Source organism: Geotrypetes seraphini, chromosome 1, assembly GCF_902459505.1.
Source record: "Geotrypetes seraphini chromosome 1, aGeoSer1.1, whole genome shotgun sequence".
Classification (NCBI taxonomy): Eukaryota; Metazoa; Chordata; class Amphibia; order Gymnophiona; family Dermophiidae; genus Geotrypetes; species Geotrypetes seraphini.
In genome coordinates this window covers 507,766,136-508,259,904 of record NC_047084.1, presented here as the reverse complement: position 1 = coordinate 508,259,904, position 493,769 = coordinate 507,766,136, and the positions used below count along the sequence as shown (strand labels likewise).

The following is a 493,769-nucleotide window of genomic DNA, read 5'->3' as shown; positions in this document are numbered from 1 at the left end:
GTCCAACCTTTTGGCTTCCCTGGGCCACATTGACAAAAAAAAATGTTTCTGGGGCCACGCAAACGCTGCAGCAAGACAGAGGAGGGAGCCGGCAAGACGGTAAACACCCGGGGGCAGCAGAGGAAAACACTGCATTGCTCTCGACTGGGGCCGCACAAAATACTTCACAGGGCCGCAAGTTGGACACCCCTGGTATACAGACAGCGATGTTACAAAAAAAGACTTTCAAATTACATTAGCATGTCAAGATTAGTCAAAATTTATCTGGAAGCATTTCAAAGATACAAGATAGGAAAGGAATTAGAGAAATTGATCAAAGAGATAGGTTTTAATTGACTTCCTGAAAGTTTGATAGGAAGGTGCATTTGAAGTAAAGTTGGTTAAACATTTATTCCATTTGCCTGCTTGGAATGATAATGATCTATCAAGGAATCTCTTGTAGATACAGCCCTTCAAAGACAGAAAAGCAAACAGGTAGGCACTATGGGCTAGATTCACTAACCCTCCGATCTGTGTCTGATCCGTGTGAGATTGGAGGCAGGCCGACCAATTCCCCAACCATCTACATGCAAATGGGGGTGATCGGAGGCATGCCCCCCAACCGACTGCACCTCTTGTCACTGCTGTCAGAGCTTCTGCCGGCTTTTTACATTTTTTTAAAATTGGGCAATCACTATTTGAAAATCAGCCAGAGAATTGGCCAACAGTGATTGAGTCGCTATCTTTAGTGAATCTAGCCCTTAATGCAGTGGCTAAACTGGTTTTCCGACAGTTTAGCCTGCATGAATTTTAGTGGCAGATTATCAAAACGGATTATCTGTCTTTAGTGAGTTTTCTAGCAGTCTTCGACACGGCCATGCAAATGGGCTCTTCAACAATGAAATGAGCACTCCGATGAATTCTTAAAATTCGCCAAGCTGTTTTCTAAGAGCAGCGTCAGGTTTTGGTGACAAAAATTAGCTACTGGTTCAGAGGTGCCGGTACAGTGACAGCACTGTTAAAAGTGCATCTTTTGGTGTGTGTTTACTGTGCATTATAGCCCCCTTTGGCAGCGGGACAGATGCTATCTCTCCTGCTGCCAACCGACACCCCCCCCTCCCCCCGACATGCTGGACAAGGGAATGGAAGAGAAGATATGAAATGGGGATTTTAAAAGGCAAGGGGGAAACAACCAACACCCCCCAAAAGTGGGAGAGATGCTCAGTCTCTCTAGCCTAACCGACACCCCCACCCCCACCCACACAAACACACACACACACAGAGCGGGTGAGATATCCAATCTCTTCCGCCCAACTGACATCCCACCCCTCCAGTGGAAGAGAAGCCCAATCTCTCCCGCCCAACCGACACTCCCCACAGCAGGTAAGATGCCCAATCATAGGAGTCCTTGCTTTCAGTACCAAAACTAAGAACAAAACTGTACAGTAAGCTGTAGCTATATAGTGAGATTTAGTCAGCACAGTTACATGGAAATACCTTTATGTTCAAACAATTTTTATTGATAACAACCGGTAATCACAATACAACAAACATCAAAACAGTAAACACAGGCTACAAACTAAGTGCCACATATATTCCAAAAGTCCAGAATCTGTAGTCATCAAATGTAGTAGAACAGTGCCAATACAAACAAACTGACTTCTTCACACTGCCCCCAAACAAGCTGTCCAAGGCCTGGGCCTTTAGGCCATGATTCTGCAAAGTGCGCCCCGATTTTAGGCAGCTGTAGGCGTCCTACAGCTGTTTAATCAGCCAATCGTGATGCACGTTTTTTTAAAAAATGCTCCCCAGGCAGGCTGCCTATATTGAAGGCGCCTCCGGGAGCCAAGGGAGGCCCGCAAGACCGCCTAAACTCGCCTAAGGGACTTAGGTGAACCTAGGCGGCCCTACGCATCTCCCTAGTAGAGGAAGAGATGCTTACAATGTAGGCCAGCAAAATGCTGGCCTACATTGTAAGTAGATGCGGCCACTATACTTATCGCGGCAAGGGTTGTCCCTGCTGCGATAAGTATAGCGGTCACGGCCGCCTGTCCAATCGCCGGCAGGAGGCTGCCTAACCCTTCCTGCTGGAACGCCACCCCCCCCCCCCCCCGATACTCCCAATTGCTGGTAGGAGGATGCCCAACCCCTCCTGCTGGAACGCCGCCCCCGACACTTCAAATCGCCAGCAGGAGGGTGCCTATCCCCTCCTGCCAGAGGACGCCCCCCCTCCGGACCCCGTCATGCTAATGCCCCCCCCCCGTGCTAACACCCCCCCCGATGATCCCCCCAACCTCCCACCAACTAACCTCTGTTGGGTGGCCGGATGGGTCTTGCTGCCGTCCAGCCCACCTCATCAAAATGAGGCGGGCCCGACCCTTCTCACTAAGCCTAAAGCCTGATTGGCCCAGGCGCCTAGAGCCTGGGCCAATCAAGCCTTAGGCTTAGTGGGGATGGGCCGGGATGAGGCGGGCCTGCCAGCAGGACGGCAGCAAGACCCGGATGGCCAGCCAACAATTAGAGGTTAGTTGGGGGGGAGGTTAGGGGGTCATCATGGGGCGTTAGCGCAGGGGGGGCGTTAGCATGGGGGGTCCGGAGGGGGGGGGGCGTCCTCCGGCAGGAGGGGTTGGACACCCTCCTGCCAGCGATCAGACAGGCGGCCGCAGCCGCTATACTTATTGTGGCAGGGAGATCTCTTGCTGCAATAAGTGTAGCGGCCGCATCTACTCTAACCCATTTCTGTAACCAGCATCTGTAACATGGAAGCCGGTTACAGAATCGGGGTTAGTGTAGGCCCAATTCTGTATAGCACGCCCCTCCCGGGCATCCTATACAGAATTCGGGCCTTAAAGTCCTTGGATCCGGTGAGGATATTGTATGTAGGTGAAGATAGAGATGTTTAGATACCTATGCAATGTAAATGTGCATGAGTCAAGTCTCTTTAATTTGAAAGGAAATTGTGCAATGACAGGGCATAGTATGAAGTTAAGAGGTGATAGGCTCTGGAGTAATCTAAGGAAATACTTTTTTACAGAAAGGGTGGTAGATACATGGAACAGTCTCTCAGAAGAGGTGGTGGAGACAGAGACTGTGTTTGAATTCAAAAGGCCTGGGATAGGCACGTGGGATCTCTCGGAGAGAGAAAGAGATAATGGTTACTACGGATGGGCAGACTAGATGGACCATTTGGCCTTTATCTGCCATCATGTTTCTAAGTCTGTATGTATTATCAACCCAACACACAGACAACCAAAGAACAATACAAATTATTATCAGATCCTTAACTCGTACCCACCCCTATTGGGAGGTTAACAACTCTTAGTAACCCTCCCCCCTCTACGTACTGTGACAGAATAAGAAACAACACTCCCAAAATGATAAACCCAACCCCTCCTTACTTACCCTCCCCTACCCCCCCTGAGCTGTGGTAAGTCATGGAAAAACCTGCTCTCAGCAAACAGTTCAATATATAACAGTCCAAGTCATTTAAAATCAAACTCCGAGCCCCTTGAGGTAAGGATTGTAAGTAAGCCTCCCCCGCCTCAGAAGTCATCAGTAAGTGAAATTGATTTCATTAATGCCAGAAACCAGGCGGAGAATCCTTCAGCCGATACTGCATGATACCGGAAAGCGATAAAGACCTTCCTCTTCAACTAAAATCACAACTGCGATCTACCCCTTAAACTCCCCAGTCCTACTTCCCTCCCCCCTCCATCCTGAACCTTTACTTAAATTACTGTATAGTCCTCTCTTAACCTGTACTTAAATTGCTCTATAGTCCATTCTTAACCTGTACCTAAATTGCTGTATAATCCCCATACTTGAACTACTATATAATCTTTGTACTGTCCAAATATACACCACTGTGAATGTTTGCTTTTAGGCCGTTCTGAGCTACTGGGAGAACGGTATATAAATCGAAATAAATAAATAAATTTATGTCTCACCGTACAAGCCTTATGAAATAATGAGCATCTCCCCACATTATATACCTGGAAATACCTTTAAAACAAGTAAGAGGGAGGTCATGTGATTCTGTTCTAAGGTGCAGATGTGTTTGCTTTGAGCTCCCAGACCTCTTTCTCTTGGCCTTTCTCTTTACATAGTCTACTCTCATTAACTCTGACATTTGGTAAACCTTGAACTTTTTACTTACCTGTACGACTGCGAGGATTCCCCGCAAAGATAAAGCGAGGACTACCAAGAAAAAGATGGCCAATTTGGAGGGCCCATAGGAATCTTCGGTAAGTTCCTTGTGAGGGTGCGCAATAGTAACATCCAAAGAAAGCATCAGAGGAATATGATATTTTATTGCATAAACACCAGATAAAACAGAAACAGATTATATATATATATTGAAAACAACACCATGTCTGCCATGTCCGCCCTCACAATCGGGAACCTGGTCGATCGATGGGTCGGTACAGTACATGGGACTCCCTTTGGCTGCAGCTGGATTCAAAGAACAAAGTTGCCTTTTATATAATTTTTCTCGCCACATCTCACACACTGCTGTTTCTGCAGTAAACCAACAGGTGTGTTTCTTATCTCCCAGCTTTCATGGCTGGAATGTTAACCGCTGCTCGAACCCTCCCTTATCACAGTACCATGAGAACCCTTCCTCTGCAAGACATGAAACAGCACAGGATGCAAGTTGAAACAACTTGCTCTCATGAAAACAAGTTAAAAGTTGGCACAGAAAAATAAGAATTGAAGCAGACATGGAGATTCACATACAAGTGGCCAAAGTGGCCACATGTGCCATGCCCTGGGCAGCCATAGGCATAACAGAGGCTTCTGAGAAAATTAAAGTGTCATAGGATAGGTGGAAAAGTTCAGTTGCGGATTAGGAATTGGTTATCGGACAGAAAACAGAGGGTAGGGTTAAATGGTCATTTTTCTCAATGGAGAAGAGTAAACCGTGGAGTGTCACAGGGGTCTATACTGGGACCAGTGCTATTTAACTTATTTATAAATGATCTGGAAATTGGAACGACAAGTGAGGTGATTAAATTTGCAGATGACAATAAACTGTTCAAAGTTGTAAAAACGCATGTGGATTGTGAAAAATTGCAGTCGGACCTTAGGAAATTGGAAGATTGGGCATCCAAATGGCAGATGAAATTTAATGTGGACAAATGCAAAGTGATGCACATTGGGAAGAATAACCTGAATCACAGTTAGTGGATGCTAAGGTCCAACTTGGGGGTTAGCGCCCAAGAAAAGGATCTGGGTATCATCATAGACAATACGATGAAACTTTCTGCCCAATGTGTGGCGGCAGCCAAAAAAGCAAACAGGATGTTAGGAATTATTAAAAAAGGGATGGTTAACAAGACTAAGAATGTCATAATGCCCCTGTATCGCTCATCTGGAGTATTGCATTCAATTCTGGTCTCCTTATAACATAATATATAACATAACTTTATTCTTCTATACCGCCATAGTCGAATGACTTCTAGGCGGTTCACACTGAAGAAAGCTGGACAATCAGTGAATTACAAAATGCAAATAGTGAAACTACAACATATTACTCATAAAATAGACAGGATGAAAATATAAATTTAGTGTGACTTCTGTTTAGGAGATAAATCTGTCGAACAATACAGTTTTAATTTCTTTCCGAAAGGCACCATAAGTCTGCCTAGTTCCACTGATGTAGTTACCTAGCCAAGACTGCTATTTGCTTGCTTGAAACATGAAAGACCTATCCAAACTATGAAAGGTAGATCAGCAACTAAAGCTTGCAGCTCACTAACTCTTCGAGCAGATGTGAAAGCAATGAGAAAAACCACTTTCCAAGTGAGATATTGCAGATGAGCCAAAGCCATTGGTTCAAAAGAAGGCTTCATCAATTGAGCAAGAACAACATTGAGATCCCAAACCACAAGAAAAAGATATAGTGGTCGCTAGAAGAGCGACAAAAATGATAAAGGGGATGGAACTCCTCTCGTATGAGGAAAGACTAAAACGGTTAGCGCTCTTCAGCTTGGAAAAGAGACGGCTGAGGGGAGATATGATTGAAGTCTACAAATTCTTGAGTGGAGTAGAATGAGTATAAGTGGATTGATTTTTCACTCCGTCAAAAATTACAGACCAGAAGACACTCGATGAAGTTACAGGGAAATACTTTTAAAACCAATAGGAGGAAATTTTTTTCACTCAGAGAATAGTTAAGCTCTGGAACACATTGCCAGAAGTTATGGTAATATGAGTGGATAGCGTAGCTGGTTTTAAGAAAGGTTTGGATAAGTTCCTGGAGGAAAAGTCCATAGTCTGTTATTAAGAAAGACATGGGGGAAGCCACTGCTTGTCCTGGATCGGTAGCATGGAATATTGCTACTCCTTGGGTTTTGGGGTTTTGGCCAGGTACTAGTGACCTGGACTGGCCACCGTGAGAACAGGCTATTGGTCTGACCCAGTAAGGCTATTCTTATGTTACACTGTCCGTACAGGGGCTCCGTGGATGACATCATCCCACATGTGAGAATATCTGCTTGCTGTCCCAGGATAATACCCGTTAAGATAAGTAACTGTACTTTTTCGGCATCCAGTGGGTAAATACGATCAGTTGTTAAACCAGTCAAACTGATTTAGAGATAGACTTTTGTGCATCTAGAACTCAGTGTATAGCCTTCAATGGAGGCTGCCCCAACTTTGTTGATTGGGCTGAGAACTTTTCAGTAGTGACTCATTAGGCACTGCAACAAAAAAAAAAGCATCGATCGGTCAATATTTTGAATTCATAGTTCCAGTTTGACTCGATCACTCTTCACGCGGCTACAACCTGAAAATCTGGTTTTTTAACAGTTCTGTAAACATGCAACAAACCAGCATAGAACTCTGTGACTCACGCGCCGCTTTAGCCCTTTAAATGGATCACGTGACTTCCAAGTAAAAAACAGACGTTATCACGGGCGCGGGAACTGACCTTCATCCACTTAGATGGGGTGAGAAAGCGTCAGCCTCGCCCCAAAGACGCGCATATTCACACCCCGCATTGCACGAAGCAACAACGATTTGTTTACCCAATAAACAGTACTTATAAGCCTGTCCTTATCCCTCTACTATTCAATCTATGCTCCCTTCCAAACACTATTTTGACATCGGCACGTGACTCTGCGTTTGAGCACCCCGCGCGCCAGCTCTTCGAATTCCGTCAGAGCAGAGAATCCAGATCGTCCAATAAGAACTAGGAAGCAACCGGCATAGCTCCGCCTCCGCCTCTACACGCGCTTGCCGCGATTTGAGTTTTTAATGCATGCGCACACCCTCCTTTCATTAGATTGGTTGAGACTTTTGTCAATCTTATTAGGCTTAAGCTCTTGACAGTCGGGGCTGCGCTGATTCGTTCTCCCCGGGCGCGAAATGTAACGCGGGAAAAAGGGGAACGCTTTTTTTTTTCTGTTTCTCTCGCTGTTGTATATTAGGGGATACAGGTACGAGAAGCCGGTGAAATTTGAGTGGATTGTTTGTAGTTGCTATTGTAGCTGCTTAGGATAATAAATAGTTTTTGTGTGGCTTGGGAATCCCCTATACACAGTAGGGATTTTGGGCGATCCCTCTGTGCAGCTGTTGCTTTTTCTCGCACCGGTAACCTAACGAAAAAAATCGGTTGAGTGGGCCCTAGTACTACGTGCATTCATACGGCATCAGGAACAGTTCCCATCAGTCGTGCCCGTGGATTTTTGATTTGGGTTTTTATCTTTTTCTGAGAGAGAAAATAAAAATGATGGCCCAAAACCATCCATCGACATTCCAGCAGCAGCCACAAGTGATTTTTTGCCACGATTCTCCAAAGCGGGTTCTGGTCTCCGTCATCAAGTCTACTACACCGATCAAGCCTCGGCGGACGGATCCGCCTCTAGCACCCACCAGCCCAGGCTTCAGCGACTTCATGGTGTATCCTTGGCGCTGGGGGGAAAACGCACATAACGTGACCCTAAGCCCCGGCCCCGTGCGAGCTGGAGACACCCCTTCTGCAGCTTTCTCGCCATCAGCTGGCGGCGGTGCTGCCTCGGCTACTGCCACAGCCCCCTCTCAGTCCTGTGCGGCTGGAGGCTCGGGGAGCACGGCTCCGGAACCTGGCCTACACACAGATTCTGCTGAGAGCCCGGATACCACTGCCTATAAGGTGAGGAGATTAGTGATCGTATGAATATTATATTGTTTATGTGTGCTGTGTACTCGATTGTTCGTGTATTTCGTAAAGGCTATGAAAGCGCGCAGCGATCTTCGTGGTAATTTTAAAGTGCTTTTAATTAATTTCTGTCTTATCGCTGGAGGGAGGATGGCAAGTGGGTTTTTTTTAATGTGTGTGGGTGTTTTTTTTTTTTTAAATAAGTTTAATTCTAGTCTCCCCTCCCCCTTACGATGCTTCTCCGTCTTCATTTGCTCCCCCTCCTCCCGTTACTTAAGTTTTCCCGCAATGAATGGTTTTTAAAATGAAATCACTTCCGGCCGTCAGCTGTTCTCTTGGGTGGTGGCTGCGCGCGCGTCCTGGAAGTCAGGCGTTGCTAAGCGGAGTGGTGAGGAAGGAGGGGCCTGGCGCGCTCGTGTGGTGGCAAAACGGGAGAGGGGTGGAAAGACTAAGAGTGCTTGCTTAGTAGCTAGCTAGGTGCCTTCTTTGGCAGACTTGTTTTTTTAAGTTCGACAACGTTGCAAACGTTGAGGAAAGGATTTTGCGTTAATCTAAGGAATAGGTAAACATAGCTTGAGCGATTGAGGGAAGTTGGTGTCTTAATTTGAATACTCCTTACGGGTGTATGATAGCACCTTGTACACTTCATGTAACATACTTGTATCTGGATTCTGAAGGCTGCTAAATTGTGTCCTACCATCGACTACAAGACTGATTCCTTTTTTTTTTTTTTTTTGTTCCTCTGTAAAAATTAGTAAATACTCTAAATTAGCGCGATTGGAACACTTTAGCGGCCTTCTGGTATTAACTCGCGGCCCTCGTGCCTCATAGATGCAGGGGAGGGCCTTGAAGGTTGGGTCCTGGCAGGTCAAAGGGCCAAGGCAATCTTTCCGGCTCCTTTCTATTGATATTGCACAGGAAAAAAGTTAGCATATGTTCAATCGGGGGGGGGGGGGGGGAAGCAGTCCTGGTTTTTGAAATTATGAGGATGGATTCACTGGAAAAGGAGTTGCTTCAAAGGCTGGTTGGATACCATCAAGAATGACACAGGAATGAACATCAAACAATTTGAAAGAAGCCATGTAAAACAGGGAAGCTTAGCAAGGACAGGCCTACAGAACATCCAAGGATCAGACACTGGATAGTAATAATTAAGGATTACCATACCACACTATTTTCAATTGGTATTGTAGGCTCTGTAATGCGTTGTCAGCCTGGAATGCCTTAAAATCACTTTTCTTGAATTGGTAGCCATCCTGCAGTTGTATCAGTGGTCTTCATGTGATAGATACCTAGTCAGTTAAGATCATAAGAATTGCCGCTGCTGGGTCAGACCAGTGGTCCATCATGCCCAGCAAACTGCTCACGCGGTGGCCCTCTAGTCAAAGACCAGCCCCCTGACTGAGACTATCTCTATCAGTTGTATATTTGTTTCAGAAACTCAAGAAAGGGCTAGATCAGTGTATTGCAAATTGTGTGCCGCGGTACACTGGGAAGGAGGAGAGGCACCAGCTGATTACCTACAAGACATGCCTCTCATGGCGAGAGGCACGTCCTGTAGACAATCAGCGGGAGCCAGCGCCTCTCTTCTCTGGTCCTCTTCTATGCTGGCATCCTCCACTGACGTCTCGGGGCCTGTCTAGAAGGCCTTCGCACATGCATGGATGTTGACATGATGTCGCACATGCACATAACGCCATCATGGTGACATCTGCTTACTTCTGGGTGCCTCGAGCCGCGGCCACTGCCTTTAGTGTGCCATGGCTCAAGAAAGTTTGTGGGACACTGATGTGCTAGATGCACTAAAGCAGGAGTGTCAAAAGTCCCTCCTCAAGGGCCGCAATCTAGTCGGGATTTCAGGATTTCCCCAATGAATATGCATGAGATCTATTAGCATACAATGAAAGCAGCGCATGCAAATAGATCGCACTATGCCGGTTTGACTGGTTTAGCAACGATCATATTTGCCAACCTGATGCCCAAAATGTCTCACTGCGTGGTCTGATGTTTTCTAATTTCTGGCATGCAAATGAGGTCATTAATATTAAAACCAGGCATCAGGTGTCTTAAACTTGCAGCTTTACTCGCTCGAAAACTAACACCATCTCAATGCTGGCGTTAGCGTATAGTGCGCGCAGTAATTCTGCGTGCGCTAAAACCACTATCGCAGCTTAGTAAAAGGAGCCCTAAATGTGTACTATTTTTATTAGTTTATTATTATTATTTCCAATGCTCAATATGACTTCCTTTTTTAAGGTTTGACACTTGTGCCAGAATATTTTTACTAAATTTAAGTAGCCAATTCTAGAAGGGAATAATTAGATATTTGTCCTCTTTCAAATGGTAAGAGGTTTAAAAAAAAGGAAATGTGTTAATGAAGTCATTAGGTTCAATCTAGCCATTTATTTCTACATGAATTTAAACAACAACAAAAAAAGATAAATATAGCTCATCCAGTCATACAAGAAATGGCTCTACAGAACCTCTAATAATGTTTTGATCACTAGGTTCCTTCCTGAGGTCTCACTGAGGATATGAAATAGATGCTATCCCCACTTCAGATCTCTTCCACATAATTTATGGAGAGGTGTTACTGAGCCTTGAAGGAGACCTGTGTGATTGATCTTTATCTGCAACTTTTTTATTTTGCTGTAGTGCAAAGTGAAAGCTAGGGCAAAACAGTTTAGGTAAAGATGCAGGTAATAATTAGCAATATATTAAAAATATTTTATTTTTATTTTCTTATAATGTCATTTGAAAGCTGCTTGATGTTAATACAACTATAATTCTTTATTGTGTGTGTGAGTGGGAGGGGGGAGGGACAACACCTAAATCAACAGTAAAGCTAGAATAGGGTCACTAAATCCAGGGGCTTACCTAATATATGACAGCCAGTGCTGATCATTTTTTAACAACCACCTCCTCTATATAAAAAAAGATATTTTTAGTAATAATCCATGAGTCACACAACAAGGATGCACCTAGGAAAAGGCAGCATCTTAAACACTGCAGTGAGCAAAAGAACACCAACACATGCATTGTAAAACTAAACAAGCCAGATCCTGCACAGTCAATTGATCCTGCACAGTCAATGCTAACAGAAAACCATGTCTTTTTTCATACACACAGACAGATACACCCTCGCCCAATATGGAATAATCACAAACTAAAAACAGAAATATGTATACAAAAGTTAAACTGAACCAAGAAACCAGACTCTGCATACAATGCAATACCACAGAAACAGTGACATGTCATCTAATACTGTGCAAAATATAAAGACAGTAGATGTAAATTTGAAAAAAACTGCTTCATAACAATCACCACTTTAAAAATTAACAAATGGAAATAAAACGAGAAATAAGAAAATACCATTTTATTGGACTAATCCATTTTTCAATTAGCTTTCAGAGGCCAAATCTTTCTTCAAGACAGTACAGCAGGGGTGCCCATACTTTTTTGGCTTGCGAGCTACTTTTTTAAAATGACCAAGTCAAAATGATCTACCAATAATAAAATTTTAAGAAACACAAAGCACATTGTACGCAGAGAAAATGTTAATTATTATTTGTATTCGGGGTTTTTTTTTTTCAGAGGTCAAGGCAGATGACTTTAAAATATGCAATGTCACCTCAGTAGCAACTATACAAAAATAGACAAATATACCCTCTCCCTTTTACTAAACCGCGATAGCGGTTTTTAGTGCAGGGAGCTGTGCTGAATGCCCCGCGCTGCTCTTGACGCTCATAGGCTCCCTGTGCTAAAAACTACTATCACGGTTTAGTAAAAGGGGGCCATAGTGCAAAATATAGACAGCAGATATAAATTCTCAAAATGGGCACATTTTGATCACTAAATTGAAAATAAAATCATTTTTCCTACCTTTTTGTCTGGTGATTTCATGAGTCTCTGGTTGCACTTCCTTCTTCTGACTGTAAATCCAATATTTATTTCTTTCTATCTCTCCCCTTTTTGTCTTTCTTTCTTTCTCTCTCCCCCTGCCCCCCCCCCCCAAGCCATCACACTGATTTCTCCACTTCCCTGATTCTTTCCCTTCCCCCTAAGCCACCACACCGATTTCTCCCTGCTGCTTCCCTGAGCCAGGTCAAGCACGTACAAGCGCTGGACTCACAAGACTTCACCTCTAACATCAATTCTTTTTTTTTTTTTAATTCTTTATTAATTTTCAAGCTTTGACAGTGTATTACAATTAATATAACTTTAATAGATTGCATAAAATACACCATATTACACACATTATTAAAGAAAACATCCATTTCCCCCCCTCCTCTCAATTATTAATATTGGCTGGCCCAGAACTTCCTCTCTGACGTCAGAGGTGAAGTTGTGTGAGTCCGGCGCTTATACGCGCCTGGCCTGGCTCAGGGAGGCAGGAAGAAAAATATTGCAAAGGCAACGCGATCGACTCGCATTGCCTTTGCGATCTACTGGTTGATCGTGATCGACCATTTGGGCACCTCTGCTGTTATGGTATCCTGTCCTGACCTGAGGAAAGGGGTTTAGTCCCAAAAAAATTGCCTTATTTTCATTTCCTATTTATAAACTTTAATCAATACAGTTACAATACTACTTGATTCTACGTAAAGCAACCCAAAAATTTTTTTTCTGCTTTAATCATCTTTTCTTTGCTCTCTTCTTTCTATTCAGCGTTTGTCCTCGCTGCCTTCCATGTAACATCTGTCCTCTCTTTGCCCCTTCCACTCAGTCTCTCTCTCTCTCTCTGTCTCTCTCTCTCATGATTCATTTCAGCTTAACCCCCTCCCCTATGCTCTGGCATCTCTCTCTTCTCCTTTCCTTCCTTCCCACTCCACCCCATTGTCTGGCATCTCTATCTCCTTTCCATATGCGCTGACATCTCTCCCCCCACTCTATGGTCTGGTAGCTCCTTTCCCTCCCTCCCATGGTCTTGGCATCTCGCCTCTCCTCTCCCTTCCCTGGTCTTCCTTCTCCCTCCCCAATTGGGTGCAGCAGCAGCACTTCTCTTCCCCTCCCCAATTGGGTGCAGCAGCATTTCTCTTTCCCCTCCCCTCCCCCATTGGGTGCAGTAGCAGCATTTCTCTTCCCATCCCTCCCAGCTCACACACCCGTCGACAGAGTCGCTAGGCAAGTTGTAAGCTTCCCTCCATCGCTGTCTTATCTTCCATAGGTCAGCGACGGAGGGAAGCTTACAACTTGCTGCTCTTCCTTGCTTCAGGCCTTCCTTGTTGCTGGGTCCTGCCTTCGCGGAAACAGAAATTAGGCAGGACCCGGCAGCGAGGAAGGCCCGAAGCAAATAAGAGTTTTAACTTCCCTCCATCGCTGACTGAGTATGTGGCGGCAAGACATAGTGAGAATCCAAAATGGAGGCCGTTCCTGCTGAAACTGGAACTGCCGCTGAGGAGCCCACTGGCACTGGTCGTCACCATAGGAAACTCAACCTCATGATCTGAACTCGCCTCCCACGCAGAACCAAAGGCTCACTTTGGCTCCCCATAGTCAGCTCTGAGCTCCCAGCAGCTCCAGCCCTTGAAGCCTACACATGCAGTACCATAGTAGCTTACCTGCGCACTGCTAACGGGACTGCAGAAAACAGGCACCAGAAGTTAGGAAACCCCCATCAGCTAAACAGGCAAGCCCAAAGAAGTACAGCAAACCAAAAACTGCCTTAGCCCATAGCGAACTCATGCTTCGGGGCTCTTAAGTATGCGTGCTGGCTTCCCTTCTCTTCTCCCCTGGGACGTAACTTCAGTTGCAGAGGGAAGAGAAGGGAAGCCGGCATGCACACTTTTTAGAGCCCCGAAGCATGAATTCGCTACGGGCGATCTCCAAGCAAGTGAGAGGAGGGTTTCTTTTTTTTTTTTTTTTTTTTTAATGTTAAGAAACAGCGGCAGCAGCAGGATTCGTGTTAGATGACAGCCGGGCGGTCATCTAAATTAGCTGGGTGGAGCACCTGGCTAAAAGGCCCTAGGGAGAACACTGAAAAGCAGTGTGCACATACTTAATGTGAAAAAGTGCAAGTAAATAGTGCAGTTTTTAATTCCTTCCTGAACTGTAATACGGTAGGAGCTTGCCTTAGATCCAGGGGTAGCTCATTGCAACAGATAGGGCCCTGTACTGAAAACATCGTACTACGATAGCCAGATAGTTGCACATTAGAGAATGACATGGGGACCATTTACCGTGGGTCACCGCAGTAAATCCGCAGGAATGGAGACATTTGCAACTGGTTTACCGCAGGAATGGAGACAAGATCTTTCACCGCCCCGCAGGAATGGAGACAAGACCTTTTACCACCCTATGGGAGTGGTGAAAAGTCTTACTCCTGTGGTAAAAAAAATTGCACCTGTATCAGACTCGGCATCTTCTCCTTAGCTCCTCTTGTGCCTATTTTACCTTCAGGAGCCAGCCATGCCACGATGAAGACAGAAGGAACCTAAGACCAAAGCCTGAGACCAATGTGATTTGAAGAATAAAGTTACCAGACAACAAAAAGAAAAAAAAAATTATTTTATATTTTGTGATTAGAATATTTCAGAATTGAAATACGTATCCTGCTAGAGCTGGTATTAGACATAACTAGGGACCACAAAGTCCAGGCTGTGCTTCTTTAGCTTCCAGCTGGCTTAGGGCTCTCTCTCTGACTAGGGGGCAGTTGCCCTAGTTGCACTCCCCTAACATTCTTGCCATGTGTGACTAAAGTATTCTGTTAACTTGATTTTTCTATGTAGCATTCTGTAGTAATTTGTTTTCACAATAGTGAAGGGGATATTTGTGAAAGGGAGGGGAGATGGGTTTTGTTGAACCTTGATCTGTTTTATTTGTGTTTATAAAATGACAATTGTCAAGAGGAAAAGCTTCCACCCACACACACGCGACAGGCAAGCTTTGCCGGCATCAGTTTCTTTCCTAAAGTACCATGAAGGTAAGGGGGAGGGAGGGAGATAGATTTGGCGGGAGGGAAGGAAGGAAGGGGCCTCACGTGATCAGTGACTGCGTGCCTTCCCTCCCTTAAGTTTCTTTACGTCGCAAAGGTAAGGGGGAGGGAGGGAGATTCTTGGGCCGCTGAAGGGTGGTGAGGTGGCAAGAGGGAAGGGTGGATGCTGCGGGGACGGGGCAGTGAAGGGGATGATGGTCCGGTGACAGGGACAGATTTTTTTCCCTATGTCGTTCTCTATTGCAAATCTCTTAATGAGGGCACATCCAAACAAATCGTGTCCAATGATTGTAAATTCTGTGTTGGCCGATAAAAATACAACAAAGAACGCATTACAACAAAATCATTATCATATAGAGCCTTAAAAATTAAAAGAAGACAAACGCAGCTTACTCAGAGCCTCAGACAAAGATCACATAGGGATCAAAAACTAAATATCAGCATAAAGGTAAAAATTTTAAGCCCAGGTCCCTTAACTGCTTACATAGGGGTAGTAAGTAGATGTTAAAAAGCATTGCTGATAAAGCTAACCCCTGTGGAATCTCACACCTGAGGGACGACCAACTAGATATCTCCTGCCCAGACTCCGTGCAGAGCAATCTGTTATCCAGAAAGTAGCGGAACCAATCAAGCACCACTCCTCAAATGCCCAAAGCGTGTAACCTTGCTACAAAAATTTGATGGCTGACAGTATCAAATGCTGCCGATACGTCCAACAATATCATGAAGTATGAAGTCCCATGATCCAGTCCTTAAATATACTGTGTCGACTACAGATGAAAACAGTAATTCAGTTGAATATTTAGTCTAAAACCGAATTGAGCTTTATCTAGAACAGGGGTGGGCATCGAGAGCCGCATTCCAGTCGGGTTTTCAGACTTTCCCCAATGACTATGCACGAGATCTATTTGCATGCACTGTCTCCCATTGTATGCAAACAGATCTCATGCATATTCATTGGAGAATTCTTAAAAACCCAACTGGATTGTGGCCCTTGTTGCCCACCCCTGATCTAGAATCTCATAATGATCCAGAAAGTCCTACAACTTCTTTAGCACCACCTTTTCCAAAATTTTAGCCATGAAATTTAATGAGAAGATTGGATGATAATGTTCCAACTCCATGCCATCCTATTCGATGGATGCTGAATTTAACCAGTTCTTTGTACCATTTAAAGTGGATTCCCTGTTGCCATAGGTTTCCAGTAAAGGCGGCATGGTACTAAAGGTCCAGGTCCGCAGGCTGGATTTGGTTCATAAGATCTGAAGTCGTGACCTTGGGTTTAAAAGCAGTAGCAGTAGCGTCTCTTATCATCCAGACTGCCCACTCCAAGTCGTGCCGTGATCCGGAGGCCATTCTAGGAGGGATTACCAGTTTCTAATGTCTGGAGTGGATTATGTAGCTGATGCTTTGTATGATCTTTTCAGAGTCATGAGCAAAATATCTGCTTATTCCATTTCCTCCTCCAAGATGCTATGGATCAGACAGTGGGCAGGGGATTTCTCTTCCAAGACTACCTTGAGTAAATTACCATTTAAGAGACATTCCCCTCTTTCCAGAGCACAGGAAGTTTTTGTGATTTCATGTGTTAGAGCAGGGGTGTCATGGTCCCTCCTCGAGAGTCGCAATCCAGTCGGGTTTTCAGGATTTCCCCAATGAATATGCATGAGATCTATTTGCATGCACTGCTTTCATTGTATGCTAATAGATGTCATGCATATTAATTGGGGAAAATCCTGAAAACCTGACTAGATTGTGGCCCTTGAGGAGGACTTTGACACCCCTTTGCTAGAGTATCACTTAATTCGCAACTTTAGAGTCCAGGCTCTGGCAGATATGTGATATACTTCATGGTGCCCAAGAGAGGCTCAGAAGGCTGTAGTCCGATTGTAGACTTCAAGGCAGTGAATGTGGCCCTCAAGATGACGTGTGCAGGAACTGAAAGAGCCCATCAAAGCTAAATGCGTAAATTACTGTACATGGTTGCTGACTATGATTGCTGATGGACATTTGGACGCATCGCTTAATGACGGACAAAGCTTGGTTTCATTTATCAGGTCATGTAAATTCCCAGAATATGAGGTATTGGTCTGCTGAAAATCCCCTCTTGGCTCACGAAACACCACTTCATGACCAGAAAATTGGTGTTTGGTGCATGGTATCAGGAACACTAATAGTGAGCCCAAATTTTCTTCAAATCAACTTTGAATACTGCAGTTTACCTGGACATCTTTGAACAATTTTATGACCAACTAACACCAGAAGAAAAAAAGTACTGCTTTTTCCAGCAAGATGGGGGCCACATGCCACACCTCATGCGACTCATTGGTATGAGTTCATGAACTGTTTATAGAAGAGCGAACCATGAGCAAGGGATTATAGCCACCATGTTCCCCGGACTTTTCCACATGCAATTTTTATCTGTGGGGCAATTTTAAAGCAGAAAGTGTTTGCCAACAATCCACATACCCTAGATCAGTGGTCTCAAACTCAAATCCTTTGAAGGGCCACAGAGTCTCAGAAAAAATAGTTAGTCTTATTAAAGAAATGGCAGTTTTGAATGAGGTAAAACTCCTTTATAGTTTATAAATCTTTCCTTTTGGCTAAGTCTTAATAATATTGTAATTTATAGCTAATGAGACACATGATCAATGAACTGTTTTATTTTACTTTTGTGATTATGATAAACATACTGAGGGCTTCAAAACAGTACCTGGTGGGCCGCATGTGACCCCAGGCCGCAAGTTTTGAGGTCACTGCACTAGATGAACTCAAGGAAACATCACGAACACTATCCGCAGCATCACTGTTGAAGAGGTGGAAGCAGCATCAGCCAACATGATCCGACATGCCCAAAGGTGCATAGACATGAACGGGGGCCACTTTCACCATCTGTTGTAACTTGTGAGTAAGTGAATAAAAACAATCCACTTGCTTGTTCCATCTTGTCATAGTATCGCTGGAAGCGGGCTACTTTTCTATGGCTCACCCTATATGTTGAAATTATATATATATATATCATAAGTGGTCCTAAGGATTGACGTCTGTATAACTATGATATGCCCACCCCAAGTTTCATTTGCTCAAAGTAAATATTAGAACAATATATAACAGAATCTATACAGAAGTAACATATGAGATAAGATACACAATGGTATTTATTATTATAACGGTAAAAATTGTTTAGAGATTGATAAGAATTTTTGTGTTTATCATCTAATTACCCCATTCTTTACTATTCAATGTTTTACATTGGGGAGATGTTTTAAGGCTTTATTCTGTAATACCATAGAAAACAGTTTCATGCAAGTAATTATGCTTCTATGTCAGTAGACAGGGTTACAATTTTTTTTGTCTATCCTGGGAGCTATGGAATTGTAGAATATCTGGAGCTTTGTTTCATGGTCTTAAGTGTGTGCTGCAGAGCTAGACAGCTGTTGCTGTAGTGGCAACCCTTTTGGCTAAAGGAGCTGAATGTCTCAGAAGATGGCCAGAGAGGGAATGTACGATCTAATAGAGAATTATAGCAAAAAAACTTGGATGTGGTGAAAACCACTAATAATAAACAAAACACTTTCACCAAGATGGAATAAATAATGGTATGACAGTAATAGAACACAAGCAGAGACCAGTCTTGATGGAGGAAAAAGCCTCAGACAGGGGCCTGCCCACCTCTACAATGGTGGAATAGCGGTGTTCAAGCGGTGACCGCTCGAACACCGCTATTCCACCATTGTGGAGGTGGGCGGACCCCTGTCTGAGGCTTTTTCCTCCGTCAAGACTGGTCTCTGCTTGTGTTCTATTACTGTCATACCATTATTTATTCCATTTTGGTGAAAGTGTTTCGATCTAATGGAGAATGCCATATTTTGTGGAGGAGTGTGTGCAAGGAAAGGAAAAATAAAGGATAAAGATTAGAAAATCAGGTAAAGCAGACTTCTGTTGCTGGATGGAAGCAATTAAGAACAAAAGAAAACTACAAAAAGAAAACTGCCAGAGGAAATTGCATAAGAGACAAACTAGAAGGCAATTAGCATCTATCAATTTATAGTGTCACATGATCATCAAAGTATCCTAAATGTTGCAGTTCAGGTATCTGTTTGTTTTCAATGTAAATTAATGCACACATAACTAAAGGTAACTGTTAACATTTATAACTTTTATCCTACTTAATATTTGTGTTATGAAGGCCAATGGACAAAGTTCAATTCACAGCTCAGTTGCTCTTGTATTTCCTAGCCAATATTTTAGTGTGAAATGTCTGAGGTTTTTTTGGAATTGTGGATGCGAATTTTGTAATTCACCCAAAACAGGATTGTGCAGAATAAAATTTGGATAAATAAAATATACTTCAGTGATGCTGGAACAATCGATTGCTTAGAACTAAAAATATAGTTCTGATTTAATCTCATTTTGTGAGGATTTTTATTTTTTCTATGCTTGCAGGATGGAATCAGGCGTGGCCGTCCACGAGCAGAAACTGTGCGAGATTTAATAAATGAGGGTGAGCACTCATCTAGCAGAATCCGGTGTAACGTTTGTAACAGGGTATTTCCACGTGAAAAATCACTACAGGCTCACAAAAGAACTCACACTGGTAAGTACTAGAGAATTTATGCAGGATATTCATAATTCATGCTAAGTAAAATTGCTTTGTTAGAGCACATCATCATCTTTAATGGGGGGAGTATGGGGGGCTCTGGTTTCAGGGTGGTCTAGTGAGTGATTAACATTTGAGTCCCTACAGAATATTTGCTCCCAGACTTCTCCCTTCTTACTTCAGTGCATGTGCATTATCCAAGGGGAGAGGTTCTCCCTGAGGGATGAAGGGATTTCCCTTCAAGGCCTTGGCATGGAGGTCCTGCAAAATAGCTTAGATGTTGGTGCTTCAACTTGCTGAAGATATGTTCAAACCAAACACTTTAAGAGTGCTCTATTTTAAAGTTGTATAGCAAAAATAAACAAACACTGAGCATACTCCATACTCCTGGAGTTTGCAGAATCAGTGGTAGATGCCTTTTAAGATGTTCCCTTGTGGCTGAGAAATCCAGCTCCTGGCCCTCTAGAACTCACCAGCTTTTTTTTTTTAAAAGTTCAAAAGTTTTTATTGTGGTTTTAAAGCACAATACAGAAAGTAAATATCAAATTATAAATTACATGGTGTTCATGTAAGACAATCCAACACTGGTACAAGTGATAATCTCCTTGATTCTTCTTGAATTTGATGCCTCCAAGACTACCATGCCTTATTAAAACACATCAGTAGACCAAAGGCCTACAAACATTTCAGAAAGCTGTTGTGGCTTCTTCCTACTGGTCTGAGTAGAGCTTAGGTACATCCTACTTATCTGGATTGGTCTGGCATGAATAATAAAGGGAAATTTTAGACGTACCTATTCTTTTCCTGCAAGACTAGTCCATATCCCATCCACAGAAGCCAAGGTAGTTGAGGGTTCTTGGTCTGACATGTTCAGAATACTGTACTGTCTTTTCTTAACATACTCACTAGTGTCTCCCCATTTTATTTTCATATATCTTCCTGTGTCCAGCTTCTCTACTCTTAACTCCCTTACACCAATATGTCTTTTGTTCTCTTTCCTCCCTCCCTCCCTTTGCTGTGTTCAGTATTTGACTTCTTTCATCCCCCTGGTTCAGCATCTTCTCTTTTCTTTCCCTTCTCTCTCCTCCTCCCTGCAGGTCCAACATCTCTCCATCTCCAGTCACCCCTCAACATGAGTCCAGCATCTCTCTCCCTTCCCTCCAGCTCCCCCTCCCAACATCAGTCTAGTATCCTCAGGTTCAGTCCCTCCCAGCCCCACCAATATAGGTTCAGCACCTCTTTCCATTCTTTCTAGCTCCTGTCTCCCTTCCACTCAGCCCCCCAGACCAGTCCATAGCAGCAGAATCCCTCCCCCTCCCCATGCAAGTCCGCATATAAATATTCATCCTCAACTTCCCTCTCGGCCTGCCCCTGTTTTACCTTTAGCCTCAGCTGCCACAGAGAACAACCTTCAAAGGCCAGGATCGAGGCCTTCACTTCCAGACTTGTGGGGGGGGGGGGGCTGCTGGACTCGCAGAGATGCCAATCTGGGTGCAATTTTTTATTTTTTAACCAGGGGAGCAAGACACTTTACTGCTCCCAAGAGGCAGTAAAAGGCCTTGTTCCCATTCTGGCAGTAGACAGGCCAATTTTTTTCCTGCTCCTGTGGTCCTCTGTAGTGTTCATGCACCTTGTCAATCTCTAAGCATCACTGTGTATTTGGGGTTTTTTCTTCTTTCATGACATTACTCCTAAGTTGACTCCTCCCCCCTTAACTCAATTTGGGAATTTACCTGCTTATTTACAAGCTATGTGAAAAAGTAAAACTAGAACATAATTTACAGTGGAAGGATTATTGTATTGTATCTAGAAAATGATTACACAGTGTTCTAATGTAACATTAGAAAATTATTCTTGTTGTCCCAGACTGCAGTTTGCAATTAAAACATGACTTTTTCCTTAATTTTATAGTTCAGCTATCTTTTATAATTGTTCTTTATTAATGTATGATGATACTTACTGTTTTCCACGGTTACATTTTTTTTTACCTATTTAGAAATACTAGTGATGGGCAAGAAACAAATTTGTGCAGTGTCAAATTTAATTGTTTGTGGAATAAAAATAATACAACTTTATAGTTGCAATGATATTTACATTTCTAAGCATGGTTTCTAAGTTTTATATTCTCTTTTGCTCTTATGCTTTACCAGGTGAGAGACCTTATCTATGTGACTACCCAGACTGTGGGAAGGCATTTGTACAAAGTGGGCAACTAAAAACCCATCAGCGGCTCCATACAGGAGAGAAGCCCTTTGTGTGCTCAGAAAACGGTATGTTTCAGGTGAAAATATCAACACAATATTTAAATGAAGCAGGTAAACACAATGTGAAGAAAAAAAAAATCAAGGGAATATTACCACAGAAAGTTGATTAAAGCAGTGGATGCAAATTAGGTTCTCTAGTCTTAAAGATGTTACCCTTTTTAAATAATTCAGAGCTTCTATGCTAAGAGAAATAAGTCCTAGAGAGGAGCACCAGATGAAAGGCTGGTGTAGGGAAGGAATATCTGAAAAGTTGCAAGAATGGTCAGAAGTCTTCAAGTGGTATCAAATAACAGTGAGAGAATTTCATCCTCTTTCACTATACCACTTGATCTACTCAATCATTCTTCGCCTTCCCTTCAAAGGATGCACCCATAAGAGATTCATCAACAGACTCTACCCTACCAAACAGCTTCCAAAGATCCCAAATGGAGTCAACTGGTCAGAACATCAGCTTCTTCTATGCACTTCAGAAAGCTCCTAAAAACGCTCCTCTTCCCCAAAAAGGATGGCTCCCCTTAAATTTTCCATGAAAAGATTTCCGACCCACTGACTCTATTCCACGTTATTGCTCTAACGTTCCTACTTATTTATTTATCTCCTTCCTTATAAAATCATGCTTAACCTCCTTCTATGCAATCTATACAATTTTCAGTCCTCTTTCCATTGCTGTAGTTTGCTGATTCTCAGTCATTTTTCCTGTAAACTGCCTCAAATTGAAAGGCTTTCATGGTATATAAATAAAGATTTGTTATGTTATACCATTAAGCCAAGTAAAGAAGAGGAGGAAAATCATTGAGAGAGAACTGAAGATAGAGGAGTTGGTGTATGTATTTGCTGGGCTCCAGGACAAGGAAAGTTAAGTTGAAATTTACACCTAACGTGTGTGATGCTCTCTGGAAAAGTCTAGTATGCATCTCCCAAGCAGCTGCACCACTATACTCGACCAATATTGGATGCAGTACTCCAGATGCAGGCGCACCATCGCCTGATACAATGGCAGGATTACTTCTTTCGTTCTGATTGTAATACCTTTCTTGATAATACCCAGCATTCTATTCGCCTTCTTAGAGGCCGCTGCTGTGTGATTTTTCTTTACACTTTATTGAAAATCTTAATAAATATATTCAAACATATCCTAAAGCAAAAAAAGGAAATAAATAGAAATTTTTTTTTCTACCTTTTGTTGTCTGGTTTCTGCTTTCCTCATCTCATTCAATTCCTTCCATTCTCTGTCTGTCTTCTCTCAGCGTCTTTCATTTGCTCTGATACAGTGCCTCTCCCTTCCCCCCCATAGTCTGGCATCTGTCTTCTCCCCACTCTGTCTTCCCCATTTCCCTTCCAGCGCCTTCTCCCCACCACCATCCTTCAGCACCCTCTTGCGCAGCCCGAGAATCCCCCTCCCCCCTTACCTTGCTGCATGTTAGTAAAGTAAGTTGCTTAAGCAACCGGAAGTTGCATCAGAGGAGAAGCTTCCACCCATACACACGTGACTGCAGGCAGGCTCGGCTGGCTTGAGCAACTTAATTTACTAACGCGCCGTGAAGGTAAGGAGGGAGATTGATTCGGGAGGGAGGGGGGCCATGCGCGTTCCCTCCCTTAACTGCCGGGACAAGGCCATTCACCACTCCCCCCCCTCACCGTTTCGGCGGTTACCCGCGGCTAGCCGTGGGTAACAGCCACCGTGTCATTCTCTAATTTGTACTCTGCGTAAAAATTTTGTTAATGTTTATTCAATCATTTGCTATACTACTCCAGTCTGGCATTCAGAGCAATTTACAATTATAACAGTAAGAACCTAATTAACTGGAAAAAAAAATTTAAACAAAACAGATATACTGTATATACTCGACTATGTTGATCCAAGTATAAGACGAGGTACCATTTTTCCTCACAAAAAGGAGGAAAAAAGGTTGACTTGAATATAAGACGGGTGGGGGTTAATATTCATGTGCTCTGCCATGATCTGTGCCCTGCCCCCCTCACTCCCTATCCTGCCAGGATCTGCACTCAGCCCCCCTCCTTCCCTGTCAGGATCTGCACTCAGATCCCACCCCTCTTTCCCAATGTCCTGCAGGCCTCCACCGGGCCTGCCTTATGACCTGGTAGGCTGAAACTGGAGGGATCCCTCCTGTCTCTTGTCCCAGCCAACCCTGCCAATTCTTTTTTTTACCTCCTTCCCCTGTGAGAACGCGGGCAGGCATTCAGTGAGCAGCTCAGAGCTAGACAGGAGCGAAGAAAGCTCGCTCGTACCCGGTACACCACTGGGCTGGTACACCACTGGGCTGCGAGAACTCGATGTGACCATTCAGGAGAGGGGCTCAGTGCAGGGCAGAAGTGCAGAAAGCTCGCCCTGCCCGGTACACCACTGGACCACCAGTGATTCAAAAAGGTACATGGGGGGATGGGAGGTAGGTAAAAAATATTGGCAGAGTCAGCCGGGACAATAGACGGCCAGGATCATTCCTATCTCGGCCCACCTCACCAGGCCATATAGCAGGCCTGGTGGAGGCCTGCATCAAGTCTGGGAGGGGGACCGGTGGGTGGTGATCCAAATATAAACAGACGCCCCCATTTTTTGGCCCAGAAATCTCTGTTTAAATTCGAGTATATACGGTAAATAGACAAAATCTTTTTCTCTGATCATAAAAGGATGCTAATAACCCTCATGGTTTGGAAAAGAATTTGGATCTGTTCTGAGATTATATGGGTAGTGCACTCCTTAATGATGGTGCCAGATTATTTTTTTTAAAAAGTGAAATGAAGAGTAGACTCAAACCTAACAATCATGCTATTAATTTTATATATTTTTATCTATGCAATAACACATAAAAATATTTTTTTGTTCATTTAGCCATTTGGATTGTATTTCCTATTTGCCTTGAACAAATTACCGTGATATAAAATTGTTTTATTGTGCTTTTGTTTTCTATATATCAGGTTAAAGGCCTCTTCCTACACTTGAAGGTTTTGCATGCTGCTTTCTTATTTGAATAAAATATCTGGTATGTCGGAGAGCATTTAATCAAAACAAAAAGAGGCAGTGTTTTTTCAAAACAAAAAGAGGTTAAGGGATAGACAAAGTTGTTGAATGAATGCCTGTGTAATTTACTTGCTTACCAATCACTTTCTATTGGTTCACAGGATGTCTGAGCCGGTTTACACATGCAAATCGCCATTGTCCTAAACACCCGTATGCACGATTGAAGAGAGAAGAGCCAACTGGCCTGAGCAAAAACCAGGATGCTGATGATAAGGCTGTTGCTGAGTGGCTGGCAAAGTGAGTTGACTCCAACTTTCTTAAGAGATCAGACTCTTACAGGTGACCCTTGAGGGGAAGAATGCTGGCCTAGTGCCTAACACTCAGTAAGCCTGGTTCTAAGAGAGAGGTTCTAGAGGATCTGCATTAAAGATAGTTTTCACAGCAACCTGTGAATTGCATATATAATTTGCATATATTTGCTTGAGCTGTTGATAAAAAGGCTTATTTTGATTGGTTTAGGACCTTTTTGAGACTTTGAGGAGTAGCAAGTGGGAGAGAGGCCTGGAAAAACTGTTAAGTCAGGCCAAGCACGCTATACTTCACGGAGGCATGAATCCTGTCACCCTAACCCAGGGGTGTCCAATGTCGGTCCTCGAGGGCCGCAGTCCAGTCGGATTTTTGGGATTTCCCCAATGAATATACATGAGGTCTATTTGCATGCACTGCTTTCATTGTATGCTAATAGATCTCATGCATATTCATTGGGGAAATCCTGAAAACCCGACTGGATTGCGGCCCTCGAGGACCGACATTGGACACCCCTGCCCTAACCTAAAAGAGCTCTTTGAGGAGAAGAAAGGCTCTAGTGTTAATTTAATTTTCTCCTACCCACCCCAAGGCAGAACTTTTTGATTTATAGGCTCTCCAGCCAACCAGAAACAGGGCATTACTTTGGTAGGATTTTTCTGCTCTTTTTTTTTTCTTCCAGGTGTAAGTACTTCTGCACCACAGTATGGCTGGGAAACATTGTATCACCAAAGCTTCTGCTCAGGTTACAACTTCTGTCTCTGTGCAGACAGAAAATGTTATCCAAGGCAGAGGGAGTAGTTCCAGGTACAAGCTGTCTTCAGCTTGAATCCCTCATGAAAGAAGTAAAAACTGAGAAGAGGAGGTGGAAAGACTGAGAAACTTATCTGTGAAAATGAGAGGTACATCGATGAAATGCTTCATGAGGCGTCAGATTTCCAACAGTGGGGAAGAAGAGGGCTGAGCAGGGATGGTGTATATCTATCAAAGAATGAAAGACGTGTCTTTGCCAGCAGGCTGGCTAATCTACTCAAGAGGGCTTTTAAACTAGAAGTGAAGGGGCAGGATGATCAAGGCTCCTGGGTTAGTATAAGCCCTCAGGTAAGTAAATCACTAAATACCTCTACATGGATGGGAAAAGGGGGCAATGTCTGGAAAGCAGTATATACTAATGCTCGAAGTATGGGAAACAAGATTCTAGATGTAGAAGCTGTGATGGAAGAAGAAGAGTTGGATATAGTGGCGATCACAGAGACACATGGTTCACGGAGAAGCATGACTGGGATGTAGTTATACCTGGTTATAATCTGTTCAGGAAAGAACAGGGTAGGAAGAAAAGGAGGGGGAGTATCATTATATGTTAAAGATCATATTAAAGCCATACAATTGCAGGGTCTGCAGGACAAGGAAAAAGCACTGTGGATCAATTTGGAAAGAGGAAATGGTGAATCTATTTACATTGATGTGATATACAGGCCTCCTTCACAGACGGAAGAAGTAGATAGAGATTTAATAATAGACATTCAGAATATATCTAAAAAAGGGGAAGTCTTACTAATAGGTGATTTTAACATGCCAAATGTTGATTGGGGTATCCCTATTGCGGGGACTTCCAGAAGTAGGGAGATCCTTGATTCTCTATAAGGAGAACTGTTCTAGCAGTTGATAATGGAACCCATGCGGGATGGGGTCATACTGGACTTACTGCTTGCAAATGGGGAAAGTGTTTCTGATGTTACAGTGGGTGATCATCTGGCATCCAGTGATCATTGCATGGTACGGTTTAATATTAAAATGGGTATAGAGAGGGCTCATTCAAAAGCAAAGGTTCTATACTTTTAAAAAACTAACTTTGGATGGGGGTTTACGTCAAGGAATTTATTGTCTGGATTGGAACGTCTGGAAGGAGTGGAAATGTGAGCAAAACTGAAAGGAGCGATTGTAAGGACAACAAACCCTTACAAGTAAGTAAATAAAGAGGAAAAGAAGGCTGCTTTGGTTCTCCATAGTAGTAGCTGAGAAGGTAAGGAATAAGAGGTTAGCTTTCATAAATGACAAAAGATCGCAGAAAGAGGAAGACAGGCAAAAATATCTGAAAAAGTTAAGAGAGGCTGGTCATGTAGTCAGGAAAGCAAAGATGCAAATGGAAGAAAAAATAGCTGACATAGTAAAACGGGGAGACAAGACATTTTTTAGATATATTAGTGATAGGAAGAAGTGCAAAAGTGGCGTTGTGAGACTCAAAGGTGAAGGAGAGTAATATGTAGAAGCTGATAAAGAAAATTGCTTATCAATTATTTCTGTTCTGTGTTCATGGCTGAAGTGCGCCGGAAGTAGGACCGCAGAAGACAAACGTGAATAGGGATGGGAGGAGTAATAGACCCTGATTGATTTTCAGAGGATTGTTTTTGTGACGAGTTAGCTAAAATAATGGTAGACAAAGTGATGGGGCTGGATGGTGTACATCCGAGGGTGTTGAAGGAACTTAGGGAAGTTCTGGTAGCTCTGCTGACTGACCTTTTCAATGAGTTTCTCTAGAGTCAGGAGTGGTACTGGAGGACTGGAGAAGGGCGGATGTGGTCTCTCCACAAAAGTAGAAGTAAGGAAGAAGTAGGGAATTACAGGCCGATAAGTCTGACTTCCTTTGGTAAGCAAATTAATGGAAACGCGTTTAAAACAGAGAATGGTGAAGTTTCTGTAATCCTGTGGATTACAGGCCCCAAGGCAACATGGATTCACTGGAGCAGTGGTTCCCAACCCTGTCCTGAAGGACTACCAGGCCAATCATGTTTTTAGGATAGCCCTAATGAATATGCATGGAGGAGATTTGCATGCCTGTCACTTCCATTATATGCATAAAGGATGAACAGTCCTATTGGCGAGGATATAATAGACTCCATGTTCTCATATACTTCTGGTGACTTAGGAGAACATGGCCACTCCTGTTGTGATGATCATATCTTTCAGCGGCAGCCTTTAAAGAGCAACCAAGCAGAAGTTGAGAGGAGGTAGTGCTTCACTTAACACAATGCGGAAGCTTTGATATTGTCTGTCGAGAGCAGAGTAAAAAAGCTCTTGGAACCCATGTCATCCCTGAAAGATGGCTCAACACCAAGGCCCAGAGAAGTTTCTGAGTCAAGCTGGCTGCACTGATGTCTTTCCAGTGCTTTGGAGGAGGAGGAAGTGTCACTGATGCACTGGTAATTCTCTGTGTCTTGAAAAGATAGGAAGCCTGATCATACAGTCATAGCAGAGACTCAGATTTCACCAATTGATTTATGAGTCTGAGTGTTCCTGGGATTTTTATGAGGAACCAAAGAACTTGGAGGAGAGGTCCTCTGTTCTCTCTTTGGATCCTTTCCTGCCGCATGAAAAATATAAATCTCAACCAGGAGAATTCTTTGATTTTTTTTTTTTTTTTTAATGGGAGATGGCTTAGGCTGCCCCATTTCTGTTAAAGAGGAGCAGCTCCGGGCAGAATCACTGGATTTTCTCCAGTTCTACCCCCCACCCCAGGAAGATGTGACTGCCTGATCACAGAATCCTGAATGATGTACAGATGAAAATATTTATAGAGTCTAGAAAGCTTTGGGTTTCAAGAAGTGGCAGCTTCACTATTGCCTAGTGGTCAAATCTGTTCTCAAGAGACAAGGGTTTCAAGACTCATTCCTTGATGCCTCTTAGGGAGACTCAGTAATGGCAGCTCCCCTCGTGCTTACAGCCACCTGCCCAACACCCTTCCTCCCTATCGCCCACAAGTCCGGCAGTCCCCCACCCTCACACCAGGCCCCCCTCTGCCAAAGCCAACAGGAGGGCTTCCTTCTGATGTCAGAACCGACTTCAGAGGGAAGCCTTTCTGGTCAGCCAGGGATCCCAGGCAGTTACCTCGACTGTCGGACACAATCTTCCTTCCAGCTTGGCTGTTCCTTATCTTCAGCGCTAGCCGCACTTGTTTGCTGGGACAGCGCTTGCAGCGGCTCTTGCACACTGCTGACCCGGTTCTGGGTCAGCCATGTGCAGCGCGCAAGAACCACTGTGCGCTATCCTATCAAACAAGTACAACTAGCACTGAAGATAAGGAGCAGCCAAGCTGAAAGGAAGACAGTGTCGGTTGAGGTAACTGCCTGGGATCCCTGGCTGACCAGAAAGGCTTCCCTCTGATGTTGGTTCTGACATTAGAAGGAAGCACTCCTGTTGGCTTTGGCAGAGGGGGGCCTGGTGCGAGGGTGGGGGACTACCGGACTCGTTGGTGATAGGGAGGGAGGGTGTTGGGTGGGCGGCTGAAAGCGCGAGGGGAGCTGCCACTGATCTGAAAGGGAAGGAAGGGAGGCAACTCAGCAGATCCTTTACTGTGGGGACAAGGCCATTCACTGCAGCAACCAGTTAATAATTTCACCCATCCTTACCTTCAGTTGATGCCACTTTTCTCAGGAGTAAATTATTTGAGTTTTTTGCGGGGTACCGCATGGCTAAGCTCAGGTTACCCATGTTTCCTCTTCAATATTAAAGTAAGAGGGTACAGGAGTTCAGTAACATGAGCTTATTACTTTGATTTTCCTTTCACCTTTGTAGATACTTGGGTTTCATATGGCATTTATATTAGGGACCAAATCTATTATAGCTCCTTTCTCCGTGCCTTATTTTACTTGGGTAACTCATGGTGGGGAAGAAGAGGATAGGTGCTGTAAAAACACTAGAGCAAGCATGGTCCTTTTTCAAGGACACAGTCACCGAGTCACAAGGGATCCAAGAGGAAAAAGAACAAGGAACCGGCGTGACTCACTGTAGCGGTGAAAGAAGCGATCAGAGACAAGAAGATTTCTTTTAAAGTATGGAAAAGGTCAAAAACGGACAAAAACTGGAAAAAGCACAAGCAATATCAACGCAGGTGCAATAAGGCAGTAAGAGTGGCCAAAAATTGCCAAGGAGGCGAAAAACTTCAAGCCATTCTTTCCATATATTAAGGGGAAACAACCCTCGAAAGAAGCGGTGGGGCCGTTGGATGACCATGGCATAAAGGGAGTGCTAAAGGAGGACAAAGCCATAGCCGACAAACTGAATACGTTTTTTGCAAATGAGTGTAGAGACTGGTGGAAAACTGGAACGCTCTTCCGGAGGCTGTCGTAGGGGAAAACACCCTCCAGGGATTCAAGACAAAATTAGACGAGTTCCTGCGAAACTGGAACCTATGCAGGTAGGGCTGATCTCGGTTAGGGCACTGGTCTTTGACCCAGGGGCCACCGCAGGAGCGGACTGCTGGGCACGATAGACCATTGGTTTTATGTTCTTATATATATTTTGATTCCCCAGTTTCTAACGAGCCATTACCAGGGGTCAGTAGTGTTAAAAGTTCAACTACTTTCCTTCTACACATACACTTCATAGGCTCAGGACCCCTTTTTTTGTTGTGTTCTGTCCTTGCTAACCTCTTCAGGAGACTTAAAAAAAACCCAAACAAACCACACTCAAAACCACATATCCAACTTTTATTTTTTACAGGGATATTACATAAGTCCATTCTCACTTTCCTTGTTAAATCTTTGAGGAGTTTCATCTTTCATGCTTCCCCTTCCTGTTTTTTGGAGTGTGTTTTTTACTGATTTTCTTGTTTTAAATTTATTTATTTGCTCAATTATTTAGCCCGTCCTCTCAAAGGAGCCCAGAATGGGCTACTAAGTACATCCACAATATAATCGAGACAGGACAGAGATGACATAATTTACAATACAGACATAATTTACAATACAGACATAATTTACAATACAGACATAATTTACAATACAATAATTTACAATACAGACATAATTTACAATAAAACAAATACATTATGCAGCATCTGGTGAGAGTTAGGTAACGTAGGTACGTTGACTCTGATGGCATTTCTGGGTGCATGTCCTTAAGACGGATTTGTGAAGAGGAAGGTTATCACAGCCTTCCTGAAGCTCCAAAGTCCATCTAGTGTTCTAACAGATGGGGGGATGGTGTGCCATAGTCTGGGTAGGAGCGTTTGCGGGCTGTTTCAGTTTGAGGGAGCGGCCAGGAGGTATGGTCAGTTGTTTTTCTCCTTGGGTCCTCGCTACTTTTCAGCCTTCGTGAGATCTTACAGAATAATAATACAAATATTATTATTGTCTGTCGAGAGCAGAGTAAAAGAGCTCTTGGAAACCCATGCCATGCCTGAAAGATGGCTCAATACCAAGGCCCAGATAAGTTTCTGAGCCAAACTGGCTGCACTGATGTCTTTCCAGGAGGAGGAGGAAGTGTCGCTGATGCACTGGTAATTCTCGGTGTCTTAAAAAGCTAGGAAACCTGATCATACAGTCATAGCAGACTCAGATTTCACCAAATATTATCAGGAGATTGTTTTTCGTCAGAGTAAGCCACTATGTCATTCTGATTTTATGCTCCATAGCATCGGCTTCTCTGATTCTTTTCTAGAAAATCCTGCTTTTATTTGATTAGAAAATTCCTTTCCCTTTTTATTCATATCTACTCAAGGATAGTACTGATTTCAACTGTTCATTGGGTTGGCTTCTCCGTATAGATGCATTAGCTGGTAGCCTCTCTTATTTGGTTCTTGAATCTTTTAGCTTATTCATCACATATATTAGATCAGGGGTGTCCACACTTTTTTGGCTTGCGAGCAAAAATGACCAAGTCAAAATGATCTACCAACAATAAAATTTTTAAAAACACACTGTACGCAGAGAAAATATTAATTATTTATATTCAGGGGTTTTTTTTTCCCAAAGAGGTCAAGGCAGATGACTTTAAAATATGCAATGTCACCTCAGTAACAACTATACAAAAACAGACAAATATACCCCTCCCATTTTACTAAACCGCAATAGCAGTTTTTAGTGCAGGAAGCTGCACTGAATGCCCCACGCTGCTCTCGATGCTCATAGGCTCCCTGCGCTAAAATCTGTTTCTGCGGTTTAGTAGAAGGGGGCCATAGTGCAAAATATAGACAGCCGATATAAATTATCAAAATGGACAAATTTTGATCACTAAATTTAAAATAAAATCATTTTTCCTACCTTTGGTTGCAGTTTCTTCTTCTGACTGTGCATCCGATATTTATTCCCTCCTTTCTGCCTCCTGCATGCTTTGTCTCCTCCAGACCTCATTCCATTCCGCAACCAACCTCTCTGTCTTTCCATGAGTCCAACTTTTTCTTCCTCTCTCCCTGCCTGCCCCCTGCCACCCTAAACACTCCATTCCCTCCCCCTTTTCCTTCCTCTCTCTTCCCCCTCCCCTTTATTTCTGTCTCCCTGCCCCCTTTATTTACTTCTCTCTGCTGTCTTTCTTTCTGTCTCCATGCCCCCATTTCTTTCTTTCTTTCTTTGTCTCCCTGTTCTGCCTCCCTGTCTTTCTGTCTCCCCTTTCTCCCCAAGCCACCACCTGGGCTGTCGTCTGGAAACAGGCCCCCAAGCCACCGCCGACATCTGGGAACAGGCTCCCAAACTGCTGCCGCCGTGTTCTCCCTGTTTCCCGATGCCGCAACAGGCCAGCAGCCTTCCCCCCCAATGTCAATTTTGATGTTGGAGAGGAAGTTCCAGGCCCGGAACTTCCTCTCCGACGTCAGAATTGACATCAGGGGGGAGGGAGGCTGGCTTGCCCGGCGCTTCTGAAGTCGCTGCTGGCCTGTTGTGGCGCCAGAGAACAAGGAGAACGCAAAGGCAACGCGAGTCATAATCGACATTAACTTGGGACATTGGGAGGGAATAGAAAGGGAGAATTGTTGGGCATGAGTGTGTGAGTGAGAGGGAACGAGATGGAAAGGAAGAAAGGAAAATTGGGCACAGAGAGAGAGGCAGAGATACATGGGGAAGAGAAGAATGAGAGGGAGAAATGTTGGATATGGTGGTAGAGAGGGACAGATTGAAGGGGATGCAAAGGGTGGAATATTGGACATAGTGATGGAGGGAGAGATATGGCATGGTACTGGAGAGGGGTGATTGAAGGAGAAATGGGCATGGGGCTGGTGGGCAGTGGTGAAAAATGTTGCACATGATCTGGGGGATGAAAGTGGGTGAAATTTTGAACTCGAGGGAGAGAGAGAGAGATGTTGGTTTGGGAAGGGAATGAGGTCCGGAGAAGAGAAAGCATGCAAGAGGCAGAAATAAATAAATATTGGATGCACTGTCAGTCAATGCAACCAGAGACTCATGAAATCACCAGCCAACAAAGGTAGGAAAAATTATTTTATTTTCAATTTAGTGATCAAAATGTGTCTTTTTTGAGAATTTATATCTGCTGTCTATATTTTGCATTCTGTTTTTCTAGAGTTGTTACTGAGATGACATTGCATTTTTTAAGGTCATCTTCCTTGTCGTCTTTGAAAAAAACAAATCTAAATGATTAATTTTCTGTACATACAGTGTACTTTGTTTCTTTTTTATTTTTAATTTTGTGGTTACCATTGTTTTAATAAGATTATATTGTGTGTATATTACATTACATTACATTACATATTTCTATTCTGCCATTACCTTTCGGTTCAAAGCGGATTACAAAGAGAGTTATGGAAGAAGGGTTACAACGTTAGATCAGAGAAGGTTTCCAAGAGAGGGAAAAGTAGGATCTGGGGTTAGGGAGGGGATGGTAAGAGGGGGGGGTTAAGCTTTATCATGGTATTAAGCTTTATTAAGGGATTTCTTGAAGAGTATAGTTTTTATTTCCTTTCTGAACATCTTGTAGTCTGGGGTTGTTGTCAATAGGTTGGAGACTTGGTTGTCTATCTTCGCTGCCTGAGTGGCCAGTAGTCCGTTGTATAGTTTTTTCCGTTTTACTTCTTTGATTGGGGGGTAAGTAAATGGGGTGTGTGTTTTTCTATGCCTGGTAGAAGTGGTTTGGATGAGGCGGTCGTTTAGGTAGGTTGGGCTGTCTCCATTTATAGTTTTAAATAGTATACAGTAGAATTTAAATTATATTCTTTCCTGGATTGGAAGCCAATGAGAATTGATGAATGCCTCAGTAATGTGATCATGTTTTTTCAATGAATAGATGAAAAATGGATGGAAGAAATTGCATTATAATTAGTACTATTATTATGGGGGTGGTGGGGTCAGGGGCAGAGCTTGGGTGGGGTTACTCAGTTGATATTTGTTAGACTTAGGGGATACTTGGCTCGAAGAAGTTGAGAGACATCGGTGTAGAACAGTGGTCTCAAACTCAAACCCTTTGCAGGGCCACATTTTGGATTTGTTGGTACTTGGAGTGCCTCAGAAAAAAAGAGTTAATGACTTATTAAAGAAATGACAATTTTGCATGAGGTAGAACTCTTTATAATTTATAAATCTTTCTTTTTGGCTAAGTCTTAATAATAATATTGTAATTTATAGCTAAAGAGACGTATGATCAATAAACTGTTTCATTTTACTTTTGTGATTATGATAAATATACCGAGGGCCTCAAAATAGTACCTGGTGGGCCGCATGTACCTCGAACCCTTTCGCCTTCCCCCCACTCAAAGGCACACAACGCAAGAAAATGTTTGACAACCTTCTAGCAACACAAGCAGCAAAAATCAACCATTCCATCTCCAATCTTATGACAATATCAGACAACTTCAAAACATTCAGAAAAGAAATCAAAACCCTGCTTTTCAAAAAATTCATCCAAATATCTTAACCCCTCCTTTTTTACCTCCAGAAGATTCACCTACCTTCAGATAACCTTCCCCCAAATTACCCACCTTAACACCTTCCAATTAAACAAATACCATAAATAGATTGTAACCTACCCTCTCTAACTGAATTCCATATGTATTTTTCATACAGTTCTTCACTGTCAGTTTAATTTCCATCCTATAAATTCACATAGAATTTTTCTTTTTTCAACCATCCTTATTTTCTCTTCTTTATTAATTTCCAGGTACTTTAGTTAGATTGTGAGCCTTCGGGACAGTAAGGGAATTTTTTAAGTACCTTCTTACTTCTCATTTATAATCTTAATGTATATTTTCTTCAAACCGCTTAGAACCTAACGGATGTAGCGGTATATAAGAAATAAATTACATTACATTACATTACATGTGGCCCCCGGGCTGCGAGTTTGAGACCACTGGTGAAGAACAATGTTGCTAGACACTAAGGAAGGAGAAATTGTCTTACCTGATGATTTTCTTTTTGTAATCAACTGCAACTGGGCCTTGGAAGACTTTGGCTCAGGACACTGGGTGTGTTTTGTGCTTTCTTTTTCAGTGTAGTAATTTAAAGAAATTAAAAAATGAAGAATCTATCCACACATATTGCAATCAGCAGCAAGATGGTTCCTGTGATACCCACAGTGAATACACATGAAAGAAATTAGCATATAATGGAGGCTGTGTATATAAATCAAGTTTATGCATATTCATTGTGGATTTCCTGAAAATCTGACTGGCAAGGGGGGTACTCCAGGACTGAATTATAACACTGGTCAATTCATCCAAATCATCAGTTCCACCTTGCTTTTGTTCTGGCTTTGCTGGTTGGTTGTCAGCTGGGTACTCTAAATTAGAGAATGATACAGGGACAAATTGTTCCCCGTCCCCACAGGGACTCAATTTCCCCATCCCGTCTCCATGAGTTTTTAACGCTGTCCCTGCCCCATTCCTGTAAGCTCTGTCTTAAACACACAAGCCTCGAACACTTATAAGTTTAGTGTTTGAAGCTTGTGCAGATGAGGGCAGAGCTTGCAGGAATGGGACAGGGACAGCGTCAAAACTCACAGGGACGAGATGGGGAAATTGAGTCCCTGCAGGGATGGGGAAAAATTTGTCCCCGTGTCATTCTCTACTCTAAACACTAGGCTACTCTTCCACAAAGCTGCTGTAATTTGCATAAGTGTACTAGGTGCTGTTCTATAAGATAGGCAATGATGTGAAGTGGGAAAGTCTTGGGCCCCCTTTTACAAATATTTTAGTGCAAGCAGGTACAGTAAATGGCCTGAAACCCATAGGGATTTAAAGGGCTTCGGGGGTTTTGTCACATGGCACTCACTAGCACGCTTTGTAAAAGGGGTTTTAGTAAATGACTTTTTGTAATGGAACTACAGCTGATCACGGCGATCTCTAATACACACCCAAATTTCACTGTGGATGATGTGGGGTGGAAAAAAAATAAGAGGTGTCAGTTGCTGGCTCCAAAGTTTAGGGGCCTGGCTTCTAGATTCTGTGAAAATTTGTTGAGGCCTTGTCTTTACTTGTTTTGTGTTTTTCTTCTTCATTGTGCACAGGTACTGGGAGAGCAGAGAGCAGCGAATGCCAGCCTTGAAGGCTAAACTTATTCCGAAGACTGATCAGGAGCAGCAAGATCCCATGGAATATCTGCAGTCTGATGAGGAGGAAGAAGAGGAAAAAAATGGGGCCCGCCGCCGCCTGCAGGAACAACGGGAACGACTTCATGGGGCACTGGCACTCATTGAGTTGGCAAATCTAGCTGGTGCACAGTTGCGCCAGTAGCCAAAAAACTGAACCTGACAATGTAAAAAAATATACTGCCTTGTGGTACTTAACCAAATCGCTCCCTGAGGCAATAAGCTAAGCACCTTATTTGCTTATTCTAGGCTGCTATTCTGTAGAATTTTATGAAGAATGTTGTTGCCTTACGATGTGAGGCAAGAGAGAATTGCACTTTTTTTGTATGGTAAGGTATTTTATAAATATTGGACTGAGCAATACAGGGTAAACAAAAAAAATATATGCTGAAGAAAGCTAGGGTTTACAAGCTTGATGCATTCAGTGAAAGGAGTCTTCATGAGGAGGCACTTTCTGAACTCAAATTTCTTAAAGCATAATCAAAACCAAATTGGGATAGAAGCCAAGTGTAGAAATACTGAGAGCCTGCATGTTGACTTTTTGTCTTTAGAAAAACATGCTTAAATAACTGAATATTAGCAGCAATGAAAGACCACAAATGACAGCCACCTTTATCTGTAAAGACAACAAATTGCTTTTAGAAATAAAAAAGAAGCCAATTGCTTCTTACCGTGATGACTGAACATTGTCTTGGCATGAACCTTGGCAGTCTAGCAGCATCTTAGTAGCACTTGCCCTTCCTGACAAAGTCGGAAAGAAGTTGTTGGGGGTTTTTTTTTTGCACATCAGGAAATTAAAAAAAAAAAAAAAAAAAAAAAGATTTATTGAAAACTGAGGCATTTAAGCTTGGAAAGTCTAGATATGTTAATTTGTTCCAGTGTTCTGCGCCCTGTAATGTGATTGGCACTTGCTTTTTGTTTTATAAAAGGGTTATTTAAAGGATGGTGTTGATAGTAAACTATTTTAGTTCTTTCATGGCAAACACTAAATTTTAATAGTGCTTTTTATTTTTAGGATTACTAGCAAATACAAGCTTTATACCTTTAGTTTTTTTGAGTGCATAAAGCCACCTTATTGCTTTGTAGGACTAAATGCCGAATTTTGTGTTCTCTAAACATAGTATAGCTAACTGTGGCAGCCTTGCTCCTTTAAAATAAGTCAGCTTTCCAAAATTTGTTACAGGTAGGAGACTGCACACAGAATGCACTCAAGCATTGACATTCTTGAGTATGGAATGATTAGGGGCTTGGCACAAGTGAAAATGGTAAAAGAGCTTTTGCAGCCTATCTTCTGATCTTATATATATATAACTATTTATTGTGTGTCAGACTAAAATGTTCTTAATTTTTCCCTTGGGTTGAATATAACCCAAGGTGCAACAATGCTTTTATTTAACTTTCTAACAAAACAGTGCTTTAACTGTAAACGTGCATCTGGCTCTTTCCAATTACATTTTTGTGAATTGGTCCTTTTTTATGATTTTGTGGAAAGGAGAATTGGAGCATTCAGTTCTATTAACTTTTTGGTATGTTGGCATATTTGCAGGGTTTTTTTTTTGTTTTTTTTATTGTAGGCAGTTTGAGAATTGTTGCCTAGGTATTGAATTCTGTTGAAAATGTCAGAATAAGTTTTGCGTTGGATAGCCATTTCTTCCTTGATTTATGTGGACTAGAAGGAAAAGATGAAACATGAACTGTGTGCAATAGACATCTCAAAAACACGATTTGAAACTATTTGTAGACACAATTCGGAAGCCCAATGTGCTTGAGCAGAAAAGTCTACAGGTTTTGGGGTAGTTAATTGAACAAATTGTCTACTCTACATGGCTGGTATAAAGCAAGTTTTGGTTTGACATGTTTTTTTTCAAGCACTTATTTTTCTTTTGTATGAAGTATTTGTGAATTTGAAGGCTCTGGTTCCTGAATTTATAGCAATAGCTTTCTATAAATTTTGGGTTACTGAAGCAAGACTTTCAATCTAAAGCTTTGAAACCTTTGCTCTTTTTTATTTTGTTCCACAGGTAATAGGGTTTGGTTTGTTTCTGACTGAATTTTAATTTAAAACTTTTTGGCAAAAATAATTTTATGATGCATCAACTTTTTTTTTTTTTTTTTTTGCAAATATTTTAATGGAAACTTGTGCATAGTAATCTGAATGCCAAACTATTGGAATATGATCCTTAATCCATTCAGTACTTTCACGGCCTCTTTTACAAAGCCATGTTAGCGGCTTTGCTGCGCTAATGGCCCCAAAGCCCATAGAGATTTAAAGGGCTTTGGGGCTTTTGCCGCGCGGCAGCTGCTAGCGCAGCTTTGTAAAAGAGGCAGTGAGTGCCTAGGTAGCAGAACAACTTTTGTATGGGATCCCATATTTGGCAAAGAGATCAGATTCTAATGTCCTGAATAATTTGACAATTTTAGACTGCTTTTTGTTTTGTTAGAAAGAGGTTGTGTTTATTTGGCCAGTTGTAATTTGGCATGAGCTCCCATCATTAGAGTACAAGAAATGCTGCCATTCTAAACATGCAGCACTTTGAATAAAATCTAATTTTTAATCTTGAAGCTTGTGTGCATATTTCTAACTAATTCTTGTAGCCATAATAAGGTGGGCCTATTGTTTTTGCTGTAGTTTTTGTGTTCCTATGGTGTGGCACACTGCTGGAAGTAAGACACATTATCTGCAGCAGACTAGAGTGCCATAGTCCATTCTTCAATTTAGGTACTGTACTAACTATTCAGCACAGTTTTCAGATGCATATACAGCTTTGAATCTGAAAAGCCTAAACAAAAAAAGAAAATGTAGTGGTTTGTATTTGTCTTTCAAGTTTTTCCTCTATCTAGCCACTTCTGTCAATAAAACAGCGCACAGTCTACAAAACTAAAGCACTTGTGTGATTGACTACTTTTTAGTTTGTTTTAACTGCTGGTGCTTATATGTACATCTTGTGTGTGTGAGTTTACCAAAATCTTCCAGTTTTAATAAAGCTACAATGAAAAACCAAAAGCTGGACCTCTTAAGCTCAAATTTGCTTTGTGGGATGTCTTCTATAAGCCTAATATGAACATCTATACCTATGGCAAACTGTGCTGCCTTGTATTGGAAGGACATGATCTTTCTCCCTTTGGAAGATCTCATTGCATTGTTACTCATCCTGGATCATATTTCACATGAAACACTGTCTCTGATTTTTTTGTTCCTGAATAATGCAAGCATTAGCATTGACCCCCATTAACATTCATAGTGAGTGATTTTAATCTTCACTTGGAAGATAAGGATAATCAGGAGGCTCAGTATTTTCTTCATTTTCTAGATCTGGATTTGAAACTACTAAACATCAGTAGTCATATGCCACATGTTAGATGGCATTATAGTTCCAAGCATTTTACAAGAGAATTTTTTTTTTTTTAAACCTAGACTGCTTATCCTTTTATATGGTCAGATTATTTAATGCAAGAATTTGTTTTCAGGTCTAGACTCACTCCTTGCTTTACATCTGAATTGTTAGTATTAGTCTCTACAGTTGGAAAGTACTACTACTATTTCCATAGCGCTACCAGACGCACACAGCGCTGCACAGAGTTACAGAATATGGAAACAGTCCCTGCTCGAAAGAGCTTACAATTTAAACAGGCAAGACAGACAAACGGGATGTCATGGATACAGTTAAGGGGAATGGTTAATCAGCAGGCTGGGTTCGAGGGCAGAAGAGTAGGGTTAAGGATTGAAAGCTATATCAAAAAAGTGGGTTTTCAATCTGCTTTTAAACAAGAGAATGGGCTTCATGAATAAACTTGGGTAATTCCAGGCATAAGGGGCAGCTAGATGAAGGGAATGAAGTCTGAAATTGGCAGTGGAGGAGAAGGGTAACGCTAAGAGTGACTTATCTGAGGAACAGAGTTCTCTAGGAGGTGTATAAGGAGAGAGAAGCGAGGAGGGATATTGAGGGCCAGCAGAATGAACACACTTGTAGGTCAGCAATAAGATCTTGAACTGTATGCAATGGCAGATAGGGAGCCAGTGAAGTGACTTATGGAGAGAGGTGACATGAGCATAGTGAGGTTGGTAGAAGATGAGTTGTGCAATAGAGTTTGCACATATTGCAAGGGGAAGAGGCGACACTGCGGGATATCAGTTAGGAGTAGATTTCAGTAATTTAAGCGTGAGGTTATGAAAGCTTGGATAAGGGTCTGAGTAGTGTGCTCAGAGAGGAAGGGATGAATTTTGGTGATATTGAAGAGATAGAAAACATAGAAACATAGAAGATGATGGCAGATAAGGGCCATAACCCATCAGGTCTGCCCACGCTACTGACCCACCTCCAAGTCTACTATCCTAGGGATCCCACTCCTTGTGACAGGTTCCCTTGGCTTAACCCTCTAAGGGATCCAACATGGGCTTCCCATTTGCTCTTAAATTCGTGCACGCTGTTTGCTTCGATCACCTGCACCGGGAGCTCGTTCCAAGGATCAACCATTCTCTCTGTGAAGAAATATTTCCTGGTGTCGCCATGAAATTTCCCGCCCCTGAGTTTGAGCGGATGCCCTCTTGTGGCTGAGGGTCCTTTGAGAAAGAGAATCTCTTCTTCCATCTTGATACGGCCGGTAATATACTTAAACGTCTCGATCATGTCTCCTCTCTCCCTACGTTCCTCGAGTAAGTACAGCCGCAAATTTTTCAGCCTTTCCTCGTATGATAGATCCTTAAGCCCCGAGACCATCCTGGTGGCCATCCGTTGCACCGACTCTGCTCTCAGCACATCTTTTCGGTAGTGTGGCCTCCAGAATTGCACACAGTATTCCAAATGAGGTCTCACCATGGTTCTGTATAATGGCATTATGACTTCAGGTTTCTGGCTGACGAAACTCCTGCGGATGCAACCTAACAACTGTCTTGCCTTAGATGAAGCCTTCTCCACATGATCAGCAGTTTTCATGTCTGCGCTGATGATCACTCCCAAGTCTCGTTCTGTTGAAGTTCTAGCTAAGGTCTCATCATTCAAGGTGTAAGTTCTGCACGGATTTATGCTGCCGAGGTGCATGATCTTGCATTTCTTAGCATTGAAGCCCAGCTGCCAGGTCGAGGACCAAAGCTCCAACAAATGTAGGTCCTGTGTCATACTATCGGGTGAATTGCTGTCTCTCACTATATTGCATAGTTTGGCATCGTCAGCGAATAACGTTATCTTGCATTGAAGCCCCTGAGTTAGGTCCCCTATGAATATGTTGAAAAGGAGCGGGCCCAAGACTGAGCTCTGCGGTACTCCACTGGTCACCTCCGATGTTTTAGAGAGGGTACCGTTAACTACCACCCTCTGAAGTCTGCCCCTCAGCCAGTCATTGACCCATGTAGTTAGTGTTTCTCCCAGCCCCATTGATTTCATCTTGCTCAACAGCCTGCGATGCAGGACACTATCGAAAGCTTTGCTGAAGTCTAGGTATACGACATCCACGGATTCTCCCAAGTCTAGCTGTTTTGTTACCCAGTCAAAGAAGCTGATGAGATTGGATTGGCAGGACCTACCCTTGGTGAATCCCTGTTAACTGGGATCCCATAGATTCTCCTCATCCAAGATTGCGTCTAATTTACGTTTGATTAGTGTTTCCATGAGTTTGCATACTATTGATGTGAGACTTATCGGTCTGTAGTTTGCAGCCTCTGCCCTGCAACCCTTTTTCTGCAGTGGAACGACGTTAGCTGTTTTCCAGTCTATGGGGACTCTCCCCGAACTTAGGGAGAGATTGAAGAGTCCTGATAGCAGTTCTGCCAGGACATCACGCAGCTCACTGGGCACCCTGGGGTATAGATTGTCCGGTCCCATGGCTTTGTTCACCTTGAGTCTTGCCAGTTCGTAGTAGACGTTGCCAGGTGTGAACTTGAAATTCTGAAACGGGTCTTCCATGCTGAGCCTTGCCTGCAACTGCGGACCGTGCCCCGGTGCCTCGCAGATGAAGACCGAGCAGAAGTATTCATTCAGTAGTTCTGCTTTATTGGAATCTGATTCTGCGCAGTTCCCATCTGGTTTTCTAAGGCGTACTATCCCGTCTGTGTTCTTTTTTCTATCACTAATATACCTGAAGAAGGATTTGTCCCCTTTCTTCATGTTCTTTGCCAGAGTCTCTTCCATTCAAAGTTTGGCCTCCCTGACTGCCGTTTTGACCGCTGCAGACTTCGCCCTATGTTCTAGTTTAGCTTCCCTAGTCTCCGTTCGTTTGTAGGAAATAAATGCTTTTTTCTTCTCCTTGACGAGGTGCGAGATTTCTGCGGAGTACCATTGGGGTTTGTTGTTTCTCCGCCGTTTGTGTACTGATTTAATGTAGAGGCTTTTCGCTTCATGTAAGGTAGATTTCAGGGATGACCACATAGCTTCCACATCATCGGTCGTAGCTTGATTCTGCAGTGTCCAGTGGACGAAATCTCCCATGCGTTCGAAGTCAGTGCCTCGGAAGTTGAGTACTTTTGTTTTTGTGTTTGATCTAGGGAAACCTTTCCTGAGGTAGAACCACACTATGTTGTGGTCGCTGGAGGCTATTATTATTATTATTATTATTCTTTATTCTTATATACCGCCATACCCAGTGAGTTCTAGGCGGTTTACATTAATTAGCAAATGATCTGCATTGACAAGCAGATTTACAACAAAATTAGAAGCAGATTTACAGCAACAAGCAGATTTACAATAAATTACAACGATTTACAGTAGTCAGCAGTGAAATTACAGCGATTTACAACTGTCCGCAATGAGGGGAAGATTTACATCAGTGTAACAGAAATTGCAGGTTTGGTCGAACTAGATAAGGGAAGTAGAGAGTGTGGAAGGGAGGGTCTGGTGAAGGAGGAAGGGGGCAGGGGTGGGGTAAGTGTTATGTGGGGTGAACGGAATATTAAGGGTTGTGTTTGCTGAATAGGTAAGTTTTTAGTAGTTTTCTGAAGGCAAGGTAAGTGGGGGCCTCAAGTATCATCTGGGCTAGCCATGGGTTCGACTTGGCTGCTTGGAAGGCGAAAGTTCTATCGAGGAATCTTTTGAGAGGACAGTGTTTTGGCGGAGGGAAGGTGAACAGTTGAATTCTGCGTGATGTCCTGTTATTGCGATAAAGGTTAAAGTGGGTATTTATGTAACTTGGAGAAGAGCCGTTAATCGATTTGTAACGAAGCATGCAAATTTAAAAAGAACTCTAGATTCAAATGGTAGCCAGTGTAGTTGGTGATAGAAAGGGGTGACATGTTCCCATTTTTTTAGGCCAAAGATGAGGCGCACTGCGGTATTTTGGATTATTTTTAGTCTCTTGGTAGTTTTCTTTGTGGCATTGAGGAAGATGATATTGCAGTAGTCGAGAATGCTGAAGATGGAGGATTGTACAAGTAGGCGGAATGCAGTGTCATTGAAGTATTTTTTTATGGTGCGAAGTTTCCAAAGTACTGAGAAGCTTTTCCTAACGATGAGGTCAGTATGGTTATTTAGGGATAGGTTTTTGTCCAGAGTGACTCCCAGAATTTTAGTGGTCGGATCGAGGGGGAAGGTCACTCCTTTTAGTTGAATTGTGGTTTCCTTGATTTTATCAAGCGTATCTCCTACCGAGATCTTCGAGACGCTATCCCCGTTGGTGAGTACCAGGTCCAGGATCGCCTGGGCCCTAGTGGGTTCCAATACCATTTGTTTGAGTCGTGCTCCCTTTATGGATGTTAACAGTTTCCTGCTGCCGCTGGTTGTTGCTGAGTATGAGTTCCAATCTGCGTCAGGCATGTTGAAGTCCCCTAGCAGAACAGCGTCTCCCCCTAGAGTGATATTCTCTATGTCTTCAATTAATTGGAGTCTTTGTCTTCCAGTTGTCTTGGAGGTCTATATACTACACCAAGATACAGGCATTTTTCTCTGCCTCTGGCCAGGTTCACCCAGAGGGATTCCTCAGTGTACTTGACATCTGTTAGTTTTGATATCTTCTTTAATGTATAGTGCCACCCCTCCCCCTAACTTTCCCTCTCTGTTCTGACGAAATAAGTTGTATCGCGGTATAGCCATATCCCACCCATGAGAGTCTGCGAACCAAGTTTCGGATATTGCCACCACGTCAAGGTCGGCATTCATTATTTCGGTCTCTAATTCTAGAATCTTATTGCCTAAACTGTGTGCATTAACATACATAGCCCTCCATACCCCGTGATTGCTAAGTCCCTGTGGGGAGTTTCCCACCTGGGGTAGTGTGACTCCTAGAGAATTGTTTGCAATGGGGGCACTTACTTTGGACTTAGAATCGGAGTTTCGACTCAACTCGTCAGGATCGTTCCTTACTGCACTTGTATCTGAGTGGGTACCCTCCCCCGACTTACCTAGTTTAAAGCCCTACGAAGCAGGCGGGCTAGTCGGTGTCCAAAGACGTGCTTACCCCTGCTGGTCAGATGGAGTCCGTCTGGTCCCTGAAGTCCTTGCAACGCCTCTCCATGGTTCAGGAATCCGAAGTTCATTTCCTGGCACCATCCTTGAAGCCACTCGTTAGTCCTCAGTATACGCTCATCCCTGGCACTTCCTTTGCCTCTAACTGGGAGGATCGAGGAGAAGACCACCTGCGCTCCTGTCTGCTTCAGCTAAGATGGGTCTTAGCAGCTTGTTGAATATGCATAGAAAATGAGAGGTCAGAATCGAAGACCACGCCAAGGTTAAGAAGCAGAGGAGACTGGAAAAATGACAGTATTATTTACCGAGATGGAGAAAGGAGGAGGAGCAGAGGATTTAGGAGGAAAGAGGAGCAGCTCAGTTTTGGACATATTTAGTTTCAGATGACGGCAGGACATCCAGGCAGCAATGTCAGCCAAACAAGCAGAAACTTTTTCTTGGACTTTAGGTGAAGTTTCAGGTAGATCTGGGAGTCATCAATATATAGGTGATACTTGAAGCCATGGGAGAAGATCAGGGCACCGAGGGAAGAGGTGTAGAGAGAGAAGATGTCCTAAGACAGAACCCTGGGGTACACCAACCACTAGCGGGGTAGCAGCAGAAGAGGGCCCACCAACACATACACTAAAGGTGCATTGAGAAAGGTAGGAGGCAAACCAGGAGAGGACAGATTCATGTAATCCAAACGAGGACAGAATATCAAGGCGTAAGCTTTGATTTATAGTGTCAAAGGCAGCAGACAGGTCAAGAAGAACTTGACTTGGGACACATGATCTACAAGATAGAATGGAATGGAAAAACGGAGCAGAATATATAAAAATCTGACTAGAACAGAGAAAAGGAAATAATATTCTCAAAGTTTTAGAGAATGTAAATGCATCTCACAACCGTTTTGGTTGTCATTCTCTTACAAAGATGGACTGCTGCTTAAGCCGCACTTCTTACATGAAGTTGAATAAAAGAGATTAATAATGGATCTCAAGCGCTCACTGTTACACCGCCACTAGATCAAGTCCCGACGTGCAACATACATGTGAGCTATCATCGGTCCTTTACACTCTTTATTCTTATCAAATTCTTTTTTTTTATTTTTTATCTCATCTTTTAATCTCTATTTTTACTAAAATTATCATAATAATCACCTCACATTATTATTATTATGATAGTACTTAACTTAAACGAAGTTTTACTGCCCAATCATATCTCCATGTCTCAAGAGATATGATTGGGCAGTAAAACTGTTTAAGTTAAGTGCTATCATAATAATAATAATAATAATAATAATGTGAGGTGATTATTATAATTTTAGTAAAAATAGAGATTAAAAGAAGATGAGATAAAAAGATAAAGAAAAAAAGAATTTGATAAGAATAAAAGAGTGTAAAGGACTGATGATAGCTCACATGTATGTTGCACGCCGGGACTTGTTCTAGTAACAGGGTAACAGTGAGCGCTTGAGATCCATTATTAATCTCTTTTATTCAACTTCATGTAAGAAGTGCGGCTTAAGCAGCAGTCCATCTGTATTTTTGGAGATAAAGTGTGGAGCTCCTTTTTTTTTCTGTCCAAAGTTTGCACACTTTTGGATTCTATTTCATGGGATCAGATTGTTAATGATCACAAGCATTTGAGCATTATCCTACAGATCATTTGTGTTTTGTCATTTGATGAAATTGATTCCTGTTCTATAAATCAATATTTAAATTTGGGAGGGGATCGTGTATTGAGGATCCAAGTCAAACTTTCCTGCTCAAATTTATCCTAAAGGAGGTGCTATTTTATCCTTAGACAAGCAGGCAGCATATTCTCACATGTGGGTGATGTCATCTACGGCACCCACTACAGACAGTGGAAAGTTTAGTATCACTTTAAGCCAGGGGTGCCCACACTTTTTTGGCTTGCAAGCTACTTTTAAAATGACCAAGTCAAAATGATCTACCAACAATAAAATAAAAAAAAAAGCGCACTGTACGCAGAGAAAATATTAATTATCATTTATATTCAGGATTTTTTTCAAAGAGGTCAAGGCAGATGACTTTAAAATATGCAATGTCACCTCAGTAAAAACTATACAAAAATAAACAAATAAACCCCTTCCATTTTACTAAACTGCAATAGCAGTTTTTAGCGCAGGGAGCTGCGCTAAATGCCCCGCACTACTCGACGCTCATAGGCTCCCTGCGTTAAAATTCGCTACTGCGGTTTAGTAAAAGGGGGTCATAGTGCAAAATATAGACAGCCGATATAAATGATCAAAATGGACACATTTTGATCACTAAATTTAAAACAAAATAATTTTTCCTATCTTCGGTGATTTCATGAGTCTGTGGTTGCACTTTCTTCTTCTAACTGTGCATGCAATATTTATTCCCTCCTTTCTGCCTCCTGCATGCTTCATCGCCTCCAGACCTCATTCCATTCCCCAACCAACATATCTGTCCTTCCATGAGTCCAACTTTTTCTTCCTCTCTCCCTGCCCCCTCCCCTTTCTTTCTTTATCCCCCCTTTCATTCTTTCTGTCTCCCTACCCCGCTTTCATTCTGTGTCCCTGTCTTTCTGTGTCCCTGTTTTTGTCTCCCCTTTATTTCTCGCCAAGCCACTACCGGGGCTGTCATCTGGAAACAGGCCCCCAAGCCACCACCGATGTCTGGGAACTGCCGTTGCCGCTGAGTTCTCCCTGTTTCCTGATGCTCTCCCCCCCCCTCCCCGGACGTCAATTTTGACATTGGAGAGGAAGTTCCAGCCCAGCCAGGCAGCGATTGGCTAGGCTGGAACTTCCTGTCCGGTGTCAGAATTGATGTTGAGAGGGAGGGAGGCTGGCTTGCCCGGCGCTTCTGAAGTCGCAGCTGGCCTGTTGTGGCGTCGGAGAACAGGGAGAATGCAAAAGCAATGCAAGTTGCGATCGACTCCCGTTGTCTTTGCGATTGATCTTTTGGGCACCCCTGCTTTAAGCTTTAGAAAGCTTTTAGACTGCCCGTACTGTGCATGCTTGAGTGCCTTCCCATCCGACAACAGCACGCAATGTTGTCAGTTTTTCGTTTTCTGTGGAGTGAAGATGTATCTCATTTTTGTTCCTTTGAGTTTGCCTTCTCACTTTTTTCTTTTCAAATGTTTTCAAGTATACTTCTCTGTTCTGTCTTTTCTAAAAAGAGAGAGAGAAAAGGATGAGACATTTTGAATCCCTTCACCTCTTCAGTGTTCAGAGGCCTTCAGACAATTTTCCATCCTTTGCTCCTGCCATCAGAGTCGATGGATTTTCAGCGTTCTTTCTACTCCACCTCGGTCTTATCCGTTCTAGCTGGACTTGGCTCCAGGGTTTTTTTATACACAATATCGGAAAGAGCTTGGAAGAAGAAAAACCAATACTAATAAATACAAATGTTTTCTAGCCTTTTTTCTGTAGTCAGAATTTCCAGCAACTTGGGATTTTTTTTAGTACTGACTTCTATCAGTGCCAGTGGACAGTGGAATGCGCTTCCGAGAGAGGTGGTGGAGAGGAAAATGGTGACTGAGTTAAAAGAAGCGTGGGATGAACACAGAGGATATAGAATCGGAAAATAATATTAAACATTGAACTAAGGCCAGTACTGGGCAGACTTGCATGGTCTGTGTCTGTATATGGCCATTTGGGGGAGGATGGGCTGGAGAGGGCTTCAATGGCTGGGAGGGTTTAGATGGGATGGAGTAGGTTTTAACGGAGATTTCGGCAGTTGGAACCCAAGCACAGTACCGGGTAGAGCTTTGGATTCTTGCCCAGAAAAAATTTAAATTGAATCAGGTTCGGCAGACTGGATGGACCATTTGGGTATTTATCTGCCATCATCTACTATGTTACTATGTTACATTGATCACTGCGTCACTGGCATATTGTCATCGAGTCTATTTGATGCATGCCTTTTCTTTATGGCATTGCAGTAGACACTTGGATTAGTGTCTGGGCCAATCTAGCATTGAGTCTTCTTGATGCTTGACCCCTGTTGACGATACAGGATGTCTTACTGAAGCGCATTGCCTATTGAGGCAACTACATTTCGACATCTGCTGTATCTTCAATACCAGCTGATTCTATATACAGTACCAGTGCCTCCTCTGCATACATCGATGAACATTGAGACTCAAGGGAGAAATTTCCAGCAATGGCTATTTATATAAGCCTGCAGTGAATGCATTGATGGTACTGGCTCTTGTTCCAAAGATACCAGTGCAAAATGTCATGGAATGCCTCCATGTATGGTATTGAAAGAGACTTGGTGCTCTTGACTGCACTCGATACTGCTGCTTACATCTATCCCTTGGTACCTGCTCAATCTAAGTAGAGTGCTTAGCAGCTGCAGGTTACCAATCTCAGTTCTACATTGGCATACTGCTATCAGTGTTCTTTCAGTACACTACTTTCCATCGCGTTTGAATCTTATCCATCTAAGTTGACTCCAAACCAGCTGCTTACTCTTACAAGAGGAGATATCCTGCAACATCCTCTTCTTCCATATTGCAGGCTCTACTTGTACCTTCTGATCTACATCGATGTTCTGACGTCCTGCATCGCTTCAATCTTTGCCAGAGAGAGAAAGCAGCATCTTCATCGAAGCGGTATCGAAGGCAACATGGAGCATTATCTCATTGTTTTATCGTTATCCTCTTCGCCTTTCCTTCAATATATCAAGTACTTCAGGAAAGTGCTCTACTGATGCCCTTTGTTTCAGATTTGGAAGTGGACCCTCAACTCCAAAGTATTAAGCCATGTTTTTCCCTATAGGGAACTCCTGAGATTGATTTTTTTTTTTTTTTTTTTGCCTTTCCCGACAATCACAAATTGCCTAGATACTGTTCCATACAGTATTCTCCTTTTCTTCTGGATTGGACAGACAAATTCTTTTAAAGACTCTTTTTGACCTTTGCCATTGCACAGCATATCTGTACATCTCGACCCTCATTTGAGCTTTCTGATTTCCTGCTCGGGATCCTTGTTGCCTTGATCTACCACTTGGACTCGGGTTTCTGTTATCATGGCTATCTGCTGTCATACTCGCACAAAGAGGGTGCTCGAGGACCTGTTTATATTGCAGGCAACATCGCTGCTAACCTTGACTCCCTCGGTACTGGACCTGCTTAAACATAGCATTTTGAGGCCACATGGTACCAAATCCAGATCTCCATTGAGGTGTCAATCCACATTGCATCAATCTACTGCACTTTTGATGTTACTTCAGGGACCCACCATGGGTATAGAGCCTGTAAGGTGGTATTTACCTGGAATAAACGTGGAACCTGTTTCTCTCTCTACTATTGATCATAATTTCTCTCTCTACTATTGATCATAATACTTCTGTCTTGGTCAACCATATAATCATCATTAGTAGTCTGGATTAGGTCTCTCCTAACCATCACAACAATTCAACTACTTACATGCAAGGACTAGTAGAGGGATCTAATCAGGGTGTAGAGCTTGTTGAGTTAGATTAGATTCCTCCTGTAATTTTTCTTATAATAATAATAAAACAAAAGAAAACGGGAGGAAAAAGAGTAGCCACCCTTGGGCTCCAGCATTCTCAAGAGGATGGCCTTATTTATGGTCATTCTATTTTTCCATTTTCTCCAGTGAAACTGGAAATTTGGGAATACTATAAGAACTGCCCACTGCTTTGTTTCCCTCAGCAGGATCAACCAGGTTTTTCAATGAATAACGCCTCCCACTGTACCATCAATGACTATATAGTACTTGGCAGGATGTTCATTCTATTTCATGGCAATATCTTCCCTACAAGTCTTTCCTAATGTTTATGGGCAAATCTCCACATTAACCTGTACTTCATCTCCTTTTTTATTCTAAAGGAATCTGGAGGCTAAGGAGTGGCTGTAGGGGAGGAGGAGGCCACTGCATCCTTTTTAGGATGCTTTTATTCTATTCTTGATTTTTTGCATCTGTTGCTCCAGTCTAAACCAAATAATCTTTGGACCGAAGGCTTCATGCATAATGTCTGAACTTGGAAAGTTGTAAGTTCAAATTTTAGTGCAGGCTACCTGACTTACAATAGATGCCTAACACTGAATGATACTGCTATAATTCTGAACCTGTTCCTACTCTACATTCTACACAGGTTCACTTTCATATCTTTGAGATTTATTGTAATTTCTAGGTGGTGAAAATAGACATGGTCCAGGCACAATGATTGCATGCAAGTTTAATAGCATTTCAGAGTACGGTAATGACTTGGCATATCATTCCAATGCTGAAGCCAAACTTTACCTCAGTCAGAGCCCTTTTTGGCTATATCGCTCTCTATCCAGAGCATTACTGGTTTCCTGTTATACTTCTCGGCAGTATGCAGGGAACACTTCTAGCTCATTATTCACATCTTTTGATCTCTAGCTCAACTCCAGCTCAACTTCCTTACTGGTAGTATATCTGTTTCAGTTGACATAGTACTTTAATTCTTTTATGGCATTGCCATCCTTGCTTTCTTTTTTTCTGTATGCCTCATGAGAAGAAACAGAACTCTTCCTGTTTTTTCCTTTTTGTCTACTAGGACAATCCTTTGATGGGAACTCTACTTTCGTTTGCTTGCAAAATTCCCTTCCCTTTTTACAATTGTCTAACCAGAGACACAACTGGTTTCAACTGCGTTTTTTGGTCTGCTAGTCCATATATGTGTACACTTGTGTTGACAACTGCAGGATAGAGTTTTCTGGAAGCAGCTATCATTTCTTGTACAGCATAATATATGTGCTTTTGCCATTAGTCCTTTCATACCTTGTTCTTGAATCATATTGGCATCTCCATCACCTATGCTTAGATTCTCCTGCCAATGGGAGGTCGGTTGTTACTATTATTATTATTGTCGACCTCCATGCATTTAGATTTCCTCTAAATTCTCCCTTTTACCTCTAGTAGAGCATGGGGTTCCTCTGCTCACTTTTTCTTTATGTTCCTTCCCTTGCCTCTGTGCTCTCATATTAGACATTAACCCCCCTGCTGGAGAGGGTGCAGAGGCGAGCTACGAAGCTAGTAGAAGGTATGGAAAATTTGAGCTACAAAGAACGCCTCAGAAAACTGGGCTTATTCACCCTTGAAAAGAGAAGACTGCGAGGGGATATGATAGAAACTTATAAAATAATAAAAGGATTCGACAAAATAGAGCGAGAAGCATCGTTATTCACGTTGTCAAATGTGAATCAGACAAGAGGTCATGGACTGAAGTTGAGAGGCGACAGGCTCAAGACAAATACCAGGAAGTTCTGTTTCATGCAGCGAGTGGTGGACACTTGGAATGCTCTCCCGAAGGAGGTTGTGATGGAGACCACCATTCTGGGTTTCAAGGGCAAGTTGTGGATGCACACCTTCTTGCAAATCAAATTGATGGATACAGGTAAACAGGTCTTCATCGGGGAACACCTGGCTTGGCCTCTGCGTGTGCGGGTCACCGGACTGGATGGACCAAAAGGTCTGATTTGGTGAAGGTGTTTCTTATGTTCTTATGTTCCCTCTTTTACGAAACTGCGATAGCAGTTTCTAGCATGGAGAGCCACGCTGCTCCCGACGCTCATAGGAACTCTGTGAGCGTCAGGAGCAGTGCGGCTCTCCATGCTAGAAACTGCTATCGCAGTTTCATAAAAGGAGGCATAAGTCTAGATTTTTGCAAAGCAATTCATGTTTTCTGTGTCCTTGGAAACCAACTCTCCTTCCAACCCTTTTAGTTCAGCTAGGGAGTCCCACGTGTGAGAATATGCTGCCTGCTTGTCTAAAGATAAAGCACAATTACTTACCATAACAGGTGTTATCCCAGGACAAGCAGGCAGCATATTCTCACATGTGAGTGACATCATCCACGGAGGCCCGGTACGTACAGCTGCTAAAGTGCTCTTGCACTTTAAGAACTTAAGAAAGTTTGTGACTGACCGCACCGCGCATGCGCGAGTGCCTTCCTGCCCAATGTAGGTGCAGACTCCTCAGTTCTCTGTTTTCGGCAGAGCTACGAAGTCATGTGTGAAGTGGTCTCCATTTTATTTTGCCTTCCCGCTCGCAAATATAACTGATTTTTCTTTTTCTCTTAATAAAACAGTAAAAAAATTTACTTTTTGTTATTTTTTGCCGTTGCTATTTTTGATGGCGAGGCCTTTGCCTCTGCCTCAGCCCTCACTTTTTGAGTTGGCTGAGGCGGTTTTCCCTCCCATGTCCCGCCCATTAACTGGCTTTAAAAAGTGTGGCAGGTGCCAGCGCACTATTTCCTTAACTGATCACATAAATGGTATATCCAGGGCTTTGGCCCAGAATATCGTGTCTTGTACACACTGTTCAACGCTTCAAAAGTGTTCTATAAAAAGTTGCCTTTACAGCAAAGACTTCTGGTACCATGGATACATCACAGGTACTTTTGACACTGTCCAAATCAACGACGTCGAAAGCATCTTCATTGAGGTACCTGCGTCCATGTCGGTGTTGCAGGCTGTAGTTCCATCAGGTAAGCCAGCTAAGAAATCACTAGCTTCCCAGACGGTGCCTCAGGCCACTACGGTATCGAGTCTACCATGTTTCTTTGAAAATAAGCCCTAGTCACTGGCAGCAGCGCTTCCCCCGCCGCCCCTTCCATATCTACCTCCCATCCAAACCCTGACAGCGAAACCGAAATACTTGGTAACAAATGGGAGCATCGCGGCCTGCCCTTCTCACGCCTTGCTGTTCGGTACCACATTGCTGATATCATCAGTGATGCGGCAGCGGAACGCTCGGATGTGAGAAGGGCAGGCCACGATGCTACCGATGCTGCTGTTTGTTTCCAGGTATTTTGGCTCGTGGTTCGGATGGGAGGGATAGAAACTGCAAGGGTTCTGCTGCACAAGGGGGAGGGATTGAAAGATGCTACACAGGTAGGGGAGAGAAAGGAAATAGGAAGAATTGGGGTGGAGGCGAGGAAGGGAGAGGTGATCATTGTGCATGGAAAAAAAAAATCCATAACAGCACAGTTTTGGATTGGTTCAGTTTGTTCGATGTCATCCATACTTTTATCTCATCAAGGCATATTCTCGGCTTTTTGAGTTGTGAGATCTATGCTGAGCCCAGTGTGATGTGGAGCTAGATATCTGCAAACGAATGAATGTGCATTCCGTGCCTTGAGTCAATTTCAATGACTGGTTTGATGTAGAGGTTGAAGAGCCATAGAGATATGGGTACTCCATATTTTAGTGATTTTGGTGTTGAGAGGTGAGAGTGGGTGAGCACACTCTGTTGCCTGTTTTTCAGAAAGGATTGGAAGCAGGACAGTGCCGTATTGCTGAACCCAATCTCTGTTAGTCTAGGTAAATTATTGATAGACGGTATATCAAATGAAAAATAAACTTGGAAATGAAAAATATTTGGTTGTTGGCTATAATCAAATGTATTGAATCTCTCACATAGGAGGTTATATTTTTCACAGTTGGCTGAAGAAAATAATCCAAGAACTGGGAAGGAGATTCAAATAGGGATCCACAGCTAGCTCCAATTGGCCGACCAGGGGGGTTCTGTAAAGATTTGTGGATTTTAGGAATAAAATAGATATAAGTATGGGGTATTGATTGTACCACTGATATTACCCCTTGCTGTTTTTCTTCAAATAAACACTCTAAAACCCTCTGTTGATATTGAATTGTAGGATCTTATTTAACTTTTGATAATACCGAATATCTGATCATTGTCTCTCTGCCTCTATCTCATAATTCCTTCTGTCTTGAATAACCACTGCTCCTCCTTTGTTGGCCCTAGTAATGACTATAGGGTCATCTGATCTCAGAAGACTACCATATTTTTCGAACCATAAGATTCACCCACCTGTAGAGGAGGAAAAAGCAACAACAAAAAAAATTTGGTTCAGAATTTTTTTTTTTCTTGGCTTTTCCTCCTCTACACGTAGGTGTGTCTGGTGGAATGAAGATGCATTAGGGACATGGGGGGGGGGGGTAGATGCAGGGGGCTGTGTATGAGATGCTTTAGAGACGTGGGTGATGCAGAAGCATGCATCAGGGCACAGTTTGAGCACTGGAAGTACAGGAGTTTGTGGCTCGAGCTGAGTATCTCAAGAGTGAAGGGCTTTCTGCAGCCTTTATTACTTGCTGCTGGCATCCCTCTATAAAGAAGGTCCCTGTGTTTCAGGGCCTCAGGCCTCCCCCCCCCATGCTACGAGCATCATGACACTCCCCCCCCCCCTCACTGGGCCCAGTGGAGCAGCCCATCCCCTTTGCTGCTGCGGAGCCTAGAGTCCCGGCTGTGCTTCGGGGAAGGGGAGGCCGCGGCGTCCTTGGCACTCACCATTGTAGTAGGAATAGACCTTTTTCTTCCTTCTGCCCTGCCTGTACACCATGTTGCTGGTGAAGGAGTGACGAGGCGGAGAGAGTGAACGCACAGGGAGAGGGGGTAGGGCCTGGCTCTAGGAGCAAACTTAACTCACGGCATGGGGCAGAGCTCCGGACCAGAGACTAATGATGGAGCAGGAAGAGCAGGGAGCGCGCACAAAGAAACAAGTGTTGGGGTGGGATACTAGATGGGAGAGGCAGGGCTGTGTAGATCTTGGCTGAGGAAGGGGCGGGGCTACAAAGTGCTGCCATAGAGAATGGTGCGGGACCAGGCAGGCGGCGCGCTCTACATCAAGAAAGAGCAGTCATTAGCGAGGGAGGGGCAAGGAGTTTGGAAAGCTCCTGCCAAGACCATGCTGGACCACGGGCATTTACAAAAAGGTACCGGGGAGTGGGGGCGAGTGTTAAAAAAAATGTATTTGGTCCATAAGATGCACCCCCCTTTTCCACCCACTTTTTAGGGTGGAAAGTGTGTCTTATTGCCTGAAAAATACGGTAAATATCAAACATTGTTTAGTTAAGTTATTTTGAAAATTACTCGCTGATTCTATCCCCTTGAATTCTCTCAAAACTAATTTTTGAAAAGTATCAATCGCTGCATCAACTGCTCCCAAAGGGATCTAAGTATATTTTTACCTATGAGTATGTATGTGTGTGTATGTGTATATATATATATATATATCTCCATAATAATAATAATAAGCTAAGCGCGTATGCGCTTTTCAAAAATCGTGATTCCTGGTGGCGTGAGGTTTGCTTTTGTGTCAGCCTCACGGTGCCTGCGCTAGCTGGAGGCGCGTGACTGTGCAGAAGACGCTGGTGACTCCTCCCTCCCGCTGCTGCTCCTCTTCAAAGCGGCCTGCTGAGGTTCGCCAGCCACTGTAGCGAATTTCGCAGGCCGCTCTCCACCTTCCCGACATGGGCTTGAAGAAGGAGTCGGGATTGCCGCTGCCACCACACACACACGTCTTTCTACAGCCCCGCCCACCGCCATGAAGCAGGAGAACCTGCTTGACGATCTGGGCCGAGAGGTGAATGAAGCAGCCCCAGCTCCAGTTCAAGGAATGGAGGGAGGGTAAGAATGGGAGGGGGGTGAAAACGGAAGGGGTCCATGGGGCAGGTAGGCATTGCACAACAGGGGACCAGGGGGAGAGGGAAAGAGGGCTGCTTTGGGGGGAGGGGGGCATACAGCAATCATCAGGGGGGAACAGAAGGGGGCCACAGAGCACGCAGGGGAGGGAGGCAGACAGCAATCATCAGGGGGAAACAGAGGGGGGCCACGGAGCATGCAGACATGGCAAAACAGGCACGGGACAGGCAGGCATTGCACAACAGGAGACCAGGGGGAGGGGGAGAGGGAGAGGGGGCTGCTTTGGGGGGAGGGGGCAGACAGCAATCATCAGGGGGGAACAGAGGGGGGCCACGGAGCACGCAGGCATAGCAAAACAGGCACGTGATAGGCAGGCATTGCACAACAGGGGACCAAGGGTAGAGGGAAAGGGGGCTGCTTTGGGGGGGGCAGACAGCAATCATCAGGGGGGAACAGAAGGGGGCCATGGAGCATGCAGGCATGGCATAACAGGCACAGGGCAGGCAGCCATTGCACAACAGGGGACCAGGGGGAGAGGGAAAGGGGGCTGCTGTGGGAGGAGGGGTGTGCTGGGGGTAGACATCAATCATCGGGGGGGAACAGAAGAGGGCCACAGAGCACGCAGGCATGGTACAACAGGGGGAAAGGGAAAGGGATGTGCTGGGGGGCAGAAAACAATCATGCTTTGCTCTGGGAGGGGGGGAGACAGAAGGGGGCCACAGAGAGACAGGCAGGCATGGTGCAATAGAGAAATACAGGTAGGCAGGGGGGGGGCCAGGGAGAGACACAGACAGAATGAATGACAGACAGACAGCATCCAAGGAGAGAGAGACAAAGAAAAAAACCCAGACAGACATCTGCTCTAGCGCCCGTTAATATAACAGGCTTAAAGACTAGTATATATATATATATATATATATATATATATGCTAGTCCTGTTAGACCTCAGCGTATCCTTCGACATGCTAGATCATACCATCCTAATCTCTAGACTAATAGAGATCGGGATCAACAATAGGGCACTGTCCTGGTTCCAATACTTTCTGACAAACAGGTGTGCTATGCTGGAACTATTACATTGATATTTTGTTTAGTATGGGCAGGACAAGAAAGTTTTTTTCAAGATTTTATGAAATATTTAAAACATTGTGATCCAAAATAGGCAATTTCAATCCACTTTAGCTGTGGAAGTCATTACATTTTTAGATTTACAAATTATATATCAAGCTAAAATTTTTACTACAATTTTTAGAAAATCTACTATTTGCAATCCTATTTTACATGATCATAGTTACCATTCTAGAAATTTAAGGGAGAGCATACCAGTCAGATAAATTTTTTAGACTGAAATGGTTATGCTTGTTGGAAGAGGAATATAGGTTTCAGTCTCATACTTTACAACTGTGTTTTCTTCCGTGTAGATACCCTCATAGAGTTCTTAGGTGAGATTATAATAGGTCTAAATATACGGATTCGCATTGATTACTGCAATCAGAAAAGGATGAAGTTAAGTCATTGGTCAATGTTAAGGAGTGAAGAGTACAACCTCACTGATACTGTAATTACACCAATGTACAGCAGGGGGTGCTAGCTCACAGTGTGGCAGAGTAAGCCACTTTAGTGTAGGTGGGACCATTCTGATGAGTCAGGGAGGTAGCAGACATATTTTCTTTTATAAAGTTAATCTTCTGTAAATATTACTCACATAATTCTTGGATCTGACTTTGAGGACTTGAGTAAGATTAATGCAATTAAGTTAAAGATTATTCTTTTTTCTTTGTTCTTCATATCTAAGCTTAAAATGCAATTCTTCTTCTTATTTGTTTTAAGCATATTATCTGTACAAGTTATATTCTTGGAACTTATTTTTGAAGTCAATAAATAAATAATTTACAAAAAGAAAGGAGGCAGGGAGGGGTTCATTTGTGCTAGAGTGGAGTAGTTCAGGGAGCCCTGAGACATGAGGTAAAAGGTCTCCAGAAGGAGAGATCTTCTCTAGTTGTGGGGTGAGGAGAAGCAGGGTGGCCCTCAAGTGATTGTGAGAAAGATTGAAACTTTGATGTTTAGGTGTGAATGGCTGAAGACACGCTTGTATATGAAGCTGGATAATCTTTAGCACTAAGCCAGGAGTAGTCATAATCTGACTGCATTTCTTGAAGTCCCCGGTGATGATAGCACAATGGAACATCAGCTTGAGCATCCAGACTAATCCTAGAACTAGGAAGTATTTTTATTTAAATTGCTATACTGATTGTAATACTGTACCTGTCAAACTGGATTTTTTTGTTAATGCTTTTATTGAAGAAATCAAACACAACAAAATGCAATACAGCTGATGCAAGCAAACATAGGAAGCAGCATTGAAAAGCAATATAGGGGTAATACCTCCCATTAAAACAATCTAACCAATCCCCACCCACTCACTTTGTTGCTCACCCCATGACATAAAACATTAGGAGTAATCTTTGGTTCAGTGTTTAAAAGAACACCAGATCCTATGGAACCTCCCCCATCTATGCTGTTTCAAGGCAGTAAGATGGTAAAGGGAGTACCAATCAAATAATTTATGGACCACCAGCTTCCATTTGGGCGTGACTAGCAAATTTAGGTCAGCACTACTACCGTATTTCCCCGAAAATAAGACCTACCTCGAAAATAAGCCCTAGTCCCGGGATTCGCCGGCAACTCTTCAACCCGGTCCTCCACTGGCATTGCACCCCCCCCCACCACCACTACGCAGCCGAACCCCTGCTGACCCTCCATCTTTCCTGCTGACCGCGAGCTAGCCCTACCTTCAATCAAAGCAGCGTCGGGCCGGCAGCACTCTAAACAGGCTGTTTGGCCTTGTCTGCTGTAACCCTTTCTGGGCTCCTGGGGAGGACAGGCTAGAAAATGAAACTACTAAATAAGAAATCCTGTTGAGGAGACTAATCTGTTATCTTGATAAATAAACATTTTAACCTTAAGTTATGAAAAACATATATAATACTTCTTCATAGTAAAATAATCATAAGGGGATGGAGAGATTTGACAGAGCCAGTTAAGAGTGGAAAGAGATTTGACAGTTATTAAGAGTGGAGAGATTAGTGACTCAACAGAGGATTTAAATGTCATCAGCATAACAAAAAGGAGTGCAACCTTGTTCTTGGATAAGTGGGGAGGGGAGAAAAAAAATAATTGAAAAGAGTGGGAGACAGGATAGACCCCTGTGAAACCCCTGATTGAACAGGGTAAATGGGAGAGAGAGAGAGAGAGAGAGATCTTGAAAAAGCTGAAAGGTACGACCTGTGAGATATGGTGTTGCACTGGGTCACAGACTAGCACGAATATCCAGGAAATGAAGAGCAGAGAGAACCAATGAATAATCCACTATATCAAAAGCAGAAGAGAGGTCAAGGGAAAGAATAACCAAGTAGTGTTGGTCAAGAGCTGAACAAATGGTCAGCAGCAAAGGATGCAAGGCATGGGTGCTCTCGAGTCTCAAGGTAATTTTCTAGCTGAATGAGGTCTATTTTCTCAAGAATCTTTGAAAAGAAGGGAAGATTGGAGATACAGGAATATAGTGCCTTGTAGAAGTCTTCATGCCTTTGTACATTTTTCTCATTCTGTTCTCTAAAAATGCAATGTAAAATGCATTAAAGTAGGAGTTTGTTTCACTGACCAATACTACATATTTTACACCATGAAAGTGTAGTGGCGGCTAAAGCTCTGCCTGTTGAGCAGCACAGGAACCTTTAATGCCTCTATCAGAATAAAGGAGTTCAGAGCTTTTTCTCAACAGGGGTTATGTTCTTCAGGTGAGATGTTACATCCCTTGGAGGAACAGTCTGGGCTGTATGGGTATAGTTTGGGGGGACAAGAGGGGCATTGCTCCCCCCCCTAAACAAGCTGCCTATCCAGCATCCCACCTCCCTCCCCACAACATCTAGTGTGTGTCTCTCTCTCTGTCTTTCCACTGCCTGCAGTACTGTGCTCCTATCTTTTGAGTCACCGGCAGCAACAGTGAGGTCAACACACTGCCTTTAGCAACCCTGGATACTTTTACTCTACTACAACTTTCTGTCCTGCATAGGTGAGACTCCACAGAGGGAAAACTTCTGAGGTCACCAAAAACAGTGTGTTTAACTCATTAAAGTTGCTGGTGGCCCAAAAGATTGAAAGAGAGAAGTGTTGCAGGCAGTGGGAAGGCAGAAAGATACCAGGAAGAAGTGCCATACCTACAAATTGAGGGAAAGGAGAAAGTGCCATCACATCATGAGGAAGGAGGAAAGGAGAAATGTGCCAACAATGGTGAGGGGAAAGAAAAGAGAGAGAGAAGCCAGGCCAACAATGGTGAGGGGAAGGAAAAGAGAGAGAAGCCAGGCCAACAATGGTGAGGGGAAGGGAAAGAGAGAGAGAGAAGCCAGGTCAACAATGGTGAGGGGAAGGAAAAGAGAGAGAGAGAGAGAAGCCAGGCCAACAATGGTGAGGGGAAGGAAAAGAAAGAAAAGCCAGACCACAGGGGAGGAAAAAAGGGAATGAAAGGAGAGAGAGGTCAGACTGAGTCAGGTAAGGGAAGGAGAGAGATGCCAGACCATGTGTGTGATAGAGAAAGGGAAGAGATCTCAGATGAGGGAACAGAATCAAGGGAGAAAAATTCTGGACCCACAGGGAAAGGGGGAGAAAGAGGGAGATGCTGGAATGGGTGGATAATTGAATGGAGGCAGGAAACGAGTAATCACATGGATGGTTGAGGAAGAGAGTAGGAGAGGGTCTGGATCTGGGAAGGAAAGGGTCAGGATTTGATATGCAGCCTTTCCGTACTGCAACCAAAGTGAGAGTGAGAGAGAGAGGTTCAATACCATGAGGAGGGGAAGCAGAGATGCTGTCCTCAGGATAGAGGTGCAGGAGAAAGGGAAGAAAGGAGGAGAAATGGCTAGGGGGAGGAATAGGGACAGAGGAGAGGTGCAGGACAGGATAGATAGGAACATGGAATAATAATGGACATGGAAAGAGAAGAAATGTCAAATGGACGAGAGATCCTGGAAAGAGCAGATGGATGGGACATGGAGGAGAAAGTGAATAAAGTAGATGAATGGGACTGGAAGGGGGAAGAAGAGCAGAAGATGTATGGGATGGAGGAAGAAGGGGAACAGAGGAGTATAGATTTTCATGCCTTTTGCTGAGTTGATATCTTACTATAGATGTTAGTTCTAGTAATAGGGATTTGGTGCTGTGCCTTGGCCTGAAGCTATGTTATGATCTGTGGAATCCATCTATTTGGTCTATGAATTTCATAAATTGCATACTAAACACAGAATTCTAGTAATCTGTCAGGTTATGGAATCCCTGCTACTGGTCTGAAATTTTCTACTTTGGTTAGGTTGAAGTTTTGCGGCTTTGGGAATGGGTGTTAACGCTATAGCTGATGCAATGCCACTTTATCTCTGCAATGAAAATTCCATAAATAAATTTAAAACAAATCTCAAAACATTTCTTTTTAAAGATGCCTACCCATAACTGAAAAAAAAAGCTTTTACGAAGCGTCATCCCTGTCTCCCTCTCGTTACTCCCCATCCCTCTACCCCTCCTTTTTATTTTTATTTATCATTGCAATTAAAACTTCCCTATCCCCTAATACCTTTCGTCTCTAATAAGTCTTAATTTGTCATAGTTGTAGTTTTACCCTTTTTTTATTTTATCTCACCTAAATCAAAAATTTTATTAGATTTTTCTAATTTTTAATATTGTAAACCATCCAGATACATGTGATGGTCGGTACTTCAAGCAATAAATAAACTTGAAACTGAGATTGTTTTGGAATAGAGTGTTTTCTAAGAGTGTGTTTACTAGGTTTGTCAACCATAGTAGAAAGTTAAGGGAGGGACATGCTAGCAAGCTAGCTGGGTATATATCTAAGTAACAATGCTTTATTTATTTATTCATTCAATTTTATATACCATTCTCCCAGGGGAGCAGGAGAAAATCAATGCCGACATGCATGTTTCATGCAACGGTACTGCTTCAGGGCGCGGCAATACTATAATCAAAATCAGAAACAGAGCAATGTTATAGTTTTAATCTATGACCCATTAAAATAGTTTACAGATCATAGATATATAGTAAACTTACTAATTCCAGTTGAAGAAGATTTTAAGCATGGTGGGCATCAACACTGATCCAGCGAACAAGTCTCAAGAGATGCTCTGTCCATCCCACATCATAAAGACAGGGAACGATTGTGATAGGTAGACCAGACTCTCCCCAAAAAACAGCAAGAGAATTAGACAATTCAATTTATTTAGCAGCAGTCCTCTCACTGAGTGTCACACTTAGAGCGTCGTCCATACTGTCCCCGATCAGCCCTTCCCACCTAAGTTCCTGTGAATCTCCCAGAAAAGTGGTACATAATTCATTGAAACGAGATCGGAGATATGATGCCCCAGATGAACCCCCAGGTATCGTATCAAACCACATACCCACCGAAAGGGGAAGGCCCGGCGCAGGTCACATTCACAGTCCCACAAGAGAGTAAGTCTGAGAAACTCCAATTTATGCATGTTAGCTCGAAATCCAGAGACCATTCCGTACTCTGAAAGATCACGCACTACTGTAGGCAATGAAGTACCCGTATTAGTAAGAGTAAAAAATAAATCATCTGCAAATAAGCTCAATTGATAATCTTGTCCTCCACTCACATTCCCGTTACACCCATGTTTTCTTGAATTCATTGAGCCAAAGGCTCAATTACCAAAGCAAATAGTACTGATGATAGGGGCATCCTTCCGGATCTTCTGCATAAATGAAAGGGTGCAAAATAATGACCATTGACTTTCACACACCCCAAATCTACCTCATTAAGCAAGGTCCCACTCCCATTCTCTCCAAAACCTTAAACATGAATGACCATGAGACCCGGTCAAAAGCCTTCTCTGCATCAAACCAGAGAAAAAGCACCTCCTCCCCTGACCGTAGAATCCACTGTCTCAGGTTGATCATCCATCGAATATTATCTCCCACTTGGCCCGTAACAAACTCTGACTGATCCAGATGGATCAGTCTAGGTACTTAAGACATAAAGCGATCTACCAGCACCCAGGCAAAAATTTTGTGTCGACCACCAATAAAGAGATCGGCAGGTATGAAGCACAGGATTTGGGGGTCTTTTCCCTCTTTTGGTAACAGCGTTTTGCCTGCCAATCTCATAAAGTAGGGGGAGATGACTCAGTGAGTTAAAAAATGCAACATAATGGGTAAAAGAAGCTCCTTGTATTGCTTATAAAAATTTAACTGAGAAACCATCTAATCCCGGTGAGTGTCCTGCATGCATCCATCTCAGGGCAGAATGAGCTTCTATAAAGGTCAGAGGTTTATCCATCCTTTCAGCATTAGTTACATCTATTCTCCCCAATGTCAGTGAAGTCAGATAGTTATCTATGGCATCTGGAGACACCTCCCACTCCACAGAATATAGATTCTTACAAAAGTTAATGAAGAAATCCTGAATTTCTCGATTGGTGCTTACCACTGTACCCAGCGGCTGCTTTATGGAAAATGTGGTTCTCTGGGATCTCTGTATCTTTAGTCTATGGGCCAGTAATCTATAGTCTTATTGTTATATTCAAAGAACCTCTGACATAATAGCTGTAGGTGAAATTGAATGCACTGGAGTTCTAGATCGCATAATTCCCGGTGGGCTGAGCACAATTTCTGGAGCAACTGGGCCTCCTAAGGCTTATGCTTATGCATAACTTCCAACCTATCACCTGAATCAGCTGCGAGGCAGCCTCCTGCCGCTGATGTTTCCTATAAAAGGCCATAGCAATAAGGTGACCTCAAAGGGTAGCTTTCACACCCTCCCATACAGCCTCAGGAGAGGCTTCTCCCCCCCCCCCCCGCATTATAATAACTACTAGTTTTTTAGCCCATTATATTAACGGGTGCTAGCAGCCCTTCTCCCTTACTTTTATCTCCCCCCTGTCCAGCAGCACCCCTTCCTTTCCAATCCCGATACAACGCCACTTATTATCTACTTCCCTCCTCCAGGCCGAGGAACTAACCGTACCCTCTCCTTCCTTCTTTCCCTCCTACCCTGAACTTTCTGATTTCCTGGACTTTTCCCCTTTGCCTTCTCCCCAGTGTTAATTCAAATTCCCACCCCTCTCTGTTTTTGTCATGGCCCTTCCTCTCGCCTTAACTTCCCCCATTACATTTCTCCAGCCCTCTAAGAATCCCCTACACCCTCGCCTTTCATCTCCTGCTGTCTGGCCGAATCTGGCAGAATTATTTGTAAGTTTAAAGTTGTCACGGCGGCTCCTCTCAAGATCCCTGCCTGCGTTGGACTTCCGACGCAAGTGGGAATCATGAGAGGAGCCGCCGCCGCATCTTTGAAATTAAAAAATACACTATGGCAAGGCACTAAGTGAGCAGGGAGCATGCCAGTCTGAACAATACCTTGAGGTCCGCGAGTGTGCTTACACGAAAACAGAACCCTAAGTGTGCATGCGCACTACTACCTGCCAGGGACCTACTAATCACGGAAAACGGAACACGCAAGTAGGAGTGCGCATGCGTGCTTAGGGTTTTATTATTATAGATAATAACTTTATTTTTATATACCGCAATACCACAAACAGTTCAGAGCAGTTTACAGAGGAAGAGACTGTATACAGACAGTGATATTGCAAAAAACTTTCAAAATTACATTGGCATGGAAAGATGAATCAAATTTTTCCTGAAAGTGTTTTAGAGGTGCTTCAAGACAGAAGTGGAGTCAGAGAAATTTATCAAGGAGATAAGTTTTGATTGTCCTCCTAAAGTTTAAGAAAGTGCGTTTGAGATAAAATTGGTTAGACATTTATTCCATTTGCCTGCTTGGAATGATAATGTTCTATAGAGGAATCTCTTGTAGATACAGCCCTTCAAGGATGGAAAAGCGAACAAGTAGGAAATATAATCTTCTATCAGGGTCCCAGTTTTGTTACTCAACTCTCTGTCCTCCAACAGACTATCATTCAACCACCAGAACATTTGTCCAGGATCTCTCAAGGGTTCCATAAACTGCAACCACAAAGGAGTGATAGCTTCTATTTTGGCTTGGGAAAACCATTGTAAGAGATCTCTGTCTACTCAGAGACAGTCTATTCGAGAATATGTTTTATGGGTAGAGGAGTAGTAAGTAAAGTCCTGAGATCCCGGATGCATCCATCGCCACCCAACCTCTAGGTGTAGGGTCTAACAAAACTTTATAATTTATCAAAAATTGTTATATCAGAATCTCTCTTCATTTCAATTGAGCATAATGAACCAGCAGCTCTAAATAAGTTTCAAAATAAATCAAATGTATAGCTTATAGATGTCAAGCACTTATCTTAGTGACCCAACGGAGGTCCCATCCGTTTCGCTCTAACGGGCTTCTTCGGGGGTAACAATAGAGCTTGGATAGTGCCAGTATGCAATGATTTGTCAAATTGCTCACATGTTCTGCCCTTCTGGAGTATAAGGCTCTGGTGCACTTCTGTTTCCTGGCAGAGAAGGTCTTCTCTTCTCTCTCCCTGTTGGGTTCCTCCTGTGTGGCCCAACAGGGAGAGAGAAGAGAACCAGACCTTCTCTGCCAGGAAACAGAAGTGCACCAGAGCCTTATACTCCAGAAGGGCAGAACATGTGAGCAATTTGACAAATCATTGCATACCGGCACTATCCAAGCTCTATTGTTACCCCCGAAGAAGCCCGTTAGAGCGAAACAGATGGGACCTCCGTCGGGTCACTAAGATAAGTGCTTGACATCTATAAGCTATACATTTGATTTATTTTAAACTTATTTAGAGCTGCTGGTTCATTATGCTCAATTGAAATGAAGAGAGATTCTGATATAACAATTTTTGATAAATTATAAAGTTTTGGCAAATTAAAAATTTAAAAAAAAAAAAAAAAATATATTAGATAAAGAATTAAAATCACATAAAAACACTATACAGGGGTTTTTGACCGGTGATGAAAACCAACCCCAATTGGCTATGGTCTGTTTGATCATATTCCAGGGGTTTTTTGAGGTCTTTTCTCCTCTGTTTTAGAATTTACATTATATGTAATAATTGAGTGATCCACCTTTTTCATTGATCTTTGTATCATTTTCTGGACACTTGAGTACGTTTCCATCCTATATTTCAGGGTCTAACAAAAATCATATAAAGGTTTTCTGTCCCTTTTGCCATATCCTGCCGCTCCCCATGTTATCCAAGTGAAGGGTCGGGGTCAGATTAAAATCCCCCCCCCCATGAGGGATCCCTCTTTCACTGAGAGGAGTTTAGGCAATAAGGCATGAAAGAATTCAACCTGTTGTTCATTAGGAGCATAAGCACATGCCAAAGTATACTTAACTCCACTTAGCATAAATATTATACTACCATAAATTCACCATTGATTTAAATATAAAATCATTTCATTAATTTTATTAAATAATCTTAAATATACCTCATATAACATCACCATACATATAGAGCCCACCCAGTTCATTAACTATAACATTAACTATAACATTAACTATAAAATCCCCCTAAAAAAAATTTCATGAAATGTTCACCCATCACTTGGGTATAGCAGCAATCAGATAGCACCAACATCCGCCCGGGGCTAAAAATTTGAATTGTAGGGTTGCCTGAGCCCGTACTGAAGTCCCTTTAACATTAGTATTATTATTATTATTGCTCAGACACTGGGGTAATTCCAAAGGGAGTTTAAAGCTCTCACCAATTGTTTTTGGTATAGTTTTTCCTTTTTGGTGGACATTTTGGTTTTTTGAAGCCCTTGTTAAGAGATTACATTGTGTGCTATTTTGTTAGTTGTTACAGGAATGCTGATAGTGCTGTGATGGTTCCTCTTCATATTGGTTTTACTCTCTCATGACCTTTATGGTGTGCTCAGTGTTGAGTCGATCACAATAAAAAAAGACTGAACACCATTGGCCACCTTTGTTGTTGTTTTTTTGTGCTCAGTCTCTTTTTATTGTGATTGACTCGACACTGAACACACCATAACTTTCTATATGAGATAATCAATTGGTTGTATATATTTTTAGCACATATTACTTTAAAATTTCTTTTTTTTAATTGAAACTTATTAGTCTGCAATAGGCATTGTAAAAGTTGTATCTATTTTTTGAACATTAGAACCTATCAGTTGCTCCAAGTTTTACTCTAAGGGCCAGATTCTGTAAACAGCACCTAGAAAATTGGTGCTGGTTGGTGTTAATTATTCTTAGGTACTATTTACAGAATCATGCCTAACAAAAAAAACTTAGGTGCCTGTATTGTAGGCTAGTTAAACCCTGACCTACATTACCAGCACCTAACTGAGGAATAAATTAGGACACCCCACATATCTTCCCACGTAAAGAGACTCAAATCACACACAGGTGCATCACATCAGGTGCACATGATTAGAAAATCATTACTCCGCCTTTTGAAGGAGATTTGCCCTACTTAAACCTCAGACATTTAAGGCTCCTTTTATTAAGGTGCGCTAGCATTTTTAGCGTGCGCTAAAGATTAGCGCGTGCAAACCACACTCTAAATGAAAAATACTAATGCAAGCTCTATAGAGGTGTTAGCGTTTAGCGCGCATGGCATTGTAGCGCACGCTAAACATACGCTTTAAAACCGTTAGTGCACCTTAGTAAAAGGAGCCCTTAGTTTGGTGTGCTCATGACTGCTGAGGTGAGAGTGGACACCATGGTGAGATCAAAAGAGCTGTCTGAGGCCTTCAGAAAGAAGATTGTAGCAGCTTATAAGTCTGGTAAGGGATTACAAAGATCTCAAAAGAATTTGACATTAGTGATGTCATCAGCGATGCAGCAGAGGGAAGGCCCCAGCGGGCAGGCCAGGAGCAGCCTGTTTACTACTGCTACTTTAGGTTGGAGGCGAGCTGCCAGCAGGGGCGAGTGAATCATCATTGAATCTCGCCGCAGTATTGGCAGCAATTCCCACACGTTGCCTGCCGCTGATGGGAAAACAGATCCATTTAATTGAATCAGGCAGTATTAATGTGTACCCCCAACAAGCGGCTCACATACCCCTAAGGGTACATGTACTACGTGTTGAGAAACACAGGTATATAACATCCAATGCAGAAAGTGAAATAAAGGTGCTTAAGACTAGGATCAATTTACACAGATATATGAAAGATTGCAATGCCATACAGGATGTAAACTCTATTGGACAACAGTTTGGAAAAATAGAACACTACATCAATGATTTTATGGTAAGAATACTAAAAGGAAATTTTAAGACAGTCCAGGAATGTAAAACCTTTGAAATTAAAATGATAAAATATTTTGACAGTGTGGCGCAGTGGTTAAAGCTACAGCCTCAGCACCCTGAGGTTGTGGGTTCAAACCCACGCTGCTCCTTGTAACCCTGGGCAAGTCACTTAATTCCCCCCATTGCCCCAGGTACGTTAGAGAGATTGTGAGCTCGCCGGGCCAGAGAGGGAAAACTGCTTGTGTACCTGAATAAATGCATGTAAACTGTTCTAAGCTCCCCTGGGAGAACGGTGTAGAAAATTGAACAAATATAATATATTAAGACAGGACATAACAAAGACCTTGGTTTTCTTTTGCATTACAAACCATGGATTTAAACTGCTTTGTCACCTTCATATCTCTGTCTCCCACTTACCCATCCAGCCCTTGCTCACCCCTCCCTCTTGGTGTTTGACTGTCATTGGAATGCTTTTATATTTCCCATATATATACTGATTTTGTCAACATTTGCTTATTTCTGATCTGAAGATGGGTTACTTTCGAAAGCTAATCAAAAATATATTAAGTTACATAGAAACATGATGTCAGATAAAGGCCAACTGGCCCATCCACAGTAACCATTATCTCTTCCTCTCTCTAAGAGATCCCATGTGCCTATCCCACACTTTCTTGAATTGTTGAAAAGTTAGATACTTATACTCTGCATCAGTCACAAAACCAGAAGATTTTCTTTTATTCAATAATTGCAGTAATTCGGAAAAGATAACCTCAGACAGATCCTCCTCCAATTGGGTGTATACTGTTTTTTCCATGGACAAGCAGGATGAGTCAGCCACACATTGGTGACGTCATTGGACGAACCCAAAACATGGATTTGCTCTCCAAGAGCTCAGAGGGAGGCATTGGAGTCTCCCCCTGGGCGTGAGCTAGCCCCCCTACATATCCCCTTGCAGGAACCCCTTGCCTCAGATTACTTTATCCGCCCAGCCCAATGGTCGGATACAAACTGCTCTCCAAGAAAAACTTTAAAGAAAAGAAAGCTTAAAGAAAGAAACTCAAAATGGCAGAACCCTCAAAACCGGGTTTTAAAAAATGCCTACACTGCAGCAAGAAGATGTCTTCCACAGATGCCCCGAGGTCTGCATTCGATGCCTAGGAGAGGCACACCTCATAGCCGCCTGCCTGTTGTGCTTCCACATGTCCCCAAGAGCCAGGAAGCACCGCCTACATGCCCTTAAGGATTTTATGGCTGAAGAGCAGCCCAAAAGAAAAAACTAGAAAGGGGCGGCAAAATCAGTGACCCCGCTTTCCATCGGGCCGCCTACCCCACTGATAGTGGAGGTCAGAGCCTGCCCTGCAACTGAGAAGCTCCCGCATGCGGATCCAGCCCACCTGGAAGGTAGTGCAGCTTTCCCAACGCACCAACGCCTTCTCCACCTACCAGCCTCTCCCTCTGTGCAGCTCCAGCATGAGGCCGCACTGTCCACAACACACAGCGGCGGGACATCAGCGCCATTGCTGGCATCAGCCCCAACACCTCCAAGCCATGCTGGAAACACCCCGAGAATGGCGCTACAGTGAGCCAGGATGTGGCTCAGGAACAGACCATGCTTGCCAGCACACGGGAACGGATGTGGATGAGGCCGCAACTCTTAGCTAGGAAAACCTCTGAGGCAAGGGGTTCCTGCAAAGGGATATGTAGGGGGGCTAGCTCGCACCCAAGGGGAGGCTCCAAACATTTCCCTTTGAGCTCTGGGAGAGCAAATTCGTGTTTTGGGCTCGTCAGATGATGTCACCAATGTGTGGCTGACTGATCCTGCTGTCCATGGACAACCCACATTATAGGTAAGTAACTTTACTGCATCCCCCAATTGGAGATAGGCTTCCTGAAAATATTTTTCTTTATCTAAAACCTCAATCCCCCCTCCTTTCACTGCCCTTTGTATCATAATTGAAGTATCTTCTTTTAACCCAAGTAACATTTGGCTTTCACGATGACTAGTTTCTAACTCTGCCAATTCTTTATAGATCTTGGCTTTGAAGCCCGCTAAAAGAGGGTTTATTGCTTCTGGAGGTACCCACGTGCTCTTGTTTAGAGATATGAACTGAGTGATGATGTGGGATGTGACCCGAGTTGGCAATGAAGATTCCTTGGGAGAAGCTCAGCGTGATCAGCTGAGTTTTTTTTATGTGTGCACATAGAGGGGTTGCTTTTTCACTTTGAGAACATATATGCTGATGAATAGTGGAGTTTTTTTAAATTCCAATGATGTGAATAAACAGCTTGACTTACTTTGGTATAGTGTTGTTGTATACTTTAAGGCTTTTTTTCTCCACATTTTTTGTTATAGTACATAGTTCTCTGGTGAACAAACCCTCCTGATTGACATAATTTAAACAGTATATATTATTGGATTATTTTTCCTGTTTATCCTCTTATTAGTGTGTATGGTTCACAGATTATTCCATTCCAACTTTAAGGAAGGGGGAAATAATGACTCTGGGGAAGATGAGGCTCTTTTTGAAGAAGAGATGGCTGAGGGCAGATATGATATAGTTCTCCAAAATCTTGAGTGGAGAGGAATGAGTAAATGTGAATACATTGTTTACTTTCTAAAAATGTACAAAGACTGGGGGATGGGGGGGATACCATAAAGTTACCAAGTAATGCATCTAAAAGAAATACGAGAAAATAATTTTTTACTCAGTGCATAGTTAATCTCTGGAATTCATTGCTGGAGAAGGTGGGAAAAGCAGTCAATGTAGCTTGGTTAAAAAAAAAAAAGGCTTGGACAAATTTCTGGAAGATAACTTCATAAACTGTTATAAAGTAGACCTGGGGAAAGCCACTGCTTATCCCTGGACGTATATAGCATGGGACCCTGCAATTGCTTGGGATTCGGCCAGGTACTTACGAACCAGATTGGCCATTGTTGGAAACAGGATGCTGGGCAAGATGAAGCTTTGGTCTAATCCAGTCTGGCAAGTCTTATGTTCTTAACATGAAAAAGCTGGAGCTGTTCTGCTGAGAAGAATGGACAAAAACTGTATCAACTAGTTGTAAAAGTGGGTAGTCACATACTCTAAACCACAGGTGTCAAAGTCGGTCCTCGAGGGCCGGAATCCAGTCGGGTTTTCAGGATTTCCCCAATGAATATGCATGAGATCTATGTGCATGCACTGCTTTCAATGCATATTCATTGGGGAAATCCTGAAAACCCGACTGGATTACGGCCCTCGAGGAGGGACTTTGACACCCCTGCTCTAAACAATGGATAGCTGTAATTGCTGCAAAAGGGGCTTCTGCCAAGTCAAGAAGTGTGAAGACTTTTCAACAAGGCAAGAAGTGTGAAGTGAAGAAGTGTGAAGACTTTTCAAATACATCTATAATTATTCTTTCACACTGAAAGGAAAGCGGTGTGGTAGCTGTGTTAGTTAACTTTTAAAGGTAATAAATAAATAAATAAATAAATAAATAAGTAAATAAATAAAACAAAATAAAAACCTTATATTCACTGTATCTGCCATATATTACATAGACCAACATAGTGAAAAATCAATTAAACTCAGTATTATTTACTCCAATTGGAATAACCCCAATATCAAACTGAACAGATCCATTATATATTGGCCTGATTGGATCAAAAACAGTATTTAAATGTAGCTGATGTTATAAAGGATGGTCATACACTTTCCTTCTCTGAACTTTGTAGAATATATGATCTACTATTCTCGGCCTGTTACAAATGGACACAATTAAGGCATGTTCTTTGACATGTTTATTGTATGGACAAACTGGATACAGAACTTCCAACTATAACATTAAATACACATATCAACTTCGTACATCATGAAACTTCAAATTGGTACAAAGTACTAGGTATGATTCCTATTAATGGCATCAATATAAATGGTCCTTAGAAATTAAGGCTCCATACCAGATGAACAAAGTGTGGAATAACTTGTAAGTTTCATGGCTCCACATCATTCTCTTCTTGGTTGGGTTGAGAATTTGTCAGCAGCCCCTCGGATTCAAATTTATTACAAGACCAATTACAAGATGTAAGATTTTAATTGTTTTTATGCTATTGAAGACTGTTTTGTATTGTGAGGGAAATTCTATGAACAGCGCCTATACTTATATGGCAGTAGGTGCCCTAAAGGCACCTAAATTAATTGGGAAACAATGAAACAGCAAGCAATGGTAAATTTAAAGTGCCTACCTGCACCAGAATTGCACCTCCGGAGGTGCCTAGCAATGTCTAACGCAGTGGTCTCAAACTCGCGGCCCCCCAGGTACTATTTTGAGGCCCTCGGTATGTTTATTGAAATTACAAAAGTAAAATAAAAGTTTCTTGATCATATGTCTCTTTAGCTATAAATGACAATATTATTATTAAGACTTAGCCAAAAGGAAAGATTTATAAACTGTAAAGAGTTTTACCTCATGCAAAATTATTTCTTTAATAAGACATTAACTAAATATTTTTGCGGCCCTCCATGTACCTACAAATTCAAAATGTGGCCCTGCAAAGGGTTTGAGTTTGAGACCACTGGTCTAACGCCACTTTAAGTGTGGGTAACTTTGGAAGTGGCATTAGGCACTGGAAAGTGCCTAAGTAGGTGTGAGTCATGGCAAAGACAGGTGCCAGAAATGTAGGCTTTGAAAACCCTGGCCTACATTTCTGGCATCTATCTTTCCCAGAGGTGCGATTCTCTAAAACAGTGTTGATTAACACACGAGCAGTGGCCTCTTTTTAGGTGGTTGCTGATATCATTGCCATTTAGAGAATCCGGCCCTTAATGCCTATTTAATGACTTATGTATGTTTCTTGGTACCTGCTTAGTTTTTAGACAGGCTAAGTTTTAAATAAATAAATACAGTTCTCGTATTTTCTGATATTTGTCAACAGTTGCTCATTTCTGATCTGAAGAAGAAAGCATTGCCATTGAAAGGTATCATCTTATTTTCTTTTCTGTTTTTTTTAAATTTCCATTTATTACCTTGAAAGCGTGGAGGGGCATAATAAAAAAAAAAAAATGTCTAAGTCCCCTTTTGACCTAAGGCCCTAAACGTTGAAAGTAGAAGCAGGGAAAATGTCCATTATCAAAAAAAACATCCAAAAGGAGGTTTTTTTTTATAATGGCCTGCCTCTACGTTCAGCTGTTTAAACACCCAGACTACCACTACGTCTAAACTTACACCATATAATCAACCTAAAAAAAAGCCTAAGTCCCAAACGCCCAAAGCAAGGGCTTTTAGGCGATGGAGGGGCCAGTCCTTTACCTAAAAGCTGGATTCTGTAACCGGTGTCTGTCAAAAAGAACACCAGTTGCAGAATCCCCCCCACCCCAGCAACAATTGGGCCAGGAGGGAGCCCAAACCCTCCTGGCCCAGCAAAGGCCGACATCCCCACCCCGACAGCGATCGGGCCAGGAGTGAACCCAAGTCCTCCTGGCCTGGCGAAGGCCGACACCACCACCCTGACAGCGATCGGGCCAGGAGGGAACCCAAGTCCTCCTGGCCTGGCGAAGGCCGACACCCCCACCCTGACAACAATCCAGGCAGGAAGGAGCCCAAGCCCTCCTGCCCATGCAACCCTTCCACTACGCCGAATCAATCCGGGCAGGAGGGAGCTCAAGCCCTCCTGCCCAGGCAACCCCCACCCCGCCAAAATGATCCAGGCAGGAGGGAGCCCAAACCCTCCTGCCCAGATGACCCCCAGCACAACAAAATGATCCAGGCAGGAGGGAGCCCAACCACTCCTGCCCAGGCGACCCCCCACCCCGCCCAACAACCATCCGGAATTGGCCCAGTAGCCTTAGGCCTCTCCTGTGGGCGGGGCCTTAGGAACATGGGCTGGGTTGGGTCCATGTGCCTAAGGCTACTGAGCCGATTCTGGTTGGCCCAGGCGCTTCAGGCCCCACCTGTAGGCGGTGTTTGAGGCACCTGGGCCAATCAGGCCCTAAGGCCTGCCATTTGATGGATGGCGGGCCTGCCAGATGGATGGGCATGGGACCCGGCCGGCCGGCCGGCCAACTTTTTTACAGGGATGAGGGGGGAGTGTCAGAGGGGGTGTGGTGTCGCGGGGTCTGCGGGGGTCTTGTGGGTGGGGGGGGTGATCGGCAGGCTGATCAGGGGTTCGGGGGCGGATGTGGGGGGGCTGCATTGGGGCAGGAGGGCCTGGGATCCCTCCTGCCTGTATCATAGTGGGGGTGGGGGGTGGGGATCACCTGGGCAGGAGGGGTTGGGCTCTCTCCTGCCCGGATTGTTGTCGGGCAGGGTGGAGGTTGCCTGGGCAGGAGGGCTTGGTCTCCCCCCTGCCCGGACTGTTTTGGTGGGGTGAGGTGAGGGTCGCCTGGGCAGGAGGGCTTGGGCTCCCTCCTGCCCAGATTGTTGTCGGGGTGGGGGTGTCGGCCTTCGCTGGGCCAGGAGGGATTGGGCTCCCTCCTGGCTCGATTGCTGTCAGGGGTGGTAAGCAGGTTGCCGGGGCTGCTGAGCTCATCACGGCAGCTGTCATCAGCTCAGCGGCCCCTTTTTCGGAACTTATACCTGTTTTGACTTGGTCTAAGTCAAAACGTATAAGTGCTGACCAGGCAACCTGCCTAAAGTTTTGGTTATACCTGCTGTACGCCTATGTCTAGGTCGGCCCATTCCCCTCCTTTAAAAACGCCTCTTTTTGTTCTATGCGTTTAGAGGCAGGGGACAGGCCCAGTAGCGTACCTAGCATATGTGACACCCGGGGCCCATCATTTTTTGGCACCCCCCCATCTGAATGAAAAACATGATTTTTAGTAACAAGCCACACGTTGCACATGAGTACCTAGGAAAAGGCAGCACCTTACATACTGCAGTGAGCAGTACAACATCAATACACCCATTGTAAAACTAAACAAGCCAGATTAGTACAGATCAATCCTACACCGTCAATCCTAACAGAAAACCATGTCTTTCGAACACACAGAACACAGAAAACACCTTCGCCTAGTATGGAATATGTCATCACAAACTAACCCCTCCCCCTTTTACAAAACTGTAGTGTGGAGTTTAGCCACGGTGGTAACAGCTCTGACGCTCATAAAATTCTGAGCATCAGAGCTGCTACCACCACAGCTGGCGCTAAAAACGCTCCACAGTTTTGTAAAAGAGGGGATAAAACAGAAATACATAGACAAAGGTTAAATTGAACCAGCAAGAAGCTGGACTCTGCATACAATGCAACACCACAGAAACAGTGACACATGTCTTCTAAAGCAATAAATAAATAGAAATTTTTGTTATAATTTTGTCTTCTCTGGTTTCTGTTTTCCTCATCTTCTTGTTACTCTCTTCCTTCCATCCACTGTCTGCCATCTCTCTGCCCCTATATGGCATCTTCTCTCCTTCTATGCCCCTTCCAGAAACTGTATTCCTCCAACTTCCATCTCTCTTTTCACCCCCATTGATCTGGCATCTCTCTTCTCTCCGTCCCTCTCCCACACCTCTCTTCTGCAATCCCTTTCTTCCCTCATTTTCCTTTTCAGTTTATTTTCTGCATCCATCTAGATTATGTTCTTACTACCCTCTCATCAATTTCCTTTTTTTACTGTCTACCTACAGCTCGCCACCTTTTTCCCTCACCCCCTCCAGTATTTCCCGTATCTCAATCCTTTTCCCCCATCATCTGCCCTCTTCTCTCTCCCCACTTCTATCATATGCCCCTTCTCCCTCCCCCTTCTCTCCACTTCCATCATCTGCCCCTTCTCCCCACTTCCATCATCTGCCCTCTTCTCTCTCCCCTTTCTCCCACTTCCATCATCTGCCCCCTTCTCTCAATCTCTCCATCCACCACAGGCCCATCTTTCTCCCTTCCTCACCTTTCTGATTTTGGCAACAAGATCTTCAACCCCCCCACCCCCCCGCGATGACACTTAAGATCGGCAACGGGCCTCCTTCTACCCCTGTCATCAACAGAACTTCAGATTGGCAACGCGGTGCTCAGTCAAAAGTGGAAACAGGAAGCTGAATCAGAAGGAAGCTTTTGACGCGAGCACTAGAGAATGACACGGGGAAAAAAATCTGTCCCCCGTCACTGCACCGTCCCCATCACCGCCCTGTCACCACCATTCCCTTCACTGCCCTGTCACCGCCATCCCATTCACCGCCCCGTCACCATCCCCACAGTATCCATCCATGCAATATTTAGCTTATTCCTTCCTTATAAATCAAAGTTCTGGCTGCTGAACTGGAGAAAGAGATATTCAGCTGGCAGGGCTTTGTTTAGAAATTTTTATCAACACAACTAATATACTACTTTATCCTGAAGCAAAAAAAAAAAAAAAAGAAATATAATTTTTTCTACCTTTGTCTGGTTTCTGCTTTCCTCAACTTCTCATTCAATTCCTTCCATCCACTGTCTCTCTTCTCTCTGCGTCTTCCATTTGCTCTGTTACTGTGCCTCTCCCTTTCTCCCCACTTCCAAATTGGTCTGGCACCCATCTTCTTCCCTCCGCTTCCCCCATAGTCTGGCATCTCTGTCTTCTCCCCTGCCAGCGTCTTCTCCCCACTCTCTCTTCCCCATTTCCCTTCAGTGATTTCTCCCTACTCTCTTTTCCCCATTTCCCTTCAGCATCTTTTCCCCACTCTCTCTTCCCCATGTCTTTTCAGTGTCCTTCTCCCCACTCTATCTTCCCCATGTACTTTCAGCGTCCTTCTCCCCCCTCTGTCTTCCCCATGTGCTTTCAGCATCCTTCTCCCCACTCTGTCTTCCCCATGTGCTTTCAGCATCCTTCTCCCCCCCTCTGTCTTCCCCATGTGCTTTCAGCGTCCTTCTCCTCCCTCTGTCTTCCCCGTGTGCTTTCAGTGTCGTTCTCCCCCTCTGTCTTCCCCATGTCCTTTCAGCATCCTTCTCCCCCCTCTGTCTTCCCCATGTGCTTTCAGCGTCCTTTTCCCCCTTTGTCTTCCCCATGTACTTTCAGCGTCCTTCTCCCCCCTCTGTCTTCCCCATGCGCTTTCAGCATCCTTCTCCCCCCTCTGTCTTCCCCATGTGCTTTCAGTGTCCTTCTCCCCCTCTGTCTTCCCCATGTCCTTTCAGCATCCTCCCCCCTCTGTCTTCCCCATGTGCTTTCAGCATCCTTCTCCCCCTTCTGTCTTCCCCATGTGCTTTCAGTGTCCTTCTCCCCCTGTCTTCCCCATGTTCTTTCCGCGTCCTTCTCCCCCCTCTGTCTTCCCCATGTGCTTTCAGCGTCCTTCTCCCCCTCTGTCTTCCCCATGTGCTTTCAACGTCCTTCTCCCCCCTCTGTCTTCCCCATGTGCTTTCAGCGTCCTTCTCCCCCTCTGTCTTCCCCATGTGCTTTCAGCGTCCTTCTCCCCCCCTGTCTTCCCCATGTGCTTTCAGCGTCTTTCTCCCCCCTCTGTTTTACCCATTTTCCTTAAGCGTCTTTTCCTCTCCACTCCACCTTTCCTCCCTTTCTCCCTCCTTGCCCCTTACCTTCGTGGCGCTTCCCCCCCCTCCTCCCCCCGACAACAGGCCCGGTCCGACAAACCTCCCTGCTCTGTGGCCGGCGATGTCTAAACTGCCTTCTTAAAGCAGCCGGAGCGTTGTAGTTGCATATGGCTGCCATAAAGGTCATCTCTGATGCAACTTCCGGTTGCGTCAGAGATGACCTTTATGGCAGCCACATGCAGCTTCAACGCTCCAGCTGCTGTAAAAAGGTAATTTAGACTCGCAGCCACAAAGGTAAGGGGCAGGGAGGGAGAAAAGGAGCTGTTTCAAGGCCATTCACAGCTGAATTTTCCGGACCTGAATTTTCCACCCCCCCTAAGGCTGCACCCAGGGCAGACTTCCCCCCCCTTGGTACACCACTGGAAAGGCCTAAGCTGGTTTTAGATACATCTAAAACCAGCTTTGGTTATGGATATTTGGACGATCAGGCTGTTTGATCGTCCAAGTACCCATTTAGGCCACTTTTTAGACTTTTTTTTTTAAAATTATGAGCCCCAAAGTCTGTTGTCAGTGAAACAAACTCCTGTTTTAACAACTTTATTGTTTTGAATATGAAAAAAAGTCCATTGGTTATATATTAGTGAGCTCTGGGGAGTGGGGGTGGGGAAAGATCATGTTATTCATTTGGAATTGTGATCTGTTAAATTGTATTTTATTATTTATGTATTGTTTCTCATCTTGTGTTTTGGGAAAAGGCCAGCCTTTAAATGCTATAAAGAAGCGAAGGCACCATAACTCCCCCAAACTGGTCTTGAACTTCCAGGTGGAAAGTGAGAGTACAAATCACTTTCCTTCAATTCCTTCCACTTTAAACACCCTTTTTTTTTTTTTTGCTCAGCCGCCTTAACAGCCTCAAGCTCTCCGTGCCTCTTTTAAGGGTTGGAAGTTTTTCAGCTCTTTTTCTCTCATCTTTTATTTGTCAGTGTTGAAGACTGTGACACAGATTCAGTCTGTAGAACTCCTCCCACAGCTCGGCTTTCCTTTTGCAGTAGAGAGAGAAAAAGACAGCGCCATGAAAACAAACCGGAGGACGAAACATACTCAAAAAGTGAAATAAAATTAGGCGATGGCTTTTGGTCAGTTGCTATATATTTTTAATTTTAACATTCTTGGTGTAATAAGTGACGCCACACACCTGGTTATTATTTTCCTGTGTTTGCATATGGTAATTTGCAGGTGCTGTTTTGTGTATTTTACACTGCATACTAATATTTGCTTCTCCTCTGCCGCACCTACCTGCCTTTCTTCATGAAGACCACAATAGAAATGTGAGCTGCTTCTATGTTATTGACTGTTGTATGAGAAAAAAGTTCTATAATGTCAATGTCTGACAAACTGTGGATCTCGGGTTTTGTTAAGACTGATTGTTGTGAGGCATTAAGTTGAGTATAGGAACAGTTCACTTCCTGACAGGGAGGAGCACCCTGCCAATAGCTACTCCTGGCACTCCATACTAGGGGGCAGGCTGGCAGGAGGAGAGAACTCTTTCGCCCCACCCCCCCACAGTTTGAGTGCTGGAGGCTGTAGAAGAGCCATGCTGAGAGAAGCAGCAGGATGCCAGGAGCTGGTAGTATTAATCACTCTGATCGGGACATGTTTATTGAGGAGAACCAGGATGTCCAAAAGCCAGTGCATTCCAAGTGTGCCCGGCTGCTGTCCGCTTTCTTCTATGGTATCAGCTCATTCCTCCTCGTTCTGCTTAATAAGAATGTGCTTAGCGTATACAGGTAAGAAGGAACTTCCTGCTCTGTTATTCCCCTTTGGCTAGTGATGGATTTTGTTTTTTGCCTCCTGATCGTGGGGGGTAGAAATATGCAGTCTGTGCTGCTGACAAACAGTCCATGGACATTGACCAGCTTGTCAGGTCGGGCACCTGCGAGCAGAGCTTACATAAATAATTTTTTCTGGAACAGTCTTAAAGTCTGAGCGCAGGCTGGGGCCAGACTTACTCCGGTAGGCTAAAGGACCAAATCCTGGGGTTCAGTCGCCAAACTCAGTCCTTCATTTAATCACTTATCAATGAATCCAGCTGAGACCAAGGTGCAATTGATAACTAGAACTTGTACAGCGCTGCGTGCGTCTGGTAGAGCTATAGAAATAATTAATAATAGTAATAGTAGTAGAACTTTTACTTGAACTTTACTTTAAACTTTTACTTGAACTTTACTTTAAACTTTACTTTAAACTTTACTTTAAATACTTTAAGCAGTGTCAGTGCTTAAAGTATTTAAAGTTTCTTCTAGTATGAATGCTGAAGCTGGTTTTACAAGCTGTTTATGATAAAGTCACTTCAGAAACACTTCTAATATGTTCCCCAATCTCTTCATACAACTCCTAAATACACGCAGTGAGTTACTCCAGAGTCCCACCCTCTCTCCTCAGTCAGGGACCACTGTATCTTTCCCGCCAAGACGAAACACTCCACACAGGCTCTGCAAGAAACAGGGTCTTTTCACTCATGGTTTCCCTTTAGAGATGTGTCTCCACACACTTCTTTCTGTCTTCTCCTGGTGTGACCACTTGGAAAAGTAAAGTCGCTTATATTCCTTTTCAGTGAAACTCACCAGATTTCACTTTCTCTCCCCTCTTTTGTCTGCTCTTCTGGCAAACCCTCTCAGACTTTCCCTCCACAAAGTAGTACCTCAGTACTAGGGCTCTGGCAGGAGCTCAGGATAACCAAAAGCCTTAGTCTTACTCCTTACTCGCCTTATATACTGTTCCCCCCTCCCACTCAGGCAAAGGGACCTCCAATTCCTCCCACAATGTTCTGCTACCCTCAAACACACACTTAAGGGCTGATTCTGTAAGTGGCACTTGCCACGGCAGGTGCCTACAAAACAGATGCTTACTGGGTGTCAATCACGGACAAGCACTGCATTAAAAAAATATATATATAAAAAATTATGTTTTTCTTTTTCTTCTTATCCTTGTATCATGATTATTTGGCATTCCTTTTCTTTTTTTAAATTGATGTACCCGGCACTGATGTTTGACTCGAAGAGCGGTATATAAATACAAATAAACAAGCATAAACAATTGTGGCTTCCAAGGACGCTAGGTGCTGGAAATGTAGCCAGGGTTTTACATGCTTACATTTCCAGTGCCTAGGGTCCTTGCAGAATCGCAGCCAGCGGTGCCTAGTGATGCTGAAGTCTGGCACCACCCTTATACAAGCCCGCTTCTGGGCTTTGGCATCACTGGACGCCATGGACCCAGGTGCTAGTCCTGGAGGCTGCCTAGTGGCACCTAATTTTTTTTAATTTATTTTTTTAATCAGAACTTATTGACTGTCCCTTCAATTAAAAAACTCTATTATTCCAGAAACACAATCTTCTCCGTCACTGCCCCTGCCCTCGGGAATGCCATCCCATCCCATCTTCGCTTTGAAAACTCTCCTGATAAATTCAAAACTAAACTCAAAACCTTCTTGTTTCAAGACGCATAACAAAGCATTCATAGGCAAACTTCTAATTCCATATGATCCCCCCCGAACCCTAAGATCCACTTCACAACATACTCTTGGGGCTTCTTTTACGAAGCCGCGTTAGCGGCTTTATCGCACGCACCTTTTTAGCGCATGCTAACCCCCACGCTAGCCGAAAAACTACTGCCTGCTCAAGAGGATGCAGTAGCGGCTAGCGTGGCCGGCAAATTAGCATGTGCTATTACGCACATTAAAGCGCTAAAACGGCTTCGTAAAAGGAGCCCTTAATGTTCCGTCACTAAAAATAATCGGCATCCATCGGGCTTCTATCTTTTCAGTCACTGCTCCTTCAATCTGGAGCTCTCTTCCTTTATACATCAGAGTAGAACAAAACTTGGATAAATTCAAGAGTAGTTTAAAATGCTTTCTTTTTAAAGTGTCTATTGTTTAGCAGATCTGAGAGAGATATTCTGCGAATCAGTTTCTTATGTACTTTAAGAACAAGTTTGTTTTCATTTGTCTCCTAAATTCCCTATATGTATTGGCAAGCGTAAGTAGTTGTTTCAGATCGTTGCCCCATAATGCTGCTTGATAAGAGAGAAGGTATTGGTGAGAATTTTAAATTTGAATTTCTTATGAGAACCGCTTCTAAGAAGCGACACCCCTTCCCTTGTTGTTTTTTCCCTTCCCCACGTACCTCCCATTATTTTATTTTTTTTTATTTCATGATGTAATTATTAATCTTCCTCACCCAAGTTCTTCTCGTACCTGTTTATGTCAATGTCAATGTCTTTGTCTTAACCTTACCTTACCCCTCTTTTATTTTTAAATTGTATATTATTGTTTATAGCATTGTAAACCAACCATATACATGTCGATGCTCAGTATATCAAATTATAAATAAACTTGGTTTGTTTGATTTTTGCCTAGCTGCACTGTTAATCTGTATTGCTGTTTCTTTTGTGCTGTTTTCGGCTTGGCTGCTGTCTGTTTCTCTTGTGCTTTGTTCAGCCAATAAAAATATATTAAAAATAAATAAATAGACTTGGATACTTGTCAAGCCACTTAAAACCAATTAAAACAGGTGCTGGTAGGTACGATCTAGGTGTGTCCTGGTGCCTTCACTTTCAGTAACTTCTTTCAAATTTCGGCCTTAGTGACTCCTCAAAGAATCCAGTGCCTCCTGCTCTGAAGCAGAGGAATTGTGGGAGGGGGGGAGGAGAATCACACTAAACTTAGTCTAGGTCTTTGATCAGCAGACCATGTTAAAGTTAAAAGGCAAAATGCTCATAGAATAAAAATTAAAAGAAAAAAGACAAGCTAAAACCCCCAGCCTCCAAAGAATTCTATAACAGGGAACTGAATAAAAGAAGCACGCTGTATATTCAAACAAGGGATGGGCTAGTCACACTCAAAAAGGCTAATTCCAGTTTAACAAACAAGTAGCAGGGCTTGCCTATCCACGCCTTCTTCAGCTGCAAATTTTCCTTAACTTAGTCACCCTTATAGCTCTGAAACTCCTGTTTCTTCCACCTTCCCTTATACAGACAGTTCCCAGGTTAAGAACAAGTTATGCTTTTAAAGCTGCTCTTAAGTCGGATTTGTGTGTAACTCAGAACTTGTAGATTTTAAGATTCTTGCTTCTTACTTCTGCTCCCAGCTGACAAAACAGCCAACTGTCCCTACCAGTGTTCCCTCTACGGTACACTGTTCTTAACGTGGCCGTGCATCATTCCTGAATCAGCTACAGGAGAAATACTGAAGGGAATAGACATAGTAGATAAGGACAGGTTGTTCACCCTCTCCAAGGTAAGGAGAACGAGAAGGCATTCTCTAAAATTGAAAGGGGATAGATTCCATACGGACGTCAGGAAGTTCTTCACCCAGAGAGTGGTAGAAAACTGGAACGCTCTGCCAGAGTCTGTCATAGGGGGAAAACACCCTCTAGGGATTCAAGATAAAGTTAGACAAGTTCCTGCAGGTACACAGGTAGGGCTAGTCTCAGTTAGGGTGCTGGTCTTTGACCAGAGGGCTGCCGCGTGAACGGACTGCTGGGCACGATGGACCACTGGTCTGACCCAGCAATGGCAATTCTTATGTTCTTATGTAAGAATCTATGCCACTGGAAATACTGCTCAGTGAAATCAAATGAAGCCACAACCATGGCTTAAATCAGGCATCTGTGACTCGGGAATTACCTGTACTCTGTGTTGCCTATTAATATGTATTAATGTATATTGTGTTGGCACTTTCATTAGCAAACTACAACAGAATGTGTTTTGTTATTTGAATATGTTGCCTATTGTCTTTGGGTATTTTTTTTTTTCTTTTCAAAAAGGTGGTAAATAAATCAATAATCACTGTACATACATACATGGATGGATTAAAGTGACACATTCCCACATTCTGGTTTCCCAGAAGCCTAGCTGTTCCATCCTCACCAATCACCTGATATTTGTGCCAGGAAATTTTGAATTAAAGAAAGGACAGGAAGTCCTCTGATTAAAGAAAGGGGTTGTTGATAAGATTGCCCCTAGAAGCTGCCACCTTACTAGGCTCAATTCTGCCCTGGCATTAAGGACTTACTGAAGTGAATTTGGAACTCATATTGTGTAACCCTAAAAAAAAGGCTGCAAATAATTAACTGTATATCTTCTTTTAATGGCATCCTCATTTCTGCTGCCTAAAGCAAAAATAAAATATGGTTGACTTTGGATTTCCAAAGATGGAAAAGGGGTCCCTTTTCTCACATAAGCATTACCACAGAATTGCAAGGGCTTGTGAGTGCCACCCTTTTGCTAGCCAATCCCAGGCATTTGCATTCTTATCAAAAGATTTTGACTCCATGCCATCAGGAAATTATATCAGATGTAACATATCTCCTACTGCTGGCCCAGGGAGCATGGAAAACATGGTAAGGAAAAAGATTGGGACTGGAACTGTGTTGTATCACTCAGCCCCTGTCATAAATAGCATGGGGAATGAAAGGGAGGGGAAACTGCACTGGAAAGGGGGAAGGGAGCAGATAAAAAGAGTATTTAATTGGGCGGGGAGTTACTGTTTTAAAAAAAAAACAGGTAATGCACCTACTTATTAAAAGATCTGGAAATGAGAAACCTTTTTCAACTAAAATTTCCAGTGTTTAAAATAACCATAACCATCTCCAGGAGGAAGATGGGGCAAGAAGGGTGTTTGGCAGTAGGAAATACGAAAGATAGTGTGATCATAAAGAAAGAAGAAGACATAGGGCTAGATTCACTAAGCCAGGGGTCCCCAAAATCCCTCCTTGAGGGCAGAATTCAGTCGGGTTTTCAGGATTTCCCCAATAAATATGCATTGAAAGCAGTGCATGCACATAGATCTCATGCATATTCATTGGGGAAATCCTGAAAACCCGACTGGATTTGGCCCTCTAGGAGGGACTTTGGGGACCCCTGCACTAAGCAAACCGATTGTGTACTGATCGGTTTGCGACCCAGTTTCCCTCTGACCTGATTCACTAACCTGTGCCCCGATCATCCTCCGATCCGCACATGCAAATGAGGGGGAATGGCATTCAAATGATGGCAGGCAGCGATTCACAAACAAAAACCCTGCAACACTGACTGGGCTGACCGATCACAAACAAGCAACTGCTGAGGAACAGTCGCTCAGGTCCTTTCTGACTGCCCTACCCTGCAATTTTGCTCACAGCGATTTTCTCTGTGCAACGCTGCTCCCAGCGATTTTCACTGTGCAACGCTGCTCCCAGCGATTTTCTCTGTGCAATTTTGCTCCCAGCGATTTTTTCTGTGCAACGCTGCACCCTGCGATTTTCTCCGTGCAATTTTACTCCCAGCGATTTTCTCTGTACAAATTTGCTCCCAGCGATTTTCTCTGTGCAACGCTGCTCCCAGCGATTTTCTCTGTGCAATGCTGATCCCAGCGATTTTCTCTATGCAACGCTGCTCCCAGCGATTTTCTCTGTGCAATTTTGCTCCCAGCGATTTTCTCTGTGCAATTTTGCTCCCAGCGATTTTCTCTGTGCAATGCTGCTCCCAGCGTTTTCTCTGTGCAATGCTGCTCCCAGCGGTTTTCTCTGTGCAATTTTGCTCCCAGCGATTTTCTCTGTGCAACGCTGCTCCCAGCGATTTTCTCTGTGCAACGCTGCTCCCAGCGATTTTCTCTGTGCAATTTTGCTCCCAGCGATTTTCTCTGTGCAACGATGCTCCCAGCGATTTTCTCTGTGCAATTTTGCTCCCAGCGATTTTCTCTGTGCAATGCTGCTCCCAGCGATTTTCTCTGTGCAACGCTGCTCCTAGCGATTTTCTCTGTGTAATTTTGCTCCCAGCGATTTTCTCTGTACAATTTTGCTCCCAGCGATTTTCTCTGTGCAACGCTGCTCCCAGCGATTTTCTCTGTGTAACGCTGCTCCCAGCGATTTTCTCTGTGTAACGCTGCTCCCAGCGATTTTCTCTGTGCAATTTTGCTCCCAGCGATTTTCTCTGTGCAACGCTGCTCCCAGCGATTTTCTCTGTGCAATTTTGCACCCAGCGATTTTCTCTGTATAATTTTGCTCCCAGCGATTTTCTCTGTGCAACGCTGCTCCCAGCGAATTTCTCTGTACAACGCTGCTCCTAGCGATTTTCTCTGTGTAATTTTGCTCCCAGCGATTTTCTCTGTACAATTTTGCTCCCAGCGATTTTCTCTGTGCAACGCTGCTCCCAGCGATTTTCTCTGTGTAACGCTGCTCCCAGCGATTTTCTCTGTGTAACGCTGCTCCCAGCGATTTTCTCTGTGCAATTTTGCTCCCAGCGATTTTCTCTGTGCAACGCTGCTCCCACCGATTTTCTCTGTGCAATTTTGCACCCAGCGATTTTCTCTGTATAATTTTGCTCCCAGCGATTTTCTCTGTGCAACGCTGCTCCCAGCGAATTTCTCTGTACAACGCGGCTCCCAGCGATTTTCTCTGTGCAACGCTGCTCCCAGCGATTTTCTCTGTGCAATTTTGCTCCCAGCGATTTTCTCTGTACAACGCTGCTCCCAGCGATTTTCTCTGTGCAACGCTGCTCCCAGCGATTTTCTCTGTACAACGCTGCTCCCAGCGATTTTCTCTGTGCATCGCTGCTCCCAGCGATTTTCTCTGTGCAATTTTGCTCCCAGCGATTTTCTCTGTGCAATTTTGCTCCCAGCGATTTTCTCTGTGCAACGCTGCTCCGAGCGATTTTCTCTATGCAACGCTGCTCCCAGCGATTTTCTCTGTGCAACGCTGCTCACAGCAATTTTCTCTGTACAACGCTGCTCCCAGCGATTTTCTCTGTACAACGCTGCTCCCAGCGATTTTCTCTGTACAACGCTGCTCCCAGCGATTTTCTCTGTACAACGCTGCTCCCAGCGATTTTCTCTGTACAACGCTGCTCCAGCGATTTTCTCTGTGCAACGCTGCTCCCAGCGGTTTTCTCTGTGCAACGCTGCTCACAGCGATTTTCTCTGTACAACGCTGCTCCCAGCGATTTTCTCTGTGCAATGCTGCTCCCAGCGATTTTCTCTGTATAATTTTGCTCCCAGCGATTTTCTCTGTGCAACGCTGCTCCCAGCGATTTTCTCTGTGCAACGCTGCTCACAGCGATTTTCTCTGTGCAACGCTGCTCACAGCGATTTTCTCTGTGCAACGCTGCTCCCAGCGATTTTCTCTGTACAACGCTGCTCCCAGCGATTTTCTCTGTGCAACGCTGCTCCCAGCGATTTTCTCTGTGCAATTTTGCTCCCAGCGATTTTCTCTGTGCAATTTTGCTCCCAGCGATTTTCTCTGTGCAACGCTGCTCCCAGCGATTTTCTCTATGCAATTTTGCTGCCAGCGATTTTCTCTGTACAATTTTGCTGCCAGCGATTTTCTCTGTGTAACGCTGCTCCCAGCGATTTTCTCTGTGCAACGCTACTCCCAGCGATTTTCTCTGTGTAACGCTGCTCCCAGCGATTTTCTCTGTGCAATTTTGCTCCCAGCGATTTTCTCTGTGCAATTTTGCTCCCAGCGATTTTCTCTGTGCAACGCTGCTCCCAGCGATTTTCTCTGTGCAACGCTACTCCCAGCGATTTTCTCTGTGTAACGCTGCTCCCAGCAATTTTCTCTGTGCAATTTTGCTCCCAGCGATTTTCTCTGTGCAATTTTGCTCCCAGCGATTTTCTCTGTGTAACGCTGCTCCCAGCGATTTTCTCTGTGCAATTTTGCTCCCAGCGATTTTCTCTGTGTAACGCTGCTCCCAGCGATTTTCTCTGTGCAACGCTGCTCCCAGCGATTTTCTCTGTGCAATTTTGCTCCCAGCGATTTTCTCTGTGCAATTTTGCTCCCAGCGATTTTCTCTGTGCAATTTTGCTCCCAGCGATTTTCTCTGTACAATTTTGCTCCCAGCGGTTTTCTCTGTGCAACGCTGCTCCCAGCGATTTTCTCTGTGCAATTTTGCTCCCAGCGATTTTCTCTGTGCAATGCTGCTCCCAGCGATTTTCTCTGTGCAACGCTGCTCCCAGCGATTTTCTCTGTGCAATTTTGCTCCCAGCGATTTTCTCTGTATAATTTTGCTCCCAGCGATTTTCTCTGTGCAACGCTGCTCCCAGCGATTTTCTCTGTGCAACGCTGCTCCCAGCGATTTTCTCTGTACAACGCTGCTCCCAGCGATTTTCTCTGTGCAACGCTGCTCACAGCGATTTTCTCTGTGCAACGCTGCTCCCAGCGATTTTCTCTGTACAACGCTGCTCCCAGCGATTTTCTCTGTGCAACGCTACTCCCAGCGATTTTCTCTGTGCAATTTTGCTCCCAGCGATTTTCTCTGTGCAATTTTGCTCCCAGCGATTTTCTCTGTGCAATTTTGCTCCCAGCGATTTTCTCTGTGCAACGCTGCTCCCAGCGATTTTCTCTATGCAATTTTGCTGCCAGCGATTTTCTCTGTACAATTTTGCTGCCAGCGATTTTCTCTGTGTAACGCTGCTCCCAGCAATTTTCTCTGTGCAATTTTGCTCCCAGCGATTTTCTCTGTGCAATTTTGCTCCCAGCGATTTTCTCTGTGTAACGCTGCTCCCAGCGATTTTCTCTGTGCAATTTTGCTCCCAGCGATTTTCTCTGTGTAACGCTGCTCCCAGCGATTTTCTCTGTGCAATTTTGCTCCCAGCGATTTTCTCTGTGTAACGCTGCTCCCAGCGATTTTCTCTGTGCAACGCTGCTCCCAGCGATTTTCTCTGTGCAATTTTGCTCCCAGCGATTTTCTCTGTGCAATTTTGCTCCCAGCGATTTTCTCTGTGCAATTTTGCTCCCAGCGATTTTCTCTGTATAATTTTGCTCCCAGCGGTTTTCTCTGTGCAACGCTGCTCCCAGCGATTTTCTCTGTGCAATTTTGCTCCCAGCGATTTTCTCTGTGCAATGCTGCTCCCAGCGATTTTCTCTGTGCAACGCTGCTCCCAGCGATTTTCTCTGTACAATTTTGCTCCCAGCGATTTTCTCTGAGCAATGCTGCTCCCAGCGATTTTCTCTGTGCAACGCTGCTCCCAGCGATTTTCTCTGTGCAATTTTGCTCCCAGCGATTTTCTCTGTGCAATTTTGCTCCCAGCGATTTTCTCTGAGCAATTTTGCTCCCAGCGATTTTCTCTGTGCAATTTTGCTCCCAGCGATTTTCTATGTACAATTTTGCTCCCAGTGATTTTCTCTGTGCAACGCTGCTCCCAGCGATTTTCTCTGTGCAACGCTGCTCCCAGCGATTTTCTCTGTGCAACGCTGCTCCCAGGGATTTTCTCTGAGCAACGCTGCTCCCAGCGATTTTCTCTGTGCAACGCTGCTCCCAGCGATTTTCTCTGTGCAATTTTGCTCCCAGCGATTTTCTTTGTGCAATTTTGCTCCCAGCGATTTTCTCTGTACAATTTTGCTCCCAGCGATTTTCTCTGTGCAACGCTGCTCCCAGCGATTTTCTCTGTACAACGCTGCTCCCAGCGATTTTCTCTGTGCAACGCTGCTCCCAGCGATTTTCTCTGTGCAATTTTGCTCCCAGCGATTTTCTCTGTGCAACGCTGCTCCCAGCGATTATCTCTGTGCAATTCTGCTCCCAGCGATTTTTTCTGTGCAATTTTGCTCCCAGCGATTTTCCCTGAGCAACGCTGCTCCCAGCGATTTTCTCTGTGCAACGCTGCTCCCAGCGATTTTCTCTGTGCAATGCTGCTCCCAGCGATTATCTCTGTGCAATTTTGGTCCCAGCAATTTTCTCTGTGCAACGCTGCTCCCAGCGATTTTCTCTGTGCAACGCTGCTCCCAGCGATTTTCTCTGTGCAACGCTGCTCACAGCGATTTTCTCTGTGCAACGCTGCTCACAGCGATTTTCTCTGTACAACGCTGCTCCCAGCGATTTTCTCTGTGCAACGCTGCTCCCAGCGATTTTCTCTGTGCAATTTTGCTCCCAGCGATTTTCTCTGTGCAACGCTGCTCCCAGCGATTTTCTCTGTGCAATTTTGCTCCCAGCGATTTTCTCTGTGCAATTTTGCTCCCAGCGATTTTCTCTGTACAATTTTGCTCCCAGCGATTTTCTCTGTACAATTTTGCTCCCAGCGATTTTCTCTGTGCAACGCTGCTCCCAGCGATTTTCTCTGTGCAATTTTGCTCCCATCGATTTTCTCTGTGCAATTTTGCTCCCAGCGATTTTCTCTGTACAATTTTGCTCCCAGCGATTTTCTCTGTGCAACGCTGCTCCCAGCGATTTTTTCTGTGCAATTTTGCTCCTAGCGATTTTCTCTGTGCAATTTTGCTCCCAGCGATTTTCTCTGTGCAATTTTGCTCCCAGCGATTTTCTCTGTACAATTTTGCTCCCAGCGATTTTCTCTGTGCAACGCTGCTCCCAGCGATTTTCTCTGTGCAACGCTGCTCCCAGCGATTTTCTCTGTGCAATTTTGCTCCCAGCGATTTTCTCTGTGCAATTTTGCTCCCAGCGATTTTCTCTGTGCAACGCTGCTCCCAGCGATTTTCTCTGTACAATTTTGCTCCCAGCGATTTTCTCTGTGCAACGCTGCTCCCAGCGATTTTCTCTGTGCAATTTTGCTCCCAGCGATTTTCTCTGTGCAATTTTGCTCCCAGCGATTTTCTCATTGCAATTTTGCTCCCAGCGATTTTCTCTGTACAATTTTGCTCCCAGCGATTTTCTCTGTGCAACGCTGCTCCCAGCGATTTTCTCTGTGCAATTTTGCTCCCATCGATTTTCTCTGTGCAATTTTGCTCCCAGCGATTTTCTCTGTGCAATTTTGCTCCCAGTGATTTTCTCTGTACAATTTTGCTCCCAGCGATTTTCTCTGTGCAATTTTGCTCCCTGCGATTTTCTCTGTGCAACGCTGCTCCCAGCGATTTTCTCTGTGCAATTTTGCTCCCAGCAATTTTCTCTGTGCAATTTTGCTCCCTGCGATTTTCTCTGTGCAACGCTGCTCCAAGCGATTTTCTCTGTACAATGCTGCTCCCAGCGATTTTCTCTGTGGATCACTGCTCCCAGCGATTTTCTCTGTGCAACGCTGCTCCCAGCGATTTTCTCTGTGGAATGCTGCTCCCAGCGATTTTCTCTGTACAACGCTGCTCCCAACGATTTTTTTTGTGCAATTTTGCTCCCAGCGATTTTCTCTGTACAATTTTGCTCCCAGCGATTTTCTCTGTGCAACTCTGCTCTCAGCGATTTTCTCTGAGCAATTTTGCTCCCAGCGATTTTCTATGTACAATTTTGCTCCCAGTGATTTTCTCTGTGCAACGCTGCTCCCAGCGATTTTCTCTGTGCAACGCTGCTCCCAGCGATTTTCTCTGTACAATTTTGCTCCCAGCGATTTTCTCTGTGCAATGCTGCTCCCAGCGATTTTCTCTGTGCAACGCTGCTCCCAGCGATTTTCTCTGTGCAATTTTGCTCCCAGCGATTTTCTCTGTGCAACTCTGCTGCCAGCGATTTTCTCTGAGCAATTTTGCTCCCAGCGATTTTCTCTGTGCAATTTTGCTCCCAGCGATTTTCTATGTACAATTTTGCTCCCAGTGATTTTCTCTGTGCAACGCTGCTCCCAGCGATTTTCTCTGTGCAACGCTGCTCCCAGCGATTTTCTCTGTGCAACGCTACTCCCAGCGATTTTCTCTGTGTAACGCTGCTCCCAGCAATTTTCTCTGTGCAATTTTGCTCCCAGCGATTTTCTCTGTGCAATTTTGCTCCCAGCGATTTTCTCTGTGTAACGCTGCTCCCAGCGATTTTCTCTGTGCAATTTTGCTCCCAGCGATTTTCTCTGTGTAACGCTGCTCCCAGCGATTTTCTCTGTGCAACGCTGCTCCCAGCGATTTTCTCTGTGCAATTTTGCTCCCAGCGATTTTCTCTGTGCAATTTTGCTCCCAGCGATTTTCTCTGTGCAATTTTGCTCCCAGCGATTTTCTCTGTATAATTTTGCTCCCAGCGGTTTTCTCTGTGCAACGCTGCTCCCAGCGATTTTCTCTGTGCAATTTTGCTCCCAGCGATTTTCTCTGTGCAATGCTGCTCCCAGCGATTTTCTCTGTGCAACGCTGCTCCCAGCGATTTTCTCTGTACAATTTTGCTCCCAGCGATTTTCTCTGTGCAATGCTGCTCCCAGCGATTTTCTCTGTGCAACGCTGCTCCCAGCGATTTTCTCTGTGCAATTTTGCTCCCAGCGATTTTCTCTGTGCAACTCTGCTGCCAGCGATTTTCTCTGAGCAATTTTGCTCCCAGCGATTTTCTCTGTGCAATTTTGCTCCCAGCGATTTTCTATGTACAATTTTGCTCCCAGTGATTTTCTCTGTGCAACGCTGCTCCCAGCGATTTTCTCTGTGCAACGCTGCTCCCAGCGATTTTCTCTGTGCAACGCTGCTCCCAGGGATTTTCTCTGAGCAACGCTGCTCCCAGCGATTTTCTCTGTGCAACGCTGCTCCCAGCGATTTTCTCTGTGCAATTTTGCTCCCAGCGATTTTCTTTGTGCAATTTTGCTCCCAGCGATTTTCTCTGTACAATTTTGCTCCCAGCGATTTTCTCTGTGCAACGCTGCTCCCAGCGATTTTCTCTGTACAACGCTGCTCCCAGCGATTTTCTCTGTGCAACGCTGCTCCCAGCGATTTTCTCTGTGCAATTTTGCTCCCAGCGATTTTCTCTGTGCAACGCTGCTCCCAGCGATTATCTCTGTGCAATTCTGCTCCCAGCGATTTTTTCTGTGCAATTTTGCTCCCAGCGATTTTCCCTGAGCAACGCTGCTCCCAGCGATTTTCTATGTGCAACGCTGCTCCCAGCGATTTTCTCTGTGCAATGCTGCTCCCAGCGATTATCTCTGTGCAATTTTGGTCCCAGCAATTTTCTCTGTGCAACGCTGCTCCCAGCGATTTTCTCTGTGCAACGCTGCTCCCAGCGATTTTCTCTGTGCAACGCTGCTCACAGCGATTTTCTCTGTGCAACGCTGCTCACAGCGATTTTCTCTGTACAACGCTGCTCCCAGCGATTTTCTCTGTGCAACGCTGCTCCCAGCGATTTTCTCTGTGCAATTTTGCTCCCAGCGATTTTCTCTGTGCAACGCTGCTCCCAGCGATTTTCTCTGTGCAATTTTGCTCCCAGCGATTTTCTCTGTGCAATTTTGCTCCCAGCGATTTTCTCTGTACAATTTTGCTCCCAGCGATTTTCTCTGTACAATTTTGCTCCCAGCGATTTTCTCTGTGCAACGCTGCTCCCAGCGATTTTCTCTGTGCAATTTTGCTCCCATCGATTTTCTCTGTGCAATTTTGCTCCCAGCGATTTTCTCTGTACAATTTTGCTCCCAGCGATTTTCTCTGTGCAACGCTGCTCCCAGCGATTTTTTCTGTGCAATTTTGCTCCTAGCGATTTTCTCTGTGCAATTTTGCTCCCAGCGATTTTCTCTGTGCAATTTTGCTCCCAGCGATTTTCTCTGTACAATTTTGCTCCCAGCGATTTTCTCTGTGCAACGCTGCTCCCAGCGATTTTCTCTGTGCAACGCTGCTCCCAGCGATTTTCTCTGTGCAATTTTGCTCCCAGCGATTTTCTCTGTGCAATTTTGCTCCCAGCGATTTTCTCTGTGCAACGCTGCTCCCAGCGATTTTCTCTGTGCAATTTTGCTCCCAGCGATTTTCTCTGTGCAACGCTGCTCCCAGCGATTTTCTCTGTGCAATTTTGCTCCCAGCGATTTTCTCTGTGCAATTTTGCTCCCAGCGATTTTCTCATTGCAATTTTGCTCCCAGCGATTTTCTCTGTACAATTTTGCTCCCAGCGATTTTCTCTGTGCAACGCTGCTCCCAGCGATTTTCTCTGTGCAATTTTGCTCCCATCGATTTTCTCTGTGCAATTTTGCTCCCAGCGATTTTCTCTGTGCAATTTTGCTCCCAGTGATTTTCTCTGTACAATTTTGCTCCCAGCGATTTTCTCTGTGCAATTTTGCTCCCTGCGATTTTCTCTGTGCAACGCTGCTCCCAGCGATTTTCTCTGTGCAATTTTGCTCCCAGCAATTTTCTCTGTGCAATTTTGCTCCCTGCGATTTTCTCTGTGCAACGCTGCTCCAAGCGATTTTCTCTGTACAATGCTGCTCCCAGCGATTTTCTCTGTGGATCACTGCTCCCAGCGATTTTCTCTGTGCAACGCTGCTCCCAGCGATTTTCTCTGTGGAATGCTGCTCCCAGCGATTTTCTCTGTACAACGCTGCTCCCAACGATTTTTTTTGTGCAATTTTGCTCCCAGCGATTTTCTCTGTACAATTTTGCTCCCAGCGATTTTCTCTGTGCAACTCTGCTCTCAGCGATTTTCTCTGAGCAATTTTGCTCCCAGCGATTTTCTATGTACAATTTTGCTCCCAGTGATTTTCTCTGTGCAACGCTGCTCCCAGCGATTTTCTCTGTGCAACGCTGCTCCCAGCGATTTTCTCTGTGCAATTTTGCTCCCAGCGATTTTCTCTGAGCAATGCTGCTCCCAGCGATTTTCTCTGTGCAACGCTGCTCCCAGCGATTTTCTCTGTGCAATTTTGCTCCCAGCGATTTTCTCTGTGCAACTCTGCTGCCAGCGATTTTCTCTGAGCAATTTTGCTCCCAGCGATTTTCTCTGTGCAATTTTGCTCCCAGCGATTTTCTCTGTACAATTTTGCTCCCAGTGATTTTCTCTGTGCAACGCTGCTCCCAGCGATTTTCTCTGTGCAACGCTGCTCCCAGCGATTTTCTCTGTGCAACGCTGCTCCCAGGGATTTTCTCTGAGCAACGCTGCTCCCAGCGATTTTCTCTGTGCAACGCTGCTCCCAGCGATTTTCTCTGTGCAATTTTGCTCCCAGCGATTTTCTTTGTGCAATTTTGCTCCCAGCGATTTTCTGTGTACAATTTTGCTCCCAGCGATTTTCTCTGTGCAACGCTGCTCCCAGCGATTTTCTCTGTACAACGCTGCTCCCAGCGATTTTCTCTGTGCAACGCTGCTCCCAGCGATTTTCTCTGTGCAATTTTGCTCCCAGCGATTTTCTCTGTGCAACGCTGCTCCCAGCGATTATCTCTGTGCAATTCTGCTCCCAGCGATTTTTTCTGTGCAATTTTGCTCCCAGCGATTTTCCCTGAGCAACGCTGCTCCCAGCGATTTTCTATGTGCAACGCTGCTCCCAGCGATTTTCTCTGTGCAATGCTGCTCCCAGCGATTATCTCTGTGCAATTTTGGTCCCAGCAATTTTCTCTGTGCAACGCTGCTCCCAGCGATTTTCTCTGTACAATGCTGCTCCCAGCGATTTTCTCTGTGGATCACTGCTCCCAGCGATTTTCTCTGTGCAACGCTGCTCCCGGCGATTTTCTCTGTGGAATGCTGCTCCCGGCGATTTTCTCTGTGGAATGCTGCTCCCAGCGATTTTCTCTGTACAACGCTGCTCCCAACGATTTTCTTTGTGCAATTTTGCTCCCAGCGATTTTCTCTGTACAATTTTGCTCCCAGCGATTTTCTCTGTGCAACTCTGCTCCCAGCGATTTTCTCTGAGCAATTTTGCTCCCAGCGATTTTCTCTGTGCAATTTTGCTCCCAGCGATTTTCTCTGTGCAACGCTGCTCCCAGCGATTTTCTCTGTGCAATTTTGCTCCCAGCGATTTTCTCTGTATAATTTTGCTCCCAGCGATTTTCTCTGTGCAACGCTGCTCCCAGCGATTTTCTCTGTGCAACGCTGCTCCCAGCGATTTTCTCTGAGCAACGCTGCTCCCAGCGATTTTCTCTGTGCAACGCTGCTCCCAGCGATTTTCTCTGTGCAATTTTGCTCCCAGCGATTTTCTCTGTACAACGCTGCTCCCAGCGATTTTCTCTGTGCAATTTTGCTCCCAGCGATTTTCTCTGTGCAATTTTGCTCCCAGCGATTTTCTCTGTGCAACGCTGCTCCCAGCGATTTTCTCTATGCAATTTTGCTGCCAGCGATTTTCTCTGTACAATTTTGCTGCCAGCGATTTTCTCTGTGTAACGCTGCTCCCAGCGATTTTCTCTGTGCAACGCTACTCCCAGCGATTTTCTCTGTGTAACGCTGCTCCCAGCGATTTTCTCTGTGCAATTTTGCTCCCAGCGATTTTCTCTGTGCAATTTTGCTCCCAGCGATTTTCTCTGTGCAACGCTGCTCCCAGCGATTTTCTCTGTATAATTTTGCTCCCAGCGATTTTCTCTGTGCAACGCTGCTCCCAGCGATTTTCTCTGTGCAACGCTGCTCCCAGCGATTTTCTCTGTGCAACGCTGCTCCCAGCGATTTTCTCTGTGCAACGCTGCTCCCAGCGATTTTCTCTGTGCAACGCTGCTCCCAGCGATTTTCTCTGTGCAACGCTGCTCCCAGCGATTTTCTCTGTGCAACGCTGCTTCCAGCGATTTTCTCTGTGCAACGCTGCTCCCAGCGATTTTCTCTGTGCAATTTTGCTCCCAGCGATTTTCTCTGTGCAATTTTGCTCCCAGCGATTTTCTCTGTGCAACGCTGCTCCCAGCGATTTTCTCTGTGCAATTTTGCTCCCAGCGATTTTCTCTGTGCAACGCTGCTCCCAGCGATTTTCTCTGTGCAATTTTGCTCCCAGCGATTTTCTCTGTATAATTTTGCTCCCAGCGATTTTCTCTGTGCAACGCTGCTCCCAGCGATTTTCTCTGTGCAACGCTGCTCCCAGCGATTTTCTCTGTACAACGCTGCTCCCAGCGATTTTCTCTGTGCAACGCTGCTCCCAGCGATTTTCTCTGTGCAACGCTGCTTCCAGCGATTTTCTCTGTACAACGCTGCTCCCAGCGATTTTCTCTGTGCAACGCTGCTCCCAGCGATTTTCTCTGTGCAACGCTGCTCCCAGCGATTTTCTCTGTGCAATTTTGCTCCCAGCGATTTTCTCTGTGCAATTTTGCTCCCAGCGATTTTCTCTGTGCAATTTTGCTCCCAGCGATTTTCTCTGTGCAACGCTGCTCCCAGCGATTTTCTCTGTGCAATTTTGCTCCCAGCGATTTTCTCTGTGCAATTTTGCTCCCAGCGATTTTCTCTGTACAATTTTGCTCCCAGCGATTTTCTCTGTACAATTTTGCTCCCAGCTATTTTCTCTGTGCAACGCTGCTCCCAGCGATTTTCTCTGTGCAATTTTGCTCCCAGCGATTTTCTCTGTGCAATTTTGCTCCCAGCGATTTTCTCTGTACAACGCTGCTCCCAGCGATTTTCTCTGTACAATTTTGCTCCCAGCGATTTTCTCTGTGCAACGCTGCTCCCAGCGATTTTCTCTGTGCAATTTTGCTCCCAGCGATTTTCTCTGTGCAATTTTGCTCCCAGCGATTTTCTCTGTACAATTTTGCTCCCAGCGATTTTCTCTGTGCAACGCTGCTCCCAGCGATTTTCTCTGTGCAATTTTGCTCCCAGCGATTTTCTCTGTGCAATTTTGCTCCCAGCGATTTTCTCTGTACAATTTTGCTCCCAGCGATTTTCTCTGTACAACGCTGCTCCCAGCGATTTTCTCTGTACAATTTTGCTCCCAGCGATTTTCTCTGTGCAACGCTGCTCCCAGCGATTTTCTCTGTGCAATTTTGCTCCCAGCGATTTTCTCTGTGCAATTTTGCTCCCAGCGATTTTCTCTGTGCAACGCTGCTCCCAGCGATTTTCTCTGTGCAACGCTGCTCCCAGCGATTTTCTCTATGCAACGCTGCTCCCAGCGATTTTCTCTGTGCAATTTTGCTCCCAGCGATTTTCTCTGTGCAATTTTGCTCCCAGCGATTTTCTCATTGCAATTTTGCTCCCAGCGATTTTCTCTGTGCAATTTTGCTCCCAGCGATTTTCTCTGTGCAACGCTGCTCCCAGCGATTTTCTCTGTGCAATTTTGCTCCCAGCGATTTTCTCTGTACAATTTTGCTCCCAGCGATTTTCTCTGTGCAACGCTGCTCCCAGCGATTTTCTCTGTGCAATTTTGCTCCCATCGATTTTCTCTGTGCAATTTTGCTCCCATCGATTTTCTCTGTGCAATTTTGCTCCCAGTGATTTTCTCTGTGCAACGCTGCTCCCAGCGATTTTCTCTGTGCAATTTTGCTCCCAGCGATTTTCTCTGTGCAATTTTGCTCCCTGCGATTTTCTCTGTGCAACGCTGCTCCCAGCGATTTTCTATGTACAACGCTGCTCCCAGCGATTTTCTCTGTGGAATGCTGCTCCCAGCGATTTTCTCTGTACAACGCTGCTCCCAACGATTTTCTTTGTGCAATTTTGCTCCCAGCGATTTTCTCTGTACAATTTTGCTCCCAGCGATTTTCTCTGTGCAACTCTGCTCCCAGCGATTTTCTCTGAGCAATTTTGCTCCCAGCGATTTTCTATGTACAATTTTGCTCCCAGTGATTTTCTCTGTGCAACGCTGCTCCCAGCGATTTTCTCTGTGCAACGCTGCTCCCAGCGATTTTCTCTGTACAATTTTGCTCCCAGCGATTTTCTCTGAGCAATGCTGCTCCCAGCGATTTTCTCTGTGCAACGCTGCTCCCAGCGATTTTCTCTGTGCAATTTTGCTCCCAGCGATTTTCTCTGTGCAACTCTGCTCCCAGCGATTTTCTCTGTGCAATTTTGCTCCCAGCGATTTTCTCTGTGCAATTTTGCTCCCAGCGATTTTCTATGTACAATTTTGCTCCCAGCGATTTTCTATGTACAATTTTGCTCCCAGCGATTTTCTCTGTGCAACGCTGCTCCCAGCGATTTTCTCTGTGCAACGCTGCTCCCAGCGATTTTCTCTGTGCAACGCTGCTCCCAGCGATTTTCTCTGTGCAACGCTGCTCCCAGCGATTTTCTCTGTGCAACGCTGCTCCCAGCGATTTTCTCTGAGCAACGCTGCTCCCAGCGATTTTCTCTGTGCAATTTTGCTCCCAGCGATTTTCTCTGTGCAATTTTGCTCCCAGCGATTTTCTCTGTGCAATTTTGCTCCCAGCGATTTTCTGTGTACAATTTTGCTCCCAGCGATTTTCTCTGTGCAACGCTGCTCCCAGCGATTTTCTCTGTACAACGCTGCTCCCAGCGATTTTCTCTGTACAACGCTGCTCCCAGCGATTTTCTCTGTGCAACGCTGCTCCCAGCGATTTTCTCTGTGCAATTTTGCTCCCAGCGATTTTCTCTGTGCAACGCTGCTCCCAGCGATTATCTCTGTGCAATTCTGCTCCCAGCGATTTTCTCTGTGCAATTTTGCTCCCAGCGATTTTCCCTGAGCAACGCTGCTCCCAGCGATTTTCTATGTGCAACGCTGCTCCCAGCGATTTTCTCTGTGCAATGCTGCTCCCAGCGATTATCTCTGTGCAATTTTGGTCCCAGCAATTTTCTCTGTGCAACGCTGCTCCCAGCGATTTTCTCTGTACAATGCTGCTCCCAGCGATTTTCTCTGTGGATCACTGCTCCCAGCGATTTTCTCTGTGCAACGCTGCTCCCGGCGATTTTCTCTGTGGAATGCTGCTCCCAGCGATTTTCTCTGTACAACGCTGCTCCCAACGATTTTCTTTGTGCAATTTTGCTCCGAGCGATTTTCTCTGTACAATTTTGCTCCCAGCGATTTTCTCTGTGCAACTCTGCTCCCAGCGATTTTCTCTGAGCAATTTTGCTCCCAGCGATTTTCTCTGTGCAATTTTGCTCCCAGCGATTTTCTATGTACAATTTTGCTCCCAGCGATTTTCTCTGTGCAATGCTGCTCCCAGCGATTTTCTCTGTGCAACGCTGCTCCCAGCGTTTTTCTCTGTGAAATTTTGCTCCCAGCGATTTTCTCTGTACAACGCTGCTCCCAGCGATTTTCTCTGTGCAATGCTGCTCCCAGCGATTTTCTCTGTGCAAGGCTGCTCCCAGCGATTTTCTCTGTGCAAGGCTGCTCCCAGCGATTTTCTCTGTGCAACGCTGCTACCAACGATTTTCTTTGTGCAATTTTGCTCCCAGCAATTTTCTCTGTGCAACGCTGCTCCCAGCGATTTTCTATGTACAACGCTGCTCCCAGCGATTTTCTCTATGGAACGCTGCTCCCAGCGATTTTCTCTGTGCAATGCTGCTCCCAGCGATTTTCTCTGTGCAACGCTGCTCCCAACGATTTTCTCTGTGCAATTTTGCTCCCAGCGATTTTCTCAGTGCAATTTTGCTCCCAGCGATTTTCTCAGTGCAATTTTGCTCCCAGCGATTTTCTCAGTGCAATTTTGCTCCCATCGATTTTCTCTGTGCAACGCTGCTCCCAGCGATTTTCTCTGTGCAACGCTGCTCCCAGCGATTTTCTCTGTGCAACGCTGCTCCCAGCGATTTTCTCTATGCAATTTTGCTCCCAGCGATTTTCTCTGTACAATTTTGCTCCCAGCGATTTTCTCTGTGCAACGCTGTTCCCAGCGATTTTCTCTGTGCAAGTTTGCTCCCAGCGATTTTCTCTGTGCAATTTTACTCCCAGCGATTTTCTCTGTACAATTTTGCTCTCAGCGATTTTCTCTGTGCAATTTTACTCCCAGCGATTTTCTCTGTACAATTTTGCTCTCAGCGATTTTCTCTGTGCAATTTTGCTCCCAGCGATTTTCTATGTGCAATTTTGCTCCCAGCGATTTTCTATGTGCAATTTTGCTCCCAGCGATTTTCTCTGTACAATTTTGCTCCCAGCGATTTTCTCTGTGCAACGCTGCTCCCAGCAATTTTCTCTGTGCAACGCTGCTCCCAGCAATTTTCTCTGTGCAACGCTGCTCCCAGCAATTTTCTCTGTGCAACGCTGCTCCCAGCGATTTTCTCTGTACAATTTTGCTCCCAGCGATTTTCTTTGTGGAACGCTGCTCCCAGCGATTTTCTCTGTACAACGCTGCTCCCAGCGATTTTCTCTGTACAACGCTGCTCCCAGCGATTTTCTCTGTGCAACGCTGCTCCTAGCGATTTTCTCTGTGCAACGCTGTTCCCAGCGATTTTCTCTGTGCAATTTTGCTCCCAGCGATTTTCTCTGTGCAATTTTACTCCCAGCGATTTTCTCTGTACAATTTTGCTCTCAGCGATTTTCTCTGTACAATTTTACTCCCAGCGATTTTCTCTGTACAATTTTGCTCTCAGCGATTTTCTCTGTACAATTTTGCTCCCAGCGATTTTCTCTGTGCAACGCTGCTCCTAGCGATTTTCTCTGTGCAACGCTGCTCCCAGCGATTTTCTCTGTGCAGTTTTGCTCCCAGCGATTTTCTCTGTGCAATTTTACTCCCAGCGATTTTCTCTGTACAATTTTACTCCCAGCAATTTTCTCTGTGCAACGCTGCTCCCAGCAATTTTCTCTGTGCAACGCTGCTCCCAGCGATTTTCTCTGTACAACGCTGCTCCCAGCGATTTTCTCTGTGCAACGCTGCTCCCAGCGATTTTCTCTGTGCAATTTTGCTCCCAGCGATTTTCTCTGTACAACGCTACTCCCAGCGATTTTCTCTGTACAACGCTGCTCCCAGCGATTTTCTCTTTGCAACGCTGCTCCCAGCGATTTTCTCTGTGCAATTTTGCTCCCAGCGATTTTCTCTGTGCAACGCTGCTCCCAGCGATTTTCTCTGTGCAATTTTGCTTCCAGCGATTTTCTCTGTGCAATTTTGCTCCCAGCGATTTTCTCTGTGCAACGCTGCTCCCAGCGATTATCTCTGTGGAATGCTGCTCCCAACGATTTTCTCTGTGCAATTTTGCTCCAAGTGATTTTCTCTGTGCCCCGATCTCCTGCCTGCCCCGATCTGCCTGCCCTGAACTCCTGCTTGCCCCAAACTCCTGCCCTCGCCCCGAAACTCTCTTACCGCCACGATTCTCCCACCCTTCCCCACAGTGCGAGCCTGTGGTTTTAAGCCACGGGCTTAAAGCTGGTTAAAACCACGGGCTTGGGAATGAAATAAAAAGCAAAAAAAAAGAAATTTCCTGCTCTGCCGAGCACAGAGGGCCAGCGCATGTGCAAACCATCTACAGATGGTTTGCACATGCTCAAGGATCGCTGTTCAGTGATCCAATTCATTCTGTTGGGGGTGTGATTCTAATTGCCCTCATTTGCTTGAGGGTGATTAGAGAATCAGCTCCCCCCCAAGGCACGGACTGGATCAGATCGCTCATGGATCTGCTCCATGCCCTTAATGAATCTAGGCCAGACATGGGCAACTCCAGTCCTCGAGGGCTGGATGCCAATCGGGTTTTCAGGATTTCCGCAATGAATATGCATGAGATCTATTTGCATGCACTGCTTTCAGTGCATATTCAGTAGGGAAATCCTGAAAACCTGATTGGATTCCAGCCCTCAAGGACCGGAGTTGCCTATAGTAGCCCATAGTGAAAAAAGTGGAAGAGTAGATGTAGGTAGTGATCATGGATTGAGAGAGGTGCTGTGAAGGTAGAGGAAGAGTGCTTGGAGAGAAGCAAAGAAAAGTGGATTCAAAGGGGGAAGATGTCTGATGTGAGTGGGTGTGAACATGAAGAATGGAGAGAGGGAGAGGTGGGATTTGATTTAATTGCTTCACATTATAACCAGTCAGGCTCCATGCCTGCCTTGGTCCCAGTGGTTTTAAGTGTAGTCCTGTTTCTAGGAAGGCAGGCATTCTCCCTAACAGTCACCGGGGGAGCCCAAGAAAGCCACAGGCTAGAGCAGGGATGCCCACACTTTTTTGGCTTGCAAGCTACTTTTAAAATAACCAAGTCAAAATGATCTACCAACAATAAAATTTTAAAAAATACAAAGCACACTGTATGCAAAGAAAATGTTAAATATCATTTGTATTTGGATTTTTTTTCAGAGGTCAAGGCAGATGACTTTAAAATATGCAATGTCACCTCAGTAACAACTATACAAAAATAGACAAATATACGCCCTCCCCGTTTACTAAACCGTGATAGCATTTTTTAGTGCAGGGAGCTGCGCTGAATGCCCTCGCGGCTCCCGATGCTCATAGGCTCCCTGCACTAAAAACCGCTATCGTGGTTTAGTAAAAGGGGGCCTTAGTGCAAAATATAGACAGCAGATATAAATTTTGAAAATGGACACATTTTGATCACTAAATTGAAAATAAAATCATTTTTCCTACCTTTTTGTCTGATGATTTCATGAGTCTCTGGTTGCACTTCCTTCTGTAAATCCAATATTTCTTTCTTTCTGACCCCTCTCCTTTTTTTACTGTCTCTCTTTTTCTCTTTCCCCCCTGCCTCCCTGTCTTTCTTTCTGTCTCCCCCTGCCCCCTCTTTATTTCTGCCTTTCTTTCTCACTCTCTCTGCCTGTCTTTCTTTCTCTCTCCTCCTGCCCCCAAGCCATCACACTGATTTCTCCACTTCCCCGATTCTTTCCCTAACCCACCCTCCCAAGCCACCACGCTGATTTCTTCCTGCTTTCCCGAGCCAGGCCTGGCGCATACAAACGCCGGGCCCATACGACTTCACCTCCGACATCAATTGTAATGTTGGAGAGGAAGTTCCAGACGTCGGAGGTGGAGACTTGTGGGTCCGGCGCTTGTACGCAACTGGCCTGGCTCGGGAAGGCAGGAAGAAAAAGATCGCAAAGGCAATGTGATCAATTCACGTTGCCTTTGCGATCTACTTGTCGATCGCGATAGACCATTTGGGTACCCCTGGGCTAGAGCATGCAGGTTAGGGCGTGGCTCCATTACTGAAAAGCCTGCAGAGTGGACTAGGTTGTTGGAGAGGATAGGGAAGAGGAACAAGCTTGTCCTCAAGGAACAGCGTCCCAGACTAAGCCAGGGTAATTTGCCTGACCCTATGGAAGTAGAGGAGGCAGGTTCCTCTACTGAAGTTTCAACTCCAGCTCAGGAGGAGCAAATGGAGATCCAAGAAATGCTGATTACACCAAAGCTGTTTCAGAAGCCAGAGCTGATGGATATAGGTTTGGCTATCAGGCACTCCTGAATGCACTGCTGGGAATACTTTTTTTTTTTTTAAGACTGTGTTTCTTATTGCTGCAAATGTGCTGTTTCCCATTGAGAGAATATTTTGGAGCTTTTGCACTTGCTGCCTGAACTGGGTTAAGGACACTGCATTGAAAACCCTAGCTGTTTTTTTTCTGTTTGGACTTTGTGTGTGGGTTGGGCTAGTTGGTGCCTGGAAGAGAAACTGTGGTGTGTTTTTTTTTCCTTCTGGTTTTTTTGTGCACTTGGATGCTTCAGCCCATAGGAAGCTGAAGTTTGCTGTCATCCTGGGAGGGAATTTTTAAAGTGATTGGTGAAGCTTTGAAAGCAAATTTGTGGCAAACTTCCTGTCCCCAGCTGTACTTCCTGTACACAGCTGAAGGAATCTGGACTTACCTGTAACCTGCATTAGGCAGGCTAGGGAAGGAACTTTGGAAAAGACACTGTGTATAAGAAAAAGTAAAGGGATTTTTTTTTTAGGGGGGGAGGGGTTTGTAAGAAAATCCTAAAAGCTGTTCAGGAGTTTTCCCTGGTGTTTATTTTTGATGAACCTGAATTTATTGAAGAGCTCAGGCCCATTCTGACCATTAAAACCTTTGTAAGAGTTTTCTGGAAAACCAGGGTTTTGTGTTTTACTTTATTTTAGTCCCTAAAGGGTCAACTCCATTTTGAGTCACATGCCCATATCGTTTTGCTTTGGCCGCTAGGGGCACTGTTGAAACCTGTTTGGAAGCTCTGGTGGTGGCTACAATATACAGTAATTAAGTATTAAAGTGGTTTACAATAAAATAAGAAATACAATGAAATTGTTAAAGAAAAAAAAAAGAGCATGGCATGTTCAGGTAAGAAGGGGAAAGAATCTGAAGGAGAGGTAAAAATAGGGAGAAGTGTCTGGAGGGAGGGAGGGAGAGATCGTGTGAAGGATCTAGTGAGGTCTGGGAAGAGGTTTAAAAGCAATGTAAAGAGACAGGAGACTGGAAGATGTGATAGAATGTGGAAATGGTACTGGAAAGAAGGGTCATAGGAAACCAGGTAAAGAGAAAGAAGCTGGCCTGTAGGAGGGGTGAGGGAGGGGCAAGCACCAAGGAATGGAAGTGGGAGACTAGGGAATGGGTGAAAAAGGGAAAATAGAAGGTTGGAAAAGGCCAGAGAGATAGTGGTGTAGCTAGGTTATGTGACACACAGGGCTGATCATTTTTTCCCCCAATTCTTTATTCATTTTTAAACAACCAATACAAAGTGCAACCAATTATAAAGTACCCTACCCAATATAAAAAAATATTTTTAGTAGGTTTATTTATTTTTATAGCCCATCCTCCTGGAGAGCTCAAAAAGGATTACATTACATTACATTACATTACATTAGGGATTTCTATTCCGCCATTACCTTGCGGTTCAAGGCGGATTACAAAAGGTTAATTTAAAAAAGACAGAATTACAATGATTAGCTAGAGAGGTAAGTTGTAGATCTTAAGAGCATTTAGAGGTCGTGTTGTTATTGCTGTTTCAGGAATTTCTTGAAAAGTGTGGTTTTTATTTCTTTTCTGAATGTCCTGTAGTCTGGGGTGGTCATCAGAAGGTTGGAGATCTGGTTGTCCAGTCTTGCGGCTTGAGTGGCTAGGAGGCCGTCGTGTAGTTTTGTTCTTTTTACTTCTTTGATTGGGGGGGGTATGAATGGGGAGTGCGTTTTTCTGTGTCTGGTACTGGGTGCTTGGATGAGGCGATTGTTCAGGTATGATGGGCTGTCTCCGTGTAGGGTTTTAAATAATATGCAGTAGAATTTGAAATGGATTCTTTCTTGGATTGGGAGCCAGTGTGAGTTGATGAAGGCTTCAGTGATGTGGTCATGTTTTTTCAATGAGTAGATGAGTCTCAAAGCTGTATTTTGGATTGTTTGGAGTTGTCTTATCGTAGTTGCAGGACATGGAAGGAAGAGTATGTTACAGTAGTCCAATATACCTAGTATTAGGGATTGTACTATAAGTTGGAATTGTGTTCTTTCAAAGAATTTTCGGACTTGTCTCAGGTTTCTCATGATTGCGAATGATTTTTGAATTGTTTTATTTATTTGCGGTTGCATTGTGCAGCATCTGTCTATGGTCATGCCTAGTAGTTTTATGGTGGTTTGGATGGGATATTTGGTTGCGTTTATGTCTAGGTTGGTTGTGGTTTGGATCTTGTCATTTTCTAGGAGGATGAATTTGGTTTTGTCTTGGTTGAGTTTAAGTTTGTGATTTTTCATCCAGGTTGTGACTGCTTCAAGTGTTTGGTGAAGTTTGTCTGTCATGGTAGGTTTAGAATGATCATATGGGACGAGGATGGTGATGTCATCCGCATAACTATAGGAGGTTATGCCTAGATTATCCAGATGCGTTCCTAGAGAAGCAGTGTAGAGATTGAAGAGGGTAGGGGATAGTGGAGATCCTTGTGGTACGCCGCAGGGGTTTGACCAGGATTCTGACTTTTCTTTGTTTGATTTTACACTGTAGGTTCTGAGTTTTAGGAATCCTTCAAACCAGGAGTATACTTTATCTGAGATGCCTATTGCATCTAAGATCTGTAGAAGGATGTTGTGGTCTACTAGGTCGAATGCCGCCGATAGGTCCAGTTGTATGAGTAGCATTTTTTTCCCTGTACTAAGTTGTTGTCTGACGGTATCCATAAGGGAGCCTAGTAGTGTCTCTGTGCTGAAGTTTGTTCTGAAGCCTGATTGCATGGGGTGGAGTAGGTTATGGTCCTCTATGTAATTGGTGAGGAGTTTGGCTACTAGGCCTTCTATAATTTTGACATATAGCGGAATTGAGGCTATAGGTCTAAAGTTAGATGGGAGGTTTTGTGGTGCTTTTGGGTCTTTTTGGATTGGGGTGATGACAATTTCGCTGAGGTCAGCAGGGAATGTGCCTTCTGTGAGCGTGAATTGGATCCATTGTAGAGTTATGGTGCGGAATTTTACACTAGAGGTGGTAAGGAGATATGAGGGGCAATGGTTGAGGTCACAGGAGGCATGGCTGTATTTTTTGTAGAATTTGTTGAATTCTGACCATTGTATGTTAGGGAATTGAGTCCAAATTCTGTCTGCTGCGATTGCCTCTTTTCCTGTAGGGTGGATTGTGATTGGATTTTGATGGGATGGGTTAAGGATGAGTGTGGCTCTGGTGTTGGTGATTTTGTTCTTGAAGTGTTCTGCTAAGAGGGTGGGTGATGGTGGAGGTGTGTTCGTGGAGGTTGTGTATGGTTTGGTGTCTGTTAATTCTTTCAGGATTTGGAATATTTTTTTGGAATCTTGGGTTTCCGTGCCTATGAGGTTAGTATAGTAGCTTTTCCTCTTATCTTTTAGTAGATTAGAGTTTAACATTCACATTGCAACAATATAAATTTACAAAGGATTACAACTTCTCCAACTCCATGCCCCTACTGTGGTGTAAACCCAAAAAAACCCAAAAAAGATTTCCTCTTTCTGTTAGGTCCTAGCTCACATTTGCTATCTAACACCAGCTCTGGCAGGATACACATTTCAAATCTGACATATTGTAATTACAAAATAGAAAATAAAATTGTTTATTCTACCTTTTAGTTCACTTTATTATTCTAATCATGTTAGTCCCAGGCTCTAGTTTCTGTTTGTCTTCTGTTAACTCGCTCGCCAGAGTCTCCTGCCCATGTGAAGTTTTCTTCTTTCTCCTTGCTCATCATCCATATTCCTGTGTAGCAGTTCTCCATCCCTCCTATGCAGCACCTCCATACACCCCCACTGTGAGGTTTGACATTCCTTTGGGCCTCCAGCAGTGGTGGCAGTGGCTGACCATTAGAAGCAGCACCAGTTTGTGGCCTGCTCCGCTAGGGTTTCTGTCTGCTATGTCACTAGTGACATCCTAAACAGAAGTCATACTAAATTTATATTTTCATCCTGTCTATTTCTTGAGTAATATGTTGTACTTTCACTATCCCAATTTTGTAATTCGCTGATTGTCCAGTTCTCTTCAGTGTGAACCGCCTAGAAGTCATTCGACTATGGCGGTATAGAAGAATAAAGTTATGTTATGTTATGTCATCAGTTACACGGCAGAGGGAAGGCCCCGGTGGCCAGGCTACAAGATGCCTGTTCAGAGTTCTGCCTCCAACGGCCAGCACTGCCACCACTGCTATTGCTTTAGAAGGCAGGCCTGGAAGCGAGTTCTCTTTGTTGACAGCCTTAACTTGCTGCTCTGCCAACATCGGGCCTTCCTCGTTCCTCTCTGCCGGTCCTGCCTAAAGGCAGGACACAATAAAGAGGAAAACCCAACATCGGCAGAGCAGCAAAGTTCCCAGAATATGACACTGACCCTGGGAGCACCCTTTCATAGACGGACCGCCCCTCCCCCCCTTTGGTATGCCACTGCAGAGAGACTGGGGACAATGGGAGGGCTGGAAGGGGTGAGATTAGGAGATTGAGAGATAAAATCTAACTATGAATGGTGAAAATCAGTGGTGTACCTAGCATATGTGACACCCAGGACCCATTATTTTTAACACCCCCTCTTCTATATGAAAACATGATTTTTTTTATACTAATCCACACACTGCACAAGAGTGTACCTAGAAAAAGGCAGCATCTTACATACTGCATTGATTAGTAGAATATCAATACATCCATTGTAAAACTAAACAAGCCAGACTAGTACAGATCGATCCTGCACAGTATGGAATATGTAATCACAAACTAAAAATAGAAATATGTAGACAAAAAATTAAACTGAATCACAAAAAAGCCAGACTTTGCATATAATGCAACACCACAGAAACAAAAACAGTGATGCATATCCCCTAATACTGTTCAAAATATAAATATAGCTGATGTAAATGTGAAAAAACTGAGAAATAGCAATAATCACTTTACAAATTAAATAAAAATAAAACAAAAATTGGAAAATAACATACCATAATATTGGACTAACACATTTTTCAATTAGCTTTCCTCAGGTCAGTAAAGTATATTGCTGTCACGGTATCCTGTTCTGACCTGAGGAAGGGGGTTTTGGTCTCTGAATTACTCAAAAATGTATTAAAATTAGTCCAATAAAAGGATCATCTTATTTCCATTTTCTATTTATAAACGTTTATCAACATAGCTACAATACTACATTATCCTATAGCAAAAAAATAAAAGAAATAGAAATCCTTTTTCTACCTTTGTCATCTCTGGTTTCTGTTTTCCTCATCTTCTCGTTACTCTCTTCCTTCCGTCCTCTGTCTGCCCTCTTTCTGTTCCTTCCATATGGCATCTTCTCTCCTTCTATACCTAACATGACCATTTATGTTTTTCATCAAAAGGGCTGTGGCAATAGTATTCTTAGAACCTTCCAAATTCACATATAGCAAACAACAATTGCAGAAGGTCACAAAAACTTTTCATATAGACTTCTTCAGCTACACATTAGCTCTTATCTCATGGACCTCAGTAGTGCCATTCCATGCTATTATACTTTAAGCATGCAAGACCCCTGATCGTCATTGGTCCCATGTAATTTTAGTCATTTTTAAAGTAACTTTAGTTTAAGTTTATATTATATTTAGAAAACATATAACTTATCTTTTAGCTACGCGGGTGGGGGTACGCACTCCGACGTAGACTACGTTTCGCCCTTTCGGGCTGTATCAAGGAATCCCCCTGCAGAAAATTAGAAATAGTAATAATAATAGTATATATAGTTGTAGTATCATTCTACTATAATATATTGCACTTTAATAATTTTAACATGATTCTAAAGTACCTCAAATATTCCAGCTCATGCTCCCCGCGTCAAGTTTAAAGACAGGAAACATGGCCGCGGCGTTCACACCTTTAAATCTCCTAACTATTCCCAAACGTGATGACGTCAAACTTAACGTGAAAACGCCCCCCTGTTCTTATTTAGCATCATATTAAGGTCGTCCATTCTATTTCGGCATTCAAGCCGGTAGGAATCACTGAATTTAAAGAAAAAATCCATTTTTGTTCTCTATAGTTTAATTTGCTCTTAAAGTCGCCACCCTCCCACCCCACATGAACCTGATCTATAACCCTCCATCTTAGATCCGTAATCCTATGGTTGTTATCCCTCCAATGTTGTACTAGAGGCGCCTCCAAATTGCCAGTATTTATGCGAGACTTGTGCTCGGTCAAGCGCACACTAATCTTCCGACTAGTCCTTCCAATGTACAAAAGTTGACATGGACATTGGATCATATAAACGACCATAGAGCTCTGGCAAGAGGTGTTAGAGAACGCATGATATATTTTATTCGTCCCTGGATGTCTCCAGGATGAGCCAGTAATAGCGTATTCACACCATTGGCAGTCATTACATATTGAATGCTCAAAAGTAGAAGATTCGTCTCGTGTTTTAATTTCAAACTTATGCTGAGATAAAATCTCTCCTAAAGTTCTCCCTCTCCTATAGGAGGCAATAGGGTAGTTTTGAAACTGAGAATCAAGTTTAAGTATTGACCAGTGACGTTTCACAATCTCAAAAAACGAAATACTCAAGGTAGTAAAAGGAAGTACCATAATAATGCGGTCTTCCTGAGTTTCAATCTGTTGATCATTTTTATCCATAAGTAAAAGGGCCCGTTGAGCAAATTTAGCTCTTAAATAAGCTTTACGGATAGCTTTTTTGGGATAACCCCTTTTAGAGAAACGTTCACTTAATATCTTAGACTGCTTCTCAAACTCCTCCTGATATGAACAGAGCTTTCGAATTCGCAGAAATTGACTGGTAGGAATATTAAATTTTAGGAAATATGGATGAAAACTAGTAAAGTGGAGAAAATGATTTTTGTCCACTTCTTTCCTATATAAAGTAGTGTATAATTGATGGTTTATATCTCTCTTTATTAGTATATCCAAAAATGGAATAGTATCACAATGATGGGTCATAGTAAAAGATAAATGGGGGTTAAGGGAGTTAAGCCAACCCAAAAATACTTGCAACTCGGATTCGGACCCGTCCCAAAAAATCAGAATATCGTCAAGATATCTTTTCCACAGAAGGACATGTTTAAAGTTTTGAGCAGGATACACTTGTTGTTGTTCAAATTTTTCCACATAGAGGCTTGCCACAGAGGGTGCCAGAGTCGCTCCCATCGCGACACCCTGTATTTGATTGTAGAATTCTCCTTTATACCAGAAAAAATTCTGGTTAATCACCAAGCGAGCAAGTTTCATTAGCCAGTCTTTATTGAAACGGCCCAAGTCTTTCCTTGTAAGAACCTCCTGTATAACTTCCAAAGCGGCATCCTGGGGGATACAAGTATAGAGGGAAGAAACATCTAGGGTCACAAAAAACGTGACCTTCCTAGTATCCCTCATTTCTTCCAGGATCCGTAATAGATGGGCTGAATCCCTTATATATGAAGCGATGTTCAAAACTTCAGGTCTCAGAAAATAATCAATAAATTTTGACAGGGGCTCCAACACCGAAAATTTAGTAGAAACAATTGGGCGGCCTGGAGGGGACTGGAGCCTTTTGTGAACTTTAGGGAGCATATAAATTTTAGGAGTTACCGGGTAAGTCTCAGTGAGAAAAATCGATTCCTTCTGGGTAATATATTTATTCTGAAGACCTTCTTTAACAAGTTGTTCAATAGCAAATTTCAAAGCTTCCGTCGGATCCCCAGATAGCTTCTGATAGGCTTTATCATCTGCTAGTTGCCGGCAGACCTCAGAATGATAGGATTCTCTATCCTGTATAGTAATTGCTCCACCCTTGTCAGCTCTCATAATCATAATATTGGTGTTATCTTGAAGCTCTCTCAACGCTATCCCCAAATTCTTGGTAAGATTATATTTCTTTTTTTGAGAATAATACTGTCGTTCCAAAATTTCAAGATCCTGCAGTACAAGATCTCTAAACGTAAGTAAAAAAGGTTTAGGAGCTTCACTCGGACACCATTTAGATGGTTTCTTCAAAATCGACATATCAATATTGCAAGGATACTACAACTATATATACTATTATTATTACTATTTCTAATTTTCTGCAGGGGGATTCCTTGATACAGCCCGAAAGGGCGAAACGTAGTCTACGTCGGAGTGCGTACCCCCACCCGCGTAGCTAAAAGATAAGTTATATGTTTTCTAAATATAATATAAACTTAAACTAAAGTTACTTTAAAAATGACTAAAATTACATGGGACCAATGACGATCAGGGGTCTTGCATGCTTAAAGTATAATAGCATGGAATGGCACTACTGAGGTCCATGAGATAAGAGCTAATGTGTAGCTGAAGAAGTCTATATGAAAAGTTTTTGTGACCTTCTGCAATTGTTGTTTGCTATATGTTTTCATCAAAAGGGGACATCTATTAATTGTCAGTCCCGCCCCCAACCCTGTCCTAGCCCCGCCCCAATCACACCCCCAATTTCTTCCATTCATTTTTCATGTACACATAATATCTTCATATTAATTCATAATGGTAACCTTAAAAGAAAAAAAAATACAAAGCACACTATACGCAGAGAAAATGTTAATTATCATTTATATTTGGGGGGGTTTCAAAGATGTCAAGGTAAATGACTTTAAAATATGGAATGTCACTTCAGTAACTATAGAAAAATAAACAAATATAGTGCAAAATATAGACACGTTTTGATCACTAAATTGAAAATAAAATCATTTTTCCTAGCTTTACTGTCTGGTGATTTCATGAGTCTCTGGTTCTGTTTCCTTCTGACTGTGTATCCTTTCTTTCATTTCTTTCTTTCTGCACTCAGGCCCAACAATTGTCCCTTTCTATTCCCTTCTTCCTTCCTATGTTCTTAGTGCCCCCAGTGCCTCCTTCCCATGTCCATAGTGCCTCCCAGTGCCTCTGTCCTGTGTCCTTAGTGCCCCCAGTGCCTCCTTCCCATGTCCATAGTGCCCCCAGTGCCTGTCCTGTGTCCTTAGTGTCCCCAGTGCATCCTTCCCATGTCCCTAGTGCCCCCAGTGCCTCCTTCCTATGTCCCTAGTGCCCCCAGTGCCTCCTTCCCATGTTCATAGTGCCTCTGTCCTGTGTACCTAGTTCCTCCTTCCTTTGTCTTCCCTTGCCTTTGTCCCTCCCCCGAAGCCAGCCTGCCTGCCTCCTTCCTCCCCCACGCGGATTCAAACTCCCTGCCCGCCTGTCTATGTACCGCCACTGCCTGCCAGTCTGCCTCCCTGCCGCGCCAATTCAAACCCTGGGCCGCAGCCGCTGCTTCTTCCCGATGTCAATTTTGACGTCGGAGAGGAAGTTTGGGCCAGCCAGGCAGCGATTGGCTGGCCCGGAATTTCTTCTCCAACGTCTAAATTGACGTCAGGAAGAAGCAGCGGCGGCGGCCCAGGGTTTGATTCAGCGCGGCAGGGAGAGAAAGTGATCGCCCGTCCTGGTGTCCCCGCGCACAGTTTTGGGACGCTGTCCCTGAAAACGGGACATTCGGTGTCCCGAAATGGTGAGTCGGGACAATGGGACGTTCGATCCTGAAACGGGACTGTCCCATTGAAAACAGGACATATGGTCACCTTATCTATACCTCTTCCAGAAACTATCTGCCTCCCCCTTCCAGCTCTTCTCCACCTCCATTGGTCTGGCATCCATCTTCTTCCCTTCCCTTGTAACATTTCCGCTCCCCGAGACGGTCATGTCAGAGTGAAACCCCAGCCTAAATCCTGTGCCCGAGACCAGAGACTGACCGAGAATGATCAGGCAGGGGATACTGAAAGCAGAGCTGCCTATCCTGAGCCATCTGAACCTGATCAGGAGTCAGAATACAAGTTAGCTCCATGGCCCAGTAAAAACCCCAGCTACATTAAGAGGTTTAATCAGGCTCCCAGAGGTATTCTGCCCAGCAACCTGGGGGGGAGCCCAAGAGCACGAAAGCTAGGCACACAAACACCTAGTACAGGGTGTGGCCCAAAGACTCTTAAGCAGCTCTCCAAGGCAGTAAGACAGGCTGCACACGAGGACCTGGCAGAGAAGGTTCTCCGGGCCAGGCAAAGGCCAGACCTCGCTCAGGAACCCATGGAGTGTGAGGATTCCTTTGCTCAGGAGCCAGCAGCGCAGCTGAGTATGCCAGAAAATATGGACATGGATGAATGGACAATGCCTGAAGCTGACATCGAGGAAGCCATGGATGTGAGCTTGGTAGCTTCTCACTAAGTACTGCAGGTACGGAGGTGTATAATAATATAGTGGTGAAGATTGAGAGAAAACTATTTTTGTTTGGTGTGTAAAGCCAAGCTCAGAGCAGTGCTGCACCAGCTTGATTACGTTGCTGCACTCCAGCTGGGCAAAAGCCCAGAGAAACGGAAGAAAGTTTTCTGGCTTGTGAAGCAGTTTCCCTGTTAGCTATCTAAGTTCCAAGGACTTACAGAATTGGGGTAGGAGCCCCGAAGATCTGAGGGTTGGGATTCAGAGGGAGCTTGTTAAAGCTAATTAATAAAAGGGGAACCAGCAATTCTGTGGCCCAACAGTGGGAAGGACTGGAAACTGATTATTGCTGGAACAACAAGAGCCTGCAGTAAGGCTTTATTTTTTTTTCTTTTCATGATTGAAGGTTGCTTTACAAGGTGAAATGTGAGTGCCTGGTGAAGAAACCGGATTTTTGGGATTGAAAGTCCAGGACTCAAGAGTATTCTTGAGGAGTTATTTTTGGGACTAGTGTTGTGTGCTCTTACTGAGACTGTGGTTCAGGGCAGGGTGAAGCCCTAGAACAGGGGTGCCCAACGCGTCGATCGCGATCGACCAGTAGCTCAGGAAGGCAACGCGAGTCGATCGCGGAGCCCTGATAGACTCGTGTTGCCGTCCTGATCTACGGGCCGATCAGCCTTCCTCTACAGTGTTCTCCCTAGGGCCTTTTAGCTGGGCGGTCCGCCCAGCTGTCATCTGCCGCTGCTGAACATTAACCCCCCCCAAAAAAAACCGGCTTGGAGATTTCAGCCCGTAGCGAACTTATGCTCCGGGCTCTAACGTGTGCGTGCCGGCTTCTCTTCTCTTCCCTCCGAAACTGGAAGTTATGTCCGGGGGGGGGGGGGGGGGGGGAGAAGGGAAGCCAGCACGCACATGTTGAGAGCCCTGAAGCAAGCGTTCACTACGGGCTAATGCGGGAGACAGGTTAGTGAAGCATTTGTTCTTCTTCCTGCTGGGTCCTGCCTACTTTCTGTTTCCGCGAAGGCAGGACCCGGCAGCATTTCCCCCAATAGGTTGATCACGATCTTGGGCTGATAAGCCTTCCTCTTCCCGACGGCAGAATTGACGTCGGGGAGAGGAATGCTGGTTGGCCGAAGCAGGGAGAGCTTGGGGCCTGTTATTGGTGGCGTTTGGGTCCTGGTCCCCGATGGTAATGGCAGTGGCAGTGGCTTGGGGGAGGGCAGGGAGAAAGAAAGAAAAAGGGCAGGCAGGGAGACAGAAGGAAAGAAGAGAAACAGAAAAAAATGAAAGGGAGGCAGAGAGAAAGAAAGGGCAGGGAAGAGGAAGGAAAAGTTGGGGGAAGGAATGAGGTCTGGAGGAGAGGAAGCATACAGGCTAAAAGAAGGGAAGAAAGATTGTATGCACAGTCAGAAGAAGAAAGTGCAACCAGAGACTCATGAAATCACCAGACAAGGTAGGGAAAATGATTTTATTTTAAATTTAGTGATCAAAATGTGTCTGAATTTATATCTGCTGTCTATATTTTACACTAAGGTCCCCTTTTACTAAACCGCAATAGAGGTTTTTAGCGCAGGGAGCCTATGAGTGTCGAGAGCAGCGCTGGGCATTCAGCGCAGCACCCTGCGCTAAAAACTGCGATCGTGGTTTAGTAAAAAGGGAGGAGGGTATATTTGTCTATTTTTGTATGGTTGTTACTGAGGTTATAGTGCATAGAGTCATCTTCTTTGACCTCTTTGAAAAACCCTGGAATAGGAATGATGATTAACATTTTCTATGCGTACAGTGTGCTTTGTGGTTTTTTTTTAATTTTATTGTTGGTAGATCATTTTGACTTGGTCATTTAAAAAGTAGCTCGCAAGCCCAAAAAGTGTGGGCACCCCTGCCCTAGAACCTTGACTGTGAACTTACCTAGCCTAAACACTGCTGTTCTTTCATTGAACTGTTTGAAAGATAAAAATCTGTTGTTTTTTTTTTTGAGAAAAAGGAAGCTTATGGGCTAGTACTTCCTTATATGATTTTTGGTTTTATAATCATTGGGTTTTGGAGACAAATTAAACTTTGGACATTGTTTTGATTTGACTTGGCTCGCTGTGCTTTATTGTTGCGAAGCCCAAAATATTGGGACACCAGTGAGGTCTTCCACATTGGGAGCCACGCCAGGGTAGTGCTGCCACCTGTCGGTGGTCTTTCGTAAGCTTCTAGAGACCCCGGCAGGTGACACCCTCTAAATGTGTCAAAAACAAAGCCTGTGGGCCGAATCCGGCCCGCCTGTTATATGCGGTCCGCAATTCAGGGCCGGCATTTTGGGGGAGTAAACAGGGCTTCACGATGTCGCCTTGCTTTTTCTTTTGGGCCTTCACCTGATGGCAACAATAGCACTCGTGGGCCGCGGTGATCATTAGCTTGTGTGCGTCGGCAACACAACAAAAACTACCCCAGCGACGCACCCCATTGCCGGCCAGTAATTTACACCGCCGGTGTGATTGTCAACTTGCACGTGCCGGCAGCATAGCAGACATGAATTTTCATTTCTGGTGTGCTATTGGCATGCGCAAGTTGACACCACACCAGCGGTGTAAATTACTGGCCGGTACTGTTAAATTACTGCTGAAGAGAGGAGGAAGCCAGACCATAAGAGAAAATTGAGGCAGTGAGGGGGGGGGGGGCACTGATTATAACCGTAGGCTTGCTCTCTTGATTTCCACCTCCCCTCCTAACTTCCTTCTATAGCTCCACCTCCCTACTGGTCTGGCCCAGCAGTACAATGTATGCAAGGGTGGGGGAGCATGAGTACCTCTCCTGCCTCCAGTAATATTCTACACAGCCGCAGTGGTGAGGGAGGGAGACGACAAAGGTAGGAGGAATGATTTTATTTTCAATTTAGTGTTTGAATTGTGACAATTTTGAGAGTTTTAATCTGCTATCTTTTGCACTGCTCAGGAAGAAATACGTTTGCTTATTTTTCTCTGGGGTTGTACTGCATGCAGAGTCTTGAATCTTAGGGTTTCATTTTTATATATTAGTACTTTTAGTTTTTGGCCCTGTATTTGCATAGGGGTTATCTGTGTTCTGGTAGGAATGAATGTTGAGAAGCATACAGTGTGTTTTGTGTAGTTTAATTTTGTGGTTAACCATTACCATTATGTGTTAATAAGATTATATTGTGTGTGTGTATATATGAAAAATGAATGGAAAAAATTGTGTTATAATTAGTTCTATTATGGGGGTGGGGTCTGGGGCGGAGATTAGGCGGAGTCTGGCCCGCGACTTTGCCTGTGTTTTGGATTTCAGCCCCTTAGTGCGACACCCCTGCTCTAAGGTTACCAGATTTCCTCTTTATAAAAAGAGGACATGTGGTCCTGCCATGCCCTGGCCCCACCCCATTCTACCCCCACAGCCACACACCCCACATGAACCTCGTGTCTCCTTCCCCAAGCTCTGAGCCGCATCTAGATGTTGACATGATGACATCAAGCTCATGCACGCATGCGTGTGATGTTTATCACATTAACATCTGCGCATGCACAGAGGCTCTCCAGATGCAGCCCCGAGCATGGGGCCTTCCAAAACCCAGACAAACTACCGACAAATATCTTCCTACTTGGGGTCATGACACCAATAACACTTCACGATATTCATTCCTATCAGACCACCTGGCCTTGGTCAAATATTCAGAACACAGATAAGTCCTATGCAAACACATGACCACAGCCTAAAAATCCTAATGTACACAAATGAAACGCTAAGATGCCAGACTCTGCATGCAGTACAACCCCACAGCAGAGAAATAGAAAGACATAAATTCTTCTTGAACAGTGTAAAATATAGACAGCAGATGTAAGTTATGAAAACTGGCACATTTCAATCACTTTTCCTACCTTTGTTGTATGGTGATTTTTTTTCTACTCATCTTTTCCTTCTCTGATTGTACTTCCTTCTGTCTGTGCTCTTTTTTTTTTATTTTTATATATCATTTTTATTAAAGAGTCAACAAGAGAAACAGGTGCTCTTATCTCTGTTTCCAGGGCCTTGTCTATTTGCTGTCTTTTTCTCTCCTTCAGTTTCTGCTCTACATCCATCTTTAGTCAACAATATTCAGGGAAAAAGGTATAAAAAAAAATACCTCAGTTATGAAAATGAAAAAAGTCTTGTGTGATCGAAGAAACACTATCCTGGATATGCAATAATAATGATTTGACAATGCTATACATATGTAAAGATCAGTTCAGAGATATGGAGGGGCTTTTACTGAAGGCAAAAAACCCCTTATACCACCTCACCACCCAATCATTGCTGTATCTTCCACACTTTGAAGCATAAATAGTGCCAATTTATGCCAAATTAATATCGAATCAGTATAAACAAATAAATTAAAAAAAAATCAAAATTGCTTAACTTAAAGCTTGGTTTCTTGGTTTCAATGTGTACACTTTTCGTGCTCCTGCTTCAGGAAACCAAACAGCTTAGAATCCAGCCGCACTCATCAGAATGTACTGGGTGGCAATAGGTACTTTAAATCTTAAATGTTTTTTGCATTTTGCTCAGTACAGGAGGAAATATATTTTGGTTTCTATTTTTCCAGTGCTGCACTGCTTATAGAGTCCATATCAATTTTGGTTTGCCTAATTGTTTCTAAGTTGTGGTCCCAGCTCTGTATTATCAGAGGGTCTTGCCATGCTTCGTGCGTGTGATTGAAGGATTCTGCTGGCATGTAGTTCTTGTATAGATATCTTTAGCAATCACTGGCAGTTGGTGGCTCAGTTGTATGGGGATGTTAAAGTGGGCAGGGCTGGGGCCTGAGTCCTTATTTTTTTGACACCACGCATAAAGAAAGATCAACAAAATAGTTGCAGATAATATAGATCACAATATCTAAATTAAATAAAAGGCATCAAATGTCAAAGAATAAAACCCCCTTTTATGAAGCCACATTAGTCTTTTTTTTATCGCCGGCCACAGCGGTATTAGCTCTGATGCTCATAGGAATTCTATGAGTGTCAGAGCTAATACTGCAGAGCCTGGCGATAAAAAGCCTAACGCGGCTATATAAAAGGAACCCAAAGTGACATAGAAAACTCAACAGTGCAAACTAGAGAGTTGTGTGGGGACAGAAATCAAACCCGTCCCCACCCATCCCCATTTGAATCAAACCCATCCCCGTCCCTCCCTAGGAGTCAAACCCATCCCCGTCCCTCCTATGAGTCAAACCCATCCTCGCTGGAATCAAATCCGTTCCCGTCCTTATAAACTTCAGAAATAGTTATTTCATTTAATTATGCTACTGAATTAAAGGCTCTGGTAGAGATCCATTTACAAATAAGCAAAGACACTTTATTAATCTGGAAATATTAATTGGGAAGAATACATACTTTGTAAATGGGTTTCTACCAGATCCTCTAATGCAGGGGTAAGGAACTCCGGTCCTCGAGAGCCGTATTCCAGTTGGGTTTTCAGGATTTCCCCAATGCATGTGCATTGAAAGCAGTGCATGCAAATAGATCTCATGCATATTCATTGACATGCAGCTTCTGATTGGTAAGGCCTGACTTTAGTGCAGGAAGAGGCGGTCAGAGCATACAGTGAGTGATTTCCTTCACTCGCCGGCGCTCCGACAGCTCTCTCCTGCCTCTCCCGCTGCCCTCTCCAGTCTTCCCCACGAGAATGACCGTGCTTAGCATTCCTTCATTCCCAAATCACCAAGAAAGGTATCCGTTTCTCCGCTTCCACCCTTCTGACTAGCTCTCAACAATTTGGAGCAGCCGTGATTCAATATAACCCGTGGACGTTCTTCCATTGGAGAACTCAGTATTGCTGGTTTTTGGAAAAGCAGTTAAACCGTATTTGCAGTTTTTCAGGATTCGCGGGGGGTTCCTGGTACGGAACCCCCACAAATATCGGGGGAGTACTGTATATCTTAACAACACTAACTCCCAAGACACAAAGGGTAACAGCTTTAGCATGAAAAGGCAGCACTGTAAATATTACATCATACTCTAAAACACTAATACACACCTTGTGAAATAATACAAAACAAACATGACTGCAACATGATCTCTACGTACATAGGCACAAAGTTATTCAAAGTTGTTAAATTGCAAGAGGACATTGTGAGACTGGAAGACTGGGCATCAAAATGGCAGATGACCTTTAATGTGAGGAAGTGCAAAGTGATGCAATGTGGGAAAGAGGAACCTGAACCGTAGCTAAATGTTGCTGGGTTCTATGTTAGGTGTCACTGCCTAAGAAAAGGATTAAGGTGTCATTATTGAGGATAAGTTGTAACGCTCAGCTCATTGTGCAGTGGCCAAGTCAAAAAAGATATGCAGGGGTAACTCTTTCAAATCAAAATTATTATCGAGTGACTAAAGAGGTCAATAGAACAAAAACAAAGTCACCACTGATTCATCAAATTGATGAATCAGTGGTGACTTTGTTTTTGTTCCATTGTGCAGTGGCAGCTAAGAAAGCAAATAGAAGGTTAGGAATTATCAGGAAAGGAATGAAAAACTAAGATGAAAATGTTTCAATGCCCTTGTATCGTTCTATGGTATGGCCACAATTTGAATACCATGTGCAGTTCTGGTTGCCATATCTCAAAAAAGATATAGCAGAATTAGAAAAGGTTCAGAGAAGGGCAATGAAAATGATATAAGGTCTGGGATGACTTCCCTATGAAGAAATGCTAAAGCGGCTAGGGATCTTCAGCTTGGAGAAGAGAAGGCTCAGGGAGGATATGATAGAGGTCTATAAAATACTGAGTGGAGTGGAAAGGGTAGATGTGAATTGCTTGTTTACTCTTTCCAAAAATACTAGGACTAAAGGGCATGCAATGAAGCTACTAAGTAGTAGATTTAAAACAAACTGAAGAAAATATTTTTTCACACAATTTGTAATTAAGTTCTAGAACATGTTGTCAAAGAATGTGGTGAAATCAGTTAGCTTCGCAGGGTTTAAAAAAAAAGGCTTAGATAGTTTCCTAAACGAGAAGTCCATAGGCCATTATTGAGATGGCTTGGGGAAATCCACTGCTTATTCCTATGATAAGCAACATAAAATCTGTTTTACTACTTGGGATCTAGGTTGGCCACTATTGGAAACAGGATACTGGGCTTGATGGACCTTCAATCTGTCCCAGTATGGCAATTCTTATGTTCTTATGTTTATGTTAATACCACACCTTAGTCCAGTGATTCCCAAACTGGGTTCAAGTAGGCTTCCTCAAGAAATTAGATTGTAGAATCTGTATATTGTCACCTGCCGGGGTCTTGGTAAAGTTAAGAAGACCTCCGGTAGAGGGTAGCACACTCCTGACGTGGCTCCCAAAGGGGGAGACCTCACTGGTGTCTCACTATCTTGGGCTTTGCTAAAAATAAAGCACCGTGAGTCAAGTTGAACAAAAAAAATATGTGTAAAGTTTAATGAGTCACTTAACACACAAAACTATAAATCATCTCAGATATTATCATAGTCCAAGTTCCCTTTCTTCCCAACCAAGGGCAAAAAGAAAGAAAACAGAAAACAAAAAGACTTTTACCTTTCACCCAGTCCAGTGAAAGCACAGCAAGCTTTCTATCAGGTATAATGCCAGTCCAGGTTTTAGGGCTTGCTCTACCTGATCACACAGTCTCTGAAAAACACTGCACAATTAGTCTCTTAAGCACTTATCCAGCCTTGAGCTGGAGTCCTGGGCTTACTAACCAACACAGTCCAGTTTCTTCACCAGGTATTTACAGTCTTGAATATAAAGTAAACTTTAAGCAAAAACAAAAGACAAAAACTGAAGCCTTACTGCAGGCTCCTAAATTTCCAGCCCTCATTAGCTCACAGTCCTTTGGGCTTCTCCTGAGCTCCTGCACAGCTGCAATGTAGCAATCCAATCAAGCTGGTGCAGCACTGCTCTAAGCTTGTTTTTACAGCACAAACAATCAAAACAGTTCTGCCAAAAACTCCTCTCCACTATTACTCCTGTACAGCCTTGTACCTGTAGTGTTCAGAGGAAAGTTGCCAAGCCCACATCCATGGCTTCTTCCATAACGGTCTCCAGCATACACCCTTCATCCAGGTCCATGCTTTCTGGTGTATCCAGCTGCTCTGCTGGTTCCTGAGGCATTGGAGCCTCACACTCCATTGGCTCTGGAGTGAGGTCTGGCCTTCTCCTGGCCCGGAGAACTCTCTCTCCACTATTCTCTTGGGCAGCCTCCTTTAATGCTCTGGAGAGCTGCTTAACAGGCTTAGGGCCACGCCCTACACTGGGTGTTTGTGTGCCTAGCTTGGGTGTTCTTGGGCTCCCCCTCAGGCTACAGGGTAGAATATCACTGAGAGCTTGATTAAATCCCTTAGTGTGACTGGAAGCTTTTCTGGGCCGGGCAGTTAACCTATACTCTGGGCACTGCTTTAGGTTAGAAGGCTCAGGATAGGCAGCTAGGCTTTCAGGATCTTCTTCCTGATCCTTCTCAGTGAGAGTCTGGTCTCGAGTAAGAGACTGAGACCGGGTTTTCACTCTGACATGACCGTCTCGGGGAGCGGAAATGTCACAATATGTTTACATAAATTGAGGGTTCCTTAGTGTATACAAAAATAATTTTGTCATAGCAAAATGTTTGGGAATCACTGCCTTAAGTCACACAGATAAGCTCTCAACAAATATGAAACAAGGGACCACACATGAGTAATAGAAGTATAAATTTAAAGTTTTTTGTGTGATCTTCAAGGCCTTCAAGGATGATGGCTGCTCCGTGGTTAAATTTTTGTTTCAAATACGTCAACCAGCTAGGTCTTTACATTCTGAGAACATTCTATGCCTGGGGGTGCCATCTGTAAAAAAAATGTTCTCATTAGTCGATGATAGCAGTGCAGGGAGGGATATTATGAAATGCTCTTCCAGTTTATGTGCGAAATGTTAATGATCTGGTTCAGTTTAGAAAGCAGGTGAAAAAATTTTATTCCAGAGATATTTTGGCTAATAGTCTTTTTTCATGTATCATGAGAACAGTCAAATAGTATGACCATTGAGATATTTTTAATCTGTGGAAGTTTGTGTCATCCAGAGAAGGTTATTGATGTTAGACAGTTGTATGATATGATTTGTGTATTTGAATAGACATCAAGTATGTTTTATAGTGTAACACTCAGCATAGTAGGATGTAACGAGTAATACATTTTTAAATAAATATAAAAGGCATGAAACTGAACTGGAAATCCCATGAATCCGTGCTCTACACACAATAATAGAGAAAGAGGAACTGAAATGTAAAATATCAGAAATGTGCATTTTCAAAAGTTGACATATTTCGATTAAAAAAAATACTTTTTTCTACCTTTGTTGTCTGACTGTTTTATTTTTCTATTCGTCTTGGTCTCGGAGTCTTTTTTCTGCTTGTCTGGAGTTTTTTTCTTTGACTTTTCTTCTTTCTCCAGTCCACCATCCATTTTCCTTCTGTATCCTTGTTCCTGGGAGAGGGAGGGGGGAAGGGTAACAGACGCTGAAGGAAAGTGAGGAGGGGAGAGAGAGGGAAGTAGACGCTAAAGGGAAGTATGTACAATATAGTTTACCCAAGGGGGACGCTATCGAATCATTCACTGAAAAAGTGTGCTCTGATTCAAAAAAGGTTAAGAACCTATGTTTTAGAAGATGAAAGATGTCAGAACTCAGCTCTGTTTCCTGCTGTGGTGGAATCTAGGATCAAATTTAAGATCCCGATGTTGGCACATAGAGCATTATTTCAGCTACAGCCTTCATGTCTTTCTAACTTGGTGTTATTTTATGCCCCAAGGTGTTTATTACGATCTTTGAATGACAATAGGGTAGTCGTTCCTCATATCTCGAAGGCACATCATACGTTAACTAGAGATTGTGCGTTCTTTTATTTAGTTCCGAGGTATGGAATAACTTGCCCATAGACTTGAGAAAAGAAGAATCATATATAAATTTTAAAAGACATTTAAAAGCACATATTTTTTCAATTGGCTTTCTCAAATTGAAGAATTGAGTCTGGGACTGTAATCTGTATTTATGTAATAATTAATTTTTGTTATGGAAATCTTTAGTTGTATGTATTAGTTATGGTTTATTGAGATCTGATTGTTTTACTGTTTTACTATTAGAATTTTTATTATTGAGATGTTGATTGTTATAGTATTTTATGAAAAAAAAAATAACTTTTGCTTTTATTCTTTCCTTTCCTATTTTTAAAAGGAGCTCTTTTCTTAATGAATGTGAACCATACATTGTAACCTGCTTGGATCCTTTTTAGGCTGTTATGCAGTATATAAAGTTTTTAATAAACAAAAGGAACATTAGCCATCTTGTTGACAAACTCTACATAGGATGTGTCATCATACAGAAGCTCATTCCTGGGTGGTAGAGATGGCTCAGATGGAATTCCCATAGACTTCTCCTTAGACTCTTATTTAGAGAACTGGGTGAATGCCAAGGGGATCTAAGAGGTCCTCTGCATTGGATGGAAGTGAGTTAGGTAAGGATGGAGGAAGGAACCACAAAGGGCTTCTTTTACTAAGGTGCGCTAGCGTTTTTAGCACGCGATGAAGATTAGCACGTGCTAACCCCGTGCTACATGAAAAATACTAACGCAAGCTCTATGGAGGCGTTAGCGTGTAGCGCGCGCTAAAACTGCTAGTGCACCTTCGTATAAGTAGCCCAAAGTCTTATGCTCTGAATCCAAAGAAGATAAGAGTGAGGGAATGAGACAATGGGATCTCTGTGCAGCAGGACTGGCCCAAGGACATCTGAAGGAAGTAAAAGAATCTAATCTAATCTTCCATTTGTGAGTTGCACAAACCTATACAAGAGAAGAGGTGGCAAGATTGAGAAGCATCCGTGAGAATGAGATGTACATCGATGAAACAGTTCTTGAGGTGTCAAAGATTTACAGTAGTGGGAAAGAAGAGGCTGTGCTGAGGGAAGACAGCTGGACTCAGATTACAGAACACTTCAAGATTGGTACTGTGATTACCCTCGCCCTTGAACTGAAGAACTGGTATGCTGTTCTGGAAGTGGAGGAGATGAGAGCAACCCAAGGAGAGGAAGGACCAGAGCTTGAAATCCCCAAAAGTAATGGATTCATAACCACTAGGAGGCGTAAGGTAGTGGTAGTTGGCAATTTCCTTCTGAAGGGTACAGAATCATCGATCTGTAGATCAGACATGATGTCACGAGAGATATGTTGTCTGCCTGGAGCCAAAATACAAGATGTTACGTAGAGTTTGCTGAGACTCATCAAGCTTGATGACTTCTATTTGATGCTGCTCATCCACATTGGCAGTAACGATACTGCCAGGTACCCCTGCACTACGTGGATGGTGTCGTCGAGAGCGTTTTGGCTTCCTAGACCATGGAATGATCTTCCAAGGGCTGCTGAGCAGGGATGGTGTGCATCTATCAAAGAAGGGAAGAAGTGTCTTTGCTAGCAGGCAGGCTAATCTACTAAAGAGGGCTTTAAACTAGAAGTGATGGGGCAGGGTGATCAAAGCTCCCGGGTGAGTATAAGCCCTCAGGTAAGTAAATCACTTAATACCTCTACACGGATGGGAAAAGGGGGCAATGTCTGGAAAGCAGTATATACTAATGCTTGAAGTATGGGAAACAAGATTCTGGATCTAGAAGGTGTGATGGAAGAAGAGGAGTTGCATATAGTGGCGATCACAGAGACATGGTTCACAGACAACCATGACTGGGATGTAGTTATACCGGGCTATAATCTGTTCAGAAAAGATAAGGTAGGAAGAAAATGAGGAGGAGTAGCGTAATATGTTACAGAACATATTAAGTGCCTGGAGCGGGACCGCAGAAGACAAACGTGAATAGGGATGGAGGAGTAATAGACCCTGATCTATTTTCAGAGAATTGTGTTCGTGAGAAGCTAGCTAAAATAAAGGTAGACAAAGCAATGGGGCTAGATGGTGTACATCCTAGGGTGCTGAAGGAACTTAGGGAAGTTCTGGTAGCTTCGCTGACTGACCTTTTCTATGAGTCTCTAGAGTCAGGAATGGTACCGGAGGACTGGCAAAGGGCGGATGTGGTCCTTCTCCACAAAAGTGGAAGTAAGGAAGAAGTAGGGAATTACGGGCCAATAAGTCTGACTTCTGTGGTAAGCAAATTAATCAAAACACTTTTAAAACAGAGAATGGTGAAGTTTCTGGAATCCTGTGGATTACAGGACTGGAGGCAACATGGGTTCACTAGAGGTAGGTCTTGTCAGACAAATCTGATCAATTTCTTTGATTGGGTGACCAGAAAATTGGATAGAGGATGTGTGCTAGATGTGGTGTATTTAGATTTTAGCAAAGCCTTTGACAGTGTTCCACACAGACGTCTAATAAATAAACTGAGTGCCCTCGGGATGGGTCCCAAAGTGACGGGCTGGGTCAAGAACTGGTTGAGTGGAAGGCGACAGAGGGTAGTGATCAATGGAGATCGCTCTGAGGAAAGGGATGTTACCAGTGGTGTTCCTCAAGGTTCTGTTCTTGGGCCTGTTCTTTTTAACATTTTTATAAACGATATAGCTGAAGGGTTGTCGGGTAAGATTTGCCTCTTTGCAGATGATACAAAAATCTGTAATAGAGTAGACACGCCGGATGGCGTGAATAACATGAAGAAAGACCTGGTGAAGCTTGAAGAATGGTCTGAAATTTGGCAGCTGAAATGCAAGGTTATGCATTTGGGCTGCAAAACCCCCTAGGGAACGGTACAGATTAAGGAGTGAAGAGCTTATGTGCACAACAAAAGAGCGGGACTTGGGTGCGATTGTATGTAATGATCTTAAGGTGCTTACAAAATTGGCTAAAGCACAAGACAAAAAATCCAAACTGGATATAATGGAGAAATATTTTCAGGACCTCAAGCGCTCACAGCTAAAAGCCTGATATATTTTACAAGCTAATAACCATAGGGTGAGCTATCATCGGTCCTATAAATTCTCCTATTTTCTCAATTTTTTTCAAAACATTCTTTTTTCATTTTTGTTGTTTTAAATATTTTAAATATTTTTGATATTATAAGATATTATAAGATTTGTATAATATCAAAAATATTTAAAATAACAAAAATGAAAAAAGAATGTTTTGAAAAAAATTGAGAAAATAGGAGAATTTATAGGACCGATGATAGCTCACCCTATGGTTATTAGCTTGTAAAATATATCGGGCTTTTAGCTGTGAGCGCTTGAGATCCTGAAAATATTTCTCCATTATATCCAGTTTGGATTTTTTTGTCTTGTGCTTTAGCCAATTTTGTAAGGATTTAGTGTGTTTCACAAGTTTTCTGAGGTTTACCATTATCTTAAGGTGGCCAAACAGGTTGAAAAGGTGATGGGAAAGCTAGAAGGATGCTAGGTTGCATAGGGAGAGGTATGGCTAGTAGAAAAAGGAGGTATTGATTCCCTTGTAACTTTGGTGAGACCTCATTTAGAATATTGTGTACAATTCTGGAAGCCGCATCTTCAAAAATATATAAAAAGGATGGAGTTGGTCCAGAGGAAGGCTACTAAAATGGCTACTAAAATGGTCTTCATTCATAAGGCATATGGGAACAGATTTAAAGTTCTCAATCTGTATACTTTGGAGGAAAGACAGGAGAGGGGAGATATGATAAGAGACGTTTAAATACCTATGTAATGTAAATGCGCATGAGTCAAGTCTCTTTAATTTGAAAGGAAACTGCAATGAGATGGCATAGGATAAAGTTAAGAGGTGATAGGCTCCGGAGTAATCTAAGGAAATACTTTTTTACAGAAAGAGTGGTAGATATATGGAACAGTCTCCCAGAAGAGGTGGTGGAGACAGAGACTGTGTCTGAATTCAAAAGGGCCTGGGATAGGCACAGTGGATCTCTCGGAGAGAGAAAGAGATAATGGTTACTGTGGATGGGCAGACTCGATGGGCCATTTGGCTTTTATCTGCCATCATGTTTCTATGATGCCATAAGAATATAAGGAATAGCCGAACTGGGTCAGACTAATGGTCCATCTAGCCCAGTATCCTATTTCCACAGTGGCCAATCTAAGTCACAAGTACCTGATAGAAATCCAAATAGTAGCAAAATTATATGCTAACAATCCCAGGGCAAACAGTAGCTTCCCCATGTCTATCTCAATAGCAGACTATGGACTTTTCCTCCAGGAAATTGTCCAAACTTTTTTTTTAAAACCCATCTATAGTAACCATTGTTGCCACATCCTCTGGCAATGAGTCCCAGAATATAACTATTTGAGTGAAAAAAAAAATTTCCTCTTATTTCCCTGTAACTTCATTGAGTGTCCCCTAATCTTTGTAATTTTTGATGGAGTAAAAAATTGATTCACTTTCCAAAAAAACTGGCTGGAAACAGAGTGGGGATAAATGGACAATACTCAGACTGGAAGAACGTCATCAGTGGAGTGCTGCACGGCTCGGTGCTTGGACCCGTGCTCTTCAACATCTTTATAAATGATGTGGACATAGGTATGATGAGCGAGGTAATTAAATTTGTGGATGATACAAAGTTATTCAGAGTAGTGAAGACGCAGGGGGACTGAGAAGATCTGCAACGTGACATAATCAGGCTCGAGGAATGGGCATCGACATGGCAGATGAGGTTCAACGTGGACAAGTGTAAAGTGATGCATGTCGGTAACAAAAATCTCATGCATGAATACAGGATGTCCGGGGCGGTACTTGGAGAGACCTCCCAGGAAAGGGACTTGGGAGTTCTGATTGACAAATCAATGAAGCCGTCCACACAATGTGCAGCTGTGGCGAAAAGGGCGAACAGGATGCTAGGAATGATAAAGAACGGGATCACAAACAGATCGGAGAAGGTTATCATACCGCTGTACTGGGCCATGGTGCGCCCTCACCAGCACTGGTCGCCGTACATGAAGAAGGACACAAGATTAGAGAAACTGGGCCTCATCTCTCTCGAACAGAGGAGATTGAAAGGGGACATGATCGAAACATTCAAGGTACTGAAGGGGATAGACTTAGTAGATAAGGACAGGTTGTTCACCCTTTCCAAGGTACGGAGAAAGAGAGGACACTCTCTAAAGTTGAAAGGGAGTTCTTCTTCAGAAAGTGGTAGAAAACTGGAACGCTCTTCCAGAGTCTGTCATAGGGGAAAACATCCTCCAGGGAATTCAAGACAAAGTTAGACAAGTTCCTGCTGAACAAGGATGTATGCTGATAGGGCTAGTCTCAGTTAGGGCACTGGTCTTTAACCTAGGGGCCACCGTGCGAGTGGACTGCTGGGCATGATGGACCACTGGTCTAACCCAGCAGCGGCAATTCTTATGTTATCGATTCTACACTACTCAGGATTTTGAAGACTTCAGTCATATCTCCCCTCAGCCATCTTTTTTCCAAGTTTTAGTCTTTTCTCATATGAGAGGAGTTCCATCCATTTATTATTGTGGTTTCTCTTCTTTGAACCTTTTCTAATTCCACTATGTCTTTTTTGAGATACAGCGACCAGAACTGAACACAATTTACAAAGTGAGGTCACACCATGGAACGATACAGAGGCATTAGTCTTATTTACCATCCCTTTTTTAATAATTCCTAGCATCTTGTTTGCTTTTTTGGCTGCTGCCACACACATTGGGCAGAAGGTTTCAGCGTATTGTGTAAGATGACACTAGATCTTTTTCTCGGGTGCTGACCCTTAAGGTGGACCTTAGCACATTCTTCCCAAGGTGAATCTTCAGTTGTGTGATCTTGATGGGCATCATGAGGCCATAACCCACCCTCCTCATGTCCAGTACCCTCCCTTTCCCTGACCTTCCTGTGACCAGCATTTTCGTTCTTTTATCCTTATGGCCAACATTTTCCCTTCTCTTCTTTCCCTTCCTATCCCAATTGTCTAGCATCTCTCCTCTTCCCTATTTCCCTGCCACAGGTGTCCAGCTGCTCCCCTTTCGTACCTCTACCCTGATGTCCAGAATCTTCCTCCTTCCATTTCTTCTATTGGGTGTACCTCCACTTCTTGTTGCTGCCATTGCTGATGCTATTGCTTTCTCTCTTCCACCATGCTAAAAAGTCAGGGCAGCAGACATTCATGTGCTCAAGATCCACCATTTCCTACCCTATGATATAACTTCCTGTCTTGGGGAGAGAGAAGGAGTGAGATAAGCAGAACTGGCAGCTGCACACACATGGCATCCCATGCATTATTTAATTTTCTTTGCAGCCTCGGGAGACAGCAGCAGAGAAGGGAATATAACCTTTCCTATTTGTTCTTCATAGAAACATAGAAAATGACGGCAGAAAAGGGCCACGGCCCATCTAGTCTGCCCACTCTAATGACCCACCCCCTAACTACCTCCATGAAGAGATCCCACAAGCCAATCCCATCTTTTCTTAAAATCTGGCATGCTGCTGGCCTCAATTACCTGTTGTGGAAGATTATTCCAGTGATCAACCACCCTTTCAGTGAAGAAATATTTTCTGATGTTGCCATGAAATTTCCCACCCCTGATTTTCAACAGATGCCCTCTTGCAGACATGGGTTCTTTAAGACAAAAGAGATCTTCTTCCACCTCGATCCGGCCCGTGACATATTTGAATGTCTCGATCATGTGTCCCCTCTCTCTGCATTCCTCGAGTGAGTACAGCTGCAGCTTACCCAGCCGTTCCTCATATGGGAGATCCTTGAGTCCTGAGACCATCCTGGTGGCCATTCGCTGAACTGACTCAACTCTCCGCACATCTTTTTGATAATGCGGCCTCCAGAATTGTACACAGTATTCCAGATGGGGTCTCACCATGGATCTGTACAAAGGCATTATGACCTCGGGCTTACGGTTGACGAAACTTCTACGGATACAGCCCATGATTTGTCTAGCTTTGGATGAAGCTTTCTCCACTTGATTGGCAGTCTTCATGTCTTCGCTAATGATCACCCTTAAGTCACGTTCTGCTACAGTCCTTGCTAGGATCTCACCATTTAGGGTGTAAGGCCTGCATGGATTTTTGCCGCCAAGGTGCATGACCTTATATTTTTTGGCATTGAAACTTAGTTGCCAAATCTTTGACCAATGCTCCAGCAGGAGTAGGTCCTGCATCATACTGTCAGGCATTGAGCTTTTGTTGGGCATTGTGCTTTCATCTGGTGTGCTTTTGCCTACTATGTTGCATAGTTTGGCGTCATCGGCGAACAATGTAATTTTACCTTGAAACCCCTCGGCCAAGTCTCTTACGAAGATGTTAAATAGGATAGGGCCCAAGACTGAGCCCTGCGGCACTCCGCTGATCACCTCCGTCATATCGGAGAGAGTACCGTTTACTACTACCCTCTGAAGTCTACCTCTAAGCCTGTCCCTAACCCATGCGGTTAATGTTTCACCCAATCCCATCGACCCCATTTTGCTCAATAACCTGCGGTGTGGGATGCTATCAAACGCTTTGCTGAAGTCCAAGTACATGACGTCCAGGGACTCCCCTATATCCAGCCTTCTTGTTACCCAGTCAAAGAAGCTGATCAGATTTGATTGGCAGGACCTTCCCTTCATAAAACCATGTTGATGGGGATCTCGTAGATTCTCCTCATTCAGGATCGTATCCAATTGGCATTTGATTAGTGTTTCCATAAGTTTACTCACTATTGATGCGAGACTCACCGGTCTATAATTCGCAGCCTCCGTCCTGCATCCCTTTTTGTGAAGTGGAATGACATCAGCCGTCTTCCAATCTAACGGGACTCTTCCTGTACTTAGGGAAAGATTGAACAGCGCGGATAACGGTTCCGCTAGGACGTCACTCAACTCCCTGAGCACCCTGGGGTGTAGTTTGTCCAGTCCCATAGCTTTGTTCACCTTGAGTCTTGATAGTTCATCGTAGACACTGCTGGGTCTAAACTCGAAATTTCAAAACAGGTCTACCAAGCTTTCCCTTGTCGGCAGCTGAGGGCCGGATCCTGGCGCCTCGCAAGTGAAGACCAAGCAGAAATATTCATTTAAAAGTTTGGCTTTATTGGAGTCCGATTCTACATAGTTCCCGTCGGGTTTCCTAAGGTGTACTATACCGTCTGTGTTTCTTTTTCTGTCACTAATGTACCTGAAGAAGGATTTATCGCCCTTCTTGATGCTTTTCACAAGGTTCTCCTTCATTCAGAGTTTGGCCGTTTTGACTGCTTTTGACTTGGCCAGATAGTCTTCCTTGGATTCTTGCTTCCCTGTTTGTTTGTAGAAGATGAATGCTCTTTTCTTCTTTTTTATGAGGTCTGAGATCTTCGCAGAGAACCACTATGGTCTATTGTTTCTTCGCTGATTACTTACTGATTTGACGTAGCGGTTAGTTGCTTCGTGTATGGTTGATTTCAGAGTTGACCACATTACCTCTACATTATCTGTTTCGGCTTGGTTTTGCAGCGCCCGATAGACAAAATCTCCCATGCTTTCGAAGTTTGTGCCCTTAAAGTTGAGGACCTTGGTTGATATGCTTGACTTAGTGAAGCCTTTCCTGAGGTTGAACCATATCATGTTGTAGTCACTGGAGGCCAACTTATCGCCTACCGAGACCTCTGTGACACTTTCTCACTTCCTGCTGTGGACTTGGGCAGGCAGTGGCCCAATGGAGGCATCAGTGAGTTAGTGAAGGGGTGATTATGGGGTGAAGGGATGAGACTAATGTGAGGAATGCATATCACACTGCAACTTATTCAACCTTATTTCTGTTTCTCTCCTCTCCCCTTCTTTCCTACTTTTCTCATGTGCTCTGTGGAATGCCCGCTCTATCTCCAACAAAATCACATATATCCATGACTCTTTATGTCTTGTTCTTTCCACTTGCTTGCACTAACTGAAACCTGGCTCTGTTCTAAAGACTCTGTTTCAGTCACTGCTCTATGTCGCTTCTCCCATACGTCTCGCCAAGTAGGTCATGGAGGAGGGGATGGGCTGCTACTCTCACCCTCCTGTAGATTTCAACCTCTTCACCTACCTCAGTCTCACTGGTTCTCCTCCTTCAAAGCCCATCCTGCCTGTCTATTCACTCCCTTTCATCTCCAAATAATGGTTATTTATTTATCGACCTGACAAATTCCTATCTTCCTTTCTCACTAATCTTGAATCCTGGCTCTCCATCTTTCTGTAACCTTCAATTCCTTCCCTTATCCTTGGCAATTTCAACACACGAGGACAAAGGCGCGCCGACAACCAAGCGCGGACAACTGAGCGCAGGACTTCATCGCGCCGAAGAAAAACCTTATTTTAAAGGGCTACGACGGGGGGTGTGGGGGGAACTCCCCACTCTACTTAATAGGGATCGCACTGCCTCACGCTGCCATGTTGGGGGGGTGGGGGGTGTAACCCCCCACATTATACTGAAAATGACTTTTTCCCTAAAAAACAGGGAAAAAGTTAATTTTCCAGTATAATGAGGGAGGGTTACAACCCCCCAAACCCCCCACAATGCCAGCGCGATCTCTATTAAGTAAAGTGGGGGGGGGTTCCCCTCCAACACCCCCCATCGTAGCCCTTTAAAATAAGGTTTTTCTTCGGCGCGATGAAGTCCTGCGCTCAGTTGTCCGCGCTTAGTTGTTGGCGCGCCTTTGTCCTCGCGCGCTTTAGACTATGAACCATGTTGGACATCTCTGACACCTGCACCTCAAAATTTCTTGCTCTATTATCCTCATTAAATTTTCAGCTGTGCTTCACTACCCCCATGCATGATAATGGCCACTGCCTTGATCATGTTCTCTTCTCTAACTCCTCAATTTCCAACTTCTCCATTTCAGTTCTTCTGCTCTCTGACCATCATCTGATAACCTTCATAACTCAACACCTTTCCCCCCAGACACGACTGATCCTCACCAATACATTCAGGAATCTTCAGGCTATTGACCTGTGCACTTTTTCCACCATGGTCTCCCCCCTCTTCTCATACACTATGCTATGTAAATCTGTCAATGAAGCAGTCTCTTATAATATTAACCTTGTGTCCTCAAACAAATCATCTCTGCGTCTCCTTCCTTCTGTCCCCCCTGTCAACCCTCTGACCCCTGCCGTTTTTTCTTCTCTCTCTGAAATCACAGAGGAGGAAACTGCACATTTTATCTCCTCCTCCAAACTCACTACCTGTTCTTCTGATCCCATCTCCACCTGATCACCATTTCACCTACTGTCATCCCCGTTATCTGCCATATCCTCAACCTATCACTCTCTACCATTACTGTTCCCAATGTCTTCAAACATGCTGTAGTTAAGTCATTCCTCAATAAACCATCACTGGACCCTACCTGTCCCTCCAATTTTCACCTTGTCTTCTTACTCTCCTTCTTATCCAAGCTACTTGAATGAGCGGTTCACCTCTGATGTCATGACTTTCTTTCATCTTGAGCTATTCTGTACCTGCTCCAATCAGGCTTTCGCCCTCCTCCATTCTATGGAAACTGTTAGTCTCCAATGACCTGTTCCTGGCCAAATCCAGAGGCCTATACTCTGTCCTCATTTTCCTTGATCTATCTGTGGCATTTGACACTGTAGATCACTGCATACTCATCAATACGCTGACCTTACTTGGATTTCAGGGCTTTGTTATCTCATGATTTTCTTTTTATCTTTCTTGTTGCACTTTTAGCATATGCTCTGGAGGATCCTCCTCCATTGTCATTCTGCTATCAGTTGGCGTACCTCAGGGCTCTGTCCTAGGACCTTTTCTTTTCTCCATCTACACTTATTCCTTTGCTGCTGTAATCTTCTCCTACAGCTTTCAGTACCATCTCTATGCTTGACGACTTGCAAATTTACCTCTCTGCACCCAAAATTTCTAAAGGAATCCAGGCCCGAATCTCATCCTACCTGGCTGACATTATTACCTGGATGCTTCCATTTAAAATTAAACATGGCCAACATTGAACTTCTTATCTTTCCTCCTAAACTTGCCTCTCTTCTTTCCCCGTTCTGTATTTCAGTGAATAACACTCTCATCCTCCTTGTCCTGTTAGGGGTCATCTTTGACTCATCTCCTTCCTTCTCCTCATATATCCAATAGATCACCAAAACTTTTCGCTTTTTTCTATATAATGTCACTAAAATTCAGACTTTCCTTTCTGAGCATGCTCTCATCACCTCTCATCTAGATTATTGAAACTTGCTACTTGCAGGTTTTCCACTAATCTATTTCACTCCCCTTCAATCTGTCCAGCATTCTGTTGCCCGCCTCATATTCCACCAGTGTCATTATGCTCATACCCCTCTCCTCAAGTCACTTCATTGGCTCCCTGTCTGCTTCCACATACAGTTCAAACTCCTCTTTCTAACCTACAAGTGCATTCTCGCTGCAGCTCCTCAATATCTTTCCCTATACTCTGCCCTGGGAGCTCCATTTGTTGGGCGAGTATCTTTTGTCTGTGCCCTTCTCCTCTACTGCCAACTTTGTCCCTTCTGTCTTGCTGCGCTGTTTGCCTGGAACAACCTGCCCGACTCCATATGTCAGGCTCTGTCTCTGGCGGTATTCAAACCCAGGCTGAAAGCCCACTTTTTCAAAGCTGCATTTAAGTCATAACCCTACCAACTTGTAAACCACCGTATTTGTTTGTCATTCCCTCTATAGTCCTCTACCCTCTCTACCTCTTCATCCCTTTCTATTTCCTTACATGAGCAGCATATATTGATTCACCATTTTTGTCCAGTATAGATTATAAGCTCTTTCGAACAGGGACCGTCACTTGCATGTTTAATGTACAGTGCTGCATGTACCTGGTATTTATTTTATTTTATTTATTCAGTTTTCTATACCGTTCTCCCAGGGGAGCTCAGAACGGTTTACATGAATTTATTCAGGTACTCAAGCATTTTTCCCTATCTGTCCTGGCAGACTCACAATCTATCTAATGTACCTGGGGCAATGGGGGGATTAAGTGACTGGTAGTGCTATAGGAATAATAAATAGTAGCAGTATTAGTAGGAGAGAGTCAGAGGGGCAACACACCCCAAGGATTTAAATTTGAATCACCACACCCCATATTGCCATGCTGTAGCCCTACCCCAGCCCCACCCTGCTCCGCTTTAGCCTTCCAAACATCTGAGTCAGTGATCACCTAAGGGGTGAACTGCTGTCTTTGGTGAAGTGGTCACATCAAATGCAGCACCCAGGCTAATAATGGGCCCCAGCAGTAGGCTCAGGTAGCCTTTCCTACTCCCCAAAGTCCTTGGTAGAAGGAAGTCACAGGTTCCTTGCCTGCAAGGCCCTTTTATAACTCCCTCCAATTTGGAGAGGAGGCTCGTCCCGTTCAGTGATTGATATGCAAGTCCAGCCTTCCTTACCTTATATTGTAAACTGGGCTCAACTTAGGAGCAGGGACTCAAGAACATTCCTCTATAAAACCACAGAAAGGGCAATTCTATAAATTTGTGCCTATGTTAGGCACCGAATACCTGCATATTGTATAGAACACTAGCTCTATTTGGCACTTAACCATGCGTGTGCTAGCCGTGATTCTACAAAATGCATATGCATTCACTTTAGAGTGTATATGAAATGGGGGAGGGGGAAGGAGCATTTACATGGACACAGCATGGGCAAGCAATGAGTGGCTCTACTGGATACACACATCTTAAAGAATACAGTAAGTTATGCATGAATATGGTGCCATATAGCCTGAAACAGTCGCTGATAGGGTGTAAGTGGTCGCCAAACATGCTTGCATGTAAGCGCCCTTATAGAATACCAAATAGCACCATGATTTTTGGCACTACTTTGATGGCACCCCAATGGATACCTTCTACTGAATTGCCCCTAGAGACGTCTACACATGCATATGTGCTACTTCCTCTCCACCCCCAAGAACTCCTATAAATGCAAAGCATAAGAGGATAAGCTGTGTAGCTGTCGTGCATACTTTTGGGAATGCATATTTACAGATCATTTTATATGTACCTATTTATGCATATAAAATGGAATTTTACTTTTTTTTTTTAAGTTCAATATTTTTATTGATAAAAAGGTGAATAAAATACATATTCTTTATAACAGATTCATGTCCAGAAATGAGTGAACATATCGTATAAAGCTTTCATGACATACAGAACAAGACAAATTAAAACAAGACAGATGACAGCCCCCTACTTGTCAGCATGAGGATAATATGCTTAAAGCAAATCATAGTAATATCAGCAGTACCAGTGCTAATGAATAAACAGTCCCTAATTTAAAAACATTACTGAGATGTACACAACGTTGTCAATGGAGAACATGTTTTGTCATAGGAACCAACATGACCATGTTTCTCAGCATAGGTTCGTTCATATTTAGTTACATACAGATATTATTCCACCAAGAATTGTAAGAAAGATTGTGACTATTCTTCCAATTAACTAATATAGTTTTGAGTGTTAGTAGTAGTAGACATCTGAGCAGTTTACCAGTCTCAGCACTAACTTTCAATGATAATCCGTATTGGCCAAATACAACAATAGCTAAAGAAATGTCTTCCTCGATTCCAGTAATTGAACTGATGGTGGTCCATAATTTATTCCAATAATCCCGTACCGGAGGACAGAGGAAGATCATATGGTCGAGTGTGTCAACAGCTGATTTACAGGAACAGCAGCAGTTAGAGGTCGCATTGGGTAATTTGGCCAATTTGTAAGGGGTCCAAAATGCTCTGCGCAGCAGAAAAAAGGCTGATTGAGAAATAGCAGTCGAATGCAAAAAAATGGGTTGATTCAAACCATATGTTTTCCAGTCATCCATATTGGCATATTTTCCAGTGTTCTTTATTCATAAGTCCTTCAAAGCTTCCACCACTTCAAATTTCACTTGGATGATTGACCTGTACCAGGCAGCTGCTTTTCCTTTACGTCTGAGTGCAATTTGATCATTCAATTCTATTATTGAAAGCTTCTTTTCCTGTAGTGAGGAGACATCAATAAGGGAGTTGATGGAGTGACACAATTGTAGCCATTTAAACTGTTGTAAGCATGGCAAATCATATGTTTCTTGACGTTGTTGAAAGGGGATCCACCCTTTATTGTGATAAAGTTGATGTAATGACCATATCTGGGCTCTTCGCCAAATGGGTCAGTGTAGTTGTTTCCCTTGAATAAGTATCTTGGGATTATTCCATAGACACATTTGAGTTGTCTCATTCCACCGTACTTCAGACATCATATCCAGTTCCTTGATTGCTGTTGTAGTAGAGTGGATTGGCTCCCTGTCTTTGTGTAGAGTTGAATTCCCCAGAACAGCAGACCGTGGGTCAGTGTTACCCATATTGAAATGCTTGCAGAGTAACCAAGGTGGTATCTCTACCATCGACTGATCATTAAGCCACAATGGTCCAAGATGCATAATGATAGCAGTATGGTAGTCATAGAAGCTAGGGAACTTAATGCCTCCAGTTGAGAATTCACCCTTTAGCTTTTTCAGACTAATACGTGGGGTGGAGTTGTTCCAGAGGAATTTAGTTAGTAGTGAATCAATTTTTTAATACAATGCTGGTGATAGATAAACAGACAACATGCTGAGTATATGATTCACAACTGGAGCTACCATCATCTTAATCGTACTTAGTCTACCCTACCACATTAATCGCAGAGGGGACCATTTAGTAGTGAGTGTGCGAATCGGTTCTATGATATACGCCATGTTGTATTCCACAGTAGCAGCAATTGTACTGAAATAGACTCCTAAATACTTAATTTTGTCTCCTGCTCACTGTAGACCAAGCTCTGAAATAGTACAATATGTTTCAGGGCAGTTCAGTGCTAATATTTTGGTCTTGGCCAAGTTGAGTTTGTACCCTGACATATCAGAGTTTGCTGAGATTGTGTTTAATATTGGTTCAATGGATTCAGGGGTCACATATAGACATCATCCGCATACACGGAGATTCTTATCTCAATTCCATCACAATTAACTCCAGTGATGTATTGATGAGATCTGATCGCAACAAGCAGGGGTTCCAGAATCCAGAGCAATATTGAACAGTATAGGTGATAGTGGGCACCCCTGTCTTGTGCCTCTGGATGGTTGAAACAGGTTGGAATATATCCCATTGATAAATATTCCAGACAGATTTACTAGGGCATCAGGCAGCCAAGTGGTATAACTTCATATCTGACTATATGAATAAAAAACCAAAAACAAGCTTGAGAGATATTTGGAGCACTGAGATTAAGCAGCAGATTTCTGCTATTCAATGGCCACGGATATGGACTTGGAGGATGAGATGCACAGCGTCAGCATCTATGAGACAGACTTGGTTTTTTTCTGTTTTATATAGAATTTTCTGGACCCCTGTTCATTTGCAAAAGTTGGATAGTTCTAAGTCTAATAGATGCTCACACTGTCATCTAGATATAGGGACACTGGATCATCTACTGTTCTATTGTCCCTTGATACTTAAATTTTGGAGGTCCATATGGGGTCATATTATTATGATATTGGAAGTTCCATTGTCATTGTCGTATGTTGTAGTGTTGTTTAGAACATTATTAATGCCCAAGAGTCCAATCAATGCAAATAAGAATAGATTACTTCTCATCATGACAGGAGTTACTATGCATTAATTACGAAAAACTGGAAAAATTGGGATAACATAAATTATAGTTTTTGGTGGGAATCCTTATGCCAAGTTTATAAGTTTGAACATCTGAATTCATTACAATTGGGACACTGTAATACATTCAAAGAGATTTGGGGTTCATTAACAAAATTTTATAAGAATTGATCATTAATATTTCCCTTTGATTTCTGAATGAGTGTTATACACATCCAGGAAGGGTGAGAGGGAGGGTGCGGGAGGGGATGTTATGTACTTATTATATCAATTGATTGTAATGAGTGCTGTTTATTAGTACTAATTGTTTGTTAACCTGTTGCACTTTATGTTGGCTTTTAAAAATGTATAAAGATTTATATATATAAAAAAAGCAGTGGCGTACCAAGAGGGGGGGGGGGGGGCCCAGGTGCACGGCTTGGGGAGGGTGAATAGCTGGCCAGGTCCGGGTCCTCCTGCCCTTCCTTTCCCCTGGCTGCGCTGCTACAATCCTACCTCTCCCCGCCAAGAAGTCTTTACGATGTCAATTCTGACGTCGGAGAGGACGTTCCGAGCCAGCCAGGCAGTGATTGGAAAGAGGTGGCAAGCTTTAGGTAGACAGTAAAAAAGGACATTGATGAGAGGGTAATAAGAATATAATCTAGACAAATGCAGAAAATAAATTGAAAAGGAAAATGAGGGAAAAAAGGGAAAGAAATTGCAGAGGAGAGGTGTGGGAGAGGGAAGGAGAGGAGAGAGATGCCAGACCAATGGGGGTGAAAGGAGAAATGGAAGGGGGATGCATACAGTTTCTGGAAGGGGCATAGAAGGAGAGAAGATGCCATATAGGGGAAGAGAGATGGCAGACAGTGGATCGAAGGAAGACAGTTACAAGAAGATGAGGAAAGCAGAAACCACAGAAGACAAAGGTAGAAAAAAATTTTCTATTTAGTTATTGCTTTAGGAGACATGTGTCACTGTTTCTGTGGTGTTGCATTGTATGCAGAGTCCAGCTTCTTGCTGGTTCAATTTAACCTTTGTCTATGTATTTCTATTTTATCCCTCCCTTAACAAAACTGTGGAGCGTTTTTTAGCGCCAGCCGTGGTGGTAGCAGCTCTGATGCTCGGAATTCTATGAGCGTCAGAGCTGTTACCACCGTGGCTAAACTCCACACTACAGTTTTGTAAAAGGGGGAGGGGTTAGTTTATGATGACATATTCCATACTAGGCGAAGGTGTTTTCTGTGTTCTGTGTGTTCAAAAGACATGGTTTTTTGTTAGGATTGACTGCAGGATTGATCTGTACTAGTCTGGCTTGTTTAGTTTTACAATGGGTGTATTGATATTGTACTGCTCACTGCATATGTAAGATGCTGCCTTTTCCTAGGTACTCATGTGTGACATGTGGCTTGTTACTAAAAATCATGTTTTTCGTACAGATGGGGGTGTGTGTGTGTCAAAAAATGATGGGCCCCGGGTGTCACATATGCTAGGTACACCACTGAAAAAAAGCTAAATATCCTTGTGCTGGGTAATGTATAGAGCTCTTTGATCATGGATAGAAAGTCCTGCTGAAATCCAAACCACTGCATTACGTGAAATAGAAAAAAACATTCTAGACGGTTGAAGGACTTTGCCACATCTAAGGCCATGGCCATAATAGGAATGTCGGAATGGCTTGCATAGTCAATCATGTTTGCGAAAATCCGTGTGTTGGCACATGCCAGCCTACCAGTCATAAATCCGTTTTGCTCCAGAAGGATAACTCGTGGAAGGATGTGTTGCAATCTTTCAGCTAGAACTTTAGCAAATATCTTTGCGTCAGTGTTAATGAGCAAAAGTGGTCTGTAATTCTGTATTTTGAGCGGATCCTTGTTAGGTTTTGGGAGCACTATAATGGGAGCCAGAGACATCACCCGATTCAATAAGATATGTGAAGAATGAAATAGTTGAAGTATGAGTACTACTTGAAAGGCTTGATAGAAGTCTGAGGTTAGGCCGTCCGGGCCAGGGGCTTTCGCTTTAGCCATAGAATCTAAATCACATGTAGACATGCTTTTATTCAGGAGCATATTATCCTCCTCTGTTACACATGTATGTGGTAGACCATCCAGAAATTGATGGGGATCAATAGTGGTATCTATATCTGTGGCATACAGCTGTTTGTAGAATTTCTGAAATTGGTCAAAGATATCCATATAGTTCAGTGGTCTCAAACTCAAATCCTTTGCGGGGCCACATTTTGGATTTATAGGTACTTGGAGGGCCGCAGAAAAAATAGTTAATGACTTATTAAAGAAATGCCAATTTTGCATGAGGTTAAACTCTTTATAGTTTATAAAACTTTCCTTTAACAGTTAAAAGGAAAGATATATAAACTATAAAGAGTTTTACCTCATGCAAAATTGGCATTTCTTTGATAAGACATTAACTATTTTTTCTGCGGTCCTCCAAGTACTCTATTTTTTCTGCAGCACTCACATTTAAAGTTTAATATCTTTTCTTTCTCAAAACTGGCACATTTCAATCACTAAATTGAAAATAAAATCATTTTCCTACCTTTGTTTGGTAATTTCATCAGTCTCTGGTTGCACTTTATTCTTCTGACTGTGCATCCAATATTTCTTCCCTTCTTTCAGCCTCCTGTATGCTTCCTCTCCTTCAGACCTCATTCCCTCCCCCAACTTTTTCTTTCTTTCTCTGTCTGTCTTTCTCTGATTCCATGTCCCATTTTTTGCTTTGTTTCTGGCTCCCTGTCCCCCCCTTCTTTCTTTCTTCCTTCCTGCCCTCCCCCATGCCACCGCTGCCGGGGAATAGGCTGCTGCCACTGCCGCCATCGGGAACAGGCCGAGATCTCCCTGCTTCTCTTCTCCACGGTGCCGACCAACTCTCGCCGCCCGACATCAATTCTAACGTCGGAAAGGACGTTCCGGGCTGCCAGGCAGCGATTGGCTAGCCAGAACGTCCTCTCGACGTCAGAATTGACGTCGGGCAGTGAGAGTTGGTCGGCCCCACAGAGAAGAGAAGCAGGGAGATCAAATAACACGGTGCCGGCCTGTTCCCCGATGGCAGCGGTGAGAAGGGAAGCAGGTTGGGCACCACTGCTCTAGACGAGCCGCGAGCCGCACTCTAGGGAGAACAGTGGAGGGTGGCCAGCTGTGCACCCCCTTGGGGCGTGCACCCGGGGCGGACCTCCCCCCCCCCCTTGGTACACCACTGGAGCAGCAGCGTGTCTGGTCGGCTCGTTCCGTTCAAAGCCGCGGATGGCGGCTCCTTGCGAGATCCGCGCCTGCGTCTGAAGCCTCTCTGATGTTGTGACGTCAGAGAGACTTCCGATGCAGGAGTGGATAGCGTGAGGAGCCGCCAACCCACAGCTTTGAACGGAACGAGCCAGCCAGACACGCTGCTACTCCAAAAGGAAGGGAAAGGGGAAGAGAAATGCTATTGATCGCGTCCAGACCGCGGGCTGCAAATAAAACCTGGAGAGCCACATACAGCCCGTGGGCCACGTGTTTGAGACCACTGATCTAGTTAGTTAAGACATTTGGATAGCAAAGACACTGGTTTTGTCTCTTTTGCCTTTCAAATAGCATGCTAGTCCATGTATGCAACTATTGGCCTCTGCGTAATAGTTAGATGATTGGCTGAATATCTGATGAGCAGCAGCATTGCTAAACTTGATGTTGTATCTATACTTCAAGGTTTGTAGTTGCTGTAGTATTTGCATATTCGAGGTGCAACTACTGTGTGCTATTTTCAAATATTTAATTTCTTATACTAGGGATCGCAGCTCTGCAGTACATTTTTTTTCCTGAAAGCAACATGAGATAATACCTCTTATGTAGGCTTTAAATGCGTCCCATACAATTCGCCAATTAGTGTCACCAGGTTTATTCATCTCAAAATATTCACGGATAGCAGTATCACTATGGGATTTAAAGTCCTTATCTTGAAGTAAGGAATTGTCGAAACGCCACTGTGTACGTGGGGAGGGTTTGCCTATGTTGTTAGTAAGACAGGGACGTGATCCAACACACAGATTTCTTTGATTACAGCTGATTGAACGTGCTGCACCAGTGGATGACTGATTAAGAAGTAGTCGATCCTAGAGTATGAGTTGTGCAGTGGGGAGTAGAAGGTGTAATCCATGTTATCTGTGTGAGTTATTCTCCATGGGTCAATCAGTTTGAATTGGGAAATAATATACTGCAATTTAAACCATATCTTAGTTTTTTTTTGTTTACACAGTTGGACTTCCTATCCTTAAGAGGATCCTGAACCAGGTTATAGTCGCCTCCTATAATACAAGGAACATCTTTATATACAGTACATTCAGTTGGTCAACTATTTTGTTATAAAAATTTGTGTCATTAATATTTGGGCCATATATATTCATGACCATCATTTTACTTTCTGCAATATCCAACACTACTAACATCTAGTGCCCCTGCACATCAGCAATCTGTGTTAAGATGGTAGTATCTGATCTTTTTCTTATAATCATCATAACACCATTTATCCTGTCCACAGCGGGTGAGGAAATGATAGGAAATGCCCAAGATAAAGCCATTTTGCTAGATTCATGGGCATTAAGATGAGTCTCTTGCAGTAGTATGACATAATAATAAATAATCATTTATTTCTTATATACCGCTATACCGTGAAGTTCGAAGTGGTTTACAATAAAGATACATTTGACAGTACATGGGATAGAAACGGTTTACAATAAAGATACGTTTAGTCAGTACATGGGATGCAAGTGGTTTACATTAAAGATTCATTTTGTCAGTACATGGGATACAAGTGGGTTACAGTAAAGATATATTTTGTCAGTACATGGGATGCAAGTGGGTTACAATACAAGTGGTTTACTATCAAGGTGCATTTTGTCAGTATATGGGATACAGGTGGGTTACCATAAAGATACATTTAGTCAGTATATGAAATTCAGTAATATAGTTCAAAATTGTCTTTCTTTTAACAATATTATTGAGACCCTTAACATTTAATGTTAGACAAGTTAGAGACATGTCAACTTATGTGAAATAAATAGGTAATCATTAACTGGTATGGAGTCATGAAAGGCAAGCTAGTACAAACATGCAATTGGGCTGTCATCTGAAATCATCTACACATTAACTCACTAAAGTAAATGGTTAGGGAGACCGCAGGTGGTGTAACACCAAAACATCACAGCATGAAGTAAAACAGTATTATCCCAGGACAAGCAGGCATGATATTCTCACATGTGGGTGATGTCATCTACGGAGCCCCGATGCGGACAGCTTTTCAAGCAAACTTGATTGAAGATTCAAGTTTGCTGTGCTGCACCACGCATGTGTGCCTCCTGCTCCACTAGAGGGCGCATCCCCTCCTCGTGGTCTCCAGTTCGTTTTTTTCCACGGAGCCTAGAAGTCGTGTATTTTTAGGCTCTGCCCCAAGTGCCTTCTAGCACCGCGATTTTCTTGCTTTTCTTATTTGAAGTCGCTGTGCGCGTGTTATTTTTCTTTTTCCTGCTTCATCGCGAAGTCGCGCTTTAATTTGAGATGAAGAGACTGAAGATTGGGATGCAAAAGTGAACCTCGACTCTGAGATAGCAGAGAAGGAAACACCGGCAGAAGCAGCGGCTCCCTGACATCATATACTTCAGCGAGATAACAATAGCATCCTAATGTGAAACCACAGTTTCAAATATTGTCACTGAGCTAAATAATTAAAGCAAATCTCATCAGGAGACAAGTTAAGGCACAGCAAAATCAGCGATACTTATCAGGTGCTGACAATCCAGGAAGGTGATAGCTTTTCCAAGTAATCAGCAGGCTCCATGGGATTAGTAAAATCTGTGGTACAGTTATTATAGGTAACTCATTTTCGCAGGATATAGCATTCCAAATTTAGCACCCAAGGACTTCAGTTTTGGTTGATACTCCAGAAGTTGCTTTTGGCTCTTCACTATCTGTTTACTTAAGTCTGGCACAAACAGCAATGTGTGTCCTTCGAACTTAATAGGAGTGTTGAGACGGGCCTTCTGCATTATGTCAATTACTTGATTGTAGCGTAGTAATTTAACCACTACAGTGCACGGGTATTTGTTCTTATTTGTAAGTTGCGCTGGCACCCTCTGTGCTCTTTCAATTTCAAAGGGATGAGCAAATTATAGAAACATAGAATATGACGGCAGAAAAGGGCTGTAGCCCATCAAGTCTGCCCATGCTAATAACCCACCCCCAGACCTCACCCGGCTAGAGATCCCACATACATATCCCATTTCTTTTTGAAATCGAGCACGCTGCTGGCGTTAATCACCTGCAATGGAAGTTCATTCCAATGATCGACTACCCTTTCAGTGAAGAAATACTTCCTGGCGTCGCCATGAAATTGCCCACCTTTGATTTTCAGCGGATGACCTCTTGTGGTTGAAGGTCCTTTAAGAAAGAAGATATCGTCTTCGACCTCGATGCAGCCCGTGATATATTTAAAAGTCTCAATCATGTCCCCCCTTTCTCTACGTTCCTCGAGCGAGTATAGTTGCAGTTTATTCAGTCTTTCCTCATATGGGAGGTTCTTGAGTCCTGAGCCATCATGGTGGTCATTCGCTGAACCGACTCGATTCTCCGCATATCTTTTTGATAATGTGGTCTCCAGAATTGAACACAATATTCAAGATGAGGTCTCACCATGGATCTGTACAGGGGCATTATGACTTCGGGCCTCCGGCTGACGAAATCTCTATGGATGCATCCCACCATTTGTCTAGCCTTAGATGCAGCTTTCTCCACCTGCTTGGCAGTTTTCATGTTTTCACTAATGATTACTCCCAAATCACGTTCTGCCCTAGTCCTAGCTAAGGTCTCACCATTCAGAGTGTAAGTTCTGCACGGGTTTTTGCTGCCAAGGTTCATGACCTTACATTTTTTGGCATTAAAGCCTAGCTGCCAAGTCGAGGACCAATGTTCCAATAAGAGCAGGTCCTGTTCCATACTGTCGGGCAAGGTGCTGTTATCTACTATGTTGCATAGTTTGGCGTCGTCGGCGAATAGTGTTATTTTACCTTGAAGCCCTTGAGTCAGGTCTCTTATGTATATGTTGAAAAGGATCGGTCCCAAGACCGATCCCTGTGGCACTCCACTGGTCACCTCCGATGTATTGGAGGGGGTACCGTTAACCACTACCCTCTGGATTCTACCGCTTAACCAGTCATTGACCCATGTCGTCAATATCACTCCCAATCCCATCAAAGTCATCTTGGTCAACAATCTGCGGTGCGGGACGCTATCAAAAGCTTTGCTGAAGTCCAAGTACACGACGTCTAGAGACTTCCCCATATCCAGTTTCCTTGTAACCCAGTCAAAGAAGCTGATCAGATTGGATTGACAGGACCTTCCCTTTGTGAACCCATGCTGCTGGGGATCCTGTAGATTCTCCTCGGTCAGGATCGTATCTAATTCGTGTTTAATAAGTCTTTCCATGAGTTTGCTCACTATTGAGGTGAGACTGACTGGTCTGTAATTCGCAGCCTCCATTCTGCAACCTTTTTTGTGCAATGGAATGACGTTAGCTGTCAAGTAGTTTTGGCAGTTTGGATTCCAAGAATCTAAGCATATCACAGCCTTCATGTTTTTCAGGCAGACCAAGAATCCTGAAATTGTTCTGGCGCCCTCGAATGTTGGCATCCTCAAGGTCAATTTCCAGGCATTCAATTCTTTTAACTTGCCGTTGAAGGCTGTAGATATTCTCAGCATTAACTGAAATTTTCATTTCGGCAGTCTCTACTCGTAGGTTCAGATCAGTTAACTCTGCTCTGAACATGGTGAGCTCTGTCTTTATGTCTTCAATATCTTTTTTCATGTCAGTCATCATGGACCACATGGTGCGCATTTCTTCTAAGATGGTGCAGGCCGTGTCGTCATCGATCTCTGGAGCAGTTTTCACAGGTGAAACTGGTTTGGTATTGTGCCATTTTCCCAATCTGTTGGTAGCCATGAAATACTACTATCACACAGCTGTGATTTGAAAGCATCTCGCCGCAGTAGGAATGATCTACAGCCTCGCAGTGGTTGAATCTTCAGCCTCAGCACCCTGGGGTTGTGGGTTCAAGCCCCGTGCTGCTCCTTGTGACCCTGGGCAAGTAACTCAGTCCTCCATAGCCCCAGGTACGTTAGCTAGATTGTGAGCCCACTGGGACAGATAGGGAAAATGCTTGAATACCCGATTGTAAAACCGCTTAGATAAACCTTGATAGGCGGTATATAAAACACCTAATAAACTTGAGGCTTTAATGTGATTCACGCCAGAGCTCTGGTTTTAGACTATCATACCGTGTGGTGCTCTCTAGTGCCCCTCCCCCCACCATTTTACATTTTTAAAAGTTTACAAACTTTTCCCTTTAATGTCCATCTTTGTGCATCACTGAGCAAAAATCAGGGAATACAAAGAATCCTAAATCCAACAGCTCAGAATCCCTCAAAGCTTCCCAAAAGGGTTTCCCAAAAGAGACTGTCCTTTTATCTTACCCTTAAGTGAGCTGTATTGTGAAATTTGTTAATTTAATTTAGGCAATTCTATTCTGCCTATCCAACAGTTCAAAGCAGATTATAATCATAACTACCGTATATAAAAACTACTCTAATAGATGAACTGTTTGGCCCTGATTCTGCAAAGTGCGTCCCGATTGTAGGCAGCTGTAGGCGTCCTACAGCTGTCTAATCAGCCAATCGGGAGGCATGTTTTCTAAAAAAATGCTCTCTAGGCAGGCTGCTTATATTGAAGGCGCCTCCAGGAGCCTAGGGAGGCCCACAAGCCCGTCTAAGCTCGCCTAAGGCTAGGCGGTAGCCTTAGGCGAACCTAGGCGGCCCTGCGCATCTCCCTAGCAGAGTGGGAGATGCTTACTATGTAGGCTAGCAAAATGCTGGCCTACATGGTAAGTAGACACAGCCGCTATACTTTATCGCGGCAAGGGATCTCCCTGTAGCGATTAGTATAGTGGCTGCAGCTACAGCCGCCAATCTCCCCCCCCCCGACATTCATGGCAGGAGGGTGCCCAACCCCTCCTGCTGAAAGAATTCACCCCCACAAAGATCACCGGCAGGAGGGTACCCAACTCCTCCTGCCAGACCCCCCCAATGATTCCCCCAAACAATATGCCCTAACCGCCCTCCCTGGGCCCCCACAAAGACCTCCCTGAAGATCGCCGGCAGGAGGGTGCCCAACCCCTCCTTCCGGACCCTCCCAACGAACCCCCCACCCCGGAACCCCCCTCAAGCTTGCCGCTAAGTTGGCCGGATGGGTCTTCGCACCATACGGCCAGCAGGCCTGCCTCTGTCCAAATGAGGATCCTAGGGCCTGATTGGCCCAAGCGCCTAAGGCCCCTCCCCGGCGTCCTATACAGCAGTGTTTTTCAACTGCTGTTCCGCGGCACACTAGTGTGCCGCGAGATGTTGCCTGGTGTGCCGTACGGTGCAGACACTGATTAGGCCTCAGGCCGGGTCCCGCACGCGTTCCCATGAGACTCCCCCGGTCCCCGCTGCTGTTCAGTTTCGATCTTCTGCTCTGACGCAACCGGAAACAGGAAGTTGCAGCAGAGCAGAAGATTGAACACTGAGCAGCCGCGTGTGCGCGGCTCTTTGGGAAAGCGTGCATGTCGCCGAAAAACAAAACCTACAAACTAAGGTGAGGCGAAGGGAGAGAGCTGGCTAAACAGTAGGATCGATTGGGCAGGCGAGTGGTGGCTGCGGGGACCGTGCGATCGCTCGTGTTCCCGGCTCAAAAATGTTATCTCAGTTTCTAACAAACTGTCAACAACCAGGGTATGTCCTAGCCTGCATGTTGTAGAAGTCAGGAAGACAAAAGAGCAGTTACTGGTCAAACTTGATAATGACACAGACTCCTTTGTAAATCCAATAATAATAATAATAACAGTTTATATACCACAATACCGTTAAGTTCTATGCGGTTTACAAAAGATTATTGGAGTACAAGTTGAGTTGACGTACAAGTTGAATTAACTTAAGGGATGTGGGGAACAGTGGGAAGAAAGGGCAAGGGAGGGGAAAGAGGGAAGTGGGTTAACTGTCTAGGTATTTCAGGAATAGGTGGGTTTTGAGGCGTTTCCTGAATACCTCATAAGTGGTGGGCAATAGGAGTTGTTCTAGGTCTTTACCCCATAGAGCAGCCTGATGTGAGAGAAGATGCTCATGGTGTTTTTTTAGTTTGCATCCTCTAACCGGGGGAGAAACGATGTGCGAGTGGGAACTTCTCTTGTATTTGTTGGCTGAGAAGGAGAATAGGTCAGTGATGTATTTAGGGGTTAAACCGTAGAAAACTTTAAAACAGAGGCAGGCGAACTTAAACTTTACACGAGCTTCCATCGGCAACCAGTGTAGCTGTTTGAAGTATGGCGTCATGTGATCGAACTTCTTTAGACTGAAGATTAGTCTGACCGCAGTGTTTTGCATTAGTTGTAATCGTCGCATATTATTTTGGGGGATTGCTAAGTAGACGATGTTACAGTAGTCGAGTTGACTTAATACGAGGGATTGTACCAAGATTCTGAAGGCAGAGTTATCAAAGTATGCTTTAATAGATTTAAGTTTCCAGAGGGTGAAAAAACTCTTTTTGATTAGGGGGTCCACCTGATCTTTCATGGTGAGGCATTGGTCCAGAGTTACACCCAGTATTGTAATGGTGGGCTGTATGGGGTAGTTATGTTTGTTGATGTCTAGTAATAATAATAATTTTATTTTTATATACCAATTTATATATAATTTTATTTTTATATACCAAAGGGTCAAAGCGATTCACAACAGGGAAGTTAATAATAATAATAATAATAATAATAACTTTATTCTTATATACCGCCAGTAATCTTGCGACTTCTAGGCGGTTTACAATAAAAGAAACTGTAAATACAATCAAGAGAAGTTTTACATACAGCGAATTAGAGAGTATAGCAGTGTATATCTCGTACAACGACTAAAAGAGTATAGCAGTGTACATCTGATAACATTAGGATTGTTAACGTTAGTTTGTGTGTTGCAAGGCCAGGAAGTGCCAAGTTGTTTACACAGAAGTAGAAATATTCCGTAAGTTCATAGAGTATTCATATTTGGTGATTAAGGGGTTGGGGTTAACAGTTTGCAAGTTCAGGTAACTGAAGTTTAGAGTAACAGAATATTTAAAGAAGATTCCAGTTATGAATAGGGAGAGTAATATTTGTAAAGTTGGTTATCTTAATGCTAGATCAGTTAAAAATAAGGTAGATATTATTAATGATTTAATATCTGAGGAAAGTTATGGGATTTTGTGTGTGACTGAATCTTGGTTGTTGAAGACTGATGTGGTTGTGGTAATATAATGTTGTCCCCCAGGATATGAGTGGAATTGTTCATGTCGTGATAGGAAAAGGGGAGGTGGGGTAGTAGTATTCTTCAAAAAAGAATTTGAACTTAAAGAAGTGGGGTGCACGGTGTATGAGTTGGAAGAATGTTTGGTGTTAAGAAATGTATGGATGGTTTTGTGTGTAATATATTTGCCACCTAGTATTGCTTGCTCTGAAGGATTTCCTAACATTGAATTTTTATCAAGCTGTAAAAAAATACTTTCATTCACCACTATAAAGTATCTTTATTTGAATCCATTTACAGTGTTATTGCTATAATTAAATACCCGTGCAACGCCGGGGCATCAGCTAGTATGCCATATAAATAATTCAGATGAAATTCAGAAATAGGTTCAACCAGCCCGATTTCGGATACTCCGATGGTTCCTCACTGTTTGGATAAGGGCCATGGGTTTACCGATCTGACTTGATTTATTATCGAACAAATCCCTGATGAGTTCAGAGGTGATAAGTTTGCCTGCATTCAACTTCGGGAACAGTTTTGGATTTTTGAACTTGATACTGTTTACCCGCATGGCCTGAATGAATCTATGGAATGGAATACCATAGTGTAATTTGGGCTCTCATTTGATTGGCTGTTGCTCATGACTCATGCTCCCTGCTCAGCTTTTAAGCTCTGTTTGCTTGCTGCTCTGTTGGCTCCTCCCTCTCTCCAGGCTGGTTTGTTTGCTTTATTGCAGCTCATGGCTGAATAAGTGCTGTCCGTCCAATGTTACAGGTTCCTGAGGAAGGGATCCTGAGTCCCCGAAACCGGGCTGGTTGAACCTATTCCTGAATTTCATCTGACTTGGCAGTTTACAGTGTCTCCTTGCGTTTGTTTTTCATCTACGGACCATGCCTACAAGCTAAATTTTCCTTTTTGATTCTGGGAGTCAGCTGGAGGGACCTTCAAAGTATTTTTTTCTGTTTTAGCACTGTGAATATGTGATTTATTATTATCACTGTTGAATTTCACCCTATTTTTTGATTTGGTTGGTGGGTGCACACAGGAGGGACTTGATGATGGTGTGCAGGTGGAGGTTATTAGACCTTCACATTAGCATGTGAGTGCTGGAGATGGTTTTCTCTTTTCGCTGGTCCTTCACACTGAGACTCCCTCCTTTTTTCAATTATATTATTTATATGGCATATGATTGGGAGTCCAGTGCTTGAGACAGAAGTTAGTTACTTTGAAGGTCCATCAGACCTTTTTTTTGCTGCTGTTTGTGGTTTCTATTTAGTATCGTGTGCAGCTTTTTGCTTAGTGGAGTTAGTTTAGCTACAAGTCTTCAGCAGTATGTGTAAGATTATAATATTTTGGATACACCAAAGTATGAATGAGATGCCAGCACAGTATGAAGACTTTAGCATGTATGAAGGCTTTAGCATGTCTAATGCCGAGCTACATTTAAATTTTGACAGGGCAGGTCAAACCAGTGTTATATAAGTAAATTTATCTGCAGCCGTGACCTGTGACTATATCTAAGCCAAGCAGTTTAGATGCATACGTTGAGTTCAACAGCACAACCTTTTGTGGAAATGGGGGAAGATTACATGTACACTAAATATGCCCCCCTTTCTTTCTGTCTCTGTCCCCCTGTGTGTCTCTGTCTCTTCCCTGGCCCCCTGTCTTACTGTCTCTCTCCCTGGCTGTCTGTCAGTCTTTCTTTGTTTCTGTATCTTCTCCCTTCGCGAGTGTGGGGCAGTTGTAGGCACGCAAGCGCACTCCTTCCGGCCACGGACATATGGAACACGCAGGTAGGAGTGCGCATGCGCCGCTTAGGGTTTTATTATGTAGTCATTAAGCCCGGTTACATTAACGGGTGCTAGAATATATGTCTGTCTGTCTCCCTCTCGCTGACTCTCTCTCTCTCCCTAGCCCCCTTTCTCTGTCTGTCTTTCTGTCCCTCTCCCTGCCCCTGTGTCTTTCTTTATTTCTGTCTCCCTCCCTCCTGCTGTTTGTCTGTCATTTTTCCACATTTCCCTGTGCAACAGCATTTCCATCCCACTTCCCTCCTATACCCCCCCCATTCCTGTGCAGAAGCAGCAGCGGTATTTCCTTTCCCCTCCAAGTCCCTGTATAGCAGTAGCAGCATTTTTCCCCACCCCCTTTTCCCTTCTCTTACCGCCATCTGCTCTTCTCTTACCTGCTCCATTCGGCCCCTCCCCCTTCTTTTACTGCCGTTGTTCTGCTGATCTGGCCTGCTCCTGACCCTCCCACCGCCGACAAACCTCCGGGCTCCAGCCGCTTAGGCAGCACTTTAAACATGCTGCTTCGCGGCCTTCTACTGCCAATTTCCTCTCCCGCGTCTGTCTCCGATGATGTCATCAGAGACGCGGCAGAGGAAATCAGCAGTAGAAGGGCGCGAAGCAGCGTGTTTATAGTGCTGCCTACGCCGTTGGAGCCGGGAGGTTTGTGGAGGGTCAACGGGCGGAGCGGGGCTGCTCTCCACCACTCGGTTGCTGCCACTGCCCCACAGGGCCGCGAGTGTGTTGTAGTCGCGCATGCGCACTTCTTCAGGCCACGGACATATGGAACACGCAAGTGGAAGTGCGCATGCGCGGCTTAGGGTTTTTATAATAGAGATGATGGCAGATAAAGACCCACATAATTCACCTAGTCTGCCCAATAAGGTGGCTAGAGCCACACCTGCCACTCCATGCAGGTTACACTTCATCATAATAAAATACAGTGTGGAACCTTGGTTTACGAGCATAATTCATTCCAGAAGCATGCTCATAAACCAAAATACTTGTATATCAAAGCGAGTTTCCCCATAGGAAATCATGGAAACTCGCTTTGATACGTTCCCACCCCCCGAGGTCAGCGGCGCTGCTCCCCCCATTCATAAAGACCCCCATCTGCGCGAACTGGCATCCCCCCCCGCGCAAATCGGCACCCCCTCCCCAAACAACTTAAACTTACCCCACCGTCTGGCACCGGCACGCAGCCCACAGGACGTGTCGGTGCCGCTAGAAGATCTTCCTGCTTCTGCCGGCCTTGAGCATGCATCTGCGCATGCTCAAGGACTTCTAATTCTCCCTCTTGCCGAGAATCTCAGAGATCTTGGCGGATTCCAGCTTCTAAGATATGCAATAATTCAGTAACAAATAAGACAACCTGAAAACAACATCATAAAAATTACACAGACTAAATAAATGAATGAATGCTGAATGTGTTAGGAAATATACTTAACTTGCTAGTGGTGAGTGTATTTATTCTGAGAGATGGTGAGCTGGGGTAAAATCCAGTATGCAAGTGATTTTATATGAAAATACAGCAGTTTAGATACAGTAAATAAATTTTTGATTTATTTGCCTAGGACTGAGAGGCTTATCTGGGCTTGGACAGTTTAAAATTGGCCTCGTTAATGTCTGTGTGGTACAATCTAAGTAGAGCAATTTGTGTGCTATAATAATAGATCATTAGACATTAGGAGATCATTTATGAGGTGTTCTCTCATTTTAGCTGTCAGGAATGTGCATAAATGTTGGCACTCTAATTATCTACATGCATAAATCATGTCTTATACCAACCAGTGTAAAAGTGTGCATCTTGTTTGCATGCTCTGGATTCAGTATAGAAACATAGAAAAATGAAGGGAAAGACCATTTGGCTTATCTAGTCTGCCTAAACATGCCATCTACTATCTCCTCCTTTCCCTTAGAGATCCAACATATTTGTTGTCTCAAGCTTTCTTGAATTCAGATAAACTTTTTGTCTCCACCACCTCCACTGTAAAGCCCTTTCACACATTCACTATCCTTTCTGTGAAAAAGCACTGTATTTTCTGAGGTTACTTCTACATCTATTCCCTTTCACCGTCATCCTATGGCCCCCTCATTCCAGAATTTCCTTTCAATTGAAAGAAACTTGCCTCATGTGCATTTTTGCCATTTGGTTATTTAAACGTCTCTATCATATCTCCCTTCTCCCGTCTTTCCTCCAAAGTATACATATTGAGATCTTTAAGTCTATCCCCATACGCCATATGATGAAGACCACCAATTATTTTAGTAGCCTTCCTATGGACTGACTCCATTCTGTTTGTGGGCTAGATTCACAAAGCAAACCAATCGTGTACCGATCGGTTTGCGAGCCCATTGCGACCCGATTTCCCTCCGACCCGATTTACTAACCTGTGTAGCGATCCCATCCCGATCCGTGTATGCAAATGAGGGGAATTGGCATGCAAAGCAGGAAGGACGTGATTCACTACCCTTTTTTCCTGACACACTGACTGGCTGGCCAATCAAGAACAAGTGACTGGTGAGGACCAGTCGCTTGTGTAAACACTGCTCTGCCCAGACTCTTCTCTCTCTGGCTCCCTGCTATCTCTGCCTCCCCCGACTCTCCTATTGTCTGCCTGCCTGCCCCACCTCTCTCTAGCTCCCCCAATTCTCCTGTTCTCTGCCTTCCCCGACTCTCTCTGCCTCCCCAGACTCCCCTGCTCTATGCCACCCTTCCCCGCAGTACGAGCCCGTGGTTTTAAAGTGGGGCTGCACTGAAGGGAAGGGCGGCAGAGAGCAGGAGAGTCCAAAATTGCCCACCCCCCTGCCCGGCCCAACCCGACACCCCCGTATGTAAAAGTTGGGAGCAGGAGGGGTGCTCAGTCCCTCCTGCTCCTTAGGCCTCCCTCCTGCGATTGGCAAGGTGCTGTCTCCAGAATTGCACACAATATTCTAAACAAGGTTTTATCAGAGTCTTATATAGGTGCCTCAGTACCTCTTTTTCCTAATGGCCATTCCTCTCCCCATGCACCCAAGCATTTTTCTCGCTTTTGCTGTCACCTTTTCAATCTGTATGACCACCTTAAGATCATCACATACTATCACAACCAAGTCCCATTCAGTTCTTCACCCCCTAAACTGAGCCCTTCCCTCCGGGTTTTGCAGCCCAAATTTATGGTCTTGCATTTCTTAGCATTAAATAATAGCTGCCAAACTCCAGACTATTCTTCAAGTTTTGCGAGGTCCTTTCTCATGTTATTCACACCATCAGGGGTTTCTACCCAATTGCAGATTTTGGTATCATCCACAAAGAGGCAAATATTTCCAGACAGCCCTTCAGCATTATCACTTATAAAAATGTTAAAGAGAACAGGCCCAAGAACTGAACCTAGTGGTACACCACAGGTAACATCCCTTTCCCCAGAGCGATCTCTATTGGCCAATCCCTCTGTCATCTTCCACTCAACCGATTCCTTACCCAATCTGTAGTTTTAGGGTCCATACTGAGTGCAATAAGCTCATTTATTAGATACCTGTGTATACTGCAGCCAAAGATGTGCACTAGAGAATGACACGGTGACAAAATTCATCACCGTTCCCGTCCCCGCGGATAACTGTGGGAAATCATCTTCATGTTATTCTTTAAGGAGAGAGAGAATAATTGGGCACAACCACTGACCCGCAAGCTTTGCTTTGAAGAATGCTGGTGTAGAAGGACCGAGGTTGAAATAGACACTAGAAAATGACATGGGATTATTTCCCGCGGTTATCCGCGGGGACGGGAACGGTGATGAATTTTGTCACCGTGTCATTCTCTAATGTGCACACATATCTGTGCAGATTACCGATTTGCACCCACAACCTAATTGTTTAACAAGCCAGTGCTGATAATTGCCAATTAACAAGGAATTATTGGCTCTAATTGGTACTAATTAGAGTTTAGTCGCACAACTTTCTAAGTGTATTCTATAAAGTGGTGCGCGTAAATTGTAGTGTGTGGCTCTCAAAAGGGAGCAGGTCCAGGGGAGGAGCATGGGCAGGTTGTGAGCATTCTCAAAAGTTAGTATGTATAACTGAGATGTAGTGAAAATCCGGTTCACGGAAGTTTCGCCCCCCACATTTCGCCCCCAGCAATTCGCCCCTCACATTTCGCCCCCCACATTTCGCCCCCACACATTTCGCCCCCGCACATTTCGCCCCCGCACATTTCGCCCCTGCCTTTGAGGGGAAAAAGAAATCCGTCTCGGAGCGCAAATCCTTACCTCACGGGCCCTCAGTCCAGCTGCTGGTGTGCGCGAGCGAAGCCAAGGGGGGGAGGGAGTCGAAGTCTGGCCCCGCACCCGGGCTTTCCCTTTTTTTCGTCCGCGATCCGCTAGGACATGAAGGGGGATCGGGGCTTGGGCCAGAGCGAGACAGCGTCCCGTGAGCGTACAAAATTTAAAATATAAGTAAAAATGGGGTAGTAAAAAGACAGACTGCATGGTATTAAAGACAAAACACGCTAAAAGGGGAAAATGGTTGGGACACATTGCATAAAAAGAAAGGGGCATGGGGAAAAGAAGAGGGAGAAAGGGAATGTCTGATATGTGGCCATTGCCTGAGTCTCATGAGCAATTAAACCTAGGTATAGATCTTTAAAGAGAAAGGTTTTGAGGCTAGATTTGGAGTTGTTGCAGTTAGTTTCCTGCCTTGCTACAATCCCTCATGCCATGCTTGCCACACAATGTTTAACGTTCCACGTCCTCCGTGCTATGTGTGTCATGCACGCCTGCCTTACCACTGTGCCAAGCCGCGTCATACTATGCTTCCCTTCCCATCCGATCGTACCATTCGCTCCCCCCACGGAACGGAAGAGAGGTGAGCGGAGAGCAAATAAGAGGCGCCCTTGAAGATGGGGGTCGCTCCCCCCACGGAACGGAAGAGAGGTGAGCGGAGAGCAAATAAGAGGCACCCTTGAAGATGGGGGTCGCTCCCCCCACGGAACGGAAGAGAGGTGAGCGGAGAGCAAATAAGAGGCGCCCTTGAAGATGGGGGTGATAATCCAACGCTCAGGGGCGAAATGTGCGGGGGCGAAATGTGTGGGGGCGAAACATCCGGGGGGCGAAATGTGCGGGGGCGAAATGTGTGGGGGCGAAACATCCGGGGGGCGAAATGTGCGGGGGCGAAATGTGAGGGGCGAATTGCTGGGGGCGAAATGTGGGGGGCGAACCTTCCGGATCCCTGAAAATCCAATATCAGACAGAATAACACATTCACATAGACCAGGGTTGTCCAATGTCGGTCCTTGAGGGCCGCAATCCAGTCGGGTTTTTAGGATTTCCCCAATGAATATGCATGAGATCTATTAGCATATATAGAGATCTCATGCATATTTATTGGGGAAATCCTGAAAACCCGACTGGATTGCGGCCCTCGAGGAACCGACATTGGACACCCCTGACATAGACAAAGCAGTATTTCTAAAAGTTAGGCACACTATTATAGAAAATGCCCGATCCACCCATCATGTAGGCACAAACATTTAGGCCTTGTTTTCATTGTCATAAATGCCCTTGCCAGTAGTAGCACAGATGGGCACTACCTGTGAATGTATAAACTGCACTTACCGCTGGAGGCGTTTTATAGAATCGTGCTAAGAACTGACCTTTTCGGCACTGATTGTTTGGGCAATATATATATATAATTTAGCCAGTGGTGTGCACTTTTAATGCAACTGTGCACATGGGTGGAGTTTGGGTGAAGCATACTATAAATTAAGCAGATTCTTGTTATCATTTGAACTTAAGAACATAAGAATAGCCATACTGGGTCAGACCAATAGTCCATCTAGCCCAGTATCCTGTTTTCACAGTGGCCAATCCAAGATACAAGTATCTGACAGAAACCCAAATAGTTGTAACATGTAAGCAATACAGTACTCCCCCCGAAGTGACCGCAAATTTAGAAAAACCGCGAATATCGGATGCGGTGCTGAAGGCTCACCTAAAACCACGATAAAACTCTCAGCTGTCTGTCAGGGAATAAATAACAGGAGGAAAGCTGTGGCCAGTGACCTAAATCTCGCGTTCTTGGCATGCCCCCCTCCTCCTCTCTGGCCCCGGCCCTGCCCTCTCACCTCGCACGGGGCTCAGCTATCATTCAGCCGCGCAGTTCTCCTTTGCAAGCACTGAGATCCTCGTCAAGATATGTTGGTGGTGGAGGGGAGATGTGAACTTTCCAGCTATTGGTTGCTCCGTGAGGTAAATTATGCAGGGGGAAGGAAAACTGCGAATGAAGTTATCCTGCCGTTGTATCGGGGGATGGTGCGCCCGCATCTGGAGTACTGCGTCCAATATTGGTCGCCGTACCTAAAGAAGGATATGGCGAAACTCGAGAGGGTTCAGAAGAGAGCGACACGTTTGATAAAAGGTATGGAAAACCTTTCATACACTGAAAGATTAGATAGACTGGGGCTATTTTCGCTGGAGAAGCGGAGACTTAGAGGGGATATGATAGCGACTTACAAGATACACGAAGGGCATAGAGAAAGTGGAGAGGGACAGATTCTTCAAACTTTCGACAACCACAAGAACGAGAGGCAGTGGCGTACCAAGGGGGGGCGGGAGCGGGCGGTCCGCCTCGGGTGCACACTCCAAGGGGGTGCACAGCCGGCTGGTTCCGGAAGCTCCCGCGCTGCTGAAAATGGCACCTCAGCGCGGCTGCTGTATTTATTCCAGAGCAGATTCAGCGGCTGTGCTGAAGTGCAGGAAGGTCCCGTGATGATTACTTTTGCTGCCACTGCTTCGTAAGAGGTAAGTGACATCAGAGGGGGCTGGACCGGCAGCTGCAGTCATCACGGGACCTTGCCTCTGCTGGCCCAGCCCCCCTCAGATGTCACTTACCTCTTCTGAAGCAGCGGCAGCAAAAGTAATCATCGCGGGACCTTGCTGATTTCGATGGAGAGAGAAAGAAGCATAGCAGGGTGGTGGAAGGAGAAAAAGGGGGACAGGGTGGTATGGAAGCATAGTGAAGGGTGAGAAAGGGGGTCAGGGTGGTATGGAAGCATGGAGGAGGGTGAGAAGGGGTCAGGGTGGTATGGAAGCATGGAGGAGGGTGAGAAGGGGTCAGGGTGGTATTGAAGCATGGTGAAGGGTGAGAAAGGGGGTCAGGGTGGTATGGAAGTGTGATGAAGGGTGAGAAAGGGGGGTCAGGGTGGTATGGAAGCGTGGTGAAGGGTGAGAAAGATGGCAGATGCTGATGGAAGTGGGGGAAGGGAGAGGAGAGAGTGAAATGCCAGACCATGGGGGTATGGGAGAGAAGGAAGGGGGAGGCATAAAGTTTCTGGAAAGTGAATAGAAGAGAAGATGCCATATAGAAGGGGCAGAGAGAGGGTAGACCGTGGATGAAAGGAAGAGAGTGACAAGAAGATGAGGAAAGCAGAAACCAGAGAAGATAAGGTAGAAAAAAAATTATATTTTATTTTATTTTTGCTTTAGGGGAGATGCATTGCTGTTTCTGTGGTGTTGCATTGTATGCAGAGTCCAACTTATTGGTGCTTCAGTTTAACCTTTATCTACGTATTTTTATTCTATCTCCCCATTTACAAAACTATAGAGCATTTTTTAGTTTTGGCATCTGAGCTGTTACCACCATGGCTAAAAACCACACTACAGTTTTGTAAAAGGGGAAGGGGTTAGTTTGTGATTACATACTAGGCAAAGGTGTTTTCTATGTTCTGTGTGTTCAAAAAGACATGGTTTTCTGTTAGGATTGTCTGTGCAGGATTGATCTGTACTAATCTGGCTTATTTAGTTTTACAATGGGTTTATTGACGTACTGCTCACTGCAGTATGTAAGATGCTGCCTTTTCCTTGGTACACTCTTTTGTGATGTGTGGATTGTTACTAAAAATCATGTTTTTCATACAGGTGGGGGGTGTCAAAAAATGATGGGCACCGGGTGCCACATATGCTAGGTACGCCACTGACTAGAGGGCATTCAGAAAAATGAAAAGGGGACAGATTTAGAACCCAACGGGTGGTGGACACATGGAATGCGCTTCCAGAGGGCGTGATAGAACAGTGTATTGGAGTTCAAGAAGGGATTGGACAATTTTCTGAAGGAAAAGAGGATAGAAGGGTATAGATAGAGGGTTACTATACAGGTCCTGGACCTGATGGGCCACCGTGTGAGTGGACTGCTGGGCATGATGGACCTCTGGTCTGACCTAGCAGAGGCACGGCTTATGTTCTTATGGGTATACTGTATAACAATACCAGATTTAGGGAGCACTTTATCAACATGGGTTACCATTAAAGAGGCATTATTTTACTGCTAACCCAAGTTATTAGTGTGACAAAATGTCTCTGCTGGCAGAGCAGTGCTTTGGGGTTTTCCAGGTCACTAAGGGGCTGATTCTATAAACAGTACCAAAATAGGCCAGCTCCTAAAAAATACGTGCAGGCCATGTATCAATTACACTTAGACGCCGTTTGCAGAATTGTGGCTAGCAGTGCCAATGTAAAAACGTAGGCGCCTGAAATGTAGGCAAGGGATTTAAAGGTCTACATTTTAGGTGCCTAGGTTTTTTTTGGAGAATCACGTTTAGCGGTGCCTAACTTATACTCTGCCCATAGAATTGCCCACTTAGACATTAGAAACCGCTAAGTACATTGGGATAGATTAATTTTTTTTTTTTTAACAATTACTGAGCTTATTAAGGGTGCTTTGACAATTAAGTTAGGTGCCCTTTATTAAATCAACCCTAAGTGTAGAGAATATGGCTAGAAGAGATAGTGGAAGGAGTAGGAGGTCCTCATTCCCTAGTGGGAGGAGTAAAGTTATAAAAAGAGAGAAGCTCAAGGCTTTTGGTTGTCCTGTTTCCCTGCCAAAGCCTGAACATGAAGGGGGGGGAGGGGGAGGGCTCCCTAATGGTCCTAGGGGAGATGGACAGAGAATGAAGATATTGAAAGGACATAGTTCAGGCTTTGGTTATCCCATGCTCCCGTCAAAGCCGTAGCACCGAGAGAGGCTTCTTTATGTGTCCTGGAGGAGTGGACAGAGAGTGAACTTGATTTGATTACCCAGATTGAGTAAAAGAAAGAGGATAAAACCATTGTGGGTCAGACTGTTATGAAATGCCTTTGTACCTGCTGACTGTTTAAGCATTTAAAAAGTTGTAAAGAATTCTGCAGTTAATTCAACAGCAAGTTAAAGAGTTCCAGTTTGTTCAGTTATACCATGGCTGTTTCTTCAGCGTGAGAGCAAAGCCTGGCCTTAGCATGGCGACTGAGCCCTGGGATCACATCCCCTCTGGCCTACTGGAGTTATCTAGCCCAGACCTACGTAGAGTTACCAGATTTTCCATCGGGAAAATCCGGACCCATGGCCACGCCCCCAGGACTGCCCAGTTCTGCCTCGGTCACGCCCTGTTTGCCCCCCAGCCTTGCCCCCCAGCCGGCATCCATACATGCGCGGTGTCATAGGCACCTTCAGAGTGATGGGCTCTGAGCCACCTGTGACAGGATTTGGCTCCTGTGGGCCACTGTGAGCCGCACAGGGATTTTTGGGAGACCAGAGAGATAACACTGCCCAGTCAGAGACTTTTCAAAAAGTTTATTCATAAAAAACAAAACCCAAAATGGTCAGCTTGGTTACCACAAAAGCAGTTTGTGCAACAAGAAAAAACAAGCAAAACAAGATTCAAACAGTGTCAGAATGCTCCACAACATATGAGTGCCTCAGCAGGCACAGAAACCTCCCCCCCTTTAAACAGTCTTTCAGGATTGTTAGTACTTGTGCTGTCCTATACAACTTCACTTTCCAGCACTTGAGCTTCACTGGTCTCACTTCTTTACCAGCGGGGGTGAGCTTATCTCAGTCCTGGCTTCCAGTTTTCCTGGGCTAATCAGTACTGAGCAAACAAAAAGGTGATTAGAAAGCTTCTGCTTCTGGGCTGGTCCTCACAGCAAGCAGAGAAAAAATCCCAAACAAATAGTCTTTTTTTTTAAAAAAAATCTTTATTCATTTTAAGCCACACATAAGTGCAACTTATTATACAATCATATTACACTATAAAAGCACTTAAAATCAATCAAATTGTAATCTATGACAAAAAAATATCACCCCCCCCCCCCCATATTCATATTCAAAAATTGCACTCAAATTAAAGAATTTTAAAAAAATAAAAATTCCACCACCCCCACCACCCACCCTGGACGTGTATGACCAAAGGGCAAAATCAACAATCACTCTTTGCAAAATTTTGTCAATGGCTCTCAAATTTTCAGAAATTTTTTGTAAACCGTGCCGAGCTTGTGGAGATGGCGCGGTATACAAACCTAAGGTTTAGTTTAGTTTAATGTTCCTGTTGTATAGCCATACTAAGTTCCATTTTAAAAATGTGACAGAGAGACTCCCACCAAAATGTATAGTTCAATCTATCCCAATTTTTCAGTTCCTTAAAATAAGCTGTATGAACACCCCTGTCATAATAAAGAGAAGTTTATTATTATGAGATGATATTTGGCTTTTAGCTCTCAGCATAGTGCCAAATAGCACAGTGTCATATGTTAGTGCCACTGGATTTTCCATTACTTTGTTTATCTGATCCCAAATGGATCTTCAAAATTGAAGTATCAATGGACAATAATATAATAAATGATTCAATGTCCCAGGTTCAAGATGGCAGTGCCAGCATCTATTAGACTTGGAACTATCTAATTTCTGCAATCTAACCGGAGTCCAACACGCTCTATGTAACAAGAAAAATCACGTTTGTCTCATAGATACAGACACTGAACATCTCATCCTCCAAGTCCAAATTCATGGCCATTGGGACACAGTAATTTGATGCTTTATCTTTATCTCAATGCTCCAAATGTCATGAAGACCAGTTTTTGGTTTCTTATTCAAAGATCCAGATGTTAATTTATATCACTGTGCGACCCAGGAAATCCGCCTGGAAGCATGGGAACGGCAAACTATACTGATTTTTAAGATTTTTCCAGTCAGGGAACCCCCTCCTGAATGGCCTGCTTCAACTGCAACCACCTATAACTTTTGAGTTTTAGCAATACCAAATTTTTGTTGCAGTCGTGAAAACTCAAGCAGCTTTCCGTCTGATATTACATCGTCTAAAGTACGTATGCACACCTTCATCCAGTACTTCCAGATGACCTTAAACCTGCCAATTTGAATCTTGGGGTTCAACCAAGCATCCATTAAATTCTATTGTCCTTATACAGCCTAGGCATTTTGATACTCAAAATGTGACACAATCTCACTGGAGACAAGAGTTGCCATTCCAATCATAACCAGTCTGGAAGATTTTCCATGAGCTTGGGGAGGATCCAATACATACCCTGATGCATTATATAGGCTTGATGGCACCTATAAAAATTTGGAAAATTTGCCCCACCCTCCACAATTTGTTTTTGTAAGGATACTAAAGCAATTCTTGCTGCTTATCCCAGGCCCCCCTGCTCATGGCACCCCCCCTGCAAACGTCACCCCAAACCCCAGATCACCCCCCCCGAATCCAGTGACCCCTGACACCCCCCACCTCTGACACAACCCCTCATCCCCAACACCCCTCCTGAACTTACAGTAAGTTGGATGGACAGACGGGTCCCAAGCCCGTCCATTCGGCAGGTCCGCCATCCTCCAAATGGCGGGCCTAGGGCCTGATTGGGCCAGGTGCCTAAGGCCCCACCCATAGAAGGGGTCTTAGGTGCTTGGGTCAACCGGAATTGGCCCAGTTGCCTTAGGCCCCTCCAGCATCCCACTATTCGGAACTTATACCTGTTTTGACTTGGTCTAAATCAAAACGTATAAGTTCCGACTGGGCAACTTGTTAAATTTTTGGTTATACTTGCGGTACGACTAAGTCTAGGTTGGCCCACCTCCCGTCTTTTCCCCTCCTCTAAAAACGCCTCTTTTCGCTCTAGGCGTTTAGAGGCAGGGTAAAGGCCTAAACTGGATTTAGATACATCTAAAACCAGCTTTGATTATCGGTACTTGGACGATCTGGCTTTCTAGTTCCTTCTCAGTTCTTTTATCTTGAGCTTTTTTATATGCAGGGCCGGATTAAAGGGTAGGCCCAGTAGGCATGGGCCTAGGGCCCGAAATGGTCAGGGGGGCCCGCCAGGTCCAGAATCACCCTCCCTATTCTCCGGGTCGGCATTAGGGGATGGCAAGGGGGCCCCGTGATCCAGGCAGCTCACTTAGCTGCCATCAGCCCTGCCTTTGGCTGCACCGGTAATGCTAAATTGGATAATGGAAGGGGAGGGGAAGTTGGAAGGAGAGGATAAATATGCCAGGGCATGGGGGGAGAGACGGGAAACAAATGCCAGAGGGAAAGGAGGGAGAGGAGGTGCCAGAGCATGGAGGGAGAGAGATGCCAGGGCATGGGGGAGAGAAGGGAAGGCGATAGAGACGCCAGACCATAGGGTGGAGTGGGAAGGAAGGAAGGAAAGGAGAAGAGAGAGATTCCAGAGCATAGAGAGACAGAAAAATGAATAGGGGGGTGAAGCTGAAATGAATCATGTACAAAGGAGACAGTTTATGGAAGGAGCATAGAAAGAGGGAAGATATCATATGGAAGTGGCAGAAAGAGAGAGAGGGCAGCCATTGGATGGAAGGGGCTGATGCTGCATGGATAACGTGACCATTTATTTTTTTTCATCAAAAGGGGACATCTATTAAATGTCAGTCCCGCCCCCAATTTCTTCCATTCATTTTTCATGTAAGAACATAAGAATTGCCGCTGCTGGGTCAGACCAGTGGTCCATCCTGCCCAGTAGTCTGCTCACGCGGTGGCCCTCAGATCAAAGACCAGTGCTCTAAATGAGTCCAGCCTCACCTGCATACATTCTAGTTTAGCAGGAACATATCCAACTTTGTTTTGAAACCCTGAAGTGGGTTTTCCCCTATAACAGATTCCGGAAGAGCGTTTCAGTTTTTCATCACTCTCTAGGTGAAGAAGAATTTCCTTATGTTTGTACGGAATCTATCCCCTTTTAACTTTAGAGAATGCCCTCTCGTTCTCCCTACTTTGGAAAGGGTGAACAGTCTGTCTTTATCTACCAAGTCTATTCCCTTCAGTATTTTGAACGTTTCGATCAAGTCCCATCTCAGTCTCCTCTTTTCAAGGGAGAAGAGGCCCAGTTTCTTCAATCTCTCGCTGTATGGCAACTCCTCCAGCCCCTTAACCATTTTAGTCGCTCTTCTTTGAACCCTTTCGAGTAGTACCATGTCCTTCTTCATGTACGGCGACCAGTGCTGGACGCAGTATTCCAGGTGAGGGCGGACCATGGCCTGGTACAGCGGCATGATAACCCTCTCCGATCTGTTCATGATCCCCCTTTTTAATCATTCCTAGCATTCTGTTCGCCCTTTTCGCCGCCGCCACGCATAGACAGTTTCATTGACTTGTCAATCAGAACTCCCAAGTCTCTTTCCTGGGTGGTCTCTCCGGACAGCCCCGGATATCCTGTATTTGTGCATGAGATTTTTGTTACCGATATGCATCACTTTACACTTATCCACGTTGAACCTCATTTGCCATGTCGCAGCCCATTTCTCAAGCATGTTTGTCACGTTGCAGATCTTCGCAATCCTTCTGCGTCTTCACTACTCTGAATAGCTTAGTATCGTCTGCAAATTTAATCACCTTGCTCGGCGTACCAATTTCCAGATTGTTTATAAAGATGTTGAAGAGCACCGATCCAAGCCCTGCGGCACCCCACTGGTGACGCTCTTCCAGTCCAAGTATTGTCCATTTATCCACACTCTGTTTCCTAAGCTCCAGCCAGTTTTTGATCCACGTGAGTATTTCACCCTCGATTCCATGACTCGCAATCTTCTGAAGTAGTCGTTCATGTGGAACCTTGTCGAACGCTTTCTGAAAATCCAGATAAACAATGTCGACTGGATCGCCCTTGTCTATCCGCCTGTTTACCCCCTCGAAGAAGTGCAGCAAGTTCGTCAGACAAGATCTGCCTTTGCTGAAGCCGTGCTGGCTGGTCCTCATCAGACCGTGTCCGTCAAGATGATCAATGATGCAGTCTTTTATCAGCGTCAGTTGAATTCTCAAAACTGACACATATTGATCACTAAATTGAAAATAAAATCATTTTTCCTACCTTTGCTGTCTGGTGATTTCATGAGTTTCTGGTTGCGTTTCCTTCTGACTGTGTATCCTTTCTTCCATTTCTTTCTTTCAGCACTCAGGCCCAACAATTGTCCCTTTCTATTCCCTCCTTCCTTCCTTCCTATGTCCTTAGTGCCCCTTCCCATGTCTTTAGTACCCCCAGTGCCTCCTTCTTATGTCCTTAGTGCCCCCAGTTCTTCCTTCCTATGTCCTTAGTGCCCCTTCCTATGTCCTTAGTGCCCCTTTCCTATGTCCTTAGTGCCCCCAGTGCCTCCTTCCTATGTTTTTAGTGCCTCTTCCTATGTCCTTAGTGCCCGCAGTGCCTCCTTCCTATGTCCTTTGTGCCCCCAGTGCCTCCTTCCTATGTCCCCCTCACTGCCTTCCAGCCTTTGTCCCACCCCCTCCCACGAAACCAGCCTCCCTCCTTCCCTCCCTCCAGCACCAATTCAACACCCCCTGGTCCTCTGCCGCTGCTTGCCGCCCAGAAGCCTTCAGTGGAGCCCTCACAACCCCCCCCATTCCCCCTCCTCTTCTATCTAGTATTATCAGACATCCGGATTTAGCCAGACAAATCATCTTTTTAAAGGAATATCCGGACGTCTGTCTAGAATGTGAGAGTTTGTCCGGGTTTTTCTCTTCCTTGTTCTCCGCCTACCTCGATTTCTTGGTTGCTACTTGTAGTTTTGGGAGGCATTAACTATTCAACCAGTGCAGCTCTGGCTCTCGTGCTGTGAAAATCAAGCCTCATTATGGAGCTTCATTTGCTGCACTCATAGCAATCCAAGCCTCATTTTGAGGCTCCAATAGCTCCTCTCAGGATCCACCAAACCTCACTCTGGCCCTCACTGAAGGGAGGTAAGGAGAGAGGCTGGCAAGCAGTAGTGGCTACAGACCTGGGGGAGGGGGTTGAATTGGGCGCTGGAGGAAGGGAAGGAAGGAGGATGGTATTTGTTTTTCTATTTTACTTGAATTGTACATCGCTTAGATATTCAATAAGCGATTTATCAAGCACTAATAAAACTTGAAAATTGAAACTTTGGCGTGGCAGGGAGGGGAAGCAATCGCCTGTCCCGATGTCCCCGCGCACAGCTTTGGGATGCTGTCCCTGAAAACGGGACATTTCGACGTCCTGAAACTGTGTGTGGGGACAACGGGACAGGGGATCTAAAATCGGGATGGTCCCATTCAAAACGGGACATATGGTCACCTTATGCATGGAAGACAGAGAGAGGACAGATGCTGGCTAGAAAGAAGAGAGCAGATGATGAAAGCAGAAAAGATGATGAAAGCAGAAAAAACAAAAGGTAGAATATTTTTTGTTGCTTTATAATAAAATAGTATTGTAGTTGTATTGATAAAACTTTTATAAACAGAAAACAAGGTAATCTTTTTATTGGACTAATTTTAATACAGTTTTTACTAACTTTTAGAGACTAAAACCCCCTTTCTCAGGTTAGGACACTATAATGTAACAGCAGTATAATATATTGACCTGAAGAAGGAGGCTATGGCCTCTGAAAGTTAATTGAAAAATGGCATATTCTTATTTTCAATTTTTGTTTTACAGTATTTCTATTTGTTAATTTGTAAAGTGGTGATTATCAGTTTCTTCAAATATACATTTGCTATATTTATATTTTGCAGAGTATTAGGGGGCTATGTGTCATTGTTTCTGTGGTGTTTCACTGTATGCAGTTTGGCTTCTTGGCGGTTCAGTTTAACCTTTATCTACATATTTCTATTTTTAGTTTGGGATTACTTTTTCCATAGTGAGTGAGGGTGTATCTGTGTTCTGTGTATATGAAAGGCATGGTTTTCTGTTAGCATTGACTAGCCTTGATTGGCAAAATGCATCGGGCATGGTTTTTGGGAGCACCTTGAATAAACCTGATTTGAATATCCTTATTTTCTGCCAATTTTCTTTTGTTTCATGTTGGTTTCTTTGGTGGACTGCTTGCCTTGTTGTGTCGTTACAAGTTAACACACATGGAGTGGAACATACTAGAGGAGTTACAGATTTGGTTGTTTATACATACTGTGACAGGGCCAGGAGTAAGCCTAGTGCTAGCAACCCGGCTCCCACCCCAGGCGCAAGTATTAGCGCTCTTTGGAGGACCACTCTGGAATAAGAACAGTAGAGAAAAATGAAAAAAACAAAACAATTTTCCACCAATAATTGCTAGTAAGTTTTATTATCCAGTTCAATTGCACTGGTTCTAAGGCAGCCACACTGGCTGATGAGGCTTGGAAAAGATTTATTATAAACAAGTTCTCTTTTATAGCAAGTCCGTGCTTCAATCAGGAAAGAAAAAACCCCCCAAACATTTCACTTTAAACCGGGATTTCTCTTTCTCATAGTTCTGCTGCCAGGCTTTGCACAGTTCTGAACAGCCTTTTAGTTTCAAGAACTCAAATACAAGAGTTTAGCGCCACTCTTTTTAGGCTTAGCACAATTATTGTATTGCGCCTTTGGTTTATTCAGGAAGTTCTCCCAACCTGACCACCTGAATTATAAATACCCTCTTTATTTCTGGGCAGGGGCAGGGGCTGGGAACCATCCACCCTTGTTTTAATGGTCTAAGACAGGGATCTCAAAGTCCCTCTTTGAGGGCCACAATCCAGTCGGGTTTTCAAGATTTCCCCAATGAATATGCATTGAAAGCAGTGCATGCACATAGATCGCATGTATATTAATTGGGGAAATCCTGAAAACCTGACTGGATTGCGGCCCTCAAGGAGGGACTTTGAGACCCCTGGTCTAAGATTACCCTCCCAAAAGTTTCCACTATTAGGGATGTGCAATGTCAGGTCACTGAATCCACTCCGGGCTTTATTTCTCTTTCTAAGGTTAGTTAGCATTGCCCATCCCCCCACTCACTATGCTTTGCTTGCATATAGGGATTCTGGTTTAATTTAGGCAATCCTCACATTCACAAATCAAACTTTCATTCATTATACAGTCCCCCATAAGGACAGAAATTTTTCTTTAAGTACTTTAGACCTTTGTTATAGAACAAACTTTCATTCCCTTCCCCCACACAGTACCTTACTCACTCATGCTGCATTCAGAGTAGTCCACAGCTTCAGGGCTGCAATCCATTTCATTTCCCTCAGAGATATCTCACTCTCTGAAGCTGGATACCGGCTATCCTCCGAAGCAGCATTTGGCAAGCCCTGCTCATGGAGCTTTGCCCTTACAATTAGCCTTTGCCCTTACAATTAGCCTCTGCTTGGAAAGCAAAGTTTTGTTAGTATGGAAGTGCTGTGGGACAGGCAGTGGCGTACCTAGCATATGTGACACCCGGGGTCCATTATTTTTTGACCCTCCCCCCCATCTGTACGAAAAACATGATTTTTAGTAACAAGCCATATGTCACACATGAGTACCTAGGAAAATGCAGCATCTTACATACTGCGGTGAGCTGAGCAGTACAACATCAATAAACCCATTGTAAAACTAAACAAGCCAGACTAGTACAGATCAATCCTGCAGTAAAGCCTAACAAAAAACCATGTCTTTCGAACACACAGAACACAGAAAACACCTTCGCCTAGTATGGAATATGTAATCACAAACTAACCCCTCCCTCTTTTACAAAACTGTAGTGTGGATTTTAGCCATAGTGGTAACAGCTCTGACGCTCATAGAATTCTGAGCATCAGAGCACTACCACCACGGCTGGTGCCAAAAAACGCTCCACAGTTTTGTAAAAGGGGGGATAAAATAGAAATACATAGACAAAGGTTAAATTGAACCAGTAAGAAGCTGGACTCTGCATACAGTGCACCACAGAAACAGTGACACATGTCTCCTAAAGCAATAAATAAATAGAAAATTTTTTTCTACCTTTTGTCTTCTGTTGTTTCTGCTTTCCTCATCTTCTTGTAACTCTCTTGCTTCCATCCACTGTCTGCCATCTCTCTTCCCCTATATGGCATCTTCTCTCCTTCTATGCCTCCCCCTTCCATTTCACCTTTCACCCGCATTGGTCTGGCATCTCTCTCCTCGCCTTCCCTCTCCCACACCTTTCATCTGCAATCCCTTTCCCTTTTTCCCCTCATTTTCCTTTTCAGTTTATTTTCTGCATCTGTCTAGATTACGTTCTTACTACCCTCTCATCAATGTCCTTTTTTACTGTCTACCTAAAGCTTGCTACCTCTTTCCGTCACCCCTCCAGTATTTCCCTAACTCAATCCTTTTCTCCCCATCATGTGCCCTCCTTTTATTTATCCCCTCCTTCCATCATGTACCCTCTTTCTCCAACCCTTCCATCTAGTACCTTCTCCTCTCTCTGTCCACTTCCATCCAGCATCTGCTCCCCTCTTTCTCTTCTCCCATTTCCTTCCTGCATTTGCTCCCTTATCTCTCCCATCTGCACTTCCATCCAGCATAGGCTCCCTACTACCATCCAATGTCTGCCCTTTCTCTTGCTATCCACCCCTCTTCAATCAGCATCTGCCCCCTTTCTTTCCCTCCAATATCCTTTCCCCTTATGTCTCTCTCCTTTCTCTGTACATAAAATTCTATCAGCACCACCCTTCCATACCACCCTGCCCCCTTTCTTTCCCTCCACAACTCTTCCATTCCAGCAATCCTGCTCCTTTCTCTCCCTTCATGCAGCAAGGTCCCACGATGACTGTAGCTGCCGGCTGCCAGTCCACCCCACTCCGACGTACTTGCTCTGGAGCGGACTCAACAACTGCTTGCTGGAAGGCCCCTTGATGACTCGTCTGTTGGCTCTGCTCCGGCAGATGCAGGGAGTTGTGGCAAAGTCTCGCAATGACTGCGTCTGCCGGGTCCACCCCCTCCGATTTAACTTACTTCTTCCGGAGCAGAGCCGGCAGACGAGTCATCGCGGGATCTTCCTGCACTCAGCGCGGCTGCCGACTCTGCTGCAGAGAAAGTAAGTCAGAGGTAACGTGACCATTTATTTTTTTCATCAATAGGGGACATCTATTAATTGACTATGTATCCTTTCTTTCATTTCTTTCTTTTCTTTCTTTCTGCATTCAGGCCCAACAATTGTCCCTTTCTATTCCCTCCCTCCTTCCTTCCTGTGTCCATGGTGCCCCCAGTGCCTCCTTCCCGTGTCCATAGTGCCCCCAGTGCCACCTTCCTATGTCCTTGGTGCCCCCAGTGCCTCCTTTCTGTGTCCATGGTGCCCCCAGTGCCTCCGTCTCGTGTCCATGGTGCCCCCAGTGCCTCCGTCTCGTGTCCATGGTGCCCCCAGTGCCTCTATCCCATGTCCATGGTGCCCCCAGTGCCTCCTTCCCGTGTCCATAGTGCCCCCAGTGCCTCCTTCCCGTGTCCATAGTGCCCCCAGTGCCACCTTCCTATGTCCTTGGTGCCCCCAGTGCCTCCTTCCTGTGTCCATAGTGCCCCCAGTGCCTCCGTCTCGTGTCCATAGTGCCCCCAGTGCCTCTATCCCATGTCCATAGTGCCCCCAGTGCCTCCTTCCCGTGTCCTTAGTGCCCCCAGTGCCTCCTTCCCATGTCCTTAGTGCCCCCAGTGCCTCCTTCCCGTGTCCTTAGTGCCCCCAGCGCCTCCTTATGTCCCCCCTCTGCCTTCCAGATTTTGTTCACCCCCAAAGCCAGCCTGCCTGTCTGCCTACCTATCTCCCTCCCTCCCTGCTGCGCTAAAGCCAACCAGTTTGCCTGCCTACATCCTGCCCTCCCTGCCGCTGGGGGAAAGGAAGGGCAGGAGGACCCAGACCTGGCCGGCCGTGCACCCCCCCGAAGCCGTGCACCTGTGGCGGACTGCCTCCCCACCCCTCCCTTGGTACGCCACTGGGGACAGGAAGTTTCTTAGCAGAAGGCAGTAAGACAGAGCTCCTAGCCTTCAGTTCCCTGTTCTGTGAGGAACGTCCTTCCCTCCAGGTTCCTGATTGCTTGTGTGTGTTCTCAGTTGGCTTTGATTTATTCTGCTGTGTAACTTTCACTCCTGCTCTAGCCACTTCTGCCTGTCAGCTCCACCCCTTTCCTCAACTCTTCCTGGGTCAGATTCCCTAACCAGAGGTTTAGCTAGAGAATTAACAGATGATTTTTTAAATGAATTATAGTGACTTGGAACAGGTAGTCTGTTCTTCTCTGCCATCTCTTCTCTGCTCTGCCCTGCCTGTCTGATCTTAGCACTGGAAACAGGATTAATGGGCAGCTTCCATGGCTTAAGAATAGGTACATTTTCTTTAGTGGCAGGGTTTAAAGCAGGTTTTAGACCAGTGACAGTGGCTTCCCTGTCATAATACATATGGGTTACAGTTGGTTGACGTAGAGTGAGGCAGTTGAGAGGCATTGTAAACTTGGTTATTAATATAAACATATTTCAGATAGTATTACTGCTTTACAATATATTTGAACACTTTAATATATGTATGGAAATGGTTCATAGTTAAAGTCCTGGGTAAGTAGGTGGGAAGGGAAGGAAGAGGGATTTGTTCAGAGATGTTTGGGGGTTGAATAGAAGAAAAACTGTGCACTAGTATGCGAATCTTTATTTGTTTTGAATTAAAAAAAAAGAAAAGGAATACAAGTATAAATAAATAAGTAAATTAAAAAAAGATAAATGGGGGTGGGTGGGGCAGGGCCAGGGGACCCCAGTGTACTTGTGTGCCAAGGGGCCCTCGAATAATTAATCCTACCTTGTTTATATGTGCTTTGGGGGAGCTTTTTTCACGAGTTATCTTCACTGGTTCTAGTTGAGATGTTTATTTATTTATGGCTGTTACTCTTACTTAAGGACTGATTCTGATTCTTCAGTTAATTGCATTTCGCCCTTTGGCTGGTAAGATCTGATAACAGAATTGGATCACTTCTCAAACCCACTTTATTTTTCACTCACATTGGGTGTTACAGGACATCTTGCAATGCACAGAGTTCATAGTTTCTTTTATTCATAATCGTGTGCTGCTTTCAGTTCCAACCTTTTCCAACTCACCACCTAAGTATCTCACACTCACAATATTCATGTGATAACAATGTCTACAAGTGTTTTAATTTCTGGTCATATTACTTTTCATGTCTTCTTTTACTTATATTGTCTATTTTAAATTATGTATGGTAAATCCCATTCCCTTTATGCTCAATTCCCATTTTACTAATTTAGCACAGAAACTGCACTGACCTTTTCTTCATATAAAATTTCTCCATTTACTTCATCATCCTCTGGTCATCTTCTGCCTTAAGTACTGCAATTTTACGTCAGACTTCATACATCTCAATTTCACTATCTTCTATTGAAAATACCATAGTGAAGCTACGTACTTCATAGAAAGAAAAAGTGTGTTCCATAAGCTCCCTTTCATCTTCTTAGATCTTCCGGTCATAATCTTATGTGAAGTTTGATTTCACAAGAAAGTCTTGTTTTCATATGATGGTTCCAGCCCTTTGGAACCACCTCCCCTTAAGATGGCATTAAAAACTTATTTTCACACAGGCTTTTTCCCTCTTAACATCCACCAATTATGCTGATCCACAAATGTTGCTTGCCCTTTTTTTAGTGGCAACTTTTTTTTTCTTCTTTTTTTTCCTTTCTTCTTTTATGTAACATGATTAGTCTGCTAATGTTGTAATTTGTATCTTTTACTCTGTGGATGTTTTATTGTACTCCGCATAAAATTGCAGGATATGCGGAATATAAATATTTAAAATAAATACTGGTTGTTGTGTCATTACTCTTTACCTTCACAGTTGTGTCTCCCTCACATCCACCCTACCAATTTCTCTTCAATTATAATATTGTTTTCTGTGGAATACTGATATATTTTAAGTCTATTAGAGAAGCTATTTACTTCTATAAGGTATTTTTGAAGTGCACATTGTAAACTAGGCCTCTTTTTATATTCATCTCTATATTCTTTCTCCCTATTATCTTATTTTGTTTTACTGTAAACTGCTTAGATATTTTACTCAATAGGCAGTATTTTATTTATTTAAAACTTTTTTTATACTGTTTAAAGAAAGATCTAAATGGTTTACATAAGTAAAAGCATACATAGATTAAAACATAAACTAAAATCTTCAAATCTTCAGAACTGAATAATTTCTTCTCTTCAAGTATCAGCTAATAGATCACAGAAATGCAGTAATAAACAACTATGTTTTTAACTGTTTCTTAAATTGAAGCCAATTCACACATAGGCCCCTCCAGAGCATTCCACATCTTACCACCAGCAATATAAAAGTCATTGCTCTAGTGTCTGCATAATTTCCCTGCACTATCAGGTTCAATAACCTTTGGGTTTCAGATTGTAAAGATCTATTTGGCTTATAGAGCACCACAACTTGCTGAAAGTACCATGGTGTTTGATGATAAACAGTTTGATGGACCACAGAAATGACCTTATGTTGTACCCAAAATAAAACTGGTAACCAATGTAATTTCTTCAAAACTGGCATAAGATGTGCGATCCAGTACTAGCCTAGCAGCAGCAGCAGCATTTTGTACCAATTGCAATGCTCTCCCTCTTGTTTTAGAAATTCTGAGATAAAGGGCATTACAATAGTCTAACCTCGACAAAACCATCCCCTGCACAGTATATCAAATAAAGTTGAAATGATACTCCTAATAAAGTCCTTTGATGAAATATGGCCATGTTGGGCTTTTAAAATTTATCAAGTGTGGTGTTTGATATTGTTATTTTTCTGTCTTTTATACTAATACATTTTATTTATTGTGTATCATATATGCATATCCTACTGCATTACGACTGTTTGATATCAGACGTTTTATCAGCCCTAGGGCTGGTGTGTGTGATCGTGCCTTAAGTGGAAAAAAAATCAAGGCAAACTTTCAGCTATTTATGCTAGTATTCTATAAAGAAAAGTTGGCACTTCCTTTTCTTTCTAAAACAGGTTTGAAATAGGCACACCTTTGTTGTCTTAAGCTAGGTGCCCTGTTATGCCCTGCTAAGTATGTTACAGAAACTGGTTGACAGAACATAATGCAATGATTTTAACTCAAATTTACTCTCCAGAGTTTCGGGGTAGTTGAGGTGAAAAATGTTTTCATTATTTAAATTTCTTATGTTCCTAAACACTACCTGTAATCTTGATTTACTGTTACTCACTCGTTTTTAGAATCTGACACACTGTCTAAAATGCATCTATTATGTCATTGTCTTCCCACTGTTGCATTAATAAAACAGTTCTGTGTTTATTAGTGTTTGGAGATTTTAATTAGAGAATGACACGGGGAAAAAATCTGTCCCCGTCACCGCCCCGTCCCCGGCCCACCATCCTCTGCACCGCCCCGTCACCGCCATTCCATTCACCGCCCCGTCACCGTCACTGCCATCCCTTTCACCGCCCCGTCACCGCCACTGCCATCCCATTCACCGCCCCGTCACCGTCCCCGCAGCATCCATATAAGCCTTAGTACTCTAATATTTAGCGTATTCCATTCTTATAAATCAAAGTTCCTGCTGCTGAACTAGAGAAAGAGATGTTCAGCTGGCAGGGCTTTGTTTATAAATTTTTATTAACACAACTAATATACCACCATAATGTTTCCGACAGAGGACAAGTATGCAATAAATGCATTTTGCTGTTTCAATGCCAGTGCTCAGCAGAACAACAGACAGCAATATGGACATTCACCTTATGTAGTACTTTTTTAATATATAAAAATAGGCAAAATTAGTTGCTGTTTTATCATTATATTTTCTTGCCATTATAGTATTCTTCATTGATCATTTTTCTTTTTAAATTCAAAACAAATTCAACCTATCTTGTGTCCCAGCATGAATTCATGTTTCACTCAATTGGCTGTTTCAAGGGAATTAACCCGCCAACTTCCATTTGCAAAAATACCCAATGTTGTTCCTTCTATGAGCAATATTTAAATTATGAGGAACAACATTGGGTATTTTTGCTGAATTGTGTGACACCATTTGGGCTGAACATGAAGATTGAAAATGCCTGGTTAGCCCTGGACAGATGATTTGAACAGCCAGGAGCCTGTCCTGGCCATTTAAATCATTTTGAATATCTAGTCCAATGATAACAGAATTAGGGTGATTATAGAAACATAGAACTTTGTTGATCACTAAAAACAGTGGAGACTAAGGGTCTATCAAGCTCAGCATCCTGTCTTTGACAATGGCCAGTCTTGGTCTTTGGAACTGCCCATTGTGTCAGAAGCAATAGGGATTAAGTGACTTGCCCAGGGTCACAAGGAGTGTAGTGTAGCTCTAACCACTGGATTTAGAAGTTGGCTTCTTTTGGGATCTTTAACTCATCATCGCTAGGACTCGAATCTGAGTCCGTGGCACCTAACATAGAATGGAATTAGTATGGCAAAGTAATGAAGAATGGTCCAGCAGCCCCCACCCTCCCTCCACCTCACCTTATATTCGTTCCGAGTTTGCCGGCTTCCTTTTTCCCTAGCCGCACGCGTTCAAAAAGCCGTGCATTTAGCCAGCTCCCTCCCTCCACCTCACCTTAAATTTCGAGTTTTCCGGCTTCCTTTTTTCCGAGCCGCACGTGTTCAAAAATCCGTGCACGCGCGGCTGCGCGAGTCAATCAAACTTCTCCTCTCCTGCAACTTCCTGTTTCCGGTTGCGTCAGAGGAGAAGATTGATTGACTCGCGCAGCCGCGCGTGCATGGATTTTTGAACACGTGCGGCTCGGAAAAAAGGAAGCCGGAATACTCAAAATTTAAGGTGAGGTGGAGGGAGGGAGCTGGCTAAATGCTACGGGCGGGCGGGCGGTGGCTGCGGGGACCGCGCGATCCTTGATACCTCACTGCGGAGACAAGACCATTCACCGCCCCGCGGGCGGTGAATGGCCTTGTCCCCGTCGCCGCAGCGACTGCTAGTTTTCTTCCCCGTTTTCGGCGGGTGACCCGCGGCTAAAATGCGGTGGCCGCGGGTAAACCGCCACCGTGTCATTCTCTAATTTTAATCTTGACTATTCAGCACATTGGGAGGAAGTTTTTGAGAACCTTACCTTATTTGTTTTATATGGATTTTATGTTTTAAATTATGTATGTTTATATTGTGAGCCGCCTTGAGAAAGGCAGGCTCTAAAAAAACAAACCAACAAAAAAACAAAACACAAAACCAATGGGTTTGACTCATGACTAGCAAACTCAAGACAAAGGACATGCTCTTGCTTGGTTTTAATTTTGTTTCTAAAGGTTCATGGTCAGATCACTTCCGTATTTTTCGCTCCATAAGACGCACCCTAGATTTAGAGGAGAAAACCAAGAAGAAAAAAACATTTAAAAAAAAAAATCTTTATTGATTTTCCAAACTTCAATAGTGCAATACATAAATATATCACATATACAAACCCCCCCAAAAAACATTCTGAACCAACTTGTATACTAATATACCCGGCACCTTTACATTCCATCGCAGCCACCCCCCCACCACATCAATCATCACTTTATTATTATTATTATTATGTTATTGTGAGGAGTCATTAAAGTTTGATTAGCAGAGGCACTACTACCTGCAGCGATGAGCTGTGGGAGGATTGCAACTGATTTCTCCTTTCTTTCCAGCTGGGGATCGAAGTTGTGTCTGCTGGTGTAGTGCTGCCATGTTGGTTTCACTTTCAGATGCCTGTTTGCTGCATTGTGGAAATTGTTATCGTGAAGACTGCTGGACTAGAGAGCTATGCTGGGCCCTGATTTGGGTCATTCTCATGCCGGTCCCTCCTGATGCCTGCTGAGTATGTAAGGAAATAGGACAGCCTCACCCTGAACCATTAGAGTCATCCTTCCCCTACCCAATCCCAACAGCGTAACTCCTTCCTAAAGCAGCACAAAGTCAAGCTGTATAAAAAAGGTACATTAGTTAAGGTACATTAGTTCCCTTTAAGAAGAAAAATGAGAAGGAAATATATGTTCAAGCTGTTTCCTAACATTAGCTGACCTCCATGAATCAATGGGAAAATGAATGGATGCTACCTCAAAAAAAGCACACCATCATCCAGCATCTTGCACAGGCCCTGCAGCCAAACACTTCCACTGTGTGACAGCCCTATTAGCAGAAGGAAAGTCAGGCCAGGTGTATACAAATTCCAGAGGCTGCAGTCAGCAGCAGTAACCTCTGGAGCCAGTAAAAGCAACAACATTACCCTTTAATTTAAAAGTTAGAAACTTCAAAGCACGTTAAAAAACTGTGTAATTTCACAGCCATCTAGCTACCACTTCCTCAAGAATGCAGTGTTTCTGGTTCACAGCCATAACTCCTCCCAAGTCCATATGGTGCCATGGTACCATCACACAGCTGGTGGTTATACCAAAATGTGCTAGAAAGGTCCTTGTTTGGCCTGTGAAGTTCAGTTCTCCAGTCCCCTTTGCTGCTCATCTCAATTTGCAGAAACCAGGGAGGGAGTGGAAAGGAGGCCAGAAGCACACAAGCGTGTCAATGCCCTGGCCCGCGACACCTCCCAAACTCACTGACCACTGCATGTCAGGGCCAGCCAGCCCGCAACACCTCCCGAATTCGCCAACCACCAGCATATCAGCGCGCCAGTTCTCATGGGACTGACAACAGCCATTCAGGAAATGGCGTGCACCCATGCAGCAGCGTGCCAGTGCACCGCCGGCCCCAACACACCAGTAATCAGCAGGCACACCCAACTCAGGCAGTGCTACGGGCCCAGGCACCAGCTCCACTGGCCCCGACATACTCAGCAGGCAGCCATCCAATTTAAAGGTACCGCTGGGGGAGGGGGGGGGGGGAATTGGGTTGGGTGTATATTTGCCACTTTTTGGGGGGAAAAAAGTGTGTCTTATGGAGCGAAAAATACAGTAATTTTTTGATGAAAGAGATCGCTACTGTAACCCTGCACAGTCTAAAGATGTTCTCTATAGTATTACAATACTTTTCTCGGCAGGCAGGGGGGTACCCCTTCAGGGAGGTAACACAGATTTGCAGGATCATTCTCGCTGGATACTGTACTTAAGTCTAGATTGTGACTAGAATACCAGGCGTGGCAGTGGTATATTAATCCACCCTTCCTACTATTCATTAGAAGTTAATAATATAGTTCAGGCCAGATTTGGCATTCTGAGCTAAAAATGTACTAAATAGCCTTTAAACAAAAGGGAGAGGTTTATGACAATAATTGCAGAGAACAAAAAAATGACGCAGACATTTGTAGTCCTTATTTATTTAAAAATCTTTTTATTGCAATCAAGGAAAATTACAACATCCTACAACATCCAACATAGACAATAAATTCTGTAACAAGAACCCATCCCCATTCCATTTCCAAACCCTCCACCCATACAGGACCACTCTGCCCCTTGGCTTCACTCCCCCCTTCCACTCACCCATCCCACAAAGATATAATAGGCAACCCAAGTAAACATTCCAGAAAACACAAAGCATCAATTCATAAATTATTTAGAATCTTACTACGACCTCTCGGATTCAGAACATTTAGATAAGGAGTTCATACTTGAAGAAAAGTTTTACATCACTTCTGGGAACCTGCCACCGCTCTCATCTTCCACTGCAACAGGGTATGCAGTTTATTCCTCCAATAACATATGGAAGAAGGTTGATCAGACAGCCAATGGTTCATAATACATTTCTTCCCTACTACATAACACTTGATCAAAAACAATCGTTCCCGGGTTGGATGCATATTTAACAAAGTAAAATGACAGAATAACATACCAGGCGCCGAGATAGAGATGGCGGTATTCAGAGTTGTACCCCAAATGACAGCCACCTCCCACCAGAAACCCTGGATGGTTGAGCACGCCCATAGACCATGCACATAGGAGTTCACTGTTTCATGACATTTTATACAAAGCTGTTTAGCTATGCACTCCATATGATAAGCCTGGCTTTGGGTAACATAAGCCCTCAACATTGTACATTCTTGCAGTTCTGCACTTCCCACTACCCCCGGTACACCCTTAAGTGCCCTCATTCGTATAGCTAGTGTTAATTTCCAATTGAGATCCTGCTCCCATTGCTGAATTACCTCAGTGAAATTCCCAGGAGGCTGAAATGAATGCAAGCCCTTATGAAAATAGAAAACCGATATTCCAGTCTCTGCAGATGCCTCCAAAAATTCCTCAAAATGGACCCCAAAGTCCCAGGAGAGAGAATCCACTGGGAGGGACCCCACATAATGCTGAATTTGTTGATAAGCATAGTGCACTCCCAATACTGGAATCCCTCTAGCCAGCAAATCCTCATAAGAGAGTAAGGTGCCCCCCTCTTGCAAAATATGGCAAAATTGAAAAATACCCCTATTCCGCCACTGTAGGAATGCCCCACAAAGGAAACACACATACACGCAATCTTACCCAAAAGTGCTGGGCATAGTAACCTAGAATTAAATGCATTAAGATGGAGAAGAAATGCCCAGGGCAAACCCTAAAAAGCCCAAATATATGCATAATAGGTACAGTTAACACATGTGATGGTGATACAAACAATGGATACACACAAGACAGATTTTGTCTTTTTAGAGTGAGGTGCAAGGGCCAAGTTCTCAAATTAAATTTGACTCGTAAAGAGAACTTGTGATGTGTCAGCAAATAATCAAAATTTAAATCACTGCCACCTGTGGGACAGGCCTATTACCTGCGACAGGTGTTACATTACATAAAAATATGGGATAAACAAATAGTTCTTTTCTGAGAACAATGCATGAGACAATAATAAAGAAAATACAACAGATAACAAAATATCAGAATAAAATATCATAACATAATGGGCCTATTAGATTCTGAAGATCTGCAGTGCTACTATAAATAGCTTGCATGGTGTGGGTGTATATATTTTGCAGAAAGGTATTAAACCATAGGATAGGTTTGTTAAATTAAAAAAAGGAAAAAGCACAACAGTTGCACACTTAATAGGAAAATTATCAGTTTTTTTCCAAGGTGAGAATGGCTGGGTTACTCAAGCTTTTAAGGTGTCCCCAAGTTACAGGATCAGTCTTAGAATAACGATTTCTTTTCCGAGAATGGAAGCTTTTAATGTGTGCCCAAGTCACAGGATCAGTCTTAGAATAAGCTTTCTTTTCCGGTCGTCTGGCTGTGGTATGGGACTTTGTTGTGGTTTCTGTAAGATGGAATCGAATTCAGGAATGGGGTTCTGCAGGAATTGATGCCACGACATTATCCTCTGTGGTTCTTGCACTGGTGTCTGCAGCTGCTTGCTTTTCTTCTGTAGGGGCAGCTCGATTTTCTTCCGTAGTTTCTGTTCATGCAGGCCAGACGTTTCTGCTTGGCACCAAAACCGAACCTGTAGGATGCCAGACAAGATTAGGAGACAGTACTCTGAAAGATAGTTCAAATGGTTAATAGTGAACAAAATAGTGAACAAAGACATTTGAACCTGTCTCAAATTAGGAACAGCATATTTCACTGGTTTCTGTTTTAATAAAGAAGATGTCAATATACAGTTTGCTGTGCTAAAAATGGCTTGTCCTGTAGAATCTTAAGGTAAACCGTGAATCAGCTGGATATCCCACTGTAGGCAAAACTCAGAAAAAGCATTGGAAGAATATGCAGAGCCATTGTCTGCTTTTTAAAGTTTGTGGCTTTCCCATAACTGCAATGCATTGTAACATATGATTAAGTACTTGATTCGTTGTTTCTCCTGTTTGTGATGTTACCCAAAGATAACCAGAATAGGTGTCAATAGGTGCAGATATTTCCATTTCCAGAAAGGGGGATGTTGCGTGACATCTATTTGCCACACTTAATTTACTGTAAGTCTCCTGGTTTTTTACCATACTCAGCAGCAGAATGCAGCTGTGATCATATGGGGGCAGGATTGAACTATTGTAACTTGATTTAAAGGAATTTTAACATTTTCACCAGGGCTTTGGCATTTTTGTGAAAGAATGCACGCCTATCTATGGTAAAGGTAAAGTGTGCAGCATCTGCAATATTATCTCCTGTAGAAATGACTCCAGGAAGATTTTGATGGCTATGAATGTGAAACACATTAAGAGAGTGTTTACGTGGTGACAATAACGAACGTAATTCAAGAAACAGGGATAGTAATTTGTCATAAATTGACGGTGTGACATAGGCACCAGGAAGCTGATAAACTAAAGTACGAACATACAGACTGCCTGTAAGCAGGTTCAATGGACAGTGGGAAAAGGTTTGCAGCGGATACATCTGAGCGGATTGTTGTGGGGGAGTAAACAAGACCCGAGAAGCATTTTCTTGGGTCCAGAGCACGACTCCGCATGTCTTGCTGCCGTCTGTATAGACATTGAGCGCGTCAATTATAGGTGTTAAGCTTAGTGCAGAATGAAATTCCAAAACACTTTCTGCCACTAGAATTAAGCGTTTGTCTTAAGGATAATGAGGACAAATATGACCAATGTAATTTATTAATGCAATTTGCAATTCCTTATTATATTTAAAAAGAAATTCCCATTGCTCTTATGAAAGGGGAACGGTGATAGATATCAAATCAAATCCCATAATGTTTAATGCTCTATTCGTGCCTTACAAATCAGTGAACTATACATGGATTGAGGAGAACTGATATTCTTAGGGGGTGTCTGTGGTAAATATATCCATTCCACTATATGTAAACGATTATCTGGTATTAGCTGGCCTAAAACCGCACTAGGTTGGTGTTTCTGTGGAAGGATTAATAAAGAAAGTGCTTTAGAATCTTGAATCCTATTAACCCATCGCGTTAATAATAGCTGGTTAATAATCACTATCACCTTTTGAATGTCTGGTGTTATATAAATCAAATCTAAAAATTGTTTGCCTTAATTAAGTTTTAAAGTAATAATAATAATAGGAGCTGCAAATGATTGCAGTAATTTGTGACCCAAATAAAAATAAAGATACTGCTTTTGAATTTTATTTCAGGTGCAATGCACAATCCGTAATGTTTTAAATGTGTGGTCAATTTAGAACTCCATTCAGTTTTAATTGTCGGAGCTACTTATTAAGATATTTGCTTTATCATCTGGAGGTAGAGGAATGGTAAAAAAAACAATGTGTAAGGTCTATTACCAAAACCTCCCATCAACAGCAGACACACCTTACCCAGCGGTAACCTGGTGACCATGGCCACGGTATCCATCTCGATACCCAGGAAAGTAAGCACCATAGTGGGTCCCTCCGATTTATCCACCACCAAAGGAATCCCAAATTCGGAGGCCACACTTTCAAATGTGGCCTTTAACCTGGAACACACCGCGGACTCTGCCGCTCCAACGAAGAGAAAGTCGTCCAGATAGTGTACTACAGAATCCTCCTGCGCTTTTTGCACTGTGACCCAGTGCAAGAACATACTAAACATTTCGAAGTACGCGCAGGAAAAGGAGCAGCCCATCGGCAAACAACGATCGTAATAGAACGCACCCTCAAACCGAAAACACAGCAGCAGGTAAGAGGAGGGATGTACTGGCAAAAGCCGGAAGGCGGACTCATGTCCACTTTAGCCAGCAGTGCACTGCGCCCAGCCTGCAAAATAAGTCGAAGCGCACAGTCAAAGGAGGAATAGCGAATTACACAAAGATCACGAGGGATGCCTTCTTCACTTAGAGTGGTAGAAAACTGGAACGCTCTTCCGGAGTCTGTTATAGAGGAAAACACCCTCCAGGGATTCAAGACAAAGTTAGACAAGTTCCTGCTAAACTGGAACACATGCAGGTGAAGCTGGCCTCATTTAGAGCACTGGTCTTTGACCTGGGGACCGCCGCGTGAGCGGACTGCTGGGCACAGTGGGCCACTGGTCTGACCCAGCAGCGGAAATTCTTATATTATGATATTGATAGTCTTTCCATTTGGGAAGCAGATATTCCTGAAAGTGGGCATTTCTATATAAATAGCAGGGAAATCTCCAACCCCTCCACCCTTCCACGGAATCCCCCCCAACACCAATGTAGCTGCACCCAAGCATGGTCTGAAATCTCAATAGGTCCCATTTCCACCCCTCTGATCTCCGGGAGCAGAGGATGAAAGATCAAAAGGAGGTCAATAAGGGAAAGAGTGGTATGTGCCCGAGAGAGGTGAAAATAGTCCCATTCCAGTGGGTGCAGCACTTTCCATACATCCAAAGGTTTAAATTAGTAGAATGCAGAGCATAGCCCATTATGGTCTTAGATGTATCTCTACCCACCCCCGAGGAGCGGTCCAGCTGAGGGTCGAATACCTCATTAAAGTCCCCACCCACAAGCATGGGCACATCCCCAAAAGTCAAGAGTTGATTGCGGACTTGCCTAAAAATTTGGGCCCCAGTATTGTTGGGCATGTACACATTACAAAGAAGCAAAGGCTTACCATTAATAGTGACAAAAGCCATAACATAGCATCCCGGTGGGTCTCCAACTACACCCCTTTCCGGATCAAGATAACTACTCCCCCCTTTTTATGAACAGCAGGGTCCTCAAAATGGGAGCCCAAGGTCCACAAAATTAGGTTTTGCATGCAATATATCTGTTTTGATGTGCCCTGTTTATATGGTGCCTTATTAAATGTATTTTGAGCTTAATCAAGCAAAAATAAAAACCCAGAGAGCTGTTTAGCATATCGCATTAAGGACGGTCCGTCCATAGAACTCAAGTCTATCTGAAGCCCAAACTATGCTGAAAAGTAGACTTCCTTACAATGCCTATAGGACCTAATTTTTAATAGTGTAAACCAGGGGTGCCCAATACGTCGATCGCGATCGACAGGTCGCTCACTCAGGCGACCCCAGTCGATCGCAGAGCGGGTTCCCTTTCCTTCTCTTTTTTTCCCCTCCTGACTAGCCCACTCCTGAATTCTGCTGCTGCCGCCATTACTCAACATAAAAAAAAAAACCGGCTTGAAGAACTTATGCTCTGGGGGCTAACGTGTGCTTGTACCGGCTTCCCTTCTCTTCCCTCTGAAACCGGAAGTTATGTCCGGGGGGGGGGGGGAGAGAGAGAAGGGAAGCCGACACGCACATGTTAGAGCCCCGTTCGCGGGCTAAAGCGGGAGACAGGTCAGTTAAGCTTGCAATTTGCTCTTCTTGCTGCCAGGTCCTGCCTACTTTCTGTTTCCTCAAAGGCAGGACCCGGCAGCATTTTTTCCAATAGTTCGATCTTGGGCCATCAGCCTTCCTCTCCCCGACGTCAATTCTGCTGTCGGAGAGGAAGTTCTGGCCAACGGACAGCAGAATTAACGTCGGGGAGAGGAATGCTGGTGGGCCCGAAGCAGGGAGAGCTTGGCTGGCGGCCTGTTATCCGATGGCAGTGGCAGTGGCTTGGGGGAGGGCAGGGAGGGAGAAAGAGGGCAGGCAGGGAGACAGAAATAAAGAAAAGAAACAGAAAAAAAGAAAGGGGCCATGAAGAGAGAAAGAAAGAGAGGGCAGGGAGAGAGGAAGAAAATGTTGTGGGGGGGGGAATGAGGTCAGGAGGAGAGGAAGCATACAGGCTAAAAGAAGGGAAGAAAGATTGGATGCACAGTCAGAAGAAGAAAGTGCAACCAGAGACTCATGAAATCACCAGACAAGGTAGGAAAAATGATTTTATTTTAAATTTAGTGATCAAAATGTATCTGAATTTATATCTGCTGTCTATGTTTTACACTGTGGTCCCCTTTTACTAAACCGCAATAGAGGTTTTTAGCGCAGGGAGTCTATGAGCGTCGAGAGCAGCACTGGACATTCAGCGCAGCTCCCTGCGCTAAAAACTGCTATCGTGGTTTAGTAAAAAGGGAGGGGGGTATTTGTCTGTTTTTGTATGGTTGTTAGTGAGGTGACAGTGCATAGAGTCATCTGCTTTGACCTCTTTGAAAAACCCTGGAATAGGAATGATGATTAACATTTTCTATGCGTACAGTGTGCTTTGTGTTTTTTTTAAATTTTATTGTTGGTATATCATTTTGACTTGGTCATTTTAAAAGTAGCTCGCAAGCCCAAAAAGTGTGGGCACCCCTGGTGTAAACCGTCCAGATACATGTGATGGTCGATATGGCAAGCCATAAATGAAACTTGCTATGAAACCTACTAGCTCACTGTGCAGCACACTGGTTAAACCTACAGCCTTCTACCGTAATGTTGCTGGTTCAAATCCCAGTCACTCTCTCTGATGGAAGAGAAATAAATAAAAGCATTAAACAGATTCAACTCCCAGTATCACAATTATAATGAAAAACACCATAAAACTGCCATTTTAATAACATCATAATAATAAAATATTATAACACTAGCCTTTAAGCCCGTTACATTAACGGGTGCTAGAATATATGTCTGTCTGTCTTTCTTTCTTTCTGTCTCTCTCCCTGCCCCTTTCTTTCTGTTTCTCTCCCTCCCTCCCGCTGTCTGTCTTTCTTTCTGTCTCTCTCTCTCCCTGGCCCCCTTTGTCTGTCTTTCTGTCTCTCTCCCTGCCCCTGTGTCTTTCTTCCTTTCTTTCTGACTCCCTCCTGCTGTCTGTCTTTGTTTCTTTCTCCATCCCTTCCACTGTCTGTCTTTCTTTCTATCTGTCTGTCTCCCTGCCCCCTATGTAGCAGCAGCATTTCTCTCCCCTCACTTCCCTGTGCAGCAGCCACAGCAGCATTCCCTCCCCCTCTATTTCCCTGTGCAGCAGCAGCATTTCCCTCCCCCCACTTCCCTATGCAGCAGCATTCCTTCCCCCTCCATTTCCCTGTGTAGCAGCATTTCCCTTCCCCACCCCACTTCCTTGTACAGCAGCAGTATTTCCCTCCCCCTCCACTTCTCTGTGCAGCAGCAGCAGCAGCAGTATTTCCCTCCCCCTCCACATCCCTGTGCAGCAGCAGCAGCATTCCCCTCCCCCGGTCCCTTCCCTTCCCAGCAGCTGGTTGTTTATGGCTGGCTCCCATAGTCCCTTGCCGGAGTTATTTTTAAGTTTAAAGCTGCCACGGCGGCTCCTCTCATGATCCCTGCCTGCGTTGGAAGCCTTCTCCGATGCAGGTGCGGCTCGTGAGAGGAGCTGCTGCTGCAGCTTTGAACTTAAAAATAATTTTGGCCAGGGAGTGTAAGGGAGCCAGCCAGACCGTGGGCCGCAGAACATTACTTGGGGACCGCGAGTGTGGGACTGTTGTCTAGTTAGACGGAGTGAGGTCTGGAGGGGGGAGTCACGTCCGTGCGTCTCTGATTAAAGTGCCTCTCATGCGCAGAAGAAACCACCGCCGAGTCCTTCTACTGCGCATACAGGGCAACGGACTCACGGATCACGGAACACGCAGGTAGGAGTGTGGAATGCGCTCCTGAGAGAGGTGGTGGAGAGTGTAGCGTGGCCGGCCCTCAAGACTAGCGGTAACCGGCCCATGCTTACAAAATTCCTTCAGCGTGCTTCCCCAAGAGGGAGGAAGACCCTGTTGTGGATATACTAATGCTGTGTTCAAAAACAATATGGCTTCACACAGGTAGGTTTCAAAAGAAAGAACTCAAATTTATTGTTCATCCGAACAGGTCCAAACAACAATGCATGAAAAGTAACAGACTCAAAAGGTCATGGCAATAATAGTGAAAACAAAATAATATTGCATTTACCAGCCTGGTCTGGTTAATTCTCCCAGAGTTTTACTAATGTCCCAGGTAAGTTCTACTGGCAAGTAGTGAGAACAGTCCAAAGTATAATAGTCTCTGGCAGCCTTTAACTCTCAAACAACGAAAAAACTCTGAGCATTCAAAATGTAGCTGTGCTTCTCCCTTCCCTTCAAGCATACAGGAGCGGAAGGATATGAGCTTTAACAATCCAGCTCCTTGGTACAGCAAAGCACAAATGAAAAATATAACCTCCAAACATACTATCCGGTAGTCATGCAAACTGACTCCCAATCTTCTGGGTTTTCACAGTTCTCCCAGCAATGCTTTGCTCATGTGGCTTAATTGTCCTTAAGCCAAGTTCCTGCAGCAAGCCACCCAGCACGCAAAAAAGTCCATAACAAAACCCAACTCTGAAAAACACATACCCAGCCAGTTCAGCTTACTTCCATGGCTTCCGGACATTCCAGCTCTGGAAGGGAACTGCAATCCATGTCCTCTGGTACCTGGGTCTCCTGTGCTTGCTGGTCTTCTGCTGGGTCAACTATTTCCACGTCTGTGGGCTCGAGAGAAGGTGGTGGTTCCTTCCACCTGGGAACTTCCTTTCCTCCTTTCCTCCTCCTGGACAGCCAGCTCTCCAAGTGTTCTAAGGCTGCTGTGCCCCGCCCAGTCCTACTCAGGGGCCGGACTTCCTTCAGCTGAGGCTGCTTCCTGCCCTGTTTAGCCAGCCTCTTACAAAATAGAGGATTTAAAGGGGCCCTGCCAGTTTTCACCAGGCTATGTTCTAAAACAGGTCTGAACACAGCCTGTGCTTCCTGTTCCTGCCTAACAGGGACAAAGTGATTAGCCTGGACCAGTTTTACAGGATGTTTTTTAAGGGTCTTTACTGGCATAGGGCCGGCATTGGAATCGGGCTTGTGACAAGAGTAAAACTGTGACTGAGTTCAAAGAAGCGTGGGATGAACACAGAGGATCTAGAATCAGAAAATAATATTAAATATTGAACTAAGGCCAGTACTGGGCAGACTTGCATGGTCTGTGTCTGTGTATGGCCGTTTGGTGGGAGATGGGCTGGGGAGGGCTTCAGTGGCTGGGAGGGTGTAGTTGGGCTGGAGTAGGTTTTAACAGAGATTTCGGCAGTTGGAACCCAAGCACAGTACCAGGTAGAGCTTTGGATTCTTGCCCAGAAATGGCTAAGAACAAAATTTAAAAAATTTAAATTGAATCAGGTTGGGCAGACTGGATGGACCATTCCGGTCTTTATCTGCTGTCATCTATTATGTTACTATGTTATGTTACTATGTTACATGCACGCTTAGGGTATTATTATTAGTGATTAAGGACATTATTTGGACATCTGACTCTCACCTAAAACCCGATTCTCTAAAGGACGTCTATCTTGGACGCCCAAACTGCACCTAACTTTAGGTGCATTTTGCAGAATTGGTGGATCCTCCTCTGCTGCTGTTCCGCTAGCAGCTGGCGTACCCCAGGGTTCTGTCTTAGGACCTCTTCTTTTTTCTCTCTACACCTCTTTCTTTGGTGCCCTGATCTCCTCCCATGGCTTGTGGTATGACCTATATGCTGATGACTTTCAGATCTACCACTCTATACCCGAAATTTCACCTAAAGTCCAAGAAAAAGTCTTAGCCTGTTTGGCAAACAATGCTGCCTAGATGTCTTCCACCACCTGAAACTAAACATATTCAAGACTGAGCTGCTCCTCTTTCCTCCTAAACCTACTGCTCCTCTCCCTCCATTCTCCATCTGTGTAAATAATACTAATTATCGTTCTAGTCTCTTCGACTCTGACCTCTCATTTTCTATGCGTACCCAACAGACTGCTAAAGCCTGTCACTTCTATCTCTACTTCATCAAAATTCACCCCTTCCTTTCTGAGCACACTACCTGGACCCTTAGCAACACTCTTGTAACCTCACGCATACTGCAACTTACTTCTAACAGGGAAGGGGTAAAACGCGGACTTCACGGACCTGATGGACCTCGCGGATCTAAAACCGCACGTCCTTAAAAATCTGAGGTCCGTCTCCGTGCCACTTGTAGCTTCTGTCTCTGACAGACCTCTATGAGATTTTAGCGCTGACGGATCCATCTCAGCATAGGGAGGGAAAAGTATTAGGATCCGTCAGCGCTAAAATCTCATAGAGGTCTGTCAGAGACTGAGGCCCGCGTTTTACCCCTTCTCCAAGAAAGGCAAAGCAGAGGGGAAAGGCCTCATTCTTACCGACATTCCTGCACCTTTGGCGATCCTGAGCTGTGCCTGATGGCTGGCCTCTTTCTCACCTGATATTTCCTGCACTTTGGCGATCCAGAGCTGTGCCTAGCGACCGACCCATGGTGAGTGGAGCTGATGGTAGAGAGTTGGAGGGGGAGTGTTGCCGAGGTCAACAGAGGGTGACTGAGTCGTCGAGTGGAGGCGGTTGTCGAGGCGGATGCGCCAAGTCTGAGGTGATCAGCATGGACTCTGGCTCCCTGCAGTGATACAGCTTCGGATTTCCTACTGGCAGTGCGACATCAGCAGGATGGGAGGTCCGGAGAATAGCTTTTCATCATGCCTGGAGTCTCGCCGCGCCTGAATGGCTGCTGAAGGAGACGGAGGCTGCCCAGGCGCTAGCCAACATGACAGCCTGGGCGATTGCTGCGGCGGACAAAGGGCGGGAAAGCGCCGAGCAGGAGACGCGGAGGAAGCCTGAACCAGACTCCACCGCTGAGGCCTGGAGGCAGAAGCCTCGCCTTACCGCGGCCGAGGAAGAGCCGGATTCGACACAGGCCGGGGCTGGGGGGCGACAACGGCAGCAAGGTCTGGGAAGTGAGGAAGCGGAGCGGGATGAGTGCTCTATCGTGTCGGTTCAGCCCCTGCCCGGGCCTCGGCGGTACCTGGATGCTCTAGAGGCCGTGCAGCAGGATCTGGAGGCGGTGAATGAGCGAGCTAACCTGGCTTTTCTGGGCTTGCGAAGAAAGTTTGGGCAAATCCAGCGGCCCCATCTGGAGTGCCGCAACCGCATCATCCAAAACATCCCCGGATTTTGGGTCACTGCTGTATCCTCCTCATTTTCACGCATGCTCCCCCATTCCAGCAGGGGAGAGCCGACAGAGGAGGGCTGCAGTCCGGCCATCGGACCAACGGTTGGCTCGGGGGCCCGTTCAAGCTGGACTTCAGTTTTGACTGTTTTGATTTTATTTTCACTTCTTTTTAGTTTATGATATATTTTTTAATCTCACTTATTGTTTTACCACTTATTTTGTTTTATTTTATCATTCAAATTTCATTTAAATTTCCCCCAAAATTCTATTGCTTCAACGGTTCTCCCTCTGCATCTATTCTTATCTCCCCTCTTTTTAACCTTTCAAATTCCTTTAGATCATTGTAATCTTATTAGTATGTTTATTTTCTTATTTTTCTCCTCTATCTCTATTTTCTTTCTTTATTACTCTTCTAATTGTCATTTTTCCTGGTACTTTAGTTAGATTGTGAGCCTTCGGGACAGTAAGGGAATTTCTAAGTACCTATCTTACTTATAATTTTAATGCACCAATATATTCATTGTAACCCGTTCTGGGCTCTTTTGGGAGGACGGGCTAAAAAAATCGAATAAATAAATAAATACATCGAGCAATTCAGAGGAAGGAAAGCAGCCGAGGCTCTGCCTCATGCCTACAATCCTCAGACTGAACCCCGGCAGCACCCAGCAACGTTTGGAGACTTCTTTTCCATAACGCATGTCCCAAACCTATGTTCCCGCTCTCTTTGTCTTTCCAAAAACCTATACATAAGAAGGCTTCTGCTCTGCCACTCCAGCTCTGACAGACCTCTATGAGATTTTAGCGCTGTCAGATCCTAATACTTTCCCCTCCCTATGCTGAGACGGATCTGTCAGCGCTAAAATTTCATAGAGGTCTGTCAGAGACAGAAGCTACAAGTGGCACGGACACGGACCTCAGATTTTTAAGGACATGCGGTTTTAGATCCGCGAGGTCCGTGTTTTACCCCTTCCCCTTCTAACAGGTCTCTCGCTGAACTGCCTCTCTCCCCTTCATTTGGTGCAAACCTCAGCCCCATGACTTATCTACTGCCAACCTCACTACACTCGCCTTACCCCTCTCCTCAGATCACTTCACTGGCTCCCTAACCACCTCTGCATACAGTTCAAACTCCTATTACTAACCTACAAGTGTGTTCATGCTGCAGTCCCTCAGTATCTCTTTATGCCCCTCCCTGAGAACTCTATTCCTCAGATAAGCTGCTTTTATCTTTACCCCTCTCTTCCACTGCTAATTCCAGACTTTGATCCTTTCATCTAGCTGCCCCATATGCCTGCAATAAACTACCTGAGTTCGTCTGTCACACCCCTTCCCTCATAGGAGAAAACCTCCATTACACCTTATTCAACAAGAGAAAGTAATTAAAATTAGTCATTCATGAAGAAGATTAATATCTACAACCACAGAGATCTTTAGGTCAACAAAGCAGGATGAGCAAACAATTAGGGTTGATTAAAGACAAACAAAGGTGGCAACTGCAGTCTCCAGAAAAGTTTAAATTACCAACCACAGCCTCACAAAGGGCTAGATTCACTAAGCAAACCGATCAGTTTGTGACCCGATTTTCCTCTGACCCAGTTCACTAACCTCTGTCCCGATCATCCTCCAATCCTCGCATGCAAATGAGGGGAACGGCATTCAAATGGAGGCAGGCAGAGATTCACTAAAAAAAATGAGGGACACTGGGCTGACCGATCAAAAATAAGCGACTGCTGAGAACCAGTTGCTCAGGTCCTTTCCAACTGCCCTGCCTTCTGTCGCCCTGCATCTCTGCCCCAATCTCCTGCTCTCTGCCCCGACTCTCCTGCCCTTCCCCGCAGTGCAAGCCCATGGTTTTAACCCGTGGGTTAAAACCACGGGCTTACACATTGGGGGAGGTGGGAGAGTCGGAGCAGGCAGTTGATGAGGGCAACTCAGGGCAAGCAGGCGATCAGGGCAGCGTCGGGGCAGGCAGGCAGATTGGGGAAGCAGGGGATCAGGGCTGACAGGGCTGAGAGCAGGGCGGCAGAAGGCAGTCGGAAAGGGCTTCAGTGACTGGTCCTCAGCAGTCGCTTTTTGGGTTGATCGACCAGCACAGTCGAATCGGCAAATTTGTTTAGTGAATTACGTCCCTGCCTACTTTGCATGCAGTTCCCCTCATTTGCATGCGCGGATTGGAATCTGATCGCAAAACAGGTTAGTGAATACTGCAGGAGGGAAATCGGGTCGCAAAGGACTCGCAAACCGATCAGAACACGATTGGTTTGCTTAGTGAATCTAGCCCAAAGATCACAACATTGATTCGCTCACACAGCAGAAAGCCCTTGACACTACCTCCTAGGAATGTCATCAGCATCCAGCCAGACATGTGGAGCTACTGCAGTGATCTATAGAACAATCCGTGATGATAAGAAGTGATAATTAGCTGGCACGTATGGCTGACCGTTGGCTATGAAGTAGAAGGAAACACCACCTTTTCAGTAAGCCTGAAATAAGCTTTTCGTAGAATGGGATGTTACTGCAAGCCTTGACCATGCAGGGTTCCGTCTCATGGGGACACACTGACTCCAGAGGGCTCCACTGGTATAACTTCATAGCAACTTATAGCTTGCAGCCTCTGGGCTAGATTCACTAAGCAAACCGATTGTGTACCGATAGGTTTGCGACCCCTTTGCGACCCAATTTCCCTCAGATCCGATTCACTAACCTGTGTACCGATCATCCTCAGATCCGATCCCAATCCATGCATGCAAATGAGGGGAAATGGCATGCAAAGCAGGAAGGATGCGATTCATTAAACTCTCTGCCCTGCTCCACTGCACAGAACAAGCTTATCATGCCCTGCTCTTGTGGCCCTGACTCTCCTGCTCTCTGCTGCCCTTCCCCACAGTGCGAGCTCCTGGTTTTAACCCACGGGTTAAAAGTAGGGCTATACTGTGAGGAAAGTGGTAGAGAGCAGGAGAGCCGGGGCGGGTTTGAACCAGGGGCTCGCTGAAGTCAGGGCGGCAATTGCTAGAGAGTCAAACTGCTCTTTTTGCTGGAATTTGTTCATGGGCAGACCTGCATGGTTGGGGGCGCCAGGCCGAACGGCGGGAAACACAACCTGGGGAAGAGAACAGTAGCGTCGAAGCAAAAAAAAAAAGTTAAAAAAGAAAAGTTGCTATGGGGAAATGCATGCGCAGAGCATCTGCAGGCAAAGTAGATGGTCTGCGCATGCATCAGGATTGCTACACAGCGATCCATATCGTCAGATGGGGGTATGCCTCCGATCATCCCCATTTGAATATTCTTCCTTCTTGAATCAATCGAATTATTCCTTCCTGAATCTTTCCTTTTTTTCATCTCCCTCCACAGATCCACCTTTTCTTAACTACCCTTTCATCCGGCATCTCTCCCTCCTTCACCACCACCCCAGGGCCCACAATCTCTCCCTTTCTTTTCCCAATTACCCTCCTATCCAGTATCTCTATCCCTCCTCCACACCATCCCTTGTGTCCAATTTCTCTCCCTTTCTGTTCCTTCCCTCCCTATATCCCATGGTCCATCATCTGAATCAATCGGCCCTGCTCGGATTGGACACAGATTGGTCATGATCGGGCAGGTTAGTGAATTGGGCCCTTTGTGCAGCTCTGACACTCCGTATATGTACATTGTGTCCTCCTCTTCAAACGTCACAGGCACCAGTGGGGCAAAGAAATGTTGAGCGAAGTGATGAATTCTACCTCCTGAAATCTTCCAAAGAATCTTGGTTTTGGGGTAATTTAAAATGAAGCTCAGCCTGATTCAACATTTCCAGATTCATGTTGCTGCCGAGGGAGGGAGAAGTTGCTCTTGTAAGACCAATCCTCAGGGGCATAAATATGTTTTAGGGTACTAAAGGAGGGCCATGTCTAAATTCAGAGGCAAATCTAGGACTAGATTCACAAAGCAAACCGATCGCGTACCGATTGGTTTGTGACCCCTTTGCGACCAGATTTCCCTCCTGCACTATTCACTAACCTCTCCTGAGATCCGCTTCGAATCTCTGCATGCAAATGAGGAGAAACGTATGCAAAGTAGACAAGGACCCGATTCACCAACCAAATTTTTTAAACCGACTGGGCTGGCCGATCAACTGAAGAAGCGACTGCTGAGGTCTAGTCGCTCAAGCCTTTTCCGACTGCCCTGCCTTCTGCCGCCTTGCTCTGTGCCCTGTCATCCCCGATCTCCTGCTGCCCCAAATGCCTCCTACAGCCCCGACTCTCCCGCTGCCCCGGATCGCCTGCCTGCCCTGATTCAATTGCTGCTGAGAAATTGCCCTGCAGTTGAAGTAGGCCGCTATCTGAGCCTACACCGAGATAGAGACCTCACACTCTATATATTGGTATCAAGCAATACGTATATTTATTAACAAATTATTAACAGTTTACAAGAATAAGTTATTCAGCATATAGAATAACAGAATATGATCTTCAGGCCTGAGGATCCTCTGATGTCTGTTCTGTTTTACTTCCTCTTAAAGGCCTGATTTTATACATTTCTTGGTGGTCTAAGTTACATGATAAATCTTTATTGGTTCTTTTCTTACACGTCATTACAGTTGTAAATTCATTTATTGGTTTTTATACATTTGTGTCACGCTATACGTCTGTTCAGTTTACCGTAAGGCCTATCCTTTTCCTGCAAGTGTCCCTTTAATCTACCATATCAGCAACTTCTGAGCCTCATCCCTCTGCCCTGTTATCACATGACACGTCTTACTAAATGCAATTCTCGAGAATTCTATTCTTGACCGTGAGATGTGTTCATCATAACAGGTGTGAGGCTCTGTTGCCATGCAAAAGAGTTAAGTATTTCTGGTTTGTTCCTCTTCATAAGTTTCGCTTAGGCCAGCAGGTTATTTCCCAACCAGTACGTGACAGCTGGCAAGTGTAGTCAGAAATGTCTTTTTAGTTTATTAATATATTGAGTTATTAGAGCAGGAGAGGAGAAAGGGGATTTTTCTCATTTGAGGTCTGGTTTCTTCACCTTTAATGTTCTCCAAAGGACTTACTGCGCTTCACCTGTATCATACAAGGACTTAATGAGTGTATTTTTCCTTCATACCAGAGCTCACTGTATTTTCTCTCTTCCTCTCGCAGTTCTCCTTCATTTCCCCGATCGCCTGCCTGCCTGCCTCGACCTGTTGCCCTGATCTCCTGCCTGCCCCGATCGCCTGCCTGACCCGACTCTCCCACCCTTCCCCACAGTGCAAGTCCGTGGTTTTAACCCACAGGTTTAAGTGGGTTAAAACCACGGGCTCCAGTTAAAAAAATAAAAACAAAAGAAAAATCTCTGCCGGGCCTGGAGGTCCAGTGCATGAGTAGACATCTAATAATAATAATAATAACTTTATTTTTCTATACCGCCATAATCTTGTGACTTCTAGGCGGTTCACAATGAAGAAAAGCTGTACAAACAGCGAATTACAGAGTATAGGTAGATAAGAGAACAATGAACGGTCAGTGAAATTACAAGGTGAGTTACAAGGTCAGTGAATTACAAGGTTCACAATGAAGTAAAGCTATACAATCAGCGAATTACAGAGTAAAAATAGATAAGAGAACATTGAGCGGTCAGTGAATTACAAGGTGCAAAATGGTTAGAAGAAAAATATACATAGGTTGTTGAAAAGAATTAACTTATTTTCATATTACATTAAAAATGATCGGGCACCAGCGAGAAGCTGGGTACGATTGTGAGGAGGATATAATGGCAGACAGAGAATAAAGGGTTCCTATTATGAGGAATGAAGGAATTCGGGTGAGGTGTGGTAGCTTTGATTGTGGGGGGGAAAAGTCTGGCTAGGGTATGAATTTCTTAAACAAGGTGGTTTTTAATTCTTTCCGAAAGACACTGTAGGTCTGTCTAGCGACATCAATGAAGTAGCCTAGCCAAGTTTGCTGTCTACCAGCTTGGAACTTGAATGTTCTGTCTAGGAAGGTTCGATATCTGCAGCCTGTGATTTTCAAGTATGTAAAGAGGTTGCAGTTTCTGGTAGACCTAGTGGAGGAGTAGAGTTCAGATGGTCTGCGCATGAGCTGGGATCGCTATAGAGCAATCCGGGCAGGCAGATGGGGGCATTCCTCCGATCGCCACCATCTGCATATTGGAGTTTGCAGAATACATCAGACCTGTCGGGATTGGACACGGATCAGTCCCGATTGGGCAGGTTCGTGAATTTAGCCCCTAGTCTTTGGAAACTTTTTAACCAATATATCAGTATCACTGAGAACATAGCCCAACTGAGATACTGATTTAACCATTCTCTGTTTGACTAAGTGATACTTGTCTGGCATCTCATTGGTTTTCCCCTGACGTTGGGTAACACAGAGTTCAGTATCCTGGCTCTGCTGGTACATCCTGCAGTGTGACACGATTCAAAGCAAGGTTAGTAACTGCTGTTAAAATGAAATGTAGCCGGAAATATAGACTTTGTGCCAGTATCAGAGAAAAAATAATATAATAGTAATATAATATAATATAATATTGTAAATTCAAATAGTGAGAGTTTTATGTTCAAATACCACTAATTTTAATCGTGCAGTCACTCAAGGCCGTTAATTATTAATGGATTAAAAAATAGAGTATGATCGCGAGCTGCAGGCTTCATGAAGATGATTTTGAATTATGCAGCTCTAGAAATTTTTCAATTACAGACGCTTTAATTTTAGCTTTCTACATGATTTGAATGACTTGCTGGTGTCTTAGGATATTTACTATTATTGGGCGAGGGTATTTTGGGTTAGCCAGTCTTGCAGGTGCGATGGGCCCGTTACACCTCAAATAGTTTGTCAAAGGTGATGTCCAGCACTCTGGGGATAAGGCTGCCAGGAGATGAGTACACATCACAGGATCAACCCAAGAGAAGAGCCGTGGTCAAAGAGTCACAGCTTGCTGACCCCTGGTCTAGAATTTCACAACAAGCTTATGCACAAGCAAAATAGCCACCTAGATAAATTATTTTTGGTGGTCATCAAGCCCTGCAAGCATGCATGATTCATATCTCTCAGGAGCAATACCTCATTAAACCATCCAAAAGAGATAGGTATAATATCCTTGATGACTTGCAGAGCTCTCAACCACAAAAGCCAAACCTTTACATGCTCCAGAAAAGAGTGGAGCAATGTGCCTAAATTAATTTTACATTTATCACAAATATAAGATTCCCAAAGTAAAATTTACTACTGAGTTTCCTGCAAGGCAGAGTCTGTAGTAAATCTAAAAATAATATCTAACAAATCCTGAAAAGTAGATGCCCATAGCTCACTTTGCATATCTCATCCCCAAGTCTGTGACAGTGAGTGTAAAAGTGGTATATTTTCTATGTATTTGCATTAGGTGTTAGGAGATAAAGAGTTTGTTAAGCTTTGGGAGAATTTGCAAAAATATTTCTTCTAATTGTGTGTATGAAAGGTGTACCCTTCCAAGGGCAAATAATGTTGCACTTGCAGATAACACTGGTCAACAACAAAAAAAAAGTTTTTCTTTGCTACTGAGAACTTAAGAAGTGTTCTTAGTTAATTTAATGATGCTGATGTCAGATCTGTAATTGAAATTCAGCTAGCACGTCAAGTTTCTGAGATACACGTTACTGATTTTTAGACAGTTTGCCATATCGGCACAATATTGCAGGTATGAACTGTTTCCCACCAAACTTGTGTTACTCTGAAAACAAACACGGAGACATGTTGCAGCATATATTTATGCCTTGCTTAACTCACACAAAAGTGATGTCAGCATGTTCAGAAATGCTTTTACGCTTGTATTGTATATTTGGCTCTCTTTGTAAGAACCAACAATAGTCTCCCATCATACTGGGATTGAACTTTCCATGATATCTGCTTTTCATCACCTTGATATCTTGATGAAATATTTCCTCATGCTCATTGCTGACATCACCAAGATTGGGTGGGAAGAAGTCGAGGTGAAAATGTAAGAAGTGCATTTTAAGTGACATTCTGGCATCCATTATCTGATATGCTGTCAGCATATTCTTCACAAGCTCAGCATAATTCTCTGATCTGTGATTACTAAGAAAATTCTGAACAATCAGCATGAATGCTTCCCATGCTGCTGATTCAGCTGGGTTCAGCTTCTGTTTGAATGTATCATCAAGGATCAGTTCATGGATTTCGGGTCTTTACAGCTAAAATAATGCTTGTATGCACTTTGAAGTCTGCTGGACAGATTCTTTTACTGATCTTGTGCAGTAAATTGTCCGCAGATATAACAGAAATTATCAGGATGGTTAACACAACCTCGTCTGTTCATAATAATTATAATATCTTAGACAAAAACAAACAAAATATATAAAAATTCACAGGTAGAAAAAGCAGCACAATCACTTTTTAGTATAAACTTTCCCAAATTACTGGTATATGTGATCGATGAGCTGTCCTAAAATACAATATTGTGGTTCAAAAACAGTAAAATATTGATGAAAATGATATAAACACAAACTGATGCATAACTTAAAAACAGGATGTGATAGATGAAAACTGTTTTCAGATTTAGAATCAGTATGTGGCCCTTGTTAAGATACAGGTGACAGAAATGGTGCAATTAGCAAATCAAGTAATGTTTTGTAACAATCCTCCCCCAGGCTCTCCAGGCTAAGCGATTTAAGGCTAGATTCATGAACCTGCCTGATCGGGCCAGAATCCGGGCAGGTCCAATGAATTCTCCAAAGCCCAATATGCAGATGGGGGTGAACAGAGGAACGCCCTCATCTGCCTGCCTGGATCGCTCTAAAGCAGGGGTCTCAAAGTCCTTCCTTGAGGGCCGCAATCCAGTTGGGTTTTCAAGATTTCCCCAATGAATATGCATGAGATCTATGTTCATGCACTGCTTTCAATGCATATTCATTGGGGAAATCGTGAAAACCCAACTGGATTGCGGCCCTCAAGGAGGGACTTTGAGATCCCTGCTCTAAAGCAATCCCAGCGCATGTGCAGACCATCTGTAGATGCACTGGACCTCTGGGCCCAGCACAGATTTGTTTTTTTCTTTTTTTTAATGGAGCCCATAAAACTAAAACTAAAGTTTGGGGATTTGATCATAAAAGTAATTCATTAAACAATATTTGTTCCATCCTCTATTCAGGGTTAAAAATGCTTTAGATTAAAAGAGGGGATCTCCGCTTTCTTTCCCTCCCCTCCCTGCTGAAAAAGAAGCACATGTTAATAACAGCCGGCATGATTTTATGGTGCTGCGGATTCTGTGCTCCCGAACAGATGTTGCACCATCAAGGTCTCCTGGAGTGCCAAGGTCTTTCTGCTTGGGTGCCCCCCTCCCTCCCGGCTCTGCCCATGAACAGTGGGGAATGCGACCTGAGCTACCCCCGGGCCGGTTTGGCAGTCAACAACAACATCCTGAGCGCACTGAGGTGGGCTTGGAGCGCGTGGGCAGGGGGTGTCCCTCCCAACCAGATTTTTTTCTTTTTTTAACAAAGCCCATGGTTTTAACCTGCTTAAGCCTGCGGGGAAGGGTAGGAAAGTCGGGGCAGGCAGGAGATCAGGGCAGGTAGGAGAAGAGCATCGGGGGGAGGGGGTGGGGGGGAGAACAGGCAGGAGAAAAGCATTGGGGCGGAAGGCAGGAGAGATTCCTGAGGCCGTGCAGAGAGCAGGGCTTCAGAGAGTCGGAAAGATGTTTTCGACTGGTCCCCAGCAGTTGCTTCTTGGGATGATCGGCCAGCCCAGTCTGGAAAATTTGGTTGGTGCATCGCGTCCCTGTCTACTTTACATGCGTTTCTCCTCATTTGCATGCACGGATTCGAAGCGGAGCGCAGGAGAGATAAGTGAATCAGACCGGAGGGAAATTTGTTTGTAAAGGGGTCGCAAACCGATCAGTTTGCTTTGTGAATCTAGCCCTTAGGTAGCTTAAGTCTGTTTAATTTTGTGCTTCTTTCCTGAGAAGGGAGCATTGAGTTGCTGGAACTAGTCCACTTTCTGCCTGGGAAGGATCAAAGCCAGGAAAAAAACAGTCTCAAATCTCAGCATTTGAATATCCTTTATCATAAGATTTTGTTCAAATGTGACAAAGGCCTGGATGATGTCCCACTGCTTGCCATGTTTCGGTAGCGTGGAACATTGCTACTCCTTGGGTTTTGGCCAGGTACTAGTGACCTGTATTGGCCATCGTGAGAATGGGCTACTGGGCTTGATGGACCATTGGTCTGACCCAATAAAGCTATTCTTATGTTCTTATTAACATAAATAGCCCCCCCAGGCACTTTAATTTGGGTAATGAAAGCCTTGGCATCTTGTTGTATAACTAAGTTCATTAAGAGTTTCCCCATCTTGTTACGCCATCTATGAAGTTATCATTTATATATAAAGCTTAATATCATTTACCGCTCTCTGTTGTAATAGGTCATGCAATCTCTCTCACAACTAGATACAAAGAGGCATATTTATATAAACGGCACCCCGATTGTAGGCAGCGGTAGCTGTCCTACTGCTGTCTAACCAGCCAGTTGAGATGCAGAGGTGTTGGCTGATGGAAAAGCTAAGTACACAGACAATTTTTAGAGAACTTTATTTATGAAGTGAAATATAAAGATAGAAAAATATAAAGATATACACAGCACTAAAATAGAAAAAATATAAAGGTACAGCAAATGATGAAGTGCCACGTAATTCTTCCCGCAAGCAAGAATTAACATAGAGGTGGAGTGGTGGGGCTGAGGCTTCCTTTATAGGATAAGGGAAATTTGTGATACATACAAGTCCTATAGTTGGGATTGCTACATTTCAAATAGACATGGCCACTAAACTGATCATGGCAAGGAAATCTCCCTGTTGTGATAAGCTGAGCCTCTGTGGCAGGGAACCCCTGAACCCCACTGCAAATTGGCCAGCAGGAGGGATGCCCACTCCCTCCCCCTGCCACCTGAACACCCCCCCACACTGTCTGCAGCAGGAAGGATGCCCACTCCCTCCTGCTAGAACCTCTGAAACAACCCCCAGCAGGAGGGATGCCCAAACCCTCTTACTGGCACCTCCGAAACAATTCTCAGTAGGAGGAATGCCCACTCCCTCCTGCCGGCAACCCCCAACATCCCCAGCAGGAGGGATGCCCACCTGAAAATATGACCCCCCGAAAATGTGACTCACCCAATCCCCCCATCCCTCTGAAACGCATCCAGCCCCCCCCCCCCCCCCGTACCTTTATCAGCAAGGCCAGCCAGAGGGATGCCTCATACATCTGGATGGCAAGCCCGCTTCTTCAGAATGGTGGACATTCCCCTTTCCGGAGCATCCTGGGATGAACTGGGGAGGAGCCTAAGGCCCTGATTGGCCCAAGTGCCTAAGGCCCCATCCATAGGAGGGGTTTAGGCACCTGGACCAACCAGAGTCATAGGCCTCCTTCCCAGTGCATTGTGAGATGCACTGGGAGTGGCCTAAGACTCCGATTGACCAGATTCCTAAGGCACTCCCACTGGTTCAGCTGTTTGGAGCTTCCCCTGGCGGTTCAGCTAATGAGCCAGCAGGAGAAGCCTCAAACAGCTAAACACAGGAGAAGCCCCGAAGCCAGTAGTTTTGAGAAGTCCTACTGATCGGAGATTCCCCTGCCACAATCAGCTCAGCTGGCAGTGAGAACAGCAGTGGTGGGCTTGTAGGCGTTTCAAATTTTGACTGGAGAGATGAGGGGAGGAGCTGTGCCTAGTGACTGGTTATCTGTACCGGGCCATGGGACGCCCTCACCTGGAATACTGGTCGCCGTACATGAAGAAGGACAGGGTACTACTCAAAAGGGTCCAGCGAAGAACAACTAAAATGGTTAAGGGGCTGGAGGAGTTGCCGTACAGCGAGAGATTAGAGAAACTGGGCCTCTTATCCTTTGAAAAGAGGAGACTGAGAGGGAACATGGTCGAAACATTCAAGATACTGAAGGGAATAGACTTAGTGGATAAAGACAGGTTGTTCACCCTCTCCAAGGTAGGGAGAATGAGAGGGCACTCTCTAAAGTTAAAAGGGAATAGATTCCGTACAAACGTAAGGAAGTTCTTCTTCACCCAGAGAGTGGTGGAAAACTGGAATGCTCTTCTGGAGGCTGTTATAGGGGAAAACACCCTCCAGGGATTCAAGACAAAATTAGACAAGTTCCTGTTTGGTAAAAGAGCCTCTTAACTAAATTACCCACCTTCCCACAGAAACACCCAAGCCACTGAAAAATAATTTAGAAGGCAGCACAATCACTGCATAAAGGTACAGTTAAAGAAGATAACTAGAGTGAACCCCCCTCCCCCCTCACAAACAGCACCTTCACAAATAGCAATTTCAGCCAAAGGCATAAAAACCCACATACTTCTCAGAAAGAATGCTTCATGTCATTTTAAATGTACCACTATTTTATTTTATTACCTGCATAGTGTAATATTGTGTCAGATTAGAGGGTAAGAACATTGCTAAATAAAAGGCTCCTTTTGTTAAACGGCGGTACAGTTTTCTACCACAGACTGGCAAGATAAATGCTTCAAAATTCATATGGCTGCATTTATAGTTCCAGTATATCAGGTTTAATTATGGAATAAGAATAATCTTCCAGGAAGGAGTTTAAGGAAATAGTTTTTTCTTTAAATTGTTGTGAAAGACTTTGGCTTCTGTTTAGTAAGTCGCATTAGCTGTTTAATGTAGGATTTTGTATATATTGACAAAGTGGCACTGTGTACGAAAAGTTAAGTAAAGTTAGGTTTGCAAAGTTTGTAAAGTTATACAAATAATTGTATTGTCATCGCCTGGAAATGTCCAGCCATCTTCTAATGTAATCCGCTTAGAACCGCAAGGCACAAGCGGAATAGAAATCACTAATGTAATGTAATGTAATGTAATGTTATTTACACTTCTTACAGGATTAAAAAGCTAATCTAGAAATCACCATTTTGGGAATTGTAATGGATCAGGACTGTTTCTTGGATTTAACATGGAAATTGTTATCCTACCTTAACTCAGGGCTGCCCAAGTCCGGCCCTCGAGATCTACTGGCAGGCCAGGTTTTCAGGATATCCACAATGAATATGCATGAGAGAAATTTGCAAGCACTGCCTTCTTGGTATGCAAATTTCTCTCATGCATGTTCATTGTGGATATCCTGAAAACCTGGCCTGCCAGTAGATCTCGAGGACCGGACTTGGGCAGCCCTGCCTTAACTCATAATAAGGCACATAAAGCAATAGTTAGCCATACATCCAGAGGTCTAGCCCAGTGGTTCCCAACCCTGTCTTGGAGGATCACCAGGCCAATCGGGTTTTCAGGCTAGCCCTAATGAATATGCATGGAGCAGATTTGCATGCCTGTCACTTCCATTATATGCAGATCTCTCTCATGCATATTCATTAGGGCTAGCCTGAAAACCCGATTGGCCTGGTGGTCCTCCAGGACAGGGTTGGGAACCACTGGTCTAGCCAACTGCATTTCTCTGTGATAATTACATGGCTGTCCATCCCAAAGTGCTGGGAATGCCTACAAGCATAATGTCAGAATGGGGGGGGGGGGATCCATGGGTTCCATGGCACCTCCAAAAATCAAAGCCAGGCACATGAATATCACCCCACTCACCCAAGCTCATCCCTCACTGCTGCTGCTTTTTCAGACTAACAGCAGCAGCAAAACAAAGATGAAGCCATTGTTGGGTCACTCTGTTCATTTTCGTGGCTGCCGGATCTGCCTCTTTCCAGTTCTGGGGTACAGACAGCAGCTGTGAGGATGGATGGAGGGGGGTCTCGTAATGGCTTCAACTTTGTTTTACCGCCACCACTGTTGCTGTAGTGAGTCTGGAGGTGGTCGGGGGTAGCTGGATACAGGAGGGGAAAGGAGGAATAGCCTGGATACAAGGAAAGGGGGGCAGATACACTGGACGGAACGGACACACACTGAATGTAGAAGAGGTTAAGGAGGGAGAGAAGTGCTGAAGACTTTGAGGGAAGGAAAGAAGAGCAATGATAAGTACCTTAATGGGGAGGGGGTGTTCAGAGGTGGGGAAGGATGCTGGATGCTGTGGTGAGGTGGATGGTAAATCAGGAAAAGAGAAATGCTGGAACTGGGGGTGGAGCGTGAGCTTCGTGCTGTTCCTCTACATGGTGTCACCTCTTATCAGCCCCAAAGCCCTGAAGCTGGCCAAGGCACATGTCATGGTGAGTCAGGGGCTGTCATCCTATTTAGCAGTCAGCTGAAATGGCCTGCGTGAGGCTGTGAAATGTCATAATGTTGGAAAAGGGCTGCCGCGGCTGCATGACAGTGTAAGGAATAGCAACTAACCAAAATGTAAGGATTTGGAGGGATAATGTTGAAGCAAGTATATTGTGGTGGCCTTACAATCCACCAGGCCACGGGTTCAATACCCTCATAGAAGATTCTCATTAGGAAGTGAAATCAAATGACAATGACAGCCAGAAGTGATTGCATAAAGAATTTATTATGTGCAGAAATAGGCTTAATTTTACAGAAAGGCAATCTTACATGGTTATACATCCAGCATATATTGGGTTACAAATGTACAGGAAGAAATAGACATAAGCTTTACAAATACAAAGTGGATTCAGAGATTGCTTGGGTGTGTGTGTATGTGAGAAAGAGAGGGCAGTTTATCTGCATTAATGTGTTTGGATAGGTGAGAAGCTGTATTAGAAGACAGGGAAACTAAGCCAGGGTCCGAGAGTTCCAGAGAGAGAAAGAAGAGGGGGGTGGAGGCCAGGCTTCAGATTCCAGAGAACAAGTGATCCAGAGAGTGAGTGAGAGAGAATTCATCTCATATTTATAAGTTTGAGACCTGTTCTAAAAATAGAATCTATTGAAGTTAAGTTCCCCTATCTTTTTGTAAACTGTTTGAAATAATGTTGAATAAGGTGAGTGGGGTGTGAGAGACTGGAGAAGAAGAGGGAGAAACTGTCCCTTACAGACTGGAGTTAAATGTAATTTCCAGTATCACTATGACAATGGTTTCTGATTAACCCTAACTATCTGTGCTAGAACATGCAGCTGGGGCTACTGTCTATCTTAAGCTGTTCATCTTAAGAACCAGACACTAACACATCTTAGCTGTCTTTAGCACATCTTATTACCTCTTAGCTGTACCAAAGTCCTTTGTCACCTTTAAGCACTGATGTAATTTAGGCATTCTGGGGCAATCTGAGGCTGTCTGCCCTAAGGTCAAATATGAATGATATGATCTCCCATAGGCCTTTGCTGACATTGGTAAGGCCACCAGAAAATGCTGACAGCTAAGGCTAGGCTGACAGACAGCAGCCAGCTTCGAGAGAAAGTGAGGCAAGAAGAAGTTGCGAAGGACTCGCGTCACAGCTCCGGTCAGGGATGGAGCAACAAGCTGTGCAGAAAAGAAAGATATGCTCGCTCTCTTCCTTTTGCTTTTGGCACACTAAGAGTTGCATTGGTTGCACCCAAAGCATAAAGGAGGGTTTTGTTGGCTGGGAAAGTTTTGAAGGCAGCCAAGGTGCGCCTTCCTGGAGGAAAAGAAAGATTTTGGGAAGGGGGCGGGAGTGACGGAAAAGATGCCAACGTTTTTGTCCTCTCTTGTTTCTCGGCCGCTGCAGGACGCAGGCTTAGGTCGTTCCCTTCTTAGACTTAAAAGCGTCGGGGGTGGGGAGAGAGAGAGCTTTGTGGTAACTTGTGCACCTGGCTCGTGCTGCAGCAGCTGCTCAGGGGTTTTGCACGAGACCTGCTCCTCATCTTGGAGCACCTCCTGCAACCCTGGCGGCTTGGGTCACGTCTCCTTTCTTGTGGTTTTGCAGTTCGTGCTCTGACCGTCAACTTTGCCAGGCGCCGAGATGTTCATTGCAATTAGGGAAAAAAATGCATGGGTTTAATACTTGGTAATTATAGCTTCAAACTTGGCCGAACTAGCACTCTGTAGTTTTGGTAAATTGCTATAAATAATTGACGACAAAGTTTTGGGCATTAAAGTTTGGCCGTAAAAGGAATATAAGGCAACTAAAGTAGCTTAAGTTTTAGACATTTGGGGGTAAAGGGGTGTGTTTGCAGTTCATAGAAATAAAGGTTAAAATAACTGTATAACGTGAACTTTTTTATTGGACTTATTCCATTTTTCGACTAGGTTTTAGGAGCTAAAACTCCCTTTCTCAGGACATTTTCAATTTAATATAAAACTAAAATCAAAACAAACTAACCTCTCAAATAATTCTCCATCCTTGTACTCCCCCTTCTCACATTTATTCAGGAAATACTAATGCTACTCTTTGGGTCTCTGCCAGGTACTTGTGACCTAGATTGGCCACTGTTGGAAATAGGATACTGTGCTAGATGGACCATTGGCCTAACCCAGTGTGGCTGTTCTTATGATTATAGAACTTAACTTTAATAAAGCAGAGGTTTCCCAGCGTCCATTTTGCAAAACACCACTTTCTCCTGGGGCTGGCGCTGGCCAGACCCCGCGTAGTACATCCTGATTTGCTGGCTCCTTTGCATCTGCCTATGAATACCGTCTACCGTCATTGTTGTCATTTGGAATTTTTAAAGCACTGCTTATTTTTCCGTTTTGTATGGGGTTGATATTCGGAAGCCTTTATGTGGATTGTGGATAAGGCTGGCAACTGTACAGTACACTTTGGGTGTTTTAGTTGAAAAACGATCAAAGTCATATGTTTCAAAAAGGGGCAAGTTAAATGCTCATGATGACTATCTTGCTGTTAAAAAATGTGCTTGGTTGTTCCTGGAAAATGCATTCTGTCTTATGCCCAAGTATGAAGCTTGACCTATTCTAGACAGATTTGCTTTCTTTTAACAGTGTTCTTCAACCTTTTTACACCTATGGACCGGCGGAAATAAAAGAATTATTTTGTGGACTGGCAAACTACTAGGACTGAAATTTAAAAACCCTGTTTCCACCCCCATCTCTGCGAACTTGGTCCCCACAAACCATCTGATCCCATCAGCACAAGCCTCAGTTATGATTTTATATTGAATGTATTTTATTAAAGTATAAAAAGAAACAATATTCTGTACAATTGTCATTTTATACAGAGCAAGGATCAACAAAACCCCTGTCTCCCTTCTCTTCACATATATCCCCTCTACTATCAAGAAAACTGAATAAGCCAAATTATTACAGAATGTTACACAGAAATATCATGCTAACAGAATACCGCAGTAACACATGGCAGGAATAGCGTTAAGGGAGTGCAACTAGGGAGTGCCCCCTGGTCAGAGAGAGCCCTAGTGTAACCCCTCCCTCTTTGACTTCCAATTCTCACTCTCTTAACCTTTAGTCTTAGGTTACCTAACAAGATAAAGTAAGAATTATAACAAAAAGAGAGAAAAGTTAACATAAAATATAAAATTACCCTAAATAAAAAATACAAGGAATAAGAGTTTTTGTTGGTTTATTGTTACAACTCTAACAAAATGTATATATCTAAATAACTTTAGAATAAGATTCCTAATAAGTTTTCCTCAAAGAATTTAGTCCTTTCAAATAATTTTATCCTCACAGAGTTCAGATGTAAATTTTTCACAGGATTCCGTTGGGTACCAGCGTTTCTTCTTTCCTCTATGGAGATTCAACTCTAATCAACAGCGTACCTACTTCCTAACTAAAAAAATCAAAGGAAGCAAATCCCTATCACCCTGAAAATTATATTTGTTTCTTTACTTTTTTACTAACTACCCATAGAAAAGAATGGATAATTGAAATTCCCTAAACTTTTTTCACCCACGATGTATCTTAAACTATTCTCAAGCAACCCCAAACCAATCTGTCTTCCAGACTGATCACTACCCAACTGCTTTCACTCTGGCAGTTTTAGAATCCTGACCAGCACTGCTCACTTCTATAAGAGATCATCAGACCTCAGACATCAGCATTTCAGAATTCTTAATGTCAGTCAAGCAAATACAGCCTTAATTTTGCTGGCTAACAACAAAAAAAATTTTCACTTTAAAATATTAGAAAAAAAAAACTTCTGTCAGGTCTTCTGCGCTGGGTAAACTACAGTGGTGCCTCGCATAACGGACGCCTCACACAGCGAACGTTGCGCATAACGAACTTTTTGTCTTGCTCCCTATAACGAACTTCGTTTCACACAACGAAGTCGCCCGAGGGGCCCGGGGGGGGGGGGGCGGAACTACTCTCGCCGCTTCCTAATGTGAGCCGGGAACAGCAGCACCCTCCTGTCTGAATGCAGTGTTCCATCATCTCCCTCCACCTTACCTTAGATGCCGAGTTTTCCGGCTTTCTTTTTCGGCCAGCCACACACTTTCAAAGAGCAGCACATGCGCGCATGCTCTGTTGTTCAATCTTCTCCTCTGACGCAACCGGAAACCGGAAGTTGCAGGAGAGGAGAACATTGATCAACTTCAGCAGCTGCGCGTGCACAGCTTTTTGAAAGCGTGCGGCTGGGTGAAAAAGAAAGCTGGCAAATTCTGCATATAAGGTGAGGTGGAGGGAGGGAAATGTAGGGCTGCAGAACGAATTATTTTGTTTTACATGTATTCTTATGGGAAAACAGGGCTGCAGAACGAATTATTTTGTTTTACATGTATTCTTATGGGAAAACGCGTTCACACAACGAACGTTTCACATAACAAACTTGCTCCTGGAACGGATTAAGTTCGTTGTGTGAGGCACCACTGTATAACATATTTCAAATTTATTATATAACCCATGGTTACACTAAGTCAGCTGGAAGCTAAAGAAGCACTGCCTGGGCTTTGCAGTCCCCAGTTATGTCTAACACCAGCTCTAGCAGGATACATATTTTCAAATCTGATATATTCTAATCACAAAATAGAAATAAAATTATTTTTTTCTACCTTTTGTTGTCTCTGGTTTCTGCTTTCATCTTCTTTTCACTCTCTTCCTTCTAGCATCTGCCCTCTCTGTATATTCAATCCAGCATCTGCTCCTTCCATCCACTGTCTGCCCTCTTCCCCTTCCATATGGTATCTGTCATCTTTCTATGCCCTTCTCCCCTTCCATCCAGCCTGTGCCCCCTCTTTCCTTGTTACTACTATGGCAACAAAATCTCCAGATCCAACAACCAAAGTAATACACTATTCAACATTTGGCGTTCCATATCCTCTAAACATGATTCCGCCACACTCCCCTCCTCTCCATCTGCTAATGATCTAGCAAAATTCTTCAATTGGAAAGTGACTACCTTACGATGCTCCTTCCCCCCAACACCCGCTTACAACTCTCTGTTGCTCACTACCTCCAACCCTAATCTAACTGAGGCCAACCACATCCCAGCCGATAGATCCTGGACTGCCTTCGAGCTCGTTTCCGACTCCCAGGTCTCCAAACTCTGCCTCAAGTTAAAATCCTGCAACTGTACCTTGGATCCTTTCCCCTCCTACTTATATGAGAATATTCCAGCACAAGCCATCTCATCTCTCACCAAACTTATAAATTCTGCCCTGTTCTCAGGCCTATTTTCTACAGAAATGGGACACATTGCCTTATCCCCTCTATTGAAAAAATCCGATCTAAACCCCGCCACTCCTTCCAACTATCGCCCAATAGCTAACATTCCTCTCCTGACCAAAATGCTGGAGTCCATCATAGCCACCCAACTTTCGTCCTATCTTGAGAGATTCTCCATTCGCCTACCCTACCAACATGGATTCAGACCCAACTTCAGCACTGAATCCCTTTTAGCCTCTTTAATTTCAAAGGTCCAACAACTTCACTCCTGCAACAAGTTCGCTGTGCTTCTTCAATTTGACCTTTCTGCAGCTTTCGACATTGTCCATCATGACATACTAATCCTCCAACTTTCTGAAATTGGCATAAACTCCACAGTCTTAGATTGGTTCTCAAAATTCTTACGTTCCCGCTCCTACTTCGTTAACATGAATGGAACCTCATCCTCCCCTTGGAAACCGATCTGCGGAGTCCCCCAGGGCTCACCCCTATCCCCGATTCTTTTCAATATTTATATGTCCTCCCTGAAACTCCTCCAACTATCCACCTCAGAGACACTTTACACCTACGCCGACGACATCCTTGTCCTTCTTGAGACCGACTCTAACCTCACCAACCTCGCTGATAACATCTCATCTTGTATAACAAATCTCCAATCCTGGGCTCGCACCGTTCAAATGAAACTAAATGAGACCAAAACAAAACTACTTTGGCTCGGCCCAAAACTAGATCAGTTACCCACCCTCATCCCTCTATCCTCTGGCACCAATCTGCAGCTTGAGCACTCTAGCAAAGTTCTGGGAATCATCATTGACTCCTCATTGTCCTTCAACGACCACATCAACTCCCTAGTAAAAAAATACTTTTTCAATCTTCACATGCTAAGAAAAGTCAGATCCTGCTTTTACCAACAACATTTCGCTGTCCTTGTTCAATCCATTATTCTATCCAGACTAGATTACTGCAACTCCATCTACTTAAGCCTAACAATGAAAAGTCTTCTCAGACTTCAGCGGATTCAGAACACCGCAGCTAAACTAATTTTCGCAAAAAGCAAATTCGACCATGTCTCCCCGCTTCTGTTTAAGCTTCATTGGCTCCCAGTCATCCTCAGGGTTCACTACAAATGCGCCTGTCTAGCCTTCAAATCTCTCCACGGCATCCTTCCTCCCCTCTTTCCACTATCTTGGCTCTCCTCGAGTCCTGACTCCTCCAGATCCTCTCAAAATTTCAAACTATCCTTCCCCTCTTTAAAAGGCATATCCCAAACAGGAAAACTTGGAACATCCCTCCTCTTCAGGATCACCGAGCTGTGGAACAGCTTTACTGCCCATCTTCGTAGTTCGTCCTCCCTCCAACACTTCAGAAAACATATGAAAACTTGGCTTTTCTCCAAAATGTAACTCCCTCCCTCTCCATTATTCTAAGTCCCCCATTTCCTTTCTGTTTACCAATTCTCTTCCTCTTTCCATTGTAGTTCCCTTCTTGTTTTAATTCCTGTAAACCATGTCGAGCTCCACTCCTGTGGAGATGACGCGGTATATAAACTTAAGGTTTAGTTTAGTTTACATGATTCATTCCAACTTCACTGCTCTCTTCATTTTTATCTCTCCAACACCAGATCTAGCATCTTTGTCCCTCTCTGCTTATTTCTCTGCTGACCCCCTTCCCATCATCAATCTCTCTACTTTCTCATTCCTGTCTCTCCCCTTCCCCTCCTCTAATCTCCCTGCCAGCTGTTTCCTTCCTTTTTTCCTTCTCCCTTCCCTCCTCCTCCTGTCTAGCAGTAACTCTCTTCCCTTCTCTTTCCCTCCTCCCCTCCCAGCAGTATCTCTCCTTCTCCCTCTCTCTAGGTCCAGTAGCAGCTGTCCCTTTTTTTCCTTTGTCCAGCAGCTTCCCAGACTCCTTTGCCTCCTCTCCTCCCAGCAGCATCTCTCCTTCTCCCTCTCTCCAGGTCCAGTAGCAGCTGTCCCTTTTTTTTCTCTTGCCCAGCAGCTTCCCAGCCTCCAACAGTGGCTTTCTCCCCTCCCAGCAGCTCTCCGTACTTGCCAGCGCAGCAATTCACTAAGGCAGCCTTGGGTCCTTTGATGGGTTGCACCGCCTCTGAGGAAAGAGGAAGTTGCATCATCAGAGGCAGCTGCGACTCAGCAAAAGCCCCAAGGCTGCCTTCCTGAATAGTTGCGTTGGTAAGTACCGATAGCTGATGGGAGGAGAAAAAGCCATTGTTGGAGGCTCCCCATGATCTTGCCAGCCCTGCAGCTTGTCGATCTTGCCGGCCCTGCGTGGACTGGCAGGAAATTGCAGCTGTCGATCTCGCTGGCCCTGCGTGGACCGGCAGGAATTTTCTGCGCACTGGCCCTGGTCCACGGACCGGCGGTTGAAGAACACATCCCTCTGTCAGGTTCTCCCTTGTTACCTTATCCGTGGTTGCAAGTCAGCAGGTAGTCCGTTATATGCAGGGGCCCCTAATATATAAAAAAAGAAAGAAAGTGGAAATAAAGAAAAATAAGAAAATGGGTAAATGGGGGCAGGGCAGGGGGGCGGGGTGGGGAGGGGCATGGGGCCTAGGGGACTTGTGTGCCTAGGGGCCCTCGACAAATTAATCCTGCCCTGCCCATATCTGCAGAAGAGCAACTTCTTGAAAAAAGGCAGCCTGACTGAGGGTGTCTTATGGACCAGCGCTATACAGGTCAATATATAATTTGACAAATTAATCTTTAATATGCTGGGCATGGGTAAGCAAAGCACTACCGTCATTCCGAAGTTTGCTGATTCAGTAAACCTTCCTACTAGGCCTCACCATTTTGGCCAGGAGCTTCCCAGCTTTATTCCCCCAACAATGTACTTTATACTTGTATACCTGGATGTGGGAGAGGGCTCTAGTGGATAGGATATCATCAATCTTCCTGCAGAGCTCTAAATATTTATTTTGATTGCCTTCCTGAGAGCCAGAGTGAAAAGCCTGCTGACATGCCCTCAGCTGAGAAGTCATTGAGAGCAGTTCTGCCTATTGTTTCCTTTGCTTACTGATGGTGTAGGCAATGATTTTGCCTCTCAAAAAGGCCTTGGCTGCCTCTCAATAAACCAGGTTGGCCACGAATTTGGTCTTGGAGGATGAGATGTACAGTGTCGGCATCTATGAGACAAACTTGGTTTTTTCTGTTACATAGAGCATTATGGACCCCTGTTCGGCTACAAAAATTGGATAACTCTTTGTCTAATAGATGTTGGCACTGTCATCTCGAAGCAGGGACTTTAGATCATTTATTATTCTATTGTCTATTTATTATGAATTTCTGGAAATCAATTTGGGACCAAATTAATTGTTTATTAGATAACCCAGTGGCATTATCATATGATACTGTGCTTTTTGGTATGGCAATGAGAGCAAAAAGTCAGATTTCTATGAACAATAATAAATTATTACTCATAATGACTGGTGTTGCCATTCAACAAATTACGTACAATTGGAAGGATTGGAGTAGATTAAATTATAATTTTTGGTGGAATTCTTTATGTCATGTTTATAAAATGGAGAGATTTATTGCAATACAGCGGGGATGTTTCAGGAAATTTCAAGATGTGTGGGAGCCTTTAACAAAGTATTGTACTGATTAGATGACATTGTTTCCCTTAAATTTACAAGTTCAGTAGTGAGGAGGGAGAGGGGGGGTTATTTTACTATTACATAGTCTATAAGATATTTGATTATATGGTAGGTGGGGGTGGGAAGGGGGGGGGGTGATAAGAGTTTATGTTTTGTACCAATGATAATTATTAAGTGATGTATTTATTGTTAATTTGTTTGAATATATTTCACACTTATTGTAAGTTTGAAAATGAATAAAGAATTATATATAAATAAAATAAACCCTGGACAAGGGCATCTCTCTCACTGTGGGAGGGGGGGGGAGGGAGGGAGTATTGGTTGCCAGTGGGAGAGATTGTGGGTTTTTTTTTCTTTTTGCATTTTTTCTGTGTATGTGCCTATGGCTATCACCAGCGATGGGCACATGCAAATTTAGGGAGTCTTCGTTATTCTCCGCCAACCTCATTTACATGAGTGTTTTTTGGAGAATGACTCACTTTTTTTAATTCACTACCAGAATGGCTACAATAGCAGCCCCTCATTTTTAATGCGTTTTTTAAGAATCTAGGCCTAAAGTGTGCTGCTGTATTTTGAACCACTGAAGTCTCTTCTGATTGATTGCTGTAAGTCCCAAATACAGAGTTATAATAATCAGTCCTGCTTATAACAAATGCATGCACCAACTTGATCAAGTTGGGTCAAATCAGAAAAGACAAGCTGTCATGGGGGTTACCTTTTTTCTGAACTGAAATAGGAGGAATAGATGGGAAAAGCCATGAAAATCAATTAAAATCCTATTTTTGTCCAATGGGAATCAAAGCACTTTAAGTAATATATATTGTGAACTGAAATAAAACCACAAAAAGCCAAAACAAAACTGCAGAAAAATGTACAAGGTGCAGGAATTTATTCAATAAAAGTCATAAAAACATATATACACAACATAAATAGAATACCGGTAATTGTATTTAAAAAACATGTCCTTGTCCTCATATATGACGTGAAGTGATGCAGTTCTGAACCAGGGCTAGGTCAGCACATAGGCAAGGTCAGCACACGGATCTAAGGCCCTGTGTAAGGATCTGAGGCCTTGTGAAAGAAGTATGAATCCTTTCTCATTCCCTCTCCTCTCCTCTCCTCTCCTGCCATGTAGTCATTCTAAGCAAGGAAAAATGTTAGCACCTTGTGACAGAATGCTGAGGCATTCCCCCCTCCCCTCTCTTGTCACAAGATCCTTGTCACATATTAACCTGACCCAAGTCTACCCTTATCTTATTCCTTATCTTGTTTAACTATTCCTTATATGGGCAACAATCAGACTTTGCCTATGTGCAAAAGCAGGCTCTGAGTTTAAGGCTAATCACGAGGTGCTTAAGGAGCATGCATTATAACCTTTAGACTGTCACATGCTATAGTAAGATTATAGACATATTAAAAGTGTACACAAGGGAATCACTTTATTGTAACTGTTATGATGTATTCAGATGTCACGTGAGATAGTAGCTTTGCGAATCACATTAGATATGTAAACAATGAGTTACCTTGTTATAGTTCATCCTTTGGAAACTGAAAACCATAAAAAAATACTTCGACCCGCTATCCTTCAGAATATTGGTACAAGCACTGATTTTATCCACCCTGGACTACTGTAACATTGTCTACTTGGGAATATCTAAAAAAAATGTGAGAAAACAGAGAATAGTTCAAAATACAGCCATCTGTCTAATATTCGGACTAAAGAAGAGCAATCATGTTAGTCCAATCTACAAACTCCTTCATTGGTTACCAATTGAAGCACGAATTCTATTCAAATTCTCCTGCCTCTGCTATAAACTAATCTGGGGACTGGCCCCCAGCTACCTACTACCTCACTTCGAATTTCACTCCTCTATTAGGCCTACCAGAAACCGTAACCTCTTTACCTACCCAAATATCATAGGCTGTAGATTTCGCTCCTTCTTTGATAGAACATTCAAATTCCAAGCAGGTAGACTGTAAACTTGGACAGGCTACTTCACTGATGCCGCCAGAGAATCATATTGTATCTTTAGGAAAGAACTAAAAACCACCTTGTTTAAGAAATTTATAACCTAACCAGACTTCTCCCCTAATATCGGAGCCTCCTCCCATCCCAAGGAGTCCGTCTACCCTCTTCTGCCAAAATTTCTATCTTTAATTGTTACCAGTTTTTCCCACTGGTGCCCGTCCTTCATTCAAATGTACTTCTCATCAACATCTTATGTTATCTTTTTCACCTTCGCAGTCTTGCACCTTTGTAACTCAAAGCGCAATCTCCTTTCTCTTCTCCTACTTATGCTCTGAATATCGTCGACTGTATAATGCTACTCATTGTGAAACCGTGTAATACACAGACCCTGTAACTCTCCTGTTACTATCACTAGATGTTCAATGCTATACTCTGTAATTCGCTGTCTGTACAGTTTCTCTTCATTGTAAACCGCCTAGAAGTCGCAAGATTGTTGGCGGTATATAAGAATAAAGTTATTATTATTATTATTATTATTAGTTCACACTGTAAATGCATGATGAAATTGTAACCTTGCAAAGCAGGAGCTAAGTAATTAAGGGAATTAAGATACTCAATAAAAGGGTGAGAGACCATCCATTAGGGTCGCCTCAACCCGACATGGTCCGTGTTTCGAAAAACACTTCTTCCTCAGGGGTCCAAATGAAACAGGCGTGAAACTCTCCTGTCTAAGACGTTGCACTGTGAAACACTTTTATTGAATAAATTCCTGTACCTTGTACATTTTTCTGCAGTTTTGTTTTGGTTTTGTGCTTTGCATCCCTACTACAGTCTTTGTTGATTTCTTTTTGCCTTGCCTCTCTGAAATAAAACCACAATGTTTTTGTCTTATCTTCCACAGAACTCAGCAGATTTTTATTAAATTTAGTGTATTGTGTCCTGAATGAAGTTGATGTAAAATGTTGTAAATATTTCCCACTACACCACAACACTCCCTTGTGAAAATGAGTTGAGAACTGAATAAAAACATCAAAAATTCTTATGGCCTATCTTGCAGAAAAATGTAGAGTCAAGCTAATCATGGCTTTAGGCTCTTCCCTCTGTATCCCAGATAGGCCCTCCATTTTGGAGTGGTGGGCCTGAGAGCAGTAGGGACTGGGCATCCCTCCTGCTGTCATCTAGTTTTTAGGTAAGGAGAGGTTTTGGGAATGTGGGGGAGGGAGCAGGGGGGTCATCCGGTGGCAGGAGGGAGTGGACATCTAGTCTGCCTATTTACTTTTTTTAGGAAGGGGAGTGGGGAAGGGGAGAGGTTGGTTTTGGGGGGGGTCCTTGTTGAGGGGGGGGTCATCAGAGAGGGAGGAGTTATTCACAGTGGCAGTTAGATAACATCCTGACTTTTTCTAGTGCATGGCAAACTAGAATATAATGATTGTGGCATAGTACCTAATAATAAAATGCATTCTCATTTTTCAAAATCTTTCCCATTCTGTAGGTCGGGGGTGCCCACACTTTTTTGGCTTGCGAGCTACTTTTAAAATGACCAAGTCAAAATGATCTAACAACAATAAAAATTAAAAAAAACATAAAGCACACTGTACACACAGAAAATGTTAATTATCATTTATATTCGGGTTTTTTCAAAGAGGTCGAGACAGATGACTTTAAAATATGCAATGTCACCTCAGTAACAACTATAGAAAAATAGACAAATATAGTGCAAAATATAGACAGCAGATATAAATTCTCAAAACTGACATATTTTGATCACTAAATTGAAAATAAAATCATTTTTCCTATCTTTGTTGTCTGGTGGTTTCATGAGTCTCTGGTTGCACTTCCTTCTGACTGTGCATGACATATTTCTTCCTTTCTTTCTGCCTCTTGCATGCTTCCTCTCCTCCATACCTCATTCCATTCCCCAACCAACATCTCTCTCTTTCCCTCCATGAGTCCAACTTTTTCTTCCTCTCTTCCTGCCTCCTCTCCTTTCTTTCTTTCTCTCTCTCCCTGCCCCTTTCTTTCTTTTCCCCCCTGTCCCCTTTCTTTCTCTCCCTGCCCCCTTTCTTTCTTTCTCTCCCTGCCCCCTATCTTTCTTTCTTTCTGTCTCTCTCCCCCCTAGCCACTGCCACCGATTTCTCCAAGCCACTGCCGCCAATTTCTCCCTGCTTCCCTGACGCAGTAACAGGCCAGGTGCGTGCAGCGACTGCACAAGCCTTCCTTATGACGTCAATTCTGACATCAGAGAGGAAGTTCCAGGCCAGCCAATCACTGCCTGGCTGGACTGGCACTTCCTTTCTGATATCAGAATTAACGTTGGGGGGGGGGAGGCTTATACAGTCGCTGCATGCACCTGGCCTGTTGCTGCTTCGGCGTTGAGGAAACAGAGAGAAATCTCGGGCTCCACAATCAACTCGTGTTGCCTTCGTGATCTACTAGTAGATCACGATCGACCTTTTGGGCACTCCTTCTGTAGGTGTTAATTTTTCCCCCAGGTCAGCCTTCCATATATAGACATGCTTGATTTATTATTGTTTTTAGCTGTAGGTAGAACCTTTCTGCAAATGGTACAAACTGGTACAAACTTCCTGGAGTTACCAGCTATCACTCATATAGGAATCCTTTTATAAAGCCGTGGTATTGACTAGTGAGTCCCACAAAGCAAATGCGATGCAGATTTGTAAAAGGAGTCTATAGGAAAGAAAGCTTGGCTCCCTCTGGTGGCCAAAACTGCTCATTCTTGATGTCATTCACTTTTTCATACTTTTTCATATATGTTTTGTCTGTTTTGTTCAATAATGCATTAATTCATAAAGACATACAGAATTTGAGACTTTGATTTTTTTTTTTTTTTTTTTAGTAAGAAATAAATATATTTAAGCAAGCAATAATGTATTTGATTCATGAAAATAGTATAGTTTAAGCTAATATGTAGATAATTTTCAGCTCATAGACATGTGTAATTTAAGAATTGGTAGCAAAAGATCTGGATTGTTGTAATATGATGTAATGGGATGAAAACCTGATGTAACCTTTTAATGTAATTTAAGTTCATATATGACTTACACATAAAATTACCGAAATATATGTAGGCTACTGCCAGAGCCCTCTATGCACCATCCTTAAAATTAAATAAAAGAAGTTTATTATGGATCTCAAGCGCTCTAGATCCATAATGCACAAAATACTTTGAAGGAATGATTAACGTTACACATAAAATAATACAGTAGGAAATACTATCTACTGCTACACTAGATGAGACTAACCTCCTGTTTTACTAAGGTGCGCTAACCGATTAGCGCTAACCACTAATGCGTCCCTAGACTAACATGCACGCATTAACGTTTAGCATACACTAAATCGATTAGTGCGCGCTAGTCAGTTAGCGTACCTTAGTAAAACAGGGCCTATGTTATTGTATTATACATAGCCCGAATGTCTGCATAGAATTTGAGGATTGTTTCACATACATCATGCATAGCTTATGACTTTTCCCTCTATCTTTTTTTTAAATTTTAGATTTCCGTCTACAATGGTACTTGGAATTGGACAGGTATGCTCTCTGTTTAAAATGCTTACTGCTTTGAATGCCTAGGGAATCCTGAAAAAAGTGGTGTGGGATACTGTGAGCAACCATCTTAGTTGGCTTTGTCCTGTGCAGCACTCTTCCCCCTGGAAAGGAAACATTTCAATACATATCACAATCTCCATCTCACTTACTTCAGAAGCTTCTTAAGAATATAAGAATATACAGTAATATCCATACTGCGTCCAACCAATGATCCATCTAACCAGTGGCATAGTAAGGGTGGGCAGTCTGTCCCAGATGCCTTCTTGGTGTCCCCTGCTCTTTCCCACTATCGCACACGCCCCTTCTCTTCCCCCATACCTCTAACATTCCCGGCGTGAGCAGCAACCCCAATCTGCTGCTCACACCAGCGTGGGCTCTCCCTTTGATGTCACTTCCTGGTCCCGCACCTAGGAAGTGATGTCAGTGGAAGAGCTGGTGTGGTTGCTGCTCACACCGGGAACATTAAAGAGATATAGGGGAAGGGAAGAGGCGCACACGGGGCGGGGGGGGGGGGGAGGCTGGGAAGGAGCAGATGGGGTGGGGGGAAGAAGCAGAGAAGAGGGCAGGGAAGAGGCGCCTCTCACCCTCGATATGCCACTGCATTTAGCTCTGTATCCTGCTTCCAACAGTGACCAATCCAGGTCACAAGTACTTGGCAGAATTCCAAAAAGTAGCAAGATTCCAGCCTACCAATTTCAGGGATAAATACAGTAGACTCTGTGAACTGGAACTCAATTAACCAGAAAAAAAAAATCCAAGAAATACTGTAATCCTATATAATAAAAGGTTAGTGGCGCATGCACTTTTAAAAAAGCATGATTACTGCGGCCGTGGTGTGTGATCCGTGGCCGTGTTCCATTTTAGAACCCGGCCAATGATAACTCTGGCCACTCCCCTCCTCCCGCCCTCACCAACCCGAAGGAAGCTCAGCAGACCTCCCGCCCTCACCTCACCAAGCTGGACCATACCTCCCACCCTCGCTCACCGCTGCTGTCGCTGCCACTGCCGCTGATCCTCCTCTTTGGGGCAGCCTGCGATCGTGGCCGGCTTTGGCGGGCCTCGCGGGCCGCTTTCCGGCCACGGTGGCACGTTCCCTCTGACGCACGGGATCGCGTCGGGGGAGCGTGCTTCCGGGTTGGGGAGCGGCCTGCGAAGTTTGCTGGGGCTGGCCACCACGATCGCGGCCTGCTTTGAAGAGGAGCAGGCCAGGTAAGCAGGGGGATTAATTCAGGGGGCCAGAGGGAGAGGGAAAGGGCCATGGAGAGATAGGGAGAGGGAAAAGGGGCTGCTTTGGGGAGGAGATGTGCTAGGGACAGACAATTTTGCTCTGGGAGCAGACAGAAGGGGCCATGGAAAGACAGGGAGAGGGAAAGGGGGCTGCTTTGGGGGAGGGGTGTGCTGGGGGGAGACAGAAGGGGCCATGGAGAGATAGGGAGAGGGAAAGGGGGCTGCTTTGGGTGGGAGGTGTGTGTTGGGGGCAGACAGCTTTGCTCGGGGGGGTTGGGGGGGTGGAGACAGAAGGACACAGACAGCAACCAAGGAGAGAGAGATAAAGAAACACAGACAGACAGACACTCTATTCTAGCACCCGTTAATGTAACGGGCTTAAAGACTAGTACTTTAAATAAAAATAAAATAAATTTCTGTCAGAAATTTAAGTGTAAACTTGGCACACCACACCTAAGTGTGGCCATGCTTTGCCTACCACATGTCCGGTAGTTTGTCTGGAACAGTTTATGGTATGGCATAGCATGGGGTATAGTGTTAGTTAGGCCAATTTTTAATACTCTTAAGCAATCAGAATCTACATTTATCCAGCTTCTTTCAATCCCTATGGGTACCGGTTAACTGAGAGTCTACTGTAGTGGCTTTCCCAATGTCTATCTTAATAGCAGATTATGAACTTTTTAAAACCTAGATATACATCCTCTGGCAATGAGTTCAAATATTCATTGAGTGAAAAAATATTTTCCTCTGTTTATTGTAAAAGTATTGTCATGCAAGTTCAGAGTGTCCCATTGTCTTGGTACTATTTGAGAGTAAACAATCAATTCATGTTTGTCCATTGTACTCCACTCATATCCCTTCTCAGCCATTTCTTTTCCAAGCTGAAGCGCCCTAACCTCTTATGAAAGGAATCCCATCCCCTTAATCATTGTGATTGCCCTGCTTTGAACCTTTTCTAATTCCGCTATACCTTTTTTGAGATATGGTGACCAGAAATGCATACAATACTCAAGGTGAGGCCATACCACGGAGTGATAGAGAGGCATTACAAATATAATATTCTTTGTCTTATTTTCTATCCCTTTCCTGATAATTAGTATTCTGTTTGCTTTTTTGGCCACTGCCACCTACCGAGTAGTAGATTTCAATGTACTGTTCACAATAAAGAACAAACAAAACAAAAAACTGCAGACCTTGTACACAATGCAGGCAGGCTTTATTATGACAAGTAAATCTTTGATTAAAAACCTTTTACCAGGTAAGGGACCCAACACGGTCCGTGTTTCGGACTAACCTTCGTCAGGGGTCCTAATAAGTACAAATACAATATTTAAAACAAACATATTTAAAAATACAATATATTAAAAAAAAAATTTTTTTTAAAAAGTATCAATATATTAATTACAATAATGGTCCAATTTATTCCATTAAAAAGAATTTAAAAAAATTTTTTTATAAAAAATAAATTTTTAAAAGATAGATTCTTTTAAAGAAAGATTTTTTAAGAAAATAGGAAAGAAAAGAAGGAAGGAAAAATATTTTATAAAATAAATAGATGATATAATAGATAATTTTGTTTTTGATTAAACTATATATATCTGATGAGAAACTCTTAAAATATACAAAGGGAGTAAAAAAAGAAGAAAAGAAAGAAGAACCAAGAAAATAAAAATATATATTAAATAATGTAAATATATAATACATACCAATTTTGATAAAGGGGAAAATTATCAAAAGAAAAAAGCCTTGGGTAAATAGCTATCAAGAGACATAGAAAAAGGCATATCAACATAACAATAGAAAAAATCATAAACATATATCTTAGTCAACCATTAGGTAGTTACTACCTAATGGTTGTATTGTCTCTAATTGCTTCCAACTGTTGTTAATTGCCTTTCTTTTATATTCAATAGCATATGATCAGTAACTACCTAATGGTTGTATTGTCTCTAATTGCTTTCAACTGTTGTTAATTGCCTTATTTTGAATTATCATTGTTGTTTCATTGCTGTATATCATAGTGATTTATGACATTTATTTGCCTACTGTTATACTTCATTCCATATCATATTATTTATCTCATTTAATTTTAAATTTTGACTAAGATATATGTTTATGATTTTTTCTATTGTTATGTTGATATGCCTTTTTCTATGTCTCTTGATAGCTATTTACCCAAGGCTTTTACTTGTCTCTTGATAGCTATTTACCCAAGGTAGTTACTACCTAATGGTTGTATTGTCTCTAATTGCTTCCAACTGTTGTTAATTGCCTTTCTTTTATATTCAATAGCATATGATCAGTAACTACCTAATGGTTGTATTGTCTCTAATTGCTTTCAACTGTTTTTAATTGCCTTATTTTGAATTATCATTGTTTCATTGCTGTATATCATAGTGATTTATGACATTTATTTGCCTACTGTTATACTTCATTCCATATCATATTATTTATCTCATTTAATTTTAAATTTTGACTAAGATATGTTTATGATTTTTTCTATTGTTATGTTGATATGCCTTTTTCTATGTCTCTTGATAGCTATTTACCCAAGGCTTTTACTTGTCTCTTGATAGCTATTTACCTAAGGTAGTTACTACCTAATGGTTGTATTGTCTCTAATTGCTTCCAACTGTTGTTAATTGCCTTTCTTTTATATTCAATAGCATATGATCAGTAACTACCTAATGGTTGTATTGTCTCTAATTGCTTTCAACTGTTGTTAATTGCCTTATTTTGAATTATCATTGTTGTTTCATTGCTGTATATCATAGTGATTTATGACATTTATTTGCCTACTGTTATACTTCATTCCATATCATATTATTTATCTCATTTAATTTTAAATTTTGACTAAGATATGTTTATGATTTTTTCTATTGTTATGTTGATATGCCTTTTTCTATGTCTCTTGATAGCTATTTACCCAAGGTTTTTTCTTTTGATAATTTTCCCCTTTATCAAAATTGGTATGTATTATATATTTACATTATTTAATATATATTTTTATTTTCTTGGTTCTTCTTTCTTTTCTTCTTTTTTTACTCCCTTTGTATATTTTAAGAGTTTCTCATCAGATATATATAGTTTAATCAAAAACAAAATTATCTATTATATCATCTATTTATTTTATAAAATATTTTTCCTTCCTTCTTTTCTTTCCTATTTTCTTAAAAAATCTTTCTTTAAAAGAATCTATCTTTTAAAAATTTTTTTAAAATTCTTTTTAATGGAATAAATTGGACCATTATTGTAATTAATATATTGATACTTTTAAAAAAATTTTTTTTTTTAATATATTGTATTTTTAAATATGTTTGTTTTAAATATTGTATTTGTACTTATTAGGACCCATGACGAAGGTTAGTCCGAAACACGGACCGTGTTGGGTCCCTTATCTGGTAAAAGGTTTTTAATCAAAGATTTACTTGTCATAATAAAGCCTGCCTGCATCGTGTACAAGGTCTGCAGTTTTTTGTTTTGTTTGTTCTGGATTGTTTTACACTGCAGACAGTTGAACCTTGGTTTCCTCCTTGGATTCTGTTCACAATAAAACCTAGATCTTTTTCTTGGATGGTGACTGCTAAAGAGGGACCTAGCATAAAGTAACTATGGCTTAGATTATTCTTCCCAATTGCATCACTTTGTTATTTGTCTGCTATTTGGATCTGCGATTGGCCAGTCTTCCGATTTCCTAATGTCTTCCTGCATTTTCTCACAATCTGCATGTGTTTTAACCACTTTGAACAGAGCAGATGGCACAAAACTATTCAAAGTGGTTAAAACGCATGCACACTGTGAGAAACTGGAGGAAGACCTTCGGAAAATGAAAGACTGGGCATCCAAATGGCAGATAAAATTTAATCGGTAATAATTGGGAATTGCACATGCATCTGCCTTTGCGCTATTCTGTAAGACTAGGCATCTAAATTCCCTAGTGCAAGGGGGTAGGGGGGAACATGGCCAGGGCAGCTGCAGTGGCATTTTGAAAAATTGCCTGTGGTTTTATAGAATAGCGCCATTTCCACACCCAAATGCAACAAGATGGACACTGGCATTAAACCAGGTTTCAGCTGGCGTAAATTCTGGCGCCAAACATTGGGGGCGTGAATTGATTCTAAGCCCAATTCTAGACAGCAGGGGTGCCCAAAAGGTTGATCGCGGTCGATCAGTAGATCATGAAGGCAACGCGAATTGATCACATTGCCTTCGCGTTCTACCTGCTTCCCAACGCAGAAACACTGAGCCGACCATCCTTTCCCACCCGACGTCAATTCTGACATCGGAGAAGAAGTTCCGGGCCAGCCAATCGCTGCCTGGCTAGCCCGGAACTTCCTCTCCAACATCAGAATTGACGTCGGGGAGAGGAATGCTGGTCAGCCCGACGCTTCTGCGTTGGGAAGCAGAGAGAGCTTGTGGTGGCGGTGGTTTGGAGGCCTGTTCTCCGATGGTGGCGGCAGTGGCTTGGGGGAGGGCATGGAGAAAGAAAGAAAGGGGACAGGCAGAGAGACAGAAAGAAGGGGGAGCAGGGAGATAGAAAGAAAGAAGGGAAACAGAAAGAAAGAAAGGGGGCATGGAGAGAGAAAAACAGATAGAAAGAAAGGGGGGGCAGGGAGACAGAAAGAAAGAAGGGGTCTGGGAGAAAGAAAGAAAGGGGAGGGGACAGGGAGAGAGGAAGAAAAAGTTGGCAGAGGGAATGAGGTCTGGAAGCATACAGCATGCTGAAAGAAGGGAAGAAATATTGGATGCACAGTCAGAAGAAGAAAGTGCAACCAGAGACTCATGAAATCACCAGACAACAAAGGTAGGAAAAATGATTTTATTTTCAATTTAGTGATCAAAACGTGTTCGTTTTGAGAATTTATATCTGTTGTCTATATTTTGCACTATGGTCCCCTTTTACTAAACCACAATAGTGGGTTTTAGTGCAGGGAGCCTATGAGCGTCGAGAGCAGCGCAGGGCATTCAGTGCAGCACCCTGTGTTAAAACCGCTATTGCGGTTTAGTAAAAAGGAAGGGGGTATTTTTGTCTAGTTGTTACTGAGGTGACATTGCATATTCATCTGCCTTGGCCTTTTTGAAAAAAAACCAAAATATAAATTATAATTAACATTCTCTCTGCGTACAGTGTGCTTTGTGTTTTTTAAAAATTTTATTGTTGGTAGATCATTTTGACTTGGTCATTTTAAAAGTAGCTTGCAAGCCCATTAAGTGTGGGAACCCATGCTATAAAGGATGCTGAACCTGGAGTGTCCTTTATAGAATAGTGCTGAGTGCCAATTTTGTCCATGGAGGAAAAATGGAAGCCCTATGGAACTTTCCATTTCAACTTTTTAGTCTGAGACCAGAATCCATTAAATCTCACTTTATAACTTTTTTCCATCATAAAAGAACATAACCACTGAATAACAAAGCCAAACATACTAAATTGTTGACATCTCTCTATTAAAATTCGGGTATCCACCAGGTCACATATCGAAGATTAACCCCCTCTTTTACTAAGGTGCGCTATGCTTTTTAGCGTGCGCTAAAGATTAGCGTATGCTAATCATGCGCTCAATGTTAATGCATGCATGTTATCTTATGAATGTGTTAGCAGTTAGCACACGTGTTGATTTAGCCTGCGCTAAATACACGCTAAAATGCTTAGCGCACCTTAGTAAAAGAGGGCCTAAGTGTGTGTGGGGAGTGGGAACTAATAAACTGAGGCAGAATTAGGAAGGAAAATGGAGGAAAATTTATTTATTTATATATTTCCACACCAAACACAGACAAAACATAAACATAGTAATCTTGAAGTTTCTTCCTGTAGGTGTCTGATATTCAAAAGTAGATAGTTTCAAGTTTAATTAAAATTTCTTATGCCGCCTAATCAGCCTTCTAGGCGGTGTACAAAATCATAAAAGAAAACAATAGTTAAAATACAAATCTAAGAAGACAGGGGGCGACAAAGACTACCATAACAGGTAGAAACAAGAGGATAATAGGGAAGAACTGCAATTTCAAAGATAAAAGATAACAATTTAAGGGAAAAACAGTAGGAGGGTAAATAAAAATAAAATCATTCTAATTCACCCTTAAAAGGGCAGTTAAATCTCAAAGGCATTGATGAAAAGAAATGTCTTTAGCTTTGACTTGAATTGATTAAGGGCTCCTTTTACAAAAGTGCGCTACCATTTTTAGTGCACACACCGGATTAGCGCACGCTACCTGAAAAACTACCGCCTGCTCAAGAGGAGGCGGTAGCGGCTAGCGCTAGCGCACGTGGCTTTTTAAGCCCTATGAGTTGATTCCTTGCGTAAATAAACTGGGACTATTCCAGAGAGAAGGTGTAGTCACAGAAAAAATAGAAGATCTCGTGGAGGGGCATAATTGAAAGGGACATCTAAGTCCATTTACGTCCATCTTGCAAGTCGTCCAAAGTTAAAAAGAGCCTAAGACACATTTTCGAAAGATACGTCCAACTTTTTTTTACTTTCGAAAAGCGTCTAATTATACGTCCTGCCTATCTGATCGTCCAAGCCGCTAAATCGTTCATCTTTATACCACATTTCCGTCCAACTTTCCGTCCAAGTCCAAAACGCTTAGAACAAGCCCTGTTGGACGTGGGAGGGGTCTGCAAAGTGATGGACTGCACACCCAGACATGTGGGGTACCTTTCAAGGCACTGCTGTGAACTTCACAAAAAAGGTGCCATGGTTTCTCCTCACTGCAGCTCCCTTATAGGTGACAGTGAGCCCCCCAAACCACCTCCAGAATCCCCTAGACCCAATTTTATACCACCCCAATAGCCCTTATGGTTGCAGGAGCCACTTATATGCCAGTAAAAAAGGGTTTTGGGGTGTATAGGGGAGTGCACATGTTTAAGTATCAATGCAGTGATTACAGGGGCTTATGGGCATGGGTCCTCCTCTCTATGGGTCCCTAACCCACCCCCAAGATGACTTAAGCTGCCTCTGGGCTGGACGACTAGGCTGAAATTTAAAGTTGTGAATAAAATTTTTATGGGGGGGAGTTGGTGATCACTGGGGTAGCGTGTGGGGGGTCTGTTTTATATGTTTGCAGTGCTTATCTGCTGACTTTAGGTGGGTTTTTGTGACTTAGACCATGTTTTACATGGTCTAAGTCTAAATGTCCAAGTTCTGTCGATCCTGGGCTGTATAACTTTCGGTTATACATGCTGTATGACTAAGTCTAAGCCAACCCACGTCCCACCAACTCCCACCCTCGATACGCCTCCCGAAACGCCCTGTTTAGCTTTGGACGTTGAGTGGCACTTTGAAGGCCTAGCTCATTTAGAAATACGTCCAAAACCCGTTTTTATTTTCGGCGCTTGGACGTTTATGAGAAATGTTCGTCCAAGTGCCGACTTAGGCTGTTTTTTGGACATTTTTCTCTTTCGATTATGAGCCCCATAGTGTTTATGTATTTTAGTGACGGAACAGAGAAAAGATTTTGAGCTGACGATCAAAGAGCCTTAGAAGGGTTATATGGGATAAGAAGATTATTAATCAATTCTGGTTGGTTATTTTGTTGGATTTTAAAAGTTAACAAAAGTTTTGTATCATGGGTATGCACAACAGTCTCCCTGGTCATCTGAGATTATGCACAGAATGTGTCAACTTTAAGAAATTATTAAAGACCCAACTATTTGTCGATGCCTATATGTTGGTAGTAGAAACAATTCTCGTGCCTTGTTGGACATGATGCTGTCCCATATATGTAAATCATGAATATTCCCCCATGTTTATGTTTTTATAGATATGCAGATAATGAATATTATCTTGTCGATGGCCTTATGAAATCTTTATGAATGTATTTGATATTGCAAATCACCTAGATCCCAGGCGATATATAAATGTGTTAAATAAATTTAGGCTGTTCAGAGCATGCCATGCTGTCATTAATTATGCTGCTCTCTAGGCAGCGGAATCTTGACACAGAACAACTTTCGAGGCCTACTCCATGCTCCCATCCCCAGCCTTTCAAACTAGTGTCAAACTTGTAGCAGTCCAGGGTCAAGCATGTGGTCAGCATCAGCCCCAAACAGCTCACCTTAGTTCTCTTGAGTGAATATTATTTAATTTATTATTATTCTGCTTAGATGATGAATTGGAATAACAGTTAACAGCTAACAGTTTGGGGGAAAAGTTGAAAAAAACCCAAAACAAAACCAGAGGATGTACAATGTGCAGAAATTTAATCAATGAAAGTCATAAAAAATAAGGTAATAGCATCAATAACACTCAAAGTTGGGAGTAAAATACTAAACAAGCTAATTCTCTAAAATTTCTATAGACTTCTTCCAAAAAAGGGAATGAATTCAATTATAACATAAGTATAATTTTGTGCTCAGTGAAAGCCAAAACAAGCTTTTGGTATAAGAGCTCAAGACTCTACCAGCTCATGCTTGCATACATCACAGCACCCCTCCCTACCAAAATTCCAGATCTTTCATTGTTAAACAAAATGTCAGATAATGAAGGGTACTTAGCTCAGCTGGAACAGTTGTTGCGTCCTATGCTCACAATTCTTCAAGTCCCAAGTGCTCAGTGCTTATAAAATAAAACAAAAATCAAAATTCAAAAAAACAAACCAAAACCATAGTCCATAAAAGTTTCAGCAAAGTCTATACTCCAGAAAATCTCAAACTTCCTCGACACAGTACGTGTTCCCTGATGACTTCTTAACACAGTACGGGGCTCATAATCAAAAAAACAAACATCTAAAAAGTGGCCTAAATGGGTATTTGGACGATCAAAAAGCCTGATCGTCCATGTACCCATAATCAAAGCTGGTTTTAGACATATCTAAAATCAGCTTAGGCCTTTCCCCTGCCTCTAAACGCATAGAGCGAAAAGAGGCATTTTTAGAGGAAGGAAAAGGACGGGAGGTGGGCCGACCTAGACCTAGGCGTGCAGCAGGTATAACCAAAACTTTAGGCAGGTTGCCTAGTCGGCACATACGTTTTGACTTAGACCAAGTCAAAACAGGTATAAGTGCCGAAAAGGGGCCGCTGAGTAGGTCATGGCTTCTGCGATCAGCTCAGCGGCCCCAGCAACCTGCCTACCCCCTACAGCAATGATCGCAGCAGGAGAGATGGCTCATCTCCCCTGCCGCGATAGCGATACCACCAAGGGCCGACAAACGCAGCACTTGGCTATCGGTATCACGGCAGGAGAGATGAGCCATCTCTCCTGCAGTGATCCACCCCTCCCCCCACCCGACAACGATCACGGCAGGAGGGAGTCCAAGCCCTCCTGCCCAGGCGACTGCCCAACCGCCGACTAAGATCATGGCAAGAGGGATCCCAAGCCCTCTTTCCCCGCGGCACCCCGACTCCATAGGGTAAGAGGGAGCCCAAGCCCTCATGCCCCGTGGCACCCCGAACCCCGCCCCCCCCCGCTGATTGAGATTGGGCAGGAGGGAGCCCAAGCCCTCCTGCCAAGGGAAACCCCCTACCCACCACCCCCACTAAGATACGGGCAGGAGGGATCTCAGGCCCTCCTGCCCTCGATGCACCCCCCTCCTCCGAATGCCCCCCAGAGCCCCCGATCAGCCCCCTCCCACTGACCCTTGATGCCCTGCTGACCCCTTAACCCCCCCACTGCAATCCCCCTCCCCGTATCTTAAATTCATTGAATGGCTGGCCTTAGGGCCTGATTGGCCCAGCGGCTCAAACCCCGCCCAGGCAGCTCAAACCCCAGGTTGAGCCCATGTGCCTCAGGCCCCGCCCACAGGAGGGGCCTAAAGCTTCTGGGCCTATTCCATTTGGCCTAGGTGCCTCAGGCCTCGCCTGTGGGTGGAGTTTGAGCCACCTGGGTCAATCAGGCCCTATGGCCAGCCATTCAACGGATGGCTGGCCTGCCAGACAGATAAGCTTGGCATCCATTTGTCCAGCCAAAGAATTTAAGGTACGGGGAGGGGGATTGTGTGTGTGGGGGGGTCGAGGGGTCAGCGGGGTCTCGCGGGTTGGCTTGAGGGGGCCGATCAGGGGTTCGGGGCGTTCGTGGGAGGAGGTGCGTTGAGGGCAGGAGGGCCTGGGATCCCTTAGTGGGGGTGGGGGTAGAGGGTAGAGGGTTTGCCTGGGCAGAAGGGTTTGGGCTCCCTCCTGCCCAATCATAAGCAGCGAGGGGGGGGGGTTCGGGGTGCCATGGGGCAAGAGAGCTTGGGCTCCCTCTTGCCCCGATCGTGTCGGGGAAGGTTGAGCTCGCTGGGGCAAGAGGGCTTGGGCTCCCTCTTACCCCGATCGTTGTTGGGGGGGGGATTCTGTAACCGGTGTTGTTTTTGACAGATATGTAATTACAGTTGTATCTTGGTTTACGAGCATAATTTGTTCCAGAAGTATGCTCATAAACCAAAATACTTGTATATCAAAGCGAGTTTCCCCATAGGAACTAAGGGAAACTCACTTGATATGTTCCCACCTACCCCCCTCCCCCCCGAGAACCGGCAATTGCTCCCCCCGAAGGCCCCCCCGCGTGATCCGGCAATCTCGGAGAGAGCGTGAACTCGCAGGCCTTGAGCATGCGCAGATGCTCAAGGCCCAGCAAAGAAGAGGAGGCAGATCTTTGGGCACCGGCACCAATGCACAGGACATGCCGGTGCCGGTGGCCAGATGGAAGTAAGAAGCGTGTTTGGGTGGGTCTGGGGGATTTCAGATCACGGCCGGGGGGGGGGGGGTGCGACACGAGCGGGGGGGGGTTGCCGGATCCCAGGGGGGGGGTGCCGGATTGCGGGGGCGCCACTCGCAAATCGAGGCAAGCTCAGTTTCTGAGGCGCCGATTTTGTGAATGTTTTGCTCGTCCTGCAAAACACTTGCAAACCGGTGCACTTGAAAACCGAGGTACCACTGTATATTATTATTTAGTAGATATAAGTGTTCATATGTTCTATTGCACTTTATGTTTGTTTTTGAAACTAATAAAGATTTATTATAAAAGAAAAAAAAAGAGTGTCTCCAAGGATGTCAATTAGGCCGCAGTGTTTTTTTACAGCACTAATAAAGGCTGCCCCTCAATTATGTCATCCCGCCTGACCACCAATTGGAACCCAGGAGTATTCCTTACAAGTTAACTGCCCTCAGAGCCCGCCTATTCAGCTTGCACCATCCAATCACTGGTTTCCTTTAGTCCATATGGGGTCATGGTGTTTTAATTCAAACATCCAGCGAAATTCCTTAAGATTTAAAGTATGCTCTATATAGAGCGGGCGGGATGACATCATTGGCGCCTGAGCCAATCAAGGCCTAAGGCCCCTCCACGTGCATGACTTGATGCACCGGGGCAGGGCCTAAGGCCTAGACACATAGTTGGAGGCATAGAAGCAGGAGTGAGTGAACACCTCTCCTGTTCCCTTACAGGTACGGGGAGGGAGAACGGGAACAGAAAGTGGGTGTCTGGTGGCAGGAGGGAGTCAGCATCCCTCCTGCCATTTGTTTTTTTTTTTCGGGGGTGAGTCAGCCCGATGGCAGGAGGGAGTGGGAATCCCTCCTGCCATATTTTGAAGCGGTGACGGCGGGCATCGGTGGGGAAGCATTTTTGGGGGGGTTCAAAGGAGGAGGGAGCACTTTGTCAGGGGGGCATTTTTTCTTTAAATCGGGCTGATATTTTGCTTGAGTAATACACGCAAAATATCAGTGCCATTAAAAAAAGCCAGGTAGACCTGTCGCTAACACAGTTACTGACAGGTCTGCAGCAGTTGGGTTTGACAATAGTAAAACCCAATGCAAAATAGCCAAACAATTGTTAGTGAATCACTCGCTTGGCTATTTTGCATGGGGTTTTACTCATTTGCAGAGTGGATCGGATCGGAGAGGAGATTGATCGGGCAGCAGTTTAGTGAATTGGGTCGGGGAATGATCGCAAAACCAGTAAAACTGGTTTTGGGATTGTCAGTACAGGATTGGAAGGTTTAGTGAATCTAGCTCATTGAATTGAAAGAGAAATTAAATTAAAGAAAAGAACACATAAAATAAAAGGGAGTACTTACCTGTAGACAGGGGTCTCCTTACGTATCGAGGTACCTGTAAAAGGAAAAGACAAAGATTACACAAAGCAACAAAACTCAAAAACAATAGTTATTACTAAAGTGAGAGAAAACTTAAGACAAAATTGATCTAAGGTACCTTTAACTTTAATAGGCCATTGGCTGGAACCTAAATAGAGAGAAAAGAGAAATTATTTGCACTTTATTCTGGAGTTGAACCAATTTAAATATTTTAATGTGTTTTTAATGCATTTTAATTAAAATTACTAATTGAAGCACTTTACATTCAATTTTAAGTGTTTTTAATTTTTTTAAAATGTATTTCAATGTACTTTAATTGTGAAATGTTCTTGTGAAACGAGATTTATCTGAGAGTTCCTCAAGAAACCTTTTGGTGTGCAATAAAATTGTTTAATTGCAGTTGTAAACTGGTGTGAAGATCTTTCTTGCATCCTATACACACCCGGAAGTTCTTTAAAACCTCAGTAGCAAATAGACAGAAGTGAGCCTTGTCCTAGGGTAGGGGTAGGCAATTCCGGTCCTCGAGAGCCAGAGCCAGGTCAGGTTTTCAGGATATCCACAATAAATATGCATGAGATAGATTTGCATCTCAAGGAGGCAGTGCATGCAAATCCATCTCATGCATATTAATTGTGGATATCCTGAAAACCTGACCTGGCTCAGGCTATCGAGGATTGGAATTGCCTACCCCTGTCCTAGGGGATTCCAACTTTTACCAACAGACCACTGTGACATTAGATCTGTTTCTGTGTGACTAGGACAAGGTTGCGCTGAAGCTAGGGGGTGCTACATATATACCCTTTGTGGATTGTTTTTAAGTTATTTGGATGCTTATTAAACTACAAACTGGTGCATCCAGTCTTCTGTTCCACAACCTTTTTATTGTTTTGCTGCTTCATGTCCTTTGTGGAACCTTTTGGCAGTACAATAAAACCTTGGTTTGCGAGCATAATTCGTTCCAGTAGCATGCTTGAAATCCAAAGCACTCGTATATCAAAGCGAATTTCCCCATAGGAAATAATTGAAACTCAGACGATTCATTCCACAACCCAAAAACTTTAATACAAAATACTGTACGTACTCGTATTGCAAGACCTTGCTGGTTTAAAACAGTCACTACACTCCCGCAGCGTCAGAGAGAGAAGAACCATCGGCTCAGTTGTGATGTGATGCGTGTATACTGTATGTACTAGTATTGCACGTAATTGCTTGTTTATCAAGTTAAAATTGTGATGATGTTTTGCTTGTCTTGCAAAACACTTGCAATCCAAGGTTTTTACTGTATTTGGATTTTGCCTTTCTAAAGTGCTGCATATGCCCTGTACCACTATGCAAAGAATAGTATCGTCTCATATCAGCGCATTGTTTTAACCAGTCTCCCTCCTCAATACTAATAAAGTCCTATCTCTTAACAACTTAGCTACCGGACAGTTCAAACTTGCATGTACTGTGCAGATTTCATTAACAATTCATGAGCTTTCAGTTTAAAGTGTACATGTTAATATTCATAGCTTTTACTCATATATGTCTTTGGTTTAGATGGGAGTCACCATAATCATTTTATATGTGGCGAAACTGAAAAATTTTATCACCTTTCCTGATTTTAACAAACAAATCCCCAGGAAGGTAAGATGCTGACTTTTTTTTTTTTAATTGTTATTTTAAATGTTACTTCATTGTCAGGATGCATCAAACTGTAACTTTCCCCCTCTTCTACTAAGGGCTCCTTTTATGAAGGCGCGTTAGGGCCTTAACGCGTGGAATAGCGCGCGCTAGCCGCTACCATCTCCTCTTGAGCAGGTGGTAGTTTTTCAGCTAGTGCACGCTATAATGCTCGCTAATCTGGTGCGTACGCTAAAAACGCTAGCGCACCTTTGTAAAAGGAGCCCTAAGGTGCACTAACCGATTAGCTCATAAACGCCAACGCATCCATAGACTAACATGCACGCGTTAGCATTTAGCACGTGCTAAATCAATTAGCTTTCGCTAATTGGTTAGCGCACCTTAGTAACAGAGGACCTTTATGAATTGTATTCAATTGGAAAAGAATCTACAGGGATCCCATCAATCTGATCATATCTGTAAAGATCGTGCTGAGTTCTGAGTAAAATGTCAAGAGAAAAAGATTAAGTACATAAACTACTGGTAACTGTATAAGTGAATTTTTGTTAACTGTGATCTTGGGATCACTGAAATGCCCTAGTGTTCAAAGCGCACTTTCAATATGGGCTTCTATGTTAAGGACTAGAAGTATTGATTGGGTTGCAAAGGTATCCATGATTGGATTACTGCAATTCCTGTAGCCAATGCAACCTGACCAATATATTAGGTGTGAAGAATTTTTTAGCTGACTGCTCAATGTGGAAGGTCAAGATAGGTGTTACATGATGTGGCAGATTTATTAAATAGGGAGATAACTTGACTTTTACTTCCTTTCTGCCAAGCTAAGAATGTGGGGTGAAGAGCTCCTTAGATAGTAGAGTCAAGGGTGCTGAGAGGCTCAAGACAAATAAGAACATAAGAAACGCCCTCACCGGATCAGACCGAGGTCCATCCTGTCCGGTGATCCGCACACGCGGTGGCCCATTTAGGTACTCCTTTTTGGAGACCCGGATTTACCGTATCCCTCAATACGATATGCAAGAAGGTGTGTATCCAACTTTCTCTTGAATCCCAGTACAGTAGTCTCCTCCACAACCTCCTCCGGGAGCGCATTCCAAGCACCCACCACACGCTGTGTGAAACAGAATTTCCTGACGTTTGTCCTAAACCTGCTGCCACTCAGTTTCAGGCTATGACCTCTTGTCCGTGTCACCTCTGAATATTTCAGCAATGGTGTCTCCTGATCTATTTTATCAAATCCTTTTAATATTTTAAAGGTCTCTATCAAATCCCCTCTCAGTCTTCTCTTCTCAAGGGTAAAGAGTCCCAGCCTCCTGAGTCGATCTGTGTAGGTCAAATGTTCCATTCCTTTGATAAGTTTCGTGGCTCGCCTCTGCACTCTCTCCAGCAGAGTTATATCCTTTATAAGGTATGGAGACCAGTATTGGACACAGTACTCCAAGTGCGGTCTGACCATTGTTCTATAAAGTGGCATTATGACATTTTCCGATCTACTCGTAATCCCCTTTTTAATTATGCCCAACATCCTGCTCGCTTTTTTCGCCGCCGCCGCCGCACATTGTGCCGAAGGTTTTAGGGTACTGTCAATCAGTACCCCCAAGTCCCTTTCCTGTTCGCATTTTGCTAACTTCACCCCCAACATCCTGTACTCATGTTCCTTGTTTTTCTTTCCTAAATGCATCACCTTGCATTTGTTTATATTAAAGTTCATTTGCCACTTTATTGCCCACGTTTCCAGCTGGTTCAGATCTTTCTGGAGGTTCTCGCAGTCCCCTAGAGAGCCAACTGCCGGACATAGTTTTGTATCATCAGCAAACTTTATTATATTGCTTGTTATTTCCTCTTCCAGGTTGTTTATAAAAATATTGAACAAGATAGGCCCAAGAACCGAGCCCTGGGGCACACCGCTAGTCACTTTCTCCCAGTCCGAGAAATTCCCATTTATGCTAACCCTTTGCCTTCTGTTTTCAAGCCATTTGCCAATCCATCTGTGTACTTCCCCTCCTATTCCATGGCTTAGTAATTTCTTCATAAGTCTTGCATGAGGGACTTTGTCAAACGCTTTCTGAAAGTCCAAGTAAATTATATCCACTGGTTCTCCATTATCTATCTGTTTGCTTACTTTCTCAAAAAATTGTAGTAAATTTGTCAAACATGATTTCCCTTTCCTGAAGCCGTGTTGACTAGCCCTTATTAGATTGTGGTCCTCCAAGTGTTGTACAATGTTCTCTTTAATTATTGTTTCAATTATCTTCCCTGGAACCGATGTGAGGCTCACAGGTCGGTAGTTTCCTGGATCCCCTCTTGAGCCTTTTTTGAAAATTGGAATGACATTTGCTATCCTCCAGTCTTCTGGTATTTGCCCAGTTCTAATTGACATGTTAGCTACGGTTTGTAATAGTTCGCCAATTTCCTCCTTAAGTTCCTTTAATACTCTCGGGTGAATTCCATCCGGTCCAGGGGACTTGTCGCTTTTTAGTTTGTCAATCTGAAAGTAAATCATGTCCAACGTCACATTCACTGTTGTTAGGCTTTCCTCTGCGCCCCTGTTGAAAACCTTCCCTGTGTCTGGCATTATTGAAGTGTCCTCATTTGTGAAAACTGAGGCAAAGAACGAATTTAACCTATCAGCAACCTCCTTAATTGACCCTTTCTTTCCATGATTGTCGAGAGGGCCCACTGCCTCTCTTGCTGGTTTCTTTCCTTTTATATATCTGAAAAAGGGCTTAAAGTTTTTGTCTTCCTGCGCTATCTTCTCCTCATAAACTTTATTGGCTTCTCTTACCACTTTATGACACTTTTTTTGGTCTATTTTGTGATAGTTCCAGGCTTCCTTCGTTTTTTCTCATTTCCATTTTTTAAACGAGTTCCTCTTCTCCCTCACTGCGTCTATTACCTCTTTGGATAACCAAGCTGGTTTACCTTTGTTCTTTTTACGCTTTCCTTTAGATATCCTCGGAATATGTAGATTCTGTGCTTCTGTGATGGTGTTTTTCAGTAGAGACCATGCTTGTTCAACTGTTTGGATGTCTGCTGTGCCCTTCCTAAGCCGTTTTCTAACCATAGTTCTCATTCTATCATAATTTCCTTTTTTGTAGTTAAAGGTCGTGGTTTTAGTCTTGATTGGTTTCCCCTTACCGGTGCCAATGGTAAAATTGATCATATTGTGATTACTTGTTCCTAGAGGGACCGTAACTTCTACATCTGCCGCCCTTCCAGCAATGCCATTTATGACCAAGTCCAGGATTGCATTTCCTCTTGTCGAATCTCCTACCATTTGTTCAAGGAAGCAATCACCTAACATTTCAAGGAATTTTAACTCCCTGCTGCAGTTTGACGTTGCCAATTCCCAGTTGATCCCCGGAAAGTTGAAGTCCCCCATGATCGTTGTATTTTCCGATTTACTTCTACGAATAATTTCCTCCATCATTTCATTGTCTGTTTCCTCAGTCTATCCCGGGGGTCGATAATAAAGTCCAATTTGTATGTCTGCTTCTTTTCGTCCAGGAATCTTTATCCAGAGAGACTCTAGTTTACCATCTGCTTCTGTATCTCCTTCTCTATCAGACTCTATTTCTTCTTGGACATACAGGGCAATACCTCCCCCTTTTTGCCCGACCCTATCTCTTCTATATAGTTTATATCCTTTCAATGCCGTGTCCCATTCATTCTCTTCTTTCCACCATGTTTCTGTTATTCCTATGATATCGAGATGTTCTCTACTTGCTACTTCTTCCAGCTCGCCCATTTTGTTTCCTAAGCTTCTGGCATTCGTGTACATACATCTAAATCGCGCTAATTTCCTGGATTTACTAGTCCTCACATCCTCCTTTGAATCCTCTTTTGTATCTATTTGATCCTTTATATCGGCTTTTGTAGTATCTTCCTGATCTTGCCCTATATCAGTGCAGTTGCTTGAAGTTACCTCCACAGGATATCCTGGTGTCCGGACCATCGACCGGTTGTCGACTGTCGGCTCTCCCCTGATCTTTAGTTTAAAGCCTTCTCAATGGATTTCTTTATGTTCTCAGCCAGGACCCTCGTTCCCTGCTTGGCGAGGTGTAGTCCGTCCTTTCTATAGAACATGCTTCTTCCCCAGAATGTTGTCCAGTTTCGCACGAAGTCGAAACCCTCCTCTTCGCACCAACACCTCATCCAGGCGTTCACAGAATGATTTGAAAGTGCTATCCATCATTTCATCAGACAGAAGTTGTAGAAGAGACTGAAGTACTTATGACCAGTTGAGGTAACTGGGAGAAATGACTGGCAACCTGAAGAGGTTTGTATTGTTGCCCTATGAGCAGCTGGAGAAGAGCTGGAAGAAAAGACTTGCAACCAGAAACAGTTTGCTGATAGGCCCAGGATCACTGAAAAGTCTAGGGGAGAGGATGCTGAACAAGGTTTTGTGTGGAAGAAGTCTTGGCATATGCTTGGATTGGATAGATTGCCATCTGACCAGGAGAGCAGCTTAATACAGGAATAGAAGAAACTGAGAAGACAGCTGGCTAAACCACAGCAAGTCTGGGGGAGAGACAACATAAAACAGTTTTATGAGCATCTGAAACACTAAAGGCACAAAGAAAGGTTTGCATTGGTGCAAAGCCTCAATCAGAGTTTCATTCCCTTGGGAAGATGAGTGGCATGGAAGTGGTGCATCCCAACTCTATACTGAGTGGCCCAGTGCTTTGGTTTGAAAGACTGGTCTTGCTGCATCCTAAATGAATTTTCATATTTTGCTGAAAAGAAGAGAGTGGTTTGGGCAGTTAGGGCCAAATTCTGTAAATGGCATCTGATTATAAATGGCTGTAGGCATCCTACCACTGTCTAACCAGGCAATTGGGACACACATTAAATAAAAAAAAACAAAACACCCCAAGGCAGGCCCCTATACCGTAGGCATCTGTTGCTATTGAGGGAGACGTGTAGGGATGCTTAAGCTTGCCCAAGGCTAGGGGTGGGGGTGGTTTTGCCCGGAAGTGGGCTTAGGCAAGCTTAGGTGGCCCTAGGCATCTCACGAGGGCTGTGATAGGTGCCTGAAATGTAGGCCAGCAAAATGCTGGTCTACATTTCAAATAGAAGCAGCCGCTGAGCTGATCATAGCAAGGGAATCTCCCTGCCAAGATCAGTTTAGCAGCCGCAGCAGGGAACCCATCCACTCCCTCCTCGCGAAGTCGGCCGGCAGGAGGGATGCCCACTCTCTCCTGCTGGAACCTCCAAACCCCCTCCCCCAAATGTCTGCGGCAGGAGGTGTGCCCAATTCCTCCTGCTGCAATGCCGAACCCTCCCGACACAGTCTGAGGCAGGAGGGCTGCCCACTTCCTCCTGCCGCTAGCCTCAAAATCCCCTTGACACTTCCCAACTCCACCCCAACACCCCCAATATTCCCCCTGACACTCCCCAACTGCACCACGACAACTCCCTGACACCCACAAGATCATCCTACTGCCCCTAGAATGCCCTTGTACCTTTATCTGATGGCCGGCAAGAGGGATGCCCACTCCCTCCTGCCAGCAGGACTGCCACTGCAAAATGGCAGGCCTTCCCCTTCCTGATGCATTCTGGGATGCACCAGAGAGGGACCTAAGGCCACGACTGGCTAAGATGCCTAAGGCCACTCCCATAGGACCATCCTGTGAGTGGCCTAAGACTCTGATTGGCCAGATACCTAAAGCCCCGAGCAGTGTGGCAGGAGGCTTTCCCCTGACTCTCAGCTGTTTGGGCTTCCCATGCCGGCTCTGCTGATATGTGAGAGTCGCTGTTACAGTGATCCATCGGATCGGAGATTCGGGGATTATGGTGAAAATCTGTGTGAATCATGTGCATGCAAACTTTTTAGGGCATCAATAGCTCTTTTTGAATCAGCCCAAAAATCGGATTGGTGTAGACCCACATGGTCTTACTGATCTTCTTAGTGGATCTAGGCCATAGAGAGGAAAAGTCTTTTTTGTTTATTTTGTTTACACCGCAGCACCGGTGTGTGGTTGGAGAGGTTGTAACCCTATGTAATGTTATATTGTAACACTGTGAATGTTAAACTGTAACCTGTTCTGAGCTCTCTGGGGAGGACATGATATAAAATTAAATAAATAAATAAATACAATTGCTAAAAATATTTTTTATATGGGGGGGGGGGGTTAAAAAATTATTAGTCCTGGCTGTCACATACCCTAGGTATGCCACTAGCTGTAGCTCTAACCACTAGGCCCTACTAGAGATTTGCGTGGAGACAGACATCAAGTCCATCCCCACTGGAATCAAACCTGTCTCCGCTAGTCCCTACTGGAAATTGAATCTGTCCCCGCCCATCCCCACAAGTAATCTCTTCCATCCCCGCCCATTGCCCCCAAACTTCAGAAGCAGTTATTTAATTATGCTACTGAATTAAAGGCTCTGGTAGAGACCCATTTACAAATAAGTAAAGACACTTTATTGATGATAACATAAGAATTGCCACTGCTGGGTCAGACCAGTGGTCCATCATGCCCAGCAGTCCGCTCACGTGGCGGCCCTCTGGTCAAAGACAAGTACCCTTACTGAGACTAGCCCTTCCTGCGTATGTTCTGGTTCAGCAGGAACTTGTCTAACTTTGTCTTGAATCCCTAGAGGGTGTTTCCCCTATGACAGACTCCAGAAGAGCATTCCAGTTTTCTACCACTCTCTGGGTGAAGAAGAACTTCCTTACTTTCGTACGTAATCTATCCCCTTTCAATTTTAGAGAGTGCCCTCTCGTTCTCCCTACCTTGGAGAGGGTGAACAACCTGTCTTTATCTACTAAGTATATTCCCTTCAGTACCTTGAATGTTTCGATCATGTCCCCTCTCAATCTCCTCTGTTCGAGGGAGAAGAGGCCAAGTTTCTCTAATCTTTCACTGTACGGCAACTCCTCCAGCCCCTTAATCATCTTAGTCGCTCTTCTCTGGACCCTTTTGAGTAGTACCGTGTCCTTCTTCATGTACATATTTTGTAAATGGGTCTATTCCAGAGCCTCTAACGTAAATATAAAATATAAATACAGTGATACCTCGGTTTACAAGTGCACTGGTTTGCGAGTGTTATGCAAGACGAACAAAACATTCACAAAATTGGCGCCTCGGAAACCGAGCGTGCCTCGATTTGCGAGCGGCATCCCCGTGATTCGGCACCCTCCCCCCCGCGATCCGGCACCCCCCCGCCGCGAATCGGCACCCCCCGCTGCAATTGGAGATCTTGGAGAGAGCGTGAACTCGCAGATGCTCAAGGCCCATCAAGAAGAGGAGGCCGATCTTCGGGCACTGGCACCAACGCACAGGACATGCCGGTGCCGGTGCTGAGGCCCAGATGACAGTAAGAAGCGGGTTCGGGTGGGTCTGGGGGACATCAGATTGCGGCAAAGGGGGTGCCGAATCACAGCGGGGGCGGGGGTGCCGGATCGCAGGGGGGGCCTTCAGGGGGAGCAATACTGGTTCTCATGGGGGGGGGGGATAGAGCAGCGCCGCTGGCCTCGGGGGTGGGAACGTATCAAAGTGAGTTTCCATTATTTCCTATAGGGAAACTCGCTTTAATATACGAGTATTTTGGTTTACGAGCATGCTTCTGGAACGAATTATGCTCGTAAACCAAGGTACCACTGTACTCCATTTGATGAGGACCCTCAAGCTATGCCAGCTGAGTACTTCCTCTGAAGGTGGCCGGGGGTCCCTTTTGCCCAGCTAGGCAGGCAGCAGCAGTGTCCCTGAGTCACAGATGCTGGTACCTCAGTGGCTCAAGGATGCTGCCAGCAACTGCTGCATTTGGGGGAGGGGAGTTCTGGCCCCTTTCAACACTGGAGAAATAAAACCAGAAATGCATTTCCTTTTCTGTTGAACACAATGCAAAATCTGTTATACAGTACACATTTGCTAAAGCTAACATATTTCAGCCAATAAATTCCTTTTTGTACCCTTGTTGTCTGGTGTGGGATTCCTGAAGAAAGCAGACCCTTCCCCTCAGGATTCCCACGAGTCTGGAGGGGATCCCCAAGGACCTGAAGTGGATCCCTGCGGATTCCATGGGATTTCTGTTGCCCCCATTCCTGTGCAGCTCTCTGGGCCCTACCCTGCTCTAGCCAGAGTCCACCCATGTGCATTCTCACCTAAAAAATACACACTCTGTAAGTTATACACATATTTACAGACTAGCACATAGGCATGTACCTAGGGCTCCTTTTACTAAGGTGCGCTAGCGTTTTTAGCGCATGCAGCAGATTAGCGTGCACTAACCCTACGCTACGTGGCTAGAACTAACGCCAGCTCAATGCTGGCGTTAGCATCTAGCACGTGTGGCATTGTAGCGCGTGCTATTTCGTGCATTAAAGCCCTAACGCAGCTTAGTAAAAGGAGCCCTAGTATATATGTACACATATATTCAAGAATTCTGGACATTTATATATGAAATATTAGAATGCAGTTAATGGAATTAACCCTATAAGTTTAAATGGATGCCGTGCAGCTTCTGACCACATGAGTGCTTCTAACTATCAGCCTATTTCATTTCTAATAGGCTTTAGGCAGGTTTGGTTGCAGATACATTACAATTCTCTGGAAAAGATGAAAAATGCAGGCCATTGACAGATTAATACCATACTGGAGGCATCAATTTCATTGACGCGTGAGGTAGTTATATGTGGAGCGTTATTTCATATTAAGCCCCACCATAGATCACTATAAATGCCGGCTTTTCCTTATTATGACCGGGATAGCCATGCAAATGATTACTCGCAATTCGAAGAATTGGGATTACCATAGTTTTCCTTTTTGGTGGGCAAGCTTATGTTTAACTTATAAATATGAGAAAATGAATGCTGACATGCTGGGGCATAATAAGATATTCAAATTAGTTTGAGGTCCATTGACATCTTTTGTAGATTTGCTATAGTTGTCCTTTATCTTTATTTTCCGTTGTTTTTCACCCACACATCCAAGGGGGGATGGGAGCGGGAGGGGGGTATATCTTTTGTTTTGGTATTATTCCTGATGGTAATGATGGATGGGGGAGGGGATTTTTATCTTTTGTATAGATACTAATTGATTATAAGTGCTTGGTTGATTATCATTATTTGTATATAAATTGTATTGCATTTTTTGTTGGCATTAAAAACTAAATAAAGTTAAAAAATAAAATAAAACCGAGACTGACAAAACAGTGTAAATGTGGATTGTAGCAGGAGGAGAGTTATGGAGATGGTAAACTACCAGAGTGTCAGTCCAAATCATGCAGCCACTGCTCTTCCCACCTGGAAGCCTAGTCTTAGCTGGTTCTCTCTCTTCTCTCTCTCTGTGTATCTCCATTGGACCCATACTGGAAAAATTCAAATATTATTATATTATATATTATATTATATCATAATATTTTATTTTAATCCCTGGCATTGACTGATGTGCTGGATAATTGGCAAAAATTGCTCTTTAATATCTTAATCACTCTTACGCTCCAAATGATTTTACACAACTGGAAGTCGGCAGACCTTTTAAATATCACAGTTTGGTGAAAAACTGTCCTTTTAACTCACTTGTATGAATCCAAGGCTGCCATTTTCTCTAATAGACATAATATAGTTATTAAGATTTGGGCCCCGATTCTGCACTACTTGCAGTAAATGATTGACATTCCAAAGCATTAACTATCATTTACAGTATTTATTCAATTTTCTATACCATTCTCCCAGGGGAGCTCAGAACAGTTTACATGAATTTATTCAGGTACTCGAGCAATTTTCCCTGTCTGTCCTGGCAGGCTCACAATCTATCTAATGTACCTGGGGCAATGGAGGGATTAAGTGACTTGCCCAGGATCACAAGGAACAACGTTGATTTGAACCCACAACCTCAGGGTGCTGACACTGTAGCTTTAACCACTGCGCCATACACTTTATACTGTTCACATACTATCTCATTTTTCAATATGCCATTGTATGGGATTCCCTTCTGCATGGGTCTTGACAAATTACATGGACCTTGTTATATACATATATTTGGCCAGCTACTATTATTATTATTTTTCCCTTTTGTATCTCCTCCCAGGTTGCTTGTTTGTATTACTTGAGGTTGTGATCGCATATGATGCATATATGGTTACTTTTCCATGCATGTCTGTTTCCACAATGTATGTGACGATTGCATCCTTTTGGTGTTCCTAAATTTCATGTTATTTTTTACATTTTCTAAAAATTAAAAGTTTTATGAACTGTAAATATCTCTCATAGCTCCACATAGGCTCAGGGTCCAATGCAGATCTCTTTATTGCAGTGGAGGAAGGGTTAATAGGCTAATTGTATAACTGCTGGAGCAGAATGGGTGTGCTGACACTTTGCCTTAGGGTCCTTCAAAAGGAAAAACATATCTTAATTAGGTGCAGGAAAAAGGTCTATAATTGGATGAGAAATCTGGAGAAAGGCAAGAAAGGAACAGGAAGAATGAGAAATCTTCATTCTCTGGTTTCATTTTTTTAGGCATTTTAGACACCCACATCTTTGTTGTTTTTCATCATGCTGTCATTGCATTTGTTTTACAGTTGTTCCCTCTACCTCTGATTTACATTGGAAATCATCTCAGTGGATTGGCAAGCACACAGAAATTAAGGTAAAAGAGAATTTGGATCTCCAGTAGCTTTTGTATATGAGCATGTAAGGGATTGAGTTTGTGTTTTCTGGATGCCTTGAATTTCTTTAAAATGTACTTTGGTAACGTGGCTTTCCACATTCTACCCACATAGTCTGTGTTGGCATGTTTGTATTATATTCCTGTGAGTTGTGCTGCTCAGAACAAAGTAGGATCAAAGCGGTTTACTATATAACTTTTTCAAATACAGTGATGCCTTGGAATCCAAACTTAATCCGTTCCAGAACCCTGGTCGAATTCCAAGACAATTTTTCCCATTGAAAATAATAGAAACTAGATTAATCCGTTCCTGGGTCCCACAAACTCAAATTTTAACAGTAAATACACTGGATTTTAAGGTAAAATATTAACAAATATTCCAAAGCAGCATTCAGATTCTGAGGCAGAAACACACACATATAATATGCAGGGCATTCGGATTCCAAAGCAGAGTTTGGATTCTGGGGCAAAATTTACTACAAAAAAATTCAGATTCCAAAGCGTTCAAGTTCTGGGGCGTCAGATTCTGATGTACCACTGTATATAAAAGGAATGCCATTTTAAATAGGAAAGAAAAAGAAGAAGAAGAAAAAAAAAAAGAACCAAATTTCTAATACATAATATCCATACCATCCAAATTAAAAACAAACTATTAATTAATACCAGTTTAAAACATTTACTTAAAAATATATAAATGCATACATAAATGCAGACTGCAGTCCCAATTCTATCTCATCCATTTAAAAAGGCCAATCTTTATTCTTACAGACTGAATGCTGTACGTGACTGGTGACCCTCACCTTCAGACCCATTGAAATCACCTTGCTCTTATGCCCCGCTGGCAATACATTTTGTCCAGCTAGAAACTCATGAGACACCCCGCAGTGAAGCAATAAGCAATAACAATTACGTCCTTGCAATTATGTTCTTGAAAGAGCGGGTGTCACAAAGTAGGCACACCGACTTCCCTTTTATATTGGGTTATACAGTATACCCCTGCAAATTCACGGTTTGCGGACTCAGCCATTCGTGGCATTTTCTGACCACCTCTTCCGGTCAGAAAATACCGCGAACGACTGACCAATGGGAAAGCAACTTTCCCCCTTCTTTGCCTGCTCAAGAAAAGGATGGCTAGCAGTTTGCACAGGTTACTTTTTTCGCTGGGAGGTTCCTGATGATGCCCTCCAGCTTTACTTTCCTGACAATGCACAGCACTCCTTTTTCACCTTCTCCACTTGGGTTCACATCCAGCACTCCAGCTATATCCAACCGCCTCCTGCACAGCCTGAATATTCATTCATCTTTACCTTAGCTCTTAGTGGCACCGGTCTCAACATCACCTCCTGCCAGCCTAAATATTGTTTTTCAGCACCCGCTGCTGCCCTATCCCGCCTCCGATCTGCTCCTAAACTGCATTTGCGTTTTTTCAAAATTCACGGGTGCTCCTGGAACGAACCTCTGTGAATTTCGGGGGAGTACTGTATACATTCATCATAAACTTAAAACCCCCACCTGTCTACTGGCCCCATTGGCTAGGACTCAGTGGCTCTCATCCTATCAGCCCTAAACTATTCTACTTCCGGTAGTCCCTCCCCTGTTTACATCTCCCCTTACTCTTGCCAAAACCTCCCCGAAATGACCCTGATTCTTACCCTGTTTCCCTGAAAATAAGACCTATCCCAAAAATAAGCCCTAGCATGATTTTTAAAGATGCTCCTAATATAAGCCCTAGTTAAGATTGACCCCCGAATGTCCCCCAACACTCCCTGACTCCATTCCTGACAATAGTGCTGCCTGATTTGCTGAAAAAAAATCGGAATCAATTCAGCAACACCCACCCCTGCTGCTTTAGAAGGCCTCAGAGCGGAGGTATGTCAGTCTCACGGTGGGAGGGTCAGTGGGGTTCTGCTGCACAGGGGGATGGGAGGGAGGGATAGAAAGATGCTGTACAAGGGGGGGGGAGAGGAAAGAGGAAGAATTGGGGTGGAGGAGAGGAAGGGAGAGATGATTGTTGTACATGAAAAAAAATAAGACATCCCCGAAAATAAGCCCTAGTGCGTTTTTTGGACCCAAAATTAATATAAGACACTGTCTTATTTTTGAGGAAACACAGTACTTACTTTTATTCTTTTCTGGCTGTCCAAGTTAGCATTTCTGCAGCAGTAAGCAATCTGGCCTCTCACCCTCACCCCATCCCCATTCTGTTTCCTGTACTGTCTGTCAGTGCATATCTATTTTTTGCAATAAGCAACATATATTCTTTTCTATATACTGTTTACCACATGTCCTAACTTCTAATCCTATTGATCACTGAGGCCAACCTCTAGTCCTTGTGGGCAATCTGTTGTACTGCTCTCTCTGTGGCAGCGATCTCCATTTTAGATGCACAAAACAATCTGCCTCATTGCTTTTTATTTTTTCCCTTTTCTCTGCACGCAGCATTGCCTCTTTACTAATTATTCAATTACTAAGGCTCAACTGAAATATCAACAGAGGGACTCGCCGTGCTTGTAATGGACTAGAATCAATGCAGCCCTCTTGATTTCAGCTATCTACAGTAAGATTCATCTGATTGAGTTTCAAAGCGATTTCAGCAGCAGGCGTGGATCCAGCCTGCTTAAATCGCCTGGAGCCATCCAACAGCTTATAGGTGTCAGGTTTATTTAAAGTTTGATTATATCGCTTAATAATACTTCTAAGCGATGTAGAATTTAAAATTGGATACAGTATTACAAATTAAAAACAATTACCTAACCAAACTATGGGAGCAACGTGATACAAATGTGTCAGGGATTGAAATACAATAATTATAGGAAAGAAACATGCAGGGGAAGCACAGGAGGGAATGTGTCTGAAGCCTCCTGAAGTTCGTGTATCTTTAGGAAGAAACACAATTCCTTTAATTTTTATGTCTGAAATGCATCTCTATATAGAAAGGACTTAAGGGAGCTCTTAAAACAATCAAGATTTGGTTCTTCTCTAACCCCCTCTTTTACTAAGGTGTGCTATGCTTTTTAGTGCGTGATAAATATTAGCGCACGCTAACCGCTAACGCGCCCATGCATGTGTTGATTTAGCATGCGCTAAAAGTGTGCCAAAACGCTTAACGCACCTTAGTAAAAGAGGGCCTGAGATGTGAGGGTAGCGTATTTCGCAGCCGCGGAGCATACATTGCGAAGATTTCATTTCTTCAAGTATTAATTATTCAATAGCTCTGTCTTTCTTTCTGTCTGTCTCTCTCCTTGGCCACTGTGTGTCTGTCTTTCTTTCTGTCTGTCTCTCTGGCCACTTGTCTGTCTTTCTTTCTTTCTGTCTGTGTCTCTCCCTGGCCCCCTGTCTGTCTGTCTGTCTTTTTTTTCTTTGCCTCTCTCTCTCTTTGGCCACTGTCTGCCTGTCTTTCTGTCTGCCTCTCTGGCCCCCTCTCTGTCTTTTTTTCTTTGCCTCTCTCTCTCTTTGGCCACTGTCTGCCTGTCTTTCTGTCTGCCTCTCTGGCCCCCTCTCTGTCTTTTTTTCTTTGCCTCTCTCTCTTTGGCCGCTGTCTGTCTTTCTATCTGTCTCTCTGGCCCCCTGTCTGTCTGTCTTTTTTTTCTTTGCCTCTCTCTCTTTGGCCGCTGTCTGTCTTTCTATCTGTCTCTCTGGCCCCCTGTCTGTCTGTCATTCTTTCTGTCAATGTCTCTCCCAGGCCCCCTGTCTGTCTGTCTGTCTTTCTTTCTCTCTCTCTCTCCTTGGCCACTATCTGTCTTTTTTTCTTTGTCTCTCTCTTTGGCTGGTGTCTGTCTGTCTGTCTCTCTGGCCCCCTGTCTGTTTGACATTCTTTCTGTCTGTGTCTCTCCCTGGCCCCTTGTCTGTCTGTCTCTCTCCCTGGCCCCCTGCTTGCCTGTCTCTCTCTGTTGCGCCATGCCTGTCTCTCTGTGTCCCCTTTCTGTCTTCCCCCTGAGCAAACCAAGATTGCTGCCTGCCCCCAGCACACCCCTCCCCTCAAAGCATCCCCCTTTCCCTTGCTCCCTCCACTTCCCCTGTGCATCAGTAGCAGCCAGATGCCTCGCAGCACCCACACCCTCTCGGCCTCGTCCAGGCCGAAGAACACCCTCCTGCCGTTGCTCTCGGCAGTGAACCATCCTGCTGATGCTCTCGCCATCGCTGAAACTGCCGCAAGTGCTGGAAGTTGCCGCACGCGGCGCAAATGGAACATGGCCATGGAGGCACACATCACGGCGGCAGGGATCACGCCATTTCAACTGTGCATGCGTGGGTAAGGGTTTTATTATACTAGATTGCAGTGTGCTCATACATTGTTACATAAACTGCCATAAAGACTGCTGTGAACTTTCAGGAATGTTCAGTTTGATAAATTGCTTTTTTGACACCCTGATGCAACAATTTTGAAACAAGGTCCATGTTGGGGCCAAGCTAGAATATCACACAACGCTACACAAGATAAGTCTTAGTTTTTAAATATTTTTTGACACATAAATTGTTGGTGCATGTATGGTACATGTTGGAATTGTGCAGTGACCAATGGTTGTTACTTCATGGTTGTTCCTTTAAGAATATTTCTCTATGAGCACATTGCAACACTACATAATGGGCTCCTTTTACGAAGCCACGTTAGCGTCTTTAGCGTATGCACCTTTTTAGCGTGCGCTAATCCCCACGCTAGCAGAAAAACTACCACCTGCTCAAGAGGAGGCAGTAGTGGCTAACACGGCCGGCAAATTAGCGTGCGCTATTACACGCGTTAAACCACTAATGTGGCTTCGTAGAAGGAGCCCAATGTTTTGAATATTCAATTAATTAAATCTGTGGGATTATTCGCTATCTTTGATTATCTATCTCCCAGACATTATTTGTTTTACAAAGTTCCCCTCAATTATTTTTTGGGATTTTCCTTGCTTATATGCTTAATGTATTTCATGCTGTTCAAGTTGATGATTGTTATATGCTTACACCAAAGACATTTGCTTTACATTTTTATATGTTGATATTAGGACATGTTTTCTACATGTATGTTAACATAGACTTTTAAATTCTGATTAGTTTTATTATGTAACATTATAATATTTATATGTCATTTACAGAAATTAATTAATATGTATTTGTAATGGAATCATTTTGTTGTACTATGGGCTTTTCATTAGTTACTATTCTTGTTTATCACGGTTCGGTAGGGTAATATACCTTTTCTTTTAAAACTCACCTATTCATTCATTCATTCATTTACTCAAAGTGCATATATATTCTTTATGATCACTACTACTGAATATGTTATTATCTTTTTTGGTTTAATTTATTGATTTCACTAAAATATTACCACGTTTATTTTAGTGCATAACATATTCCAGAGTTGGACATTTCAAAATGCTCATAGCAGAGCTGCAAAATTGGTCTTTTCTTTCTTTTGTTTATTATTGTCTTACTTTTTCACTTCAGCGTTTTATACTAGCACTCCTTAACATTTAAGCTTTTTCAGTGCATTATCACTCACACGTCATTCATATCCTCTAGTTCCTCCCTCTTTTCTTTCATCATGTGGAGGTTCCAACTAATCACGGCAGAGCTGTGAAATTGGTCTTTTTCTTGTTTAATATATTTTTTATTCTTTCACTTTAGCGTTTTATACTAGCACTCCTTTACATTTACAAGCTTTTTCAACGCATTGTTACTCATACATTTTCATATTCTTTAGCTCCTCCCCCTTTTCTTTCATCATGTGGAGGTTCCAACCAATCATGGCAGACTTAGCTCCTGCCTTACATATTTAACTGCTCTCCTTCTCATGTGAGTTCTTATTGCTTTGGTTTCAAGCAGCGTCTTTTCCACGACTCTCCACATATCAGGTAATCCCTCTAAGTTTTCTTTCAAGTTCGTTTTTTGCTCTGGGTTTTCTCCTTCTTTTTATGTGGCCTTTCCACTTTTATTTGTATATCTTTCCTCTCCCGCAGCCCCACTATAGATTCCCCTATAGCACTGTTCCGTTTTGTTTTAACCAGTCACATTTTTTTGTAATGTTAGCAAAGTTTGTAGATTTTCAGAGCTTTTTTGATTTTCACATTCAAAACCTTATTTTAGTGCTCACGAGGGGTTTTTTCTTGCCCTTTTTCCATTTGTATAAGTGTTTTTGAGTTTGTTTTAGTTTCATTCGCTGCGGCTCCATTTTTGCCACTGCATTTGCACTTGTCTGTTCTTTTTAATCTTTTTTGCCAATAGTTATATGATGATTTGCACGTGCCTTCATGTCCCCTTTTACACTACATTTTATTTGTCCCATGGTGCATTTGATTTCCACCATGTTTTTTTTACATTCTTCCCTTTTTAAATAGTTTTACCATTACGCTTTGATATATGTAATTAGAATCATTTGTAGTGCTTAGCTTTTACATGTTTTTTAACTTGTTTTTTTAAATTAGATTATACCAATATGAAATTTACATTTTAACTGATTTCTTTATGAAATGTGGGTATGTGTTTTTAATTTATATATTTCTCCTGGACTAATTAATTTGTTCCACGTATCTACAACCATAGGACTCTGAGGGTATGTATGTTGTCATACATAGTGTTGTCCTGCATAGTGTTTTTCCTTCTCTCCTCTCTTCATCTTATGTTCTTTATAAATTAATTCCCAGCACATTTATCACATTATGGTCACTGTTTTTAGAATTTTTAAAATTTTTTAAAATTATTTCTTGATTTTTTATAGTTGTTTCACTCCGCATTTTGTATTGATTTTCTCCTCTTTTAAGTGCTGTTTACTTTCTTTTGCAGTCCTTTTTATTATCTCTTTCATATTCGTCAGTCTTTCACCAATTCATTTTAGTCTCATCACTTCATTAATTCACTAAATGCATTTTTTTGTATTACAGTATCTTCGTGCATGATGTCACTTGCAGTTTTGGGCTCCACATCACAGTTATTATCCATAACTGCTTACACATTTACTCCAATGTACCCTATTTATTATTTATAAGACCCCTGAAGAGGACTTTTTGTTGAAACACGGACCATGTTGGGTCCCATGCCTTCACCAATGATCTAGGCACCCAACTGTAGGTGTCTTTTATAGAATCAGGGCCTATAGAGGTGTGCTAAAAAATTCTCAGCCCACCAAAGAAGAGAATGAAACTTATTCCACATATTAACCCCTAAGTTCAACACACTTGGCAAATTATGTCTGAAGTTTCTGTAACCCTTCCAAAAATACTCTGATGTCTGGCCACTGAAATACTGCTCTGCTGCTGCAATCACCTCCACATCACTTAAAATTTTTTGACCTTTCAAACTCTTTTTAAGGTTTGGAAACAGAAAACAGTCAGATGTAGCAAGATCTGGTGAGCAGGGTAGATGGTCTATCCACTGCAATCCCAACTGCATCAAAACATCCATCATTTTGTCAGCCTTGTGAACAGGTGCATTGTCTTGCAAAAATAGAACTCTTTTCTGCAGCTTTCATCTCCTTTTTTCTTTCAATGCCTCCTTTAATCGGCGCAGCAAGTTACAGTAGTATTTTGCATTAACTGTTGGCCCCTTTTTAGATTATCATTACAATATCTTCCTGATCCCAAAACACTGTAGCCATGACCTTTCCTGCTGACTTTTGGGTCTTGAATTTCCTTGGCCTTGGAGAACCTAAGTGTCACCATTGCATGGACTGTTATATTGTCTCAGGATCATAGTGGTGTAACCATGTTTCATCAACAATAATTAGTCGTTCCAAAAAGTTGACACCAGCTAGCTGAAAATGTTGCAATATCAACTTGGAAGTATCCACTCGATGCTGTTTCTCATCAGCATTCAAACATTTGGGCACCCACTTGGCTAACAGCTTCTGCATACCCAGCTGCTCACGGATTATACATTCAACGCATTTCCTGTATATCTGTAGTGCCAGCAATTGTTTTAGCTGATATTTGCCGATCTGCCAAAATCAGGTCATGGACATGGTCAACAATTTCAGGAGTTGACACTGTTTGAGGTCTCCCAGACCTTGCTGCATCTTCAATCTCAAAATCTCCACTCCGAAAGTTTGCACATCACTTCTTTACTGTGGAGTATGGTGGGCATTTGTCAGTGAATGTTTGCATCATACATTCATGGATTTCCTTTGGAGTTTTCTTTTGCAGGAATAAGAACTTCATGACAGCTCAGAGTTCCACACTTGTAAATTCCAAAGTTTTTTCTTTGACGTGAACATAAGAATCACCTTACTGGGTCAGACCAATGGTCCATCTAGCCCAGTAGCCCATCCTTATGGTGGCTAATCCAGGTCACTAGTACCTGGCAAAAAACCAAAGAGTAGCAACATTCTGGAACCTCAGAGAGTAGCAACATTCCATATAGAATCCCAAGAGCAGCAGCATTCCATGCTTCAATCAATGATCTGAAACAATGTCAAGACAGCATGCAAACAACACTTTTTGTCATCCTTTTCTTTTCATTTTGCAGAAACAATGTCAAAAACATAGTATTATGATTCTGCAAATTGGCACATTGCAAAATAAAATAACACTCTTTTCAACTACAGTGGCAAAATAATGCTCAGAATATAGGCAGTTGGTTGGGCTGAGAACTGTTCAGCACATCCTTGTACCGTGTTTCCACATTTACTGGGAGCAGGTATCAAACATTCATCTGAATATTAACACATGACCTGCAATACAAAATAGCAGGAACGCCCCCCATGGTTGCCAGATTAAAATTTGCTGCAGCCTGGTCTAAAGTACCACATTATGCCACAGTAACTGCAAATTCTACCATGATTTAGTAAAAGGGCCCCTCAATGTCTCCAAAAATATTAGATTTGTTTCTACAATGCATCCATTGAAAAAGTACCAATTGTGATTCTCCATTAAAAAGCTCTCATAATGGATAGAATAAAGCTATCACAACAAATCAAGGCTGGGGTTTCATTTTAGTTCACAGTATAGAATATTGTGTAACTAATTATGTCTAATCTAAATCCACTTTCAGTCTCGCTGCAGCAAGGACCCACCTTTAGAAAGATTTTAGTTTTTGTTAGTCTGCATTTTTTTTCCATTTACTGTGAAATAATGTACTACTTTTAATAATTATGTTTCTTTCTTTTTTGGGCAGTTTACCAATGTTTACAGTGCTCCGGAAATTTGCCATTCCCATAACACTAGTTCTGGAAACCATTGTGCTCAGGTGCTTTTCTGTTTTCTTAGCCTTTTATTGCTGTTTTTAACATATGCAATGTGGGGAGAGTTCTAATAGATGCTTCCTCTTGGGATCACAAGATTAAAAAAAAAAAAAAAAAGAAAAGTTTATTCATATATGTATACAACAGGCAAAATAGATTCTACATGGCCAGTGTTTCACACTGGTGGCTTCTAGCTCAATGCACAAAGAATGCTTCCTGTGCAATATAAAACCAAACTATTGGTTTAAACCATCCCCATAGGTTTGTTTCCTATCCCCATCCCCAACCTGCATTTAACACAGGGATCTCAAAGTCCCTCTTTGAGGGCCGCAATCCAGTCGGGTTTTTAGGATTTCCCCAATGAATATGCATTGAAAGCAGTGCATGCACCTAGAGCTCATGCATATTCATTGGGGAAATCCTGAAAACCCGACTGGATTGCGGCCCTCAAGGAGGGACTTTGAGACCCATGATTTAACAGGTCTTGTAATGTTTTCCATCCTCTCACTCCCATGTCTGTCTTACCTCTCTCCCTCTACTCTTAGGTCCAAATCTTTCTCGCTTCTTCCCATTAGCCCCAAATTCAGCTCTCTCCCTCCCTGCTCTCAGCTTCCAGCCTCAGGTCCAACTCTCCCTTCCCTCCAACTCTCTCCCACTCCTTCCCTCTATCCCCAGGTCCAACTCCCACCCTTCCTCCTACCCTCAGGCCCAACTCACTCTCTCTCTCTTACTCCTTCCCTCCCTCTACCCCAGGTCCAAATCTCTCCCTCTCTCCTCAGGTCCAAACCCCTCCCTCCTCAGGTCCAAACCCCTCCCTCCCTCTACCTACAGGTCCAACTCTCTCCTTTCCTGTCCCCAGCCTCAGGTCCAACTCTCTCTATCTCTCCCTCAGAGGTATAGCTCCCTATTTTTTTTCCTCATTCCCTCCCATCTTGGCCCTGCCTTGTCCTTATAATTCCCTCCCACCCACTTGATCCGGCATCACCTCCATCCCCTCCTGGACCCAACGTGGTTGCTCTTCCACCCCTCCCTTACCCGCAAGCCCATATGGTCCGGCATCAAATCCCCCCCTGGACCCAAACTGGCTGCTCTCCTATCTGTTACTGTCTACCTTTAAAGTCAGTCTTTGGCCCTGTAAACCAGTGGCAGCCCTATAGAAAGGCTGCCTTTGATCTGCACCAGGCCATTCCCTCTAACCAGGCCTGCCCCTTCTGATGTGACTTCCTGTTTTAGAAAGGTGGGCCAGGTCAGAGAGAGAGGCTCGATGCAGGTCACAGGCAGCCTTTCTGACTGAAGATTGACTTTAAAGACAGGTGGCGAGTAGGTGGTGGAGAGCAGCCACATTGGGTCAGGAAGGGGGAGGGAGGTGATGCTGGACTGGGCAGGGAGGCTCCAAGGCCATAAGATTTAGTCCCCATCCCCTCCCGTTTCCATCCATCCCCTCCTTCCCCACAGTAATAAAGATTTTTTTCCCCATCCCCATGGATTTCCTAGTGTCTCCACCCCTGTGCACATCTCTACTGGGAACACACACTACAATGTTATTTTATATTTGAATCATGAATCCCGATAGGAAGTGCAAGTGTGGCAATACTAGTGGTGGCAAAAGAATATGGAAAATCATTACAGATTTGTTAAAATAGTCACGGTAAATGAAGTTTGTAGATAGAAAATACATTGTATACGGTGATAAATTGTTGAATTCAAGGTAATTTTAATATCCTTTGACCTGGAGTCAACAGCACTGATACTTTCCTGCTGCTATCTCTCCTTTTTTCCTCTCTCAGGATTTTATTTTCCCAGTCATTTTGTTGATCCAAGGCAGTAAACCCTAAGAGGCTCATATCTGGCTTCAAGGGACCTATACTGGGTTTCTCAAAAGGGAGGGGGGGATAATAACTTCTATCCTGTCTTATGTAAAAGGCTGAAGTGTTAGTTTTTCAAGTCCTTTTAAAATCATTTAGTGAATGAATTTTGAATCATGTATATAAATCTGAATTATGTATGAGCTGATATATTTAATATTAACCCGCTATGAAAGCCAATTGGGAAGATTTGGTGGGATATAAAAACATAGTAGAGCATAGCAAATACACCCCACCACCAGCTGAGACGATCCAGAGTGAAGCCCCTAAGGCCCTGAGTCCCTGAAACTGTAGAGTGGGAGTGGAAGTCGGCCTGCCCTGCTAGAACCTCTTCAGCCTAGCTTAGGGTTACCATACTTTTCTCTCGGAAACCCCGGACACATGACTCCACCCTATGCCACCTCTACTCCCACCCAGTATTTTAATAGTTGGATTAATTGCATGATCAATGCAATTTAGGGCTCCTTTTACTAAGCTGCGCTAGCTGTTTTAACATGTGGTTAGCGCGTGCTAAATTGCCACTTGCGCTAGACGCTAATGCCAGCATTGAGCTGGCATTAGTTCTAGCCGCGTAGCATGGGTTTAGCGCGTGCGGCAATACTGCGCATAGTAAAAATGCTATCGCAGCTCATTAAAAGGAACCCTTAGTTTTATTAAAGACTCCTTGATTTTGTTGCCACATCACCAATACCAACATCACAGTTTGACACTAGTTGGCACTGATGCCAGTCTTGATAGAGGGCGAGGCCAGCATTGCATAAACTTGAAGATTGAAATTCCTGTTAGTCCAGCTAAGGCTGAGGGCTTTTGGCAGGCACAATGTGATTTACACTGCTGCTCACACTGTTCTGAGAATGAATGCAGGTCTTCAGTTTCTGCTTCTGTCAACGTGTTACTTTTCAGAGATGTAAAAAGGTTTTGCTGGGAAAAATGTTTCATCTGATCTGTTTTTCAGAAATGCCTGACAAAAGATAGAATATAAAAATCTAGCCCTCATGAAAAGAAAAGACAACTGGGTACCAAAAGATTATAAAATTAAAATTTAGGAGCAAATAAGAGGATCTGTCCATGATGTAGGAATCTCTATGTGAACTTATTGACTTTCCAGCCTTAAGCTGAAAAGGTATGTCTTTTTGTTTGTAGGAAACGATATCCACTGTCCATTATCCTCAGTGTATGTACTATCGTTGTTGGAGCTGTCATAGCTGCTGGGTAAGATTTCAGCTCCTGTTATTGAATAATGCCTTTGTGGTTTTGCTTTACTGTAATCCAAATAATATGCATGCTTCTAATTTGTAGATTCAGAATAAGTGAGGAGAAGAACAGCGATCTGATACTGACAAATTAGGACAATGTCATTAAGGGGACAGCCTGGGCCCCAGTGATCTATGGTTCAATTGTAAACAGTGCACTCGAACCAAACTATGCTAGAAAAAGCCCCGAGGATCAATATTCAGCATTATTTAACCAGGCAGGAGAGGCTTCTGCCTAGTTAAATAGCATTAAGCAGGTCCAGAGCAGGCTGAAATATGCTCAGTGTGAGGTAGTAGCCAAAAAAGCAAACAAAATGCTAGGAATTACTAGGAAAGGTATAGAAAATAAGACAAAAAATATTACAATGCCTCTGTATCATTCTATAGTCAGACCTCATATTGAATATTGTTTGCAATTTTGGTCATCGAATATAAAAAATGATATAGCGGAATTAAAAAAGGTACAAAGAAGGGCAATCAAAATAACAAAGGAGATGGAGGAAAAACTGAGGAGGGATATGATAGAGGTCTACAAAATCCTGAGTGGAGTAAAACAGGTAAACATGAATCAGTTATTTTTATTCTTTCAAAAACTAAAGGAAATTCATATAAAATTACATGGCAATACTTTTAAAACAAAGAGGAGAAAATATTAATCACTCAATTAATAGTTAAGTTCTGAGGGGTCCTTTTACTAAGGCATGCTAAAAATTAGCACGCGCTAAATGCTAATGCGTGCTAATGTGTCCATAGGATATAATGGACATGTTAACATTTGGTGCATGCTAATTTTTAGAGTGCACTAAGACGCACTAGCGCGTCATAGTAAAAGAACCCCTGAATGTGGTATCAGCAGTTAGCAAATCTGGGCTTTAAAAAGGTTGGATAAATTCCTGGAGGAAAAGTTCATTATCTGCTATCAAGATAGACATGGGGAAAGCCACTACTGTCCCTGGTATAGGTAGCGTGGAATCTCGCTGCTATTTGGGATTCTGCCAGGTACTTGTGACCTGAATTGGCCACTGTTGAAAGCATGATACTGGGCTAGACAGACATCTGCCCCAGTATGGTTATTCTTATGTTCATATTCAGCATCACTTAACTGGAAAGTGCCTCTGACAACTGTAGTTAGTGCTTGGCAGTCTGGGGATGGAGTTGGGGCAGTAACTGCTGATACTCAGTGGCAGTGCCTGAATAATAAACCAGATAGGTAGGGCTGCATAAAATGCACAGAATACCAGACAACTTCAAGCGACAGCAAAAGTCCCAGATTTTCAGTGCAAGTGCTAGCACTGAATGACCAGCTCTAATTCAGCCCGCAGTGGTCAATACGTCAAAGAATGCTGACCACCATGGGCTGAATATCAACTGGATGGATTTTGGAAGGAGTGACTTTAGAAACATAGAAACATAGAAATAGACGGCAGATAAGGGCCATGGCCCATCTAGTCTGCCCACCCTAAATGTCCCTCCCCTACCTTCCTCTGTGAATAGAGCCCACTGATGATCCCATTTGGCCTTAAAATCAGGCACGCTGCTGGCCTCAATCATCTGAAGTGGAAGGCTATTCCAGCGATCAACCATCCTTTCAGTAAAAAAGAATTTCCTGGTGTCACCGTGCAGCTTTCCGCCCCTGAGTTTCCACGGATGCCCTCTTGTTGCCATGGGACCCTTGAAGAAGAAGATATCTTCTTCCACCCTGATGCGGCCCGTGAGGTACTTGAACGTCTCAATCATGTCTCCCCCTCTCTCTGCGTTCCTCAAGCGAGTATAGCTGTAATTTATCTAGCTGTTCCTCGTATGGGAGATCCTTGAGTCCCGAGACCATCCGGGTGGCCATTATGTTAAAGGGAACCTTGTCAGGAATAGGGGATCTAAGAGATACAGAGTAACTACAGACAGCAATAATAGAGGAGGATTGAAATTAGCAACAAGGTTATGTCAGATGTGTGACCAAGGGGAAGAGAATGAAGAGACACCTATGGTTCAGTAATGAAGCAGGAGAAAAAGACCTAAAGAAATATACATGCAGAAAAAGGAAAATGGACAAATTTAGGAGAAACAAAGAAAGGAAAATTAGGCAAAGTACGTTCCTGAATCAGTAAAGGCAGGGCCTACAACTTTCTTTAGATCTTGTATAAGTGAAAGAGGAAAACCCAGAGGGGACTAGGAGGAAGTAAGTGAAAGGACAGATTTAGTGACACAGATGATAAAAAGAAAGCAAACATTTTAAACAGATACTTCTGCTGAGTAGTCTCACCAGTAAAAAAAAGTGATGGACCAAACATAGATGGCTCCTTTTACTTAGGTGCGCTATGCTTTTTAGTGTACGCTAACCATGCACTAAATGCTAACGCGTGCATGTTAGTGTGTTAGCAGTGTGACTAGGTAAGACCTGGATTGGATTAGCCAGAGTCATGTCCTGGGTCATCCAAGCCTCGGCCGAGTGGTTGAATGAGGCATGGAGGGTAGAGGGGTGTCTGCATCAAATAAAAAGGTCCAGCACAGGTGTTTAGTGTAAATTTTAAGATGACTTTATTTTCTGACTTTATACTGTAGTGCAATTCAAAAAATACAAAAATCTGGAACCAATACCAAACCAGTCCATTGCTTGATACATGAAGATCCACTCCACACGATCAAAGGCCTTCTCTGCATCCAAGGATACAGAGAAGGCCGGTTCTTCCATGACTTTTGTTAAATTAAACATGTGAAAAGCCAGCCTGGTGTTGTGGTTCTGCCATAGTACCTGAGATGCAACCTTTAGTTAGTTGAGCTTGATATACATTTAAAAGATGAGGCAAAAGGGTAATTTGAAATGATTTATAAAAAACTCTACAGTGAAACCATCACCACCTGGAGCGGATCCACCTCTACGGGACTTCAATGCTGCTTGTAATTCTTTTAATGATATAGGCGCCTCAAGACTTCCTTTTATATGCTCGGGAATTTTTGGTCCCTTGATCAACTTTAAAAACTCTAAACCTTCAAGTTCTTTATTTGAACAAGGCTCAGAAGAATATAAAGTTTTATAAAAGATAAAAAATTGTTTTAAAATATTTCCAATTTGAGAATTAGTTTCATCCTTCTCATCTTTAATCGCAACAATTTTTACTTTTCTTTTTTTAGCTTTAAGATAATTAGCTAATAATCCTCCCGCCTTATTTGAGTTTCCATAATACAGAGCCTGTTGAGAAAACAAATCTTTCCTGGCTAATTGTGAAGAGATCTCATATCTATATTTAGCTTTTAAGAGGGTCTGTAAAGTTTCAAGTTTATTATTAGGATTTTATAAACCACCTATCAAGGTTATCTAAGCGTTTTTTACAATCAGGTACTCAAGCATTTTTCCTCTCTGTCCCGGTGGGCTCACAATCTATCTAATGTATCTGGGGCTATGGAGGATTAAGTGACTTGCCCAGGGTCACAAGGAGCAGCGCGGGATTTGAACCCACAACCCCAGGGTGCTGAGGCTGTAGATCCAACCACTGCGCCACACACTCCTCCACTTCACAGCCAATTTAGACTCCAAATCCTTACTATTTTGTTCCAGATTAGAACATTCCCTATTAAGTTGTTTCCTAATATGTGCCGAATATGATATGATTTGCCCTCTCGTGGTAGCTTTGAAAGCATCCCACAGTGTTTCTAATGAGATTTCCTCTGAAGCATTGAATTGGAAATATTTATTCATTTTTAATTGAAATTCTTCAAGAAAGTTTGAGTCCACAAGCAATGTATTATTAAATCTCCACACAGGTCTACTAGAATCTTGTTCAGCAAATTTAAATTCAATCCAAACTCCACCATGATCTGACAAAATAATTGGGTCTATAGTGGCTTTTGTTACTAGCTGTACTAATTGATCTGAAACAAAAATATAATAGATTCATGAGAATGATTTATGAACATGGGAGCAAATTCCCGAGCATCATAATGAAGGATTCACCATATATCTTTCAAACCACAGGATTGTATCAGATTATCTAATCCCAATGACTTTATAATTTTATTGGGTTTTTTGTCCATCATTGGGTCCACTACAGCGTTAAAGTTCCCTGCCACAACTATATAAGAAGTGACCAGTGGTAGTACCAACTGTTGAAGAGTTTTGAAAAAGTCAGCTTGATTTGAATTAGGGGCATATATGTTGAAGAGCACCAGCGTATTATTCCCCGAGCTCATATCCACATGAATCCATCTGCCCACAGGATCCACGGAAATCTGATTGACTACAGCCAAACATTTCCTATGGACCAGGATAGCCACCCCAGCCTTCTTACCTACCGCAGGGCAAAAAACCAATGCTTTACCCACCTCCCTTCTAATTTGCTCAATTCTATGGCTGATAAGTGTGTTTCTTGTGTATAATAAATGTCTGAATCCTGTTTTAGAAAGTTAAGTGCTTTTTTCCTCTTGATTGGATGATTAAGGCCATTGATATTCAACGAGAATATTTTTTAATCCATCACAAGTGATTATACCATTCAGCCCAATATTTCCTTGATTTCCCTTTAAACACAAATAGATATAATTTCCTCCCCCCACATCCAGGAACCCAAATTCAATCCCTTCCCCTAACCCTCCCTTAAAATATCTCATAGACTTGGGCGTGTGCATCATGACTAGCAACTACCAACCCCCCTCAGGCACATCTATCCAACACAAATCTTTCTTATTCAGCATCACTTAGAAACATAAACAAAGAATATAAAACAACAAGAATTATAGAATAACTATTACTTCAAAATATAATTCATTAACTTTCCTTCCTATTTTATATATATCAATATATCTTCCTCTCAATCACATATATCGTATCATGTTTATATTTTGCAAACATGAAACCCCTCTAACTACTGTATATTATAATTCACAACTATTACCCTCTTAGTTTCTTATACAGAAAAATAGCATAACACATTTCCCCCCACCCTCCTTCTCCCTCATTTTTCCCCTATTATCCAATTACCCTTATGCCTCCAGAAGTCTTGGTACCTTATCCTTAAACAACCATTCAACTCATTCACTCCATTCTGTGATAAAGCCAATACCCAAACTTTATATCAGACAACCCCCCCTTTTCTCACCTAAACTATATTCAGCTTTCAATTGTACAATTTTATAACATTAATCTCCTTCCCTTAATTAGGAAAATGGCAGTTCCCCTTTTAACAGCCAGTGGGTAGGAATAATACAGCAGAGGTTTGGCACCAAAACATTTTTACATCCCAGATTTCCAACATTAGCAGTCTGGGCTTTGGCCATTTGAGGAGGAGGAAAGCCTGGATTTGGACTGGAGGGTGGAGAGGAATTGTAGAGTCACCAATCCAGTGAGGATTCCAGCTCTACAGATCCTTCAGTTTCCTCCTCTCCCATCTCCAGGAGCAAAGCCTGTATCTCATCAGCTACTTTCCTCTCCTCCTCTTGGAAGAAGTCCTTGTCAAGGCATTCGAGCTGTGACACTGCAATTAGGGTTTCCTTGCAATAGTCATCGGCATCTGTACAGGGGTTATCCTGCTTTGCCAGGGCCCGCAGTCCTCTCAGACAGCCCAGCTTCTGTAGCTCCCTCATTCTGCCTATCTGGTTTCCTCTGATGTTCAGATACTGCAAGGATTTCATTCTCCTGAGAAGCCATCCAGGGTTTCAAGCTGGTTGTCTTGTACATGAAGGGTCTGTAGCTGGACCAGCCCTTTCAAGCCTTCTAGGTGTCTGATCACATTTTGAGTCAGGTAGAGGTTGTGCAGGTTGGGCAGAAGGACTCTCGCTTTGCTCTCCAGCCCGTTGCCTTGGAGTTCGAGTCTGCAGATTTTCCAGCTTCGCACAATTCACTCTAGAGAATGTGGATATTTCATTCTCATTAAGATTAAGCAACTCCAGACTTGGGTGGCTGATGCCTCCAAGCTCCCTGATGTGGTTATGGCTAAAGTTGGCAACCTGCAGATAGGGCAGTTCATTCAGTTGTATGTGCATGAGCACGTTCTAGTCCGCTTTCAACCATAGCAGATGGGTGAGGGAGTTTAGCGATGAAATGTCCTGCAAGTGGTTCTGAGAGATGTTGACATAATGCAAATGAATGTATGACGAGAGGAGGTTGATGTCCGTCAAGTCACAATCCCTCAGCTCCACTTTGACGTAGGTTAGCTTTAAAGTTAGCTTTTATTTTTACATCAAATAAAGTCATGTAACATTCAAAGTCAAAACTATGGAAGCATATTTCAACAAAATACAGGAGATTGCATCAGTTTTTAAGTATCACTTGCTTAAATTTGTGTAGTGAAGTGTTTGCATTCAAGTTTAAATAGATTGCTGTGGATCTGCAAAGCTGCTTCAAGCAAAGCTATCAGTCTTTAGCAGCTCAAATTGTAAACAAGTCAGAAATTAATGCAGACATGTCTGCATACTGTACATCAACTCTATGTAGCTATAGGATAACTTGTTACTGATGACACTCTGGACTTCTTCACCAGAGTAATGTCTTATAGTTGAACTTCAGCTTCAGCAGGTACTTCAGATTAACCTGAGCAACATCATTAACAATGTATTCATTATAAAGCAGACTGGTATTGCTGATGCATGTATCAACTCCTTTTCCTAAAGGAACTTCCACACCATTGAGAGTAATGCTAGCAGGAGGGTCAGGAGCTGTTCTTCCCAAACCTTTCACACTATTGGCTCCTTTTACAAAGGTACGTTAGGGCCTTAATGTGCGGAATAGCGCACGCTAGCCGCTACCACCTCCTTTTAAGCAGGTGATAATTTTTCAGCTAGCGCATGCTAATCCGATGCGTGCACCAAAAATACTAGTGCACCTTTGTAAAAGGATCCCTATGTTTCCCCTTAGGCAATTTAGTTATTTCGGAGGCTGATTTCAGTTCATCTATGTTTCCAAGGGCCACCTCGCCAACTAAGAGTAAGCCTATGGGATTTCCAGGGAATGCATAACAATAGGTGGCACTTTTGGAGACAGAATACCTGCAAAGTTGGTTGTGCGGGAACCGTGCCAGAGCAGCTTACGATTGTGCAGTTCCTGAAATGGCTTGTAGCGCTGACGTAGACCTCCCCACACAGGACCACAGACAAGGCCTCGCACAACTTCCGACGCGATTCCCGCCTCCAGCAACCAGATCCACAGTGAGCCAAACTAAGCCTCATTCACAAACCAGGTATTTTTAGCCAAAGTTATTCCAGGGTGATGTCACTAAACTCACATTGATTCTTTAAAGCTGCTCTGTACAGTTGGATACTAAAGCAAGGCATCAGCAGTAAACTTCCATTATATTATCCATCCCCATTTTCCTGATTTCATAGCGTCTTCCAGAGATTGACAGCTCCCACATCCAATCACATACCAATCTTTATATCCAATAGGGAGTGTTGAAAACCGGCATTAGGTCTAAGAATCTATGATAGAATATTAACATTGCTTGCTTTTTTTCTTTTTTTAAAAAAAATAACTGTCTCCAATTGTGTCCCTCAATTGTAAATTATATAAACATTGAAATGGTTAAAACATAGATAAATTAAGGAATAAAAGTTATTACCCTCTCAAAAAAAAATTTTCTTACTAGACTGACATTAACCCCCCTCCAAAAAAAGAAAAAAAAAACATGCTCCAAGAATTATGACATCTCTTCTTCTGCACACTTGTCAATGTACTCTTGCAACTTTCCTGGCTCCTCATAGTTGACAGTCTTATTTAAGTGAGTTACTCTCATCACCGCTGGGTAGAAGAGCCCATACTTTGCTCCTATCTGCCGATGTTGTGGGCGGAGCATTAGCAATTGTTTTCTTACATTCAGTCTTTGGGGCAAAATCAGGTAAGAGAAAGATCTTTGAATCCTGCCATTTAATATTTCGTTTTTCTTTGGCCATCTGCAGTATTTCCATTACCTGGGAAAAACACAGCAATTTAAAAATTATCGGCTTGGGCCCTTTAAAGCCATTATTTGTCCTTAATGAGATTCTGTGAGCCCTCTCAAATTCTAACGCTGTGAAAACTTTAATGAGAGGGTTTTCAGTAATAAGTCTTTCAAAAACTTTATATGATCTGAATCTTCAGCCCCCTCCGGAATACCAATCACTGTAGCAATTTGGTTTCACAAGACACTACACGATGCTCACAGGTCTCCAACCTAACATTAGAGATCTGTACCTGCTTAGTTAACTTTCCCATTTCTTTTTGCATTGATGCCAGTTTATTTGAATTATATTGAAGCAGTTCTTGTACACTTTTCAATCTCTCCATCATTTGTTCTAACATCTCTATGGAGTCTTTAGGTAAAGGCACATTAGATGGAGCAATGGGATCAGCCTTCAGTCTCTTGCTTGTTCCTTTAGCAGTAAAGGTGTCCTCTATTCTAGTTTGTTTCCCTGATGCCATTATCAGAAGAAAAGCAGTATTTCAATGCTGATAAATTAATCTGAATGTGCTGCCTAAGAAGGAGCTCAGCAGTCAAGCAGCCATCCTCACTGCTCCCAAGTTCCGGAATCAGGAACTCTATCTCTTGACTCCCAGCTGCAAAGCCGGTCGGGAAAAGTAGTCCATAGTCGCTCAGCCAGGTCTACAATCCTCCAAAAGTCTTTCAAAATTGCTGAATGCTGACAGTTACAAAATCACATCCAGAATATTCAGGTTCCCCTCTCTCAATATCCAGACATAATTTGTGTCTCGTCTTGGTTCTCACCCCAGTGCGATCTTCGCTTTCTTCACTAGGACCGAGACACACTGCAGCTCACCATTTTCTCTTGCTCCCTGGGTCTCCCCACTTGCAATTCATCCGAGATCTCCTTGAACCTTATCTCTCAGAAGTATAAAGTATAAAGTCCATAGTGTGTGTCCCGATATGTTTCAGCCCAGGATCACAATTCTACACTTTCTGCCACTTTTGTATCATGACCGTTAAGCAATTCCCCTTTTGCCAGTGTTGAAGAGAATAAAGTTAAAATTAAAACAAACATTAGCAAAAAAAAACACAAACCTTTTAATCAGTTCATTGGTTCAGCACATTGACTAATGTATTCTTTTAACTTGTCTAGATCATCATACTGTATAGTTTTGCTAAGATGAGTCACTTTCATCAAAGCTGGGTAGAAGAGCCCATATCGTACTCCTTTTTTTTAGTTCAATGTTTTTATTAAGGTTTATGAAAAGATACAGTCCAAATATGCATTCAAATACATGTACAACATCAGGACATTGAAACTAAGAACGCTTAACGTAACACAGCAGCAACTACAACTACAATCAACTATAGTTGAGTTAAAACATTCTGAGAGATCCAAAGTATTTGGACTGCTTGTAAGAGAACAATAAAGAAAGAAAAAAGGAAAGAAAAGAGAAAGGAAAGAGGAGAAGAAAAAGAGGAAGACAGGAGTGTCTATGAAATAGAACGAACATAAGAGTCTAAGAATTTCCAAGGCGAGTTACATCGTGTCATGTTCATGGAAAGTCGAGCAATATTTTTCTTCTCATAAGCGTATGATTCAAATTTATGATACATGCTCAAAGAGTTCCACCAAAAAGTATAATCCAATGATGAAGAGGATTTCCAATTCTTTAATATGTGCATAAGGGCAGTCACAAACATAGTGTCAATAAGTTTAGGAGGACAATTCGAAAGAACAAAGCAGGGGTGTTGAGATCTAAGAATTATAATATCCAAGGAAATTTCATCCGAGCAGTCAGTAACACGCTTTATAGTGTCCCAAATGCGAGACCAGAATGAGCGAACTGGAGTACAGTGGAAAAGCATATGATCGAGGGTTCCGGCCTCCTTCATACAGTTCCAGCATACAGAGTCTTGTTTAAGGTTGGCTTTCCACATCCGGAAAGGAGTCCATACCGCATTCCACATGATGAAGAACATTGACTGTGAAACTCTGGAGGATAAGAGAGGACGGTTTGTCGAGGACCAGAAAAGATCCCAATCAACATCAGTAAGAGGAGTTGATAGCATGGATTCCCAGTGTTTCATGGAGTGAGGAGAAAAGACAAAGGAGTTGTCCCGTAGTATGCTGTAAAATAAGGAGATTGCTTTGCCTTTCGATATAGCCAGTAAAGACCAATGGCGTATAGTGTGAATGGATGACTCAAAATCAAATCGTAAAGACTGAGAGGATATTGCTTCAGTAAGGGAAAGCCATTGAGAAAATGTGGAAGGAGGTAATAAGTATGTAGAGCAGAGTGTGTCGAAAGGAACAATAGAGGTTTGAGTAGTTATTTGATAAGGAAACCACAACCCAGCCCGCTGCCATTGCTTCCATGAAAGTGACTTTCCATTATGTTGGAGTTTGGGATTGTTCCAAATAGACAAGAATGGGCTATCTGTGATTGAAATTTCTGCTATCGCATCTAATAGATGAAGGGCATGCTGCGTCGCACTCAACAGAGGGTATCTCCTCAAGTGTCTAGGGATTGGAATTGTTGCCAAACAAGAGACATGTAATGGTGCACATACAAAGCGCTCCATCTCAAACCAAGCTGGAGGATCTTGGGGACAAGGGTCCGTGATCCAATAAGCTCCATATTTGGCCATTGATGCAATATAGTAAAAATAGAAATCAGGTAAATTTAAACCGCCATGAACTTTGGAGGCCTTCAACTTAACGAGAGCAATACGAGGCTTTTTCTTATTCCAAACAAATTCAGAAATTTTTTTATCCAGCCACTGAAAAAATGTTTTCTTACATAAAGATGGGAGCATCGAAAGGGTATAATTTATTTGGGGGGCAAGAGTCATTTTGATGGAAGCAATCCTGCCCCACCAAGATAAATACAATGGAGACCAACGGGATATCGTGTTCAGGACTAAGTTTTTAATTTTAGACAGGTTAAGATCCTGAGCGTGAGTTGGATCCTTGTGTATTAAGACACCCAGGTACTTCACAGCCCCACGCGACCATGGGAAGGAAAATTGAGTGAGATCTGAAGGAGAGATATGATCATTAAGGGGGAAAATCTCCGATTTTTCCCAATTAACTGAGTATCCAGAGAGCAGGGAGTATTGAGAGACGATGTTAACGAGAGCATGAAGGGAATTAGTAGGATCTCGAATAAAGAGGAAAACATCATCAGCATAGGCCGCTAACTTGATGTGTCGAGAAGAAGTGGAAATACCTTTAATTGAGGGACATTGACGAATGGCCGTAAGGAGAGGTTCTAGAGCTAAATTAAATAGTAAAGGGGAGAGTGGACAACCTTGGCGAGTGCCCCTGTGAAGTGAAAACTTGTTGGAAAGAGAATTATTGATCAAGATTCTAGCTGTGGGTTGTCTGTACAAGGTTTCTACCCATTTCGTAAAGAACGAACCAAAATTATACCATTTCAGGATTCGGAAAAGAAAGGGCCATTCGACACGATCGAAGGCCTTTTCAGCATCAATAGCCAGGCCAATTACAGGATCTGAAAGAGTTTTAGCGTGGGCATTAACATGGTGGAAGAGGCGTAAGTTGTCACCTATATATCTTTGCTTAATAAATCCTACTTGATCTTTGTGAATTAGAGAGGGGATCACTCTATTGAGTCTCAGAGAAAGAAGTTTTGCCATAATTTTATAATCTAAATTAAGAAGAGAAATGGGGCGAAAGTTTTTAACCATGGTGGGGTCTCTGTCAGGTTTAGGAATAACTACAATAGTAGCCTCAGTAAAATTAAATTGTTTATCTGGAGTGGAATGTAGAAATTCGTAGTAAGTATGAAGATGAGGGGCCAAAAGAGTTCGAAATTGTTTGAAGAACTCATTAGTGAAGCCATCTGGACCCGGTGCTTTACCATTGGGCAGGGATGTAATTGCAGCTTCTATCTCAGATATAGTGATAGGGGAATCAAGTTCCAATTTTACTGAGTCTGATAAGGACGGGTGAACCAAGGGAGCAAGAAAAGAATCTACTTCAGAGTTAGAGGCTGAGTGTTCGGATTTATATAGGGAAGCATAAAATTGTTCAAATTGAGAGGAAATCAGAGACCTAGTCTTAGCCATCTGTCCTGATGGGTCTTGAACAGCCGCGATGTGCAAACGTTTAGATTTAGTTTTAAAGTATCTGGCCAAAGGACGACCCATGAGGTTGTCACCCATGTAATGACCCGAGGACGAAATAAAAATGTCTCTCCTGGCTGTACACGAAACCAAAGTATTATATTCGTATTTAAGATTTTGGATACGCTGATGTATGGACGGATCATATAAATGGGCAGACATGTGTTGTAATTCTAGCGTTTTGATAGAAGATTCTAATTCCCTCTCTTTCTGCATGGATTGTTTCTTTTTCCAGGAGGCAAGCTTAATTAATTCACCTCTAATGGTAGCTTTGTAAGCCTCCCAAACAATGGAAGGACAAACTGCAGGATCATTGGAATTAAATTCAAAGAATTCGATGGTGAAGGATCTTATTTTTTCAGCTATTTCAGTATCTAAGAGTAAAGTATTGTTCAGTCTCCAAGATGGAGATTCTTTACGGGGCGCAGAAAGAAGTAGATGCAAAGAAATGGCCGCATGGTCTGTAAGAGAGATCGGGTGAATAATGGTGTTTGTAAGGTCATGAGTTAGAGAGGAGGATACAAGAAAGAAGTCTATTCTTGTGTATGTATTGTGCGGTGGTGAAAAGTGAGAGTACTCCCTACCCTTTGGATTGAACAGCCGCCAGGGATCAACTAGTGAAAAAGTATCTTTGAGGGCATGTAAGGCTGCGAAGGATCTGGATTTCGAATACTTACAGGATGATGATCTATCAATATAGATATCCTGAATTTGATTGAAGTCACCTCCTAATATTAGAGAGCAGGATCCATATTCCATCAATACCGTCTGAAGATCATGAAAAAATTCTGGATGATCTAGAACTGGAGCATAGACATTAAGAAAAACAAAATCCACCGAGTGCAACGCAGCATGTACGAAATACCATCTACCCTCTGTATCTGTTTTAGAGGAGTGAATAACAGGAGATAGTTTATCATTAAGCAATATTGATACCCCATTTTTTTTGCGCTGAGTGGCAGGAGAATATAGATGAGTGGAATATCCCTTAAGTTGGAATTTCAAAGCTGCAGCAGGCGTGAGATGGGTCTCCTGTAGAAAAACCACATCAGGGTGTTTATTGAAAATATAGTTGGCTATCTTTTTCCTTTTAATAGGGTGGTTCAAACCATTCACATTAAAAGAAAAAATGTGTAGGTCAGTCATAAGTCATAATAAACAATATTATAATACAGTAGAATCTGCCCATGTTCAAAAAAAAAAACATAGAATCAACATAATATTTAAGAATATAAAGGACACTCCTGTCAGAAAGCAAAGGAAAGAAAAACAGAGAGAGATAAGAGAAGAAGGAGAAAAAGCAAGAAATATCAGCACGCAATGTAGTCAAAAAGGACCCCATTGCTATGCGTATAGTATAACAGTTCAAGGGTGCTCCTGTGAGCACGGAGATATAGCACAGATGAACAACTAGCAAACCTCACACCCATACAGTATCAAAAACATGAGATTGGTGTGCCTGTCAGAAAAAACAGATAAGTGCATGTACATCAATATAGGGGAAAGAACAGATTAACCAACAGCTGCCCTCCACCTCAGTGCATTTTCAAGGAGTCAAGAAAGGCTACTAATTCATCCGGCTCTGTATATGAAGTAATATGATTGTTGTAGGTGACTTTCATCCTGGCAGGATACATTAGACCGTATTTGGCACCTATGTCTTTGAGCTCTTGGCGATGAGACAAAAATGCTTTTCTTTTCAGAGCTGTAGTTTTAGCCAGATCAGGAACAATGAAGAGCTTCTTGCCCTGGTGAAGCAGCTGGGGTTTGGCTTTTGCAGCTGTAAGAATCTGCAAGGTGTGTTGAAATCTAAGCAGCTTAGCTACTATAGGACGAGGTGCAGTAGCATGTGCAGAAAGATGAGAGGGCACTCGGTGAGCACGTTCTATTTCCAATGGAGGAGAGAAAGTTAAACCCAATGCTTTAGGCAGAAAGTCAGAGAGGAAAGAAATCATATCAGAGCCCTCTGTTGATTCAGGTAATCCAATGATCCTCAGATTAGACCTTCTGCTGCGATTAGAAAGATCTTCAATGTCCCGTTGCAGATTAGAGATCAATTTAGCATGTGTTTGCACCAGTGTTTGTGTAGCTTGCAGGTTTGTCGTTTTTTCTTCCAGGGCATCAAGGCGGTGACGCGCATCCACAAACTGTGAATTTAGCGCTTCAATTTCCCCTCTGAGTAATTTAGTTTCCTCGACCTGCTCCTGCACTATCGATCGGATTGAGCGCATTTCTCTAAGGAGCAGGTCGAATGAAGCCTCGTCTCCCTTGAGCGCCATTTTCTCCGGCGTGCTCGGCATGCTCGGGTCAGGCTTAGGCCTCTTCCCACCGAGCGGCGCGGGTGCGGCAGACTCTGTTTTAGCCGGCTTCGGAGGCGACATTTATATACTTGCTTGAAGGCAGTGTCGATGGTCACGGCGGTTTTTAATTATTTTTCCCCAAAAAGGCACTTTTATAACAAATTCGGTTATGGTGTGGAGGAGCTGTTATCACATGCGTGCGCTCCCTGTGGCAGTTAGGCTCCGCCCCTCTGGCAGTTAGGCTCCGCCCCTCCCCATATCGTACTCCTAGCTGCTTTAATTCTGGATGTAGGACTAAAAATCTCTCTCAAATTAGCCATGTTTTGAGCAAAATCTGGTACAAGAATTAATTTTGAATCGTGCCACTGAATATTTTTTTTATTTCTTTACCCAAGTTTAGGATCAGCATGGCCTGCTGAAATCTTAGAACTTTAATGATTAACGACCCTGTCTGACGGTTGCCTGCACGAGCAGAGATTCTGCGAGCCCTCTATCTCAAATGACAGTTTAAACTTTATATTTAATAACTTAGGGATTAAATCCTCTAAAAAGGGAATGGATCATTCCCCTCCACATGTTCAGAGAGTCCCAATATCCTCACATTGTTTCTTTGGGATCTATTATTTATGTCTTCAATATCCCTCTCCAGCTTTTTAACAGTCAGGTAATCCTTTTTACTTTGAATCATAATCACCTCCATTGCTTCAACTCTTTTTTCTAATTGATCCATTCTGGCATTGGATATTTGTAATTGATTTTACAGACCAGCCACTTCTTCTTTAACTTCAGAAATTTTATCCAGCTATTCTCTAATGGATCTAAGCTGATTCATTACCTCTCCTTCCTCCAATGTGTCCTTAGGAAGGGGGATCTTAGGAGTGGGAGGATCGTGTTTTTGCCTCTTGGGCTGGAAATCTAGATGTGATTGTTTCCCAGAAGACATCTTTAAGCAAATTATAATCCAATACTGCCAAAAAAATTTCTGTATGTCTGAAAAAAAAAAATCATTTAGAATGCCAGGGAAGGAGGAGCAGCACACTCACACATCTATCTTTTTTGACATCCAAGCCACCGATTTAAAAAAATAAATAAATAAAAAAACAAACATGCCTAATTCCTCAGGCTCCATTTCAATATCATTTACTAACATTTCTTTTGGCATTTCCATATCATATTCAGTACCTTCAGAAGAATGATTAAGAGGTTTCAGTTCTGCACAGGTCTGCTTCTTCAGGTATACTGTAAGTTGGTGGCTGCTTCTTTGGCCTAGAGACCACACCCTTTTCTCTTACATTGGGCTGATTGTCTCTAGAAACACTTGTGGTTCTCTGGTGCTTTTGCTAATGAGCCTGGATAGCCCTACCCCCAGCAGAGCTGATTGCAGGAGCTAATCCCTTTGGGGGTTATGCTATCACTTGCCTGGTGTATGCTGGTACTAGTAGTTCTTTGCCTTTAGCATTCCCTACACTAAAACTAGGCAAGTATAATCGGGCCATTTTTGGGCTGCCTTTCATTGGGGATAAATTCTGCAGGGCAGTTTCCCTTACCTGTCTGCTTCTAGGAGCAGGTTTAGGGATAGTTTTAGAGCACTGCAGGGTTTCTTCCAGCATGACAGGACTCTCCCTGTCACAGCGGTTAGCACATGCTAAACGCGCACTAAAACGCATAGCGCAACTTGGTAAAACAGGGGGAGAAAGCATACATAAATCCCATAATCCTATAAGCTTGTGTACACAGTTTTACTCTTATAGATAGTTATTGAGGCTATATTTTCATTAATCTATTATTTCTAAGTGAAGCAGTATATTCAATTCATTTTAAAATATCTCCACTTTGAAAATAAACTTATCAACACTTTAAATGTGTTATTAAGTTTATATGCAAAGTGGACACAGTTTTACTTTTAGCATGCACAGTTATGTGTGATCTGGGCTCCAGTGATAATCACACTTTGTGGTTCAATATAAATACTGCATTAGAATCCAAGTACACTAGAAAGAGCTCAAGGGATTAAGCAGGTTGAAATCTTTTTTGCTCAGTGCACAAGTTATACAGTAGTGTTACAATATTTTTGATAAGTGGGATGGTAACTTCCAAATAAACTTGAAACTTGCATTTTCTTTTCTCAGATGCTTATACTTAATTTGTTCTCACTACCCCCATCCACAACAATCTGTGAACCGAGAAAGCAGAACATCTTCCTTCCTTTCAACATAAGAACATAAGAACATAAGCAGTGCCTCTGCCGGGTCAGACCACAGGTCCATCCTGCCCAGCAGTCCGCTCCCGCGGCGGCCCAAACAGGTCAAGACCTGTCTGAATCATCAGAAGGGGCTCCCTTGCCACCTTGGTTTCCCATTTAAGTCCTGCCTTCCTATCGAAGTCCTAGCCCTCCGGTCTTGCACATGTACGACCTGGTTGGTTTATACTCATTACCTGGTTAACTTCCTATACTTGTGTTACATCCAGCTCCTCCCTCAGTATCCCACGATCTCTTTATCCCTCAGGAATCCATCCAATCCCTGTTTGAATCCTTGTACCGTACTCTGCCTGATCACTTCCTCCGGTAGCACATTCCAAGTGTCCACGACCCTTTGGATGAAAAAAAAACTTCCTTGCATTTGTTTTGAACCTGTCTCCCTTCAGTTTCTCAGAATGCCCCCTCGTATTTGCTGTCCCCTTCAGTCTGAAGAATCTGTCCCTATCCACCCTCTCTATGCCCCTCATGATCTTGAAGGTCTCTATCATATCTCCCCTGAGCCTCCTTTTCTCCAGAGAGAAGAGCCCCAGCCTATCCAGCCTCTCGGCGTATGAGCAGTGTTCCAGCCCTCTTACCATTTTCATTGCTCTCCTTTGGACTCTCTCAAGTACCGCCATGTCCTTCTTGAGGTGCGGCGACCAATACTGAACGCAGTATTCTAGATGTGGACGCACCATCGCTCGATACAATGGCATGATGACTTCCCGTGTTCTGGTTACTATGCCCTTCTTTATGATTCCCAGCATCCTGTTGGCTTTTTTTGAGGCTGCTGCGCACTGTGCAGATGGCTTCAGTGATGCATCCACCAGCACACCCAAGTCTCTCTCGAGTCTGCTGTCTCCCAACAATACCCCCCCCAATTTGTAGTTGAACAACGGGTTCTTTTTCCCTATATGCATGACCTTGCATTTGTCCATGTTGAAGCGCATTTGCCATTTGTTTGCCCAGTCTTCCAGCTTGTCCAGGTCCCTTTGCATGTCCTCACACTCCTTCCTGGTCCTAACTCTGCCGCACAGTTTGGTATCGTCTGCAAATTTTATAACCTCATATTTTGCCTCCTTTTCCAGGTCATTGATGAATATGTTAAAGAGTAAAGGCCCCAGCACCGATCCCTGTGGCACACCGCTCGTGACTCCCCGCCAGTCAGAATATTGACCCTTTACTCCAACCCTCTGCAGTCTACCCGACAACCAGTGCTTGATCCATCTGTGCACATCCCCTCCCACCCCGTGGTTCCACAGCTTCTTAAGTAGCCTTTCATGTGGCACCTTGTCGAAAGCCTTTTGAAAGTCGAGGTAAATCATCTAATACATGATCTTCTAGAAACCAGAAAGTACATGGTTTACTCTACATTTGATATTACATCTCGAACTGCTGCAGTCTCTATCGCTTTGTGAAGACAAGCATGGCTGAGGATCTCAGATTTAGACTAGCATTCAAGACCATATTTCTAACATATCATGTATAGGAGAATGATTTGTTTGGAGACAACATAAAGGAGGCCACACACAAAAAAATTGAATGTTATACTGATTGCATGACAACCTTATTCTCCTCAGAAGTCAAGGAGATATTCAAATATTTTTAAACGTTCCACCTATTATTCGAGGCATAGATATTGCCAACCTTTTGTGTCCGCTTGCCCAATCACTCAAAGGCATCCCAGACAACAGAGGTAGCAGAAAACTTCTGCACTATCTCAGTCCAAACATCAGCAATCTTTTAAAATTTCCTTTTAAAGAGTATGGTCAGTGTTTCTCAACCATTCTCTCAGACTCTACCTATAGGGGATTGACTCACCTATTACCTTCACTGTTGGACTCTAATAACTTCCAGTCATTGGGTCCTTCAGGTAGTGAGTCGGGACTGTGACCAACATTTATGGAAGAAAACTTTTAACCACCCTCCAAAGGAGTCTCTTTTCAACTTCCACCAGAAGGCTTTCCTTCACCAAGAGCTCTCATCCCTCCTCCTTTTCAGTGCCATAGAACAAGTTCCTTTGCAAGTGAGGGGCTGAGGGTTCTACTCCAAATATTTCTTCATGACGAAAAAAGACTGGAGGCATCCATCCATTTCTGGATCTCCGAGCTCTCAACAAATAGTTAATGAAGGATAAGTTTTGCATGGTCTCTCTGGGAAGCTTATTACCACTATTAGAGAAGAACGACTTGAGTATACTCTGATGACCTCAAGGAAGTTTACACCCATATTTCCATCCTACTTGCTCACAGGAAATACCTCTGCTTATGGGTGGGAACATGTCACTTTCAGTACAAGGTACTTCATTCAGTCTGGCATCTGCACCCAGAGTATTCACGAAGTGCTTAATAATACTAGCTGCACTCCTTCGCTCATTTAGTTTTCATGTGTTCCCTTACCTGGACAACTGGTTGATCAAAGCTTCCAAACCTCAACAAGCTCACCAGATTATGAATGCAACAGTTTGTCTATTGGAGCTCCTAGGATTCACAGTCATCTATGAGAAATCCCATCTTGAACCCACTGAAACTCTAGAGTTCACCGGGGCCCTCTTGGACACAACTCAATCTTGTGCATTCCTACCGCAACAAAAACTTGATACTCTAATTCAGATTTTCCAAAATGATTCCTCTTGTCGCTGCATAACTGCACGCTAAATATGAAAATTCCTCAGCCACATGGCCTCTACAATACATGCAACTCCTTTTACCAATCTATATCTCAGGGAACCTCAATAGGCACTTCCAACCCAGTGGTCTCAAGCTACTGGACTGCTATCCCAACAACTCAAAGTGACATTACATCTTCTAAAGTCATTCAGTGGTGGTATTGCTGTCCAATCTCTCCAAAGGTCTTCTAATCCAAACACCATCCCATCAGAAGATATTGACAACCGATGCCTCAATGGCCTTCATACCCAAGGCTTAGAGTCCTTCAGAAAAAGCTCTCCACATCAATCTTCTTTGAGCTATGTGCAATTTGCAATGCTGTATACACATTTCAAGATAGTCTCCTCAATCAAGTAGTACTCATCTGCACAGACAAATAGGTAGCTATGTACTACATGAACAAGCAGGGAAGTGCAGGATCTTTGCGAAGAAATTATCCAAATCTGGTCCTCACAACATTTTCCTGAGAGCAGTCTACCTAGCAGGAAAAGAAAACATCTTAGCCAACACATTGAGCAAACTCCTACAACAGCACAAGTGGTCATTCAATTCCAACACTTTACATCAAATCTTAGTACAATGGGGAACTCCAGAAGTGGATTTCTTTGCTTCCCCCACAATCACAAGCTTCCTCTCTTCTATTCTAGACTTTACACTCTAAATCATCTGGAGTCTGATGACTTTCTTCTCGATTGGAGGGACAAATTCCCATATGCTTTCCCTCCATTTCCTTTACTCGTGAAGTCTCTACTCAAACCTTGTCAAGCACAAGCCACCATGATTCTTATAGCACCTCATTGGCCACATCAACTGTGGTTCCTCCTCCTCCTCCAACTCAACAAAAGGGAACCCATCATTCTACAAATCTTTTCAACCTTGCTGATACAGAACAAGGATCCTTCCTTCATCCCATTCTATGTTCCTTAGCATTCACAGCATGGTATCTCTCTCCCAACCAATAACTGCCTATGCATTATCTGTACCAGTGTCAGATAGTCAAAAAAGAGAGGGAGTCAAAGTATAAAGCAACCAAGAAGCACAAAAAAGAAGCAGAAGGAGCCTTCAAGTTCTGAGCAGTCAAACTTCTGTTTACTGAAGGACCCGACACAGTCTGTGTTTCGGTGTATCTGCCTGCGTCAGAGTTCATTCAATGTAATCCATACAAAGAACAATGGAAAGATAGCCAACAGATAACAGCAAATGTTGAGTCTCTCAACAATCTTAACCATTTTGCATTAGCTGTTAATATGCAGGGTGCGGGAGGGGCAACAGAACTTAGATCAGTGGGTTTCACTTTGGGGAAGAAAAAGTGACCATTAGAGAGCTACAAAGATCAGTGCTATAATAGGTTACATAAGAACATAAGAATAGCTTTACTGGGTCAGACTAATGGTCCATCAAGCCCAGTAGCCCATTCTCAGGGTGGCCAATCCAGGTCACTAGTACCTGGCCAAAACCCAAAGAGTAGCAACATTCCATGCTACCGATCCAGGGCAAGCAGAAGCTTCCCCCATGTCTTTAATAACAGACTATGGACTTTTCCTCCAGGAATTTGCCAAACCTTTCTTAAAATGCTATCTACTTTTACCACTTCAATGTCTTTATAAATGATCTCAGGGACTAGTTAGAAGGGAAAGTGTGCCTTTTTTCCAGATAATATGAACATTTGTGAAGAGTAGACGTCACCGAGGGAATAAATAAAGTGAAAGAGGATTTTAAAATGATGATAAAATGGCCATCCTAATTTTATTTGCTGAGCTAACTGGGCAGCAGTCTGGATATTGGTAGTGCCTGGTTAACTTCCAGGTGACTGCACATACAGTACCTGGATATTTAATGCTGGAGGCTGTACATGGCTGGGCATTAACTATCTGGGGTTTATTCAGCCCACGCCTGAAAACAGCTTAAAAACCACTGAGCATTGCAAATTCAGTATCTCCCCCATAGATAATCTTCAGTTGTGGTCTCCTTAGTGTTTGATTTGATAGTGCCCTTCTATAAAATGAGATCAGATTCTTGGTTTCCTTACAGTTCCTCCCCCCCTATTTTTATGAAGCCGCATTAGGCTCATAGAATTCCTATGAGCATTGGAGCTAATACCACCTTAGCTGACGATAAAAAAGCCTAATGCGTCTTCATAAAAGGGGGCCCTAGTGAAGCATCAGAAGTAGCCAGTGGCCTGATGAGAACTTAGGCAATTTTCATGAACATAAGAATTGCCGCTGCTGGGTCAGACCAGTGGTCCATCGTGCCCAGCAGTCCGCTCACATGGCGTCCCCCGGGTCAAAGACCAGTGCTCTAAAATGAGTCCAACGTACAAAGGTGAGGCTGGACTCATTGTAGAGCACTGGTCTTTGACCTTGGGGTCGCCGTGTGAGTGTACTGCTGGGCACGATGGACCACTGGTCTGACCCAGCAGCGGCAATTCTTATGTTCATAAAGGATAACTGGAGACACAGTACTGGCAATGGATGTGCACAGGCAAAAGGTTTCAGTTCATTTGTGCAAAATGTGACTTTTCCCTCATATTTTCATGAATGTTTTGACTCATCTCACAAATCTTTGCTAATAAAAATTGTAAGGTCTGTATTGGACTTTTTCAATACATGGAAATCAATTGAACATACATTAATTTGTACTGTAGATTAATGGGTCAGATCATCATCTCATTTCCTTTAGTTCACTTTTAAAAAATAAACAAGCAATTATTCCCTCACCTAAAACGATTTCCTATCGGGACTACACAAAACTAGAGCTTTCTTCCGTCTCCTCTTTTTTCAATTCAAAATCCTTAATGTCAGAGACTGATTCCCTAGAAGATCAACTTATCACTTGGAATTCAGCTATCCAACTCTTGCTGGACAACGAAGCACCACTCATTAATAAAACTATCTCTATTCGAAAAACCCAAAATCCCTGATACTCACCAGAGCTCTCTCTAATTAAAAGACAACTCAGGTCCCTTGAAAGGAAATGGCGTAAAAATAAATTAGTTGAAAATTTGAAATTATTTAAAGAACAATCACTCTTTTATAAATTAAAAATTAACGATACCAAAAGATCTTACTACTCCAATAAAATTATAACAGCTAAAAACCCCTCTATTCTCTTCTCCATTTTAAAATCTTTCACTCCCAACCCACAAAAGGAAGCCAGCAAAATGGATCTAACAGCTCAAGATTTGGCTAACTCTTTCTGTGACAAAATTAAAAACATACGAAAGAACTTTGATTCTATCTCATTCATCAATCCTCCAGATACTTCAAACAATCATCAACTTCCTTTTGCCAAATGCTCTATCTTTAACCTTCCTACTTTGACCAATATCAAACACATCATCCAAAAAGTAAACCTAAAAAGCTCTCCATCTGAGATCATTCCTCCTTTAATTCTAAAGAAATATTTTTCCTGTTTTGGCCCCTTCATACATTCCTTTATATCAAAAAGTCTTAATTTTGCCTCTGCCATGGAAAACCGCTACAATCTTCCCCATAATAAAGGATCGCAAAACAAGAGGACCCTGCGAATTACCGTCCCATCGCCAATATCCCTTTTTTGGCAAAAATAACTGAAAGAGTAGTATTCAACCAACTGTCTGATTTTGTAGAAATCACTAACGTATTACATCCCAATCAAACCGATTTTAGGAAAAATCACACCGAATACTCATTAATAGGCCTTACCACTAATATCATTTATAACTTAGACCATCATAACTCCGTTATACTCTTTTCCCTCGATCTTTCAGCCGCATTCGACACTATTGATCATTCTCTACTTCTAGACAGATTAAAAACCATAGGCGTCTGTGATTTAACCTTACAGTGGTTTACTTCTTTTCTATCTAATCGGTCATCTACGGTACACTTTAATAATACAATTTCTAAGCCTTTCTCACACAACTACGGTATTCCTCAGGGCTCTATTTTGTCTCCCTTACTTTTTAATATCTTTCTTTCACCTTTACTAAGTCTAAGTCAATCAATAGGCTTTACTACTTATGCTTACGCAGACGACATTCAATTAACTCACCCCTTCAATCCCGAAAATACTAATGAAATATTCCTAATCAACCAAAAATTAGAAAAATAAAAAATTGGCTTATACAAAACAGACTAGCTCTAAATATAACAAAAACTAAGGCTCTACTCTTTCCAACGAAACAGGGGTTAAAACTATCGGCTCCATTTTTAATTGACAACACAATTATAAATCTAGTATCATCACTGAAGATACTCGGGGTTATTATCGATGACAAACGTTCTTATCACGATCACATCAGTAATGTAGTCAAATATTGTTTCTACCGTTTGCGTTTGATTCATTCCATGTCCAAGTTTCTAGAACCCAAATCTTTAAATATTTTAATACATTCACTTGTCATCGCTAAGCTTGATTATTGCAACTCGCTATTGTTAAACATCACTCAAAAGGAAAAAAAAACGTTTATAAATAATTGAAAACACTGCAATTAAAATTATTCATAATGGAAAAAAATTTGACCATGTAACTCCCTTTTTGATAGACTCACATTGGCTTCCCATTAATCAACGTATAACTTATAAAATATTGCTCTTATTATTTAAAACACTATCTACCAACGAACCTCAATTTATAGATCGGTTACTAATCCCATATAACACGACACGTTCTCTCCGATCCACAACTCAGGGGTTGCTAATGGTTCCTTCTTTGAAAATTATTGGAACCAGATGTCATGATATATATTCAGTAATGGCCCCTTTAACCTGGAACGCCCTGCCTTTATAAATAAGAGAAGTTAAAGATCTCAGCAGATTTAGAACTAATTTAAAAACTTTTCTCTTTAAAGACGCATTTAATCTTTAAGCAATTCATTTTCAATAATCTTAATCCCACTCCTCATGTTCTCTCCCTATTTGGCTTTTCCTTTTCTCCTCAATTGAATAGTAATTTTGTAACTTCCTCCCTTTCTTTTTCCTTCCCTTATGTATCTGAGTTTGTCTGTTTTGTCAGTCTGTTTTTATCCCCTTTTAAAGCTGTACAACGAACTCTAGATCTATCTTATATTTTACTGTTACTCGCTTAGTATGTAATAAGCGATTTATCAAATTTAAATAAACTTGAAACTTGAGTGCCCTAAAAGTTTAAAGCCACATAAATGCAGAAGCAGTGGAACTGCTTTTATGGCTGGAGGCGGGACAAACAAACCAGTCTCTGCCCCTGCCCTCAGGTTCTCTAGTCACTGATGCTCTGTTGGGGCAAAATATTGATCAGACCATGTCCCCAGTGGCTCACCCTATTCAGCTTCATGTCTTAATAAACTGACTAGATATGTGACAGTCTCTGGAATAACATCACCAATCCAAAAGCTTAACATATTTGAATTTCTGTCTTTTTTCTTGAGACTTTAGTCATGTTTTCCCAGAGAGAGTGCACAGCAAACAGTGGAGATGAAGGAAGACACATCAGCAGTGTCCACAAAAAATACTTGACTCTGTTAGACTCAACGTGTGGCTTTTTGACTGCATTAGGAGTCTAAAATGTATTACACAAGAAGTAAAAGTAGTGGGGGGCAGAGCCTGCGGTGCACGAAGATGGCAGCTTAAATGCACTGCCCCTTCCACTCAGAGATGTTACACATCATTGCACTGCCTTATCTGGAGTGAGAGAGTTGAAATCTGTGATAAATTATTTTGGATTATGGCAATCTCTTTGATGCTACTCTTGATATGACTCTAATGATTACAAATGGTTAATAGCAATACTTACTGCTGTTGCAATTCAAACTATTCTGAAAACGTGGAAAAATGCATCTTTGTTATCGTTTCAATTTTGGTGGAACTCAGTTTGCTTTATTGGTAAATATGTGGCAACCTTAATAGAAAAGAGAGGCAAGAAGGCTAAATTTAAAAGGTTATGGTCACCTATACAAGAATATGTGAATAATGGTTGAGTGTTATTGAAAGAATGGATATGTATGTATGTTCATGTATGAATGCTGATATGGTTTTTCACTCTGCAAATGGGGAGGGATGGGTAGGTTTGGGAATAGTTCATGAATATCTCAAGCATTCTGATGATATAGTTTGTTTAGAAGGTATGTTCTCTCCTGTTTGAATGTGTGTTTATTACAGTATACTCCCGTGAATTTGCAGTTCGCGAATCGCAGACTCATTCTTTCGCGGTATTTTCCGACCGCCTCTTCCTGGTACTAAAGTCAAGCTACACTAATCAGGAGCTGCTTTGACCCGCCAGATAGCATGTCAAAGCAGCTACTGATTGGTATAGCTTGACTTTAGTACCAGGAAGAGGCGGTCGGAAAATATTAAGAATGACCCCACACCCGATTTTCAGCACCCGCCAACGCCCCAGCTGCCCTCTCCTGCCTCCGATCCGCTCCTAAATCACATTTGCGGTTTTTCAAAATTCACAGGTGTTCCTGGAATGGAACCCCCATGAATTTCGGGGGTATACTATATTTAAAATTTCAATAAATTTCAATAAATTTCAGTGCCGGAACGATCCTGTGTCATCTCTCTGTTAATTTCTTATGGGATTCAGTTGAAATAGAATTTGAATTCACTGTTGATGCAAGAGTTGCACTTAAATGTATTTTTAAATTTCCTTTTCAGATTTGATCTCTCTTTTCAATTGGAAGGATACCTCATCGCTTTACTGAGTAATATCTTCACAGCAGCAAACGGAGTTTATATTGCAATAAAAATTGATCCTAAGGTAATTTTCTGAGGTTTACATGCACACACAGCACAAAGTGCTGAGCATCTGAATGAGAATGCTATGATTTTCAGAGAACAATTTTGAAAGCCATGTATGCAAGGATATGATGATTTTTTTGCTTAAGTGGCTGTCTTAAAATGACCAACCATCTAAGATGGTAACAGGGGACTAAATTCTCACTTTATGAAATTATCCCACAGAAAGTAGCCACATGCATCTACACCTGCTCTCAGGCACACATACATTTCCCTGCTTATTTATTTATTTTTCTATACTGTTCTCCTGGAAAGCTCTGAATGGTGTACATGAATTTATTCAGGTACTCTAGCATTTTCCCCTGTCTGTCATGACAGGCTCACAACCTATAACAGTGAAGGTGACCCTTGGTGCTTAGCCGCTTTATTGTATAATAAGACTTGATTTTGTGCAATAGCAGCTCATAAACATTGCGATAAAGGACAACCCTTTTTTGCCATCAAGCACAGGATTTGGGTGGGACGTGGGCAGGCTTAGACTTAGTCGTACAGCATGGATAACCAAAAGTTTTACAACAGAGCCTAGACGGAACTTGGATGTTGTGACTTAGACCATTTAAAACATGGTCTAAGTCACAAAAACCCACCTAAAGTCACCAGATAAGCACTGCAAACACATAATAGATCCCCCATTACCCCAGTGATCACCGACCCCCCCCTCCAACCCCATAAAAATCATAATCACACCTGTAAAATTCAGCCTTCAGAACATCATCACCTGGCAGCCTGGCATAGGAAAGCCTAGTCGTCCTGCACAGAGGCAGCTTAAGTCATCTTGGGGGCAGGTTAGGGACCCATAGAGGAGGCCCCATGCTCATAAGCCCCTGTAATCACTGCATTGATACTAAAACATGTGCACTCCCCTATACACCCCCAAATCCCTTTTGTACTGGCATATAAGTGGCTCCTGCAGCCATAAGGGCTATTAGGGTGGTAGATAAGTGGGTCTAGGGGATTCTGAAGGTGGTTTGGGGGGCTCACCGTGACCTATATGGGAGCTGTAGTGAGATGAAGACATGGTACCCTTTTTGTGAAGTTCACAGCAGTGCCCTGTAAGGTACCCTACTATTTAGGTGCCATGTCTGGGTGTTCAGTCCATCACTTTGCAGACCCCTCCCACATCCAACAGGGCTTGTTTTAGGCGTTTTTGACTTGGATGAAAATATGGTATAAAGATGGACGATTTAGCGGCTTGGACGATCAGATCGGCAAGACATAGTTAGACGATTTTCGAAACAAAAAATTTGGACGTATTTTTTGAAACTGTGTCCTAAGCTATCTTTTACTTTGGAAGACTTGCGACTTGGATGAAAACGGACTTAGACGTTCCTTTCAATTATGCCCCTCCACGTGTCCTGGTAGAAGCTTATTACAGAGAACTACAAGATTTCATAAATTTGAAGTCCAAGAGTACAACTCACACAAGAATATAACATAACTTAAGAGCTGGCATACTGGGACAGATCACAAGTCTGCTAAGCCCAGTATTTATTTATTTTCTATACCATTCTCCCAGGGGAGCTCAGAACGGTCTACATGCATTTAGTCAGATACTCAAGCATTTTTCCCTGTCTGTGCCAGCGGAATCACAATCAATCTAATGTACCTGGGGCAATTAAGTGACTTGCCCATAGTCACAAGGAGCAGCATGGGTTTGAACCCACAACCCCAGGGTGCTGAGGCTGTAGCTTTAACCACTGCGCCACACTCTCCTGTTCTTAACTGTGGCCAACCCAGGTCACAAGTACCTAGCAAGATCCCAAAGAGTATGTTGCTTATTCTAGGAATAAGCAGTGGATTATGGACTGCCACTTTGAGGGAAGATATATTTTCTCCTTTTGCTTTAAATCTACTACTTAGTAGCTTCATTGCATGCCCCCCCAGTTCTAGTATTTTTGGAAAGCGTAAACAAGTGATTCACATCTACCTGTTCCACTCCAGTCAGTATTTTATAGGCCTCTATTATATCTTCTCTGAGCTGTTTCTTTTCCAGTCTAGTGTCCTAGTCGCTTTAGCCTTTCCTCATATGGAAATTTTTCTATCCCTTTGATCATTTTCGTCACCCTTCTCTACTTTTTTCAAGAAAAATGTCCAAACAAATGGCGTAAACCGGCACTTGGACATTTTAATCGCCAAATGCGCGTGACGATTTTCAAGACTAATTTTTTAGAAGTCTTGCAGGGCAGTCATCCTCCAGGATGTCTAATGTTAAGGAGGTATGAAAGATGCGTGGTGTGGGTGGGTTTTGGGCATCTTGCAGGGATAATCATACCTTTTTCAAAACATCCAGGGTGTCATTTAGAATTTTAGACGTTCGGAGTTAGATCTGTTTTAAAAGAGAATAAGGGCCAAAAAGGTACCCAAATTAACCAGATGACCACTAGAAAGATGAAAGTATGCCCCCCCAATTCCTCCAAAATGTTAGGAATAATTAAGAAGGGGATCACGAACAGATTGGAGAAGGTTATCATGCCGCTGTACCGGGCCATGGTACGCCCTCACCTGAAATACTGCGTCCAGCACTGGTCGCCGTACATGAAGGACATAGTACCACTCGAAAGGGTCCAGAGAAGAGCAACTAAAATGGTTAAGAGGCTGGAGGAGTTGCCATACAGCAAGAGATTAGAGAAACTGGGCCTCTTCTCCCTTGAAAAGAGGAGACTGAGAGGGGACATGATTGAAACATTCAAGATAATGAAGGGAATAGACTTAGTAGATAAAGACAGGTTGTTCACCCTCTCCAAGGTGGAGAGAACGAGAGGGCACTCTCTAAAGTTAAAAGTGGATAGATTCCGTACAAAAGTAAGGAAGTTCTTCTTCACCCAGAGAGTGGTGGAAAACTGGATCGCTCTTCCAGAGGCTGTCATAGGGGAAACACCCTCCAGGGATTCAAGACAAAGTTAGACAAGTTTCTGCTGAACCAGAACGTATGCAGGTAAGTCTAGTCTCAGGGCACTGGTCTTTGATCTAAGGGCTGCTGCGTGAGCGGAATGCTGGGCATGATGGACCACTGGTCTAACCCAGCAGCGGCAATTCTTATGTTCTTCTACACCTGGTATGGGAAAACCTAGTAGAGCAGCACACAGTTGTCTCAAGTAGCCTGGTGGGTGGATTAGTGAGCAATAGAGAAGGGGAGAAGAACAAATAAAGCCAGCAAAAGAGTATATAAACCAACAAGTGGGCAATTCTGTGGGGGAAAGTTCCCGCTGCAGTCTCGCATGACTGCAGGAATTCACGAGACTTCAATGGGAACTCGTGGCAGGCATTTTTGATTGTGGCCTTCACTGGGCAGGAGGGTAAGAAGATTGCTCCTGACCTGTTTCACCACTAGACCATCAGGGTTTTAAAGGTAAAATCTGCAGGTGTAAAGGAGGCAGGATGGTTTAGAGATAGCCAGATCACTGGGACTTCAGGTGGGGGTGGAGGGTGGGCGCAGACCCAAGGATCCAAATATAAACTGAGAATGCTAGGAATGATAAAGAAGGGAACATAAGCAGTGCCTCTGCTGGGTCAGACCGGAGGTCCATCGCGCCCAGCAGTCTGCTCATGCGGTGGCCCATCAGGTTCAGGACCTGTATTATAATCCTCTATCTATAGCCTTCTATCTCTTTTTCCTTCAGGAAATCATCTAATCCCTTCTTGAAACCCAATAGCGTACTCTGTCCTATCACACCCTCTGGAAACGCATTCCAGGTGTCCACCACCCTTTGGGTGAAGAAGGACTTCCTAGCATTGGTTCTGAATCTGTCCTCTCTCAATTTTTCCGAATAACCTCTCGTTCTTGTAGTTTTTTGAAAGTTTGAAGAACCTGTCCCTCTCCACTTTCTGTATGCCCTTCATGATCTTGTAAGTCTCTATCATGTCCCCTCTAAGCCTCCTCTTTTCCATGAAAAAGAACCCCAGTTTCTCTAATCTTTAAGCGTATGAAAGGTTTTCCATAACTTTTAGCAAGCGCGTTGCTCATTTTCTGAACCATAAAAACATAAGCAATGCCTCTGCTGGGTCAGACCTGAGGTCCATCGTGCCCAGAAGCCTGCTCACGTGGTGTCCCAATAGGTCCAGGACCTGTGCAGTGATCCTCTATTTATACCCTTCTATCCCCCTTTCCAGCAGGAAATTGTCCAATCCTTTCTTAAATCCCAATACCGTACTCTGCCTTATTACGTCCTCTGGAAGCGCATTCCAGGTGTCCACCACCCTTTGGGTAAAGAAGAACTTCCTAGCATTTGTTTTGAATCTGTCCCCTTTCAACTTTTCCGAATGCCCTCTTGTTCTTTTATTTTTTGAAAGTTTGAAGAATCTGTTCCTCTCTACTCTCTCTATGCCCCTCATGATCTTATAAGTCTCTTATCATATCCCCTCTAAGTCTCCTCTTCTCCAGGGAAAAGAGACCCAGTTTCTCCAATCTCTCAGCGTATGAAAGGTTTTCCATCCCTTTTATCAGATGTGTCACTCTCCTCTGAACTCTCTCGAGTAATGCCATATCCTTCTTAAGGTACGGCGACCAATATTGGACGCAGTATTCCAGATGCGGGCGCACCATCGCCCGATACAACGGCAGGATAACTTCTTTCGTCCTGGTTGTAATGCCCTCCTTGATTATACCTAGCATTCTATTCGCTGTCTTAGTGGCTGCTGCGTACTGTGCCGTCAGCTTCATTGTCATGTCCACCATTACCCCCAAGTCCCTTTCCTGGGTACTCTCATTCAATAACATCCCTCCCATTGAATAGCTGTACCTCGGGTTTCTGCTTCCCAGATGCAATACTTTACATTTCTCAATGTTGAACTTCATCTGCCATCTCGTCGCCCATTCCCCTAGTTTGTTCAAGTCCCTTTGCAATTCTTCGCAGTCCTCTTTAGTCCGAGCTCCACTAAATAGTTTGGTGTCGTCCACAAATTTTATTATCTCACACTTCGTCCCTGTTTCTAGATCATTTATGAATATATTAAATAGCAGCGGCCCGAGCACCGAGCCCTGTGGAACACCACTCGTGACCCTCCTCCAGTCTGAGTAGTGGCCCTTCACCCCTACCCTCTGTTTCCTACCCGCCAACCAGTTTCTGATCCATCTATGTACATCTCCGTCCACCCCATGGTTCTTCAGTTTCCGGAGTAGACGCTCGTGAGGCACCTTGTCAAAGGCTTTTTGGAAATCCAGGTATATGATGTCTATGGGGTCTCCTCTGTCCATCTGTTTGTTAATTCCTTCGAAGAAGTGCAATAAGTTAGTTAGGCACGATCTCCCCCTGTAGAAACCATGTTGGTTTGTTTTCAGAAGTTCGTTTCTTTCCAAATGTTCATCAATGTTTTCTTTTATCAGTGCTTCCGCCATTTTCCCCGGAACCGAGGTCAGACTCACCGGTCTGTAGTTTCCCGGGTCATCTCTTGATCCCTTTATAAAGATGAGCGTGATGTTGGCTATCTTCCAATCCTCCGGAATCACGCCTGTTTTCAGGTTGCAAATTTGCTGCAGTAGTTCTGCTATCTCCTCCTTTAATTCTTTCAGAACCCTTGGATGGATTCCGTCCTGACCTGGGGATTTGTCAGTTTTTAGTTTTTCTATCTGCGCACATCTTCAAGGCTCACTTCCATGTATGTTAATTTTTCTGCTTGATTTCCATTGATGAATTGCTCAGGTTCCGGTATGTTGGTTGTGTCTTCGTTTGTAAATACAGACGCAAAGAACATGTTAAGTCTTTCCGCGACTTCTTTCTCCTCCTTCACTACTCCCTTCCTGTCTTCGTCGTCCAACAGTCCCATCTCCTCCCTCCCTAGCCGGCTGTTTCCCTTTAACATATCTGAAGAATGGTTTGAAATTTTGTGTCTCCCTGGCTAGCCTCTCTTCATACTCTCTTTTGGCTTTTCGAACCACACGGTGACATTCATTTGATACTTCCTGTGCTCTTTCCAGTTCTCCTCAGTTTTGTCCTTTTTCCATTTCCTGAATGAATTTTTCTTATTGCCTATCACTTCCTTCACTATTTTAGTGATCCATACCAGATCTTTTGTTAGTCTCTTTTTGCACCCCTTTCTGAATCTGGGGATGTACAGATTTAGCGCCTTGCTCACCGTGTCCTTGAAAAAAGACCAGGCATGTTCTACCGTTTGGCATTTCTTGGAAGTGTTCCTAAGTTCCTTCCTTACCATTTCCCTCATTGCTTCGTAGTTTCCTTTCCTGAAGTTGAAAGTTGTCGCTATGGTTCTCTTTCCTTCCGGTATTCCTACTTCAACCTTGAACTTGATCATATTATGATTGCTGTTCCCCAATGGTCCCACTACTTCCACTTCCTTTGCAGGTCCCATTAACCCATTTAGGATTAGACCCAGAGTGGTATTTCCTCTTGTTGGTTCTCTAACAAGCTGCTCCATGAAGCAATCTTGTGTAGCCTCCAGGAATTCTGTCTCCCTAGCACATCTTGAGCTTCCAAGACTCCAGTCTATCCCGGGGTAGTTGAAGTCTCCCATAATAACTGTGTAACCGCTTTTGCATTCTCGCTTCATCTCAGCTTCCATTTCTTTATTGGTATCTCCGGTTTGCCCGGATGGACAATAGTATAGGCCCATCTTTATTTCATGTCCTTTCCTACCCGGTATTTTAACCTATAGCGATTCCAGCTTGTTGGTCATCTCCGCTGTGTCCATTCTTGTCGATTGTATGCTTTCTTTTATGTATAGGGCTATTCCACCTCCTTTCTGTCCTGGCGATAGAGCTTGTACCCTGGCAGTGCTGTATCCCATTTTCTTTCCTCATTCCATCATGTTTCAGAGATTCCAATGATGTCTATGTCCTCTGCATTAGCCACGGCTTCTAGTTCCCCCATTTTGTTTCTTAGGCTCCTTGCATTAGTATATATGCAATTTAGATCCTGGCATTTTGTTGTCTTCATTTCCTTTCCCTGTGCTTCGGTTTTTAGTGTCTTCTCTTTTGCTACAATCTTTCTAACCTCCTCTTCTGAGTTAGTTGAGTTCTGTAATTCGTCCCTTGTTTCTTCCCAGCCTTTTTTCCCCTTAGTATCTTCACGGGATACCTTCTTCCGAATCGTCGACACTAGGTTGACTGTCGGCTTTCCCCTTCCTCTTAGTTTAAAGCCTGTTCTATTCCTCTCTTGATGTGGTTTGCTAGAAGTCTTGTTCCCGCCGTGCTCAGGTGCAGTCCATCTCTCCCGTAGAGCTTGCTCTTGCCCCAAAACGTTGTCCAGTTCCTCACGAAGTGGAATCCTTTTTCCTCACACCATTTCCTCATCCACGCATTTATTGATTGTAGTTCCTCCTGCCTTTTCACATCTGCCCTCGGTACCAGTAGGATCTCCGAGAATGCTATCTTCTGGGTCCTCATCTTCAGCTTCCTTCCCAGAATCTTGAACTGTTCTATCAGTGTGCTTCTTCTGTAGTCTCTCCTGCTGACATCATTCGTCCCGATGTGGATCATTACTGCGGTCTCTTCCGTCTCCGCTCCTTCCAGGATCTTCCCAATTTTGTCCTTGTTTCTCGTTCCTGGGAGGCAGGTCACCAGACGATCCTCTCTTCCTCCTGCTATGTGGCTGTCCACATGCCTCAGGATCAAGTCTCCCACTAGGATCGCTGACTTTCCCTTCTTCAAATTTCGCTTCGGTCTCAGGTCGATGTCCTCGGTGTGCTTCGCTCTCTCTTTTTGTGGGCATTGACTAGCCAGTTCCTCCCCCTCGTGCAGTATTCTTCTGTGGGTGTCTTCTTTGAGGTCATCTGTTTCTTGCTCTCCCTTCCATGTTGGTGTTGGTGTAACTTCATCTTTCATCTGGAGATCGTTCTCTTCCACTCTCCTCCTGTATGCTTCCTCAATGAATTCCTTGAGATCCCTGACTTCCTTCTCGATGTGTCTCTCACTCAAGAAGTCTTCAAATGTCCTGATAGGGTCCTCCGTGGTGTAAAGTCCTTCTAGCTCCTGTATCTTGTCCTCAAGTCGCTTGACTTCCTTCTTCAAGCTTTTCAGCTTCTGACACCGACTGCATACAAATGACAGTCTGTGTAGAACACTGGAAAGCTCATCTTCTGGTTTCCCTCTGCTTCCATCGTCGTTCCTGCTTAAAGATAACAGTTTAAGATTACGTGTTCCTTCTGTGCCTACTTCCTTCTGTGCCTGCTTCTTGCCTTGCTGCCTTCTTCTTGTGTGTGCTGCCTACGCTCTACCTTACCTTACTTTTGCTTGTGTGTTTATTCCTTCTGCGCCTGCTTCCTTCTGCTCCTGTTTCTTGTCTTGCTGCCCACTTCTTGTGTGTGTTGCCTACGCTCTACCTTTCCTTTCTTTTTGCTTGTGTGTGGTTGTTCCTTCTGTGCCTTCTTCTTGCCTTGCTGCCTTCTTATGTGTGCTGTCTTTGCTCTTCCTTACCTTACTGCTGCTTGTGTGTGTTTGTTCCTTCTGCGCCTGCTTCGCTGCTTGTGTGTGTTGTTCCTTCTGCCCCTGCTTCTTCCTTACCTTCTGTGCTTCTATGCTTGCCGCTTCCTTACCTTTCAGTCCTTCTCTGTGCTCTTGGGTGTAGTGACTTGGCCCTTCTTGAGGCCCTTCACAAAGGCGCTCTCGCTAAGGCGAGCACCTTTGCCGCGTGCCGTTGGCTCCTCCCCTTTTATGGTGAAGTTCGGTTGCTGACTCTTCCGACGTGGTGGGGTGAGCGGAGCTTACTCTCACCCTGCCACTAGCCTCCTGCTCTTCTCTGTCTCCCTCCTCTGCTCGTTTTTGCTCTTAAAACTACTTTTCTCACTGCTCCTCTCTACTCCTCTTGCTTTTATCCTTGCTCCTCTTGCCTGATGCTGTGCACTGCGTTTGCCGATGGCTCCTCCCCTTTTTAGGGGGGAGTTCGGTTGCTGACTCTTACGACGTGGTGGGGATGGGCGGAGCTTACTCTCATCTGCCCCTAGCCTCCTGCTCTTCTCTGTCTCCTTCCTCTGCTCGTTTTTGCTCTTAAAACTACTTTTCTCCCTGCTCCTCTCGCTTTTCTCCTTGCTCCTCTTGCCTGATGCTGTGCACCGCGTTCGCCGATGGCTCCTCCCCTTTTTATGGGGGAGTTGGGTTGCTGACTCTTCCGACGTGGTGGGGGTGGGCGGAGCTTACTCTCGCCCTGCCCCTAGCCTCCTGCTCTTCTCTGTCTCCCTCCTCTGCTCGTTTTTGCTCTTAAAACTACTTTTCTCCCTGCTCCTCTTGCTTTTCTCCTTGCTCCTCTTGCCTGATGCTGTGCACCCTCTCGAGCATCGCCATATCCTTCTTAAGGTACAGCGACCAATATTGGATGCAGTACTCCAGATGCGGGCGTATCATCGCCCGATACAACGGCAGGATAACGTCCTTCGTTCTGATTGTAATCTCTTTCTTGATAATACCTAGCATTCTGTTCACCTTCTTAGAGGCCGCTGCGCACTGTGCCGACGGCTTCATTGTTTTATCCACCAGTACCAGTACCCCTAAGTCCCCTAAGGGGATCACAAACAGATCAGAGAAGATTATCATGCCGCTGTACCAGGCCATGGTGCGCCCTCACCTGGAGTACTGCGTACAGCACTGGTTACCGTACTTGAAGAAGGACACGGTACTACTCGAAAGGGTCCAGAGAAGATCAACTAAGATAGTTAAGGGGTTGGAGGAGCTGCTGTACAGCAAAAGATTAGAGAAACTGGGCCTTTTCTCCCTCGAACAGAGGAGATTGAGAGGGGACATGATCAAAACATTCAAGTTACTGCAGGGGATAAACATAGTAGATAAGGACTGGTTGTTCAGCCTCTCCAAGGTAGGGAGAACGAGAGGGCACACTCTAAAGTTGTAAGGGTATAGATTCTGTACAAGCGTAAGGAAGTTCTTCTTCACCCAGAAAGTGGTAGAAAACTGGAATGCTCCTCCGGAGTCTGTCATAGGGGAAAACATCCTCCAGGGATTAAAGACAAAGTTAGACAAGTTCCTGCTGAACAAGGATATACGCCAATAGGGCTAGTCTCAGTTAGGGTGCTGGTCTTTAACCAGAGGACCGCTGCGTGAGCGGACTGCTGGGCATGATGGACCACTGGTGTGACCCAGCAGTGGCAATTTTTATGTTCACACAAAATAACAAGCAAAATCTTCCATGAATATGGGGGCAGAATGGTGGGACTCAAACCAATGCATGTAACTTATAGAATACTACTGTATCTTTATTTATTTAATTTTCTATACTGTTCTCCCAGGAGAGCTCAGAACAGTTTATATGAGTTTATTCAGGTACACAAGCATTTTTTCCTGTCTGTCCCAATGGGCTCACAATCTATCTAATGTACCTGGGGCAATGGGGAGATTAAGTGATTTGCCCAGGGTCACAAGGAGCAGTGTGGGCTTGAACCCACAACCCCAGGGTGCTGAGGCTGTAGCTTTAACCATTGCAAAAAACAAAAATAATTGACCCCAAAATATCCACAAAGAATAAAATCCAGAGAAAACAACAACAACAAAAAAAACTCTGGAGTGTCGAAGTTCCTAAATGGACTTTATTTGAAAGTGTCAAAGTTCCAAAGGTACACTGAAATCAACATAAAAATAAACCCTTAAGGCTCTTATGTGGATGATTTATTTTTATGTGGATGAAATTATTTTTGTGGATGATTTCAGTGTACCTTTGGAACTTTGACACTTTCAAATAAAAGTCCATTTAGGAACATCGTCACTCCACAGTTTTGTTTTGTTTTTTGTTTTCTCTGGCTTTAACCACTGCACCACACTTTCCCTTTGACAATTTGGTGCTAACATACCAGCTCTATTGCTGTGCTTGATACTGTTAGGCATGTATGTGCCTGTTTGGGCTAATATTTTACAAAGGAAAGTGAAATAAACTCCTTCTAGGGGCCTTGTTATAGAATTTACCTGTTTGTACCCGTGGCAGGTTTCAAAGGGAAATGATGCATGGTGGGAATTATAGACCTGATTTTCCAAAGGGTTTAGCTGGGCAAGAGACATTCCTGCTTGTTTAAACGGTGCAGACTTGGCCATCTGCCAATATTCAGTGACACTTAAGCGGGCATCTTTTCTGATGGGGAATTTTAGCAGCATTGTGCAATAGGGATTCTGCAACCTGTAAAATGTACCTCCCCTTTTACAAAACCGCGCAATAGGTTTTTAGCGCCGGCTGGTGCACTGAATGCACTGTGATGCTCCGACGCTCATTGGAACTCTATGACCGTTGGAGCAGCACAGAGCATTCTGCACGCCAGCTGGCACTAAAAACCTCTTGTAAAATGGGGGGGGGGATAATTTTTAAATTGTTTAAATAGTGTGGTCTGTATGTCGGCATGACTGTTGTCTTTTGCCTGGATTAGGCTTTCCTATTGAATTATGGCATTCCACCTATTTTGATTGTTTTTAAAAAAAATATTTATGGGGTATTCATTTATATAAACCGCTTTGTACTACACAGGTTAAGCAGTATACAGTGGTTTACGAGTGCACCGGTTTGCAAGTGTTTTGCAAGATGAGCAAAACATTTGCAAAATCGGTGCCTCGGAAACCGAGCGTGCCTCGATTTGCGAGCGGCGCCCCCCGTGATCCGGCACCTTCCCCCCATGATCGGGCACCCCCCCGCCGCCGCTTCATACTGTCATCTGGGCACTGGCACCGGCATGTCCTGTGCGTTGGTGCCGGTGCCCGAAGATTGGCCTCCTCTTCTTGCTGGGCCTTGAGCATCTGCGCATGCTCAAGGCCTGCGAGTTCACTTTCTCTCCGAGATCTCCGGAGAGAGCGTGAACTCGCAGGCCTTGAGCATGGGCAGATGCTCACTTTGATAAACGAGCATTTTGGATTACGAGCATGCTCCTGGAACGGATTATGCTCGTAATCCAAGGTACCACTGTATTAAGTTTAATAAACATAGTGATGCTGATTATTGTCTGTGACTGCTGAAGCACTGTTTCTTATTACTGGGACAGTTTGGAGGTGGAGCTTGGGCAGAGCCAGCACTTAACTAGTTAGTGGTGATATTCAGGCGCTAACTGGTTAAAAAAGCACAAACAGACTTTGTCCCCCTTTTATCAAGCCATGTTAGGGTTTGCATTGCTGGCCGCTGCAGTAAAAACTCCGACATTCATAGAATTCCTATGAGCGGCATAGCTTTTACTGCAGCGGCCAGCGATAAAAAAAACCCCTAATGTGGCTTGATAATAGGGGGCCTTTATCTGCCAAGCTAAGCAGACACTGATCTGAATATTAGCGTTTGGGTAGCCACACTATCTTGGATATTCAGTGGTGGAGCCTGGACATGGGCTAGCATTGAATAACCAAGCTTAATTCAGCTCGCAGCTCCCAACAACTTAAAAACCACTGACCACCATGGGTTGAATATCGGGTCCTATGTTGCTGTTTGAGAGACTGATTCCATTAAAACCTGAAGAATTAAATGACTTGGTTAGGAGGATAGTTGTCACTTCTGTAATAGATTGAATTTGATAGGGGGCCCCAGGAATAAGACTAATATAGGATCAAGCAACAGGCAAGTTAAGTTTAAGCAATGCACTCAGAACAAGGAGTGCTCCAGTTTTTATCAATGTTTCAGTTATGCTTTTTAATTTTTAACAGGAGCTGGGCAAATATGGCGTCCTTTTCTACAATATACTCATATAATCACAGCTATGATCCAATTAGAAATTTTTTCATTTATAATTGTGCAAAATACATTGTTTAAAATATTTGTGAAGTGCTCAGACCAAGAAACCCATATAATAGTGATGTCACTACAATGAGGTTTACAAGGGGACCATCATCGCCTTCACAAGTCCCCTGCCCTCCCTGTATATTAAAGCCTATCTAAAGCCTGTCTGGTAAGTACATCCAGCTTGTGGTACTTATCTGTATTGGGGAGCAATTAATGATGTTGACTCTCATTGGTGACTTATTGAAATAAAAATACAAGTGCTTCAGTAAAATCCTGAATGTTTTTTCTTATCTGATTAAATCCTTTTCTACAATGCAAGCTTTGCGATTATTCCAACCCTTTTTGTTAGTTTTTATCAATGTTTCATTTATGCTTTTTAATTTTTAACAGGAGCTGGGCAAATATGGTGTCCTTTTCTACAATGCAAGCTTTGCGATTATTCCAACCCTTTTTGTTAGTTTTTATCAATGTTTCATTTATGCTTTTTAATTTTTAACAGGAGCTGGGCAAATATGGCGTCCTTTTCTACAATGCAAGCTTTGTGATTATTCCAACCCTTTTTGTTAGTTTTATTACTGGAGACATACACAAGGTAAGCATTAAGGATCCCATTATTAGAGGGATTCTACTGCTTAATTTCTCTTCCTTCATGCAGTAGTCTTTCTAGACAGAAGTTTTTGAGGTGGCAGCGGGGGTGCAAGTTAGGTTTAGAAGGGGACAAATCAAAATGACATTTCACATTATAGCCCCATCCTCTTGCCTTTAAATTGCTCTACAAGACACTATAAGAACACCCCCCTCCCCAGATCTTTAAATGGCTAAAGAAATCCCCAGTCAGTTTCAAATGTCCCTTATAATTATTTATATAATAATGCGATGATAACAAATAATTTGTGAAGGAGGGATCCTCAGTGTGAAGGTACAGCAAAAGGAGAGAATTCTCCAACACTGGGAGTCGGCTGGGGGACTTTCAGAGTAGCTCTCTGTTTTTTCTTTCGCACTGAAATTGTGATTCATTATATTCACGTATTAGTTGTTCACTGATTGTTTGATTTGAGCACACGGTGGAGGTGTGCAGGTGGAGGTTATTATACCTTCACCAGAACATGTGAGTGTTGGAGAATTCTCTCCTTTTGCTGTACCTTCACACTGAGGATCCCTCCTTCACAAATTATTTATCATTGCATTATTATATGCAGTGCTTTAGACCAGGGGTGCCCAATAGGTCGATCGCAATCGACCGGTGCTCGCCAAGGCAAAGTGAGTCGATCACCCAGGACTCACTTTGCTTTGGCGATCTATCAGGCCGATCAGTCTTCCTCTCCCCGACGTCAATTCTGCCGTCGGAGAGGAAGTTCGGGCCAGCCAATCGCTGCTTGGCTGGGTGGAACTTCCTCTCTGACGGCAGAATTGACGTCGGGAATTCATGGTGGGTGAGTCGGTGAGCCGTTTCCAAGTGGGTGAGCCGTTTCCAAGTTAATCTGTTTAGTTGAAGCCATATTAGAGAAGAAATAACCAATTCAGCAGTGAAATATTGATTTTTGAGCTAAAAAAAACAATATTGTGCCTGGAGGAGTGGAACTATTCAATTACCTGTCCATCTCCTAGCGCTGTCAAGCCATGTCCCCTGGAGTGATAGACTTGTTAAGTGATTATTGAAGAAGAAGTAGGCAAAGGTGCATCTAAGGTCTTTTCAAAACTGAGAGTAAATTTGATAAGATAGTGGATAGTCCAAGATAAAGCAAGGGGTACTAGTGACCTGTATTAGCCACCGTGAGAACGGGCTATGGGGTTTGATGGACCATTGGTCTTACCCAGTAAGGCTATTCTTATGTTCCTATGGAGTGATCTACACTTATGGAACAAGACAGAAACTGAGAGAAGGATAATTAGACGTATTTTTCGAGAATGGACTTTGGACACTGTCGACTTTGGGCAACTATCACCCTAGGCTCAAAACGGACATAGACGGTTGTTTTGATTATGCCCTTCCTTGTGTATAACCCATGATGGAAACTGCTCCAACTTTACCTTTCAGCGGTCCCTCATATACCATAAAAAAAAGTATATCGCTCATATACCATAAACCGGCCCTTTTTATACCATAAAGAAAAGGCTAGGCTGCGTATCTTTGGAAGCTAAAAGAGACTGACTTTTGAGCCTGAAAAACAATAGTCCACTGATTATGAGAAGGTTGCTTGTGAGTTGGATAATGTGACTCACTGACCAAAAAATCCAATCGGTTGTATGATTGGATGAATCTGTGACATTTGAAAAATGGGCATTGATCATTGATATTATGAACATTGGATTATAGCATATGGGGTTGACCTGCAATTGTGTTTAGGATGTGTGTATGTATGGTTTCATTTATGATGAATATTTGCACATAGATTAAGAACATAAGATTTGCCACTGCTGAGTCAGACTAGTGGTCCATCGTGCTCAGAAGTCTGCTCACGCAGTGGCCCTTAGGTAAAAGACCAGTGCCCTATTTGAGTCTAGCCTTACCTGCATATGTTCTGGTCCAGCAGGAACTTATCTAACCTTTTCTTGAATCACTGTAGGGTGCTTTCCCCTATAACAACCTCTGGAAGAGCGTTCCAGATTTCTACCACTCTCTGGATGAAGAAGAATTTCCTTACGTTTGTGCAGAAAAGTATATCCCTTTTAACTTTAGCGAGTGCCCTCTTGTTCTCTTCACCTTGGAGAGGGTGAACAATCTCTCTTTCTCTACTAAGTCAATTCCCTTCAATATCTTGAATGTTTCAATCTTGTCCCCTCAGTTTCTTCTTTTCAAGGGAGAAGAGGCCCAGTTTCTCTAGCCTCTCTTGTACGGCAACTCCTCCAGTCCCTTAACCATTTTTGTTGCTCTTCTCTGGTCCCTTTCGAGTAGTACTATGTCCTTTTTCATGTACGGTGACCAGAGTTGGACACAGTATTCCAGGTGGAGGTGTACCATGACCTGGTAAGATAACCTTCTCAGATCTGTTTGTGAACCCCTTCTTAATCATTTCTAGCATTCTGTTTACCTTTTTCGCTACTGCCACGCATTGCGCGGATGGTTTCATTGACTTGTCTACAAGTACTCCCAAGTCTCTTTCTTGGGGGGTCTCTCCTAGTATAGCACCAGACATCCTGTATTTTTGCAAGTTTCAAGTTTATTAGGATTTTATATACCGCCTATCAAGGTTATCTAAGCGGTTTTACAATCAGGTACTCAAGCATTTTCCCTATCTGTCCCAATCTATCTAACGTACCTGGGGCTATGGGGGATTAAGTGACTTGCCCAGGGTCACAAGGAGCAGCGCGGGGTTTGAACCCACAACCCCAGGGTGCTGAGGCTGTAGCTTCAACCACTGCACCATACACTCCTCACGAGTTTTGCATATGAGTTTTGTTACCAACATGCATCACCTTGCACTTATCCATGTTGAACCTCATTTGCCATTTCGCGGTCCATTCCTCGAGTGTGTATATGTCTCGTTGTAGGTCTTTGCAATCCTTCGGTGTCCTCACTACTCTGAATAACTGTATCATCTGCAAATTTAATCACCTCACTCGTCGTGCCAATTTCTAGGTCTTTTATAAATATGTTGAAGAGCACAGGCCTGAGCACTGAACCCTGCGGCATTCCACTCATGACGCTTTTCCAGTCCGAGTATTGTCCATTTACCCCACTCTCTATTTCCTATCCACCAACCAGTTTTTAATCCATGTGAGTATATCACCCTCGGTTTCAAGGCTCACAATTTTTTGAAGTAGACGTTCATGCAGGACTTTATCGAATGCCTTCTGAAAATCTAGAGTTGAAATGAAATAGTGGTAATAGCTTCTTTTTGTATATGAGAAGAAAAGTATGAAATGCCTTCTTTTCTCTTTAGCATAAACTTCAAATAGGTGCTTTTACAGTGCCCTTTTATAGGTGCCCTTTACAAAATTACCCTCATTGTATTTTGGATTGGCTCTGTATATTAATTTTCCTTTCACTCACTAATTTATGTACTTATAAAATCTTACATTCAGACCACCTCAGACCAATAGGCTGTCCTAGCTGGTATTCAATACTGTATCCACATGGACCCCTCATATCCCTTGTCCTCCATGCACCTCCTTCCAAAAAGAACAAAATTAATTACGAGGGTATAAAGCAAGGCTAGAAAACTTCCACATATTCAAGATAACATTGAATATGAAAACTATGTAAATGTATGCAAGCACATCACAGAATTGCTGCTGAATTTGGTTGCAGATCATCCCTGAACTTGAGCAGTTAAATATGGGTTAAAGTCAGAGCTATACTAGCATCCTTGTGATATTATAATGTTAAATGAGCCGATTACGATAATAATTGCATTTATTTTTTTCTCTAGGCAATTGAATTTGAACAATGGAGGGACATTGTATTTTGTACTCAGTTTCTTCTTTCTTGTTTTATGGGGTAAGGAATTACAATATTTATACTTTCCATTCCAGAAAAGTGGTATGTGTAAAGCTATGTTGTGGCTCTGAGTACGTTCATTGCTTTTCTTTATTATTAGAATGTTCCCACATATTTATTTGCAAGGGTTCAAATAGTAATACTCTTCAGTAGGTGACTATAGTATATTACAAAGCACAATTTCACATCTACAATTTTACAAATTCAATTTTTGTTAGCCATAGGAAATGTTTCCTGTGTGTGCTCAAGCTCACAATGGAACAATTCATTTACCTTTCTACTGTATGTGTAGTGATAAATGTGTGAGAACACAAACTAGTAGGTGTGTCAGCTGTAAGGACAATTTGATTAACTGAATATCTCCTGGAGTTTTATAAAATAAGGCCTAGATACTTTAAAAACCGATGGGCTGCTATCGCAGCTGTTCTGGTAGCAAATTTTAAAAAGTGAGTCGTTCTCTAAAAAACATTCATGTAAATGAGGTTAGTGTAGAGTAGCGAAGACTTGCTAAATTTGCATGTAACCATCGTTGGTGATAGCAATGGGCACATGCGCAGAAAACCCCCACAAAGACACAACAGCGGGAGAGATGCCCATTCTCTCTCATTGCCACACAAATCCCCCCTAAGAGCGGGAGAGATGCCCACTTTCTCCTGCTGCCAAGTGTACCTCCCTCCTGCAGCTGGAGAGATGCCCATTCTCTCTGGCTGCTATACAACACCCCCCCTGCAGTGGGAGAGATGCCAACTCTCTCCTGCTGCCAAGTGAAACACCCCCTCCACCAGCAGCGGGAGAGATACCCATTCTCTCCCGCTGCATCACAACAACCCCCCTTCACCTCCGACCCTTTTCTCGCACACCTTTAATTAGATGGCTGACCGGAGGGATGCTTACTTCCTCCGGCCAGCTGGCTCGCCTCTTCAAAAATGGGCCTTCACCTCCTCGGTGCATCCTGGGATGCACTGGGGGAGGGGCCTGGGACTCTGATTATCCCAGGTTGTTTAAGGCCTCCTCCCATAGGAGGAACCTTTGGCCCCTTCCCGGTGCATCCAGGGAGGGGCCTGAGGCTCTGATTGGCCCAGGTTATATAAGGCCCCCTACTATGGGAGGGGTCTTAAAAAAACTTGTACCAATCAGAAACCCTGGCCCCTTTCCCTGGTGCATCTCATGATACATCGGGGAAGGGAAGGCCCATTTTGGAAGAGGCGGGCCAGCTTTCCGAAGGGAGTAGGCATCCCTCTGGTCAGCCATCTAATTAAAGGAAAGGGGAAGAGGGATCATCTCTCCCGATGTTGGGGGATGGTTCACTTGGAGGGGTGTGTGGCAGCGGGAGAGAATGGGCATCTCTTCCACTGCTGGGAGGGGGGGGGGGTTGCTTCTCAAAATGGCTTTTCTAGCAGTTTCTGACACTGCCATGCCGGGTTTACAACAGTGTTGCTGGGGTTTTAAACAGTGCTGTCACTATACCGGCACCCCTAGACCAGTTGCTGATTTTTGTTGCCAGAAGCTGCAGCCGCTTTTAGAAAATGGCTTGGTGATTTTTAAGAATCCACTGGAGTACTCATTTTAATGTTGAAGAGCCCATTTGCATGGCAGTGTCGGAGACTGCTAGAAACCTTGCTAAAAACAGAAATAAGCCGTTTTGATAATCCGCCGCTAAAGTGCATGCAGGCTAAACCATTGGAAAACAGTTTAATGACGGCGTTAAAGTTTTGAGAATCTGGGCCTAAGTGATTTACTACATTCATGAAATGTTGTTCATAAAAATGAAAAGCTCTCATTGCCTTCCCTCTTAAGCTAGGAGGTCCGAGAGTCCTTGCAGTCTCCTTGGGAGGGAGAGAGAACCTTGGCTGATATCATACAATTCTGTTTGATGTGATGGGTCCTGATGTACTGTGTCCTTCAAGCTTCTGCTTTTCTAGTAGGATGTCCAACATTTAAGAAGCCATCTAATCAAAATGCAGCTATCCAGCAGGGTTGCTGAAAAAAAGAAAGCCCTTGGAGAACAGATAAAGCCTTGTTTCCTTCTTTCCATCTGGCAAGATTCAATAGAAAAGTCCAGGACATGTGTTTTGTGGTCAAGAGCAGTGCCAGCGAGTGCTTCCTATCTCTATGATATATGCATAAAAATAGAGAAGGCTCCTTGTGGAGTCCTGGGGTTTATAAGACCTCAATTCACCTTGGGATTGGTGATTGTGGAAACACTCATAGAGGGTAGGTAGATTAAAGTATGAGAAAATGAAACTAGTACTATTTTCCAATAGTGTTAATTATAGCGGAATACCAAAGAGGAGGATGGGTAAACAAATAAATTGTATAACGCATATAATCAGGTATGGTCAAATACCTACAGAGAAACTATAAACATATTACTTATACATATTATTCTAAGAAGGCTGGGGTAACATACGCTTAAGGTTTTATTATAGATGCACTTAGGGATTTCTGATCACTGCCACCGTGCTGTGTCCCTCTTTGCCGAATTCCATTTTGGAATACAGAGGCAGAGAACAAGCCGGCGACTCTCCCCTCCCGCTCTCACTCACCAACCGCTGCCGACGGCACTGCTCCTCTTCAAAGCAGCCTACTGAGCATCGCGGCCGGCTGTAGCAAACCTCGCAGGCCGCTCTGCACCTTGGTAGCACGTTCCCTCTGATGTACATGATTGCATCAGAGGGAATGTGCTACTGAGGTGCAGAGTGGCCTGCGAGGTTCCCTACAGCTGGCCACGATCCTCAGTAGGCTGCTTTAAAGAAGAGGATGGCAGATTCCCATGCACTGGGGTCATCGTCCTGGGTCAACTTTTAATAATACGCTCAACTTAGTCCCACAACATGCCAATTTAACTTCAATACAGCTAGATGGGAAACCTAGTTCATCACTTTCAAACCTTTCAAAAATTGGTCTAATTAATTCCAGATCCCTTAAAACAAAACATCATCTGATTTCTGATATCATTAAAAAAAATAAATTTGACCTCCTCTTCATCACTGATACCTGGCTATGCAAAGGGGAGGAAAGTTATTTGGCCTTCTCTTGTCCCCCTGGGTTTACTTATCAAAACAACCACCGTCAAGTAAAAAAAGGAGGGGAGTCTAGCTGTAATCTATCGCTCTATGATATTGGCTGATTTTGAATTTTCTTCGAACAATAGCAGCCCTTTGGAATATTTGGAGGTTAGATTTAAAGCCTCCCCTCCATCATATTATTTACTAGTGTATCTCCCCCCCTCCTGTTAACGTTTTAACACTAACCCATTTGCAATCTGCCATCTTGGACTTTTGTGTCTCCTCTGCTAATCCCAAAAAGCAAAAACCAAAAACAACTGCAGACTATGTACAAGATGCAGGCACTGTTTATTTCAAACTCTAATGGTATATACAACCTTATTACCAACCGAGGGACCCGACACGGTCCGTGTTTCAGACACCAAACCTTCCTCAGGGGTCCGTGGTAGATAAGGTTTTGCAACAACAAGAGATTGCAATGCTTTTTACAATCCAGCACTACACTCGTTCAGGCACTTGTTTTTTCCTTTATTGCTGTTTGTTGCAAAACCTTATCTACCACGGACCCTTGAGGAAGGTTTGGTGTCTGAAACACGGACCGTGTCGGGTCCCTCGGTTGGTAATAAGGTTGTATATACAGTGCCTGCATCTTGTACATAGTCTGCAGTTGTTTTTGGTTTTCGCTTGGTTTTGCTGCAGTTCCTGTTGGATTTTTCTCTTGTTTGTGGTCCTCTGCTAATCCCGTCATTCTAGGTGATTTTAATATTCACTTCGATGATACCAGCAATGCCTTTACGTCAGAAGTTCTTACTTTTTTAAATGACTTGGACCTTTACCCATTAATAACCAGTCCCACCCATATTGCTTGTCACACCCTAGATATGGTGCTTACCCAAGCATCCCTTAGAAATAACTTTCAAATATCAGTCACTATACAAGTTCCATGGTCGGATCATGTTATAGTTTCCTTTCAACAACAAACCCTAAATCACCACCCCACTTTAAAACCTAAAACAATTACCACTAGGAACTATAATATGTTAGAAGCTGCAGACATCTCATCTAACTTCAATCTTCCTATAGAACAATTGTCCCGTCCTACGATAAAATCCTAGTATGGAACCAGTCCATTGCTTAACTCTTAGATTCCATAGCACCAGCAACCACTCTCACGATCTCTCCTCGTAAACAAAAAAATCCATGGTATTCAGCAAACCTGAATCTATTAAAAAAACAACTACACTACCTTGAACGAAAATGGAGGCATAATAAAACACTCATCAATCTTAATAAATTTAAGGAACATGCTGCATATTATAGATCTGAAATTAACAGAACTAAAAAAAGAATACTATACTAAACAAATTAAGAAGGCTAAAAATTCCTCTACTTTATATGCAATAGTTAAATCTCTAACAACAAATAAAAAAAGAAATGAACAAATCCAATCTCTCACCATCAGCACAAGCCCTTGCCACTTACTTCATTGATAAAGTACAGAAAATTAGAGACACTTTTTCGCTTACCTCTATTTCTAGCCACTCGGAAGATCACGCGGATTCAAATATCTCTATTAATCTGTCCTTTTCAAAATACTCACGTTTCACTCTTCCTACTTTGGAGGAAATTCAAAGATGCGTTAATTCCCTCAACATAAGAGACTAGTGCAGAGGTCATTCCTCCTTTCCTTTTAAAACAATTTTTTTCCCTTTTGGGCCCTTACATCAAAGACTTGGTTAATTCCAGTTTATCATCAGGTTCTTTGCCCAAGATCTGGAAACAAATCGATCATTTATCCAATCATCAAGGATCAAAAAATTAGCACTCAGAACATGTCAAATTACCGACCTATAGCAAATACCATTTATGGCAAAACTTACCGAAAAAATAGTTTTTCATCAAATCTCTGAATTCGTTGAGAAAACAAAAGTACTTCACCCTAACCAAACCAGTTTTTGTCATTGCCATTCTACAGAACTTTCCCTGTTAGGACTTACTACTAAAATACTTTACCTTCTTGATCATCACCAGCCAGTACTGCTTATTTCCTTAGACCTCTCCTCTGCTTTCGATACCATCGACCATAACCTGTTACTAACGCGACTTCATGAAATTGGTATATCTGACCAGGTTATGGACTGATTCATTTCTTATTTTTAAGACAGATCATCCAAGGTTACGTTCAATGGCGCATCGTCTGAATCTTTTACCACCAAATACGGATTTTTGCAAGGTTCCATTTTGTCACCATTGCTGTTTAACATCATTGTCGCCCCTTCTGACGGTGGGCCAGTCTATTGGCTTTACTACATTTGCTTATGCTGACAATGTGCAATTAATCCATCCCATTGATCTTAACAATATAGAGGAGGTTGTATCCATAAACCATAAATTAGAAAAAATTAAAACATGATTAGACTCAAACAAATTGTCTCTTAACATCAACAAATCTAAACTTATGATCTTTCTTTTCAAAGAAGGAATAACGCTTCAGGCTCCCCTGAAGTTCGAATCGGTCCCTATCAAAATCGTCCCTACTCTAAAACTGTTAGGAGTCACTTTTGACAGTAAATTTTCTTTTCACAATCACATTAGCACGGTTGTTCAGAAATGTTTTTACCATCTTAGAATGATTTGTTCTCTTGCAAAGTTACTAGAACTAGCTTCTTTGAATACATTGATTCATTCTCTAGTGATTTCTTGAATAGACTACTGTAACGCCCTTTATAAAGGCATTACAAAAAAGGAAATTAGATGGCTTCAGATTGTGCAAATACTATCAAGATTATTTGTGGCGCTAAGAAATATGATCATGTCTCACCTCTTCTATTCAGTGTACATTGGTTACCCGTTGAACATAATAATAATAATTTTATTCTTATATACCACCAAAGCCATGGTAGTTCAAGGCGGTTTACAACAAGAAGAGCTGGACAATCAGCAAAAAATAATTTCAGTGACATCGTCAAGTATAAGTGGAGAGGGCGGATACAAGTTGAGTGAGAGTAAGTCAGAGTGATATACAAAGAGTAGAGGCGTCGCGTAAATGTAGGAAGCGTACATGGTAAGGCATTAAGAGTTCTTGGTTACAAATCGGTTGAACAGGTTTGTTTTAACTAGTTTTCTAAAGTTAAGATAGGATGAATTAGTTATAAAATCTTACTTTTAACCTTTACAACAAGACTAAATAACCAACCGGAGTTTATTAACAGACTTTTAATTCCTTATAATTCTTTAAAATCACTTCATTCAATGTCACAAAATCTTCTCGTCATACCTTCTTTAAAATTAATCAACACGTTGCGTTCCAATAACTTTGCTGTCACTGCCCCTACTCTCTGGAATTCACTGCCCAATCATTTGCACAGTGAATCCGAAATAAAACAATTCAGGTCAAAATTAAAAACATTTTTGTTCCAGGATGCCTTTTGACAATAACTGTCCTCTTAAGGACAAAAAAACCCCAACAAATTTTGTCGCTTTTTACCCTAACCTATTGTATTTTCCTTTTTGTTTCGCTTTCTCTTTTACAATTGTAGTTCTTCCCGTTCTTTCCTATTGTTTGAAGTAAGTCCATTTGTCTTATTATGTTTTATTAAGATGTTTTAGTTTTATCTAGTATCCCTGATTTTTAATCTGTTTTTATGTAAATTTTATATTGTACACCGCTTAGAAATTTGATTAAGCGGTTTAAATTTTTTTAAAATAAACTTGAAACAGACACAAACGACAAGGAAGCCACATGCTGGACAGGGGGAGAAGGTAAGGGGTGCTGTTGTACAGGGGGAGCAGGGAAGAGGGACAGGGGGAGCAAGTAAGGGGTGCTGCTGGACAGGGGGAGCAGGGAAGGGGTGCTGCTGGACAGGGGGAGCAGGGAAGGGGTGCTGCTGGACACAGGGGAGGTAAAAGGAAGGGAGAAGGGCTACTGCTGGACAGGGGGAGCAGGCAAGGGGTGATGGTGGATGGCCGAGGAAAGAGAGAGACAGAAAGAAAGACAGACAGAAAGCGGCCAAGGAGAGAGAGAGTGAGAGAGACATGTATTCTAGCACCCGTTAATGTAATGGGCTTAAAGACTAGTATATTAATAAAATGGTAATGGAAAACTAAATGAAATACTGGTAAAATTCCAGAAGGAGAGGGGTATTCCTGGGACACTGAATACAAAGCCTACAGTCAAATTAAAATTGTATCAAGATATCAGCAGAATTTAACATAAATACTATTGTTTAAAAAGAGAGTCTAAGCATGTTATGTGAGTGAGGAGTATGTGAAAGGAAGGCACAGTGCCCAAATATGGGCAGCTCTCACTATGGCCAGGCAATGAGCAGACAGGCAGCAGGGGCTAAATAAAGATTATACAGACTATATAATCAATGAATGTACTATACCAAGTGAGTCCATCTTGACAATTTCTGTGCAGAAGGCAACCATGTTGGGCCAAAAATGTAAAACAATTATATTGCTGACTTTACTGAATGTCTCTCGGACTCTTACTAATCTTGTGGGCAGTGCCAAAACAAATGAGGTTTGGAAATGGCAGTAGAGTAGATGAGTAACATTAAGAGAGACTTATCTGAGGAGGTGTATAAGGAAAGAGAAGCGAGGAGACTTAGAGGGGCAACAGAATTAACACACTTGTAGGCCAGCAATAAGATCTTTAACTGTATGCGATAGCATATATGGAGCCAGAGAAGTGTCGTAAGGTGAGAGGTGACATGAGCATAGTGAGGTAGGTAGCAAATGATTTGTGCAGCACAGTTTTGCAGAGATTGCAAGGGTGAGAGGGGAATCTGAAGGATACCAGTGGGGTCGGGAGCAAAAGAGACTAGAACAATGTCAGTAAATGTCAGTATTATTTACAGAGACACAAAAATGAGGAGGAGGAGCAGCTCAGTCTTGAACTTATTTAGTTTGAGATGACGGCAGGACATCCAGCCAGCAATGTCAACCAAACAAGTAAAGACTTTTTCTTGGACTTTATGTGAAATTTCTGGTGTAGAGAGATAGAGTTGTGAGTCATCAGCACACTGGGGTATCTTGGCTAGGAATAGAAGAAGGGAGGCAGGGCAATACTTGGATGGGCAGGAGGGGTCCAGCAATGGGTTTTTGGAGAAGCAGCTTAACCGCTGCATGTTTGAAGGGACAATTGCAGTGGAAAATGATACATTACAATATGGCATATGGGAGGGATAACACTAGGCAGTAGGCTTGGATGAGGACACACATTGTGCAGTGTTTACCTCTGTGATTATATAGAATGCAGACAAATTAGCGACAGTGTGGGCTGAGGACTTGCATTGCCAGTTGACTTCTCAACAGTTACAACGGGTCCTGAAGAACATTCAGAAGATGTCACCCAATATTACTCACTGGGAAATGCAATTGAAAATTGTTCTTAGACTTTACATTCCACCGGAACGTGCAGCCCGGATGGGGATTACTGCGTCGCATTCTTGCCCGAAATGCAATCAGGCTCACGCATCTTTGAGTCACATGTTTTGGGCCTGCCCCGCAATCCAACAGTTTTGGAGACATCTTGGCCTATATACCACATCGCTTTGGGGAAGGCGATGGCTTCCGCAACCGAGGGCGTTATTTGGATTTTATAATATAGCCTCACCCAAACCCAGGGAAATGTCAGCATTTATCTCCAGAGCCCTTTTGATGGGAAAAAAAGCCATCCTCACCAACTGGCTCTCCCATGATCCCCCGTCATATGCACAATGGAGATCCCTAATGATAGTGCACGCAACACTGCAGAGATGCATGGTGGGAGACTTGACTCTTGGCTTGGGTCGCAAATTTTGTCAGGTGTGGGAGCACTTCTGGCAGGACCTCACACCGCGTGCTCGCAGTAGACTTTTGAATCTTTAAGATTTTATTCCCACTCTCAGCTGTTGGACTGGCCATGGATTCTTGGCGAGGGGAGGGGATGGGGGGATGGGAGGGGAATGATTATATTGTTGAAAATGTTATTTCCTGAATGGTACTACTGTTTGTATTTGCTTCTTACTGCTGGAATAATAAAAATCATTTAAACATAGAATGCAGACAAGTCAGCAGTAATAGATGGGAGGACATGTGGGAGCTATTTGGGTGAAGGATGAAGGGGAGATGTAAGGTAGTCGTTCAGGACATGATGGAGGGGAGAAGGATGTGACTTTGTAATGAACTCAATGACTGGAGAGGGGTGATGTATCATGGGACATATCAGAGCAGTGGATGGTAGGATGGGGAGAAGGATGTGACTTTGTAATGAACTGAAGGGCTGGGGAGGGCTTGATGTGGAATCCTGGGGGAGGGACCCTAAGCACAGTACTGAGCAGGCCTCTGGCTTTCTGGGCCAGAAACAAGTGAGGACATTGACCTTTTCAAGTAATCACTTTTTGCAGCATGTGTGGTTGGGAAGACTGTATGGAAACCACAATTTCGGTGTGAGACCCTTCAAAACAAATACCATGCACCCTTCAAATGAAATAAGAAACATTTTACAGCGGAGAAAGGGTAGGAGCTTAACAGTGGCTATCCCTGATGCTACTCAGGCTATGACAACAACTGATGGGAAAGGTTCAATTATCACCGTAAGACGTCCAAGTGCTAAGCCCGCCCATAACATGCCTCCAACATGCCCCTATGAACTTTGGACATTCAGCAGACAAGAAGCCTAGCAAGATGTCCAGAAAGTCTGTTTCGAAAATCGGCACTTGGATGTTTTGGTGAGAAAAATGTTCAAATACCGGTTTATGCCGTTTTTTTAGACATCTTTGTGTTTTGAAAATGAGCCTCATAGTAATCTTAGAAACTAAATAAAAAAAATATCAAATAAACTTTATAGGAGGAAAAGGAAACGTGATGATCATCCACAACTTTTAGGTGATTAGATCCAAGTATAAGGAAAAATATCTAATGGAAATTAAACATTAAGGGATTGTCCCCAAACACCCTCTTGAACTAGTGAAAAACAGAGAATATATCGGATTACACAATAACTTTAACATCTTGTTTAGAAAAACCTCCAGCAGTTTAGGGTTAAAAAATTTAAATTGCCTACAATCAAAGTATGTATTACTATTACTGCTACTACTATTTGTCATTTCTATAGTGCTGAAAGGCATACGAGTGCTGTACATTTTAACATGTAGACTGTCCCTACTCAGAAGACCTTACAATCCAATTTGATCAGACAAAAAGGACATTTAGGGTTGGGGAGTTTCTTGCAGAGAGAATGATAGGATGGACATAGGTAATTCTATGCTGAGTGGGAATTAGGAGTTGAAAGTAGCATCGAAAAAGTGGGCCTTTAGCTTGGATTTGAATACTGCCAAAGATGGCGCCTGATGCAATGACTCATTCAATTTGTTCTATGCATACGGCATAGCAGGATGGAGTCTGGAGGTGGCAGTGGAGGAGAAAGGTATGATAGGAAGGACTTGCTCAATGAATAGAATTTGTGTGGGGGGGGAGCATAGGGGGAGAGAAGCATGGAGAGATATTGAGGGGCTGTAGAGTCAGTGTACTTGTATGTCAGTATGATAATAGGAGGAAATATTTATTCACTCAACAATTAGTTAAACAAATGGTAACAGTGGTTAATGTGTCTATTTTTAAAAAAGGATTGGACAAGTTACTGGAGGAAAAGTTCATAGTTCGCTATTGAGACAGATATGGGGGAAGCCACTGCTTGCCCTGGGATTGGTAGCATGGAATGTTGCTACTATTTGGGTTTCTGCCAGGTACTTATGACCTGGATTAGCCTCTATTGGAAACAGGATACTGGGCTAGATGGACCATTGGTCTGACCCAGTATGACTATTCTTATCTTCTTATGTAAATCCAAAGATACTGCCTTCAGCACTTGCCCTAATCTAATTCTTTAGTACACACTGGTCCTACTATATGAATAATGATTATTATTAACATAATGTTATAAAATATAATGTATTTGCTTCTGATTTATTGCCTTTAGGTTCATCTTATTGTATTCTGTGGTTCTGTGCTGTTACTATAATTCACCACTTACAACAATGGTGTCTGGTGCAATCAAGGTAAGAATGCATGAAGAACAATGCCAAACAAATAAAGGCATGCTCATTACCAAGTTTCCTGCTATGTCCTCTAAATATGTACCCCAGAGAGTAAGAGAAAATGCAAGTCATAATTTTAAGGCAATTTTCAAAGGCAGGTTTTATATGTAAAATTGGTTTTTTGGAGATTTATTGATTTGATTTTTTTTTAGCCTGTGCTCCCAAAGGAGCTCGGAATGGATTAGAAATCAGGTACTCAAGCATTTTCCCTATGTGTCTCGGTAGACTCACAATCTTATCTAATGTACCTGGGGCAGTGAAGAATTTAAGTGACTTGCCCAGGGCCACAAAGAACAGTGGGGGGTTTGATCCCACAACCTCAGGGTGCTGATGCTGTAGCTCTGACCACTATGCAACACAACATATAATTGAACACTATATTGGGGAAGTGTTCCTGCGGGTAGGAGTGGGGGTGGGGGGGTGGAGCATACACTTACTTGTATACTTTTGTATTTCCTAAACTGAGAGCATAAATGTACATGGGAAACGGACTTGTACAAATAACAGGTGCAAATCTGTGCTCATATTTTTTCCCAAGTCAGTTTTCAAACAGGAAGAGTAGTGGGGCACACAGCAATGAGAACCAGGCAGCATGTTTCTAGTTGCAGGGAACAAAGAAGCAAAGGATCCAAAATATTACAAAGTAAGAATTTGCATTCTTTAATCTCTAACAAGGAAAAAGAGATGCTTTGTTCTCCATCAGTAAAGACCTGACCGAAGAAAACGCTCTGTTTTTCACTCTCTTAACTGTAAAAACAATGTAAAGTCATGTTTACCTACCCCTGCTGTCTCTGTGTGCTACTAAAAAGAAACCATTGGCAACTTTATCCAGAGGTGAAGATCAGGCAGCTTTATTCCCTGACCAAGGAAAATAGTTTGATGTCTTAGTTTCCTGGTTTCACACTGCCATGGAAATTTAAATCAGAAAAAAAAATAGATTTAGTCTTATTTTTAATGTTAGGGCCTTCACATTCAGTATAAAGTTATTTTTTAAACACTTCATGATCTTATGTGTTTGTTTGCAGTCATTTCTGTTTCTGCATCCAGGACTGTGGAGTCGGTACACCAAACCTCGATGTTATACAACATCAAGACACTCACTAACAACCATGAAGAATCCACATTAACCGCAAACACCATAGCCGACTTCTTCACCTCCAAGATCCAAAAACTAAGATCTACCTTACCTATCTCGTCCAACCCCCTTGAGCTCTTTCCCATTCTCCCAGACACCGACACATACAAACCAGACCAAGGGTCCAGAGCAGATCTAAACTGGAACCAATTCACAACACTCGACTGGAAAACCTTCAACAAATTCTACAATAAATATTCTAACTCCTTCTGCAAACTGGACACCTGCCCCCCAAACATCATGAAAACTGCTCCGATCCATTTCAAAGCCAACATGCTTACCTGGGTTAACTTCCTACTCTCCTCAGGAAACTTCCCTCCAGAGCAAGGCCATATTATGTTAACCCCAATCATAAAAAACGCGAAAGAACCCCCAAACGCCCCATCTAATTACAGACCAATCGCTAGCATCCCTCTATTCACCAAAATAGCAGAAGGGGTGGTAAAAGATGAACTTACAGCATATCTGGATAAATTTAACATACTTAGCGACAATCAATCGGGCTTTCGCGCAGACCACAGCACCGAAACCATTATAGCAGCCTTACTTGACCACTTGCACACACTCTTCAGCCAGGGCTCCAGCGCCTTGATCCTTCAATTCGACCTAAGTAGTGCGTTTGACCTAGTCGACCACAACATTCTCCTAGAATGCCTGACACACATTGACATCTCCGACCAGGTCCTCAACTGGTTTCACGGGTTCCTACGAAACAGATCCTACAGGGTATTCAAAAACGACTCTTCATCATATAGCTGGGATAATGCCTGCGGTGTACCGCAGGGCTCCCCCCTGTCCCCCATCCTATTTAAATATCTACCTCGCCTCCTTGGGCAACCTCCTTCATAATCTCAAGCTCAAATTCTTCATCTATGCAGATGACATCACAATAGCCATCCCACTTACCAGCTTCTCCCCAGAACTACTCACTCACATTACAAGCATACTTAATCAGATAGAACTCTGGATGCTTTCCTACAGACTAAAACTAAACCCAGACAAAACAAAATTCTTCCTAGCCATACCCAATGACAAAATCAAAGACACCTCAATCCATGTGAAAGGACTGGTTTTCCCCCTCGAACAAACAGTAAAAATACTGGGAGTCACTCTAGACAAACATCTTTCTCTAGAAAATCACACCAATCTTACTGTCAAGAAATGCTTCTCGGTACTCTGGAAACTGCGCACCATAAAAAAATACTTCGACGACGCCTCATTCCGACTATTGGTACAGTCCTCCGTTCTCAGCGTACTGGACTATTGCAATATCATTTACTTGAACGCCACGAAGAAAACCACCAGGAGGCTAAAATTGATCCAGAACACTGCCGTCCGCCTCATATTCGGCCTAAACAAATGGGATCACATCACTCCTTTCTACCATCAACTACATTGGCTGCCTTTCGAATCCAGAGTCTTATTCAAATTCGCCTGCTTCTGCTACAAAACAGCTCTTGGCCTTTTACCTAATTACCTCAATCAGCATTTCACTTTGAATCCCACCAACAAGAAATCCCGTAGAACTCAGCTGTTCGTCTTCCCCCTCCCTAAAATTATGTCATCTCAAAAGATTCCTTGACAAAACCTTTGCTTACCAGGCGGCTAAACTGAACTCCTGTCTAGCCCAAATGGTACTCGAGGCCCCCACCTACCTTAGCTTCAGAAAACTACTCAAAACGCACCTTTTCCGAGAACAGGCCCTTTAACCCCCTTCCACCTGCAACTACCCCCTTTCCCACTCTCTCCCCGCTCCCTTTACTCCACCCTCCCCCTACATGATCTCTCTCTTGTTTTCCTTTACCTTCCATCCCTTCCTTTATTGCTACTTGTACTTTTGATAAAACTCCGTTAAGCGCTCCCACGCTCCCTTTCTTTGTTGCTGTAACTCTGTCAAAATTTTGTAAATCCGTGTGTCTGCACGGATCTTAATTAATGGATGTGAACCGCCTAGAACTTCTTGGGTGTGGCGGTATACAAGAATAAATTATTATTATTATTATTATTAAACCTTCAACTTCTACTCTGACTCTTCTACTGCCTGACTCTGACTCCTACTGATATTAGGCTTAAATTTTTTTTGTTTTGAATCTAACGTATTGTTAAATATCGCTTTAGATCCAGGATAAATATATATATAAAATTAATCATTTATCATATATAATGTAGGTTTTTTTTATTTTGAAGCTGGAATCATACGTACTTAAAGACTGACTCTGATTCCACCCAAAATTGCATCTGACTCCGAATCTGAATCCACAGTCCTGTTCGTATCAGCCCAATTGAACCTTGTAATCTGCTTTACAGAGCTTGCTTGCTGTTTTCTTGGCACAGCCTGCACACAGTGGCATAGTAAGGTGGGAGGCAGATGGGTGAACTTCCACGGTGCCATCTTGGAAGCGCCAGCACTTGTCCGACCACCTTCCCTCATGCCAGGCTCGTGCCCTCCCCTCCCCATACCTCTTAAATCTTCACCAGCGTGAGCAACTTCTCTGATCTGCTGCTCATGCTGGCCTGACTCCCCTCTGAAATCACTTCCGGTCGTGGGGCCAGGAAGTGACATCAGAGTGAAAGCCAATGCCGGTGCGAGCAGCATGCCAGAGGAACTGCTCGCTCTGACGAAGATTTAAAGAGGAACCTGGGGAAGGGAGGGCGTGAGTGTGGCGTGGGGAGTGCGGAATGAGCAAGGGGGTGGAGAGGAGGATGTGGGGGGTGGGAAGAGGTGCCACTACCCCAAGCGCCTCCTACCCTCACTATGACATTGCCTGCACAGAAGGCATTGCTGCATATTTATGGCCTGTATAGTAGCCTGTTTCAGGTGCTGGAATTCTTTGCTCTGAGCTTTCACTTGAACTGACCTTTTGTCTTTTCAGTGACAGCTGAAAAATGTTGCATGTTGGGCTGCTGGATCTGCATGTATGCTGCTTTCTAAAATAAGGACAGTTTGTTCACCCTCTCCAAGGTAGGGAGAACGAGAGGGCACTCTTTAAAGTTGAAAGGGGATAGATTCCATACAAATGTAAGGAAGTTCTTCTTCACCCAGAGAGTGGTGGAAAACTGGAACGCTCTACCGGAGGCTGTCCTAGGGGAAAACACCCTCCAGGGATTCAAGACAAAGTTAGACAAGTTCCTACTGAACAAGGACATACGCTGGTAGGGCTAGTCTCAGTTAGGGCGCTGGTCTTTGACCAAAAGGGCCGCCATGTGAGCGGACTATTGGGCACGATGGACCACTGGTCTGACCCAGCAGCGGCATTTCTTATGTTCTTATGTTTTTAATTGGATCTTTCAGACCATGTTTACAAATCCGCGTTAACTGTTTAACATGGGAATTAGCATGTGCTTAACAGCACGGTGTCATGTCAACATTTAATTCAGTGTGTTTACTGTTAAGAGTGTGCTATTTGCCATATTAATCAGCCACCATTTTAGGGAGTGGAACGAATAGAGAATATACCTTTTAATTAATGTGGAGATTGTTAGCATGTAATAGATGATAATATATGAAAGTCACTCAGAGGTATAGAGTTCTTCAAGAAGAGAGTTGCGCCCTCTAGTGATGAACCAAAGTATATTTTTCAGTCGTTGCAACTTTATTAGTTCTGGTTACGCTCCAAGTTTGATTACAAAAGTAAATAAATAAATGTCTTTACAGTCTTTCAAACACTTGTATGAAAATACTTTGTTTTTTCTTATCTTTACAAATCTTTTCAAATGATGCTGATGCTATGTTTTCTCTGACAGTTTAAATTCACAGCACCGACAGCGTTCTTTTGACGATGTTACCACATCGCAAACTTGAAGCATTCTATCAGCATTGAAAAGGTTTTTCAATTTACATACAATAGGGTCTCCTGAAGAAGGAATCGAAACGGGGCCACGTAGAGACCCCGAACCTGTTATAAACTGAATTATCAAGCTGCTCTCAATTTTCTCACAGAGCGATGTTCATTTGAAAAGATTTGTAAAGATAAGAAAAAACAAAGTATTTTCATACAAGTGTTTGAAAGACTGTAAAGACATTTATTTATTTATTTACTTTTGTAATCAAACTTGGAGCGTAACCAGAACTAATAAAGTTGCAACGACTGAAAAATATACTTTGGTTCGTCACTAGAGGGCGCAACTCTCTTCTTGAAGAACTCTATACCTCTGAGTGACTTTCAAACGTGACGGTTGCAATCCTGAAGTTTGGTTACCAATTTGAATGAGAAGACAGTTCTTTTATTTGAACTCTAATATTTTTCTGACTTCCACTAATATTTAACTATTAGTACCCCAGTGACATTATAAAGAAATTATAGATGATAATATGGCAGATAACACTGGTGCATTTAGATATATTTCAGAGCTAACTAGGAGTGGAAGACGACAGAGGGTAGTGGAGTGGAAGGTGACAGAGGGTAGTGATCAATGGAGACAGAGGGTAATGATCAATGGAGATCGCTCTGAGGAAAGGGATACTACTAGTGGTGTGCCTCAAGGTTCTGTTCTTGGGTCTGTTCTTTTTAACATTTATAAACGATATTACTGAAGGGTTGTCGGGTAAGATTTGCCTCTTTGCGGATGATATGAAAATCTGTAATAGATAGTTTGAATAACATGAAAAAAGACCTGGCGAAGCTTGAAGAATGGTCTGAAATTTGGCAGCTAAAACTTAATGCTAAGAAATGCAAGGTCATATATTTGCGTTGCAAAAACCTGAGGGAATGGTACAGATTAGGGAGTGAAAAGCTTATGTGCATGACAGAAGAGCGGGACTTGGCTGTGATTGTATGTGATGATCTTAAGGTGGCCAAACAGGTTGAAAAGGTATTGGCGAAAGCTAGCAGGATGCTAGGGTGCATAGGGAAAGGTATGGCCATTAGGAAAAAGGAGGTATTGATGCCCCTGTATAAGACTTTGGTGAGACCTCATTTAGAATATTGTGTCCAATTCTGGAGGCTGCGCCTTCAAAAAGATATAAAAAGGATGGAGTCAGTCCAGAGGAAGGCTACTAAAATGGTGTGTGGTCTTCGTCATAAGGCATATGGGGACAGACTTGCAGATCTCAATCTGTATATTTTGGAGGAGAAGCGCGAGAGGGGAGATATGATAGAAACATTTAAATACAATCAGCAAATAATTGTTATTAGCCTAGTGATGGAGATACCCCATGAAAGTGCATTTATAATAGGTGGAGAAAAAGCCTCAACTTAACAATATACGGACGGCAACCCAATGAGTCAGCATGAGAAGTGCTATAGCAGGAAGATCTACTCGGCTGCTGTTGTTGCCATCAGCAGAAGATAAGTGAACTGTTTTGTTCTTTTTCTGGCTCCCTGTGCACAGTGATGGCTTTGGTCCCGTTTTGAAAAGTTACATTTTGAAATGTGTGGAGTTTTTTTGCCTATGATACAGAGCAGGACTGGCTTAAGAACTCATTGGGTTGCTGTCCGTATATTGTTGATAAGTTGAGGCTTTTTCTCCACCTATTATAAATTCACTTTCATGGGGTATCTCCACCACTAGGCTAATAATTTTTTGCTGATTGTATTTTTATTTTATTTTGTTATTGCAACTTGGATTCTTGAGAAACATTTAAATACCTACATAATGTACATGCGCATGAGTCTAGTCTCATTAATTTGAAAGGAAATTCTGAAATGAGAGGGCATAGGATGAAGTTAAGAGGCGATTGGCTCTGGAGTAATCTAAGGAAATACTTTTTTCAGAAAGGGTGGTAGATAAAGGGAACAGTCTCCCAGAAGAGGTGGTGGAGACAGAGACTGTCTGAATCAAAAGGGCCTGGGATAGGCACGTGGGATCTCTGAGAGAGAAAGAGATAATGGTTACTGTGGATGTGCAGATTAGATGGGCCATTTGGCCTTTATCTGCCATCATGTTTCTATGTTTCATTTTGCTTAGTTTTTTGAATTGTTTATGGGAATTTTCATTTAGTTTAGTGTAATCTCTTTATTTTATCTGGTTGCTGGGAAGGACATACAAAGGGCCAGATTCTGCAACCAGTGGCGGTATCGGCCGGTGCCTCCAAACCGACACCAGTCACATGTACCAGCGCCGGTTGCAGAATCTTGGTCATGTGTAAAGTAGGCCTACATTTCTGGCGCCTACTTTAAATGATAATTGATTCACAGGGGCTCCTACCAGTGTCTATGGTCGCGTCTGGTGCAAACCATACCCACTTTGATTGTAGGCACTGGCAGGCATCTCTGTGGAACAGACATCAGCGACCTGTTCTGAAGGCTTCTACTGGCATCTACATTTTTTTAAAATTAGTTTTTAATTGGTTTTAAATGACACGGTCAATTACCACGCAATCTATCACCAATTAAACATAAGAACATAAGAATAGCCTTACTGGGTCAGACCAATGGTCCATCAAGCCCAGTAGCCTGTTCTCATGGTGGCCAATCCAGGTCACTAGTACTTGGCCAAAGCAATTAAGTTAGATGAAAGTAGGATGCCTACTGCCGCCTAATGTTCGGTGTCCCTACATAAATAAGGGCCGAAGTTATTTTTATTTGTTAGGATCAGTGCTGGGACCAACTTACGAGCTAGAGTCCCACAGCAAGTAATTACCAGACACTCCTCTCCCTCCTACAAATAATGTGTTTGTTACCTTTTAAGCATGATTTAATTAGGGCTGTTTGAAACAGTCTGCCTGGATGCTTTCTGTATGTGAATTCTGCAGGAGCACTTAGGGTCTATCTGCATCAACATCCCAGAGTCAGATTGATATAATTTCCCATAGGCCTTTGCTGACATTGGTTAGGGCAACCAAAAATGCTGATTGCTAGCAATAGCTATGCTGACACACAACAGGTTTTTAAAGTCCAAACTCCAATTTTACTTCTTCCAATGAATAAGAAGAGGCACTCTTCTGAACAATGAAAGGTTTCTTTAGCAACAGACCACACCATATACAATATTTCCCAGTGATAAAGATTTTCTGATGTTATAGAATCCTCCTTGTTGGATGGATTCAGATCTAGTAGTCCATATGCACTGGTCAATTGGTAGGAGATGAACCAAAAGACCAATTTGCTGCCCATGAACAGGTTTTAAATCTACTCTGGTATGAGGTCATTTTCCTAGGATTACCCTCCAGGGAGTCCAAAAGCTGCCTTGGTTTCTTATGGTGCTGAGCTTCCAGAAACTCCCAACACCCCTTGAATAGGGAGCCTTGCAGACAATTCTATAAGTTGTTTTATTTCCTGGAAAAATTTATTTCTTGTCTCTTTTCTCCTTTATTTGAGGATTATGTATTAAGGTAAATTGTTTCTTAAGCCAGCTTTGGCTTGAATTATAATTTCCAAATCCAATAGTTAACTGGATGTAGTAATTTCTGTATATTTCCTGTTAAGCACAATTATGTACTTAAATGAAAATCAATAAATAAATTTAAAAAAAAATCTCTCCTGCCTGCCACCTTGAATCTCTCCTGCCCCGACTCTCCTGCCCTTTCCTGCCCTGCGAACCTGTGGTTTTAACCCGTGGGCTTAAAGCGGGTTAAAACCATGGGCTCGCTGGGTTAGTAAAACTAAAAAAAAAAAAAAATTATGGCATTGACAGACATCTACAGATGGTCTGCGCATGCGTCGGAATCGCTCTCTAGCAATCGTCCCCATTTGAATGCAGGCCTTTTGTGAATTTGTCTGCCTGCATGCAATCGGGCACATATTGGACACGGAATCGGGGGTAAGTGAATCTAGCCCTTACAGCATGACCACTTGCTAGCCACTCAGTCTGATTAGTTTTTACAGAATTTTTTTCATTTTGGAGACATGGGTGATCATGGTTGGGGTATCAAGAGTATGTTAAGAAATAAATATACATATGAAAATATTGGTATTTACACATGGATTTGTTTCTAAATCAAAGGTTCTCAACCCAGTCCTCCAGACACATCAAGCCAGCCAGGTTTCAAGGACAACCACAATAAATGCGCATGAGATAGATTTGCTTACAATGAAGATAATGCAAATTCATTGTGGATATCCTGAAAGCCTGACTAGCAGAAGAGTGTCGCGAGGCCAGGATTGAGATCCACGATTCTAAACTACAGTAAATTCTATAGTGTTTGAAAACATATGGATAGTAAGCTTCTAAATTTATTGGCTGCTGGTGAATGTATAAGCACATTTGAAAATTGATCTGAAAAGGGCAAGTCTATAATTGTGCACATGCAGTTATGTGCCCTGTACTTGCATAAGTGCCAAGATAAATTATGCATGTAATTTATAGAATGGTATGGGGATCATTCTTAAAAAAAAAAAGTCCCAAATGTGGCATAAATGAGCAGATGGATGTTTTTCTCGCTAAACCCTTCTAATTCACTATTTTCAAAAACTATTTTCTAGACAGATTTCTATGGTGCTTGTCTGCAGTGCATCTAACTCTCAAGGGGGCATTTTAGGGGCATGGTTTGGATGGACTAGGGTGGGCTTATGATTTAGACATTTTACTGCAATAATTCAACATTTTAGAAACTGTCCAGGGCACAGTTTGAATGTTTGGGGCTAGACCTGTTTTTGCAACAAATAGGATTGGGACTTATATACCGCCACACTCAAAGCGGTTTACATACAGGTACTTCAAGCATTTTCCCTATCTATCCTGATAGGCTCACAATCTTTCTAATGTTCCTGGGGCAGTGGAGGATTAAGTGACTTGCCCAGGATCACAGGGAGCAGTGCAGGGTTTGAACCCACCACCTCAGGGTGCAGGTGTCTAAACTGACCAGATGACCAATGGAGTGATTTAATCATGACCCCTCACACTTCCCCAGTGGTCACTGACCCCCCTCCCACCCTTCAGATGTGAATGCAACCGTTCCATTTTTGCCATATTTGTATTTAAGAGACGTGAGCATTTTAGTACATGCCTGTCTGTATGATAGGTTCAGATGTCATGACCAGTTCTAGTAGAAAAGCAGGCAGGTTCCTGGAGTAGCCTAGTGGGTGGACCCATGCCCATATCCCACTCTAAATACCACACTTATGGTGGATTATATGAGCCTTCCAAAATCCACCATAATCCCGCTGTACCTACATATAGGTGCCACCTGCAAGCATATGGGCTGTTGGTGTTGTGTACAGTTGGGTCCAGTAGTTTTTGGGTGGGTTTTGGAGGGCACATCATACAATATAAGGGGTTTAAGGTGAGACTGTGCTTTTGGGACATTTTATGTGGAGTTCACTGCAGTACCCGCTAGGATAGGGTTATCAGATTTTTGTCCAGAGAAACCCGGACACATGGTCCTGCCCTGTTTTGCCCCTGTTGAACACCAGCGGCAGATTAAAATAGGCAAAGATAACTTTAAGCTCCCCCGACCTTGATAAACTCATGCGAAACGCGTCAGAAAGGGGACTAACTTGCTAAAAAGCTAAGTTATTAACTTATTGATTATAAATTAAGAAAAAAGGAATATAAATTAAGAAGAAAAGTTACATATGTTAAAATAATGCTATACTGGGACTTATAAAGAACACCACCGTGAGTTATATTGCTTGGGTGGAGGTCTGAACTCCCTTATAGCGATAGCATTATTGGTTATCCATAAGAAGAAGTAAAAAGTGGATAAATGGCAAATTTAGCACTGTTCCGCCCCTAGCCACGTCCCAATCTACCGCCAGCCCTGCCCAATCCCGCCTCTAGCCCTACCGCATTCTGCTTCTAGTCCCACTCCCTTGCAAAGCCTCATCTTGTTTTTCGACTTCTGGGCCATGTCTGGAGGGTCTCCGAGCCCGGATGCGTGTGATGTCATCCGCACATGCTCAGAGGCCCTCCAAATGCGGCCAGGAGGTCGGGGCTTTCCAAAACCTGGATAAGCTACCGGGTTTTGGAAAGTCCATCCGAGCACCCAGACAGTCCTCTAAAAAGAGGACATGTCTGGATTTTCCCGGACATCTGGTAACCCTACCCTAGGGTGCCCCAGTGCTCTGCTGGGATGTCTGTGTGGCAGGTCTACTAAAAATTTGTTTTGTGTATTTTTCTTTTGAATGTGTTTTTTTCAAAAATGGTTCAAAAAGAAAGATGCACTTCTGAGCAATGTCCATTTGCAAAAAACACACCCCAAGATAGGCTTTTTGTAGTTTTGAAAATGGGCATGTTTGGTACTAGATTTTTGCTTGTTTCCCACAAAATGTCCAAACTAGGATTTGGATATCATATTGAAAATGGCCCTCTACATGGAATACTTAAGTGAAAATCTATGCCTGCCACTGACCTGGCATAACCGTTTGGGCCTAATCTTAGGACCATCAGTGTTGCCATATCTATGACATCTTGGTGTACATGTGCTGTAATAGGCTTGGCCCTCAGTGCTGACATTGGAGTGTCTACCTCAAGGCATCTGGTTATAGAATTGCCCCTTTTATTGTGTTTGTTGTAGCCTACTTATAATTTGAGATGGATGGAAAAAAAAGGAATCTAATTAAATGAAATGAAATTTTGAAAAATTTCTTTCAATACATATAACGTTTTTTTTTGTTTTAAAAAAGGAATTTCATTATTTTTAAGCTTAACTGTTCTTTTTTTCAGAATATCTGCATTGCTTATATTGGAATATTTATCGGTGGAGATTATACATTCTCTTGGTTAAATTTTATTGGACTGAATATATGGTACGTTCCATTTTTGCCATATTTGTATTTAAGAAATGTGAGCATTTTAGTGTGTCACCCAAACTATGCAAATGAATGAAACAAGGAGTTGAGTGAGACGATGATGGCAGCAATTTCATATCCTCTCTAATGACCTAGAGCTTGTTAGTATGCCATATATGCTCGAATATAAGTTGAGATTTTTGGGCCAAAAAAGACCCAAAAATGGGGGGTCTCGGCTTACATTTGGGGCAGCGCCCCTCTCCCGGACCTGTTGCAGGCCTCCGTCGGGCCTGCCGTAACACCTGGAGGTCCTCCTGCCTCCTGTCCCAGCCAACCGTGACAATTTTTACCTCCCTCCAGCCTCCCCCTCATACTTTTCAATTCCCTGGTGGTCCAACAGTGGGCTGGGACAGGAGCGATTTTCCTGTGCTCCTGCTCTATGCAGAGCCACTAGCTGATTGGCTGCCATGAGTTCTTGCAGAAGAGACAGGATACAGGGCAGGGAGGAAGGGAGGACAGGGTGCAGAGCCTGGCAGGGTAGGGAGGTAGGGGGGCTGGGTGCAGAGCCTGGCAGGGCAGAGAGGAAGGTGGGCTGGGTGAAAGAGGGTAGGCTGCGTGCAGAACCTGGCAGGGCAGGACACTTGAATATTAAACACTTTCCCCACCATGGTTTATATTAAAGTCAACCTTTTTTTCTCCTTTTTGGGGGAGAAAAGGTTGCCTCGGTTTATATTTGAGTCAGCTTATATTTGAGTATATACAGCAGTTTTAATTAACATTTTATGTAGTACCTTTTTCTCTAATATTTAAAGTTTCTTTCAGCATCCATTAGGAGGTGAAGTAAAGAGATCTAAGTCTGCATAATCTATGCCTAAACTTTTCTCCTGCTGCATCCTTTATAGACATTCATTTTCATTCTGGTTCCTGCAAACATATCAGGACTGTACTGAGTCAGTAAGGGGGAATATTCTGTAAAAGAAAGTAGGCATAGAATACTAATGGAAGCTGGCATATACTTGTGTATATGCTTAGGTGCAAGCACTTAAGGCTGGGTTTAATAAATTGTGCCCAAAGTTAGGCACCGGAAAGATCCGCACCTAAGTACAGTTATGCATAAAACTACAATTTTACCTCCGTTTTGGCACTTGACTTCCATTTTAGCACCTAAAGTTACACACTCAGTTAGTGTTTAACTTGTGGTGTACTATTAGGGACATAATAGGGGGAGTGTGTGGTGCAGTGGTTAAAGCTACAGCCTCAGCACCCTGGGGTTGTGGGTTCAAACCCATGCTGCTCCTTGTGACCCAGGGAAAGACACTTAATCCCCCCCATTGCCCCAGGTACATTAGGTAGATTGTGAGCCTGCCGGGACATACAGGGAAAAATGCTTGAGTACCTGAATAAATTAATGTAAACCGTTCTGAGCTCCCTTGGGAGAATGATATAGAAAAATTGAATAAATAAAAATAAATATTAAAATATTAAAAACACTATCTAAGTTAGAACTTGGACATTCTAATCACTGGGACATCACTGTGGACATTTAGTGCCTATATGTCTTTCTGGCGCCTATATGTCTTTCTGGACATTTAGCGGGATATTTGGCCCACTGTGCGTCTAGAGTTCAAAGGGATGTGTAGAGAGGCATGCTATGGGCAGGATATAGGCGGGCTTAGACTTGGACATCCTGCACCTATAATCGAACATTTTTCAGGACATCCTAGACAGAACTTAGATGTTTTCGTCTAGGTCTGTTTTTAGAAGTGTCTAAGTGCCCAAAACGTACCCAAACTGACCAGATGACTGGAGGGATTAAGTTATGACTCTCCTACACTCCCCCAGTGGTCATAGACTCCCTCCCACTCCACAAAAATCAGAATGAGAAAGTACAGATCTGTCTCTAGAACAGCAGCATCTCATGTAGGAGTAGCACACAGGTATCTTACGTAGCCTTGTGAGTGGGCTAGTGAACCATAGAGAGGAGGACTCAGACCCATAAGCCACTCTAACCAGTACATTTATGGTGGAAAGTGTGAGGCCACCAAAACCCACCAAACCCTACTATACTGCCATATAGGTGCCACCTGCAACCATAAGGGCTATTATGGTAGTAGACAGGTGGGTATAGTACTAGGATCATTTCATAAATAATGCACAGGTTGGCAACATTGGGGAGTGGATGATGCAATTGCAGTGAACCTTGTTCCACTTTCACTTCAGTGCTTGAAGCAGCAGGACGTGTGCTTAAGAGCTCTATAGTGTACATAGTGTGGCTGTGACAAGTGTGCGAAATGAAGGCTGCAGGTGTCTGTGTCTGTTGACGATCAGAGGTCTTACATTAAGATTGAAACGCTACGTGGCAAAAACCCAACAAAAATCCACAGTGCATTACGTGAAGTTTGTGGTAAATTAACAGTAGACCATAGTACAGTTTCTCTGTGGCAACTCATTTTCGGAGTGGTTGTGTGAGAATAGATGATGATTGAAGACCAGGAAGGCCTTCCTGAATCAACAACAGATGAACGATGTGTGAAACTCGTGCCTGATGCTCTTGAACAAGATCATCATGTGACATGTAAGTAACTTTCTGAAACCACAGGGATTCCACTGATATCAGTATACCGAATTCTGACAAATGATTTAAAAAAAAAGAGAAAAATTTCTGCGTGATGGGTTCCCCACATCTTGACTGCTGAACAGTAGCAGAGATGCTTGGACAATGCAACCGTGCTTAAACAAAGATTCGATGTTGAAGATCAGGCATTCTTGAATTGTATTGTTGCTATTGATGAAACGTGAGTCAGAGACTTTGAGCTAGAGCTGAAATTACAGTCCAATGAGTGGAGAGCTCCATTTTTCCCATGACCAAAAAAATTTTGATGAGCTCAGTCAAAAGTCAAACAAATGATGATTTTTGCATATGATCATGAGGGCATCATCATCACAGACAAAGTTCCATATGGAAGAAGTGTCACTGCAGTGTATTATTGTGATTTTTTGCAAAAATGTGCAGAAAAATGCACAAAACCCGACCTCAGTTGCTTTTGGCTGGGCAACTCATTCTTCACGACAACGCTCGCCCACACATAGAGAATGTCGTCATTGAAAAACTATGCAAAAACAGCTGGGAGGTGTTACCTCATGCTCCCTACAGTCCAGACATGAGTCCAGACTTCTACCTTTTTCCAAAGTTGAAACAACCTATGCGTGGACATCACTTTGCACCTCTGGAAGAGCTTTCTTCCGCCGTTACCCAAGGCATTCGGCAACTGAACAAAAACGGTGTCTTGGATGAAATAATGAAGCTTCCCGGACGTTGGGATTCGGTCATTGCAAAACAGGGAGACTATATTGAAGGATTGTAATAAACAAATAAAAATACTTGAAAAACAAACAAACATGCAAATAAAAAAAAAAAAAAGTGTGCATTATTTATGAAATGACCCTCTTAGGTATTGGGGGCATTCCCTGCATTATAAGGGGGTTATGGTGAGATATACATGTGGCACCCTTTATGTGAGATTTACAGCAGTGCCTTGTAAGGTGCCCCACTACTCTATTGGCATGTCTGTGTGATCTGTCCATTACAAGTTTGACCCCTCCTATATCCAAATGCAGACCATTTGGACTTTTCCAGCTTAGATTTGTTTTGGTCGAAAATGGGGTATAACTTTGGATGTTTTGGTAGCTTGGATGTCCTGGTGACCAAGACATCTAAGTAGATGATTTAAAAAAATTTTTTTAGACGTCTAGTGGTTCAGCTTTCAAAAATGGCTGCTTCTGGGTGTCTGACTTTGGACGTTTTGAGGGAAACAACCAAAGTTGGACTTAGATGTCGTTTTGAAAATGGCCCACCACATAGAATTAGGGGGTAAGTGCTGTTTTTTACACTTAAATGAGCTATTCGATGATTAGGTAATGTAGTGCAAGTTAGAGTAGCGTGGTCTTGGGAGGAGTTTGGGAGGATCAAGGGCAGAATCACTTGTAATATGTGAGGGCACATCATGTGTTGGCATTTACATCTGCTCTTGCCTTCAGTCCTGGTATAATTTCTGGTGCTCATGCTTTATAAAGACTTAATGACGCCTATATGTCTTTGTAAAATAGGTGCCTCCTTACCCTATTAACATAGGCACTCTAGGCCTGATATTCAGACCATGAGAATTAGCCAGGCTGACTCCCGCAGTGGGCAGTGAACCTAGATATTCAATGCTGTGCCATTTCCCTGACCGGCATTGAATATCCGGTCTATTTTTAGCAACTATAAACTTAGCTGGCTAAATCAATATTAAGCGCTGGCTGGCTAAGTTTATAGTGGCCAAAAACAGACCAGCTAATTAAGAAGCCCAATTTGGCCACTATACTTAGCCAGTCAGCCCTATAAATTTCAGATGAATATTAGCTGGCTAAGTGCTATTTAACTGCCCAGGAGCCATTCCTGGCCAGTTAAATAGTACTGAATATTGGGCAGCCTGTTATAAAATTATTCCCTTAATTTAGATATTTTGTATATACCATGTGTTAATTTTCTTTATTGACATAGTACAGTGGTATAGTGAGGATAGAATGCGCCCAGAGTGGTGGTGCCCCCCCATGCCTTCTTCTCCACCCCCTACTCCTTCTGCCCTTGCCCACCCCTTTCTCCTTCTGCACCCCACACTCATACCCTCCCTTCTCACCTCTTACTTTAAATTTTCACCAGCACGAGCAGCTTCTCCAGCATGCTGCTCGTGCCAGTGCTGGCTTTCCCTCTGATGTCACTTCCTGTCCCCTTCATCCGGTAGTGATTTCAGAGGGCACCAGGCCGGCACAAGCAACAGGCTAAAGTAGTTGCTTATGCTGGTGAAGATTAAAAGAGGGTGGGGAAAAGAGGGTGCAAGCATTGCATAATGGGGGGGGGGGGGGTGCCCGAGATGGTCTGCTCACATGCCACTGATTTTGTAGTAACTGCAAAATCTTACCACACCTTAGTACACAGGGGCCCTATGTGGAACATACCCTCTCTTTTACTAAACCCAATAGCATGGGCCAATACATTAAATGCTCTAATTCCCATAGGGTTTGAATAGGTGTCTGAGCATTTGCCACGCGGTACTTGCTCCCGTGGCTTGGTAAAAGGGGGCCATAGATTTTTAAAACTGTGATTTTATTGCCAGTAGACCACTCCATTTTAGATCTTGAAGACTTAGGTAAAGTGATGATAAAACTTGTGGATAAATCCTATAAAAATATGTCTTAATGAAATTGTATTCTGTTGACTGTGCTTTTTATTTCCATTTCTTTAGCATGTCTGGTGGACTTTCGTATTCAATTTTAATAATGATGTCAAACCCTCGTGATTTTGATCCTGTGAACATTTCTAATAATGAGGAGAAGTACTCCAAGCAAGATGAAACATGCAATGGTTTATCAGAATCTGAGGAAGCCAAGCCTCTAATCATATCTGATGAGGAATGAAATTGCATAAGAAAAAAGAAAATGTGTCCCCTAATGTTACCAGTCTTATTTCAACCATTAACAGAAATATAGGGCTCCTATTACTAAGCTGCAGCAAAAAATGGTTTTAGCATGTCCTTACACAGGGTCTTTCCCATTCACTGCCATTTTTACCGCAAATATAAAATGGCTGAGTCCCTATTTTTTGTATTAATGGCCATGCACTAATATTTAAATACAAAAAAGGAGCCATTCCTAAAAGTCAAAATGACTCTGTTTGTGGTTTTAATTTTATTGTTAATTATTAATTAAACAGGGACAAGCCTCAGATTATGGAGTAATTTTCCCATTCTGGGATTTCTTCCAAGAGAAAGAAATTATTTTCTCTTACTCCTATTGTAGCCAGCACTAGAGCCTTAGCACGGGACTCTGCAGTGCCTCCAGTGGCCACAGTCCAAAATTCCTCTAGTGTGTGACTCAGAAAGGAGTCACCCTGCAGGATTTAAAGAAACTATACAAAAAACCACCAACACAAAGTTTTAAGGCAAACGAAAAAGAAAATTTACTAATCAAAATAAAGTCAGAATGGCTCAAAATCCAACGTAACATGCAAATGTCCAAAACAAAAATGGCCAGAGGAAAACTATCAATAACAGGCACTCAATAGTAATATAACATTCAATCCAGAACAATAATAGTTCAGACAGATTCCAATTTCTGAATCCATTTTTCTATGAGTATTATATTGATCCTCAGATGCACCACTCCACGTTCAAACTTTATCACCACGCTAAGCTTGATGTGCAGAATTTTCCCTGGATCAATTTTATAGTGTAATAACTTAGTCTTATAATCTTTATATCATTTTTAAATAAATGTTTAAATATATTAGTGATTCAATAAGTTAAATTAATTCAAGAACAACTTATCTTGACTTGTGGTCAGTGTAGGGACTTCTTGTGCCAACATGTTTCGCGCTATGGAGCTTTTTCAAGGCTGGGTCCCTAACTTCATATCGCCATCTGATTTGACCACTGATTTTAGCCCAATAAAGAAAACTCTGGCAGCATTCAGGATTTCCACTCCTAATGCAATAGTTCTCCCTGTGATACACCCTTTCATAGAGCTGCTTTACAATAAAGCTTCCTTTTTCCCAAGTCTGCACCCAGCAGAGCTCAGGTAAACAGAGTTCAGAGTACCAAAATCAGTTCCTGGAGAATAGGTTTTCCCTCAAACATTTGTAGCACAAACACAAAATAAAGCCTCCAGCCTATAATGGAGCAGGGCTGGGCACAGAGTGTCACAAGTTTGCTTTTCAAAAGCACACAAAAACAGCTTTCAAAATTCCCACCCAGATGGAAGCAAACTTCTCCCCACAACACTCAGCTTTACAAACAAATGCACAGTCCAGGAAGTCCTTGAAAATGACTGGGAGCAGGAAAAGAACCCAGCCAACAAAAGTAGAAAAAAAACCTCAGTCATTGCTCAGCTAGAGCTGGTTGTCACTCCTACATCCATCGGTTCTGAAGCTCCACACAACTCCTCAGCAGGCAGTTCAGCTTGTAACTCCATGGGAGCCTTCTCATCAGCTACTTGTAATTCTGGAGTGGTTCCATCTTCATCCACTTCCATGGGCACACAGGCATTACCCTTGCTTGAGCCAGGCAGCTCCTCATTAGGGAGGGCCCTAAGCTTCCTCCCTAACTTGCCTAACAGTTTGTTGAGCACTGCTGGCTTTTCAAGGGGGAGGCCACGCCCTGTTCTAGCTGAATCAGCTCCTAGCTGCTCCTCTCTTTGGCTTCCCCAGTGGTGACCTGGATAATAGGTTACTCTGCTTGGTCTTAGGTCTGGCTTCTTTCTGGCTCCCCTGGTGGACACTAGGGAAACCACAGGGACCAAGGCAGGCATGGAGTCTGACTGGTCACGCTATTTACATCATTGGCATGAACCCCTCCTCCCTACCATAACTAAAAACATTTAATATTAATTACTTTATTATTAATTCATAAAAAGTTTATATTATATCTCCTAACTAAATCTCCTTTTTCTAAACTTCTTTTAAATGTTCAATATTTATTTAATGTTCAATGTTCATTTCACTTAATTCCTTCATATTTAAATTAATAAATCTATACTTCTTAAAAACCTTCTCAATTCATTAGTATTGCATGGTTGGGACTATCATGAAAAGACCACACAGGTCATTTCAACACTCAGAACTGACAGAGAGAAATGTGCAAAACTTTTAAAGTGCACTGGTGCTTCAAGGTGCTTCAAAGTGCTATATAAAAGTGCCTTTGTGCTATAAATTACTTCAATTTCGTTCATAGTTTAGAATAATAATAATAATTTTATTTCTTATATACCGCTGTACTGTGAGGTTCTAAGCGGTTTACAGTAGAGAATGACACGGTGACAAAATTCATCACCGTCCCCGTCCCCGCGGATAACCGCGGGAAATAATCCCATGTCATTTTCTAGTGTTTATTTCAACCTCGGTCCTTCTACACCAGCATTCTTCAAAGCAAAGCTTGCGGGTCAGTGGTTGTGCCCAATTATACTCTGATTCTTTCCTCTCTCCTTAAAGAATGACATGAAGTTGGTTTCCCGCGGTTATCCGTGGGGACGGGAACGGTGATGAATTTTGTCACCGTGTCATTCTCTAGTTTACAGTATAAACAGAAGAAATGCAATAAGTAAGATTAATTAAGATGAAGAGAAAGTACTTAGAGTTCCCTGACTGTCCCAAAGGCTCACATTCTTGCTAAAGTACTTGAGAAAAATAAATTAGTTAGGTTATAAACATAGAGTAGAAGAAGGTAGGAAAACAGTTCATAGGAAAATTAATTTCGAATACATTATACATTATATATTGTTCAAGGCGGAATACAAATTATAGGAATTACCAAAAGAATTGCGTAATATAGATTATCTAGATAAATTACATAACAGTGATTCGTGTACATTACATGGTGTGGTAGAGGATTCAATTTTGAGAATTACATATCAAGGGAATCAAGTGATAACTTAGCTTTGTGACCTTTTGAAAATAATAATAATAACAGTTTATATACCGCAGGACCGTGAAGTTCTATGCGGTTTACAATGTTACAGATTGAGTGAATAAACAAAGTTACAGATTGAATGAATAAACAGAGGCCGTTGTTTTTAAACTTTACATCTTCCGACCCAGCCTGCGTTTCGTGGGACAGGTTACATCCCCGCCGCGTCAGGGATACAACTTTTTAGCAGTTCCGAGCATGCACTAATATTGCCATTAGTGTGCAGCCATTTTTAAAAAATTACTGCATGAGCACTAACCATTTTAGTAGCTGTCCTTTGGACTAACTTCATCTTGTTTATATCCTTTTAAAGGTGCAGTCTCCAGAACTGTATATAGTGTTCTACATAAGGTCTCATCAACAACGTTTCTGTTAAGCAGCTTCACGCTGCATAGAAATCTTCCATTGGTGTTTTTGCTTTCAATTGTAAGGGGCAGACAGGTTGTAAGGGACCTGCCTGTACTCTGTAATTGAAAGAATAATAACTTAGGGCTCCTTTTACAAAGCTGCGATAGCGTTTTTAGCGCACGCTAAAACTGCACTAAACAGCTAGAACTAACTCCAGCTCAATGCTGGCGTTAGCATCTAGTGTGCGTGGCAATTAAGCACGCGCTAAAATCACTAGGACTGCTTTGTAAAAGGAGCCCTTAGTTGCCAAATTCTTGAACATTCTTCAAACGTCACTAGATCCATGCTCATGTTATATACAGTATATACCTTTCGGGGTGTCTAAACTGTTGCAGACTTTTCCAACAACCCTTCCATAATATCACTTAAGAAAATATTTTAAAAACAGGACCAAGTACTGGTCCCTGCAGATACCACTGGTAATGTTTCTATTCTTAGAGTGAACTCCATTTACTACTGTCCTCTGTTGTGTCCCACAAAACCAGTTTCTAAACAAGTCAGCAACGACTTTCAGTTTATACAGTCACCAATGTGGAACCATGTCAAAGGCCTTGCTGAAACCTAAGTACACCGGTTCATAGACAGTAACGCGGAAAACAATGGCACGCGCCAACAACTGAGCGCAAGATGGAGGCGCGCGCCGAAGAAAAAGACTGTTTTTAGGGGCTGCGATGGGGGGTTTTGTTGGGGAGCCTCCCCCCACTTTACTTAATACATATCGCGGCGGCGATGTGGGGGGTTTGGGGGGTTGTAACCCCCCACATTTTAGTGAAAACATAACTTTTTCCCTAAAAACAGGGAAAAAGTTGTTTTCACTAAAATGTGGGGGGTTACAACCCCCCAAACCCCCCACAACACGGCGCGATCTGTATTAATGTAATGTAATGTAATTTATTTCTTATATACCGCTACATCCGTTAGGTTCTAAGCGGTTTGAAGAAAATATACATTAAGATTATAAATGAGAAGTAAGAAGGTACTTAAAAAATTCCCTTACTGTCCCGAAGGCTCACAATCTAACTAAAGTACCTGGAAATTAATAAAGAAGAGAAAATAAAGATGGTTGAGAAAAGAAAAATTCTATGTGAACTTATAGGATGGAAATTAAACTGACAGTGAAGAACTGTATGAAACATATGAATGCAGTTAGAGAGGGTAGGTTACAATCTATTTATGGTATTTGTTTAATTGGAAGGTGTTAAGGTGGGTAATTTGGGGGAAGGTTATCTGAAGTTAGGTGAATCTTCTGGAGGTAAAAGAGGAGGGGTTAAGATATTTGGATGAATTTTTTGAAAAGCAGGGTTTTGATTTCTTTTCTGAATGTTTTGAAGTTGTCTGATATTGTCATAAGATTGGAGATGGAATGGTTGATTTTTGCTGCTTGTGTTGCCAGAAGGTTGTCAAACATTTTCTTGCGTTGTGTGCCTTTGAGTGGGGGGAAGGTGAAAGGGTTCGAGGTTCTTCTGTGTCTTGAGGTGGAGATTTGGTTTAAGCGGTTGTTTAGATAGGAGGGGGAAGAGCCGTGTAATGCTTTGAATATCAGGCAGTGGAATTTGAATTGGATTCGTGCTTGTATGGGTAGCCAGTGAGAGTCTAAGAAGACAGTTGTTATGTGATCATATTTTTTGAGTGAGTAGATCAATCTGAGGGCGGTGTTTTGTATGGTCTGGAGTTGTTTTATCATAGTGGCTGGACAAGGAAGATATAGGGAGTTGCAATAATCCAGCAGACCTAAGACTAGGGATTGGACGATTAGTCTAAATTGTGCTTGGTCAAAGAATTTTCTGATTTTACGGAGATTTCTCATGGTTAGAAAAGCTTTCTGGGTTGTTTTGTTGATCTGGGGCTGCATTGTACAACATCTGTCTATCATAACTCCTAGGAGTTTTAGTTCGGGTTGTATTGGGTATTTGGTATTTTTGATTTTCAGTTCAGTTCCCCCCCCACACCCCCTGTCGTAGCCCCTAAAAACAGTCTTTTTCTTTGGCATGCACCTCCGCGCTGCGCTCAGTTGTCTGCTCGCGCCTTTGTCCCGGCGCGCTTTTGACCTGACACCAAGTACACCATTTCTAGAATTCTCTCACAATCTACCTTTCTGATTACCCAGTTATACAGATTGATCAGATTCCATGCTACCTTGAATCCTGTAATTCACTGGAATCCATAAACTGCACTGTCTTCTGGTTTAGCAGTGCTTCCAGTAATTTTCTTCACAAAGAGGTCAGACTATCTGGCCTATATTCCCATCCTCCTTATATTTACTTTTATGAAGAGGAACCACATCAACCCATCTCCAGTCCTCCAGGACAAATATTGACTCTAAAGAAGCTTTGGAATGATCTCTCAGCAGAGCCACCAGAACATCCCTTAGTTCCTTTAATCCTCTCTGATGTATCATGTCCTGCCTAATCACCTTCTTTACTTTTAGTTTAGCCAGCTCTTCATGAACACGATTCTGTGAAAATCATTTGAGCTGTATGTCACTTCCATTTCTATTTGTATTTGTTTTCTGAGGTCCTACTCCTAGCTCTTCATCTGTGAACAGAGCAGAAATATTTAAGAAATTTCACTTTATCTTCACCCCCTACATATTTCTCTTTTATCCTTGAACCTCACTATGCCACTTTTTTTCTTCCCCTATATCTAACATATCTACAAAATAAACTCTTCTCTCCCTATGTTATTGGCTATTTTTTCTTCAGTTTGCATCTTTGCTTTTCTGACTACTTTACCAGCTTCCCTTAGCTTCTTCAGATACTGACATTTGTCTTCCACTTTTGACTTACTTTTTTTTTTTTTTTTAAACCATAGGAGGGCCTCCTTTTCCTCTTACTTTTGTATTCTTTCCTAGTAAAAAGTCTGTAATTCTTAAAATATCTTATTTCAATTTTGCCCAATGCTTTTATAAGTTCTCCCAAATGTTTCCATCCTGCTCATTGAGGTATTCTCCCATCTTGACAGAGTCTAGGACCCTCACTTTTGAATGAACCATCTCTATTTGTGTCCTAATACTGAAGCATACCATCTAATGACCACTGAATGCTAGATGATCACCCACTATAACATCAGAAACACTTTCCCCATTCAAACTAAACTAAAACTTAACCTTATATACCGGGTCTTTGACCAAAGGAAGCTCGACGCGATTAACAATAAATTTAAAAAATAAAGTAACCTGGAATACACCCTTACTATGGGTTCCGTTATCAGTTGCTGGAACAGTTCTCCCTCTATTGAATGCAGCATTTCTCCATCTCTAGAAGACATTGCCCCTTGGATGCCCTAATTAACTGTCAATAGAATTTCTCCTTTCATAGCAATGTTATGAATGCAAATTGCTCTTTTTTTTTTCTGCCTAGGCAAGAGATTTGTATATCACACCAGCGTAAGTTCCCTCTTTCCAGCTTAGCCCTAAAGTGCCTCCTCACCTTGTAAGCCAGTGATTCCCAAACTTGTCCTGGGAGAACTCCAGCCAGTCAAGTTTTCAGGATATCCATAATGAATATTCATGCCTCCTTCATGCTTATTCATTGTGGATATCTTGAAAAACCTGTGACTGTTTACAATGCTGCGGACGTCTGGTAATGCCATAGAAATAATTAATAGTAGTAGTAGTAGTAAAACCTGACTTAAGCCCTGCAATTCTGTGGTTTTAATACTTTTTATAACTCTTTATTTAAACTTGGCATTCAATAGAATAAAAATGAGAACAACTCAACCATCACATAAGAGCGTTTAAATACAGAAGAAAAAGAAACTACTGTAATAGTTATCGGCAGATCCTAATTCTCATTTCCCTCCCCCCCCCCAAATCCATCTTCTAGATATTTAGATAACACCATTATCATACTCAAAATGTCTCCATCCCGTGATGCACAGCAGAATTCAGGCCACCATCCATCGCCAATTTCAGTAAGGGTCCCAAATCTTACCATACACAGCCTTCTTCCCTTGTGTTTTACTGGTAAGTGGTTCCAAAATGGCAGTGACCTGTAACTTTGTCTTCTAGAATGCCCACTGAGGGTCCCTTTTCCAGAAGGATGCAATAGTCAGTTGGGCAGCATGGAGACAATGTGCTATCCACTCATCTTCCCACTTCCTCAACAAGCAGAGGCAAGGTGTAAGTTGAAATGAAACGTCAAATATTACAGATCTATAACTGATTATTTTCATAGAATGCTTGTACTCAATTTCATCTTCACCATATATGAATGCAGGCAACACACTGTCCACAACCCCTCCAACAGTGAGGTTCAGCATTACTACATTTAGGGGGGGGGGGAATTGTTGGCGCAACTTATACATTAGTTCTCAGCTCTTGTTACAAATTGAAATCTTTGCAGTTTGATCCCAAAGCTTTAATGCCTTTTATATATAGTGCTACTCCTTTTTCCTTTCTTCCTATCCTGTCCTTTCTGAATAGATTATATCTTGGTATAATTATATCCAAGTAATTGTTCTCCATGAACCATTATCTCCTTAACTGTAAATACGTTCAAGTGGAATTCATTCATTACAGGCTCTAGAACTTTATCTTCTATATTTGGGGCATTAGAGGATACTCTACTGTAATACTGATTTCATGCTATGCCAATAATTTTACATAAGGCCTAAACACTTATATTAGGGGTATATTTGAACCAGGTTTACTGTTTCTTTAAATGAAAACATCCTGTGTAGCAGCAGTATCTTGCTGTTAGACAATACAACCTAACAGTAAAACGGTATTAGTGTGACATGCTTGTTACATTTCCAACTTGCATTGTCAGTCCTGTTACATCTCATGAACTAGTTTTCTCCTTTTATTACTCATCTTCTCCTTCATCCTCCTTTTCCCACCACATCATCATTTTTATAGGCCATAAAAGATGTCACTGTGAATGTTAGGGTTTCTCTCATTCTGTCCCATGGGTAAATTCTTGGAAGATGAAGTTTATAGCTAAAGTAAAATCTTTCCCTTTTAGATTCTTTGTATGTCAGACAGACACTGTATAATCAATTAGATCTGTAGTTCTGGGCTGAGGTATTGGTGTGGATAGTGTTTTATCTCTTTGGGCGAGTATTTTCCCTTGCCTAGCCCTAGGCATAGGCTTCCTTTCACTACCCTGCTCAGTTGCAGGGCCTGCCCTGTGACACTATGTATCCTGGTGTTTTTCACTTTTACCACTATGTCCAGTTTTCTTGATCCAGCTTTATATCAGCTGATATGAGAATGTCCCAAGTGATCATAATCTCTTCGCTTTCTACAGTTCCCAGCACTATTCTTAGTATGTGTCTGATCCTTGATCTGAAGGGAAACCAGCACTTTTCTGATACAGTGATGTAATGTTTACAGAGTTTTCAATGATTGAGATGTGTCACATTGTGCTTTTTTGTATACATTTTTTTTCCATCAGTGCTGTGCAGCCAACCATGAAATGAGTCCAGTCGTGATGCCATTGTTTTAGGGAATTATTCTATATGCAGCTTTAATGAAAACATGGACACATGTTGAACTACTGCTAGCTCATTTCATAAAAGAGGAAAGAAATGTCTCCTAACTTGTAATACGGAAGATGTAGTACTTTGTAATGGTGGCCAGGGAAAACAAATGGTTGGACTACCCTTTTGTTCTCTATCTTAATTTAGGTATTAATCTTAATACCTATTAATTTCTCTCTATCTTAGGTATTAGGTATGAATTGCTCCCTATCTTAGGTATTAATCTTAATACCTATTAATTGCTCTCTATCTTAATACAATACCTATATTAATTCTTTTCATTTAGTTTGCTTGTGGTGGTTGTATTAACGCATATTGCCAGAGAGGTTTATTCTATTGAAATTTTGGATTTAACTTGTTACTTCTTGTGTGACGATACACTCACTTTGTTCATGTTATCTGTATACTTTTCTAAAATTCAATGAAAAAGAAGATGTAGTACCTAAAACAGGAACTTGGAGATATTCAATAATTTCTACTGCCTAATGCTAATTTCATTTCATTTCATATCATGTTGGGGACCTTTGTTGTGTTTCTTCTCTTCACGGCACACAAGAATTAATTTGTTAAAAGGTTATTAGTGAGAGGGTGGGTGAGAATGGAGGGTGGGCTTAGTAGTAGAGAGGGAAGACTTGATGATGTAGGGGGATATATAAAGATTTCCTTATCTATATAATAAAATGCTAGCCTGCGCATTCGCACTCGCGACAACCGTGCTCCCTGATCCCTTTTCTGTCGGGATGTGGCCGCACGAGTGCGCATGCGCGCCTATTACCTCACAACAGCCTCCCTACTCTCCACCTAGCGCTGCTTTCAAAGGACCCGGTGAAGGTCGGAGAAGGCGGCGAGCTCTGACACTAACAGCAACGCCACTGCGATCGGGAAAGCACAGCACAGCCGGCGACTCCCCCCTCCAGCCCTCACTCACTGCCAAAACATAGAAACATAGAAACATAGAAACATAGAAAGATGACGGCAGATAAGGGCCATAGCCCATCAAGTCTGCCCACACTATTTACCCACCCTCTTAAATCTACTGACCCCCTAAAGAATAATTGTAATTATACTGTCACTCTACTGACCCGCTCATTCAGTCCTAGTGACCCTATCCCTTGTAATTATACTGTCACTCTACTGACCCGCTCATTCAGTCCTAGTGACCCTATCCCTTGGCATGACCTCGTAGGGATCCCACATAGGTATCCCATTTGTTCTTGAAGTCTGAGATGCTGCGTGCCTCGACCACCTGCACTGGGAGCTCGTTCCAATGCTCAATCACTCTCTCCGTGAAGAAGTATTTCCTGGTGTCTCCACGAAACTTCCCTCCCCTGAGCTTGAGCGGATGTCTTCTTGTGGTCGAGGGTCCCCTGAGAAGAAAGATATCATCTTCCACCTCTACCCGTCCCGTGATGTACTTAAATGTCTCAATCATGTCTCCCCTCTCCCTACGCTCCTCGAGAGTGTAGAGCTGCAATTTGCTCAGTCTTTCTTCGTACGGGAGACCCTTTAGCCCCGAGACCATCCTGGTGGCCATCCGCTGAACCGATTCAACTCTGAGCACATCCTTACGGTAATGTGGTCTCCAGAATTGAACACAGTATTCCAGATGTGGTCTCACCATGGCTCTGTACAGTGGCCACCACCTCCTCCTTCTCGCCGGCTCACCCGCTTTTAAATGAAGAAAACGCTGGCTTTGCTGTCTTCTGTCCACTGCGGACCGCCCTCTCTGAATACTTCCTCTTTCCACTAGGGTTGGCCGCAGTGGATAGAAGACGCTGAAGCCAGCGGCTGTAACCGCCGATATCCATTCCTCCAGCAGAGGGGGGGGGGGTGTCTGGGAGGAGAGGGATCGCGGCCACTCAGCGCCCCCACCGAGGAGCCCAGCAACTTTCCGCTGCCCGGGACCCGACTCATTTTCCTCCCCCCCCTCTTCCCTTACCGCGGGCCCGACTGGCGATTTAAGCAGCGTGTCCAGCAGTCTTCACATGCTGCTTCGGGCCCTTCTACTGCCCTGATTTGTTCCGGACGTGCCAGAGTAAATCAGGGCAGTAGAAGGACCCGAAGCAGCATGTGAAGACTGCTGCACATGCTGCTTGAATCGCCATATGTAGTCGGGCCTGCGGGAAGGGAAGGGGGGGCGGCAGGCGGCAAAGGACTCGGGCCCGCGTTTGTAGTCGCGACTGTGGGAAGAGAAAGGGGGTAGAGGAAACGCTAATGCAGGCACAGGGAACTGGTGTGGGGGGAGGGAATGCTGCTTTGGACAGACAGACAGAGGGAGGAAGGGAGATAGAAAGAAAAGAAGAAAAACACAGGGGCAGGTGCACAGGGAACTGGTGTGGGGGGGAGAAAAATGGAGGGGGAGGGAATGCTGCTTTGGACAGACAGACAGAGGGAGGAAGGGAGACAGAAAGAAAAGAAGAAAGACACAGGGGCAGGTGCATAGGGAACTGGTGTGGGGGAAGGGAAATGGAGGGGGAGGGAATGCTGCTTTGGACAGACAGACAGAGGGAGGAAGGGAGACAAAAAGAAAAGAAGAAACACAGGGGCAGGGAGATATACAGAAAGTCAAACAGACAAAGGGGGCCAGGGACAGAGACAGACAGAAAGAAAGACAGCGGGAGTTGTCAGGAGGGGTGCGGGATGCGGCAGAAGGAACTTTTCCAATTGGTGCAACTGGGCGACTGTCGGGAACCTCTGATCAGGGGCAGAGCAAGGTAAGTGTATCATAGGGATAAGAAGGAGGAGGGTGGGGGAAAAAGGAAGGGACGCTTACTGCTGGACAGGGGGAGAAGGAAAGAGGTGCTGATGGACAGGGGGTGGGTAAAACAAAGGGAGAAGGGCTGCTGCTGCATAAGGAGAGCAGTGAAGGGGTGGTGGTAGACACAGGGGAGGTAAAAGGAATGGAGAATGGACAGGGGGAGCAGGTAAGGGGTGGTGATGGACAGCCAAGGAAAAAGAAAGACAGAAAGAAAGAAAGCGGCTAAGGAGAGAGAGAGAGAAAGAAATAAAGAGAGACACACACACATATATTCTAGAACCCGTTAATGTAACAGGCTATAAGACTAGTTGACTATATTAGGCATAGAAGATCTATTTGGATTTTGGATGTAAAATCTTTTGTCCTATGTATTTTTGGAACAGTTTATAGTTTTAATAATTGTATTGAATTTAAAATAAAAAATAAAGATAGAATGCTAATTGAAAGAGATAAGTAAAGATATTCAAGTTTCAAGTTTTATTTAACATTTGATGAATCGCTTAATCTTAATACAAAGCAATGAACAAATCTAAAAAAAATACAACACCAAATTCAGGGAGACAGTACTGGGGCTGGAGGAGTTGCCATACAGTGAGAGATTAGAGAAACTGGGCCTCTTCTCCCTTGAAAAGAGGAGACTGAGAGGGGACATGATCAAAACATTCAAGATAATAAAGGGAATAGACTTAGGGCTCCTTTTACAAAACTGCGCCATGTGCGCTAGCCCCTACCGCCTCCTTTTAAGCAGGTGGTAATTTTTCAGCTAGCACGTGCTATAGCACGCACTAATCTTATGCGTGCACTAAAAACGCTAGTGCACCTTAGTAAAAGGAGCACTTAGTAGATAAAGACAGGTTGTTCACCCTCTCCAAGGTAGAGAGAACGAGAGGGCACTCTCTAAAGTTACAAGGGGATAGATTCCGTATAAACATAAGGAAGTTCTTCTTCACCCAGAGAGTGGTAGAAAACTGGAACGCTCTTCTGGAGGATGTTATAGGGTAAAACACCCTCCAGGGATTAAAGACAAAGTTAGATAAGTTCCTGCTGAACCAGAACGTACACAGGTAAGGCTAGTCTCAGTTACGGCATTGGTCTTTGACCTAAGGGCTGCCGTGTGAGCGGACTGCTGGGTACGATGAACTACTGGTCTGACCCAGCAGTGGCAATTCTTATGTTCTTATGTTCTTATATGGATAAAACACTAGGGAGGGGAAAAAAATTTAGCTAGAATTAAAAAGTGTGATCTGACTCTAAAAAAAAACTAGCAGTCAAACACATCTTTAAAAAGAAAGCATTTTAACTTGCTTTTAAACCTATCAATAAAATGTTCTTCACTTAGGTGTATTGGGAGAGAGTTCCACAGTTGCGGAGCGACAACTGAAAAAATGTATTGCCTCCGAGTATTAATGGATTTGAGAGAGGGAACAACCAGCAAATGTTGGTCGTTAGATCTAAGTGACCGGACAGGCGCTTAGGGTATTAATAATAATAATAATAATAATAATTTATTTCTTATATACCGCCAAAGCCAAAGAAGTTCGAGGCGGTTTTCAATAAAGAAGGGCTGGACAATCAGCGAATGGGTACAATCAGAGAAAGGGTACAATCAGCAAATACAATCGGTGAATGGGAAACAATCCGCAAAATAGATACAATTAATAGATGTAAATAGGGGAGCTGGTACAATATAAGAGTTAGGAGGGAGGGAGGGAGGGAAGAGAAAGGAGATCTAGGGGGCAAGGGTAGGGTAGGGGTCATGGGCTACAAATCGGTTAAATAGATTTATTTTTAATAATTTTCTGCAGTTTAGGTAGGATGAGGAGCAAGAGAAAATATTGCACAGCCAGTCATTTAGATGACCTGCTTGGAAGGCTAGAGTTCTGTTCAGATGTCTTTTGTAATGGCAGGCTTTTAGAGTTGGATGGCTGAAGAGATGAGCTTTGCGAGTGGGTCTGGATGGACGATCCATGGTAAAGTGGGGAGACCATGTATAGGGGGGCCAAACCATGGATGGATTTGTAGCAGAGGCAGGCAAACTTGAACAGCACTCTTGCTTTCAGGGGTAGCCAGTGGAGTTTTTGGTAGTAGGGAGTAATGTGTTCCCATTTTTTCAGCCCAAAGATCAGTCGAATTGCTGAATTTTGGATGATACGTAGTCTTTGAATAGTTTTTTTGAAGGAACCCAGGTAGATAATGTTGCAGTAGTCAAGTAAGCTCAGGATGGAGAATTGGACCAGTAAGCGGAATGAGGGAGCATCAAAGTATTTTCTGATGGTTCTTAATTTCCATAGGGAGGAGAAGCATTTTCTGACTAGTAGGTCGGTGTGAGTTTTAAAGGTGAGGTTGCGGTCTAGAGTCACTCCTAGAATTTTTATGGAGTCTGTTTAGGGAGATTGAAGAGTCTTTGATTTTGTAGTTTGGACTGGCCAGGAAGAATTTGGTTTTATCTGAGTTGAGTTTCAATTTGAAGTCGGACATCCATAATTCAATTTGCTTGAGGATGGATGCCAGATGGCTTTTTGTCTCGGGAGTTACGCTGGTTAGGGGAAACATTATGGAAATGTCGTCGGCGTAAATGTAAAATTTAATTTTCAGGTCTTGCAAAAGGTTCCCTAGTGCAGCCAGGTAGATGTTGAAGAGAGTGGGGGAGAAGGGAGAGCCCTGCGGGACCCCACATGCGTTTACCCAGCTGGAGGAATGTGTGTTGTCACTGTAAACTTGGTAAGACCTTTTTGTAAGACTCGGTCAATAAAGGCAGGAGTTTTATAAAGTATTGATTTAAGGCTTAGTAGGCTTATCTTGTAAGTTATTCGATGTGCCACTGGGAGCCATTCTTGAAGAATGGTGAGACATGGTCAAATTTCTTTGCTTTCCATATGAGTCAAATCGAGGCATTTTGAATAAGTTGTAAGCGTCTGATTTCTTTAAGGGGAATTCCTTTGAACAAGGCATTACAGTAGTCAATTCTAGAAATGATCAATGAATGGATTAATATATTAAGAGATCTTTATGAAAATTCAGAATGTTGAAGAAATAGTGACTGAATAAATATTTTTGTATTTGACCTGATGAAGACTGATGATGATTATTTTTTCTGAGGATTCATATGTACAAATTCACCAGAGAAGGTCTGTTATAAATATTAATGAGGTACTTTGATAAAAGCAACACAGGCAAGCACCCAAACCCAGCCACAAAGGTGCACACAAAATGGCAAATGTACAAATTTCCACCTGATGTACCATTGCTGTACATTTGAGAGAAACTAGTTAAAAGGGAATAGATTCCGTACAAATGTAAGGAAGTTCTTCTTCACCCAGAGAGTGGTAGAAAACTGGAACGCTCTTCCGGAGGCTGTTATAGGGGAAATCACCCTCCAGGAGTTAGACAAGTTCCTACTGAACAAGGACGTACGCAGGGCACTGGTCTTTGACCTAAGAACACCACCTACACTCTCCCCAAACCACATCCCAGGAATGCATACATGTAGTGCAAGCAAGACTGCACATATTTATAAATATACCTCTGTTTCATGGCACATGCATTTATATGAAACTTTGTGGCCATACAATTTTGTAAAAATCCCTTTTTGGAGTATATTACATGCTGAAAAAAAAGTTTATAAAACAACCTGTATCTCTGGCAGTAACCTGTGTAGGTTTGTTTTAGATAGTGTTTTGTGTGTGTTTATTTCAAGTATGTAAGCTATTCTTTTATGTATATATAATATAGTGTTATAATTTTATAGAAACATGATGGCAGATAATAGCCAAATGGCCTATCCAGTCTGCCCATCTGCAGGATCCAGAATCTCTTCCTCTTCCTAAGAGATACCACATGCCTATCTTATGCTTTCTTGAATTCAGACCCAGTCTTTGTCTCCACCACCTCTATTGAGAGACTATTCCATGCATCTACCACCCTTTCAGTTAAAAAAATAGTATTTCCTTAGATTACTCTTGAGCCTATCACCTCTTAACCTCATTCTTAAAAGGTATTAATGTAGAACAAAATTCATCCTGCCTCCAGCCGGCTGGCCCACCTTCTCACGAATGGCAGGCCTGTCCCTTCCCGGATTGGCTCATGGGAGTGGTCTAAAGAATCTGGCCAATCGGAATCTTAGGCCACTCCCAGTGCATCCCAGAATGCACTGCGAATGGGGCCTAACATTCCAATTGGTCCAAGTGCCTATGGAAGGAGCCTTAAGTGCCTGGGCCAATCAGGGCCTAAGGCCCCTCCCTGGTGCATCCCATGATGCATCGGGAAGGGGCAGGCCTGCCATTTGTGAGAAGGTGGACCAACCAGCTGGAGGCAGGAAGGATGCCTCCGACCAGCCATTTTAAGGTAGGGGGGGCTACTGGCAGGGGGAATCTCTCCTACTGGCGATGTTCGGGGGGGGGGGGGTGTGAGGTTCTGACAGGAGGGACTGGATATCCCTTCTGCTGGCGATGTTCAGGGGGTTGGAGGTGATATACAAATCCCAATCCCTTAAAAGTATAGGCAGTGAATACTCTGTACAAAATAACAAGCAGCCTGCCTCCATGAATAAAGGGGTAGAACAAAGTGGACATTGTACTGAACTGCACTGGCCTGCTACCTTTAGTAATAGGAATTACAGTAAAGAAGTTTGGACTTTTTCTTGGCTGAGGAGTTAGGAGTGTCCAGCCACAGAACATTGCAAATAACTTGGTGGCCTTGATTTTGCTTCACTTATTGTTATGGTTAGTTTTGGGCCAATATTATAAAGGGAAGTTAGGTTGAATTTTGACTTTGCTACATAGCTGTCCTCATGAGATGCTTCTAAAAAATTAAAGAGTCATGGGGATAGGAGGCAAAGTTCAGTTGTGGATTAGGAATTGAGTATCGGATAGAAAACAGAGGGTAGGGTTAAATGGCCATTTTTCTCAATGGAGGAGGGTAAATTAGTAGAGTGCCACAGGGATCTGTACTGGGACCGGTGCTATTTAATTTATTTATAAATGATCTGGAAACTGGAAGGAGTGAGGTGATTAGATTTGCAGATGAAACTAAATCGTCCAAAGTTGTTAAATAGCATGCAGATTGTGAAAAATTCCAGGCAGACCTTAGGAAACTGAAGATTGGGTGTCCAAATAGCAGATTAAATTTAATGTGGACAAATGCAAATTGATGCACATTGGGAAGAATAACTCAAATCATAGTTACCAGATGCTAGGGTACACCTTGGAGGCTAGCACCCAAGAAAAAGATCTGGGTGTCATTGTGGATAATATGATGATAACCTTCTGCCCCATATGTGATGGTGGCAAAAAAAAGTAAACAGAATGCTAGGAATTATTAAAAAATTAAGAATGTTATAATGCCTCTATATCACTCCATTGTGTGACCTCACCTTAAGTATTGCATTCAATTCTGGTCACCTTATCTCAAAAAAGATATAGCAGAACTAGAAAAGGTTCAGAAAGAGGGACCTAGATGATAAAGAGGATGGAACGCCTTTCATATGAGAAAAGACTAAAAAGGTTAGGGTTGAGGAGAGATATGATTGAAGCCTACAAAATCCTGAGTAGTGTTGAGTACAAGTGGATCGATTTTTAACTCCGTCAAAAATTACCAAGCCTAGGGGACAGGTGATGAAGTTACAGGGAAATACTTTTAAAATCATTAGGAGGAAATATTTTTTCACTAAGAGAATAGTTAAGCTCTGGAATACATTGTCAGAAGTTGAGGTAAGAGTGGTTAATGTAACTGGTTTTGAGAAAGGTTTAGACAATTTCCTGGAGGAAAAGTCCATAGTCTGTTATTGAGACAGACTTGGGGGAAGCCACTGCTTGCCCTGGATTAGTAGCATGGAATGTTGCAACTATTTGATTTTTTGCAGGTGCTAGTGACCTGGATTGACCACCGTGATGATGAGCTACTGGGCTAGATTGGCCATTATTCTGACCCAGTAAGGCTATTCTTATATTTTTTACAGAGAATTAAGCTGTCAGCATTATTGATCCAAGCTGGTGTACTGAAAAACATTGCAACATGGACCCGGATTGTTTATTCTAGGTGATATCATGGGACACACTGTGAGTCCACTGGGACAGATAGAGAGAATGCTTGGGGACTTGATTTGTAACCCATTCTGAGCTCCTTTGGGAGGATGGGCTAAAAAATCAAATAAATAAATAAGTGGAATTGACTCTGTGTGGAAACATCAAAACATAACTTATTGAAAAACAGAGTGTAAGTTTCTACATGTTTTTTTAATCTGACCTTAATTAAGATCGTTAATCTGGTGTTCCTGATGTCAATAGCAGGGAGGAACCAAGATGGCGGATTGAAGGCTTGGCTGAGCGCTTTGGTTCAGAAGCTCTCCAATATTTTATATTACCATATTAAAATTACCTCTACATGCCGAAGCGGAGAGGGCGTGGTGCTGCTGGAGCCTTTTGGCAGTATGGATCGGCTTCTGCGTCGAATGCAGGACATCGCTGGAGCATCGGGTCGCCTGCTGGAGATGCACTGGGGCAAGGTGGAAGCGATCTCCTTGGGCCCGGAAACCACCTTGAGTCCCAACGCTGGAGTGCCTCCCCCTCCTCCCCGCGGGTCAAGGAACCATCGGGAGTCGATGTGGGACTCTTCCCCGAGGCTGGTGGCAACATGCAGGGGACCTTGGAGTGGGACTCTCCGCATTTGCAGAGTGTCCCTTTGGAACCTGGGGACTTATCAGCGCCACATTTGATTTGTGAGCAGAAGACCAGTAGCCATGAAGGAACCTCAGTTGGAGAGGATAATGTTTCTTCTAAAAAATTCTTCTGTACATTAAAAAAAACCCCAAGAGGTAACTCTTGAGGCCATTTAAGGATCTAGTAGCAAATTTGGCTAAATCTGTTAATCCTCAGCTCTCTCAGTTAGATCATAAAGTTAATACTCAAGAAAAGGAAATTAAGAATATTAAAGTTGACTTACAAGATTTAAAAAATTCAATTTTGAATTCTTCCCAAGAAGTGAAAGTTTCTAAACAAATTACAGAAACACTTGTGAGAGATAACATTAATTTAAGGAGAAAATTGGAGTCTTTAGAAAATTTCTCTCGTAATAATAATCTAAGACTAATTTATTTCCCTAGAGTAGTGGCAGTAACTCCTAGAGATATGTTGAAACGCTATATGAAGGAGATACTGGCAATTTTTGAAGAATTGCTACTGCCAATTACCCAAGTGTATTATTTACCAATAAAAAGGGAAGAAAAGTTAAAGGAAGAAGATGGTCAACAAGTACTTAATATTTCTACAATTTTGGAACTTTCAGATAGCAAACTTGCAAAGCCGGCAACACTTCGTCTTACAGTTGCTTTAACACCAGACAAGAATTGGCTATTAAGACTTTTCTTCAAGAATAAACAGAAAGACCTTCTAGGGTATAAAATACAAATGTATCCAGATCTGTCACGAGATGCACAAAAACGTCGACATGAATTTTTGTTGTTAAAGCTTTGAGTTATTGCTCTTGGGGCAACCTATTTTCTTCGTCACCCATGTAAATGTGTGATAGTGTATCATTCGCAAAAATATGTTTTCTTTGATCCTAGTCAACTGACAACCTTCCTGTCAGCCACTCTCCTGAAAAAGGAGTGGATATTTGAAACACTCATCGATTTTGATTTCCTGTCTCAGCCAACAACCTTTATTTTATCTTCATTTCTAATTCTTTGTTATCATCTCGCTGATTTCTACATTTTGGTTCATTTTGGTTTTGAGTTAAAGTTAAGCTATATTAAGTTATCTCGGACTATTGGGTTAGTAGGATATAATTTATATTGTACTTTATTTGTTGCTTAACTTTATCTTACTGTACAAGTGTTAACTTGATTGTAATTGAAAATTGATAAATAAATAAATAAAAAAAGATCGTTAATCTGTATTACAATTCTCTGGATATCAAAGTGTTTGCTTCAACACTTTTGGGTGTATCTTACAGATTTTTAGCTGCTGATCACAAAAATCATGTTTAAAATTATGTACCATGTACCGTTTTAACAAAAAAGTAAATTTTTACAATTTCTTCTTATACTTTCAGGCTAATGCAATTAATTCTTAGCCTAATTCTTAATATAGGCTTATTGCTCACATTATACCTTGCTGGATATAGTGTGGGCATGTCTAGGCGTTCATTCAGGGCAGGTTGCATAACGTCCATGGAAATGATGCAGTCTGGGCATGCTTGTACATGGGCTTGATGGATTCTGCCTGAAAAGGCTATATAAAAACAGTTCACATACAGGGATAATCTTCATTATGTGTCTGTCAATTCAGGTAAATTTTGATGCTTCAAGGCATATTATTGTCTATGTATGTAATTTAATTAGTAAGCCAGACAGAGCAGAAATTTTGCGGTTATGTTGCAACAGTTGTGATACATTCTGCTACATTTGTGACGAGTACCTGCTTAAGCCTCAAAGATGCATCATGACTTCACTTGTTAAGAAAGCATATGAGCTATACTTCAGTTGCAAGACTGGTGATCAAGACAAACCATGGGCTCCTCACATTTGTTGTGCAAGATGTGCCATCGGTTTTAGAGCTTGGCTCCGAGGTACTCAGAAGTCAATGCCATTTTCTATCACAATGATATGGTGAGAACTGAAGGATCATTTGACAGACTGTTACTTCTGTCTGACAAATGTATCTGGTTTCTCTGGTAAAAAAAAAGAAATCAATTGAATACCCCAACCTTCCTTCAGCCATAAGACCAGTGTCTCATGGTGATAGTCTTCCAGTACCAAAGCCACCAGAAAAATGGAGCTTAAATAAAACCGATAAAGAATCTACAATGCACCAGCCAAGCACTGACAATGACATTGATCCTGATTTTGAACCATGTACATCTGGTGAGCCTCATTTTATAACACAGAATTAAATGACCTGATCAGGGACTTAGGTTTGTCACAAGCAAAATCAGAATTATTGGGTTCAAGACTGCAGGGATGGTGTTTGCTCTCGCCAGGTAAGAAAATATCTGTCTTTTGAAGCTGCCAAGATGATTTAACAAATTTATTTGCACGGGTTGAAAATCTCTACATCTGCACTGACATTGAATGTATATTCACAGCTTTGGGTTGTATGCATGACCTACAGGAGTTGGGTCTTTTTATTGATTCGGCAATGTTAAGCCTTGAGGCTGTTTGTTACACAATGGCAATGCCTACCTGTTGATACCTATTGGCTATGCTGCATAGGTGAAAGAAACATATTAAAAATTGACACTGCTGTTTAAGCATATCCAATACATAAAGTACAACTGGAACATCTGTGGTGATCTTAAAGTAATAGCTCTGCTACTTGGAATTCAACTTGGATATACCAAGTACTGTTATTTCATTTGTGAATGGGACAGCCATGCTAAGGAATTGCATTACATTCAAAAGAACTGGCCACTCTGTAAGAATTTGGTTCCAGGACAGAAAATGTGGTACATGAACCACTTGACCTGACAAAACTATTTTTGCCTTCTCTTCACATAAAACCTGGACTGATGAAAATTTTGTAAAAGCGATGAACAAGGAAGGCAAAGGTTTTCTTTTTTCTAAGACAGATGTTTCCAAGAATAACTGATGCTAAGATTGAGGAAGACGTTTTTGTTGGTTTACAGATCAGACACATCATCAATGAGAGATTTGAAGATCTGTTAGTCTAGCCAGAGTGGCCAGAGAAAATCACCTATAAAACATTCAATGATATTCACTAACAAGAAAGGATGTCCAAATACTATATATCCAAAAACAACATCCAATGTTATTCAGCACTACCTACAGTATCTAAAGAAAAAGGAGAGAAGATGAAACAGGAGATGAAGCGGGTTAACTGACGCTCAAATCCCTGAAGAAGCTTGATTGCGAAACAGGGAGCCCTGTTGGATGTTGTGGAAACATTATGCCAGCGGTGATGACTGTTTAGCTGCTGTGCTGTATGCTTATGCTCCACTGTGCGGGTTTTTCTTGCTTTCACATCTCAGCACTATGTTAAAGAACATTTGGAATACTACATTTTCAGATAAGTGATGATATTGAAAGACTGTGTTATTTTATAATATAATTCCACTTATCTTGGAGTTTTTGACCGAGGATGTGTCCGCTGGTCTCAATGTGGTGATTTTGAGATTGGCTTGTCTATGTGGGAACTTTTTTGGAACCCCTATTAGATGCTGAAGTCTTTTCTCCTTTTTCTTTAGGTACTGTAGGTAGTGCTGAATAACATTGGATGTTGTTCTTTTATATAAAGCATTCAAGGATGTCACTGAGAATTTTCTTAGCAGTTAAAGGGCACCAAACTATAGATTCAACTGCTTCACATACTTCCTAGAGCAGAAAAAAATCCATGAAGTGCAACATGTCACTTAAGATGCACTTTCTACATTCACACTTGGACTTCTTCCCCACAAATCTTGGTGCAGTCAGTGACAAACATGGCAAAAGGTTTCACCAGGAAATTGCCACTATGGAAAAAAGATATTAGGGCAACTGGAATCCATCAATGCTGGTTGTCTATTGTTGTGTACTGCAACGAGATGCACCGGACATCGAGTACAAATGAAAATCAGGAGGAGAACACTAGCCATGGCGAACTATCACAGCATATCAGAAACTTTGTACATTAAAACATGTTATAGTCAATTAAAGATACCATCATGTTCCTCAAAATTCCTATGTGATGCAGTCAGTGGGAAATTATATTTGTGTTTATTTTGAAGGGATCTATCATAATTACCAGTTTCTTTTAAGGAAGCAAAATTTGTAGAAAAATTTGTTGTCCAATGTTATTTTGAAGTAAATAAAAACCATACTTTAATTCCCATGTATCCTGCTTTCTCTCTCTCTCTCTCTCTTATGGATACAGTCAAACCTCAGTTTGCAAGTAACACGATTTGTGAGTGTTTTGCAAGACGAGCAAAACACTTAGCAAACTTTTGTTTCGCAAACCGAGAGCTGCCCCTATAAATGAGCACTTACAGCTGCAGGCAGCGCTGCTTCAAGGAGATGCCTCTTCCGTCCACCAGCCAGCATTCCGCACCACATTGGAGAACCCCTGAGCCCACGTAGCTAAGCGCTGTCCCACATGCACGTTATGTATAATCACGAGCAACGTCAATTGTCGACGTTGTGTGTGTTTGTATGTAATGCGCATGTGAGACGGTGCTTGGCTATGTGGGCTCAGGGGTTCTCCAACGTGGTGCGGAATGCTGGCTGGTGGACGGAAGAGGCATCTCTTTGAAGCGGCGCTACCTGCAGCTGTACAGGGATCCCGATGGTTGCGCACGGCTGGCCACCTACAAGCAGCACCCAGCACCCGACAGGTACACACCCCTGGGCCACCCCTCACCACTTCCTCCCAGTTCCTTAGCACATTTTGGGTTGTGGAACGAATTGTCAGCGTTACCATTTTTTTCTATGGGGAACTTTGCTTTGATATACGAATACTTTGGATTACAAACATGCTTCTGGAACGAATTATGCACATAAACAAAGGTACCACTGTATATATAGAGGCAGTCCTCGAGTTACAGACACCCAACTTAAGTACCACTGGTACTTAAGAATGCGGTTATGCATTCATTTGATTTCACTGAGCAGTATTTCCAGTGGCATAGACTCCTACCTACATTTCTCCTGTAGCAGATTCAGGAATGATGCGTGGTCACATTAAGAACACACACACACTCTCTCTCTCTCTCTCATTACAATTGCTGCTGTGATTACAAAGTACTGATTTGCCCTTTGGATTAGAGAGTTGTGCGGGGACAGAAATCCCACCCATCCCTGCCAGGATCCTCTCGATCCCACCCGTCCCCGCCAGGATCCTCTCCGTCCCTACCCATCCCCGCAAGGAATTACCTCCATCCCCGCCCGTCCCCATAAAAAGCAGCAATTACATCTGACAGGATCACCAATTCCACAGTTTCTTTTGTGTTTGCACTGCTGTTTTCCTTGTGGAATCTCTTTGGTAGAACCCTTTTTTTGTTTTCTGTTCAGGTAATTAACTTATAAACCCCCTCTTTTACTAAGGCTGACGTGTCCATTATATTATATGGACGAACCCTGCTTCCAAAGCCTTCCATCCCCGTGGGAGTCCCGTTGGCTAGAGGGGGGGTCCCCATGGGAGTCCCGTGGGCCAGAGGGGGGGTCCCCGTGGGAGTCCCATGGGTTAGGGGGGGATTCCCGCGATCCCCGTTCCCGTGCAGACCTCTACTTTGGATTGGATGCAAGATTTCAAACAGAACAAACAAAACTGAACACATACACATGAGGTAGAGAGCACAATGTGGTGGTTCAAATTAAACATTAAGTCCCAGAAAAAGGAAGGACATTCTGCATGCCAAAAGCAGAGTGCTATGCAGAATATTTTTGAATCATTTGGTAGGAATTCTTATGTAGAATTGTTCACAGATGGAGGTGAATCATTGAGAGATGTAGAAAGGAGATATGAACAATTTTTATCCCTCACTGGCAAGAACGGAAGTTTAAAATCAGCATGCTGGTTTGTTTTGTCTGCTTTGCGCTCTATGAGTGAGCAACATCGTGATTTGAAGCAATATAAAGAGATACTAATTACTGTACTAGGGTCCAAGAGTTGACAGAGCAAAAAGAGTTGTTATTTGAATTCCTGTCTGAAAACTCAGAAAGCTGATTTGGAAAATAAATGCTGGCCAAGGCCTTTATTGACCTTGAAGAAGAGAATATACAGTTAAGATATGAAGCAAACAAGATCCCTATTCTCATGAAAGGAATTTTTGAAGAGAGCAAAAAGAAAGCCACTGTTCATTTGACATGGCCTAGGAATACTGAAAGAAATGCTAGATAACTATAATTTCTGGTTGCTTGAGAGTTACTCTAAAAATAATTTTGTCTCCCTTCCCACCTCACTCTAGCATACCTCCATCTCCAATTGTAGGTCCAGCATCTGTTCTTCCTTTCTTTCTGGGTCACTTTTTCTCCCCATTTTCTCTCCACTTATGGGTCCAGCATCCATCCATCTCCCCTCCCCTGCTGGAAACCTACCCCACAGGCACACACACACTTCTGGTTCACCTCCCTCCCTCCCTCACTGGTCTGTCCCCCCACCCTTACCTTTCTGCACATCTCCCTCCCTATCTCCGGCCCCTGAAGCAGCAACGACAGCCAGTCCTGACAACCCTACCTTCCTCCCTCCCTCACTTACCTGAAGTAGTAGTGGCAGCTAGTGAGCAGAAGCAGCAAAGAAAACAGGCTTCTTCTGGCCAGCTCCAGCAGGGCCTTTCCTCTGCTGTGTTGGAAGTGATGTGGCAGAGGAGAGGCCCTGCTGGGGCTGGCTGAAAACAGCCTGTCTTCTGCTCATTGGCTGCTGCTACTGCTTTGGGTAAGTGAGGGGTGGGGGGGTTGTCAGTCCTTGCTTTTTGCTGCTTTGTGGGTCAGAGGGAGGGAAGAAGATTTGTGGTCACCACCACTGATATTTCAGGGGCTGGAGGGAGGGGGAGAGGGAGATTTGTGGCTGTCACCACTACTGCTTTGGAGGCTGGAGGGAGGGAGATTTGTGGCTGCCTTGATACTTCAGGGGAGGGAGGGAGGGGGATTGTTGGGTCAGGAGCGCATGATTTGGGAAGTTTGAGGAGTATGGGAGACTTTTTTTTTTGCCAGCAATTTTTTCACCAGTTGGTTGAGAGCATAGGAGCCAACTTTTCAAAATGATTGGGCGTGCTCAAAAGCTCCATCCCAGACCCTGCCCAAACTCCATCCTAGATCCCACCACATAATAATAGTACTAATTGTAATGCCATTTTTTTCCATTCATTTTTTATTTAGACACACAATATAATGTTACATAATGGTTAACCACAAAATTAAACTATACAGTATGGGATTAATAATAATAAAAAAAAAAAACGTCTAAAAAGTGTCCTAAATGACTACTTGGACGATCAAAAAGCCTGATCATCCAAGTACCCATAACCAAAGCTGTTTTTTAGACGTATCTAAAAACAGGTTAGGCCTTTCCCCTGCCACTAAACGCACATAGAGAAAAGAGGTGTGTTTAGAGGAGGGGAAAGGGTGGGCAGTAGGCGGGAGGTGGGCCGACCTACACCTAGGTGTACAACAGGTATAACCAAAACATTAACAGGATGCCTAGTCGGCACTTAGACCTTTTTGACTTAGACGAGGTCAAACCAGGTCTAAGTGCCGAAAAAGGGGCCGCTGAGCTGATGGCCACTGGCGCCATCAGTTCAGCGGCCCGGCAACCTACCCACTGCAAGCATCGCGGCAGGAGAGATGCCTCATCTCCCCTACCGCGATGCCATCACTCCTCTACCCAAACTGCCGCGACCCGCGGCAGAAGAGATGTCCTATCTCTCCTGCTGCTGGTCGCGGCAGCTCGGGTAGAGGAGTGATGGCATCGCGGTAGGGGAGATGAGGCATCTCTCCTGCCACGATGCATCACCCCCCCCCCCCCTCCGACAACATCGGGGCAAGAAGGAGCCCAAGCCCTCTTGCCCCACAGCACCCCCGATGATATCGGGGCAATAGGGAGCCCAAGCCCTCTTGGCCCGGCGATCGTGCCCCCTCCAGACTCGATCTGGCCAGGAGGGAGCCCAAGCCCTCCTGGCCCCGGCGACTCCCCCCTCTGATTTAACGGGCCAGGAGAGAGCCCAAGCTCTCCTGGTCCCGGCGACCCTCCCTCCAATTGACCGGGCCAGGAGAGAGCCCAAGCTCTCCTGGCCCCGGCGACCCCCCCCCTCTGATTGAACGGGCCAGGAGAGAGCCCATGCTCTCCTGGCCCCGGCGACCCCCCTACTGGATTGGGCCAGGAAGGAGCCAAAGCCCCCCTGGCCCCGGCGACTCCCTACCCCCCATCCCCCACTCCAATATGAGCAGGAGGGATCCTGCAGGAGGGATCCCGCGACATAACCCCCCTCCCCCCAAAATGACCGCCCCCCCAGAACCCCCGGTCGGACCCCACCGCCGACCCGTGACCCCCGGCCAACTCCACGATCCCCCCACCCCCACCCCTTCCTCGTACCTGAACGTTGGCCAGACAGACGGGTGCCAAGCCTGCCCGTCCGGCAGGCCAGCCAGGTCCTGAATGGGGCCAGATTGGCCCAGGCAGAAGAAACCAATCAGAATAGGCCCGGGAGCCTTAGGCCCCTCCTGTGGGTGGGGCCTTAGGCACATGGGATCAACGCAGGTGGAAAGTTTTTAAGGCAGCACTGGTAACTTGTGAGAATGGCTGCCATGTCGGGGCCCTCTGGTAAAGAAGATTTTGATTTTGAAATGAGATGGGGAAGGCAGCAGCATACCTACTATATTTGACACCTGGGGCTGATAATTTTTTAACACCCTCCTCTTCTATATATAAAAAATATATTTTTTTGTAATAATCCATGAGCCACACAACTTGGGTGCACTTAGGAAAAGGCAGCATCTTAAACTTAGCAAAAATGTATTAAAATTAGTCCAATAAAAAGATTATCTTATTTCCATTTTCTACTTATAAATGTTTATCAATACAACTACAATACTATTTTATTCTAAAGCAACAAATCTTTTTTCTATCTTTTGTTGTTTCCGCTTTAATCATCTTCTCTTCACTCTCTTCTTTCTATCCAGCATCTATCCTCTCTGTGCTTTCCATTCAGTCTCTGTCCTCTTTCTCTGCCTCTTCTATTCACTGTCCACCCTATTTCACAGCCCCTTCCATCCATTATCCGCTCTTCTCTCTTCCATCCACTATCTACCTGCTCTCCCTTCCCTCTTTCTATGTCCCTTCCATAAACTGTCTATCCTGTGCTCTTCTCTTTTGTACATGATTCATTTCAGCTTCACTCCCTCTCCATTTTGCTCTCTCTGTCTCCACTCCATCCCCTATTCTCTGGCATCTCTCTTATTTTCCTTCCTTACCACCTAACTTCACCCCACCCCATGATCTGGAATCTCTGTCTCCTTCCCTTTTCCCCCACGCCCTGGCATCTCTCCCTCTCCCTCCATGGTCTGGTATCTCCTCTCCTTCCTTTCCCTTAGTTAGATATCTGTCTCCTTCCCTTCCCTCCCCCGATGACCAGGCATCTCTCTTCTTTCTCTCCCTTCTATCTCTCACTCCCCCTCCATGCTCTGACATCTCCTTTCCTTTCTTTCCCTTCCTCCCTCCTTCCTTCCTTTCCAGTTGGTCTGGCTACTCTGTCTCCTTTCCTTTCCTCCTTGCTCTGGCATCTCCTTTCTTTACTTCCTTCCTTTCCCTCCCTCCCTTCTCCTCTTCTCTTCTTTCCCTGGTCATCCTTCTCCCTCCCTCTACCTAGTTGGGTGCAGAAATTCTCTCCCCAATGCTCCCCTCTCTCCTTCTCTTTGTCCCCCCCCTCCCAAGTTGGCAATGTACCATTCACAATTTGCTGCTCTTGTTGGCTTCAGGCCTTCCTCTCTGCTGGGTCCTGCCTTTGTAGAAACAGGAAATAGGCAGGATGCGGCAGAGAGGAAGGCCCAAAGCTGACATGAACAGTGAGTTGTGAATGCTGCTGTTGCCTGAAGATGTTCATGATGCTGGCCTCGGAGCACCTCCTTATAGGCTGCACCCAGCGTGGACTGTCTCCTCCCCCCTCCCCACCTTGGTATGCCACTGTGTGAAGGTGAAGGTAAAGGAGGAAGGTGGGCAGAAGAGGAAGTCATGCATAGACCACACAGGATCACGTGAGGTCCTGAAAATATTGAGGGTGCTCAGGCACCCACAGCACCCACAGAGTTGGCGCCTATGGTTGAGAGGAAGAAAACTCTGCAATGAGAGGGCATAGGATAAAGTTAAGAGATGATAGGCTCCAGAGTAATCTGAGAAAATAATTTTTACGGAAAGGGTAGTAGATGCGTGGAACAGTCTTCCGGAATAGGTGGTAGAGACAGAGACTGTCTGAATTCAAGAGGGCCTGGGATAGGCATATGGGATCTCTCAAAGAGAGAGAAAGAGATAATAGTTACTGTGGATGGGCAGACTAGATGGGCCATTTGTTCTTTATCTGTCATCATGTTTCTTTGTTTCTAGAGTGCTGGTTAATTGAAAACCGGTTAACAGGAATTCTATTGTATCTGTCAATGATGTCTGTGATGAAGTTGTTCATTCTGAGACTGTTTAGAGTAGGGGTGCCCAATAGGTTGCCGCCTGGTGGTCTCACCACCATCTAAAACTGAATGTGGCTAAAACAGAGCTACTCATCTTTCTGCCTAAACCCTCCTCCCCATTTCCCCCATTCAATACAGTGTCTCACTTCCGGTTCACCACACAATTGTTTCCCACGTATTCACCTTTATAGGACCCCCAGGGACCCCTGAAGAAGACTTTTTGTTGAAACGCTGACCGTTTTGGGACCTAGCGGACTAGGTCCATTAAGGCTTTTATGTGGATAACGTATTTTTATGTGGATGAATTATTTTTATGTGGATGAATTTATTTTATGTGGATGATTTCAGTGTACCTGTGGAACTTTGATACTTTCAAATAAAATCCATTTAGGAACATCGTCACTCCACAGAGTTTTTTTGGTTTTCTCTGGATTTTCTTCTCTGTGGATATTTTGGGGTCAATTCCTTTTGTTTTTTTCACATAAATTTATGTCTCTTAAGAATCAGAAAATCAACCTTCTGAACTTCCGTAGCATTAGCTAGAATGTAGAAAGAGAAATGCTAATCTGTGAGCTTAATTACAAGGCCTCAAGGCTGAGATACTGTATTTTAATTTATTCACTTAATTTTGATTCATTCACAATCTCAGTTTTCATATCATCAGTGACAACTGTCACACACCTGTAAATTCCAAGAAATCTTCAACACAGAACAGAAGTATTTGTTTAGCATGTTTGCTTTTTCCTCATCACTCTCCACATATCGGTTCATAGCATCTTTTAGTCTCGCAATTCCATTTTTCATCATCCTCCTTTCACTAATATATCTGAAAAAAATTTGTCTCCCTTTATTACATTTTTAGCCATTTGCTCTACCGCTTGCACTTTCGCCAATCGTATCTCTCTTTGGCTTCTTTCAGTTTCACCTGGTATTCCTTTCTGTACACCTCTTGAGTTTTTCTATATTTCACAAATGCCAACTCTTATGCCTTTATTTTCTCTACCACTAGTTTAGAGAACCATATTGGTTTCCTATTTCTCTTGTTTTTATTTATTTTCTTCACATAAAGGTCAGTAGCCATTTTTATTGCGCCTTTTAGCTTAGACCACTGATTTTCCACTTCTCTTATGTCCTCCATTTCTAACAGTTCTTCCTTCAAGTATTTTCCCATTTTACTAAAGTCCATACGTTTGAAATCTAGGACTTTGAGTTTTGTGTGGCTACCCTCCTCTTTAGCTGTTATATCGAACCAAACCTTTTGATGATCATTACTTCTCAGGTGGGCACCCACTTGAACATTAGAGATACTCTCCCCATTTGTGAGGACCAGATCCAATATTGCTTTTTCCCTCATAGGTTCCTTAGGGACATCCCTACTCTCTCCCAATCCCACTCTTCCACTCTCTTTCCCACTCCCATTCTCTTAATCTCAATCCCACTTCTCTTGCACCTCTCTATGCACCATCTCCTCTTTCTCTCAACCATCTCTTCTCTCTCTTTTGGTATCTGTTTATTCCCACAGAGATGGTTTTCCATATGTATTGCTATACTCTTATATACACGTATGGGATGCTGTGTGGATGTTGTCTCACCACCACAGGAGTGTCCTGACATCATTAATAACATTCTCCATAATCGATCATAGGATGCACGTTTTACAGAGAGTATTTTCAAAGATGTGGAAATGATTTATGATGAATAGTAACTCGGACTTTGAATGTACTTTTTCTGGACTTTTCTATTGGCCATTTTTGGTACATGGGATAGTTTGGATGCTTTTTTTTTTTTTTTTTAAATCACCAGTGATTTCTATGTATCTTTAATAGGAAGTCCAAAGTCGGTCTTAGACATCCTATCGAAAATGCCCCTCTATATGTAGTTGTTTCCAGTGCTGAGCTTAGACAGAATGAAGGGAATTAAACAGAATCTATTTTTGTTGATATGGTTTGGAAGATAGATCTGAATGACATTGCAATGACATCAAAAATCCTCCATGCTAGTAGGCTGAAGAGAAAAATAGATTTTGTGATTGGTGTTATGTAAATAGTTCTGTGCCTGTGCACAGATAAATGTATACACTTATATTTTCTTTAGCTAGGAATGTAGGCTAGCAGTAGAATAGCTAATGTCTTTCAGGGAAATTGTTGTAAAAAAAAAAAAAAGAGAGAGAGAGAAATGTAAGTAATTTATTCGCCCCCCCCCCCTTTTTTTTACAAAACCGCGCAAGAGGTTTTTAGTGCCGGCTGACACGTGAAATGCTCTGCGCTGTCCTGATGTTCATAGAGTTCCTATGAGTGTCAGGAGCAGTGCAGGTCATTCAGCGTGGCTCTCTGCGCTAGAAACTGCTAGCGCAGTTTCATAGAAGAGGGGGTAAAAAGGACAAAGTTAACAGTTTCAGTAGAGCTGTTATCAACAAAAATCAATATGCTTAATTTTTCTGCCAGCAGAGCAACAAAATAGTACAGGCTGCAGAGTTCTTTCTCTGTAAATATGAAAGCATTTATGTGTAATTTATTAGTTTTTCAGGAAAAAGAAAGAAATGTGCCACCTCAGAAAGAGGTGAAGAAAACAAATTCTGGGAAAAAAAATTTCATAGAAGTTCTAGTACAGACAGAATATGCATTTTGGGTCCCTTTTGCAAAGCCATGGTAGCAATTCTGTGGCAAATGCACCACAGTCCATTCAATTCCTATGGGCTTGGGTGCATTTCCCAATGGAAACTTGCCACCACAGCTTTGTAAAGGGGCCCTTTATTTACTACAGATCTGTATTGCATCTAAGTTTTTTCATTTTCTCTGATGTTTCTTTTCAGGTTTTTTTTTGTTTGTTTTTTTTGGAGGGGGGGTTTTAACCATTGTTCGAACAGATTACATTCTGCAAGTTTTATTAATTAATTTATTTTTTAAAATCTAACTTTTAAACCAAAAGGCCTTTGAAGTTTCTTTTTGTTTTTTTGAGTGAGTGATCATTTGTGCTTGTATGTATCCGTGGAAATATATAGTGATGAGGCTTCTATGTACAGGGGTGGTTTGAAAAGTTGGGTAAGGAAGCAATTTGCAGATGGTGAAAACAGCTGCTTTACATAACTTGATGCTGAATGCAAGCAACAGTGTCATGTAACAGGCATTTGGAGATGCAGTTCTCCCTTAAGCTCTGCTCAGCTGATAAGTCCCTCCTATCTGTGCCCTTCTCCACCTCTGCCAACTCCAGACTCCGTCCCTTCTACCTTGATGCGCCATATGCCTGGAACAAACTGCCTGAATCCCTATGGCGAGCATCTCTGGCAGTGTTCAAGTCCAAGTTAAAAGCTCACCCCTTCGCGACTGCTTTCAACTCCTAACTCCTCTCACCTTAGGTTCTGCATCCCCAATCCTATATATCTTTTCTGTCTGTCCGAGTTAGACTGTAAGCTCTTCCGTGAAGGGACCGCCTATTAAATGTCAAAATGTGCAGCACTGCATATGCCTTTCAGTGCTGTAGAAGTGATAAATAGTATTTCAGAAGATTGTCTTTTTACAAAGGTCATGGGGCTAGAAGCAAAATGGCCCTGCATGGATTTGATGAGAGCCAAACTATACTGTATATTACACACTTGTTAGAGGAGCTGGATTATTAACATGCTAGGCTACACAAACTGTAAGAAGGAAAGGAATCCTTTTGAGGGCACAGTCTGTTGAATACTAGAAATGTGGAATATAAGAAGAAATGGAGAGTAGGGCTAAATGGTCAATGTTGTCAATGGAGAAGGGTAAACAGTGGGGTTTACCAAGCACAAAAATATATGCAGATACTTGAGAGAAGATCAAAAATACTCTCTCAAAATAATATATACTTAATACTTCTTAGTGGCCTTGAAATGTTCATAACATTGATGGAACCATTACTTATTGAAACCTTAGCTATAGAATAGAGCATATGTATACCTGCTAATAGGAGGAAAAAGCCTCCGATCCCCATTTGCCGCCTAACCTTATCTTTGCTTGCAAACTAGAAAGAGAAAATACATCATTGGCTATAAAAAAAACAACCCTCTTTCCTCCTAATACCACCTCAGTTTCCTTATTAACCTTATGTGCAAAAAAGGAGAGGCTACTTAGTTTTAAACTTGTGCTCTCAAATTTGCTTTAATAGTGTCCACTGTCCACCGTCGACAAAGGCAAGCCAGCATTTCACTTCTGCTGCGTCAAGGTGTAGGACCCATGAAAACTATCTAACAAAACAAAAACACTATTATAATTTGTTTATCTATCTGGTTGTAACACCCCCACCATGACACAAACACTCACTTAAATCGGCATTCCAAATTCCATGCAAAGACAGACTGACCTCGTTATGAATGAGTTTGTGATGTCATAAAATGATGTGTACACAATAAAATTAACGTATTAACATTTTTATTTTTTTGGTCATATTTCATGGCATATGACATACTCTACACACATTCTCACATCACATCCAACGTGGCTCTTCTCAAATAAAGATTAAATGCTTCTTTCACCCTTTAAGCCTTTCAAACCTTTCTGAGATGTTCTACATGAACTGACAAGTCACACTTGTTAATGCTAACCCGTAATCATCCACTCCCACTGAAGAGAACACACTTACGCTGGCTACACAAGACCATTCATTCATCCTTTAAATATCATAATGTTTACATAACCTTCATTTTCACCTTCTATGTTCATAACATTTACATAAAGATGTTTATATAAAGCTGTTATCATGCTCTGTTTATTTGTATACAGTATATCCATAAATTTTGTGGTCTATATCTGATCTTAAAAAAATAAATGCCACTCAGTCTTAAGGCCTTGTGGTTCTTCAGAATTCATATAGAAAATCCATTCTTGCTCTCCACACATCAGAGACATCCTTCTGTCTCCCCCTTCCCCTCCTAAATGGTGGCACATGGTCTTTAACCCAATACTTTAATATGGACAAAGAATGCTCATACATTAAGCAGTGTTGCACTAACAGGATACAGAGGGAGGAGCCTAAGGTCCTGATTGGCTCAGACGGCTAAGGCCTCTCCCCTGGGAGTGGGCATCCCTCCTGCTGATTTTTTTTGGGGAAGGAGAGAGAGGGGTCGGATTGGGGGGTCCTTTTGCAGGGGGAGGGTCAGTGCAGGGGAGGTTCACGGTGGCAGGAAGGAGTGGGTATCTCTCCTGCTGACTTTTTGATACGGGAATCATTTGGCGGTGGGGGAGGGGCTTTATTCTTTTCTTTTTTTTAAAGGGGCAAATATGCGTAACAAACGCACATCTGTGCCATTTAAAAAAAAAAGAAGTATAAAGCCCCAACAGCTGAGCGGCAGGAGGCTGCTTTGGGGCTTCCCCTGCCGCTCAGCTGTTCACGCTTCCCCAAACCAGCTCTGTGCATGTGTCACAGTCTCTCTCACAATGACTGATTGATTGGGATTAATGCAAACCTCCATGCAAACTTGCTGGAACATCAATCGCTGTTCTAGAGTCAGCCAAAAAGTCGACCAACAGTGACTCACACGGTCTTAATGACCGTGTTTTGTGCATCTAGCCCTAAGTTGGTACTTGGACTTCCTAAATGCCAAGTTTCAAAATCAACATGCTGGACGTCCAGTAAGCCGCTGTGCATCCAGAGCTCAAAGGGGCGTGTTGAGAGGTGTATAATGATGGAACTTATATGTTTTGAGTTAAACCTATTTAAAAAAGGTATTAGAGTTAAAAAGTTACCCAAAGTGACCACATAACCACTACAGAGATAAAATAAAGACCAGTAACACACTGACATACACAATAAAGATGGTGAGTGAGACCCACTGGAACAACTCCAAAATAACAAAAAGATCCCAGTGTTGAAAGCATAAGGTGTAAAAAAAAGGTCCACGTTTCATTCATTGATATTGAAAACCCTCCCCCTTCCTTTTTTATTCTATTTCTTTAATATTTATAAAAATTAATATCAAAAGAAAGAAAGAATTATAATAACTATAAAAGAAATAGAATAAAAAAAAGGAAGGGGGAGGTTTTTCAGGATCAATGAATGAAACGTGGAACCATGTCAGATTTAGCTGAGGTTTATTGTCACCAAGCAGGTTTCTGAGATCCTTTTCCTCCCCCTTTTTTTTACACCTTATGCTTTGAACAATGGGAAAGTAAAGACCCACACACATTTCCCCAGAGCTCACTGACCCCACCCCCCTTACACCCCACAAAGGACGCACCTGTCTCCAGAACAGCAGCACCTGATATAGAAAAGCCTAGTAGACAAACAGGTGTCTTAAGTAGCCTGGCTGGTGGGCTAGTGCTGTGTTTCTCAGCCTTTTCAAACCAAGTACCCCCTAAGCCTAACAAATACCAACCGAGTATCTCCGACCAAACATCGCCCCAGACCTGCCCAAACTCCACCCCACAATAATAGTACTAATTGTAACGCAATTTTTTTCCACCATTTTTTATATACACACAATATAATCTTATTAATGCATAACACTAACCACAAAATAAAAAAAATACACGTGGAGGGGCATAATCGAAAGGAACGTCTAAGTCCGTTTACGTCCATGTCATAAGTCGTCCAAAGTAAAAACCAGCTTAAGACACATTTTCGAAAAATACGTCCAACTTTTTTTCATTTCGAAAATCTAATTATACGTCCTGCCGATCTGATCTTCCAACCACTAAATCGTCCATCTTTATTCCACATTTTCATCCAACTTTCTGTCCAAGTCAAAAATGCCTAGAACAAGCCCAGTTGGACGTGGGAGGGGTCTGCAAAGTGATGATTGCACACCCAGACATGCCACCTAAATAGTGGGGTACCTTACAGGGCACTGCTATGAACTTCACAAAAAGGGTGCCATGTCTTCTCCTCACTACAGCTCCCTTATAGGTTACGGTGAGCCCCCCAAACCACCTCCAGAATCCCCTAGACCCACTTATCTACCACCCCAATAGCCCTTATGGCTGCAGGAGCCACTTATATGCCAGTAAAAAAGGGTTTTACATAGTAACATAGTAGATGACAGCAGATAAAGACCCGAATGGTCCATCCAGTCTGCCCAACCTGATTCAATTTAAATTTTTAAATTTTTTTTCTTAGCTATTTCTTGGCAAGAATCCAAAGCTCTACCCGGTACTGTGCTTGGGTTCCAACTGCCGAAATCTCAGTTAAAACCTACTCCAGCCCATCTGCACCCTCCCAGCCACTGAAGCTCTCCCCAGCCCATCCCATGCTTCTTTGAACTCAGTCACAGTTTTACTCTCCACCACCTCTCTCGGGAGCGCATTCCAGGCATCCACCACCCTCTCCGTAACCAGAACTTCCTAACATTGCCTGGGGGTGTATAGGGCAGTGCACATGTTTAAGAATTAATGCAGTGATTACAGGGGCTTATGGACATGGGTCCTCCTCTCTATGGGTCCCTAACCCATCCCTAAGACAACTTAAGCCGCCTCTGTGCTGGACGACTAGGCTTTCCTATGCCAGGCAGCCAGGTGATGATGGTCTGGAGGCTGAATTTTAAAGATGTGATTAATATTTTGATGGGGGGGGGAAGGGGGTCGGTGATCACTGGGGTAGTGTGTGGGCATCTGTTTTATGTGTTTGCAGTGCTTATCTGGTGACTTGAGGTGGGTTTTTGTCACTTAGACCATGTTTTACATGGTCTAAGTCACAACGTCCAAGTTCCGTCGATCCTGGGCTGTATAACTTTTGGTTATACATGCTGTACAACTAAGTCTAAGCCGGCCTATGTCCCGCCCAACTCCCGCCCTCGACGCTCCTCCTGAAACGCCCCGTTTAGCTTTGGTCATTCAGCAGCACTATGAAGACCTAGGTCATTTAGAAATACATCCAAAACCCATTTTTATTATCGACACTTGGACGTATTTGCGAAATGTTCGTCCAAGTGCCGACTTAGGCCAGTTTTTGGACATATTTCTCTTTTGATTATGAGCCCCATAGCATACTGTATGCAGCAAAAATGTTAATTATCATTTATATTCGGGGGGTTTCAAAGAGGTCAAGGCAGATGACTTTAAAATATGCAATGTCACCTCAGTAACAACTATAGAAAAATAGACAAATATAGTGCAAAATATAGACAGCAGATATAAATTATCAAAACTGACACATTTTGAGCACTAAATTGAAAATAAAATCATTTTTCCTACCTTTGTTGTCTGGTGATTGCATGAGTCTCTGGTTGCACTTCCTTCTGACTGTATATCCAATATTTCTTTCTTTCTGCCTCCTGCATGCTTCCTCTCCTCCAGACCTCATTCTATTCCCCAACCAACATCTCTCTCTGTCCCTCCATGAGTCTACTTTACTTCCTTTCTCATCCACCCCTATTGGCAACATGTCTCCCTGTCTCTGTCCATCTATTTTGAGAGATCCAGGCATGTCTCCTACCCCCTCTACAGCCACATCCTACATTTTTCCCTCTCTCACCCCCAGATCAACCTCAACCCCACGCCCATTTTTCCTTCTATCACCCCTCTCCAACACCATGTCACATCTCCTTCAATCTGTCCCTCTTTTCCCTCTCCACCACTATATCCAACATTTCTCCTCTCATCCTTCTCTCCCCATGCATCTCTACCTCTCTCTTCTTTCTCTCTATGCCCAATTTTCTTCTTTCTTCTTTCCCTCTCATTCACACTCTGATGCCCAATAATTCTCCCTTTCTATTCCCTCCTTCCTATCCCAAGTTAGTGCCCCCTTCCTCCTTCCCTTCTGTGTCCCATGTTCATGTCCCTTCCCTTCCTTCCATTTAGAGTTAGTGCCTCTCCCCCTCAGTGCCTTCCAGCCTTTGTCCCATCCCTTCCTCCCTCCCCCAAAGCTGACCTGCTCTGAAGCCAGCCTGCCCCCCACTGAAGCTGCCACCGATTCCTCCTTGCCACTTGCCACACTACATCCACCCCCAGGTCCGCCGCTGCCTCCCACCACTGACACATGATATGCTCCATCCAATCATCCCCTGCCACTGCCGCCGCAGCAACTCCAGGCAAGGAAGGGCCAGGCGCGTGCAGTGATGACACACCGCCGGCCCACAAGCCTTCCCCCTGATATCAAGCATGCAATTGCTGCATGTGCCTAGCCCTTCCTTGCCCGGAGTTGTGGTGGCAGTGGGGGATGATTGGATGGAGCATTTCTTGTGGCGGCAATGGGTGCGGGGATGGCGGGGCGGGGGGTGGCAGCGGTCTGGTGGGGTGGATGTAGCGTATTTGGTGGCAGGGAGGAATTGGCAGTGGCTTCAGCAGGGTGTAGGCAGGGAGAGATCCCGAGCGACATTCAGCCCGCATACCCCCTTGGGTACGCGTACCGCAGGTTGAGAAACACTGGGCTAGTCTCATAAGCCATTCTAACCACCACATTTATGGTGGAAAGTGTGAACCCAGCAAAGCACACTCAAAACCTACTGTACTGCCTTATAGGTGATACCTGCAACCATAAGAACATCAAGAACAAATGAAGACCAGGCACATGATTCAATTTCATTCATTGATGCTATGAAATGTAGGTCATTTATAAGTTGTCTGATCTGTGGACCAATGAAAATTCCTGGCATCAGTTTTTCCATGGCAAGTCCAGATAACATATGCGCTATGAGGCTCATGATCAAAACTTAAACATGTCTAAAACCCTACCCATGTTGGCACTTGAATGACCTAGAAGACAGGTCATCCAAGTGCCAATAATCAAACTGACTTTCTGGATGTGTCGAGGGACTTTTTATGCCTCTGAATGCTGCTATGCATCCAGAGCTGAAAGAGGTGTATCTAGAGGAGTGATTAAGGTAGAATATGGGTGGGATGTGGGCCAGCCTAGACTCAGTCGTTCTGCAGGGATAATCGAATGTTTTACTAGACATCCTGGACGAAATTTAAATGTTGTGAGTTAGATGATGTAAAAACAGGTATAAGTGCCAAAAAGGTATCCAAAGTGACCAGATAACCACTGCAGAGACATAGTAAAGACCCACACAAACTTCCCCAGTGCTCACTGACCCCCTCACCCCCCCCCCCCCAGAGATCGGAATAAAAAAGTACATATCTGTCTCCAGAACATTATGTGACTTCTCCAGGGCTGTGCCTCTTAACGGTCTCCTGGTTACATCTTGCCAGCAAGGTTTTCAAGACTACCACTATGAATATGTATGAAATAGATTTGCTTACAATGGGTCTCCAATATATGCAAACTTGTCATACCAGCACATTTTAATCGTGGAAAAAATCCTGTATATCTGACTGGCTAGGTATGACTTCAAGTGAGGGATGAAAAAAAATTGCCTCAGAGTGTAAATCTTCTAGGTACAGGAAAGTACTTACTACACCAGAATGTAACTGCCTTAAACCAGAAATAGGGGTGTGTGGCACAGTGGTTAGAGGTACAGCCTCAGCACCCTAAGGATGTGGGTTCAAAACCCATGCTACTCCTTATGACCCTGGGCAAGCCACTTAATCCCCCATTGTCCCATGTATATTAGGTAGAATGTGAGCCCACCAGGACAGATAGGGAAAAAAGATGTAACTTTGCTGCTTTCATGCAGCTTCTCTTGTTGTAAACCATTTTGAACTGAAAGGTGTGATGGGATATAAATAAAACTATTATTATAATAATATAAATATTTAAAAATAAATAAACTGAATTTAATATGATTAGGTTTCAATCAAGTTTTGTTTTTAAATTTTATATTTGGTTTATAAATTCCAGATGTACAGTACTTGGAATTGACTGCTGTCAAAACTAGAAAATCACCTCCCTTTGCCCTGATGGATACAAAAGGAAGGGAGAGAGGCACACAGAAGGGGTGGGAATGAGAGCATTCCCTGCCAATGTGCTTAACCACATGATACCTTTAGTTAAGCATGAGATAGGATGCACACCTCCTTCAGTCAGAGCTCAAGGAGGAGCTTCACCAGGAGCCAGGCAGTAATAAGTGACAACTTTCAGTCTGCTAGTCATGGGAGAGCTCTGCCTGCAGTTCTTTGCCTTGCTCGGGGCTATGGTTTGCTTGTCCTTCCTGGTGAGATGCCTTAAGTTTCTGAAGTATGTGTTTCCACCTTCTCTGCATCAGTCCTTCTTTCGGTCAATGGGAGAATGGGCAGGTAAATGCACACTTTTATCCGTTTCTCCTGCAAAGAATGGTGCTGTTAGCAAGGTTTTTTGTTTGTTTGTTTTTTTGTTCACATGTTTCTATTTCAGGGATTGGAAAAAAAATAATTGGAAAATTTATTTCTGCAATCTATACTCAGGTTTCATGTCCACGAGGGAGCCGAGATCACTTATCTTTTATTCGTAGTCTTTTAATATGTGTCTTTACTAATTCCAGATCAGCCTAAATCTTTTTTCTCTAGCCATTAACATTCGGCTCAGGAGCTGGTTTCTTTGTGGTAGCCTCGAGGTATTCATAGCTTTTATGGAGTTGCTGAACTACTGTGATTCTATCAGGATCCATCCTTCATCCATCCGCACTCAATATTTTGCGGGAAGGGGTAAAACGTGGACCTCACAGATCTTAACTACACATCCTTTAAAAATCTGAGGTCCATGCCACTTCTAGTCTCAGCATAGGTTATGGCTCTGACAGACCTCTATGACACTTTAGCTCTGACAGATTCTAATGCTTTTCCCTCCCTATGCTGAGACTAAAAGTGGCACAGACCTCAGTTTTGACACTTTTAGTCTCAGCATCGGGAGGGAAAAGCAATATGATCCATCAGAGCTAAAGTGTCATAGAGGTCTGTCAGAGCCATAACTTATGCTGAAACTAGAAGTGGCACGAACCTCAGATTTTTAAGGACATGCAGTTAAGATCCTTGAGGCCAGTGTTTTGCCTTCTCCAGTCCTAATTGTGTACTGCTTATTAAAAATGTGGCAGGTTAGTTAGGGGACTCTGTTCAGCATCCTAGGTTCTGGTTATTGGTAAGAAAAGGGATACAATTACATGGAATAAAGTCTTAACTTTTCTTTTTCCCTTACTGGTATATACTGTACAGGCTTTGCGATTTTCAGAGAGTTATTTAGGGATATGTACCAGCTTCATTGTAAAGGAATCATTGTTCTTATACTGCAGTATGCTAGTCAATATAGTTTTTCCTGCTGTGATCTTTTTTTCTCGTCTTTAACCCCTTGAAGTCTGTAGCACAATAGTTTTTCAAACCTATCCTCAGCACCCCTGCAGTCAGTTTCGTTTCCAGGATATTGGGCTAGATTCACTAATCTGCCCAATTGTGACCGATCCATGTCTGATCCGGGCCGGTCTGATGGATTCACAAACTTGCAATATTCAAATGGGGGCGATCGGAAGAACGCCCCCATCTGCTGACATGGATCGCTAGTGTGCGATCCCGACGCATGCGCAGACCATCTGTAGATGGTCTGTGCATGCGTCTAAGACCCCTCTGAGCCACGACTTTTTTTTTTTTTTTAAATATACTTTACTTTTTTGTAGCCCAGCGAGCCCATGGTTTTAACCCACTTTAAACCCGCGGGTTAAAACCACGGGCTTGCAGTGTGGGGAAGGGCAGGAGAGATTCGGGGCGGTACACGATAGGTTTGCTTAGTGAATCTAGCCCATTATCTGCAGTGAAGTTCACACAAAACTTTCATTTGTACAGCATAACCTGAAAACTCAGTATTTGCTTTGGGAAAAGTCAGATTTTGTACACTGAAAGCTTATGGCTTTCACATCTACTTATGTGCTCTGAAGTGTTCTTTGACATCTTTTACTGTTAAATCTTCAAAAAAACACAAAACAACTCAAGCAATGCTGCTGATTGAATTCCACAGTCTGTGCCATTCTGCATCAGCGGAAGAGTAGAGTCCTAACTAGGATTCTGCTACTTTCTGAACATTTTTGGTAAAGTAGAGCTGTTGTAAAGCTCAGCTTCCACTTGCATTCAGAATTGCCACACAGTACAAATTGCTTCCAAACATTCTGCAAATAGGAGAGACACTGACTGCTATGTTTAGCCTTTTCACCTAATGCCTTTCGCTGGGGGAACCGAACCCCGAGTGCAATTTCAGCCCCACATTTCTAGGACGATGGGCAGGCATTCTGTCATTTGTTACAGGATCCATCGATGAAACGGTTCATCAACATTCCCACAGCGCTGTGCAGGATACACCTTGTACCCGTGTTATCAGAATTCCTTCCACTGCACTTGCTCTGAACGAGGACAAAACATTTCTGAAGTAGGGGGCTGAAGTATTTAGAAAGAACGAGTAGTACCGTGCAAAGCCAAACCAAATAGTAGGCTGATGGGAATCTGCATGCAGACTTGAAAAACAGAATAAAACCAGCGACACACTCTTTTTAGTCTAGGGAAATGGACAGATGGTCTGAAGAGAGTGTTTGGCGTTTCTTAAACCATAAAGTGATGATGGGATTTGCATTTGGCAAGAACTTTGTGGAAGAGACTCTGGTCTAGGCAAACCATATTTATTTTGGCGGTCCTTTTTGTGTTTTTTTGGACATGTATAAACTGGCATATTTAGACGTGCACATTTCATACACATATAAAAAATGATTTTAGAAAGCCGAGATACACACCTCCAAAATGTGACTACTGTTTATGGCAAGGGGCAAGGTCTGAGGTATTTTGAGCAGGACTAAGGCAGGGCAAAAATATATTTCAAAAGGGAATGCTCATTTAAGTCATCCCATCAATGTGGAGATTTACAAGGATGCCTGTTATTAAAAATTGTTTGTTTTCTGTAGCAGTCCATTGTGACATGGAGGTTTTTTAAACAACTGACATATATGTGTATACAGTACTCCCCTGAAATTCATGGGGGTTCCGTTCTAGGAACCCCTGCAAATTTTGAAAAACCATGAATACAATTAAAAGGCAGGAGAGAGCAGCTGGGGCACCAGTGGATGCAGCATGCTCTGATCGACTCTTCCTGTTACTAAAGTCAGGCTACATCAATCAGGAGCTGCTTTGCCACGCAGCTCCTGACTGGTGTAGCCTGAATTTAGTACAGGAAAAGGCAGTCAGAGAATACTGCGAAATAGTGAGTCCACGATTCACAAACCGTGAATTCACGGGGGAACACTGTACTCCAAACATACAGGAGAGGGTGCTGAAGAACAGTTCTCAGCCCAACCAACCAACTTCCTAAATTCTAAGCTTTATTTTGCCACTGTAGCTGAAAAGAGTGTTATCTTAACTGCCAATTTGCAGAAATGAAATTCTCTGTTTTGACATTGTTTCAGATCATTGATTGAACCATATCCATGTCATTCTCTTCTTAGTTGGGCTGAGAACTTTTCAGCAACATAACTACTTTTAAGAAAGGTTTGGACAAATTCCTGGAGGAAAAGTCCATAGTCTGTTATTAAGACATGAGGGAAGCCTCTGCTTGCCCTCGATCGGTAGCATGGAATATTGCTACTCCTTGGGCTTTGGCCAGGTACTAGTGACTTGGATTGGCCACCATGAGAACGGGCTACTGGGCTTGATGGACCATTGGTCTGATCCAGCAAGGCTATTCTTATGTTCTTATGTACAAGGGGCCTTTCAGTCTAATGAACAAAGATGGGGCAATCTCCATCAAGGGCTATACATTTAGTCCAGTAATTTTTCACTTTTTTTATTCTATCTGAAAAATACACTTTTCATTTCAATGAAATGAAACAAATAGTATCAAGAAAAGTGTGGAATAACTTGTAAGTTTCACGGTTCCATATTTTCTTCTTGGGCTGAGAACTTTTCAGCGTCTCCTCGTACTACTATTTTATCTTTTATATGCTGTACAGATGGTCCCTGTTCAGAAGAGCTTACAATCTAATATGGACAGACAGGATATATAGGGGTTGGGGGAGTTTCTTATAGAGAGAATGAAAAGATGGGCATAGGTGTCATATGGTGAATAGAAGTTACACAATCTTGCATAAGATCTATTATTGCATCTGATAAGATTTATATTACTAGCAGAGGTAAGCCGTTTTGCATGAGAAATATATTGCATTCAATAAGATTTCAAGGCAAATGGGACTTCTGGTTGTCGCTCATGTGGAATGGATGCATTAGCTGAGAGCTCCGTCTCCATGACCTAGATAATTTCTTGTTTATGCTCATCTAAATTCTTTTGGGAGCAATATTCTACTCCCTTCTAGCATGTCTACACTGCTGCAATACTACGGCATCAAAGAAAAACAAAACTGATCCTCAGCCTGCGCCTAAGAGACTTAAATCAGCTCCTTCATTGCCTGAAAAGGCAGGAAACAAAGAAATAATGATGGTGGATGAAGACCTGATCCTGTCTGAACTGAAAGGAATCAAAACTCTTATGAAGAACCATATGGATATATCCAAGGACATGAGTCAAGAGTTAGAAATGATTCATTCCCAGATTGAGTCCTCTCAACAACTGTTCGAGCAACTTGCCCAGTGGGTCTCTAAAGCCGAATCGGCACTTCCTGCTATCAAAGCTAACTCAGCCATTATTTCCAAACTGTAAGCCGAGTTCGAGGACATGATGAACAGCAGTAGAAGGAATAATGTGTGTATTCTTGGCATGCCTGAGGGTGCCGAGGGAGCCAATATGGGAGCCCTTTTAATATCTTGGCTACCCAAATTCTTGAATATCGAGTTCTCTCCTGCTCTGGAACTCGAGCGTGCTCATCACACCCCCTCCAAGATGATCAAGGGTTCCACACACCCGAGACCCATCAGGTGCTCCAGATTCTCACCACTGCCAAAGGGAAGAACTCCATGTTATACCAGGGTCACAAGATCTTAATAGTGCCTGATCTAGCTGTACCTACAGCTGCGAAGAGGAAGGCTTTCTTTTCTATGCAGCAGGACTTAAAAGCCCTAGGCGCCCAATATGGTTTATTCTACCCAGCAAGATTTCAGTTCACTTACCATAATTGCATTGATTACTACTCAGACCCGGAAACCCTGCACTTGTGGATACAACAAATGAAGAAGGGGTGAAGTGCCTGCCCAGCGCTGGATGAATCATCCCCCCCTTTAGTCTGAGCTACCAAGTTGCTGCTTGCTTACTGATTCTAAACTTCCCTTCGGCTATTGCTGAAATGTCCATTGACAGCCTATTTTTTAAAAAAAATTCTTTGATTTTTCAGACTACAAATGCGCAATAAATGATTCACATATTTGCACCTTACATAATAAGCGCAACAAAACTTACAAATATTACTGCACAATGAAATTTCCCCACCTCCCAACTAATAAACAAATATAATAAAACCTTCATGAAACTATTCATAAAATCCTTGAATCAATTCCAGTTCCCTTCCCTTAACCCCCCTCTCACCCCCCCCGGATGTTACGGTCAGACTCCTTAGTGTGCAGGCTGGTGGTGAAGACATTCCCATGCTTATAGACTTCAATATCCAAAAATGAAATCTGTTCATAATCGATTTTACTAGTAAATTGGATATTGATATCAAAATGGTTAAGTTCATTCAAAAATAACATTCAAAAGCAGCTATAGAGGCATCAGGGGGCCTGGGGGGATTCGCTGACGCCTCTATAGCTACTTTTGCACGTCTAGTTTTGAGAGACTTTGCTCATCTTGAACAGCAGCACAGAAAATATTGTTTGAATTTATCTGGTAATCAGTGGAAAATTATTCAGAGTTTTCAAACAGTTCCATCAATAATTATCAACAGGGCAGACAAGGGAGGTGGGATAGTTATCCAGAATGTCAAAGATTATTTTTTAGAAGCATATAGACAGCTTTCGGATACCAGTTACTATATTGAACTCGATGGTGATCCTACAATTGGTATTAAAAATCAAGTGGATGCTATTTTAAAATCTGCCAAGATGGACTGCCTTACAACATCTAAGGAATGTCGATTTTTGACTCAGGATTTTCCAAAGGTGCCATATATTTATTTTATCCCTAAAATACATAAATCCTTAGTTTCACCTCCAGGACGTCCTATAGTGGTGGGCATAGGGTTGGTGTTGGACCCTGTCCCAATACATCGATGGGTATCTTAAAAGATTCGTCCCCCAAGCTAGATCTTATATCAAGGACTCTACTCGTTTTTTGAATATACTTGAAAATCTTTCTGACCAATAAACAGCTACACACTCTATTATGGTTACAGCAGATGTGGTGTCCCTTTACACTAACGTGCCCCAAGCGGCAGCCATCTCCTTGGTCTGCGAACAGTCTAAATCTTTACAGATAACAGTTGCTAAACAAGTTATGTTATCGCAGTTAACAGAAATAGTAATATTCAATAATTATTTTGGTTTTGATAATAGACTGTTTATGAAAGACAAAGGGGGTGGCTATGGGCGCTACGGTGGCCCCCACACTGGCTTGCCTTTACATGTCCAATTTTGAAGAACAGTTTGTTTATAAGTCTGTTTATTTCAAATATGTCAGCTGTTGGAAGCGTTATATTGATGACGTCTTTTTTGTGTGGGCTGGTGGTGAAGACAAGTTGAAGTTATTTTTGAATGAACTAAACCATTTTGACATCAATATCCAATTTACTAGTAAAATCGATTATGAACAGATTTCATTTTTGGATATTGAAGTCTATAAGCATGGGAATGTCTTCACCACCAGCCTGCACACTAAGGAGTCTGACCTTAACACACTACTTCAGTATCAAAGTTTCCACCCTCAGATCCTCCAAAATAGCATACCTACAGGACAGTTTCTTCGGTTAAGAAGGATCTGTTCCGAGGAGGAAGACTTTGACACACAAGCCAGGGGAATGTATCAGAAATTTAGGAGTAGGGGGTATCCAAGAAAGATCATTAAAAGCGCTTGTAAAAGAGCTAAGAACTGCCAAAGACAATGGCTATTGCAACCTTCACCTCATTCCAAACAGAATGAATTGGCCTGTGTTTTACCCTACACAAATCAGAGTAACGCTATAAAAAAAATCATTCAGAAACATTGGTCAGTTTTACAATTTCATCCAGTTCTTTTAAATTATCCTAAATTTGCCTTTTCAAGATCCCCCAATTTGGATGAGAAACTTAAATATAAGAGGCAAAATAGTATTTCTTTAAATCTTGCGCCTCATCAACCATGTGGTAAGTGTCAGCAATGTCAATACGTGTTAGCACATTCAGTAATAGACATTCCTTTTACAAGAGATAAGTCTTTCAAGCTGTCCACAGGTACTGATTGTGATTCGTGTGGTGTAGTATATTGCATAATATGTCCGTGCATTAAATATTACATAGGACATACTATTAGAAAAATAAAAGTTCGAGTTACAGAACATTTGAGCAATATTAGGAAGAGTAGACTATCGGCTCCTTTAGTCAGTCATTGGCAGCAATCGGCTCACTCCATTGACTCACTTAAATACACTGTGCTTTACCACGCTAAGGATTTCTCAGGGGATATCTCCAAGTTTTTATTAATTAAAGAACATAAATTTATTTTTAATTGGCAGACATTATTTCCATCTGGTCTCAACATGGAGATAGATTGGTTTCAATTATAAATTAGCAGCTAGGATTAATATTTCCTTAGGCAGTTCTTTCTTCTCCTTCCTGATGTCATGTGTTGGGGTGGAGCTTCTGTAGCACCATAAATAGAAGAGCAGTGACCGATGCTTCTGTTTCAGTCTTGATCTTTATGCTGTCCGAGATGATTGTAGCCATTACAGGGTAGGTGAATCAGTATTAAAAAGTAGTAGGAAGGGTATATATAGAAGCACCAAGAGATCAAAGTAGTGTAATGTGATAACTATATAGCATTTTCTTAGTGTTTTCAGATATATGTATATATTATTTTAATTCACAGTGTCCCCTCCTGAGGAAGAGTTACCGAAACTCGAGTCGGGGGGTCAATAGTATGGATTCAGCTAATGGTCTTTATTAGCACTTAGCACTGGCACTTTATTGAATCTATGGTTGTTTGCCAGAACTTCTATCAACCACTTGATACAACAGATAAGTGACTACAATATTTTTTTCTTTATAACATCTCTTTTTAAAGAAACAACAGTGAGTGGTTTGGGACAGTAAAGAGCAATGATGGTCCCACAACAACCATAGTTTGTAGTTATCATAGACGTATTTGGTTATGGGTCTGAGCACTTTAATTTGATATAAGCTTGAAATTTATTAGAGCTGTGAGTATTGAAGTTCACTACTACTAATCCTCACAGATTACTATATTAATCTCCCTAGTAGGATATTACGAATCGTTATACCCAAACCAGATAGGGTCACCTCTAAAGTGGCTAATTATAGGCCCATATCCCTTTTAAATATTGATTGCAAAATTCTAACAAAAATCTTAGCCACTAGACTGGATAAAGTAATGGGTGATATTATTCACCCTGATCAAGTAGGCTGTATGAGAAATAGATTCATTGGAAACAATGCTCGTATGTTCCACTCCATAATTGATCTGACCTACTCTCTACTCCGACCTGCTATCACCATATCCCTTGACGTTGAAAAAACGTTTGATATGGTGGAATGGCCTCATCTGATTAGTGCTCTACAATGGTTTGGTTGTGGACAGGGTTTCATTAATTGGGTAAAACTTTTATATACCACACCCTTGTCTAGATTACGGACTAATAACTTACTCTCTCCTGCCTTTTCTCTTCATAAAGGCACCTACCAGGTGTTATCCCCTCTCCTTTTTAATATCGCTCTGGAGCCACTCCTTATAGCAATTAGACATGATCCTCTCATTTGGGGCATTCCGTCTACATCACATCAACTTAAAGTCCTTGCATATGCAGATGACCTCTTAATATTTCTTACTGATCCCAAATCTTCCATCCCGGCATTATTACATCTAGTCTCTTGATTCTCTGACTGTGTTATCGTATCAACTGGTCCAAGTCTGAATTATTACCTCTGAATGATTTGACCACCATAGCTGATTGTGGCATGACCCAATTCCAATGGGCCTCCTTTCATCTCAAATATCTGGGAGTCTTATTTCATAGGGATAGAAACCATATGATGGATCTGAACTTATCCACCATTACCTCTACAGTTGACGCACTGGTGAAACGGTGGTCTCCGCTCACCCTTTCTTGGTGGGGGTCACCTAGAGACGATCAAAATGATGATTACACCTATCATTAACTACTACACATCTATGTTGCAGAGATTGGTTCCCTGAATTTTTTTACAAAATCGATTGAGAAAACCCTAATAACATACCTCTGGAATAACAACTCCCCCCCCCCCCCCCCGGATCTCATTAACCATCCTGGAGGCATCTAAGGATGATGGAGGTATGGGGTTTCCAGATTTTTTTCTATATCATGTTGCTGCTCTGCTCCGATATAGCGTTTTCTGGTTCAGGACCTGGCTCCCATTGAAAAACGCTCTGCTTGGCTCTCTGTAGAAGCAGACCTTGTGAACCCCATCCCTATACAATATCTTCCATACACCTCTATTCATACCGTGCCAGACAAATCCATCTTGATACAATCTCCAAACATAACCGATGGACGATCACTCAACCTCCTATATGGAATAATGCTCAAATTCAAATAGGTGGATGCCCTATTCACTGGAAGGAATGAATAACCAGAAATATTTGGTCTCTAGATCATATTATGAGAGATGGTGTATTGCTTTCTTTTTCACAACTTATGGAAAACTTATGGAAACTCCTACAGAGTTCTTCCACTGGATGCTACTCTCTCATTGTCTTATGAAATGCTTACCCTCACTTTCCAGGTACTCGTCTTCATCTAATTTTATCTGATTATCCCAACTGGGTTTTACACTAGGCCACATCACCTCTTTGTGTTACAAAAAACTACGCTCTAATGCCTATCGCAGGACCAAAAGATCTACAGACTCTTGGTTTTCTGAACTCTCCTGATCTGGCTCTAACATGGAATGGGCCCAATACTTCAGATGAATCCTCCACCCTACCTCATCCACCAGCCTCTCTCAGTCTCTCTTTTTCCTCCATTACAAAGCTCTTTGGACACTTAGGGCTCCTTTTACTAAGGTGCGCAAGCGTTTTTAGCGCACATAGGATATTACCGTGTGCTAGCGGCTAGAATTAATGCCAGCTCAATGCTGGTGTTAAGGTCTAGCACAGGGCTATTGTGCGCGTTAAAGCCCTAATGCAGCTTTGTAAAAGGAGCCCTTAGTAAAATGTTCTGAGCCGGGCTTCAAGATAACAATTCCTGCTGGCATTGTGCTGCTGATCTTGGATATTTGTTACACATGATATATTCCTGTCCTATTATTCAATATTTTTGGTCTCTGATTTGGAGGTCCATTCTCAAGATCCTACCTATTCATACCCAGCTTCAACTGGACATCATTATTTTTAGATCTCTAGCTCTTACTGATGAACTAGATAAATGGCAACAGTCTCTCTTTAATATTCTCATTGCTGAGTGAAAAGCTTTTTGAGCCTATGTCCTGCGCACAGCTTTTATAGATCAGTTTATTTTCGACTGCCATTTTTATCCACATATCTTTATCATAGGACTTCATAGGGACCCCTGAAGAAGACATTCTGTCGAAACACGGACCGTGTTGGGTTCAGGGTTCAAAGCTTTTCAGCAGACTGCGTCCTAGAGGTTTTTATGTGGCTTTGCCAAGTTTTAATATTATTTTAATATTAATAAAGTCCATCTCAGGAACATCATTTCTCCACATTGTTTGACTTTATCGAAAAACAACAATCGACTCCAATCGACAAGGCTTGACACATGGCGAGCCAGTGTCTGCTGTTGTTCCTGATAAGCCATATTGGAGTGATTTTCATCTAAGAGTGATAACACTTACAGTTTCTACTTAGAGCTGCTTTTGTTCTTTTCCGATGTTTTGATTCTTTGATTTGATTACTGCTTTACCTCTATATGTATCTTGTTTTCTCTTACTTTGACTCTGACGAACTGCTAATAACTAATTATTCTCCAGTCCTGCTCTTATTGCCTGCCCCGGCTGAGTGCAGCATGGTGCTGTTATCCACAGTGACACTGGTTTCTTTGTTTTTCCTTCTACATCAGCTTCTCCACCCTGCTGCATTAACTTTCCTTTTTTAAATTATTTTTCTTCTACAACTACAAGATCGTCTCCCAATCATTATATTGCTCACCTGTTGATCTTCATACTGCTTAGTCTAGAACTGTTATTTCTGGGTTTCTATATTGGCAATATCAAGCTTTCTCCTGCAATATTTGAAATAACTTTCCCTATTTTGTTCACGCAAGTATTATGCCATGGCCTTGGTGCATTTTATCTTGATCTGCACAACTGCTGTGTGAAATCGCTGACTTCCTTGGCTTATGCTATGAATTGTTTATGTTACCATTTGTGCTACGGTTCACTGAACTTAATTGCTCAATTGCTTTTTTTGATGTGCAGACTACACACATTCATCGATGTCTAGACTTTGAGCTAGGGCTGATTAAACTCTGCCGTGCTCTTATTGAATGGCAGTCAATGAACTAATACATGCTGTTTGTGAGGATAGTTCTACAGTTATGAGCGCCTTCCTTGATTATGCTTCGTCACAATCGATACTAGCATTCAGATTGTCTCGTTCAGACGCTTGGCTTAACTTCTTGAATGCACTGTCTGAATAAAGGAGATTCCTCTTGCTTTCCTCACATTCAAGCAGAGCTGCTTTATGACAACTTTTTATTCTGTTGCCTGCCGATGTCCCTGTTTACTTTGATTACACTGTCCCTGTAGTGTGCGATTCTGCTTTGTATGACATTCAAGTGCATTATCCCGGTCAGATTCTTACTGCTTGTTATTTGATATACTACGATTGTCTAATTGAATTATGAGCCAGTGTTAGCTCCCCATCCCTGCTGACATATAACTGGTGTTGAACGCTTTTGAATGGCTAGAGCATTGCTTGATGCAGCCCTGCTCGCTACAGTTGATCATGGTGGCATACACACGTGGCGCTGCTTCTGCTGCGACTCTAGGTTAGCTCTTCTAGACTTAGCCACGGAGCAACGGTGCCTTCTCTATGACGAACATAGTAAGCTCACCTGCTGGATATTACTTAAATCATCTGCTGCTTAGCCCGCAGCTTAAACTTTAAAGGCTTATCAAGGTGTTAAGTATATATTGGGTGTCGGGTTGCTGTCCTTACTTTCTATTAACATTTACACCGATTATTGAGCACTCGCTGAGTAATGATCTATTTTGACATGGATAATTGCTGACTTGAGAAGCCTGCTTCCCTGACCTTTATCTCTTGCCTTGAGCAGAATCGCTCAGTTTCAATTTGTGTTATGGCTCATTGAACTTAATTGCCTCTTTGATAAGTACACTGCAAATGTCTGAATTGCCTGTTAGTGCTGGACTGACACTCGTTATGCTTAGGCTGGCTTGGGATCTTTATGTTCATATCAGGGTTACTGTACTTATTAATTGAGTTAGTTGCTATACGAGTCTTCCCCTTAACATTGAGTGCCTTAATTGATTTTTGTTTTTACTGGATTATTGCTTGCAATTACCTTGTTTATTTAGGCACTATGCTCGGTTTACTGCTAATGCCGCTTGAAATGGGAGGCTTCGTTCATTTCTCTATAATATCACAATTGTACTACATTGCACCTCCTTGACCCTGCTGCCACTGATATCTCCCGGTCTGTGGCCCGTCCGAGATGAGTACTGTATAGTTCTATTTTGGATGGATTCTGATCATATTCAATAGATTTGACCACTGTGGCTAGCAGGCTTATCATTTATAATTTTGCTATGGATGAGTGTGCGAGGTGTTTGACTATTAGTGCTGCAAACATTTAACTGGCATCCACTCTACTCAGATGAATATTGCTGAATTATATGTAGTGAAAATACAGCAGGTTTGCCCTGGAGAGTTGTAGATCAATAGTTGCTTTTTTCTTCTAAATACTTTTAGGTTATAATTGTCTTTGCTGATCAATTAGTGACTGGATCTCCATCCCCTCGCATTCCTCTGCTTTGTTTCTCTTATTATACTAACCTTGGCTATTAGGAAGTATCTATCCTATGTTATGCATGTCTTACCATTTATTGGTCTATCACAGATACGTATCTCTTCCTTACCTTTCCTGAAATCAGCATTTGGTTTAATGTGCAAGTTTGCAAGCTCTATTATGACAATCCTGTCTCATTATGTACGTTTTGCAGGTTTTGGAGTGTGTTTTCTACTTACTTACACTCAGTACTAATATATATCATGTTTTTGTTGCATATACTGTTTGGTGTTACTGAGATAAAAGTATATGCTAGCACAGCTCTGTTCTTGATATATACATGCTACTTTCTTGTGATAGGGTCCTTACTTTCCTATGTTCCGGCTATGTCACTCTTGCGATGACACTCTACTATTGATGTTCTTAAACTAGTTCCTCTTTTCTGACGCTGTGGGGAGACTGGCTTTTGTTGTCTGGTTTTCCTTTTCTCCTCTCTAACCCACAATGTGTTTTTGGTGGGATGTTAGCCCTGCATGACCGCAGCCCTATTTTACTGTTCCTACATGGAGTTGACACAGGAGGAATGTACCCTTGAGCCATTGAGATTACTGCTATGGATAGCTCTTGTTATCATTGGCACACTTTTCAATGACATTTAACATAATATCACTGAATGTCACAATATCACTGAATGTCACAATGTCACTGAATATCACAATGTTATTAAAAGGAAGTTCATCACAACCAAACATCATACTACTACAGGAAACCCAACTGAATGCTATGAAGGCTAATAAAATACAGCTCCCTTGGACCCATTTGCCTTACTTTTCTCCTGTGTCAGGGAGAAGAAATGGGGTCCTTACCCTAGTAAGAAACAGACCGGACATCACTGTTCTATCATCTTCTAATGATGCTAGTGGAAGATGGGTCCAGGTTAACTTGTGTGTTAATAAATGCCATTTATCTGTTACTAATCTTTATGCTCCAACGTTGGACTGTCCTGAGTTTTTCAAGGAAATAGAAAATCAAGTTGTGAACTCCAACTCTAGTTATCCTATAATTGCTGGTGATTTTAACCTCATTTTGAATCCGTGCCTTGATAGAGTCACTACAGCAATTTATCGACCAATGAAGGCGAGTGCTGCTTTGCTAGACATAATATATATCTCATTGCTTCCAGTTATCTCAGCTAGCAAGCACTATTCCGTAGGTCTGAACCATTAGAACCAGATCCTCAGAGGTGGTATTTCTGAGGATCTGGTTCTAATGGTTCAGACCTACGGAATAGTGCTTGCTAGCTGAGATAACTGGAAGCAAGGAGATATATGTTATCTGATTTACCATAGAGTTATAATATACTTTTGCCAGTTTTGTGTTTGGTAGACATAATGACACAGGTTGAGCTAATTGATGCTTGGAGAATGATTCACCCGAATGATAAGGTATACTCATTTTATTCCCCTCCACATGGATCCTACTTGAGGATTGACATGTTTCTCATAAGTAGCCCACTACTTCAGTCCCTCAGCACTCCTCTACCAAAGAGATATCTATATTGGACCATGCCGCTATCATGCTTACCCTGGATAACTTAGTACCACTTATACCATCCAAATCATAGAGATTTAACTCTTCACTGCTTTCAGAAGGATGGATTTAAGGAGCAGGTGGAAAAAGCTATTACCAAATTTTTTCTTTTTAATATTCCTGAAGATACCAGTTGGGATGTCAAATGGAACTCCTTCAAAGCATACATCAGAGGAGTGATCATGTCGTTCAGCTCAATGGTTAAAAAGAAAACCAATGCTGAACTCTGAAAGCTTGAATCTGATTAAAACAAAAGAATTGGCGCATCAATCTGATATTAACAACCTTCTTTTTATGGGGGAATTGCAGAAATACAGATTTCAATACAACTCTTTGCTGAGGAAAACCACTGCTCATTCTGTATTTGTTCAAGCAGCCCACTATTATGCAGACAATAACAAGTCGGGTTACTTATTAGCATCATACTTAAAGCATAAAAGTGAGCGTGATCCCGATGGACGGCACAGATACATCCATTACAACTGAGATATTGCAGGGATTTAAAAAGTTTTATGAAGTCTTGTACAAAACTGAATCGTATAATAACGATGATCCGCATGCATTTCTTGAACAAGTCTCTTTGCTTCTTTTGCATGAGTCGGATCACTATAAATTGATATGCCCGATGTCAGCTGCGGAAATCATTGACACCATTAACAACATGGCGACAAATAAAGCGCCAGGACCACATGGCATTACTGTTGAATTTTATCAAGCCTTTAAGATGACATTGGCTCCACTTTTGCTACGGTTTTTTGAACATCTAGCATCGTAGGGGAAAACGGGTGGGACTTTTGCAGAGGCAGCTATAATTGTGATTCCTAAACAGGGCAAAGATCTTAAACTGGTTAGTAACTACAGACCACTCTCTATGATAAACGTCAAAGCTAAAATCTATGCTAAATTATTAGCCTCCCGCCTACAGAAACTGCTACCCATGTTGATTGCTGAGGACCAAACGGGTTTTATGTATGGTTGCCACTCCTCCAACAACACGCACACCCTATCTAATATTATATCTGTATGTCAGTTAAAGTCCCATAAGCTTGCCATTTTAGCATCAGATGCTGAGAAGGCCTTTGACCGAGTGGAATGGCCCTTTTTGTTTGCCACTCTTACTAAATTTGGCTTCCCCACGCAATTTATACAAATGATTAAAGTCTTATATTATGCCCCCACTACTAAAATTTGCATCAATGGATGCCTTTCTGCTTCTTTTTGTCCATTGAGAGGAATGTGGCAGGGATGCCCACTTTCCCCTGTTGTTCAACTTAGCCCTAGAGCCACTGTTGACTGCTATCCGTGTAAACGACTCCATCAAGGGATTTGTGCATGAAACCATGGAGGTTAAATTATCAGCACATGCTGATGACATAATACTCAATGTAACTCCTGATTCAATTCCATCTGTCCTCAACGTGATAGACAGCTATGCATTGGTCTCTGGATACAAATTAAACACATCAAAATCTGAGATACTGCCGTTGAATTGTGTTCAAGACAAGCACGAAATGGACTCACATGGTTTTCTTTGGAATCCAACTAAAATTAAATATCTGGGTGTTTATGTGGGCCCCACTTTGGAAGATATGGAGTAGTACAACACAGAATATATTCTAAATACCATCAAAGAATCCATTCAGAAATGGTCACCCTCAAGCTGACCTGGTGGGGCCAACTGGACACCATTAAGATGATGTTACTCCCCAAAATAAATTACATTTTGAGTTTATGTACGAACCATGACATTGAAAGTTGTTTGAATGCATTTTTATGGTAAAATAAACAACCTTGAATTGTGCTACATAAGTTGAAGCAACCCAAAGAGATGAGGGGAGTAAATTTCCCTGACTTTTTGCACTACCACCAAGCTTTCATCATGCGACACAGATCATTGTGGTAGGATACTGATTCCACTCCTAAGTCTCCCGTCTGGTTTCAACTGGAAAAAAGTCTGCATGGTCACAATCGCCTTGCCTACACTCTATCTACTCCTTTACGAGTAAAAGATACACAGCAACTCATTTTTTATTCTACTCATGAAGTACTCAAAGCCTACAACAACTTGATGGAAATTAAATGGTATGAATCTTGTCAAATTTTACTGTGGCATAACGATCATATTAAGATACAGGACAGATCACTTGATTGGAAGCTGTGGCAGAATTGTGGCAACTGGATTTAATAAAGGATTCCCAATGGATGGACTTTGAGGATCTTCACACTCGTTACAAACTGCCTCCTCATCAACAGTATCGTTGGATACAGCTGAGACACTGCTTGAAAGCTCTTTATCCGGAAAAGTGGGAACCACCCCTGATTTGATTTTTCAAACATTGTTAGTTAATAGAAACAAAAAAGGAGTCGCCTCAAGATGGTATGTTCTTTTGTGCAGGTCTTCGACTGCAAGGCATGGAGACTTGGGTTTATCTTTAGAGGATGAGATTTGGTAGGCAGTCTGGAAAAATTTATTTAAATCCTCTCGATCTGCCAGCCCAATCTATGTTTTTCCTGTTGCATAGAACTCACTGGACCCCAATTAAGGTAGCAAAACTCTCAACTGGACTTTCTCCTATGTGCTGGTCTTGTAACTTGCAGGAGGGCACTTGAACGCATATGATCTACAACTGTGCTATTTAGTGGGCTATTGGAATAAAGTATGGGAAACTATTTCTAAAAATTTAAACATATCAGAGCCTTTGAATTTACGCATTATTATACTAGGTCATCGTGGCATCCTGCATATGCTACTTGATCATAATGCTTGACTGCCCACAGGAGGGGCCTAAGGCTACTGGGCCAATTCCAGTCGTGGGATGGCTGGCCTGCCGGATGGACGGGCTTGGAACCTGTCCATCCGGACATCGTTTACAAGTACAGGGAGGGGGATTTGGGGAAAGGGGGTTGAGGGGTCAGCGGGGGTCTCGTGGGTCGGTGGGGGGCCAATCAGGGGTTTGGGGACGATTGTGGGAGGGGGGTACGTCACGGGCAGGAGGGCCTGGGATCCCTCCTGCCCGCATCTTAGTGGAGGTGGGGGGTAAGGGGTTCGCCTGGGCAGGAGGGGTTGGGCTCCCTCTTGCCCGATCATAATCGGTGGGTGGGGGTACCGCTGGGCAGGAGGGCTTGGGCTCCCTCCTGCCCAATCGTAGTCGAGGGGAAGGGCTGATCACTGCAGGAGAGATGGCTCATCTCTCCTGCCCCGATGGTGATCATCCACCCCCCTCCAAACCGTGGCACTTCGGGGTGAGGATCGCTGGCAGGGGAGATGAGCCATCTCTCCTGCAGTGATATTTGCAGTAGGCAGTAGGTAGGTTGCTGGGGCCACTGAGCTGCAGCGATCAGCTCAGCGGCCCCTTTTTCGGCACTTATACCTGTTTTGACTTGGTCTAAGTCAAAACATATAAGTGCCGACTAGACAATCTGTCTAAACTTTCGGTTATACCTGCTGTACGCCTAGGTGTAGGTCTGCCCTCCTCCCGCCCTTTCCCCTCCTCTACAAACACCTCTTTTCACTCTATGCATTTAGAGGCAGGGGAAAGGCCTAAGCTGGTTTTAGATACTTCTAAAACCAGCTTTGATTATGGGGACTTGGACGATCAGGCTTTTTGATCGTCCAAGTACCCATTTAGGCCACTTTTTAGACTTTTTTTTTTTATTATGAGCCCCTCAATGTTCTATTTAATCTCAAAGGTTTCTATCACCTTTTTTTATAGCATAATATTCTATGTATGTATATCCAACCTAATATCAATTGTTTTTCACCATGCATGTATATGGACACATATTCACTTAGTATGCACTCTTTTCATTTTTACTTTATTTACCTGGTTTGATGTCCTCTATTACCATAGATATTTTCCATGCATTGTATAATATTAATTTTGACCGTATTACCTATAACTCACTCCAGACATCAGATCACATTTTTTGTCTGGTACTTTATGTTACTACATATATACCTCCTCAGATTTACTGATAAATTGGATGAAATCTGTACAGTATTTGTTTGGTCATCACCTACGTTCCACATTACTTCATATATTTAATTGTATTGCTGTGCACCATGGTATATCTCTCTTAGATGTGAATGACCTATTAATCCAATATTGCATAAACCCAACTGTATTACTAAGCACCAGGGTACATCACAATATGCTTATTTATTTAATCTCCTTTATGCGTATGGCTATTATACCATTCCGGATTTGCATATACCCAACTGTTTTATGGAGCACCTGGATACATCACAGTAAGCTTACTTATTTTGACCCTTACTTGATGGAGGACAACATACACTTCCTATATTACCAGCACCCAACTGTATTATGGAGCACCTGGATACATCACAATATGCCTAATTACCTTATCCCATTATTGGTTATGGATGATTTTCCTCATCGACGCTCCTGTAACCCAACTGTATTGTTTAGCACCTGGGTACATCCCATTCCAGAACGACTATGACACTTTCCTGCTTCTCACTGAATGTTAAAGGCTTTAATAATCTAATCAAAAGAACTAAAATATTAAATTACACTAACAAGTATTATCTGGATATTGTATTTTACCAAGAAACTCACCTAACAGATTCTGAATCTCTGAAGATACATCCCAACTGGGCTCACACACCTCATTTTTCATCAGCTGCTGGAAAAAAAAATGCGGTCCTCACACTAATAATAAGAAGGTCTGACATACAGATTTTATCTCATACCACTGATACGATGGGTAGATGGATCAAAGTGGATCTGTCCATTGACACCTCTATTCACGGTTAGAAATATTTATGCACAAAATATAGATGACCCTCAATTTTTTCACGCATTGGCGGATCTGATGATCTGATAACATTGTCACCTGATGTCCCTTGTATATTAGGTGGTTACTTCAACCAAATTTTAGATGCGAAGATGGATAGGAAATCTCAAGCATCATATAAGCAAACTAAAGCCTGGTCTAGTATACAGGATCTCTTATCTCTGACGAAATTGATAGACATTTGGAGACTTTTGCACCCCAGAGAGAGTACATTCACCTTTTATTCTCCTCCTCACTCCTCGTACTCCAGAATAGACTATTTTCTCACTAGCTATTCTTTGACCCCTAATGTGGAACATGCTAACATTCATCCAATCTCCATATCAGATCACGCATCTATCTTTCTCACCTTTAAAAACATGGGCAGACCTAACCCTGAAGGTTTATGGCACTTTAATTCATCTCTAAGCTCAGATCCATCTTTTATTGAATATACCACCAAACATATTAAAGAATTCTTCGCCTTGAACAAAGTATCTGATACTACCTGGCATACCACATGGGACGCCTTTAAGGCCTATATAAGAGACACTATAACTGCATATGTGGCTAAAATAAATAGAGATGCGCAAACGAACATAAAGCTACTGGAACACAAAATTCAGGAAACAGAGTGCCTCTATATAGCTGACTTAAATAATCCAGAGCTACAGTATGCCCTTTACAAACAGATATGAATATAACCTTTCCCTAAGCACCAAAGCAGCTAATGAAATATTTATGAAATCTGCATGTTATTATTCCACTATGAACAAATGTTGTCATCAACTTGCAAACTACCTAAAGCTCTGTTCTGAAAAAACAATGATTCCAGCTATAAAAGACCATACGGGTTAAATATTTGTAAACCCTGAAGATATCTGCTCGCAGTTTCACACATTCTACAAAGACCTATATTTTTCTGAAAATCCAAAATAAGATCTCTATGAAGCCTTTTTACAACACTTGCCACATCCAGTTCTCGATGAAACTGATTCTGTAGAGTTGATGGAACCGATACTGCCTTCAAATGTGGAGTCAGCCATTCTCTCCATGTCAAAACACAAATCACCAGGTCCTGACGGATTGACTGTTGAATTTTACATTACATTCATGGATGTTCTTCTACCTATCTTGACATAATACTTTTCACATCTAATTGAAACGGGGGTGACACATGGATCATTTACAGAAGCTCTGACCATTGTCCTACTCAAACCGGATAAAGATCCTCTACAAGTTCAAAATTATAGGCCACTTTTGTTAATTAATGTAGATGCCAAGATATTTGCAAAAATGTTAGCGACCAGGCTGAATTCAGTTCTCCCACAGATCATTCATACGGACCAGAATGGATTTATGAAAGGTAGATTATCCAATGACAATTCTAGACTTTTCACACATGTTATTATCCAAGCTCAAGATCTACAGGATTCACTCCTAGCTATAGCCTTAGATGCAGAAAAGGCTTTCGACCGAGTAGAATGGTCGTCTCTCTTCAGGGTGATGAGTTGGTTTGGCATCCCAGATGGCTTCATTAAGATGATCAGAGTTCTATACTCTAACCCTACTACTAAACTCCAAATCAATGGCATGTTTTCTGCTTCTTTCAGATCATCGAGGAGTATGAGACAAGGCTGTCCATTATCACCTTTATTATTTAATATAGCACTTGAACCTCTCCTAATAGCCATACGCTCCAATCCTAACTTTGTTAAATCCACTCAATTTGTAGCATCTTTCAATCAATGTTAACCGGCAGAACATTGTTAAATCCACTCAATCTGTAACATCTTTTAATTATTGTAAACCGCATAGAACTTCATGGTCCTGCGGTATACAAACTGTTATATTATTATTATTAATAATATTATTGGTCTACAAGTTGAAGACTTGTCCATTAAATTATAATAATAATAATAATTTTATTTCTTATATACTGCCCAACCAGAAGATCCGGGCGGTTCACAGCAAGAGAACTGAGGCATTTCAGTGAAGATGCAAGATACAGTAGGAATCGGTAGGATTCAATGCTGTACAATACAATAAATACAACATGATACAATGTAGAGTGAAAGAAAGCAAAGTCATCGCATAAATCTACCAAACAGATAGGTTTTCAGTGGTTTTCTAAACTCAAAGTAGGATTGAGAGTGGGCAATCAGAGAAACACATCCAAGAGTTCATTTTTCTTCTTTTTTATATATTTTTTTATTTATATTTAGCAATGCTCGCTGATCACACTTCTTGAATCAACGAATTGAGGACTTGAGCTGAAGTTAAGTTTTATTTTCTTAAAAATCTCTTGACTGTGGTTATATATTGTGACAAACCCAGCACCAGCACTAGTTCGGTCCCTAATAGGATCGGGTGCAGAAGAGCTGATCAGATTGATTCTGGCGCTCAACTTGAGGCTGACCTCCCTTGCCCCTATGATCAGAGCAGTAGTGATCTGGAGCAGAGGCAGGCAGACTGGCAACAGCAGCCTCCGGGCTTTAGGGCAGTTAGAGAAGCCACAAGGAATATAGCTGCATTAGATAAACCCAGGCAGAGAAAAGCTGCTTTAGAGCCAAAGCCCATCCCCCGCTACAGGCTGAAGGGGATTGGCTCTGGGCTGTTTAAAGCAGGCTGAGACAAGCAAGAGGAGGAGGAGCGAGTGACCAGGGTGAGTCACTCTCACAGCCTAAAGCAGGTGAGGAGCTGTGGAGCAGAGCAGGAGAGACAACCGTGCCAGATTGGCCCATGCAGGATTTGGAAGAAATCCTTCCCACTTCAAACTTCCAGATTCCAGACCGTGTGGAAAGCATGGAGGTACAAGTAGCTGGCCCTATGCTAGAGAGCCAGACAGAATGTATGGAAACTGAATGAAGAAAGTGAGTAACTGGGAAACCATTAGTGGTTTGTGGTTTTTTTCCCCTTTTGCCTATGTTTTTCTGCTGTGCAAACAAGCCTGAAGAATGTGAGATAGGTTTGGACTTTATGAGTATTTTTGGGTTAAGAATAACACTTACCTGAATCCTAAACTATGGAAGTGATTTAAAGTCAAGTTTGGAAACAAGAAGCTCAAGATAGAACATTTTAAGTTTGTGTTTTGAACTTTAGAAATCCTGCTGTGGCTCCCGTTCCTGAAGAGCTAATTAGCTTATCTCCCTCAGCTGTTTGTTTTGCCTGCACAGGGAGCTGAGGGAAAAGCTGATCCGTTTGCAAGAGCTATATTGCCTAAAGAGTTTTGGTTTAATTTGGATTTATAGCAAAGGTTTATTTCAAACTTTATTTGGCTGCTGAAATCTGCTGTTACATGCCTTTGATATTAATGCTGAGAGAAAGTTTGAACTATGAGTGAACACCAGTGTAAAGCAATCCTGAGTCAGAGCACATGACCTCAGGAATAATCAACTACAGGAGATTGCTGTTTTGTGATATCTTTATTTTACAATTGACTTTATTTTTGAATGAAATGCAAAAGTGATTTTTGTTTTATGCTGCATCTTTTTGACCTCTGGGTCAGAATAAACATCATATTCCTATTTGAAGAACTTGGTTTCACTGGTGATATTTGGAAACTCTTTGCTTGCCTTGTCTCTCATAGGCCTAGGCGGTCGCCTAGAGCCACCTGAAAAGTCCTGAAGGTACCCCTGGTTAGAGGGGACACGCCAGAATCCTTGTTTTTGTCACACGACAGCCCGCCGCTGCAGAGGGTTTGTGACAATATATAACTGGTAATATTTTGTTCTTTAATTAGCTTCATCTTTCTGTACAAGTGGATACTTGATATGTTTATGGAAGATATGATAAATAAATAAATAAATTAAAAAAAAAAAAAAAAAGAGTTCATTCTCCCCGCTTGAAAGGCTAGAGTTTTGTCTAAAAAAACTTTTATAATGGCAGGCTTTCGGAGTAGGGTATATGAACATACCCGAGTTTCTTGTGTTCTTGCTTGATGTGAAAGGATTTAATTGGGAAGAAAAGTATGATGGTAGTAATCCAAAGATAGCTTTATAAAAGAAGCAGCTGAATTTAAAAATGACTCTAGGTTTTGCGCTTTCACTGATGTTAACCAAATATGAAGATAAATTGTTAAGGTGTTTCCTACTGATTGCCATCAAAATTATTCTCTCTCATTGGAAAGACTTTGATGCACTGAATTATAATGAATGGTGGAACACTGTTTTTATGCAAAATATGGAAAAACTATAGCTCTTAATACGAATAACGTTTATTCTTTCAATAAGACGTGGCACAGAGTACTAGATTATTGTACTAATTCTCACACCTGAATTGTATTCTTTACTCAATATAACTAAAGATATTCACCCTATTAAGTATCTTATGCTAATATATGTTTCTGGATACCTTTAAGAAATCTATGAACATTACTGCAAGATTGAAAATGTTTTTTCTTGTTCTTTCTTGTTTAATTTTCTGATTTATTTTCTTTTCTCTCTCCTAACTGCTGCTCTTCCTGAGGATTCTATCAGCTGATTTCAACACAGCAGCAAAGAGGGGCCACTCTAACGCTGTTCTCTAGTGCCAAGCCACTTGAGAAAAAGCACACCAGGTTCTGAGCATAGACAGACCACTCTAAGGCTGTCCATTGGTGCCAAGTCACTTGAGATAAAGCACCCCAGGCTTTGAGGGAACTGTATTTTCTTTTGTCTCTCCCAACTGCTGCTCTTCCTGGGGATTCTATCAGCTGGTTCAACACAGCTTTCCCTGTCCCTATATAACCTGTATAGCTTGTATAGCCTGCTTATTTAACTTGTACAAACTGCATGTCCAGCATGTCATAGATTGTTATAAACCGCACCTATAGCCTGTTAAAACATGCACAGACTGCATCTATAGCCTGTTACCGCATGTAAAACCACATGTATAGCCAATATACGCCTGACCCTGACCCTGTTCTAAGTTTTCCTATAGCACACTATTCAGTTGCTAAGTGCTTGTCCTGTTCAAAGCTTTTTAGAGGACACTATTCAGTTGCTAAGTGCCTGACCTTGTTCAAAGTTTCTTATTTGACACTATCCAGCTGCTAAATGCCTGTCCTTGTCCACAGCTTCTTATAGGACACCATCTAGTTGCTAAGTGTTTTCAATGTTAAGGGACGAGTGCAATATTTAAGCCCTCTCCTTTACCTCTATACTAGTTCCATCAAGGTATGCTAAGTCTGTCTAGTCCTCTCTCTACCTAGTTGTCTAGATCCTCTTCTTGCTTAGATACCAAGTTGCCTAGCTTTCCTCCCCCCAAAAAAATAAAAACAAATATATATATATATATATATATATATATATATATTTTTTCACAACCCAAAAGCTCACCAATGGCTCACCAACCTCTCACCATGAAGCCACCTTCGTGGCCCTTTCTCCTCCTACTTTGCTTTTCCCTCAACTCCACCCTCTGCATAATACCCCCTTCTCCCGATCTTCTCAATTCCGTAAATACCAATAATATCTGCCCTGGGCTCAAAATCCCCACGCTGATTCGCACCAGACCACATCCTCTCAAAAAACCCCCCCGAAGAATCAACCATGCTTCTTTAAAGTCTGTTTCTCCTGCCAATCTCCCCAACTTTGCCTCTGACTCGCTCACTCCAGTCCCAATGCTTTATTGCAATGCAAGATCCGCTTGCAACAAGATTCAAATTCTGAAGGACCTACTTGAAGATTCTGACCCTGGTTTCCTATGCATCACGGAATCATGGATTAAAAAAGATGACCTATTTACATAAAATGAACTCTGCTCCCATGGCTACCAAGGTCTCTTTTCACCTAGATCTAACCGTAAAGGAGGTGGCCTGGCAATTATCTACAAATCCTTTTTCGATGTTCAGCTCCTCGAAAGGGGTTGCCACACCTCACTAGAATACATGCTTGCTTCCGTCAACGATGAACTTCACCCTCACCCACTGGGCATCACGCACCTATACCGCCCACCTACCCCTTGGAACAACTCCTCCGAACTCGTCCTTGAGACTATAACAAACGCCTTCTTCAAGTTCCAAAGATCATCGGAGACATCAGTCTCCACCTAGATGACATCACCAGCAAGGATACGATTGAACTTATTAGCTTCTTCACCTCCCTTGGCCTCACCCCCCCTGCACCATCCCCAACCCACGAAAAGGGGCACACACTAGACCTCATTAGCTTCCTCGACCTTACTGCTCACAAGACGTCAATTGATGACACTCGCTAGGAACATGTCCCCTGGTCTGACCACTTCCTAGGGGCTTTCTGTCTCCCCATCTTTATGTCGCACCTTGGGGCTCCACCCCGCATTTCCAACCCCATTACCTTCCGCAAAAAAACCACAAGCGACCTGTTCTGGTATAAATTTCTCAATCTATTCTCCTCTGCCCCTAAGCCTGCAGATTCAGGTACTAATTGGCATAACTGGGTCACTCTCTCCAAATCCACCTATCTTTCCCTCGCCCCCTTTCCATTGAATCCATCTCCTATCCACGCAAGGCCCCTTGGTTCCTCCCATATCACAGAGAGCTAAAACAGAAATGTCGAACTCTGGAGCGCATATGGAAAAAATCAAAATGTCCTATAGACAGACAGTCCTGGAGAGTCAATATCAAGCTGTACAATACAGTGCTAAAAAAAGCAAGAAAGAACTTCTATGATGACAAAATCTCCAGGTCCAACAATCAAAGCAGTACTCTATTCAACATCTGGCGCTCCCTAACCTCCAAAAGAGACCCCACCGTGCTCCCCTCCTCTCCCTCAGCCGATGTTCTAGCAAAATTCTTCAACGATAAGGTTTCTTCCTTGAGATGCTCCTTCCCTCCTTCAGTCTCTTACAACTCCCTAGTGCCCACCGATTCCACTCCCACCCTAATGGTCTCCAACCCTATCCCAGCTGACAGATCCTGGACCACCTTTTGAGTGCGTATCTGAATCCCTGGTCCTCAATCTCTGCCTCAAACTGAAATCCTGTAATTGCTCCTTGGACCCATTCCCCTCCTACCTATACGAGAACATTCCCGCTCAGGCTATTTCTTCTATCACCATTTTCATAAACTCCGCCCTTCAGTCGGGCCATTTCTCCCCAGAAATGGGTCATATCGCCTTGACCCCACTACTGAAAAAAATCTAACTTGACCCTTCCATACCATCCAGCTATCGCCCAATTGCAAATATCCCTCTCCTAACCAAGATGCTAGAGTCCATCATTTCTTCCCAACTCTCATCATACTTAGAGAGATTCTCCATTCTTTTACCCTATCAATATGGCTTTTGTCCTAACTTCAGCACTGAATCCCTACTGTCTTCCCTGATTTCAAGGGTTCAACAACTTCACTCTCGAAACAAGTTCGCCGTGCTCTTACAATTTGACCTTTCTGCTGCTTTCGACGTTGTTCACCATGATATTCTTGTTTACCAACTCTCTGAGATAGGTATCAACTCCACAGTCCTAGGTTGGTTCTCTAAATTCCTCCGCTCTCGTTCTTACATTGTTAACATGAATGGCACCTCATCCTCCCCCTGGAAACCGAATTATGGAGTCCTGCAAGGCTCTCCACTATCCCCTATCCTTTTCAACATCTATATGTCCTCCCTAAAACTCCTCCACCTATCCCCCCTTGAAACAATTTACACTTATGCAGACGACATCCTCGTCTTCCTCGAGACCAATTCGAACCTCACCGACCTGTCTCAGAACATATCCTCTTGTATAATGAAACTGTGGAACCACGGGGTGGAAGGAGACATACACAGATGGATCGGTAACTGGCTGGCGAACAGGAAGCAGAGGGTAGGAGTAAAGGGACACTATTATGACTGGAAAGGGGTCACGAGTGGGGTCCCATAGGGGTCGGTGCTGGGACCACTGCTATTCAATATATTTATTAATGACCTGGAAACAGGGACAAAGTGCGAAGTTGTTAAATTTGCAGATGACACGAAACTCTCCAGTAAGGTTAGATCTGTAGAGGAATGTAGAGAACTTCAAGGGGACCTGAACAAACTGAGTGAGTGGACAAATAAATGGCAGATGAGCTTCAATGTAGAGAAATGTAAAGTTATGCACATAGGGAAAGGGAACCCGATGTACAACTACACAATGGGGGGGATGGTAATGGGGGGAAGGCAACCTAGAAAAGGACTTGGGGGTTTTGGTAGATAGAACAATGAAACCGGCGGCACAGTGCGCAGCGGCCTCAAAAACGGCAAACAGAATGTTGGGCATTATCAAAAAAGGTATCACTACCAGAACCAAGGAAGTTATCCTCCCGCTGTATAGGGCGATGGTGCGACCGCATCTGGAGTACTGCGTTCAGTACTGGTCACCGTACCTTAAGAAGGATATGGCGATTCTCGAGAGGGTCCAGAGGAGAGCGACAAAAATGATAAAGGGCATGGAAAACCTTTCATATGCTGAGAGGCAGGAGAAGCTGGGGCTCTTTTCCCTGGAAAAGCGGAGACTTAGAGGGGATATGATAGAAACTCATAAGATCATGAAGGGTATAGTGAAGATAGAGAGGGACAGATTCTTCAGACTAGCAGGGGCAACAAAAACTAGAGGGCATTCAAAAAAATTGAAGAGAGATTAGTTCAGAACAAATGCTAGGAAGTTCTTCTTCACGCAGAGGGTGGTGAACACCTGGAATACGCTTCCAGAGGAGGTGGTAGAGCAGAGTACGACTTTGGGGTTCAAAAGGGGATTGGACGAGTTCATGAAGGAAAAGGGGAACCAGGGGTACAATTAGAGGGTTACTATACAGTACAGAAGGCTGTAAAGTAATAGAGTAGTAGAGTAATAGATCACTACAGGTCATTGACCTGGGGGGCCACCGCGGGAGCGGACTGCTGGGCGTGATGGACCTATGGTCTGACTCAGCAGAGGTAATGCTTATGTGCTTATGTGCTACAATCCTGGGCCCACACTGTGCAAATGAAATTGAATGAGTCCAAAACAAGACTTCTTTGGCTCGGTCCAAAACTAGATCACCTACCCACCTCCATCCCACTACCCTCTGGCTCCTCTCTGCAGCTTGAGTTCTCGAGCAAGGTCTTGGGCATCATCATTGATTCCACATTGTCCTTCAATGACCACCTCCAATCCTTGGTAAAAAAAATGCTTTTTCAGCCTTCACATGCTGAGGAAAGTTAGATCCTGCTTTCATCAAAAACATTTTACCCTCCTTGTCCAATCCATCATCCTCTCCAGATTGGACTATTGCAACTCTATCTACTTAAGCCTAACTAAGGAAAACCTCCACAGACTCCAACGGATTCAGAATGCCGCGGCCAAGCTCATCTTCGCTAAAAGTAAATTTGACCATGTCTCCCCGCTCCTGGCCAAGCTCCACTGGCTTCTGATAATCGGCAGGGTCCACTATAAATGCGCCTGTTTAACTTTCAAAATCCTATATGGTATCCTCCCTCCCTTTATCCCTCTTTCTTGGAATTCCTCAAACCTTAATACCACCAGATCCTCCCACAAATTAAAACTATCCTTCCCCTCGCTAAAAGGCATTTCCCACACAGGAATTTCTCACACCTCCCTCCACTTCAAAATCACTGAGCTCTGGAACAACCTTACCTCCTCTCTTCGGAACTTGAGCTCTCTCCAAGTTTTCCACAAACATCTGAAAACCTGGCTTTTCTCAAAAATTGTAAGTCTCCCTCCAACTTAGGAATCAAGGAAACTCTTATATCTTGGCATCCCAAGTCCTCTAAATTTTCTTCACACTTCTACCTCTAACCCTCTGTTGTAGTTCCTTCCTATTTCTCCTACTGTAAACCGCTTTGAGCTCTACGAACGTGGAGATGATGCGGTATACAAACCTAAGGATTAGATTAGATTATGTTTACTGAAAAGTCTAATAAACATTATTGAAATTTAAAAAAAGACAGGCTTCTTATACCCTTACACTCCATCCAGGACACTAAGATCTATTGAACAACATCTCCTCTCTATCCCTTCTTTAAAGGTCATTAGTACCCGGCATACTAACATCTTCTCAATTACAGCTCCCCACCTCTAGAATTCCTTACCTACTACTACTAAATATTTCTATAGCGCTACCAGACGCACGCAATGCTGCGTCACAAAGAGTGAGAAAACAGGCCCTGCTCGAAAGGTATAAATTATCCTTCCCCTCTCTACATGGTATTCGCTATGCAGGCAAAGTGGGAAAATCCCTTCTCTTCAGAATCACAGGTCTGTGGAATGACCTTACTACCCCGCTGCGGAACCTAGGCACCCTCCAATTATTCCGCAAGCAACTGAAAACCTGGCTTTTCAATAAAATGTAATTCTATCCCCCCTTACTCTTCTCTTCTATATAAGTTCATGTAAACCTTTTTTCATGTAAACCTTGGTTCTTGTAAACCATGCCGAGCTCCACAACATTCGTGGAGATGATGCGGTATATAAACTTAAGGTTTAGTTTAGTAAGCTTACAAGCAAGACAGACAAACAGGATGTCATGCATATAGTTAAGGGGAACGGTTAATCTGCTGGCTGGGTTGGAGGGCGGAGGGAAGTACAGGACAATCAAGCCATTGTTGCATCACTGATGAGGTTGGCTCTTATTGGTGGAATGAGGCATTATGACATCACAATCTCAGCTCTGCTTCCCAAAGACAAACAGGATGTCATGGATACAGTTAAGGGGAACAGTTAATCAGTGGGCTGGGCTGGAGGGCAGAGGAGTAGAGTTATGGATTGAAGGCTATATCAAAAAGGTGGGTTTTCAGTCTGCTTTTAAACAAGGGAAGGGAAGGGGCTTGACGGACAAAAGAAACAGTATTAGATAGGTTTAAGGGTTCCCTGAAAAGTTTCCTTTATAGGGATGCCTTCAAAAACTAATGTCTCTGGATACAGGCAACTAAACTCTTGTTCCGCTCAAAATTTCCCACATACAGCCCTATTCTCAGCTACTCCAACACCCTCCTAAATGTACTATCCTTATATGCTCTCCTTTTCTATATTATATTGTAGTTCCACCTCCTTTCCCTGAGCCTCAAGTGAGTCAAGTTTTATGTATGTTCTTATATGTTAGGCAGCCAATGAAGTTTCCTTTAAAATATAGAAATACTTTCATATCTCTCAGACATATATCAATTTCATTGCAGTATTTTGAATTAGCTGCATTTTTTTAACCATTTTTGAGTTTAAGTTCAATTCAAAGCATTACAATAATTGAGTTGTGTTAATATCAACATCTGAACCACCAATGCAAAATGATGTTCAAAAAAATAAGATTTTACCAATCTCAACTGTCTCATTCAGTCAGCTAGTAGGGAATATAAGCAATTGTCCTGACCGCCACACAAACTTAAAGGAACATTAGAACATGCTTTTACATGCAACAAGAGCAGCACACATATACAAACAAGTGCTATCATGAAACAGGCCATACTCTAAACAACATATCCCAGAGACAAAAATCAAGTTTTAAGTTTATTGAAAATTTACTGTCCCGCCCTTTGTACAAATACAGCTAGGTAGTCAAGACAAAACTGAGAAAGTGGGTAGGGAATATGATCGCTCCACAGATTTTTAAAAGATGGATTAACCACATAATGGATGGTATCATGATGGATTATGTTGTTTAGATGTCAGTTGAGAAGGATAGAAAAACTCTGATTAGCTGAGTTGTGCCAGGAATGTGAAGGTACAGAAGGCTAAGAGCAATTATATTGGTAAAATAATTAATGCTAGTGAAAATTCTCCAACTCAGTTATTTTCTGTTGTTAATGCTATCACAGACAGGAACGATGAATCTAAAATTGTAATACAAGGAAAAATGGGGAGACCCAATGATCCACAGTGAAAACAATCCACCGATGAAAACAAAAACAAAAAACTGTGGATACAAATGTTCTGGAGATAATTTATTATACACTGACATTGTATGTTCATGTTTTTATATGTCAGTGTATAATAAATTATCTTCAGAACATCTGTATCCACAGTTTATTGCTTTCATCTAAAATTATAATAACACCATCCTCTACAGAATTGAGAGATTTTTTTCCCCCAGCAAAGATATAGCTAGTTTATATGCCTCTACAGCGATATAGATGTGGTTGATGTGACTGATAATTCAGGGTTTTCTTTTCAAGTTAAACTTGGTTCTTTTGAGGTATGTTCTTTGAAATCACTAAGATAGGGCCCCTTTTGCAAAGCCGTGGAAGTGATGCTGCCACAGAGAATGCTTATCATCAATCAAAAAGGGGGTGTTTTGGATAGTAAAAAAAATTTTATATACACACTAGTGTCACAATTAATCAGTAACTCAACATATAACTCCTACTTAACTGAAGGCCGTTCATATGGCACCCCGGTTTATAAGCAAACTCTCCCAAGTGAAAAATAAACTAGGAGGTTGAAGTATTATATAGTAGCTGTAAACTCAGTACCTAGAATCTCTTATAACATATGTTATTTCAGGTCCTTATCCTGGATTGATAAAATGTCATATAATTCACTTACGTGATTATCCCCTGATGAAGGCTTGCTTAAAGCTGAAACGCTCTGGATGAGGTGGAGTGTCGGGTATTGGATGTTACCCAACATTGGCATTGGCAAATAGCCATTGAGATAAGAGTTGCTGTTTCTTCTCTGATTGATTTTGGATATACACAATTTTAGATTCCCTTTTTCTTTTCATTTTTGAGATGTATTTTGTTTGTTATGAAAATTAAATAAATTAAAATAGTTTTAATCCGAATTAGATATAAATAAAGTTTACATTTAAGGGTGGGAAGGAGGTTTCATGTAAGTGAATATAAGGCATGTTATCAATCCAGGATAAGGACCTGAAATAACATATATGTTATAAGAGGTTCTATGTACTGAGTTTACAGCCCCTATATGATATTTCAACCTCCTAGTTTATTTTTCACTTGGGAGAGTTTGCTTATAAACTAGGGTGCCGTATGAACGGCCTTGAGTTAAGTAGGGGTTTGTAAGGTTTGGAGGGGTTAGGTTGAAGTGCCCTTACAAACGCCAGGTCCCGAGTTCAATGCCTTCACAGAGGTTTCATTAGGAAGTAGAATCAAATGACAAGCACAGCCAGAAGTGATTGCATTAAGTATATAATATAGAAATACAGAAAGGCAATCTTTAGAAAGATACATAAGCTTTTCAAATACAGAGTGAATACAGAGACTGTTTCTGTGCTCCTGTGAATGAGAGAGGACAGACAAAGAAAACAATCCAAGAGGGACAGGAAAAAGGGGTGATGATGAAACAGATAAGTGTGATGTTCCAGGTATAGCAAGAGAGAGAGAAAAGAGGATGGGAGGTGATGGTCTAAGCTTTGGGTTCCAGAGATAGAGAGCGATGTGTTGCAGAGAGGAGGCTTTTATAGCTTGGAATCTTATTCTGAATATAGAAACTATTGTATTTCCCAGTATCTTTCTGTTTATAATTTGTAAACTGTTTGAAACAATGGTTAGTTTAATTGATAAGGAAGGTGTGATACTTGCAGGCATGGTAGATGGGATTAGTTTCTGGCTTCTTTGTTCCATTCAAGTAGCCTATCTTCTTGATAAACAATCCAGTCTGGCTGGATGCTTAGGGGTTCATAATAATAAAAAAAAGTCTAAAAAGTATCCTAAATGGCTACTTGGACGATCAAAAAGCCTGATCGTCCAAGTACCCATAACCAAAGCTGGTTTTAGACGTTTCTAAAACCAGCTTAGGCCTTTCCCCTGCCACTAAACGCACAGAGAGAAAAGAGGCATGTTTAGAGGGGGGGAAAGGGCCGGCGGTGGGCGGGAGGTGGGCCAACCTACACCTAGGCATGCAACAGGTATAACCAAAACCTTAGGCAGGTTGCCTAGTCGGCAATTATACGTTTTTGACTTAGACAAAGTCAAAACAGGTCTAAGTGCCAAAAAAAGGGGTTGCTGAGCTGATGGTGGCTGCTGCGATCAGCTCAGCGGCCCCAGCAATCTGCCTACCCCCTACAGCAATGATCACGGCAGGAGAGATAAGAACATAAGAAGTTGCCTCCGCTGAGGCAGACCAGAGGTCCATCTCGCCCAGCGGTCCGCTCCCGCGGCGGCCCATCAGGCCTATTGCCTGAGCAGTGGTCCCTGACTATTTCTATAACCTACCTCTACTCCTATCCCTATAACCTACCTCTACTCCTATCTGTACCCCTCAATCCCTTTGTCCTCTAGGAACCTATCCAAACCTTCTTTGAAGCCCTGTAACGTGCTCCTGCCTACCACAGCCTCCGGAAGCACGTTCCATGTATCCACCACCCTCTGGGTGAAAAAGAACTTCCTAGCATTTGTTCTCCGAGTGCCCCCTTGTACTTGTGGTTCCCCATAATTTGAAAAATCTGTCCCTGTCTACTTTTTCTATGCCCTTCAGGATCTTGAAGGTTTCTATCATGTCTCCTCTAAGTCTCCGCTTCTCCAAGGAGAACAGCCCCAACTTTTTTAGTCTGTCAGTATATGAGAGATTTTCCATACCCTTTATCAGCTTAGTTGCTCTTCTTTGGACTCCCTCAAGTACTGCCATGTCCTTCTTGAGGTATGGCGACCAGTACTGGACACAGTATTCCAGATGCGGGCGCACCATTGCACGATGCAGTGGCAGGATGACTTCCTTCGTCCTGGTCGTGATACCCTTCTTAAGGATACCCAACATTTTGTTTGCTTTCCTTGAGGCTGTGGCGCACTGTGCCGACGCCTTCAATGTTGTGTCTACCATCACTCCCAGGCCTCTTTCAAGGTTACTAACCCCTAGCAGTGATCCCCCCATTTTGTAAGTGAACATTGGGCTCTTTTTCCCTACATGCATGACCTTGCATTTCCCTATGTTGAAGCTCATTTGCCACTTTTTGACCCATTCTTCCAGTGTCGTCAGATCCTTTTGGAGATCTTCGCAGTCTGCCATGGTTTTAACCCTGCTGTATAGTTTGGTGTCATCCGCAAATTTAATGACCTCACATTTTGTTCCCGCCTTCAGGTCGTTAATGAATATATTGAACAGGAGCGGTCCCAGCACTGACCCCTGCGGAACTCCGCTCATGACCCATTGCCAGTCTGAGTAATGGCCCTTTACTCCAACCCTCTGTTTCCTGTCTGCCAGACAGTTTTTGATCCATCGGTGGACCTCCCCTTGCACCGCGTGGTTCCATATCTTCTTAAGCAGTCTTTCGTGTGGTACCTTATCGAAGGCTTTTTGGAAGCAGTGGTGTACCTAGGGGGAGCGGGGGGGGGGGGCGGGCCGCCCCGGGTACCAGCCCTAAGGGGGTGTTCCCGGCCTTGCCGTTCAGTCCCCCGCCACCCCCGAAGGACCGCTCGCCCCACTGACCTTCCTGCACCACATGTGAAGCAGCCCGCAGCAGGATCGCGAAGTCAGCGTCAGCATCCCTGCGCTGCTTCCTGCGCCGCGATCCCGCCCCCTCCTCTGATGTCAGAGGAGGGGCGGGACCGTGGTGCAGGAAGCAGCGCAGGGATCGCTGACGCTGACTTCGCGATCCTGCTGCGGCTGCTTCATAGGTGGTGCGGGGAGGCCAGGGGGGCGAGCGGTCCTTCGGGGTGGGTCGGGGCATCAGGCCTTCAGGGTGGGGCGGGCGGGCAGGCAAGCAGGCTTTCAAGGGGGAGGGGGTGACAGGCAGGCAGGCAGGCCTTCAAGGGGGGACAGGCCTTCGGGGGGGGGGGGTGCAGACCTTCAAGGGGTGCAGGCCTTCACGGGGGGCAGGCAGGCCTTCAGGGGGGTGCAGGCCTTCGGGGGGGGTGTAGGCCTTTGGGGGGGTGCAGACCTTCAAGGGGGTGCAGGCCTTCAAGGGGGGGAACAGGCCTTCAAGGGGGGAAAGGCAGGCAGGCCTTCAAGGGGGGGGACAGGCCTACAAGGGGGGGGGACAGGCCTACAAGGGGGGGGAAAGGCCTTCAAGGGGGGGTGCAGGCCTTCAAGGGGGGTGCAGGCCTTCAAGGGGGAGACAGGCCTTCAAGGGGGGGAAAGGCAGGCAGGCAGGCCTTAAAGGGGGGACAGGCCTACAAGGGGGGACAGGCCTACAAGGGGGTGGGACAGGCCTTCAAGGGGGGGACAGGCCTTCGGGGGGGGGGCAGACCTTCAAGGGAGGGCAGGCCTTCGGGGGGGGGTGCAGTCCTTCAAGGGGGTGCAGGCCTTCAAGGGGGGGAAGGGCAGGCAGGCCTTCAAGGGGGGGACAGGCCTACAAGGGGGGGAGAAGCTACAAGGGGGTGGTACAAGCCTTCAAGTGGGGGACAGGCCTTCGGGGGGGGGTGCAGACCTTCAAGGGAGTGCAGGCCTTCGAGGGGGGTGGTGCAGGCCTTCAAGGGGGTGCAGGCCTTCAAGGGGGGACAGGCCTTCAAGGGGGGAAAGGCAGGCAGGCAGGCCTTCAAGGGGGGACAGGCCTACAAGGGGGGGGGGAGAAGCTACAAGGGGGTGGGACAGGCCTTCAAGTGGGGGACAGGCCTTCGGGGGGGTGCAGGCCTTCGGGGGTACAGACCTTCAAGGGGGGGACAGGCAGGCAGGCCTTCAAGGGGGGGGACAGGCCTACAAGGGGGAGGGACAGGCCTTCAAGGGGGGTGCAGGCCTTCAAGGTGGGACAGGCAGACCTTTAAGGGGGGACAGGCCTTTGGGGGGGGGGACCATGATTTAGAAGTACACGGAGGGAAGGGGGTGTTCAAAGAGACATGCATATGCCAAACTTTGGGGGGGGGGAAGAAATAATGGGTCTGAAAATAGAGGAGAGGGAGAGAGATGATGGACCATGGGATTTAGGGAGGGAAGGAACAGAAAGGGAGAGAAATTGGACACAAGGGATGGTGTGGAGGAGGGATAGAGATACTGGATAGGAGGGTAATTAGGAAAAGAAACTGAGAGATGGTGGACTCTGGGATGGTGGGGAAGGAGGGAGAGATGCCGGATGAAAGGGTATTTAAGAAAAGGTGGATCTGTGGAGGGAGATGAAAAAAAGGAAAGATACCAGACTTCCTGGGAAGGGAAGGGAAATGGAAAGGGAGGACAGAGTTGGCAGATGGATGGTTAGCATGCAGAAAGAAGGAGACCCTGGCAAGCAAGTTATCAGAAGAAAATCAGAGCCTTGGACCAACAAGATTTGAAATATAACCAGACAACAAAAGGTAGAAAAATTAATTTTATTTTCTGTTTTGTGATTATAACATGTCAGATTTGAAATGTGTATCCTGCCAGAGCTGGTGTTGGACTGCAAACGTGAGCTAGGATTTAACAGAAAGAGGAAAAGTCCTTTTTGTTTCTTTATTTTATTTACACCACAGCGCCAGTGTGGTTAGGAGAAGCCAAAGGGGGTGAAAAAGCTATAAAACCCACCAGGAGTTTTGAAAAAAATCACCCAACTGGGCAGGAAAATCGAATTGAAAAACCAATTCAATAGGGCTGAATCGAATCAAAATTTTTTTTTCCTGTATCTGGCAGCATTAGTTTGCGCTACTGTCTTAGACTTTAGGACCTGGGATTGGGGAGAGATGGCATCCTCAGTACTTTATAATGCAAGTGAAATGAGGATTTGGTCAGACTTTTGAAGGGTCTGCAGAAAAAAAATATTGTATAGGCCGGGGACATGAGACAGCAGGAAATGGGAACTTTTCTTCCTTCTATTTTTGTGAATGGAAAGGCTGAGGATGTCAGAGAGGTCAGTTAAAATATGTGCTTTATAAGAAAATATAATAATGTGTTTTATAAAGTTTATAGCATAGCTGGCCTACCCAGTGAGGTGTTCCTAGTGGTGATGGTGGCAGCGTGTCAATGTGTTGAGAGGAAGAGGTGGTCTGGGAAATTCTGCTGAGCAAACTCCGGGCCCATTTCCACCCCCCAGTTAGTCCACTCCACTCAACTGATTCACACACTGAGTGGGTCTTTGGGTGTTGTTTTGGGATCTCTTCCAGTGGTTTATCTCCTTCTGGTCCAAGGAAGGAAACTTTGTTATCCTTAGCATTGACCTACAGAATATGTTTGTAACAGCGCTGCTTGTGTGGCATTAGGCTATGTAGTGATCGAAAGAAAAAAACAGACCTTTGCACATTTTTGCACTATATGGTGGGTGTATGAGGAGATTCACATTTCCTGCACAGCTAAGTCCATGTGAAGTTACCTTGTGCTGTATTTGACATCTAGCAAGGTCTCTGTTTGAAAAGAAAGATCTAAACTTAAAAATGAAGTGGCCAGAAGTTATGGTAAAAGCAGATAGTGTAGCTGGTTTTAAGAAAGATTTGGGCAAATTCCTGGAGGAAAAGTCCATAATCTGTTATTAAGACATGGGGGAAGTGTCTGCTTGCCCTGGATCGGTAGCATGGAATGTTGCTACTCTTTGGGTTTTGACCAGGTATTAGTGTCCTGGATTGGCTACCATGAGAATGGGCTACTGGGCATGATGGACCATTGGTCTGACCCAGTTAGGCTATTCTTATGTTATGTTCTCATCTGTAGGGGCCTTTGTTTTCACTTCTTATTTTAATGTATTTTTTTTCTGGGAACTTATCAGTGTTTTTTATAATGGGAACAAAAATGGAAGAGAATTAATGTGTGTGGAATGGGGGGTAACTAATTTCTTCAGCTAAATAATTCAATCCACTTCAAACAGACATAGGAGAACTTGTGCACCATTCACACACCCTCCAACCAAAAACGTCAAAAGAAAAAAACTGTTCGACAACCTCCTAGCCATTCGAGCTGCAACACTCGACCCCCAACTCTACAACCAATTGATATCAACCACAGACTGCAAAACCTTCAAAAAGAAATAAAAACCCTTCTATTCAAAAAACACATAAAACCGAACTAACACAATCAGAACTGCCCCAAGCATCACCTGCAACTACTCCATATGTACTTCTAATGTCATGACAATTTAGACATAATTTATGTTATGTTATGTTTGGAATAATGGTTACATATATGAGGTTCAATAAAAGAAAATTTTCACTGCCTGTTTCTATTCTGACCATTTATTCCATTTCATGGTTATTGCAAAAAAAAAAATAAAAAAAAAATTTTTTTACATGGGGGGGGGGAGGTGGGGGGTGTCAAAAAATGATGGGCCCCGGGTGCCACATACCCTAGGTACGCCACTGTTTGGAAGTCAAGGTAAATGATGTCTATGGATTCCCCTTTATCCACCTGGCTGTTTACCCCTTCAAAGAAGTACAATAAGTTTGTGAGGCATGACCTACCCTTGCAGAAGCCATGCTGACTCGACTTTAGCTGTCCATTGTTTTCGATGTGTTCACAGATGCTGTCCTTAATCAGCGCTTCCATCATCTTTCCCGGGACCAAGGTCAAGCTCACTGGCCTGTAGTTTCCTGGGTCACCCCTTGAACCTTTCTTGAAGATGGGCATGACATTTGCTATTTTCCAGGCCTCCGGGATCTCTCCAGTTTTTAACGATAGGTTGCATATTTGTCGAAGTGGCTCTGCTATTTCGTTCCTTAGTTCCTTGAGTACCCTTGGGTGAATGCCGTCCAGACCTGGCAATTTGTCGCTCTTTAGCCTGTCTATCTGCCTGAGGACATTCTCTTGGCTTACCTCTAGTTGGACCAGCTTATCATCCTGATCTCCATTTACGATCTCTTTGGGTTCCGGAATGTTGGTTGTGTCTCCCCTACCGCGATGCCATCACTCCTCTACCCGAACTGCCGCGACTCGCGGCAGGTGAGATGCCCTATCCCCCCAAACTCCCCCCCATCCCCCTGTCCCAAGTCCGGAGTCACCAACATTAAGTTCAGAAAAGAGCAACACAAAGTAAGGCAGCAAAAGTCACAATCAGCAGTTCAGAACACGGCTTCTGGCCACTAGAGTCATGGTAGTCCAGAAAGGCTCCCAGATTGCCGTGAAACGTTCACCCCGCACGGTAGAAAGATCGGGAACATCTCTGTGCTCCCAAGCCAACAAAAGAATCATCTGAGAGTGCCACAGCGAGATGTTATGAGCGTCGGGGTCCAGCCATTTAAGAAAAATACATTTTAAAGCACACAAAATGGACCATCGAAGAAAGGCACTTAGTCCAAGATATTAATACAGAAACAAATCTTTTCCAGAGAAGTGGAATGGGTAAAACTAGAGGACACAAATTAAGGTTGGAGGTGGTTAGGAATTCCCTCCCACGGGAGGTGTTGGAAACAAAAATGGTAATGGAATTCAGAAAGGCAAGGGATGGACATAGAGGATCTCTAATTAGAAAATGGATGGTATAAAAAAACAGTATATAAATGACTGCATATGTGTTGTTGATTTATCAAGTGGGACTTAAATGGAAACTCCGGCAGTGAAGAACTAAGGTCTGTGTCTCATATATGGTAAGATACTTTGGGATAGGCTGGCATGGGCTTCTATGGCAACTCCCGTAGATGGAACATATGGGCAGTGCCAGGCAGACTTCTGCCTATGTCCCAGAAATGGCAAAGAAACCCTACCCCTTATTTGTCCCATTTGTTGTGATTCAATTGTAAGCTTTATCGAGAAGGGATTGTCTCTTATGTCTGGCAGTGCTATAGAAATGATAAGTAGTAGTAGCAGTAAAGACCAGGATATGCAGATATATTATAAAAGAAAATACAATCACAAAAATCTCAACAATCAATCAGGACAAGAAATACTTTTTAAAATTTTCAGAAAAGACAATATATTAACCTCATGTCTTAAAAGGCATTTGACAAAGTATCTCATGAAAGACTTCTGAGAAAATGAGAAAGTCATGGGATAGGAGATAATGCCCTATTATGGATTAAAAGCTGGTTGAAAAACAGAAAACAGAGAGTAGGTTTAAATGGTCAATATTCTCATAGAAACATAGAAACATGATGGCAGATAAAGGCCATATTCCCATCCAGTCTGCCCATCCGCAGTAACCATTATCTCTTCCTCTCTCTAAGAGATCCCTCATGCCTCTCCCAGGATTTCTTGAATTCAGACACAGTCTCTGTCTCCATCACCTCTTCTGGGACACTGTTCCACACATCAACTAACCTTTCTGTAAAAAAAAGTATTTCCTTAGATTACTCCTGAGCCTATCACCTCTTAACTTCATCCTATGCCCTCTAATTGCAGAGTTTCCTTTTTAAATGAAAGAGATTCGACTCATGTGTATTTACATCACGTAGGTATTTAAACGTCTCTGTCATATCTCTCACACCTTTCCTCCAAAGTATAAATATTGAGATCTTTAAGTCTGTCCCCATATGCCTCATTACGAAGATCACGCACCATTTTAATAGCCTTCCTCTGGACCGACTCCATCCTTTTTATATCTTTTTGTAGGTGCGGCTTCCAGAATTCTAAATGATGTCTCACCAGAGTCTTATACAGGGACATCAATACCTCCTTTTTCCTACTGGCCTTTCCCTATGCACCCTAGCATCCTTCTAGCTTTCGCCGTCACCTTTTCAGCCTGCTTGGCCACTTTAAGATCATCACATATAATCACACCAAATATACTTTTTTAATATCACTGGAGTGGTTTATATTGTTATGGATCCTGCCTAGTATATGATCATTCTGTAATTTATGATGGTGTTACAAGTAGGGACAGTTTATAAGGGATGCAGCCCCATGTGCAGACACTGTGGGGTCTAATTTTCATACATATTTCAATAAATCAGAAGGGCTGAAAGTGAATCTGTGTGTGAAAAATACATCCGTTCATGTGAATGATTGGCTCTTGATACCTTTTCAGAACGATGCATAATCTCCAACTAACTTTCATTTTGAGACCTGGGGCTTGGAAGAGAGCTCGCAAAAGAGGATTTGCTCACCTATCTGATTAATAAACCCACCTTCCCTCTAATAAAGTTCATCTCCCCATCATTCCTGTTAATATATGTGCATGTTTATGAAATTCTTTCCATAAATGTGTAAGTGGCATTGTATATATGTTTTCAAAGTATATACTTTTTTGGGGTGGGTTTGGTCATAAGATCACCAGCAGATTTGTGTATCGTCAGCCACTGGTACATGTATTTTTGTCCAAAGGCATGTGTATCTTATAAAAGCTTCAGCACTTACTAAGGGCCTCTTTTATCAAACCACGGTAGAGCTTTTTACCATGGGCCAGTGAGTTAAATGCTCCAATGCTCATTCAATTCCTATGAGCATCAGAGCATTTACCTCATTGGTCTGTGGTAAAAAGCTCTACCGAGGTTTGATAAAAGGAGCCCTAAGCCTTCTATGATATTTGCCTGTGTTTATATGACCCAGCTTAGGTGTCCTTTTGGGGACCAGCTTCCTTTTTTATAAAATTATTCTCCCAGTGTCAACACTGAGTAACAGCTGAGACTTCTTCCCTCTAAAGCTAGGGTTCTCCACTCAGCCCTCAGGACATTCCTAGCCAGTCAAGTTTTTAGGAGGAGGAGAGTGTGGTACAGTGGTTAAAGCTACAGCCTCAGCACCCTGAGGTTGTGAGTTCAAACCCATGCTGCTCCTTGTGACCCCAGGCAAGTCACTTAATCCCCCCATTGCCCCAGGTACATTAGATAGATTGTGTCCCACTGAGACAGATGGACAGAGAAAACTACTTGAGTACCTAAATAAATTCATGTAAAACCATTTTGAGCTCCCCTGGGAGAACAGTATACATCAATAATAATAAAATGCTAGAGCGCGCATGCGCTCTCGAAAATTCGTGAGGTGTGGCGCCGTGAGGTGTGCTTCTGTGGCAACATTCTAACCTCACGGCGCATGCGGGGGCTGAAGGCGCACGACTGTGCTCTCTCCCTGTCCTCGGCGCGTCACCGCTCGCCCTCACTCGCCGCTGCCTGCCCTCGTCCTCGCCATGTCACCTCACTTGCCGCCGCCGCTGCTGATCCTCTTCTTCAGAGCAGCCTGCAATAGTGGCCGGTTTTAAAGAACCTCGCAGGCCGCTCTCCAACCTCAGTAGCACGCTCCTTCTGACGCACGGGATCGCGTCAGAGGGAATGTGCTACCAAGTTGGAGAGCGGCCTGCTAGGTTCTCTAAAGCCGGCCACTAAGATCGCAGGCTGCTTTGAAGAGGAGCAGGCCAGAAGACGCCGGGATGGAGGGGAGGGTAAGAAGGGGATCAATACCGGGAGCCAGGGGGAGAGGGAAAGGGGGCTGCTTTGGGGGGAGGGGTGTGCTGGGGGGAGACAGAAGGGGCCATTGAGAGGGAGAGGGAAAGGGGGCTGCTTTGGGGGGGAGATGTGCTGGGGCCAGCTTTGCTCTGGGAGGAGACAGAAGGGGCCATGGAGAGATAGGGAGAGGGAAAGGGGGCTGCTTTGGGGGGGAGGTGTGCTGGGGCCAGCTTTGCTCTGGGAGGAGACAGAAGGGGCCATGGAGAGACAGGGAGAGGGAAAGGGGGCTGCTTTGGGGGGGAGGGGTGTGCTGGGGGGAGACAGAAGGGGCCAAGGAGAGATAGGGAGAGGTGTGCTGGGGACAGACAGCTTTGCTCGGGGGGGGGGGAAGACAGAAGAGGGCCATGGAGAGACAGTTAGGCAGAGGGAAAGGGGGCTGCTTTGGGGGGAGGTGTGTCCTGGGGGCAGACAGCTGTGCTCGGGGGGGGGGGGGGAAGACAGAAGGATACAGACAGCGGCCAAGGAGAGAGAGATAAAGAAACACAGACAGGCAGACACATCTATTCTAGCACCCGTTAATGTAACGGGTTTAAAGACTAGTAAATAAATAAAATACTCATAATGAATTTGCATACAAGGGAAGTGACACATTCAAATTTATCTCAACAATGTTCATTGTGGATATCCTTAAAACCTGATTTCTGGGTGGTTTCCCAAGGATTAGGTTGAGAATGCCTGATTTAGGGCCTGGGAATGGTTCTTTCTCAGCTTGCCTGGTTGGTTTGCGGAACAGCATCCTGGTTCAGAAATCAAACACAGATACTACTCGTGGCTCCACTTAGCCAATGGGCTGTACCCCAACAAATTTAAATTTTTGTTATGCTGTATGAATGAAAAAACAGTTCCTATAGATTTCACATAAAGGGCATTGCTATTCTTTTTTCTGTTCTATACATGTGAATCATAATAACTTATTTGAGAACAATGCTACTTTCTGCTGAATCAACAGAATGCTAATGACTCCCACCAGCAAAAAATGACATGGTTTTCAGTGTTGCATTCTACAAATTCTTGTGTTGAAAGGAATGTATTCAAGCACATCTGCTTGTATCTATTGCTATGTTTTGGTGAAAATATGTTTGTGTCCTTGAAGCTGAAAACATTAATAAAGGACTTAGGCCTAGATTCACTATGCTTACCTTAGTGATCCGATCCGCAGCCGATCCGTGGCCGAGATGTCCCGGGCGACCGATTCACCAACCCTCCTCATGCAAATGGGGGCGAATGGAGGCATGCCCCACACCGACCACACGGATCGCTGAAGAGTGATCCTGACGCAGGCGCAGATCATCTTCTTTGCTCTGGGTTGGGACGCCACCTGCTTCTCTCTCACCAGCAGAGTTTCAGCCTTCACAGCTGGCTGTACTGTTCCTTGCTGATGACCCACACATGTGCGGGCTGCTAGGTCTTGTGCTGCTAAGTGACACCCCTCGATAATGCTGGTTGAGCCAGTTATACCACATGCGCACAGCCACAGATTGGTGCAACAGACGTCACAGAGATGCACACGGTGTTAACTTGTGCTTATGTGCCGATGACTATGTGTGAATTTGGGAGCAATGTCAGGTTTCTAACTTCTTATAATAGAGCGGAAAAATCCCACTGGATGTTAAAGGCAGGCACAGTTTTGACTGAGAACTACTCACGAGCCTGTGGTTTTGACCCACGAGTTTAAAGCGGGGCTGCACTGTGGCATGTTCTGGAACAGAACAGAACATGCCTAGTGCAGCCCCTCTTTAAATCCATGGGTTTAAACCACAGGCTCGCAGAGAGGCAGGGGGGCAGAGAGCAGGAAAGGATGTGAGCAACTGGTCCACAGCAGTCGCTCCTTTTTTGATCACACTTCCTGAAGTCCGCTAGGAAGATCAACTGCTTTAACACCTAAGTAGCAGCAAGACCAGCTGCCTATAATAGGAGCCCTTGCCCCGATCCAGCCAGGCATGTGAGCTCCTCCCACTATATCCCGTTTAAGAGATCAATCTACCTGCTTTAAATATCAGCAGCAGTAGAAAAACAACTGCTTTTACATCCAAGCAGCAGCGAGACCTACCGCAACCACCAAGAGCCCACAGACCCGATCCTGCCAGGAGTGTGAACTCCTCCCCCTGCAGTCCATTGGAGAGATCAATCTGCCTGCTTTTAAATATCAGCAGCAGTGGAGATCAACTGCTTTTACACCTAAGCAGCAACGAGACCAGCCACAACCACCGAGAGCACACAGACCCGATCCTACCAAGAGTGTGAACTCTTCCCTTCTGCTTCTATTCCTTTCTCTCCTCTCTTCTACCTTCCAAAGTATTTAGATCAATGCTGTCTTGTTAAAATGTTTATTTTATTTTTATTTTTCCTCTAACTCTACTTTTCAGTTCTCTATTACCCTCCAGGTACTTTAGTTAGATTGTGAGCCTTCGGGACAGTAAGGGAATTTTTCAAGTACCTTTCTTATTTCTAATCTTAATGTATATTTTCTGTAAACCGCTTAGAACCTAACGGATGTAGCGGTATATAAGAAATAAATTACATTACATTACATTACATTATTTATAATCAGCCAGCCCAGTCGGTGTTCATGATTTTTTTTAGTGAATCGCTGCCTTCCTACTATTGGATGCCCTTCCCCTCATTTGCATGCGCAGATCGGATCGGGTGCAGATCGGATCGGGAGGAAGGTTAGTGAATCTGGTCGGGGGTCACAAACTGGTCGGGACACAATCGGTGTCCTTAGTGAATCTAGCCCTTAGTCTTAAATGACAGTAATTAGACATGTGGTATGATAAATTATGTCACTCAAAGCAAATTATGTCACTCAAAGCAAATAGAGATTTTTAATAAACTATATAGTTTTCCAACCCAAAAGCTAAAAGGTATCTATGTTTAAATCTTTTTATTATTATTGAAGCTAGCTGTACATAAGCAGAAATACAATTGAACATGGTAGAACAATGGCATAATAATCAAATATTTTTTAAAAAAGTGAATTCAGCAGGCTTGCCCTTCCAATTTACTTAAGAGAGGAAAGGGTTTTGTATAAATTTAAGAGCAAACTTAAGGGCTTTCTTTTTAAAGATGCATTCAAGGATTAAATGAATTGCCTATGCCTTTAATTCTTCCTTAATATTATAATGAATGTCTTTCCCCTTTCCCAATGTGTTATTTACCTTAATCGGTCCTTTTGAATTAAATTGTATTTCTTCTCTAAACTTTCCCTTTGTTTGACCTTGTATGTACTTATTGAATTTTAATATGTTTAATAATAGTTTTGTTAGTCATGTTATGTCATGTTATGTATTTATTGAAATTTCAATATGTTTAGTAATAATTTTGTTAGTCATGTTTGTTTCCCTCGACTCTGTAATTTTTATCTGTACATCGCTTAGAATTTGGAATAGGCGATTAATCAAATCTTATAATAAACTTGGAAACTTGGGTTACCATAGAAGAATTACACAAAAGAGTCAGCCCTAGAAAAGATACCAAAGTAAAGACCCTGACCCTTCCTCCCTCCCTGCCCAATCCAAGACATCCCTTCCCCCCTCTCCCAGTGTTTTTCCTGCAACATACAAATAATATACCAAGGGTCAAGGAAAATTCAAAATTCTACTCTGTGCCACATGAGTAAGAGTAAGCCAATGTATTTTGGATGTAAAGGGGAGAGTGTGGCACAGTGGTTAAAGCTACAGCCTGAGCACCCTGAGGTTGTGGGTTAAAACCCAGGCTGCTCCTTGTGACCCTCAGCAAGTCACTTAATCCCCCCGTTGCCCCAGGTACATTAGATAAATTGTGAGCCTGCCAGGACAGACAGGGAAAACTGCTTGAGTACCTGAATAAATGCATATAAACCGTTCTGAACTCCCTTGGGAGAATGGTATAGAAAATTGAATAAATAAATTAATGTTATAGCTTTGCATGTAAGTTTGTAACCCGCCCTGGATAAGGGCAGGATATAAATGCATAAACAAAAGGGCTCCCAAGTTTTCTGAAATAGTTGTCCCCTTGTGGAAGAGAGATCCTGAATGCCTTGATGTGCAAGCATCAATAATGTAATCATTTGGTTCTGCCACCCCCCCTCCACCCAAGAGGGTGCTTCCGGCTGGATCTAAACCAACACAATAGCTTTTAGTCCAAAAAGTATTGCTCTATCAAGAAAGGTATGGAGACTCCTGGATCTGGAAGGCAAAGGTCCATTGCCCCCAGGTACATTAGATAGATTGTGAGCCTGCTGGGACAGACAGGGAAAAATGATTCAGTACCTGAATAAATTCATGTAAACCATTCTGAGTTCCCCTGGAAGAACGGTATAGAAAATTGAATAAATAAATAAATAATGTCCAAACAAAGCGAGGAGAGAAGCTGCTATCTTATAATGCCAGTTGTGCCAGACAAACAGGAGCAGGTTAGTCCAAAGAGATTGCACTGCAGGGCAGTGCCAAAACATGTGACCTAGCATAGTACTAGGAGACTTGCACTTAGGACAAACATCGCAGGGTTGAAGTGCAGTAAGGTAGGGTCGAAGCGGGGACAAATGCAGTCGCAACAGAAACTGGTATTGGGTTTCCCATAAAGATGCCTCATCAGGAATCTTTGAGCATCTTACGAATGAATAGGCCATCAAATCCTCAGGGATGTTAGTCCACAAATCCTCTGTCCAGCATTCTGCCAGCACCCAAAAAAAGATTGGGGGAGCTGCCTGCCGAATAGCTGCATGATTACTACTTATTGGCACTGGTTGATGGGATCTGGTCTTGCACAGCTTCCGAAAAATGCTCCTGGGGGCAACGACTGCACACAATGATGCAGCTGGAGGTAGGCAAAAAGGTCCTTGTGTGGGAGCCAATATTCCTGTGGGAGATCCACAAATGACTTCATGGTGCCATCCGCAGACACAACATGGCATAGATATCGAATGCCTCTGTTTTTCCAGTCCCCCAAAGACCTTATTGTCCAGTCCAGTTAAAAACTCTGGATTGTTTTGTAAGGAGAGATATGGGGACACTGTAGATGAAATCTTCAAATAAGCACAAGTCCATTTCCAAGTGGCATACAATGGTTGCAGTAATATAAAGTCTTTCAGACACAAAGGGAGTTTATCAGATTGGAAATGCAGAAGAGCACTGCAATGAGTAGAAGGGAAGAGTTGAGTTTCCATAGCGGTGACCAAGAACAAAGTGGAATTACGATACCAATCATTTAAGTGCCGCATATGGCCAGCCATCATCAGGTATTTAATGTTCAGCACCCCCAATCCCCCTCCCCCTCAAGAGTCCCTTGGCTGCAGCACCTTGGAGATGGGCAGCCTTGGCCTCCCCTATCACAAAAACTGCTGAATGGACCTACGTTTAAGGGACAGGGGCAACATCTGAAAATTGTATCAGTAACAAAGCGAGAGTGAGAGGTGCCCGGGGCGGTGGCACCTCTCTCCACCTTCTTCTCTGCCCCCCCACCTCCACACACTCCTTCCACACCCCCCTCCTGTTGCAAGCATCACTTCCCTTCCCCCATACCTCTGTAATGTTCTTGGTGCGAGCTGCAACCCCCAAAGCTGCTGTCACACCAGCGTCGGCTCTTCCTCTGATGTCACTTTCTAGGTGAAGGTCCAGGAAGTGACATCACAGGAAGAGTTGACACTGGCGTGACAGCAGGTTAGGGATTGCTGTTCACGCCAGGAATGTTACAGAGGTATGGGAGAAGGGAAGCAGTGTGCACATATGGGGGGGAGGGGCAGAGAGGAGGACGGGAGTCTGCACCCTCACCAAGACAGCACCCAGGGAGGACTGACCCCCCTCCTACTACGCCACTGATTTGTATAACCATCCAGGGACAATCATCATATTGTACAGATGAACCCTCCCCAACAGGGAGAGGGAGAGCGACTACCACAATTCCATCTTATGTTGAGTGTCTTGCAGAAAGGATATACATTCAGTCTATATTGTATAGTTCTCCCAAATGTGAAGATTGTTATGCCCAAATACTTCAGGGTACCTGCAGCCGATGTCAATGGGAAATCTCCCCGCCAACCCTCCTGGGCAGGTGGCTGCATGGTAACACCAGCGATTTATGATGATTAAGATGAAAGCCCGACAGTGCTCCATTATTCCTGAATCACCTCGAGCAAGATATCCAGAGGGTGCTGCAGATCGGTGAATATACAAAGCAGATCATCCACAAAGGCAAGCACCTTAAACAGGGAACCTCTAACAAGAACTCCCTGGATGCTCTCCTCCAAATGAATCATGCAAAGGAGAGACTCCAATGCTAACAAAAATAGCAATGGGGAAAGCCGACATCCCTGGCGAGTACCTAGTTGTATAGAAAAAGAAGCAGAGCGAGTACCATTAACAAACAGAGATGCTTGTGGCTGGTGATACAAGGTTTGTATGGCCTCCAGAAACCACCCAGAAATTCCCACATATTCCAAAGTGTGAAACATAAATTGCCAATTCACCTTATCAAAAGCTTTTTCGGCATCTAGACTAGCCAGAATCACCAAGACTTCACTCTGTTGACAGCACTCCATATCCATTAGCAATTTCCTAATATATAATACAAACCCTACCTGATCGGGATGTATCACGGTAGGTAAATATTGCAATAGACGATCAGCCAATAATCTAGACAGAAATATAAGATCTACATTTATAAGGGAAATGGGCCTTTATGCCTCCGGGGTGTCAGGTATTTTACCAGGCTTAGGGATGAGGCTAATAAACGCCTCATTTGAATAGAGGGAAAAGGAGGTCCTAGCTATACACGTCTCATAATATTCCAGTAAGGGTTTACAAAGCTGGTATTGCAATATTTTGTAGAATTCATACATATAGCCATCTGGTTTCAGAGCAGAACCATATTTTTCCGTGCCCAAAACAGAGAGCAGCTCCGGGCACAGTACAGCTCACGTTCTAATAAGGTAATATTCTGAGACAGATGCACTAACATATGCTATAATGTTCCTCCTCATTACTACCTTCACAGCTTCTGAATAGGTAAAAGAGTCCGCAGCCGAAGCCTCATTATGCTGTTTATAATCCTACCATTTCTTGCGTAAATAAGTTTTAAAATACTGATTGTTATAAAGGTAGGAAGGGAAGTGCCACAGTCTGGTAGGGGCACCCTGAGAGGTGATCTTAAGATTGAGCCAGATAATGGTTTGATTTGAGACTCCTTTAGTCCCAATGTGTGCAGAAACAATTTGATCAAAATAGTGCTCACTATACAAGATATAGTCAATCCTGGAGCCTGTACCATGGGCCCTATTGCCATAATTAAATCACAGCCTCAAGCAAGGATTGGTCCACAATCAGGAGACATTAGGCCCGTAAATATTTAACAAATTTATTTATTCCGTTTCAACATGTGTCCCCTGGATCTGAAGTTTAAGGAAGGTTAACTGTCCTTCTGAGTCCTTCTCAATAATAATAATAATAATAAGTTTATATACCACAGGACCGTTTACAATGCGGTTTACAATGATTAAAAGATGCTACAAATTGAGTAGAATTGACAAAGTTAAAAGCTAGTGATTAACAGCTCTAGAGATCAGATATTGTGGACTAAGATTGTACACGTCAGTTACCTAAATACTTCAGGAACAGATATGTTTTTAGGTTTTTCCTAAATTCCCTATAAGTAGTAGACATAAGCAGTTGTTCCAGGTCTTTACCCCATAATGCTGCCTGATGTGCGAGAAGATATTGATGATGTTTTTTAAATTTACATCCTCTAACCGGTGGAGAAACAAAATTCAAGTGTGAGCTTCTCTTATGTCTATTGTTTGGGAAAGAGAAGAGGTCAGTTATATATTTAGGAGCTAATCCAAATAGTACCTTATAGCAAAAACATCCAAATTTGAACCTCACATGTGCTTCCATCGGCAGCCAATGCAGAAGTCAGTAGGAAGGCGTTACATGATCGAACTTCTTCAACCCCAAAATTAGCCTGACCGCCGCATTTTGTACCAGTTGTAATCGCCGCATGTTCTTCTGGGAAAGTGCCAAATAGGCAATATTACAGTAATCAAGTTGATTCAGTATAAGGGACTGTACCAGAATTCTAAATGAAACATCAAAATATGCTTTAATGGACCGAAGCTTCCAGAGAGTGAAAAAACCCTTTCTAACCAAGGAGTCCACCTGGTCTTTCATGGTTAGATTCTGGTCCAATGTTACACCCAATACCTTCATAGTAGATTGAATAGGATAACTGAGTTTATTGATGCACAGTGATGATTTCGTGTCAAGCGGGTGTGATGAAGCTATAAAGAATTTTGTTTTTTCCAAATTAAGCTTTAATCTGAATTCACTCATCCATTGCTCCATCAAATTTAGTGCTTCTGTTGCCTTAGGAGTAACTTCCGAGAGAGAGGTGGCGAATGGGATAATGATCGTAAAGTCATCGGCATAACTAAATAATTTTATCCCCAGCTGGGAAAGTTGGCATCTAATGAAGACATGTAAACATTGAAAAGCAATGGGGATAGTGGTGACCCCTGGGGCATACCAGATGGATTGCCCCAGGTATCAGAGAGAGCGTAATTAAAACGTACTTGATAGGTGCGGGACATAAGGAAACCTCGAAACCAGTCTAAGACCTCTCCTCTGATTCCAATTGTGTCTAGGCATTGTAATAGTTTCCCATGGTCCACTAGGTCAAAGGCAAAGCTCATGTCAAATTGCATGATCAGGGCATTAAGGCCCTTACTAAACAGAAAACACAAATTATCCAAGATAGCCGCAATTACTGTCTCAGTGCTAAAAAAAGGTCTAAAACCAGATTGAGTTTCATGCAAAAGAGAGAACTGATCAAGATATTCCATCAATTGGGTATGTACCAATCCTTCCTTGATTTTCACAATAAATGGAATGGATGCTACTGGTCTATAGTTGGTTACTAATGCTGATAATTCTTTACGATTTTTGGGAATTGGGGTTATTATAATATGACCATTTTTAGTGAGGAATTTTCCATTTTTTAAGTTATCGGTTAAATAATTCAGCAAAGATAGTTTAAATTCTAATGGAGCTGCTTTCATAATTAATGGGGGACATGAGTCCAAAACATAGTATGATTTAGAGTACTTGTTATATAATTTGATATAATTATTCCATTCTAAGGGATCCTTTTACAAAGGCGCGGTAGTGGTTTAACTCGCGGAATACCACGCGTTAAACTGCCTGCCGCGCTAGTACCTAACACCTCCATTGACAAGGCATTAGGATTTTAGGCTGCTGCGGGGATTAGCGCGTGATGAAATGTCCGACGCGCTAACCCCCGTAGCGGGCCTTGATAAAAGGATCCCTAAATCTTGAAAGGAACTCCAAATCATGTCCGTTGGTATTTCATTTCCAAGACAGGGAGAACAAGAGGGCACTCTCTAAAGTTGAAAGAGGATAGATTCCATACGAACATAAAGAAGTTCTTCTTCACCCAGAGAATTGTAGAAAATTGGAACGCTCTTCCGGAGTCTGTCATAGGGGAAAACACCCTCCAGGGATTCAAGACAAAGTTAGACAAGTTCCTGCTGAATTTCATAGCGACTCCAGGAAGTACTTTTTCACCGAGAGAGTGGTGGAGCGTTGGAATGGACTCCCACTGCAGGTGATTGAGGCCAGCAGCGTGACTGATTTTAAGAAGAAATGGGATACTCATGTGGGATCTCTAAGGGAATGAACTCTGGGGGGAGGCTAATTGCAATGGGCAGACTTGGTGGGCTATAGCCCTTTTCTGCCGTCATTTTCTATGTTTCTATGTTTCTATGTTTCTACGCAGGTAGGGCTAGTCTCAGTTAGGGCGCTGGTCTTTGACCAGAGGGTCGCCATGTGAGCGGATTGCTGGGCACGATGGACCACTGGTCTGACCCAGCAGTGGCAATTCTTATATTCCTCATCTGCACAAGCCTCAAACACTTTAAAATCATAAGTGTTTGAGGCTAGTGCGGTTTAAGGCAGAGCTTAAAGGAAAGGAGCAGGGACAGGGACAGCGACTTGCAGGGACGGGGATATTGATCTCCTATGGGGACGGGGAAAAATTTGTCTCTGTGTCATTCTCTACTGGAGGGCCAGTGGCAATTGCTGAGGGTTTGACAAGATCATGTCAAGTGTAACCAATATGATCTGTCCTAGTGCATACTGAAAGTTGATTCAGGTTTAAAATTGGGTCTTGGGTGGATTATATCTGCTTGTTTTTAAAGATATGTCTCTATATAACAGCGTTGTACACCCAGCATCCTTTATTTTTTGTTAGAACAGATCCAAATCACACAACAGGAAATGAAATCAAGGAAACGATTATATAGGACTAACATTTACTCAATTTGTTTTTGTTTTGCAGTAGTGACTGGAGCAGGGGATGGAATTGGAAAAGCTTATGTACTTGAGGTAAGATAAGATGTTGGAAGATTGACATAGAGAGAGAGAGTGTGTAAGTTAAGAGATGGAGCTGACCCCATATGCCAGAGAACAGAACAAACAAGCTATTGGAGCAGAAAAGCATAAAATACCACCCAATCGTGACCATGTTTTGGCTATAAGGCTGAGTCAGGTGTGAATAACTGTAGTACAGACAAATTCAATTAAAAATCCAAAGTAAATCATTTAAAATATAATCAATCAATATATAAATAAATTATAAAGTCAAAGGCCTCCTTTTACGAAGCCGCTTTAGCGGTTTAACGCGCGTCATAGCACACGCTAAACTGCCAGGCCGCGCTAGCCGCTACCGCCTCCTCTTGAGCAGGCGGTGGTTTTTTTTGGCTAGTGTGGGGATTAGCGCGTGATAAAAAAAATCGCGGCTTCATAAAAGGAGCCCAAAGCATTTCCATGCCTAAGACAGAAACTCGAGAGCTTAAAACTAAACAAACATTTAAGAACATATTGTGGTTAATCATGCATATGTGCTCTTTAGCCAGAAGATCAATCCTGGGTTATCTCCATTGCACACAGGGGCTTGTACTCTTGCTTTTCATAGAAAATGCAATGGGGAAAGTGTGGCGCAGTGGTAGGTTCAAACCCACACTGATCCTTGTGACCCTGGGCAAATCACTTAACCCCCCCTCCTCCCCATATTGCCCTGGGTACATTAGATAGATTGTAAGCCCACTAGGACAGGGAAAAATGCTTGAGCACCTGAATAAATTCATGTAAACAAACTGTTCTGAGCTCCCCTGGGAGAACAGTATAGAAAAATAAATAAAAAGAACATGACAGTGTGTGTTGAGAACTGTACAGGTGAATATTGAATTTACTTATAATGCAATGCTCAATGTTTTGAAGCACAGTCGTATTCATTCATGCCGTGTGATCCTAGTGGAAGAGAGAACCAGATAAGACACTTACCTAGAGGGAATGAATCAAAAGCACTCCCCTCTAGAAGTAATATTGGTAAAATCTACAAAAATGTTTACATAAAGTATATTGTCAAGTCTGTAATAAACTTAAAAATGTCTCAGATTCAAAATTCAAATGATTAAAAAAAGCAACAGATTAATTACACTTTTAGGTGGGTAAATGTGTGTACCACATATAAGTATGAAAGAATGATGGCAGAACGTTTAGGGACTAGTAAGTCCTTTAATGATGTATGGAGTAGAGAATGACACGGGGAAAAAAATCTGTCCCTGTCCCCGCCCCGTCCCCGGCCCACCATCCTCTGCACCGCCCCGTCACCGCCGTTCCCTTCATTTACTCTCATTGTATCTTCCAGCGTTTTTTGAATCCAAATATCTAAATATTTTATACCCTCTTCTTTCCAAAGAAAAGGGAATAAGTCAAATAATCCATTTGGACAGTGCACATTTAGCGGAAGAACCTCCGATTTACTCCAATTTATTTTATATCCAGAAAATTTTCCAAATCTGTCAATTAAATCTAGTAAATGCAGGATGGTAGATTCAGGATTCCTCAAATGAAGCAAAATATCATTGGCATAAGCAGAGACCTTATATTCCCGACCTGCATAAGGAATACCCTGTATCTCCTTTGCCTGTTGAATAGCCAAAAGGGTTCCAAAACAATATCAAAAAGCAAAGCTCATCTCTCCAGACAAAAACTTTCTGAAAAGGTATTATTAATATATAATCTGGCAGAAGGGGAACTATACAAGGTTTGAATCATTTGTATAAATCTGGAACCAATACCAAACCAATCCATTGCTTGATACATAAAGGCCCATTCCACACGATCAAAAACCTTTTCTGCATCCAAAGATACAGAGAAGGCCGGATCTTCCTTGGCTTTTGTTAAATTTAACATGAAAAGCCAATCTGGTATTGTTTGATGAATGTCTTTGAGCAACAAAACCCATTTTGTGCATACTGATAATATAAGGGAGAGCCTTGGCCAAGCTTAAAGCCAATAACTTAGCCAGAAGTTTTACATCTACATTAATCAAAGAAATGGGCCTGTAATTTGAAATCATCATGGGATCTTTATTTTGCATCAGTAAACAATAGTTAAAGATTCTGCCATAGTACATAAAATGTAACCTTTAGTTAGTTGAGCCTGTTATAAATTTAAAAGACGAGATAATAATGTAATTTGGAATAATTTGCAAAACTCTACAGTGAACCCATCATCACCTGGAGCAGATCCAGCTCTAAGGGACTTCAACGCTGTTTGAAATTCTTTCAGTGATATAGGCGCTTCAAGATTTATTTTTATATGTTGGGGAATTTTTGGCTCCTTGATCAGGTTTTCAGTTTCAGTTTAAAATTTTGATATACCGCCTTATCAAAAATTCAAAGCGGTTTTACATAATATAAAAACAGGGTATAATAAAAATGTACATTAAAAACACAAACAATGCTACAATCAAACGCACTGATGAACATAAACTTACCGATACAAGATGGAGAAGGGCAGAAATACAATTTGTAGGAAGAGAAAGAGAGGGGAAGAGGGATCAAGACAAAAGGAAGGGGAACAAAGTATATAAAGTTTAGAATTATGTAAAATAAGCTAAAATGATTAAAAATTGGCAAGGAACAGATTTCCATTACCATCCTTAAAAGGCCTATTATACACCATAGAAACATAGAAAGATGACGGCAGATAAGGGCTACAGCCCATCAAGTCTGCCCACACCATTTACCCACCCTCTTAAGTCTACTGACCCCCTAAAGTATAATTGCAATTGTACTGTCACTCTACTGACCTGCTCATTCAAGTCCATACCCTAGTGACCCTATCCCTTGGCATGACCCTCGTAGGGATCCCACATAGGTATCCCATTTGTTCTTGAAGTCTGGGATGCTGCGTGCCTCGACCACCTGCACTGGAAGCTTGTTCTAATGCTCAATCACTCTCTCTGTGAAGAAGTACTTCCTGGCGTCTCCACGAAACTTCCCTCCCCTGAGTTTGAGCGGATGTCCTCTTGTGGTCGAGGGTCCCTTGAGAAGAAAGACATCATCTTCCACCTCGACCCGTCCTGTGATGTATTTAAATGTCTCAATCATGTCTCCCCTTTCCCTACGCTCTTCGAGAGTGTAGAGCTGCAATTTGCTCAGTCTTTCTTTGTATGGGAGACCCTTTAGCCCCGAGACCATCCTGGTGGCCATCCGCTGAACCGATTCAATTCTGAGCACATCCTTACGGTAATGTGGCCTCCAGAATTGCACACAGTATTCCAGATGAGGTCTCACCATGGCTCTGTACAATGGCATTATGACTTCAGGCTTCCTGTTGACGAAGCTTCTCTTGATACAACCTATCATCTGCCGTGCTTTAGATGAAGCCTTCTCCACTTGAGTGGCTGCTTTCATGTCAGCACTGATGATTACTCCTAAGTCTCATTCTGCCGTAGTCCTGGTTAAAGTTTCTCCATTCAGGGTGTAAGTTCTGCAAGGATTTCCGTTACCGAGATGCATGACCTTACATTTCTTGGCGTTGAAGTCCAGCTGCCAGATCGAGGACCAATTTTCTAAAGTACGCAGGTCTTGCTCCATAGCATCCTGTAGATTATAGCCATTTACTATATTGCATAATTTGGCGTCATCAGCGAATAAGGTTACCTTGCCTTGAAGCCCTTGAGTCAGATCCCTAATGAATATGTTGAAGAGGAGTGGGCCCAGGACTGAACCATGTGGCACTCCGCTAGTCACCTCTGACATTTTAGAGAGGGTACCGTTAACCACCACCCTCTGAAGTCTGCCACTAAGCCAATCTTTAACCCATGCAGTTAGAGTCTCTCCTAATCCCATCGATTTCATCTTGTTCAGCAGCCTGCGGTGTGGGACGCTGTCAAACGCTTTGCTGAAGTCCAGGTACACGACGTCCAAGGACTCTCCTGAGTCCAGTCTTCTTGTTACCCAGTCAAAGAAGCTGATTAGATTGGACTGGCATGACCTACCCTTGGTCTTTAAAAAGAAAAGCCTTCAAGTTACTTTTAAATTTATCAAGGGATGTAATTTCTCATATAATTTGGTGCTGAATTCCAAACAGTAGGGGCCATAACAGAAAAAATGCTAATGCGCATAGTATTAATGTATCTTAAAGAGAGGATGGATAGCAAGTTTTGATTAGATGAACGCAATGTACGATGGGGGGTATGGGGGATTAATAGCATGCTAATGAAAGGTTGGCCAGAAGTTTTGGTCTTGTAAGTCAGTAACATTATTTTATAGGAAATTCAATGATCTATAGGAAGCCAGTGAGCTTTGATCAAAAGAGGTGTGACATGATCGTGTTTACGTGCTTTTGAAATAATTTTAATGGCAGTGTTTTGAATAATTTGAAGACGTTTTATTTCTTTCTTAGTGATTCCTTTGTATAATGCATTACTGTAATCCAAGAATGAAATAACGAGCGAATGAATAAGAATATTTAATGATGATTGATCTAATAGGGTGGCAAGAGATCTAATCATTCGAAGACGGTAGAAACATTTCTTAACTACTGAGCTTATTTGATCATGGAAAGAGAGTTTTCCGTTGAGAATAACACCGAGGAGTTTAATGGAAGTGACTATCTAAACAGAGACTGATTTTATTGTTATGGGACAGGGAAGGGTGAGACCTTCCTTGACTGGGAAAATTATAACTTTGGTTTTGCTGATGTTGAGAGCTAGCATACTAGTGCTTAACCAATGATTGATTTGTTCTAGTTTCAAATTAATAGACGAGATATCTGCAGGTTTGTCCAGATCGACAGGGTGAGTGAGTTGAATATCATCCGCATAGGCAAAGATAGAGAACTCAATGGATTGCCCTAATGTAATAAGAGGAGCGAGGAATATATTAAACAGCATAGGGGAAAGAACGGAACCTTGTGGGATCCCATAGTCGTTAGAGAAAGTGTTAGAGGTAAAACCATTGAACTGGACTTTTGAAGAATGATCTTTAAAATATGATTTAAACCAGTCTAACACTTGATCAGAGATACCTATCTCGTAAAGCCTATGGATTAACAATTGATGATCTATAGTATCGAAGGCTGATGATAAGTCCAATGAAATAAGTAGAACTGATTTATGATGGTCTAATTCAGGGGTAGGGAACTCCGGTCCTCGAGAGCCGTATTCCAGTCGGGTTTTCAGGATTTCCCCAATGAATATGCATGAGATCTATTTGCATGCACTGCTTTCAATGCATATTCATTCGGGAAATCCTGAAAACCTAACTGGAATACGGCTCTCGAGGACTGGAGTTCCCTACCCCTGGTCTAATTGGTAAATGATGTTAGTGGTTAATCCTATCAAGGATAATTCAGTTGAATGGTGTTTACGGAAACCTGTCTGATTGGGGTGAAGGACATTTGTTTGTTCAATGAAATCAGAAAGTTGATTAAAGACAATTCTTTCTGTAAATTTAGCCAGAAATGGAGATAGGACAGTAGTTAGAAATCTCTGCTGCACTGACTTTGTTGTCTTTAATTATGGGAAAGACAATTGCTTCTTTACATTGTTTAGGAACAGTGCTTGTAGTGAGGCTAGTTTTGATAAAATTGAATATTTGAGGGCCACAGATTGAAAAGTCACGCTTGATTAACTTAAAAAACTCTAAACCCTCAAGTTCTTTATTTGAATAAGGCTCAGAAGGATATAAAGCTTTATAATAGTTCAAAAATTGTTTTAGAATATTTCCAATTTGAGAATGAGTTTCATCCTTCTCATTTTTAATAGCCACAATCTTTACTTTTCTTTTTTTTTGCTTTGAGGTAATTTGCCAATAATCTTCCCACTTTATTCGAGTTTCCATAATACATAGCTTGTTGAGAAAACAAACCTTTCCTAGCTAATTGTGAGGAAATCTCATTGTATTTATATTTAGCTTTCAAGAGGGCCTGCAAAGTAGTTTGTTCCCATTACGAGGCCAATTGTGACTCTAAAATCTTAGTACAGTGGTACCTTGGATTACGAGCATAATCCGTTCCAGGAGCATGCTCGTAATCCAAAATGTTCGTTTATCAAAGTGAGTTTCCCCATAGGAAATAATGGAAACTCGCTTTGATACGTTCCCACCCCCGATAACCGGCATTGCTCCCCCCCCGCTAGCAAAGGCCCCCTCGCTCCAACCGGCACCCCCCCCACCGCGTGAACCGGCCTCCCCGCCAGTACAACTTAAATTTACCCACCTCCCCGTCTAGCACCAGCACCAGCACTCAGGCACAGCTCGTGTGCCTAGAAGATCTTCCGGCTTCCGGCTTCGGTTCATAGACAAAGCGCGCCTTTGTCCCGGCGCGCTTTTGACTTGACACCTCCGGCTTCTGCCTGCCTTGAGCATGCATCTGCGCATGCTCAAGGACTTCTATCCTCTCGTGAGAGGGAGAATTAGAAGTCCTTGAGCATGCGCAGATGCATACTCAAGGCAGGCAGGCAGAAGCCGGAGGTGTCTGGTCAAAAGCGCGCCAGGACAAAGGCACATGAGCTGTGCCTGCGTGCCGGTACCGGTGCTGGTGCTAGACGGGGAGGTGGGTAAATTTAAGTTGTACTGGAGGAGAGCTGGTTCGCGCGGTGGGGGGGGGTGCCGGTTGGAGCGGGGGGGAAGCGATGCCGGTTATCGGGGGAGAGGGGTGCTCACAAATCGAGTCAACACTCGGTTTGCGAGTCAAAAGTTTGCTGAGTGTTTTGCTCGTCATGCAAAACACTCGCAAACAGGGTTACTCGCAAACCGAGGTTTGACTGTACTTTGTTCCAAATAAAAAAATTCCATTTTAAATTGTTTCCTAATGTGTGCCGAACACGAAATGATTTGCCCTGTCATTGTAGCTTTGAAAGCGTCCCACAATGTTTCTAAAGAGATTTCCTCTGAGGCTTTGAATTGAAAATATTCAGTCATTTTTATTTGAAAGTTTGAATCTGCAAGAAATATATTATTGAATCTCCAAACAGGTCAACTACAATCTTGTTCAGCAAATTTAAATTTAATCCAAACCTCCAGCATGATCTGATAAAATAATTGGGTCTATGCTGGCTTTTGTAACCTGCTGAACTAATGGATCTGAAACAAAAATGTAATCTATTCTTGAAAATCAAGTTTCAAGTTTATTATAAAATTTGATTAATCTCTTATTCTAAATTCTAAACGATGAACAAATCAATAAAATTACAAAATTGGGGGGACAAACATAACTAACAAAAAACTAAATCTTACAAAACATAATAAAGACTAATTTTATAAACATAACAAAACATGAGGAAAGAATAGGAAAAGAAGTACAATCTGATTAACAGAAAAAAAGACAATTAAGGTTAAAAACAATAGGAAGGGAAAGAATCACAAAATATATGAAGATAAAATGAAACTCCTAGACAATTCTTTTAGTCATTAAATGCATCTTTAAAAAGAAACTTTTAAGTTTGCTCTTAAATTTCTCCAAATTTATTTCCTCTCTTAAGTAATTTGGAAGGGAATTCCATGTTTGAGGAGCTATAACGGAAAAGATGAAATGCCGTCGTGTATTAATAATTTTAAGGGAGGGGATGATTAATAAATGTTGGTCATTAGACCTCAGTAATCTAGATGAGGTATAAGGAATCAATGATTTGTAAATGAAAGCTGGGGTTTTAGATATCAGAGATTTAAAGGTAAGCAAACTTAATTTGTACATTATGCGATTTGCGACAGGAAACCAGTGTGCTTTTTTAAGTAGAGGAGTCACATGATCAAATTTCTTGGCTTTAATAATAAGTTTAATTGAAGCATTCTGAATGATCTGCAAACGTCTGATTTCCCTTTGAGTCATTCCCTTAAATAGGGCATTATAGATTTATCAACTTTAGAGTGATACCTTTAATAGAAATTGGAAAGATAAGTTTATAACTATCTTTCCAGGGAAAGAACATAATATTTGATTTATTAATGTTAAGGGCTAATCAGTTGGTATCAAGCCATTGATGAATCTGCTCAAGTTTCTCATTAATTGCTGATGTTTCAGAGGAGCTATTGGGATCCAGCGGGTGTAAAATCTGGATATCATCCGCATAAGCAACTACGGTAAAACCAATGGATTGACAAAGAGTCATGAGAGGCGCGAGAAAAATATTAAACAAAAGAGGGGAAAGAATGGAACCGTATGATGCTGAGAAACTTTCAGAAGTTGTATTGTTAAAAGACACAATTGAATGATTTTCAAAATAGGATTTAAACCAAAGAAGGACCTGGTCCATAATACCTATAGATTGAAGTCTATCTATTAAAAGATTGTGGTCAATTGTGTCAAATGCTGAAGAAAGATCAATTGAAATCAGAAGAACAGATGTATGATGATCCAAGAAGTAAAGTATACAGGTAGACATGCCAATCAGCGAATGTTCAATAGAGTGATATTGTCTAAAACCTGTTTGATTTGGGTGTAAAATATTTGTTTTTTTCTGTAAATTCTGATACTTGGTTAAATACTATCTTCTCAATCAGTTTTGCCAGGTAAGGGATATTTGCAATTGGCCTATAGTCGGATTTTTCTTCAGAACTGATTTTATGATACTTGATAATAGGGCGAATGACTGTTTCCTTCCATGCTGTGGGCATAATGCTTTGTTAGAGACTTTCATTAATTAAAGCAAGTATGGAAGGACAGAAAATTGCACAATAACGCTTAAGAACGAAGGGAGGAATTGATTCTGCTTGAGTATCCTTGGTATTAATAGTTTTAATAAGGGTTTCAATCTCTCTAAGATTGGGGAGATTAAATTGTGCGCATTTTGAAGATAATGATGACCTTGGTTCAATTTGATCCTGGACAGGAGTGGGATATTGATTCATGGTTAGGTTTTTCCTGATATTGTTAACATTGTCTATAAAATAAGTTGCAAGTTCTTGAGCTGTAGGCAGGGAGTTAGAAGTCTGAATTTGTTTTTTTAGTTATAGAAGTAACTGACTTTAAAATAGCGTAAAGCACAGAAACATTTTTGGCTTTCAGAATTTGACCTGAATAATATTTCATTTTGGCTTGGTTTCTTTATACATATTGGAGTGTTCTTTGAATTTTTCAAGATTGGCCTGGATCTTATCTTTTCTCCAACTACGTTCTAGCATTTTATATGTTTGTACTAGCCCCTTTTATACCTGCTGGCTAACACTTTGAGAATAGTATCCTGGAATGTTTCGGGCATTACCTCTCCCATAAAACGAACAAAAATTTTAACACAGCTCAAACGACATAAGGTCGACATAGCCTGTCTGCAAGAAACCCGACTTACAGACTTGGAACATCAGAAATTGAGGAGGTCCTGGGTAGCCGCAGTGCATGCAGCATCTTCAACTCATAGGCGGGCAGGGGTGGCGATACTGATTAGTAAGACATTGCCTTACACTGTGAAAGTAGTAGCCTCGGACCCTCAGGGCCGCTACCTCTTGCTGCAGTTGTCAGTAGGCACATATTCCTTTTACTTTATGAATGTATATGCACCTAATACCTATGACCATTCCTTCTTTGAGGGTCTAACTGCCATGCTTCTTGGGCGGGTTACTGATCCGGTATACATTGCAGGGGATTTCAATCAGGTGTTTGACCTGACTTGTGATCATTCTCAGCCGGGACCTGGTACGAGTATATCTCATACCAGAGGCCTGCCCTATCTTTGCGCCACTTTAGATCTGGTGGACCCGTGGAGAATTCTCCATACCACTGAACGGGATTACACACACCGCTCCAGAGCACATAACACACAATCTAGGATAGATTACATCCTTACCACACGCAGAGCATTTCTAAATGTGGATGCAGCGGTAATAGGCCCGGCGGTGATTTCAGATCACGCGATGATCTGGCTAGATGTGAAGTGGGCTTCGGTTTACGCGGACCTGTACGTTGGCGCTTCCCTAGTTATCTATTTTCTGATGACCATTTCAAAACATACCTAACGACTAAATGGGGTGAATTCCTAGACTTTAATGGTCAGCATAGCAATGATCCGACACTGTTTTGGAGCACGGCTAAGGTGGTGCTCAGAGGAGATTGTATAGCTTATGTAATAGCGCGTAATCGCCGTTTGTCCCAGGGAATACTGCGGTTGGAAAAAGAACTAGCAAACGCTAAGCGTCAGTATACCCTGTTCCCGACTCGCCACGCTAGGGAACACTTAACTTCTGTGGAAACGACCCTCAACTCCTATATACATGAGCGCACGGTGAAAATGCTCTTGTATCAAAAATTTCGCTACCATCGCTATGGAAATCGGGCAAGGAAGTTATTAGCCCGCTTGACTTCCCAGGTGCAGGGTCACCGTTATGTTTTGGGATTGAGGGATAGTACGGGCCAATTTCAACACACTACTGAACACATTGCACAAATTTTTCAGTCCCACTTCGGGAAGATATATGGGCACCGGGACTCAGGAGCTGAACCCCTTATTAAGGACTATTTCACGGATTCCGGTTTACAGCCGCTCTCTGACTCGGATGTTAGGTTTCTTAATGCACCCATCATCCCTAAAGAACTACATAAAGCTATCCACAATCAACAAAATTTTTCGGCTCCAGGGCCAGATGGCTTTACGGCAGAATTTTAGAAACTGCTCTCAGGACAGCTTAGTCCTTTTTTAAGGGACTATTACTCCCAGGTAATCCAGGATGAACATTTCCCTGGAGAAGCGAATGAGGCTTCACGTTGATATTGAAGCCTGGCAAAGACAGTTCTGCTCCCGAGTCCTATTGCCCAATTTCTTTGCTGAATGTAGACATCAAAATTCTGTCCAAAATCTTAGCTGATAGATTAGCGACCCTTCTCCCCGATGTGATTGCATCCACACAAGTCGGCTTTGTACAGGGTAGACAAGCAGTACACAATGTACGTAAAGCATTGATAGCCTTAGCGCACACGCAATTCCATCACACTCCTATGCTTCTACTCAGTTTGGATGCGGCACAGGCGTTCGACCAGGTCAATTGGACGTATCTCTTTGAAGTGTTAAATTGTATGGGGATATCTGGCTGGTCCGCCTCGGCATTACGCACTTTATATTCCACTCCAACAGCAAGACTACTTGTCAATGACATTATTACTTACCCAATACCTATTGAGAGGGGAACTTGACAGGGCTGTCCCCTGTCACCCCTCTTATTTCTATTGTACCTCGAACCCTTTCTTCGCACAGTGTCTCAGGACCCCGACATAGTTGGTGTGGACTTTGGGACTCATTCACTCAAAGTGTTGGCCTTTGCAGATGACCTATTATTTTTGCTAACTGACCCCGCTCACTCTGTTCGATATTTATTGCAAGCGCTTGACGAATTCAAATTTTATTCAGGATTTACGTTGAACTACCAGAAATCTATGGCCCTGTAGGGGTGTTTCCGTATTTGCACCTGAAGGTAGGCCTCTCTGACATCATCAAAGCCTGAACCATTGTCTACAAGAAATCATGGTCTGCAATAAATCTTTCCAGCATGAATTGCAAGAAGAAAGAAGAAACATCTTTACTGTTTCTGCCTGATGCATTCTGGGTATGTACCAGAATGTTATTCTACTCAAGGACATCCATCTGTGCCTTCATAATGGGACTGTGTGATTCTTGGGGAAGTTATCCTGTTCTTATCTGTCTAACGGCCCTGGGTCTACCAGCCTATATGATACTTTACACAGAAAGGCTATTCATCTAAGTTCTGTTTCTGGATTGGTCCGAGGAAGTCATCTGATGAGATCCAAGTGAGAAGGTGCTAATTAATTAGTCTGTGTTGGGATGCGAGGAAGCTCACATCTTACCACAGGTCTCCTGCACGTAACCTTTTTCTTTTAATAATTAGACCTGTAAAGTTACCTCGGGTGACTCTCTGCCTCAGAGAGAGAGATTCAGACTCTAATACAGCTCTGAATTCCAGCACTTCAAGGAACTGACTGCCAATGAATTATATCCTTCCCCGGGACTGACGAACACGTGTACCTTTAACAAGGATTTCCTGCATCTCCTAAAGTTACCAAGAAAGTTTTCCATTTTACCTACTTTTCGCCAGAGGCTAATCAAAGGGTGAGAATACGGAATTTACTCTCTTATCAGCTGGGTTAGATAAGGATCCGATTGTGATATAGGACAAGGTTTGTAAAGTTACCTTGGTGATAATATAATCATTTGCTAATCAGGGAGTATTATTATTATAAGGAATTGTGTAGGGTGTGTGTAACAATTAGTTTTACTTAGTTTCTAACAAGTGTATTGTGATAATGGTTTTCTGAGTTTTATTTATGTAATCAGATAATTTGTGAACAATATTTAGATATTGCAGCTGGCTTGTGAATTATATTTTTCTATTTTCATAACAAAAGTATTTCTCATTAGCCTGGGTCTTGTGTCGTGAAAACAGGCAATAAAGCTGAACCTGGATCAGAGTTTATGATTTTCCCTAGACAAAACTAACAGAGACGTAATTTGTTTATGTAACTGATTAGTGTACCATAAATCTTGCTACAGCCCTAGCTAGCCCCCTGACACTACAACATACCTGGAGCGGTCACTTCCCATTTACGTGGGCTCAGACTTCAATTCGCTATTTGGGGGTACAGATCCCCCGAGACCTTACGACCCTGTACACCAGCAATATCACCCCATTGCTTCAAGACACCTCACAACATCTACAGAATTGGTCCACTTTTCCCTTATCGGTGGCGGGCCGGGTAGCCCTTTTTAATATGGTGCTCTTTCCCAAATGGTTATATCACTTTCAGGTTTTACCTCTGCTGCTGTCCCATGCCTATAACATTCGTTTAACGAAAGAGCTACAGCGTTTTCTATGGGGTGGTAAGCGACCACGTATGCCCTTGCTACGGATGTGTTTGCCCAGGGATAGGGGGGGTATGGTTTATTAAATGTACGTTGGTATGATATGGCTTGTCAGATGAGACATATTAATGATTGGTTTAGAGGAACATCTGATTTTTCTGCTACACCACTGGAGTTATCTTTGCTGGCTCCGTTCCATGTGAGCTATTTTCTACATGTGGCAGATCCGAGGATGCGTCCTTTGGTGTCTCACTTCCCCATTTTTACGCCGGCCAGAAGATCATGGAGATGGGTCTGTAAATCAGCCAAATTGTCTTCTAGGATGTTTTTATATTTGTCTATACAGGGCAATGGAGCTTTCCAGCCAGGCATGCAAAATGCCACCTTTCTTAGGTGGCAAGCACAAGGTTTACAATATCTTTTTCACCTGTTTTCGGAGGAGGGGAGCCTGGTTACATTTGCCGAGCTGCAACGGACTTTTGACCTACAGGCTAATGATCTCTTCGCCTATTACCAGATCCGTCACTATGTTCAGTCCCTCCCAGTGGCTGCCCTTACTGAAGTCTGCAGGGAGGCGCTTTCGGAACTCTTCAGCCTTTCAGCCCAACAGAGGATTCCTCTACGATTTCATATTGTGGGGATCCAGGATTGCCAACCAAGTACGAATCTGGATATATTAGCGACAGCGTGGGCTGAGGACTTGCATTGTCAGTTGACTGCTCAACAGTTACAACGGGTCCTGAAGAACATTCAGAAGATGTCACCCAATATTACTCACTGGGAAATGCAATTGAAAATTGTTCTTAGACTTTACATTCCACCGGAACGTGCAGGCCGGATGGGGATTACTGCGTCACATTCTTACCCGAAATGCAATCAGGCTCACGCATCTTTGAGTCACATGTTTTGGGCCTGCCCCGCAATCCAACAGTTTTGGAGACATCTTGGCCTATATATCACATCGCTTTGGGGACGGCGATGGCTTCCGCAACTGAGGGCGTTATTTGGATTTTATAATATAGCCTCGCCCAAACCCAGGGGAATGTCAGCATTTATCTCCAGAGCCCTTTTGATGGGAAAAAAAGCCATCCTCACCAACTGGCTCTCCCGTGATCTCACGTCATATGCACAATGGAGATCCCTAATGATAGTGCACGCAACACTGGAGAGACGCATGGTGGGAGACTTGACTCTTGGCCTGGGTCGCAAATTTTGTCAGGTGTGGGAGCACTTCTGGCAGGACCTCTTAGACTTTTGAATCTTTAAGATTTTATTCCCACTCTCAGCTGTTGGACTGGCCATGGATTCTTGGGGAGGGGAGGGGAGGGGAGGGGGGGATGAGAGGGGAACTGATTATATTGTTGAAAATGTTATTTCCTGAATGGTACTACTGTTTGTATTTGCTTCTTACTGATGGAATAATAAAAATCATTTAAACATAAAGATGTTTATGATCATTAGGATTCTGAAGAAAAGTGAAATGTGGCATATTATATTTTCCCCTCCTTTTGAGTCTTCCCCTTTCCCTCCTCTTTTCTACATATACATTGTATTTCCTCCCCTTCTTCCCATTTGTTTCATGTACAATGTTATATTTATTATGTAATTGTCTGGCTTTTATTACTATTTTATTTTCTCTCTTTCAATATTTTATTATACACACCTAGATTTTCTTAGATAAGTGGTTTATCAAAACTTAAGAAACTTGAAACTTGAATTTGCTCTCATCACATTTCCAAAATAGGTCAATTTCTGTCTGGTAATCTTACCTTCCAGGGACACCTCTGGGTTTATACGATCAATAACATCTTTGTTGGTGATCTTAGCTGTCCATGGGATTTGTAGAAGTCTTCTCCAGCACAGCTCGAAGGCATAGATTTTTCTTCTATCTGCTTTCATGAGTGTCCATGTCTGCAGCCATATGTCGTAATTGGGAGCACAATGACAGTGATCAGTCTTGTTTGATTGTGACTAAGATGTCCTTGCTCACAATGGCTGTATGCTCCAGTGCTAATCAACACTTGATCTCTGCTGTCGAACTGCCACTGTGATTAATGAGGGATCCAAGGAAAATGAAGCTGTCATTGTTAATCTTTATGTGGACTTTCTTGTTGGTGGTAATCATGATTTTGGTCTTCTTGATGTTCTATAAACGGCACTGACAGTTGGGCACTATTTATAGTGCTTAGTGCCAGAATCCGTGCCCAGTTTTGGGCACGAGGATTCACAGCGATTGAAACCTGATGTAAATCTTCACGCCTAAATTAGGTGAAGATCTGCCATATTCTACAACAGTACATGCAAATTCTAGAAACACCCCTAAAACCCACTCAAGCCGTTCCCATTTCCACACCCCTTTTTTAGATCCATGCATAAAAATTTAGATGTGCATCTTTATAGAATAGTGACTAGAAAGTGCATATATGAATTCAAATTGTTGCCAATCAGTGCCAATAATTGATCATTAGCACCCAATTTTGGCACTAATTGGCTCATTAGTCAAATTGCACGTGCAAACTGGGCACACACCAAAATTTATATGTGCAGTTTTGAGCGCCATGTATGGTGGCTGCTGTTATAGAGATAAGAACTTTTAAATATCTGGTCTACTGTTATAAGTATCTAGCAAAGTTTTGCACAATTGTGTGATGGTACCAGAATTACAATGGAGGAAAACAATGGAATACATTTTGGGCTTATTGACCATGTAGAACAGTGGTCTCAAACTCGTGGCCCGGGGGCCACATGCGGCATGCCAGGAACTATTTTGAGGCCCGCGGTATGTTTATCATAATCACAAAAGTAAAATAAAACAGTTTCTTGATCATATGTCTCTTTAGCTATAAATGACAATATTATTATTAAGACTTAGCCAAAAGGAAAGATTTATAAACTACTAGCTGATTACCCGGCGTTTCCCGGATATTTATTTATCCCAAAATGTCCAACCCCCTACATGTCCCACCCCACTATGTCCCACATGTCCCACCCCCCAAGTTACCCCCCCCCCATGTCCCAACCCCCTACCCTCCACATGTCCCAAAGGAATGTCCCTCTCTATGGGGCTGAACTTAGACTTAAACGGCATCGGGAGTGTCGGTATTCATCTCTGCGAGCCCGAAAACTATGGGTTGGACATTAATATCTGTCGCTTTTGATAATTTTAACAAATCACCCCCTTCCCACCCCCACAGCATTTTACCCCGTCCCACCTGCACAATATTTTTCCCCAGATAGTAAGTCATATGTGTACCAAGTTTGGTTGAAATCTCTCCATGCGTTTCAGAGTTATGCTGAGTATTCATCTGTGAGCCAGAAAACACTATGGGGTAGATACTAAAATCTGTCATTTTCAATCATTTTTACATATCCCCCCCCCTTCCCACCCCCACAGTGTTTGTCCTCAGATAGTAAGTAATGTGTATGTCAAGTTTGGTTGAAATCTGTCCATGCATTGAAGAGTTATGCTGGAACATACATACATACACACACACACATATATTCAAATTATTATGTGAAATATTTGACAAAATGAATACAATACAACTAACGCAAAACTTGATTATAAACAACATTTTTAGTTTCACCTCCAGGAGCAAGAACATATAAATTGTTGGGTGAACCCACCCTTGAGCAAGCAACATAGAGTTGTGGGCCGCGAGACCCCCAGAACATATCACCCCAGGTAGTGAGGGATCTGCATACCAAGTTTCATTCAAATCAGTCAAGCCGTTTTTGAATTACTGTGAGAATGGCAGCTTTTTACATTTTTTCCATTGACATGAATGGGTGAAATCTGATTTTCTGTTTGTCGCTCCGCCCACGTGTGCAGGTGGGCAGCGAGACCCCCAGAACATATCACCCCAGGTAGTGAGAGATCTGCATACCAAGTTTCGTTCAAATCGGTCAAGCCGTTTTTGCGTGATCGCGGCACATACACACATACATACCTCCGATTTTATATATATAGATAGATAAAGAGTTTTACCTCATGCAAAATTGTCATTTCTTTAATAAGACATTAACTGAGTTTGGCTGAGGGGGTAGGAGTGATGACTGTTGAGGGCTGAATGCTGGTCAAGGAGGTTTTTGATGTTCTAGTTTGTCTCATTTGACATAAAGATGTTTTTCATTGAGGTATCTTGTGTGCCTTATGTATTTTACATTTTGATGTAGGATAGGATTGGCTAGTATGTTTTATGCAATCTGATTTTATATGTATGTATGTAGTTGTTATAGTGTTCGGTTTGATGTTACATTTTATTTTGTATGCTAACATGTAACTCGCCCTGGATAAGGGCGGGCGGGCAATAAATAAACAACAACAAAAAAACCACTATTTTTTTCTGAGGCTCTCCAAGTACCTACAAATGTGACCCTGCAAAGGGTTTGAGTTTGAGACCACTGATGTAGAATATACGTGGAGGGACATTTTCGATAGTGTATCTAAGTCTGACTTTGGACGTATCCTACAAGATGTCCAAAAGTCGGGGTGGAGAAAAATCCATTTTCAGAACCACTAAACGTCCAATTATATTTTATTTTTGAAAATGTCCTATTTAGACTTCTTGGCCCTTTGAGGACATCTAACTTTTTTGGCCATTTTCGAATACAAAAACGTCCATCTTCAAAATGTCCAAATCAAGCCCATTTGGATTTGGGAGGGGCCAGCATCTTAATGGACTGGCAATGCAGGCATCCCACCAGGGCAGTGAGGTACCTTAGGGGGCACTGCTGTGAGCTTCGTATAAAGGGTGTCAGGTACATATTTCACCAGAACCCCCTTTTAGTGTATGGTGAGCCCTCCAAAATTTCCCTAAAACTTACTATGCCCACCTGTCTACTACCCCTATAGCCCTTATAGCTGCAGATGGCACCTATATGGCAGTACAGTAAATTTTGGGTAGGTTTTGATGGGCTCATACTTTCCATCATAAATGTAGTGGTTAGAGTAGCTTATGGGCCTGGGTCATCCTCTCTATGGTTCACTAGTCCATCCACCAGGCTTCTTAAGACACGTGCTGCTCTATTTATTTATTTATTTATTTTTTTTAATACTGTTCTCCCAAGAGAGCTCAGAACAGTTTACATGAATTTATTCAGATATTCAAGCACTTTTCCCTGTCTGTCCTGGTGGGCTCACAATCTGTCTAATGTACCTGGGGCATTAGACAGATTAAGTGACTTGCCCAGGGTCACAAGGAGCACACAACCCCAGGGTGCCGAGGCTGTAGCTTTAACCACCGCACCACACTCTCTACTAAGCTTTCCCATATCAGACGTTGCTGTTCTAGAGACAGGTATACTATACTGTTTCATTTACATTTTTGGGGAGTGGAAGGGGGGTCAGAGGCCACTGGTGGAATGTGGGGGGAGGGGCATGCTTTCAACTCTCCAGTGGTCATCTGGTCAGTGTGGGTACCTTTTTGACCCTTATTTGTTTTTAAAACAGATCTAACTCCAAACGTAAAAATGACACCCTGGACCTCTTGAAAAAGGTTTGATTATCCCTGCAAAAACATCCAGGTCCCTGCCCAAATCCCACCCAAAACATGCCTCTAATATGCCCCCTTAACATTTAGACATCCTGGAGGGTGAATGCCCTGCAAGACATCTAAAAAAGTAGTTTTGAAAATTGGCACTTGGACATTTTGGTGATTAAAACATCCAAGTGCCGGTTTATGCCTTTTTTGGGGGGATATTTTTCTCTTTTGAAAATGAGCTCCATAGTGTTATTGCAGCTGAGATTTTTGTTTAATTTTCAAATTTAAATTTTTTTTCAGCTGGCAAAACATGGACTGAATATTGTAATGATCAGCAGAACACTTGAAAAAATGCAGAAGGTTGCTTCTGAGATTGGTAAGTTTTCAACATGCCATCTGAAAATGTTGTATTATTAAAAAAACCTTGTTCCAGACTTTTGGCCTTAGCAAACTGTTAGGTGTAGGGTTACCACATAGCTCCAGAAAAAGGAGGATGGATTGAGACATCCAGGTTTTACTTCCATGGCTTTCAATTTAAGTAAAACCTGGATGTCTCAATCCATCCTCCTTTTTCTGGTGCCATATGGTAACCCTAGTTAGGTAAATAAATATCTGCAGCAAAAAATGTTGCAAAAATGTTATAAGCCAAGTGGTGGAAATATCCTTTGAAAAACCATTTACGTAAAGTGGAGAAAAAAGCCTCAACTAGTTTTATATGCAGACGGCAACCCAATTAGTTTTTTAGCCGTTCTTAATCTGTATCATAGGCAATAAAAACTCCACTACTTCTCTAAATGTAATCTTTCAAAATAGGAAAATATTTCACCACTGTGCACAGGGAACAGGAAAAAGCTGTTGATGTAAGCCAGGACCGCAATCCAAAAATGCAACGATCTTCCTACAGTCACATTTCTGTGTCAATATTCGGACCATAGCTGTGAGTGGTTGAACATCTGGTTAGTATGGCAACTCGGATGTTAAACCGAGTATAGGCCAATAGTGGGATTGATGTCCGGTTAGCCTGGCGGATAAAGATAGGCATTTTTGTCCTAACTTTATCTGTTTACTTAGCTGGTTTGCAGACTGAATATTGCTGCTGACTGGTTAAAGACTCAACCCAAACTCAACCCCAGACTGTTCTTAACATAGCCAGTTAGGGATTAGCCAGTTAGATCCAATATTCAGCAACACTACCTGGTTAAATGCAGCAGAATATCAGCAGCCATTCATTGGGGTCTAATCCTGCTTGATTCCATAAAAACATAGAAAAATGAAGGCAGATAAAGATCATAAGATCCATCTGTCCTTCCTAACTATGCCATCTACCGGTACTATTCCCTCCTGTCCCTTGGACATCCAATGTACTTATCTCAAGTTTTCTTGAATTCAAATGCACTTTTTGTCTCTACCACCTTCACAGAGAGACTATTTTCTGAATCTATCCCCTTTCACCTTCATTCCAGAGTTTCTTTTCAATTGAAAAAGACTCACCTCATGTGTTTTTGTGCCACACAGCTATTTAAACGTTTCTAACATTTCTCCCCTCTCTTGCCTTTCCTCCAAAAATATACATATTGAGATCTTTAAGTCTGTCACCATTTGCCTTATGATGAAGGCCACTGACCCTTTTAGTAGCCTTCTTTTGGATCGTCCTGTTTATATTTTTTTTGAAAGTTGTATGGTGGAGGTGTAAAATTCTGTAAGGCCTCATTAAGTTTAGATGATTCTTTATCAGTTAAGGTTTTAAACAAGAGTGAGTAATGTTGAACCAAAAAGGGATTTGAAAATTTATCAAAAAATGGTCAATATAGGAGATACAATGTTTAGAGAAATTAAACGGATTGAAAGGTGTGGAATTACATGCATTAGAAAATCAATATGCTGATGATATCCATTATTCTCAGCTAAAGATAAAAGTCAGCAAAACAAGTTGAGCATGGGCCAATCAGGCCTTAGGCTTCGGCGGGATGGGCCGGGAAGGGGCGGGCCCGCTTCATTTCGACGAGGCGTGCCTGCCGGCTCAAGACGTGCAAGACCCATCTAAGAACAGGTTTGGTGGAGTGGAGGTTTGGGGGTTGTTAGCGCCGGGGAGGGGGGTGCGTCTTCGGGCAGGAGGGATTGGGCACCCTCCTGCCAGCTATCAATATTGTCGGGGGGAGGGGGGGGGAGATTGGTAATGTCGGGGGGGGAGCGGTCGGTAGTGTCGGGGGGGGGTGGTCGGTAGTGTGTGGGGGGGGGAGTGCATCTTCGGGCAGAGGGTTTGGGCACCCTCCTGGTCAGGGGGCCGCGGCCCGCTATACTTATAGCGGCTGAGAGATCCCTTGCCGCGATAAGTGTAGCGGGCCGTGTCTAATCTAACCCGTTTCTCTAACCCGTTTCTCTAACCCGCATCTGTAACATGGACACCGGTTACAGAATCGGGGTTTAGTTTAGGCCGATTCTGAATAGGACGCCTCTCCCGGGCGTCCTATTCAGAATCAGGGCCTAGGTGTCTTGCGGGCCTCGCCTTCAATATAGGCGGCCTGCCTGGGGAGCATTTTTTAAAAAAAACATGCATCCCGATTGGCTGATTAGACAGCTATAGGACGCCTACAGCTGCCTAAAATCGGGACGCACTTTTAGAGAATCAGGCCCTTAGGGTCCCGGTACTGTTTAGTAGTATTGTATAGGGTTATTTTCATAACGGCTAGATACATCAGCCCATATTTGGCCCCTAGTTCTCTGAGCTGTGGCCGAAGATCATAGCAATTTGCCTGGCAAAATCAGGAAGAAACAAAAGATTTTTCTCCTGCCATGAAACCTTTTTCACCTTTGCTGCCCCTAAAATATCTATTGCATGTTGAAACCTCAAAACCTTGAATATTAAAGGTCTAGGGCCACTCTTTTTATTAGAAAAATGAGAGGGCACACGATGAGCCCTCTCTATCTCAAATAGCTGAGAAAAAGTAATAGATAGCACCTTCAGGATAAACTCCATGAGAAAAAAATGGGATTACTCCCTTCTGCTCCTTCAGCCAGTCCCAAAATATGAACATTTCTCCGATGAGACCTGTTACTAGCCTCCTCCAAATCTTGCACAAATTGGGACACCAGTATATGATCAGAGACCGACTGTATAATATTAACTTCAGCTGACTGCATTCTCTGCTCCAACAGCTCTACTTTAGCATTACTCACAGTCATCTGATTCGTTAGTGTAGAGACATCCAGCTGCAGTGCAGAGCAGATAAATTAGAGGTTGTTTGTGAAAGCATATCTTTTATTGTAGACAGATCAGCAATCACTTGCTCTAAAAGCTTTGTTGTATCTCTGAGCAAAGGCACCTTCGAAGGCGTTGGAGGATCTGCATTTAATCTTTTTGCCATTCCTTCAGTCACCACACTGACATCTGATTTTCACATTTTGCCAGATGCCACCCTGAAGTGATAAACTACTTTTCATTTCAAAATCAAAACAAAAAAAAAACGTGGTGACCAATATTAATCCTTCAGTAATGCAGGCAGAGGGGGAGCGACAGATTCACACATCCATCTCTGAACACAGCCATGCTCTGCCCCCTACTCTTTGGGTTTTTGCCAGGTACTGGTGACCTGGATTGGCCACCATGAGAACAGGCTACTGGGCTTGAGGGACCATTGGTCTGACCCAGTAAGACTATTCTTATATTTATATGTTAAGTTCCTCACAAATGTCACTTTGCATTACTCTAGTCAGGACCTGCATCATCAACCTGCAAACAATCAAAACAAGAATTTCCACAGTTCAAAACATTTTTGGATTTAGTCAGAATGGTAGTGCTTGGCATATAAGGCTGCTTTATTTAATACAGTTCCAGTAGCTTCTACTCTTTATCCACCAAGGGTGGCACCAAAGCTCTGACCCTCCTGTCTGGGACACTGCTCCCCTCTGTGCTTCAACACTCAGCAAGGAGTTTTCTTTTTTTTTGTCCTCTCTTTTCCTTTTCCAAGTTAAACACAAGCACACTGTAATGCTCCTCTCAGCACTTTTGCCCTTTTTGGGCTATTGCACTGATGGCTGGTTTACAGATGGCTAAAGTGCTGTGGACATTCCTCCCCACCCGTATGCCCCATACAAGTGCTGTAGGTACTCTGGAATAAGGGCAGCTTCCCAGCTTCATTAGCTTTCCTCTACCGTGGTTCCACTATTTCTTAAACCATTTAGTTCCCCTCTCCCTTTCTAACAGCATTCAAACACAGCACACTTTCATGTCTTAGGGCTAGATTCACAAAGTAAACCAATTGTGTACCGATCGGTTTGCGAGCCCTTTGCGACCTGATTTCCGCCCTACCCGATTCACTAACCTGTGTAGCGATCCCATCCCGATCCGTGCATGCAAATGAGGGGAATCAGCATGCAAAGCAGGAAGGACGCGATTCACTACCCTTTTTCCCTAACACACCAACAGGCTGACTGATCAAAAACTGCTCTGCCTCAACTCTATCCCGGCTCTCCTGCTCTCTCTGCCTCCCTGACTCTCTCTGCCTCCCCCAACTCTCCTGCTCTCTATCGCCCTTCCCCACAGTGCAAGCCTGTGGTTTTAAAGTGGGGTGCACTGTGAGGAAGGGCGGCAGAGAGCAGGAGAGTTGGGGCAAGTTGAGGGCAAGCCTACCCCTGGCCCAGCCTAGCCCCCCGGCCTGACCCGACACCCCTCCCTGTACGTAAAAGTTGGGAGCAGGAGGGGTGATCAGTCCCTCCTGCTCCGTAGGCTTCCCTCCTGCCACCGGGGGGGAAGGGGGGAAAGAGGTGCCGGGTCAGGTGCGCATTAGGGGGGGGTGTTCGGCACGAGGGAGGCTTTTTTTTTCTTCTTGTAAAAATAGGCCTGATATTTTGCAGGCCTATAAAAAAAAAAAAGAAGAAACTAATTGTCAGATAGCTTGAAAACTAACCCCTTTAGGAAGCACTTATTACACTACATTACTTTCTTTTATTCCGCCAATACCTTGTGGTTCTAGGCAGATTACAAAAGGAAGAGATTTTGGTCATTTCCAGAAGATTACAGGGAAGCTATTGGCTGGAACATTTGGAGTCTGGTGATGGGGTGAGGATATTAGTTGTATCAGAAGTTTGGCTTGACATATTTCTTGAACAACCTGTTTTTTATGAAGGTTCTGCAGTTTGGTGCTGACATCAGTAAATTGGAGATGTGGCTGTCTAGTTTTGCTGTTTGCGTGGCGAATAATCCGTCGTGTATTTTTTTATGCTGAATGCCTTTGATTGGGGGGTGGGTGCTTATCACACAGGACAGATCTCCAGGTGTCCTCAAAGGCCACAAACCACTACAGAATCCACAAATCTTATGCATCCTAATCCTCTGGATGCATACTTCTTCATAGAATCACAAAGTCTTTGATTAATCCATATTCCAGTGAAAACTGCCAAAAGTCTCCATGAGCCTTTTGATTTGCATATAGCTACTTCTGTCCATCCCCAGAATATCATATCTGTGGCATTTAAGTAGTAGCACTTAACACCCATAGCTCATGCCTAAATGCTAGGTACATATATACATTTATAGGTGCATATAGGATAGCATTCTATAAAGGAAAGTCAACACCTATATTCCTTTTCCAGGGGTGTCCAACCTTTTGGCTTCTCTGGGCTGCATTGGCTGAAAAAAATGTTTCTGGGGCCGCACAAACGCTGCAGCAAAACAGAGGAGGGAGCCGGCAAGACGGTAAATACCCAGGGGCAGCAGAGGAAAACACTGCATCGCCCTCGACCGGGTCCGCACAAAATACTTCATAGGGCCGCAGGTTGAACACCCCTGCAAGTTTATACAATAGGATCCTACTGGGTGTCCTTCAGATTTATGGCTTTTCTTCTGTGTTTTAAAATATGGTGAATGAGAAATATAGAATACAACACAGTATGCCAGAAGAATGATGTTCTCTCTAAGGTATGTGGGAGTCCATCAACTATACTGAATACCTATGGTCATAGGAGGTGCACTCATCTCATGAGTTATAGTGTGAGGTAGATCCCCTGGATATCCTGTAGAACTTGTTTTTCCTCTGTGATTGAAAATGCAAGATTGTTGCCCCCCCCCTCCAAATGTATGAACATGAACAGTAGACTCCTTGTAACCCTGGGAAGAATATTAAAGTTGGAACCCAAGCACAGTACCGGGTAGAGCTTTGGATTCTTGCCCAGAAATAGCTAAGAAGAAAAAATTTAAACAATTTAAATTGAATCAGGTTGAGCAGACTAGATGGACCTTTCAGGTCTTTATCTGCCGTCATCTACTATTTTACTATGAATATATAGTTGTCAAATTACAAAGGATCATTGACTTCTTGCTTATACTATATATATGTGCTATATTTCATAACTTCAGAGGAAACCACAGGAAGACAGGTGAAGATTATACAGGCAGACTTCACCAAGGATGATATATATGAGAATATTGAAGAAAACATTAAGGGCTTAGAAATTGGAATTTTGGGTAAGCTAACTGCATAATTCTTTTGCCTTGACAAACAAATGTTTGGTCTTTCAGATTGCATTACATGCTGGAAATAGGTATTAATGCGTACATGACTTTCTAAGAATAATGGTGTTGAGAGAGGATCTGCTAAGGGGAAGAAAATCTCCATTGGCATATCTTACCTGATAGCATTCAAACTTGGGAAAAGGTAAAACTTGGGCTTCAGTAGGTTATTTCACTGTCCTTCTCTTTTTTAGTCCAGTACTCTGCTTTTACAGCAAAGTCAGTTTAGGCAATAGTGTAGCCATTAGTCTTTATATAAAAAGTGTTTTAGTCTAGATTAGTATTTTAGGTTGCATTTCAGAGCATAAGATCAGATTAGGGCACAAATAGCAGTTGAGGAAAGTATTGTTTAGTGTTTAACATTAGTTTAAAATACATCTAGAAGACTAATAGTTTAAAATACAACTAGAAAAAAAGTAGCCCTACAGACATATTTTTTTACAGTTAGGCAGACATATTTTTTTACAGTTAGGCAGTTATAAACTGCTCTTTTGTTTAGTTTCCTCTCCGTTAACAATAGTGCCTTTACTATATCGGGATTAGATTCAGCCTGCAGTGGTCTGAAGCTTTAAAATTACCAATCACTGCATGCTGTATAATAGATGGAATGGTTTGCCTATGCAAATTTTTTTGTGAAATATTTCTGTTTTTAGAAATTTTTTTAAAAAGTAGTTTTCAAGTAAGTACTTGCCTAATTACCCTCAAAGTTTAATAATTAATGTCAAGCCAAGGAGCACAATTTAAAGCACAAAATCTACCTAAATAATACCTAATTAATAAATAGTAAATGAACTGAGGAGCTCGGGTATTGCAGAACTAAAAGACTAAAAATGCCCTGATCTTTTGAGTCAGTTGAATCTGGTGGAAGCTAGTGGTCACAATAACACCATGCTTCTTACATCAGCATCTCCAGGCTCAGCTGAGCAACTGAATTCAGATTTCACCGATGGGCTCACCCTCTAACTGTTTACCATTTTGATTATGACTTTTAGCTGGCAACATAAAAGACCAAAATAATATTGTGATTTTGTTTTAGTAATAAAATATTCAAATGATAACAGAGCAGAGAAGCTCACATCCTGGAGATGAATGCGTGGCTACGTGGATGGTGTTGTCGAGAGCATTTTGGCTTCTTGGACCATGGGATGATTTTCCAAGGGTTGCTAAACAGCAATGGTGTACATCTATCAAAAAAGGAAAGTGTCTTTGCCGGCAGGCTAGCTAATCTAATGAAGAGGGCTTTAAACTAGAAGTGATGGGGCAGAGTGATCAAAGCTCCCGGGTGGGTATAAGCCCTTAGGTAAGTAAATCACTGAATACCTCTATATGGATGGGAAAAGGGGGCAATGTCTGGAAAGCAGTATATACTAATGCTCGAAGTATGGGAAACAAGATTCTGGATCTAGAAGCTGTGATGGAAGAAGAAGAGTTGGATATAGTGGCAATCATGGAGAACCATGACTTGGACGTAGTTATACCGGGCAGGGCCGCCAACCGCCATCAGAAATTTTTGGGCCCCTTACTGAGCAATCCTATTGGGCCCCCCACGCACCCCTTCCCCCCCCCCCGACTCCCCCTCCCTTCTTCCATGGGCCGAATACACACATACTTTTCTGCTAATGCTCCACTTAAGCCAGTCCCTTAAAATCTCACGTCCACTGGGTGATTTGGCAGAGAGGAGATATTCATAAAAAGAACGTCCGTCAAGATCTTTACTCATAGACTGTGCCATTTGCTTAAAATCATCTTCCATCATTAATCCAAATTGCACAATTCTTTCTCTGTCTTTGTCCTGAATGACATCTGGCCACATTGCTGGATCCTTCCAGTCAACAAATTTATGAGCAGGTGCGGAGAACGCATTTTTAAACAAATGTAGTTTATCCTTGTACTCCTTATGTAATTTTAATCATCTATGGATATGTTTGTATGTTTATTGTTCAAATGGTTTTATTTATTTCCCCAAATTTATTTTTGTTATACGCATTGAAAATATTTGATATTGCGTTTAAATCAAAATCTCAATAAACTTGAAACTTGAAACGAGTGCCCGTGAGATTGTGGGAGGGTTAAATACTCAAAACTTAGAAGAATAACAATTTACTTAAAGTTTTTGCTACGCCAGCTTTCTGGTATCTTTACATACAGTGGCGTACGTAGCATATGTAACACCCGGGGCCCATCATTTTTTGGCACCCCCCCCATCTGTAAGAAAAACATGATTTTTAGTAACAAACCACACATCACACATGAGTACCTAGGAAAAGGCAGCATCTTACATATTGCAGTGAGCAGTACATCAATACACCCATTGTAAAACTAAACAAGCCAGACCAGCACAGATCAATCCTACACCGTCAATCCTAACAGAAAACCATGTCTTTCGAACACACAGAACACAGAAAACACCTTCACCTAGTATGGAATATGTCATCACAAACTAACCCCTCACCCTTTTACAAAACTGTAGTGTGGATTTTAGCCACAGTGGTAACAGCCCTGATGCTCATAGAATTCTGAGCATCAGAGCTGCTACCACCACAGCTGGCGCTAAAAAACGCTCCACAGTTTTGTAAAAGGGGGGATAAAATAGAAATACACAGTTTCAACGCTCTAGCTCAGAGATGCCCAAACTTTATGAGCTTGTGAGCTACTTTAAAATGACCAAGTCAAAATGATCTACCAACAATAAAATTAAAAAACACAAAGCACACTATACGCTGAAAAAATGTTAATTATCATTCCTATTCTGGTTTTTTTTCAAAGAGGTCAAGGCAGATGACTCTATGCATTGTCACCTCAGTAACAACCATACAAAAATAGACAAATATACCCCCCATCCTTTTTATTAAACCACAATAGCAGTTTTTAGCGCAGGGAGCTGCGCTGAATGCCCAGCGCTGCTCTTGAAGCTCATAGGCTCCCTGTGCTAAAAACCACTATTGCGGTTTAGTAAAAGGGGACCATATTGTAAAATATAGACAGCAGATATAAATTCAGAACTGTGCATAGTAAGTGAAGGGAAGTTTTCATCTCTTGGAATTTACCCAGTTAACTATTAAGTTATTTGGGCACATTCCTTTGAAAACTGTGGTAATACTGCCTCCACTTTGCTAAATTTAAAATAAAATCATTTTTCCTACCTTTGGTGATTTCATGAGTCTCTGGTTGCACTTTCTTCTTCTGACTGTGCATCCAATCTTTCTTCCCTTCTTTCAGCCTGTATGCTTCCTCTCCTCCACACCTCATTCCCTCCCCCAACTTTTTCTTCCTCTCTTCATGCCCCCTTTCTTTTTTTCTGTTTCTCTTCTTTCCTTCTGTCTCCCTACCTGCCCCCTTTCTTTCTTTCTCCCTGCCGTTCCCCAAGCCACTGCCACTGCCGCTGCCATCGGGGAACAGGATCCACCAATGGATAACAGGCCCCAAAGCCGACGCCGACGCATGCTCGCCCTGCTTCGGGCCGACCAGCATTCCTCTCCCCGACGTCAATTCTGCCGTCGGAGAGGAAGTTCCGCCCAGCCAGGCAGTGATTGGCTGGCCCGAACTTCCTCTCCGACTGCAGAATTGACGTCAGGGAGAGGAAGACTGATTGGCCCGATAGATCACCAAGGCAAAGTGAGTTCTGGGTGATCGACTCACTTTGCCTTGGCGAGCTACTGGCGCCCCTGCCTTAGAACACTGCCTAGGACCCTGGAGGAGCCCGGGCCCCCTGTCAGCTCCGGGCCCCTGAATGCAGGACTGGTAGTACTGCCCTGATGGCGGCCCTGATACCGGGCTATAATCTGTTCAGGAAAGACAGGGTAGGAAGAAAAGGAGGGGGAGTAGCATCATATTAAAGCCACACAATTGCAAGATCTGCAGGGCAAGGAAGAGGCACTGTGGGTCAATTTGGCAAGAGGGAATGGTGAATATATTTACATTGGTGTGATATACAGGCCTCCTTCACAGACGGAAGAAGTAGATAGAGATTTAATAGTAGACATTCAGAATATATCTAAAAAAGAGGAAGTCTTGCTAATAGGTGATTTTAACATGCTTGAGGTTGATTGGGGTATCCCTATTGCAGGGTCTTGTAGAAGTAGGAAGATCCTGGATCCTCTACAAGGAGAACTTTTCCAGCAGTTGGTAATGGAACCCGCACGGGATGGGGTCATACTGGACTTAGTGCTTACAAACGGGGAAAGTGTTTCTGATGTTACAGTGGGGTGATCCTCTGGCATCCAGTGATCACTGCATGGCATGGTTTACTATTAAGATGGGTATAGAGAGGGCTCATTCAAAAGCAAAGGTTCTAGACTTTTAAAAAACTAACTTTGTTCAGATAGGGGGTTTACATCAAGGAATTGTTGTCTGGGTGGGAACGTCTGGAAGGAGTGGCAATGCGGTAGGCAAAACTAAAAGGAATGATTGTAAGGGTGACAAACCTTTTTGTGAGGCAAGTAAGTAAAAGTAAGAGGAAAATAAGGCTGTTTTGGTTCTCAAAAGTAGTAGCTGAGAAAGTAAGGAATAAGAGATTAGCTTTCATAAACTACAAAAGATCATAGAAAGAGGAAGACAGGCAAAAATATCTGGAAAAGTTAAGAGAGGCTGGTCGTGTAGTTAGGAAAGCAAAGATGCAAATAGAAAAAAAGCTGACACAGTAAAACGGGGAGATAAGACATTTTAAAAAAAAATTCATTTGTTACAAATTATATAACAAACTCAGGAATATCCAATTACAATCACCAGCATAAAGATTACAAGGAGGAAAAATAAAATCATTCAGTGATCTAGCCCACATTATCTGGCTGCAAATACCTTTCCTTTAGCAGAATACATTTAGTATAAGGAAAACACATTTTAACTTCTAAGCAGGCAGAATGTGGCATCTATATTTTTCTTCAATTATCCTTCTTAGTAGGAAAATAAAACTCCAAAAAATATTAAATATAGGATACTGTTTGAACCGGTTTATCTTTTAGAAAACCTTCTAACTGGACTGGATCTAAGAAGACATATTTATCACTTGCATATGAGATAAGGCATTTACACGGAAATTTTAAGAAGACGGTTGCACCCACCGCTAAGGCCTTAGACCTATGTGCCAGGAACTGCTTCCTCTTCATTTGAGTCTGCTTAGAGACATCAGGAAAAATAAGAATTCGTTGGCCATAAAACAGAGCCTGTTTTTTTTGTAAAATATAATTTCAAAATAGTTTGTTTCCCTAACTCCATTTTGAAAACTACCAAAAGTGTGGCATGTTTTGTAATTGTATTTTTAGATGACTCAAGAAACTGAGAAAGATCTAAACCAGGGGTATCAAAGTCCCTCCTAGAGGGCCGCAATCCAGTTGGGTTTTCAGGATTTTCTCAATGAATATGCATGAGATCTATTAGCATACAATGATAGCACTGCATGCAAATAGATCTCATGCATATTCAATGGAGAAATCCTGAAAACCTGACTGGATTGCGGCCCTTGAGGAGGGACTTTGACACGCCTGATTTAAACTATCTGGAGAAACTAATTTATCAATTTCCCCCTCCACTTCCTCCTCCCTAGAAGCTCTCAGAACATAATAGAGGTTATCAGGTTGAAAATTATCCACATCAGAATACTGCAAAATCTCCCTCATATACATTCTTACTAGCTCCAAAGATAAATTGGATAAGTCTGTGGGTAACTTACCTAGTACGGCTCTGTCTAACATTACAGAGGGTGTATTGTTTCACGCTACAATAGAAAGAATGGAGAACTATATGAGAGTAAGGATCTTTGTTTCTTAAATTTCCCTATCACGCACTTCCTATCCCCTTTGGAGCTAGTAAGACAAGACAATTTTTAGGTATATTAGTGATAGGAAGAAGTGGCATTGTGAGACTCAAAAGTGAAGGGGAGGAATATGTAGAAGCTGATAAAGAAAAGGCTGAAGTGCTTAACAAATATTTCTGTTCTATGTTCAAGGCTGAAGCGCCGGGAGCGTGACCATAGAAGACAAACGTGAATAGGGATGGAGGAGTAATAGACCCTGATCGATTTTCAGAGGGTTGTGTTCCTGAGGAACTAGCTAAAATAAAGGTAGACAATGCAATGGGGCCAGATGGTGTATATACAAGGGTGCTGAAGGAACTTAGGGAAGTTCTGGTAGCTCCAATGACTGACCTTTTCAATGAGTCTCTAGAGTCGGAAGTGGTAATGGAGGACTTGAGAAGGGCGGATGTGGTCCCTCTCCACAAAAGTGGCAGTAAGGAAGAAGTAGGGAATTACAGGCTGGTAAGTCTGACTTCTGTAGTAAGCAAATTAATGGAAACACTTTTAAAACAAAGAATGGTCAAGTTTCTAGAATCCTGTGGATTACAGGACTGGAAGCAACATGGATTCACTAGAGGTAGGTTTTGTCAGACAAATCTGATCAATTTCTTTGACTGAGTGATCAGAGAATTGGATAGAGGATGTGTGCTAGATGTGGTGTAATCTAATCTAATCTAATCTAAACTTTAGGATTGTATACCGCATCATCTCTACATTCGCAAAGCTCGACACGGTTAACAAGAGTTAGGGTAGAAAGGAACTCCAGTGGAGGGAAGAGGCAAAATGAAGAGAACATTTAGAGGACTAGAATAACCAGAGAGGGAGGAGGAGTTACATTTTTGAGAATAACCAGGTTTTCAGATGTTTACGGAAGAGTTGGAGGGAGCTCAGATTCCTAAGAGGAGAGGTAAGGTTGTTCCAGAGCTGAGTGATTCTGAAAGGGAGGGAAGAACCTAGTTTTCCTACAAGTGAAACGCCTTTTAGAGAGGGAAAGGAAAGTTTTAGTTTTTGGGTGGATCTGGCAGAATTGGGATTAGAGGAGTTACAAGAAAGAGGAATGAAGGGAGGGAGAATACCGTGTAGGATCTTGAAAGTGAGGCAGGCACATTTAAAGTGGACTCTGGAGATAATCGGAAGCCAGTGGAGCTTGGATAAAAGCGGTGAGACGTGGTCGAATTTGCTTTTTGTGAAGATAAGCTTAGCAGCGGTATTCTGAATCCACTGGAGTCTTTGAAGGTTTTTCTTTGTTAGGCTAAGGTGTATTTAGATTTTAGCAAAGCCTTTGACAGTGTTCCACACAGACGTCTAATAAATAAATTGAGTGCCCTTAGGATGGGTCCCAAAGTGATGGGCTAGGTCAGGAACTGGTTGAGTGGAAGGTGACAGAGGGTTGTGATCAATGAAGATCACTCTGAGGAAAGGGATGTTACCAGTGGTGTGCCTCAAGGTTCTGTTCTTGGGCCTGTTCTTTTTAACATTTTTATAAATGATATTGCTGAAGGGTTGTCAGGTAAGATTTGCCTCTTTGTGGATGATACCAAAATCTGCAATAGAGTAGACACGCCGGTTGGTGTGAATAACATGAAGAAAGACCTGGCAACGCTTGAAGAATGGTCTGAAATTTAATGCTAAGAAATGCAAAGTCATGCATTTGGACTGCAAAACCAAAATGAACGGTACAGTTTAAGGGGGAAGAACTTATGTGCAGGACGGAAGAGCAGGACTTGGGTGCGATTGTATGTGATGATCTTAAGGTGGCCAAACAGGTTGAAAAGGTGATGGCGAAAGCTAGAAGGATGCTAGGTTGCATAGGGAGAGGTATGGTCAGTAGGAAAACAGAGGTATTGATGCCTCTGTATAAGACTCTGGTGAGACCTCATTTAGAATATTGCGTACAATTCTGAAGGCCACATCTTCAAAAAGATATAAAAAGGATGGAGTCGGTCCAGAGGAAGGCTACTAAAATGGTGTGTGATCTTCATCATAAGGCATATGGGGACAGACTTAAAGAACTCAATATGTATACTTTGGAGGAAAGGTGGCAGAGGGGAGATATGATAGAGTCATTTAAATATCTATGTAATATAAATGTGTATGAGTTGAGTCTCTTTCATTTGAAAGGAAACTCGTCAATGAGAGGGCATAGGATGAAGTTAAGAAGTGATAGGTTCCAGAGTAATCTAAGGAAATACTTTTTTACAGAAAGGGTGGTAGACGCATGAAACAGTCTCCCGGAAGAGGTGGTGGAGACAGAGAATAGGTCTGAACTCAAGAGGGCCAGGGATAGGCATGTGGAATCTCTCGGGAAGAGAAAGAGATAATGGTTATTGTGGATGGGCAGACTACATGGGCCATTTGACCTTTATCTGCCATCATGTTTCTATGTTTCCTTTTGTTTAGTTTCTTGAATTGCTTATGGGAATTTTCATTTAGTTTAATGTAACTTCTATTTTACCTGGTAGCTGGGAAAGGACACACAAAGGGCCGGATTCTGCAACCAGTGGATGAAGTGTGTGGAGCTAACAGGGGACTATACAGTGGAACCTTGGTTTACGAGCATAATTTGTTTCAAAAGCATGCTCGTAAACCAATTTACTCGTATATCAAAGCAAGTTTCCCCATAGGATGTAAGGGAAACTCGCTTGATTCGTTCCACCTCCTCCCCCCCTTCCCATGGCCACTGGTGCTGCTCTACCATACTCTCCCCCCCCCCCCCACCGAGGCCACCGGTGCTGCTCCACACACCCCACCCCGCTTGCGTCGCCCCCCACTTGCATCGCCCCCCCCGCCGTGATGTGGCATCCCCCACTCAAACACATTCTCTTACCCCTATCTGGCACTGGCACAAGCACCAATGCACAGGACATACTAGTGCCGATGCCCGAAGATCTTCCCTCTTCCTTGTCTGGGCCTTAAGCATCTGCGCATGCTCAAGGCCTTCTATTTCTTGCTCTCTCCGAGATTTTTGGTACCAGATAGGGGTAAGAGAATGTGTTTGGGTGGGTGGGTGAGTGGGGGATGCCAGATCGCAGCGAGGGGGGGGGGGGCGACGCGAGAGAGGGAATGCTGGATCGCGGAAGGGATGCCGGATTCCAGGGGGACGCTTGTAAATCGAGTCAAGTTCGGTTTCTGAGGTGCAGATTTCGTGAATGTTTTGCTCATTTTACCAAACACTCGCAAACCGTGGTACTCGTAAACCGAGGTTTGACTGTATTGAAAAATAAAACAAAAGTTTTTTGAAAACTTTTCTTTCCTACCGAAGTAGATAAATTATTGAACACCTCTCATAAATCCTGTTGAAAATCTGGATCATTGTCAGTCTTTTTTTTTTTAATAAAATCTTTATTCATTTTCAAACGTACAATAAGTGTGACAACAAGTTAAAACATTTTAACATTAAATATATCACTTAATATTCAGCAATAATAGAAATCATATAACCTTATCTCCCTCCCTTCCCACCCTTTCATAACAAATATTTAATATCCTATATAGAAGGCATCCAATGTCAGAGGAATCCCACTAGGAGCCTGTGGATCTTCTTTTAATATTTTTATCTTTTCTGTAGATTTTGCGGGAGTTTCCTGCATCTTCTGCTTGTTAGATGCCATTATTAGAGGATTTTATAGCAAAATAGAAGAAAAATTATAACTTTGGAGTCTAATAAATGATGCTCAGAGGAGGGAGCTTAACTGCTAACCCAGCCATCCACCAAGTCTCCAAGTTCCGGAATCCGCTTTTTGCGGATCTGTAAGATCAATTTTTGAATGTAGTTCACAGTATCTCACTCACATTTTGGGTGGGTTACTTGCAAAATATATAGGGATCCTTTTTTTAAGCTGCAGTAAGCACTAACATGTGCTTATCACCATAGGGCACACTGAGGTGCCCTGTGGAAAATTTTCAATGTAGATGCTGAAACGCTCAATTAGACGGTGACGGGACAAAAGCGTGCGAGACACCAGCGCGCTGACAATCGAGTGCAGACAATTCAGCGCAAGACACCAGTGCGCTGCGGGAAAACTTACTTTTAAAGAACTCTGATGGGGATGTGGGGGAGACCACCCCCACTTTACTTCATACAGTTCGCGCTGCCATTGGGGGTGTGTGTAGGGGGTGCAACCCCCCCACATTATAGAGAAAACTGAACTTTTCCCCCCAAAATCAGAAAAGTTCAGTTTTCTCTATAATGGAGGGTTCCAGCTCCCCCCCAACCCCCCCCAACGGCAGCGCGAACAGTATGAAGTAAAGTATGTGTGGGGGGTTCCCCACTCACACCCCGCTTTGGAGTTCTTTAAAAGTAAATTTTCCCGCTGCGCGCTGGTGTCTTGCGCTGAATTGTCTGCGCTCGATTGTCGGCACGCTGGTGTCTCGCGCGCGAATAACTATGAACCCAATTAGACTGTTCTTTATAGTTAGAAAAACTCAATTGAACTCTCCTTGCTCAAATCAGTCACTCCCATCAAGCCCCATGCCTAGTGCAGCTTGGTTCCTTACAATATCAATATTACCATAAACTGACCTTTGTTAAAATGCTTGCTGCTAGACAGCTGTGACTAGGATTTAATGGGTACCATATATATATTTTTTTAATTTGAGACCCATTTCTAGGCTGGTTGGGGTAATTATGCATATCAAGTTCTTGCCTGTAAGCTATGGAGCTCATAATCGAAACTTAAATATGTCTAAAAACCTGCTCAAGTCAGCACTTGGTCATCCTAAAAGACAGGTCATCAAGTACCGATAATTGAAATGGCTCAGAACTGAAAGGGGCCTCTGAATCCCACTCCCAAAGCTGAATCCCACGCCCAGAGCTGAAAGCGGCGTTTTTTTTTTGTGAGGAGTGGTTAGAGCGGGATGTGAGCTGACCTAGACTTAGTTGTCCTACAAGGATAATCGAATGTTTGATGAGACAGCCTAGATGAAACTTAAACGTTGTGAATTAGATCACTGTTCTTCAACCGCCGGTCCGCGGACCGGTGTCAGTCCGCAGGAAATTTCTGCCGGTCCGCGCAAGATTAAGGTGACCGTTTCAGACCTCCTGTCCCGTTGTCCCCCACACACAGCTTCGGGACAGCGTCCCGAATTTGTGCTCAGGGACAACTGGACAGGCATTCATTTCCTTTACCTACTTGTCACGCAAAAAAAAAAGCCTCCCTCCTTCCTTTCCCCCGGTTCCCTGCTCTTACCGCCCTGCTGCTTCTGCTAAAGCCAACAGGAAGTTTTCTTTCTGACGTAAATTCTGATGTCAGAGAGGACGTTCTGGGCCTGCCAATCGCTGCCTGGCTGGCCCAGAACGTCCTCTCCGATGTCAGAATTGACGTTGGAAAGAAGACTTCCTGTCGGCTTTAGCAGCAGCAACAGGGCGATAAGAGCAGGGGAAAGGAAGGAGGGAGGCTTTTTTTTTTTTTTTTTGCGTGGCAGGGAGGGAAGGAGGTAGGCAGGCAAGCAGGCTGGCTTTGGCCATGGAGGGAGGGAGAGAGGTAGACAGGCAGGCAGGCTGGCTTCGGGGGTGGAGGGTGGGACAAAGTGTGGAAGGCAGTGAGAGGGACATAGGAAGGAGGCACTGGGGGCACTAAAGAGATAGGAAGGAGGCACTGGGGGCACTAAAGACAGGAAGGTGCACTAAGGACATGGGAAGGAGGCACTGGGGGCACTAAAGACATGGGAAGGAGGCACTGGGGGCACTAAAGACAGGAAGGGGCACTAAGGACATGGGAAGGAGGCACTGGGGGCACCAAAGACATTGGAAGGAGGCACTGGGGGCACTAAGGACATAGGAAGGAAAGTGGGAGGGAATAGAAAGGGACAATTCTTGGGCCTGAGTGCAGAAAGAAAGAAATGAAAGAAAGGATACACAGACAGAAGGAAACACAACCAGAGACTCATGAAATCACGAGATAGCAAAGGTAGGAAAAATGATTTTATTTTCAATTTAGTGATCAAAACGTGTCAGTTTTGAGAATTTATATCTGCTATCTATATTTTGCAATATATTTGTCTATTTTTCTATAGTTACTGAGGTGTCCGAGATGGGGCAGAAACGGTGTTTTTAAATTTTAGTCCTAGTAGTTTGCCAGTCCACAAAATAATTATTTTATTTCTGCCGGTCCACGAGTGTAAAAAGGTTGAAAAACACTGAATTAGATGATGTAAAGCCAGGTATAAGTGCCCAAAAGGTATTCAAAGTGACCAGATAACCACTGCAGAAACAAAGTAAAGACCCTTTCACACACCCACAGAGTTCAGAATAAAAACGAACATACCTGCCTTCGGAACATGAGCTCCTGGCATGGGAAAGCCTAATAGAGCTGCAGAGAGGTGGCTTAAGTAGTCTGGTGGTGGGCTAGTGAACCATAGCGAGGAGGATCCAGGCCCATAAAGCACTCTAACCAATACATTCATGGTGGAAAATGTGAGCCCACAAAAACAAACAAACAAGAAACCCTATTCTACTGCTATATAGTTGATACCTGCAGCCATAAAAGGAAGGGTAATTGGGGTTGTAGACAGGTGGGTATAATGGGTTTTGGTGGGGCTCAACATAACCTATAAGGGAGTTCTGGTGAGATGTTTATGTGGCATCCTTTTTGTGAAGTTCACAGCAGTCCCTGTAGGGTACCCCTATGCTCTGTGGCCATGTCTGGGTGGCCAGTCCATCATAATGCTGGCCCCTCCCACATCCAAAAGGTCTTGTTCTGGGCGTTTGGAACTTGGATGAAATTTTGATTGAGAATGTGGTATAAAGATAGATGTAGTGGTGGTCTGAACGATCAAATGCCTGGATAGACGATTTTCGAAAAGAACATGTTTTAGACATACTTTTCGAGAATGGACATTTTGCCGCTGCTGACTTTGGGCGACTAGCACCCTACATCCAAATCAGACTTAGACGTATTTTTTGATTATGACTCTCCTCCTGTCCAGCATGGTGAGAGGGTATGGGGAGGGGTGAAGGCGCTGCGATATCTTCAATGTATTTAAATGACCTCACACCGACAACCCAATTGCTGTATATAATATATGCTTATTAGTAATAAACAAAGGTCAGCTTACATCAGGGGTCTCAAAGTCCCTCCTTGAGGGCCGCAATCCAGTCGGGTTTTCAGGATTTCCCCAATGAATATGCATGAGATCTATGTGCATGCACTGCTTTCAATGCATATTCATTGGGAAAATCCTGAAAACCCGACTGGATTGCGGCCCTCAAGGAGGGACTTTGAGATTCCTGGCTTACATGAAATAAATTGTATCCAAGTAGGATATAGTAACAGCAGTTAGGCCAACGGAAGAATAACAGAGTGCCAGTCTGTTGATATCAGTCTGTCCTACCTTTTAAGGAACTAAACTGGACCTTTTATAACCAAACTTAGTAGCCTGGGGTTACAAGTGCTACCTGGTAACTAATTACATACTTAGTTTCTTCTGGATTGTCACACTTGTCATTTTTACTGATTGGATGGTATACATAATTGCAGTTGAGTCATAATGAAGCTTGGTGCCACTTGATGTCAAATATGACTTTTTATTTTCCCTGACAATGCATTCTTAATACTAAGGTCAATAATCCCTGAAAGTGTGCCCCCTCCCTCCCAAGCTTGATTGTAGATTGTCAGCAGTTTCCACCTGTGGTTCATGTTGACCATGTCGTCCTGACCTGGAGTTATGTGGTTTCTCTGGTGACCCAAGCATTTCTTGGAAAGTCCCAGAATAGAATATCCAACACTTGTCACAGTCAGCAGATGTTTGCCAGCTTCTAGGGCAAAGATGAAATTCTCCCAAAAGCAGTGAAATATGTGCTTTTTTGCACAGTTCACAAACCTTATGGTAGGTTTAATTCAGCAACACAATGTTTTTTCTAAGGGTCTCCAGAAGGTCTTCTCCCTCAGAGGCAAGGTGGAGGGTGAGAGAAAAATGCAGTTGCAAGAATAGGAATGACTACTTCCTATCTGTTCTACCTGATCTTGCCTTTCAGTTAAACATGTGAGGAATATAGAAGCTCCAGATGGTGTGACAAGTCAATGAAGTTGTCCGTGCAATGCGCGGCGGCGGCAAAAAGGGCAAACAGAATGCTAGGAATGATTATGAAGGGTATCACCAACAGATCTGAGAGGGTTATCATGCCGCTGTACCGGGCCATGGTGCGCCCCCACCTGGAATACTGCATCCAACACTGGTCGCCGTACATGAAAAAGGACATAGTACTACTCGAAAGGGTCCAGTGAAGAGCGACAAAAATGGTTAAGAGGCTGGAGGAATTGCCGTACAATGAGAGGCTAGAGAAACTGGGCCTCGTCTTCCTTGAAAAGAGGAGACTGAGAGGGGACATGATCGAAACATTCAAGATATTGAAGGGAATTGACCTAGTAGAGAAAGAGAGATTGTTCACCCGTTCCAAGGTGGAGAGAACAAGAGGGCACTCGCTAAAGTTAAAAGGGGATAGAAATCTGGAACGCTCTTCCAGAGGCTGTTATAGGGGGAAACACCTTCCAGGGATTCATGAAAATGTTAGATAAGTTCCTGCTGAACCAGAACGTTCGCAGGTAAGGCTAGATTCAAATAGGGCACTGGTCTTTGACCTAAGGGCTGCCACGGGAGCGGACTGCTGGGCACGATGGACCACTGGTCTGAACCAGCAGCGTCAAATCTTATGTTCTTAAGTAGTCATTATTATGGTGCCGTGTTCTGTACTGTGTCTACATGTAAAATCTTGTGAAATAGCACTGTCTGTATGTTGTACAGCCAAAGGTTACACATCAGTACCTTATAAAAATGTACAGCCAATATATCTGTACCTTGGCTTTTTTTTTTTTTTTTTTAAATCAAGAATGTATATGCTTCCATTGGACCCTGGCCTTCTTGGGGTAGGACTGTGGAAACTCCTGATCACCACCATAACAGATTCCTTATGTAGTTCATTTTAACTTTCTGTCACTTCCTTCACTATTTTTGTTCTTTCATTCAATTTTTCCACTCTTCTTGCTTTGCCTTGCTGTTATAGGCAGAGCCTTATGACAGGCCCCATTTTAGTGAAAGAAATGGCCTTGTCCAGTATAGCCTCTTCCCTCACATGAAATCTGGGGGTAGGGGGTGGGGTTGAAGGAGTGGAGGAAGCTATATTGGACAGGGCAACTTCTTTCTGGAAGATTCTGACATGGGTCAGTTACCTCCTTTAAAAGCACTGCTGCTGCTGTTGCACAAGGGAAATCCTCTCTTCAGTAAAGCGGTGTCAGCCGGGACAAAGGCGCACGCAGACAATTGAGCGCAGCGTGGAGGTGTGCGCCGCAGAAAATTACAGTTTTTACGGCTCCGACGGGGGGGCGGGGTGTGGGGGGGAAACTCCCCACTTTACTTAAAAGAGATCGCGCCGCGTTGTGGGGGCATTGTGAGGGGTGTGGGGGGTTGTAACCCCCCACATTTTACTGAAAACTTCACTTTTTCCTCTGTTTTTAGGGAAAAAGTTAAGTTTACAGTAAAATGTGGAGGGTTACAACCCCCCAAACCCCCCCCCACAACGCTGGCGCGATCTCTATTAAGTAAACTGGGGGGGGCTCCCCAACAAAACCCCCCGTCGGAGCCCCTAAAAACTGAAATTTTCTTCGGCGCGCGCCTCCGTCTTGCGCTCAGTTGTCGGCGTGCACCTTTGTCTTTTGCGGGGTTGTCTATGAACCCAGTAAAGCATGTTACCACAGAGGAGAATGTGTGAAATTCCTGACCTTGGAAATGCTGATTAAACTGTTTGCAGCAATTAGCTTTGAGATGCAAAAGAGCAAGGAGCTCTCCTAAATCCCTTAGCTAATGCAAGTAGTCTGGTGTTACAAAGTTACTAGATGGTCGTCCTAGAGCTCTCACTGATGCAAGATTTGCCCCGTTTGCCTATAATCCTTGCGCAGTTGGAGAAAAGATATGGAACTACAGTACATCAATCTGTCTCTGAAATCCTTATTTTGTCTAGCCATAAAAATATATCTAAGATTTCACCACTCTTTGTTCTCAAGCCTGAAAGATGCATAGTCAAGCAACCAACTTTTATTGTAGTCTGAAATGATCGGTAGAATATTTGATCAAACTATGGCCTCCTTTTACAAAGCCCGACAGCGCGGGCCGTCGCAGTAAATGTTCCGATGCCCATAGGAATTGAATGGACATCAGAGCATTTGCTGAGCAGCTTTGCAAAAGGGGTTCTATATTTGCTATTCCTAAAGAATTGACTATATTTTTCCTTTTATAGTCAACAATGTTGGAATGCTTCCGTGTCTTTTTCCACGCAACTTTCTCAATGGACCTGATGACGATAAGGTATAGCTGAACTTGAGGTTTCTTTGCTATTTTTGTTCTGCACTATAACGAATGTCAGATGCTCATTTTGCACATTGTTGTTTGGCTTTGCAAAGGTTTGAATTAGAAAGTCCTTGGGACCTGGATTGGCCACTGTTGGAAGCAGGATACTGGGCTTGATGGACCTTTGGTCTGCCCCAGTATGGCAATTCTTATGTTAACCAAAATAGTGCATATTAAGAATTAATACTATTATATCACTATTGATGCCACATATGTTGACAGCTACAGTGTAAGAACCTTCCTATTAATAAAGTGTGTAAGGCAGGGGTGCCCAATAGGTCGATCGTGATCTACTAGTAGATTGCAAAGGCAACGCGAGTCGATCGCGGAGCCCATCCCGGGCTCCACGATAGACTCGCATTGCCTTGTTCTGTTTTCCCTGCTTCCTTGACTCTGGGCCAGGCGCGTGCAGCGATTGCACAAGTGCTGGGCCCACAAGCCTCCACCCCCTATTCCCATTGATCTCGAGCTGCGGGTTTTTCAAACATGGAGGAGGAGGAGAGGCAGCAGCTGCCTAAAGCGGGGGATCGACCCGGTCTGCGCTTGTTGACGAGCGCCTGGACGTCGGCTCAGAGTTCTTCGACCCCTTCCTGGCCCTTTACTCCCCTTGAATATGAGAGCTTCATGCAGCACGAAGAGCTCCGGTCCCGCACAAGCAGTGAGGCTCACTGCCCCCGGACCCCGCCAGGATCGAGAGGCTGAAGCGGCTGGTGATGCCCAGGGAAGGAGAGGAACAGGAGGGGCCTGAAGAAGAGGAACCCTATGAAAGTGTTCACCCGGATGCCTGGTGAGTGGCATCACCTGCAGTTCAGGTTCAAATTCCACCCCGGCCCCAATTCCATGATGCTGCATCACTTCCCTATTTCTCCTGCCATAGCAGAAGTTGAGGTCATTTGCATCCAGAAGAGCCAAAATTGAACCAGTTCCTTGATTATATCCCATGACAAGCCATTTGCATTGGGTTTTGCACCCGCCATAAGTTAGAAAAGTTGGCTCCCGAGCTTCCTTTCCACCTGAACTACTTCCTTGAAAAGTATATATCCCTTTCGCTGGATTCAAGAAAAGAGCACCTTACCTAATCTAATCTAATCTAATCTAAACCTTAAATTTATATACCACATCATCTCCATGAGAACGGAGCTCGACACGGTTTACAAGAACTTAAAATAGTGGGTAGAGAAGAAGAAAAAGGATTACATGAACTTATGTGTAGAAGGGGGGAGAGAAAGGGGGGAAGGATAGAGCTACAAGGCAGTGGGTCCTGAGATGCTTTCATGTATCCCAGTCTCATGTAGGTGACATTGGGCCAACTTAATAGGTTTGTGACTAGCCTTTGTCAGCTGGTTCCTCCCTTTGTTAGGTAATACAGTACCCTTATTCCAATATGACCCAGAATTTGCCTCCTGGTTACTAAACCGCGATAGCATTTTTTAGTACAGGGAGCCTATGAGCGTCGGGAGCAGCGCAGGGCATTCAGCGCAGCTCCCTATGCTAAAAACTACTATCGCAGTTTAGTAAAAGGGGAGGGGGTATATTTATCTATTTTGTATAGTTTCTTTCTTTCTCTCTCCCTGCCCCCACCCCAGCAAGGTGACATTGCATATTTTAAAATCATCTGCCTTTACATCTGAAAAAAAACAAAAAAAACCCTGAATATAAATGATAATTAACATTTTCTCTATGTACAGTGTGCTTTGTGTTTTTAAAAATTTTATTGTTGGTAGATCATTTTGACCTGGTCATTTTAAAAGTAGCTCGCAAGCCAAAAAAGTGTGGGCACCCCTGGTGTATGGCAACACAGGAATTACAGTAGCATACAGTATATTAACTGTCAGCACCCTTCTGTGATAACAGTGAGCAAAGCAGTTGATACATGGAGACAGATTTTAGAAAATATGTGGAGGGAAATTTGCACATCCTGGTCAGTATGTGTAGAATTTCAATAGTATTTTATGCGAGACTATGACAAATATAGAGACTCATAAAATAGGTGCAGGACTGTAGGAGCTGTGATTTTGAAAAGCTGCATGTGGGGAAAAACAGAGAGAACCCTCCTACATGTATTTGGAACAGCTTTTTTTAAAATTGCTGCTCCACCATAGCCCCAGCCAGCAGTACCTATTCACCCTTCCAAACATAATCCCTGACTGCAATTCTTTTCTTCACCACTCTCACCCTTGAAACATCTGATCCCCTCTCTCAAGAAATACCTCAGCCAACTCCCTGCTATAAAGAACCCTCAATCATCCACTCCTCCCCATAACATAAGAACATCTCTTCCAAGGCCACTCCCTGGTAGACCCCCCCATCCCCATTTGCATCCCTATCTCTGCCCTTAACACAATACACTAGAGATAAGGTCACTTGACTCCAAAGTAAGAACAAAGTAAAGCTGGAAGGGTTAGAAATTGGCGTAATTAACAGGATTTGAACCTATGCGGGAAGACCCCAATCTCACACTTTTACTGCTGGGGTCAGGCTACCAAATATGGGGATTTGTTCACTTGGTAGAAATTAGGGGGTGGGTAGGATGCATTGGGGAGGGGGGGTTAGGGTAGCCAGACCTCAGCTTTTATACCAGTCCTTATGCGTGTTTTGTGGCAGGTGTAAATATTAACATTTTTTTTTTCACATTGACGTGGATTCCCCTTGTAAAATGGGAAATTCATGTCGACATGTTAAGCTTGCCCTTCCAATGGCTACTGCCATGGTAAACATAGTGACTACTATATGTAACTGGCACCCATTCCAAAATAGAATTTAGACATGTAGTCCAGTCTACGCACATAAATGCTGCTATTTACACGTGCTTTAAAATAAGGGCTTTAGCTTGCCCTAATTTCTGACAAACTAACAAACATGTTGCCACGTTCTAATTGAACAAATGGGAAAGCACAAGAAGTAATAGAAATTTGGAGCAAGGAATAGGTGAGAACATCACATATTCGTAGTATGATATAATGCTGTTATTATAGCAGAAGACAGAATATTTAACATGGTGTTAAGTGCATTTGCGTTATCTGTAATGCAGTTAACATGCCTTAAGTATATTGTCTCTGTGGTAACTGTATCGATAGTTGCTGGGCACATTCCCAATAGATTAAGCAAATGCATATTGATGCATATAAATTTTGTCCATTCATGCTTGTGGGGTCTACTATGGAGGCTGCACCGCATATGGCGATTCATTGCTGTATATGGTTGTCTTTCTGGTGTTCAAGTTATTGTATTTGCTTGAGTACGCCTTTTCTGTTTCAATAAAGATATGTTTAAAAAATAAATAAATAAAAGGGGGCCAAGATTTTTATTAATCGGAGTCTTTAACTTGTAGTCCATCATATTTATGGTATGTATATGATATTTATGAATATATCATCTTTATGTTCTTTACAGAGTGTTATCAACTGCAACATAACCTCTGCCACTAAGGTGAAGTATACACCAAACACACATCTTGAGATGAATTAGTTAGACTGAAAACGACGTATGTCCAGATAAATTAGTGTAATTCCATGGCAGGATGGTCACATGTAAAGCTACATAGATAGATGGGATCTACAAAAAAGCTAATGAATGAATGTGGTCACACACAAATTATTGACATCTAAGTTTTTGGTTTACCTTCCTGACGTTCATCGGGGAGGCACATTGGAGGGATTAAAATGCAGTTGTTCAAAGATGCAGATATCCTTACAACAGAATAGCAGTACATTTTGTAACATGTCTACTAGAATTTCACTTTCTGGCTAATTGCTGTTTTAAGAGAAAATATTTCCACTTTTAAGCCCCACAGTCTCACAAAAAACAGAAGTTTCGTTTTCAGGCAAGTGCCTTCTTATATGGAAAGGAAATGAAACAGAAATGATATTCTTTTCTAATGGAATGTAAAGATTTATAGAATCAAGAAGATATTTTTACACATTCTACATAAACACTATTTTGTTTTGTGAACTTCATTAACCCCCCTCCCCCCTTTTTACAAAACTGTAGCACAGTTTTTAGTGCCCGCCACGGCGGTAAAAGCTCTGACGCAATGGTTTTGATGGGGGGAGGGTTAAGTGAAATATGAGACTCCTCAATGTTTTCATTCTTGTCATTAGCTTCCCTCTCTTCTCTCATTCTGCCGATGATCTATGGGAGGGGAGTTCTGACAGGAGGGACTCCTTGCCGTGATCAGTTCAGCAGCCGCATCTATTTGAAATGTAGGCCAGCATTTTCAGGCGCCTATCGTAGCCCTAGGGAGACACCTAGGGCCGCCTAATCTCGCCTAAGGCCACTTCTGGGCAAAACCACACCCACGCCTAGCTGTGGTGAGCTTAAGCGGCCTTACGCGCCTCCCTAGGCTCGTGAAGGCGCCTACAATATAGGCAGCCTGCCTTAGGATTTTCCTTTTAGAAATGTGCGTCCCGATTGGCTGGTTAGACAGCAGTAGGACACCTACCACCACTTACAATCGGGACGCCATTTATAGAATTTGCCCCTATGTGTCCAGTTTTACGATACCTCTTCTAGCCTAAGTCCAGACTTCACAATTTGGTCTTGTTTGTAAGGGTTACCGTACTTACTGAAAATGTACTACTAGTTTCATAATCTCATCTAGGAACCAAGGTATGTGGCAACAGAATTTATTGATGCAATCTGGCTTCAGAACTTATTATAGTACAGAAACGGTGATAGCTACAATGTTAGATCATCTAAATGGTCTGTTGAGCAAGGGTAGTAGTGCATTGGTTCTTCAGTTTGATCTGAGTAGCTCCTTTGACTTGGTGGATCACACCGTTACTCGCCTGCCTAGATGCCCTAGGGTTGCAAGGTAATGTTCTCTCATGGTTCAAAGGGTTCCTTGGATCGAGACTCTATCAGGTTAAGTCTAACAATCAGCTTTCCATAGCTTGAAAAAACCCTTGCGGGGTCCCTCAAGGTTCCCCACTCTCCCCCACATTACTTAATGTGTATCTATCTTATCTGGGGTTTCATTTGAACAAACTAAACTGTTTAGTTATGCCGATGACATTATGATCATCATTCCTTGTAATACAGCTATATCTCATATTACCCAAATAATTGAGTCTATACTGAAACTGATGGAATCATGGATGCAAGAATTTAAATTCAAATTAAATCATGATAAGACCAAATTCTTTGTTGCATCTCCACCTAGAATTTTTCATGCAGCCATAATAACATAAGCATCGCCTCTGCCGAATCAGACCATAGGTCCATCGTGCCCAGCAGTCTGCTCCCGCGGCGGCCCCCCAGGTTGGGACCTGTTAGTGATCTTTTTCATAAGACAATTGGCCTTGTATAGTATCCCTCTAACCATACCCCTCGACCCCCCTTTCCTTCAGGAACTCATCCAGTCCCATTTTGAAGCCCAAAATCGTACTCTGCTCAACCACTTCCTCTGGAAGCGCGTTCCAGGTGTCCACCACCCTCTGAGTGAAGAAGAACTTCCTAGCATTTGTTCTGAATCTGTCTCCCTTCAGTTTCTTTGAGTGCCCTCTTGTTATTGTTGCCCCCACCAATCTTAAGAATCTGTCCCTCTCTACCTTCTCTATACCCTTCATGGTCTTGTAAGTTTCTATCATATCCCCTCTAAGTCTCCGCTTTTCCAGGGAAAAGAGTCCCAGCCTCTCCAGCCTCTCAGCATATAAAAGGTTTTTCATGCCCTTTATCATTTTTGTTGCTCTTCTCTGAACCCTCTCGAGTACTGCCATATCCTTCTTAAGGTACGGCGAGCAGTACTGAACGCAGTACTCCAGATGCGGATGCACCATCGCTCGATACAGCGGCTGGATAACTTCCTTGGTTCTGGTGGTGATACCTTTTTTGATAATGCCCAACATTCTGTTTGCCTTCTTGGAGGCCGCTGCGCATTGTGCCGCCGGTTTCAATGTTCTATCCACCAAGACCCCCAAGTCCTTCTCTAGGTTGCCTTCCCCCAATACCAACCCCCCATCGGGTTTCCTTTCCCTAGGTGCAAAACTTTACATTTCTCTACATTGAAGCTCATCTGCCATTTATTTGCCCAATCGCTCAGCTTGTTCAGCTCCCTTTGTAGTTCTTTGCATTCCTCGATAGTTCTAACCCTACTAGAGAGTTTTGTGTCAACCGTGAATTTTATAACTTCGCACTTTGACCCTGTTTCCAAGTCATTAATAAAAATATTGAACAGCAGCAGTCCCAGCACTGACCCCTGCAGGACGCCATTCGTATCTCCTTTCCAGTCTGAGTACTGACCCTTTACTCCTACCCTCTGCTTCCTATCTGCTAGCCAATTTCTGATCAATCTGTGCACGTTCCCTTCCACCCCGTGGTTCCACAGTTTCCTTAGTAGGCGCTCATGGGGAACCTTGTCGAAGGCTTTTTGGAAGTCCAGATATATGATGTCTATGGGGTCACCTTTGTCCAATTGTTCATTTATTCCTTCAAAGAAGTGCAGTAGGTTCGTTTGGCATGATCTTCCCTTACAGAAACCATGCTGGCTGGTTCTCAACAGATTATTTCTCTCTATATGCTCATTGAAACTGTCCTTGATTAGTGATTCGGCCATCTTCCCCAGACCTGAGGTTAAGCTGACTGGTCTGTAATTCCCCAGGTCGCCTCTGGATCCTTTTTTGAAGATGGGTGTAACATTCACTATCCTCCAGTCCTCCAGGACTACCCCTGTTTGCAAGGATAGGTTGCATATCTGCTGTAGGAACTCCGCTATTTCGTCTCTGAGCTCTTTCAGTATTCTCGGGTGGATTCCGTCTGGGCCCGGAGACTTGTCAGATTTTAATCTATCTATCTGTTTGAGTATGTCTCCAAGGCTTACCTCCACTGATGATAACTTATCCTCTTTATCCCCCTTGAAAATTTTTTCTGGTTCCGGCACGTTGGATGTGTCCTCTTTTGTGAAGACCGACGAGAAGAACGTGTTTAATCTGTCTGCCCCCTCCTTATCCTCCTTTACCACTCCCTTTCTGTCACCCTCATCTAGGGGTCCCACCTCCTCCCTTGCCGGTTGTTTTCCTTTCACATATCGAAAGAATGGTTTAAAATTCCATGCCTCCTTGGCCAGTCTCTCTTCATACTCTTTTTTTGCTGTTCTGACCACTCGGTGACATTCTTTTTGATGCTTCCTGTGCTCCTTCCAATTTTCCTCGGTTTTATCCTTTTTCCACTTCCTGAATGATTTTTTCTTCTCACCTATCACCTTCCTAACTTCATTGGATATCCATGCTGGGTCTTTTTATGATCTGCCGTTGGATGACCATGAAATAAAGGGAGTGTTAAAGGAGGACAAAGCCATCGGTGACAAACTGAACACATTTTTTACGTCTGTATTTACCAAAGAGGATATACACAACATACCGGAAGCTGACAGGCTATATGCAGGAAATGAAGACGGGAAACTGATAAGGTTGATGGTCAGTCTAGAAGAGGTATGCAGGCAGATTGATAGGCTTAAAAACGATAAATCCCCGGGATAATGAAGGGAATAGACTTAGTAGATAATGACAGGTTGTTTACCCTCTCCAAGGTGGAGAGAATGAGAGGGCACTCACTAAAGTTAAAAGGGGATAGATTCCGTACAAACGTAAGGAAGTTCTTCTTAACTCAGAGAGTGGTAGAAAACTGGAACGCTCTCCTGAACGCTGTTATAGTGGAAAACACCCTCCAGGGATTCAAGACAAAGTTAGACAAGTTCCTGCTGAACCAGAATGTATGCAGGTAAGGCTAGTCTCAGTTAGGGCACTGGTCTTTGACCTAAGGGCCGCCGCGTGAGCAGACTGCTGGGCACGATGGACCACTGGTTTGACCTAGCAGCGGCAATTCTTATGTTCTTATGTTACTATAGACTCAACACTCTATAAAATCAATCCAACGATCAAAATATTGGGAGTTTTTATAGATCAACACTTGACCATGAAAAAGCAAGTAGATGCTGTGGTGCAAAAGGGTTATTACACATTGTAGAAGCTGAGTACCATAAAATCATATTTTGAGTTTCCAGCCTTTAAACTTTTAGTTCAGTCGTTACTTCTAAGTCTTCTCGACTATTGTAATAGTATCAAAAAAAAGAGATGGCTAGGCTTAGACTGATTCAAAATATGAGGGTAAAATTAATTTATGGTCTAAAGACTCCTTTCTACCGTGAGTTGCATTGGCTTCCAGTGGAGGCGCGTGTTTTGTTTAAGCTGGGTTGTCTTGTTACAAAGTTGCGTATGGTATTGCTCCAAGCTATATGACTGATAGCATTCTCATAGCATTCCATAAACATAAGAGAAAATCACATGCAATATTTAATTTTCCGTCGGCTCAAGTTTGTAAGAGCAAGAAATCCTTGGAACATACATTAGCATTTCAGGATGCTTTCTATAACAAGGAATTTAGGCCACTGTTGTGTAGTGCTTGCTCCTATAAGCACTTTAGAACTCAACTGAAAACTCATCTTTTTTCAAAATATTTAGCAAACTAATTTAAATCATCCTTAGGTTATGTTATTTTTAATCTTTTGTTCACCGCTTTGAACTTACGGTTATGTGGTTTATAAGTACGATGTTATGTTATGTTACAGTGCTTTAACTGCCAGCTGGTAATTTAAATTTTCTTGTAGATGACGAGGATCATTTTAAAACAAATGGAACAAAGGTAGGTTATTAGTTTTCAATTATGCTCTTGATCCAGTACTTATAGTAGTGCTAAAGTTTAACCAATGCATGGAGTAGAAGGCAATATGCTTTATTTCTTCTGCTTACCAGGAGAGAGGAGATATAATACAGATGTTTAAATACCTACGTGGTGGAAATGCGCATGCATCGAGTCTCTTTCAATTGAAAGGAAGCTCTGGAATGAGGGCATAGGATGAAGTTAAGTGGTGATAGGCTCAGGAGTAATCTAAGGAAATACTTTTTTTTACAGAAAGGGTGGTAGAAGCGTGGAGCAGTCTCCCGGAAGAAGTGGTGGAGACAGACTGTCTGAATTCAATAAGGCGTGGGATAGGCACATGGGATCTCTTAGAGAGAGAAAGAGATAATGGTTACTGTGGATGGACAGACTAGATGGGCCATTTGGCCTTTATATGCCATCGTGTTTCTATGCTTCTATATTTTAATATGGTAATGATTGCATAAAACTAAGGTGACCATACATCTCATTTTCAATGGGACTGTCCCGTTATTGGACTGACTGTCCAGTTGTCCTGACCCACCACTTCGGGACGCTGAAATGTCCCGTTTTCAGGGACAGTGTCCCAAAGCTGTGCATGGGGACAACGGACCAGCGATTGCTTCCTTTCCCTGCCACGCTAAAGTCTCCCTCCCTCCCTCCAGTGCTGAGTCAAACACCCCCCAGTCTGCCGCGCCACAGTCGCTGCTTCTTGCCGCCCAGAAGCCTTCTTCCCAACGTCAATTCTGGCGTCCAAGAGGAAGTTCCAGGCCAACCATGCAGCAATTGGCTGGCCCGGCACTTCTTCTCCGACATCAGAATTGACGTCGGGAAGAAGGCTTCTGGGCAGCAAGAAGTAGCAGCTGCAGCGGACCAGGGGGAGGGGGGTTTGAATCGGCACTGGAGGTAGGCAGGCAGGTTTTAGCATGGCAGGAAGGGAGGGAGGTAGGCAGGCAGGTAGGCTTAGGGGGAGGGGGTGGGACAAAGGCTTGAAGGCAGTGAGGGAGACATAGGAAGGAGGCACTAGGGGCACTAAAGACATGGGAAGGGGCACTAAGGTCATAGGAAGGAGGCACTGAGAGTACTAAAGACATGGGAAGGGGCACTAAGGACATAGGAAGAAGGTACTGGGGGCACTAAGGGCATAGGAAGGAGGCACTGGGGGCACTAAGGGCACAGGAAGGAGGCACTGGGGGCACTAAGGACATGGGAAGGGGCACTAAGGACATAGGAAGAAGGTACTGGGGGCACTAAGGACACAGGAAGGAGGCATTGGGGGCACTAAGGACATGGGAAGGGGCACTAAGGACATAGGAAGGAGACACTAGGGGCACCAAAGACATGGGAAGGGGCACTAAGGTCATAGGAAGGAGGCACTAAGGACATAGGAAGGAAGGAAGGAGGGAATAGAAAGGGACAATTGTTGGGCCTGAGTGCGGAAAGAAAAAAAACGAAAGAAAATATGCACAGTCAGAAGGAAACGCAGCCAGAGACTCATGAAATCACCAGACAGCAAAGGTAGGAAAAATGATTTTATTTTCAATTTAGTAGTTTTGAGAATTTATATCTGCTGCCTATATTTTGCACTATATTTGTCTATTTTTCTATAGTTACTGAGGTGACATTGCATATTTTAAAGTCATCTGCCTTGACATCTTTGAAAAACTCCCAAATGTAAATGATAATTAACATTTTCTCTGCGTATAGTGTGCTTTGTGGGGTTTTAAAAAAAATTTATGGTTACCATTATGAATTAATAAGATATTATGTGTACATGAAAAATGAATGGAATAAATTGGGGCGGGATTGGGGCAGGGCTAGAGCAGAATTTGGGGCGGGACTGACAATTAATAGATGTCCCGTTTTGATGAAAAAAATACATGGCCACGTTACATAAAACATAAATCAGGAAGTTGGATGTGTTATTCTTTTACCAATGACTTACATTAATTTAAGACTATGCATTTCAATTTCAGGCGAAAGGGACTGATTTTAAACATTTCTTCTGCGATAGGAACTTTCCCTTGTCCACTGTATGCACTCTATTCTGCTTCTAAAGTGAGTTTTTAATTTGCTATTAATGTTTATGTTTTTAGGTTCACTCTACTTACTCCTCGAAACCCTCCCAGCCAGCAGGTTTTCAGGATATCCACAATAAGTATGCATGAGAGACACTTACATCCAATACCTCCGTTGTACACAAATCTATCTCGCACATATTCATTGTGGGCCAGATTCTGTCGGCGGCCGCTGATTGCATGTCAATCATGTATGCTGTGCTGGTTTCAGAATTGTGCCTACAGGAAAGATAGACACCAGAAATGTAGGCCAGGGTTTTCTGGTGCCTATCTTTGCGTGAATCGTGCCTACGTAGGTGCTTTAGGCTGCCTTGTGCCACTTCTGGCATTGGCCATGCCTACTTTGGCATTTGGCGGTCTAAAGCATTTAGGCCCCAGTAGGCGCTTTAACCTCGCCATTTCTTTGCCATTTCTAACGCCATTCTTCATTTAACTTAGGCACTGGTAGGGTGCCTACCAGCGCCTAAGTTTAGGCTTCAAAAGGCTAGGGCAGGATTGGGAGCAGGATTGGAGAATAACGGGGTAGGGATGGGTGGAACTGGGCGGACCTGGGGGATGGGTCTAGAGATCTGGATTTTACTCTCCCTGTCCAAGAGGGAAGAGAGGAGTGTGATATGGCTAAATTTCTTGAAAAATTAACACTCTCATTATTCAAACTACAGCAAAGAATTTGAAATACGTAGAAACGGTGCTCCGGGTTTCAGAAATCTAATGACATGTTCCCAGGCCTATCATGATAAAAGTCCTTTGGCATACACAGATTGTAGAGATCATGCAAAGAGTAAAGATCAAGGCTCACATCAAGTTCGAAGGAAGCACGCTTCTCTTTCTACCAGACCTTAGCTAAAATACTGCCCGGATCAGAAAGCCATGCCACTGCCTCCTGCAGATATTTTAGAGAAGGTGCTACATTGCAGCCTTTTCTAAAATAAACACTGGAATCGAACATGTCCTGATTTGCATGTCTCAGATCCAAATTCTATCTCCTATGTAAAAAGCTGCTGAATGCACCTTTTTCATAGCTCTTTCCTGAACCTTTCAATGTCTTTAAGAAGGTATGTTACCCAGAAATGAACCCAGTGTTCAGTGTTAGCAAATAATTTATAATTCAAATTTTCCACGCGTTTTACAATATTGAGTGGTCATCCAATTTAAGGTAAACTTCAGATGAGAATAAAGGATATTAAGATTATCCCCCTCTTTTACAAAGGTGCGCTAAGATTTTTAGCGCGCGCTAAATGCCAACATGTGCATGTTATCCTATGAATGCATTAGCGGTTAGCACACGTGCTGATTTAGCACACGCTAAATCTGCACTAAAACGTTTAGCGCGCCTTTGTAAACAAGGGCCTATGTGTCGTCTTTAATTTAGGAAACACAAATTCTGAGTTCTAGGTTCTGAAAAGTTTGCTCTGCCAGTTTGTATATCACAGCAGAGAGAATGTTTTTCAAATTCCCCCCTCCTTTACTAACGCGTAGCGTGGGTTTCAGTGCCGCCTGCGGCGGTAACTGGTCCGAATCTCACAGAATTCCTATGAATGTCGGAGCCACGGCCATTGCTAAAACCCACGCTACGCGTTAGTAAAGGAGGAGGGATTATGAGATACAATTTTATTTTCATTTTTTATTTGACTATAACTATTCTACTTTTTGTTATACCAGGCTTTTTTAGTTTCATTTTCTAAAGCACTTCAAGCAGAATATAAATCAAAAGGAATTATCATACAGGTAAATATTCATGTTATTGTCTACCCTTACCTTGTATTAAAGCTGTAGGGGAATCATATAAAAAAGCATATTAATAAAATATCCCTCACTCTACCTAAATTAATTGATACATTAAAGGGAAACATTTTCAACTAATCCTTACAAAATTTTGCTAATGGTTTTCCACACATCCTGAAATTTCTTGAAATACCCTCTTTGTACTGCAATAAATCTTTCCATTTTATAGATATGGCACAAAGAGTTCCACCAAAAACTGTAATTTAGTCTCCTCCAATCCTTCCAATTATATGTAATTATATGGTAGGGAGGGGTGGGAAGGGGGAGGGATAAAAAAAAATTTATGTACTGTACAAATGATAGAATGTTAAATAATATATTTATTGTTAATGTGACTGAATATATATATACATTTAATGTAATTTTGAAAATGAATAAAGAATTTAAAAAAAAACAAAAAAAACTGTAGGGGAATTCTGAAATACCAATTCTTTGGAAAATGATTTAGGGGACCTTTTACTAAATTGTGGTAATTTCCTGAACTGTGCGTGCATACTGCAGACTAAAACATATTTTTAATTTTATTCTAGAGGGGGCATGTCTGTAGGGCAGAGATTAAAGTATTTCTGTGCTTATCAGTTAGTGCAGCAAAATTACCATGTGCTAACTGATTAGCGCAGGATTAGCACGTGAGCCCTTTGGGCCATATTCTATAAACAGCGTCCCGATTATACATGGCGGTGTGTGTCCTATTGCTGTGTAACCAGCCAATTGGGATGAATGTTTTCTTAAAAAAAAAAACAACAACTCGAGGCAGGCCACTTACACTATAGGTGCCTGTCGCGGTTGAAGGAGACACGTAAGGATGCTTAAGATTGCCCAAGGCTGGGCATGAGCATGGTTTTGCCCAGAAGTGGCCTTAGGTGAGCTTAGGCGGCCCTAGGCATCTCCCTAGGGATGCAATAGGTACCTGAAATAAAGGCCATTGAAATGCTGGCCTATATTTCAAATAGACTCGGTTGCTTAATTGATCACAGCAGGGAAATCTCCCTGCCACGATTAGCTGAGCGGCCATGGCAGGGATCTCCCAAGCCCCACCACAAGATGGCCATCAGGAGCGATGCCACTCCCTCCCGCTGTCACCCCTGAATCTCGCCACCCCTCACTGTCCGCAGCAGGAGGGATGCCTAATCCCTCCTGCCACAAACCCTGAAACAACCCCTGGCAGGAGGAATGCCCAATTCCTCCTGCCGCCACCCCAAAATCCCCCTCGAAATCCCCTGGCAGGAGGGATGCCCACTAGTGCTGCCCGATTCGCTGATTCAAATCAATTCATCAATTCACTTTGGTGAATTGATTTGTTAAAAAAAAAAAATTGGGCTCTCTAATTCGTTCAGGCCTCCTAAAGCAGGAGAGGCAGTGCTGCCTTATGCTGGCCGTCTATTGCTGTTGCTGCTCCTGCTTTAGGAGTTGAGTGGGGAGGGTCAGTTGTGAAGTGCTGCGTAGGCGCTCTTTCTAGCATACTCCGGCTTCTCCCCTGGTCTCCTGGTCTCACCTTCTGCTAATTAGGGCAGCCTGTAGAGGATCGCCAGTGCTGTAGCGATCCTAGCAGGCTGCCATCATCCTCCACAGCATGTTCTCTATAATAGTCTCTACCATTTTGCCTGGCATCGACTCACTGGTCTATAATTTCCCAGATTGCCTCCGGAACCCTTTTTAAAAATCGGTGTCACATTGGCCACCCTCCAGTCTTCTGGTACTATGCTGGTTTTTATGGAAAAATTACAAATTACTTACAATAGCTCTGCAAGTTAATTTTACAGTAGTAGCAGCTGGTTAGAAGGTGGTAAGACACCGGAAGCGGAGAGTGAGCCAGGGGGGGGAAAAAGCCAGAGCCGCCGCCGCCGCTGCCATGAAGTTTTTTTACAAGGAGGAGCACGCCTTTGAGAAGCGGCGCTGCGAGGGCGAGAAGATCCGCAAGAAGTACCCGGACCGGGTGCTGGTCATTGTGGAGAAAGCTCCAAACGCACGGATAGGAGACCTGGATAAGAAGAAATACCTAGTGCCCTCAGATCTAACAGTTGGACAGTTCTATTTCCTGATTCGGAAGAGAATTCACCTCCGGGCAGAGGATGCCCTGTTCTTTATTGTTAATAATGTCATCCCTCCCACCAGTGCAACAATGGGACAGCTATACCAGGAACACCACGAAGAGGATTTCTTCCTGTACATTGCTTACAGTGATGAAAGCATCTACGGAATGTGAAAATCCCATCCCGGCGGGGGTTCCTGCAGCCCCTGCATTCACAAGGACCTGCACTTTCAGATTATAAAGCATTTGTTCTTTTTGGTTTTGTTTTTATTAATCCACTTTAGTATCACCTCTGCCCTTCTGGAGAGACAAATAAGAGAGGGGCTGGCAAGACACCTGAGCAAACCTAATCTCCCCCCTCCCTCCCCACCATGGCTCCCTCCCTCCACATGTAAAGATCTCTCCTATTTCCTTTCTTACCTTCATCCATGCTTTAATTTTGATTTTCTCTTGGGGATGACAGGAGTTGCCAGTTCTCTCCTGGCTCCCTCTCCCCCTCAAGAAGCGGTGAGTTGGATTGTGGCATTACCTCACCTGCCACCAACCTGGTGAATATCATCTTGCTTAGTGTTGTACTGGAAGATTAATAAAATGGAGGTGAAGATGCTGATAGCGATGGGAGTTTGATTTATGATACTATAGGAGCCAAGGAGAATTTGGCTCTCCATTGTGGAAGGGAGGTATGGGAGATGAACACTCTCTCTGAGCCGGTACCATGCCCATAAACTCTTTAGATCTGGATCTCTCTAACTCTCTAAAAATTTTAAGCATAATCCAATTCTTTGAAGACTCTAGAGACTTTATCTTTATTGACATTTAATAGACTGAAATTTAAATTTTCTGTTTATGTATTTAATTATCCAACTGTTTTCAATATAGTACAATATTGCAGGAAACTTAAAATGCTACCATTTTGTTTTTTTAAAGGCATGCGAGAGATGGGGCTAGGGTTATGTGACAGCTTCCTAATAAGTGCACCAATAGAAGCTTGTGTAGTAGAGTGGTATAGAGTGGAGACTTACTTTTGTCTGCATTACAGTGAGACACTAGGGCTTGCTTCTAACCAGCTTCGAAATAAAACATTATAATATATGGTAAAAAAAAAAAAAAGAAGATGGTAAGAACTGGAAGTCCCTCTGCAAGTTTAACAGGAACGTTGTCCATAGGATAGCAAATTATCATATAAAGCTTTTATACAATGGAGGTCATTTTCAAAGCAGATAGATGTCTTGAAATCCCCCCAAACGCATACATCTGCCAAAATGTCTAAATTGCGATTTTTCAAAAAGGCAGAATTTGGATGTTTTCCACTGAGTTTGTTCAAATAACGAGGGGGGCATATTTTGAGCAGGACAATATTAGGACATCATTCAGTGATAATGGGGCAAGGAGACACATCGAAGTCTAAAAAGTAGCATGGATTTATCTGGACCTGTTTCAATCATGTCCAAGTTAAAAAAAGATGCTCTGAATGACCAACTAACCACTGGATGGATTAAAGGCTTGACCCCTTTTCCGTCCCCTCCAACAAGCCCTAAGAAGTAAAACTGAAAGGGTATACCAAGAGTTATGACAGCAACAGGTATTATGGGCATACTCAACAGAGTAGCAAGTGGTCAGTGCAGTAGACTGAACAAGGGGATCCAGTTCCAAATGTAACCCTCCAAAACCACCAAATCACTTACTGTACCTAAATATAGGAGATACCTACAGGGTGAAAGGTAACTGTAATAGTGTACAGTTAGGGACAGCTTTATTCTGTTCCTGGAGAACTCGCAATACAAAATAAAGAATTTATGGTGGGAATTGTACCTGAGTGCTGCCCTTCTAATCTGCAAAGACATCTGTGTGGACATATCTCTCAAAAGGATGCCAACCAGACATTCTTGTGCCTGGTTTTTTGGCATTTATAAGCTGGATATGTCAGCTTTGAAAAATGGCTCTTCTTTTTGAACATCTTCCATGCAAAAACACCCATCTTAGAGCTATTTTTGAAAGAGAAACTCAGATGTTTTTCCTGTTTGAAAATGAACAATTTGTTTGGACGTAATGAGCTAAACATCCCAATTCTGACTTGGGGCTAGATTCACTAAGCAAACCGATTGTGTACCGATCGGTTTGCGAGCCCTTTGTGACCTAATTTCCCTCCGATCCGATTCACTAACCTGTGTCTCAATCATCCTCCGATCCGCACATGCAAATGAGGGGAATCGTCATGCAAAGCAGGAAGGACGCGATTCACTACACTTTCCGACTGGCTGGCCGATCAAAAAACAAGCGATTGGCGAGGACCAGTCGCTTGTGCTAAAACCCTGTTCTCTGTCCCAATTCTCCTGCTCTGGCTGCCCTGCTCTCCGCCCCGATTCTCCTGCCCGCTGCCCTGTTCTCTGCCCTAATCTCCTGCTCTCAGCCCCGAGTCACTCCTGCTCTCAGCCCCCAACTCTCCTGCCCTTCCCCGCAGTGCAAGCCCGTGGTTTTAACCTGCATGCGCAGACCATCTACAGGGAAAGCAGATGGTCTGCGCATGCATCAGGATCACACACAAGTTCCTCTGATCGCCTCCATTAGAATATTACTGGTTGCAGAATCCATCGGACTGCCTGGATCGGACACAGATTGGTCACGATCGGGCAAGTTAGTGAATCTAGCCCTTGGACATTTTTTTTTAAAAGAAAATGCCTCTCAATATGTTACACCACATGAGCAATTTATACAGAATGGTTTTTTTAACTCTTTTTTTCTATTATATTTCAGGTGCTATCCCCCTATGGTGTTTCAACTGCAATGACAGGATACCCAAAAATCAATATAATAACAAAGAATGCAAATGATTTTGTAAGAGAATCATTGAATTATGTCACCCTTGGGAATGAGACCTTCGGTTGTTTAGCCCATGAAATTTTGGTAAATACATTTTGTAATTGTTAATAGTAATTATCATCATAACAACAGAGATAGTATAGTGTATAACAAAAATGTTTTGCTTAAATTGTGACACTGATCATCCATTTTTTCTACTCATTTAAACTTCTAGATCTGTTGTTTTTTTTTAAAGGATAAACACAAATGAGGAAATGTGATTTAGGGGAAAATCAGAATTTCTATAATAAAGATTTCAAGGGTAATAATGCCCCCCCCATAAAAAAGTTTTTATCCAGATATTTCCAATGCTCTTTACAATTACTGCTTTAATGCAGTCTGATCCTTGAGGCCCACCCAACAGATCTAGTTTTAAGACAGTCTCAACAGTTATGCATGAGGTATATTATGAAGGATATCTGCATAAATTTTCCCCCTAATTCTATTAAAAGTACCAAAAATTATATACGCAATTTTTGTCGTGTATCTAAATTGCATGCACAATTTAATTGAATGACAAACTAATTAGTTCTAATGGCATTTTAATAAGCAATTATTGGCATTAATTAGAATTCAATTAAAGATTATTTGCATAAATTTAGGTGCAAGTCAAAAAAGGGGGCACAGAAATGGGTGGGGAATGGGTAAATCAGGGCATATTCCTTTATATGTGTGATTATAGACTTAGGGCCTCCATTCCTAAATGCAGGCATGTTTCCTGGACATAAGCACTATTCTGTAAACCACGCCTACTGTTAAGCATGGCTTATAGACTAGCGCTTTTTTTCAGTGCCATACAAGCAGTAGAACAGGGGTAGGGAACTCCGGTCCTCGAGAGCCGTATTCCAGTCGGGTTTTCAGGATTTCCCCAATGAATATGCATGAGATCTATTTACATGCACTGCTTTCAATGCATATTCATTGGGGAAATCCTGAAACCCCCGACTGGAATACGGCTCTCGAGGACCGGAGTTCCCTAACCCTGTAGTAGAATTTAGCGCTTAAAGGGCCATTCCATAACAAGTCACTTACATTTGCATCCCAATTGCGTACACATACTTTTGAAAATGCCAATAGAGGGCCTAATTGGTATTCTACAAATAAGTGTTCAAATGGTTCATAGTGTGTATTTGTAAAGCCTCTTGCTGAGTGTTTATTTATATTCACTATTTATTCATGGAGACCAAATGATGTACGGGTAGGACTTTTTGAGGTTTCTTAAACCTGGTGCTGGTCACCTATAAGTCTTTTGCCCGGGGCTTTAAAAGTTATATGGCAGTATTAAAATGCTCAACTTTGTCCTGTACTGATGTGTCTCACCTTTATTAATTCAGTATGCCATATTTATAAAATGGAAAGAACATTAGCCATTCAAAAAGGGAACTTTAATAAATTTCAGGATGTGTGGAGGCCATTATCAGATTATTGTAAAGAATGAGTAGATATTTTTCTTCCCTGATTAGTACAAATGGAAATTAGGCGGGAGAAGGGGGGAATTTATTATTGGAAAATGTTTTTATGAAATATAAAAGGATGGGAGGGAAGGGGATAAATTTAATTTGATAAGATTAATTGTAGAATTTCAAGTGATATATCTATGTTAAAATGTTAATACTAATGTTGATGTACTTGATGTAAGTTATAAAATGAATAAAGAATTATAAAAAAACAAAAAATTCAAAGGTGGCACCTTTTCTCTTACTGCAAGAATGAGTTTTCTGCCTGTGAAAATATTTGCAAATCGCCGCCTCTTCATATTGTCCATTCAAATGGGCGGACCATAAGGGATTGCCATTTAGGCAAATGGGGGTACATCAACATAGATACACCAATACCAGGTTTACACTAGTATTCTACAAGGACACTTGGGTACCCAAGTGTTCACACAAAATAGGCTCATCCCATGCTTCTGGGGCACAAAAATGGAGGCAGCCTGTTCTACAATTGCCCCATTTCAGTGAAATTTTATAAAGGGTGCCTCATTTAGGAAGGCAAATTGGTACCCACTTAACCATTATTTTATATAGACACTTAGGAACCTATGGGCATGTTTCCTAAGCAGTGCTATGCAGATTTTTATTTATTTATTTTATATACCATTCAGGGCAGGATTAATTCTTCAAGGGCCCCTAGGCACACAAGTACACTGGGCCCCCCAGGCCCTGCCCTGCCTCTGCCCTGCCCATACCCCGCCACTGCTCCACCCCCAATTATCTGTTTTCTGATTTACTTCCACCTCTATTTCTTTTCTTTTTTTTTTTTTAAATTCAAAACAAAGATTAGCAGACCAATGCAGTTTTTCTTCTATGCAACCCCAAACATCTCTGAACAAATCCCCCTTCCTTCCCACCTACTTACCCGGGACATTAACTCTGAACCCTTTCAATACGTATATAAAAGTGTTCAAATATATTGTAAAGCAGAAATACTATCCAAAATATAAGTCTATATTAATAACCAAGTTTACAACGCCTCTCAACTGCCTCATTCTATGTCGACCAACTATAACCCATATGTATGTATAAACAACCAAATCTGTAACTACACCAGTATGTTTTACTCCATGTATGTTAATTTGTAACAAAACAACAAGGCAAGCAGTCCAAAGAATCCAACATGAAACTAAAGAAGATTGACAGACAATAAGGAAATTCAAATCAGGTTTATTCAAGGTGCTCCCAAGAACCATGCTCGATGCATTTTGCCAAACAAGGCTAGTCAACGCTAACAGAAAATCATGTCTTTTATACACACAAAACAAAGATACACCCTCACCCAGTATGGAATAAGTAATCACAAACTAAAAATAGAAATATGTAGATAAAGCACAAGAATTTGCAAAAGCATTAAAAGGTTTCAAAGGTTTTAGGAGTATACCTCTTGATCTCCTCAGAGCATCTTTCAAGATCACACATCTTTCACTCTTGACAGACTTTTGCCTCTCTCCTCTTTATCAATCATTTAGTTATATTCTAGCTTCTGGGCATAAGCCAAGACCTGAACTCACCTCTCACTATATTTCGAAAGCTCCAATCTCTCTCTCTCTCTTTCTCTCTCCATCTCTTTCTCATTTCCCCATTCCCCAGTGCTCCTTTTCACTTAGACCATGCACATCAGACAGCACCCAAGACTTGGACCCCCACCTCCTCTCTCTTTCAGCAGCACCCAGTCCTTTCCCGTAAGTACTGTAGGCCAGAAGTAGCTTTGCTCGGTTACTTTCTGTTTTCTGAAACTCAGGATCAGGTCTCCCTATTCAGTTATCCCCAATTAGTTTAGTTTCTTTGCAGACCTCTTTCCGTACTCTATACACTTTCCAGGATACAGCCCTGTGGTGCCCAGCACATAGTGGAGAGGGAAGTTGATGGGCACTAGGCCGTGTGGAACCAGGTGAGAACAGCATTAGATATCCCCAAGTCCTGTACCCTGTAGTGAGGACGGGTCACAACATCTCTCTGTCATTCAAAGTTACATGCACACACACTCACTCACTCATACTCACTCTCCTCCAGTACAGATCCTCAAACCCTTTCTCATAGACACATATTAAGGATGGGTAGCCAAACTTTTTTCACTTCATATAATTTCCTGTGTCTTCTAGGGGAATATTCATTTTGTTAGGGGAAGGTGGGGGGTTATCTGCTCTTGGAAGAGGGACCCTGAAAATTATTTTTGGCAACAAAAGGGTGGGGGGGGGGACCACTTAGTCCTGTACCCTCCACACCCCACATAGGTCCCCCAAGCCTACTTGAATCCGTAATGGTCTAGTCAGATGTTGGGACAGGAGCAATGCTCATTCGCTCCTGTCTTTGGCTGCAGCCACACTGAATATGCTGGGCACAATAGTCTCATGTTACTACCAAGACCCCTAGGGGTACCATAAATCTGTGGTAAAATTTGCAGCTGCCATATTGGATGCAACTGTGGCCATAGGCAGGAGTGAATGGGCATCACTCCTGCCCCAATTACACCTTCTAGATCATCAGGAATTTAGGGAGGGAAGGGGACTGGAATAAGGGGCCTAGGATGGTCGGGGAGGGCCTTAGATTGGGGTGTGTGGATCATTGGGCAGCCTCCTGTCACTGGCAAACAAAACCCTGCCCATTTTCATTTGCTGGCAGTTGCAAAAGATTGCTTTTAATGGAAACGTACCTGCCATCCCCATGATCTTTTATTTTTCCGCATCTGTCAGTTAAAGATCCTTTCTCCGCGCAGATCTGATCTGGAAGCCCCAGCAGCAGCAGGAAGGCGGATGTACTGGAGGACTGGAACCCACGAGAGCCGGTGGGGATGGGTCTCGTCTGCCCGCTGTCTTTTCTGACCTGAGCGGAGGCACGTGCAGCGGAAGCGCGGGCAGCGTCATCCGGGAGGTTAATTTTTAGAAGGGTCCGACATGGCAACATTTTCCACAAGCTGCCGGCGGCTGCTCCAAAGTTTTCTCTCTGCCATAAATTCTTGTTTCCAACAGGGCAGATCGCTGCAGAGAGGGAAAGCTTCGGGGCAGCCACTGGTAGCTTGTGAGAACGGCTGCCGTGTCGGGCCCCTCTGAAAAGGAAAAGGTAGCATTTTAATAAAGCACTTCAGACCGCGGGGCCCCCTGGATCTGTGGGGCCCAGGGCAGCTGCCCTATTTGCTCCCTATAACGCCAGCCCTGGGGCCCCCCTGACAATGTAGGGCCCTAGGCACGTGCCTCTTGGGCCTTTCCTTTAATCCTGCCCTGATACCATTCTCCCAAGGGTGCTCAGAAAGGTTTACATGAATGTATTCATGTAATCAAACATTTTTTCCTATCTGTCCCAGTGGGCAGCTAAAATATCTAGCCCCAATATGAGGAAGGACATATTTATGAAATGTCCTGAGAACCCTTGACAAAGCCGCCTAGTGGCGAAACGGGACCAGTCGGGGCTGGCTAGAAATTCTGCATATTAAAGATAAGTGTTATGTCTTGCTGATAAGTTTAAAAGAAAAATAAAAAAAGAAATAATTGACACAGTAAGAATTTAGCTGTGCACTAAAGGAGATGGAAATAAGGGTCAATGATTGAGACTCTGAACCAGTCAGTCTTGGTAGTAGACATCTGAGTTCCAAACCATGCGGGTTTCTGAGACCCTTTTTCCTCCTTTCTCATTTCAGATATCCCTCTGTAGGATTCTTTGTACGAAGGGATTAAGTGACTTGCCTAGTTTGATCGTCTAGACCACCAGGTCATCTATCATTATACCACATTCTCGTCCAAAAAATTGTCTGAGTCCCAAACACCTAGAACAAGACTTTTTGGATGTGGGAGGGGCCAGCAAAGTGATGTATTGGCCATCCAGACATGGCAAGAGGGTAGTGAACATCACAAAAAGGGTGCACCCAAAACACCCCCAAAACCCACTTGTCTACAACCCCAATACCTTTGGGCACTTATACCTGATTTTAGATCATCTAAGTCACAATATGTAAATTCCGTCCAGGAAATCTCGTCAAACCTTCAATTATCTCTGCAGAACAACAAAATCTAGGTCAGCCCACATCCCACCCTAACCACTCCTCCAAAATTGCCTCTTTGAGCTCAGGGCACACAGTGGGATTCTGAGGCCTATAAAGTCCCTGGATATGTTCAAAAAGCCATTTTGATTATCGGCACTTGGATGACCTATCTGTTAGGTCATCCAAGTACTTACTTGGGTGGGTTTTTATTTTTATTTTTTTTATTTATAATTTTCAATTTACAATTCAAGTATCACTTGTACAGAAAAATAAAGATAAGCCAATAAAGCACTAATATAAACATTCTACATCCCAAACTTATTACATGGAAAATCATTATAGCTTAACTTCAACTCTAGTCCACAATAAGGATCCAAGGCATACATAGCGGAAAATTAAGGTAATATTAACAAACTAAATTGTTATATAAAAGAAAATAGGCCCTTTAGGCAGAGACAGGTTTAACAATAATCAATTATCCTCCCTTGGGTGGGTTTTTAGACGTATTTCACTTTCGATTATGAGCCCCATACAGTATAATTTTCAATTTTTATCTTGAGTTCCCAATTTGCCTTTCTTATACTTTTGGATTAGGGGGTTGTTATTGGGTGATTCTGTAATGTTTGTATTGTTTAAAATCAATAAAATACATATTTGAAAAAAAAAGATAGATTACTAGTAACAATGCTTCTTCATTTTATACCCTTAGGACTTTTTCATAAAACTCATTCCATTATGGATATTACATAGTGACAGAGTTCAAAAGATATGTATGGAAGTACTTTCAGATGCTATCAAAATAAACAAATCTCGACCCTTAACAATCAGGTAATGACCCAATGTATGGCTCAACCAACCAATAAACACTAACCAAGGCTGCTGATCATAAAAATATACATGTACAAACATTACAAGAAAAAAGTTTGTGAACTAATTCAAGGGATCAGCAATGTTTTTCTGAATACAAGTTAGTCTGTCAGATTTTTTTTTTAAGATTCTAATGCAGATGTTTGTCAAAGAATTCACATAAAATTTCAGCAAATGTTTAGATATTTCCCAGATTGCAGAGAAAACGTCAATGAAATTTTCCCAATGAATTAGTAGAAAATGATGTTTGCCTGGTTCAAACTCAGCCTTGAATTGTTTGCTTTTCTCTAGCTATTTTTTCCTGATGGGCTCATCCTGGCTCTGTTTCTAACTGCTCGATTAATTCAATCTATTGCATGCATGCACTTCTAGTCTTGCTTTTCTTAGGGAAATTAAAATTCTAAATTCATATATGCAACAATATAAAATATTTATCAGATTAATCTGCCCTAAAAAAAAAAATGAAGGAACCACAAAATCAAAGCAGGATAAAGCACCACAGTATTAGGATGAATAGAAACAGATTTATTGTAGAAACAAATCTTGATTGTAGATACAAAGCAAATCTCAAATGCGGAGGGTGGTAAATGATGAAAAACAGGTCTGTACAAGGTGCAGGAATCTTTATTAAAAGTCTATACAAAATTGTAATCCATAAAAAATGGCTCTCATGTGCAAGGAGAACGGACCCAACATGGTCCGTGTTTCGGAGAAACACTCCTTCCTCCGGAATATCCCAGGGCCGCCATCAAGGCAGTACTACCAGTCCTGCATTCAGGGGCCCGGAGCTGACAGGGGGCCCGGGCTCCCCCAGGGTCCTAGGCAGTGTTCTAAGGCAGGGGCGCCAGTAGTTCGCCAAGGCAAAGTGAGTCGATCACCCAGGACTCACTTTGTCTTGGCGATCTAATCTATCGGGCCGATCAGTCTTCCTCTCCCCGACGTCAATTCTGCAGTCGGAGAGGAAGTTCGGGCCAGCCAATCGCTGCCTGGCTGGGCGGAACTTCCTCTCCGACGGCAGAATTGACGTCGGGGAGAGGAAGAATGATCGGCCCGAAGCAGGGAGAGCATGCGTCGGCGTCGGCTTTGGGGCCTGTTATCCATTGTTGGGTCCTGTTCCCCGATGGCAACGGCAGTGGCAGTGGCTTGGGGAACGGCAGGGAGAAAGAAAGAAAGGGGGCAGGCAGGGAAACAGAAGGAAAGAAGAGAAACAGAAAAAAAGAAAGGGGGCATGAAGAGAGGAAGAAAAAGTTGGGGGAGGGAATGAGGTGTGGAGGAGAGGAAGCATACAGGCTGAAAGAAGGGAAGAAAGATTGGATGCACAGTCAGAAGAAAAAAGTGCAACCAGAGACTCATGAAATCACCAAAGATAGGAAAAATGATTTTATTTTAAATTTAGCAAAGTGGAGGCAGTATTACCACAGTTTTCAAAGGAATTTGCCCAAATAACTTAATAGTTAACTGGGTAAATTCCCAGAGATGAAAACTTCCCTTCACTTACTATGCACAGTTCTGAATTTATATCTGCTGTCTATATTTTACAAAATGGTCCCCTTTTACTAAACCGCAATAGTGGTTTTTAGCGCAGGGAGCCTATGAGCGTCAAGAGCAGCGCTGGGCATTCAGCGCAGCTCCCCGCGCTAAAAACTGCTATTGTGGTTTAATAAAAAGGATGGAGGGTATATTTGTCTATTTTTGTATGGTTGTTACTGAGGTGATAATGCATAGAGTTATCTGCCTTGACCTCTTTGAAAAAACCCCAGAATAGGAATGATAATTAACATTTTCTCAGCGTATAGTGTGCTTTGTGTTTTTTAATTTTATTGTTGGTAGATCATTTTGACTTGGTCATTTTAAAGTAGCTCACAAGCTCTAAAAGTTTGGACACCTCTGAGCTAGGGCGTTGAAACTGTGTATTTCTATTTTATCCCCCCCTTTTACAAAACTGTGGAGCGTTTTTTAGCACCAGCCGTGGTGATAGCAACTCTGATGCTCAGAATTCTATGAGCGTCAGGGCTGTTACCACTGTGGCTAAAATCCACACTACAGTTTTGTAAAAGAGTGAGGGGTTAGTTTGTGATGACATATTCCATACTAAGCGAAGGTGTTTTCTGTGTTCTGTGTGTTCAAAAGACATGGCTTTCTGTTAGGATTGACGGTGTAGGATTGATCTTTGCTGGTCTGGCTTGTTTAGTTTTACAATGGGTGTATTGATGTACTGCTCACTGCAATATGTAAGATGCTGCCTTTTCCTAGGTACTCATGTGTGACGTGTGGTTTGTTACTAAAAATCATGTTTTTCTTACAGACGGGGGGGAGGGGGGTGCCAAAAAATGATGGGCCCCGGGTGTTACATATGCTACGTACGCCACTGTATGTAAAGATACCAGAAAGCTGGCGTAGCAAAAACTTTAAGTAAATTGTTATTCTTCTAAGTTTTGAGTATTTAACCCTCCCACAATCTCACAGGCACTCGTTTCAAGTTTCAAGTTTATTGAGATTTTGATTTAAACGCAATATCAAATATTTTCAATGCGTATAACAAAAATAAATTTGGGGAAATAAATAAAACCATTTGAACAATAAACATACAAACATATCCATGGATGATTAAAATTATATAAGGTGTACAAGGATAAACTACATCTGTTTAAAAATGCGTTCTCCGCGCCTGCTCATAAATTTGTTGACTGGAAGGATCCAGCAATGTGGCCAGATGCCATTCAGGACAAAGACAGAGAAAGAATTGTGCAATTTGGATTAATGATGGAAGATGATTTAAAGCAAATGGCACAGTCTATGAGTAAAGATCTTGACGGACGTTCTTTTTATGAATATTTCCTCTATGCCAAATCACCCAATGGACGTGAGAAGATTTTAAGGAACTGGCTTAGGTGGAGCATTAGCAGAAAAGTATGTGTGTATTCGGCCCATGGAAGAAGTGGGGGGGGGGTGTCGGTGGGGGGGGGGGGAGGGGTGCGTGGGGGACCCAATAGGATTGCTCAGTAAGGGGCCCAGAAATTTCTGATGGCGGCCCTGGAATATCCGATGTAACACAAAGAGAGAGTCATGCGGAGAACAATGCTATAATTTAAAATAATCAAAATTTTTGAATCGGAGGCAAGAAAGTCTCCTTCTGGGCTAACGCACAGGGTGAGTGCTGCTACCGAAAGGAGGAAGGAGTGTTTCTCCGAAACACAGACCGTGTTGGGTCTGTACTCCATGTATTTGAGAGCCATTTTTATGGATTACAATCTTCTATAAACTTTTAATAAAAGCTTCCTGCACCTTGTGCATCCCGCTCTGCCTTGTTTTTGGTGTTCGCCTTTTACTGCAGCCCTGTTGGGTTTTTCTTTGTTTTGTGAAAAATAGGACTGAACACAGTCCATGTTTTGGCAATCTAGAAAACAGATTAAATAAATCAATCTATGCCTTGCTCAGGAGTCCGATCTTCACAATGTCAGAGCTCGAGACAAATATGTTTGATTTGGATGTTTTGAAGATCGGAGTCCTGAGGAAGGCATGGATTGATTTGTTTAATTCGTTTTCTATCCTTTTCTCCCCAAAGAGCTCAGAACAAGTTTCAAGTTTAATAAAATTTTGATTAAAACGCATTATCATATATTCAATGCGAGGTACAAAATATAAAATAGGGTATGACAAACATAAGCCCTCTTTTACTAAGGTGCGCTAAAAGCTAATGCGTGCATGTTAGTCTATGAACGCGTTAGCATTTAGCGTGCGCTAATTCAATTAGCGTGCACTAATCGGTTAGCGCAGCTTAGTAAAAGAGGGGGATAGCATTTGGGGGAAAAAAATACTAAAACATAGACTTGTGCATTATAACAGGAACAAGAGGAAAGGGGGTGGAAATATGATGCATAAGGAAAGGAAAACATATAAGAAAATAGGTTCATAGTCAAAAGAGCGCGCCGACAACTGAGCGCCGACAACCGAGTGCAGACAACTGAGCGCACAACTTAATCACGCTGAAGAAAAACCATAATTTAAAGGGGTCCGACGGGGGGTTTGGTGGGGACCCCTCCCCCACTTTACTTAATAGAGATCGCGCTGGCGTTGTGGGGGTTATGGGAGGTGTAACCCTGCGTGATCCCTATTAAGTAGAGTGGGGGGTTCCCTCCCCCCACACCCCCCGTCAGAACCTTTTAAAATATGGGTTTTCTTCGGCACGATCAAGCCCTGCGCTCAGTTGTCTGCGCTGGGTTGTCGGCACGCCTTTGTCCTTGCATGCTTTTGACCCGTCACCAAGAAAATAACAGTAGGTTAAACTTAAAGCACTTTTAATTTGTTGACCTTGTAGCTTTTACTGTTCGAATGCATCTTTAATGGGTTACAGCTTGACATACACAATATACAGTTAATAGCTTACAATTTGCCATAGTTACAGTACAAGTTTTTTTTTTGATACAAGCTTTTTATCCTAACTCAAACATGTAAGGCACAAAAGAATATTCAAAAATGGCAAACTGAATAATACTTCTTTAGTCACCAAACTTTACTCATATAGTTATAGTCTTACACCCAAGTTCCTCAGAACGCCACACCAAAACATTAGGATGGTATAGCTAGTGTGGTAGACCTCACCGGAACTTTTAGGCCCTCTTTTACTAAGGTGCGCTACCCGATAAGCGCGTGCTAAATGCTAAAGCATGCATATTAGTCTAACGTACGCTAATCGGTTAGCGCACCTTAGTAAAACAGGGCCTTAGCTTCAAAACATTATTGCCTCAATCCCCTCCAACGTGTTTCATTCTTCCTCAGGGTCGGGGATATTAGATGTGCAAAAATGTTTGAGTGTTTAGCATTTAGCTTATTCCATGTAAAGATTCTGCCGAGTTTATCTTAACTCAACACATACTAGGGATCTAATACCAATATCCTCTATAATAAAACCCTAAGCGCGCATGCGCACTTATGATGTCGTAATCCCTGCCACCGTGATGTGTGCTTCTGTGCTGCATATGCGCACTGCCTGCCTTCTGCCCCGATCTCCAATGCCAGCTGACTTCCTGCGCTGCCGCTGCCGGGATGCCTCTTCTCACCCACGGACCAGCAAATGCAGCAGCCGCAGGGCATTTTCTAGGCCGGCCCACTTCGATAATGCGAGGTGGGCTGGCCTAGCGAAAGCCCCGAGGCTGCCTGGACTAGTGGATGCTGGACAGGGGGAGCAGGGAAAGGAGAAGGGGGTACTACTGGACAGGGTGAGCAGGGGTGCTGCTGGACAGGGGGGAGGTTAAACGAATGGAGAATGGCTGCTGCTGGACAGGGGGAACAGTGAAGGGGTGCTTCTGGACAGGGGGGAGGTAAAAGGAAGGTAGAAGGGGTACTGCTGGACAGGGGGAGCAGGGACGAGGTGCTGCTGGACAGGGGGGAGGTAAAACGAGGGCTGCTGCTGGACAGAGGGTGCAGTGAAGGGGTGATGCTGGACAGGGGGGAGGTAAAAGGAAGGTACAAGGGCTACAGCTGGACAGGTATTGATGGACAGGGGGAGCAGGGAAGAGGTGCTGCTGGACAGGGGGAGGTAAAACAACGGCTGCTTCTGGACAGAGGGAGCAGTGAAGAGGTGCTGCTGGACAGGGGGGAGGTAAAAGGAAGGTAGAAGGGCTACTGCTAGACATGGGGAGCAGGGAAGGGTTGCTGCTGGACAAGTATTGATGGACAGGGGGAGCAGGGACGAGGTGCTGCTGGACAGGGGGGAGGTAAAACGAAGGGAGAAGGGCTACTGATGGACAGTGGGAGCAGGCAAGGGGTGGTGATGGACAGCCAAGGAAAGAGAGAGACAGAAAGAAAGAAAGATAGCTGCCAAGGAGAGAGAGAGAAAGAAAGACAGACCCACACATCTATTCTAGCACCCGTTACTGTAACGGGCTTAAAGACTAGTACATAATATACAGTTTACAGGTTAAATTTGCCATAGTTGCATTGCGAGATTTATCAATACACGTTTATATCCAAACGTGACACATACCAAGGATCTAGACCGTGTTTGGTCTTATTTTACATCATTTACCACCATCCACATTTGGGATTTGCTTTGTATCTACAATCAAGTTTTGCTTCTTTAATAAATTTGCGTCTGTTCATCCTAATACTGTGGTGCTTTATCCTACTTTGCTTTGTGTCTCCTTGAATTTTGGTGTGGGTATTTTAATCCCTCTTTGCTTGAACTGAAAAAAACTGAAGCCAACTACCCACCTTGCTCATCACCATCAATAAAATTCACAGTGAGACACCAGGTAATTGTTACTTTAAATAATTATTAGCAGAGGTGGGGAGGGTGATGCTTCCTACTTCATTATTTTATTTTTATACAGTAGCTAGTAAAAATATAAAAAACAAAAGATCGATTTGCCGTTTTTCATTTTAATTATGTACTTTGCCCTTTAAGTGCTCCTTTTACGAAGCTGCTTTAGGGCATTAATGCATGGAATAGTGCGCACTAGACGCTAAAACCAGCATTGAGCTGGCATTAGTTGTAGCCGCATAGCATGCAGTAATATCTTGACATGCAGCTCCTGATTGGTAAGGCCCGACTTAGTGCAGGAAGAGGCGGTTGGAGCATACAGCGAGTGATTTCCTGCACTCGCCGGCGCTCTGGCTGCTCTCTCCTGCCTCTCCTGCTGCCCTATTCAGTCTACCCCATGAAGAACCGTATTCGTGGTTTTTCAAGATTCACGGAGGTTCCTGGAACGGAACCCCCGCGAATATCGGGGGAGTACTGTATTCACTTCTGTCTAGGTTAATGGTTACTGATTTTCTTTTTTTTTATTGTTTTACTGGCTGCTAGATTTATATTTCTGTACTATGTTCGGTTCTGGACAGAAGGCCAATGTATTTTTGTTACTTATGTAAGTTTCAAAATTTAATAAAGATTATTGAACTAAAAAAAAAAAAAAAGAAAGGTATCACCTACAACCTGGTTATTGACCCTTATTTTTAGGTGACACAAAATCCAAAATAATTTTGGTTCTTTGTAACACATCTCATGTGAGATTAGCATTTTGTGCTCCATCCAATAAAACTGTGAAGAATCCACCACAATGTTTCAGTAAGTTCATAAGTAAAATAAAATATTTTCTCTGGTCTTTGATTAACGTGGGGCTTCTTTTTTTTCTAGCTTTGACAAGATTGCTTTGAAGAAGACAGAGAAGCTGGGCTGAACAATCACTAGCATGCTTAACTTCGGAGAATATTTCTGGACTCAAAATGATTCCTCAAATTTGTCATTCTATTTTACCCCCCTCTTTTTACGAACGCATAGCGCAGGTTGTAGCGCCGGCAGTGGCAGTAACTGCTCCGACACTCATGGAAATTCTATGAGCATCAGAGCAGTTACCGCCACTGCCGGCGCTAAAACCCACGCTTTGCGTTTGTAAAAAGAGCACCTTCTTGTTGGCCTTCTGAACCATGTGTTCAGCAGCACTAACAGAAATCTTGTGGTTGCTGGCAACCACAAAATTATTTGCCTATCAATATTTTTAGTAGGCTGCCAAATGGCTACCAGGCTTCAGACTTGCTAGCCTTTGGTTCATTGCTGAGTTACCGAACATTTTTGGGATATGTATTAGCTGCACCTAACCATTAAAGTTGCAAGCTGAAAACCAGGGGTATCAGGGGTTCAAATCCCACTGCTGCTCCTTAACCTTTCATTGCATCAAGTACAAACTTAGATTGTAAGTCCTCCAGGGTCAGGAAAATACCTACTGTACCTGAATATAACTCTCATTGAGGTACTACTGAGAAAGGCATGAGCTAAATCTATACCCAAAATCCAGTATTAGGCATATTGTGAACTAATACAAAACCCTGCAAAAGTCACTCAAGACCTACATAGCAATCAGCTCCTGGGGCTGATTGGCTGCATGGAACCTTGTGCTCCCAATCAGCAC

General features: G+C 43.0%; 4 protein-coding genes and 1 pseudogene across 9 annotated transcripts; 4 read left to right on the top strand and 1 right to left on the bottom strand.

Moving 5' to 3' along the window:
• Nucleotides 1-7,279: 7,279 nt before the first annotated feature.
• ZNF367 (zinc finger protein 367) lies at nucleotides 7,280-39,069 on the top strand. The gene is made up of 5 exons (XM_033928340.1): nucleotides 7,280-8,113; nucleotides 19,500-19,650; nucleotides 21,804-21,923; nucleotides 25,059-25,194; nucleotides 36,427-39,069. Exons 1-5 carry the CDS (start codon nucleotides 7,709-7,711, stop codon nucleotides 36,650-36,652), a joined length of 1,038 nt encoding a protein of 345 aa, XP_033784231.1. The 5' UTR covers nucleotides 7,280-7,708; the 3' UTR covers nucleotides 36,653-39,069.
• A 39,922-nt stretch (nucleotides 39,070-78,991) lies between these two features.
• SLC35D2 (solute carrier family 35 member D2) lies at nucleotides 78,992-331,151 on the top strand. 4 transcript variants are annotated; one of them, XM_033928305.1, is made up of 12 exons: nucleotides 78,992-79,112; nucleotides 219,578-219,611; nucleotides 234,405-234,491; nucleotides 245,016-245,083; nucleotides 254,192-254,263; nucleotides 257,267-257,335; nucleotides 283,237-283,339; nucleotides 296,515-296,607; nucleotides 300,389-300,456; nucleotides 311,431-311,509; nucleotides 323,229-323,311; nucleotides 328,579-331,147. In XM_033928305.1, the coding sequence occupies exons 2-12, from the start codon at nucleotides 219,591-219,593 to the stop codon at nucleotides 328,748-328,750; spliced, it is 915 nt and encodes a 304-aa protein (XP_033784196.1). In that variant the 5' UTR covers nucleotides 78,992-79,112; nucleotides 219,578-219,590; the 3' UTR covers nucleotides 328,751-331,147. The 4 variants fall into 4 exon arrangements, with proteins under 4 accessions (XP_033784196.1, XP_033784216.1, XP_033784186.1 ...); XM_033928295.1 differs by lacking the exon at nucleotides 78,992-79,112 and adding an exon at nucleotides 79,222-79,763 and having other exon boundaries at nucleotides 328,579-331,149; XM_033928314.1 differs by lacking the exon at nucleotides 78,992-79,112 and adding an exon at nucleotides 113,804-113,904 and having other exon boundaries at nucleotides 328,579-331,148.
• LOC117359696 lies at nucleotides 262,699-265,759 on the bottom strand (annotated as a pseudogene).
• Nucleotides 331,152-368,481: 37,330 nt separating the features above from the next.
• On the top strand, nucleotides 368,482-493,119 carry HSD17B3 (hydroxysteroid 17-beta dehydrogenase 3). 3 transcript variants are annotated; one of them, XM_033928258.1, is made up of 12 exons: nucleotides 368,482-368,626; nucleotides 421,176-421,222; nucleotides 439,778-439,853; nucleotides 445,833-445,940; nucleotides 462,008-462,075; nucleotides 465,511-465,546; nucleotides 470,720-470,754; nucleotides 472,746-472,827; nucleotides 474,510-474,575; nucleotides 479,419-479,568; nucleotides 485,705-485,823; nucleotides 492,998-493,119. In XM_033928258.1, the coding sequence occupies exons 1-12, from the start codon at nucleotides 368,482-368,484 to the stop codon at nucleotides 493,038-493,040; spliced, it is 975 nt and encodes a 324-aa protein (XP_033784149.1). In that variant the 3' UTR covers nucleotides 493,041-493,119. The 3 variants fall into 3 exon arrangements, with proteins under 3 accessions (XP_033784149.1, XP_033784158.1, XP_033784167.1); XM_033928267.1 differs by lacking the exon at nucleotides 474,510-474,575 and having other exon boundaries at nucleotides 368,505-368,626; XM_033928276.1 differs by lacking the exon at nucleotides 479,419-479,568 and having other exon boundaries at nucleotides 368,505-368,626.
• On the top strand, nucleotides 476,479-477,271 carry LOC117352132 (gamma-aminobutyric acid receptor-associated protein-like). The gene has a single exon (XM_033928289.1). It carries the CDS (start codon nucleotides 476,485-476,487, stop codon nucleotides 476,836-476,838), a length of 354 nt encoding a protein of 117 aa, XP_033784180.1. The 5' UTR covers nucleotides 476,479-476,484; the 3' UTR covers nucleotides 476,839-477,271.
• Nucleotides 493,120-493,769: the final 650 nt, after the last annotated feature.

What these genes read in the sequence shown, in the direction of transcription:
- ZNF367 (XM_033928340.1), top strand. Translation starts at nt 7,709, where the DNA reads ATGATGGCCCAAAACCATCCATCGACATTCCAGCAGCAGCCACAAGTG. An exon ending in CGGATACCACTGCCTATAAG is followed by an intron (nt 8,114 to 19,499) that starts GTGAGGAGATTA and finishes CTATGCTTGCAG; the next exon opens with GATGGAATCAGGCGTGGCCG. An exon ending in CTTTGTGTGCTCAGAAAACG is followed by an intron (nt 21,924 to 25,058) that starts GTATGTTTCAGG and finishes ATTGGTTCACAG; the next exon opens with GATGTCTGAGCCGGTTTACA.
- LOC117352132 (XM_033928289.1), top strand. Translation starts at nt 476,485, where the DNA reads ATGAAGTTTTTTTACAAGGAGGAGCACGCCTTTGAGAAGCGGCGCTGC.
- SLC35D2 (XM_033928295.1), top strand. Translation starts at nt 79,591, where the DNA reads ATGCCAGGAGCTGGTAGTATTAATCACTCTGATCGGGACATGTTTATT. An exon ending in ACAAACAAATCCCCAGGAAG is followed by an intron (nt 234,492 to 245,015) that starts GTAAGATGCTGA and finishes TTTGTTTTACAG; the next exon opens with TTGTTCCCTCTACCTCTGAT. An exon ending in GCAAGCACACAGAAATTAAG is followed by an intron (nt 245,084 to 254,191) that starts GTAAAAGAGAAT and finishes TTTTTTGGGCAG; the next exon opens with TTTACCAATGTTTACAGTGC.
- HSD17B3 (XM_033928258.1), top strand. Translation starts at nt 368,482, where the DNA reads ATGGGAGAGCTCTGCCTGCAGTTCTTTGCCTTGCTCGGGGCTATGGTT. An exon ending in ATGGACCTGATGACGATAAG is followed by an intron (nt 462,076 to 465,510) that starts GTATAGCTGAAC and finishes TGTTCTTTACAG; the next exon opens with AGTGTTATCAACTGCAACAT. An exon ending in CACTCTATTCTGCTTCTAAA is followed by an intron (nt 472,828 to 474,509) that starts GTGAGTTTTTAA and finishes TTGTTATACCAG; the next exon opens with GCTTTTTTAGTTTCATTTTC.